This window comes from Penicillium manginii (assembly GCF_028828005.1).
Source record: "Penicillium manginii strain IBT 31320 chromosome Unknown utg000002l:1.0-5564898.0:1.0-5567710.0, whole genome shotgun sequence".
NCBI classification, from domain to species: Eukaryota; Fungi; Ascomycota; class Eurotiomycetes; order Eurotiales; family Aspergillaceae; genus Penicillium; species Penicillium manginii.
The window spans coordinates 1,525,318-2,012,904 of record NW_026643103.1 but is presented as its reverse complement, the minus strand read 5'-3'; the positions used below and the strand labels follow the sequence as shown (position 1 = coordinate 2,012,904).

Sequence of the window (487,587 nt, the reverse complement as noted above, 5' to 3'; positions counted from 1 at the left end):
AATCCGACTAGCCCCACGACTAGAGCCTCTTGAACCCTGCTCTAGGTAGCGATGACATCCATACCTCCAATTGGATAGACAGCACCGCCAAGCACCGTGGACACTACTACTTAATATCGAATTTCCTGCACCTCAGCCAAAGACATCTCATCCAAGTTCCACATATAAGCATCATGGAAATAGATCATGAACTCAACCATCAACACGTCCCCAACAGGAGCAGAGTAATTCAAATCATGCTGTCAACTCCCATCCTCGCCATGGCCAAGATCATCCTCGCCCTCTTCACCCTCATCGCCACCGCCGCCATGACCTATAACTTCCGATTAACAGGCCACTTTCTCCCCATCCATGCGGGTGATAATATCTTTTACAAACGGCCACCAGAGGTCCGGGTCTACCCCGATCCCGGGCCCAAATCAGAAACGGCTTCAAGTTCATGCTGGCGCCCAGCATCGACTGAACGCGTCACATTCAGCCGCAGAGGATGCACCGTCTACGGATACCCCTCCACAGGCGGAATCTTAATCAAAGAAGCCCCCAGCATCCTCGACATGATTTTCCTATCGCTCCCGCGAGATCGGGCGTCGGAGCGCTCGGCTGATGCAGGTGAGGAGGATTGTTTTTGCGGTCTGTTGCAGCGGGTTGGGGCGAGATTTTGGGGGAGGAGGGAGGATTGGGTTGAGGGGGTGTTTGGCTTGAGGTTTAGGGATGGTGTTCCGGTGGAGGAGGTGGGGGAGAAGGAAGAAAGGGTGCTGGTGTTTGGGTGGCCTGAGGATGGGGTTGGCGTTTGGGTGTTGAGGTTTGAGAGTGAGGAGCAATTGCCGAGGGATTTTGGGAGGGTGGACTTTGCGGTGGATATGGGGGAGAAGATTGGGATTATGAGGGAGTATGGGGCTTTGTTTTTTGAGGATGTTGGGATTGTGGAGGATCTTTATGGTGCCGGTGATCGAGTGGGAGGTTCTGAGGATTTTGGTACCGGTGGGATTGGGATGGGTACTTCTGGGCACGAATTGTAATGTGCTACATGATGTATACTTTGGGGGGGGGGTTGGAATTCTTGACGGAGGCAACGCAGGCCAAACTTGAAGCACCATGAGAGTTTTGAATGTTCAGAACTTGAACCTGAAATCAACTCCCGTCGAGCAAGTTACCTAGGTATAACCATCAAGCTCTTGTATACTCAAGCAGACATGGAACTGCGGACCCTTAGGCCCACTCATCACTGGGCGATTTGCACGAGGACGCAGAAAGACTTGCAGCATAAAGATATCGAGTTCGAATTGTAGATGGAGTCTACCATACTAGAACACATTGATTCCTAACAGACTTGCAGTTTACTCGTTCAAGTTGACTCGGACATAACTTGATGTTCTACGTTCCTATCCAACGAGCAATATCCGAAATGGTTGAAGGATCTGAATTGAGAATGAATGAATAGTCCTGATAGAACCTCAAATTTCAGGTGAGAAAGGAGTGACAGAAAACAGTAAAAACAAAGATTGCCTCTACTACTATAGGCATCTGTCCATTGGATTATGGAGGTGGATACCTTGTCCTAGTTAACTAGTTGCTGAACTTCTTCACACAGCAGCTGGACGTTCGTTCCAGTTACCACCATATCGTTGTTGAGCACCTCCCACCGGTGGACGTTCGTTCCAGTTACCACCAGGTTGTTGTTGAGCACCTCCCACCGGTGGACGTTCGTTCCAGTTGCCACCAGGTTGTTGCTGAGCACCTCCCACCGGTGGACGTTCGTTCCAGTTACCACCAGGTTGTTGTTGAGCACCTCCCACCGGTGGACGTTCGTTCCAGTTGCCACCAGGTTGTTGCTGAGCACCTCCCACCGGTGGACGTTCGTTCCAGTTGCCACCAGGTTGTTGCTGAGCACCTCCCACCGGTGGACGTTCGTTCCAGTTGCCACCAGGTTGTTGCTGAGCACCTCCTACTGGAGGGCGTTCGTTCCAGTTACCACTATAATTGGGCACAATGTTCGGCTGTGTAGCCCACTGACCCGGGTTACCATTATTGCCGATTTGGTCCTGAGGGCGCTCTTGGAACGGGCCGGTGTTGGAACCAATAATTGGCTGCTGGCTCCCTCCAGAATTGTTGCCTTGGCCTTGGAGATTACCCTGATCCGGATTTCCCTGGACAACTTGGCCCTGCTGTCTCTGAGGTGGAATTCCATCGCATACCACTCCGAGGGGAGTACGGCGGCATCCCTTCCCATGCGATTCAAAGGGGCAGTACTCGAAGTCCATACACTCACCGCTAGTTATAGCACAATGCTCACCGTTGAAGCGCTGATTTGAAGGACATATGGGCTTCTTGTTCGAGACGCAGTCCCCACTGGCCTTAACGAAAACAGCTCCAGATGGGCACTTGGGAGTTTGGAAGGCAATGCACTTTTTCCCATCGAATTTGAAGTTTTCCGGGCATTGTGGCTCGTTAAGAGAAGAGCAGCGCTCCCCATCTAGATAGGAACCCTCAGGGCAGATTGGCTTGCCATCAATACATGCCTTTCCATTGAAAATCAATCCACCACAATCGGGGGTTGCAATGGAGACACATTGCCCACCCTGCAGGGTGAATCCAGTTTCACAGTGCTCCTCGACAATACGAGTGCATTTCCCACCTTTCCAGAGAAAGTTCTGCGGGCACTGTGGAGAGTCCGCAGTCTCACAGCGTCCGTTGGCATATCTCTGGCCTGCTGGGCAGATCGGCAGACCATTAACGCAGTAGCCATTCTGGAAGTGCGTATTCACGGGGCATTGAGGAGGCGTGAGGGTAAGACATGATCCATCATCACTGAGAATAGTACCCTGACGGCATTGAGGGGTGGATTTTGAGACACATCGCGCACCATCAAAGGTCGAACCGTCCTGGCAAGTTGGAGGTGTTCCAGTAATGCAGTCATCACCCTTGTGGATGCCGTCTTCGCAGGACGCGACGCCATTGACAACACAACGCCTACCGTCCCACTTTGAAGACTTATCACAAGATGGTGCGACAATGCTGATGCATTTGTTTCCTTCGAGCTTTGTCTGCTCAGGGCAAGACGGCGGTCCTCGAACTACACAATCGGAGCCAATCAATACCAGGCTCTGAGGGCACTGGGGCTTTGCGGTAATAATGCAGTGACCACCGCCAAAGCGAGAGTTTTGAGGGCACGCGGGTGGTGCTTGCCAGACGCAACGAGAGTTGTCTAGCTTGAATCCTTCTGGGCACTGTGGGGAGAGGGTTGGAGTGCTTCTCGCAGCGACCATTGATCGCTTCACTTCCATCGGAGCATTTACCTCCGACTGGCTTGGTGAAACACACGTTCCCATCCCAGTTCATTTCAAGCGGACAGCAGCGAGCGGTACCATGAGCCTTGTCGATTGAATGAGTTGTGCCAGATGGGCAAGCGAGCGAGCCGATGTAAATGCACTGTTTGTCATCCAGCTCTGTTCCGGTAGGGCACTTTGGCGGTTCGTTGATGGTGCAGGATTGGGTCTTGGAATTGAAGAAAGCACCATCTCCACAGGCGGGCTTGGAAATTGAGACACACTGGTCTTTCTGAGAGACGGTGTTCTCAGGACAGCGTGGCAAGGACACAGATATACAGCGTAGGGAAGCGGCATCAAAAGAAGTTCCCTTTGGACAAGTCGGAGGTTGGGTGTCGATACAAACACCCCCATCAAATTTAGCTCCGTCCTGACATTTTGGGCCTTTGATAGAGGCGCAGCCATTACCGGTGAAGCGCTCGCCATTAGGGCACACAGGTGGCTTCAATGATACGCAAACGTTTCCTTGGAGCAGATATCCAGGGCCACATAATGCTTGTCCTTCGATCACACAGTGGTTGCCCTTCAGGATCGTACCGCTACTACAAGTAGGAGGCTTCACAGTAATGCAGAGCCCGTCCCTGAACTCGTATCCATCATCACAGGACGGCTTTGTCTTGAAGACGCATGTCTCACCATCGGGAGAACTGCCACTGGGGCAGATCGAGGTCCCGAGAACACAGGCCTGGCCATCAAACTCCGTTCCTTGTGGACAGCATTTGACGTGGCCAGATGCTGGGTCGGTAGCGGGGATAATATCGTCAAGGGTGTACTTTCGATGGGTGCTCTGGACCGGGCCGTTCTGGGCCGTAGCAAAAGACGTCACAAGAGAAAGCGCCAGCGCCACCTTAATTCTTCCCATGGTGGCCAGTAAATGTAGAAAGAAAGACACTGGTTGATGAAACAATGCTAGACAATGAGAGAATACTTATAGAGGTTTGCGGTACGGGACATTTGCCTTGCATCCCTGGAATGAAGAATCAGTTGGCCGCCAGCCCGTTCGCGAGTTGAGGGAGCTTCTTCTCTCATTCCGTATAACAATCGAATGATACATAAATCCCTCAATCAGTGCGATCATCACAGTAAGGATCACCTTGTATCACAATCAAATTTTTGAGTTTGCTTTCCATTTGGGGTCGTGGCAGTGGTCGATGTATGCAGACGCAACTCGTGAACAAATGTCAGTTCAGCCATCCCTTATGCAGTAGGCGCGGGCATATCCGTGCCGTAACCCAATGACCCTTGCGTAGCTGTGCAACGGTTTTGAACCCTTCTTTCGCTTAATCCCAGCGATCGTTCGGATTGGTCATTTTTTTTCGGGGGCGGATCTCAGCGGGACCGTGTAACGCTGCAGAGAACTGGGGATATTGTAATTTGCTTTTTCGAGCTACAAATGTGGAGTAGCTAGCTATTCAGAAAAACCCCTCAAACTCTTAACATTGATCGTATTGCACAGAGTATCGGCTGTAACACGACATCATTATACAGTATGATGCTCCACAATGGGCTTCTCCGCACTATGAACAAGGCCGGCTTATTTTGCACTAGTTATCAAGTTCAAAGTTGACTCAGTCGTCCGAATCAACTAAAGTACTTCAGTTGAAATGCAAGGTAGATCTGTCCCGGAGACATCAGGGCATGTGATGGTTCACGTAGGACCATCTTAGTAAAGCATTGCATGCGTAATAGCAAGTCTCCTTTTGTCATCATTGCCATGATCTGCACCTTAATATTCTTCTCTTAGAACGAGCAGCTTTATACGGAGTACGGTGACCGAAATCATACTATTCGATGCCATTCGAGCTTTCAATGTTTCTTGTTTCCCCTTTTATGGAATTCCAGCCTTTCGACTCCAAGGTTACTTCAATACGCTTGCTATAGCAGTCATACAATTTATCTCCTAAACGGGATCTAATCCACAAGTGCGTGGATAAGTCCAAGTAGATCCTCCTGTTATCATTTTGAGAGAGGATTTAAAGCAATAGAGGTGGCTGACTGAGACCTACAGGCCTCGTATCTGCAGGATGTCTTTCTCAAATTAAAATATCCTTACTGCCTGAAGGCGAACTAGGCAAACTGCAATAATATCATGATATCAAAGCAATATCCTGCTCCAAAGGTAGTTCATGCGATACAACCTTCCAAAGAAGCTATATGATCTCCAGTCACACTGCATGGAGTTTTTCAATAGCTTCCATACCTTGCGGTGATGTAGCAAGCTTAGCTACGTAGGTACATGCACCATTGCCTCATGTTGTACAATGCAAGTATGCAATGCAAGAATACTTTGACCTGGTTTGCACTACTCTCACCGAATATGATGGTAGTCGGTCGGAGACAAAATCAGAAAGTAAAATGTTATAAATATCTTGCTCGCAACCCCCCCAAAAGCACTCATCAACTCACATTTCATCCTCAATCATCACAATCATCAAACATTTCACACTCAAGCTCAAGCTTACTTCCACAACTCCACTGTAAGACACTGGCCGCAGGCTCAATCTTCTATCTTATTTCATTCATTAATTACTCGACAGCCATCACAATGAAGTTCTCTCTCGCCGCTCTTGTTACCCTGGCCGCTGCTGCTTCCGCCCAGTACCAGCAGCAACCCCAGCAGTACCAGCAGCAACCTCAGCAATACCAGCAGCAGCCCCAGCAGTACCAACAGCAGCCATGGCAATACTCTCAGCAGCAGAACAAGTACTCCCCTGCTGAAGCTGATGCATGGCACGGCTGCATTGATCGCTTGCTTGACAACTTCAACACCGGCCACACAGGCAGCGCGGTTTCCTGTTCCACTTTCAAGTGTCTCGATGAGAACGCCGCCAAATACGGCCGAGGTGGCACTCTCGCCGGTCTTGGACAAGTTGTTTCTCTGGCCTGCAACTTTGGCGGAATTATCCCTGTGAGTAATTTCTTTCCCATCGCCGCTATGCAGACGTAAAACTTTATTGAGAGGGCTTGAAATGACTAACATGTAATAGAACTGGCTCTAAGCTTTTGAGGTGAATTGGTTATCATATGGTATTGGTCAACATGGGATCTGTTGTTAAATTGACCTGTTGGCGATATCAGCAGCCTTGACCCAGGTTTTTCGCAGCTTCAATTAGGCTGTTTTTCCCTGTGTCTCTTATGTGAATGCAGAGGCTATTGCGAGAATTTGTTTATAACAGAAATGACATGAAATTTTACGACTCACTGCTGTTTTTCCGTTGACAAGGTTGCGATATTTTTCTTGAAATGAAATGTGAAGTCACTCGTAAGCTCTCGTGGCACTGACACGCTAGAATTCGTCTTATTTGTTTGCTGTAAGGATTCTCAAAGCACACGCGACCTCACCCCATTCTCACCTCGGCGACAGCCTGACTATTGACTGCCCAGGTGCATGCACTTGAGCTACATCTGCATGCTCAATGCGGTCAATAAGCAAAGAGCTCTCTGGATCGTCATTTAGCGTCGGTTTTTATGTTAGGGTGAGTGTGGGTGAGATTTCTGGAGACTGGAGTGAGAGTGTTGAATTTCCATTTACTGAGAAAACCGCTTGTACCCCGCGGAGCTTTGTTCCTTAATCTAACCCAAGCCTAACTGATGGCCAATACAACCTTTGCCCTTTGCGTATCTTGCTGTGTTGACTCATATGCCTCAGGCATCTCAAGATCGGCCTAGCTATAGCAGCCTCTTCCTAAAGGTTCCCTTCGTCTCTATAATCTCCACCTTTCATTGCCCTTCTTCCTCCATCCGCCGCATCCCTCATCAAACAAGGAGAGTCTGGAAGCAAGCTTTTATGTTCTGACTGATACACTCACATATGGTCTAGTCCAATGGCTCCAGCAGGTACTCTTGTACCAGATGAATCCAGCAAAGCCGCCCTGTGGAGGTTGATCCACCCACTCAGCCAGTATGGGAAGCAAACGAGCCCACCACTGACGAGGAACACCACACAGGGACAGAGGTACCCTTTTCAATATATACCAAATCTGAAAAGAAGTGGATCAGCTTCGTCGCTGGATTTGGCGCCATATTCTGAACGCTCAGCAGCTATATCTATTTCCCTGCCCTGGTACCCATGACTAACAATCACGGCATATCGCTTGCCCTAATTGATCTGACCGTGACATCCTACTTAGTGGTGGCCGGTATTACTCCGGCTTTTATGGGGGATATTACACCACAACGCTAAGTGACGGTAAATCGAACGCCCAAAATGGCAACACTCGACGCCAGTTTAAGCGTGCATTTTACCTAAATCTTAGTCATATTTGAATCACGTGATCTCAATCAAGCGTACTCATCGCTTGGTCTCGGATTGCTCCCAGAGCCCTCCCGGAGCCCTCATAGCTACTTAGGGATCAACTCCAGTGTATTCAAGGTGCTCTGGGTAGATAATCAGGTATATAATCAGCATATCTCTTCTCTGTCTACCAATTGTAACTGCTCTTATAAATGTTAAAGGATCTCTTTGCCTATTCTTAGTTGCTTGCTTTCTTCTTCTTCTTCTTCTTCTTCTTCTTCTTCTTCTTCTTCTTCTTCTTCTTCTTCTTCTTCTTCTTCTTCTTCTTCTTCTGTTTGATTATGCAACATTAATCTTTCTTTTCTATTCCCTCCATCTGCCTACCAATTATCTACAATGTTCAAGTTTCTGACGCCTTCATATTCTTCCTCTCTCACTAGATCTCTGGTTTAAAATTTGTGTTCGATATCCCAGAAATATCCATCCTCGAATCTGCTGCCACCAGAATGGCCAAAAAGCCCGCAGCATCCAAGCCACATATCTAAAAACCTGAAGTTCCTCAAAGCTGAGCCAGAAACTCTGTTATTGGAAATTCGGTGGAGATATAGGATTCCACCTATCATCATGCCCCCGCCAATAGATATGAGATAAAATGAAAGCAATCTCTTAAAAAATCTCGAAATCCAAACGATGTGTGTCGTTGAACCCTGGCATATCCACCATATACACAGCCTTGTCTTTGATATCTATACTGTGGAATTCAACACCCTGTGTATCTAAATCATCCACTTGTCATTAATTTAGATCATATCAGTGGGTGGTCCACTATATACTAGTACTCACAAGATGTCAAATCATGGCCAATGACAGTATCCGCCGCTGTAAGCTTGGATATAAATGTGCTTTTTCCAACCCCCCATAATTCCCATAACAAGTACTAAAACACCAGCAGGGTAAATTTAAATACGCTATGAAGTCTTAGCAAATTAGCCCAAACGAATTGGATTTATAGCCTACTCTGCCATCCCTTGAGCTGACGTAATTCTGTCTTGCAAGGCTCAAATGGAATCAAGCATCCTCGCAATAAACAAAAGTTATCCTTAAATTGAAGAACTAAAAGTAAATCTTTACTAGTACTGTAAGCCAAGCACCTCATAAATATAGTCACACATGTGACAGTGAGTTCTAATTCTACCCCTCCCTATATTGCAGCTGAAATCGGCTGCACTTTACCATGGGACTATATCAGGAACTTTTATCATATTCACTTTCTCATAAGAAGGCCCTTGAACATCGGTGTTGTACCAAGCCACTTTGTTATACTTTCGTTCAATACTATTGTATCTTTCAATTCATCCGGTTCTTACAGCCACCCTATAGCTTCAACTTGAAGTTAAGATAGAAGCTCAAACAAAATAGCAAGACAAGTTTTATTTTTTGATTCCATCTTCCACCTCTTAAATATCACTTAGAAGCAACCCTTTTACTCTTTTTTAGTTATCATAGCAATCGTCCACACTTAACCCCCAAATAGAAGCAAGAAGAATTTGCTGTTTATAGGGATCCTCCTTATGAAGCATAGTATCTACCTGATTATCGAACGAGAAATGTTCAACATGATACTCTTCCTTTTCTTCATCTAATTCAAACCCACGAGATCTCGAACAACATCCACACTTTAGAGTGCAATGTCCAACACCGAACGCCCCAGCTGACGTATTAGCGCGTTCAGGACTAAGACAGCACCCGCAATCACGACTACAGCAACCCCCCCCTAGCTTTGCAATCTTCAACAAGCACTGGATGCATATGCCATGAAGGATTAGACCTCCATAGTTGAAATCCTCGTCGCAAGGGTCCGGAATTACCAAGGATCCAACCGCGCGTGTACCACCAGCCTCGCATCTTAGCCCAATTCGATTGGCTGAGTTGGCTTAATTTCTGCTTAAGAATTGGGGCATCGGTATTCCAGTAGCCCTGGCTGTACTTGTATTTTTCCTGTGCAGTAATTTCCTCTTGACAATTCCTGCGTAAATCCTCTTCCCAACAGAGTAGTTCAACAAAGCCATCAACATGCTGGTTGACCCTTGACTCTTGTTTGTAGAGATTGCATCGGAATACTTGGAGGGTCCTGATACATCCTTTTTTTCTCGAGAAGAGCCTCTTCCGGCGACTTATCTCCTGGTAAGGATAGCATCTTGGGGTCTGATTCCTCGTCACCATTTTCAGAACTGGAAGGGGTATATCTGCAATGGATGCAACTGGCCATAGTCGGGGTTCACAAGAAAGATATTTAAAATTTCTCGAAATCTGCTTTCCAATCGACAACCTTGGAAGTGAAGATAAGTTGTAGGGTTAAAAAGTTGAAATGGCAAGGTAGGATGTTAGTTGCGGTAACCAAGAATTAGCTCAATGAAGGCCTCATGATTACGGAACTCTACAAGCGGGCCTTGTACACTACTATACCAAATTAGCCTTCCACCAGCCCACCAGCCACAGTTGAATGTGGCTTCCTCCACATCATGTGCACCCCTTATGTCATTCCGGGCCTCTAACGGGTAGTGATAATGCCACCACCATGAATTAGAAATGGCACCGCATTATGTCACATGACCTCTTTTGTAGCCTATCGTTCCTTTCTTTCACAGTCACCTGATCCAGTCAAGGATACTCTATAACCTTCACCCTATATGATCAACATCAATTGCCCCGGGCCAAGGTCATACCTCCCCCCCTTAGAAACTCTTACGGATTCTATAAGTTGCAGTTCCCCTGAATTTCGCGTGATTTCCTCTTGTAGGTGTAAGCAGATTCATAATCGTTGCCGTCCATTCTTCTTCTTCGTCCTTCTTCCAGATGTCCATACCTTTCACTGCAAGAACAAGATCTTGGAGAGAATAACCAATGTGGTGGAGAAGGGAAGATGCGACATTTAACATGCCGTGGCCTGCTGCACTACTACTACATATCAGGCGGTCTGTCTAAGAGTTCATATTCTTGCTCTTTATCACAAAATCAGTCAGAGGGTATAAATTAAAATAATCAGGTGCAGGAAAAAATTTACTCCCGCGTACTACCTCCCGAGCCTGCTACAGTGGAGGAATTTGGGATCAACTACTATTTCGGCCCAACAATTGACTGAAATTCCGAGTCCAATGCTGCTTCGATATTAAGTGCTTTGCGAGGCAAAGAAAACGTTTCTAGGATGATAAAATAATTATACCGAAATGGTTGAGTACGCAGTGGATTTCTGACTAATCGAGACGATAGGATCAGCCCTCACGACTCTTTCTGATTGAAACAACAATATTTCCTGGCTAATTTACGCCTCATTGATGTTAAATTCGATAATGAGGGATATCAATTGTGCTTTCTATGCGCACCAAGATGTCAGTCAAGGGATAAGGTCGGAAAGGGAAGTATAATGGCTTACTGTCACGGTATGCCCGAACGCTTCTCTGGTCCTTGGCTCCCACCCTTCTGGAAAGCGCTCTTCGGTAAGGAAGACACGCAGGTCATCGACATTACCTCCAAATATCGAGTAAATAAGCTCACCTCCTCCGGAACCTAGTAAAAAAAGTGAATTTGTGAGAAAAAACCTCGCAATTGAATCACCGAGGTGGCTTACCAATAAACTCGTGCAGGAAGTTCCCTGTCATAGAGTATTGGCCATTGCTGCGTTTGCATTCGGCGCGGCGCTTCCCGGAGAAGGTTGCAATGTCACCCAGGGTCAGCGATTTCCCGTTCGAGGAGTGGGCGAGGAAATTTTCAACAAGGTCAGGGTGCGGGTAGCCCTGGTCAGGACAGAAGGCGATGTCAGGACGAGTGATTGAGGCGTCGTGTTGAATAACCTGAATGACCAGAAAATAATCAGCATAGAAGGTATTGAAATAATGGCATGCATGCAGTATGTCAGTTGTTGCTCACATTCAACGCATTCAAATCATGCAGATCAATCCAGCCCCGACCTTGATCGAGCAGTTTGGCAGAAGCAGTGAGTTGGTCGGCAAGTGTTGGTGAAAAGTTAAATGCGTGCTGGATTGCAGATGTCAGTTGCTTATAGGTGATCTTTCTACCATCGCGGGGTAGAATATCTAGAATATACAGGTTAGCAAAAGGGAGCCCCTAGAGCGATTCCGCTCGACCTACTGTGGTTGGCAAGGGTGTTGAGTCTATACAGAGGGTATGCGTCAGAAATTAAAGTCTGGTATATGACAGAAAGCAGACGTACCCGGGACAAGGGGATCGGCTCTCTTTGCCCTGTGTCGGGGGGAGGTAACTCGGCCAGATACCACCATGGCCTGGATGGCCAGGAAGCACAACTCTTCCAACGGGACGACTAGGGCGGAAACGATTTGCGATCTATGCAAAATTTTGTCAGACTGACTAGGAACTTATTCGGAGTGGGGAAAAAACAAGAGTATTTGAAAAGGATAACTGACAAGGTAGAACAGATCTCGAATTTCGAGCCAGATAGCAAATGTGACCCAAGGAGTAAGGCCGATAGATGCCTTAATCAACCGTGTGAAAATACCGACCACGGTCGTAAAAAGGTTTACCATGGCGGGCGAAGAACCAGGTGGGCGTTTTTATTTGTAAAAGTCGGGGAGCAGTGAAAAGTGGCTGCAATTCTCAGCTTTATATGATAGTTGCGATCGTAACTCGCTAATCAGACACATATGAACATGTGGAAGTGGGAGTGGGGTACATGAGAGGCGATATGCATCTCAAAAAGAGAAACGCGTGATGAGGCGTAGCTCAGCTGCACCTTCGGCAGGGCCTGGAAACTTGAAGCCTAAACATCATACCCCCACATTCGGCAGGATAGTCAGAAAGTGCTTATTTTCAGCCAGCCGAATGAGACACTATCCAACTATTTGCGGCTTCATCTCAAAAGTCCGACTTAAGTGGTGCCTCTTTCGTGTCGGGGTTCGAATCCAGACTGTTATTGCAAAATGGGCTGCGAGTCCCGATCGGTTACCCTGACCAAAAGTCGGGAGAGACAGCAAAGCGGCATCCCATCGTAAAAGCGCCGCTAGGCTAAGCCTCATCTGGATCCACCAAGCTCGCGACTTACTTTCTGCCTAAGCGTATTGGCTCATCGGCGAACTCACGAACTATTTAAGTGAGCGAAGCTCCGCCATCATAGACGTGAAGATGTCATGGTAGAGGATGTTCAGGATCTAGACAACCTTTGAATCTTCGCAAAGATTTCAGGGTTCTGGCTTTGATGTAAGCTAAACACCTGAAATTTTCTTTCCAGGGTTTCAATCAAGTTCGCTTCAAGTTTTGTTGCGATATACCGGTAGAGGTAGTAGACAAAGCACTAAGACTTCGTATTAGTTGCTAACTAGTAACCACTCTCCTCCCAGTCCTATTTCAATCTAGAAGTATCACCTATCATGGCAGCATTTGACCTTAAAATTATTCATGGACTTTTTTCGTTGCAACCCCCTCTTGGCGTAGCGAACTACAATTTCAGAGGGGAAAAAACAAGTACAACTCTGACCACAAGATGAGAAGAGGTCTCCAACGCCATGGGGAAAAAACGAAAAAGACTCCACACACCTGGGCAGCCAAAAAAAATGATGCAAAAAGACAAAAAGTTATGCGACGAGCCGGGATCGAACCAGCGACCTCACGATTTGCTTGTAACAGCTGATTGAAGTTGTTCTTCAGTCGTGCGCTCTCCCAACTGAGCTATCATCGCCGCTTTGATGAAAGGGACTCACTTCTTGGATACATGAGGGTCAATTTGACTTTTCTTTGAAGCCGAACGGTTGGAGACTTGGGGTCGGGCGAGAAACCAAAGATTACATGCTGAAACACTATAATTACGAGTCGTTCAAAGTTAAACTCGCAAGTTTATTGTTTGCTAACGCTCAAATATATTCTTATTTATTTTTGGTGATTTTTCTGAATCTCTTCTACGCGAAAATGTTGAAGTTTCATGCTCCAACGGACCAGTAGTCTTTCCATGCTATACCTTGATAAGTGCAGAGTATTTTAGATTAACGACTCTAATAATATCTTTAGTCGACCTTGGTTTACACGTACCTTTTTTCGGGGATTTTTGGGATTTTCTGGTGGCTTGCAACTCAAAAGAAAATCGTCGAATTTGGCGGCGGTGGAGGGGGGAGGTCATCGGTCACGTGTTTGTTCGTTGGCCGCCCATGTCGCGATGGGCAATTTACTGCGATTCCAATGTTCGTATTCAGGTTTCCTTCTTTCAAGATTATCTAGGTCCAACAGATGCGTATGACTCGGGGTGAAACACTCTGATGCTTTACCGGATACTATCCAGGCTGCCACCGTGGAGCGCGTGCCCAGGGCTGACTCGGAAGTCCCGAGATCGGAACCTTTGAAATATATACCTACTACCTACTATTAGGTACCCACCTAGGTACCTATATAATATTACTACTAGTACTAGGTATTCACACTACTAAGCCCAGGTGCCCACTGCTGGCACATTCAAGCTCCAAGGTTCCAAGCCCTGGAGGTTCAGGTTGTTCAACTTGAACTTGACGTTGGAAGGACTACCACTTTTAGACTCTGAGTCGGCAGGCTCCAGCCTGAGGCATATACTAGTATGATGCCACTTCATTTTCAAGATATAGCTTCTTTGTCAACTTAAAAGTTCATCCTGTTCAAGTTGATATAACACATGGCACCACTATCAGAATCATAGTTCATGATGGTTACTGTGGATGGAAAACGAAGGAAGATGGAAGGTGTGTAGATTGTAGGGACAAAGGCTGGTATAGGCCGATCTGGCGATGCGAAGGCATATACCCCAACAATCATATACCATTCCATCATGATGCATCCCTTTCTCCCCTCAACAGCCCTGGAGTACCATTGGAATCACTACTAATTTCAAAAATTTCAAACACCCTTCCATTGGTAAACCTAACTATGTATATACTAGTATCACCCACTGACAGATAGAAGACGATTAACGTTAGAAACAAATTCCATCGACGAAACCAAAAGCTAGTGCCAAAAATTGAAACCACCTGGCACCTGGACAGTGATGAGAGCGACAGAACAGAAAAAAAAAGGAAAGTAAACGCTATACCACCAGACCCATGAACGAACAATTTTGCCAAAACCAAGCGATGCACGCAAACAGCAGAAAAAAAAGCAAAATGAGTCGAATCGACACAGTCAACGCCAACAATATGAAACAAGGCTAAGAAACATTAAGATTAAACGCGCTCATATGGATCAAATGCCTAGTGGCCGACTGGAGCAAACAGGAAAGAGAAAAGAAGTGGGAAAAAAACAAATTGGTGAAAGAAGTGGAGAAAGGATTGGTTGCCGGGAACCTAATCCAGACCAGGCTGGATGGGAGAAGGATAGGGGAAACTCGCAGAGTATGTAGCTGTGGTCCTGCCCGCGTATATCACTCATCTCATTATTGTTGGATGTAGCTTGAATAGTTGAAGGGTTGGTTGCTGAATTTGGCTCGGAAAGAGTCTAGATGTGGCTGGTTCTGCTGCATCTGATCTTGAGCAGCTGCCCCGGGCTCGGATGGAGCAAAGGAGGTGGGGAGGCTCAGCGTTGAGGTGTTGGATTGTGTATAAGCAATTGTGCCCATAGGTGCCGAGGGATTAGCGTAGGAATAAGGCCGGTAGTCCTGTGGTGCAGAGACAGGTAGAGATTGCAAGGAGGGCATTGGTCTGCCATGTGGGATCTGCGAAGTCATTCCAGACATCGCTAGATGAGACTGGTAACCTGGGGGGTTGGGTGCCTGGTGAATCACAAGTTAGACCTCTGGGACGCAAGCTCGCGGAGTAAAGATGAACAAACCAATGCTGCCCAATTCATAGGGCATTTGCTGGCCCTGCGAGTCGGTGGGTGAAACTGAACCTTCAAATGAGTGTGACTGGTCATAGCCTGTCATCATTGTGCCTGGGTGTCGTGGGACGCCATATTCCATTGGCTGGCGACCATAAGGCATACCGGGTTGATTCGATGTTGGGGTGAACCTATTGTGAAGCTGCATTCCCGGGTGAAACGACGGGGGCTGAGAAGACGCATCGGATACGCTGCTAGATCGGGTGATCGAGTAGTCACTTCGGATCGTTCTGTGTAGATCGGACATGGATGAAGATGCCACGGGACGTCCGTACATCATGGATGGTTGGGGCAAGCCGTCCGTACGCCCCTGTCCAGCAGAGGACATGTAAGTACCTGCAGTGGATGCCGAGCTGAGCGGCGAGACAAGATAGTCCTCCTCATTCGGGCGCTGAAAGCAGTCCGTCCGTAGAGTCCGCAGTGCTGCAAAATCCGGATTCGGGACACTGTAGTCATGGGGTGATGCCACGGGTGTTTGACCGGTCGACTTGCTCTCAAAGGGGGTGCGTAGAACCTTTGTTGTGTCGAAGTCATCTGGCAGTGCTCGCGACTTGAGCATTCTCTCACGATCATTCGTAGTGAGGCGCTTCAGCTTCGCTCGTCTAAATGATCAAATTGACAATTAGAGAAGCCCAAAATCCTGTTGAAATGTGAAACGCTACCTGTTTTGGAACCAAACTTGGACCTGACGTGGCGTCAAGCCAGGAATTTCTCTCGATAACCGATCTCGGTGGGCAGCGTCCGGGTGAGCCTGACGAGTAAACTCACTCATGAGAAAGCGAGTTTGATTGTGTGTTAATCTGTTGATGGTCAACGCTTCTGCCACTGATAACCTTAAAAACTTTAACCTGTGCTACCACCTTTGTCTTACCTAAATCTTTTCATCTTCTTTTTTTCCAGCGATGACATCTTGCTATCATCACCATCTAAAGTATCGCCCCTCTCATCAGAAGGGCTGATCGTCGACTCTCTGTCATGGTCGTGCTCATCTCTCGAATCAAGACCGAGTTGAGACGCATCCGACATTTCTCCCAAATGACTTGACCCGCCTTGAGAAGAGGACATCGAGAAGTCGGTATAACTTCTCCCAGGAATCTCCAGTTTCACTCGTGGAAGAGTGTCTTCTCTTCCTGCCCCGGCCACTGGGTTAAATGGACTGTGCGATGGGATCTCTCCCCCGTACGTGGCCGAAGAGGCTGTGGTCGAAGGTACTGGTGTGATGGGGGCATTCTCAGCCTTTGAACCAGCTCGTTGCATCTCAGCAGACCGTCGTAAGGAAGAAATGTCCAGTGCTAGTTCCCTTGGAAACGTTGACTGTGGCGAGGAAGTTCGTGGAAGCGAAGAAGCCCGCTCTCCGTGACGAGTAATGGCCGAGAAATGGGAGGAGACAGCCGACAGGGGCGAAGGAACCGGCGAGGATAAAGAAGGCACCCAAAGACAAGGGCCGCCGATTGACATATTCAAGAGATCGACCAAGCCCGTCTTTCTTGACTGGATCAACAAGACAAGAAGAAGATCAAGATCGACGTCAACTTCTTCCACCCAAGATATGGAACCGACAAGATTTCAAAACAAACCAAACCACACACCACAAACTAACAGAGAAGGAAAAAAAAAGGCAAAAAGGGACAAAAGCGAAACTAATGCGTCGTCTCCCCGAGATGAGACGAAGGTGGGTCTAATAGAAAAGCCGGGGCGCTTGCGCAACAGACTCAGGGTTCTGCAATTTAACGGAGTAAAGGGTGACGCCCGGAGCGTTTAGGCGTGACCTCGGATGTATATCAGATCTGGTCAAAAGAGGAGGGGAGGTAAGAGATGAAGTGTGGACTTCTAAGGCACCGATAGTTGTAAGGTGCAGGAATCCGTTGAGCAAACGACGTTAAGTAAAGCGGGACAACAGGCCACTTTGCGTCCCAAGTCCTTGCTGGATCTCAGATCACCAGCTTCGTCTTCCCTCAACGAAGATCTTTACGTAGATGGGTAGTAGACCAGACAACGATAATAGAGTCCACTGTTAAACTCTCCAACGACTAACAGCCAAGGAAAAACAAAAGAGCAATGGAGTCACTGGGGCCAAAGATCTAATGGCAACAAGAAACGAGAAAGAGGGCAGCGGGCCAAGCGGAAGGGAGTGGAAATAACCAGTCGGGTTGAGATATTAAACGGACACCCGCAATACCGCCAGGGTCCACTGGGCAATCAGAGTTGGATACCGAGAGAGAGAGAGGCCCAATGTGGCGGCACACCTGCAAGAAAAAAGATATATGCGTGGGTTCGTGGAATGACGATCTTTGCAACGGCCAAAAACGGTCAAAGTTTATGTATAAAAGACCGTTGGAATCAGAAAGTCAAATGTGTTGAGAAGAGATGAAGATAAAACAGTAGTGTCGAGGAGAATGAAGCTAAAAGAGAAAAGAAGCCAAGAAGATGAAAGACAAGCAAATGCTCCAAAGACACTGTTTTGAAAAAAAAAGGAAGAAGGGTGGGCCAGGGAAAGGAGTGTGCACACAAGGCCGGTCTGGTCAGCACTTGGTTGCGCGCACGTCAACTCGGGAGGGATCAGCGATCTATGGAGGCGAATGATGCTCCTTGTGGAATAGTCCCAGAGATGTAACCCCGGGTTCCAAAACGGCCAGGTTACGGGAGTATCAGACCTAAACCCGATCTTGCAAAGGATCATTCCGATACAGTTCACTAGTTAATCCCATTTTACGCGTATTACTACCTCCTTTTTGGTTTCAATTGTACCTGGCTTTAAGGCTGGAAACAGCTAATTTAGAATGAAAATATACCGGAGAGATTGCCCAAAAGTACGGGGGCACAGCCCTTGAATCACTATCTAGCAGCATCCAACGTGCACAGATCACAGGGATCCTCTCTCTCCTGCCCCTCCCTCCCAAGGTCGTGACTTATGACCACGGCCAGCACTGGGTCCTGTGGCGAATGGCGCTTCTGCCCGAGCTGAGAATTAGATACATACCCCTCTGCCCCCCAGTGGGAACGGGGATGATTCAAGGCTGAGGGCTGGACCCAGACAAGCTAGAAGGACCATATCCCGCTGACCAGATAAATGATAAATATCTGCCCGTGGGAGAGGGCCGATGGGTCCCGGGTCCCACCGAGAAGCCACGAGGCGGGCTCCTTTCGTACCGAGACACAAGCGTTCGCCCGTTTGTACATCTCAAAACAACAGCAATGGACTGCTAGCGCCGTGAGCGATAGAAAAATTTCCGTCGTGGATCTTAGTGGATATGGCGAGGAATGGTGGCCAAAGCCTGATATTGCTGCATGGGCCACTGGCCAATTGGTCTTAGTTAGCGTGGGTGGCATGCCAGACCCTGGCCACCTTTTTTTGTTTAGTTCATCTTTTTTAGGATTTGCTTTTTTCTCACCGGCCAGCCATGTGGAAGGCTGGTCCATAAGCGGCAAATCATGGATGGGCCAGTCAGAGAGCTGCCCGCCGCTGGGGCGTCGAGGACATCGGACAGAGGTGGAGGTGTTCCAGTGGGGTGGTCAAGGAGAAAGTGATCCTGGATAGAAGAAAATAAATAAATACAAATAAATGATGAAAAAAAAGGATGGCTCGAATGGGAGACCCCGCGATCACCCATGGTTGTACAGTACAGTCCAAGATAATATCAAAAAGCTCATTGGTCTTAGCGTCAAGCCCTGAAACCAAATGGGGCATCGCTAGGAAAAGAAGAGACCATATTGACGGGAGATTTATCAATGGTATTAATTCCGTAGAGCCGCAGGTTTTAATTTTTCTTTAATATTTATTATTATATTTTGTTTTTACCCCTGAACCATATCCGCTTTCAAACCATCAAATGTACATATACTCCGTAGTCCGTACGGAGTGCTCTTACATAGTAATGTGCATGGGGTGCACTAGCATCATTCGGGGCCAACCGTGGCTCGGGAAGGCCTCGACTCCACCACGCAAAGCACTCCTTGAATCTCCACATTCCAAAGCATGAAACAATCTAGGTCACAGCTGAAATGAAGGCCTCCTGGAATTTCAGATCGATCGCGATCTGAAATGAGAGAGGTGAAGAATCTGCAGTGGGCCACTTTAACTTCCAGATTATTCTATGTACACGGAGTATCTTCCGAGCGTACTTGCTAGGTTGATAGTCTCTCACCTGGCAGTTGATAGGTACGTGACCCTCCATGCCCTAACACCAAGACCCATTACCACCACCACCTCCACCACCACCACAAGAATGTTCATCACTTGTAGTCAACGCCTTGCACATCTTTCCTCTTATTGTCCAAGATGAGGTCACAACAGTGCCACTCCCGGGCCGAAAGTATGTATGGATCTCTGCATTTTCTCTTTACAATGTACAACAAAGTTTGGCCGGTTCAATAGCCGGTGGGGTCCTAGCATCCTCCCTTTACGTACAGACGCTGCTCCACACGATCACTCCGAACCCACGGTGGATATGCTAAACGACCCCCACTCACCTCGCCTCGCCTCGCACGGGTTTCGGAGGAGAAAACTCGGAACCGTTGGCCCCTATCCCGAATCACAGTGCACAGCGAGCCCCTCTACGGCCGAAACCACCGTCGATCGCAGACACAACCTTGCGAGTGCTTCTCTGTCATTTTCCACTTCAGGTGATCATGACGCGGTCCTTGCCACATCGGCAGAAGGAAAAACAAAAGAGAACACGAAAGAAGAGCACAACTCCTCACGGCATTCCATGGTCAGAGTGGCGTTGGTGGGGGGGGGGGGGGGGGTCCCTCGCTGTCAGACCAGCCACACCGTCCCCGAGCTCACCAACGGAGGGAGGGAGACTGGGTATACACGGAGGAGGTACTCCGTACTTGCACTGTTCCAGAACAACTGCGGGGAATCCGATCGCAGCATCGATCGCAGCGCAACTTTAATCTCGGGTGCTTCGCCGCCAAGATGGGACCACTCCTTCATTTCGTATCGCGTGCATGCACGTCGTCATCGCGCTGAGACGAAACCGCCGGAGGGTGACGCAAGCCGATCGCTACATGGTGCTAGGCCACTCACTACGGAATAATCCGTACGGCTTAGCTGCTGTTGGTCCTTATAGGCTTCTCTCGGCGGCAAAATTGGCCGATGAGATGTTGTGCCCTGCAGATCACAAAAACAAAAAGAGGTTCTGAGCAGACCCCGGACAAGAGTATACAATGGAATTTTCATGCTTTTGATACTACCGAGACTTCCGGTACCGCGGTACACGAGGTCGAATAAATGGATCCAACCACCTCCCATTTTTTCCAGACCGGGCCCTAGTCTCGAAATTCGGGTTGACAGGTCGGCTTCGCCGCGTTTCCATGGATTGGAGAGGGCACATTCCACTGGGACAGGCGAAAAGATAAGATGATGCGGTGCTAACGGTCAAACAAGCATTCCCTCCGAGACTATTGATTTTCGAATTTTGGCGACACACATGCAAGCTATAGTTCCCAGGGCGCCCTTGGCAAAACACAGCCTTCGGTACGGAGTACCTTTGCCATTGACTATTGAACTGTACTTTACGGAGTACATACTACTCTAGTATGCTTAAGATGGAAGTGGTCAGTGCATTAGATCAGAGGAACTTTGCACAGCACAGACAAAGTCTCTCCTGATCTCAGACGATAGCGGAAAATTGCTCCACTAGTGGAGTCTTGCGAGACTCCGACACCACCGAGTGGACCGTTGCTTGTGGATTCCCTGCGAGGCACCTCCATGCGAACAGTGCGTCGCAGTTTTTCTTTCTTTCGAGAAGAATCGTACGAACTTGGGGCTTGCTCGGAACCTCCACTCATACCGAGGGCCGATATCTAGGTAATGCAGAGTAGTGAGTCTTCCTATATCGGTACGCTGTAAATAGTTGTGGCACGAATCATCATATTTCCAACGCCCTTCGCAGACCTTCACATGCCAGTGCTCTGATTCACATTCGCAATGAACCAGAAAGGCATTGTGCAGTAGGCTCGGGGGCCAAAACAGGAGTTTGGAGTCCACTTGCTCCCCTAATCTCATTTTTGCCCTTGTGATGTGAGATCCTCAGACGCCGAACTCGTCCCATTGCCCTGTTAGTCGGGATGGGGGCGTGTGAAACTGAAACGTGGCTGTGACGCTCCGGCCTTTCCACTGGGTTTTTTAGTTTTGTTTTTCGTCCTAGTCTCAGGGGCAAAGGATTTTTCGGGCCCGAGGTTATTACTTGAATGGGATTTAGGGAGGGGCTTTAATTTTTCTTCTTACAATCCAAAAGGGTGTACGGAGTATTTTTGAGAGAATGAAGATACGGAGGATAGGGCGTGATATCCTGGTCGGGCAAAATACTAACAAAAATACGTAGATTTCATGCAGGAACCTCTTTTCACCTTCAATAGAGTTGTCGATCAGCCAGTAATAAAATCCCTAGTCCCCACGTCGGTAGCTAATTCAGCATTTCTTCTGCCCCTGGTCGCTTTTCGGTACTAGTTCTACCGGGCCCGATTTGGGTTTGAAGGTTGGGAATATTATTTTTTCTATCCGTGGCTACTAGTTTCTGTTGATCGCCGTTGAGCCCACAGACTAACTTCACTGCCTCGCTAAGCCCCAGAGATCAGAGACATCAAAATCTCGAAAATGCTACCATATTGCTAGACATGGTCCGATGTGCGCCGTTGATCGACAGAGGAAATCATTGTAGCCTGTTGGGCGGGGACTTTTGCAACTGCTATGGTTCACCTAGCGATCCACTGCATATATCCCATCCAGCAGTCGACGATTGCTGTGCAATGCGTGGCTAGCCAGCAATCAAGGAAAAGTATGAAATATCGCAAAACCTTCCTGTCAAAGCAGGTTTTCTGCACACGCAAGATGTACCGGTCATCGGTTAATTACCGCCGCTCGTGTCGCCGATATTGAAGTTGATGCATCACAGCTGCAGATCCGTGATCCTCAGTACAATAGGAAACTCTCCGCAGGGACCCGGGCCTTTGGACCTGGTGGATGCGATGAGCCCTGTCCGCTAAGCGATACCCGTTGCGGGTATTGCTCCGCACTAAGAAGAATGGGAAAGGGGCAAAGGCAATATGTATGCATCCTGCCAAAACTTTCGCATGCGCCAAAGCCGGTTTGCCGTCAGCTTGCCGGCTCCTCTTTGGGATTATCTCCGGAAGCCGCACTAGACGCGGCGGCTTCGGCTTCGATGCCCATGCTTTCATCAGGGGCAGCCATTTCCTTCTGATCTTCTTCGTGTGCCTCCTCGGTGGCGAGAACGCTGATTTCCTCATCAGGAACCTCCGATGCATCCGGGGCTGGCGTATCTTGAGCACCGTCACCACCGTGCGAGATTTCCTTGGCGAGGTCGGGGGAATCTTCGGCGGCTTCCGTGGGCTGTGGGGTTTCGGTAGGCGCTGTGGCGCTTTCAAATAGAGCTTTGAGGTTCTTGCCATCCTCAATTCGATCGAAAGCCGCCAGCTTGGTCTTTGCAGATAGACGAAGGATGCGCCAGGTCTTGCTAGATTTGGATCTCAAGGCAGCATCCTTGTCATCTTGAGATTGTGCCATATCAATATCCATGTCGTCGTCCAGCATGCTCATCATCAAAGCGTCTGCGGCGGGTACTGAGATTCGATCTGATTCTTTGAGCCGCTCAATATTAGCCAGGGCCTCGCCGTCGGAGAGAAACTTGAAGTCCAATGATCCCATTGGCGAGGGACGAATCCGCTTATCAGCATATGTTTTAGTTGCTTGATCACGGGCAGACAAATATTCCGGTATCGTCACGGCCGGCTTTTCGATTGGCGGGCAGCCTTCAGCCTTCCACCGCGCCCAATTCTTGTCACGAGATAGAACAGTGTCGACCATGCGATAGTAAAAGTTTCCTCCATTGCCTTGACGAAGATATCCTTCAATGGCCGTTCTCATGCTGGCAGCCCATTTCGTATCCTCCTCGCTCAATACAAAGCCATATAGAACGGATTTATTTGTTAGATCAGCTGATCGAGATTTGGCCTTGGGCGTGAGAGACAACATGAAGTCGAGAAGGATGAGAGCTTGAACAAGTATGTGCCGCCTGAACGCCATATCGCTGATTTCGAGGTCGAAGAGGTCACGGCTGGTGAGATATTTGGGATTAAAGCTGGTGCCGACCTCAGTATCGTCCGCAACGCGTTTGCGCTTGTTCGGATTGCGAGTTTCTTCGGAAGATCGTTGTGATTTTTGATTCTCCAGGTCGGTGTTAATATTTTTGAAGGCAGACAGCGTAGCTTCCAGCCCAGTCTTGAACTTGGCAAAGCGTTCCGAGTCAAACGTCTTGGTCGGTGAGGAGAAATAGGATTGCAGACTCCAAAAGATGGGGTACAGAGCATCGAGGTCAACAGGCTCTTTTGCCTTCTTTTCTCTCCCCCCAGAAACCACCACCTTGGGGATCTGCGATGATGACGCCCCAGGTTCGCGATTGCCAGCCGGGGAAACCCCCTCTCCCTGACCCTCCGTTGTAGAATCTTCGTTGCCTTCGGTCATTGTGGTATCATCGTCATCGTTGCCCGCCGTCGGATTCGGAATATCGTCGTATGTGGTGACATTTTCGGTGTGAAACTCGCCCCGTAGATTGACCGAACTCTTATCGCCAAGCGGAAAGCTCTGGAAGAGGAATATGAAGACTCGTCCACAGAACACGGTATCTTCTGCGCGTGACAGTCGGCGGAGCAATTCGTTGCAGGATCTGAGGATGACCAAGCTTTTCTGTTTGAAGTGTTTCTTCACGTAGGTCAGCACAGGAATAGACTGGATCAACACCAAATGTTGGATCGCCGGAGACATACCTTGATATTCCTTTCTCGGCGCGACTCGAGATAATCGAAGACTGTACGACATCCATCGATAGTTTGACTGTCCAGTAATTCCTCGATGAGCCAGAAGATCAGTCCAGGTTCGCATTGCTCTGTATACGGCGTTAGCAGTGCCGGTGAGGTACAATTGATAGATCTAGGGACTGACCATTGTCGGAAAAGATAGAGACGATATCGAGTAGATTCCAGATGTGAATGAAATCAGGGTTATCGATCGAAGTAGAAGCCTATCGTAGGAAAGCTCCGGTTAGCTGATATTCCAAGCTGCCTGTCGCGTCAAAGACCCTTTCTTACCAGAATGCGATAGAACTTCTCCCGAAAAGCAATTTCCACCGCAGCAAGTCGCGTCTGCTGATTCAATTGCTGCACAGCTTTTTGTTCCTCACCCTCTGGGGCTTCCCAGATTGCCTTGCCTAGAAGCGTTTCGGTCAACGGGGGCTCAATCTGACCGTCAGGCTTGACCTGAACTGCGCGGTCCAAGAGACGGTCGACCAGCCCCTTGTAAACACGAACCGCATCTGTTTCGAGGGGGGGCCATCTTCCCGAGAAGAAAAAGCCTGGTCCAAAGGGTGTTTTGCGAAAGAGAGGGGGGAGGGGGGTGGATTGAGAGGCACAGAAAGAGAGAAGGTAGTTCACCCCAAGGAAGAGTTGCGGTTGCGGCTCGGCGGAGAAGAACGCCAAGACTGACCGAAAAAGCTCCCCCAGCTTCGCGCCGCAACTTCAATCCCGTCGCAGATTTCCCCTCACGCCCTTGACCAGCCCTCGTTCATCAGAACAAGGGAAAATTGAGTGCGGTGATGGCGCAAAGTCTCGAAGCGCGGCCAACAGTGGTGGATTTCCGTGAGGATAGCCCGTGGCTGAAGCTAGCCAAGACACATTGGTTGGACGTCAAGGTTCGCAAGGTCAAGCCAGACGTGATCAAGAAGCAATTGTGGGATCCATTGGAGGCCGAGGGCTTCACTAATCGATCGCTGTTAATTCTGGAGAATCTGAATGTCTTAGAGAAGTATGTTGTCCGCGCTTGACAGTTGATGCTTTATCCCCGCAGGGCTAACGTGATCGCAGGTTTCTGTGGCCAACGTACACGGAGGATGCTTCTAACCACCATGTTCTCTTGATTGCGCTTATTGTGAGCGTGAAACACCGCGAGCATCTGCCGATATGGGGTAAGTGGACGCGACAGCGTGTGGGACGAAGCAAAGGCTAACGTTGAAAACAGACATTTTCTCGGACCGCGGCGACGACTTCTCGACTCTATTTCATCGAATCCTGTCAATGAGCATCGATCCTTCACTGCCGACTCAGTCACGCCTGTCAATCATCTCATTCATTATCGGCGCCTTTCAATCCCTCGAGAACGTCCTGATCCGGAAAGAATGCGCCCCGCTCGTTTCGATTTCGATTTGGCACAATCTGGCCAGCGAGGACGCCCGAGAGAATCTCGTTGCGCAATTCCCAGCGCTCAAGAAAGCGTGGAGGGCCGCTGGCAAGCGATATGATGCTGGGGATGAGCCAACTCAAGCGAAGATGCGATTCGAGCGATCTTGGCTGTATACGATGCTGCTCGATTTCCTGCGGAGGATGAATGGCTCAGAAAAGGAACAGTCTGAAAATTTGCAGTACTGTGAGCGATTCTTGGAGCTTCTGGTTGATCTCCTTAGCCAGCTTCCAACTCGACGCTATGTGAATACGCTGCTTAAGGACCTTAACATTATGCCCGCCATTCGTCTTTCACAGCAGTATCAAGGACCTGAGAACGCCCTTCTCCGTGATTTCTACAACCTCCTAGGACATTTTGTCAACTTCGCCATTGATGATTATTCCGGCGAGGCCCTTGCCCCGCAAGCAGTCTATGATCGTCATTGCCAACAGCTGGCGCGGCTCCAGAGAACCTCCATGAAGCATTTTAAGGACAAGTTGATGATCCTCGCCTTATCCAATCTTGGTTCTATCGAACAGCGGTCCGAGCTGGAGGGACAACTTTCTTCATTGAGTGAAGCGGAGCTTGAGAGTCTTTGCTCCCTTCTTGGATTCCGAACTACCTATCCCAAATCTTGCGGTATCATTCCAGACACAAGGTTCTACACGGAGGTGCTTGCTTCTTTCTACGAGCGTAAGCCTTCGTTCCAGGAGGCTACCTCTAAGCTGAGCATTGTGCCCACCGAAACCGATCTATATGACCCAGCGCTGCTGAGGAACGAGTCCTACGATGGTTCAAGGCCTCTCGCCATCCCGAAGCTGAACTTGCAATATTTGAGCATTGGTGATTTTCTTTGGCGCTCATTCCTTCTCTACCGATCGGAGGCCTTTTTCCAAATCCGCAAGGACATGGAATCGGTCGTGAAGCGTATGCAGCCCCGCGCAAACCGCGATGGAAGCTTGAAATTTGAAGGATTCTCCCGCATGGCCATCCCCGTCGAAAAGCCCGCTATTATTGAAGTTGCTCCCGCGAAGGTCGGCTCTCCCAACCCTGCCTTTATTCGTGCCGAAATTGCCATTGAGGTGGGCAGATTGGCAGATCACATCCGCAAAGAGTGGGAAGGCCTTCGCCCGGACGATGTTATCTATCTTCTGGCAGTTCAGCCATCTTCACCCTCTCGACACGCAAATGATGAGAATGCCGAGGGTCCTCACATGACATATCTTCGAACGGCAGAGATTGTGCAGGTTCTTGATGAGCAAGGCCGTCAGCTGCGTCAGCCAGTCTCTGGTCAGTCAAATGGGCACAACTCCCGTCCGCGGGTGCGTCGACTGCTAGTCAATTTAGAAGCATCCGCGTTTAAAGCGGACAAGGACCGCCAAGCGCAAGGAAAGCCCGATGTCTATCCCTTGATTAACGTGGTTGCTCGGAGAAAGGGTCGGGAAAACAACTTCAAGTCTATCCTAGACACTATGCAGAAGCTCATCGTCTCTGACGTTGCACTCCCGTCTTGGCTCCAGGACATCTTCCTCGGGTACGGCGATCCCTCTGGCGCCCAATATTCACAACTTTCCAACAAACTCCAATCCATTGACTTCCAAGATACATTCCTCGACTGGGCTCATCTTGTCGAAAGTTTCCCTGGCAGGTCTATCGAGCCTTCTGGAGCCGAGTCTTCGAGTTTTGGACCTCCTTATGTTCTTGAAACTGTTGAAAGTGAACCAGTGCCAGCTGAAGCTCCCTCAAAGAAACGCCGGAAAGAACAAGCCGAGCCGACTGGGGTTTCTAGCACCTTGCGTGTCTCATCCTACAAGCCGCCCAACCCGGGGCCTTACCCTGTTGATGCACCCAAACTCAATACTGTGCGGTTCACCCCAGCCCAGGTGGAAGCAATTGCTTCTGGTACACAACCGGGACTCACTGTCATTGTTGGCCCCCCTGGAACTGGCAAGACCGATGTCGCCACTCAAATAATCAACAACCTTTATCATAATTTCCCCAACGAGCGAACGCTTCTCATTGCACACAGTAACCAGGCCCTTAACCAGCTCTTCCAAAAGATCACCGCCCTTGACATCGACAAACGTCATCTGTTGCGATTGGGTCACGGCGAGGAAGAACTGGACACTGATTCCAATTTTAGCAAGTTTGGACGGGTCGAATCATTCCTTGATAACCGGAACCATTATCTTTCAGAAGTGATGCGACTAGCAGCATCTCTTCAGGCCGAAGGCGCACACGGAAACTCTTGCGAAACTGCAGGTTACTTCAACACAGTTTATGTCCAGCCTGCATGGGCCAAGTTCTGGGACCAAACGAAGGCAGACATCTCGAACGAGGACATGATCACCGCTTTCCCATTCCACGAATATTTCTCAAATGCCCCTCAACCTTTGTTCGATGCTGCTGCTCCCAAGGACACGCTCTTGGACATTGCCTCTGGCTGTCAACGACACATTGAAAGGATCTTCTCTGAGCTCGAAGATATCCGACCCTTTGAGATTCTGCGTCAACCCCGCGATAAGGCCAACTACCTCCTCATCAAGGAGGCCCGAGTTATCGCCATGACCTCCACCCACGCAGCTATGCGTCGCCAAGAGATCGCCGACCTGGGCTTCCATTACGATAACGTTGTCATGGAAGAAGCCGCGCAGATCACCGAGATTGAAAGCTTCATCCCATCCGCTCTGCAGAACATGAAGAACGAGCACGGCGAGCCTCCGCTCAAGCGAGTTGTCATGTGCGGAGACCACTTCCAAAATTCCCCCCGTCATTCAGAACATGGCATTCCGCCAGTACGCACACTTCGAGCAGTCTCTCTTCCTACGCCTGGCGCGCCTGGGTGTGCCCCTCATCACACTGGACAAGCAAGGCCGTGCCCGACCAAGTATCGCCGAGCTTTTCCGCTGGAGATACCCCGAGCTCGGAGACCTTCCTGCCGTCGAGGCCGAGGAGTTCAAGCTGGCTAACCCAGGATTCAAGTTCGACTACCAGTTCATCAATGTCCCCGACTATCAGGGCAATGGCGAGCGGGAGCCAACGCCTCACTTCATCCAAAACCTGGGTGAGGCCGAGTACGCCGTGGCTTTGTACCAGTACATGCGCTTGCTGGGTTACCCGGCGTCGAAGATCTCGATTCTCGCTACCTACGCTGGACAGACGGCGCTGATTAAGGATGTATTGAAACACCGCTGCGCGAAGAATTCCATGTTCGGCATGCCGAAGATCGTGACTACTGTGGACAGATACCAAGGCGAACAGAATGACTGTAAGATCGCCCCCCGTTTCCTGCTACCAATACCCCTCTTGCTAATATCTTTTGCAGACATAATTCTTTCCTTGACCCGTACACGCACCGTGGGATACCTGCGTGACGTCCGCCGCCTCACCGTCGCACTATCCCGCGCTAGACTGGGCATGTACATCCTCGGTCGCCGCGAGGTCTTCGAATCCTGCTACGAGCTCAAGCCGGCCTTCGATCGACTCCTGCAGCGCCCGGATAAGCTGATGCTTGCCCCTGGCGAGATGTTCCCCACCACGCGAGCGCTGGACGCCGAGATTGAGGGCACTCCTATGGAAAGCGTCGAACATCTGGGTCAGTACGTGTTCGAGATGACCCAAGCCAAGGTGAAGGCAATGGGTGATGGGGCGATGGTCGTCGATGATGAGACACCGGCGGATGAGGACGGGGAGCAGCTTGGAGCGGATGACGATGAAGTTATTGTATGAACAGAATATGCGTTTTCTTTGATAGATCCATGTTGGTATTGGATTCCAGATAGCGAATGAATCTCGTGGGCCAATGATATTTCATTTCATTTGATTTCAAGTATTCAAATCGAGATTTGGTAACTATATCATGGAACCATTGCACTGGATTCATCCAGAATCCTGACAATTCCCCGGGAACCAAATCGTAGCGGCAATCGACCCCGTGTTTCCCAAAAATTTTAAAGCTCTGCAACGCCTTCGCGCCGAAGCTGTCCTGCCCGCACGGGCGACAGAGCGCAAGACTGGAGGAGATAAAGGCCAGCAGAAATGCGCAATCTGCGTGCACCACCGTAGAAATGATCGAGATATGAATGAAAAGTCGAAAAAGTGCAATCCGCGTGCGCTCAAGTGCTTTTCAACGCTACGTTCGTTTCAGTTTTGTGCATTCCCGCCAGAATCTTTCCAGCGCGTCTCCACGGCCGTTGGAGGACAAGGCTGGTCTCGGTGGGCACTCGGTATGGGAGGAATCAACGGACAAGAACGGAGCAGAAATAAAAGAAGCCTGGACATCCTATCAGAATTGGAAAGTCTGCTGTTTCTGAATGCATTGGCTCACTTTCAGGACTGGACTGAGATATCAAAGGATCCGGGGAGACCGTGGCTAGTAACCTGAGGGAGGCCCTGCGGGCTTCGAGGGTGGGACACGCACGGGCGGTCCTTGGGGCTCGGTAGCCAAGGGCGAAGGGCGGTGTACCTTGACTGATATGTTTTTCTTGCTCCCCTGAGGCTTGGGTATTCTTGTTGATGTTTGTCATTGTTATCTTATTTGTTTTCTGTTGACTGATGAACAACAACAATTTATCGGCTGATCAAGTATTCCAAGGTTGACGTTGAGCATCCACCACCACAGTGTGCAATTGACCAAGTGAAACCTTCAAGACCTCCCGCCCTTAGTAAAACTATCCTATCCATACAAATTGCTTAATCGAAAAAATATCAGAGTACTGAGAATATGATTGGGTAGGTGCTAAGTAGAATAATGTTCATGTCCCCGACACTGATATACCCTGCTAGGAAGTAGTGACATGCTAACACCAGTCAAGTATCTCTTGGCCCCAAATCCCCCTTATAGCTATTTCAAAGCGACTTGCACGATGGAATAATCAGTGTCCAAATTTGCATAGGTGATTCTAGTAATTTTACGACGCTTGAACACCACCCACTCGTGAGTAACTTGATTTGCTTCAGTTCCGCAGAGTTTCAAGGTGACTGAAAAATGGTTATCGAAAATAGAATCGAATAAAATGAACTTGAATATTATCTCAGTCCTATAAAAATCAAAGATCGAACGTGATCCTGCCCGGTTGAGATCAGCGAATCGCAACTACAACCGAAGCCACCCAGAACTAACATCGAAGTCCGTGGGTTGAATAATTCAATATAAACAAACCTGGCAACATACCAGTAGTAGTATCACTTTGGAAACAAGCTCATTATTATTTTGAATCTACTATTGCAGCAAGGTATCTAATTATGGCAAGTTGAAGTCCATCATCCACGTGACTACATAATATCCCCCACAAGTCCCACCGAACCCTAATCTGACGTTGGGCACCAATCATAATTCCCCGAGGAATTGTTCCCCCACCAGGACGGCATTGGCCTGCTCGGCCCGCCAGCGCCAAATACTGCAAATGAAAGGATGAACAGAACGGTTAAACTGGCGCCATCAAACGCACCAGTAACCAGATATGAGTAATCCTTGAAGATCCTCGGCTTGTAGTTCCGCAGATAGAACTGCACGTAAAGCCCAGAAACAATCCACGTAAGTAGCACGCATGCCTGCGACTGATTATAGGGAATGTATCCTTTCGCAGAAAAATTGTTAGCTTGATATTGAGGGGAGGGTTGCGTGCGTGCGTGCGGGCCAGCCGGAAGTCAACGAGCTGCGCCTCGCAGCAACCATTTTATTATTATTTTGACTTACCTGCGTATTGGATGAATTGTGCCATGTTAATATCAGCAACGTCGAAATTGCCGATTTTCGGAACGAACTAATTTTTGTTAGTATAAGATCGCGAGGGTGGGTCGCGGAGCTCGAGTACCTGGTAGAAGAGACGATGAACGATGACGGCGGCACCTCCGATGGCCACACCAATTGGCACCATGGAGTAGGGAGCACCAGATCTATACAGATACGGAGCAAGTGCCCAAGAAGCGGCATTGGTGTTGTAAGCCTGGCTGGTTGCACCGCTCCAGGAAGAATTTCCGTTGCCATCGGCGAGGAGCTCTCGGTTGCTTCCCACGATAGAGATCATCACTGCGTAGTTGATGAACCCACCGAGAATAGTTCCATACATTTGAGTGAGGAACATTATGCGAGGGGGAATCTTGACTAAATTACCTGTCAGCATTGGGGAACATTTGGCCGCATAGTAGCATATCCACCAGTAGTAGTACTACTACTTACGGTATTCTCCCATCTTGAGGTCATTTGAAAGATTGACAGCGTTCGTGATAACGTTATGTGACCAGGCTGCAAAATACATATTGCCAATTGGACGACCGGGAAGCATCAAGCCTGCCAACATCTTTGAAATGTTGTTTGTCGCAATACCGTTGCCGTAGCGAGAGTAAAGAATGACACTCTATAAACAGTCAGTCAAAGGCCATAAATTAATTGACTAGATCACTCACGAATGGGGCAATGATGATTCCCACAACCAACGAAACAATGTAAGCCCAGACTGGCAGGGTAATGTTCTCTTTCAGAACCACAATGAGGCCCAGGATAAAGCTGCCGACAAGTACAATGATATACCACCACCATGGTGTCTCCTTGTAATGCTTTGCCATGTGGTCATGATGCCGATCGTCGAATCTTCCTTCCCTGGCGCTTTTGTATGCTCGTTTAATATCACTTCCCCAGAACAAAATACAATGAACGATCAAGGCGCCGATCTATCGTTTTTATTAGCTTCCACTGTGAACAAAGTACTTTGGCGGTTCTTACAGCAGCATTTGCCATGAACATTGCAAACGCAAATGTTCCCGTTAGCTTGGGAAGCCCTTGTTCCAACAACGCAGCCTCGTCAAGTACACCGCCTGGGAATACAGTGCTGACGGGGTATGCTGTTCCATTGGCGTTGAGAAGCCTTGTTGACATAAAAGGGAGTGATCTCGAGTTCCATCCATTGCCATAATAAATTCCAAGCATGGCGACAAAGCAAGCACCAAGTCCGACCATTTGATGAAGTTGTAGTTTCAATGGAAGGGAAGTTTGGAAGGATGTGAGCTTTGAATGTTAGCTTTCAAAAACAACTTGGCAAATCAACAGCAAGGTTTCTTACATATTGCCAGTCAAGCGAAATAGAAAAGAGACCAAGACCTTCGTTATTGGTAGCGCCGCCGAAAAGGTTAGTCAAAACTTCGGCCGTGCTACCTGTGGCTTTCTGCGCGGCCAGACACTGTAACCGACGAATTAGTGAGTGAGACCCATAAGCTCCGAAATAATCACAAGACCACGCACCGGAATAGATATGGAGTTTAACCATGGAAATATATAGGCCGGGAAGATTTCATACACAGACATCCCGGCAAAAGCATACCAGAAATATCTGAGCGGCTTTGAATTTTTCACTTGTTGCCAGTGAAGTCCCTGGAGCGTCTTGACGGTGGGCAAGGTACTCCAATATACGGCCTCGGTATGCCAGACAGCAATAGGGCGCATGATTCCACATAAGCCATAGCCGAAAAGACCAATCGAGATGGTGCTCAGAATGACGGTGGCCGCACTGATGGGAATATCGTAAAACAGGTCCTGAGCAGCCCATACCTGGGAGACAGAAGAAACATTCGAGGCCGAGGTAGCAGTGATCGCGGCAATAGAATGTTCTTTCAACGACCAAGGACCAGAATTAATGAATTTGAGAAACAAAATCCATTTTGGCAGTTTTCCTTGGCCGTTTTTAGCCCTCCATCTTGTCTCGAATTTTTCACCTCGCGGGAGTAATTTAGCCCACGCATTGCCCACAAAGTAGGAAATGAGAACAATAAAAGTCCCCTGGATGGTAATAAGAGTTGGTTTGAACTGGAAATAAGTCTCATATTAGTTGCTTTGAAAAGTCTAATAATCAATTGATCGCCTTACTTGATAAATTTGGTTCATTACTGCTTGAAAACAAGCCAAGCCCGACGCAATGATGATACTCCGAAAAGTCAAGACATTATCGAAATCATCCCGTAGTGGTATCAAGTGAGCGGAAGCGTCAGCACCGGTGATGATAACAACATTGTCGCTGTTGCGGTCACTTTCAAGGCCGGTGTCTTCCTCATCGGCCTTGACATCCTTTTTCCCAGAAAGCACATTGACAGCGGTCTTTTCGTCCAGTGTGACCGGTTCGGAGACAGAAAGGTCACTGTCCTTTTCGGACGAGACGGCTATGGTTGAGGCCATCCTGTGTCGTGCTCAATATGTAGAAAGTCTCGCCCAGCGTTTGATCGTTCATTCAAATTGCCATACTGGTCGGGGGAGAACCAGCCTTTTAAGGATTTCTGTATGTGGCAAGGGCTTCACGCCAATGCCAGACACAAGGCCCAAGTAAAGACGATAGCTTCGTGGTACAATCCAACTAACAAATTAGCCATCGCGCTCGGAAGACTTGGTAGCTCTTTGTGTTTTCCATCGCCCCGCCACAGAGACATAGATTGCGTCGGGGAGAACCTTTCCTATCCTATGGTTAATTAATTAGTGCGACACAGGGGTGGTGTAGCATTCCGGAAAACAGCTTGGTCGCATCTCAATCAAGACCGGCCTTTCCTCTCTAGCTCTAGCGCTACTACGTTAAAATCCTGGTTCCAACTTTCGTTATGTCGCATGGTGAAGGGCTCATGTTGTGCTCCTCGAGGAATAATTAGGGCAGCTTAATCCACTCACGAAGTAAGTATAAGAGTACCATGATGCTTCATCGGCACATTCACCATGAGTTTCCTGATTTTTTTTTTTACCTTTAGAGACATATCTTTTTCAATTTCTCTGTCTTTTCGCATGAACGGAGGGTGGAGATTCTTTGCCGATGATATCCCCTGGTCGCGTTGTTGCGTCAGCACCTGACAAGATAACGCGATCCAGTAGCGCCAACTTGAATGTCCGGTGTTTCCCGCAACCGCTTTGTCGCCAACACGATCCAAGTCGATACGCGCATATAGAGATGGCCAATGGAAGCTCGATTAATTCAAGGCCTAACCCCGCGCGATTTGAGGAAGCGGGGTGCCGACGGACGTCCAGGACCACGCGTACATGTACCATATGGTGGCGGAATAGATAAGATGGCGAATAGCACTGGAGCAACTGCCATGTGTCTTAGAATTGTCCAATTGGCTTTTTCATATAGTAGATGTTGGAAAATCTGTGACCCAACGTGAAGTTTTGGCTTTGGCCTTTATCGTGCTAGTAGTAGAGGATTCGGCATTAGTGGGGAGGAGCACGCAAATAGACCCGAGACCGATCTAAGCGATGTTTTACTTTAGGCATTTTAGTATCATATGAGCGGTTCGCTCATTTTCACAGCAGGGAAAAAATTGTTGCCAGTGGATATGTGATCCTACTATCCCATGGCTGATTGTACCATCTTCATGTTTTAAGCCTGGAAGTGGACGAAACTTTCTGCTGATTTATCAATCATATCACCATCATTCAGACTTGTTTTTCTCTCTTCTTTCCTCGTGATATTTAAGACCCGTGCGAAGTTCCTATTAGCGGTGTCGCGTAGTGAAAAGTATACTAGGCTGTGGCATCTGCCGTGCCCCACGAGGGGCAAGTAGCTTAGATTCCTGTACTTCTGTCGGAAAGTATAGCTGGAACCAACTTGAAGGCTCCGCATTTGAGCCCTCGGAAATAAGTTGCCTTGTAATGCGGTGCCTATAGTAGTAAAAGAAATAAAGCGATGGGTTATAAAGAACTTACCCCCCCCCTGAGTTCTTTTTTAACTAGTACCTAGTACCTGATAGACTGTCGATCCAACAGAGCCTTGACAAAGAAAACAAGTCTGCTCTAAACTACTTCGTGGATGAATTTCATGGAGCCCAATCATTCCTTGATTGAATTTGAAGCCTTTAGTGTTTTGTTAAGGTACTAGTATGAAGGTCCGTAATGCCGAAATGGTGATCACGTTCGTAGGGTGAAAGAGGAGGTGCCACTGAAAGGCAAGCCCCGAGATTATATCATCAGCATGACCGTGCAACATCATCCAGTCATGATTGATAATTTAGCAGACGAAAACAGTCAGGTTTCCAATGAGCGGACCCTAGATAAAAATTCGTCAATGACCACACCTGGGCAATCGATACCCATCATCAACGAAAGAAAACTCACCATGTAGACCAAGTTGCGATGGACAATCCGCCAAGAACCTCCAGTTTGACGCTCCCAGTTATCCTGATATTGACCATAGGCATATAAGGCCTGGTTCGCGCTGGACCCCTTACCAAAATGAGAAGCCTGGTAGTATGTGACGGACCGCGCAGTGGTGGGTGATAGTACATCGATCCATTGGGTGCCGTATAAATGCTGCGTGGTTACACATACTAGGCTTGCTTTCAGGGACGATTGAATAGTAGTCAGCGGGTGTAATACGTTGAGAGGTGCTGAATAGTTGGCTGTCGCATCGGCGGTGAACACCTTGCTGAGGGCATCAAAGTTCTTTCCGTCAATAGCGAAGGGATATATGGCCAGCGTGTTCCGGATCGCATCAATTGTGCCTGCGTCGGTATAAGCCTCCGGTTTGCAGCTATCGGCAAGAGATGAAATTGCAATGGCGGCAACGTTGGTGGTCGAGGATGCAATGGCCGAGCCAACCAAGGATAAGGAGAGTGTGTAAAGAGCAAGGAGCTTCATTTTTAGTCGCTGAATTTCCAATAGCGGCAGGCAAAAGTTTTAGACGCAATTTTTAATGTGGGTGGGCGGTCGTTTAGTATTTATTTCAGCCTGGGCCCTGCAGAACCCCCGCATCTGACAGCCCCGGATCTCACAGTTTGCCCACTGGCAGGTGCTTCCCCTGAGGCTCGGATTTAAGACGAGATTCGGAGTTATTAGTTTTGCTTCAAGACAAGCGACCGTTTAGCGCGTAGATATAGAGAGTGCGATTGGTTAACAGCACATACTATTCTGTAAATATTAGATTAAAGGAACGTGTCCCGCAATGGCCCCCAAATACTTGACGAGATCGGCCCAATTGCTAAAAGACTTAAAAAATGTGGCTAGTAGCTAAGACCAGTAGCGTAAAATACGTTTCAAAACACTGCAATGGGAGTGGGCGCATCGCCACGAACTGGTAACAAAAGGTGAATGCGATGAGCGTTGGATCAATGCACTTATATAATACGTTATATACTAATAACCTTGCAAGCCCGAAGCCGAATGGATTGATAGATTGAAGCCAGAGCCAGCATGCCTAGCGGATATCGCTGAAGACAGAAATAATGCCTCAACAAGAAACAAGAGAAAGGCTTCGTGAATAGCTTCGAAGAAATCTGATAAAATCAAAACAATACTGTCTCTATTATGCTGAAATTGCAAAGAAACGCCGATTGTAAATAAAAGTGTTCCGAACAATTAGAAATACGTTATAATAATACGGACGGTGAGGGCCGCTCTTAAGTATGGTAAAAAAACAAAAACACCAGGTATTTCGAAAAAAAGCCACGGACCTTTGGTGGCAGAACGTAAATTTTGAGAAAAGTCTGGGAAATTACAATATCATATAAGATGTTATGATACAGAACATTTGCCGACCTCACTCATCCTCCGGGGCCACCATCCCCAAGTTTATTTGCAAAGACTAATTTTTGCGTCGTATAAAAAAGGTTCAGAAAAACACAAATAATACGAAGAGAAAGTGTCAACGGTAATGAATTGATTTCTTGTGATAGGACAGTAAATGTTGGAAAAAGAAAATGGACATCTTCGCATAACCTCAAGATATCACGAAATGTTGTCAACCAGTGGTCCAGATCTAGGGCACCACACACTTTATATTTACGTAAACCTACCTTAATCAATCTCATCCATTATTGGCTGTTCCCTTTATCATTCTCAAACAGGCAAAAGGATCCCGCGTGGAGTAGTGCGGGGGAGATTGCCGCGATTGACTTGGCGGAACAACTCTAACGACTCCGCAATGTCGGTTCTTCATTCTTGACTACAACCATGCGTCGAGTCAAGAAGTCCCGTAACGGGTGTTCTCGGTGCAAAAGTAAGCGAGTGCGTATATTCTCTCCGAGGTTCTAGGTGCTTGTGAGACTCTATAGCTAATACAGATCAACAGGTCAAGTGTGGAGAGGAGAAGCCTCACTGCCATCGCTGTACGCGCCTCGGGGTCCGATGCCCCGGTTATGTACAGTCTCTGAAATGGGTCACCAACTATGACGAGCCCAGTCCTGGAGCTTCGTCTGATGTCAAAGCCCTGAGTCCTCCTGCGCCGACTCACATATCACCGAAACAGCCTTCGCACTCTACAGAACAGATCATACCAAATGATGACCCCACCGGCGACAGCGAGCCTCCGCATAGTCTGGATTCTTCGGGATTCGGTATTGGTGGTTCGGATTCTCTTTGCGATCACTTGTGGGATATGCCAGGCCATGGATCCTTGCCTGAACTGTCCGATCTATGCCCATCTCCAATCCCGACATCATCGGCATTCCAGCAGTCGCACCAGGCGGCCGATGACTTTATCTCATCTGTAGACAGTGCAGTCGACCTCTCACACTTTCTCTCCCTGATTGCACCATCAAATACAGAAGAAGAGGGAGGAGAAGGTGAAGGGGCAGGGGGAAGCAGTATATACCGTGATTTCTCCCCATCGACCATTGTACGCAGCTATCCTCCAGCACAACAGCGATCAACATCTCGCGACTTCAGGTCAATATCCCGGCCATTAAACAACCCATCATGGACACTCATCGAATACTACTTCAAAGAGGTCGCAGCCCTCTTCTCCAGCTATGACAGCCAAATGAACCCTTTCCGCACAACCGTTTCCCGACTCTGGGGCTCATCACTAGCAATGTGCCGCACAATGCAAAGCATGGCTGCAGCAACCCTAGTAAACGACTTCCCACAGTTCGGGCCCCTAGGCCGCAAAATGCGAGACGAGGCCGTGGAAATCATCACCCGCGAAGCAGTCATGGACGACAAAGCCCTCCTCGCCCTCCTCATGCTCGGCCAAACAGCCAGCTGGCACGACCCAAAGGACCTGGGCATATCATTCTTCAACCTACTCCGCAAACAACTGACTACAACCGGCTCATCCTCCACTCCAGACTTCGGTTTCGTAAAAAGCACAAGCAACAACTACCGTTTCTTCGAAGAAGCTCTCATATACTGGGAAATGCTCCTCTCCTTCGTCGCAGACACAGACATGGTCTCTTCAGACTCGCAAGCCTCGTCAACAGGCGAGACCCTTGTCTTGCAACGAGTGCCACACCCTTGGACGGGCATCGCGCGCGATACGCAATTTACAGTCCACGAAGTAGGCCGCTTAGTCCGACGTGAACGACAACGCGTCCGAGCCCACAGATTCACCAGCCAAGAAGAAATCGCCCGCGCCCAAATCGCCATCGCCAAGGCCCGAGAACTAGAAGAACGACTCTTGGCCCTGGCACACCCGGCAGAAGCGGAAATCGTCTCGCCCGGCGACGACGAAACGCCCGTCTGGCATCTCCTCACCATGGCGGAGGTTTACCGGTGTACGGGCCTGATGCAATTATATCGCGTGTTTCCCGACCTGCTTCGAAACCGTTTATCGAATCCCTCCTCGGCATCTACTTCCGCAGACCCATTCTTCCCAATCGATCTAGACAGCATGAACATGTCAGCCGGAGGGGGTTTTTGCGATACAAATACGAACGCAAGTGCCGGATCGGCTCAAGCAGGTCTATCGAATTCAAATGCAAATGCAAATGCAAATACAGCACAACATCATCCCACGCAGCCCTCACCCTCCACAACGAATACAATCACAGACAACGACCCCTCCGACTCCGACGCCCTATATAATACCTGGCTCACCGAATTCGCCATAACAACTCTCTCCCGCCTAAAGACCATCCCCCTCGAGTCCCGCACAAGATGTCTACAGCCCTTTCTCCTCGTCGCAGCGAGCAGTGAGCTCCGCCTCCCACGCTCCCACGCGCACCACACGTCCCCCAATACCCCGCAGAATACTAGTAGATACCAACCTCAACCGCACACGCCAGATGAGCTCGAAAACGACTACCACGACGACAGCGAACAGCCCAGTATCTCGATGGAAGCGATTGAAATTTCCCGCACGAGAAGATTTATTCTCGGCAGATTGACGTCGTTTCTGCACGTGTTGCCGCCGAAACCGATTAATGTGTGTTTGAGGTTAGTGAGGGAGGTGTGGAGGCGAATGGATGCGGGCGAGATGGAGGTTTATTGGATTGATGTTATGATTGAGAAGGGGTGGGAGACTACCATGGGGTAGTTGAGTTTGATTTCAGGTTGCTTCAACTGTGACGAGATGGGTTGTAAACCTGGAACTTCAAGTACATTGGAAGTACTACATTTACTAGTACTAGGCTGGAAAAAATTCAGTCCCATAACTGAATATATGATTATGATATGATATGTGCAAGGGTTTGAGAAAATAGGAGATGAAAGTGTGAATAAAGTGATATTAATGTATCTCATAGCCCAACCACAATGGACAGACACACCAGCGCCAGAAACATGCACATGCCAAACCCGAGAGGTTTTTTTTTCATCAATAAGTGAGGAGATAGTTAGAGTGAGTAAGGTGTAGCGTGATGGAGACCCCGCTTCCAGGGAGAACAAGTAAACAAAAAAGGGATAATAAAAAGATAAGAACCAAAACAAATGCAAGAATAGAAGGTAGTAGGGAGAAAAGAAGAAAGAAAGGAACTAGAAGAGCAGTAAGAGTGAGAATGAAGCAGGGCTCTGGACAATGGTTTCCAATGGGTTCATAAAGGTTGGGTGTATCATGCATAGGAGGGAAAATGTGTACAGAGAATGAGACAGAATTGGGTGAAAAGGGTTAGTGGCACCATGGAATGGATGGTCCATTAGGATGGATGGGATGATGAGGGCAGTGAGAGATACTATGCCATTATCAGGTCAGATCCAATAGGGGGTGAAGACCCAATAAATTGGCACAGTATTGAGCCATTGAGGCGGGAGTGGTCCGGTATGAAGAAGGCATCATGGCACTGCTAGGCAAGAAGTGAAGGAAGGAATTATTGCGTAGCGCGTTTCCAAAACTTCCAACCCTCCCTCCTCTCCCGGGCATTAGCGCCAACACCAACAAGCCTCTCAATACCCTCCGGCCCCTCAGCATTCTCAAACTTCTGCTGATCAATCTCCTCGCCGCCCTCCTCATCAGAGCCGTTCCGCAAAACAGCCGGGTACAGCACGCCAACACCGTCTCCGCCAAGCGTAGACTCGTACTTGGCGAATCCCTCGTCCGCAAGCTTGGCTTCCAAGTCACGCACGACCTCGGGCTTCGCGTCCGGGCGGAGCAAGGTGATCGCACAACCACCGCCGCCGGCACCGGTCAACTTGGTCCAACCAATATCGGCATAGTCGACCAGTTCGCGGATGCGCTCGAGACGCGGGTGCGAGACGCCCAGCGAGACGAGGAAGCCGTGATTAATGCGGATAAGTTCACCGAAGTGTTCGAGGGTTTCGGTTGAGGCACTGTCGCAGTCGGGGGACTCGATGAGGGAGCGCGCGGAACAGGTGACTTGGTCAATAGCGTCGAGGATGGACTCTGTGACGACCGGGTGGCGTTTCCTCAATTCGCCAACCTTGGCGACTTCGGTCAGGGTGGAGCGGGACTGGCGCGTGTCGACGAGAAGGAGGGGTAGTTCGGGGAAATCGGGCAGGGAAATGACCTCGGGTGGTTTGGTGTAATCGGAGCGTTTGAAGATCACGGCTTTGCCGCCTGCGGCTACCGTGTTATCGACTCCACTGGGGTTGCCGTGGATGCAGAGCTCGCCGACAAAGGCCCAGCGATTGATACGTTCAATTTGGGTCTCGGCTTCCTCGGGAGGTTGGTCTGGATGGGGACCGGCTAGAGTGCGGATTTGTAGGAGGAGGGCGGAACTTAGGCAGACGCAGACACTGGCCGAGCTGCCCAGGCCTGCGCCTGTGGGGATGTTGGAGCGGAGGGTGTAGATTGCACCGGGACTTTGCTTGGAACCGAGGGAGAGGAAGAGGTAGAGGAAGGCAGAAGCGGATCGGACGTGGGTCTTGCGCATTTCTTCAGGGACATCCTTAGAAACGTGCGCGAGGTGGGGTTCGATTGCGGCGACGAGCTCGGGATCGAGGGATGTGACGAGATCGTAGTAGAACTTTTTCTTGGATGGTTGGTGGAAGACATCCCAGGGGAGTTCATCAATTTGCCAAGTATGAGCGAACCCTAGGTCGCGAAAGTTCAATGTGATAGTACGCTGCGATTTGGAGAGGGTCGTGACGAGAAGATAGGAGCGGAGAGAGATGGCGGCAGCCAAGGCAGCCTTGCCATGAACAACGGCATGTTCACCAAAGACAATGACTTTCCCGGGAGCGGATACCATAAAGGCGGGGGCCATAGGTGATGAGGCCTTGCGAGACATGCCTGGACGGCGTGTTTGAGTGCCGTTGGTGGTATTGGTGGAGGTGGAGGAGGCGCTGTCGGAGTCAGGATGGTCAACTCCATGCCCATTTCCGTTGCCATTCGAGACATTCATATTGTAGGAGCGGTCAGGAAGATCGAAATGTGCAACAGGACGGCGAGTAGGATCAGAGCCTCTAACGCTGCCGTTCAATCGACCAGCGGCAGTAGACATGGTTTAGGAAAAAAGGAAAGGAACAAAATAGTTCAGGGGCGAAAGATGAGGGGGGGGCGCAGTAGATGGAAGCAGGCAGAATGAAAACGGCAAGGGGCCCCAGGCAGAGAGAACTTCAACAATTTCTCTGTGACAGGGTTCAAAGGAATATTATAAGTAGTATAAGTGTATGTAACAATTGTACACACGACGGTACAATGAAAGGTTGCTTACTCCAGAAAATCATCGGTGCTCGTAGCTACGGGGTATCCCCAGTCACGCAGACAGCCAATCAGAGTCTGCCGAATGCAGCTTGGTCATCTTTAGCAATTTTGGGTTTAGCGTGGGTATATGGCTTTTTTTCCTTTTTGTTTTTCTATTTTTCTATTTTTTATAGTATTTATTAATAATATTTCCATTCTTTGGCTCGCTTCGTGGCTCAGCACAGGGTCCAACCGCCTTTTGTTGCTCCTTTGGGACGGACAGGCCGCTATATTCAGTTCTAACCCATACATCCAGAGTACATGTACAAAGAGGATCTTGTTTGTATTTTACATTTTACATTTTGTATACATATCATCCAATAGAAAATCACTTGAACATAGAGAAATTCTTAGCCCCGCCGATCCCGGCTGACCTGCAGTAGTTTCCTGGCAGAGGGGCCGCAAACTACTAGTATACGAGCCTGCAGAAAATATATCCAGGTAGACTAATTCTAGTACTACTAGCAGTATACTATCTAGGTGGTATATAGTAATCATGATATTCCCGAGACTTGAACCTGACAGTATTTACCGAAATGGTATGTATCTGTACGCGTATGTGCATATGTGCATACTGCCGTACGTGTTCATGCACTGAGCACATTTACAAATTCATCGTCACCGTCATGCTGTTACTGTGCACCAGCAAGCAAGGCGGCAGCCCATTCCACAGCACCTCCAGATCACTCAGATACGAGGCACTATCTTCCTCTCCCAGGGATGTCCCTTCCACGGGCGATGGGAGCGTGGTGAAGATCACAGCCGTCTCACTGCTCTGCTGCACCATCAATTCATTCAGAATTAGATGCTGCGCCCGACTGGGCAGGTCATTAAAGGACAACGGGATCGAGGCAGGACCAGGGAACCCCGATGCCGTTTGACTGGAGCTTGGCGAGGGCATCGAGGGGCGACGTGCATAGATTGAGTCAAGCTTGCTATGGAAGCGTGGTGGGGAGGCGTTCGACGCAAACATGATACTGGGGCCGGCCCCTTCGTCTGCGTCCGTGTTGACCTTGGCCTCGGGGATAGGCGAGGAACTGAACCGGTTGCTAGATACGTTCCTACTGAGACCCGGACGGGGAGTCGGTTTGCTCTTGGGTGAGCCAGTGTCGCCGGTCTCGATGATTGAAGGAATTAATCGCCCAGACGAGTCCCTGCGAGGTGTTAGTTGGCCCGTAGGACTCACACCAGAGCTCCGTTCATCGCTCTGACTCCGCTCGAGGGGCCGTAAGAGGTCAACGTTCTCGCTGTCACGATTACTCGCATCATTCTCATGCGCAATGCTTTCCTCGCCCTCGTCAATCTCGGGATCGCTGATGTAAGGGTCGAAATCGCTGTCGTCGCTGCTTGCACTAGACGAATTGTCACCATCATAGTCGACAAATGCATCTAACAAGCGATGTGTCTGCATGCCAAGGCTGACGCTTCCAAGTGCGCGGAAACTGGACACGGATCGTCGGCGCTTCGATATCAATCGACGCAGCCCTGTGACGCGCTGCTGAAGAGGCCGGTTACCGCTGTCCTGACTAGTCGGGCCTTGCCATGTCGACGTGCGGTCGATATGCGGGAAATCGTCGCCTGTGGGCTGCTGCTCTTGCTCCTGCGAGTTCTGGAAACGGGTGCGTGCCTTCACGACTCCCTGCCACCAATCTTCATTCTTAAGTACAGTATTCACATTTTCTTGGGCATCCTCCATTTCCGAGGAGGTGTCGCCATTCACAATGACGCGGTAGGCCTTGAGATCGCCGCGGGCAAGCCAGAAGACGAGCACCTCGGCTTGAATTCGCAGTTTGTCGAGAAGAGCCTCCACGCGCCCTCGCTCGTCTTCGACGTCAGTTTCGTATTCGACGAACACGGCAACCCGCAATTGGTACGTTTTCTTCCATGATGGAACCGTGTTCAGAATGCAACCGAGTTGAAGGATCAAGGTATAGGTGTCAAAGTTCGTAGTAAGCACATTCTGTTTGCTCTCAGTATCTGCGCCAAGTTCCGCAGACATCTGGATCGGCCATAGATCGATGTATTTCTTTGTATGGCGGCCATGAAGATCCGGCAACTCAAGATCTTCGAATCCTTTGGCAACAGCAACATTGATCCGAAGCTTGAACAGCAGATCTTCCAGAATTGTCACGTAGCTCTTGCAGCTCATGCCTTTGGTGGGCGGCACAGGCTCGTCCTGTCCATCATATTTGGATCCAAGGATAGAAGATCGCCGTCTGGGTTTCGAAGATTCTCTGCGATTGCTGCTCAAAGAGAAAGTCTCTGCCAGGTTTTGGTCCTCTCTAAATTGGTCGATCACAACGATGTTCGGTCGCATCCCTCCTAGCCCGGAATTAAGGACGATATTTCGCATGCCCCATTCAACTGCCGGGGAAATTGCGATATTGACAAATGCTTTAATCTTGGAAAATTCGACGAGTTTCGTCCACGCTGTTTGCTGACGGCGTGCCTCTGGAACGGCCGCTGAAAAGTCATCGGTCACCAGGACGTGACCAAGAACGAACAAGGCACCTTTCTTCAGCGAGTTACAAAAGGATACCATCTTATACTGTCGATCAAGGTCGCTGACGAAAAGCAAGATCTGCGGCCGCCAGAATTTCACATGTTCCTGTCGCAAGCGGAGCAAGTATTTTCGTACTTGATGGTAAATCAGACTTTGGCTGACATCGCCCCAAGATTTTGGCGGCGAGGTATAATGAATCAGGAGGAAAAGAAACACCAGGATTCCCACGCATCCCCCTGCATATAGACCATCCACAAAGAACATGCTGACTCCGCTGACAACAGTTCCAATGGCAGCAGTCTGCCAGTTGAAATAACGGAACGACGGTCGGAAGTTCGGGGCTGATCCTATTTTCAAAAGGAAGCAAGCCAAGTTCGTCACCAGGAAGGTCATTAAGTAGGCCATGGTAACGAAAGAAGCAATGCGATTAATATCAAACAACATCGTAACCTGGGCAAAAATGAATGTCACAATGATGGCATATACAGGATCGTCGCTCTTCTTCGTGCCCTGACTAAACATGGTGAGTCCAGGAAGGAGACTGTCCCGCGCAATTGCTTGGAGAAGCTTTGCGGAACCAATCACGCCCATCAGAGCGGAGAAAAAACTAGTTGCAAATTCTCCAAGAAGAATAAGGATATCGGATGCATTTACCTTGTGGAGAGGTCAGCATTTTCCTAGTGGCAAACAAGTATAGAGCGAATACATACAACTTGAATCACATTGGCGTTATTGTAAAACGACTCTCTAGTGATGGAAGACGCCATTGCAAGAATAACCAATCCGTATGTGATGAATGTCAAAGCAAGACCAGATAGGGTGCCTTTGGGGATTGCTTTGCTCGGATGTTTCAGATCACCCGACATGCTTGCACCACTGCCAGGAAAGTCAGTAACACAGCACGACATGAGGAGATGAGCTGACTTACGCAAATATACCGCCGGTAGCAGGAAATAAAATGCCAAAGAGGTCTTGAAAATTCTCTCTTCCCTTCATCTGGCTGCCCGCAGCGCCCTTGGTGAGATGAGGCATGAGGTTCTTCGTTAGAGTCTGCAGACTGAGACCCGTGAATTCCACGCGTTCCTTAGGTGAGTAGAATGGTTTCACGAAAAGGGCAGAAAGTGGGATGCTAAATGTGGCCACGAGAAGGATAATGAGGAGGCCATTGCTAGCTCTCGCAAATATAGAGCTTCCTGCTAGACAGATTGCCGTGCAAAGAATCAAGATGACAGTTCCCCAAAGATATTGCCACCAGAAACCTTCAGCGAGAAAATTTGCCAACGAGCCCCGGCTCATCCCGAAATTCTCTGTGAAGCAGTCTATCAAACCGACGGCATTCATGCCGGTGTTGAAAACATATCCCAGGTAGAACACGATTCCAATCGACCCACCGAATTCCGGACCGAGTGACCGTGATATCAAGTAATAGGCACCTCCACCTCGGACGGTGCCATTGGATGCGATTGCAGAAAGAGACATCGTTGTTACGAGGTTGATCATATATGACACCAACAATAGCCCTACAGGGTGGTTAGTCGCAAAGCCCAGTCCACTTCATTCAACCCTCCACTCCGAGATCCTTACCCAGTATGCCCAATAATCCAGCCTGGCCAAGAATGAATCCGAATCGAAGGAACATAAGAATGCTAAGCACGTTCAACGTGGTAGGCACAAATACTCCGGAGAATGTTCCAAGCTTTTTAGACTCCTCAATTGCACGAGGTCGATGTCCACTCCTATCCTTCTTATCCACACTGGAATCTCGAAGAGGTCCAGCGGAGAAAGATAGCTGTGAGATACCACTCTCCTCATGAGTGCCATTATTCTGTTCGACACCGGTGGCGTTCAACCACCATCGAGACAGTCCCCCTAGAAAGTTTCTGGGCAAAGAATGTCGTCGAGTCTCTCCCGACTCTCCCTGATCCAACCCATTTTGTCGGGACCAGATATTCGAGGGCCAGTTCAAAATACCCGCACGACTTTCTGTATTATCTCCATGTTCATTTGGATCAAGGCGAGAGACATCTTCTTCGGGAGTGCGAGTCGAGAAGTTCGGACGTCGTCGAGACATCACGATATGACCCGTCAACAATGATCAGAACCGCTCGAGCAGGAGCATGAAGACGAATAGTCTCCAGCAGTCCCGTACCGAATGACTTCGAAAAAGAAAGAAAGAAAGAGGAAATAGCAAAAATGCAAAGCGAGCAAGGGGAGAACTACCAGCCCACCTGCGTCACAGCGCGTCTGGAGGAGATGACGATGGAGGAAGAACAAACAGTGCAAACCCCGCCGATCGGCCCTCCAAGCGGACCCAACTTTGTCAGCTGTCATTCTCCTTCTCCAGTTGCAGACGACACTGACCAGACCAGCTTTGAGCTTGAGACTCCCTCTTCTCTCCCTCGAATGTTCGCGCTTACGACTCGCACACAGTCTGGTTTCATTATATTCTAACCTGATGCAATTCAAGCAAGCGTCGACTTGACCCTCCCCCCCCTCCCCCTGACACCATGAACAACGGAGAGAGTTCCTCGTTGAACCCACCCCGGTCGCTGCCAATCTCGACCTCGTCCATTCGATCTACGTCACCAGCACCGGAGGGAAACAGACAAGCCTCTATTGCCCGCCTTGCCTCGCCGGTGCCTTCACCGGCTCTAGGTACTTCCTTGTCGTCTCGTCAAGGTATCCCGACCGGCCGCCCCGTCTCCACAACGAATACCAACATCACATACACCAACGACCAAAATTTCCGATATGTGGACGACCCATCTTCACTCCCAGGTCCGGGCCAGTCTATGATTGCTTCCCAACTGCAAGAGAGTCTCGGTCGCTCGCCCCCGAATTTCGGGACCCCTTCCCGGGTCGCTGCGTCTCCGGCGTTGCATGCGCTGCAAGATAACCGACCTGTGGGCTCCCAGTATGGTTCATTCGACACAAAGACTGGCTCCGAATTCAATGGAGGGCAGCCCTATGAGGATCCGGAGGTAGTGAGAAGACATCTGGTCATGCCACAGCACGCCTCGGAAGCCCGAGAAGCTCCGTCGGAGCTTGGCACCAGCATGGGCGATGATGAGTTCTCCAGTCTGCAGCTGCAAGGTGGAGACATTACTCGACATGTGTACAAATGGGCCGAAGATGCGGAGGCGGAGGCCGCAGGTCGGTTTGCCCGCAGTAAGAGTTTCAGCGTCAGTCGACCTACCCCTGAGCAAGAAACAGAGGATATCCACACGATACAGATTCCTGGCGGTTTCCGTCGAGATTTCTTGCGCAGAAACGCGGGAAGTCCGCACCGGGGAAGCGTTCAAAGATCTAATTCAGGAAATGGTCTCCCCGCGCACCCCCAGCTTCCCACTACGAGCTTTATCGAGTTTCTATCTCTTTATGGACATTTCGCTGGTGAGGAGTTGGAGGAGGATGACGAAGTTCTGGGTCCGGATGAGTACTTTTCCTCCGAGTCCTGGGATGAAACCGAGGGTCGAGCCTCTGGGGAAGATGCAGCCCTGCTCCAAGGAGAGGGGGCTGGCCGCCGAAAGCGCAAGCACAAGCAGCGTGCTCCCGCTGGAAACACTACAGCGACTGGTGCGGTTATGCTGCTGCTCAAGTCATTTGTGGGAACGGGAATTCTGTTCCTGCCTCGTGCATTCTTGAACGGAGGTATGCTTTTTAGTAGCATGGTGCTGCTGGGAGTTTCATGCTTGAGCTACTATGCTTTCATCCTGCTGGTAAATACTCGCATGAAGATTGAAGGCTCTTTTGGTGATATCGGTGGTATTCTGTATGGAAAGCACATGCGACGTATCATCTTGGGATCGATTGTTTTGAGCCAGTTGGGATTCGTTTCCGCATATATCGTCTTCGTATCCCAGAACCTTCAGGCATTCGTTCTTGCGGTGAGCAAGTGCGAGTCCTTCATCGATATCAAGTTCATGGTTTTGATGCAACTGGTTATCTTCTTGCCACTCTCCTTGATTCGTGATATCAGCAAACTCGGATTCACCGCACTTATCGCCGATGCCTTCATCTTGCTGGGTCTTCTGTATATCTACTACTATGATGCGAGCACTCTCATTGGCAACGGAGGTATTGCCGATATCATTGACTTCAACCCCACGACTTGGTCCATGTTCATCGGAACGGCGATTTTCACCTACGAGGGTATCGGTCTCATTATTCCTATCCAGGAATCTATGAAGGAGCCACGCCGATTCCCAGGCATTCTGGCCGGCGTCATGATCATCATTACCTTGATCTTCTTGTCCGCCGGTGCCCTGAGCTACGCTGCCTACGGATCGGCCACGAAAACGGTCATTCTTCTCAATCTGCCCCAGGACGACAAATTCGTCAATGTGGTTCAGCTCCTCTATTCGCTGGCGATTTTGTTGAGCACACCGCTGCAACTCTTCCCCGCCATCCGTATCCTGGAAAACGAACTCTTCACCCGCAGCGGCAAGTACAATCCATACATCAAGTGGAAGAAGAACGCCTTCCGTTTCTTCTTGGTGATTATCTGCTCTATCGTCGCCTGGGCTGGTGCCGATAACCTGGACAAGTTTGTTTCGCTGGTCGGAAGCTTCGCCTGTGTCCCTCTTATCTACGTCTACCCGGTAAGTCCGCGTCTCTTACCCGGTTACCTTCCTGATTTGAAATTCCACGCTAACCCACATTCTTTATTCAGCCTCTACTCCACCTCCGAGCCTGTGCCACTTCCAGACGGCAGGCAATTGCCGACGCAGGTCTCGCCGTCTTTGGCGTAATTTGCTGCATCTACACGACATTCCTGACTCTTCAAAACTGGGCCGCTGGCGCCGGTGACGTTCCCAGCCCCGGATACTGTGATCCGGTATAATCTACACACGGTGTAGTTTAATGACGTCTTATTCTTGTTTCAACACTAGAGTGTCGCATAGCATTTGATATCTTTTTGTTTCACGTAGGGGCGAAGAACAGCTATGCAGACTTGGTGTTTTTGGGTCTTCTTTTGACAAATTGCCAGTGTATTAGGCGTGATGAGGGGTTCGGTGGTTTCATTTTTGTATACATATTCGACAAGGTTGGCGCATCTGCCTACCCATCTCACGATGGTCATTTCAAATTCACGATTCGTATGCAATTATTTTTAATTATTTTTTGGATAAACAGTCAAATACGCAGCAGCTAGATTTTAATGGTTAGACTACGAGACTCGGATCCAAGTTCTCATCAAGAAAGCACTTGGGGAATAATACCTGGATGACGACTGGGACGATTTTATCAAAACAATGATTCAAGCACAATGTAGAACCTATGTACAGTGGCCGAGACAGATGGATCATACGTCTCCATGCCAAATCTCCAACCCCATCCGCTCCATCACCCACCCCCAACACGGCAGTCGCTCTATAGGAACCTCTATACCACAACTTTTTTCTTCACTGCCATAAAGGACCGGCCACAAAGCGAGTTTTGACAAACGCGTGAATAGAGAAATGCAATGCCGTGACGAACGAGGTAATAAAAAAGAACTTTCCGAAGCCTTGTTCTCTTTCTCTAAGCACCGGCCTCAGTGGCCTTGCCGCCCTCAGCGGCCTTGGCGGCGAGCGCAGCTTCCCGGCCGCCCCAGCTAAAATCAAAAGCATGTTAGCTAATTGTTGCAAAGCAAAGTTATGGGCTGTCGCGTGCGGAAAGTAACGTACTTCCAGTAGTTCAGGTAACGGTATCCCTGGACGGACTGAGCACAGAAGTTGGTCAAGTGGCAGCCGAAGAGGAGGTAGTTGGCGGGTGTGACGGCGAGAGAGTAGCGCATGAAGGTGACAGCGTAGACGACCAGGCAACCGGTCATGGGGCCGGAGATACTGCAAAGGGGTGTCAGCGGATCCGAGCAGGGACGAAATGGGGACGAGGGCGAGGAGGAAATTGTCCGCGGAGATATGGGCGGCGGCTTCTCGCATTCAGAACATACATTTCAGGGTCCTTTTGGGTGTCCATCACAGCAGCGAAAGGAATACCGAAGTTGGAGACGGGGCCCCAGAAGTCTGCGAAGGGTCGTGATTGTCAGTCATTGTTCAGCGAAAGCCAGAGCCATTGAAGATTGCTTGGGCATTGAGAATTCAAGATCTCTCCCAGAGCTCATTCTTGGATCTCCGGTGAGATCCCAAATGGCAATCTCACGACCGCTGTTGTTTCTGTCCGTCCTCTTCACGGAGGTGTCACAGCTGGCCGATCTCGGGGAAGCGCGGCGCGGCGGGAAACTTGGGAGTCGGGGTTCACGTACGAGTCGAGCAGACATAGTCGGCAACCTTGTTGGAACGGATCTTGGCGTTGATCGCCTTAATAACAGCGGCCATGACGGATGTTGCTGAGAGGGGAGATGTTCAAAAAAGTGACTCTGAGGGTTGAGGTTGGGGTCTGCGGGTTCGGAAGTACTTGACTTACCCGGCGTTGACCGTTCACCGGTGTCACGTGCCAGGTGGCTTATCTCCGTCTGGCATTGCTTCCCAGTGCAAATGAAGGGAATGTTTAATCGTTTTATTTTGGTGTTGGTTCGGTTCAGACCTGCGACAGAACGCTTTCTATACTTTGACTGCCAAGCTATGCATGCGTGGTTGCGTAATGGGCAATTTGACCAGCCAGCCGTCAAACTAGTAGTAGTAGTAGTATTACCGGGGTTTGGAAATCCACCATGTATACTAGTATACCGTTATCCTGATAATAAATTCAATGTTGATAGCAAAACAATTGAAAATAATTACTACCTAGGTAGGATCTAATTTGTTTAGAAAACAGGGATATCTACTAGTATCTTAGGGAGGTATTATCTTCCGCTGTTTTATCCGAAGTCCAGCGCATTCCAAGTAGCGTCGTTTCCTTGCCGTTGACGAATATGGTATGGGCAACTCGCAGGTCAATTTGGCGAGTTGAGAGATCCGCGGCGTCTACAGAGATCCCAAGAGCAGGCTCCTCCAATGCAGAATTTTCAGAGATTCAGCAACAAGTAGCATTCCCAAAAAATTAAACCAAGAAATTTTGAATCCCTTTTCGATGCACTGCGCATGTTCCGCAGAATCAGGTGAGTGGGACTTGAGGACAGACTGGAGAGATCAAGCTTCATTCGCTCGTCATTTCTCAGCTTGTCCCCGAAGATGATGCATGATCCCTACTCCCTCATCAGGTTCAAACTGAGCTTTTTCCTCCACTTGCAATTTTCCCAAGAGCTACCAAAATAATCAGTCGTACAGAGCCAGCATAACCGGTGGGAGTGCTCACAGATCTCATCCGGGATCGGATTGTCACAGAGGGCAATGAGGATTGCATTGATTCATTATGGAGGGCCAGGCTGCATCTAGGGAAGGTATGGTACTATGCTGCGTCGCAGGATAGCCATATGGGGTCTTTGATGCCTGCATGAGCTCTCTGTGTGCCTCTGCCAGTTCATGGGAGACTCGTTCGGTGTACGGCAGTGGCAGGACCAGTAGACCCACGGGGGAGTGTAGGGAGTGATAGACGAACATCGCTAATACTGCAAATCTCTTCCTCCCATTTGGTGTTGTATTTGGCCTCGTCCTCGGACTTCCACGTGAATGCCTTGATGCCATGAATGTAATCGCCAACTGATTCTCGAGACGGGATATCCTGCCAGCAGGCCTTGGGCCGATCAGTTTTGGGCATCCTTTTGAGCACTACTGTGCAGTTCTTCTTGTCTTCCTGCGTGAACGACACACAGCTCTGCAAAATGTCCCCATCCATCCTCCTCTCCAGGTAATCCCGGATGTTGATGCCCAGATGGCGGAATTCAGTGTGGTCCTTGTTGTGGGTGCTCTTTGCGTGGTAAGGATAAGAGATGATCAAGCGCCATGCATGATCCGGGCAGAAAAAGACATACGACATCTAGTAAGAGGGGGTCTTGCCGCATGAGCTGTAGGATGTTGAAAACCATATGCCGTGCACCCAACCTTGGACCTTGGTAGTCATACTGAGGTGGTAGTGGTACATGCGGAACAAGACGTTGGCGTTGTCAACATTGGTGTTTCAGAATATTTGATGAGATGTAGCGTCGTTGTGAGGAGCTCAGGCATGACGCTACTCGCAGGTAGCAGGTGACGAAAGTAATCTAATTGGGTAGAAGAAGAAGAAAAGACGGAAGCAACCAAGTAAACTAGTGTAGGCGTGTACCTACTAAGTGTATGCCATCTGGATCTGGTTAATGCATCAGCGCAAGAAAAGTGATAACCATCTACAATCAATCTATGACCGAACCTCATTCTTCGATCGTATTTTGATATGAAAGCGTGGCTTCCATGCCATGGAGGTATTTTAGATAGCTCAGTAGTCATCTCATATACCACACTAGTATTATGACTAAATTACTATCTCATTCTCATTATGTCGCTTTCCAAGGTTGCTCTCTTTGGTATGCTCTCTTAACCCGCATTACTTTACTAATACACAATCCTCTAATACGATTCACAGCTCCAAAGCAAGTTCAAACTGATTCCTAGAAGCCGTAGCAGCTCTATTAGGGAGCCGAGGAGTCTGCCAGAAACTACGTTTGTATTAGTGCAAACTCAACTCGCGCTGAAATCGATATGTATTGCAATTTTTTGCGACGAAGGGGCCATAGGAGCTAGGTAGCATTATTGTAGTACTGAATGCGAATCTCAAAAGGATTTCGGGGCTTTTTTCCAATCCTTGACACGACCTCCGTCCCCATGCGCCGCAACGCCTACCCGGTAATTGTGGGTTAATCGAGCATATACGAATGCTGCCTGACCGCGGGAATATTGGTTCCACGTAACACCGAACCCCATCTCATTTCCCGGGCAAAAAACAGACCGCTCATCATATGGAGCGTGAATTCCCTTCTAAAACACATTTATCCAATCATCGACCACCGAAACCGGGAGGGGGGTATCCCCGTCCTTGGCCAGGGGGCTGGAATCCTGGAGGAGGTTGGAAAGCGCCAGCTAAAGATATAACGTCAGCAAATTCATCCAAGATAAACCTTATACGGACAAGAGTGAAGCTTACGAGGAGCGCCTTGTGGAGCAAATCCAGGGGGGAGGAGCGAAGCCAGCTGCAGGGTATAAGAGTTAGCATGCGCGCATGTTTGTGGAGTATAGTGTATAGCTTACGAGGTCCACCAGGGGGTCCTCCACGACCGGCGAATCCGGGAGGGGGAGCACCAGGGAATCCACCAGGAGGGAAACCTCCGAATCCACCAGGAGGAGGGGGGCCACCCACGCCAGCAGCGGGACCACCAAGACCAACGGGCAGGCCACGACCAGCGGGCTTGCTAATACCGGGGCCTGCAGCAAGAGTAGCGGCAGCACCCGCGGCGCCGGCACCGGCGTTACCGAGACGTGCAGATGGATCGGCTGGGGGAGGACCATCGACGGAGCAAGAGACGACTTGAGCGCCGCGAATGATAGTCAGACCGAGAGTGCGCTTCTCCTCCGCCTCGACCAGCGGGGTGTTCGCGGGGCCAGCGGCCTTTCCTTTGCGCTTGATGCGGCGGAATTCTTCTGTGTCGGCGAGAACGAGGTTCATGTGCTGGAGTGTAACCACAAAATTAGCTGTGTCCGGGGCAATGGTAGATAATTGACGGACCTTATCAAAGGCCAGCATCTGACCGGTCATTTGGCGACCATCGTTGAGGGTCACTCTCATGCGGTAGTTGATCTGAGAAACTTGTTAGGCAATCAATCGGGTGATTCGGTATCGAAAAAGTAGACTCACGAGGTTTTGCTAGAACATAATATGTTAGCGACAGCCATTGACAACACGACGTTGGGTGCACGGAGGGACCAGGACTTACCATCTTGCCCTGCTTGTTGGCGGCCATGGTTGGCGAGAATAGCGCGCACGAATGCGACTTGATAGATCCAAAAAGTAAGAAGACAGCAACAAGTGCTCTCTCAACAGTGTAGGATCAAACAGGCGCGGATCCGTTGACGAGCTCTAGCTTTCGCCGGACTTCAGAGTTCTGGATATCGAATGACTAAGCCACTCTGATCATGTGACACTTACTGCCTAAGGCGGCGAGAGAATCAGAGTTTCGGTCCGTTAGTCAGCAACCCTCTCGCTTCCGACTCCCGTGACCCTTCTCCCGTGACCGCCCACACAAACGCTTTTGTGACTTTTTGCAGATTGGAATTCCATCTTGTCGATAACCCACCTCACGCCACAACATCAGTCGCCATGGTATGATACACCACCCCCTCATTGAATGTGAATTTGCAATCGCCTAACAGCAATGCAGTCGGACGGAAAGGACAAGAGCGCCAACCCCATGCGCGAGCTGCGCATCCAGAAGCTCGTGCTGAACATCTCGGTCGGTGAGTCTGGTGACAGACTTACTCGTGCCGCGAAGGTGCTTGAGCAGCTGTCTGGTCAGACCCCTGTCTACTCCAAGGCCCGCTACACCGTCCGTACCTTCGGTATCCGCCGTAACGAGAAGATCGCCGTCCACGTTACCGTCCGTGGCCCCAAGGCTGAGGAGATCCTCGAGCGTGGCCTGAAGGTCAAGGAGTACGAGCTCCGCAAGCGCAACTTCTCCGAGACCGGCAACTTCGGTTTCGGTATCTCCGAGCACATTGATCTGGGTATCAAGTACGACCCCGGTATCGGTATCTACGGCATGGACTTCTTCTGCTGCATGTGAGTACATCGAAGAGGATGGGAGGCAGTCACTCTGCAAATCCCTCCTCAAGGAAGCTATTTTCAGGGTGGATTGGGATGCTGACTATTTCTAGGACCCGCCCCGGTGAGCGTGTCGCCAAGCGTCGTCGCTGCAAGTCCAGCATTGGTGTCAACCACAAGATCAACACCAACGAGACCATCAAGTGGTTCAAGAACCGCTTCGACGGTATCGTCCGGTAAACGCTTTAACGAGTGTTGAGGAAACGGGATGGAGGCCCGGTTGAAACTGTGATTTACGATGCATCGATGGGAGCCAAAAATTCTTTCTCCGAAACAAAAAATCGGCCCAGGACGGAAGACCTCGTCGAACCCGGCCGGGCTCCCGGTCCCTGCGTCGGCAATGGTGTTCTGAAACCCTTTCTCTTATTTTTTATCTACCACGGCAACCAGGATAGGCGTGCTAGAGACATGAATCTACTACCTTGCAAAACTCACACAGTTCCACTTTTCACAATGAAGGCTACACAAAAGGTGTTGTTTCTCCGCATAACCATTGTTGAAAAGAAAGACGACACTAGCACTGTCTGTGTCTGTCACAACTCGCTTGATTGGTCTCGTACCTTCAAAGAGTCGGTCTCTCCAATTTCCTCGTACACTGTGCTTGGCTTTTGGGAGTACCACCTGGCCTATCTCTCTGTCTTTTCCTGTCTCAACCTGGAGCCGCTTTCCCTCGCGTAGCAGTAGGTCGTAGTTTGTAATTGATGTAAATCGAAGCTCCTATCCGAGTCCCTGGGGAGCATATCCGGGGTATGCTGCTCCCTCCAAGTAAAGTGCTACGCTATGACCCCTGACTGCCAGTGCTGGACCGAACTCTTTTCACGTCACTAGGTTCAAATTCCGGTGCTTTTTTTGAGCCTGTCTGGCCCCTTCGCCTTGAGTGCTGATGCGGAGAAAAGTATCGTCACCAAGATGCTAGCCTGGCCCTCTCTGGTATCGCCTTAGCTATCCCTGGGGAAGGCCATGTCAGTGGTCGCTATCGATCAACAACTCCCTCTTGCCTCATATTCTCGGAGTGAGCTGTGATACTGTTTCCTACATGTTGATGAGATCAGTATCCTTGCTTATAGGATGCACTCTGTGCACACGACTTATCGCCTCTCTTCACGCCTACTACCATCCAGCATTATTACAACACTATGCATGATACATACTTGATTCTCGATTATCTATGCGAATTTACGATGCAAGGTAAAATCTATGGCAATAAAAAAACGGATCACATAAATATTATGTATAGTACGTCCTATATTCGATCCAGTGCTCCCGTCGCCTATCTGATTCCCAATCATAACTTCTCGTTGACAGTCTCAATTCTCTCTTCTTTCGCCTGGCTTCCATTGCCAATCTTCTTCTCTGGATCGCCTGTCTCAATATCCGCAACCTTGGTAGCAGCTACCTCGTCAACTCCAGCCACCGCACTCTCAAAGCGCCGGCCACGTTTCTCGGGTCCAAAAGCGGCAGTCACCGCGATTCCTGTGGCAATTATAGCAGTTGCAACACCCATTACAGGCCCATAAGCCGATACTCTGTGACCAGATGCCGCAGTGATCCAGGTCTTTTCAGCAACAGCGTTCACAATCTGCGCAGATGGAGAACTGATCATGTTTCCGATTTGGTAGGTCAACCCAGGGAACGTGGATCGGAACTCGGGAGGCGAGAGCTCATTCAGATGGATGGGAATCACCCCCCCATGCTCCTTGGACGAAGAACTGCATGAAGAACCCGGAGGCACTTAACGATCGCTCACCCTGTGGCATGATCCATGCAGGAATGAGAATGCCCGAAATCAAAGCTGATACGATCATCGCGCGACGACGGCCGACGAATTGTGAAAGGTAGCCGATAATAGTTCCACCAACGCAGGCTCCAGTCTTCATCAGGATAGAAGCCCTGGAGGCACCCGCGTTGTCGAGCTCTTTCTCTGTGAGCATGAACGTTGTGTACGAATCTTGGGATGTATGCGAATAATAGTTGAACTGATTTGAAACCACGTTAGATTATATCCTCTTTTTCAACCGCTGTAAACTTACCCAAGTCATCAAAATGACACAGTAAATGCAAAGCTTCCACTGTTTGGCCAGCATAGTTCGAGTCTCCTTGGAGAACTCTGCCGCCGTCATCGTCCGTTTGCCTGCTTTTTTGGCCTCGAGGAATTGCTGGGATTCGGGGAACAGAATGCGAATGAGACCGACGCCGATGGAAAGCCCAGCTGCATGAATAGTATTGTTAGTTTATGCATTTATCTTTTGTTGCGGATTACTTACCCGCCGCCCAAAATACAGTCTTCCAACTATCGGTACTCCCACCTACACCGAGATTGGCACATGCTGCAAGCACATAACCGAAGGAGTACCCTTGCTGAAGAATGCCCGACATGAGACCTCTGGCGTTCACACTATTTGTAATGATTAGCTACTTATGACTGGCCGGCACTGGAAATCACTTACGGACAATGCTCCAGGGACATCGCAATAGCATTTCCATACACACCACCCATAAAAAGGCCAAATAGACTTCGGACTGCCAGGAACTGCTGGAAAGTGTGACTATAGATCGTTGCGATTTGCAATACTCCAAGAATGATCATGTTAAGAACCATCGGCCACTTGCGACCATATTTATCTCCAGCAAGTCCAAAAAATGCGGCACCCACACTCCTCAGAAGAAGGGTTAGTGTTATAGCAGTCGAGATCTCTGTCTTCGAACGGCCATAGTAGTCAGACAGTTTCTTTTGTTGGATAGACAGGGCATGGAAGTCAAAGGCATCAGCAGTCCACGCTGTGAACCCCATGAGAAAGAAAAGCCAGTCCCGGGCCGAGAGCTGCATCATCAAGCTGATTGGGTTGCGAATGGGCTCCGGTGCCTGCCATTCTGTACGAGTCTCGCCATATTCATTGGTGACTTCCACACGCTGTTTCCAGATGAACAAATCTCCAAATGCCTGCCGAGCGGTAGGAATAATCCCCTTCGCAATGGGCTCTGCCACTTCGTTGGAAGCCATAATCGGACAAACGGAAATCCACAAGGTGGGATTTTTGATACCGGTCGAAATGTCAACAAGCTCGTATCTAACTGTATGTTTCCTTCAACCTCGGAGCTTTACCGAAGCGCGGTATCGCCCTTCTTATAGCCATTGCGAGGCCCTCGGCCAAACCCTGCCATACCCCTGCCCCGCATTCAGCTCCCGCATATATTTCGTGATCAGAGTAACTGGGCTATCGGCCCCAGAATTGTCCCGTGCCTCCACGCGGGGAGATCCCACTCGGCTGACCAGCCAAGATGCTGCCAAGGGTCTCGGCCATCCGTGCCCGCGCCAGTAAGTGATACTATACGATGTTTATCCCGCAACTCAGGCTTAAAGTGTCAGCTTGGCGTGGGCAGACTTCTACCCCGAGATCCTTTCGGCCTTGGCTGACATTTTGAGCGCAAGGCCGCTGGGCGGCATCGGTATCTCGGTGCTTCTTAGCCAATTGAAGAATGGCCGTCCTGCGGAGTGAGGAGGGGGTTTGCTCGTAAGGTTTTCCCCAGAGGCTCTTTTCATGAATCAGTTATTGGGATATTTGAGCTGGGGGCGTGGGAAAGCTTTGAACAAAGCAGCCGACAAACAAGGTGGGCGCCACACTCCTTGGGTCACATCTTGTGTTTGCCACGCAGCTTACTTTTCTGTTTTTGCTTTTTTTCCCATTCTGGTGGCTGGTAGGCGAAGACTGGGCTTGGTGCTTGTGATATATAAGACTGTCCAGGTGTGTGTTGGCAATGGCTCGACCTAATTTCGATATTATTATCTCAGCCCCCTACGTCGTTTCGTGGGTTCCCCGGTAAATATTCTCAGGGCATTGATGACGGATTGAGTAGTGAGCGACGTTGCCAATGCTGAACTCGCTTCTATAAAAATATTTTATTGGCTAAGGACTCGGATACTGGTTGGTTCTTTGGTCTCGTTAATCTCATGTGGTTCAAGTTGTCTGGGTGGGCGCACGTGTGGATAAACGGTTCTTGCCCTGCCCCGCAAAGTCGGGGTGCATTTCAATTTCTAGGTGATCTACCTACTCTGCTGGTGGGCCTATATTTATGGGTAATATGTACCTAGGAAATCTGGAGTAAATGTGACTGAGGATATGATTTGTATTTGATGCCCGGGCGTCCGAGTCTTGTTAAAATTAATCTTGGAACATGAAGTTGTTGTTGTCTGAGTTATTAATACTACCCAGATACTACTTCAGATATATCTTAAGTAGTAAGAAAATCAATTTGGGCACCAAAGTGTTAGAAATATTCAAAATATATTGATTAGCTATACCCTATCATAATTTATTCCCAAAGAGATTCAATAATTACAGAGTATACCTTCAAGCAGTTACAAAACTTCCAAGGTTGAAAATACCCCAGGCAGCCAGAGCTACTGCCAGTGCGGGCCGAACTAAATAGACTGGCTACGATGCCGGGGTTCCCGAGCCGGCCGACCATGGGATCCTTCAAGCTATAAGGTTGGATATGAACAGTAGGAAAACAGAAGTTGATGAATAATGAATAGCACTAGTAAGGGATTTATCTTATCTACCCAGACGATTGAAGATACTCTTTATCCTACGCTAGCTAACATAGTCCTCACTCTATTACCTAGTATTCAGGTCAAATCCAAAAACCTGAAGGCTTCAATACAAGGATATAAGGCAGAAGTGTCTCACTTCCATCTTGAGAGCAAAATTCTGTTTGCTACCTACATATACCTACATACCTTTACACAATTGACTCTCACTCCACTCTCACTCACTGTTTGCTGGCCCACTATTATTAGGAAGGGTCTGGAATGACGCAGTGTCCACATCCGCCAAGCAGCTCTGCCCCTGGGTCACGTGCAGCCCCCATAAGCGACACCTCAGCAACGACAACAGCGGCCTCCTGAGGTCACTTCCGCCTCTTCAGATTCCCCCATTCACCACCCCTCCTTTTTCACTCTCCCATCTTACTTTCTTTTCGTCAGCTTCTTCTCCCCATTCTTCTTCCATTCCATTGATCGGTTTTCCTTGCGTGGCGTTCACTTGGGCGGATCAGGTCGTGCTGCGGCCTAAGTAAATATGGCACCGCTTCCCATCAAGTTCACAGAACTGGTCAATGTACGTCTCTTTGCCTCGCGCTTCGATTATCCCAGGAACTGTTGAACTGACACTCTTTCTCCTCTGACAGTTGACCAATGTTGGCATTGCGGTATGTCTCGGATTCTTGGGCTCTGCCCGTGTCACTTTCGCGATGAGCTCCCGTTGGGAGGCGGAATCGCCGGTCGCGCCCGGCTAGCCCTTCGGATCATACAAGCAGCCTACTAACTTCTTTTGCCATGTATAGCAACAATCCATTGGTTTCTCCTCATGTGTAAGTGCTCCTCCATGCAAAGGCAAGTGCGGTCCGGAAGTGAGGCATGCAACTAACCACACCCCACTTTACAGACTCTCGAATCGGATCACTATGTCTGTGTTCGCCAAAAGCTCGAGGAGGACGACAAGCCCCAGGTTATCATCGTCGACCTGAAGAACAACAATGAGGTGATGCGGCGGCCGATCAACGCCGACAGTGCGATCATGCACTGGAACAAGAACATTATCGCTCTTCGCGCCCAGGGTCGAACAATCCAGATCTTCGACCTTGCCGTTAAGTCGAAGCTCAAGTCCGCCGTTATGAATGAAGATATTGTCTACTGGAAGTGGCTCAGCGAAAAGTCACTGGGTTTGGTTACCGACACCGCAGTTTACCACTGGGATGTCTATGATGCCTCCCAGGAGAACCCGGTGAAGATGTTTGATCGCCTTCCCAACCTTTCCGTACGTCTACCCTGACTCCTCGACAAATTGAGCCGAAACTTGAATGACTTGCTGACTTTTGCTTGCCTCTTAGGGATGCCAAATTATCAACTACCGCGTCAACTCGCAAGAGAAATGGATGGTTGTTGTCGGTATCAGCCAACAGCAAGGCCGCGTTGTCGGATCTATGCAGCTCTACTCCAAGGAGCGCGGTATTTCACAGTTCATTGAGGGCCACGCCGCTGCCTTCGCCGATATCAACGTTGAGGGCTCTCCTTTACCCCACCACCTCTTTACATTCGCCGTCCGTACCGCGACCGGTGCCAAGCTGCAGATTGCCGAGATCGACCACCAAGAACCCAACCCACGATTCCAGAAGAAGGCCGTCGAGGTGTACTTCCCCAGCGAAGCCGTCAATGACTTCCCCGTTGCGATGCAGGTATCATCCAAATACGATGTTGTCTACCTAGTGACAAAGTATGGATTCATTCACCTTTACGACCTTGAGACCGGTACTTGTATCTTCATGAACCGGATTTCCAGCGAAACCATCTTCACCACCGCTTCTGATACCGACGGACAGGGCCTGGTTGGTGTCAACCGTAAGGGTCAAGTTTTGTCTGTCAGCGTCGACGAGAGTACTATCATCGAATACCTCATGAACAACCCCGCCATGTCTTCCCTTGCCGTGAAGCTGGCTTCTCGTGCGGGCCTTCCTGGTGCTGATCACTTGTATCAGCAACAATTCGACCAGCTCATCGGCAGTGGCCAGTTCGCCGAGGCTGCCAAGGTCGCTGCGAACTCTCCTCGTGGATTCCTTCGTACTACCGAGACCATCAACCGCTTCAAGAGCGCCCCTCAAGAGGGTAACATGTCCGTCATTCTTCAGTACTTCGGTATGCTTCTGGATAAGGGTTCTCTCAACCGCTACGAGAGTGTGGAGCTTGTTCGCCCCGTCCTGCAGCAGAACCGCAAGCACCTGCTGGAAAAGTGGATGCGCGAGAATAAGCTGGAGTCATCGGAAGAACTTGGCGACATCATTCGCCCATACGACATGGCTCTGGCCTTGAACGTCTACCTTCAGGCCAACATCCCCAACAAGGTCGTCGCCGGCCTCGCCGAGACTGGCCAATTCGACAGGATTCTTTCATACTCCAAGGAGGCCAACTACCAGCCAGACTACACCCAGCTCCTGCAACACATTGTCCGTGTCAACCCCGAGAAGGGAGCCGAGTTCGCTACCCAGCTCGCCAATGAGGAGAGCGGCGCCCTCGTCGATCTTGACCGTGTTGTGGATGTGTTCCTCTCCCAGAACATGATCCAGCAGGCCACCTCATTCCTCCTCGATGCTCTCAAGGACAACAAGCCTGAGCACGGCCACCTGCAGACCCGTCTTCTGGAGATGAACCTTGTCAATGCCCCTCAAGTTGCCGACGCTATTCTTGGCAACGAGATCTTCACTCACTATGATCACGCTCGTATCTCTCAACTTTGCGAGAATGCTGGTCTCATCCAGCGCGCCTTGGAGAACTCCGATGACCCTGCTGTGATCAAGCGCAACATTGTTCGCACTGACAAGCTGACTCCCGACTGGTTGATCAACTACTTCGGCCGTCTGTCTGTGGAGCAGACCCTCGACTGCATGGACACCATGCTCGAGAACAACATCCGCCAGAACCTGCAGGCTGTCGTTCAGATCGCTACCAAGTTCTCTGACCTCATCGGACCCAACCGTCTGATCGACCTATTCGAGAAGTATCGTACCGCCGAGGGTCTCTACTACTACCTGGGAAGTATCGTCAACCTGAGCGAGGATGGCGAGGTCCACTTCAAGTACATCGAAGCTGCCACTGCCATGAGCCAGCTCACCGAGGTCGAGCGCATTTGCCGTGAGAGCAACTACTACAACCCCGAGAAGGTCAAGAACTTCCTCAAGGAGGCCCACCTGTCCGAGCAGCTTCCTCTCATCATTGTCTGTGACCGTTTCAACTTCATCCACGATCTTGTCCTCTACCTGTACCAGAACCAGCAGTTCAAGTCCATCGAGGTCTATGTTCAGCGCGTGAACCCCTCTCGTGCTCCTGCTGTTGTTGGTGGCCTTTTGGATGTCGACTGCGAGGAGAGCATCATTAAGAATCTGCTGTCCACCGTCGACCCCTCCGTCATTCCCATTGATGAGCTTGTTACCGAAGTCGAGAGCCGCAACCGTCTCAAGTTGCTTCTCCCCTTCCTTGAGGCTACCCTTGCCACTGGTAACCAACAGCAGGCTGTCTACAACGCCCTCGCCAAGATCTACATCGATAGCAACAATGATCCCGAGAAGTTCCTGAAGGAGAACGACATGTACGACACCCTGACTGTCGGAAAGTACTGTGAAAAGCGTGACCCCAACCTGGCCTACATTGCCTACCGCAAGGGCCAGAACGACCTGGAGCTCATCGGCATTACTAACGAGAACGCCATGTACCGTGCCCAGGCCCGCTACCTCGTTGAGCGTGCAGACGCCGAGGTCTGGACCTTTGTCCTCAGCGAGAACAACGTCCACCGCCGTTCGCTTGTTGACCAGGTCGTTGCCACTGCTGTCCCTGAGTCCACTGAGCCAGACAAGGTTTCCGTGGCTGTCAAGTGCTTCCTTGATGCCGATCTCCCCGGCGAGCTTATTGAGCTTCTTGAGAAGATTATCCTGGAGCCCTCGCCATTTAGCGACAACGCCAGCTTGCAGAACCTCCTGATGCTGACTGCTGCCAAGGCTGACAAGAGTCGTCTCATGGACTACATTCACCAGCTCAATGAGTTCTCCGCTGATGAGATCGCTGAGATGTGCATTAGTGTTGGTTTGTACGAGGAGGCTTTCGAGATCTACAAGAAGGTCAACAACTTCCTGGCTGCTGCCAATGTCCTTGTTGAGAACATTGTTAGCATTGACCGTGCTCAGGAGTTCGCCGAGCGTGTTGAGCTGCCCGATGTCTGGAGCAAGGTTGCTAAGGCCCAACTGGATGGCCTGCGTGTGTCTGACTCCATTGAGTCGTACATCCGTGCTGCTGACCCCTCCAACTACAACGAGGTTATCGAAACTGCCACCCACGCCGGAAAGGATGAGGATCTCGTCAAATTCCTTCGCATGGCTCGCAAGACTCTGCGCGAGCCGGCCATCGATACCGCTCTCGCTTTCTGCTTCGCCCGTCTGGACCAGCTTCCCGAACTCGAGGACTTCCTGCGCACTACCAACGTCGCTGACATCGAAACCTCCGGTGACAAGGCCTACGAGGAGGGTTACCACCAGGCTGCCAAGATATTCTTCACCAGCATCTCCAACTGGGCTAAGCTGGCAACCACTCTGGTGCACCTCGAGGAGTACCAGGCCGCCGTTGAGTGTGCTCGCAAGGCCAACAGTGTCAAGGTCTGGAAGCAGGTCAACGAGGCCTGCGTTGACAAGAAGGAGTTCCGTCTGGCCCAGATTTGCGGTCTGAACCTGATTGTCCACGCTGAGGAGCTTCAGGCCCTTGTGCGCCAGTATGAGCGCAACGGTTACTTCGATGAGCTGATCTCTGTTTTGGAGGCAGGTCTTGGTTTGGAGCGTTCTCACATGGGCATGTTCACTGAGCTGGGCATTGCTCTGTCCAAGTACCACCCCGACCGTGTTATGGAGCACCTCAAGCTGTTCTATACTCGTCTCAACACCCCCAAGATGATCCGTGCTTGCGAGGAGGCGAACCTCTGGCCGGAGCTGGTCTTCCTGTACTGCCACTACGATGAGTTTGACAACGCCGCCCTGGCCATGATGGAGCGTGCGGCCGATGCCTGGGAGCACCACTCGTTCAAGGACATTATCGTCAAGGTTGCCAACCTGGAGATCTACTACCGTGCCTTGACCTTCTACCTGCAAGAACAACCCCTCCTCATCACCGATCTTCTGCAGGCCCTCACTGCCCGTATCGACGTCAACCGTGTCGTCCGTATCTTCAAGGCTTCCGATAACATTCCTCTGATCAAGCCCTTCCTGCTCAACGTCCAGAGCCAGAACAAGCGCGCGGTCAACGATGCCATCAACGAGATTCTGATCGAGGAGGAGGACTACAAGACTCTCCGTGATTCCGTTGACAACTACGACAACTTCGATGCTGTTGAACTGGCTGTGCGCCTGGAGAAGCACGACCTGATTTTCTTCCGCCAGATTGCAGCCAGTATCTACCGTAACAACAAGCGTTGGGAGAAGTCTATTGCCTTGTCCAAGCAAGATAGGCTATACAAGGATGCCATTGAGACCGCAGCCATCTCCGCCAAGTCAGAGATTGTGGAGGAGCTCCTTCGCTACGTATGTTCCCTTTCCAGCCTCCTACTTATCTTTCATAAAGCATAAAACTAATTGACCTTATAGTTCGTCGATATTGGCAGCCGCGAGTGCTATGTTGGCATGCTGTATGCCTGCTACGATCTCATCCGCCCTGACGTGATCATGGAGATCTCATGGCGCAAGGGCCTGCACGACTTCACAATGCCGTTTATGATCAACTTCCTCTGCGAGCAGACCCGTGCGATCGAGACACTAAAGAAGGACAACGAGGAGCGCAAGTCCCGCGAGACAACCCACACAACCGAGCAGGACAACACCCCGATCCTGGGTGGTTCTCGGCTGATGCTGACCCAGGGCCCCGGCGGTCCGGCCCCGGCCAGCCCCATGCCATACGGACAAGCCAACGGGATCACCCCGCAAGCTACGGGATATCGCGCGTTTTAGAGAAAGAGAGACCCGGTTAACCCCCCTGAGTTCTCTCTTTCCCCCCTTTTTTATTATCTTCTTTTGTTTTCTTGATCATGTGTAACATAAAGCGAAGTGATGACCTCTTTGGTGCGAGCAAAAAGACATGAAGACCGGGGAAGGGATGGATTGGCATGGATGTGCCGAGCCGAGCTAAGGCTGGATGGATGGTTGTCATGTCATATCATCGAAGGGAGATTCTATTCCCTGACGGCCTGTTAATTTTGTTGTCTTTTCTATCTTTTTGCTTCTTTCATTTCTTTTTTTTCACCCCCTCCCTTTCTCTCTTATCTTTATCCATTTTCTCTCTATTATCCTTATCCATTTTCTCTCTATTATCCAATTGTATTTTTGACGTTCTGAATCCTGTCATGCTGGGTAAAAGCCCCGATAAGACCTTCCTTCTAGGTGTAGGACTTCCATCCCATAGAATGCTCCAGGCCGGCCAACTATTCGATAGCTGCATGCATCTATCTTGATTACATCTTACTCCGTAGCATCGCCACTGACTAGGTACTCTGTACTAGTGATTAGACCACCTGTACGGAGTATAGATGGACCATCTCCAAGAACCTTGGCGGCCACACCGATGGCACATGACCAAGTAAGTCCACAGCATTCCAATTTCCAAACTAGCGACTGTACGACCCGTTTTTGCGCCCGCCAAGTGTTTATGATCGACTGCAGAGAAAACCAGAGCGCCAAGCGCGCCAAGGTCCTCCATTCGTAACTATCGTGATCTCCTCAAATAGCTCCGTGGAGCAAGGAGTCCGCTCCACTGGGCGGGTTTCAGATGCAGATGCGACGCAATTGCAGATCTGAGATTGCCTGGCCGGGCTGGGCTGGGGCTGGGCAGTGTAGAGATAGGATCGCCTAATTCCAAGAAAGCGGAGACAGGCTCGAGCTAGACGGCGCTGCAGATATCAACAAGGCGGAATCGATACAGTTAGGTGCGCATGCTCACCACACTACACCACACTACACCACACCTAGCATACGGTCGGACAAAAGGATAGATTATACATGCGTACAAGGTATTCTAGCACTACACTTGGCGGGCTTTGGCTTTGGCATACTTCCAGGGACAGGACAATGTGGACTCCGGCGGAGGAAATTGCCCGGCGGGGAGAGAAGTCGGCCGCTTTTCCGCTACCTGGGTTATCCTAGAACTTGGAGGTTGCTTGTCTGTTCGAGTAGTTCGTGCCGAGTGCAGCCGCTTGCGCTGGGCTCCGTCCGGGCCGGAGGTTAGCAGGGTAGAGCTGAGTAGAGTGAGTAGAGCAGGTCTGGTACGGAGTATGGTGTTTGAAAAGGCTTTCCGGGGAATGATTTACCCCGTGGAGAAGCATGGGTGCTTGTAAGGTCTGGTCTTACTATCGTGCCTCGCCTGAATGTGGATCTTGATCGGTCATTCTATAGAGCGAGTGCTTTTTTTTTTTTCTTTTCTAGAAAGGTACAAAAAAAATCAAAAATTTATTTTTATTTCTGGGGGCCTGGACTGGGTTGCGCCACTGGGAGATACTAGTATGGGGGGATATGTGGGTGAGAGGGGTGAGGGGAGTCTAGAGATGGGGAGGAATGAGGGGCGGGTTAAGATTGTGGCAGTGACTTTTTCCATTTTTGGAGCCTTGCGTCGTTGGGGGTGGTTGCTGTGTAGCTGTACGGAGTACAGTACATACTGAACTGTACATAGATAGGTATGTGCTGATGCAATGACAATCGGCGAGTGCACAGTGGTTGGCCTTTGACTCTGCACGTGGGATGACGTTGGGAGATAAGACGTGAAGAGATGGCGGGATCATCACCATTCAAATGGGATATCAGACCTGTCTATTGGATTGGCATTGGATTGGCAGTGGATTGATCTCGATGAAATGGCATTTCGGAATGATATTGACTATTGGGTGTGAGTCCGGAGTAGTGTGTAGTCACTCCGGACATGGTGGAATTGGAGCTTATCGGTCGACCTTCCGACACACTGTGGACTGTGGATGGTAAGGAAATGGCCTGGGCGCTTTGACTTTGCACATGATGCAGATGTGCTCGGTATACTGTAGAGCCAAGAACCCCCTTGGACCATTGCCGAGATTGAGCTATTGTTGCACAATTCTATATGGGTATCTTGGCTCTACATCGTCCTAGGGGTTTTCAACTTCAGATCGCTGGCTTGGCCTCTTGGCCGCTCTACCGCGAGCGGCGCGGTGAAATTGATGTAGTACCTGTCATACTGCGGCGGGAGATCACCACCGCGCCAAGGGGGAAAATTTAAGATAATACAATATGATAATGAACCGAAACGAGCACGACCCTAAGCAAGGCAAACTGGCCAAGACGGTCCTCATCGGAAGGATACACCGAAGGTCCCGTCCTCGGAGCGAGAAAGGAGATCCTTTCCTCTAGGGATCAGTACACATGACCAACTCGGGTTGCGGGACCGTTCGTTCTCGACGGGGCAAGAAAATCCAGAAGATCCAGGAAGGGGTAGGCGAGAATAGTCAGAGGGGGGGGAAGAAACGAAATTGAGAAAGGAGAGTGCTCCCGGAATGACTTTCCCCGAGGTGAACGCGTTTCAGGAACGACGGGGGGAGGTGGGAAGGAAATCGTGGGAATTCATGAGTCTTGATTGGTGGGGGTGGCGGTTTCTAAGAACATCTGAGAATCATCAACGAGAGTTCTCCGAGTCTGCCCCGGAATTGCGAATTGGTTTCCCGTCGCTATCCGTTCTTGACAGGATTAAGGAATGGATTGATGGGCTAGAATGTGTGGCATGGGCCCGAGGACCCGAGGTAGATTTTCCCCAGGGCTGGGAGGTGTACCTAATCCACCCGATCTGAAGGAGAGAATCGGCGATGAGATCATCGGGGGAGTTGTCGCCGACTTGAGGAGGGACCCGCTGGTAAACTGCAGAGGGGGGGGGGAGGAAGGAAGTTAATGCGTCAATGAAGGAGAAGAGATAAATAGGAGTAGCCCCGTAATTGTTCACGAGATGAAAAAGAAAAAGCCATTTGGACTAATTCTTGACCGAAGATCACCTCTTGGAAGACGTCGGTGTACCGGTGAACTGTGGAGGTAGGTGAAATCAGTAGAAGAAGAGAGTGTTAGAGTGGGGGAGGAGTGCTGAGTGTGGGACTGGAGAAAGTGACTGTACTTGTTACCTCATTTTGCCCCGGACGCAGATCTCCCTGGCCCGTGATCGCTTCCTTACCCTTTATCAGCTCCCCTCCTTCCCTGCCACCCATCTTTTTTTTTCTTTTTCATCCATCCCTCTACACCCTTTTTTTCTCCCTACTGTCCAATCCTTGAACCTTGTCTGATTGTCTGCTTCAGTGTCAGTACAGCTGCTTTGCCGAAATCGGCCTGGATTCAGATCCGGAGCTTCTTATCTAGCTTGTGAGTCACCCCACTATTTCCATTCGCATTGCAATGGCTTCATTACTAGCCATTGCAATGGAGAAATCGCATTGAGATGCATCTACGGACATGAGATGCATTGAGATCCCCCTTTTGAACTGCCCCCGGAAATGCAATAACTAACACCACCCCAGCTTGTAAATTACCCCTCCCTCTCTCCCATCATGGCCGCCAACAACGAGGATGCCATCGAGTTCGTCGATGACCACACGGAGCACCACCAGGACTCCGTCCACCGTCGTCTTCGTGCCAATTCCACCATCATGCATTTCCAGAAGATCCTGGTTGCCAACCGTGGTGAAATCCCCATCCGTATCTTCCGTACAGCCCACGAGCTGTCCCTACAGACTGTCGCCGTCTACTCCCACGAGGACCGTCTGGGTATGCACCGTCAGAAGGCTGATGAGGCTTACATGATCGGAAAGCGTGGTCAATATACCCCCGTCGGTGCCTATCTGGCTGGTGACGAGATCATTAAGATCGCCCAGGAGCACGGTGTGCACCTCATTCACCCCGGCTACGGTTTCCTATCGGAGAATGCCGGGTTCGCCCGCAATGTCGAAAAGGCCGGTATTGTTTTCGTGGGCCCGACCCCAGACACCATTGACGCTCTTGGTGACAAGGTTTCTGCTCGTCGCCTCGCTATCAAGTGCAACGTCCCGGTTGTCCCCGGTACTGAGGGCCCCGTTGAGCACTACGACGAAGTCAAGTCCTTCACTGATGAGTATGGCTTCCCCATTATCATCAAGGCTGCCTTCGGTGGTGGTGGCCGTGGTATGCGTGTAGTCCGCGACCAAGCTTCCCTGCGTGATGCCTTTGAGCGTGCCACCTCCGAGGCCAAGTCCGCCTTCGGCAACGGTACTGTCTTCGTCGAGCGCTTCCTCGACAAGCCCAAGCACATTGAGGTCCAGCTGCTCGGTGACAACCAGGGCAACGTTGTCCACCTGTTCGAGCGTGACTGCTCCGTCCAGCGTCGTCACCAGAAGGTCGTCGAGATTGCTCCCGCCAAGGACCTCCCCGTCGATGTCCGCGACAAGATCCTGGCTGATGCCGTTCGACTGGCCAAGTCCGTCAAGTACCGCAACGCCGGTACCGCCGAGTTCCTGGTCGACCAACAGAACCGCTACTACTTCATTGAGATCAACCCTCGTATCCAGGTTGAGCACACTATCACTGAGGAGATCACTGGTATCGATATCGTCGCTGCCCAGATTCAGATCGCCGCTGGTGCCACTCTTGAGCAGCTGGGTCTGACTCAGGACCGCATCTCCACTCGCGGTTTCGCCATCCAGTGTCGTATCACTACCGAGGATCCCGCCAAGGGCTTCTCCCCCGATACCGGTAAGATCGAGGTCTACCGTTCTGCTGGTGGTAACGGTGTTCGTCTGGACGGTGGTAACGGTTTTGCCGGTGCCATCATCACCCCCCACTACGACTCTATGCTGGTCAAGTGTACTTGCCGTGGATCGACCTACGAGATTGTCCGCCGCAAGATGCTGCGTGCCCTGGTTGAGTTCCGTATCCGTGGTGTCAAGACCAACATCCCCTTCCTTGCTTCTCTGCTGAGCCACAACACCTTCATCGACGGAACCTGCTGGACTACCTTCATCGATGATACCCCCGAGCTGTTCGCCCTGGTTGGCTCTCAGAACCGTGCCCAGAAGCTACTCGCTTACCTGGGTGATGTTGCTGTCAACGGTAGCAGCATCAAGGGCCAAATCGGTGAGCCCAAGTTCAAGGGTGACATCATCAAGCCCATCCTCAAGGACACCGCTGGCAACCCCATCGATGTTTCCGTCCCCTGCCAGCAGGGTTGGAAGCAGATCTTGGACGCCCAGGGCCCTGCTGCTTTTGCCAAGGCAGTGCGCGCCAACAAGGGCTGCTTGATCATGGACACCACCTGGCGTGATGCCCACCAGTCTCTGCTCGCCACTCGCGTGCGTACCATTGACATGCTCAACATTGCCCACGAGACCAGCCACGCTCTGCAAAACGCCTACTCCCTGGAGTGCTGGGGTGGTGCCACCTTCGACGTCGCCATGCGCTTCCTCTACGAGGACCCCTGGGACCGTCTCCGTAAGCTCCGCAAGGCTGTTCCCAACATCCCCTTCCAGATGCTGCTGCGCGGCGCCAACGGTGTTGCCTACTCCTCCCTTCCCGACAACGCCATCTACCACTTCTGTAAGCAGGCCAAGAAGTACGGTGTTGATATCTTCCGTGTCTTCGATGCCCTCAACGATGTTGACCAGCTCGAGGTTGGTATCAAGGCCGTCCAGGAGGCCGGCGGTGTGGTCGAGGCCACCATCTGCTACAGTGGCGACATGCTGAACCCCGCCAAGAAGTATAACTTGGAGTACTACCTCGCCCTGGCTGATCGTATTGTCAAGCTGGGCACTCATGTCCTCGGCATCAAGGATATGGCTGGTGTCCTGAAGCCCCAGGCTGCCCGTCTGCTGATCGGTGCTCTCCGCGAGCGTTACCCCGACCTCCCCATCCACGTTCACACCCACGACTCCGCCGGTACCGGTGTTGCTTCGATGATTGCTTGCGCCCAGGCTGGTGCTGATGCCGTCGATGCTGCCACCGACAGTCTGTCCGGTATGACCTCTCAGCCTAGCATCGGAGCCATTTTGGCCTCCCTTAGCGGCACTGAGCAGGACCCCAACCTGGACATTAGCCAGGTTCGCGCTCTGGACGCCTACTGGGCTCAGCTCCGTCTCCTCTACTCTCCCTTCGAGGCTGGTCTCACTGGACCCGACCCCGAGGTCTACGAGCACGAGATCCCCGGTGGCCAATTGACCAACCTGATCTTCCAGGCTAGCCAGTTGGGCCTGGGCCAGCAGTGGGCCGAGACCAAGAAGGCCTACGAGGTCGCCAACGACCTCCTTGGTGACATCGTCAAGGTCACTCCTACTTCCAAGGTCGTCGGTGACCTGGCCCAGTTCATCGTGTCCAACAAGCTGACTGCAGAGGACGTTGTTGCCCGCGCCGCCGAGCTGGACTTCCCCGGCTCCGTCCTGGAGTTCCTAGAGGGTCTGATGGGTCAGCCCTTCGGTGGCTTCCCCGAGCCCCTGCGTTCCAACGCCCTGCGCAACCGCCGCAAGCTGGACAAGCGCCCTGGTCTGTACCTGGACCCTCTGGACCTGGTCAAGATCAAGAACGATATCCGCGAGAAGTTCGGTGCCGCTACCGAGTGCGACGTTGCCAGTTACGCCATGTACCCCAAGGTCTTCGAGGACTACCGCAAGTTCGTGTCCAAGTTTGGTGATCTGTCGGTCCTGCCTACCCGCTTCTTCCTGGCCCGTCCCGAGATCGGCGAGGAGTTCCACGTCGAGCTGGAGAAGGGTAAGGTGCTGATCCTGAAGCTACTTGCCATCGGTCCTCTCTCCGAGCAGACCGGTCAGCGTGAGGTCTTCTACGAGGTCAACGGTGAAGTCCGCCAGGTCAGTGTCGACGACCAGAAGGCTTCCGTCGACAACATTGCCCGCCCTAAGGCCGACGCTGCCGACAGCAGCCAGGTTGGTGCTCCCATGAGCGGTGTTGTTGTCGAGATCCGTGTCCACGACGGCCACGAGGTGAAGAAGGGTGACCCCATTGCGGTGCTGAGCGCCATGAAGATGGTAAGTTATCAACCAGCCCTTCCATCTAATAATTTACCCGCGAATCATTTACTTACTCTTCCCCTAGGAAATGGTCATCTCTGCTCCCCACAGCGGAAAGGTCTCCAGCCTTCAAGTCAAGGAGGGCGACTCAGTCGACAGCCAAGACCTGGTCTGCAAGATCAGCAAGGCATAGGTTAATACGGACTTTTAAAAAAGGATTTGCTTTTTTTAATTACTTGTTTTTCTTTTGTGTATAAGACGTGTCTTGGTTTTTGCACGATACGAACGATAGCGTTTGCTCCCACTGGGATTTGGCTTTGGCTTTGGCTTGCTGTTGGCTTTTGCGTTTTTTTATTTTACGAATTTACCCGATCTTGAATGAAGAACTTTCAATATAGTCTGGGTGGTAGATTGGATAGATGTATCCTACTGTTTTCATTACTTCGTAGTGAATGGTGCAGTTTAATGTCGAGTATGGAGTAGGCTGGATCGATCATGTAGGACCAAAAGCTTAGCAACTTACTTCCGACCCCAGCGCGATATCAAACTCCAAAATACATGAACCTTGGAACAATCGAGTCCACTAGAATCAAATCAAATTGATAAGAGAAAAAAACCATAATCACAATACAAGAAAAGAAAGAAACCCCATCCCACCTGGGCACTACGAACCCCTCGTATAATCCTGCCAGAGTTTCGAAAACACGCCCCCCTTGGCAGACTGCTCATTCCAACTCGCCCGTCTGCCCGCCATGTCAGAACCGCCGCCCTCGCGCTTCTGGTTCTGCAGATTGGAGAATAGGCCCGGGCCGCCGGATGCGCTTGAGCGTCGGCGCTCGCTGACTGTTGGTGGGCTTTGGGCTTGGTTCTGCGTGTGGGCGGCTGTGTCGGCGGTAGCGGAGCTGTTGGATGTTGTGGAGCCGGTTGATTCCTGTTGGATTGTTAATATTATACCAAGGTATGTTCAAGTTCACGTTGGAGGTGGTTCATGCTGTCCAGTGTAGGTATAACTAGTTGGTGGGGTGTAGGGTAGGGTAGGGTGGGGTAGTTTCCCCAGGTTTGACTAGTTTAGGGCCGGGTATAGATCTTCCCGGAGACGAGGGAAGGAAACTTCAAGGAGCTTAAGCTTACACGTCTGGCATTTAGATTGCTCGTCATTTCGGGGGTTAGGGCCCAGGGAGCGCGTCCGGCGGGGCCTTTTGCTCCGCCAGCGACCCAGGCGTTGTGGTGTTCGTGGCGATTGCCGGATGTTCCGTGCCAGTGGCGGCGGGTATCGTCGGTCATGGTGTATGTATTAAAGGGTTGGATAGTTGTATATTTCTTAGATGGTGTTAGTGTAAGCTGGGATATGGGGGTGCTTTGTATTTTCAATGGAGGAAGATAGAATGGGTAGGGTAGAGTAGACGAGTCGAAGACGTCATGGGAAGGGTTTGGTATGCGGGTACATCCGTGATGACGAGGCGGATATCAAGAAAGGGTGCGGTGTGGGTAATAGGCAATGGGGACAAATCAAGATGACATCCAATTTATTGATATCAAAAAGAAAAATACATACCGGGCTTAGGTTTGTGATAAAATGAAGAGAATGTTTTCAGCAGGTTAAGGTAGGATTTGAGAGGGGGAGGGCAGGCTTATAAATGGCGTCTCATTCAAGGGTCGCGTGTTACCCGGACTTTTGTTCTTCAGTTAGCGAGCTCGATGATTGGCAGAATGCTCTCTTTCCAGTAACAGTAGTGGACTTGAACAAACGACCCCATCATTATCCGTTATGGCAGCTCTGTGATTAGTCGATCGAGCTCCTAGGCCAGGCTCCCGATACGGTCGACTCATAACTGGATCCCCTAATACGTACTCCATTATTGGCTGGATCCGTAGTCTGGAATTAATCCGAGATTCAGATCAGCAGGTTAGGTACATCGCCTCGGTGCTATTCGTTGTGCTGGATGGGCTCCCTGTAGCTTGACGTAACTCGCGGAATGCGGGGAAAGCTCGATGGCAAATTGAGTTTATGTACCGGTACTTTGTTTTACATGATGGATTATAAAGAGAGATATGTACCGATACTAAGCTGTATTTGTTCTAGCTAGGTACACTCCAGGAAGCTTGCGATCGCGTGTAGCTGCGTGTTTGACATGTGTAGGTGTTTTCTTTAGCCCATTTCCAACGCGTAAGCCTCGACAATAATGAGTCGGCCGTTTTGATTGAGTCTCCAAACATCCGCCGTGCCGGCAACATTAGTTCTGTGCATCCAAACACGCCAATTTATCACAATAACTCCCTTAATAGCACCACCACCTCCTTTCAAGAGAAGCTTCATTTTGAAGTCTGGGTGTAGTCTCTGACCAGCCATTCCGCCGTATTTGTATCCAAATTTGCCATCTTTCCCTATTTTTCTGAATTGCATACCACAGAGTTATGATAGGAAGTCTAAGAAATAATTTCGTGTCTCAGAAGTTCAACGATCGAATTTCGATTGAAACCGGCAGGGTTTGTTGAATTCCAGCACAACTTGAACTTCAGTGACGATCGATATGCCAAGAGGTACTCTGAATGAGTTGTATGATGCGGCAAGACTGACCTTCAGTTTCATATAGGATCCACCAAAGGTACCGACGCTGACTGATTTGTATGAGGCAGTCATTTACTTGGCCCCAAAGAGAAAATTGTTACCATTGCGGGAACAACATTAAAGGTGGAATATACTGTATGCATTTGTCAATTGATTACAGTCTAGAGTTACTAGTGGAGAAGTAAATTCAATAATAATGTTGAAATTTGTCTTGGTAGTGAAGATGAAAATACAAAAGAAAAATTAGAAACTACTCATGATCATCGTTACTTTGTGGGGGGGGGCACCATCTCAGCCATCCGATCCAGGGTTGCCTGTTGCATCACCATCATGTTCTGCATGAACATCTCGATGCTCCCCTGTAACGGTTCATGCATAGTTTCGAGAGAATTAATAAGCTGACGATATGTTCGATGGGTGCAGGGTTGGGGGTATCGAGGCCGGGGGGGAGGAACAATAGGGGCAGTGGGGCTATATCGGTAGTTTTGACCTAGCCAATTGTTAGTAAAGTGTATTGTGAGTCAAATTGGATTAACTGACTATTCTTTCGATTCCAACTTTTCCGTTAGTGTGATTCCCAACCCGAGTCAGGGATTTGAAGCCTGTAGCGCAGTCACGGGTCTTATGCTGAATTGAGCCACAGTAGCCACACTTTCTCCCGGGTTAAAGCCAATGACTAGGGCCAGGAGCATCATTGGGGGTAGCGGGGAAAACAACTACAGGGTTGGGGGCAGGGAGCCACGAAGAACTTCATCGCTGACGCCGAACAGGTGGGAATCTGCCTTCGATGATATAGAGTTGGGTACAAAATGGGCAGCTTTGATATTATTTTGCGACTTGTGGAGAAATATTTGTGAACTTGAGGTACCGTGTACCATGTTCCGATTCTTTGAATCTGTGCGAAATGACAGTTGGGATTGTGCACAGCGAGGAGCCATTTGCGTCAATCGAAACTTGAAGAATGAAACAGTCTTCGTCAATCTTTTACAGTTCATTGCTCTCTTGGTCAGACGAGTTACCCGGAGTCCTCTCGTAACGCCCGGAATCGCTGGCGAGACTGGGGTCGAAACTCTTAAAGTGGAAGTGAAAATGCTCATCGACAACGTAGTATAAACTTCCTTCTTAAACGCAGATTGATCAAACTCGAGACTCCGGATTTTTGTTTTCCTATTGGAGTTCTCGGCTCATCTAATTAGAAAGTGGCGGTCCAGGATCATCCAACAATACACCTTAGTCATGGAAATTTGCGTCTTGACTTGGTCTGGTTGGTGGCGACCTCCAGCAAAATATCAGAGTCCGATAGTGAGGTGCTCGATGCTGCACCGGGCAGAAGTTGCTTGTATTTATGGCCCAATTCCTCGACCAAGGCAACTTAAAGCAGTCTGGCTCGGAGCATATTGCGGAGAGCACAGTCACGACCGCAGTAACTGCCAGTGTAACAGCGGGGGCGTATGCCTTCAGGACATCGAGTCCTGGTTGTGGTGGCGGTGGTACTAGTATATATAACACCCAGTCCTTCAAGTTGTTCCTGCAAATTGAGCCCTAGCCCTCTCTCAACCTCGGAAGAGAGCAATTCGCTCAGCGTGATCTATCTGGGAACGAGAGGCAACGTCAGGGGTAATTTTCCTTGTCCTTGGGATTTCCGCGGCCTCCTCCTCCCCCTCAGCTTGGCAACGGGTTTTTCTGCGATTGATAGTGATGAGACTTGCCATCTCCTGGCATCGACGGCAGAAGACTAGGTACGAGAACGAGATGTCTGAGTCGAGGGCGTGGGTCGACACCTGGTCCAAAAGCTTCCCTGCAAGCTTGTAATTCCAAACTCTCAACTAGATGGTCTGCTAGCGTACGAGATTGGATTTGAATATTCTTGATCGAGTAATCCCCGTCGGAGCAGGGGAGGATAGATGGCGTTGCTGCAAAAGCATTTGTTGTTGTCTGCGGGCTATTTGTTCCATTTGCCGTTCGCAATTTTGACAAGAAAGCTCGACGATTCACTTTCCCCGGGGCAACCATGAGAAGTGTTTAGGCAAGGTGGCCAGGAAAAGTACGAAGAACCTCGAGGCGGACAGTGTTATGTTTCCAAGTTTTGGGCTTGCTGGGACGTAACTTCCAATGTTGAGGTAACTTGGGCTACGAGGAAGGTCCGATGGCAGATTAAGTTGATATACTGGTAGTTTATTGACCATGCTATATTGTATAGACTAGTTAGCAGGTACCGGTACTTACCCGATGCGGATACAGGCATGATGACGATGTAGATCCAAAATTTATATAAGAATATATTACCTATAGCATGATAAAATGATCGCTATGCGAAGGAGCGCGAATTTGATCTATTTACATCGCACCGCATTCATCTAAACTTACAACTTCGGCTTCGCCTGCCCCAAATCCGCCGCCCTAACAGCTTTCCAAACCCTAACACCCTCCTCCCACCGCGAATCGCGAGTGATTTCCACCCTTCCATCCGCCCTCATCGTTCGCACACCGAACCCACTAGTCCCCCATCCAAAATCAGTCTGTCTCTCATTCTGCACGAATCGCGCCAATGGCCCAATAAACGCATTGTGAGTAACTTTCTTCTCAGATTCTGTCAAAGCAGCCCCATTGCCCCAGAACCAAAGCGGGTAATCCGAAGAATGCGTCACGCCCCATTCAGCGGGCATTTTGGCCGCCATGCACGAGGCCAGGAACTCAATGCGGTATCGATAGATCAGATGACTCGCGTCAACACCGGCTTTGTTCGAGGTTAATGCGTGGATGAGTCCGCGCTGCATCTGATACACCTGCATATCGGCATAGATTTGACCCCACGCGTCCACGTCCCAATTTTTACATCCCGCGGGTAGCTGGCCGGTCGGGTAATGTAAAGGCAGGACGGTGTCGACGATGTGTTCGGGGTAATCGGCGATGAGTCGAGTCCGTAGTGCCGAAAGAGTATTTGCCTTGGGAGGAAACCAGATAGCATACAGATGGGACTCTTCGCTGCACTCGCCCAGCATCAGGCGGATATTCCGGGATGCGAGCTTTGCGGCGAAGTCGCCATTGTCAAGAGAAGTGAAGAGGGAAGGCAAGATGAAGCCTCCATCTGTTGTTGGGCGGAATTGGTGCACCTCGATGGCCTTTGTTGCGTCAAGGAGGGCCCGGGGTGGTAGGGCGCGGAGACGAGCGAGTTTCTCAGGCCCGCTGAGGGTTTGCGGGATTGATAGTGCTTCTAGGAGTTGGTTGAATTGGGTCTGAGTTTCTTCTGGCCTCTTTGGTTGCACGGCCGGTGAGTTGGAGAACATTATTGCTTGGCGGACGATGATCTGATCATCCGGCTGGCGGAGGTCGTAGGCGAGTTGGTGAAAGACCGAGTTTGCGCCTGCGGAGTAGCCCGAGATTGTGATATTTGAGGCATTACCGCCGAAGAGGTGGATATTTTCCTTCGTCCACTCGAGTGCGAGTCTTTGATCCCAGAAGCCGTGATTGCCGACTGTCTCGCCAACCGCGGCGGCGTCCTGCGCCAGTTCGGACGAGTGTAGGAAGCCGAACAGATTTACACGGTAGGCGGGTAGCACGAGCACAGCCTTGAAGTCTGTCTCACCTAGAAGAGCGGCCGCATCGAAGCCGTTCGGTGAGCCAAATTGAAGCCAGCCGCCGTCTGAACCAGGAGAGATATTAGCGATGTCCCTGCTTCAATCTTATTGCCATGAAAGGGGTTAACTTACGGATGAACACAAACACAGGCCATCCTCCTTTTGGCGGAGAACCTGTTGGTACCCAGATATTGGACTGGAAGCAATCTTCAGTCCAGGCGTCTGGATTCTCCGGCACAAGTGGCTCGAACGCAGGCTGTGGACACAAGCCAGCGCCCTTATCACACTGACCTGGCGCTTGCGGCGTTCCGTACCTAAATGTTGCAGAGAGCCGACGCGCGCGTCGCCAGCGCTGCAATGGCGGAAGAGCATAGCGGACAGCGCCAAAGTAGTGACATAGATCTTGAGAATTGGCACTGATGGTGAGACCCTGGATGGAACCAAGGGCCCCGAGGGATTTCTGGACCGGACGAGTGGTGGTCTCCATTTTCTAGTATTCTTTCCGGTCGCAGCTACCTGCAGATTGGTAGAGCAGGTCTCGCTCGAGTAAGTTGCAAGAGAGGAGGAGGTCAATTGAAAAGGACCAAGACAGCCAAGTATTGGAGAATTGGAGAGTTGGGGTCGGGTAGGTTCCGGTCCGGTTGATGTGATGGCGTTATCTCTGGAATTGATGGGATCCCATTGCGCCCATGGGGGGATACTCTCCTTATCAATACAGTGTCGGACTCGATTCCGCTGCGTCCGCTCCACGAATTAGCTCGGACAATGGAAGATAACCATAGCCGAGATAAAAGGGACCTGGGCGTAGTAGATCAAAGTGCAAGATGATCCCATTGGTGATGGAGACGAGGAGATCGGCAATTAGGGGCGAGTTGGGGGTGGCTTTGCGGGGGTTCGGAGCATCGGTTCTACTTCTGGCACCGACCGGGGTAGTCCATCAAGATAATAGCAGTCAGTTTATTGGTTTACTCTGTACATGCAGATTCGGTGTCAAGCATTTTCTATTGGCTACATTTTAGAGTAATATAGATGTTTAATTGTACATTTAAGGTACACCCGATCCACGCCGATCACCCAAAGGTTTCTCCTCCATTCTCCAGGTAGTCAATCTCTTCCTTAGTTGGCTCCCTCCCCATTGCTGAGTTTCGATGGGGATACCGCCCAAATCGCTCAATGATAACCTTATGCCTTTTCTCAAAGTCTAAGCCGTTACTGAGATATCCTGAAAGAGCATCCTTCTGACCGGAGAGAAAATTGTAGCACATTTTCTCATCTTCGTCAAGCGTTGCGATATCCCGCTGCAAGAGATCCTCCATGTCCTTCGCAGTATCCTCATGTACCTTGATAGCCTGTTCATGAATAGCAAGACTCTCTGAATGCATCAGGGGAAGATGGAACCAGAATCGATATGCGAGGCGATATCTCATATGCGAAGACAAAGTTGGCACACCCGATTCGATGCCACGCAGTGCAATCTCCTGCGCGAGTGGGTCGAATCGCTCGAAGACTAGCTTCGACTTGTCGCCGCGGTAGCAGTTTCGGGGTACTTGGTCCAGCAAGATTATCAAACTGAGCCAGGTTAATGGTGATTTTGAGTCAAAAGAATCAAGAATATCCGTTGCGGATGCACCGGAGGCGAGAATTGACTCCAGGGCTGGCTGGAATTGCGCACTGTGAGAGCATTTGTCAGCGGTGTCGAGGTTACAGGATGAGGCTTGGAGACTTACACGCAGGCATTGTCGAATTCTTCATCTTTCTTGAACCATTTCATCATTTCGTTCATACCCGGGAGAATCAATGCATCCTCGTTGGGGAAATGAGAGAACCAGAAGTCGCGGACTTCATCGAGGAGTGCAGGGGTGAGGGTCTGCTTGAGTTCCGAGACTGTGTTCGCCATGGCTGGTAAAGTGGAATGGAATTGACGTAGGGGGGTTATTTTGAGAATTATTCTGCAACTGACAGGAAATCTGTCTGGCCGCTGGGTTTCCAGAATGTATGGATATCACTCTCGTCTGCAGCACTGCGGGTCTGCGCGGGAAACTCAGTGGATAGATTTCTTTTTGCGGGAAACTTTGTGATTTTTGTTAGCATATTGGCCCATGCGAGGTTTGAATGAACCGTCTTCATACCCTGCCTGAGCGTACTAGATGGGGCCAAGCCATTGTGGTTTGTGAAGTGAATTGGCTATCGTCGCGCTTTCGCATCGCGGACTCACCACGTGACGCCAAGACTGGCGAAGGTATTGAAATAGAATTTTATACATTTTTGATATAGTTTCAGAAAATATCTACTTTAATAGCAACCTGATTGATCAATAAAGTAGCTAATAGGACTTTTACTGGCAGTCGGTAAGAGCCCATGGCCCCGATTATGAAAGGCATCTCACGAGAATTAGTCTAGAGATAGAAGGAAGACTTGACGCTCTTATGTGTTTACCAAACACGATAAAATCTACAATTATTTCCCTATCAATCGCTCAAACTCCTCGTCAACAATGCCTGGAAGTTCATCTTCGAGGGATCGTCCACAAGGCTGCCAGCCAAGAAGTGAACGAGCCCGACTCGCACGACAACGCATATTATATGCCCAACTCGTTGCCTCAAAGCCAGCTAATTCCTGGGCGGATTCCATTTCCAGCTCTATCTGCTTTGGTTGACTTTTCAGAAACCCTTTTTTGAGAGCTATGTCACCAATCGAATGAGCCAATTCGCCCCAGCAATGCTCACCCTCTTCAACAAGGTAGTAGGCCTCAGGACTCCAGATAGTACCATCGCCTTCTCCCCTCAAGGCAACCTCGAAAAAATGCATAAAAAGAGATGTCACACTGTGGACATGAATATTTGACCCAATTGCTTGGCCCTTGCCGATGATGGGGATCTGATTATGTTCAAGAATAAATTTCGACATTTCGTATACTTGTCTGCTTCGTTGGTAGCAGGGTCCTCTTCCTTTGCCTGGAATGGATGTTTAGAATGATGATCGGTTTCTTCGTCATTCAGAAATAGAAGGGAAAGGCATACCGTAGACAGTGGTTGGGGCAATTATTGCCGTTCTGAGAGTGGTTGGGGATACTGTGCCTGCCTCGAGGACTGCCTTGTCAACAACCTTGTGAAAGGCATGGTCGGGGAACGAGAGAATCTCTTGAATATCTCGCAGATCGTCATAGATTTTTTCGCTTCGCTCTCCGTATATTTTGTTCTCGGTGTCATGGAATGACAAAAGGCCGGCGCCGCTTGTGTGCAGCCAGTATACCGGTCTGTCTGGGGTATGACCCTGGATCGCACCTTTGGCGATTGCCTGGGCTGCAGGCAGGTGGTCTGCAGCATTGGCAGTATCTAAGGAGAAAAAAATCCATCTTTTTAGCCAGGGACCGGTTTATCGGGACAGACTCCGTTTGAGACACGGTGTTAAAGCTTCTAGCTTCCTTGGGCGGGGCTCTTACGGATGATGATGTCCGCTCTGGCACTTTCTCCAGTAAGGAGTTCGCTATTGTCCAGATCTCCTTGAATCACAGTGATGCCGGGATAGATTTTTTGTATTTTTTGTCCGCTTTCTTGACTGCGCACGAGTACTCGGTAGCTGTGTTCGGGGTATTTGGCGACCAGCTCGGACAAGATATCCCCGCCAATATACCCGCTGGCGCCGGTGCTGCACGCTTGATCAATACCTGTATGCTCCAAAGAAGACAGGATAGCTCACATAAATACAGTCTTCATTTTGAGATGTCCAGATACTCGATTGAAGAATAGTGAAGTTACTTAAGTGTTATTGAGAAGTGAAGCTGGTCTCAGGCTGTTTGTCGGGTTTGTCAGCACGCATATGACGTCATTTGTAGTCTCAGTGGAACAGCATTCGAATAATAAAACAGATATTCATAGGATAATGATGTTTTGAACGTTGGAATCCGATCATCTAGAAAATGAAGCGCTTTTTGGTAGCCAACTTAAAGTCTTTCAACGATTTTCCGAAGCATAACGTTATGCCGGCGCTCGGGCGGTGCCTTACATTCCAACACCGTCCAATCAAGTTTACTTCCAGATGGAATACGAGAGCAAAGCTAACAACCTGCCAGCATATTTTGTTAGCTCAATTCTCATTCATTCACGGGGGTTTGCAATCGCATAACCCGTACTACGCCGACCCGCAATCTAACGTTATGTAAAATTCGTCTATAAAGTGACCATTCTACATGGATGGAGATTTCACACCAAACAATCATACAATCAAAGCCAAGATCATCGAGACTATCAAAGTATCTTTACTAACATGTCCGGCAACAACTACTCCATCCACTCTATTGTCGCCGCATATGGCTTAGGCCTTGCCCCCCCATAACTACTATCTTATCAAGATGATGGCCAACGCAAAGGGCCAGTCAAGCAACATCTTGTGAGTCGCAAGGTCCCAGCATCTGATTAAACCTTACTGATACTTTTCCAGACCACGGGAGAACTTGACGAACCTGAAAGGCAAAATACCCACTCAAGTCTGGGATAAGCTCGCTAGAGCTCGAGGCGCACATCTCAATGCGATGGAAGGCCTCCCAATGTTTGCTGTTGCAATGGTAAGCGATTTCTATTTGATTTGCCGCGGTACAAATAATACTAGAAAGTACTAACTGATACGGTCTTAGTTGGCGGGAAATCTGGCCAAACTTCCAGCCAAAGACCTGAACTACATGGCCCTCGACTATCTTGCCGCTCGGGCACTGTACACTGCGGTCTACATGGGGGTTAAGTCTGAGCTTGGGAGCTATCTGCGTACTGGTATTTGGGCTTGGAGTATTTCCATTCCGATTTGGGTGCTGATTCGTGCCGGAAAGGCTGTCAATGCTGGTGATTCTCTTTGATCGAGCTGTTGCAAGGGTACCTACTAGTTAGTTAACTAGTAGGTCTCATGTGTAGGTAGATGGTTGTTTATTCGTGAACTTTGTTTTATGTAAAGAAGTATTTAATCAATTCGGTGAACTTAATTCATGTCTTAATCGCCAGCCTTGCCTTGCCTCTCGTTTTCCGGGAGCGGTTACTGCCCTCAATTACTCCTGTGTCAAATGCCCACCACCATCGCTCAAAAACAAGTTGGCCTATCTCCCATGTTCCGGGTTCAAGCGGGTTCTGTCCAGTAATTGTCACACCTTCGCCACTGTCATCTTCCATGTCGTAAACGAATCGTATGAGACCCATCGGGTCCTGCGCATTCCCCGGTCGCATGTGGACAGGGAGGTGAAAGACTTGTATTAATTTGTCCCGGACACTGGGCCAAGGGAGCAGGTCCAATACTGGGTGATGGGCGATCGAACGCTGGGTTCGCGTTGGCTGTAGATGCAAGGGGAGCTCGGTGAGATCGATCTGTGAGCTGAAACTTGTGGGAGATGGTCCTGAAGTTGACAAGCCAGACTCCAAGGCTGGGGGTGAGAGGGAAGTGTCCGAGCTGCTTGGGGATAATGGCTGATAAAACGGGCTTATTGATGCAATGTCCCATATAATGTCGGAAACTTTAAGCTGAACAGCAACCTTCATAGCAGCGTTTAACAGGGTGAGCGATGGTACTTCGAGGGTGTGGTCATCCGGAAAGGTGAAGAAACTGGCTTCGTAGGCTTGAAGCTCTTCGGAGATGCCGTGATTACCAACTGTAATTCCTGGAACTTCACTTGCAAGCTGCTCATCAAGTTCGCTCAAACCTCCGGGCTCTGGCCCAATTTCAAGAGCTGGTATCTCTAGGAAAGATCCGAAGGGGTCTATTTCAGAAAACGCAAAGTTTCCCCATGCCTCTGAGTCGCCGTGCTCTGCTGCGAATGATGGGAAGTTTTGGTTTGAGGGCTCGGATGGCTCTAGAACTGGCAGGGCGAATGCTGTATTTTCCTTGGCAGTTTGATAATCTTCTCGAAAATCTGCGGGTGAATACGACAAGGAAAGCTGACCTAGAGACTGGTCCTGGGATTCCAAAATCGACTCGTGTGTGGTAGAAGCATCCCTAGTGTCAGGAGAGATTGTCATCGACAGAGATAGTGTGTTTACCGAGTCATTGACCCGGGATTCAAGAGCTTGTAGACGCTCCCTCTTCTTTTTCCCTGTGCCGTCTGGTTAGCGCATATTCGACAGCATATTCGACAAGGCTGAAAAATAATGTACTGTATCTTCGCTGCGCCAGAACATTTAGCACGCGCTTGCGCTCCGCAGAATCCTCATCAAGCTTCGGAGGCACCGGAGCCTTCGTCGCGATCTTTCTGGTCATTAAATAGAGACTTTGACCAAAGCTTCGAAGGTTGATAATATAAAGTTGTCGAGTTGCTGATAATGGGATGGTGGATGAGCAGGTGCTCACCGAGGTTCGCCACGGAGTTGCTGCGTAGCTTGGCGCTCGTATTCAAATCCACGCCAGGCAATTTTGTACAATTTTCGTTTTACATTTGCAAATTTGAATATTTCCAGAGGAAACAGGTGAAACGAACAAAAGTTTTGCTTCAAGGTGTTCCAAGTTTTCTCAAGTCTGTCTTTGTGGATGCACGATGCGGATTTGGGACTCATAGACCTATGTCAGTCCTTAGTCCTCTCTCTCCTACGCATTCTGGTGAGATCTGGGAGTATACCATTACTAGTAACCTTCAAGCACCATCTAGCAAAAGGCAAACTGACGATGCTCCCGCCTGTATATGGTTCCTTCTTCTTCTTCTTCTTCTTCTTCTTCTTCTTTCGTCGTGTGCTACCACCACATGCTCACCTGCGTGTGGTGTCGTGTCTGAGCTCCTCCCATCACCAACCACTCTCAGAATACCAACCTGGGAACTACGAATAACTGTGAACTTGCCTTCGATGCTATATATCATGATAGAAAGACATTTTCCATAGTACGCCGACAATAGCATGACACCACAAACATGGCTAGGCGGGCACGTGCAGTCACATGGGGAGACCACGCTCCTGCCCTTCTTAGAAAGTCAGGTAGTTCAGACCTCATTCATGAATGGATCACCTTTCATCATCCATTCATCATCAAACGGTAACACCTATTCGTCGATAGTCCCAAAGCCAGATAACTTCCTCCCATTGGTACACCGTGGGGTGGACAGACGTCTGTCTTGCAACTATACGACGCCTACAGTCCAGAATCTGGCTTCAGTCTTCACCGTCACACGCTGCATACGACGATTCAGAAGTTGGTGCCACGAGTTACTCCAGAAGCACCAGAAAAGCCAGAACCGAAGCACATCAGAACCTTCTAGGCAAACCGTCACGTTCGACAGACACCCACCTCCGTGGGTGGTGGGCGAATCTCTATATCCGCCAAATCGACAAAACAACGGGAACATTAGTCCCGTATCACATCTACAGACACCGAGCAGAGGAGTAGCCCATCAGTATCACAGAGGACCTAAGCCTATCGGAATTCGTTGAGAAGGCGTTAGACCTAGCCGACAACAACAAATATCAAACAAACCCAAGTTCGAGAGTTCGTACCTTCCTCCAATCGTAATGCGTGCAATCGTAGCGATTGGCGGAAAAACCAGACTTTTTGAAATGCCCCTGGGCTCTACCATTGTGCAGGACTTGGAAAATGATGCAGCGGTTTAAGATATTCTTGTCTCGGGACGCGGAGGATATTACGAGAAAGCTATGGAAGATCTAGCAATTGGGATTCCTTGAAACCAAATTCTTTTAGTTGTGATCTTTTCCTTTCTACTACCAAGGTTCCATGGTTTGTAATGGTATGTAAGTATTCGGATGGACGTGATCAATAAGCCGCGGTGCGGTATCAACTAGTCGTTCAGCATTTTGGAAAATTCCTTATGAGTATCCCTATGTAGAAACTTTCCTTTTTATTGAAAGGAAGATGATGAATGGTTTCTGGTGTGATTGTAGTCTGTAGTGATTGTCTCTTTGTCTCCGCCTTGGCAACTCCAACTCCGCCCCACCTCTGCACATCCACCATCCTCCTCGTCAATCTTGTCTACGACTTGCTGCCATCAGCAAGGAAAACAGCAATTGAATACAGCCAAAACGGACAGTTCTCACTTTAGGCAACTGCCTCACAACTCACCCGCTTGCATCACGAAGCAAACTTGAACATATCCATCGTCAGGAAACGCTATCTGCCCCTCACTGGTCGACAGCCCACAGCTTCAAGCCGCATCAATGGCAGAAGGACAAGGAAAATACGCCAGCGACCCGGAGTGGAAATCCATCACACCCATCCAGCTTGACGATGGCTCCGACTCCGGCGCAATGCCCCTGGCATGCATCGCCTACCCAGCCGAGTACCTCGAGGCAACCTCGTACCTGCGCGCCGTGATGGCCGCGAATGAGATGTCGGAGCGCGCTCTGCGATTGACCGAAGATGTCATCTCTCTCAACCCCGCCCACTACACCGTGTGGTAAGTGTTTCAAGTGGAACCCGGGAATGGAATTCATACTTTTCTTCGCGATTCGCATTTCCGGAAAAGCTCTTCTCTCAGTTCCTGCTAACACGAGCAAGGATCTACCGCGCCAAGATCCTCTTCGCCTTGGAAAAGGACCTTCTGGAGGAACTAGAGTGGCTCAATGGCGTTTCTCTAAAGTATCTCAAGAACTATCAAATCTGGTACGTAAGATTGGAGTATTGGGTTTGAAAGGTGTCTTCAAGGTTTCCCAAGAAGGTCTCCGAGATCACCATTTTTTTCAACCCATCTCTATCGGAGATATGGCTGTCAAAGGCAATAGCACCAGCAAAGCTAACTAAAAATAGGCACCACCGCCAAGTCCTAATGGCATCAAGAGCGCACTTCCCAACAATTCCCACCAAAGAACTAGACTTCTTAATGGAGATGTTTGCCCAAGACTCAAAGAATTACCACGTCTGGACCTACCGCCACTGGCTAATCCGGCACTTCCAGCTCTGGGACCTACCACGCGAACTCGAGGACGTAGAGTCTCTCATAAAAGCTGATGTGCGCAACAACTCCGCCTGGAACCACCGCTACATGCTTCGATTCGGACCGCGCGAGGACGCGCCCGCTGCGGGGATGGTGAACGCAGGCTCCGCCATGAGTGCGGATGAGAAGGGCATTCTGACCGTTGTGGATGAGGACCTTGTTGATGGGGAGTTGGAATTTGCGAAGGCGCAGATCCTCCGGGCGCCGGAGAACCGGTCAGCTTGGTGGTATGCTCGGGGTGTGTTGCGGGCTGGTGGGAGGGGCGTTGGTGAGTGGGAGGGGTTTGCGGGGAAGTTTGTTGACATGGATTCGGGCGAGGTGAGGAGTAGTCATGCTGTTGAGTGGTTGGCGGATGTTTATGCCTTGGAGAAGGGGGAGAAGGCGGTTGAGATGTTTACGCTGTTGAAGGAAAAGTATGATCCCATTCGGAAGAATTATTGGGATTACCGGATTCAGCAGGTTGTTGTATGAGAATCCATGTTAACAAGGATGATGAGATAAATGTATGGGTCGAAAACGTCAAGTGAAATATGATTGCAAATAAGTTCCATTAAAGATCTTCTTTTTTCTAAACACGATATGCAGTGTGATCTTGTATGCAGCATCCCGGGAAGAGACAGTAATAAAAATGAAACATTCGAAAAGAAGAAAGAAAAATGAGAAATGAGAAGGCATAATAACAAGCCATGAGGTAAAGTAAAGTAGAACAAGAAGAAAAGTGGTGTATCTCAAAACAAAAAACAAAGATCCTTGTAAATCATCATCATAATTAAACCCATCCTTGGGCCAACATATCGCGATACTCAGTCGCCATCCCGATGGTCACATTACTTCCACCGCAGACAACAATAACAACACGGCTTTGTTCATTCAGGTCAGGGACGAGTTGCTTCAGCTTGGACTGGAGTTCGGGGGTCGACGAGGTGAGCTGGGCGACCTCCGGCTCCGCCTCAGGGTCAGTCTCATTGTCCGTCGATGAGTATCGGTCATCCCCGTAACCTTCATCACGCTGCTCACCGGCAGGACCAGGACCCCTCTTGCGCTTCTTAGAGCTTTGGCCCCCAGCCACGGGGTTCGCCGAAGCAGCGGCAGTGGTGGCGGCTTCAGCAGCAGCAGTGTAGGCATCGCCGACGGCCGCCTCGACACAGACACCGCAAGCAAGCTCGACGAGGAGACGCTCATCATCTGCGAGGCGGAGAACGCCTCGGGCAGCCTCAGCATCCGTGAGAACGGTGCTGTGAACCTTGATACCGGGAGGGGGAGCGACGGCATATTGGAAGGTGGTTTCCGACACTCGGATGGCCCCGAGAGATGTGGCTTGGGAGGTGATCTTAGGGAGAGAGACAAGGGTGTTCTTTGCGATGGCGGCGGCAAGCGAGTCGGTACCGTCCGTTTCAATGGCGAGCAGGTGAATGGGTTTTGGCTTGGAGGATGTTGGACGAGTATGGGGTTCAGTCTCTGCGTTCGAGACGTCCATGTAGCAGTGGCCGGTGCTGGATTGGCCATCTTGGGAAAATGCCTTCTGAGATCGTCGCTTTTCAAGGCCCATGACAAGTCCGTTGAGGAGACCGCCACCTCCGACACTGCAGAGAATGGCATCCAAAGGAAGTGCCCGCCCGCGGTATACTTCCTCTTCGTCGGAGTTGGCAGCGACGGGGAGTTGCTTCTCCAGCTCATCGATGATGGTGCTGTTTCCTTCCCAGATGGGCTCGTTGTCGAAGGGGTGAAGGGCGATGTTTGAAACTTCTGGGTCCTCTTCGGAGCGTTGCTTCATGATAACCTCTTTCATATAGGAGCCCGCCTCAAAGAAGTTGTCACCGTGACGAAGCACATCCGCAGCACCGGCGGAGTGCAGCTTCTCAACCATCAGGGGCTTGGTAGACAGAGGCACCACGACAGTGCAGGGGTAGCCCAGACTGCGAGCAGCACAGACAGCTGCCAGACCAGCATTTCCTCCAGAAGAAGCGTAGAAGTGGACTTGACGGTTGGCATATTCAGGTTTGCGAAGATGAGATAGAATTTGGTTGCCCATCGCACGAGACTTGAAGGAACCACTGGGTTGAACGTTCTCCAGCTTCAGGAAGATCCGACATCCAGCTGCCCGGGAAAGGCAGGCGGACTCAACGAGGGGAGTCTCAATCCATGGTGTTTTGAAAGTCGGCTTGTAGTCCTCGGCGGAAGGCATGATGCTCCCCATTTTGTTGAAGTTGGGGGAGGAACAACCAAGATGAAAAGGAACTCGAGAAATTGATCTTTAGGAGGGGCACAGATAGTGTCAAATATCCAAGACAATGATCCAAAAATAGGAGTTTGTTTGGTATGAAGTAGATGAAGGTGTTACACGGCCGATGATGCTGTGAGATAAGATGGGAGGAGTAGGGGGGAGAAGAAGGGAGCAAAAGAAGAGAGACGATGAGATGATGGATCAAAAAAAAGTCACCTTAACAATTAATAAGAAATCCAGGTAGTATACAAATAATACACTGTGTTTTGATATACAAAGACAAGCCCTAAGTTTCTCAGGGTGGTTTTCCGACGGGAAACGGGAGTAAAGTTTCCCGTCCCGACGAGGCCGGGGGAATTGATAGCAAGTCCCAGTCCACACCAACGTCCACCATGGGGCCTTCCACGGTTCTGGCCCATCTTTTCCCGCTGATAACCTTGCGGGCAGCTCCAATCACGGACCCATAGGTGATGACATTATAGGGTAATCGGTCAAACCTGGCCAAAGATGGTGGAGGAGACCCGGGAAATCTTCTCGATGGAGTTGTTGCGCCTGGGCGGAGACGTTGCAAATCTTCATTCAAACGGGTCACATTGTGGGCCATGATTGGCTCCAAGGACATTCTTCTTATCAAATCGAATGTTCCTCACGCGCAATTTTTAGTCCTCCGTGAGGAGGGGAAGGAAAAGATAGCCCTTCTGGACATCCTGACCGTAATCTTGGTCCGAGCCATAGACCGCCGCTGCAAAGGACCGCTTGGACGGATTGGATGTGTCTACGCGAAGCATCTCAAGCAGTTCCTGTGACTTTCCAGGCATGAAAGGCTGCAGGAGAATGGCGGTGATACGAAGTGATTCCGCCACGTTGAAGAGAACCCATTGATGGTCGGATGTTTTCCACGGCTCCGCCGCATGGAAGTATTTGTTAGTCTGATCGGAGGCGAAGAAAAAGGTTACTACTTGGCTCCGATAGTCTTAGGTGCGGGGTGAGGGGTAGTGATTGTCCATACCTTCTCGATTATGCTCATAATTTCATGTAGCGCGGCACGGGGGTTCAAGCCGGTCATCTGCTCGGCAACCCTCGGGGGCGCTTGCACCAACATGATCTGGTGTTCCACATCGGCTGGAGATGGGGCTGGGAGCTTATTAGACGTGGCGGCCTGAATATACGAGCCCAGCTTCCCCTTCGCAACTCCAATGGTGCGACTGGCGAGATTGCCGATACCCCCTTGCAGCAACTTCTTGTAGTCACGCGTGATGAAGGAATTGTCGTAATCAGCGTCGTTGGCGAGACCGCCCTGGTAGGCCAGGAAGAATCGCATGCCGTCCACTCCGAACCGGTCAATGGCGAAGAACGGGTTCACCACATTGCCTGTAGATTTCGACATTTTCTCGCGATTCATTGTCCAATGCCCGTGCACGAGGACGTTCCGGGGCAAGGGTAAGTCCAGGGCCATGAGGAAGGCAGGCCAATAGACGCAGTGGAACCTAAGCTGATCAGCTGCGAGTCGGGATGGGTTGGGTCATAGCGTGCGCCTACCGAACGATGTCCTTTCCGACTACGTGAACATTTGCTGGCCAGATTGATGTATTTTCCTGCCCCGGGGGAAAGGATATCCTGCTCGGGTCAGATAATTAACGAGAGCATCCAACCAGACATAGATGGTTTGAGTGTTGTCGCCGGGAACCGGGATACCCCAGGTCAGGCGCTCCGCCGGCCGAGAAATTGACAAGTCTTGCAACCCGGAAGAAACCGACTGGATCAGTTCAGTTGCATATGTCGAAGGTGTGATGAAGGAGTCGGGTCTCTGATACAACTCGAGAAGACGGTCCTTGAAGGCTGAAAGACGGAAGTGATAGTTAATTTCAGACGACCACTCGACCTCTTTTCCTGTCTCGATTGACACCATGCGTTTTCTGCCTGTTGATGGATCGAGGGAGTTTTGTACTTGTGTCTGCGGGTAAAATGTTTCATCGCTGACCGAATACCACCCTTCGTGCTTGGAGGTGTAGATATATCCCCGGTGTTTCAGCATTTCCTGTCACTCGTTAGGTTGGCCCAACTCTGCAGGATCGATCGCCCGACATACCCAGAAATATTGTACGGCCTCGCGATGTTCCGGATCTGTTGTTCGAATAAAATGGTCATGGCTAAGGTTTGCGGCATTCGCAAGAGACTTTTCATTCCCATCAGTATATGATATATGTGTTTCAGCGTCACTGGGTATGCATACCTCGAAGGTTCGGCAGTTCATGTCGCAAAATGCTTGGGTATCCATCCCAGCTTCGAGAGCGGCTCGTTGAATCTGCCAATGATGTCAATGGATGACCCAGGAGCGGATACAAATGTGCACTGCATATATCCTCCTCACCTTCATTCCATGCTCGTCTGTGCCGGTCAACAACTGCGCATCGCTATCGCCGAGGAGGACCTGCCATCGCTTCAAGATATCGGCCATGACCATGGTGTAAAGATGACCGACATGGGGTGCTAGTAGAGAAAGCAGTGTCAGGCTCGGAGTTCCTAAAGTAATTCTGGTTGCATATCTGGGGAAATATACCGGCATTGACGTAGAAAATCGGCGTGGTGACATAGTACGGTTTCTTGGGTGTGTTCGTGCTCGGAGTTGTCGCGACTCCGCGGCGCAAGGGTAGAGGTCGAGCACTGCCAACTCTGCAAGTCGAACAAGTCCATGGTCGGATATTGAAAAGCTGCGTAGCCCTTGAAAGGGAACGCAGGGGCATTCTGGAGGCCATGATGGTTGAAGAGGAAAGAAGCATGAGGCATCGGCGTCGCATGTTATTCCGCATCGCCGATGGTCCAAGCTCCACTCCGCAATCTTTTTCTCCTTCAACAGTCCCTTTCATCATCCCACCTTCAACACCTCTATCCAACTTCACCAGGCTACACCTTTGGATAAAAGCGCGCTTGTAATTGTTGTTCTGCGCACTTCTTCTACCTACATACCCCGCAAACCCCGCCTCCTACCACCCTTCGATCGTTTCTTGACTACACCAACCACCGTCGCAATGGCTACCGCTACTGACGATGTCCTGACTAAAGTGTCCACTGAAGGTGCGTTAGACTCACCCTGGGTTCAGTTTGGACTTTATAATTGATATATTTCCTAGGCGCTACCGAATTCGTCCAATCCTTCTATATTGCCCTTCAATCCAACCGCCCGTCAATCGAATTATACTATGCCGCACAGCCGACAACCATCCTCTTCAATGGCAACCAAGTGGCAGACGGAGCTGCTGTTCAAGAAATCTTCACAAATCAGATGCCCACCGCGAAATACGAGGCCCAGTCATTTGACTGCCAAATCATCAACCGCGCATACCCCTCCACCACCCCCAACGGCCCTAAGCCTCCCTCCGAGATGACTGTCAAGGACATGTCCATTCTAGTTATGGTCAGCGGTCACGTTAGATACGGCGACGGGTCTGATCTACCCCAGCGGGGCTTCAGCGAAACCTTCGTGCTGATCCCAAATCCGACCTCGGACAAGGGCAAGCGCCGCAAGGAGTGGCTCATCCAGAGCCAAAACTTCCGGCTGGTGGTATGATCCTGTTTCGCTAAACGTGCACTCGCGCGAGCAAGAATAAAGGAAATGACGAGGGATATCTTGCTACGTTGACGGTCATGGTCACGATCGCGAATTCCGACCGATACCCTCCTACTACGAAGAAAATCATACATTGGACGCGGAAGAATCGGAACTTGTTCAAACATTCAAAGGACAGTGGATATCATGCATGTGTGTACATCAGAGAAGGCAAAAAAAAACAAATAAGGACATCTTGGATCGCCATTCGCTATTGCTGCGAGGCGGTTGTCTTGGAGGTGCGCGGAATACGCAGATTCGCCTTGAGTCTCTCCAGCAACTCTTCCCGCGTTGCGTTCTCATTTGGCAAAAGTCCCCTCTGTGATGAATTGTTAGATTGCTTGTTACAATATCTTTGGATGGCACCTTGCCCTTGGGTGGGTGGGTGGGTGGGTGATGATATATAGGAACATACCGCCCGAAGCCATCTCCGCATCTCGTCCGCTGTCCAGTTCTCAGGGTCTGTGGAAGTTAGACTCATTCTCTGGCACGGGATATATTGACTTACTGCCTTGGGGATCATCTTGGGCGGGGAAGACGTCGGTGCCCCAGATCGAATATGCCGCCACTGCGGTTACCATCCCTGCGAAACCTGTCGGAATGAGTTAGATTTGGGGCCTTTTTGTTCTCGAACATATAGCTAAAAGAATGATGCATTACCAAGGAATAGATTCTGTATTCGGTATTCGAATGTTAATATTCATGAGTGGACAAGGTTCAGTAAAATTAGTTGCGTACCTTGGAGTTAAGAGCTCGATCTAGTTGAGTGGGCGCCATTTTGATGTTATTTTCAGGGGTGCTGACAATTTCAATGGGCAGGTTAAGGAGTTGAGGGAAGAGGAATGTGGTCTGCAGATATTAATATTAAGAATGGTGGAAGCCTGGTAAATAGCAAAAGGACAGGTAGTAGTTGACTGACCCGTTGACCTTTCACAGTTCACCGCCACCGCCACTGCGGATCATGCCTTCTCTTCTACATTTTAGTACCTTAGGGAGTAACCGGCCCCACATCAGCTTTTATCAATGATGAATGGTTATAAAAAGAAGCTAAATTTGGTTGGTAGTAGGGTGATTGACAAAAAGAAAAAGAAAAAAGAGCTGTCGAATACTGCTGCAGCTGCGATATTGTTAGATCTCCAGGCTGGTATTAGTACTGAAGAAAGGGTAAACTTTTGAAGACATAGGGATTCTAGGACTTGAGTAATTAACTTGTTAGCAAGGGGTGATTCCAATCTTCTACGATCTTTCCATGTTGTCGCCAGTTCATATCTTACTAGCTTAGAATTGTACCAAAATACTGACGGGTATCCTCGGGACCCTTGATGCAATAATGACCCTTAGATTGATTGTCCAAATAAGTTCCAACGTATGGTCCTACGCTTCGAAACGACTAAATTTTTAGCAATATCAGGTTTACTGCTAGAAGCTTGCATTTCGCAGCCCTGGAAGTTAGACCAAATATCATGGCTCACCACGCCCTACGGAAAATCTATTCAACAGAAATGGGGGTGCCGCGAGGTTGACGCTTACCCTGCGTATCCAGCTCCCTTTTTTCATGTGCATCATGTGTAACATTAGGGGCAAAGAATGATTACATAGGTAAATCTCTGGAAGATAGTAAGTTATGCGTGACAAGAGTTTGCTCTGGTCGAATTTATAACACTTTGAATCTAGTTGAGACTCTGTATTCCGACGAATCACTGCCAGCCAAAGCGAATTTTGGAAGAGGCACAAGGCAGGCCATTGCTCGATCTGCCAGATCAAAATCTAGAACTTCCAAAATACGAAAATTTTGTCAATTCCATGAGAGTTGCTGGGATAATTTGATGAAGCAGTTCGATAGGGAACCCTGCCTTGAGAGGCTTATTGAAGTATTAAGTGAACCACCTCTACATTTTCATCACCGCACTCGTAGGTGAGTCTCAATTACCGAACCCCTGACCGTAACTAATATTCAACAACCCGGTTTTCCAGAAAAACAAAACTCTGATTCACCTTTGGCTCCGAGCTCTCATGATCTTGAGCGAATGCTCGAGTTCAGCAAGGCTAAATCATCATTTCCGAAGACTCATTACACTGGATTGTATCTATCAACCTCAAGATCCAAGAAAGACTGCTTTTTGCTGCTTCCTCTGGAGATTCATTTTCAGATTGTCGACTTATTGTCAATTGCAGCCACACACTATTACTCACAAAGTAGAGAGAAATGAGACACCTGAGGAGTATGCTGTAACGATAGCCACCCTGTTGGGTGAAGCTGTCGAAGTTTCAGTGACTTTGGAATGTACTGGAGTTCAAAGCTCTGTCTGCAACGCCATCCAGACGGTTAAATTCGGAGTGAAGGTCTTTATTATCGGTGTTGGAAAAGACCGCATGGAAATTCCATTCATGAGATGCAGCGCAAACGAGGTTGATTTGCAGTTCCAGCAGCGTTATGTGAATATGTGGCCTCGAGCCATCAGGGTATTGCAGAGTGGGGTGATCGACTTCAATAGGCTGGTTACCCACACGTTTCCTCTTGAAAATAGCGCCGAAGCTTTGCACACAGCTTCTGAGCCTGAAAGCGAATCGATCAGGTCATTATCAGGTCGTGATGTATGACGTCGGGTCAACTGGACTTTTACGGCGCTCTACACCGACAACCAGCTCAGTAGGCCTGCCAGGTCAGCATCGTCGCAGAATTACTAGTGTCCGCTATCCAAATTTTAACGCAGACTATCGTGGATTGTATTGTGGAAGTAGCCTTAGTATAGTGGCAGTTGGTGAAGCTGGAAACCGCAGCCGCAATAGACCGCCGTTGCTGCCGCAGTCTCCAGGTTTAATGATGAGCAACGCTCAAGTTGTAAATGGGAAACAGCAGAGGGATTCAATGAGGTAACCCCAATCCACCAGATATTATCAAGTCTACGTAGAGATAACCCTTAATAGCTAGGATTCAGATACCTCACGGTAGATTTCACATCTCCTCGCCACCCTTCTTCTGTTTCTGCAGCCTCCACTCCCTATAGCACCCTATAATTATACACTACTATCATCTCATCTACCACAATGGCTGACATGATCGAGGCCATTCTTTTTCTCATCTCAATCACATTCATTATCGCCGTGGGCCATTCGGCGATCCAAGCGTGAGTTTCTATCCTGTCTGGCTTTCCCTTGCTTGTTCCACAACATGTCGACTGAAAATTCCGGAATGAGATAGGTACGCCTTCTATAGACGGTATCGCGTTCGGTTTCAAATCTCGAACAAAACACTCTCGCTTCACGCTCGAGAGATGGTCGACATGGTCCCGGATACCATCCCGGTCATCGCCAGCCCGGCACCATTGGCACATTCATGGCAAGGTACAGTGTTGGGGAGTCAACGATGGCCAGACTATGGCGACCCGCGGAGGCCATCGTATACGCGCCCGATAATCAGGACCATGAGCACCAACATGAATGCGAGTCAACACCGGAACCCGAGCCTGATCCCGAACTTGAACTCCAACCCGGGGTCATATCAAGCTGAGCAAGAGTCATCTCCGTCCGCTCAGACATTTCCCAACTTTGGGGCGAGCGTTTATCCTCATTCTCATTCTCATTCTCATTCTCATTCTCATCCTCATCCTCATCCATATCCACATCTACCTCTCAGTGTTAACGGGGCGAATCATCCGTTTGATCGACTCGCCACACCCGAAACAATCAGCCACTCCCCAGCCATACCACGTGATACAGGGCTAAGCGGGCAAACCCTAAACCCAATCTGATCCACACAATTTCCCGCTGTCGTCAGTGATTCGAGCCTCTCCATCGCATCATCACCTGCATCAAACCGCCATTATGCCTTCCGAAGTCTCCGATATCAAGCAGTTCATTGAGATCTGCCGCCGCAAGGACGCCTCCTGTACGTTTTTTCCCAATTTTACCCGCCCGAGACCCTGGAACAGCTCGGTGGATCACCCGGAGATCAACCGCTGACACTTCCTTTCACCTTAGCTGCCGCCATCAAGCGCAACCGCAAGTCCCAGCAGGTCAAGTTCAAGGTTCGCTGCCACCGCAACCTGTACACCCTTGTCCTCAAGGAGTCCGACAAGGCCGACAAGCTCAAGCAATCCCTGCCTCCTGGTACATCATCCCCACACATTCCGATCCCCGCGATTTCCCAATACACCAGAACATATCAATTACCTCATTGAAGGTGGTCATGAGAGAGTTCGATACACAAAACACCTTAACCATGCTTCTCTATCTCAATTAGAGCTTCTGCTAACCTCTCCTTCTCTCCAGCCCTCAAGGTTGAGGACGTCTCCAAGGGAAGCAAGAAGAAGTCCCTGTAAATCCATTAAACATGGAATAAACAGAGGATCGGAGTGCGATGCGATCGGTTGTTGATGCATAAGATGCCAACTGTTGGAGGATCACCCGAACTGGAAATGATCTCTCTACGAGCCGACACGGGGATGGATGGCTCGCCGCCGCCGGATGTATCTGCGCTGCGGTGGTTTCAATTCCTCGCGACTTGAACGATGGGGTGAATATCTCATCGATTGAGACGACTCGCTTTCGGATGCACTCGAGGAAATGCTTTGTCGGAGCTTTTTTGTGGTCCCTTTAAACAAAACAACAAAAAACAGTTGAAACATCCTTAGCTGGATTTTTTCCCCTGGCCTTTCGCGTATGCGCCGAGGCACTTTTTATCCATCAACCTCCTTCTCACATCCTTCTCCGGTAGTTGTAGTTTAAGAGCCTGCCATGGCTTGTACTATTGACTTTCATGAGTAGCAAAGCCATTGTCCGCCCGGGATCGTAGGTGGCGCTGGGTTGAATGCTCAAAAGGCTTTATTGGAACAAAGCTTTCTCATATCTCTTTGCTTCATTATAATACATTGTACATCTTGGCCATGATGCTCGACAAATATGTCACTCAACTGATCGCTCGACTCTTTGTCCACCATGTCTGAAGGTGAGTGCTTCATTGTGATCATTGTAGTGTTATGGAAAGTACAATAAGACAATGTCTTTCAGCTGCTTAATAGCTTAATATAAAGACTGTGTTTGCATAAAGCTGGCTTCAGTGCCCATCAAATAGATCCTCATTAGCCACACTCATTACGACGTTGCATACTCACCGTCATAGATCCCATGGATCTTGGTCAGCTCGATACCTACGCGCGGGGATACAAGCCCGCTTACTCCAATAGCTCCTCCAACTCCATGGACTGGCAGCCAACTCAAAGCAATGTTTCTCACATGAGCTCAGACGTATCCCCACGATTCTCAACCTGGCTACCAGGCACCATGGTCAAGCTGCCCCTTGAACTAGTATTAAACATCCTCGACGAAGTACTAATTGGTCAAAGCAACCGACTATCCCACGCAAGCTTACATGGCCTGCTCAGTCTCCGCGCAGCAAGCAAGCATACCAAAGCAATGGTTGACTCATATATGAAAAGAGATGTTGTATTGACTTATCTTCGACGGCAACTCTTTGATCAGAACGATCCTAGCTGTGTCAAGTGGTATCAATCTCGCGCAGATGCCTCTCGGGAACTATGGCCAAGTAGAAATTTCCTGGACAATAACCCCCCCAATGAGCTTCCAGGATGCGACGTCATCACTGATACAATTGTCGACGACTGCCCCGAATGCTTCGATACTCTTTGTACTAGTAGAAGCACTCCCGGTCTCATCTCAATACACGAAGGATACAACGAAAACGGACGGAATTTCATCGGCATCGCCCTTCAATCCGGTTCCTATAGGATGCTCCAACGGTTCTTCCTCTCAGCTTGCAGCCCATGCGCGTTAGATTCACTCTCTTCCACACTATTGTCATCAAATAACTGCCTAGAACCATCACCTTCTATCCTCGGCATGCTTGCATACCAGCAGGACCCGGTATTCACTGAGCAAGTCCTCGATTTAGTGGGCCCCGCCATTCTTCAAACTTGTAGGCCTAATGCGCTATCATACACCTTCGGAACTAGGGAAAAAAACATGCTTTGCAAGTATATCACAGCTCGCACGGGGGAGTGGCTAACACATTTGGGTGTCAAGCTCTGGGAGCGCACACTATACAGCAGTGACTCTTTCAGCCATTCAGCGAGCGCTTGGCACTCTGCTGTGCACAATGGACCTGAATTTATGGAATTCTTGGATAAATATAGCCCCACACGCCCCATGTTCACTCGTACTCTTCGAGGTTCGCTGCCGATTGATCATGCCGTTTGGGCTAACAAATTGGATTCCTTTAGGTGGCTTTTTGCTAAGATGCAATTGCTGGACATCCGATCCTACCAGACTGCGATTGATAGATTATTCCAGGTTGTTGCAAATCATACATCGCCTGAAAGTGAAGTCATGCTCGAGGAGATTTTCCTTGGGCCCGGGTCTGAGAGGGATCATTTCTACGTGGCTTCGCTGATTTTCAAGAATGTTGCTCTTGGGTTGCAAGAGGTGGTATTGAATCAGGCTGTTCGTTCGGATATGGATCAGAAAGACTTGGACCTTTTCAGAGGCGAACATGAGCAGAGAGCTATTCGGAAATGTCTCGCAGTATCTAGGGCATACTTTAAGACCGACCTTCCGATGAAGATACTTACCGCAGCACAGGCCAATGCACAACACTTTGATGCGGTTCGGATGGCGAAACAATGGGGGTTTGAGTATCTGGAGAGCACTCTTTACTCATATCATGGGTTTTGAGTTTCTCATTTATTATTAATGCCAATGAACGAGATTAATGAATTGGCAATAGACTTTGACAATGGGTCACTTTGAGATTTCCATTTTATAACACTAGTAGATGTGCCATGACTCCTAGTTATACATGATACTGTACCTAAGTCGCACCGGGCAACCTGGGCACTGTACTCATCACATCATAGCTACCTACGAGAACTCAAAATCAGTGGTATGAAGCCAGCTAGCTCTTCTTAATTCAATAGTATCCAATAGATAACATCCACGAATAAAATTAATGTCAGCCAGGGAAGGCAGATTAGGATAACGAAGATGATGGAAATGCAGTTATTGCTAGAATTGAACTAACAGTAGTAGATCATTGAGACACACGCTCAACCCTACTCACCGATGAAATGGTCAAGGGGGAGCACGGGTCAAAAAAAAAGCCAAGTGTCGTATGCTTAAAAATGCCGTCGAATCAAGGTCTGTGCAAGGAGTGAAACCTTGGGACATGTTGATCATTGCTCTTCAGGCCACGGCAATGGAGCTCTTCACCGTGCCCTCATCCCGCTTGGCACGTCGCATCCCCTTCTTGGCACCATCTCTACCATCCAACGTCTGATGCCGTCGGGCCGTTTCCCCGGATTGTCATTTCGACTGCCTTATGCCATCACATGCACCATCCACGCCTCCTCGTTATTTCGAACCTTATTCCCCGGTAATTCATTTCTGTTCATGACATGGTATACCTTGGTATTTCGCAACTCAAATTAATTAATAAGGTGATCTGCAAAGTCACCGGCTGGTGTGGACCAAGGACCCACCATTGACAGGAAGTATGAAACACTTGGCTACTTCATAGAAAGACATCAGACTGCTCCGAATAATCTCCATGAGACTATTCCAGTATCAGAACGGAGTCTCCAAGGGGTCTATAGTACACTTAGAAAAAGAAATCAGGAGTCATATGCCGTGAAGAAAATAATATTTAAAGCAGCAGAGATGTCGTCTTCAAGCAAATCAATCCGCTCATTCCCTGCATATCAAACAATGGCTCCCTCAAAGATCGCTGCTCTTACCACACTTCTGGCCTCGGCCACCATGGTCGCAGGCCATGGGTATGTCTCGAGCATCGTCGCAAATGGCAAAAAGTATGTAATCGGACTATCAAATTCCAACCGCTTCAAGAAAGAAAGGCACTGGACGGACAAAGTATTAACATAAGTTCAGCTACACGGGCTACCTCGTCAACCAATACGCCTATATGGACAGCCCACCCGACAGTGTCGGCTGGTCCACCACAGCTACAGACCTGGGCTTCGAAGACGGTACCGAGTATTCCTCCGAGAACATCATCTGCCACCGCGACGGCAAAAACGGCGCCATCTCCGCTGAAGTCAAGGCCGGTTCCGACGTCGACATCCAGTGGACTGAGTGGCCAGAGTCTCACCACGGCCCCGTCATCACATACCTCGCATCCTGCGACGGCGACTGCAGCACCGTCGACAAGACCAAGCTGGAATTCTTCAAGATCGACGCCGTCGGCTTGGTCGATGGTAGCAGTGTTCCCGGCAGCTGGGGAACTGATAAGCTGATTGATGCCGGGAACCGCTGGACGGTGACTATTCCGGACTCGATTGCTGCCGGTAACTACGTGATGCGCCATGAGATTATTGCACTCCACTCGGCTGGCACCAAGGATGGAGCGCAGAATTACCCCCCAGTGCCTGAACTTGAAGGTCACTGGCGGTGGCAGTGATGATCCTGAGGGTACCCTTGGTGAGAAGCTGTATACCGATGAAGATCCGGGTATTCTGGTCAACATCTATGCGACTATCTCAAACTATGTTATGCCTGGTCCGACTCTGTACAGTGGTTAAATACCACATTTGATTTTGGAGGGTTTCGAATATCGCTAAGCCGGGCTTCGTTTGATTATTCAAAGGCACTTTGATAGTAGTTGCAGAAAATGAAATATACAGCTTTAAATCCATTGCTTCTTGAAGCAATTCTATTCCTCCAGTATTATCCACCTCTATTCTCTCCGCGTATAAACAGCCTTTCCATACCCCTCAACACCAGCAACCCCAAGTTCCCCAACAACCCTCTGAACCCCCAACTCCGTCCTCCTCAACTCAAACTCCCCAAAGAAATTCGGCTCCGGAGAAAGCCTATCAAAACCCAGCCCATCAAACAAAGCCAGACTCCGCAAGTTATTCTGACCAATCTTCACGCTGAAACATTCAAAAGCCAATGGACCCGCCTCTCTCAGCTTCCGCACACTCTCCACATCATCAACACCCCGACTCACAAATTCCTCCAAAACCTCACTCTGGTGCTCAATAATATATCGCATAAAGACCAGCAGAGCTGCCTTGCCGAATCCACGGCGCTGGTTACTCTTTTCCGCAATCATAAGTTCGATTTCTCCGACTATTTGCGGGGGCGAGTCACCCTCGTCTCCGTCATCGACGCGGAGGAAGAGATTGATGTCTCCGACCATGTTTTGTGGAGAGTCGGACTCTGTTGTTAGGACAGGGGCAGAGGCTGGCTCTGGTGATGATATTTGTTGGCAGATGATGAATGTTAATTTGTCAGCATCCTGGCGCCAGCTTTGTTGCATGGCGTATTCTTCATCGACGCTCAGGGGTTCTGAAGCGGTTGCTTGTTGGATTTCCTTCGTGCGAGTTAATGTTTTTGACATCTAAGTTTCTTGGGTTCATCGTTGGTGGTGGTTTACCTCGTCTTGCATCCATTCATGGTAGCGGGGTACGTGCCAAGTCGAATATGGGACTAGAAGGACCTTGGAAGATAAGAGCGCTAGAACATCATTAAGCAGTCAGTTTCTTGCTCAAAAGTTTGAAGCTGGCTAACTCATATCTAATCACGAATTCGGAGCGAGAGGAGCGTATAGATGGACCACCAGAAGGCAGGGTGCTTACCTGTCTCGGCGTTGAGCAACATCGCGAAGGATATTCTGCGATGAAACCGGGTACTCTCGGCGACGAAATGGTAGGGAGATAGGACGGGTTCCAATTCACTCCTGATCGAAGTAAGTTTTGTACTTTTTGGAGGCTTGGAGAAGCTGCAGATGGGAGGTTGAGGCAAGGTTCCGCCGAATCTTCGCTGGAGTGGGGCCTTGGCAATTGTCCGTGGTTGGCCGCCATCATCAACTTGAACACATTCTGATGTTTTTATTTTGGATACTCGAGTCAATTCATGAATTGGGGATATATTTGGTGTCATTAGCTAATGGTAACATGCTAGCTCGATCATTCTATTTTTTCTCCTCTTGTCCGGCAAAAGCACCAAATCGGACAACCTCAACTTCTAGGGTTTCCGTATCGACTAGAACGAGTTCTCCGGTTTTCTGGAATCGCGGGATTGACAGCAGTCGTACTCGAGTTGGTGAATTATTCCCGTTGTCGGTCATCTCGGTATCGCCACCATTCAGACTCAGCGGGGCGATGTCTTCGATAAGCGTCGTCTTGAAGCTTGGCTGGCTGCCTGCGAAAAAGATATGCGGGCAAGCCTCAAGAACGAACGGGTCGACTTCTTGGAAAGGATAGGACCCTGGAAACGAATTAGCAAAGGGTTTTTGGAGGAGCATATCAGGGGTGAGAAACATACAAAGTGTATCCGGCGCCGTAGGGACACCACATCGCCAGCGGAGCATAGCTTGCATGATCTGCATTCGACCTTCAGAGTTATCAGTTTCAGAGTTTTCGTCGTCTCCGGCAAAATCCAAGTATCGCAATACGTCGTCGACATTCTGTCCACTGCAGCCCCATAGGCGCCATCCTTCCACATCACCCTCCCATGGGTTTGTGACGCTGTCGAACCAACCCGGCTCTTGCTTGTCACCCCCTGGGGCTGGAGGCGCGCAGTAAGCTCTGGCTCGAGGGAACATGGCCCGGTGGATTCCCTGCTGGGGAAGAGAGAAGTTCGCCGGGTCTTGGTCGCCCGGCATGAGAGTCACAGGAATACTGGGAAGGATTTCCGCCAGGAAGTTGTCGAGTTGGTTGATGGGCAGGGCATTGTAAGCAGATGCGTCGTATCCGTATTTCTTTTGTATAGGCTTAGAGCCTGGGGCAGGTTCTGTGGTCACAGGCGCACCAAGTGAGTTGCCCGCAATGACGAGTCGTGTGATTTTTGAAGCATTTGCAGAAATCTCGTCCTCTTCACTTCCCAAGCCCGTATATCCCAGAAGATAGTCCGTCAGGAGCTCCAAGGAGAGCGTGTCGCTTGATGTACCAGTGATACCCAGTCCACTGACGAAGGCAATCTTGCCGCTTCCCTCCACTGAGCCTTTGCCTTGTGTATCTGTTGGAGCACCACCATCCCTCTCCCAACGCGGAGGTTGCAAAGGCAGATCCGGAACCTTGATATCGATCACCTCGAAATCGCCGTTCGAGTTCTCCGTTCCTAGAACCGCAATAATGGCACCGGTAACCAAATGTGTAGAAGAGAGGAACGTTCCAGTAAGACGAAGGCGGCCGGACTCATCTTCCAGCATGATCTGGGTGGAGGACGGGTCTGAGGGATCGGTGTAGGTGGGACGCGGCGCGGGCGCAGACGTGAAGTTCTGAAGCACATGTTAGATAGGCCCATTTAAATTGGAAAGAGGTATACACACCTCCTTTGTCAAATCCACTAGAATATTGGGCTTCAATGGCATATCCATATACACTGTGCCGGCCATCCAGCACAGCTCTCCCTGTCGCACGTCCAGGACTCGATCCACGCGACGCGCATGCTCTCCGGCAATCTGTTCACATAATCCAGGAAATGTCAGACCAATCTAGACCTCCTAGCTATTTCAAAACACAGGTGTCCTTACGGTAAGCCCATCCCAGGCTGCTATCGCGACTTCTTCCACTGCGGGCTTCAGCCTCGCCAGGCGCAAGAAGTACATGTCGCCATATTGCTGCTTGTAGTGTCGCTCGCCGCCCAGGGGCAATTTGAAAGTTTCGAGGGGGTTGTAGTAGGAGGGGGCACGGTAGATCTGTTCACAGTCTTCGTTGTCGTTGCTGTCCAAACGGATTGCGATTAATGGTCAGCTGCAGTTCGAACGGGAAGGGAAACAACGACAATTTTTTCCCCGGCCCAAAGAGGCCAAGTGCAAAGAGCATACCTGGGAGGCCGCAAGAAGCCGAAATCTTCATTTGATGTCATTATGGGCGGACCGGGCGATCCTCGAGGCGTGGGAAAGGTTGAATGAGGCGGGACGGCTGGGAACGCGGACGCGAAGCGCGTCTAATTACATTCCCGCTTTGGGCGGGTCACCCACTTAGTGCCAATTTCCAACATCGCAGGCACAAATTGAAGGCTGGAATTTAATTATTCAACTCAATTTATAGTGCCAGCCAAGCGATTACGTATTAAAATTGATTTCTTGTCATTTAGTAAAGCTTGCCAAAGGGAAATAGTTTATTTGAACCTGGTATTTTGTCTTATGCCAAGGGAGTAGATAGCATCCGATACTACCGAAGTATAGGTATGCACCTATGTTACTAGTCCTGGAAGGTTCAAAGATCATGTCGGTAATAGATTCATATAGTTAACTAAGGGACGAATACTGTAACACATAATACGAAACAACAACTACTGGTATCGCATTCATTTCGACATCGTTTCCTAGCCAGCATGGGCGTGCCATTTATGCGACCTTGTCAAGTCGTCTTCAATCTGATCCCACGCCGTAGATACTTCTTCCCTGTCTTGGGCTGTAGACTCTTGCATTTCTTCAAGTCCCTGTGAAATCCGACCCATGACAATCATGCATTTTTGATGTCTGCCCAGTGAGTCGTTGATCTCTCTCAGTACCCCACTCAACGGATATCCCGCTAAACCCCAAAGCCCTGATAAAGTTAGCTTGAAGAAGAGGGATTTATAGAAAGGTTGGGTTTATCCTTAACATACCTGCTGTCGGCTTGAGAAATAAGCCTCCGATCGCTTTCCCAACCCCCTTGAAGATACCTTTCGCACCCTCATTCTTGAAACCATCACGCGGGTGTGTCCCTATGCCTGTGATACCGAAGTAAACCCCATCTCGGAGCTCCTATTTTATATCAATATCCATGGATGTCTAGTCCTATGATTGTGATGGCATGGCTGTTCCTACCTTTCCTGCCGCTGAGAAGCCACTTCGAAGACTGACTACTTGGGGGTTGTCGGTGACTGTTGAATCGTGATATAATTTGGGTGCGTTGTGGAAACCTCTGGTCATACCCAACGAGAAGTCAGCCGGTAGCCGTATGACTACCTTGGCAACCTTTTTGGACATCTTGCTTCCTTGTATCATGGCTTCGTGCAAAATGATGAATCGGGGGGGTTTCGAGGGAGTCATCGAGCTGCTCATTGGCTTTGCCGTTTTCAGCTGAAGATCTCTTTTGCGCTCTATGCTCTGAACGCGAGCGATTTCGTTGATATGCTCTCCACTAAAGTCCTCATCACCAGTGTCTTCCTGTGTACTTTCATCTTCTGGATTGTCTCCAGATCTTTGCTCTTCATTCTCAATCTGTGATTGCTGGATTTCATTGTCAATACTTGTTTCTTCGCTCTCAATGCTGTCTACTGGGGACATTGGATCCAGTGAAGATGTTGCTGCTGCTCGACATGCTGTTTGGCGATCATAATCTTTGCGGGGGTGACTTAGTGCGCGAGCCGCAGAAACAATATCGCTCGTTATCTCTCTTGGGACATCTACGAAACCAGTGATGAAGCTTGTCAGCGCTCCGAATAGCACTTGGGCACCCGCAGCAAGCGGGTTTGTGGGGTCCATGAATGTGTCATATTCCATAGGACGGTGACTGGAGACAATCAGCAAAAAGGGTGGCAGATTTTGGTAAATTTAATTTCAGATGACTTACAGCACCAGCATGTCTGGACTGATCTTCCCAGATTTTACCAGAACCGTTGCAGCAAAAGCACTCAATTTAATGTCCGTATGTTTGAGATGCCAAGCAGCTGGCTGATTCGGGATGACAGAGCATCTGGATAGCTGGGGATCAAAATTTCGATAAAAGCTTTTTACCCCATGGCGGACGCCAGACTCTTCTTGCATTTTCATCGCAATCGCCTGTGCTCTGTCCAATGTGCTCGTCTCCAGCGCCTTCTCGATTGCGTCTGAGAGGTTTTGAGTATTTAAACGTTTATACGTTATCGGGACAGGTCCTGCTCCAGCCCGCGCAACGATATTCCCCCAAAATTGCTGGTCTCCGAAAAATGGGACAATTATCGTCGGTCGACCTAGGGCGAGGCCTGCCGCAGTAGTGCCCGCGCCACCATGATGAATCACACATGAAACTTGCCGAAAGAGCCAATCGTGAGGGCAGTTTCCAATCATAAGAATGTTTTCCGGCACTACGTCTGCACCCAAGTTTCCCCAGCCTTTCGAGACAAGGGCCCGCTGTCCGGTTTTTTGGACTGCTTCAAAAATAATCTTCGTCAATTTGGCGGGGTTATCAACCACGATCGAGCCGAATCCGATGTATATTGGCTTTGACCCCGAGGCAAGAAATGCGGCGATTTCCGGGGGTGGCGTGTAGTTGCTTTCTGACATGAGGAAGCCAAAGCCGCAGACATCGATGTTGTCAGCCCAATCAGGAGGCTTGGGTAGTAATGAGGGAGACCTGTTTCCGATATCAGAATAATTATTTTGAGATCTAAAATAACCTCCAAACTTAGACTCGGAAGTCCCGACTCACCAGAGATAAGTATGCGGGACACGCAGCCGGTGGAGTATATTCGAGGCGGTCACTGCGTCCAGAGGCTGGAGTGATATGTTTTTGCGAAGCGTGTTTAGAATATCTCCCAGCCCTTCCCATACCATTACATCTACAATATTATACGACATGAAGTTTGCGACGTTCGGTTTGCAGTTCCGGGAAAGAACATTCGCTAATGGGTGGGGAAATGACTGGGTTGGCGACCAGGGCATACTATCATTCATTAGACACTCGGTAACTCCGCAAGATATAACTGAATCCTAGTATATAAAAAGGTCGACTCACGTAAATATGATATGCAGAGGGATGCCTAGTCGTTGCGCGCAATGAATATGGGCCAGGCTCGGAGGATTGGCTATTATAGCATCCGCCACAAAAGGCCGTTCTCGAAAATCCAAAGCTTTGCTCCAGGGATCTTCCTTGATTTGGTGAAGATGAGTCCCATCTCCCTTTTCAAAGCAGGATCTCCAACATCCATTGAAAATCTCCCTCATCTCACGTCGACGCTTTTGGATCTCTCCGCTGCGTATGGCCTTAAAGCCCGGTAAAAGGCCCGGATTTTTGACCATGAAAGCCATCAACTCTGTTGGATCTCCCCCGATATTGAAGAACTCCAGCTCACTCTCAAGAACGAATTGCCGAAACGTTAGATGTGTGGCCAATCGGACTCGGTGGCCGTGGGATTTCAGCTCTCTCCCTAGCGCAACAAACGGTTGTATGTCGCCTCGAGAACCAATTACTTGGATAACGAGGTTCAAGTGCAGTGGGAAATTCTCATCATTTGCCAAGGGTTTCTCTGCACCGGCGGTTTGTTCGGCAACTTGGTCAGAACGTATATCCGGGTGTTGAATGTGATTCAATAGCCCTGCAATGCTCGGTTTATGTTGGTCGATATGGATGTCTAACCGGCCGTCACCTAAAATAGAACATGATCAAGTTAGTGCAAGGAAATTTCAAGATAATCTGAAATATTGCCAACCTATTACTCACTTAAGACACGAGCTCCGGTATCCAGTTGATCCTGGCGGAACCGCACTTTGTCTTTGCCATCTTGTGGTCGCTTGGTATCTTTGTATGGCAAAGTATGCGAACGAGTGAGGTTTGATCTCTCGAACGTGTGTGCAGGAGCCGGCGATACAACAGCGGCCATAATTGACAGATATTTTGTGTGATGGCTAGAGAAAATGGAGAGATTGACGATATGGAAAAGTGATGGTCGAGGTAGGTAAAACTCGCGCGAAGTCCAACATGCGGAGGTATTTTCTCTCTCCTACTCTCCCACTCTCGCACTCTCGCACTCTCGTAATGCCGAAGATAATATCTCCTGCTCACGCGACCCGTGTCTCATAACTAATTCCTGACAAACCCAAGTTCAAACGGGAAATAGTGATGGATGACGTCAGTGGTCAACCGGCCCAGGGTAGATGAAGCTCGAGTTGGACGTGGAAATGATCGATGAGAGGTCTAGATCACAAATCACAAACATGCCCGCATCATCCGGTCGTAAGGCCCGGGTTAGTAAAGCATTCAAGATATTTGTGGCAATCTTAAGAAATCCGCTTTAAACTAGGGGGCCATGTTTGTTTCAATCAATTTGATTCTTAAAGACTCTAGTCCACCAGTACTCCGTAGTAGGTAGTTTGACAGGCGGAAGGTAAATTTATATGATGAATTTTACAAGTACCTACTAAGTAGCATATATTCAAGTTCCAGATAATGTCTGCCAACCTTGGAACATTGAACATCTGGCGCTCTCCTTCCGTTTTAGTGCTCACCCCCTCCGAGCCGGAGGAGTGACTTGCGTTCCAAGTTAATAATAAATAACATCTTCTTGTAAAAATATCATGCGCGTCAACGCTTCTTAGGAGCTCAATCCGTTACATGCTCTAAATAAGTGACTTGGGTCGGGTGCCGTAGCCTTTTCATAGTGGCCACTTCCACAAATGGAAAGATACATCAAACGTAACTTTTAGACAAAAGAAAGCGAGATCAAATACAACAAAGCAGCTGATGGAAGCAATTATATGAATACTGCTAATATTACGCAGCAAAATTAAAACTACTTAGCTCCTAGCCAGGTCACAGTTTTGACAACCATTGAGTGGGCACTAAGCCCTGAATCTCATTGGCCCTCGTACCTTGTTTAAGCTAAGCGAATCTCTCTTGAGCATAGATACGACCTGAACCAAGCCCATTATTAAATAACTCTTGATCCCAGATTTCAAACTTATGCTACTATTACTTCAGGAGCTACGGGATGATTTCCAGGACTGGGATAAAGATGTGTATTTACCACCTGACCTCCTCGATGCCAAAGAAACTCCAACAGATCGAGCTCAGCTTGATAGGCATGGAAATTTATTAATCCCAATAGCCTTTGCACTAGGGGAAGTCAGACAACCATTGCGGGTAGCATATTTCAAACAACGCTATGCCTTCCTCCATGACCAATTGGATAAGTATTCAGTGCTTCGCCTCAGAATGCCGGTCCACTAAAACGATGGGCCATAGCCATTAACCAAATTCAAGCCAATCAGCGGGGCCACTACGCTCTTGGGATGTTCAGATAGCCAATAATTATCCATAAAATATTGGGACCAAGGTGACGCGGTAGATAAACTTTCCTATGTATATGCACCTATATACACAGGATAACGTCCGCCAGGTGGGGCTTTCCTGTCTGGGCTGCCGCCGCTTTCATGAGGTCGATCAGGCCCAGGCTCACTGAGTAAATGTCAGCACGAGCTCATGCTCAGTGAACACTCAGGCAAATTGGTAAGGACACCGCAGCTTTTTAGTAACTATACATAATCTGTTGTGCCGCTAACGTAATTCACGGTCGGGTCGGACACACCAAAAACACCATGTTCAAGGCGATAGATTACAACTTCATATCGCAACAAGCGTATTATTTGGAATAAGGTATTGAGCTTCTGCAATCTGGAAAGTATTTCTAACTCACTGGAGGAGTATTGAAAGCTCACTTTAAGTGGCTATTGAAATTGTATTTGTGTCGTCATGGTCTCGTCCAATCAGGTGGCACGGTTACCAGCCATTACGCTGGCTCCTATATACATCCATCACCATGTCGTCCGTTTCTATTGATCACACTGATTCCGAATTTACCCTTCCACGCACAAAATGTCCCTGAGTGACAGATTATCTGCTTCCCTTATGAGCGCCCTTCCCCCGGAGCATGTTGTACGAACATTTTCCGGCCTCAAGAATCTCCAGATCGAAGCAGAGAAGCTATTGGAGTCCCTAAAAGAGAACGGAAATGGTAACCAGTGGATTGTTGTCCTCAATTTGTCTACACGAACGATCCAAAAGCTCGACGAAGAGCACGACAGCAGCATTGGGGGCATTCAATACCGCTTCCAGTGGGAAGGAACCACTGGTCTTATCAAGGTGGTCCCGTCAAAAGCCCACAATGAAACCACAGACAAGGTTACCAGGGTGATCGATAGAAAACTTGATGCAATGGGACTTGACTGGTCGGACGCAGCCTGGGTTGCAACAGCGACCTATAAGCCCACCACTGGCAAAGGCAAACAAGCAGATCAAGCATTTTTGCCACCAGCTCGCTGCCCTATCGGGCTTCCAAGTTCAGGATGGCCGACTTTTGTTATCGAGACAGGGGTTTCAGAATCCCTAAATCGACTTCGTGAAGACGCCAAGAGATGGTTCGTGGATTCGCAGGGTGAGGTACGCATTGTTATCGTCATCTCCATCAAGCCGGCCGAGGTTATATTTGAAAAGTGGCAATTAGCTCCCAACAATGCTCCACGCCCACTCACTCGTGTTTACCTCGATTCACTCCGCGCGCAATCTCCAAACACCCCTCCTCTTTTACCCCAACCAACCCCTTTCCAGCAGCCTTACTCGGCGCAGGAGGTCTACGTGGAGCCCAACAGAGTTATCGGGGCCCCTTTGAACATTCCATTTGTTGCGCTTTACGACCGGTCCCCAGGACAAGGGAGGGCGACATCCTTATTCAAATGCAAGATTTTCGAAACATCACCAAGTTACTGTTCTAATACATTCTGGTTCGCTGTCGAGCTCATATGCCCGCCTTCCCAAATGCTTACATGCAAACGACGATATTGAAAGCTTGTCACTCATATTCCCAAATCGCAGACCGTTCAATTTGTGATAGCTCGTTGTAGATTTCACGTAAGCTTTTTTGTTACAAAGCTCATAAACTATCTCAAATCAAAAACCAAGCGACTGTACTTCCAAAACGAAATCTTTTACGAAATGAACCATATAGAGTATTTCAGGGTGCAAGCAAGGAAAACGGTTTTGATGAAAAGCGAGCTAACGAAGATACATCTTCACCTAGGTAGGAGAGGGTACATATTCCTTACCAGTTGGATATATGCGCCAAGCTGGCCAACTTCTTTTCTATGGCCACGCAGCTCTACATCGAGCTAAGCGTGCGTTAGACAAGGCGAAGAACCCAACTGCCACTATATCAGCAGCAGACTTGACTACCGAGCTTATCGATATCGGACATACAACAGGAGCCCCCCTACTCCATCCTATAGACTCGGAACTACGGGGGCACGTCCAGTCAATTGGTTCAGCGCTAAATCATGTCGGTGGTAAGAACCTCATGCTTCAGGCGCACCAAGCTGTCAGCGAGAGACTTGGAGCCAGCCGTGCCCGCGAGCTGGAACTTGCTTGAGATAGGATCGGCGACTGATTTGGGTAGCTCGTGACATTCTAACAACTAGGCGAAAATCATAATGTAAACCTAGTACTATATTAAGGTTGAAGAAAGGCTAAACATTGGGGGAGGTCTGAAGCCGAGTCTATTAATTATGAGCCTTGGGAGAGGAGTTTGCTATTTAGTGTAGCGGGGGAACTGATTTGCAGGGCTGTGGATGCGGTCTGATAGGACTCAGCTCGGTCACTCTTTTTCTTTCATGTCTTTCCAATAGGTACAGGAGGTGGCATTTATGAGGTCACACCTGGGCAGATACTTCTTGTCAATGTTATCTTTGTTTTAGTATGAGATTCACGCGCATTGATTACTTAGAGTTTGGATGCCTAGATGCTCTAAGTACGGTTCTCTTTCTAGGGTAGTCAGTGCATGCATGCTTTAGTACTACTAGTAGCTGGTATTTTTAGTAATAGTAGGTAAAATCGAGATAAACTTGAACCGAGTACTAGTACTAGTAGCGTTAAAACACTAGGGAATACATTTTGAAAATGAATAGTTCTCTTCTCCCTTCATCGGAATATGATTTCGACCTACTGGTGACTACGACCGTGACGTTAATAGCTCCTCGGCGGTGTATAAAATATGCGCAGTTCATAAGCCACGGCAGCCGATGGAATGCCCATGCCTCGGTCCGTCCGAGCTGCACAACTCTTCCCCGCATTCCGCACTCCGCATATATCTGGAAGATATCAACCAACACTGCCAGGCTCTTATCCTTGCTAGCGCCGTCCATACAATTTGCTCCTGTTCCAATTCAAGTTTACGATATTCACCTCGGGCGCCCAATTGTCCAAATATACCCCTTTACCTAGCCAAACACCACCACACCTCAAAGAAAACCTTTACAAAAAACCTTCCACCTGAGAATCTGCCACCTCCACACAAGATGTCTATCCAAACGCCCCTCTGCTCCCTCCTGAAAATCCAACACCCAATCCTGCTCGCAGGAATGGCGCGCGCATCCAGTGCCCCCCTCGCCGCCGCCGTCTCGAACGCCGGTGGCCTCGGAACGGTGGGCGGACTGGGTTACACACCAGAGCAACTAGCCGAGATGCTCACGGAATTGAAATCCCTCCTGAAGGACCCCTCCCTCCCCTTCGGCGTGGATCTCGCCCTCCCGCAAGTCGGCGGCTCAGCACGCGCCACAAACCACGATTACACGCACGGACACCTGGACGAATTAATCGAGGTGACCATCTCGCACGGCGCGAAGTTGTTCGTTTCGGCCGTCGGTGTGCCTCCCGCGCACGTAATCAAGCGTCTGCACGAGGCCGGAATCCTGATTATGAATATGGTTGGCGCGCCTAAGCATGCAGAGAAGGCCTTCCGCGCTGGAGTTGATATTGTTTGTGCGCAGGGTGGTGAGGGCGGTGGTCATACGGGCGATGTTCCGTTCTCTGTGCTCGTTCCGGCTGTTGTTGATGTCGCGCGCAAGTTTAAGAGTCCGTTGACTGGTCAGCCTGCGCTGGTGGTTGCGGCGGGCGGAGTTAATGATGGGCGCAGTCTGGCTGCGTCTTTGGCTTTGGGTGCGGCTGGTGTGTGGGTGGGCACGCGGTTTGTCGCGTCTGAGGAGAGTGGTGCGAGTCGTTTGCATAAGGAGGCTGTTGTGGGCGCTCAGTATGGTGAGACTCAGCGGACGCTTGTTGTGTCTGGTCGACCGCTGCGCATGCTGCCGAATGACTACGTTAAGGAGTGGGAGAGTCGTCCGGCTGATATTGCTGCGTTGACTAAGAAGGGTGTTGTGCCCATGATGAATGATTTGGAGAATGACAAGGATATTGACATGCCTTTCTTAATGGGTGATGTGTCTGCCATTGTGAAGGAGATCAAGCCAGCTGGTGAGATCGTTAGGGAGATGATTCAGCAGGCTGTGGCGGTGGTGAAGCAGAATAATTCATACCTCGTTGGTAGTGGCCCGGGGAGCAAGCTATAAATAAATTGATAAGTACCTGGGTATATAGGAACTGGATGCGGGTCATTAACTACTACTGGTAGTACTCAGGAAGGGGTTTCTTCGTTGTTAATATGACATGTACTTATACAGAACCAGGTGAACTTCAATGAACCGATAATACCCTTCGATTGAATGCTGTAAGAAACAACCTAGTTACCGAGGAAAAGGTAGCATGAATACAGCTCATGCAGAAAATCCTAGGCTAGTAGATATGCATGCTTCTTCCAAACCATAACCAAAATAGCCTTGCGGACCACATCCAGCCCCCAGAAAAGGACTATTCCGATAAAGAAGCATCTTGCATCTCATCAGAGGATGTTCTAATCCTCACAATCAAACCAGAACCAGGAAACATCGGCAATAATTCTCAAAACTTGTAAAAAGAAGTAAACCTCTATCATGAGAGGGAGTGGAGCATTTTCAATTCTTGCTCTCTATGGGACTGGAACAAGGATTTGCAAAGCAAATCAATGACAACCATTAAGCACAGCGGCACTCTTCGATGCTCGCGCCTCTAGCAGGTTCGGTGGAGGAGGGGGTCCAAAAACCGGCCTCTGCGAAGATGTGTCGGCACGGGGAAACGTCGCGGTCAGGCTCGTCCAGATCGCCCTCTTCACTTAATTCTTCCTCGTCCTCATAATCATCGTCGTATTCACTCTCAGTCCCTTCGTCGTCATGGTCCAAATGCTCATCCCCTTCCGGCAGCCCTTCACCACGGCCTTGGGCCTGCATCCGACGGCATAGAGTCTCTAGATGTTGGCACTTTCGGCGCCATCGTTCCATTTCCTCTTGGTTTCGGGTACGTTCCTCGGCCATTTCGAGAATATTCCGGTTCGTTTGCTCGTGCTTGCGATTCAGGGTATGGTTCTCTTTTTCTAAGCGCTTGGTCTTTTTCGACATCTCTTCCATTTCCTTGCGGAAGGTTAGGAAAAGCTCGTTACTGTTGTTGAGAGTATCCTCGACCTAGAATCAAAGTTAGCTGTAGGAACTTGATCACCTCTCGTACCTGCATGGAACCAACGCACCTGCTTGAACTTCTCTACGTAGATATTGAGCTGGCTCCGCAGTTCCGCCTCGGTATGTGAGAAAGTGGAGACCTGAGCACTTAATGCTCGGCCTCGAGCGGTCTCAGTGTCGGCATTCCGGCGTTGTTCCTCATATTTGCTGGTCAAACTTTGGATCTCAGAGTCCTTGCTACGGAGGAGACACTTGTAGTGTAGTTCTCGAGTATCGAATTGTTCGTTGATCGTCTTGAGCTTCACGCGGAGACTGCTGTCATGTTAGTTGGTGTGAGACGCAAAGGGCAGCTACGGCTTTAGATGTGGTTGCATACGCTTCTTCCAGATCCACGTCCACCTTTTCGTTGCGAGGGTTCCCTTTGGCAGCCATGACATCCTGAATATCATACAGGAGAGAGTCGAGTCGTTCGTTAACGATGAGACGAGCCTTCTTTTCCGTATCTTCGAGCTTTTTGTTTTCGTCCTACCCAGGAATCCACGGTCAGCCTTGAAACGGGTCACAAATAAGGGAAGTCATGTTTGACCTACTTTGACTTTTTTATTTTCCTTTGTCAGCTCGCGACACAGCTTCTCCAGCTTGTCCTTCATAGTCACAGTCTTATTCAACTCCGATTTCCCCTTCTCTTGGTCCTTTTGCACCTGGTCCGCACGCTTTTTGCTCTTCGCGTAGTCGCGGTCCAGCTTCTTCATATCCGATAGTAGCTCGATATACTTCTTGTGCACGGTTTCCAAACGAGTCATCGGAGATTCGATATTGTTCAGTAGCTGATTGAGGTCTCGGGTAGCTTTCTTCACTTCGCGCTCTATAGATTCAGGTTTCATGTTAGTTAAATCTATCCCGATGTCCAGTATATAGACTCAGAGGAAACCCCCGCACATCTCTCGATACTGCGGTTGGCTCCTTCCCGAGAGCATCATCACGCACCGATTTCCTGCTCTTGATCCTTTTCACCGGCAGCATCTTGCTCCAACTGAGAGATCTTCGCGGCGAGTAGTTTCGAGGTCTCATTCGGATCGGTCACTTTCTTCCCCTTGTTCTTCTTGGCCATCGTAGTCGACGACATAGTGAGAAATGAGCCGGCCGCGGCTAAGGCTTCACCGATATGTCGATCAAGGTGTATGGCAGTCGTGCGGGGGAGTCAGAGGTCGAAAAACTGTGCAAAACGGGATGCACTTAGGAGGAAGGCGGGATGGTCAATCGGAGTAGCGGGTGGGGGGAAGGTCAACGGGAGAACCCAGAGGCAAGGCGGGGACGATCAAGAGATCACCTCTGGGGTCGTTTGAAGGGTGAGAGGTGGAAACTCAGCACTTTCCTGGAGAAGCGGCCTTCCTTTGGTTTCCTCGTCGGAGGCAGAATCGACGAGGGGGGGTTAGTCATCCAGCCGCACCAGCCACACTCTACAGTGTATACTATAGTGTACAGTATAGTGTACAGTGGACTTTTTGTTTTGACTGGCTGTTCACTAGGAAGGAATTAGAGAGGAGGCCTGAAAATATCCTAATATGACTATATCAGCAAGTTCCACCTGTCCGCAAGTTCCCCCGACGTGGGAATGCGCACCATCACGAGGGTTGAGCGTCTAGCGTGTATGACATAAGCTCTTCTCCGGGGGTTTCGGGCCGATCTGTTCAAGTTCCAGTTCCATCCTTCTTGTTTTGCCTTCGATCTCTGTTTCTTCTTTTGCACGACAGGGGAAACTTCACTTTCGTTCATTCGTCATTAGACCATTGACCGGACTGGTCGATTCACTTAAAACAACATGTTGCGCTCTTACATGGGCCTGAGCAGGGCCCGCGCTCCAGCTCTGCGCCAACCCATCTCTAGTCGCGTTTTGAAATCGAACTCGGCGATCCCCCAAATATACAAGGCGACTCGATCAGCATCCACTGTGACAAACATCGACAGCTTCCCAAAGATTGGCGACAAGCTCCATGGTTTCACTGTTCGAGAGAAACAACACGTTCCAGAGCTACACTTGACTGCGGTGCGGTTGACTCATGACAAGACCGAGGCGGACTACTTGCATGTCGCTAGAGATGACAAGAATAATGTTTTTGGTATTGGATTCAAGACCAATCCTCCCGATGCGACTGGTGTCCCACACATTCTGGAGCACACAACGCTATGTGGCAGCGAAAAGTAATTCCTATCATCTACCTGGATGTTGATATGCCAGATTGACTAACTTTCAACCTTCCCCTCCCAGATTCCCTATTCGCGACCCATTCTTCAAGATGCTTCCACGATCCCTGTCAAATTTCATGAATGCGTTTACAGCCTCCGATCACACCACATACCCCTTCGCCACGACAAACCAGCAAGATTTCCAGAACCTCCTGTCCGTGTATCTTGATGCGACTCTGCACCCCCTTCTCAAAGAGGAAGATTTCCGCCAGGAAGGATGGCGACTTGGTCCCGAAGACCCGCGCGCTCTTCAATCGGCCCCCGGAGAAGCCGAGAAAAAGGCGCAATTAGATGATATCGTTTTCAAGGGTGTTGTGTACAATGAGATGAAAGGTCAAATCTCGGATTCCAACTACCTTTACTATATCAAGTTCAAGGAGAACATCATCCCGGCTCTCAACAACTCTGGAGGTGACCCGGAATACATCACTGATCTCACACACAAGCAGTTGACCGACTTCTCCAAGCGCAACTACCACCCGAGCAACTCCAAAATCTTGACATACGGAGACATGCCGTTGGAGCGTCACCTGGAGCAGGTCGGTGCCGTTCTAGATGGATTTGACAAGGGTCAAATTGATACCGATATCAAGCAACCCGTGAACCTTAGCAATGGTCCCGTCAATGTCACTGTCCCTGGTCCCATCGATACCTTTTCCAGCGAGGACAAGCAGCATAAGACCTCTACTTCATGGTACATGGGCGATTCCACCGATATTGTCGAGACTTTCTCTGTCGGGATCGTTTCTTCTCTTTTCCTTGATGGATATGGTTCTCCCATGTACCGTGCGCTTATTGAGAGTGGCCTGGGATCGTCCTTTACCCCCAACACTGGTCTGGATAACTCGGGCAAGACCCCTGTATTCTCCGTTGGTGTAACCGGTGTGAGTGAGGCAGAGGCTCCTGCTGTGAAGCAAGCTGTTCAGAATGCATTCCGCGAATCCGTCTCCGCTGGTTTCAGCGAGGAGAAGGTGCGCGGCTTTCTGCACCAGATGGAGCTCTCCTTGCGCCACAAGACCGCCAACTTTGGAATTGGTGTCATGGAGAAGACTATCTCATCTTGGCTGAATGGCTCAAACCCCATGAAAGAGTTGGCCTGGAACGAGGTCATTGGAGAGTTCAAGAGGCGCTACGAGAAGCCCGGCTACCTCGAATCTCTGGTCGAGAAGTATCTCCTTAATGACCAATGCATGACTTTTACCATGGTAGGAACTCCTACCTTCAACAAGGACTTGGATGACAAGGAGGCCGTCCGCCGTCAGACTAAACTCTCGCAACTCATTGAGGAACATGGCTCGGTTGAGAATGCCGTTGCCAAGTTAAGCGAAGAGGAACTGCAACTTCTGAAGGTGCAAGAGGATGCACACAATGCCGATCTTAGCTGCCTCCCAACACTGCGTGTGAAGGATATCTCACGGGAGAAGGAGCGCAAGCCTGTGCGCGAGTCGAAGATCGACGATACTGAAGTTGTTTGGCGCGAGGCCCCCACCAACGGCCTGACATACTTCCAGGCTGTCAATGCATTTGACGACCTTCCTGATGATCTCCGCCTTTTGATGCCCCTCTTTAATGACTGCGTTATGCGCTTGGGCACAGCTAGCCGATCTATGGAGCAATGGGAGGACTTGATCAAGCTGAAGACTGGTGGAATTTCTACTTCCTCCTTCCTTGTAAACTCCCCAACTCAGTTGGATCAGTTTAAGGAGGGCCTGCAGTTCACCGGTTTCGCTCTAGACCAGAACATCCCCGAGATGCTGGAAATGCTCTCGGCTCTGGTCATGGAAACCGACTTCACCAGCCCTGCCGCCCCCGCAATGATCCAAGAGCTTTTGCGCTTGACCACCAACGGAGCGCTAGATTCCGTCGCTGGTACCGGTCACCGATTTGCAGTTAATGCCGCTGCTGCCAATTTGTCACGCAGCTTGTGGGTCCAGGAACAGCAATCTGGTCTGGAACAACTGCAAGCCACAGCCAACCTCCTCCGGGACGCTGAGTCCTCCCCAGAGCGCTTGCAGGAGCTGATTGAGAAGCTTCGCCTCATCCAGGCGTTCGCCATCTCCAAGACTTCCAACCTGCGAGTGCGTATGGTTTGTGAGCCTGAGAGCGCTACTCGGAACGAGTCCGTTCTGCAGAAGTGGTTGTCTGGGTTGCCCAAGACTTTCTCCCCAGGTGGATCTGGATCTACTTCCTCTTTCAAGTCTGTTGACAAGGCTCTATACGACTTGCCCTACAAGGTCTACTACTCTGGCCAGGCTAGCCAGACTGTGCCCTTCGTCGACTCATCTAGTGCACCTCTCACAGTGCTCTCCCAACTATTGACCCACAACTACTTGCACCCCGAGATCCGCGAGAAGGGCGGCGCATACGGTGCCGGTGCTAGCAACGGGCCCATTAAGGGTATTTTCACCTTCATGAGCTACCGGGATCCCAACCCCATGAATTCTCTCAAGGTTTTCCAGAACAGTGGAATCTTCGCCAGAGACCGCGCCTGGTCTGAGCGCGAGATTGAGGAGGCTAAGCTTGGTATCTTCCAAGGCCTCGATGCCCCCATGAGTGTCGATGACGAGGGCGCTCGCTACTTCCTGAGCGGTGTCACCCACGAAATGGACCAGAAGTGGAGAGAGCAAGTCCTGGATGTTACCGCCAAGGATGTCAATGAGGTTGCTGACCGCTTCCTTGTTAACGGATGGCGCAAGTCTACTTGTGTCCTTGGTGAGAAGAAGGACTGGGCCGACGCTAGCTGGGAGGTGCGCAAGCTGTCCATGGGCCAGCAGGAAGACGCGTCTCCCGCGGCTTAAGTCACCATCCCTTCTGTGTATTATTAAGTTTTGCATTTACGGCACGTTCCGATATCTATGCATGACCTTTGTACATATATGTATAATATCTGTCCGGTTTGTCTATGAATCTCCGGTCATCTCTTCTTCGGTTTTCCTTTCCTTCCTTCTCTTCTCTTCTCCCCTCCCACGAACCCGCGCTTCAAGATCTATACGTGTCCATGACACCAGAGCTCCTCACAACTGCAACTAGCCTCCTCCTTTGGTTGCAGAGGTGGCATCCTATTCCCTTCACGGGGGATGCAGCGCAAGAACAACAGAATGTGAGCCCTTGAGGCACACTTCCATCTCCGTTTCTCGGAACCGCCCTGGACTTTTCAGCCTACGCAGGGCGGACTAAAAATGCGAGAACATTATTATATCGAGCACCTGAGTTGTATCACGTAGAAATGAATTTTATATCCTCTCCATCCCCATAATTCATGTGGATCTCCCCGGAAAATGGGCCCGTGCTTCTCCAACCATCACGTGCCTATGTTAATCACGACCGACTCAACTTTGGGTTTCTCCTGGATCTCGTAAGATGCGACCCTTTGATCTCCAGTCGCGATGGAGAAGCAGACCAAACTGGTCCTGGGACCTAAGCCTACCAAGGCATGTGGTGAGTTCCCCCATTTTCCACTGTGCAGATCGGAAAGGTACTGATTGTGCGGGACCAGTCAATTGTAGGCGATTGAAGGTATGCGCCCGATGATGTGCATTGCATAGGGTTTCGGAGTGATCTTCGATTAACCGACCGCCCGCAGATGAAATGCGAGGTCTCAGGGGCTCCGCCATGTCGCCGATGTAGGCATACACAAGCAGCATGTGTATTTAAGCCTCGTGCCAATGTGTGTTTGTTTCCGAGGTTTTCTACTATGATTACGCCCCGCAATGCAATGCCTCGCTCGTTGTCAATTAACCAACTATCAAGGCTTCTGCCATTCATGAATTCATCGATGAGGCACAGAGTGAACTTTTGGTCACTAGAACGTCGACGGCACCTGACCAGCAAGCTATCCTCGACCGCCTGGACCGTATCGAGGCTGCGCTTGGCATCTCCCAAGACATCTCGGATATAAATTCCGTCTCTCAGGACATGAGTATCGACGAAGAAGTAGACCCTGTACCACTGCAGGGCGTTTGGAATGCTGTCGCCCATTTGAGATCCATCACGCGGCCAGTGCCGGATGAGAAGGTCTGGTCACGTCCCACTATCAAGAAGCTTTGGAGCTCGTGCGTATTCCTCCAAACAAGCATGATTACAACCTCAACGTGTTCCTAATTGATTTCACCAAGATTCCTAAACAATCTGCCCCTTCTGCATTTTCTAAGCGACCGGGACGCATTTGTATCACCAACACCATTACTGCTCGCATCTGTTCTCTACATTTCCGCTCTCCATCACCGATCATCCGAGCTGGCCTCGTTCGATGCGGGTTACTTTGCAGCTACTTGCAGCGCTATAAATGAACTACTTACACCAAGCTTTAGACCTGGCGTCTCTCTCAGACGGGAAAGCCATACGACTGATGATTCTGCCGACTCTTTACCTCCTAAGCGGCGAGCATTTAACGATATCCTCGGACTTATCATGGCGAGCTTGAGCTCCGAGGCTTATATTGATGCCACTGGCTCATGGATAGCGATGGCCTATCGCCTCTGGCTGGATCACTGCCCGGCTCAAATAGATGCTACTAGCCCAGAATGGCGAGGTCTATTCTCTGGCCTTCAGGTAAGACATCATATACCGTGATCTTTCTTTGTTAGAAGTCACTGACTTTACAGGTTATCGATATCGAACATGCCTCCATGCATATGTCATATCCTATGCTGCCCCGTCAACCTCCAACGCCGGGTATCCAGCGTGTTGACAACCATATGGGGAATGCATACCAGAGTCTCTCTGATATGATGCACTACGGTCTCAGCCACTTTGTGGGTAGGGGGCTACCGACTATCTGGTCTTCAATTAATGCCGATGTTCCTGATAGTCCTGTCATTCAGACCTCATTTACCGAACAGGACTCTGAAGTCATCCGCCTTTGGGCGCGGAAAATTGACGATTGGCTTGTTAAATATAATGGGGCATCCCGTAAGCTCCTTTATTCCATATCCGGGCGTACATAATGACTTGAACCTGGGGTCTAACTTCTCAACGCTGTTTTCTAGAGCCATCTCCGTCAGATAGACAGGGTATCGTGATACTTTTGCAATATCATTTGCATAAACTATACGTTCTGTCAATTTATCACCCTGCTCGGGGGTTTGACTTGAGTTCGGCAAATATTACTCCCGTCGAGAGACATGAGCTGCTCGTATCAGCGCGTGCGGTATTGAGGTTACGCCAGGACGATGCGAGCATCTGGTCGAATTGGGACTTGATAGTAAGACTATGCTTGTTTCTTATTTATTCATATATTACATACTGATGATCCCAGATGATCACATGGGCTGCCATTCTCTTGCTCCGCGGCGTGGAAGACGGCATGACCCATCAAGACGGTAAGAATCCTGATCTATAGTTAGAAGGAAATGAACGAGACTGACACTCCTTTAGACCTCCACCTCATCCAAGCCCATCTCCGCAGCCTAGAAAGATCCTACCAATCTTCCGAAAGCGTCCACACCGTTCTCTCCCAACGTCTCGAATCAAGCATGCAAGCCATGCACACTCCACCCGACACCACCTCAGCCCTTGCATTCCCAGTAGCCAATGCAGATGATTCCTGGGCTATCTTCGATCAAGAAATCATGTCCCTCGCAAACCCACCGTGGCTCTTCCAGGATTCCTCATTCCCCCAAGCCCAGAAATCTCCAACCCATCCAGTCCAGCAGCCCGTACAGACTGGATTGCAATCCGTACCCTACGGCTCGGGTCTTATGCCAACTTCGGCTCAGCAGTTCGCGGCTAGTGCACAGTGGGGAACACCCCCAGAGGCCATACAGGATGCTTTGCCGTCTACACTCAACCGGATATTCGGCAATGAGTCTCATCAATCACATAACAGTGGACTCATGTAGATAGTGGAGAACTTTATCTGTACATATTTTCCTCAACGAATAATTGCCATCCCATAGACATCATCTCACATACTACATCAACAGCTTTTGCTCGGGGTCCCATTGAAACAGCTCGTCTATATTCCCACCTCATCGTGCATCTTCCAACCACTCTATAGTTTTCTAACCACGAATCGTAGCTTAAAAGACTCAACATTCGCATGATACTTATCAAACCCCTTATCAACTCCCTGCCAATCCTCCCTCCAAGAATCAACCTGCCACCTCGTCCCCGTCTCCCTCTCAACCTGTTCCCACATTCTCTTCCACGTAGCAAGATCATGCCGGTAATTCCCCGGCGCATTTTCTTTATCATCGGGATCCTCGGGATCCGTCCTCCCAGCTTGCCTCCCAATTAAGAGAGACCCAGGCTCAGGCCGAAGAAGAGTAACAACCCGCTTGATAGCTTCGACCTGCTTGTCCCATGGAAAGAGGTGGAAGAAAGAAGCTGCATTGACAATACTTACCTTTCCGGTAAGCTTTTTCACCAGCTCGGAGTCCGAGTCGAAGATATCTGCCACGATGAAGTTGCAGTTCAGGGTTTCGTGATCGGCGAATAGATCATAGCCGATGTCGAAGAAGTCTCTTCGTAGGTCGGAGGCGTAGATGTTTTCCGATGGGACGCCGTCGTAAACCTATTCGATTTTATTTAGCTTCGACTTCTTCGACAACTGTAGGTGTAGTCGGTCTTACTAGTTGCCGAAGCTCTTGTCCTATCGCACAGCCTACATCCAGGAGTTTTTCGCCGGACTTGAGCCGTTGAAGGACCTCGGCATAGACGGGGGACTGAGGGATGCTCAGATCAAGAAAGCGGAATGACCCAATGCAAGGGTATGGGAACTGAATCTCGTTAGCTATAGAATTCGCATACTAGGCCGACCCATAAGAGGAATATCTTCTTGGATGAAAATTCCGGACTTACCACTGAATAAGCTCGTTCTCTCTGGATCACCCATTTTAGCACATCGATCTGCACGTTAGAGTCTTTCTTTAGCTCACCACATCCACAACATGCTGCAACACCCGGTCTGATGGTATTTTGCTATAGTTCTCCAGTATGGTCTTCGCCGGTTCTGGGATCTCGTCGATTGTCGGCTCGTACCAGGGTAGCTCCTTTGGGTCCATGCCCTTTGAGAGCATACTCTGGATTTCGTTCTCCGCCTTGGCCATGGTGCAATTGCTGGCAGGGCAGAGGCTAGCCTGGTGATGTGAGCTATAATGGTGACAGGACTTGTAAGCTCAGAAATCCCGGAGCTTGTATGATATGATTCTCGCTTCGAATTCGAAGAACCCCGGGAGTCGGCGACAGCTGACGACGAAGCCCCCGCAGCGGGGAGTGGATCCTGTTCGGAGATAACTTCAGGTTGACCTTACCTAGGTACCTATACGTAACATATTTCCCATGCAATGTGGGGCTTTCCTATTCTAGGTGCTGCCGCTTTAATGAGGGCGCTCAGAATCAGACTCACTGAGTAGATTTCAGTCCGAGCTCATACTCACTGAGCAGCTCAGAGTAGGTCACGTGGTATATTAGTAAGGCTCTGAGCCTCTCTGAGTGATCAGTGACTGCTCAATGATTGCTCAGTGATTACTCAGAGATTGATCAGAGGCCTCTATTGTGCACCTAGCCTACACCCTGCCCATGCCAAAATTGGCACACAGCCCCACAACAGTGCTGAGGAGAAATACTTTTTTGATGGCCTACTGAACCTCAGCTTCTTGAGGTGTTTTTCCCATCCCCGGCTCGGCCAACCTAGAATAGATTGGAAGGGCCATATGAAGACAAAAATGAAAATAAAAACAAAGATTTGTGTTTGTAAGGTAGCGCCACAGGACTAGTCTCCCTTTACTCGTTTCATCTACGGCTGCCTCCACATCAGACCTCAGGTATAAATTGAAGTTGTAGGACCTTCCAGTATTTGCTGCTACATTATCTTCTTCTATTTAATCTTTTTTTATTCACGTTTTATCCCTACCTTCGCACTGGCACGGCGATTTTCCCATCCTAGCTATGGGACGTAAAATATTCTTTTCCCAACAAGATGGTCCTGCCTAAGGAACGCACCATAAGCAATCGGAAAACAACGGCTACGTATTTGGTACTTACGCCTATGAGGATTCTATCCGTAATAAGGATAAGAGGATACCTAAGACCAAGAATATATATTATGGTGCTGTAAGATAGTAGATGAAGTGAGTTTTCATAGATTGTATGCTGTCCGCTGAGTTACACACTGACATATCTATAGATTTGTAGAAGAATAAAAGATTGAAGGATACAAAATGGGGCCAGGTTGTACGACTCTAGATTATATACTGATTAAAGAGTTTCTTCGTTGGTACACTTATACTGTGTGAGGCAAAAAGAGCAAAAATAGACGGTCGGTGATAACATTGTGCCTTAATATTGCAGAAAGGCTATTTAGCGGATTTAAAGAAATTATATAGCTTACAATCATAAAGGAAGATCGGATTGAGATATTCAACGTAAGCTATAGTTATTTTCACTTTTTTGTAATACGCCTTAAACTTATTATAATATAGTGGATAAGGAGAATATTATTAGAAACTGAAGGAACTGTTGAAAATATTAAAGATCCAGATCACAGTTTTACCAAGAAAGATTTTCTTTGGGTAATAGTGTCTATGTAGTAGGTAGACAACCGGCGGTTCATACCTAGATTGCTTAAGGCTACGATAATACTGGCTCTTCGACTATACCTATTTACCGGTGTAAGGATTGGGGCTTTCATTCCACCTTACGATAAAAGATATATGAAAGGGCTAAGATATGAGGTGATTATACTTCTATACAATAAGTTATGTATCACTAACTATAAATAAAGGATATCATTCTAGTACTTTTCCTATCTCCAACAGGACCTTAGAAAGTAGAATAGAAGGTTAACCAAAAATAGCTTAAAGGTAATCGAAACCCGGATTATACAGTATAAGTCGTCTGAAAGATAATATTGATCCGGTTAAATTAAATTAAAAGTCTCTCGTTAACTATAAGTCAGATTCAGAATCGGGCTTTACGATATAAAGAGACCCCAATTCGTATCTGGCTATTTCCTACTGGCTATGGCCCTCTAGTACAGTGCCCTATTTAGGATTGAAACTGTAGAGGACTTAGCTCAGTATAACTTTTCTAGTAGAAGACCTATTGAATTATATTGGAAAGATAAGTATTTGAAAAAGCCTATCCTCAGAAATATCATAGCTACTAGTCTATAAGATATCCTACTTACTAAAGAGTGATTTTGTGAGCTACTGCGCGGAATCGTTACGACTGCTGGATATAGTAAGAGTGTGACCGTTTATAGGATTCGTAAGTATCTTGGGTCCGTCATAGAGGGTAGGATAGGGAAAGATTGTAACTATTGGAAAGATATCTTAGCTGACTTCTAGTATAGGAAAGCATGGATCTGCCTTAGTATCTTAAATATATAGGTATAAAGATGCAGGAATATACCCTAAGGAGTATTTGCTTTACTGCTCTTTAATTGATACTGTATTAGCTGTCTTAGGTGAAGAAGAATAGTCAGATTATATTGACTACTTCTAGGGGTTTGAGAGATTTTACGAGTATAGGTATCCAGGGGAGTTGCCTGCTGAGATTGAAGCCGATATCTTATAGATACCAGAGCTAATTGAGATTTACTGTCGAGTTGAGCAGCTTGAAGATATGAACACTGACAAAGAATCTATAGTTACTGATAAGCTGAAGTATAGAAAGACTTTGCTACGACTCCGTATTATTGGTCTGAAAGAATATTAGAACTAGTGGGTACAAGACAGACAAGACCAAAGAATTCTTAATAGGGGTAAAGAGGAGCCAATCATCAACGATAATAATGTCTCTATACGGGCCTAATCCTTGATTATGTCCGAAATTGCTAAAATCTCAGCTCTAATATCTTCCAATAGAGAGCTTTTATTCGACAAAATACTCGCTTTTATGGATGATTTTAAGACCCTCTGTGAGTGGGACTACGATGTTGTCTATCTTCCGCAAGAAAGCCTGGTATAAGGTCAATGCCCTGTAGAAGATTGCCGTAAAGATATAAGCTAGTGAGTCGACTAAGGTAAAAAGAAAGTGATGCTCGCTAATATTTTCCAGTTTGAGTAGACCGAATAGAGGAGCTCATATCTACAGCTATATTTGACGCATGATAGCTGTACATCTTTAGGTACTAGAGTCAAATTTGAAATTTTACTATAAGTGTATAAAATAGTTTAAATCATATTAGTGGAGAGATCATTACTCTTTTCATATACAGTCATAGAAAATACAGTATTGTGAAGTCATAGTGTACCGCAACACAGTGATCCGGCCCGGCTACTGCCCTTTTTGTTTATGGAACAAGGGTCTTCATACCGAAGATCGATTACATCAATATCTTGAAAGTGCAAATTTAAAGCAACACATCGAAGATAAGTATATTAATACAGACCATCAGCACGGCGCAGGACTAGTATATAGATGTAGTCAGGTATTTTTTGATAAATATAGTCTTCGACATCATCTACATAATACTCATAAGCTGAAAAAAGCTATATAGTTAAATCCAAAGCCCTTGTAGGGGAAACGAAAACGTACCCTAAAGTCAGAAGATCGGTTGTCTCTAAACATTGAGGAGAGGAGCTCGATGAAATTTTACACCTTAACTTTAGGTGAATTTGAAAGGCAATCTTCTACCGATAGTGATTCAATAAAAGATAACACAAGCGACTCGTCTATATCTTGTTTGTCTAAAGATACTACGCCGCTTAGCTTATAGCCAACTACCCTGGGTGTAGAGGATTTCATTGATCTAAGGATCCTTGAGTCCCTTACCATTGGTAATAAAAAAACGAATATAAGTTAGAATCCTCTTTCTATGGATGATTATTCCTCTCAAGATATCTTGGATGAGTAGAAGATGGAAGAGTAGCAATGCTGCGGGTCTCTTATGATTTCTGCTACTAAGCACTAGGATTCGCCCCACTGCTCTTCAAATGAGGGTGAAGACCATAAGATCTTGATCAATAACACAAAGGAACCAACATATTTATCCCAGAGCGACGTCACTAGGGAGGCACCCGACAGCGCCGAAATTCCAGGGAAAGATTATCCTATCACCATGGCTGACCAAATCAAACCCCCAATAATACATTGTGTTAACTTTCATCAATATGAGCTTTCCCAGGAAACATTTCTCTGCGGGTTCATCTTAGTTGTTGTCAACAATAATAATTGCTAATTTTAGTGGTGAATATCTGATAACCAAGAGGCGCATGATAGTTTTACGTGAGCACAGGTACGTACTTGATGTAGTAGGCCGGTACGGCGTTAACGTGTATAAATAGTAGTGGTGTTGTCGCCGGTCTAAGATTAATTCTTGGTTGAATTAGAAAAGTTTTCGAATAGAGTTGTTTAGTCCACAGTGTGGACAAGGTAAGATATTTGAGCGGAAGTCTTCCGCGGCAGGTAATAAGCAAGGTATCTTATGCTACAGTACGTAGGTTTAAACGTTTAACATGACGACAGGTCGTTGACATAGTCAGATGAGTGTACGGGTGCGAAGCACTGGAGTATAGTACAGAGGATAACTATATTCAAAGCTTTTGTATTTATTTGGAAAGCAGCGGCGGCGTCGAGGTCTATGAATGGACGTGTTCCTGATCCGTATATTTACTAGAAGGCGATGGCAGGTGTTCGTAACTACAAGCTCAGATCCAGATAGATAACTTTGGAGGAATTACAAAGGGAATACCAACGTATATCCTCGTCTTACGCGGTGGCAATGAAGATTATTGACGAAAAGTCTGGTAAGTGCAGACAGCGCCAGTTATTACATACATCTGCAAATAAGCTAACGTATATAATTCCGCAGATTATCGATACGTACTTTAGGACTTATTGTCAGGCTTAATTCTTTGAAAAAAAAAACAATGGAAGCTTAGGTAGGGAATATTAGTCGACACATAGTGTTGAAATTCAATTTTGATAGAATGTATAGCGTGTACAGTATAGTGATGATGATGATAATGATGATGATTTCATTTACCCTGATCCCTCACCTCAAAGTTGGATCCCAGATCCTGGTATAGGAGTGGCACAGGGTAGCTGCTATGCGAGGTAGTATTAAGGCACCCGTTGGGTCTATAAGTAGTCATATCTGCCCCTGGATAGAAAAGGGGCATTACACTTGTACCTCAGTTCAGAGTTCCAACTCTCAACGGTAATATGCAGGCTACCTCAACTATATATATCCCTGTCCGTATATGTAGAATATCCTACTTCCTGACAACGAACTTAGAGCCTTGTCATGGCTTGCCGTGGCCTAATTGCCGCTCCCATTGTTAGGCTGCCCTCGAGGCGCGCGACTGCGAAACCGTTGTGCGGTATGTATATATATATGCAGTATACATCACGAGGTTCCGCTTGTGTGATTTGTTTAGATACAACAAGTTCAATTTCCGAATCTTGCTAAGCTCAATACATATACGCGTAGTCCTAACTGGATCCGCAACCGATGCTTGCACCAGTTTGGCTTTGAAAACATTTGCTTTTCTCTCTCAAAACCATGATATGGGTACATTACTCGTCTAATACAGTACGTCCCGAAACTGGTGCAACCGTTTACACTCTTTAAGTGATTATTTAGCCCCACTGGGAAGATGCACTAGACCATATTAGGAAGATAGACGGAATAACAATATTCCTGTACCAGTCTCGATACCGTGATTTACTTTCATTTAATACGATACCTCGTCTTGTGACTGTATTAGCGATCCAAGGGAACTAGCATTTCCATGGGAAAATTGCAAATAAGTCAAACACTAGAGCTTGGGAGTCCCTCGAGAATCTGGCGATTTGTCACTTCCCTTCTGCTCCTAACTATATGCAAGTCGGTCTGGGGGGGCTTACTCGGCACCGGACCTCCAAATAGTGACTTGCATTACTTGCTTACTGTCCTTACAGACTACTCATGAACCCGCTTATCATAATATTCAGCCTGTCAGCCACAGTCCTCTCTTCTTCGCGCCCCGGAACGCTCCTGATGGAAGCTGACACAATCATGTTACTAGACTCCTTCGCGGCATCTTTTGCCTTGGGGGGATGACTCACACTCCTTTCAACGACGATGATGACGATAATGCTTACCGACCTGAACTGCCCAATCTATGGGAACGGACTCCCTCGTATGCCCCCACCCCTGGCTACCCAGGCCGCGAATGGACGCCATCAGTAATCTGCCCTTCACCCGATTCTGAGGACATAGTTAGTGAATGTTTACCTTCCTTGCGTCAACATCTCTCGGACCAGCAGAGCTTTGAACCTGGGGTTGAACGTGCAGGTGGAAGTACATGGGATGAACAATCTCCGGACTGTATCCACTACCAGATCGAGTGGAGGGTTAAATTGAACAATCGAGTTGTGGTGAAGGATACAAAACAAGAGCTCATTCAACCACCTAGATCCTACTGGGAACAGATAAAAGAGGATACTTGTAATATTCTAGGGCAGAAGACAGCCCGTGGCCGACGAGTGAGACTAGATGATACTGACATGGTGTTATCGGTGAATTCCCAACGGAACATTGACAAACACTTTGAAGGTACTAGTATTGATTGGACAGCGGTAGAGAAATAGCTGCTAGCGTAGGCCTATCTGTTCCGTCGTAGCAAGAAGATCCGGCTCCAGATATCAATCAACTACATAGAAGACAGTGGACCTCTTCCTTCTAGAACTAACAAGCGAGAAAAGTCATCGGTGACTAGACAGATACTTGCTGATCGAGACGCTCAGATTGACGCCGAACAGGTATCCGGCCAATATTCCGTCTGGCGCAATGTGTATCGTGTTATACGATATCCCAGGCCTCCGTGTCGCCACGAAGGACAATACTGCTGGCAAGATCCAGAGGGAAAAAGACACCATCGGGTGAAGACACACCATTTCTAGGCCCTCGTTAAATATATAGAGCAAGGTGGGGTTCTCGAGACCCACGCTGATGTCCCTGATAGTGTTCGCGAGCAGCTCTATGCCGAGGAGAACCAGCGACTGGACAAAAAGAAGAAAGCTGCGGAGAACTCCACAACAGGTTCAGTATGTCCTCCAATCAATATCAATGTTCTCCCGGCTGGATCATCTCAACAATCGATAACGCCTCCTGCTAATGATGCCATGGCCACCGGGCCCGGCTGTACTGAATCAATCATAATCGACGGGCTGCTAGATGTCGCTGTGGACGAGTATACTGAATGGCAACAATCGCGGGTGAGCAACGAGGCTTTCAGGGAGAATATCAATAAAGCACGCGATGTGACCCTCGAAAATTGTCTCGACCTCATGCAGATTTATGAGGATCAAGACCCAGGTTACTTTGTCAAGCATGGCGTGAAAGTAGGTGTCGCACGGCGGTTCGTTCGTGACATCGGCCTTTGGGTGAAACGACGCAAAGAAGCGTCTTGCAACGAAATTATTCCTTTAGTCTAAATATTTTATGTATTGTGATTTGAGAACAGTCTACACTGGCATGGTATGTTTCATAAGACGCAACTGGAATGACTACGCAGAGGATCCCGACCGAGAGATTGGGTCATTTCTCGAATGGGGTATCGATCAAGTTGGGGCAAGAAAAGACAGCGCCCATGGTCATTTTCGACATGCAGGTCTAAGTATTGAAAAAATAGATAGTTGACAGACCCCTCGACGACACTATCAAATCAAGCAAGTTTCAATATGTACGAAGCCGAGTTAAACTCTTCCTGGAAAACACACCCAAATCCCACTTACACTCCATGAAATTCGCTCAAAGTTATCTGTTGGCCGTGTCTTTGGATTAGCTACACTAGCTTCCTGGATAATCACACTCATCCGGTCCAAATGCCCGAGTCACGGGGTTCGGATCGGTAGAATGTGTACCTGTCCGGTTTCCGCCACTTCGAGTCCCTCGTCTACAATCGCGTTGCGTATTGGACTTGGGGTCAAGATCAACAACAGTCTGACAATCTAGATGGTAAGCAGTCGATCGAACTATATCCGGTAACAAGATGCTCACATCATAAGGTATCAAAGCTTCTACCATCAACGACGTCAAAGGCAGATACTTTGACAGCTTTCGTGCCAACATCTGAAGCGGTCGCCCATCCTAACACTCCCACCCTCACCTCAAATTTCGAATTTTGCGACTGTTGCGAGGAGGAGGGTTTGCGGCAGACAGAAGAGATCCAACTTCGTGATAGAGCCATCGATGAACTGAGGGATGAAATTGCAAGGTTACAAAAAATCATTCGTGGATTCGGTCAAACTCCTACCCATGCAGTATTTCCGGAAGTCGGTGCCACCCTCTACACTCTTTCATTGTCCCTGTGGACCCTGAATTCGAGGATAAATTGAGCCCCACTCAGCAAGAAAAATAATAATAATTGAGATCGGTCTAACATTTGTGCTATACCTGGGGGTATTAATACTAGTGTTTCACGCCCACAGCAGGCACCAATAGAGTAGATTATGTCGTATTTATATCAAGATGTATGCTAAGACAGCCCCCAGGACGCTCCAGATCTGACAGGTCTTCACTTCGGCTGCGATATGCGCACCGGATTTATAATCCAAGCTCAAGGAATTATTTCCAAACCCCATGCTCGGTGTCCATGTCACTGGAGTTCCCTCGTTTAAGATATCCGAGCGCGCAGCATCAATCCTCCCTAATACTTCGATCGTCAATTTACCCGAGATTCTGGGCGTCACTTTATCCTCTTTACCCTCTTCTGACAGGGTATTCGCGACAAACCACGTCACAATACTGAAGCTCGCGGAAGAGTCATCAAATGTCAGCTGGAGAGTTGGTTTCACCTTATTTCTGACATTTTCAGTATAATAAGAATTCGGAATAGGACCGGCACCCCACCATCCTTCGGCGGTTAAACACGTCGACATATTCATCTGGAAACCACTAAGTGGGTTATCCTTTAGCTTTGAGGTCCCTGTCACTCGAAAAGGAAGCCCATCCTCTGTATCCTTGGCAACAGTCAGATTAAATTCCGGCTTCGTGTCTCTATCTGCGGGATATAAATCACGTCTGTCACAAATAAGCCAGCTGTCAGAATAGTGACTGGGTATTAGAAAAAGGTATATACTTACGACATCTCAATAGACTCAAATACATAGGGCGTATCGTGAATTTGCATGTTGCCGGAATCCATATAATCATTAAAATACCGCGTGAAGTTTGAATACGAGGTGGACAGCAAAATATCGATCGGGTTTGTGTTCTTTGGTCGCTCATCTTTCGGTTCTGTCTCTGTGACCGCTAGGATTGCTGGGTACGACCACGAGTACGTGATGTCCCGCAGCTGCCCACAGAGTTCCAATTCCCCTTCATCTTCGATCTCCCATTCTGAGCGGTCATCTTGAAGCTCAACGTCGGAGACGGTGAATACGGCGCTCCCGTTATAGTAACTATGAATAGCCTCTTAGTATGCAGTCTGTGTGGTCAGGAGATACAGAGTTGAGCGCACGATCCAATCCATGGATAATAGTAATAATCCAAACCCGTCACATTTTCCGGCCGGTAATTCTCGTTTGGGTCGTAATTAATATCCTTTTTGCCTAGAGTAAGCCCTGCGAGGAACAGCGCTAGGTGTAATAACGTTGCGGCGCGGCGCATTGCAATTGTCGCTCGGGCTGTCGTAGACTAAACAGACTGGGGGTTTCCACGTGTTGTAGGCGCGAAATAGGAAAAATGGAATCAAGAGTTGGAGTCCACATAGCGGGGGAGGGGGGGGGGGGGCGCCCTCTCCTTTTAATCCTTCGGGCTACTCTGTGGAATACGAAGAACTAGTCTATATTGAATTGCTTGGAGTGCTAGGACCCTTCGTATCTGGGAGACGGTAGCTTGGCTTTCTTGGCTGTCTCTTGCAAAGTCGGAGCCCGCCCGATGGGTAGCTTTGCACCATTATATCCGGTGTGACGGTGCGCGGTCATCGTTTTTGATTCGTGATGGTTCTTTGTACTCTAGATATTTAAATGGGATAAAGTTTGGTTGGTGGAGTCTAAAACTCTGTCTCCTGCAAGGACAGGTGCGCCACCATCTCTAAACTGCCCGTCTTTTCTACATAGGCGATTAATTAATTAACCCAGGGTTCCTGGATTTTCGGGACACTATATTCCAGTATCCTAGGGATATCGAGTACTATGCTCGTGAGAGTGGTCTTACTTGACGTCAGGGCTTTCGACTATGTCTTAAAGTTCCTGGCAACCTAGCATTAGAGCGAGGCCGTGCCAGCAAAATTATTGAGCCACCCCTTGTGATTTGGGCCATCGCTTATTACGGGCTCTGACATAGAAATATTGAGTTGAGAGAAAACGAAGGCTATATTTTATAGTAAGAGTATAAACCAGCATTCTTTAGTAGGTAGCTATACAGGGTTCTAGTACAATTGGTGTGATGCTCTCGGGCTGTCTAATTTTGGCAAAAGAAGCTTTGACACTAGTAGGTACTGATAGTAGGAAATATCAGAATCTATTTATTGCCTAGCTTCCGCTATCTGCTAGAAGGAGTATTTCAGATCGCACCGAAGTCGTGACTTAGACTCAACGATGATAACCGCCAAACAAACTCAATATAAGGAGCCGATTCATATGGCTTATATATCACGATACCATGATGACTGCAGATACCGGTGGCACCAATTATAGCGATATGTGGATGGGTTGTGAGATAAGGGGGTTACATTTGACTTTTTCGAGCAGACCCTCATGTAGCAAATGTAATTTCTACGCCTTGCTACCTAATAGCTGAATTATCGTCAGACCTCAAGTTCAAGTGCCCCTAGCAGACGAGCAGGAGATCTCGGAAGCTGGATAGGGGTGGAGGAAAGATACATTTGGCGGATGGCATGTTCAAGTCTTGATATGGCGTGCTATGTGACCATCGAACGGCTGGTTGGCGAGCACCGTGATAAATAAAACCATCCGAGCCTATATTTATATTCTCCGGAAACTCGTGAGAGCCCTGTAGTTTCTTTGCACAATTTACGACACAAGTGTAAGATGGTCGGACAAACGCTAACTTCTGTGGCAATTATTGGTGGTGGCCCTGGGGGGCTAGGAACCGCTATTGTACTTTCTGAGTTGCTATTCCTTGAAGTGACCCTTTACGAAAAGTATCCTGAGTCTCGAGAGGCTGGTGCTGGGATAAGTCTAAGTTTTAATGTTTGGAGGGTCTTGGACTTGCTTGGGGCAAGTAATGGGGTAAAAGGCGGCTCTAAATCGAATATTTACCAAAGGTTAGTAATTCAAATAGGTCTAATCTATACCGAATAGCCTAATATCTCTTACTTATCTGGAACTGCAGAAATGTATATACTGGTAAGGTTTTGAGTGTCGTCGAATATCCAGAAAATTCTGCGGTTGATTAGCGTGGAGCGATTCGTGCTCGTAGAACTCGATTATAGGAAGTGCTTTTAGCTCGGGTTTCTGAAGGTATTATTAAGTACAGCAAAAAGCTCGTCTATCTGAATGATCTGTTAGATGAAGGTGTACGGTTGACCTTTGCGGATGGGACTGAGGTTGTTGCTGATATAGTAGTGGGGGCTGATGGAATTCACTTGGTCAGTTTAAGAATATTATATTTAAGTGAGATTTTCTAGACTGAGTGTAATTTATTTTTGATTAGGTTGCTAGAAAAAGCCTATTTCCAGACCATACTTTGACGGTTAAGAACCCAATATCTAGGCTGAATGTCAAGAGTAAATGGTATATTAGAATGGGCTGAGACCCTTGCAAGTTATCAAAGATTCTAACTTTCAAATTCAAATCCAAGCAATTGATTACATATTATTAGTGTCTTATTGGTTTCTCCTGTACAGTACGGTACAGTAACTACGAAGACTAAGATTCAAAAAAACGACTCGACAGAAGGTAAAGCAGTTTAAGGAAAGCGGCAATTAGGCTCTCAAATCAAAATATTCCCAAAAAGATGCTCAGATTAACGTCCATGGGAGCTAGATTCTGCCAAATCCATAGCCGTATTAACTGCACCTGCGAATCACGACATACATGAGTGTTCCCAGAGCAGTGATTGGAGGCCACAGTGACCCCAGAAGGTCCTTCGGTCCGGAGGTCATCGGGAAGACTAAGCTCTACTTGGAAAGCGTCAATAAAGTCGCAGCAGAGTATCCCAAAGCCGAAGATATTTACTGGCGAATGCTGGAGCTATACCCGGAACGACTTAATCCTGGATCTGCCTGGGCTGGGGTACTTCTTGCAAAGAGGGACTGAAAGCGAATGAAAGTTGTTCTATTTTTACACCTTTCTGTCTGCGTGTCGAGAGTCCAATCACTCCTTCAAGTCTCAGCTGACCTTCTACTGTCTGGCACCCAGCAAGATGACGGAGACTTATGGCAACCCATACAAGGTATTCAGTCGTTCATGGTGTAAACTGTCAGTTTCACACAGTTATTCTCCAATAGAAAAGCATTTGAAAGATCCAAATAATCTTACTTCTGGATGGATGATGAGTTCTTTCATTCACCTTGACCTCTGTCAAGGCTGACTGTTGACAAGAGAGTATTGAAATTTTTGTAGCGCGCCCGAGGTAGACACCCGTGGAGTTAAAAAGCAGAGCCAAGGTTATACTCTGGGTAAGATCATCAAAATCTGACAAAACTCGTACTTCTGAGCGCGCGTTGGCGATGGAACAAAGAGACCATTCAGCATTCCGAGAAAAATGAAAGAAAACGTAGTCAACATCAGTACGTCGAACAAAACCTTGGAAAAGGTATCATAGGCTAATTAGTTATTTCTTCGTCGGATCGACGAACCTACAATATATCGCGAAATAAGCCCTAGAGGGTAGCGAGAGCCTTGTGCATCTCAATGAGAGCTAGGTACTTGCCGATACAAATTCTGCTCCTACCTCTAGATGCTAGATTTGTATTGTCTATAAGGCTGCTGAAATTCTTCTTCAGTCTCAAGCTTCATCGCTTAGGACAGAATATCTCAGTATCCTGGTTACAGTATCGCGTTTGAGAGTTCAGATTTTGGTCTTAAGTTGGGTCTCTCGCCTCCTGACTATCTGATGGCCTTTGTTGCCAAACCACCCCCGCCTCCCCCCCCAAATCTCTGCTACCCCACTACGTGCACCAACACTGCAGATGTCGCACTCCCATCAATTCTATAACCTCCCGCCGGAGCTATGGTATGCAATATCATCATACCTACCAAATCGCGATATCAAAAGTCTCCGTCTTGTCTCGAAACGATTTTGCAATTCAGTGGAGCTCAGACTGGGGAGAGTGTTTTTGTCGGCGAACCCCTTGAACATCAAAGTTTTTCGCGCGATCGCAGATCATGAGGAATTCCGACATAAGATTTCAGAAATTGTTTGGGATGATGCGCGGTTTGCTAGGGGCCCTAGTACAGAGATTATCCACCCTGAGCAGGGATTATATTTGCCAATCACAGATGCGAGTGATGAGGAGACAGAATTTGAATCAAGGCAACACCACGATGAAATTCAGGGGCCACCAAACTGGGAAGTTTACGAAAGTGACTTTGACTTTGGGGATAGAGAAGATACGGAGTTTGGAGACCCGATCTATCAGTTGAGGAATAGTGCAAATTTCAGGGGGCGAAATTGTCCACTTTGGTTCAAGGCTGCATGTGTTAACAACATTGAACATATTTTCATGCGGCGACGCAAACTCAACATGATTGAGGCTTGGCATCAGAAGTTTAAAGATGAAAGGAAATTGGGTAAGGCTGCACTCTCTATGAATGAGTCATGGAAAATTTATCAGAGTTTGCTTCGCAAACAAGCCGACGTTTTGGCTGGAAATTATGACGAAGAGGCATTCCTTTATGGACTTGAACGATTTACTGCACTGAAGAGAGTGACAATCACCCCTGCAGCTCATGGTGTACCGTTTGCTCCATTATACCAAAGTCCTATGATTCGAGCATTTCCGCCAGGATTCAACTATCCTATCCCTCGTGGATGGCCAATATCGACTACGGAGGAGCCAGAGGATGTGATAACATTTCCTTGGCAACAAGTTGATGAAAGGCACAGAGAAAAATACCATGCATTCCGTATTGTCACACGTACCCTTGCACAACAGAAACACAATGTGGTGGAATTGATTCTAGAGGCTCGACAACTCTATACTGGAATCAATTGCACAATATTTGATCAACCTTGCATGGAACATGATAATCTTCTGACAATTTTGAAGAAACCAGGCTTTCGTCGCTTAGATATTTCTTTGATTTTTGGTGGAAGAGGATCAGCCACAGAGAACTGGAAGACATTCCGCAATGGAAGGCTCCACAAGACACTAGGTACAATGACAGACCTAGAGGAATTTACCTTCTATACGGCAGGGTTGGATAATTGTTATGAGTGGAAAAATCCACCGGTTGACACTAATCCAGTGTCATTGGAGCATATATTCCCTGTCGAAAAGTGGTCTAAACTTCGTCATTTTGCACTATCACGCTTCATAGTCAGCCAGGCTGATCTTATCACACTTCTTTCAAAACTACCAGACACACTCCGATCAGTCAGATTGAGCTTTCTGGTATTTTTTGAGAATGCGACATCTTGGCATACTTTCCTTGAAGAATTGCGTACAAAGATCCAGGAAAGGAGCCTTTGGCCGGGTCATCGACCAAATGTTATCATCGGCAACGAGCGAACTTTTCTTCTCCTTGGAGGTGCTGTTTGGCTTGGGAAGGCAGTGGACGATTTCTTATACGAGGGCGGTGAAAATCCATTTTATGACCCCCCCTCGTGTTTTAGTCAAAAAGGAACTTGGAACAATCAAGGATGCATTTGACCCTTATTGCTGATGGTTGCATTGTGTGTGTATTTGAATAACGTACCGCCGAACCCACTGTATGTAGTTGGGTTGTCATTCACGGAAACTATTCTCTGGATCTTGCTGATGTGATCATACGTTGATTAGAATAAAGTCCCAAGTTCAGGTATATTGAAGCATTTTATAGATACCGTCCTCAAGATAGAAAATGTGACAATACAAATAGCCGTCAAAAAGACAAGCTTGAATAGTCAATTGTGTTGAAAGTTATTATCTTGAGTATGGAATTTGCAGAAAGCGTTTTACGCAAAGTTCTTCAGAAGACACCTAGGCTACTATCAAAGGGAATAGCCATCTCCCACCTGCGAAAATGAGTTCAGAAACTTCTTCGAACGGGGGGAAATCCATGAGTTCCAAACCACTATGAAAATGATCAGGTACAGAGATGCCGTACCACTGGGTGCGCAACTAACTAACCTTAGCCTGAAGTAGGTGTTGAGATAGCTACACAATAGGATGTGCTAGTTGACACAGTACATGGATAATTGTAAGAGGATGGCAGGGGGGCCAGACTAGCACCCGGGGTCGAACTTGAGACCTTTGTTGCACGCGCGATAAGTGGCTTGCTTGAAGAGCTGTTCTGCGTCCCATTTTTGGCCATGGATGGATTCCATAGAACAAATTCCTGGTCGAACTGTTAGCTTCAAGAAGGGGATCCTGAATTCAAAGGACATGTACTGAACTCATTAGTGATATCGTGAAACATGGCAATGTTCCAACAGTCTAACATAATTTCTTGACCAGAAAACTGCAATTTATTAAACCAAGCGTATCTATATTGCGATAAGCAAGTTGTACCAAGTTTAGGAGCTTGTGCTACCTACTCTGTGCAGTCCTTTCTCGAGTCGTTGGCGACCGGTATGACAGCGTCTGCATCTCCGCCGCTGTCGAGTAGATGTGTTGGGAAAGGGGCGTCTGTCATTGAAATAGGTGACAAGACCGGCGTACTAGTAGCAGATCCGCCATAACTAGGATATGTGGGGATATATCCTACAGGCTTAACGCAGTAGTAAACATTTTTCTGAAGGTTAGTGCAGTTGGTAAACACTTCAGGATTTAGGAACAGGCTGTCCAAGACATTCAAGTCAATAATTTCCCTTACGCGCAATGCACACCCAAAACTTACAAGTCAGACTTTGAGATTTCGAACTTCTTTTCCACCGTGGCGCAGTTCTCGTTGGCTCCAATCTTGTGGTGTCTGCCGCAGCGAGAGTTTGTGCCATGGAGTGTCGGCGAAGGGATGAGACTGATAGGAACTAGGTCAGAATCACGACCCTGACTTTGTATTCGCGGTGTGGCTATACTCACGCAGTGGTAATGACCACATTCCCAGTGCCGGTTGCGCTTGAGCTACCGATGGTGTTTGTAGGCATGATATAGTTGCCCATTGGGTTGCTAGCACATATATTTTCCCCCACGATTTTATCAAGGTTTCTAGAGATAATTTTATTAGTCTGGGATATCACTTCCAGACATAACTGAGAATGGTCACGTACGAGCATTGGTTATTGATCTCCGAGTTCCACGAAATCAACTGTGCCCATGTGGCTCCTGTTGACTTGCCAATACTCGAACAGGTATCTCCAGACCTGACCATGTATTTCTTGCAGCTTGCTGTGGCGGTCGCCTCGAGAGCATCATCACTAATAACAGAGCCAAGACTTGGCATAGGAAATTTGGTACGTGGGTAGCTTCGAGCATTTACGTCTACCGGAATACGCCGGGACGGGCTATTGGATATATTTGAAGAGACTCAAATGGAGAAATGAAGGTTTTACGAAATATATTCAAGCTAGATAGCTCGGCAAAGTGCATGGCCCATCTGATGCCATTACTAGCGTGGCGTTTTCAATTCACGCTGCAAATGCCGCGGTGTGCTCGCAATTAAGCGATCGCGGTCGATAGTCCATTAAATCGTTATCGACGGGGTATAAGGTACATGAAAAAAAGAAGTCATAATATCGTACAGCCATGGCAGTTGTCAAGGAAAAGCAGCATCAAGTAGAGCGGAGCTGAAGATCAGTTCGACGTTTCTGCGTCTGCATTGCGAGGATGCGGTCTCTTGGTCAAATCCAGAGAGACATCTGATGCGCTCACTGATCCGAGGCGAGGTGAGGTAGTTGTAGCACCCGGAGATCCTGCTGAATTTTCTGTTCCAAATGCAGGAAACGGTTCATATTGGTCGTCTGACAACTGGGGAGCGGATGAATCGCTTGACTTTCTAGTACGAGTTTTGGGGTTTTGGATTTCGTTAGTTAAATAAAAGGCCTGCCTTTCGGGGATGTTAGGTGGTTGCACTGTCGATTTGGGGTGTTGGGCAGGCTGGTGGATCACGTTAGCATTCGAGTAATTGTCATTTGGGAAACAATCCTAGTCGCTCATACCATATGAGCATCATCAAGTTCGAGACCCCGCTGCTGGGCTAGTTCTTGAGCAGCTAGACGCTTTCTTTCAATCGTAGACTCCTCTTCTAGTCTTGCGCGCTCCTCTTCCATTTTCAGATCATCCATCGACAATGCATTGACGCCGTGTATAACACCAGAGCCCGGACTCGTTGGTGACTTGGTTGAAGACCGTCTTTTCTTCTTCTTGTTCTTCTTCTTGGATTTCTTGGAAGAGGCCTCGGCAAGGCTGGACGTTCCTGATGCCGACCTTACCATCTCTGATTTTGTTCCAGACTGGTCATCTGACTCCAGGCCAGTTCCCCGACGGCCAAAGGCAAGCGCAAATTCATCATCCAGCGGAACTGCATCCTCCTCCTCGTCACTGGGGAATAAATCACCACGCGAGCTCAAAGAATTCGACGTCCCTTTCGAGGACTGCGTAGAGCTCCGGTTCCGCCCATTCCAAGCGTAGTTTATTTGATCGCCATCGTCCTCTGTAGCTTCCATCAAAGGCTCATCCTCCTGGGGATGCCGCTTCAAGCTACCGGGATGTTCCTGCAAATCCGCAGCGGATGGCCGGTACTTCACGCCCTTGGCACCGAACCTCCAGGGGAAGCGCTCAAGAAACCCAATCAGTGACGAGCTGGGAATGACGGTCGGGTCGCTGCGATTATCTGGAATGTGCACCGTGCTCCTCCGTCTTGTGTGACGTGTACCATAACTCATACGCCTCTGGCGACGCGGCTGCTCCGCACTCCCCCTGGCCAGGCCACTTCCAGCTAGAAGACGGTCCAACTCGCCAGTGCCCCATCCCAGCAGCGTCTCGTCGGTCTCTTCGTTGTCCCAATCATCATAGAAATCGAAGTTGTCTTCAGCACGCCCGCGTCGCCGCCGACGGAGGTGGTCGTCTCGACTCGGCAGACATGGATCTGTACAGGTCTGGACGCAATTGCCGACCGCTGCCAGGCAAGGGGAAATGTAGTTCTGCGAAAAGGTGTAGAGGCCTTCTTGGGCGGTTTCATTGGCGGTTTCGAGGTTGTGGGAGAGTTGGTTGATCCGCTGCCGAAAGCGCGGATCACGCGGTCGCATCATCTTGAAGCGAGGCTAGGATGACCAAGGACGGAGGGTCTGATATAGTGGAATTTACTTCATCGGCGCGTGGGATGGCTGGGTGAGCGATGGAGCAACGAGCGGCTGGCGACGATGTCATTCGGTTAGTCAGCGGGCACGTGAAGCTGGGGTAGCTTCCCAAAAGGGAAAGCCGATGTATGAAAATGCGGATTTATTGTACATATCTTAGTAGACTGGTAGCCATGGTTCTGATAAAATTTCTTTCTGTGCTTTCATTTGTTATGAGTGCTTGACAATTTATCTAAACCATTCGCCCCAGTCCCCATAAACAATGAACTCAATATTAAACTGATACTTCTTGGAATGTAAGGAGGCATTTTTGATCCTTTGGTCGAGATGCGATAATCTGGTCGTCAATGGACATATCACTAGACATCTCAGGTGCGATATTTGTCGTGAATCTGCCATAAATGTCTCGAAGAAGCGTCTTCATTTCGACAAGGGCAAGGCTGCGACAGATTAGTATGGTGCAAGGTTTTGGTCCGAGTCGAAGATGGGCACTCACTTCTTTCCAATACATCCCCGACCTCCAGCAGCAAAGGCAAAGAAAATTCTATTTCTCTCCACCTCTCCTTCCTTCGCGAGCCATCTCTCTGGAAGGAATTCCGACGCATTAGGAAATACAGATGTATCCATCAGATGCATCGAATAGGCTTGACAGCTGACAATCGAGTTCCCGGGCAGAGAGTAACCGCTGATAGTTCTTCCTTCCTTGGGGACATATCGAGGCAGACTCATTGGAATTGGCGGGAAAAGCCGAAGCCCTTCCTTGATAACAGCGTCCATATACGGTAAATCGTCGAGTTTGGCGTTGGGGTTCTCGATGATTTCCTGATGGAGGCGTTTCTGAAGTGCTAGTGATCTTGGAAGGGACAGCTCATGCATGAGAAAACAGAGCGCATCGCCTGTTGTATCAATTCCCGCGGCCAAGTGATCCATGCACTCCGCGGCCATCTGAATTTCCTCAATATTGTTGGCCTTGCTTCGTAATTTGTGGAGCAGAGCTGATTCTTCCGTCTTGGAGCTGGATACTCTGTTGAGAACAAACGTGTGGGACAGAGACATCATGGGCTTAGGAGTGAAGCAAGACCGGATAGATGCCAGGATAGGCCAGTGGTGCTGAACAAGCCTGCCTATGTGTTTTCATGTTAGATTATGTAAATTTGAATTTTTGAACAGAGAAGTTCTTACTTTGGAGTCGATCATCGTATGAAAGATCTTCCATTAAGACGTAATCTTCCTTCTCGTCAAGGGACTTTGTGCCGGACGGATTGAACAGAGCATGCGAAGCACAGTCAAGGGCATAGCAATGAAGAACCGTCTAGCTAGTAGTCAGCAACGCGGTATGGGATTTTTGGAGATGATTGAGGTTACCTACATAAGTGTCCAAATAACTACCAGCAGAAGCAACGCATTTTTGGACAACCTTGGCAGCATTTTGCTGAATGCCTTGAATAATAGTGGAATTCAAAATGTTGGTCATGGCATATCTTTCCGCGAATAGCTTTCTTCGTTGCGAATGCTGCTTCACATCAGTACTAGTACAAAATTTGTGGGCTGTTTCATGCAGTTGTTCGTACCTCGTTCTTGTTCAAGAGTGCGAACATGGGCCTATATCATATGCTGATTAGCATGGCACTGGTAGGGATATTTTTGTTGTTGGATAGGTGTCGCAAGACATACCGCCGACCGTATTGCTTGAACAAATCGTAAAATTCTGTTTTGTCATAGCCACTTCCACCACTTTGATAGATTTCCTTCATTCCTTCCAAATTGGCAAAGGCGACCTCATTGGGAGCTAGACGAACAACAGGTCCGTAGCGCTCATGTAAGCTGTGAATCCAGACTCGACGCTTGCCTTGAAACTCATAGTACTTCAACACAAAACTCGTGAGATTCGTATACCATGGCCCGGGAACCTTGGTTTTGATGGCTTGAAGTGTAGCCGAAGAAAGATAGACGATGCATGCAATTACCAAGAGGTAGAGTGTATACATGGTCGCGGGTGTTTTATTGAAAGAGGCCCTTCACAGTATTGGAGTGAGTAATGATAATTTCAAGGAAAAACATCATCTTATAGCATTGATAAGGACAGGGCAGCCTACAATATTTTGGAAGTTGGTGCGGCGGGTCAGGACCCATCCATTCACGGTTAAACCCTGTATGGCAGGTGATGGAGATGAGGGTGATGTTGCGAAAGCCGATAAATGTGTGAGGAATGAATAATGCACTTCATTACTGGTCGGAAATACATGGATCGGGGGCGATCACCCACCAATTCTTTACCCTATGATCGTTTCCTTACTCCGTACCTCGAGGCAGGTCCCCATAGCCGGGCGACTCCGCACAACGCCGATAACGCTAGACCGAATCCAGGAAGTCGAGGAGATGCAGGAACAGCCATCCATTCAAGCTGCCGACCCTCTTCATTATCGTTCTGGTCACAAAATGACCCGTGGCTAAAGTTTAGTCTGTTCTGTCTAGCCCGCTTTGGTAGGCCAGGGCGATATGATCGAGGATTCTATCGCACAATCCATCAACTCTTCCACCCCTCACTGTTTCTCCTCGGGATTCCTTGAGTGTTTATCGCAGATTTCCGCTTATCTGCCGATACTACCTAGTGCATAACGAGCTACGCGGGCACGCGGGGTATGGACCAACTTTTATCGGACTGTCCAATTCAAGTTTGATCTGAACATGACTACCCCAGTCAAGCGTTCATATCACGGATGTGTTCGATGCAAACGTCGCCGTCAAAAATGCGATGAACAAAAACCGAATTGCGGGCGGTGTTCCGATGCCAACGTCTCATGTGAATATAAAATTACCTTGAAATGGAATGGCCGCGTACCAAGGAAGGGAAAGTCCTCCTGCCAAGAAGGAAGGGACGAAATCACATTCAACTTGCAGAGCAGCATTGGAAAGTCCTCTCAGTATGAGCCCATTTTACTACCCGAACAAGATTGGGGACACGAGACCTCTGCAGCATGTTCGAGTTTCAGCCTACAACAACCTTCTCCGGCACTGACAAAAACGAGTCGACTACTCCTCCATCACTTTATCACCGAAACGTCAAAGATATCAAGCTCCGCCCATATTCGAGACCAAATATGTCAGACCATTCTCCCCATGACTCACCAATCCGACTCGTTACTATATGCTACAATGGCATTTGCGGCCCTTCATCGTTATACCCTATTGAATGAACTTCCACCTCAATTCATGCCTGAAGATCTCGTTGCCAGTTTGATTGCCTCCAGCATGCGATACCTACGTCGAGATCTTGAGAAACCTGGTTATCCAGTCCAGCCTCTTCTCCACACAATCCGCACATTATGCCATTGTGAAATATTTTCCGGTCGCGCGAATTCTTCCTGGCGCGTCCATGTCAACGGTGCAGGGGCCATGTTCAATGAAATTGCATCACGGATAAACTTCAATGAGTCGGAATACAGTTTCTGGCTCTGGTCTCGATGGTTCTGGTCAATACAGGCCTTGACCGCGACCACAGAGGTGGGGAAAGTCTCAGAGCTGGCCTCTGCGAACTCCGTCATCCAAGAGGGTGATCAAACCTATTTCTTCGACACGTATACTGGATATTCCTCAGATCTCAATATCGTCCTTATGGAAATTGGCCTTTTGATCCACCGGGAAGAGGCTGCGGTTCTCGATACTGAATCAACGGAGTCTACTAGTGCCATTGAGCAGAAGTCGGATCTTCTTGAAACCTCGATCAAGTACATGATTCGTCGGGATACCGAGTTTGGCCTCAAGTTTCCTGGCAAAGTCTTGCACGATCCGGATATGACTGTTCAATTCCAAGCTTGCAATACTGCCTATCAATACGCCAGTCTCATACATCTTTACCGAAGGGTAAACGGCCTTTCGTCATTCAGTGACGAGGTTCAGGGCTGTGTAAGAGCAATACTGGACTCTGTGTCTGCGATTACTCCAGTTACGACACTTTCACCTTGGATTCTTCTTACCACCCCTATATTTACTGCCGGGTAAGTAACGTCTCTGCAACCGCAAGCAAGACCATTTGAATATCATACATGGATACTGACCGAAACTTTGTAGTTGCGAGGCTGTCGGGCAGGACAGGAAACTCGTTAAAGAACTCCTCCAGGAGTTATATTTTACTCTACACATTCGTAATATCATTAGAGCACTGGAGATTCTGGAACGGCGGTGGGAGATCTATGACCGCTCTGGGTCTTCAATTACAAGTCATATTGACAAGTACATGGGTGAATATATAGACGAGATAGATAGTGCAGATTTGGATTTTATTCCATATTGAGATGTATAGATAAAGACAAATCAATTTTACCATAGTCTAATACCTACAATCGCACTTTCCCCTGAGTCATACCTAGGTAGTCTAACTAGAAGCTTTATTGGGGTGCACAGGCCGTTCCATAAGGCGCTGCCCGGCGGGAAATAGCCGAATGCTACACGCGCTAAAACTTCAAATGCGGAGTGCTAGTCCACAATGCGTAAGCTTTATCTTATGCGGGGTCAAGTGATTGTCTCTTCATTTCCGATATCTTGCGTAATAAAATTTCCAATCTATAAGCCCTTTGAGGGGATTGCTATCATTTGACCTTTCACTTCGCCGTCAGTGGTCCATATAATCAGCATATTTCAAGTCATATTTCCGTGTTTCAATTTATACCATTGAAATTATTCAATTTGTACCTTCAAGGCTATATAAAAGCCGACCATCATGGCGGACAAAAGTTCGAAACCGGAAATGAATCCAGGAGACGCCATTGTCGTTGCTACCGAGGGCCACTCTTCATCAATCAGACCGCAGTTCGGTCAACGTATCATTGATAGTTTCAAAAGAGATCCTCAATCATTTACAAAAGATTTGGACGAGTCCCACGAACTTGAGAATGGGCCACATAATGCACCAGAGCCGCCACTTCAGCGCCGTCTCAAAACCCGGCATGTCCAGATGATTGCAATTGGCGGTTCAATTGGTAAGAAAAGCAAACCCAATCATCCTTGCCCATCGGTCAAACCGCTAACCATTCTCAGGAACCGGTCTTTTCGTCGGTTCTGGTAGCACATTAGCAGCCGGAGGACCAGCTTCGATCCTAATCGCCTACACATTGATCGGCTGCATGTTATTCTGCATGATGAATGCCCTCGGCGAGATGGCGGTTATTTTCCCTGTCAGCGGTTCATTCGCGCAATATGCGACGCGATTTCTGGACCCGGCGTGGGGATTTGCCATGGGATGGATGTACGTTTTTTCTTGGCTGATTACGTTGCCGTTGGAAATTGTCGCTGCGTCAATCACGATTGAGTACTGGAATCCAGGTGTCTCCAGTGCCGTATGGGCCGCTATATTTTGGTTGTTGATCATTAGTATCAATCTCTTTGGTGTCAGAGGATATGCTGAGGCAGAGTTTGTGCTGTCGATTATCAAGATTATTGCGATTATTGGTTTTATGTGAGTTTTTTCCCGCAGGATTTTAAAAAATTAACCGCTTTGATCATAGGCCTGGCTGACACATTGACTATCTAGTATTCTTGGAATTATCCTAAATTGTGGCGGTGGACCACAAGGTCATTATATTGGTGGCCAATACTGGCATAATCCCGGAGCCTTTAATGATGGCTTCAAGGGTCTCTGCAATGTCTTTGTCACTGCAGCATTTGCATTCGCAGGTACCGAGCTCGTGGGCCTGACTGCTGCGGAAACAGAAAATCCTCGTAAGGCCATTCCAAAGGCTACCAAGCAGGTTTTTTGGAGAATCTTGTTATTCTTCATCGTTTCGCTCATTATAATCGGGCTTTTGGTTCCGTACACGGATTCGAGACTTGTTAGCGGATCATCTAGTGCTGATGCACATGCCTCGCCATTTGTCATTGCGATCGAGGATGCGGGTATGTATACTTTGATTCTTCCAATATTTCTCCCTGACAAAAGAAATTCTAATTCGGATCTTTAATAGGTATCTCTGGTCTCCCGTCAGTAGTAAATGTGGTAATTCTGGTAGCCGTCTTATCTGTTGGCAATTCCTCAGTCTACGGCGCATCCCGCACCTTATCCTCTCTAGCAGAGCAGGGCCAAGCACCTCGCTTTCTCGCATATATTGACCGCAAGGGCCGTCCCATCTTGGCCATAGCTTTGACATCTGTTTTCGGATTGCTTTGCTTTCTCGCCGCATCAGATAAACAGACACTTATCTTCGAGTGGTTGATGGCCATAGTGGGACTCGGTGAGATATTCGTCTGGGGCTCAATTTGCCTGTGTCATGTCCGCTTTCGCCAGGCTTGGAAATGCCAGGGTCGCAATTTGGATGAATTGCCATTCCGTTCTCAGTCTGGTGTGATTGGATCTTGGGTCGGATTTGGCTTTAATTGTCTTGTGCTGATCGCTCAATTTTGGACGGCTGCTTGGCCATCTGGATTTGGTGAAATGACGGCCAGCTCTCGGGCTAGCACATTCTTTTCATATTATCTTGCTGCGCCGGTGGTTTTGTTTCTCTATGGCTCGTACAAGTTTTGGTATGGAACTAAGATTGTTCGAGTGCATGAAGTGGACTTGATCAGTGGATGTCGCATTTTCCATATCGATGATTTACTCGAGCAGGAGGCTGCGGATCGTTGCAAACGCTCTGTTTGGTGGAGAATTTATCATATTTTCTGCTGAAGACAATATGATCATCGGCAAGGGATTATCGTGTTCGCCAAATCAGAATATCGATAAAAATCATCTCTATCATCTTATATTGAGAATTTCCAATGTCTCTTCGAAAAAAAGGCAAACGTTGATTTTTAAACATTAGTTCTTATACATGCCTAGGTAAACAACAACCTTTGAACAGCGGATCCAAAGAGGTGACAAAAATATGTAGATTGAACCCTCATACTTGCTGATCACGTGGACAGCCCGCCTTTTTGCTGGTCCGGCACGTGCCCCGAGGGACTCCAAAAGGGGAATACAGATTGGACTGATCAAAACTCCCCGAATCAAGAAATAAAGCACAACTCAATCCCGTCAAGATGGTGTATTACATCCGATTCCTCAAGCCCCCAACATGGGACAAGAAGAAGAAAGGCAGGGGGTACGAATACTATATAACATCCTTGATCACCATCACCAATGACCTGGGCAACGAGTTCCTCGCCGAGGATGTGGAACTATGCTACACATGGGTTCGCCATCCCCAGCTTCAAATCAAGGCCCAGAAGCTGGATGATTGGGAAGCTGGCTCACGCCAACTACCCGTCATTATGGGTCCATTCACGACCAACATGGTCGGTACTGGCGAGTCCTGTTTCAAGGCGCAAGTTCTCAGAATTTCGGAAGATCGACTCAAGACGAATGGGGCTCCCTTAGTAGTTGCAGCATTCAGCGCGCCGTTTTCTGTATCAAAGGGTGCGCCGGCACTGGTTGAGCGCCAGTTCTATGTTGGCGATGAGCGAAGTACTCGGTTTAAGGTCTGGGAAGAGACGGGCAATAGCATCGCGCGACACCTTTGGTAAGATATCCATCTCTTCTGTTGAGCTCTACATATTCCAAGGTTTATATCCTATGACTATGTATAAATACCCCTGCTCAAAAATTCCGGCTAAACAAATGGAATCAGGGATGCGGCCCTGGCCTCGATCATGTTCCTCAACGATGTCACCAAGGGTGCTGACGTTGGCATGCCCGCCCTCACTCAGCTTCTTACCAGCCCTCGAAGCTCGCCACTCCAGGTAATTGAACTGGGCACTGGTTGCGGAATGGTGGGTATCGGGTTGACTACGATGATCGAAAACTGCGAAGTGCTCTTGACAGATATGCCTGAAGCGGCGGAGATCGTTCAGCGCAACCTGGACCAATCCAAGCCGAAGGAGAACTCAGTCGCGAAATTCCAGACTCTTGACTGGGCTGAGCCGCCATCAGAACTGTGCGACAAGTCATTGGACCTGATCCTGGTCTCCGACTGTACTTATAATTCGGACAGCCAGCCAGCCCTGGTTTCCTGTATGGAGCGACTGGTCCGGACTTCCCCGGACGCAGTGGTTCTAGTAGCTCTGAAGCGTCGACACGAAAGTGAGGCTGTGTTTTTTGAGTTGATGACAACGGCCGGTTTTGTTCCCCAGCAGGCAAACGTGAAGCTTCCCACCCAACATGATGAGTCGGACGAGATTCAAATGTACAGCTACCAGCGCCGAGCGGAGTAGATGTGGATAATAGAAAGGGAAGGGGAGGGGGACCATAGCGGTGACCATTGGAGGACAAGCGACAGGCTCGTGTGACTGGTCCGTGCTGCTCGGGATTGTGCCCACCGTGCGTCATCGCGGGGGCCTTTTCCAGCTTTGCCGATCCTGCAGGCACAAAACCACTTCCTCGCCCATTTTGGCCGCAAAATCAGTACGGTCCGCTTTAATAGGAGGGGGGAAAGAAACCGAGAAACAGGGAGGACACTGGACAGCAAGAGGGCTTGATCCTTTCATTGAGTGGAGACTGACCTGCGCCACCGGCAGCTCTGAGGCCACCACATTGCAGTGTCGGAAATGACTACACCGCATATTTCATGGGAATCAGCTATGGAGTAGGGAGAAATGGGCTACTATGTGAGATGTATATACATATGGCTGTGATCCGCAGGGGCAATTGCTGCATCCCATGCATGTCCGGAGTAGAGACAAACATATCCAATGCAAAGGTCCAAAAATAGCCAACGAAAAAACCCTCACAAAAACGAGACTTGCTCTGTAGTATGGAACCTAGAAATCGCGCATATCAAGGTTAGGCCGCGGGATGTACATTCTTGTACTAGTACGAAGGGTAGAAAGTACTAATTAGGTTACGGAGGTGAACAGTTACTGTAGTGAATGCTGGACTCGGCCTAGGCTGGTCTGGTCTTTCCCTGGTTTTTTTTTCTGCCGTTCACCGCCCACAGCTGAAGCCCGCACCGTTTTCACCCCCGGAGAGACAACCCCCTCTACTTCTTTTTTTCTCTCTCCAAGCTTCCTTTTGGGTTTCCCCAGGTGAGTGATTTATTGTTCCCAGCTGCTTCCATCGCTTGCTGCTGTCTTCCCCTGCCTTGGAACTTGTGCCCGTGCGCCTTTTTTCCACAACCAACGATGTTGTGCCCTAATAAGCCCTCATCTCCCCCCAACTTAAAACTCTGAGCCCAATTCTTCCCCCTCAACCGTCCATTTTTTTCACTCATACTTTCCGTCTCGTTGTGACCCTCGTGCTAATCCTGACTGGTGACTACTAGACTTCATCCAATTTCCCAGCTTTGACCTTGCCTTTGGTCTTCTCAAGGGCACTCCAAGGTCATCACGGCTCCCGCAGGCTCTCTTTTACTTCTCAGCCAAATTGTCTCCACTCGACGTCAGCGCGACACTCTTAACAACATTCCACCTCCTGCTTGCCTTTCCTAAACTTCCGTCTGGTGCGCCTTTTTTCGTCGCCTTGACGCCCTCTCAGATTATTCCCTCAATTCTTGAGCTGCCGCATAGGACTTCTTCGCAGGTTCTTCCTCTTAAGGAGGAAGGGTCTAGGAGGCTTGGTCCAGTCAACTACGGTTGTGACACTTTTCGTCCTCCCTAATACACGCAGTTGCGTTAACTGTTGAAACCTACAAAACTTTATTCTTTTTTTTTTGTTTAATAAAAAAGAACTTATCGTGCTGAATCGCAGCTGCACGGTGATGGCACCAACCGCGTGTGTTTCCCCTGCTGAATTATGCACCATCAAAAACGACTTTCGTCGTGACCACTCCGCCCTCGTCAATCATGGCGGGGATGATGTGTTGCAATCTCAGTTGACTGCCAAGGATCTTGTCCTACAAATCTTGAAGAAAAGGGCTGCCGAGGTGGATGTGGACAATTGCGGCCCTGGAGAGGAGGATGCGTTTTATGTGGCGGATATGGGAGAGGTCTACCGCCAGCATATGCGCTGGAAGATGAACTTGAGCCGTGTCAAGCCTTTCTATGGTAAGACTTTTCGTTACATCTCGATGCATTTATCGTCGAACTTCTTTCGCTAACATGTTTTACCAGCTGTCAAATGTAATCCCGACCCCGAGGTGCTTCGTCTTATGGCCCAACTGGGCAATGGATTCGACTGTGCTTCCAAGGCGGAGATCGATCTTGCCCTCCAGACGGGCATCGATCCCAGCCGTATTATCTACGCCCAGCCCTGCAAGACTAAGTCTTACCTGCGCTACGCCAAGGAGGTTGGCGTGAAGCAGATGACCTTTGATAACGCCGACGAGCTGTATAAGATCAAGGCCACGTTCCCCGAGGCCGAGCTGTACCTCCGTATTCTGACCGATGACTCCACCAGCTTGTGCCGCCTGAGCATGAAGTTCGGTGCATCCATGGACATTGCCCCCCCAGCTGCTCGAGTTAGCTCACCAACTTGAGCTCAAGGTCGTCGGCGTTAGCTTCCACGTCGGATCTGGCGCCGAGGATCCTCGTGCTTTCCTCAAGGCTGTCGAGGATGCCCGCCTGGTCTTTGACCAAGCCTCCGCCATCGGCCACGAGATGCACACCTTGGACGTGGGCGGTGGCTTCAGCGGTGACACCTTCGAGAAGTTCTCCGGTATCCTGAGCGACGCTCTGGAGACCTACTTCCCGCCGAATATTCGGATCATTGCCGAGCCTGGTCGTTACTATGTCGCCAACGCCTTCACCTTGGCCGCCAATGTCATCGCCCGCCGTGATGTTCCTGACCCAGAGGACCCTTCGCGCGACGCCTACATGCTCTACCTGAACGACGGTGTATACGGCAACTTCTCGAACATCATCTTCGACCACCAGCACCCTGTTGCTCAGGTCCTCGTGTCCGCAGATAACGACTCTCCAAGTTCTGCGACTTCGGAGACCATCGCGTACTCCATCTGGGGCCCCACCTGCGACGGCATCGATGTCATCACCGAGCGCATCGATCTGCCCGGTCTGCTGAACACCGGCGATTGGCTGTACTTCGAGGAGATGGGTGCTTACACCAAGTGCAGTGCCACTCGCTTCAATGGATTCTCCGACAATCACGAGGTGATCTACATCTCGAGCGAGACTGGTGCCTCGGCGCTTCTCGACTACTAATTGAATTGAATTGGTCTTGGCCACTTCTCATTTTTCATTTCGCCTGTTTTCGTTTCTGCCTTCGCATTTACTGCGGTCCTTCATTCACTATGCATGTTTTTTGGCCTGGAAACTTTCTGGCTCTGATTAATCCACCCCACTTCGTTAATCAAGTGTTTTTCTTTTTGCTTAACGCCTTCACCGCAGCGTTGTCGTTGCTTCTCCTCCATAGACATACATTCTTGTAGATTCGATAGATTAGATTCTACACTGCGTTTAGAATTTACTCTTTCAGCGCCGGTCATTCACGCCCATAGTAGAGCTTTAGAAGCACAGCTAGACTTCTCGTTGGGAATATTTATTGCCTTTAGCCTGTATGTCTCAATAAACCCTGTAAACCTTGAAATATATGGCCGAGTTATCGACATGCCTAGTTTCTCTTGTGTTATATCTCCTCGTGTCTTTCTTTGTACATCATCATCATGTCTATCATCTAATCTAGAATTCCGATATCATCAACGTCCTGTCCAGCACATAAATGCGAAATAGGAGCCAGCTCCAGTTCATATCCATCTCAAACCAACCGGTTCACAACCAACTCAACCTCTCCATCCTCAACAGCCTTCACCAGGCCACCTGCTTCAAGCTTCTTCTTCCACTTGGCAGATTCATACCGAGCCAAGATGAGGGTCAATCTCGCAACGATCGTTTCATCAGCGGATTCCGCAACAACAGTCGACGGCGTCGCAGTCCACCTGCCAAAAGCCCAGTTAAGGATATAATACCGACTAGCATCATCTCCAGTATTCCTCGTCTGAAGATCATCCGAAGACTCAGCAGGTGGCTTTTGGCCCGAAGAGCGAATAATTCCCTTGATGCGATAGACCTCCTCCCTCGGCGCGGCGGAAAGTAGATTTTCCAACGCTTCAACATCAACCGTTTTTCCAGCAGCCGATCCCTTCAGAACAACGGACAACACCTCCACCTCGGACTGATGATCATGTTTATGCTCATGGCCATGACCATGGCCGTCGCCATTCTGAACACCAGCATCATTCCCCCCATCCTCCTTCGCAAACAACGCCCCATCAATCCCCAGCAAAACATCCTTATCCACAACACCCCTCACAGACTTAACCCACGGCGTCTCAACCCCCAAATCCCCCACCCGATCAAGACAAACATCAAACCGCTGCTCCGGTACTCCCTCCCACTTGTTAAAAACAATCAGATCCGTATATTTCGCCTGGATCTTCGCCGTATACGACGTATCCTCATACCCCTCCCAATTCTCGACGTCGATGACGCTAATCACGCCGTCGAGCGTGAACTGGCCCGCGGAGGGCCCCTCGCGCGCGAGCCGGTTCACTTCCATGGCGAGGGTGGCGGGGAATGCGCTGCCGCTCGTTTCGATGACGATTCGGTCCGGTATGACCTCTGTGCGTAGTTGTTCGAGGGCATCGCTGAGCTGGCCGACGAGATTGCAGCAGATGCAGCCATTTAGGAGTTCGCGGACTCCGGAGATTGATTGTGCGGTGGCTAGTTGGGAGTCGACGGCTACATCGCCGAATTCGTTTTTAAGTAGGGCGAGGCGGTAGGTTGGTGGGAGTTGCGGGATTAGGTTTAGGAGGAGGGTTGTTTTTCCTGAGCCTAGGAAACCGGTGACGATTGTCACTGGGATGGGCGCCATGGTTGGGGAGTATGGGTGTTGGAGGGAGTGGGAGTGAGGTTGAAAATGCGGACATGCAGGAATACACCGGGGACGGATTCGCGGCGGGGGCGGTGGGGCAGGGTAAAGTATACGAAATGGCACTGGCAGAGTTGGGAATAAAACTATAGTGTTATAATAAGTAATTATACTGATTGTAGGATTAGAATATAGAGGAGTTTTAGAGAAATACTTCAACAACCTCGGAAGGTAGGTATATCCTGCTGTTCAACTATCTGCCCCTCTTACTCTTTCTCCTGGCAAACCTTCCCTTCACATCAACCTGAACCAACAACCCAAAGTTCATGAAAACTTTTTGAATGAACTTCACTTCTCCCTCACCCTCGTCAATGGATCTTATATCACTCTATTCGGTATCGTCCAAGTGTAGATGACCTCTTGCACCAACATTGCAACCTTTTAACCGCAGATTGTGCCTGATGGGTCCAACGACGTCATCGCCAGGCACATTGGCCTTGCGAGATCCTCTCGTCTCCACGTCTTCCTAGGAAAACACGCATCATGATCTCAGCCGAGATGAGGGATTCCTTCTGCCTGATAATTGGATCAGCGGATCGTCGCACAACCCTGGCCCACGCCTTGCATCGATGTCATACCCCAGTCCTGCCTACACTATCCTACCAATGTTCCGTCAGCCCTACGTCCACTCAGCCCTATCACCCCCCCTTTGCCTTAGCATTTTCTGCATTTGCATAGCGTTTTCTTTCACTCAGACCGATATATCACCATCACCATCTGGACCACTATGAGCTCTGCGAGCGACTCATTCTCAACAAACTCTTCCGCCGAACAGAGAAATGATGACGCCTTGCCCGCTGATTCGGAGTCGAATCAATCCGAAGGTGTCCTTGCAAACGTGAAGGAACAACTCAACTCCGTTACGGGTGGCCGATCCATATCTGAAATCGGCAGTGAAGTCTCATCCATTGCTGGCGAAAAAGTTCAAGGCGCGAAGGAAACTGTTCTCCCCGTTGCGGAAGAGGCAATTCACACCGTACAAGCGCAAGTACGATATTTGGCCGGTGGTGTGGATACAAATGACGGCAATGGTACAGATACACAAGGCTTGGTTTTTGCTCTGAAGAAATTAGTCTCATATTGCTAACGACTTTTCCGTCTCTCTAGCTATCGATCCCACCGAAGACGCAGCTGAACAACAGCGAGTTGATCAGTTGGACACCGAACGCATTTGCGACTTCTTGCGAGAGAAACATATGAGTACACAACTGCCTCCGAAAACAAATTAAAGACTCAGAATAACGAAGCGGGATATTCGCGTCTGCGATAACTCGATTATGAATATATGATCACCTGGGCACCTGCATGATTGAGCTTCACTTCGCTGGGTGATATTGGGACTGGTTCCTGTAGGATAACTCTACTTCTTGAGATTGTATACAATATAGCACTTTGACACTTTTACAAACTAGCCGAAGAGACCGAGGGAAAAAGGCCACCGGGTTATGATACTAATATACAACTTGGGACACCAAAATCAGAGAAGAGCCCTGAATCCCGCCTCGCGACTGCGATCCAATCCCAAAAAGTCAGCGACGACTCCAAGATGATCAATACCCCAGAATCCCTCAGTTTTACCCTCGGAATCCGTGCACTGGAACCACGGAAGGCCAAATGCGCCCTCTTTGAACGACTTGTCCGTATTAGCAGTTAAAGCAGCCTTGACCTCTGCCTGGGTCATCTGAAAAACCGTTAGAAAAAGCAAAAGAAAAACAATGCAACCGAAACATGCAACAATCATCGCAGAACGTACCGCTGACAGCACCTCCTGTGTCCCTTTTTGGCCAAGAACCGTTTCAAACACAGGGGCAAATCCCTCAACATCTCCAATCCGGGGATTCTCATCGACCCAAAAGGACCGGTAAACCGCTTCAATAACGGCCGGCATCTTCTCAGGAAACTTCTGCGAAATGGCACACAGAGCGCGCTGAATCGCGAGGGTTTTCGGGGGGAAGTTCTCAGGGAACTTGTCTGCCATTGGGACGTTGAAATACTTCGCCCATCGCATGCGCTCTCTACCCATCCATTTATCCTTGTCTGTGTAGGTGTTGTCAGTAACCGAATAACTAATCCGGGGCGGCTTCGTGACGCACTTTTGATATTGATAGGCGGCGTATTGTTACAAGCATGCATCAACCCTCCGAGAAAAATCGGGACGTAAGTGACATTGCATTTTGCGAACGTGGGCGAGTTCTGATATTCGCGTTAGACGTCATAGTTGATCGACTCGGGGTGAAGTTGGATTGGGGAGAAGACTCACCTTTAATACGTGGAATGCGATGTACGCAAAAGGGCTGACGATGTCAACATAAAGAGTAATCTGTGGCACCGCCATTTTATCAGATTGCGCCAGAGTAGAGCTATGATTCGCAATGCAGGGTGTTTGGAAAGGAGCTCTCCCTTGGAGAAGGCCGAATCCCCGCATTCGGTGATTAGTCAGCAGATATCAAATGAAGCCGAGGTCCAATCTTAGAAGACTCACTCGGAGTAGATCTGGAAGAAGTGTAGATTTATTACATTATATAATTCAATATTGAAGGCAGCTAGTATATTAATTGTTCTTCGCTCCGCATTTCGCATTGAACCAAGGATTTGTTCTCAAAAATAGTATCCATACAACTTTTTGTACTGCCTGGTAAATTATACCAGTGCACATGCACATGAGACTCACTCGAGAACAACCGAAACTAGTAAACATATCGGAAATAGACATTCTCTTTATCCGTCAAATCCTCAAAGCCTAATCGCACACGCTCGGACTCTGTTAAAGCAAGCGACTCCCGGTGTTTATTCTCACGCGAACAAAGTACATAGAGAAGGGATGCAGACGTGATCGTGATGCAGTAGCTGTTCAGTATTAGTGTACCAATAAAAACAATTATCAAGAAACGCATTGTATAACTGACCAAATAATCAAACCAGTCCATAGCTCTGGATAGTGTTGACCCTTGGTCTGGCTGCGAATCAACTGGGGGCCAATAATATTACCCACACAATAGGCTACGAATATAGCAGATGCTGTGAAGCTGCGTTTCGTGCTACCTGCAACATTTCCAGCTCCGAGGGAGATGGTTAGAGCCACGACCGGTCCGAAGAACCCCAGCAGTGAGTATCCCGCGACTGGCACAGCCGGTTTGAAACCCCAATCTGATTTCCAGATCATGATGAATCCAGCTATTACCGGCAGGCAGCATATAACCAAGCTCATTACTCTGATGTTGCGATACTTGGAGCATAGCCAGCCAGTCCCGATGATTCCTATTCCTGCTATACCACCTAGGGGAAATTGGAAGAGAATACTCTCCAAGGTAGAATATCCGAATGTCGACACAATCAGTGGACCAAAACCGGATACTGCACCGTTCACGGTATACCTATTTCTCACATATTAGACTGGCCAAAACCCAATAGCTGTATCCTTTGACTCACGCAGAGATCATGGTTATACAGATCAACCAAAGCTTGATGTCCAACACGGCTTCCTTGATCTGTGATAGCTTGATTTTCTGGTTATTCAATCCAGTCTGACCAGTTCGGAGTCGCTCTGTAGCCACGACTCGTTCCTCTGGGTCCAAGAACCATGCATTAACAGGCGAGTTTGGGAGAAAGAAACACCAAATCCCGAAAAGGAACGTCAACGCCCCAGCAAGAATGAAGACGTATTGCCACGGCCTCAACGATCCCTCAACTTGAGCGAATCCATAACTAATGGCGCTACCTATGATAGTGAACCAGGCAGTTCCTGACCACCACCAACTTTGCCGTAGAGCCTGCTCTGACTGGGTATAGAAACCACTAACTGTTACCATGAAGCAAGTCGGGATAATCGATTCAGTAAAACCTGGTAAAAACCGATGTAAGAAGACGAGAATTCCACTGCTGATTCTTTTTTTTCCTACCTAGGAAAAATCTCTGCGCAAAGAGGCCTTGCCAAGTAGTGACGCCTGCTGTGGCGGCACATGTTATCGCCCACAGTATAACTGTTGGGCCAAGAACATATCTTGTATCGAAGTATTGCAGCATGTATGTTAGGGGATACGAGCCGACCAATTGGCCAAAATAGAAGATGGAAGTTGCCCAGCTCAGCCTAGAAGTGTCAGTTACAGGAGGGCTGACGGAGGTATCGGTGACAGAGAGTTGAAGGTCTGCGGTCATTCCAAAGAGAACAGCATTGCCAAGGAGTGCCTTTGAGAGCCAATTCAATCAGTACCTGGCCTCCAATGTATATTCATATAATATCCCTACCTTATCATAATAGACTAAGCCATAGCCTGTAAAATATAAGTTTCGGCATAAAAGGAGGACTGGGTGGGATCAAGTTTAGTCGTACCAATCACCATTGCAGGCATGAGAAACAAATCTATCTTCCTCAATACTTTTCTCTCGATTTCTGGGTTAATTGGCGTCGCTTCATATCGAAGGTTGGTAGTGTCGACGAATATGTTCTTTTCAAGGGCATTTGTGTCGATATCCGTGGAGGGATCGGCAGCCACATTATTTTCTGGCATCTCGATTCACTCTTCTGTGTTCGAAGGGACTCTTAAATGTATGAGCCAAGGCAGGCTTGGTTTCAGATCTGGCTAAGGTATGCCTGTGGTTCAAATCGTAGCATTGAAAAAAGCTCGTATCCACGGGGTTCGGATAATCGGAGACAAGGGCACAAAGACAGCGGGCAAAACCGAGATTAGCTAAAGCAAATTGTGTGAATGCAAGCTCTGAGGCTACCAGAACTAGAACATAACCAAAACGGATGATTGATTGACGTGCATCGTCTTAGGAATGACAACATGTCCTTATATTTCCGAAAAGTGGCCAAGAAAGCCAGCCCGTATTGGGCGGAGACGCGGGGCATTTTCAGGCGCTACAAATCCTTCGGTAATTATTGGCTTTCCGTGGGAAAATAATTCAGGGCAACTTCAATCCTGGCCATTGAATGGGAAAATCCGACCGATGGCCTATGAATTATCATGTCGATATACGTGGTGTCAACACAGATCTGTTCGGCATATTGAACCGTGGAAATATCGGGATTTATGCACGGAGTAATGCACAAGGATTCTATCCAAATGCCGGGACCCACTTGTTCTCCGAAACGGAATATGTACCCAGCCATAGGGATTGGCCGACTACCAGTTCTGACAGATGAGCGACCATCTTGTATCATGATACCCTCTATATCACAATCATTTTTCCAAAATAATATGATTCGAGACATGAAATTTTGGTATAGTGTGTTGTTGAGCAGCTGAACTTCCCAGAAATCAGGTACAAATACTCCGGTCGTGCCGAACGCTCGTCCCCGCTAAATGAGTAAAGCCGGAGATTAACAATGGCTACAAGCACTCACTCTACTAGTACTTCCCGTCAGCCTGTCATAGCCTTAGAATTTCTGAACAAATAGGGGATAATGGAAGTACGCCCGACCGCAGATGGATGCGTTGACAGTGAATATTGCTGATGCTCTTCATTTTATGACAAGTGAGTTTAGAACATTCCTTCAAAAAATCATATTCTAACGATTGGTATAGATGGCTATCTTAAATCAAGTAATCATAGAGTGGTTACACCTCCAAAAGATCAAGCTCATATTGATCGACTCGGAGTTTTCTATATGGTCAGAATTGAAGACAATGCAGACTTAGTACCAATTGAAGAGTCTCCTATTCTCCGCGAAAAGGCCGTTGTAGCTCGACGGATTCTAGGCAGAAGTTGAAAGCCGATCAAGGCCGGCGAACGATTTAGACAAAGAATTCAAGTCAGAAATTTCAAGTTGGGAGCGGCTACAGGAAAACAGGGTGATAATGATGTTGGTGAAGTTGAGATTGCCAAAGGGTTGTCTGTCAGATATTTTGATTAGACCTCCAATCACAAACTTGAACCTTGGAACCTCGGGAATGGATCATGATGTTGAGATAATCCAAAAACCTTGGAAGGTTGATTGATGCCTGAGGCGTATGCCAGTGGCTAGTGCCTACCTAGGGTAGTAGTACTAGTGCCAGTGGAAAAAACAGAGGTTTCAAGGTTATATATAATACTACTGGTACCACTAGTACTATCATCTTCAAAGTGGAATTGAAGTTCAACCTCACCTGAGCATGATTTGATATATTTACCAGTGACGGGCGAGTTTCCAGTACTAATAGATGACGAACACGACGATGAAAGCTGGATTCTGCAGCCAAGCCATCGTCTTTTGGCCATTGCAACAGGCTATTTAAATAAACAATTAGCTCAAGAAAACTTGAAGGGGTGGGTCCCCAAGCCTCAGGCATCTAGGCCGCTAAGGTAGGCTGTCGCCCCTCCGTATCTAGATAGCTTCGCTTTCTTCCCCGATCTCCGAGTCTCTTCACATCGCCACTTTGTTTCTCCTCATCCACTGGTAGTAATAGAGACGAGAATATGTAGTTGCCATGGAGCAGGATTGTCGTTGATATCATGTGACCAGGGTATATGCAGTCATGTGATATCAAACCTTCAACGACACAAAATTTGATCTGCGTCAAAAGCTGAACAATTCCAGCCCCCAGAAAACGTTTAAAATTCCGAAAAAAAAAGCACATGCCAAGCCTAGACATATATCAAGCAATGCCCTGTAAATCTAGATTGAAATAACCCGTAGTTGCTGAGAGAGCTGGAATACTCGTCCCGACTCCGAATCTCCACCATTCGGCTCCAAAGAACAGCCAATTTGACCATCATGTATCCAAGAATCAAGTCCCTTACATCAAAGCGGCGATGATAGCTCAGTTGGGAGAGCGCACGACTGAAGAACAACTTCAATCAGCTGTTACAAGCAAATCGTGAGGTCGCTGGTTCGATCCCGGCTCGTCGCATATTTTTGTCCTTTTCGGATCATTTTTTGACTGTGTGGTATCATCTGTTGGTGCCTTAGCCCTAGGGCATCAGACCAAGCATCCAGCTGGACCTAGATCTCCATACTCGCTCTTCGTTTTCTTTTTTCACCATGTCTAGTCGCCACTAGATTGATTTTCATCTCTGATAACCCGAGGACATCATATTGATGCACGGACTTCTTATATCCATAGTCGAGGTTTGATTCCTCATGTAGGCACAAATTGATATTGTTTTCAACACTCGTCGTTCACTTGGGTCCCAAGATAGCATTTCTCCCACTCCGAATGATCTCTTCTAACATCTCCAGACGATCTTGACCCCACAGGGCCTCGTTCTGATAGAAATAGAATGGCGCACCAAAGACCTTTCGCGTCTCTGCATCTTCGGTGAGAGCGGACTTGAATTCCGCAAGCTTAAATTCGTTCCTCGCCCTGCCCACCAAACGGATTCCTTCAAGTCCAGTCACATCGGCAAGCGGGATAACAGTTTCTGGACTCGCGATATCAAGTTCCCCTGCCCAAACAGCTTCTACTTCTGTGTGCATGTAGTTCTGCACGAATGGGTTATCGTGCCCAAGCTCTTCGGTGGCTGCAATAAGAACACGATGTGTAAGTGACGGGTCTGCGGGGTAATATTTCGGATTGAGAACGAGCTCAATGTCACGAATGCGTTTCCAGCGTTCCATCTCAATCAGACGATAGGCCTGTCTTTGCTCCGCACGCTGCTTCACAGGAAGACTTACAGAAATTGAAAAGCATGCAGCAAATCGATCGGTTGATAGATGACTTGAGATTCCGTTTGCTTGAGCAACTGGTGAAATCGGTGACTTCCGATACATGACCATAGCGAAATGAATGAGAAGTATAGTTCCACTGTTTGACTAGTCATATTGATGTAGGCCCCAAGAAAAAGATTATGTCGCGGTGATAGCGGGACTTCACGGCGACTTTATAAGCGACAGGGGCGAAGGACTATTTTACTCGACTACAACCGGTGAGGCTGTGTGAATAATCATTTTATTGGTCATATTCAAGCCTTGTTTCTCTTGGGATTGGGCTTCAAAAATTATTGCAGTTTTGTGTGCCTTTTTAGCATATTTACTTCGGTCTTGAAGTCTTGTGTCATTGTTGCTTGGAATGGCGAATATAGCGCCATCGGAAGTCTTGAATATTATCTGATAAACATTGATCAATCCAGGGATTAAGCAAAGTCGAGTTCCTAGACTTGCATTTGAAAAGCGACGTCAATCAAGAATCCAAGATTAAAACTTCCACGCAAACCCTTGGAACAAAATAGTCTTTCTTAATAAGTGAAAATGTAACATTTCGCTATGGATTATCATTTCAGTGTCATAAATCAACTATCCTCTATTTGCCGAAGACCTTGAAACGGTTCTCGAGAGGCTCAAAAACCTTCTCGCCTGGCTCAGAGGTAGGTGTACCGAAAACGAGCTGGGCATCCAATTTCCATGAAGCAGGCAGATCCCAGGTCTTAGCAACTTGTTCATCAATAAGCGGGCTGTAATGTTGAAGGTTGGCTCCGAAGCCCTCGGACTCTAGTGCAAGCCAGACTAAAAAAAGGGAAACTTGATCAGTATTGTTATAATCACTCATAATGATGTATACTCACCAAAGTATTGGGACATAGCATTGGACTCCAATGCAAAAGGGTCGAACTTGTCTGCGTAGATGGCAAACTTCTCCTTAATGGGGGCAAGTGACTCGTAGTCCACAAAGAAAAGAACCTGATTTGAGTTAATAACCCAAAAAGTCATAGCTACCGCCACGTATACATACAGTTCCATAGGCCGCACGGAAGGACTCAAGCTTGGGCTTGGTAGAGGTCTCAAAGGACTCCCTGGGAACGTGGCCAGCAGCGACCAGCCCCTCAATAGCCTTGATAGCAATGTCCCACACCTTCTTGTGTTCCTCCTTCAAGAGGAGAACAACCCGAGAGGTCTGGGTGTTAAAGGAGCTGGGAACATGGAGGACGGAATCCTGAACAATTCGTTCAATGGCATCATCAGAGATGGGGCTTTCACCCTTCAGGCCATAGTAGGTGCGGCGACTCTTGACCAACTCCAGCAGAGTAGAGGTGGCAGAGTTCTTGAATTCAACAGCAGTGGAGCCCATTTTGAAGGTAATGAAAGGGGTTGATGTATTTCAAATTGGGTTTCTTAAAAATACTACAAGAAAACTAGCTGGTAACCACAATTTATATCAATTATGGATTTAGTGCTCCTATCTTTGGACGCATCTTGCAAGTCTTGCAACAGTCCATTTCCCCCACTATACGGTTGTTCCATGGGCTTCAGGATGGGATGGTGCGATATTCCTCAGGCATAGCACCAATAAAACTTGTGGTTCCTTCGCCATAGTCCCCGCCGCATGAAAAATCCAATGGCGCTTGACCAATCATGTATTGCAATGATCGCGGATGCTCGGGCTTTGCAAGCGCCGATAATTTTGTAAGCGGTATCGGTAACCTGAGCTCCACCCTGATTATGAATCATCTAGAATAATTATGCAAGCCTGACCAAGCAAAAAGGCTTAATATGCAGAGAATAGCAAGGGGAAATGATGTCTCTGTCTAAGCATGGGACACTGGTTTTCTAGTATATCATTGTCATAGTTGTGGGTTTTATTGTTTAACAACTTTGCGCAGCTTCGATTTCAGCTAATCCGGAAGACAGGGGTGAGAGTTCCCGAACAACTGCTCATGTGGACGAATTGACACTCAAAAGAGAATGAAGTACTCATAAAAGCACCGCATGAAAACAACAACTAACAGATAATCCATGTAAATGTAATTCAGGCTCGCAAATTACGTCGCAAGATGGAATGAGATAAATGCTATTCATTCAACAACCGGAATTTATTTTTCAATTCGGAAGGAAAGAGGAGATTGAAGGCAGAATTAAATCTTGCTCTTCCATCTGTTGTTGCTGTCGTCTTTGGAGGTCCTCAAGACAGGCCTGGCCCTTTTTCGACTGTTGTTGGTGGGCTTTTAGGGTCTCTGATCGGGCAAAAGCTGTATCACATCCCCCGCAAACCCACTTCTTTTCCCCAGTGTGAGATTTCATGTGACGATTGAGATCACTCTTCCGAATGAAAGATCGTCGGCAATCTTCGCAAGGAAACCTGAGATTGGTTTGATGTATCAAGAGGTGAGACTTGAGGTTGTAAAGTCTTGTGAATTCCTTTTGGCAGTATGTGCATTTCAGGTCGTCCTTGCTGCGCTTTTTAGGGGCTGGGCGAGGTCGGATCTCGGGCTCTGATGCGGCAGTAGAGGATTCATCTCCATCAGATACAACTTCTGCAGTTCTTTGAGGTGCCGCATTATCCTTAGTGGTCGTGTCGGTGGTTTTTTTTGCGGCCTGCGCTTGCGATTCTGTATTTTTAGCGCGAATGCTCAATTGTATCTCCTTGTCCGTGGGAAACTCGTGGTCTCGCTGAGAGAGGTCCGGATGGTAGTCCTTCATGTGTTTTTTGTATTGAGCAAGAGACGCGAATCCAATATCAAAGCCGTTTTCGCATTTTTCGTCGTTGCACCTATGTGGCCTCTCATGCCTTGCGACATGATTCTCTCGCTTATCCGGCGTCAGAAACCCGAAGGTGAATGAGCGACAGCTGAAGCGAGCACATCGGTAAGGACCTTGACCATATCTCTCCACCATATCCTTGGGTGGATCAGAGCCCTGAGACATCGAGAATGAATCTTCAATTACTGCCCGGACCTGTTCAATAACATCCGTTATGTCCGTTGAAAGTTCGTCCTTTTTTAGGGGCCCAAAAGAATGCAACTGCTTCCGGGTCGATACATAGATTTGCTGTAACTCTTCGTAAAAGGACCAGGGCTCGAATACTTGGAGATTCTTTCTGTTCCGGTCGGAAACTGTGAGATAAGATTTTGGCGATGTCCAGTGATGATCAATAAAGACGCCGAGTGATTCGGCAAGTGGAGACATAATACGCGAGTATTCATCTTCCTGTAAGGTTGGATAGGCAAAAGGAGCTTCGCTGTCATCGCTGTCCTCGGGTTGCTGGGTCTCTCGTAATTTTGTCTTCGCGATTCTTCTCTTCGCTTCCGCGATTGCCCCTTCCAAATGCCGAATCCAGTACAGAGCAGCGTATTCCATGAAACCATAGTCACCGCGAAGGGCGGCATCGCCTGAAATTGAGCCCACAAATATGGGAAGATTCAGATAGTCGATACAAAGTGACGCCATTCGGATATCGCCATGCAATGGATCTACAATTCCCGCATCCACGAGAAAGCTGTTTGCTATGATTAGCGACTATTGAGTCATACTTTTATAAAACGGGATATCGTACTGTTTTGCCGTCAAATGTATCAGCTCGACAGTTCCGTCTTTCGAGACATTGACCAAAGGTCCACAGAGGTCTTTTGCATCAACGTGGAACTTTTGTCTTTCAAAGTCGATTGATTGCTCTCGCCGGTCAATTGACTTGAGTACTTGGATTTCTCGCCATTCAAGCGGTCTCCTTGCCAGCGTGAGCCACTGAAGAACCATTTTAACATCCTTAGGTATGCCTTTTTCTCTGTGACTATCGCGAACTTTCATTTGTGACAGAATACGCCGATACCTATACTTTCATTAGAAGGATTGAGACAGGAAGGTCGCGATACACTTACGCATCGTCAAGCTTTTTCGGGTATACACTTGGCTCTAGTTCTCTTTCTATGCCAGCAATTGTAGTCTGTTGAGATAAATTGTTCCACACCAATTTCGGTAACAGAAACATGCCTTTTATCCATGTCAGCGTGCTAGAATCATTTGGGGCCAAGATGTCCATAATCACTAACCTGCCGCCCTCTGAGAAACTGCTAAAGCTATATCATTTGCTCTGTCGCTTGTAAGTTGAAACTTGACTCCTAAAAGATCCGCTTGTCGCTGGCAGAATATTTCCAAGTCTTTCGCAATGTCACTGGAATCAACTATGATTGTATCAATGTCTTCAAAATCCTTTCTCCCATGACCGTCATCTCGACTGGTAAAGAGACATCTTAATTTCAAAGGTTCATTATGAGGAGCATTCTCGACTCGTTCTCGAAACCACGCCGATATCTGTTTTCGCTCTTCTCTTTCGCATTCATCGAGACCATCAAGCACAATATAAGCACTTTTACAATGCTTGAGAGCGGTATCCAGTAATTTTTGGATCTTCTCTGGGGTTTGAAGAATTGGTTCCTTGCTCGTGCAGCATTCCTGGTCGAAGTAAGGGAGTAAATGTCGCTCTTGCTCCAACAGCTGAGCCAGAAGACCTCTCGCAATTGCAGAGAAAGTGCTGAATTCAGGATTATCGTGTTTGCAGTAGAAGAAAAGAACGGTGGGGTTTCGCTTGAGTTTACGAATCTCCTCTACCACCAGAGACGCAAGCACAGTTTTGCCTATTTCATCTGGGTTGGCTTATCTTTCTGAAAATAAAAGTCTTGGGAGAGAATTCGTACCAGATCCAGGAATTCCCTTAAGCCAAAGTAGAGGCGGAATTCTCGCAAAGTCTGGATGAATCCACTCTTTGAAAGATGAGTTTTCAAGCAGCCACGCCCCAGTGTTAGGGTATTCATTCCGTACTTTGAGCAAATTTCCATGTTCGATATCAGTGTTAGGAGCTCGGAGCCACTCAAATACTCTTCGGCATTGCCTCTGCTCTTCAAGCTGGGTTTGCTTGTATTGTTCGCGCTCTGCAATCTGGCGAGCTTCATCAAATGCGTCCAACTGTGCAGCATGGTGATAATCTGCAGTCCTTTGTGCATCGTTGAAGGCCTGCAAATGCAAATTATGGTGATCGTCCTCTACCAGTCGTGAGTCTTCAAAGGCTTGCATGTGAAGAATCCTTGCCTTGCTCTCAATCAACCCTCGGTTTCTCCCAAGATTTGCGATGATATGCTTGAAACTAGCCTGATGAGCCTTCCAAGTGGATGAAAAGAATTGTTTAAACACTGGATATCGTCATGAGCCTGGCTTTTTGCTTTAAGAGAATAGGAAATTCAACTCACGCCCTTGATTGTAATATTTTATCGCCATGCGGTGGAACTTCAGGATATCCTCATATATGTCAGACAAGATTTTAACCATGAAAGGTTCGTTATTGAAGAGCTCCTGGTACTGCTGGAGAAGAGGAATATTCTCGCCAAGCTCGTGGTAGATATCTAGTATTCCATTGAACACGTTTTCAAACTTTTCAAATGACTTGGTCGCGTTAGCTTTGCGTTCAAGTCCTCTGAGTAAGCTGGAGAGTCATACCAGCAAAACAAACTTGATCGGTCCCTGAAAAAAATGAGATTTTTATTTCTTGACGATCAATTCCATGGCTACTTACCCACACAAAGGCCACAAATTCACTGCTGTTACAAAACACCTCTACAACTTGACCCCATTGCTTCATCGCTTCCAGAAATGGACCCAGTCGCTCGAGGTTTCGTGCCCGGCGTTTGCCATTTTGTGTTGCCTGTAAGTTTCCGATACTTTTTTCGAGCTCCTCAAAGCTGGTGACAGTGGTAAAAAAGTCTTTGTCCTTTTTGCTCAAGTCCCTTTTGAACCCATCAAGAACTTTCTGGAATACGGGGTCGTGAAGAGACTTTTGTGTCATTTTGTCTCTGCCCGATCGCGTCGATTGCTTTCAAGTTGGCCGATGGTTATTTCAAAACGGGTGCGAGTGATTTCGTCGACTATTAGCAATTCAAATGCGGCTGAGCCTGGGCCTGGGCATGTAATGTATTTCAATCGGTTCTCAAACTGGGCGGTCGTGGTCATAAGCAGTGAGGCTCTGCAAGGCGCACAGCCTCCTTCACCCCCTCTCGCCGGTCGCTGCCTGACCGGGGCTTCGCCTTGTCGTGGCCCAATGAACATGCAATAAACGCAATTCCGCCCACGGTAATAGCAAGGAAAGGGTCGTTGAAATATAGGAGTCACCTAGGCGAAGTTGCTTGTCTTTTGATTGGGTTGAGAGTCTTGTCAACCTCGAACGTAATCAGCTGGCTGAGTCCGTGTCAGACGTGAAGGCACCCAGTCCGCCTCGCCTTGGCTCTAGTCCTGTCTGTTTTCTCACAATACACAGGTAAAATCTGGTTCCTCACTCCTTTCGCATCATCAAATCTTGTCTTTCGCTAGCTGGGTCATTCTTCATGGAGGAAATTCGCAAGCGAAAGTTGCCCTTCATAGGGGATGATGGTCAACAGCGCCATCCGTCTTCAACCCCACTATTACTAGAGGAGGTTGACAAGGGCGATGAGATATGTTTTGGATCTGTAAGTGAGCACTGAAGTTGATTTATGTATATCTAGGTATCTAAGGCCTAGCAGTACTGAATTGTGCAGATAATCGACGTTGAAACCCAGTTGTGTGGTTCCGAGGGTTTGTCTGGTTTACCAGAAAACCCGGAATCTGAAGAGCAGTCATTTCCTCTACTTCGTGAAGGGGACTTCTTTTCGATCACAAACGGCCATACCAAGATTGCTCTCCTGAATAAGAAGAAAAGTAGTGATCTTTCTACACTTACAGAAGCCCTTCAAGTTCGGCTCCAGGCCTTCACTTCAACCAGCCATATACATGACACGATTCACTCCTCGGAGGGAGACGATACTCGAGGCAGTCGCGGAAAGTCATTATCCGTTGAGATCAATATATATGGTTTCGAGAAAGATGCGAAAGAAGTGGGAATTATTCTCGGAAAGACCCAGAACTTCTTACAGCCCCCTCGCTACGGACTCGACAAGATGACCTACAAGAACCCTCAGATTCTTTCAATAGCTGGGTTTTCCGAAGAAACCCAAATCCCACCCCTCTCTGACTACGAAAATGATGGAGATAACTCATCTCCTGATGATGAACAAACCGTTTCGCAGGATGATGACGCTGACAATGTGGATCACTTTTTGGACACGGGATTAAGGCACGAGTCAGGAGCTAACATATCAGTCGATCGTCGTATTCAAACAGAGCTTCGTGAGTGAGTTAATATTCGAATTCTACAGTACGGTCGATTTCTTCAGTGGCTAACACCAAAATAAAGGCATCAAAAAGAAGCAGTTGACTTTATTTCTCGCCGAGAACGGGGAGAAATGCCCGAAGAGCAGAGTCTATGGAGATACAATGACAAGGATGAGGATGAACCATTGTAAGCTTCCGCCCTAGAGATAACTATTCTGTATATTGATTGGATATTTCGTAGCTACCAACATGTCTTGAATGGAGAAAAGCGACTCCAACCTGACCATGCTCGAGGTGGGATCCTTGCCGACGAGATGGGTCTGGGCAAGACTTTGGTAATATTGTCAGTCATAGCCGGGACTCTCGACCGGGCAAAGGAGTTTGAAGGACCCGACATAGACGAATCTCAACTGCAGGCCCAACCGCAGACAAAATTGAACTCGCAAGCGACTCTTATTCTGGTTCCATCAACTCGTACGCTGCGCTCGCTTATTTTTACGACAGTTCATCTAACTTTGAGGTACAGTTATTATAGATAACTGGGTTAAAGAAATTAGAAAGTGAGAGTGACAATACTGGAAATTATGACTGAAGCTAACGACTGTTAGGCACGCCTTTCCGTCGAGCTTAGTCTTTCATAAACACATTGGATTGGACAGATATTTAGAGAAGGAATTTCTTCGCAAAAGAGCTATTGTATTCACAACATATGCAACTCTTGCAACCGAGGTCCGTCGCGGAGCCAGCTTTTTATCAAACATCAATTGGTTTCGAATCGTTCTTGATGAAGGTAGAGTCGTCGATGAAATTGAGACCTTTGACAATGCTAATAAGATTGGCGAAGTATAGCCCACCATATCAGAAACAGAGCAACAAAACAGTATCAAGCTGTTACAAACTTATCTGCCCAGAACCGATGGTGCCTTACAGGAACGCCTATCCAAAATGATATCGAGGATCTGGGAGCACTTATCGCCTTTCTTAAAGTTCCCGTACTAGAAAGACCGACCACCTTTCGCAAGCTGATCTCTCACCCAATCTCTTCCAATACAAGGTATGGTTTCAAAAATATGCAAACTCTACTCCATGCAGTCTGCATCAGACGAAAAAGAGATCTATTGAAGATCCCCGAGCCCATCATTCAAGAGAAAAAATTGCCCATGTCGCAGCTCGAACGATTTCAATACCGCGAACTTCTTCATGATTGCAAACTGAAAATGGACATGGCAGTCAGTGGTATCGGTCACCAACAAAAGGGGAGACCCAATTCAACTGTTCTGGAATCTCTACTTGCGCTGCGCCTTTTTTGCAATAATGGAAAAGCGGCGACTAACATGCCTGTGGATTTGGATGAAGCATTCTCTCTTCTCCAGCAAGTAGGGGACGATATTTGTGCTTACTGTGACGGAAGAGTCCATGGTTTGAGTGGCTCTCTTGAAGCAACTGGCCTTGGTGAAGCTGTCATTCTTCCAAACTGCGAGCATCTAGTTTGCGTGGCCTGCTTGCCGGTTTACCTAGAGAAGAAGGACAGTTGTCCTACTTGTGTGCTTCACTCGACTTCTTCTGGCTCTCAGAGTAAGACATTGCACCAGGCAGCGCATCAAGAGACTCCGACTCGACAAAACTCTGGTACTTTTCGTGAAAGATATCCTACAAAGCTACGCGCTCTTCTGGAAGACATTATTCAAAACCGATCTCAAAGATGGTATATACAAACTAAATTCCTGATCACGGCCTGGGCAATAATTATTCTAACACCTCGTCATTTAGTATTGTCTTTTCAAGTTGGAGAAAAACTCTTGCCATTATCTCTGAACTACTTACAAGCCACGATATAGCATTCAGCATGATAGATGGGTCTCTTCCATTAACCAAACGACAACAGGCTCTGGCAACATACGAGGGCACAAATGATACGAACGTTCTTCTAATGACTCTTGGAACCGGCGCCGTGGGACTTGATCTCGTGTCATCATCTTGCATCTACCTGCTTGAACCACAATGGAATCCTTCTATCGAAGAGCAGGCAATTGGTAGGGCGTTGCGACTTGGTCAGGTCTCGCAGGTCAGAATCGTACGGTACATCATGGAAAGCACCGTTGAAGAAGTGAGATATCCCCCCTTTTTCAGAGATGAAACACCGGCGAGTTCTAATTCCAGCAGAGCAATGTCCTATCCCGCCAGCGCAAAAAGCGCCAGCTCGCAGGTGGTGGTTTCAAAAAGCGAAACCAGGAAAATATCGAGTTGATAAAGGTAATGTCTTTTGCTGAATATACAAGTCCAGATTCTCACCTCTGCAGGAACACGTCAATCAGGAGACCGAGTTGGACTATCGTAACGCTGACTGTGACATGATCGTTGACGGGTAAAGAGAGCTCATTAGATTGTAGGTAGTAGCATGGGGTAATCAGAGAAACGGTTCATGTGATGGTCCAATCTTGCAAAATAAATTTCGAAAATATTTGAAACTAAAGCACCCCTTTTAGTTCTCCCTGGTATCTAACTCCGTTTCGTCCCAGTCTGTCCAGTAGCCTAACAAAATCAAAGTTGAGGTGCCCACCCGATGCATTTCACGCTCACAAGGGAGAGGTCTGTAGAGTATTGAAGACACCATTGAACCAGGCGTCAAAGTCGATTTCTTCTTGGTTCCACGCCAAGGCCATTTCATCCGCATCAAATCCAGCAGACCCGGAGCCCTCGGGTGTGTTTCCGAGTAACTTGGTGATAGACATATCGTCGACATCAGCGTTCGGATTCATCTTGCTAAGGGTCGAAAAATTGGCGAAAATCCGATTGAAATCGATCGGCATGCCCGGTTTCAACTCAATAGTGCCAAAACTCGACTCCGACCCTTCAGAGATGAAAATTGCATCAACGAGGGCAACGCCCCGCTGGGCAAGGACATCCGAATGCCGTTGAGCAAGACGATCACGCGCGGACAGAACGGCATCTCTATAAAGCTCTTTCTTTGCGTTATCAGCGTCTTCTGCGATGGAGTTCACCTCGAAGCATAGAATCACGGCGGCTGTAATGGCAAAAGCGCTGTGTGTCCAGATAGAAAGGTCGTCTTCTTCGACAATTGTCTCGTGCTCGCGTAATATCGTCATTGCTGCAGCGACACATGTGCGCCTCGTGTGTCTGTATCTTGAATCGTGAAATGAGTGGAACAGGAAAGGTCGATGAACCATGATGATCTTTTCGGCTGCGGTGATGGCAAGACTTCGTCGCGCAATTCTTAACCACGGAATTTGGGCCTCTTTAGGCTTGTCCGGCCGCAGTAAGAAAGATGGTATATTTTGAACGATTGTTCGCATTTGTTGATCAACTTGGAGGATCCGCTCGTATTGTTCTCGTGTGGTCTTTCTTTTATTCATTGGACCGAGTCCATCGCACAGATCGGGCATCAGTGCGGCCAGATTCACAAGGACGCGGACATATGTACTGATTGTTGGGGTAGTGGCTGGCATTTCCACTAAATTGTAGTCATCTGCATTCATGGGGCGATTCGTAGAATAATGCATGGGGGATATGCTATATGTGTCAGTGAAGGGAATGGCGAAATGATCTTGGATAATCATTTGGCACCAGACTCTCCTGCCGACTTCTCGTTCAATCCGCTCCTCCCACTGATCTCTGTGGTCTCTGTTCTGGGACCCTACAGTTGGGTGGTCTTTGATTTTGTGAAGCCCCAGGCACTCGGCGATACGCACAGCTGCATTGAATAAGGTCGCGTTGAGTTGACTCAAGCCCAGGTTATGCGCAACCTCTGTTGAGATGACCACGGCTTGAACGGAGTAGATCGAAATATTGTTCAAAAAGTGTGAGCTATACATGGTCTGCACCATGGCAGAGAACAGCTGTTGGGTGGATTGCATCGCATCTAGATTTACGTCGACCTGCGACCGTAACTTTTGGCTGTTTTGAATCGAATTGATGGTGCAGCTCAGGACTGCAAAGTAAAGGGCAACCCAGAGAGGATGATCGCATCTCCCACTCGTCCAAAAGACTTCACATTGTTGAAGAAATGTCGGGCCATGGAAACAATTGTGATGCCATGCAAGGTGATAGACATGGAACTTGATAAGCTTTTGGGCTTCGGTGGTCCTTGGAAAATCAACCATTGACTCCAACGCCGAACCGAAGATTTGAAATGACGCGCTGTTCGTTGATAGAAACTCCGGGCTATCCCTGCGATATTGACAAGCGCATCTCCGGTGGGGATAGCATCCAGCGGAGTTTCTGCCCCAGGCGAGATGCTCAATCGCTGTGACCAGCGGTGGGTCTGTATTATCTGAAGGAGCTTCTGCAAATCGATGCCGCATTTGTTTCCCATCGACGGACTCCGACAATTGCAACGATTCGGACGCCGGAGCCAGATCAACTTGATCAAATTGCTCAGTCTGATTTCTTGGTACTGCACTATCGCCTGTCTGGAGAAGCGTGACCCTGTTCTTCAATTTCTGGGCGATCTCCGGCAGTTTCTCGGTCGAAAAGGAATCCAGATCCACCAGGATCGTTTCCAGAAATTGGATCTCGGAGGCATGCTGTACAGCATCGCGTCGCAGGCGAACGGTTTCGACTGAACAGTTCAAATTCAAACGCCGACACCGCGAACAGGGGGACTGCTTATCGCATTTTCGCTTCCGTCTGGTACATTCTGCGACCCGTCAATGTCTGCCCGGTCGCACCACAGCTCAGGGCACGCGCGGGGAAAGATGAAACATACCTTGACATGCCAACGGCCTGCGCTGAGAAAGCCGCGGGGCCGATGAAGATTCGCCAGCCCTGGGCATTGTGAGAGTCGCGAGATCGCGAGGCTATGATGCGAGGGAGAGGAGGGCGGAGGAGATCGGAAGACTCGCCCGCGGAGACAAAAAAAAGGGTCGATGACCAAGTCATCCACCATGATTGGTCGCCAGTCGAGGATGAATAGTCTAGACCATCAAGGCAGGTACAATATGCATCCGGTAGGTCCTTCAAGAGGTAGAGATAAGGGTAAACCTGTGCCTCAGAGTCTGGGGTATTCAACACGTGCCAGAGGGTCAGGTGACACGCGCCATAGTAAATAATAGTAGCTACTGGTAACAGCTAATAGCTATAGAGTATATTGTAGCAATAGCTTATTCTTAACAGCTGGATTAGTTAGTAAATTAAAAATGGATAAGTGGATGACTGGGTCTATCGATTAAAGTAACGATGATTTTTCGTAGACCAAGAATCATGCCTCGTTATGTTTTAGCCACTTTATATGGCCTTCTTTGGATCTCTACTGATTCTGCTCTGTTTCTGCTCGAGGATGCTCATGTATTGCGAAGCTTAATATACATGAATATCAGCTAGCATGTAGTAGCACTTGGACGAAAGTAACAAGTTTGATGAGAGAGAAGAGATGGAAGTGATCCGTCCGAATAAGGCTTTAAGGCTCCAAGGCAACAAGGCAACAAAGATAACCGGGGTTCGTTATTCTCAGCCTTTATGGCAATTTCAAGAAATAAAAAAAACATACCCAAAAAACCCAATTAACATTTAATTTATGCCGGATATTGTACATATGATTCGTGACAGCTTAATTACTAGTCGATGTGGTCCATTCCTCAGCTTAATTAACTATCAAAAGAGACCATTTGTATCCTCCAAAGTCCGACCAGCGGTCTCCGGTAGCAGAAACCACGCCCATAATAGACCAAAAAATGTCATTATAGCAAAAAACCAAAATGTCCCTTCGGGACGGAGGGAGTTCTGCAATAGCATGGATGGAACAGCCTATCTTGGTCAGGGATTGCAAGAAACTGGTTCATAGGACCTCGGGAGTAACTTACCTTCGAGAGTCCGTAGCGGTTAACATAGTGGAAACACATTAAAAGACTCGATCCAGTCGCGCGGACTCGTAAGGGGAATATCTCGGCGTTAAGCAAATACTGAATCGAATTCCAACCCATTGCCCACCCGATACCTACAAAGTAGATGAAGATGATGGAACCGAGGGCCGCTCGTTTGGTCGAAGGCGATTCAGCGCCAGCTAGTGATGCGTTGACAGTAAGATAGATAGCGATATACCACATTGCCACTTGTTGTACCAAGATTCCCGAGATCAGAGACCGCTTCCGACCGACGTGGTCGATGAGTAAAATAGCACAAAGAAGAGATGCAACAAATTTGACGGCACCGAAGATCGCTGTTGTGAATAGCTTTTCGGATTGGCCTTTGATTCCGAACAAGGAGAATAGCTCGGGCGCATATGCTTCGATCTTATTAGCATATTTGGTTATCGGGATGGGATAAGGGTGTGAATACTTGTGAGAGAATTGGCCCCGGACCATTGACTGAGAATCTGGGAAGAAACCACGAACAGTAGTCTCCTAATATTGGAGCGAGAGAGAAACAGCTCCTTCAGTGATCCAATGCATGATCTGTATAAGGAGCACTCTTGTTCATATTCCAGTTGTCCCTTGATCCCTTCCAGTCCCGTCGAAATCTCATGGTGATCATCCGGCAGGCCCCAGATCTTCCCCAAAGCCCTGCGTGCTTCATCCCATTTACCAACTCGACAGAGATGTCGAGGACTCTCTTCGCAAAGAAAGGAGCCCATAATCAGAAGGCCCGCCACGATTATTTGTATCGACTGCGGGATAATCCACTGCCGAGAAGAAGTGCTCGGCATATGCACCGCTGCTCCCCATGCGGCAAAATACTAAAACCAGACAGGTTAGACGATTCACAACCCATCATGATGATCACTATCGCAAAATACTCACTCCAACCATGATTCCAATATATTCCGACATGCCAAATACAGACACCAGCATACCCCGTGCGCTACGCGGCGCAATCTCTGCAAGATACGTCGGTGCCACAACCCCAGCTTGTCCAATTCCAAGCCCCATTATAAAACGACCAGCGTATATTTGACCCAGTCTCCCACTAGCAGTGATGACGATGATAACACCCGTGAGCCACAGCGTACAGAGCTGACGCATCGACCAAAGCATTCCCATACGCTCGCAAAGAAGGAAAGCGATCAGCGCGCCCGGAATGCTGCCAATGTGAACCATTGAGGTGATATTCGAGAGGCGGTTCGCTCGTTGAGATGCATCGAGGGATTTGTCTTGAAGACTGAATTCATTGACAAACGATTTTTGCGCGACCGTCGTGGCAATGAGGCCTTCGTCGAGACCTGTTGCTTTTTTTTAGCTATTTGAAGACGCGTTTTCGGGCGATTAATCTACCTCTTGACATTCCCGACAATCCGAAGCAAAGAGCAGCACATGTTAATCTGAATGTAAAATGCTTGAATGTTGAATAAAATGGCGCCAGCGTCTTCATCCTGTTGGATAATGACAAGGAGAAGAGTTGCAAGCAGCTTCTCCGTCTGGTCACGGCCTAAGAGAGCCCGAGATGAGTACCCTAGGTGTCGTTGATGAGAGCATTCGTAATAATCTGCTCAGTTCTTTCTTTTGACCATTCTGGGTCTCAATAGGGGGCAGTCAAGCGTAATAAGTTAGGCCCTATTGGCACAGAAGAGAAGCCACCCCACTCAGCCCTATAGGGCTGAAGGAAACAAGCCTTCGATTGGACCAATCCAAGGCATGCGGTGGGAAATTAAAATGCTCTAAAAATGGGGATTACCATTCAATTGAACCATACAGAGTACCCCGTACACCTTTGAGAAAGGTAGAATTGTGTTGCCTGTGAGCGGGGACGATGTTGGGATCGGATCGGATCCACACTGTTGCCAAATCTCTTCATCCCGAGACTGGCTGGGATATTTTCACATTCTGCTTCTTATAAGATGCTTGGCTATCTAAGCTTTCGTAGAATTAATTTGAATGGTGCTTCAATAATACCCAGTAGTATTCAAAGTCAATATGCATCGTCCATAATTCTCTATTGTCCAATTGCTCAATGCGTCCTACTATTTAGTCTATGATGATTTCAATTCAAAAAGAAAACAGAGCACAGTGAGTATTGGACAATCCTTGTGCAATTGGAATTTCAAAGGAATGACTTTGAAATTCATATCTGTATTCATTTTGCTTTGGGTCCGAGTTCCAAGGTTGCTTCCTTGTCGAACCCCAGACGGTTGGGTCGGGACTTCATCCACCACCGGTCGATTATAGCCTTGGAAGGGCTCAGGACAACGTTATCCGTCCATCGCTGGGCACCAATATCGCTTTTCTACGGGTTAGATATGTTAGAATGAAATTCAATTTCAGAAAGCAGCCTAAAACTTATCTTGCATCATTCGCTGGGCAGCCTATGTACCTACCAATAGCAACTACTTTACATCTGGGTACGGACTACCCCCCCCAAGTGAGTTCAAGTTCTATATTCCCAGCCATTAGCAATCTCCGAGTCTTTGACCGCCATTGATAGAGTACTAGTAACCACTAGTGGCTTGGGAAAGCCTAGTAATTACTCAGTAAGGCTTACTGATTCTTCAATAATTGTGAATGTTCTTCAAATAGTGGGCTAGAATTGTGGCCAGGGTTTCTGGTCAGGGTGTGGACTTGGCCCCAGTTTAGAACTGGTTCTAGGTAAACTGGAATACATGACGACACTCCATGCCACCGACGGGTTCCAAAATTAGTACTACTCCTGGGGAAAGCTCCCACAGAGTAACGAAAGCGGGCATTCAGTGCGGGCGCCGAGTCCAATCAAGTAAGATCCAGGAGACTCGTCGGCGGTTCCTTCAGATCTTACCCCAAGATCAAGCTCGGACACAAGTCTGGATGATCTGGCGAGCCCCAACTTTGTCTCCTGTCACTGCCCAATTTTGACAACAGGGAGAGAAACCCCACTCCGTAATACCCCGTAGGCGGTAAAAACTCCGCCCAAGCCAAACCCCAAGAACCAAAGGGAGGGGAAGGATAGGGGGGGAGGTATCGGGGGAACGCGGGGCGTTCTACACCATCATTCCTCTAGGGGAAATCCCACGCGTGGTTTCAGGAGCAAGATGATTGACTTACTTACAGGAGACACACCGATCTTCTAGAAGGTCGCGTTCCTGAAAAAGGTGGGCGATCATACCGGCTCACCGAGCCAATAAAAATGCCGGCTGCATCACCGGCTGCCGGGCCGGTCGTAATTTGATTGGTTGAAAATGCCGACGAGGGGAAGTGTGCGATCTATAGAGGCCGAATGGGTTTTGTTCACCAACTCAACTACCTGAATCCATTGTTGGGCGATAAGATACATGGTGGGCATTCTTATTACCTGATTTCCCCATAATAACACACTATATCTTTCCCTCTGTCGGGCATTGTTCCTTTTTCCCCTCCTCCCACTCCTTCGTTTAACCCTACTTCAAGTTTTTTCCCTTCCTTCACCGGAAGTTGGCCTGGTCGATCCACAGTAAGTTGTCTCATGAGATAATATTATTGCACTGCCCCGCGTTACATTTGTTTTATCTAATCGTATTCGCCTCCAGGTTTCTCTCCATTAAACGCCTAGCACTGTGGACTTGAGACCATTCCAATTTCCAACCGCTCTGTCTTTCTCTACTTTGGCATATCCACCAGCAACTCACGACTTCTACACCCACATTATTGCGACAAGTTCCACATCCAGACGGCCCGTTCAATTGATGATCGTGGCTGGGCTGTTCTGAATAAATCAACACACAATAACATACCATATATAAACGCACCATGAACCAAAACCTTCAGGAGAAGCATATGCCGCTGGGTATCCATCGCAGCGGCAGCCGGCTTGCCGAGCTCATGGTGGCGGATACCCTCGTTGCTGCAGGCTCAGCAACTCTGATTACACCAGCGGTGATGATCTTTGACAGGTGAGTAAATTCATAGTCTTGCGCAAGATTTCTCTAGAGCACTCGCTGACTCTCCCTAGACTCGTCGTCGAAAAATCCTTCTACAACCAACCACTCTTTCCCGCATTCCGCAGACATCTCTGGTTCTCTATCACCCAACCAGCCACATTTCTAGTTTCGCGCCCTAGCCTGCTGGTCTGGGGCCTCTATACAGCAACCTTTGCAACCGCCAACATGTCCGAAACCCTCCTCAATAAAGTCTATCCCAAGATCGACCATGCCATTGCCGGCATGACCACATTCGCATCCACATTCGTGGTCAACTCCTCCGTTGGCATTTGGAAAGATGTCAAATTCGCCCAATTATTCGGCAGCCCAAAGCCAACAAAGACACCATCTCCAGCACCACAACCGGACGCCAAACCACCACCTCCCCCAAAGATGGTCCGCTCCATTGGCCGCACCAGAATCCCCCCTGGCCACATACTCTGCATTCCTTCTCCGAGATGGCCTCACCATCTTCGGATCCTTCAGTCTCCCCGCAATGGTCTCGGCTACTATCCCGGACTCCATTGCCTCGCAGGAATATCTCAAAATCCTGATCGCCCAACTCGCCATCCCTGCCTCCATCCAGCTTATCAGTACCCCGATCCACCTCTTCGGCCTGGACGTATACAACCGGCCACAAGTGATGCCTACAAAGGAACGTGTCGCACGGATCAGCCGCGACTGGATCGGCGCCTCCCTCCTTCGCATGTGCCGAATCATCCCCGCGTTTGGAATCGGAGGCTTCGTGAATACCGAAGGCCGACTATATCTACATGAACAGCTGGATGAGCGTCGCACCCCATCATGAATCCACGCATCATCCAACCAATACAAAAAACCCCCCCACCAAAGAAATAGAATATCATACATAGAACAATATACCCTCATTTTGCATTTCTTTTTTTTTTATCTTTCCATTTCTAACCTCATCACGTCATTGTTTCGTTCCATTCGAATTTCGCGTTGTGTGCTTATCGGCTATCAACCCCACCGACTGCCCCGACCGGCCCGGTTTTCTGCGCTTGGCCTCGGCGTGGACCCCGGCTTCACCGGGCCTGCTCTGGCCCTGTGAGGGGCTGTAGAGAATTTTGCTTTCTGATTTTTGAATGGGTTTTTGTTTGATTTCTAGGCCCGCTTCGCGGGGTTGGGCACCCTTTTTTCCACCGACTTTTACATGCCGCCCGGAAGAAGATCCCGACCACGTACCGGTGGGGAAGTCTGAAATTATATGGTCATGACTCAAAGGTTAAGCCAAATTGAAAGTAGATATGGGAGACAACTCCTTAGTTTAGGCAATTGATTCGCCTTTTTTGGCGCTCTGCACGAGAGTATCTACTAATACGGGAGAACTCAAAGATTTGTATGCTGCAGTCTACTACTTTCAATCACCCATTATGATCCGAACATGATGGAGACCTTCCAAGTTGAAGGCTTGCTACTTGACCGCCACGACCGCGTCATATTTCTTTCTTTTTTCATTCATGAAAATTCATGTCCGAGGAAGCTGTAGAGTAGACCATGCGAAGTCTCTGGGATTATAAAAATAGACTAAAACTCTTCGAGACCTGCTAGTTAGTAGGAGACGCAGGACGTTCAGATCAGGTAATATCTTCAAGTCCATCTTCCAAGGATCCTGCATCCTCAGAAGCATCGTATTGGCTCCGCTGTGGCTCACACGAGTTGGTAAAACTTGTTATATCGTTCAAAAAATCTTCTTCATGAGTATTACGCCGAATCGGTTCCTTGAGAAGGTGGGCGTAGCGACGCAAGGGTGACATCTCTAGGCTTTTGAGTACCGCCGGGACATAGTAAATGGGGAGACCCAGGAAAACACTAACGAGGCAGAACAAGAATATCACAAGCGGGGATTGACGGGGAGCTATTTCCTCATTGAAGGCCAAACATTCGAAATAAATGCCAAGACCGATCAAAAAATCGCCCAACGCTTATTTGAGTAATATGGTAGGTGCCTTCACCATCATAAAGGAATGAAATGAAGCTGCCGTCCACCGGTTGTCGCGTTTAAACTTCTTGATGAGTGAACGGATCATCTTCAACTTTTGACTTGTGCAAGTGGTTGTCTCTTTCTCCTTTTTGAGTTGATCGAATAGGTCATCAATCTCCGCCTCGAGCTTACGGAGTGGCTCAGTACTGCTTGGTTGACTAAAGAAGTCCTTCACGTCATCTACCGTAAAGAGACTGCTCATAGTTTGCTGAACCAGGTAAGCATAGAATACGGAAAGGCCACCCGTCGAGAGGCTGACTGTAAAAGTTGCCTTGGCTGTCCAGTGCATCTGATCGAGCTTTTCAAGGCCTAGTGCTGTTATAGCAACTTGGGCTACAATAGCTGCCTAGGAGACTATAACAGGTGAATTTTAGTTTCAGAAAGGTATTGATGGTCAACTTATTGCGACCACTAGCATTGTGCAAGTGCAATCTTGCGAGGCAGACTTTCGCAAGACTAAAGCTTCATCTTCCTTAGAATTTAAAAATGCTCTTCGATCCTCTGCACAATATGATTTGCGTCGGGAAATATGATAATCAGAACCAGTGCTTATAGGCAACCAAATCTGAGCTTTAAGTCAGAATAGCTCTGGCGAATAGGCTGGAATGATATCACCTCCCATACTCGAAACACGGCCGGATATCTCAAAAGAATGCTTAGAGACTCCACGAGGGTGACTACAGGTTTCATTTGGAAGCTGCCGTAGCACGTCGAATGATAATAATTTGCAGGTGATAACTGGCAGTCTTTCTTAGTGAAATGTGAAGCTCGCGAATTTAGCTGCTCCTCGTTCACATTCACCGGGGTTCTGTCTGCGGCCACCATAAGCAGCGGTAAAGGGAGACATCTCATTGGTCTCCGGGAGACCCACCCCTGCAGATAATCAATTCATGGCCCAGAATGAGCCCTGTTGACTTTGTTCAAAAGGAGATTTGCAAGGCAAGTACAACTTCAAGATTTGGTTTCTCTAGCATCCAAAAATCTAACGTTCCCCGCATTTTCGCATGTGGGTTTCCCATACAGGCAGCAGCCTGCAGAGCCTCAAATCGTCGAGATGACTCAGCCCTGCTGTCGGTGGCTGAGCCTCGTCAGACGAAAATAAAACAAGATAAATAGATTTTACCCCTGCAACCCACCTGGGCACTCTCCAGCTCAAGTCACTCAATTCAAGGAATACCTCAATATGGGGCCACTCAATATACGGGATGATTTCCTTCGGGGACCCCCAAAAGACGCGACTGTTCACAATATCGACTTCACAAAGACATCCCCGCCAATCACCGCATTCAAGGACAACTTCGCCGCCATAGTCGACAATTTCATGACCGAGGCAGAATGCAAAGAACTCCTCCAAATCGCAGAAAAATCCATCACTCCCACAACAACTAGCACAGACGCAGACGGACCCCACTCACCAACTCCAGCTTGGGAACGCGCAATGATCAACGCAGGCGGCGGCCGACAAATCATGTCAGTCGACAGCCGCAAAAGCGGACGAATCATCCTCGACTCAGTCGATATCTCGCAGCGGATGATGGACCGCCTGCTTCCATTTCTGCGCGATTTCGGCATCGCGCGAGTGCAGAATCAGCCATTGGTTACTGGACTTGGTCCCGCGCGCCGAGGCGACGTGTATCTAAAACCACGACTTAATGAACGCTTGCGCTTCCTACGCTATGAGGGGGGTGATTATTTTCGACCTCATTGGGATGGATGCTACGTGACTCCCGACGAGTCGGAGAGGTCCTTGTTTACGATCCAGCTTTATTTGAGTGGAGAAGGCGAGCAGGATATGGAAGAGTTGCGGCCGTATTTGGAGCTTGCTGAGAAGGAGAATGCTCTTATTATAGGGGTTGACCCGGACGAAGAGGAATTGAGGAAAGTAGCAGCTCAAAAGGAGGAGCTTTCTAGTGAGACAGTGGGAGGGGGATCGGAGACTCTGTTAGGTGGTGCTACTTCGTTTATGCATGGGTTTATGGTTAAGGATTCTGTCCGCGTGTTTCCTAAGACAGGCCGTATACTCATCTTCCAGCAGAGGAATCTGATGCATGGTGGGGATGATGTCTTCCGTGGGGTTAAGTACACGGTTCGGTCGGATGTGATGTATTCAATGTTAGAGAAATAGAGAGTGCCTAGGTACTTTTTGATGCAAATACTAGTAGCGCAGAATAATATTTCCCCTGCCTACTAGGTACCTGTAGCTGATCTAGTTAGTATTTAGTTGACCGCCCGGGCTGTTCTGAGGTGGACACTACTAGTAGTACTACTGGTAGTATGTAGCTATATTTTCCTTTCGGCAATTCATTCAACTTGGTTTGTAATTGACAACAGTCGAAAATAAGAATATTCACATGTGTTGTTCGATGTCAGCCCCCTCATCTCACTTGCATTTCCGAGATGTTGAAGATGTTAAACACCAAAGGTGACCCTTCGGCCCCGCAAAAAGCCCGAGCTTATCAACCGTTTCCAACCTTACGTCATGCCGCATTCAGCACGGCGCGTGAACCGAATTCAACATAAAATACACCGCGCCGCCTCGAACTGTGTTCTCCAGACTTATACTTGCTCACTGTGTCAATCAAGTGTTTGCACATCAAATAATTGCCAATCCCTCCACCAATCATGTCGTCTACCAACAACGTCGCCTTCACGGCGCCCATCAACCCACCCGGCACCACCCCACTCTCGCTCTCTCAAGTCTGGGCCGGATTACTCTTGAAAATCCGGTCCGCCGAGACCTTTGTCGCCGCAGCAATCGAGTCCACAGATGTGATCAGCGAATCAACAGATTCGCAAGGGAATTCAGTCACCACTCGTGAAGTTCTATTCCGCGAGACACAGAAAAAGGTCAAGGAGGTCGTGACCGCGTTCGAAACGTGTCGCGTCGAGTTTCAACAACCGGACGGAAGCCGGGTATCCAATGTCATCAGCGAAGGTGCTGGCGGAGAACTCTACATGACCTACGTCTTTGAGTGGAGGCATCCCGGCGTCCCGAAGGAGGAATTGGCCGCTCTGCTCGAGAAGGAGAAACGGATGAGCCGAATGGCGGTCGAAGGGACGCTCAAAGTTATGCATCAGTTAGCCGAGGAAAAAAAAGATTTAAGAAAGCCCAGCGAAAAAGAAATACAATCATCAGATCTTTTGCTATTTAACACTACCAATCATCACTGTCATAGTCCACCTCGGGATAGATATCCCCTCCGTATATTTCATGCAACTTGGTTTCCGCGTAATGGCGCTTGAGGGCCTTGGCCTTCATATTCCGAGAATTGGTCATACTTTCGATCATCAGCTCGGTTGTGGGTGTATGAACTGGCTTCCTGCCACTAATCGACAGCCATATCTTCGAGTCGGTGTTAATGCGGCTGTCCTCTATCTCATTTTCACCCGGGCGTCGCGAGAAAACCACCAATCCTTTGACGTGAATTAGCCGGATGAGCAGAGCCCAATCTAATCGTTGCAGGCAGAATACGTCAAGTTCCAGCCTCATCAAGCCTTCACATTGACGAAGTAGCTGCCAACAGCTTTTGATATCATCCCAACCCCATGGATCCACCAAGTCACCATTGGCTGGTCCTCCCCACATCACTCTCTGGGGGATAGTCGTATCATCGTGCAAGATACGATTATGCGACGGCATGAAAGATATTTGCCTCACCCATGAACGAACCTGGGGACTTATAGCGCGAATAAACCCACTAAGCAAATTAGGATATTCGAAAGCGAAACGATTCTCAGACCAAAATATCGGAGCCGCTTCATTGTAAAATCTCCTGTTGATGAGGAGAACTTCCAGATTGGTCCGTCGCGTACAGAGACAACGGAGAGATTTCATGCACGGGTCGCCGTAAACTCTGCCAACCACATCCCAGTAGCAGTTGTCGCAAAGATACCCGTTGGTATGTGGTTTTCCCCATTTGCTGCGGAAAGGCGATTTGAAAATCTGGACTTGGGGCTCTTTGTAGCCTGCTGTTCGGCAGCTCGCACAGATGCCTTCTTGGAGCAAGCTAGGACCGGGTCTAACATTGGAAATGCGGTCCTGGTATCTGCAGGAATCCTTGTGTCTCATGTCAAATTTGCATGGTTGGATAAGAAGATGGCGGTAAACTTCGTTTCTCAACTCGGATGGCAAAGCAAAGAACCTAGCAAGCGGTAATTTAGCCCGCAGTCTTGTAACGTTCTAGTCTGTAATGCCTGACCTTTTGATAAAGTTAGATTCAACTGCCGGGTTTTCTTCTGCAAGGAAAGTTTCATTTTGGGCCAATCGAGCCTTACACCTCGATTTTTGCACGCCAGGAGGACGGGCCCGTGGGAGGCGACCGGGAAATACACGATGACTTGATGAAATAGATAGATTAGACTGCGCTAATAGAGCCATAAGCAAAATCCAGAAGTAGGTGTATCGGTAGGGAAGCCTCAAGGGTATAAGTTATCTTCAAATGGTTAGGGAATCCAGTCGTTAAATGCATCATTATTTTAATTTCTGCGGGGACAGCACAGCCTTGCAAGGCACCAATGATAAAGGCAACCTGAGAGTCACAAACGAGGCCGTGGCAATGCAAAAAACGACACCCAAGTATTCAAATACAATTTTGAGTCATACATAGTTTTCATTGTTCTCAGCCCCAGGTCTCGCCTTTCCCGATTTTGACCCCGAAACATTCTACTCTGAGTCAGGCGCAATGATCCTACCCTCCGATACCTGCACCGCAGTTCCCGTCAAGATAACCTCCTCAATCACCCTGTCTTTGCTCAAAGTAGTTTTAACGCCAATATCGCTGCGACGGCCCATCTCCACTCCCTGGATAACATGGAATTTGTGCTCCTCGCCCGCTTGACCCTCTGTCAGTGTCAGGTACGCCGCCAACCCACTGGCCGAGCTACCAGTCGCCGGATCTTCGAACTGGCCTAGCATCATGCGTGTCCGGATAACCTTCTGTTGGGTGACATCGTCATATACATCGCGGACAAAGAAGTACACACAGATCAGCCCGTTCTTCCACCCTTCGTCGAGGTGGGTGCCATCCTGCACGGGGACATATTCTCCGCCAGTAGCCGTTGTCACGGCCGCCAGGGCTTCCAACGAAGGAAGCTTGATGAAGGTCTGGCTCATACCATTCACAATAGAGAAGAGAGGGAACGACGCATCTGATGCGAAGAATGGTGCCACGGTGGGGTGGTAGTGGAGTAGGTCCTTGATGCTGAACCTTGAAGCGTGGATGCGCGTATTATGCGCGATGCGCGCGGAAACAGCCTTGGTTGCAGCGTCGGTGATCGAAATGGGGATTTCGCCTGACTTTGTCACCAGAGAAGTGACATTACTGCCGGCCGCCACTTCCGGGGCGAGGCATAGGAACCACGAGGCCGCGCCGATGGTGGGGTGGCCGGCGAACGGGATCTCGCACTCGATGGTGAAGATGTCGATTGTTCGCTTGCTCGAGGCGCCGCTGACTGGGTGCACGAAGATAGTTTCGGAAAGATTGAATTCTTTCGTGATGGTGTGCTTCTGGCTCTGGGTCAATGCAGCCGATTCGTCTTCTGGTAGGAAGACGACGGCGAGCGGGTTGCCGCCGTATGCCTTGAGTGTGAAGACGTCGAGGGTAACGAAACGAAGTTGAGTCATGATGGATTGTTTGAGATTGATATTCAAGGTCTTCAGGTATGTCGGGTTTTATGAATCGAGTGTTCCCGCCCTTGAGTCATTACCGCCGGTGGGTCGTAATCTGCCGAAGCGGCCGCTTGTCATCGGTAAGGCGCACTGTATTTTCACGATCGGTGACACCCGCCAATAGTGCATGATTTATAATGATTTTGTTGATCCTTGTGGATTTGAAAACAGTGTAAGTCTAGTAAGAGTCTTGGCCATTAACTACCTAGGTAAATTAGGCTGGTTAACATTTCGTGGGCTACGAACGTTTTTATGGAGCTTTATTCTGCTCGCATGGCAGCTACCTAGGTCACTATACATATAATTTCCCCAACATCAGGTGGGGCTTTCCTATTTTAGCTGCCACCGCTTTGATAACCCTCTAAGAATACGTAAGTAGTTGTACTGCCACTATTCGTTGGAAAGAACTAGTGATTGGTATAGTGTATAGTGATAAGAATGCCAATACTAGCGGCGGGCCACACGCGACTGCGGCGGGCCACTTCGATTCTTTCCCCCACTTTTCTTTTCCCCAAGGCAGACTTCAGGGTAATCAGCCGCAAAGAAAACGGAGCGTAATTCGCTAGAGAGAAGGCTATATGAACCTTTTCAGCTGAAATGACTGCGCCACGTACTGGTTATGTGGGGTCGATATACTTCGTACAAGTACATAGCACAGGGTTAATGTCTTCATTTGCATTCATGCATTAGCGCCGTGAGATTTGACGACTGGATGACCTGGGTCAGCGTGGCGCCATAAATGTTCTTGTTTGATAAGCTTACCACCAATCCCTTAAGTACTCCAGCCTGGCCTTTCTTCCCGCCCGGAGAAGAATAAGAATTCAATCTCACTCCTGAAATATTCCAAACATATACCTAGCAGTCAGGTGTTCCCTCGCAACCTATCGCAGATACCTATTCTAAATCATCAGGATGGAGTATCCATGGCAAACAGACACCACAATCCGGAGCTACAACCCGAGGGAACTCGCGAGTCTCAGTGAATGGACACTGCAGCTACAAAATGAAAATCTAGCTCTATCAGGAAATCCTCGAACTCTCCACAGTCCACGAGGGTCTCCTTGGCGCCTTGATAAACAAGGCGAGTTTGCCAGACCCGGACCGCTTTCGGGTCCACAAGGCCAAATCACCTGGATCAATCTCCAGATACAAGAGAACAAGCCGAGATCTCGGGTAGGAAGCCAGACCAATTCAATCATTATGGCAATAGGGGCACAGTTAATTTGAACCTTTTCTACAGGGAGAAAGTACGACAGTCATGGCGATCTATGTCCATAAAAAGGGCTATGAGGAAGGGATTACCTGGCAAACTATAGCACGCCATATCAACGAATCCACTCTACCAAATACACACTTCGGGGATATTACGATTTACGCGATTGATGGAAATTTGTGGTATCATCATGGGAAATTAGAGGCGCGGGATGGAAGTCATCAGGGGACTCCTGGGGGAGTTAGAATGGTACCGCGGTCTGTCAGTGCAACAAAAATGGATGATATTTGGTATCCAGGGGTCAGTGCGACGACCCCCAGACGTACTCATCCATACCATGATAACTAGTTGAGAGCTAGTGGTATTCCCGATACGTATATGATGGAGGAGATCTCTCTTACGGTTTACGATGTCTAGCCACTCTATCATAATAGACATTGAATGTGCTATCCTCTTCTGTTGTTTCCATATGATGAATTAAAGCACTTACTAGTTATACTACATATGTAGTGTATAGATAGGGACCCAGGGGGGGGAGGTGGGTATACAAGAAAGGAGTGACCAAAGGTGAAGTTAGTCTTTGAGAAGGTACTGCATTTGTGACTGCGATTATTAGCCACAGTGGGACAACTATACATCGGACTAGTAATAGCTATCAGTACCATACCCCATTGCCATTGTATAGCCTTTTCATGGAATCTTAAACTCCTGCGGGTGCCCACGCTCAGCTCCCCATCTCTTCATTCCCTCGATCAACGCACGACTAAATCCCGCATGATATCGCATTCCATTTTCCGGCCACGCAGGGCGCCCAGCCCTCCACACGCTCCAATTCTCAGCCATGGCTCCTTCAGGTGCACGTAAGATTCCCATTGATACATCAACGATATGCGGTCTTTCATCGCAATAATAAAAGACCGTCGCACCACAATCGCCGCAGAAAACGCGATTCACACCCTCAGTTGACTGATATCCCTTCGCCGTTCCGATGCATAGATCCTTCGGTAGACGAGGTTTGATATGATCTCGTGCAACAAACATCCACGCAACGACATTCGTCCCAGTAACCAGGCGACAGTCATCGCAGATATCCATACAAGCGAGCCATTTACTCTTATCGATATCAGAAAGCCAGTCTTTACTCGTAGGACTGGCGGTGAACTCCTCGCTAGGTCGGGCGATGGTAAATGAAACGCCACCACAATGACACTCCGCGCGAAGTTCGTTCTGGTTGCTTTGTAATTCCTTGGGAAGACTGACATCTGGCAAAGCCCGACCATCCAGATCGTCGATCTCTAGTGGCTGTCCGTCAATTTCCGAGAACACCGCTGCGAGACCGCCATCTGGTGCAGAGTCAGGGAGCATATGTGCGTTATACAGCCATATTCCCTCGTCATCTCTGTTTGCGTCGAAAACCGCAGTGGATATTGTCCATGTGTCGTTGCGTCCTCCAATACAGCAACCACAGGTGCTGCAGAAGTACGTCTTTGTGTTCGACCTTGGCAGGGAATAGGCGGTCATTTTTTCCAAGCTGGAGGGCGCGGTGAATTCGAGCTCGATTCCTGAAGGTAGGTTGGCATGGAAACAGCATGGTGCACCGTAGGTGTATCGACAAACGCTACAGTGGCACATGTGTACTTTCAAGGGGAGAATCTCCATGGGAATGCTGACGGTGAACTGGACATTGCGGCAATGGCACGATGCAGTTAGGGTCTTTTTTTCTGTCATTGCCATTTCAAGTTTCAAGATTTAGATTTCTGACCGGTGCTGTGAGAAGAGAAGAGGGGTTTATGACTCTTTGTACTGCAGAAAGTGCACGGGCCAGATCGGCGCTCGTATTTGCGGTCGTCCAATCCTATGGAACAGAGTTAATCTGAGAATGCGACCATACATATGAGTATTCCGAAGGAGATCTGGGCCAAATGATGATTATTCTCAGAGCTTTGTATTGGTATTTTGGTTGGGATTAGATGTCAACCTATAAACTTGCCTATCACGCAGAATATGGCCGGTCCCACTGTACCTACGTCAACAATGTGAACAAAAAGCGAATGCCATAGAAAAGAAAAAAAGCAGAAAAAGAAAAAGAAAAAGAAAAAGAAAGGAGAGTATTTGATCGCTGACAGATATAATCAACTGTCAAACTGGAGATCATAGCCCTAACTCAGCTTCTATTATCCCACATATGGACTTTCTTAGAGGACCAATGTTTCACGACACCAAACCCGTGAAGAACCTCTCCTGTTACCGTCAACTCTGCACTATTGGCGGCCTTGGCTAAAGTCATATGCGTTCCCAAAGGCCCTATTCAGATACTGCTGAGTGACATTCCCCTCTGATTCCCAGTCGACTGGAATTTCGAGATCCGTTTGACTGTCCACAAGTGGCTTTATGTCGTCGCAGAATTGCAACTTCATTGGATTCCGATACCACGACGCGAAATGAACTGCAAATGCTCGTTAGTCAACACGAACCTAATTAAAAACGAACAGAACCGTTCTTAACATACTCATTGCTAGCATAACGCGCACATCTTCTGTCCGATTTCCAATACCCGCATGCCAAAGTCGCAAATCGCGGATAACGATTGAGCCTTTCGGAACCACAGGCTGACAGGGTGGTCGGAGAGCACGCTGTTTCTCCAAATTTTCAGCCTTGATACGTCCGCTTGCACGCTCGCCATGGAGACCCTCCTGGACATTGAGGCCGGTATCGCGGTGCGTTCCAAGCCATATTTCTGTGGAGCCGTTCTCAGGTGTCATGGTGATCAGTGGGACATTGATGACCAGAGCGAATGGGTGATCAGGGTGTTGAAAGTCCGCATCAGAGTGCACAGGCTGTGAAGCAGGTGGATATTCTGGAGTAGGAGGCATGGCCGTGTTTCCGGAACAGAATGTCCATTTTGGTCGGGGACCCAGTGCGGTTGATGTGATTTGGATTGCGATCGAATCTTTGCCGTGTCAGTATCCTTGTATCTATCTGGCGGTTGGATTGATGGGGACAAACTCATGAAAATCTGGGACTCGAAGTATTTTAACATTGGAGGGGCGTCTTGCTGGATATTGTTTGGGTTGTAGTTGAAGGGACTGTTCTCTTTGCGTGCAAAAAGGGTGTGTGCATCTTGAATCATCTTCTCGTTCAGACGATCGAGCATGTCATGGGGCACAACATCGTTGACCACAACCAAGCCATCGTGATAGAGACTTCTGATTGCTATCTCAAGATTTTTCGGGCCAAGCTGGCCATTTTGTATCTCAATTGTGGACGGTTTAATAGCATTAGGATAACTCCGGATGGTGCTAAGAGATCGCATTGCTCGAGAGAGAGAAAGAGATTGACTCCGTCGGGTCGGGATTAATACTGACCGCATCATTTGAATTGAATGGGACTTCTCATGTCGGATACAGGGATTGAGAGGCCTTATATACTTCAGCTGCACGTTACCCCAGCTGTCCCAATTAGGAAATGGCCTAGTTCTACCCCGCTTTTCGCTTTTCGCTTTTCGCCTTTCGCTTTTCGTTTTTCGCTTTTCAATTCAATCCACTTCTTCCATACTGGCCACTGGGTTGAAATGCCACGCCCCTTCAAATTAGACCGTAGGGCCTCCAAATCCCACTTATTGCCTCATCATATCCTTGTGGATGATCTAGATCCAAGCTAACTTGTTAGGAAGGCTGGTGAGGTTGAGTGATATCCCTGCAAAGGAGCAAATCTAACATGCGTGCACATTAAAGTGTCCAGTGCCGGCGACGCCGGGTGCGATGTAAGTGAAGCAAGGCATGAGGATCACACGACTCTGATATCTAATTCCCGGAAAAAGGCGATGGGGTGCGACCCAGTTGTACACCTTGCCAAGGTCGAGAGTGTCAATGGCCCTTGGGCGAGCACGAAGCTCAATGGCTTAGAGAGCCTGGCGAGTCGTGTGAGGCCGAGCGAGAGCGAGAGTCTCGCTCGCGTCCATTCGATCAAGTCACACTCTCACCCCAGTTCCATTCCCATCTTTCCAACGATGTTGAGGTAGAAAATCACCAGCGCAACCTCAATTTCGTATCTACGGATATCCCAGAGAATGCTCTCCAGGACATTCAGGTCTTCCGTCTGTTCAGACACTATAAAGACCATCTAGCCTCCTGGTATGACCTTAATGACAGCCATCGACATTTCACGGATAGGGTGCCTGTGAAAGCGCGATCTAGTCCGCTTCTCTTGAGCGCAATCCTAGCCTTTTCTGCAATCAGTCTGCATAATTCCAGCTCCGAATCTCTGGCTGATGTGGCCGAATTTTATCATCTTGAAAGTGTGCGATACTTATTGCAAATCACGCGCAATATTGAAGATGTCGTTTCGAATGGCGAGGTGCTAGCGGCAATATGCCTTTTGCGTTCCTTTGAAATCATTTCACGTAAGAAAAACTACTTCTCCATATATGGCAATGGACCGTTTGCTAATATGACATGTTGAAAAATGACCAGAAGATCTCAGCTCCCAGAGCCATCTGCAGGGATGCTATTCCATATTGGCCAGCAATTCGATCAATTTAGATTCGCTATCAAGTCTAGCCCGAGCTGCATTCTGGAACTATCTCAGAGAAGACATCACCGTCGCGCTAATCGAGCGCCGAAAGCTAATGATCGAGCTACCCGATGAGCATATTCCCAGAAATCCAGTCACTGATGACGAATACGCGAATGTTGTTACCATCATCCTTGGACAAATCATCAATCGATGCTTCGGTGATGGTACGAGTTCTCTACAGCAGCTTTTGCTTGACCAAGTTAATCTGGAAACTTGGAAACACAGCCTTCCTCATTCCTTTACGCCTATTTTGAATCACACCTTAGCCGAAAAGGGCGAGAAAGCTTTCCCGTTCATGGGTACTCTTCATGGCTGGCATGGTACGTAGTTATTATCGATGGATCTCAGGGAGTTTTGCTAATTGACTGATACTATCTACATAGCGGCGGCTATTCAATATTACCAAACCGCAATGATTATCTTGAGACTTTCGAAGCCTAATCAGCAAGCAATTTCAGTGATCGATAACTTAGAACAAATTACGGAATTGAATCGCGAGCTGGAGAGCCGCAGTACTGAGATCTGTGCCTTGGCGCTTTCAAGCGAATCGCAAGCTGTATGGATCAATTCTTTTGGTCCGATTGCATTTTGTAAGTCTCGTCGCAGGCCGCGCCTATGGTAGAGGTACTGACTTACACTTTAGGTGGATGCTGGCTTCGAGACCAGAACAAATTCCGGGATATCATCAGCGGCGTGAAAGACTGGGGTTCTCGGACGGGATGGCCAGTCTCTGATATAATCAAATCCTTGCAGGAAAGCTCTTCATAGGACCTTGAAATAGGAGTTATGGGTATCTCATGGGGTACGAACTAGTTCATAAGACATCTACGGATGAAGATAATTGCAAAAAGAATATCAATATACAAACTTCGAAACTACTTAGATAGGTATCCCCAATCTTTGTCCCAGCCGCTTTCAAATGCCAAACGCCTCATAAGGTCATCATAAAATCATCCAGGGGCTTTACTCGGAATCGCTCTCGATAACAAAGCCTCCACGCATGCGGCGGGATGACACGACAGGCGTATCCTCCTCGTCTTCATCTACGTTGGTCTCGGGAGCGTCAGCCTTTGACTTCCGGTCTCGAGCAAAAACTAAATCATCATCAAAGTCGAGCTCATCTTCATCTTCTGCAGATGTAAGAGGAGTGTCCTCATCGTCTCGGGTAGCGTTGCCAGTGTCAACTTCCCGTGAGCGAGATGACTCGCCTTCCAGATCTGCCATGAGGATATCGTCGTCATCACTGCCAGCATCACTGCCACCGGATTCAGATCCGCGACGCTGGCGTTTCGGCTCACCAGTCGCAGCCGATTTCCCAGTATCGCTCTTGCGCTTGCGTGCACTCGCTTTCTTGCCCTTTGAGCCGTCCTCTTCTAATCGTCCAGTCAACAAGGCTTTCTTGACGTTCTCGGCTTGTTTCTTCCGTCGTTCTTCCTCGAGACGGAAGAATTCCGCGTCACCGTCGGCATCGCTCTCCTCGTCACTGGCATGGATGAAAAGGTCACTCTTGATTTTGGCCTGGCGAGCCAATGCATTTGAAAGCCGGGCATCGCGACGTGCCTCAAGAACATCATCACCAAGGGGCTCCTTCTCAGAATTGTCCTTCTTCTTGCTCTTGCGTTTTTTCTTTAGTTCGTCTAGTGCATTAGACTTGGACCGTGGGTTCGGAGGGAAGAGAATTCCTTCTGGAACCACATCTTCGCCTTCAGAGTCATCTCCGAAGTTAATGTCGAGTGTTCCCTGGTCAAGGTTATCTCGTGCGGAGCCCGTGTTCTTGCGGCGAAGCTGCTCCCGGGGATCCTCAGTGCTTCCTTCGGGGATTGGGTTCAGCATGGACTTGTTGAGTGTCGATACAGCCTCCCGGAGCTCAGTTGAGCCCATTCTCGCTGGAACAACCCAAGAAGCACCAGGTACATCTTCAACTCCAAGTTTTTCAAATCCAACTTCATTCAGCAACAGACGAAGCTTTGCGTTGGCAAACATAGCGTTCGCACAAAACTCATCTTGCGGTTTGACGGCTATGGCAAGGTTAGCTTTGATAATAAATCGGTAATCGAGGCAATCATAGACATACGGATCAGTGGGTTGGGTGCATTGCCAGCTTCAGGGTCCTCTGCATGACGAGCCGCGTCCTGAGTCTCCCAGTCCTCTCTTTCAGAGGCTGCAGAATTCAAAACATCAACGACCCATTTCACGAGGTCTGTCCGCCCATCAAGAACAAGTGCACCAGTCACGATTCCCAATTTTGCTTCAGATGTTGTCGCATCCTTTGAAAAGATTTCAAGTGTTGCTGGCGGTCGCTTGACTGTAGACAATGTTTGTCTTTCGTGCCCATACTCGAGGTAGAAAACAGTTGAGTTCATTTTGCTGAAGAGCAGTTCGGTAATCAGGGCAGGGCGTTGATCAATTTTCTTGACCAGGCGGCGAAGGATTTGTCGAACCAATTCCTCCCACTCTTTGAAGACCGACCTGTTGTTGCTGTCCATCGCACCAGGTCCCTTGATCATCCGATTAAAAAGGTTGATGATGTCCAACCTGAACAACAAAACAGTCATTTCTTGCTTGAATGCAATGCGATAGAAATAGCGGTGGGCACGTTTCAATTGCTCCGAATTCAGCTCTTTGTAGAATGCGGTAAAAGCAACGAATGTGTCCACGCAATTCTGGGTGCAAAACTTGGCTGCAAACCGTTTAAAATCGAAAGCTCGTTCTTTGGTGATTTGAGCAGCGTCCTCCATTTCCTCATCCTCGGAGTTCTGCTCTTCATCTTCCGCCCCTTCCTGCCCATTTAGTTGTTCGGCCTTCTTCTTTCGTTTGGCTTTGCGCTTAGATCGAATCTGCATGTCCGCGTTGTCCTTTGAGTATCGCTCCAGCATTCGCAGGAAGACATGTGAAAGCTCAGTAGCGGCATCCAGATATCCAAACCCTTGATCTTTGAATCCGCGGACAATAGCCAGAATTCTGTCGTGGGTTGTTTCTTCATAGAAGATTCGGTTTTGTATATTTTCGGCGATTTCTTGGTCCTCTTCAATTGGTGACACAGCCATCTCTTGGACTGTGAGAAGAATTTGGGTGAAGCATCGCATTTGGGCATTCAGATCGTCCCATTCCTTGTTGTCGAAGCTACTCTGCATAGACCGGTTCAGAGTGATGAAGGTCTCCTGGTTCAATACCCCGGCCACCAAGCCATAGCTGTCTGGTTCGGTGTCTTTGGCTGACTTCCCTTGCTGGTTGCGTTTCTTGAGTTGGGACGCGCGTCGTGCACGCTCTGCCTCAAGGAACCAGGCAACGGTGTAGAAAAACTGACGAGAATTTATTTCCAGAACTCGTTCGGCTTCACGTTCAATGGCCTTCCTGACATGGGTGAAAAGAGGGTTGAAGCCAGAATCTAGGAACTCTTCCACGAACGTCCTGAGATTCTTCGAGGCCGATGCAGAGAGGTGAGCAGGCATGTTGAAGTTGTTGTTTTGGACAGCATCTTCTTTCTTCCGACGAGTTTGGGGCTTATTCCATTTCTTGCTTTGATCCATTTTGTGAAGAGTGGTTTGGTCATCCCGCAAAACATCTTGTCCAGAGACGGTGGAAACTTTGCCCGCATCGTCGCGCTTCACCCAGATCATTGTTCCGAATCGACCATGTCGGGTAGGGGCATTTTTGGCGTATTCTCTTCGGACGAGAGATTCTTTTTTGCAGTAAGTCGCCCAACTCATCGGTTCGCTTGGCCTTCCTCTGATCTTCTTCCATGAACAATTTGTCGACGTTGACACCCTTGACGAGATGGAACAGGATCTCCAGAAGGACCACATCCTGCATGTTGAAGTCTTCTCCGACATTCGAGCACATGGTCAAGATGAGGGCGAAAGCATCCTGTTCTTGAAAGGCGTCGATCGTAGCCGATCTCGAAGTCTCCTCCTCCTCGCCTTCAGCCGCGAGCCGCGCATTTGTCGAGATGATCGCAACATTTCGCATGAAGTAAAGCATCAGCTTCAGAATACCCTCCTCTCGGCTTTCGCGCTCAGATCGGGGGATCGCCATGCTAGGTAGCGCAATTCGGATGGCGGCACGGAGGAGATTCGATCCACCATGCTTGAGAATACCACGTTTGTATTGGACCTGAGTTTGTTGAATGTATGGGGTGTGGCGATGGTGGTTGACGGTCATCTGGCTGTGGAATTCAATCGGCCATGTCAAAGGCACAAGAAGTTCCACTGCGCTCATGTTAGCTCGTTCAGGATTACGATGAAACAGATAGATGTTGGGTAGGGGCGTGACATACAACACGCCAGTGCAATTCTCGTCATATGCTTGCTCTTTTGTCCAGTATTCCACCAAATCGAGAGAATTGGAAGCAGATCACCGTTCACCAGGTTCGCCTCTCCCAAGCATCTAGCCACGTCCATTCGGTTGTTCTTCTCATCGTATAATTTCAGCCATCGCTTGATATCGCGGAGACATGCCAAGGCATCATCTCCCAGTACGTATTTATCTGCGTCTTCGCCATTGAAACCTCCGAGCTAAAATGAGGGTTGTCAGCCAATCTTCAACTCTCCTACTGCGGCGATCTGGGGAAGTGGCACTCACGGCAGTGACCAGGCTGTAAACGTAGCCACGCACATCCGGGTCTACGACCTGAACATCATGACCCAGAGCAACAACCTCCTGCTCCATGGTGGGCGATGGGATAGGTGTATATCGCAATCAGCTTTCACTTCACAAATGTAACTCGAACGGGCGACGCGTTCAAGCGCGTTCCTGTTCCGCGTTTCGGCCGCTTCGTACCGCCTCGGCGATTCGGAGAAACGAACTCACCGCCGCAGCCGAGGATAGCCGATGACGTCGGGAATTACTAGGACAAACACGTGAATATCTATAGACGCTTTGCTCCTTCTCTCGTCTTTGACTCTTGATCACCTTCTACTTCACTCACAGTCATGTTCGCCTCTTCTCTTCGCTCGGTCTGTCGCAATGGCCCAACAGTGGCCCGCGGTTTCAGCTCTACAAGCGTGGCCAGCGCTGCCGAGGTTAAGTCTCTCGGTGTCATTGGTGCCGGTCAAATGGTTCGTCTCATGTCTCTGGCCCTGGACTGGAATCTAGGGGATTTTAACGAGAAATAGGGCCTCGGAATTGCTCTAGTCGCCGCGCAGAGGGCTCAAGTCCCTGTGACTCTGATTGACACTTCACAAGCATCGTTGGACAAGGGTCTCAAGTTCGCTGGTAAATTCAACCCCACCACCATAAAGACCGAATAGGTCCGCTGTTCCAATTTTTTGCACCTACAAGGATTCTAATACTTAACGTTGTTGTTTCCATGTCACAGATAAGCTTCTCGAGAAGGATGTCTCGAAGCAGCGTATCACCAGAGAAGCCGCCGATGCGGCCCGCGGCCTTCTTACGGCCAGTACCAAGATGGACGACCTTTCATCAGTCGACTTTGTGATCGAGGCCGTTCCCGAGATTGTCGACCTCAAGCAGAAAATATTCGCCAACCTTGCCCAGATTGCGCCTAAGCATGCCATTCTAGCCACCAATACGTCCTCCATCTCCATCACCAAGATTGCGGCCGCTACCACCGCAGACCCGACGGATCTGCAAGCCCCATCACGAGTGATTTCAACCCACTTCATGAATCCCGTTCCTATCCAGAAGGGTGTTGAGATCATTCGTGGTCTGCAGACTTCTCAGGAGACCATGGATACTGCAATTGCGTTTGTCCAGCGCATGGGCAAGGTGGCCTCCGTCTCTGCCGACTCGCCCGGCTTCCTCGCCAACCGTATCTTGATGCCCTACATTAACGAAGCAGTGATCTGCCTTGAGACTGGTGTCGGTGGCCGTGAGGATATCGACAACATCATGAAGACCGGTACCAATGTCCCCATGGGCCCCTTGGTCCTTGCGGATTTCATCGGTCTCGATACTTGCCTTGCCATCATGAATGTCCTGCACCAGGAAACCGGCGACAGCAAGTACAGGCCCTCTGGTCTTCTGCGCCGCATGGTCGATGCTGGCTGGCTTGGAAAGAAGTCCGGTAAGGGCTTCTACGATTACTGATATCCATGCATATTACCTGGCTGAACTGATGAGCAAAATTGGTTTCTTTTTGCACTATACCTCCTGTATCCTACCATTCTAGATGGCCACTAGCCCTTGATCTATATGAAGTTTTTCCTGGAAAACAGCCACAACTCCCTCAGTACCCGTGAGATCTCCCAGCTTGATCTTTACCAGATCCGTAGAGTTCGTGTTCACAGCAGATGTGACCCCTTTTCAACCAACCATTGCCTCCCTTGAGTCTACTCGGTCGTTTCCTGCTCATCATGATCCCTGGCGGCAGTTTACCTCGCGGCGCGATCCATACCGGCCAGAACATAAGCAAGAGCGAGATCCCGGTCCTCTCCCAAAATAGTAGCATTGCGATTATCAACCTCGGCAGCCTGATCGCAATGACACCCAGGCCACAATCGTCCACATGCATAACTAAACAGTGAGCGTGAGTAAAGTCCAGGTCCAATCCACAACGAACTTACCAAAATTCCGTATGACAAAGTAGGCATTTAACATGTTGGCATCCCTCCATTTTTTCAACCATGGCATGGCAACTAAAGCATCGCTGCCAGTGATTACGCCGCGCTACTTCCAGCACCCCTGCCAATCCAGGGTCTTCGACACACTCGCGATCCGCATGTGCTAGGTCTCGACACTCGGAGCATATCAAAGTGCGACAACGAGGACATTTCTGATACTTGGCGCCGGGCTTCTGGTATTTTCTGACAATCAATTGTCTGCAGCTGGTTTGGGGGCAATACAAGCGTTCCGCTAGTGGCACCGCCTCCTCGTCGACTCGAGAAGTATAAAGCCGCTTCGTCCGCGTGCTTAGCGCCGACGAGATACGATTCACGGGAATGATTTGTTTGCAGCACCGGATCGGAAACTGGGTTCTATTCCGCAGGAGAAAAGAGCCATTTTGCGTATACAAAGATGGCAGTATCGGTGTTCGCAGGGCGCGGTTATTAGCTTATTGGCCCGGGTGTCTTCGTAGCAACCGACGCATTTGCTGTTTGCCAGTCAATGGTGTTACCCCTTATAGTCAGCTTTGGGGGAAATTACTGACTCCTTATTGGTGAAGAATATCTTCAACATGGACTTTAGCCGCATTCCAATTCCGACCTTTTTGATGTCCGATGGGTACTTGGGGCCTTCTCGGCAGGGATTCAGAGACATTGTCGTCTGCTCGTTGATCCGGTCATTTGTGGGTCGATCATCCAGCTCGGTCTCGGTCGACGGCTCATTCAAGAACCAGAACCCTTTGGCATTGGCTTATGGTGGGATATAATTATCTTGAAGGTAAACTTTCTTTTGAAAGAGACGTGGTAAGGCCTTGATTGCTATCGAAATTCCTCTTGGAAATCGTTGGGCAGGTCGAGGGACTGTTGCTGGTGGTTCTGCCATATTTGCGTTAGATAAACAACTTTTGTCAGGGTACAGCGAGATAATGGGGGAGATCACTCGCTCAATATCAGCCAAATGGCATCTTCCGGAGGGTACATACCGGCGTCGGCTTAGCAATTGCTGTTCTGAACTCCTGTGGTGGGCAATCGATTTCGTAGGATGTGAAGGCAATACCCACAATGACAGAAATGCAACCTATTTGATAGCTTTGCCATAATTTTTCTTGGTTCAAAGGAATGTGTGACGTGGTAACTCTATCAATATTCCTATATTCGCGTTGTAATTTTACCCTATAGGGTACCAGTAAACAATAGGGTTGCCGGGTAGGGTTAGCATCTGACCATGGTTTTATATGGGGACTGCCGCGGATAGGTCAGGTCCAGATGGACTTTGATACTACGTAGGTAAGAACGACTCAACATTGCATCACTTCACTTGACCTTCTCGAATTCTCGAATTGAGTCATCTTTCCATATTCAACCTTGGACACAGTTAGCTTCTCATGATCGACAACCTTGGAACATCACCACCTTCGAAGAGCCTAAGAGCAGCAGCCTCAGGCATATACTTATCAGTCCGCATTGAGACATCTAGTTCTTTAGCTAGGCATTCATCATTATCATCTGTGTTCCATAATTGTACTATATTGAGATATAGTGCAGTAGGCATCTACCTCAGGCAACCATGTCGTGACGTGCCTTCCTCGCCTGAGTACCTTCCATTGTCACTACCCTCACCCTCGCTCCTTCCCTCTTCCAATCCCCTCTTCCCTCTTGTCTCTCTCCATCCTCACTTCTCTCTCCTCTCTTCTCTTCTCTTTCTCTCTTCTCCATTCTCACTTCTTCTTTTCAGTTCACCAACTCCTTGCACTTTCTACCTCAGTCAGTGCTACCAATTTCCAAGTTTAAACAACCAACAACAGCAGAAGCTGCGATATCACATCACTTGTAAGTCCCATCATTCTGATCTGTCCTAGACCTCTCTAACCACCCGCTCTAGCCACCGTCAACACGATGCGAGGATATTTCAACCCCGATTCTCCGGTAAGCCGGAAGAAAATGTCAACCAATACATCCAAGCATGTCGTCTCATTCCGCTCTATCATGGCTATACAGAGAACTATATCGATGAGCTCCGCGCATTGGCACTGTATCAAGGAACCTCTAAAGAAGCCAGATCGTTCCTAGACACGCTTCCTGAAGCTGTCCTGAACGACTTTGCTCAAGCCTCGACCCAACTCAAGGGAAAGTTTCCGTGGAATCCTCAGGCACAACAAGCGATTGTCCTGGAGAAAATCACCACCCTCAACAAGCGGAAATGTCACTCGGCGAATACATTCAAGAGGGCAAGAGGCTCCAGAAGCAGATTGTCCCAAGCCAGCTTATCTCGCTTTGCCAGTGGTGGCTTCTCGGATTAAACGACCAACTCTCAGGGCACATTGCAATTACCGCATGGGCGAAGTTCGCTGAGGGCGATTTGTCCTTCGACAGCATCGTCCATTATGTGAAATACCCTGGCGCGAAGTACAGTGAGAAGAATCGTTACACGTGGTCTCCAAGTGTTTCGGCCTCGACGCATGACTGGGATAAAGCTTCCGCATAGTATTTCCGAGGGTAGCCGACTATTCGAACGGGTTCATGATTCGGATTATGAAGATACTGTGCATCATCGGGTACAACACCTCGGTATTGCCTATCCAAATATTCAACATGTTTCCCAGCCAGTGAGAGATAGTAGCTAGAGCTTCAATCAATCTCGTAGTATGGTTTCAACAACCTTACTAACTTTGTGCCAAACTACATTTAGACATATACCAGTCAAGACGAGCTCATTCAACTAAACACTATAACTAAAACAAAGGGTATCTTAGATGCATTTCAACTTGTCTTTAAGTAGACAAAGTCCCCAAACTCCGGAAAACAACCAACTTTTGCAAGTTTCGCGACCAGAATTATTCAAATGTTCCCAGCGAACCTTCGGCCAGCCCATCCAGATCCATATTCCTGATACTCTTGTCTGGAAATCGCAACCCTGCTCAGCTCTTCTCGATTGGTTGCGAGGCGGGAGCCTCCCAGCCATGTAGAACAGATGGGACTGTTTGCCAGTTAGTATCAGATGCAGCTAGAAAAACATTCAAAACAAAGCAGTTGTACTTACTCTTCAGCCCGGCGCACTCTCACGACACATTCGGATGATGTAATTTGACGCAGCTCGGTTTCACTAGTAGATGAAGGAAAGTCAGTGATTTGAGCACCAATAGAGCGAGGCAAAATACAACTTACAGCCGCTCCATGAAGCCTGGGATCCCAGCATTACCACCGACGACGAAAACATTTGCCAAAAAGGCAGCATGCAGTCCAGCGGGAAGAACAGACAAACTCTGCAGGATCATCTCGGGGACTCCAGCCTGTTTCATTCCAATATCACTGGGGCGGAACAAAAGCTCCGGAACAGCAAAGCGCTCATTGCCCAAAACCAAAACATCCTCGGAAAGAATTTCAGAACTTAGCCCGGACAGCGCGCCTTTCTTCTTCTTCGCCTCCAACAGAGGGTCGTGCGGTCGCATGAAACCCTTCTTGTTCGCGTTGGGGTCCGGAAGCACAAAGTCCACCACAATACTATCGTCCGAAGCAGCCTGGCGCTTGAGGTTCGCTTTCCAAGTCTTCTCCATATCCGTCGTGAAATCATTGGTCACGAAGCACACTGACTCCTTCACCTCATTCATAATATAGCTCTCATCCACCATGTTGTACTGCCTCATAGACACGATCTCCTTCAGGTAGTTCGTCAGGTGTTTGCCGCCAATGTCAAGGCGGCGTATCGCGCGCTGGATGGGGAGTCCTCTATATACGGGCGTCACGGTCGTATGTGAATAACCGGAGTCGACAACAAAAAGGCAATCAGCAGGCAAGATACCCGTCTCGGGCTTGCGGAGCGGGTCTCCAAATAATGAATGGACCTCATTCCATGCGTTGAGCGTCGGGCCTACAAATAGCGACAGCGTCAGCGTCAGTACTGATCCTCCGCCTTCGTCTTCACCAACCGACTCCCGGGGTTTATTTCGCATAACTTACCCAAGCACCTCACATAACCGCCAAAGCCCCATTCCTCCATCACCATTTCGTCCGTATTGCGCTGCAAAACAGGCATGGTATTCGGCGCCTCGGTAAGCACGAGCGTCGTATCTTCCGGCGTCGGGATCCGAATACCCTTATTCCGCGCCGTAGCCTTCTCCTCGAAGAAAGACTGCTCCCAAATCTCCCTCTCCGCCTCCCAATTCACGAGATATCCCTTCTCCACCGGCCGGCGGAACATCGCCTCGTTCCAGTCGTTGACGGTAGAGGATATCTGCGGACCAACCACAATGCGATTATCGCGCGTCTTGACGAGGCAGTTTGGAATCGTGGTGCATGCGGATAGGGCTTCTTCGGCGGAGGTCGCATCGGAGGCATAGCCCGCTTTCATTGTATAGGCGCCATTGTCGATGATGAAGGTTTTTCGGCGGGATGCGCCGTGATGGGACTTCTGGTTCGGGCTTTTTGGCAGGTTTTGCTGCGGTGCGGGCCTTTGATGTTCCCATGATTCTGCCCGTGGGTTTGAATGGAAATTGGAATCTTTCAAGAGTAAACTCGCAGAGTCGGAGAAAGACGAGTTGGCTCCGAGGGCAGCTTGAACGCGGTCTTGAAATGTTTGTCGTGTTTGACTGCGCGTCTGTCTGCCTCAGGCTGCCAATGAAACTACTACTTACTACCTTGAAATACAGGAACTAATCTGTTATGTATGCGATTTTAAAGGAGAGAGTAATTAACATTTCATATTAACTGTAGAACTAAATCTCCTTCTTTTTACCAAATACTCAATCCACATACCCTTCCATACGATGTTGTACAAATACCAACCTTGAAATTTACACCCCCACCCCGCAGCCCTAACAGAGCCCCGCGATCAAAAAAAAAGATCCATACAATTTCCTCCCCCCAACATCCAATCCAACCCTTCACAAACCAACCTCCCAAACAGCCCACAGCCCACGAAACAACCCAACAGCATCCCGACAAAACCACCACCCGCCAAAATGGCCCAAATAACAACCCTCCTCTCCTCGACCCTCGCCCTCCTCTCCCAATTCCAAGAAACCCTCACCCCAGCCCGCGCCGCCGAGGCCCAGACACAAACCACCCCTCAATCCGCCAACGCAAAACCCCTCACTCTCCTCTCAACATCCTCCGCCGCCCTCCGCGCCCAAGTAACAAAGCTCTCCCTCCTGGCCATAACAACGCCCTTCACCCCATCAGCCCTAACAACCGTCCTCCGCGCCGTAAACGACTCCGTCCTCCCCTCCCTCGTCACAGCCGCTCTCCTCATCACACCCGCGGAATTCACCCGCGCATTCCAGGCCGAGATCCTCGTGCTTGCGCGGCGGGCGCTGGCGGAATTCGCGGCGCTGGTTACGGTTGTTAAGGGTGTTGCGGAGAAGAGTGATGCGAAGAATGATAAGGATAAGCGGGAGGAGATGGCCAAGGGCGAGAAGGATACTGTTACCGTTGCAGCGGGGCGGGTTTGGGAAGCTTGTGATTCTTTGAGCGGCGTTGCGGGGAAGGGCGTTGTTGGGTTTGTGGTTAGGCGGGTTGAGCAGTGGAGGGATCTTGTTCGGGATGCGGTATCTGAAATTGAGGAGTGGGATCCGGAGGATGAGGATGATTTCTTTGATATGATTGGTGAAGAGAAGGAGGAGAAGGATCATGATCAGGACGAGGACGAGGACGAGGACGAGGACGATGATGATTCCGACAATGATACGGCTGCGCAGCTAGAGCACAAGAAGTCTACGCTCCGACTTTTGAAGATCGTTGCGCAGTTTTACCCGGCTTTGATTAAATACCGGTTGCAGGGTGTGGAGGAATTTGCTACAGCGGCGGACGTTGGCAAGGTGGAGATTCTGATGTCTCATCTTGAGCCGGTTAGTGATCTTGTTGATGAGGCTGCTGGGGCTTTGTATGAGGATGATTGGGAGCGGGCTGTGGGGTTTTTGTCCAAGATTCGCAATCAGGCTGCTATGGCTGCGAATTTGCTTGAGAGGCCTTGGGATGCGGCGACGGGTGCTGGGGATAAATATCTTGTTTGGGAGAAGACGTGGCTTAAGGTTTTGGTGGAGATTGGCGAGTTCCTTGATGAGTGAGGTCGTCATCACCGTGACCTGGACCACTGCATGACACCACCACAGAGGAGAAGCTTGGAGTTGAGTTGAGATTGTACCTAGTTGATATACCCGATAGATGCAAAGGAGTCTCCGGAAAACAATAATGGAATTTCAAGGCATAATAAATTCGATATTTGTTTATGTACAGGCTAGAGAAGATGATAAGATAATTATTATACAAAGGGGGCCATCGACGATTGCCTTGGGCTGTGTTGAGTGTTCCCCTGTTTCCATTCGTCGGCGGCATTTGCTCTAGAATTCGTCAGCATTGACATCATCCTCTTCCCATTCAGGCATGTCTTGAGCAGGAATATGCTCCTTCAAATACTGCAGCACAGCATCTGTCCCTTTGGCAACAACCTGCCACCGAGGAACCCGGAAACGATTGCCAGCGACTTCGAACCGTCTCAACGCTGAGCCAGTGCCCCAGTTACGAGGGGAACGCTCCGCAGCCAAGAGGCCGATCTTCGGTGGCAACGATTCAATATCATTGTTACTAATGTCCAGAACTTGGAGACCTTGGGCAGCCTCAAAGTCCAGACTAACGAGCCGATTATCTGAGACCAGGAAGGACTTTAGTTCTGGGAAGATCTCGCGGATATGCGGCAAGGGTCCTGTCAGTCGATTGTTAGAGACATCAAGGACATTCAGCGCTGGAGCCTTCAGGTTGGCCAGGAGAGATTCAATGGATGTTATTCCAGCGGCGCTGAGGTTGAGTGTTTGGAGTTTTGGGAGCTCAAGGGGTGAAGACAGCAGCTCGGCGCTGTCCAGAGGATTGTGCGAAAGGTCAAGCTCGGTTAGATTCTCCGCAAGCATCTCCAGTGCTGATACCGGGAAGCGAGAGATTTCATTGTGCTGCAATTCAAGTCGGCGAATCTCTTGCAAGTCGATCATTTCCAGTTTCCAGGTCTCCAGCTCGGTCATCTCTGAATAAGATCTGTCTAGAAGACCACCGGCTCTCACCTGCCAGCCACTCTCCAGCGCCGGCGTCTCTGGGGCAAGCGTAAACTGCGTCGCGACAGACCCTTCATCGTCCGTGTCTTGGGGATCGGGCTCACAACGACTGCGCATTGCCAGAAGAATTTCATCCGAAGACATGCTCAACAATTTGCGTTCGCGAAGTGGGTTGTTTGCAATTCGGAAAGATGTCAAGCCTTCCAAAAGACCAATCTTCTCATCTAGTCGAGTGATGTTGTTTCCGGTAAGATCGACGTTCTTAAGTGACTGAAGTCCCACCAGTCCTTCTGGAAGCTCCGCAAGGCCATTATCCTCCGCCGAGAGAACGGCCAAAGACTGCCAGCCGGATATGCGGGGTAAATATTTAATGCGATTTATACCGATGAAGAGACTCTGCAGTTCTGGCAACGCCAGGTTGTCATTGGCAGCAAATACTTCGATTGAGTTGCCGGCAACGTTCAGCGTCTGCAGATTTCCAAGAACGTCGACAGATTCCGGGATGAGGGTGCCTTGCAATGCATTTTTAGGTGCATTGAGCGTTCGCAGAGGAACCTTGCTCAACGCGGCAAAAGGTAACGATGTCAACTGATTTTCGCCAACATCCAACAACTTGAGGTTTGTTAATTGAGCAAGTTCCTTTGGTAATGATGTGAGAGCGTTACCGCGGAGGTCTAACGCTTCTATTTGGTTAAGGCGGCCGATCTCTCCCGTCAAGGATCCTTCCAACTTGTTATTTGCAAGTTTCAAATCCACCAAAGTCGGGATCTCGAAAATAATTCCGATCTTCTCCATATCAAAGGAGTTGTTGGAGAGGTTGAGAGAGCGCAGTTGCCGCAACTGCCGGATACCCATTGGAAGGCTCTGCAGCACATTGCCATGGAGATCCAAACTCTCCAGCCCGCCGAATTGAGGCGCTCGTTCGTCCCGCTCTGGGTCAAGATTCTCTGAGTCCACGTCTGGGAATGTAGCATCGGAGATTTCGGCGAGTTCGTTATCTGCTGCGATGAATTTGACCAGGTCCACATTCTCGAACCAGTTTGTTGCGTCGGGGTCAAATTCGTACATATCGATCACCTCCTGGGGGATCTCTGTTAGGGAAAGGGCGGCGATATTCAATGTGCCCGAGGTACGAGCACCTTCCACGCGTTTTCGTATGACGCCGGGGTTGGAGCCCTTGGGTAACTGATTGAAAGGGTCTTCGTCAATGGTACCCCATGAATCTGCGGGCTTGACTTGTGGTGCAGGTTCCTTCTCGTCATTCGTATCACTCTTTGCGGCTGCCTTTCGAGCTGCCTTGGCCTTGGCGATGGTGTCACGTAGGGCGTTCGATGACTTTGAAGCCTTCCTGGTTTCATGCTCCGCTTGTTGCTCGGGTGTAAGTTCATCTGCGAAGTTGGATGCCGCGGAAACGTATCTGGAAGCGGTTGACGGCGATCTCATTGCTGATGGTGACTCTGTCTGGGGCTTCCTGGTCTTCCGAACATTGAGTGGACGTTCGGGGGGGACCCATATCAGTCTTGACAGGCTTCGGGGCTGGTTTTCCTGCGGAGGGTCGTGCCAAGGATGGTCTAGCAATTGATTTATGATTGAGTGTATCCTGCGATGCCTTTTTGAGGGGCGTTCTCGCCTCAGTGGTACCACCGCCAAATGCCATGCTGTGTCTCGTCGATGGAGCCTTCATTCTTGACGGACTTTCAACGGCAGCCGAGGTCTTGTTTGGTGACAGGGGTGTAGATGATGCGATCGAGAGGCGGTTCCGAGACGGCAAGCGGAGCTTGGATACAGGTTGTGATAGGAACTCGTTTCCTTCCGTCTGGCCTGAGGATGATCGCGACGGTGATCTGGAGTAATTGGAGACATTCGATGGTGTTTTGGAGGGAGAGCGCATCGGGCTGGATTCATTGAAGAAACTAGACTGTCGTCTCACTGATGCCGGAGATGGGGGAATAGCCGATATCGTCTCGACTGTTCGGTCTGATAGCGATGGGTGAATCTGTCGAACACGGCCGCGAGCTTCTTGGCCATCTTCATCCCCCACCAAGCTCGCATCTTCTAGCTTGTCGTTTCCATCTAATCGGCCGGCGGGTGAGTTTGGCGCAGGGGATACCGCGTCACGGGTTTTCGATGGGGATGAATAACGCGAAGGTGGTTTGAGGAGCGATTCGTACGAGGGTCGTCGTAGGCGGCTATGGTCAAGACCAGGATCGGCTTGTAGGCGATCTCGTGACGGTGAGGGGCGGATCGACTTCGACGCGGTGGTGGTGGGCAAGGGCAATCTCGAGACCGGTCGTGGAATTCCACTCGGTGGGCGTGTAGCTATTTTGGGCGGGCTCTCCATGTTGGCGTCTCTGTTCTCTATGCAATCAGAGAGATTGGTTCAATTAGGACGTGGGCCAGGTGAGGAACAGAGCCACACGTCAGAAAAACCGAACGATGTCCGTGCAGAATCAAGAATGTGAAAGGCGGGGGAAAAGCAAAAGGAGTTCGGATGAAAAAAGTGGCAGGCCCACCTTCATGACAATTCGGAGATTCTCTCACCCCTGGGGATTACCAGATGGGGAACTGATCGAAGCTAAATTATTGGAGATCTGATTGTTTACTTTTATTTCCGCGATAGCAGCCTCAGGCATCAACTGTTTCTATAAACAGCCATACCAGAGGGAGCTTGCAGATATCTACGACAATCATGATCCGATGGTAAGACAATATGCTCGGGTAGTTGCAGAACAAAGAGATCTATGGTTTTGGTGGACTGTTGTTCAAATGACTGGGCAATCCATGAAATGCGGATCCATGCAGCTGTGCTGTACTTGTCCAGTTGATAAATGGGCTAGCTGCAGAGGAGGCCGGAGTGGCCGGTCTGAGAAGGCTGCTCAAGTGAAAGGAACTAAAAGTATTTTGCGTGAACTTCTGAACTTGGACTACTCCATACTATCGAACGGGACGTCTACTACTATCAGGATGTAGGAATGGTGAGCCATGTCCAAGGTTGATCTTTAACTACTATGACTACCTAGGTTCTAGTAGTACTAGTACTAGGATCCTCGCTTAATGACGTATTCCATGCCCAGGTGGTTATTGCCAGAGTTATTCCTGTTCGTGGTATTATTGCAAGGCTGCTAGCTGAAGCTGAGGCCATTGACTTTCCCAAAGTGTGTATATATTATTTAATGGTATTGCTCTTGAATATATTTCCACCATCAACCCAACCACTTGCTACCACTTGCAATTACTAATCGTACTAGTAGGGTTATCTGCAGAGCCATTCCTTCCAGTGGCTGTCAGGTAGTATTCCATTCCAGGAAGCATTCCACCTGGAAGTTTTAAAGGTTCATGGGTTGAGACCGTACTAGGCCGATCAGGTACCTAGGTATCTATTCAGGTACCGGCATTCTTAGGCATGGTCGAAGAATGTTCGAAATCCCAGCCATTGCAATGGGGGTATACATAAATATATAGCGTATTCTGTATACTGGATACTGGATACTGGGTAATCAACACAGAATAATCTGTACAAAGCAAGGACAGTGATGCAATGGTATTGTTCAGCTGAGGTTATCGGTTGCCAGTCCAACCCCGTCGTTCGCAGCCTGTTTACCACCAAAATGGAAGCGTCGATCGGTACACCAAGCCGCATCGGGGAATGTGGGTCCCTTTGGCGGTTGATCCGAGTTTTTGATTGGTTAACAGTGTCACATGGTTGAGTCCCCCAGCCGCATTTCGCACTGCCGTTCCCAGCCCCCTCCTCCACGATATCATTAATCCCCTCTCATTTATGCCCTTTCTTCCCCTTCCCCCTTCCACTCCAACTCCCCTTCCAATACTCCGCACACCCTTGACTCTGACACACTTTGCGCAATCATCACACCTCCCCCTTCTCCCCTCTATCTCTTCTCCGGTATGCGCCCGACCGCCTTTCAATGGCTCCTCCACTTTCTCTATCGATAGCGATAAACTAACCCACCATTCCAGTGCGAGGATCCCCCTCCAAATCCCCACGGCTGGCCCCTTGAGTCACCTTTGACTACTTCATCTCTCTCCACGACTTACTCATCGGCCATGTCTCAAATTCCCCTCGCTGCTCCCGCCGAGATTCTTGTCCCGGCAACCCCAGCCAGACGGGCCACTCTTTCTCCATCGCCAGATCTTAGCGCCCCGATCATCAAGGCCCGATCTTCCCACTCAGACAAGAAGTTCACGTCTCCGCCACCTCTTTCATCATCCGACATGACTCCGCCACCCTCCACCCAGATCCCCGGCGCTCCGCTGCGTGGCTCTCATTCCCGCTCTCTCAGTCCATCTCTCATCACTCCAGTTGACCTGGATAAGTCCTTGTGCGACGCCTATGGCGCCTCCGAGAATCTTCCCTCCACCGAGGATATTGACAATGCCAACGAGGCTCAACTGCGCACGATCGCTAAGGAACTTCTCGCGGTAGCTCAAGAGGCCCGCATGAATGCTTTACACTTCAAGCTACAGAATAGTCTGGCCTCTTTTGCCAGCAACAAGGCTATTGAGCGTGCTGAAGTAGAACAGAAGCTTGCCAAGCGTGAAGTTGAGATTCTCCAGAGCGATGAATATCGCAACCGCTCCCGCCCTGCGGATCCCCTCACCCCCAGACCCTCCCAGTCTGTCTCCACAGATGAGTATCTTGCTGCCCTCCAGCGATCACAGGAGTTGGAAGGTGCCAATACACTTTTGGACCGCCGTCTTCGGAATGCCAAGCGGGCTATCGACGATGCCACGACGAGATCAGTGGAGTTGGGCGAGCAGAATGAGATGTTGAAACGCCGCATTGAAGACAACCGCCGACACTTCTCCCAAATTTACAACTACGGTTGTCTTTCTCCCGGTATGCAGAGCGAAATGCAGACCATCTGCCGTGGAGAAGCTCCCGATGGACTGGCAGCCCTTCTCTTTGCGGACAAATTTACGAACCGTCTGCATGAACCTCACAACTCTTATGGCGCTCCCTCGTCAGTTCCTATGACCCCACAACAAGCGCGCTCTGCTCGCCAAGGTGGTCACTACATGACCCCCGCCCAGGGATCGCAAGAACAACAGCAGTACGATAGCGACAGCACTGTTTCTCTGTCTGCCGCCGAATCTGAAGAAGAGGGCATGACTACCCGACACTCCCACATGCGCTCCACCGCCCCAAAGACCAGCACACTGCTCCAAACCAAGCTGTTTGGTCAGGTCAAGAAACCTGGCGTGGAACGCGGCCAATCCACCAAGCGCAAGGCTACTTCTAGCCAGACCGGGTCTGCGAAGAGATCCAGGACGAATGGCGGAGTGGGTCTCGGAATTGAAACCTAAGACTACCCCACTCCCTGCACGAGCCCGACGCTTGTGCCACACGACTGGATATGATTCATGACCTGGTATTGGCATCTCTCCGCCTCTGGCTGAGACTTGTTACGATTTGCTTTCCCAGATGGGAACCGATACGATTGATGAATGTTTGACGACATTGAATTTGTTTTGAAATAGCGACCGCGATGTTTTTTTTCTTCTCTTTTTCTCTTTTTTTTCTTCGCTTTGTTTGATACTGTTATCTGTACTCGCAGGGTCTTGGTAACAGTCCATGGCTACATTTCACCTGGAATCGGCGTTCAAAACTGGTTGCTTTTTTGTCTTGATTATCTATACTCACAGGATCTGGATTTGGAGGCTGTTCTGTGACCTATCAACTTGATTGATAGGCCCACCATGTACGGCCGAGGAGCCCTTTGGGGCAATGTGAGTTTTAGAATGGAGTTTATTCAGAATGCATCCTGCATGGCTGTACACTAGGATTAGAATCAATCTGATGGTTTAACAAATATTCACTTTTTTCCTCTCTAGAACACCTTTTTACATTCTGTACCTGACCCCACGGCAAAGCTTACACTTCAATCACTTTTTATCTCGTTGGAGCCGCATTTCCGCACGCTAGTCTCGAAACGGACAGGATTACTCAGCCACTGGCAGATATCCTAATTGAGTCTAGTTAGGGCTCGCTAAGCGAAGCGGTGAGTGGCTGCCGGCGGCCACACGAAAAATAGGCACTTCAGTTTCTGCCGCTTGAAGGGAGATTTGACCAGCAACCCTCCGACGACCACACCCGGCTCGATCCCCATCCGTCACCATGGTGCGTTCCCCTCGAATCCTGAACTGCGAAGATGAATTGGACGACACAATACGCTCGTTGGAGGAATTCTCGTGGATATGATATTGTCGGGGAACATTGAAGACTGATGGAAACCTTCGTGATATAGGCGATCAAGCACAACAACCAGATTCAGAAGAACCGTGAGTGATCCCTGCGGCGATACCTATTATTGCGCTCTACTTTGTGGCAGAGTAAATCGACTGGTTGCAATTTGCGACCCGATTCGAGGGAAATTCAATGTGCTAATGATTTTTCAATAGACTTCCGCAAGGATTGGCAGAAGCGTGTTCGCGTGCACTTCGACCAGGTACGACTATTGGAAACCCTTTCTTCCCTGAACGAAAAAAAAACATCCCACCCTCCCCTCAGTCTCGCCGAACGACTCGACAAAACTCGACTCGGTCCTGAAATGGGATTTTTTTTTTCGTCCGGGGAACAATCGCCATCTCGAACCCGAATTGAAAGACTAACCTTCTCGATCGTTTTAGCCCGGCCGCAAGCACCGTCGTCGTGAGAACCGTCTCGCCAAGGCTGCCCAGGTTGCTCCCCGCCCCGTCGACAAGCTGCGTCCCGTTGTGCGATGCCCCACCGTCAAGTACAACCGCCGTGTCCGTGCCGGCCGTGGTTTCACCCTCGCTGAGCTCAAGGTAAATTCGACACCATTGCAACATTCCCGATCTTGAAAAGACATAGGCTTATGGATTTTTTTTTTCTTTGTTATAGGAGGCTGGCATTCCCAAGAAGCTCGCCCCCACCGTCGGTATCTCCGTCGACCACCGCCGCACCAACTACTCGAAGGAGTCTCTGGTCGCCAACGTCGCCCGCCTTAAGGACTACAAGGCCCGTCTGATCCTCTTCCCCGCAAGAGCGGTCAGTTCAAGAAGCTCGACTCCTCCGCCGAGGACGTCAAGGCCGTCAAGGCTGCTCTTGCCGACGGCAACCGTGAGGGTCTCGCCACCCGCGTCGGTGCCACCTTCCCCATCACCAACCCCTCCCTCGCCGAGGCCGTCACCGAGATCAAGCGTGACTCCCTCCCCAAGGGTGAGGAGGCTGCTTACCGCCGTCTCCGTGACTCCCGCGCCGAGGCCCGCCACGCCGGCAAGCGTGCCTCCCGCGCCAAGGCCAAGGCTGAGGAGGAGGCCAACGCCAAGAAATAAATGTGTTAATCTCTTTTTCTGTCTCGTGCTGATGATGATGATCGGGTCGGTTTTTCGGATCAAGGACTATAAAAAGAGAGAGAGGGAGAGAATAAAGTGTTTTACTGTGGCATGGCGTGGTTTGCTCTTTTTTCCCCTCTTTTCTTTTTTTCAAAAAACTGAATTTCCAACCTCTTTCCTCCTCCCCCTACATATGAAACCCCCTCCCCTTTTTTGTCTCTAAAAAAGAAACTCGGAAGATCCTTGAAATGCAAAACCGCCCAATTTTTCTCAAAAACTTTTTCTCTCTTTTTTTCTCTGCGAAATTCTTTACCCGCGCTAGGTGTTGGTGTTTTATATTCGTTCGTTTCGGTACTCCCGGTTGCCAACATCAACCCGGTCTGCAGCAAAGAAACTAAGAAAAGTTTTGCGGTCTTTGTATGGATCTGTCCTGGTGTTGGGGGGGGATGGATTTTGGACCCGTATAAGCGGAAGGGAATGGCTTCATGTCATGGCCACTACGCTATGCGAAGTAGTAGTCTCTTCAAGTTGTGAATGAAGTTATCTCTGAGATTCAAGACGTCATACGTATATAGTAGTCTTACATACCCTATGTTTCAACATGGTTACCAGAGTACCAGTAGTGATTGAATTGAGTACAGCATCCAGCACCGAGGGATGAAAGTTCAAGTGACGTACTACTGCTAGGACTTGGAGTAAATCTAATACCTTTCACAACGTTACTTCAACTCTCGCCCCGCATAATCTACTACAACTAAACATACGTCATTTCAAGACGCCCTTACATCCACTGGCAGACTTGAGTGAATTGTATATTCCACTTCATGCATAATCTGCAACAAATGCGTGATATAGTCCTTTGAATCAATTCAGTAATTCCTATATGGTATCTGGCTACAAACCCACCCAAGTCCCAAACCCCAAACCCCGCGCCAACGCTAAAATCGAATACAAAAAAGGGCAAGAAAGACAATTCAATCAATCAATCAATCAATCAATCATGATCCCAAAAACACCCCCAGAGTACCATCAGTAGCCCGCAGAATCACATCCGCACGCATAGTCCCAACCAACCCCTGCGCAGCACCAACATCATGCTCCGACAAAAGACCGTGAAACAACCTCTTCGCCTCGGTATCAATCTTCCTCCCCGCTTCACCGTGTGAAACCGCCACGCTCAATTCAGGCCGGAGCTGTGGCTCGCCAGTCCAGTCGTCGATAGTCAATACATTCGACAGAAGGATCCGCGGCTTCATACTTCCCGAACCGGAATTAATGACCATGGTATTTCGCTCGAGGTGGGGAACTAGTCGTCGCAGTTCAGAAAGCGTGATGACTCCGTCTTGCGGGGCATGATCTTTTTCATGTCCTTTATCATTGAGTCCTGGGCGGCCGTACTTTTTCTCAATGTGCGCCCATAGCTGCGCGCGCGCGAGAGATGCTTCCCAATACCGATTTATGGCCCAGCATAACGTGGCCACGTCGAGATTTAGGAGGGGGTTGGCGAGGCGGGTGTCGATCCAGCGGCGGAGGGTCTCGGGGACTTGTCGCTTTTTGCTGTCGGCTGTGGGGACAGAGATGGAGGTTATTGTTTGGTGTTCGGGGTTTGTTTCGTAGACGACGGAGACGTTATATAGAGCGCGTGGAAATGGAGATGGGGCCGTGAATTTCAGGGTATGGGTTTCGAGGAGGGTGTTTGAGTTAAATGTGTGGCTTGTTTGGGTGGTTAGTGTCAACGGGGCGAAGACTGTGAGATAGGATTTTGACTGTGAAGACGCTTTCAAGGCGAATGGGTTTGTTGGTAGAGGCGAGGCTTGTTGATTGGGACGGGGGATGTTTGTGGAAAAGGGGAGCAGCGTTGAGAGGAGGGATGATATTGGCGTGGGAGCTTTGCGGGCCGTTGGCCGATTGATATATGAGGATTCTTCTGTGAGCATGGCGAGGAATCTGCTCAGTTCTCTTCCGTCTTGTTCCAGGTTACTGGTTCCGGACTCGATTTCGCCGGTCCACTTTGTTAAATCTGCGACGTCTTTCTTGAGCTGTTGGAGTTCCGCCGCGAGTTTGCGCCGGGTTTTTCGTTTCTCGATTGCGGCGGCAGACAGCCCGTCCTCGATGTTGATCGCGTCGTCTGGGCTTTCGCTTTCGATTTCGTCAGGGCTTGGGTCTCGGAACCTTGCTGATTTGAGAGGACTTCCGTGGATAGCGTCTGTTGCTCGTCGCTTCATTCGTTTTTCATGCCTCATGCTGGGACTACTGCTTAGTAGTCCCCTGGGTCGATCGGGGTGCCTTTTCAAGGCCTAGTTGTGTTGGTGTAGGTGGGAGTTCTGGTTCGAGAGAGTCTTCGTCAAATGCGCCGTCAAAACCCGCTTCGATAATTGGTGCGTCGTCTTCTTCCCTGGTCGCACTGCCGCCCAGTTCTTGTGCGAGCTGTCCTTCCGGTGTATCTGCATCTGCAGGCCGGGTAGGCATCGGAGATCCAAAGATGAAGTCTGACGGATTTATTCTTTTCGTGGACATTCTGCGCGGTGGTTTCGCAAAGGCTTCAATGGCACTTGCGCGTCGGCTGGGCGAGGAGAGGATTGTCGCGCCACCGATAGACATTCGCGGCGCCTTTAATGGGCTGCCGGGACCCAAAGACGGCCTCATAGCCTTGCGACGAAACCCCCTCGTATCCGACTCATTTTCCAAGCTATCGTGAGTCCCCCGACTCACCGGTCGTCGTACAGGAGATCTGCTAAGCGCGCGTTCGAGAACATCGGGATGCGATTTGGCGAGACTGGATTTGGTAGGCGATTGGAAGGAGGGCCGACTGGGCGAAGAACGCCTATCTTCAAGCGCTTCCCTAGACTGCGATGCGCTGATAGCGACACTCGACCGGTCGCCAGTCTTTCGGCGTTTTGGAGGCGACAGCATTGTTGACGAGTTGATGCATGCACGTTTCTCGGTCCCGCGCGAATGCAATCCCGCGGGAGTAAACAACGTTGTTTGCACTGTTTGCAACTATGACTTAATCGTCATTTCTCCCTCCCCTCCAAACTTGCTTTCTTTCGCACATAGCAATGGAGTGTCTTTCGGCGGGCAGGCACTCGCTCCGGAGGGCGAAAGTCGTTCCTTTTCACCTATCACATTGTCCTCGACCATCATCTCTCACAAACCGGCCCCATGTCTTCCTTTCGACCCCGCGGCGCAAGGGCGCTCATACCCAGGCCCAACCCGCCGCTCAAGAGAACCAAGACAACAAGGGTTCTGTAAACATCGCCAAATCAGACCAGGCATACCCTTTTTCGGGATACTATGCTGTAATCCTGAACACGCCATCTCCCTATCACGGTCGTGCACTCGTTGAGCGCTCAACCGAGGCCCAACCCGAAGCCCAGGCCCAGGCCCAACCCGAGGACAAACCGGCCCCGACAACGCTGGCCGAAGCAAAAACACCGCAAGAGAGGATGGCAATTGTCTTCGGTACGCCCCTTGCAGGACCGGGTCGGCAATCACGTTACAAACCCGGCGAAGCACCACCGGTAGAACAGTGGAAGAGAATCAACGGCATCCCGATCCCGCCTCGCCCCGAAGAACCCGAAAATTGCTGCATGAGCGGCTGTGTCAACTGCGTCTGGGACGGATTCCGCGACGAGATGGAAGAATGGGCTGCGACTGTCGCGAATGCCAAGGCGAAGAGTCCCAGTCCTGGACAAAGCACATCCGGATCTGCGGAACCGCCCAGTCTGAGTATGGATGATGACGGCGGGGGCAGCGAGACGAATTGGCCGGCGCCGAACCAGGGCGATGACTTGTTCTCTGATATTCCTGTCGGGATTCGCGAGTTCATGAAGACCGAGAAGAAGTTGAAGGTCAAGCATGAACAGGAGGCAGCGGCGTAACTGGCATTTTCGATTAGCACTCGGTTTGGCTTTTATACCCTACGTTGCATACTTTGAGGTGGTTAAGGGAAGCACGTGTTCAAATTATGCCATAGATGGTATATAAATAGACGACTGTACATAGTAGAAATTTTTCATGACTTGATGATTTTCTTGACTCCTTCAAGGAGGCCATTTAGGCTTTCTTCTCGGTCCTGAGTCTAGACGTGCAGGCTACTAGTATTTTCAAATTCCGAACCGAAGGGAGCTATCTACCTACCTAATAGGTTTTTACTAGTAGTACCTGAAAACCTTTGGAATAGATTTACTGGCAGGTCGTGTCAAGTTAAACCCTCCAAGGCTCGATAGAACTCTAGGGCTTGAAGTTTTTCTCTCATTGAGGTTGAATATATACTAGTACTACTTACTAGGGAGGTAGTACCTAGTTAGTCTTGGAATTACGTAGTGGGAACTAACTTGAACTTGGAGGGCGTCAGGATTCCTCTTTGGGATGCTAAGTACCTTAGAGCCTATGAATTAAATATTTTTCCCATTCATCCCACTCAAGCAATACAAATATACCTAGGTATTCGCAACACTCCAATGCGATTGGGCGGAGGTACGCCGCATGATGCCAAGACCTGCGGGCCGCCGCGCAAAAGGGCCGGGGAGTCTCGACTTTTTTTGAGCTTCCCCAGACGACCTCCCACATCTCAGCACCTCTGGGCACCTCGCACGCGACAGGGCTCGATATGACATAGGCTGTTATTCACTTCTAGCTCGCTAGGAGCTCGAATGCATTCTTAAAACCAACGATCCCGAGCCGCCTGGGCGTGTTGACTTTCAGCCCGCGCGGAGGTTCAACCATACAAAATGACCACAAGAGCAAACGCCTATGCTTACATCCGGGATATCAAGAAAATACCAAATCACCCCGGAATTCGCTCCATTTCGCGACCCCTCCCCCGCGATGTCAGTCCAATCGCCTCGCTGCTTCGTCCTCGACGAAACGTGCATACGACCCGCAGACCGTCAACGGCCGTGACGATTCGAGACAACAATGGCGGAGTTGGAAATGTTATACGGTCGACAATTGGTGTAGGGGAAATTTCGAATCCCTGTTCTGGAACTCGAGGCTTTTCTACTCCGGCCAAAGTGAAATCCATTGCAGACGCAAGTACATTCGACGAGCCCGCGCAGAAGAACGAAGCAATCAGTGCAGGTGAAAAACTGCTCGTGTCACAGGAGTATACGAACGCCCCAGGGAAGCGCAAGATAAGCAACCGCATGAAAAAAATAGAAAAAACCATGCTTTGGCTGTTGATAAACGAGATATTCTTGGACCGCCTTGAAATAGCATACAAACAGCAGGAACATACGCCTCGTTTGGAATGCTCTATTTCCTTTTCTTTCAACGAAACAAATATCTCTGTAACTGCGGACGCATATAGAAAAGTAGGTTTTCATGTATTGAATCTGATTACTTGGCCTATGATTCACTAACATTTTTTGCGGTTAAAAAGTCCAACGCAGTAAAACGAGCTACCGAGGAGTTTTATAATGTAGCTCGGTCAACCTCCATTTGGGAAGAATTGAACTCCGATCCCACGGTGAAACAAACCTTGGAAAATATGATTCCTTGTATGGAAAAGGGCGCTGCAAACCCAATCGAATTGGGCGCGGACTTGTTTGCTCGTTTCTTATTCATGCATAAAAAGGGGGTTTTACAAATTAGCGAAGGAAGACTGGAAGACGACGACTTTCTATACTTCGTCTCCCTCACCATACCAGGCCAACCGACTATGGGGGCTAAGTCTAAAGCAGGGGTATGTTATGTTCAACTTACCAAGATTTTGTCCTGACTGTTTTTTGAATAGTCCTTTTGCCAACTCATGTCGCACAGTATACAAGCCGCACGCCTTGCTTTGTTCGCGGAGATGTATCGGAAGGGCCTGTGGGAACGTATGGACAACGCACTTGAGGAGGTTCTAAATTCTGAAAAGGCTTTAGCGAACAAGTCTCTCTCGGAAAATGAAGCTCCGTTGACAGATAATGCTATCTTGCAGAAGGAGGCTATTACGGCGATTAAATTCAACACCGCAGAGGAGGTTCTAAATCCTCAAAATCTTCCAAAGGACAAGTCTCTCCCAGAAAACGAAGCTACGTCGACAAAGAATACCGTCTCACACGAAAAGGTCGTCACGGTGGACAAACCCAATACTGAGCAGGAAACCCGCGCCGAAGAAGCGTCCCCTGCCAGCAAGAGAGATCCCGCAGATCGGGCATTTATTAAGCTTACTACAGATGACGATCTGATTGATATGATGGGGCACTTCCGAAACAACTTACTTGCGGCTTTGCAAGACATGAAAAAAACGCAGGCTGCCCTTGGACCGAATTTCGGAAATTACTTGCCCAAACTCTCAAGGGATTTTCGCTCCTACCACCACAGCAAACATCATTCGGAAAGGCTCAAGGAGGCCCTGGAAAAGCTGCGCGAGTCGCAGAGTCCGGAATTGCTTAATATCCGGTCAAAAGTGGCTGATCTACCAATCACAAAATTCAGACAGAAAGTCCTAGATCTTGTCAACAATAATCCTTTCAGCATAATTGTTGCTGAGACCGGCTCTGGAAAGTCTACGCAGGTCCCTCAGATGATCTTGGATGATGCAATTGACCGGGGCGTCGGGGGCGACTGTAATATCCTCTGCACCCAACCTCGGCGCCTCGCCACTCACCGTCTGGCGGAGAGGCTTTCCCAAGAAAGAAATGAAGCCATCGGGGGAACAGTTGGTTACATTGTTCGTCACGACCGTAAGGTTTCCAAAAACACGCATATCACGTTCTGCACGACAGGGGTTCTTTTGAAAATCCTGCAATACTCAATTGACAATCTTGAATACTTCTCTCACATCATCATCGATGAAGTTCACGTGCGAGACATCGGAATTGACTTTGTCATGCTTCTGCTGAGGAAGTTGGTTCGAAATTACCAGAAGACTGGTCGAAAAGCCCCCAAGATTACTTTGATGAGCGCAACAGTGGACACCGATCTATTCTCTGATTACTTCCATTTCAAGGGGCCAGACGGGTCACGCATTTATGCACCTCATATCGCGATTCCAGGTCGCCAATATCCAGTGAAGCATCATTATCTTGACGAAATACTCGATGATGTAAATTCTTCTCCATACGCCTCTGAATTGCAGGGGCTTCTGACCGAGAAAGAGTCTAAGAAGTTCTTGGAAACACACTACGCTCAATTTGGAGAAACCGCATCGAAAGAACCGACGGAGACGACCTCTACTGGTGAACCTGTATCTTCCCGCCTCGTGTCGGCCGAAGAGGATCTTCAGATGCCCTTCGGTCTCTACACCGCGACGATTCTTAATATTCTTTCCTCAACAACATCTGGATCGATTGTCTGCTTCCTTCCAGGTCTGCGTCATATCCAGGAGGTCAAGAGTCGTCTCATGTCATATGGAATTGAAATGGACCTTGACATGTCGGATGAAAATCGTTTCAGAATCGGTATTCTGCACTCCCAACTCCCGGAGGAGCAAGAAAAACTGGACCTTGACGTACCAAGCGACTGCCGGAGGATCATCCTGTCGACGGATATTGCCGAGGCTTCTGTCACAATCCCAGATATCAAGTACGTAGTTGACTGCGGGAAAGTGAACCAACTGCTCGTCGATCAAAAAAGACACTGCAGTCGGCTGGCCAACTGCTGGGCCACGCAGTCCAATGCCAAACAGCGAGCTGGGCGAGTTGGCAGAGTCCAGGCTGGAGACTACTACTACATCGGAACCAAACGGCGATATGACACTCTTCGAATCACCCCGATACCGGAAATGCTTCGAGGTTCTTTGCTAGATACATGCTTACGTGCGAAAGGGTTTGCCGGTAACTCATCAATCTCAGAACTACTTGCCGGAACCATCGAACCGCCCAACAACGATGAGGTGCTTGCGAACGTGGAATCCTTGAAACGGCTCCAGGCACTGGACGAGAATGAAAACATCACCCCTTTAGGCAACCTGATTTCCCAGCTAGCTCTACCTCCCCACCTGGCCAAGCTGGTCATGTTGGGTATCATTTTCCGTTGTCTGGACCCACTGCTCATTCTGGCATGTACCGGAATGCAGTCCTCGATCTTCATCCGCAGTACGGATCCCGATACCAGAAAGTTGATCCAAGCCTCGTGCGTTGAATTCGCCGACGGGAGTTCCAGCGATCATATAAGTGCGCTCAATGCGTTTAGAGCTGTTCGGAAGATCCATCATGAACAAGGCCAAGCCCAAGCAAGGAAATATGCCAAGGAAAACATGATCTGGTTCAACTCTTACAAATCAACGCTTCGGACAACCAAGCATGTGTTTGACCAGTTGCACCAAGATATGATTCTCTCAAATGTGCATTCCAGATATGATAATCTAGGACAAATTGGCGGCGAGAGACTGAATACCAACTCCCACCACACCCCGCTCATCAAAGCACTCCTGCTACACTGCCTCTTCCCGCGCATCGCAGGACCGAGACCCTCAACCTTCCGGTTTGCCACGGACTACGATTCGCGCTCAATGATCCACCCACGCAGCGTGGTCATGGCAGGCCGTACATTCAAGACACCGCCGAGATCCCTGACTGTATACAGCTCCAAGGTGGAAACGACCTCGGCAGACCCATTCATGATCGAGAACACCCTCGTCTCCCCATTGATGACGAGCATGTTCGGCGGCAGACTGACTTGGAACAAGAAGGAGATGCTCATGGACTCATGGCTGGACCTCGACATCAACACGGAGAAAGCAATGGTCGACAAGCACGAAGCAGCCCGAATCCTAATCGAGCTACAAAAGGCCATCAATCTTGTAAGTGGACCGACTGCTCCAAACTTCAATCCGAGCCTTCCCAGCTTCAATCCAATGAATCCATCAGTGCTAAATTACTAACTTGGACCTCTCCAGTGCTTGAATACTGCCTACGACACCCTGGCTAGCGGAGTCGCCCTGCCACCTAATTACAACAAGAGAGTCGCCTACTGGCAAGACCGGAAAACCCTCTACATCACTCTCGCTGAATCAGTCAAGGAACTTCTCGATCGCGACCGCAATATGGCGCCCGCCGATTCTTTCTCAGATACTCTGACCTTGTGGGATGACGCTCTCTTCGAGGACGATGAAGATGTGGATGTAGATCACGCGAACTTATTCGACAGGGACTCGGGAACACTGGGATCCACCGATGTATAGTGTCCCATAATGTATTATGTACCATAGACCCCTCCTGACTGTACAAATATTCCAACAAAGTAATTTACTCTTCCAGATGTCCTCCAAATAATCCCATCATACAGCCATAAATACCATCGGCCGCCTTCCTATAGTTCGCAGATGTGATCACGTCACCGCCTTCACAATCTTATCGCCCACCGGCAGAATCGAAAAAAAAAGCCCAGAAGCCTCGCGCGCAACCTCCCAGCACGACCAAATAACCCAGAGAAGGACACGCCCCTCAGCAAAAATGTCCCTCTCAAAATCCGAATCAGACATAATCCTCAACCGCGCAAACGTCGCCCTATCCCGCAGCCAACGCCTCGTCGCCTCCTGGCTCCCCTCCCAAGACGACAACGACGAACCAACAAAAACAGACTCCGAACTCCAACAAGAAGAAGATGAGATCTTCACCGCTGTACCGGAGACGTGAGTCCCCAACCCCACGCAGATAAAGAGGGCCAGTTCTCTACTAACGTCTATAACAGCCTCGGAGTCGGCGCCCCGCTCCCCGAAAAAGCAGCAGATGGAAGCTGGAATCGCAAGGAATTGAGCTCGAATGATATTCTGCGGAAACAGTTGTTGGGCCGGAATTATGAGAAGGTTATGAAGGCCAAGGAGGCGGATGCTAAGGCGTTGAGGGAGAAGAATGCTGCTGCAAATGCGGCTGCGTCGGGCTCGGCGCCGACTGCGGCGGCGGATGTTGAGGATGAGGATGATGATGAGGAGGAAGGGAGGGCTGCTACGGTTGGTAAGAGGAGGAAGATGAATTCTTCTTCTTCTCGGGCGGTGCCTTCGACTTCGACCACGGTATCGGCTGAGAATGGTGCTGCGGGGGATGCGTTGAATGGGGAGCAGAGCTTGAAACAGACGAAGGCTGCGAGGGGGAGGAAGAAGGCGACGAGTTACTTGGATGAGATTTTGGCTCAGAGGGCTAGTAAGAAGAAGAAGAGGTGATTCTGCGGTGCCATCTCTTTCTGCTTCATGCAGTTCTTCTTGTGCATTTCCCCCAAGCGCTGTGAAATTGCTGCTGGACGGCTTATCGCAGTGCGTATGATTTATAGGTACCTTCCTATCCAGCCTCGAGGGTACTACTACTACTCTAGCCTAAGGGAGGGCTATTACTGATAGACGCAGTCACAAAAGTGTCTCATTGAAATAATTAAGTGGGCAACTTAAGCCTGAGTATGAGTATAGAATACAAAACATTGCATTCCAATCTCTTCTAGATGCCACACGATGTTTTCGATTCGATTTTGATTTCGAGTTCGATTTCGATCCGCCCGACCCCAGGGGTATATAAAATTTGGTATGTCTGAAAAAAGAAGATGGTATGAACCCAGAGCCGTTTTGTTCTCGTCGCGTCCACTTGCTCGCGTCGACTGCATCGCCTCTGTCTGGAATCTCCATGGGGAGAAAAGAAGGAAGGGGAAAAGTGGAAATAAGGGGATGTAAAAACATCTACAAACGCAAAAGAAACAGGCTCCACGGGCCACGGGCTGGGTTCCGAGGTTCCCAAGATTCTCTCCAAGAGGGTTGGAATCTAGGGGGGCTTGGCTGTTTCAAGTGTACATATTGTTGTCCAAGAATGGGCATAATGCCGGGTTCTGTCGATTTTGTTGGGCCTGACGTTGGGCCAAAGTTGAGTCCAATTGCGCGGATGGTGAGGGAATCGGGACGCCGGTAATAAGGCTGGCTGATCACCTTGATTCGATGCGCGGATGATCTCCAAGATATAGATTTTTGTGTTTTTTGAGATTTTTTGCTCAAGATGTTTCAAAGTTTTCATTCCAATCGCTTGCGCTTTCGATGATCTTCCAATTGATCTTCGTCGGGTCGCTCGGCGGTATCGGCGGGGTTAAGGAGTGAGTGGACATTGCTGGCCATGCTGGATCGGCGCGTTGCAGGTAAGGATGATTCTTGGCGAGGGAACCTCGACCCTCCCAGTGACCAGCCATTATCGGTGCTGAGCATCGATGGAGAAGGCTCGGCGTTTGCGGGGGGTGTCGCATGGCGCGACTCGGCTTGCAGACGCCGAGGGGCATTCATGTCGTATTGGGCTAGTACATCTCGGACTTGCTGATCGCTCGAGGCGGGTGGTCTGTGTGGAGAAGGAGGCCATGGCCCATTGCCCGCGTTGCCGGGAGGGAAAGGTGAGGTTCCGGTAGGAGGCCAGTCGTGCTGTCGGATGTCTGCGAACGTGTGGCGGCGGGCCATGTTCGGTCCTGGGGGAGTTGAGATTGATAAAGGGTGAGGGGTTGGTTGTTGTACAGCGACTGTTGGAGGCTGAGGGCGGTTATAATTAGGTGAAGCATTGGCACCCCCGATGGAACCGTAACGGCGGGGTGAGACGGCGAGGTGTGGAGGTACAGGGGGTCGGATCATGTTTGATCGAGAGGGGTCCATCATAGATTGACGTCGACCGTCGTCCTGAGGCATTTGGCGAGGGGATAAGGGTGGAACGGCCTCATGGGCAATATTGCTGAAAAAAGGTTGGCGGGGTGGCAGGAGAGGCTCTTGAGAGACCGCTTCAATCTGTTTCTCGACCTCTCGTTGCATGTTGGATACTATTACCTTGTTAGCGGGGTTCGCTGGGAAGTGCGACGGAACATACTATCACGATATAGAGGGCTCTCCCGGTCAGGTACAACCGCTGACAGAAAGCGTGAGATTGAATGCGTCCACTATTGAGATGGCCAATTAGCGACGCCGTGATCAAAAAAAAGTGGAAAAAAAAAAGATCATGCGCGTACCTGATAGCATTTTGAGAGACCCTCCGCCATATTTTGGCACCTGGAGGTAAGGGCCACGTTGCCCTCCTCGGCTCGGATCAGGCGATTGTGCATATCGTAAAGAGTGTGTTCGAGATTCATCAATCTCGCTTCAGCTGCATCCGGGACGGGTTCAGCTGGAGTGCCTGGTTGAGAGGTAGCGGCCTTGTGGCTGGGGAAGGAGTCGCGGTGGATCAGCGCATGTCGGGATGCGCGACGTTTGATTTCTCGCAGGCCAACCAGATCGCCTCGTTTGAAGTTGCCGTTGCCGTGTTTAAATTCCCACAGCGCAGAGTCTGGCGAACCGGTATGGAACACATCGCTCACTGTAGATCAATGTCAGCCATTGCTCCAGACTAGCCTGCTTAGAGATCGCGACAAACCTTTGTGAAACCCGTACATGTTGAGCTGCCGCACAAAGGAAGAAATGTTGGTGTGCTTGAAATATTGGCTATCGGGAGGTTAGCAACCCCGCATCTCGGTTGAAAGGATGGATGCGATTCATGGAGACTGACGCAAGAACTTTTGAAAACTCCGAGGTGGGAGACATGACGAAGCTATCATTGCTGCTTGACCAGGATATTAAGTGTTGAATACCAGAGTCCTCCAGCATACTGGGCTCAACGTTAGTAGCTATTCCTTGGCGTGTACCTTTTAGACCACAATCACATACTTGTAGAGCTTATGGATAAAGGCCGTCTGCACGACCTTGGGCTGCTGAGCTGCGGCTGCAGCTCCAACGGCCGGGTTTGGAGGATTGTTCGGTGTACCGACTTCAGAGCCATTGGTGTTGGGTGGGCCGGTTCGGTCGGCATCGGGGCTGCTATGAACAGGGCCCCCGACAGTCGCAGGCGATGAAGGAGTGATCTCCATCGCGGCGTGATGTTGAGCAGATGAGGGGAGAACCGGGAGGTTTCGAGTCTTACCGGGGGCATCTGCAGGCCCGGCGAAAGCGTTCCGAGAGGAGGGGGGATCGGCGAGGCTGCTCATGATGCGAGATCGGGGAGGAGGATCAAGGGAGGAAGGTCGAGCAGGCCGAGAAGCTTGCGATCGCCAATGCGAAGCTTGTCGTCACCTCAGAGCGATCGGGACGAGAGAAGTTCGGGACGCGCGATCGGGGGTCGACCGTTGGGGGCGCTCGTGGGCGGGAGAACGTGGGAAAAAAGGAAGATAATTATCGCGGAAGGCCAACGTGCAGATCAACACGGTAGCATCGACACCAGTCCGATCATTGCGCCAGCAAAATTGAGGGAAAGAAAGAGGGGCTGAAGGAGAGAAAAGAGAGGCGAGGTTGAAGCTGCGGGGAAGGGGCCGGAAGCACGATCGGATCTGCAGGCCTGGAGAGGAGCTCAACGAGGAGAGGTTGGGTTTGAGTGACTAGGAAAATCCTGGGAGAGATGGTTGCGCAAGGATGGCGAGGGGAATTAGAGGGAGTGATAATATACTGTAGGTATAAAGGTGTGTAGGGGAGGGAGAAAAAGAAAAGGAAGATGTTCGTGGAAGAACGATGGAAGGTGGAGAAGAAGAGAAGAGAAAAGGGGGTTGCCTCAAGGTGAGAGGAATGAGACCTGCTCCACTGGCAGCGGATGAGGAGGACTACTACAAGTTAGTTTAGCTACCACACGAGGACTACAGAGGACTTCAGCTAGAATTATTAGCTGCTAATAATGCTCACAAGGAGATTGATTCGTTTAATGCTTGATGAGGCTAGTTCCCTCCGAGCCAATAGTAATGTGGGGCAAATCTGCACTGCCATAGTACATAGTGTAGCATAGAGTTTAGTCCGTAGTAGCTGGTATCAGATGCTGCGCTAGAGATGATGCTTCTCCTTGTGACGGATTACTAGTACGAATATCTACTTGAAGATTCTATGCCCTCAGAGAAGGATTTCGGATTCAGCCACCTAGATAGATAAGAGCACATAGCTAACACTTTTTTGTAAACCCGATCAATCATACTTCGTTTCCATCACCCTGTTCCTTCAAGCCAGACATCATCTGGCTCGCCTGCGAGGTGGCCTCAGGGGAATCAGATCCGTTATCTTATCCGACCAGTTTATCTCCTGAGCATTCCAGACCTTCCGTTCATTGAAGCTCTGGACTTGCAGATTGGTATTGCTGACTGTGAGCAGAAAATCATCATCTCCAAAGATCTTGATATGTTTGCCCTTCCCCTACGGGGACCAGCAATAGTCTTCGTAATCACGAAAGTGGCCGTCGCACCGGACAGCGTGCAAAACATTGATTTCGGCCTTGGGTTTTCCTGTGCGCCACGAGATCCCCGAGGCATAAAGGACTCCCGGGCTTGGGGAAACGCAATTCAACAGATCTGACCCATATCGAGGAGCCGTATGAATGACAAGTTCCTGGCCCCTCTCAAGGGAGAAGAGCCTCGAGCCTGATCCTATCGACTCTTCATCCTCGCCAGGTTCTTCTCTGCGATGTCGCGAAGGTAGTTTTTGAATCTGGTGGGATGTAGATCGAAAGGCCCTATCTCCTTCTCCATCTCCTAGCGCCAAAGTTTCAATATGTACCTTTGAGTCTGAAGATATCGCTAAATTCGGTCCAATGTCATAACTGTTTCGCAAATCTACCAGGAGATCTATACTCGGGCGGTCTAGTCTCCCCATGTACTCCCACCCCGTACAGGGGATATCCTTAAGGTGGTCATCAAGATACACGACGGTAAACTTGTCTTCGGTTGGGTCTAGAGTCACAGACCTGATAGCTCTGGTGGACCTTGGAGCATTCCATGGTATTGTGCGTGCAATACGCGACTCGAGGCTCCAATGAATGAAGTAGCCTTCGCCATCCACATCCGAGTCTGGTTGTATGAAAAGCACCTTGGTTCCGCGAACCAAGATATTTTCCTTCGCGCAGTAGTGAGATATCTGGAATTCGGTGTGCTCATGGGTCTGGAGATTCCACACATGGCATTTTCTATTCAATCAAGTGGGATCCGTTAGCGCACATGTTGGCATACACCATATACCTAGCCAGGTATAGCTGAAACACATACTGTTGACCGATCGCCACTACGATCACTTTCGACACATATGCACTAAAAAGTACATCCGTAACTTTTGTCTTGAATAGGCTGAATGCTCCAGTCCACAAGTTCAGCACATTAACATTCCAATCCGTGTAATCAATCCATGCAAAATGGCCTTCTGAGTAACTGGCGTTCACAGCCCAATTCCCTGGGCGTAGAAATCTCCCCGTGATGATAGACCGCTCACCCTTGCAGGTCGACTTAAAAGTAATCTCTGATACAGTGTAGATATCTTCGATTCTGGCTCTTTTCTTGAGAAAAGTAGCCGTATCTGGGATGGCCTCGTTTGCAAACCACGGTCCCAGCGTCTGGATCACGGCATGTTGCACGGTGCGGGAAGACAAGAGTCTACTCCAGGTTTTTGAGACTGTCTGTAGACGTAGCACATCTGTAAAACGGATGTTTTCAAAGATCATGACGACAAGTTCTATCGGCATTTTGCCAACAAGGTCGAGCTTGGAAGATTCGATTCCGGAAGGGGGGTTATTATGGCAAGCGAGGTCATCGAAAGGCTTGTCGAGTCTGTCTCCAGTTAGTAAAGATCAAAGTAGTAAAAAGAATCGATAATGGAATATCTTTCACAATGCTGTGTGGAGGCAGCCACCAACATACATGACTTCCGAGTTTAGATTCTTCGATGGCAAGGCTTGGTCACCAGCGAGGGGAGATTGGAGATCCGAATTCGAATCCATGGTGGGTGGTAGAGGTAGAAGATAGGGTGAAGTGGATGGAGAGAGAGAGAGAGAGAGAGAGGGAGAGAGAGGGAGGAACTTAAAGATGGGAGATGAAGGAGAGGAAGGAAAGAGCGGCCTACCTCAACCTCAACCTACAAAGGCAATCGCCAAAGAAGGCAACAACATCTTTAGATTGTTTACATAACACCATCAACCTTAGCCTCACCTCACCTTTTTACCTTCTCATATCTACTATTGACCCAGAGAGCCTGGTCCAGAGTTTATGTGTTTAGGGTTTATTCGAGGTTATACTCTACACAAAATATCATGGCAGTAATTTACCTGCCACAACTCCTTATTCTCGCAATTGACGTAGTGCTTCTGCTAGGGTAGCTTAGTCGCAATTCAGGGTATTGAGTATTAGTATATCGCTCCATTCATAAATCACTGCGCAAGCACCCCTCTAGAAGAAGAAACGACCACCACCGAAACCGCCTCAGGCCCAGCCCATCCACCCGCTCTGCATGAGGTCGTTGACATCCCCGCCGCACCACTGAACCAAGTTCACTTCACCTGCTTCCAGGAATGTCGGAACATGCCCATTGCGCAGAACGTATGGTATCCCGGCATGCCATGACATGCAAGTCAATTGCTGACAGGGAGTGCCGCACACACCCAGTACCAAAATGCAAAACCATGAATGAATGGCAGTTTGTTGAATAAATTTTGAAATCAAAGAGTGTTGGAAAACACGACCTTTCGTCTCAGTGGCCAGGGAGGTGATTAGTGCTGCGCCACGGTATGGATCAAGCTTCACGTTGTTTGCAATTAACATCAGATCAGGCCCAAGGGTTTCCCATATAAAGCGATAAATCTGGGGCTTTCATTCCGGCTTCCTTCTTCAAAACACAGACCGGTCAAATGAACCTCATATACGAGGAAGACGGGTTCTGCGATCAAAAAGACATGGATTGCTTCTCTGGGAAGGTACTCCACATAACGCAGCGGTTTTGTCTCTCGGAAAGAACCATCAACTCGTCATCCATCGAGTCCACACCGATCAAAACATATTCGACTGGGCCATGAGGCTGGAATTTATCTCGCCAAGTCCTGGCGTTCTCTACTTTTGCCAATTTGGGGATCTATGGTCCTAAGCCAACAAAGTGACAACCATGCACATTCGAGCCAAATAGCATGGTCCGAACTTACTACCAAGTTCATCGCGAGATGCATTAAGGTAAAGAGGCCCAAGGTGTATGCCCAGGTGGCGGTGGAAGCTTTATTGTCTTTGTTAAGGTCTTTGGGATGCGCGTTGTGGGCTTTGATGGGCGGGATGTTTGGGATCCAACTATGATAGATTGGCCGGTGCAAATGCTGGACCCGGCTTAAAAGAGGTTTGCAATTGATCGGATCTAGAGGACTTGCTCCAGAATACGAGTGTGTTGATGGAGATGGATATTTTCTTGGATATTTACAAGTGCGACTGTTATCTTTATGAATCTGAAGGTTTCATCTGACGGTTGGAATTATTAAGTGGAAATGATGAATATCCATGGATGTACCTAGGTAGGCACTGGGAAGCTACGTATGCAAGAAACATGCTTGAACAGAGAACATCAAGAATATCCCCCCCTATATCCCGATCAAAAAGCTATAATCTACGCAAATCTTCTAAAAAAGATCACTACGCTGTAAAAGATTTCAGACAAAAAATATAGCTCGCATCCCCTTCCTATTAGGAAATGATATTCATCCATAGAAATACTCAAGAATACAGTGACAAAAGAAAATTAAATGACACAGGAACGGGCGCGACGGCATCACAGTTCTCTATAGAAGGCGTTTCTGTGAGCGTGACAGGCCGCAGGCCCTATGCATGCCCCTTCAAAAGGAATTGGAAGGAACTTAGATTCCGAGGGTGAACTCGACGCCGACGTCGATGTCACGGGCCATCTTGACGACCTTGGAGAACTGGACGGACTTCTCGGCGGCGGTCTGGAGGTCCTCGATGGAGAAGATCTTGAGGCCGGACTCGTTGATCTGTGGGTGGAAAAGAGATTAGCATGTTGTGCTGGATTTGGGGGAAATTATGTGGAAAAGATGGGGGGACGTACCAGCTTGTGAGCCTGCTCCATGTTGGTACCCTGGAGACGGGCAATGATGGGGGTGCGCAGACCCATGTCCTGGACAACGTTGATGAGACCCTGGGCGATGGCGTCGCAGCGGACGATACCGCCGAAGATGTTGACGAAGACGGCAGAGACCTTGGGGTCGCTGGTGATGAGCTCGAAAGCGGACTTGATGGCAGCGGGGGTGGCACCACCGCCGACGTCGAGGAAGTTAGCGGGGTTACCGCCGTTCAGCTTGATGATGTCCATGGTGGCCATGGCGAGACCAGCACCGTTGACCAGGCAGCCAATGTCACCGTCAAGCTTGATGAAGTTCAGGCCGTGCTCGGCGGCCTTGACCTCATCCATATCCTCCTGGGTGGTATCGCGCCACGAGAAGACCTCCTTCTGGCGGAACTCGGCGTTCTCGTCGAAGCCAAGCTTGGCGTCCATGGCCAGGACCTGGTGGTCGGAGGTCTCGGACAGGGGGTTGATCTCGATCTGGGTGGCATCACGCTCCATGAAGACCTTGTACAGGTTCTGGATGGTGGTCTTGGCATCCTCGATGCACTGCTCGGAGAAGCCGAGGTCGGTAGCGATGGTGCGGGCCATGTCGTCGGTAACGCCCTTGTGGATGTCGACGGGGGTGGTGATGATGGCATCGGGGTTCTCCTTGGCGACGGTCTCGATGTCCATACCACCCTGGGAAGAGGCAACGATGACAGGGGACTGAGTGGCACGGTCCATGAGGATGGCGAGGTAGAACTCGCGACGGGCGAACTTGCGCTCGCAGATCAGGACGGAGTTGCAAGGGCGGCCACCGGCGCCGGTCTGCTTGGTGACGAGCTTCTGGCCGATCATCTGGTCGGCGAACATCTTGGCCTCGGTAGGACTAAAAAAAAGACCGGGGGTTAATACATCTATCCGGTTTCCTCCACATAACAAGGGAGTGGAATTTCCAACTCACGAGTAGATGACGCGAACACCACCCTTCAGTCCGTTGCTGAAGGTACCCTTACCACGACCACCGGCGAGAACCTGGGCCTTGATAACCAGGTCGTCGTTACCTGATTGTACTGTTTAGTGCCGAGCGCAAAGAAGGGGGAATATAGACACGGGGAAGATATACCGATGGAACGAGCGACAGCCTCAGCCTCCTCGGCGGAGCGAGCGACCTCACCCTTGGGGACACCAATGCCATACTGTTGTTGATTATCAGCAATCCGACTCAGTGTTGATCTGCGAGAAAAAAGACTCTGCATGATGCGCGACTGCAGAGTCCATCGCGACGCAACGTACCTGCTTGAGGAGGCGCGCGGACAGGTACTCGTGAATGGAGAGGTTACGCTGTTGCTGTTGAGCCAGACGAGAGGACGACTGCTATATCCGATTGAAACCGAGTCAGTGAAAGGTGAACTTGCGGGATACGGGCCGATAGTACGGCATGGGATGATTGAAACTCACAGTGGCGGCTCTGAAGGCCGAAGCGACAGGACGACTGCGGGCAAGCTTGAACATGATGAAAGGATGTGAGGGGAGAGGGTGGGGAAGAAAGAGATCAAGAGGGCAGTGTATCCAGGAGCCCTTGAGGAGTTGAGTCGGGATCGGGAGAACAGCTTTCTTTTTCTCGGGATGACATTGAGTCGCGGTAAAACCGGGTGTTGCAGCCAACCAGCGTCCGTTCCTGGCTGACTAACCACTGCCTCGGGCGCAGACGCGAATATCACGGAACTGGCATCGGTATTCATTTATAATAGATCAATGGCACTGCATTATACTAGAGCTGTTAACAGCTGCATATGTGGAGGATATATTATATGGATTAATTTTTTTAACTTGTACACTACCTAGGTACTTATATATTGAGACCGAACATTCATTATGTTACAGATGATAGTATTCCCTACTCTGTCTCCCTATTTACCGGCCCGAGGCTTGATCTTCCACAACTTAAACATCCTCGTCATAATCCCCCCAAACAAACCACCCCATGCAAAGCCACCAGAGAGGAACCAAATCAGCCAGCTACGATGACCCTCCCAAATCCAGGTCTTGCGACCTTGCGCCCAGGGCCACAGCCAGCGCCAGGGAGCAGATCCGTACAGCACTTGCGCAACCACACTGCGCGCGTAGGTCTCATTCGGCATTGCATTGTCCTGGCTATGGGTCACGCGTCGGTTATACTCATCTTCAATGGGGGTGTACATAGATCCCGGTACAAGGGTGCGCTGAGTACGGGCGATGCGTGATTGCACTCCGCCAGTAACAATTGTAGTCACATTGACCCTATTGATGATGGTTAGTTTGGTAGCAGTATCCAAACGCGACAGGGTACAGATAATACATACCCGAATGGAGCCAGTTCGACCCGGAGAGTATCACTGAACGAGTGCAGTGCGGCCTTGGACGCGTTGTAGACGGATCCAAAGACATATGGGATGATCTAGATCAGTTAGCCGGTTGTAATCGGATACAAACATTTCTCGTCCAGGATGAGACATACCCCAGCAACCGATCCGATTTGAACAATCGTGCCCTTGGCCTTAATGAGCAGCGGCAGAAACGTCTGGCACATGGTGATAACCGCAAAGAGATTGATTTCAAATGTCTTGCGAGCCTCATGGATTTCGACCTCCATAGCTGGAACAGTGTAGTCTATATGTGTGGTGAGTAAATGCCATCTTGAAGCTGTGCTGGTATGTCATAACGTACTCCGACCACTAGCGATAGATTAGTATAATGCAACGACTCCGAGCTTTGCGCGAATCAGGAAACGTACGCGTTGTTCACCAAATAGTCCAGTCCCTTGTCTCCCAGTCTAGTCTTGACATCCGCGAAGCATGCCTTGACACTTTCCAAGTCGTCGACGACCAGACTCAAGGTCTCGATGCCGAGCTCGGCCAGGTCGGCAATGGTCGCCGCCTCTCGAGCGGTGGCCAGCACACGTAATCCATGGCGGTGGAATTCACGCGCAAGAGAGTTTCCAATGCCGCCGGGAGAGCATCTGACCGTGGAGATTATCGTTAGCCGTGCCATTGGATAGTATTCGCCAGCAGTGGTCGCGATTAACTCACCCGGTGATTAGCACAGATTTACGGGTATCCGTGACTCCTGGCATGGTAAATGTCGAGCTCAAGCAGGAATTTCCGAAACTTGGATCTTGGCCGATATATATGTTGAAGATGAACTTGCTGGAGTGATGGTGTTGAGTGTTTGTTGGTGTAGCTCTGGTGGCAACTGCTTATCGCGGAGCTCCAGATGCCTCGGCACGTCACACGAGGGAGGCTGCCATAGGAGCGCGTGTAACCCTAAGCCCTATTGCTTATTTGGGATATTCTGGTATCTTGGTATTTCTAGTTTTCATGAACTGGACGATGCGCGCGTCGTGCACCTCGGCCCTGAAACGGTATGAAACTAACAGCTCATTGCAACTAGGATTACATTGTCATGTATATTAGTCACGTGTTTCCGCTGATCAATTGTCCAATAGTTGGCAACTCTTGTCAATTGCAGACAACGGGCTGTGACGTGGTCACTTGCCTTGATTCGTTGCCCCATTTTAGTCGGCGGCTATCTAGGCATCAATATTCGTGAAAGCTCTACTAAATGTTGCGAGCTGCTTCCTTTAAATTCATAATCCGGTAGAGAACTTACTGCTTTTTCTGACCATCTGTTCATCGGCAAGCAAATCTGCAAATATCGACACGGATAATAACCTTTCATTCCTCTAGGCTTTGGCTAGGTAGGTGTCCATAGGATAGATAACAGCGGCTGGTCTAACGAGCGATACGAATGACAAATTAGGATGTCTCCAATTTGCTCTTCTCCCACAAGAAGCAAGTACCCTACATCGGAGAACCTTTGTTTGGTGAACCGCCCTACCCCAAACAACACTAAGGGGAATCTACACATGTCAGCTGGCCAAGAGCGGCAGCGTCAAGAATATCAACTTTCCTTGAATTATTGCACTTTAAGGACCCGCCTTGGACTCGGGAGTTGGAAGTGCGGGCGTTGCACAAAAACAGGGACAACTTGCCCCAATTGGATACTATTAAAACAAAGGGACCAAATTGAATCCTTGATTACGTCCATGGTTTCCCTTAGCCATGAATCCCCAGAATTGGTTCCAAAGGTGGAGAAGCTTGCTCAGCTGGCTTATTGTGGGTCCCACCGACACAAGGATCCTCGCGATATCCGAAAGACTAAATGGATGACTGCTTTTCCGTCGCGCCCAAGTGACATACATTATCTTGAAGAGCAAGTCAGGGAAGTATTCGGGCCAGCCTCGAAAAATTGCGCAGCAGCAGGAATGGAGTCAGTCCCATGTGGGAAGAAACTTGGAGGTCGAAAGGTTCAAAATTTCCAGGGAACAATTTGCGAAATCATGAAACTCAGGATATACCAAAGCGATTCGCTTCTTGGGTATTATCTCGCTATTTTGGAAAATAATATATACTGCTCAGACCATGAGGTTACAAAGCCCCTTCGAAAACAGGACGCTTGGAAATCCAGAATCCTAGAGATTCGCACACTACCCAAATCAAAGTTGGGGATGGCTGCTTATTGTGAATTGTCAAATGAATATGGATGCAACACCGGCTCTCTTGATCCGAAGGATCAACTAATGTCAAGCTTGAGAGCTTCGTCGCCACCGGATGTTGACGAGAACCAGGCTTCCTGTTGGCCAGAAGGATTTGACACTACTCCATTCCACATTATATCGAGGAGGAGTAACCGCAAAATGGCAACTCTCAATGATCATATACAAAGCAAGGTCAAAAAAAAACTGAGTCCGAGTCATCAAGTGCCTGGATATGTGTATGTTTTTGAAGCAGAAAATATCCATGGGTACTTTAAAATTGGATATACAACCTTACCGGTGAGTGAGCGCCTCCAGAATTTGAGTTTTGACTGCAACAGGCAGTTGAATGTGCTATTCCCTACATCATCTGAATCTGCACAAACCGTTCCAAATGCCTGGCGTGTTGAAGAATTGTGCCACGCGGAACTGGTTGATTGCCAAGTATACATTGATTGTACGGGGTGTTTATGTGAGCATAAAGAATGGTTTCGGATTTCTGCAGCGGAGGCAATTGCAGTAGTTCAAAAGTGGTCAAAATGGATGTATTCTACTCCATACGACCCAGCGCTTGGGAGTTTGAAAGAAAAGGAAAAGCGCAGAATTTTGGATATGGATAAGTTCAAGAATGAGCTAGCAGGCACTGCTACCGATAAGATCGTAACGATAGAAGACATTTCCTAAGACGATACAATCTAGAATTTAACTTGAATTCCAATCGAAAATCTCATTCTTATTCCTTAAACCCTTACCCTTATGGCGCTAGAGTAATCCAAAAAGTGGTACTACCACGAATTCATCTTGCTAACATAGATTCTACTCTAAGAGAGCCAGCCCCAGGGGCTTCCAATATAAATCAAATACAAAGGCCGGCACGTACGGTACCACTAATACAAGTACCATTCCTGCTGCTTTGTCGACATCCAAGATGAAGACAACAAAATCTAGATCGCCATAAGAACTAGTCATCCGTGGATATTGTCAAGTGACTGTTGCACCGGGAAGCGGCAATTGAACTCCATAGCTGCCATTCGCGGAGCGTCTTTTTTCTCTCTCAAAGAGAGCGCAGTCTACAGAACCATGAGAACAAACCTTTCTCTGAGATTGACATTGTACAGCATTGATCGAAATCAGTTTCACCAGTTACACACGGAGATTCTATCTCAAACCCTACTTTGATACAGGCGTAAATAACAGCGTAGAAATAGAGTCTGTATTAAACTTGTATGGCTTTCGTAGCTTCTCAAATGTTTGCCTAGTAGCCTCGCGAGGGCTGAATCCCAGTCTACCAACTAATCCACACTCCCCTAGAGTTGAACAACGTGGGTTGCATGGCCACAGTAACAGTGGGTTACATTTTATACCCGCAGCCTACAATACTACATGTCAAAGTTTAAGCCCTCAAGCACACCATTGTTGCCCACGTTGCAGGTGACTCGGGGTCCTGTTGTCGCAGCGACAGAATTGCATCATGAAAAGCTCGCACCACCACGTCCTTTTCCTGCATGCCTTCCGTCTGGGTGCGTTGAGCCAAAAATGCATATAAATCCTTTGTGAAAGAAGCAGATGCCATAGTTCCAGCGACGGTCAACCAGGGCAGATGTTTAAGGATAAACGCAGTTGTTGGAAAGCAAATTCATCGCAAGCTCGCCGAGCCAGCAACGCAAATTCGAAATATTAAGATCAAATAATGAAGATAGATGTAGGTACATTAAAGCCTGTGGCAATATTCAAGAGGCGATTTCCATGTTCGTTCCAGGGCATATGCAGAATAGGAAGCAATAAAAGACTCGAAAATTACGGATATCTGCAGATATAACCCTAGAACCCTAAAGCCACGGGACCCCAAGCCGAAAGGGGTAATGCAAAAGCATCACGAGGGACGAATCAGAGAAGCGCGTGGAAAGACAGTCCATATATGTTTCTGCAATCCTTTTTTGCTACTGGAAGACGCGCGCTGGGGAACGCTGTAAGCCCTGAAACGACGTGGCATTAGTGGTCTTTGCTGTGGATGAAGTGGCAGTTAAAGCTCGCAATGTCCGGTTTATAGAAGAAAGAGCCATATCTACAGATAGAGATCGCCAGCCTTAAAACCAAAACGAACAATACTTGAACAAGAATCAGAATAGCGTCGAATAAGAAAATTGCAAATTAGAGGGGTGAAGAGGGTCAGAATAGTGAGTGCATGGCTTCAATTTGGCTACTAACAGTATCAGAAGCAAGCTTTTACATAATCAAATCGTTCTTGTACAGAATATTAAAAGCACTGCATACTTATATACGGGCCCTACTTTCCTTGTGAGAGCTATTCGTCATGGAATCCGGCTTCTACAACAGAGATGATAAAATCATAATCTAGTTGCACAATGAGTGACCCGTGAGCCATGGTGAACTCCAGTATCATTAATGACAGGTTTTTGTATAAGACTTATCTTATATTGGCTTTAAATAGCACAACTTAAAAACTCAATTTCCCCATTCTCTCGCATAAGGATGCTTCTGGAAGTTGGTGATCAAAGTCGAATTGGCCTTTATGGTAAGCATTTCATTATCTGATGTTGCGAATAACTTACCAATTTCATATTTGATGCAAGCATCCCGCAATGATGCTACTGAAATATAAGATTGGATGCACTCAGCCGGAACCCACCGATAAGCAACCCAATAGTTTGGATTGGCCCAGCGAATCCCTCTTGGTTGAGAGGGTGTCCAGGTCTTCATGCCTAATCTTTCAGCCAAGGTAGTTGTGCGATTAAACAGGACTTTCATGGCCAGAAGCTTCTGGACATTAATCACAGCTATCATCTGTCCTCTTAAGTCGCTGAAATCCCAGGATTTAATTAAGCGCAATATTCTTGCCGGACTATCAGACATCGCTATTAGATCAGAAGATTGGTCGCCCTCACACTGGTTTACTAAGCTGTCTTTATCAATCAATGAGCTTTCGTATAGAGGGCCGCCATGATTGGAAGGCAATGTAAGCGGCTGCCTCGAAGAACGAAAACCAAGTTGTTTGTCGAATCGAGTATAGCTATCAGACCGAATAGCTCGATAAAAGGTGTCTGGGGTGGCCAATTCGGGCCAATTCGAAACCTTTGAGCTTTGGCTCAAAAGGATTCTACCAATAGAATTGAGTGTTGTTATATCCGTCGGTAGAGTTGAGCGAGCATCGGCAAGTCTGGCTCTGAGGTTTGCTCTTCTTTCCGGCAATGGAACATTCTCGTTCTCTTCTTCACACCCAGCGCCGCGATATGAGATATGAAAGACCTCGCCTGACAGGTGTGATATCATGAGCGCCAGGCTATCTGTAACGAAAGTCTTGTCATCAAGGGTCTGGATAAGATCCCGGCATTCGTTGTTGTAATTCTCCTGCAATTGTATATTGCGTTTTTTGATTTGATTTTTTCTGATTTGTTCCGCTGTAAGTGGCTTGTTTTTGATGCCAATATAAAGCGACCTCTGGATGTCGACTGGGTGGACCCCATATCTTTTATCAAAATGGTGATCAATCATCTCGTTAGGGAAGGAAACGAGAGTAGCGTATCTTGTACGAAATATCGTCTGGCTGCAAAAATCGACTACGAGGGGCAGAGGGACCTAAAAAGATAAACCCAGAGCTGCTCCAGAAAGTATCATTTGAATGCGTTGCGGCCTAGCCCCGCTCCTAGATATCACCTAGCCAGAAAAAGCAAACGTATAGTGGACCAATTAGAAGAATATTTTCAAGCAGTGCGTAGCAAAAGCATGCAAGCAATTATCGCGAGCGTATGACGAATAAGCAGCAGGTATGATGCACGAATACTAGGGTTGAGGAGTTGGCTGCTAGGGTTATGGGGGACTGAGCCAGTAAACCAGGCCAAAAAAAGCCAACACTAAACCAAGTTGATGAAATCTTGAACAGCAATCAGAAGAGGGCGTGGAATGAAAAGGAAACGAATCAGAGGAGAGCAGTGGATCAGAGTAGCGAATGAGAAGCCATAATTTGGCTAACACAAGCGAAAAAAGTAAAGTTTTCAGAACAGGGATATCTCTGCGGGCGGAGAATCCCTTTCTCTCACTTCGTTCGTTTCAGGGCACTTCTCGCGCACACGTACATCCACGTTTGATTAACTGGAAGACGCGCGCTGGGGCACGCTGTAAGCCCTGAAACGACGTGGAACTAGTGGAATTTTATCTATAGAGGGTGGCAATACAAACACGAGGTATGTAAGGCAAAGGGACTCTACTAGACATTTCAAGCCTAAGTCGCAAGTGTCTTGGCTCCTAAAACACGCAACCTAACTCATCTCAATCATAAGTTCGGGGTCGGGAGAAAAGCGGAGATCATCCAAACTAATCTTTTGAGTAGATGTAGGCCTTGGAAAGACCGCAGATTTGCCAAAGCTGAACGTAAAGAGAGCAGTATATCCGGTGAAAACCTTGTCCTCGTCGAGATGTGCCAGTTTTAGGTCTAGGATCGCGTGAGAGAGAGTCGAGCCTTATGTTTCGGAGTTAGTCATGTTACCAGCGAAATCTTAGGATTCGATATGCGGAAATCGGTGTAACGTAGAAATCTACCTGCATGTCCGGATAGGTGGTTTTATCGCACTCCGCTTCCCAGGCTGCTCCCAGCACCAGCACCAGCACCACTTTTAGGGACGTACATGAAAGATAGCAACCGAACAGTAACCAGCGTCTTTTGACTTCACTATCTGACAGATTCCGAATTTTAATCACAACACATGTTTCCACCAGATCTTTTCTTCTCGTTCTGCCATTGAAGGCTCGATCCCAATCCCGAGCCATCTCACTGAGCTGTCAGGACTCACCAGAAATTCGACTCGAGCGGCACTGGGAACACCCCACCGCACTGCGATTTGAAGCCAATGAGTGCCGGTTATATGGAAAAGATCAATTGCCATGTCTTTTGAATACTCATTATAATTTACAAGGGAGGCACACAGATCGGGGATTGTTCGATTTAGCCCCTTGTAGTTTCTATCGTTCCCAGTGCAGTTGCTTGTTAACACCAAGTCTGGGTAAGCTGGGTGTATGTAGGATCCTTCCAAAGTAGAGAAGTTGAGAGGGCTTGGTAAGGGAGGACAGGGGATCTTTGGGTAAAGCTTTGATAGGAAGTCGTCGGAAAGTTGTGTGTCGTTAATCAAGGCATCTCCTCTGTTTATCCTGAAGTCAGAAACAATACTACCAGTAATTCAATACCTCAAACTGATGGGAGATGATGTCGCATACCTTGCAGCCCAGTCAAATTGGCTTTCCGGAGGGACACCCAATTCCCCATCGATCAGGTGATAAGCAAGCAAATTTGCCGCAGCATTAACACCGTTCATATTGTTACCTAACAGCACAAGTCCGAAGTTCCGCTTTGGTAAAAGCATAACGCACGCTCCGTACCCGAACTGGGATCCCTCATGGTATACTATCACCTCGCCCTTATATGCTTGTGACATCCATCCTAGTCCATAAAGCGTTGGAGTTTGGAATGGCTCAATGGGATTTCGTGATACGATAGAATGGCTGCCGAGCAATGTCGCATAACCCGATGGAGAGAAGGGTGGCCCACGTTTCAGCATGGCTGAAGCCCATTTCGCATAGTCTGAAACGGACGACAATATATTACCTGCCCCGCGAATAGTTTTGATAAACACACGATCAGTAGAGGTAATCTTGCCGTCTTGGTTGAGATAAAACCCCTGTGAAATATCTCGTTGTGCACTTTGAGCTTCATTGAGGGAGAGATAAGTCTCGGTCATATTCAGTGGCGACCAGATATTATCTCGTAGAAAAGACTCCAGGGACTGGTTCGTCACTGTCTCGATAAGGTGGGAAGCTGCGCTGTACATAAGGTTGCAATACTGCCATTCTGATCGCGGAGAGGCCGTAAAGGGAAGATATCTCATTGACTGTACCGCTTCCTGGAGCGTTATATTAGCAAGCCAAACCCAGTCATGGCGTGGTATGCCAGAGCGATGCGACAAAATGTCGATAATCGTCATTTGCGACGTAGCCCACGGATCATTGAGTACAAAATCTGCTGGGAGTATATTGTGAACTGGTGTATCCCAATGAACGGCTGGAAAATTGATATTATCATCAACGAGAAGTGAGATAGCAGCAGAAACGAAGGCTTTCGTCGTACTTCCCGTGAAGAAGAGAGTGTTTTCTGTCACTGGTCGGGAAGTGAGGGTATCTGACACACCGTAGCCCTCCACGTTTCTTTTGTTAGTTTATACACCGGAAAGCAGCTCGTAAGTGACCATTAAATCGCTCGGTTACTCACTTTGGAATATGTCTCTCCGTGAGACACTGCAACAGCCAGACCTGGAATGCTGAAATGCTTGAGGGCCCACTCGACTTTCTCATCGAAAGACAAATCCAAGGGCGACGCGGAGTGGTATTCATGCCCTTGAAGAGCCTTTTGCGTCTCGGAACCAGCCAAGGAAAGGCAAAAGAAGCCAAAAAAAGATGGCAAACGCATTTCGCGCAAAAATGATCCCAAAAATGACAACACCCGAAAATCAGCTGCGTGTGATCGATGGGGTAATATGTAGAGCTCACTTAATTATCTAAACTCGGCGATAATTCCGGGATGCGGGGAAGCAAAAATTTTAGGTAATCGAAAGAGCTTACTAGTTATCTTTGTTTGGGTGCTACGATACTATTACCATAACGCTGTAATTGAAAGCAGTTATTACTTGTACAGCTCTGCCCGATCTCCAGGGTAACTTGAGAAAGCAATGTGTGCAGTATTTCCGGAAATCTTTGTCACCACCTGCTCTCTTTCCTTGTTTCTTTTCTATGGCTAGGCGTAGATTGTTTTGTGGAAGTCTACTAAAAGAAAGCAGAGCACTACTGTGAAGCCGAAAGAATCTAATAAGTAGAAGTCAGATTCGCTCCATGCTCAGACGCTAGAGGTTTGGCGCATTGCGGCTTGACCCCGCTCCCCATATATAATCGACCACAACACGACAAACAGATAGAAGACCGATGAGAGAAAGACTTCGAAAGGGTGCGTAGCAAAAGTATGCAGGCAATGACTGCGAACGTATAACAAATAAGCAGCAAGTATGTAGCAGGGGCGCTAGGGTTAGGAAGTCAGCTGTTAGGGTTATGGAGGAAAGAGCCAGTAAACCTGGTCAAAAAACGCCGACACTGACCCAAAATGATGAATTCCTGAAAAGCAATCAAAGAAAAGGGCGTGGAATAAGAAGAAATCAGAAAGTATCGAATCAGAGACTAGCAGTGAATCAGAGTAGCGAATCAGAAGCCATGATTTGGCTAACGACAGCCAAAAAAAAATAAAGTTCTAGAGAACAGGGGTATCCCCACAGGCGGAGAATCCCTTTCTCTCACTCCGTTCGGTTCAGGGCATTGGAAGACACGCGCGATATGCCATCCGTGAATCGGAAAAAAAAAACATAATGCAAAAAAGGCGAAAATAAAACGTTTAAGTATCCGGGATGAGCCTGGACTGCCCGGAGTTTTATGTCAAAGAGGGACCAATGAGAAAAGACCTCCGCCCGACTACACTACATTTTTACTATTAACTCAGCGACCCCCCTTACCTTATAGAAAATGAAGCCTAAATTGACATGGCCATAATATCTATGTGAATCCAGAGATAGCTGTCTCTACCATAAAAAACAGAACACGATTAAGAAATTTCTTGGACCTTGGATACTTATCAGGATAGAATACAACGCATGGCTGCTACATTCAGGCACTTGATCAACTTCTATTGGCCATACTATGAAGAATAGAGACCGCCTAGAAGGCGAGTATTCTAATTCAATGCTACCTTACATACTGGGAAATAATCGAAATCATCCAGCCCAGGATCCCGAGGTCTCGGTCCATTCAAGCTCAATTCTACAACCATGGGAAGCGAATTCGACTCGCCCGGCACCTAGAGCGGGTCCAGCCTTCGCGCCTCAATTCGCAAGGCCCAGCTTTCGATACCCCAAGTGCACACTTCCATCCAAAGCTCGCGATAACTTTCGGGAAATCCAGAACCGCACGGAGCGTTTGGGAGCCATTTGCCGCTCACCCAACGTCAACGACCCCGCAATGTGCCGATACCCGAGAACAAACCAGGATTGCCGAATGGAGACCGCCGAAATAAACGCAAAACGCATACTGGCCCACCGCCATCCAATCGAGGATGGAGAAGCAAAAAGCCGGGAAAGGCGTTGAAATGACGATCTTTGAAGTGGGGGGAGGTTTTGGACCTTTCGTCTTCGTTGCTCGTCCTGTCCTACCCTACACCACTTCCTTCTCCCATTGCATCTCAATTCGCATCCACGGACCCGAGACCCGCCTACGACGGCGCTGAGTCAAGTCAAGTCGAGACGAGGCCATGTCAATGTCTTCAGAGCTAGATGTGCCACGGCACATGAGAAGTCCCGGCGACGACGGCTACCGGACTCCGACAATTGAAGATGCGGAGCGGGCCCTCTCTATCCTTGGCGTGGTGGACTCCCGGCCTCCCAGCCAAGCGCATGCCGTGCACTCCACGGCCTTGGAGAGCGTTCTCCAGCGATTGCCGTCGCGGGCGACGGACAGAGCGCACAAAGAAAAAGAGAAGACGAATCCGAAATGTCTTGACCATGACTACGATCTTTACCGCACGACTACGGACGCCTCTGCCAGCACGCTCAGCTGGAAGAAACGCATTCGCCATGTGACGTGGGCGTATTTCACTAGCACGATGGCTACGGGTGGTCTGGCTAATGTGCTATACCAGGGTAAACATACGGCCCGGTGTTAACTACGCGAGAGTATTGATGCTGATGCTGATGCTAATTCTAATTCTGCTGGTATAGTACCTTACCGGTTTCGCGGCCTCGATACGATAGGCATCGTTGTCTTTCTGTTTAATATCGCTTTATACCTTTTCATTTGGGGCCTGTTGATCGCCAGATTCTATCACTACCCGTATACATTCAAAGCGTCCTTTCTGCACCCGACGGAATCATTATTCGTGCCCGCGTCCGTTGTCTCCTTCGGAACAATACTGATCAACGTCTCTCAATATGGCCCCGAAAACGCGGGGCCTTGGTTACTCGAGGCTGTCGATGTATTGTTCTGGTTTGACGCCGCTCTCGCCGTGATATTGTCCGCTGGTATCTACCTCCTTTTGTAAGACCGCAGCTGCTCTTTTCTTTTCTTCCCGCCTTCAATCGAGACGAAATACTTATCTTATCAACCGTGTTATCACAGATGGTCAACCCAAACCTTCACAATTGCCCAGATGACACCCATCTGGATCTTCCCCGCATACCCAATGCTCATAATCGGACCTCACGCCGGCTGTCTGAGCGCGAAATTGGACCCCGCGCGCTCGCTGCGCGTCATTATCGGCGGCACCACGATCCAGGGCGTTGGATTCCTGGTCTCGATGATGGTATACTCTGCCTTTATCTACAGACTCATGACGCAAAAGCTTCCGAAAGAGAATATCCGGCCAGGAATGTTCGTCTCCGTCGGACCGAGCGGGTTTACCGTTGCGGGGATCGTGAATATGGCCGCTGAAGCGAAGCGCTCGTTTCCCGCGGACTTTATGGGCAATGGGCCTCTTGCTGCGGATATTTTGCGGGTTGTGGTTGATTTTGCGGCTCTTTGGCTGTGGGGGTAAGTTGATTTATACCTTTCTTAACTATTATTCTATCCCGGGGGTTGGAAGAGGCCAGGATGCTGATTTCTTTTTTGCGCGATTAGGTTGGCTATTTTCTTCTTTATTATTGCCAGTGCGGCTCATTGGTCTGCGATTGGGCCTGGGAAGATGGTCTTCTCGATGACTTGGTTTTCGTTTATATTTCCTAATACTGCGTTGATTACAGCGACATTTGCGATTGGGAAAGCGTTTGATTCCAAGGCTATCAATATTGTTGGGTGTGCGGCGATATTCCCGCTGCTGCTTATGTACTTTTTTGTTTGTTACATGATGATTCGGGCTATTGTTTGCCACCAGATTTTGTGGCCGCAAAAGGGTGAGGATCGCGATGAGGGTGGATTTGAAATCCATGTCATTAAGCCTGGCGCTGAGACATCGGAGGATGACATGATGGTATAGCTAGCGGCGAGACTTGCTATTCTCAGAAGCCTTTACTACGAGGAGATTGTACATTGTACCCAATATACTAAAGAATATCGATGGTAAGAATATTGGAAGCAAGATCATAACTGTCGCACGTAGACATGATTAATGTCTGGCAATTCTTGGCCGTTCCTCCTCCGTTCTAGGTAGTTGCTCAATCTAAATCCGATAAAAAGGAATATTTTTATCATAGGTAGAAGTGAGCGGTTTTTTTCAAACGCTCTTCGAACAGAACTCAAGAGTCGTTCTTGTCATTTTGTCATGCGACGACGCTGAGATTCCCGATTAATGTGGCCTCGTTTTCCGGACAGGCAGGACAAAGAGATAACGAGTATTTGATGAATATCCCAGTCCGTGGATGGTAAATCATCATCCCTCAAGTTTTTAATATCATCTCGAACAGAAACCATCCAGCGTTTTATTCACGCTGAGGCGTGGCGATCCGCTTAGAAGCGGCGGCCCTGCTGGGGAGGGCGCTCGGAAGCCTTGTCGATGCGGAGGGTGCGGCCCTCGAACCTGGAGAGATGGAAGGTTAGTTGGAGTCTTTGGTGGGGAGGGGGGGGATGATTTTCCGAGTGGGGGGTGGGGGGATGCTTACTCCTGTCCGTTCATCTGCTCAAGAGCAACGGTGGCCTCCTCGTCGCTGGCGAACTTGACGAAGCCGAAGCCGCGGGAGCGCTGGGTCTCGCGGTCCTTGATGACAATCTGGAAAAAAAATGTTAGAGAGGACGAACTTCGGATGAAACGAGTCCAGGGGAAAACTCACAGCCTCAACGACCTGACCGAACTGGGAGAAACCCTCACGGAGGGAGTCATCGGTAGTGGCCCAGGCAAGACCGCTAGATGAAAAAGTCAGTATATTCACATCAAAGATTTGACAAGGTGCTATCACTCACCCAACAAAAAGCTTAGACATGATGAAGAGTGTGGGGGTGGAAGAGAGAAAATAGTAACAATGGCTAGTGCGGCGGGCGCGTTTTGGGGAAGGGAGAATATTTATACGATTTCAATGTATTCTGTGGTGGGGGGGTGTGGGGCCTGAGAATCTCGTTTAAGCGAATCGCATGGTGGCTTAGCGGTGGGTGTTATAAAGAGGGGGACCTTGCGGAGTGCTTGGGACTGGTTGATCACTGTGGATCATTGAAAAAAGTTCGAATTTTGCCCCAGCTGATAGCTGATTCAGCATCTACCCCTCTATAGTATACCGTTTTGTATGGTAAACTCGTGGGATAGGGATTTTTCTGTATACCTAGGTACTGTAGACTTTATGGGAGTTTCAATATACAAGCTAGTCCTCTTTGGGTGAGGGAGGGGCAGACCAGGGTAGGGAGGGGCAGAGCAAAGGGGGGGAGAATAGTATATTTTTAACAACAAATAGTCTAACCAAAAATCACCACTTGCATTAGGCCTGCTGATTAACCAGAGTTCCGGATTTGGCGCCAGAAATTTGAACTCTCAAAGAGTGCCCCAGGGTGATACTCACAGCCTCCAGAATATTCTGGGGTACCCACATTATATCACGCCACCCAAGGCCTATTCAACTGAGACACTATGATTTTCATTATCTAGCGAATTTTAAAATCAAGGTCTAGAACGTAGATTGGAATCTAAAAAGTTGTATGTATTGCTACAGTGAGCTGTGGGCTGAAATTCTGAAGGTGGTTTGAAGGAGTTGTACTCCCAGCGCCGCTTGCCCTCTGCATAAATCTGATCAAATAGTCGCCTTAGTTTACCACCTTTGCTAAGCTTGACAATTAGTCAAAATTAATAATAATAGTTTCAAGTAAGCACCAGACTATGAGGACCGAGTCCCACTTCTCCCCAGCTGAATTATACGACGAACGACACTCCATGAGCGTAGGCACGATGTAGTCGAGAGAGGATAGGCCCAGGACGCCGGCTGGTCTGCCTCGCTTTCGAAGCCCTCGCAGAAGATTCCGTGGATGCTGTGCATGTATGTAATTCGTCAGATAAAAGCCCAGCAGGAGGGATGAAAGAAAGAAAGAGTAAAGTGCAAAAAGACGTACATGGCATCTCCCCAAAGCTCAAGAAATCCGGGGATATACGGGGCTCTTTTAATCACACTGGAGATAAAGAGACCAAGGCAGTCCATTCCGATCTAATTCTAGCTCCAGCGATGATCTCAGTTCAGATCAGATCAAGCACATCATCCCATATTATTCTTGTGCCACAGATACTTTCCCCACTTCAAGCCGCATTCCCATGGCAAGGCTCTACCCCAAAAATTAGGTTAAATCTTGTTTGACTGAGCTTTTTCTCGCCCTAGCTCATAGGATACTTTGTCCGTGTCGATCAGACTAGATGTTCGAATTGTATAGTTACTCCGTAGATCGATCTTCGTTGCCATCTGCGTAAATAATGATGTGATATCTCTATTTAAAAATGCTACTCGTCCCCGGGGCACAAGGACATATTAAATATCTGTATCATACCCTACGTCGAAGTGCTGCGGGCAGATAGACTCCCAATCATATCCGCTACTAGCGATCTTGATCTACCGCCATGTCTACGATATCTCAAGATGTCTCGACCAGCATCGAGAAACCGCCCAACTCCGTTGATGTCGAGCGACAAAGTGATACACTTGCGTCGACAGCTCCAGCCCCAGCCCCAGCGCCAAAGTCTCTAGGTGCAGGCGTAAGTATCAAGATCATGCCTCTGCTCCTGGCGCGATGAAAACTAACGCAATGCTCTTCGCAGTCTGCCCTCGCTCTCGGCGCATTCGGCACGACGCTGACGACCCTGTCGTTGAGTTTAATGGAATGGCGGGGCGTTACTACGGATAATGTCTTCGTAGCCAATTTCTTCTTCATCTCGGCATTTGGACTGGTAATTACCGCTCAATGGGAACTTTCTATCGGGAATGGATTTGCGTATACCGTCTTCAGTGCTTTCGGTATAGTTACCCCCCCCCCAATCGATTCTTTAAGCCAAATACTTACTTTATTCCGACGCGCGCAGGTCTATTTTATGCAGGATACGGTGCCCTCCTGACACCCTCATTCGGAATCGTCCAGGCCTACGGCAGCGACACAGCACAGTATAATAACGCGGTGGGCTTCTTCATGATACTCTGGACAGTCTTTGTATTTACGTTTCTGATCGCTTCACTGCCGAGCAATGTCGCGTACATACTTGTATTTTTCTTTGTGGATCTGGGCTTTTTGACTGTTGCGGCGAGTTACTTCGCCGAGGCAGATGGTCACCATGCGTCCTCTATCGCGTTGAAGAAGTCTGGCGGTGTGTTTTGCTTCCTTGCTGGTCTTGTTGGGTGGTATTTGGTCTTTCATTTGTTGTTGAAGGATTCTCTTTTGGATTTACCGTTAGGTGATACGTCGCGACTTTTTGGGAGGAAGAAGAATAAGGTGCAGTAGATCAGTTCGGATAAGTTGGGGCGTGGCCTTTGGGGTCACGACGGTGGTAGCTGATGGGATGAGAGAGGAGAAAGGGGTAGTAATCCGACAGTTAGTAGTTTGGGGTAGGACGACGAGGAACTCCTTTGTTGCGTGATAAGTTAAAATTGAATGCAATCGATCTCCAACTATTTTTGCGTATACTTCTCTCGGGCGAGAGATGTTAGATCATACTAGTACTAGTATCGGTACGGGGTTAAGGCTCGCTCTCTACCGAGTGGGGCCGGTTGATCATCCACACATCCCATCACACATACATGCGATAACGACATCCCCAACTACATTGACGAAAAACCACCCGAACCATTCAAACAAAGTCTCCCCAATTTTGAGCGCGCAATGATGAGCGCCGCAAACAATCGCATCATCTCGCAGACACAGCATGTCATTGCGAACACAGTCCCCATCACAATGGCTACATATAGAAGCTCCGAGTCCATCCTGGTACCATGATGCCAAACACCAAGCTTGTTCCTGAGCCCGAAACTCGAACTATCCCCCCCCCAATTTATTGCGTAGGCCGACCCTGCGCGCATTCCAATATGACACAGGATATCCCTGCCACAGACCCCGCTATCTACGCCCAATACGAGTCGAAATGGTCCGCGCTCCCAGACAGCGCGGATGCCTGGCTGGCCCGGGCCCGTGAAGTCGCGGAGGTCCTGGCCCAGGATGCTGCTCAGCGGGACCAGGAGAATAAATCGCCGCGCGCGGAGATCGTACTCCTCAAGTATTCGGGTCTATTGAAGCTTCTGGGTCCTAAGAAGTATGGCGGCGGCGAACAGCCCTGGAGCGTTGGGTACAAGGCCATTCGGGAGGTTGCCAAAGCAGATGGGTACGTATCGACAAGTTGGGACATTGTCTCTGCATATCCTGTACATTGAGCAATGCGCTAACTACTACGAGATAGTTCTATCGGTATGCTGCTGGGTTACCATCTTCTATGGTCCACGACCGCAAACGTCGTCGGTAGTGAAGAGCAAATCGAACGTACGCACGAGTTGATCATCTCGAATAACTACTTTGTCGGCGGCGCGGTGAATCCCCGGGATAGTGATTTGAAGATTACCTCCGACGGCGACGATATCGTCTTCAACGGGGCCAAGTTTTTCAATACTGGCGGTGTGGTCTCGGATCTTACGGTGTTGGAGGGCGTTCTTGAAGGCACTGATGGTCATATCTTTGCCTTGGTTGAAACGAGACAGCCTGGTATCCAGTTTGCGCATAACTGGCACAATATTGGTCTGCGGTTGACCGAGTCTGGTGGCGTTAAGATTGATAATGTTCGCGTGTCGTGGAAGGATGCGCTTGGATGGGATTACGCTTCGAAGAAACCGCGCGATGATGTTCTGTTGACTCAGTTCCCGACATTGCTTCTGCCGACGTAGGCATATATCCCCATGTCCTGGCCGATATTCACCTAACTAACCCGCTTTCAATTTAGTATCCAACTAGTCTTCAGCAACTTCTACCTCGGAATCGCGCTCGGGTCTTTAGACTTCGCGTCGAAGTATACGACAGCTACGACCCGCCCCTGGCCTTTCGGAGTCGATGTCAAGGAATCCGCGACAGAGGAATTCTACATCCTCGAGCGCTACGGGAATTTCTTCGCGCATCTTCGGGCTACTGAGGCGCTGGCTGATCGGGCTGCCGAACAGCTCACGGCCGTATACACCAAGTACTCGGGTAACCGACCTGCTTTAACCGCCGAGGAGCGTGGTGAAGTGGCCGAATGGGTGGCCAGTGTCAAGGTGGTTACAACCGACGTCGGACTCCGGGTTACATCCGGAGTATTCGAGGTGACGGGGGCTCGGGCGACCTCGTTGAAGGTCGGACTGGATCGGTTCTGGAGGGATATTCGGACACATACCCTCCATGACCCGGTGGCGTATAAGAATCGTGAGTTGGGGCGGTATGTGCTTCATCGAGAGTACCCCGCGCCAACGTGGTATACTTGAGATGCCCGTAGTATGGGATAACCGGGGGTGAGGGTTAGAACAACAGCGGTATATTAAGTATGAATGAATATGAATTTTCAATGAATTTTCTTCTCTTTTCAAATACCCAAACCCCGCGAGTTCTTTCCGAGTCCGGGGAGTGTCAAAAATGCCAAAAACCCCAAATCCCCCCAAACCCTTTAAAGTGGGTTGACGATAAGCCCCGCCTGATAGCCACTTTGGAGGCCGATCCGAATTTTTTTTCTTCTTTTCTGTGGGCGCACTTCTCTCCATACTTCCCTCTCTCCCTTCATTCCATTCCATTAATTCTCCAACCGCCAAGATGGTGCAAAAGTTCTACGTTACCTATAACCAGGTATGTTATGCTATGCTATGCGCTGTCTCGCGCTGTCGCGCAACCCCTCCGCGCATAGATCTCTGCCCTGTCGAATCGGACCAGAAGCAGGCAAAGCTGTGAAGGCTTGCCCTCATTGGAAGATTTGAGCAGGGATTTGGGTTGAGCTGAATTCCTCCGCACAAATGCTAATCATCGTATGTCCCGTCAATAGGTTCACCAGCTCTGCCAAAGATCCGCAGATGCTATCCTTAAGGACTTCCACCCTCACCTCATGATCGCCATTGGCGGTGGTGGTTACGTCCCTGCTCGTATCCTCCGGTAAGTGTAAGCCAGAGCCAGAGTCAGAGCCAGAGTCCCAAATGCGATCCGATCGAATCAAACACACATACCCTAGATCGCCCAGACCAACCTCAAAGGAAGCGAAATTCTAACCCTTTCAATTCCTTTAGTTCCTTCCTCAAGCGCCCCGGTGACCCCAACATCCCCATCCAGGCCATCGGTCTGTCCCTCTACGAGGACCTCGGCCGCGGCGATGCCGAGGAGGTCCCCGGCACCAAGGTCACCCGTACTCAGTGGCTCGACTTGAGCTCCCTCGAGATGGCCAACCTGATCGGCAAGAACATCCTGATCGTCGACGAGGTCGATGACACCCGCACCACCCTGGAATATGCCGTCCGCGAACTGGAGAAGGACGTCGAGCTGGCCCAGAAGCAGCTCGGCCGCGAAGGCGAGAAGACCAACTTCTTCGTCTTTGTCCTGCACGTGCGTTCCCCCCCCACCCCCACATTTGTCGCGAGTTGTTTGTGAAGGAGCCCCGTTCATACTGACATTTTTCCCCACCCGCTAGAACAAGGATAAGCCTAAGAAGGGCGTTCTGCCCGCTGACATGATGGAGGGCGGCCGCTACCACGCTTCCGTTACGACCGAGGACGTCTGGATCTGCTATCCCTGGGAGGCCAAGGATATCGAGGAGCACGACGCTCTTGCCAAGGAGAACCCCATTATCTAAAACGTTCCGTCTTTGCCATAGTGCGAACAGCATCATTCTGCGCGGCGCCTTGATCTTGATCGAGTCGGTGGCCTTTTTGGGGCCTGGTCTTGTTTTTGGCGGACTTTCCGACCTACTTTACTTCCCTTACTACTTTGTCCTTGCCTGCCTGCCCCCCGAGTCCGAGTTGCTTATACTATAAGATGGCTACCGGGGGAAGGGGGTGTTTAAATTTACGATATCCTTTACGAATCTAGAAAAAAGTTTATATTTTCTTATTTCTTTGTTGCATTGCTGTTGCTCCTCCCGCAATAGACACACTAGGGCAGTTCCTTCGGCCGTGGGTCTACTATCTACATAATATAATTCTCGAAATCTCGCTTTTATTTCGGCCCGGGGTAGGAATTCGAGTCGTCAATGGGTATCAAGTGGATTGTATTGTATATTGATGGCAAAACAATTAGAGAATATTATCGTGTATTATATCAGAGAGGAGCCCTTGCATTGCATTGCATTGCAGGCAGCTCTGCTTCTGCTTCTGCTTCTGCTTCTGCGCGCAGGTCCTTTCTCCTTCGCTTCACGCTCTAATCGCAGATAAACAGACCCGACCGATCGACCCGAAGTCCTAGGCGGAATTCGCGCATCTAGTCGACATCGATCTTGCCCTGGCGCAGCTCAACCTTGGCTTGTTCAATCTCCTTCTGCAGCTCGGCGTGTGCCTCGGGGACGTCGTTGAAGGTGAAGATCGCGACGCCTAGACGGCCGAGGAGGTAGCAGCCGAAAACGATGAGGGCCCAGAAGGGGAGCTGTGGGGATGGCGGTGTTAGTTTAGTTTGGTGTTCGGTTTGTGTCGGCGCGCGGAGTCGCAAGGGTCACGGTAACGTACCACGGGGATGATTTCGGTCTGGACGGTCTCGTTCAAGGGGACGAGGCCGAGGTAGGCGACGAGGTAGAGCTGCGTATGTTAGAATTGGGTCTTTTGATTTTTACTCTGTTCTGCGGGGGTCGGGCGGTGCTTGACGTACGGAGGAGACGAGGAGGAGGACGGAGACGGTTTGCTGAGCGCGTGTCATTGTGGCGGAGGTTGGCGAGATAGGATGGGGAAGAATGGTAGGTGAAAGAGTGAAGAAAAGAGATCCGATCACAGATCCGGATCTGGATCCAATTGCAAAGAAAGAGAAATAAAGGAGAGACGGGGGGTGGAGGTGATGACGGGGGAGCAGAGGCCAGCTTGACTTGCGGATTGGCAAAGGCGGAACTTCAGGCGGAGTCAACAGTAAACATGGGGGGGGGATTGCATAGTTACACAATTTATTACGAGGTATGATTTTGGTGAGAGCTAAGTTGGGCATCATTTGACCATCTTTATTATTCTAGGAATTTTCTGTATTTTCTGTATTTTCTATTATTATTTTATCTATTTTACTGGGGGTAGACTTGAACTTGAACTAAGGTCGTTATGGTCCACATGGGTGCCTGAATCCCCCCTCAGGCAACACTCCCGCTCTCCTCGCCAGGCCCGCTTCCCATCATATATGCATTAGCTTCGCTTCCTTGTCGACCATTCGCGTGGACCCTCTCTAGCTGATTCCTTCCCACCTCACAGACTATCTCTAGTCGGGAAAAGAGCCTCCACCAACATCCAGGCACACGGTCGGCAGCCTGGCCCCAGAATCACAATAAAAATCATGGCTTCGATAGCTATATCTAATGCCTCCGTGGCACTGCCAGTTGGCAAAAATGATAGCCAGCAATCAGCAGCAGCAACAGCTCTAGGCTTCAAACCTTCAATCGAGCAGGTTCTCTCAGATTTACCAGAAGTAACTGGCAACTCCAGCTCGCTCCCCCTGCGAAACTCAGAGACACTCGCCAAAGACGAACAGGAGAAGATGTTCCGTGCTTTGAAAAATGTGCTCGACAATTTCGAGCCCTCTGATGATGAATCGGCCGAGAATGAAAGCTTTGATGTGAAGGAGCTTCAATCGTCACTGGAACAGGCGGATGTGGATGCTCGCCGTGGCGAGCGAAATGCCGGCCCGTTGCAGAATGTGCATACCATCCTTTGCAAGCTGTGGTCCGTCAACTCAGGTCTTCTGGGCCAAGCGGCAGAAGCTCTGGCAAATGGAAGTCGTGATCGTGAGTTTTTCTAAAAGCTGAACTAATGCATTTCCACTGACAGTATCCAGCATCATGGCGAGTCCCGATTGGACAGTCTGGGATTTTGAAGTTCTTCTTGAATGTCGTTGCCTCGAAGGAACAAGTTGAGACCGGCTTATTGCTTCATTCTTTGCGTTTGATTGGCAATTCTTGTGCCGATACAGGTATGTTTTATCGCTGGCAGGGATTTTCTGTGGTCCCCGGGCTTGATGGCAATTGACACCGTTCTAGATGAGAACAGAGAGATTGTAGTCAAGGATAATTATACACTGGCTATTATCCGACACTTCTTGAATCCGGATATTATACATGTGGCTATCCCGGTAATCTACAACATCTGTATGGACTATGGTAAGCATTTTGTCTCTGTCGAATTAATGTGCGAAGGTTACTAATAGCATGGAAATAGAGCCTGCTCACTCTCAGATGGCTGCCAATCGGGCTGCGTATATTATTTTGAGCTTGCTGAAAGATGGCAAAATCCCTGAGAACGATGCTCTGCTGGGCTTTGCATATGATTTAATCGAGCTTTCATCTGAACAAGGTATGAGACGTTGAACCTTGACATTTGTGTTCCCGAACTGACCTTCGAAACGAAACAGCTGCGGGAGTTGAAAACTCTCCCGAAGGCATCATTTGGCTCATCCTGGAACTTGCTTTGAATGAGGACATTGTCTTCGAGCAATACTCCTCGCTGGTCAATTCTCTGTCCGCATACCTGGACAAGGAACGGTTCCAGAACGCCTGCATCGTCAACAGCATGGTGGGAAAGACCCTATCTATTCTACAACGGTCTTTCACCATTGAGATCGATACTTCCTCGAAAGAGGACGTCAAAAACCTCGCCCAGCTCCGTCTGAAGATCAACACGTCTCTGGCCGAGGTCTCCGCCTCGCCATTGTTCGCAGAGCACTACCCGCTCGACTCGGAGCTCTCAAAGACTCTTAAGTCGTGGGTCGTTTCCAGCGAGGACCAGCTCCAAGTCTGCGCATGCGTCATGCTAGGAAATCTGGCCCGTTCCGATGAAGTTTGTCAGACAATGGTGAACGAACTGAAGATCCACGAGGAATTGATCGCCGTGTTAAACAGCGACCATACCCGCGGCGCAGTCCTTCATTCTGTCCTCGGCTTCTTGAAGAATCTCGCCATCGCGGGCGAAAACCGGCTTACCCTCGCGCGGGCGGGGATTATTCCTGCGGTTTCCCGCCTGTGGGCCTATGACTCTATTCCTCAGGTCCAGTTCTCGGCTTCGACTATTGCCCGCCAGGTCATTATTTCGTCCATGGAGAATATCTCCCGTTTACTGGCGCCCCTCTCTGAAGACCCTGATTCCCCGGCTCATCAGCGAACTTACCTTTCCCTGCTCCTGGCGCTTTTCGAAAAGACGGACTCGTCCCCCATTAAGACGGAGATTGGACGCACTGTTGCCTCTATCTGTCGTACTGTCAGCCCTAAGGCGCGAGACGGAGACGCGGAGGCATCCTCGCTGCTGGAGAAGCTTTTCAAATTGCACGAAGGTATTGCTAGTCCGGTTGGGTCTATGATTACGCAAACGCAGTGGCCGGTTGTTCGAAGTGAGGGATGGTTTGCGTTGGCTCTCATGGCGACTACTGACTCTGGTTGCGTGGCAGTAGTAGACTGTCTTGGTAACGAGGAAGTGATGGAGGTGTTGAAGACGACTATGGCTGGCGAGCCTCCGAGCTCAGAGGAGGGTGCCGAGACGACCCAGACTCAAGTGCAGAAGGACCACGGTAATGCACTTGTTCTGCTACAAGCGCTTTTGAAGAATGAGGTTAGTTCCCCCATCCAAACATCGGAATAATTACTTGTTGCATATACTAATTGATGGATAGTCTTGTTCATTTCCGATCGGCTACCGGGAGACCATGGAAGATCTCGTTAAGAACCACGCTGCACGGCTTTTGGAGGACGGACAGAGCCAGGACACTGCATGATGACTTCTAGGTACATAAAGATGAATATAATGAGAAAATAAACGGTTGTCACAAAAAATTTTCAATTCTTCAATTCTACTCCGTACTTGTCCTCATAGATGTCGTGCTTGGATATACTTTCCCTCTGACTGGCTGCGTCCAATCGGCGATAAGAACACGCTTATCTAATCAGCGATTATGTCATCCGTCGCGATTGTCAATTTTCTCCCCGATCTTTTATCGCGCGCCGACAAATCTACTCTTCTACTTCGACAAATACCAATTTTTCTATTCAAAATGGGTTGGTTTTGGGCAGACTCACAGCCAAAGGTGCCCGTGGCACCGCACCCAACTGCTCCTGGGGCCGCTATTCCCGTACGTCTCTTCCAGACTGACAGATATCCATTCCCTCCATACTGACCCTTATCAACAGCCCGGATGCCCGATGCACGAGTCGCAGCAGTCAAAACCCCCCGTGCCTGCGGCTGTGCCTGAGAAGACCGAAATCCCCAGCGCCTGTCCTATGAAGAAATCCGCCGATTCCCCATTTTATTCCGCGCCGAGCTCGTCCACGCCGGAAACTCCGCAACCTCCGGCCGCGCCGCAGAAATCAACATCTACTTTATCCAAACTCAACCCGCTGAACTACATGTTCGCCTCGATTTCACAGGAGCGCGCGCCTAACCAGACCGTCGACCTGGGCGTTGATCGTGAGGTCTCGTCTATCCCGCGTGGTGACTCGGAGGGAAACTGGGAGTATCCCTCTGCGCAGCAGATGTATAACGCGATGTTGCGCAAGGGCCATACCGATACGCCTCAGGATGCGGTTGAGTCTATGGTTGCGGTGCACAATTTCCTGAATGAGGGTGCTTGGGATGAAATTATTGGGTGGGAGCGTACGTTCGCTAAGGGTCTTGGGGCTGGATGGGACCGGTGCCGGCGCGGCGAGGAGAACCTTGCCTTTGAGCTTATGAAGGAGGATGCTTTGGGTCAGGTTGACGAGGCTACCGAGCCTCGTTTGATTCGATTCCAGGGTCGGCCGCAGGAATTGAGTCCTAAGGCTCAGTTTTACCAGATCCTGGGCCAGGTTTATCCGTCCAGATTTGAGTGAGTATATTCGTTTTGGTGGCTTGGGCCATGAACTGGTGCGCTAACATTGATTTCCCTTTTCCAGGACAAGCCCTCCTTTCGACCGTCATGACTGGTTCGTGCAGCGTCGTACACCTACCGGTTCGAAGGAAGTTCGTTACGTGATCGATTACTACTCCGCTCCCCCAGAGCCTAACGGTGAACCGGTCTTCTACCTCGACATCCGTCCTGCGCTGGATACCCCCACTGCTGCTGTTGAACGGCTTATGAGATGGGGCGGTGACGTTTGGTGGAAGGCTAGCGGAGGTGTTGTGCGCGAACCTGGCCATGCACACCCCCAGGCGTGAACGTGAAATTCGACCAAAGCTTTTTCTTGGGCGATTCGATGCTCCCCTCTCTCCTCCACACTGTACATTTATAGACATGGCACAGGCGTTTTTTCATGGTTTGGGCCTTTTTCTCTCTATCTTTCTTTCTGCCCCCTGTGTTATCACTCGTGTCTTAGTATTGCATTTTCAACAATTTAATGTGCAACAAATTATAATGTTACCATTTTGAAGCGATGGGATGTTTACTATCTTATTAGCTCCCCAATATACGTTCTGTAAGCTGTCCTGGCTGCTTGAACATAAAGGACCTGACGTCGCCTTTCCCACCTTTCCCTCCCTATTCTATCTTTCTATCCACCTTACACTCATCGAAGTGTCAAATACAGGCCTCTTCTTTAGCTTAGCGGGTCACCAGTAGTCGCCTCAAGGGCTGACTTTGTCTTTTAGGATAGCAGCACATGATACCACTAGTAATCTTGGAGCAATTATTCACCAGCTTGGTGCAATCGAATATTCAGTCCCGTCACCTCTATCTGCTTCTCTGAATTTATCGATTCCTCCCTCCACGCCATCTTCGCCCACTGTCCATATACCACTTTCAATCATCACCGTCCACCGGTCAAACAGACTATCAAGTCTCTGCGCTCGCCCTTCACCCCCAAATGGATGGAATGAACCATGTTGAAAGAGTTCCGTAAACGAGCGCGCCGCGACTTGTTTCCCATCACTCATTTGAGCCCCATCCAGCCAGGGTTCGGGCCGTAGTTCAAATGGAAGCACGATATGGAAACCAGCCTCCTCCACATCATAATCGCTCCGACAAGCAGGTTCACTGTAGAGTCCAGTTGGAATAGAGTTACCTTCTATATCCAAATTGTAGTCATGTGCAACAGCGAACAAGTTACGGATTTCATCGTTAATATCCACCAGCCTATCTGGAGCTGCAAATATCAAGACCCCTGGAATACTATCCTCTTCATGGGGTATATTTGTGAATCTCTGACGTCTCACAAACGATTCCTTATCATGCGGAACCTCCAGCCCAGGCGCGATAAACTTGAAACGCGGAGTCTTAACCCGTGTTAAGAGTGAGCGAATGAAGCAATTCTGCGGCACGCCTGCTGCATCTAGTTCAGCACCGGTAAAGAGAGGCGCGGAAATCGGCAGAAGTGAGCCGGCAGACATGCGAGATTCAACTGCAGCCGAGTAGCGCTCCATCGCAGCTACTGTGTTGTTAACCTGGAACTCGCAGTAAGGCAGCCATGACCATAGGCCGAATTGCGATCGATTTGTTGGGCGATCACCAGAGGGGAGATATTCCGGAAGTCCCCCGACAATTTTCCCAATTCGAATCATGTATATCCAGTTGGTTAGGATGGTCTCTAGTGGAAACCACATTTCTTCATGCTCATCTACAGGCTCCACGCTTTCCAAATTCTCTATAGTCATTGGGAACGAGGCCTGATTGCGCTGTTGGTCGTAAATAACACCCATACAATGTGATCCCATACTCATGTGGGTGCCGTAAATTATAACAAATCGTTCTTTATCATTGTCCATCTCGTTGTCGTCGTTGATATACTCGTCGCAGGGTGTCATCGCAAGACCGTCAACCCAGTAAAAGAATTCAGGTTCAGGATCGTAGATTAAATCCAGGAATGAGTTTAGAGGGGTAATGAGCTGGTTTCGAATGGCTGCTATGTCCTCTTCTGATTCCCTGAAAAACCACCTTGCACTGGCTAGCGCATCAAGGTCGGGTGTGTCTCTTTTGTTACGAGCCATCCAGCCATACGCGACTAGGTAGTTGTGTAGTCTGGCGCAGCGTTCGTAGTCGAGAGTGCCATTGTCACGGGCTGGGTTCTCGTTAGACACTAGAGCGTCCTTAATGTCGAGGATTTGTTGTGGAGTGGTATTCATGGTTGCGGTGATGTTGAAGGAGAAGTTTCCTATAGAAGAAAGCGAAATAAGTTGGCGGGAGTTAGTTATGGGAGGTGTATGCAGAAACCACCCAAACCTAATTCGGTTTAGTCTAGTAAGTGTATTACTACAATATTACCTCCCAGACGTTTGATATCGGCTTTTTTGCCATCATGTAGAGATATTGATGGTACAATTTCCTCCGGTATACCAGAAAATTTTGTATGATAAGTAGGAAAAAGAAAAACCAATAGTTTTATAAACGTTGGCGGAGCATTCTCGGTAATTTACCTTGACATCGGGCAAGCGCCGATCAGGGTCAAGTTTTCCCATCAGGTACATCAGCCTCACTTTAGCGCTTACCCCTCTTTGAGGGGCACATCTTGAAGCTCCATTTTTATCTATCATGAATTATCTGCTAGATACATATTCAGTTTTACTTTTGATATCATTCATTGAAGTTTATACCGTGGAAGCCCTGGAGGCTTCAAGTTGTTGATCATGGATCCTCTTTCGGGTGCAGCAAGTGTTATTGCAGTTGTCCAATTAGCCGGAGGTATCGTGAAAATATGTGGGAAATACCTCAGTGAGGTCAAGGACGCGACGCAGGATATCCAGCGTTTGAAAGAGAAGATCACCGCCCTTGCCCATGTTCTTCAATCTCTCAAGGAGCTGATCGGTGGATCTGATGGCAATAAACTTACTGCTACGCAAGACCTGGTCGACGACATTGACAATTGCTTCTCAGCACTCACAAATTTGAAAGAGAAAATCGATCCAGAAACGACGCAAAAACGGATGAGGAAATGGGGCCTTCGAGCCTTGAAATGGCCGATGGTACGGTCGGAGGTAGATTCTGTTATCATGGAGCTTGAGGGGTACAAAACAACATTTGCTTTGGCCTTGCAGGTTGATCAAACGTAGGCCCCCCCGGACCATAACCCGATATGATTATGCATATTAAGGGCCAACTCTGACAATAATCCAGGAAACTTGCCACTGCGATTCACAAAAAGATAGACCTTAGCAGACTACAGTCTGCAAAACAAGCAGCATTCGACTCCTACGACAATCAACATAGTGAATGTCTCCCAGGGACCCGCATTGGCCTGCTCCAAGAAATCGAGGAGTGGATAAAATCACCACATGGAAAATGTATATTTTGGTTGAACGGTATGGCAGGGACAGGGAAATCAACAGTCTCCCAAACAGTCGCACGCCGTCTTCAAGAGCAGAAGCTTCTCGGGGCCAGCTTCTTCTTCCGGAGAAATGAAGAGGATAGAGGAACAGCAAAAAAGCTTTTCCCAACGTTGACTGAGCAACTGGTCATCGGTATACCTCAAATGCTGCCTGGAGTTCAAAAGGCAATTGACGATGACCCTAATATTTCGGAAAAGGCGTTGAAAGAACAATTTGATAAGCTTCTGCTAGACCCACTGGCTGGAATCGAGCAGCGCCCGGGCAAAGAAACTATACGCAGAGTGATCGTGATTGATGCTCTAGACGAATGTGAGTCAGAAGATGATATAGGGATTATTCTCCGGATCTTACCACGGGTTCAAAAGTCAACTTCTGTACAAATACGGTTTCTATTAACAAGTCGACCTGAGTTACCAATCAGGCTGGGCTTCAAAAGAATCACTGATGCCCATCAGAATTTGGTCCTCCATGAGATCGCAGAGCCGGTGATAGAGCATGACATATCCTTATATTTTGAGGATCAGTTCCTACACCTAAGGGAGAGGCGCTCATTGTCATCAGACTGGCCCGGAGCTCCAGCTACCAAGAGATTGGTTAATAGGGCCATCCCTTTGTTCATTGCAGCTGCTACTGTATGTCGCTTTATTGGTGATCCAAAATGGAACCCCCAAAAGCGACTTGATGCGATATTGGCGGACAACTCAACCTATGTGTCAAAGATGAAAAGTACATATATTCCTGTGCTGAATCAACTTCTCACTGGTCAGAATGAAACAGAGTCACAGACATTACTCGAAGAATTCAAGGAGATAGTGGGGGTGATAATCATACTGGCCACCCCGCTCTCGATCAACTCCCTCCGCCATCTAGTGGGAAAAGAGCCAGATGATATCAAACTTCGATTGGACCAGCTCCACTCGGTGCTCAGTGTACCAACCAATTTCGATTCGCCAGTCAGGCTCCTCCATCTGTCATTCCGAGATTTCCTTTTGGATCACGACAAAGAAAGAAAATTCTGGATCGACGAAGAATGTACAAATCAGCGTCTTGCAGAACGATGTTGTCAGATCATGCAGGATACCCTGAAGGAAAACATCTGCGAACTACCAAGCAAAGCCACGAAAAGAGATGAGATTAGCAATGATTTGATTCAGCGTTATATACCTCCCGATCTGCAATACGCCTGTCGCTACTGGGTACATCATCTTGAGCGCTGTAAGGGCCGTGTATCCGAATCCGAAGTTCTTCGTTTTTTGAAAGTACATTTCCTTCACTGGTTGGAAGTGCTTGCTCTGATAGGAGATATATCGAAAGCAACCGGGATGATTGAGATAATGAAATCAAGAACTTGGGTAAGTCTCGATCTATACACTTGAAAGTTGGATATCACTAATCAAAGAATAATAAAAATCAATTAGAACTTGAAGAAGATGGATTCTGAGCTATCAGGTTTTCTTTACGAAGGATCAAGGTTTGCTCTTCAAAATACCTACATAGCAAGAGTCACCCCATTGCAGATATATTATGCTGGACTTGTCTTTGCACCGACAACGACCATTATAAAAACCACCTTTCAGAGGAAAATACCCACACAAATTAAGAAGCTCCCAATGCAGTACTTCTGGAGCCCAAACCTGCACACACTTGAAGGACATAACCATGGAGTGGACTCAGTGGCTTTCTCCCCAGACGGGAGTACACTGGCATCATCAGCTAGAAATGAAATTTTCCTTTGGGACACAACCCTAGGCCAGCCGCTGTGGGCACTAACTGGCCACTCCCGGGCGGTTAAAACTGTTGCATTTTCTCCAAATGGATCAATTTTGGCGTCAGGTTCATATGATAAAACCATAATTCTCTGGGAAGTGGCCATAGGGGAGCCGTGGAAGACGCTTACAGGCCATTCTGGCGAGGTTGCAACTGTCGCATTTTCTCCAGACGGATCAACGCTGGCGTCGGGTTCGAGAGATCATCTCATCATACTCTGGAGTATGGCCACATGCGAACAGCGAACACTGGGTCATCATGCCAGCTGGGTCTTCTCCGTGGCCTTCTCTGCGAGCGGGCAAATGCTGGCGTCAGGCTCACATGACAACACAATCATTCTGTGGAATATAGTCACAGGTCAGCAGCAGTATATATTAAGCGACCATTTGTCTACGGTTAGCTCTGTGGCCTTCTCGCTGGACGGACTCGTGGTAGCATCGGGTTCATATGACGCGACCATCATACTCTGGGAAGTAGCCACAGGAAAGCGGCAGCGGACGCTCAGAGGCAATGACGCTGTCCTCTCGTTGGCATTTGATGCAGTCTCAGGCATACTAGCGTCAGGACAGTATGACAGGACAATTAATAATTGGGATATTGCTACAGGGGAGCTGCAGAAGACGCTCATCGGTCATACACGCTCGGTTGATTCCCTGGCATTCTCCACGCATGGGCGCATGTTGGCGTCAGGCTCACAAGATAATACCATTAAGCTCTGGGATTTAGGTACGTACAATCAGCAACAGCAGCAAATTCAGAGCGGCCACTCTTCTTGGATATTTTCGATGGCTTTCTCTCGAGACGGAAGCATGCTAGCGTCAGGCTCAATTGATGGCGATATCCTAGTCTGGGATGTAGAGACAGGCAACTATCATACGATAAGCGGCCATGCCGGCCCAATGAATTCATTAGCTTTCTCTCCAGATGGATACATGCTGGCATCTTCAGGTGCCAACGCGCTTATTCTCTGGGACATAGCCACGGGCGAGCGGCGGCACACGCTAATCGGTTCTTTCCCTGGACCTTCAGAGGGTCGTTTGGTCTTCTCTCCAGACGGAAGCACACTGGCATCGTCGAGCGACGGGATTATTCTCTGGGACACCAACACAGGCAAGCACAGACGAACGCTAGATTGTGATGGTTTGGTTGAGGCCATGGTATTTTCACCAGACCGATGTACATTGGCATTAGGCCTAGATCAGAATGTTCAGCTCTGGAACATAGTCACAGGCGAGCGACAACAACAGATGAACGGCTTGCATTCAAACTGGGGGATTCAATCCATGGCTTTCTCTCCAGATGGGCATACACTGGCGTTGAATTTCTATGACAACACCCTCGAGCTCTGGGACACAGCCGCAGACAGGCGGCAGACGCTGAACGACAATTCCGGTTCTGTGCTGTCCGTGAATAGATCTTACTTCAACACAGAAGTCTGGGTATCAAAATCTTGGGTTTTCTTTCGTGGTGAACCTTTGTTGTTTCTCCCTCCTGAACATAGTTGGTTCACGTGTCAGACCTCAGTGGGATGTACGCTTGCTCTAGGATATCGGGACGGAAGAGTGATTATTTTGGTCTTTGATACATAACTCCTTTTCTACCTCTACCTGCACTGTTTTTCTGACATTCCCTTGACCGAGATGACTTTAGCGAGTGGCAACGTAAAGCTGACAAAAATGAAGAAATGGAATTTTCTGGCTTTTGGACTTTCTATTCGATCAAATAGTGATTACAAGTCGGTGGATCATCGTTATAAGTCCGAGATTGTCACTAGATTGAAGTAGGGGAAGACAATCCATTTACGAGGCTGTCTGTTGCGGAGAGTCTAAGTTGTAGTTCTAAGATGGGGGATATATGGTCGATGTTGGGACAGCTTCTGTCGGATGTAGAGGCCGGTGCCAGTGAACGGCAGAAATTGCCAGGGGTTGGAATATAAGTAGTATGAATTAATTGCTTCGTGTCATTTGATTATCGTATCTGAAGGGAGAAATGTGTATAATACAAAAGGTGGAGGGCTCTATGTCTAGATGTTTGGCGAAAGTTGATCATACTTAACACAATGTTCCACACTCTCTATGCTGGCCTGCAGCAACCCGCGAGCTTCGAGCCCGACCCAGACCCGAAGCATCGAGGTATCACCAGAGCGAACAGTCTGTATGAAGGTAGAGCCGGAACCCAGCTGTCGAAGGATGGGCAGGGCACTGTGCACTGTGATCAGCGTGTGTTTCATAATATCTATGCCATCGGATTAGGCGGAACAGAATACTAACCTCTTGAAAAGATCTAGATCGGGATTAAGGCTTCGCCCAATGCCTTCAAGGAGAAGACAAGAAATAACCACATTGACAAAGTCTCCTTCAAACCGGACGTGGTGGCCGCGAACCATGGTCAAAACCTCGCTCAGAACGTCGCCGATCCTGATATTTCCCAACGCGAAGGTTCGAGACTTGATGCTCAGGACCAGATGCTGCATTTTCAAGGCAAAGACCTCTGGATCAATGACTTGCTCTGGTCCACGGCATCTTTCCACCATTAAATGGCCTGCGCGGTAGCCATCGAATTCAGCAATCGCTCGGAAAAGATCCAGGAAATTGCGTCGATTCTTGTCATTCAGCTGAGTCACTAAACCGGTATCGATGAAGATGAGCTGTGGACGATAGCCTTCGTCGTTGAGTTGCGCTAGAGCAGATTCCCACGTCTCGCTGTTTCCGATATGCGGGCGTAACCGGGCTAGTACAGCGTCTGTTACGTCAACCTCAGCGCGTGTGGGGGCGTCCATTGCTCGGGATTGCTTGCGAAGGGACAGATCCAGTTCACTGGGTTGGTAGAAGCGGACCATGATATTTCCGGGGTGAAGATCAGCATGAACGAAGTTATCGATTAGGAGCATGTGCAAAAAGGCATCCAGGCCTTCATTTGCGATCTCATGTTGATAGACACCGCCTCCTGTTTCGAGGAAGGTTGCGAGGGGGATTCCCTGGGCAAATTCTTCGACTAGAACTTCGCGAGTCGTGTAATCCAGGTATGGATATGGGAACCAAGCTGTTGTGCGAGACTTGAATTTCTCGCGGAACAGGACCAGATTGGAAGCCTCGATTCGAAGGTCTAGTTGGAGTTTCATCATTTCGCCAAATTGCTGGACTTCGTCGGGGAAAGATAGCCAGTTCATTGTGGGGATTGCATTGATTAAGGATGCGAAGAATCCCATGATTCGAAGGTCTCGGTGGATCATCTGCTCGACTCGGGGGTGCAGGACTTTGATAGCCACGTAGGAGGAAGGGACGCGCTGGGGTGAGCTCTTGACTAGAACATTGATGTTCTTTTGAACTTTCTCCCCGAGCGTGCTTGGTCCTAGCCCAAGCTCGTGGGTGCTGGAGGCCAGGCTTGGTTTGAGCCTTGCTTTGTACACCTGTGCTATAGCTCCAACGCCAAGAGGCTCTTCTTGGAATTCTTCGAAAATGTCTTCGAATGGCAAACCATTGAAAGCTTTGCGGATCGTTTTCTTTGTCGAATGTAATGAATGGGCTGGTGCGTTTGAATGAAGTGAAGACATTATGGCGCACATTTCTGGAGGGAAGATATCGGTTCGCGACGCGGCCCATTGGCCCAACTTAAGACGAATTGTGAGTAGATGTGCCATCAATCATGCCAGGATGAGTAAATTACCTTGATAAAAGCAGGACCAGCGCGCTCCATGGCCTTCACCAGAAACCGGTACCACCACAGGGTTCCAGAACGCGTGTTGTTTGGACCCTCGACCTTCCGGCCTAGCCATATGACCGGTACAGTGACAACAACCGGCACGAATATAGCAGCAAGGTGAAGGAACCGAAATCCAGTCGCAATAGGGTCATAAATATACCGGTACCAGAAGACCCATACTGTTTGACAGACTCTTGAGAGACCCCGCGCATCTGCGGCAACTGATTTCCGGATCTCATCGCGCGATGCCTCCAGCATCTGCATCTCTCCGGTTGTATCACCTCCATCCGAGTCCTCCGCTAGTTTGAGAAAGGCACTGGGCGCGAGGGCGGCCATCACCAGCCCGCCGATAATCGGGGCCCGGCCCCGTTTCGGGATGCGTTGAACAGGGAGGCGCCATGATGTTGTGAAATGGTGTCGCGGAATACGCGGCAACGCGCGGTTGAAACAAAATCGCCGGAGGAGGACCGTCCTCATCATCTGTAGTGTATCTTCATGGAGGACGCCCTGTAAGTATGTAAAGTGGAACTGAATTGACGATGGGAAGGGAACCTTTAGGAAGGTTCGGGGAAGCGGTTGATAACCCCGATAAGCGGCACGTGTTACGACGTCATCGTCGTAAACAATCTCGGAACTTGGCAGGCCGAGGTTGTTGAACAAGTATAATCAGGTAAAATAAATTTTCAATCGATTGCTTGGGATCATAGATTGTCATAATTGAGCGCGAAATATTGTAGAAATTTGTAAAGGAAGTGGCTTCGAGACTAGAATGCGAGTGATCTAGAAGGCCCGTTTGGGACATCCCGAGGTCCTGTATCTACATAAGCTCCACTGCAATTAGATACTCTACAACAACTATGCGGAGAGTAAACTGACACTTAACTAGCAGTTTATAATGTGAATTATCATTGTAGATACAGATTCTATCAACCTCGTATGATCAGCTTTCAATTGTCCAACTCGAGTTTCCCGCCCAAATCCGAATCCAGCCTCCACATTCCAGAGCACATTCCTCAGCGCCACCCGTTATCCGTTTTCTTTCTCTCCTCGCCAATTCCGGGCTGATCGACTCCGATCGTCAAGCAAACTCACACCCCGAAAAACCGAAGTCGACAACGAAAGGTGCAATAACTCTCAAATGCACCCCGCAGCCCCGTTTTCAGGGACAAAGGCCTTGTCCAACGACGCAACAAGACAACTCTACCCTACATTAAATGAGACCATGAATCCCCCAGTCGACTACGATGGATTTTCCATCCTCAATTTCTCGGAGCCCCCTCTAGCTGCGACCCACTTGTTCTGTACACTATGGGTCGCCCATTGAACCTGGACGATGTCGAGTCCAACCAGGACCAGGATCAGAATCGATCTCACACCTGGCGCGATTGGATGATCGTGTTCACGTGGAGTGTCGTGGGCTATTTAGCTCTTATAATGACCGTCATTGGATACTTTGATCCATCGCTTTTACCAATCGATCCGGCGGCACTGCTGTTCAACAAGGATATCTCGCCGTTCTATGCCTTTTCGCGCGGGGGTCATTTCTCTAAGCCGTCAGGTTTGAAGATCGTCGCTCTGGTCCCGTTTAATAACTATGAGCACACGTCCATTCTGGAATGTTATCTGCAGGTACGTTTTAATCCCATCTACTCCTCACTTCAGGAAAGTAGTCCTAACCAATTCGCAGAAAAACTTAATTCATAACCACGGCTTCCTCGACCAAGTCATTTTCATTCCTCAAACGAACGACGCTGCCAGCTTACACTGGCTCAATTCTCTCGTCGAGGAAACTTCCGAATATGCCATTTCGCCGGCTGGCAAGGATATGGATTGGAAATTTGCCAAGGATAACGTCATGTACATCCGCATCGACGGGGATGTCGTTTATATGGAAGACCATACGATTCCAACGATAGTCAAGACCAAGCTAGACAGTCCCGATACGCTCATGGTTTCCGCGAATGTTGTCAATGAAGGCGCTCTCGCTTCACTGCACAGTCACCGCGGCGTTTCTCTCCCTTATCTGCCCGAGCTGGAGCATACCTCGCAACCATCTCGATCAAAGTCTCAATTGGAACACGACTGGCGGGCATCGAGTCTGCCTTCGTGGACAGGACCGCAAGACTTCAAGGTGCGGAAGGACTTCAAGCCGCCCTTTGAGGGCCATAGATGGCTTCTTCCGCGTGAATCGGCCACGGACCGTGATCCGATTGCTGGATCGGTGTACACGGAGACCGGGCCCAGCATGTCGGACTGGACGGTCGGTGCGCAGCAGCACTATTCTTTCCTGCACCATCTTGAACTGGATGATTTGGAGCGGTATAAGTTTCCCTTGTGGGTCGATCCTACCGAGCCTGTTACGATCAATTTTGGCTGTTTCTGGGGCAGGGATGTCCAGGGTCTTCGGGAGGTTTTTGGTCATAAGTCTAGTGAGGAACTTTATCAATCCTGGACTAAAGAGGATGGCTCGAGGCCGAATGTTACTATTGATGGGAAGGGCATTGTTTCGCATTATTCGTCACGGCAGGGTGTGCAGGGGTTGGATTCGACTGATCTTTTGGAGAGGTATCGGGCTTATGCACAAGAGAGAGTCTGTCGTCAACATACCGGGAAGACGCCTCGCATGGAGGTTGATTCAAGCTGAGAGCTGACAGTGGTTAGCTCGGTGAATCGGGAGGTTACAAAGTTGTAAATTATAGAATGGTGAGAGTCGGATAGAGAGAATGCACATAATTAGTAATTTGATATACTATTGCCATTGTTTTGATATTTTGGTCCTGGGTTTTCCAATTCCACGATAATTCAAGCTAATTTGCTTGTTGTTGAGATCTTTCTCGACGTACAACTGGTCAATCGAGTGTATTATTTTATGGCAAGTCATCGAGTATCATATCATATCATATCATCCTTCTTCCACGGGTATCACATAGCCAGACAAAGTTTCCTCCCAAACACACCGCCAATCCTCGTCCTGAGCACCCGGAACGAAGAAATAATCAGCTAGAATCCTTGATACCTGCTCCTAGCTCTTCCATTCACAAATCATAGCGATCCGGGCTAACCGCTCCACGAACCATCCCTGCTCACGCTGGCCAATGGATCCTCGAGCTCCGATGAAAATCACCCAAGCAAATAGATTGAGGTTTTCTTTCGGCAGATCGAGAAGGCGAGATATCTTGAAATTGCTAACGACCTTGACGAGGTGTTTTGTGAGAGCCCGGCCCAGGCCAGACGAAGGGGGTGAAACGATCAGGAAATTATTCAAGAAGCATATTACTGCTACGCGCGTGACGGCTTCGATCGGGTGGATGTGCTTTTCCGGGTTCTTGGGGCCCGGGCCTTTCTCGCTGTTCTCGTATATATAACTTAAGAGTTGATGTTCTGCTTCGCAGTTGAGGATGCGGAAAAAGTGGCGTTCGGAGGATTCGAGGTTGGAGGGTTGCGTGATGGCAACGCCGTAGAAAATGACATCCCGGACGACGTTCAGTATTCGGATTAGAGGGGGGCTGAGAATGGTGTTGGCGAAAAATCCCGAGCCAAGCTGGTGTAATGATGAGGAAGGGGGTGGTCGAATACGTTGTTGGATTGCTTTAGGGACGGGTTGTGTGTCCCATGTTAGTGGGAACACGGGTTTGACTAGCAGACCGGAGGCGGCTTTAACATCAGAGCTGGAGAATGAGAATGGAGAAGGATTAGCAAATTATTCCTAGTGCGTGGGAATGTTCTACATACGTGGTGATGGCGATTAAAATGGAAGCAGATTGAATGCTTTCACCTGAAATTCCGCCACGTAGCTCTACCATGCGTCTCAGGCCTGTCAAATGAATTCGAGCTTCGTCGAATAATCCAGCAATTAACTGCGACAAGACATAGATTAGAACAATGAGGCCCTAAAGTGAAGCCGAGAGAAGCTCAGAGCTACTTACAGAACCAGTCAAAAGATTCACGATCGTATCAAATGCCTCATTAGTTAATGCTTGCGCAGGATCTCGAACTTTCACATTCATTTCTCGAATGCATTTTGCCTTCATGATACAGTAATCTCGATCATTGCCGGTTTGCTTGTCATCGGATTCGATCAGCATGGAATTGAGATGGCCGGACGACAATGCCGCTCTGTGCGCCGCACACATACTCATCAGACCGAAGAAACCACCCGGGTCTGAAAAGGAGGAGCGGACCAGTAATTCGACTTCTTTGGTAAATTGGCCCTTGGCCTCGTTTGGAAAGGTCACTGGGACAAATACGGACTTCCCTAATTGATTGTTTTTCGTCAGTTTAGTTCCAATCCATGAGCAAAACGCTGTATATAAACAAAACCACCCCTTACAATAGTATAACAAATGTGCAACCATAGTAGGGAGTTCATCGGTCCCGGGCAATGTGCAAAAAGGATCGATAAACCAGGAAGTAGGCAGCAAGCCCGGTTCTGGGTTCAACTGGGGATCAAATGGATAACCCGTGGTCCACTTAGTGGGACTCCTGCGGCGATATCTGCTAACAAGTTCTCCATGGAGCTCTGGTTCGTAGAGGGGTGATTGGCCGGAGGATTCGGGTGTCCTCCTGAGGACCAATTCCCGTTCTTCTTGAGATTGATCGTACTGAGATTTCGTGTTCACTGGCAGGCCTCGACCTTGGCTTTCCCGTCGAGTGGTTCGCTTTAACCCGGCGAGTCTTTCCCGCCGGCGAACATCGCGCATCACATGGGATCGGATGGCTTTGCGAGCGTTGACATCTTTGATTCGCTTGGAGGTCAAGTCGTCATGGTGATCGATGAAGGTAAACGAGGGCCTGTCCAGCGGCGTTGCGTTTGGCTGGGATGTTGGATCTAAAGTCGAGGTTTAGTTTTGAAGCCTCAGGAATTCAGCGGGGGTGGGCGATATGCAAATCGTGCAACAAATGAGAATTGATGGGGGGAAAACGCCTCCGGGTGAGTACCACACCACGCAAGTCAGAGTGACCTGGTCTGGGCAGCAATTACAGACTTGGATGCAAGTATACTAATACATATACATTGAAGGAGGCGAACGCAAAAGCAAACAACGCCCGCATAGGCGCAATTACAAGCAACACGAACCTGAAAGGGAAGCTCGAGCATCTAAGGAAAAAGACTGCAGGTGATCCATTGTGGGCCCGAAGGCCAGAACAAGTGAAGACTCGTAAAAAGCGTTTTTGTGTGTGGGGTGGGAGGCTGATTTAGAAGAGAAAAAGGAGTAGTAACGGTTGTCAATGCGGGGATTTGAGCGGAGAAGTCGCTGATCCGGTGATGACCGCAGTGTAACGCCTCACGCGGCGCTATACATGAAAACCGGGGATCAACCAGGGAATAGCCAGGGGACTTGGCCACGAGGGTTACTATGTAAGGGCAATGGAAATGGAAATGGTAATGGTGATATATATTTAGCATAGAAAAACAATAGAAGATAGAATGTTCCCATTGGAAAAGAGGGAGTCCCTCTGTGATGCGCCCGGAGATGCCGCAAATCGCTAAACACAGAAAAAAACATAATGGCCAAAGATGGAAAAGAGAAACAGAAACAGAAACACAAGATCCAGGATCACATCATCCCTGTAGAGTCCTTATCCCTGCATGTCACTGACAAGTCGTGAAAGTAACGCATAGCCAAAAAGTACCGCCAGACCAACCCAAACGCGGTTCCGTCGCATCCAACTTTGACCGGCCTCCCGCGCCACATGGCCACCTTCCATGACTGCCCCGAATCCCGGGCCACTTCCATTTGGTCGCCGACGGAGTGCACTGGTCTCCGGGGAACACTTGATTGGGGCATTGGGATCGGGCAGAATTTGGCCAGTGGCAGCGTCGATGCGGTGCTCCTTCATCCATGTCCAATTCTCCTGGTCCAGCTCTGGCCATTCAGTTCGGAACTTTAAGCCCCCATCGCCTGCCTTGACATTGTTAATCCCCTTGGTTGTTCGGGCAACACCTGGTGTAGCGTTGGCGTGTGAGCCTCCACCGGTCGAGTTCCACCATCGCGATCGGGCGGCGAGGACTCGGCGTTCGCCTTCTGATGCGCTGACACTCCCCGTAGTCATTTCCTCACTGGTCATAAATGAGAGCAGGCCGATGAGAATTGTCGAAACTTCCCATGCGGGGTTGAAGGACTTGGGGTGGAAATCGGAGATGCTGAGACAAAGGCGAGTGGAGGGTTGGAATCGGCCGCTAGGTGTATGCATGCGAATCGCAGGAGGAGCAAAAGGGTATTCTGGGGGGGAAGATCAAAGTTCCCCAGTATTGTCCATTCTCGTAAGGAGTCCCCGGGGGACCGGTCAGGATGTAATGCCATCTGGACGATTGTCAGCGCTGACTACGAGCAAGGTGAATTCCAAGACCAGAAGAGAAAAAGGACAGGCAATAGAAAGATTTTACATACTCAAGAATGTTGCTTTCCGATGGGTGTGCCACGATAAAGGGCGGGGGGTTCTTTTGAATGCTTTGGTACTCGCGAGTGAGCTGTATACATCCAAGACTGTTAGAGAGCATGGCTTATCATCATCGATTGGGGTCTGGCCACTCACCCGTTTGAAAGCCGCTTTTGTCGCCATAATCTCGGCGATTTTGATAAAGTGCGCAAGAAGGGGATGTAGTGATATGCGTTCTAGTAGAGTAGAGCGAGGCGCGAGAGAAAGAAAAGAAACCGTGGGGTAAGAAGTGAACAAGGTGGACAAAGTGATTGATTGACTTCAATTCCGCAGGCGCAAACCGCTATCGCCCGAGGGTCACGTGCTACCTCATATGGATTCACGCGACCAAAGGATCTCCCGATGTCGCCGATAATCTTGGTCCATTGCAGTCGTCACCATGTCCTCCCTGTCTGCCGAAGATGAAGATGTATGTGGCCTTTCTATGTAGCACATGCATTAACTTCCCCCCATTTCGTGTCTGAACATTGGTGCTAATTTGTCGCAGATCTTCGAGCGCTTGCAACAGCGCAAAGACCCGCAGGTTCTCGAGGAACAGCAGCAGGCCGTGAACGAGCGGACACAGGCAATTCTGCACAAGGCCCAGGCTCGTCTGGGTGAATTGGTATGATCCATTCTATACCCTCTTTCCGTCCGAATAGCACCTCCAATGGGAATATCCCCATATCTAGAGCTTGCGGAGCTTTTCCCGAACCCCGGCTAACCGTTGAAACTACAATCTTTCTAGCTTGACCAAAACTCGACTCTACCATGCACCATCTCCTCAGTCCAGGTCCTCGGTGCTCCTAATACTCGTCGGAACTTCCTCGAAAACGTCCTAAACCCTCTTTTGAGCGAAAATAAGAATCGGCCCTATACTCTTTCCGAAGCCTTGCGGGAGGTATCAGCTACGGCAGACAAGCTTGGGCGATTTGGTTGGTGGTCCTGGAGCTAAAGCTCCTATGATTTGGATGTAGACTTTGCCTTTCTAACCTAATCTGAATCCAGACCTGTTCCACCAGCCCATCTCCGTCCACTTGGACGAGGCTAACAACAATGGCGACCTGCGCAATCTCGATGTTCTGTTGGCCGTCCGCGAGAAGTCTCGCGTGATCCTGAAGACCGGTACCGATCTTGGAAATGCCGAGGGCTCCGCTTATGGAAACCTCCTCTGGCGCAATCTGTTCGGCGGTGCTGAGACTCTCAACCTGAACGCCTCCCTCGGAACCCGCACACGATCCGCCTACCAGGCCGCATTCGAGACACCACTTTTCTGCGACCCGGACTTCCGCCTTGAGGTCGGTGGAATTGCTAGCGCTACGCAGAAGTCGTGGGCTAGCCATGAGGAAGTGCTCAAGGGAGGTTGGAGCAAGCTTCGATGGCAGTCCAAGTCTGGACATCGTCACGAGCTGGGCTATAACGGCTACTGGAGACAGGTTACCGGCCTCGGCGAGGGTGCTTCTTCCACTGTCCGCGCTGATGCGGGTGACAGCGTGAAGAGCAGCGTTTTCCACAGCTGGGTCAATGACCAGCGTGATAACGCTATGATGCCCTCCCGCGGATACTATGCCAAGATCTTCAATGAGGTCGCTGGCTGGGGCCCGCTGAAGGGTGATGTGTCTTTCTGGAAGTCGGAGATTGAGACCCAGGGTGCGATCCCCATCCCCATCCCCGGTATCGAGGGTGAGAGCGGCGTGAGCCTCACCACCGGATTCCGCGCTGGTCTTATGGTCCCGCTGGGATTGGACTCGAACTCTCGTCCCCAGCTTTCCCGCATCAATGACCGCTTCCTGCTCGGTGGACCTACCGATGTTCGCGGATTCCGTCTTTGCGGTCTGGGTCCCCGCGAGGGAGCCGATGCTCTTGGCGGCGATGCCTACGCTGCTGGTAGTGCGAACCTGCTGTTCCCGCTCCCCCGCGTTGGCGTGGATAGGCCCCTCCGTATGCAACTGTTCCTGAACGGTGGTCGCCTGCTGCCATTGCGTACGTCGCAGAAGGCTGCTCCTACCACTAGCAGTGAGGTGCAAGATGCGGTGATCTCCACTGTCACCGATTTGCAAAACGGTCTGCCCAGCATCGCTGCTGGTGTGGGTATTGTTTACGCCCACCCCGTCGCACGCTTCGAGCTCAACTTCTCTCTCCCGCTTGTCCAGCGCAAGGGCGAGGAGGGTCGCAAGGGACTCCAGTTGGGAATCGGTATCAACTTCCTGTAGAAACATGTATCTGATTAGAGCTTAGCGAGATCAATTATACCTCTCTTCTTATTTGTCCTATCCCTCTATATGTTTTATTTAGCTTCAAGATGCTCAAGATATTACCTTAAAAGACCAGTCTGTTATAGCACAACTATTTAGGCTCCTCTATTGCATAGTTCAATGCATACATCCATACAGGGTTGTTAGTTATACGGAGTTTGTATACAGAGTGGGTCGGCTGACTCATCATTCATCAATCACCAAGTGTCCACCTTGAGCTTCAGCTCTACTCCAACACCGCACTCCTATGTCCTCAACCTAATTCCTCTTTTCCTCCTACAACATACACAGACAATCACAACCTGCGCCTCAGATAATCTATTCCTCGCCGCCCACTCGGCAATGGCCCAATATTACCCCCAACAGCAGGGCTACGCACCCCAAGGCTCCGCCCAAAACCTCCAGTTCTTCCCCTCCTCCTACGGCTCTGTCTCCGGCCATACAACTCCCGCACAAGCATCCTACGGCAATAGCGCAGGATTCGGAGGCGCACCGAACCCCTCCGCCCAGGCTTATCCCGTCGGTGGTGGATATGGGGGCTTTGGATCGCCGGCTACGGGGGTCAGTGGACGGATGGGTGAGCAGGGTGGTTTAAGGACGGGGTGGTTAGCGGCATTTGGAACGGAGGGTTATGATGGGGAACCACCTTTATTGGAGGAATTAGGGGTTAACTTTGCACACATTCGGACGAAGGTGAGTTATTGCACTATTGGTGGGTTGTTTTTGTGTCCGAACTAGTCCCTGTGTATACTTCGTGATCATGGGGGTTTATTTGACACAGTTACAATACTGTCAAAATTATCTACAATCACATGGAATGGACATCATATACTAACTTATCCCGCCTCTTCTCCAGACCCTCACAGTCCTGAACCCCTTCGCCTCAATCGACAACCACCTCATGGACGACAGCGACCTCTACGGCGCCCTACTTTATATACTGCTCTACGGAACTTTCCTCCTCCTCTCCGGCAAAGTGTTTTACGGCTACATCTACGGCGTCGCCGTCTTCGGCGCTCTAGCCCTCCACCTCATCCTCAGCTTGATGTCTCCGTCCGGCGCAAGTTTGGTAGACGCCTCCGATCCCGCCAACTACAACCCCCACCACAAGCCCTCAATTTCCTCGGCCTCGGCCGGCCATTTCTCGGCTACATTAACGTTCCCCCGCTCGGCCAGCGTGCTGGGTTACTGCTTTCTCCCGCTCGTGCTGACCGCCATGGTTGGTATCATGATTCCAATGGATACGTTGTTCGGGTACCTCCTCACCACCGCGGCGGTGGGCTGGTGCACGTACAGCAGTTCCGGCATGTTCTGCTCCGTGGCGCGCATGAGTGGGATGAGGGGGTTGGTTGCTTACCCCCTTGCGCTATTTTATGTTGTCTTTGGAATTATGGGGATCTTCTCGTCTAGGGGGACGGGTTCTCTTGCTGCGAAGACGGGGGCTGCTTGATTTGATGTGTGGTTAAGCATAGCTTAGGGGAAAGAGACTCCCCTTTTTTTCTCATTGGTTTTTTCCTAAAATCCGGAATGGAATGGAATGGGTTGGCTGGGGTTGGCTGGGACCAGGCGTCTTGTCTGGAGTTATCATCTTGCTTTGCCTTGCCTTTAGGTTGAGAAGGCGAGCTGAGTCGATCTAAGCTCATATCTTATGTGCGTATGCATGAGCGTGAGGATGGGGCTACAATACAACGCTTCTGGAAAGTAAAAATGTCTGTATCTTTACCTACTTACTTTTCTCCAAGGTCCTTGCATCTAATATTATGATTTTCACGAGATTCCGTTCAGCCACTTGTGCATTATTAGATTTGTTATCACGCTCTATATAAATAGAATACTTTCTTTGCCCTGAAACAAGGAACGAGTGAAGGGGTTACTACCATGCGCGAGCGGCCCGCTTAGTTTGGCTTGCGTTCGTACTGCAAAACCCTTGCCTGTTCTCGCCGCTAACTTGTCGATTTCGCCGCCAAGACGTGTTCTGCTTCGCTCCAGTCTATCCTGGCTACGTTATCTTATTGCTCGTCGACTTCTCCGTCCATCTTAGCTCCTAGGGTTCTAGGGCTTCGTTCCGTATTTCCGTATTTCCGATGTTTACGTTTCTCTTCTATGACTGGCTCGTGCTGACTCGTCCTTGGTTGTATAAGACTCCTCTTGACTTAAATTTTTGTAAGGCATTAATATTAACTTCCACGGTTGGCGTCGCTGATACGCTGCCCTGTGTAATCCTGGGCTTTATTTTCACATACCCACAAGGCTCTATAGCTTTATTGACATATGAGAGTATACTAAGCGCTATCAGGACATCGACTACATTTTTCGGTCTATTCATGATCATATCGATCTAATCGGCTTCGGCGTCTATCTCCCGTAGTAAGCAGAAAAAGGTTTTACCCGCCTTCAATAGATTTTAATATTCGCGGCGCTGTATCCTCGTTGAGAATGTCAAGGTAATACTCTATTCACGCACAGTTAGCCAGCCCAGTCCTAGAATCTCTTGGTCAACGTACCGCAACATAACCACCTTGCGTTCACCAGCTTTAAGAATCCTCTCAGAATCCGTAACTTTCTCAATGCCTCACTTGAGTCAGCTTCCATCCACATCCTCTCTGTTACTAGGCCCGCCGCTTTGTACACAAGAAATATGTTAAATGGAGGTAGACGATCCAAATCTATGACTTGTATACCACTAACAAAGGGGTAGACCATGTTTGTTATGGTGGTGAGAATGGGGGTTAGAGATGATGTGGCAAGTGATTGGCAAGTTAAACTTTGTCCATCAGTAATCTGCACCTTGGTACCGTTCTCGTAGGCTAGGAGTAGGCCACTGTGCAGCATTAGCGTCGAAGCTAAGATTTCAAGAAGATCCGAAAAAAAAAAGAACGGGGATCAACTCACATATGACAAAGTCCTAGCCCACCGGAATATATCTGGTCCGCATCTTCAACCTCTTCGAGTAGGAGGGTGCGGAGGCTATGTGATGTCTCCACCAAAAGCCCTATTTCTTCCACGTTGAATGCTTGCTCTGGAGTGGGGTTGTGTAACACGTTGTGTATGTTATCAAGAAGTGTAGACGCTTCGAAGGCACGGGAGAGTTGCCAGAGAGAGCTCCTTGTGTCTTTCTCAAGGCCGGTGGGCCAGGGGATTTTGTTGATATCGTGAATACCCTTGGCGAGAAAACGAGTGAGAGATGGACGATGTCCAGATTGTATTGTTATGTATCTAAGAGGTGTCAATACAGAGCGGAGTTGTAGTCTTGAGGGATTAATGGTGGCCTGCACCTGTCCAGGATACGGATTGCCCACCCGATTACTATGGCCTCCTCTTTCCCTGACTCGTCAGAAGTAGACGATGAGGAAGACGGACATAAGTAACCGTGATCTTTAAGTGCGTCGGCAGCTCTGACGGTAGTCCCAATAGAGATGTAAGCTGCCGGATAGAAGCCATGTGCAACTTCAAACAGAGTGACCAAAGCCCTTGCTTGGACGATCTTGAGCGAGGTGACACCGAGTCCTTCGATCACTGCTATCCAGCTCTTGACACGTAGGTACGCGGACTGAAAATCAGATGGAGTCCCGTCTCCTGAGGAGGTAGACGGGGAGGTACAAAGCAAATTAATGCAGAAAGCGAGGAGCGTGTCATCCAGGGAAGCTTCGTTCCAAGAGCTTGGGAGCTGATCCTGTAATGTTTGTGCGATGATAGGAAACCAAGGATGGATGGATTGGATGTATGTCACAAATATATCGCCCGGAGCTGATGTGAGTTTCTTAGCGATGGCGTCTTTGATATGGCCCGGACTTAAGGTTTCAAGGGGGAGCTCTGCGTCGATAGAGGACGATGGTATCGACCTTGGAGATGATATCACCAGTCCTTCATAGTGACAGGCTTGACGAAGCCTAGAGTCTGTTAGGAATTCCACGGCTACTAAATGTCATTTCAACAAGCACTCACCTCCGGCATAGTCCGCATTCAGGAGTAGCCCTGTCGCATCGCCTCTTCTGAGATCTACATCGTGCGCAAGCCTTTTTGGCAAGGTGTACCCGAAGGCGAGCTTCCATTCTGGCAAGTTTATCCTAATTAATATCAAAGGATGGATTGCGGGATACGGGTAATGTGAATCGGCATTCCGGCGGAAAATTAAACGTTTTATACTTAGTCAGCCGGACTTGCGGCCACCACCCCGGCGGGCTTCATAGAAGGAGAGCGGGAAGAGTGCGGACTTTCGTGGATTTAGTGCGGATTCATAGAAGGCTTTTAGTAAGGTAATATGAATGCTTTGTCATAACTGTGCTTGAACATGAATATATAATAGTCTCATGTCCCGCGATAGAAGTTTCTCCATAACTCGTTCTCTATCCTCTAAAGCGCTCTCAAGATAGCAGTGGTTTTCAGCACGATGCCTACTAAGATTGAAACTGTTGCAATTGCTGGTGTAAGGACTCCGAAGAATATATGAGAGCCGGGTAGCTAATACTTTATATAGGCATCTGGCACCCTGGGACCCTACGTGTTCCAAGCACTTGTCAATGCAGGCTTTCGGGTCTCAGTTCTGACTCGTTCTCGAAAGCCTGGAGCATATGCCTCGGACATCAACGTCTTCGAAGTTGACTTCGATTCAGTGAAGTCACTAACCACTGCACTTGAAGGTGTGGACGCTGTAGTATCTACAGTGGGTGGCACAGCTGTCGACAATCAGGCTGTGCTTATCGACGCCGCCGTTGCCGCAGGGGTGAAGCGTTTCATTCCTTCTGAGTTTGGCAGCGTTACCACCAATCTGGAGCTCGAAAAATTTCCGCTCTATAGTTCCATGTTTAAGATTCGGACTTATCTCCAAGAAAAGGCAGCAGCTGGAGAGTTGTCGTGGACAGTTCTTGCATGTGGCGCCTTCTTGGACTCTGCTTTGAACACTCCAATTTTGCTGGACTTCCAGAACCACACTGTGACTATGCTCGACGAAGGCGACAATCGGATCAGTTCTACTTCCTTGCCTGTGGTGGGAAGAGCTATTGCTGCAATCTTACAAAACTTTGACGCCACTCAGAACAAAGTCATACGTGTATCAGAGGCAATTTTGACTCAAAACAAACTGATTGGGTTTGCAAAGGAGCTTCGGCCTGATATCAAATGGAGGACTAGCAAGGAGCAGACAAGCGTGCTTTTGCAGGAAAGTCTGGAACAATTTGGTGCTGGAGACTTCAGTATGCCGACTTTTATGAAACTGATGAAAGGCACCGCTCTCGCTGGTGATACTTATGGTGGCGCATTTGATGTGACGGACAATGAGCTGCTTGGGATCAAAGAATTGGCACCGGCGGACCTGAAGAAGCTTATCGCCGAGAAGCTCGCCTAGAGTAGAATGGCACTCTGGGATCTGAGAAGGAGTCTTGTAGCAAGAGCTTGGAATTTTGAACTTGTGATTATGAGCCCTATCTGATAGTGTGAATAGTCTGTCAATATCGGCTTAACACATTTCGATGACGTCTACTTAAAGTGAGCCTGATTGCAATGTGCTAGATTCGACTGGCACACCGTTACCCCTTGCTCCACTTTGGAGGGCCTTGAAGACTATTTATGTTGTTTACCTAGGTAGGATATTATCTCCACGAAAGTTTGATTAGCAGACGTTAATGCACCTTGAGTCCTTTTTCTTTCATTGAGGAATCCCCAAGAGAAGAAGAATCTGTTGTCATCATCTTATATGTGGCTTTGGTGCGTGATTACCTTTCAAGACTGGCTTGTCTTTAGTTGTATAACTCTTTCGTAGCGCAATTCTGCTTGCTCAAAGTATTGCTATTCACTTTCACGCTTAGCGTCACTGATTCGCTGTCAAATCCTCGCTGGGCTTGGCTTTCGCTGGTCTATGAGACACAATAGCTTGAGGTAATTCAAGTTTTAAGTACATCTAGTCGGCTTCGGCTGCTTTTTTTCCGTAACTTACTTACGCTATAATAGCGTAGCCATAATTATTCGTATTCCCGCTAGATCCTATATACCTAACTTAACTTATCACCAAACACGATCCTCCAAGCCGTCGACCTTAAGTAAAAGTCTAACAGCGAATATCTAGGTTAAATGAACCAAGATAAGCAAAGGTCTTAGGCCCAACTGTGAAAAGACTGAATTTTAGAGATCCCAGATGACTACCTCCAAGTTGGCTATATCACATGAAAGACAGACAAAAGGACTCAGCGCCGATCCAATGCAAATTGGCAGCGGAGGGAAATTCCATTCTCTCAAAATCCGGCTTGAAAGTTTTCCGCCGACATTTTAGTGGTCTTTCGGGGACTTTTCGGGGAACTCTTGGGGTGTTCTGGTTCCCTAGGGAGACACTTTATGATTTTATGGGTGTTGAACCTGTATTAGCCATTTTAATGAACTTGCTGACACCCAGAGTATTAGATTTGGTCTACCTGCTAAGAGATGGAATCATTTAACCACAGTGTACGTCTCCTGCATGACCAGGAGGAGGGGGGAAGGGGGGGGGCTGCTGTCTTGATTTCTTACGCTAAGAGTCTTGCTCATACCGCAGGCATCAACCATGAGAATCGCTCTATTGAGTTTATTCAGATATTATGTAATCTTCAAAAGTGTAAGGTAATAGTTTATCAGGGAAAAAACAAAGTAAAAGACGTCCTGAATCTATCGCACTGTCTCACCCCGAGAAGGCGCCCACTTAGCAAGCCATTCCCGCGTCTTCTCGAGATCACCGCCAGCCGCCTCGGCGCCGGCGACACACCATGCCAGATCATACGCCTTGTTATCCGCATCTCCACCGGCAGTTCCCTCAGCGTAAATCATATTCGCGAGATTACGGCGATGCTGACCCGTTTCATCGGTGCAGAAGTAGAATGGGGCCGTGTTGGTTACGTCCGGCTTGACGTTCAATGCATCGACGAGGGGACGGGTTACTTTCATGATCTCGGGCATGCTCATTGCGGGTGCAGGGTCTGAGTGTGCCTTCTGCTTCCCGTTCTTGCAGTACTCGTTCTGGCACCAGGGTTTTCCGCACCCGGTCATCATTTGCGAGAGATATCTGCGTTCGATGCGGCGGCGCAGGGCCTTGCCTTCTGGATCGTGCGTGTCGACGTATAGAGGTCCGAAGCAGATTTTGCAAAGACCGAGAGATTTGTTGTCTGTGTTTGATAGTGTGCGGCCGCAGTTTTGGTTGAGGCATATGCGTGGTGCGGGTCGGGAGAGTCGCTCTAGGTCGTGGTGGCGCAGGTGGGTGTTCATGTCGCGGAGTCGGATGATTTTGCCGCATAGATGGCATTCGGTGGTTCGTCCACCGTCGACTAGTTCATGAGGGGCGAGGCCGGAGACTAGAACTTCTGGGTCGAAGAAGTCTGGGTCTGAATCGCCTTTTTGCGGAACGATGAGATGGCAGAATTGGCATAGGATTAGTTTGCCGGGACACTCGTTGGTTCGGTGGAGGGCAAGGGCGGGCAGGCCTTCGAAGGTGGATGGGCAGTCTGGGCATGGGTAGGTGTTGTGGAATATGGAGTCGTGGCTGGCTTTGCTCGCGGTGTCGGTGCCGTGGGAGGAGTCGTGCGGACAGTGCCAATGGTTTTGCCATTCGGGGGATCGTTTTTGAAAAACGTTTTGGCATTGGGGACAGAAGATGTTATTGCGGAGACAGAAGTTCTCGTGGAGAACTAGGGTCCGTTGTGGAACCCACTGTCGGCAGTTCTGACACTGCACGTCGTCTGGCTCATGTTCGTCCTCCTCTGCCTCCGCCTCGACGCCATCTTCTGAATCATCGATCGATATCCGTAGGTTATATTTCACAGGAACTCGTTGTGAGGGCTCGTCATCCTCGGTATCTTGAATCTCAGCATAAGCAGAAATATACAGAGATTCCGCTCCCTCCAGCGCGACATTTGTAGGCCGAATCTTGAACTTTTTCACTCCATCTGCAGAAAAGTCTCCCCAGACATGCATATCTCTCCTCGGCCGACCTCGTTGGCGAGCACTCAGCGGAGCAGCAAATAGAGACACGGTAGGATCATCTGTCAAGAGCTCAATCCGAAGCGTTCCCTCATGCTTCTTCAGATCTCGCAGCTCATAGTCCACATACTCCCCTGGTAACACCTGGGCAGCCACATTCTCCCCAAGAGTAAGCACTCCACCAACCGAACTACCGGCCGTCGTACCAGGTGCCCGCGCAGCTCGCTCCAGTCTCTTTTGCAACGTCTCACGTGCCTGTTCTTCAGATAACGCGACGATATCAACTTCCAGATCTGTGTCAACGACGCAAATCCCATCTTCCCCTTCTGGGTAGACTTTGTCGAGGAGAAATCGAAAGGACTCGGTGCGCGAGGTCGGCACCGTGAGAAGCTCGCCAACCGTCAGCGTGGTAAAGTTATCCCGAAGATGTCTTTCCAGCAACGCTTTCCAGTCTTCGGGATCGTAGCCTGCTTCGAGTGGACGGAGACGAACGTATGTGCCTTTGGGTAATTGCTTCGCGTGCACCGTGACCCTTGGACCTTGGTCCGCGGGTGTAGATGTGGGTATCGTTGTTGGCGTTTGGTGTCCGGTTCCTTCTGATTCGTCGACATCCATCTCTATCATATTTCCATTCTCTTGGGGCTGGATTGTAGGAAATTCGTCATCGGAAATCTCGAGAGACTCGCGGAGTAGACTGCTGAGAGCGACCTCGTCCTCCGGTGCGGAGAACTCGCGGATCCCCGCATAAACGAATCGGCCATTTTGAGGATTCACGATGCGGAACGTCAGTGGGTGTGGAAGCTGCTGCTGACGCTGTTCAATCTGCTGGCGGGCGCGAGACTCGGCGGCGAAAGTGTGGGGGTTGAATGGATCGAAGGTATTTGTGTGTTGCGCGCGTGCGTTTGAGGAATTGGGAACGGCTTGGAGCGGGGCGGCGGCGAGGAGTTGTTCGAGGGCGGACTGCGGAAGGGTTATTTTATCGCCAGGGAGTCGAGGGGCTCGTTGGGGAGGTGCCACGGCCAGTTGGGCAGACCATGTTAAGGTGTTCTCGTTCTCCATGATGGAGGAAGAAGGGCGGAATGACGGGATTAAAAATGGAAAGCGGAGCGGAGCGGGGAGCTTATCAACTATCAACCACCCTTACCTTAAGGTAAGGTTAGGGTAACTTTAGGGAACTTCTAGAAGGCTCCACTATCGATTATCAATTCCACCGAGTACATTTACAGTACCCTAGGGTATTTACAGTCGGCACCGCCAATGATACTAATCAAAAGAGGCAAATTCATTTTCCACAGTAAATTTTATTGGACCAATACCTGGAGATGTGGAATCATTTCGGCCTGTCAAAGCGCTTCCATGCGGGACGTTTACCAATCAGAGTGAGCAGGAGATGTCTTCTCCCATAATCAAGTTTCAAACAAAACCCTACGATCTGACATACCATGAAAGTGGCTTGAGCTGAGCCGTAATTTTTCACTGTAGTATACTAGATGAGTGTTGCTGATTAGACCATTCTGAGTGCTAGTAGTTGGACTACCCCCAGCTGTAACCTGCTGAAATCATTTCAACCTGGGATATTGCCTTGGCTTCTAGGCAGGAATAATCAGATCCAGGTCAGACAACCATAAGATAGCTTTTTAGTGTCTTATTTCTCAAAATTATAGAAATCGGATTTTGGGTTCTAGAAGATCGCAGGTTCAAAGAAGTTGCTATAAGCAGCCCCAGGTCGGAGCGATAATATTCTGTCTTTTTGACCTAGGAGTGGTGGTAAGTTTCAAGTTTAACCCTCGAAGGCTACGAATAAGACGTTTGGGGCTCTTTGTGAAACCCACAACCACTTCGTGAGAACTTGAGACGCTATTACACATTGCGATTTCATTTTTGGCCAGGTGGCGCACTCATATGAGACCATTTGTGGTCTCGACCTCGGGACCCTGTTGGGGAGACACACGTCCACATTACCTGGCAACAATATGGAATTGATTCAAGCTACCTGGGTACCATATACTAATATAGAGTCTGTTTCTCAAAAAGAATAAATACGTTCAAATAGATCGGATGAGCTTCTGGTACAGAAACTTAAACAACGTGTATAATGATGCATAAATCCCCCACTGAACGAAAAAGCTGTCAGACTTGAAGATAAAATTTTTGATACAGAGGGTGATCGTAAAAGTTAGGCCGCTTATCACGAATACTTCGGCAGAACCTCTCCATGAAAGGCCCTGGGGCCTGGGAGTATGGGCTGAAGAGGGGAATTTGCCGTCGTCTTCGGTATTCATATTGCAAAGATGATAATTTGACCCAATCGATGCACTGAATTAAGTACCAGGGTGTTAATTAAGCTCAAGTTACTGGTCTTATTAAATGAAATCTTTATTGCTTACAGATATCCAACCGGTATTCCACTTGTCTTCTAGGCTCTGAGTGGTAGATAATGTATGGAATTTGGTTCAAAGATTATGGAATTCCATACGAGATCATATGACACTTCCAGTGCCAAAGAATATGGATGGTATGGGTTTGGATGGAACTTTGAGTCAGAACTGCCGAGTCAAAGGCTACTCTGGCGTTACTGGGGGCCGTTGCTGGGGGCCATGGCTGAGTTATATAGGCTGGGGTGGGTACCACCCGGGTCTGCCCAGGTGCAAGTTCAAGGGGCCAATTTGGTGGGTTAATGTTGCGCGACCCACCAGTGAATGTCGACCAGTGAATGTCAACCTGAGCTCTGCCCCATACATACAGAACGTTTGCCAATCAGAGTGAGCATGAGCTACCTTCTCCCATAATCAAGTTTCAAGAAAGACCTGCTCCAGACTCTCACCAGTAAGAGTGGATGAATCTTGAAAATCCCAGGACAAAAGCCGAGCCATAATTCTTAACTAATCAGTATAGATGCCCCACATAGGCAAGGCGATGACCCTCGGGGATTTTAGCTTTTCTCTCGTGTCAAGATTACTCATTAACATTTTCACGAGATGTCGCCGTTCCAAAAATCCTGGCTCGTATCAGGGAGATTGATGTCACAAAGAAGGAAATAGTGAAACACTCCTAAGGCAAACGATCCGACTGAAATGACAATATTACGAGCCAAGTGCAATGCGTTTACCACTGTGACCTCTTACATAATAATCTGGACAAATTTTTAAAATATTCAAGCATAATTATACAAACAGCGGGCTGTTAGGCATTTCATCAGGTCATCTATCCGTTTTTATGAGCGCAAATTGTCGTTGCGGAGAAAATCCCCACTCATAAGTTAATAATAGTCACTAGTTAGTAGTTAGTAGTAGATGCCAAGCATCGAAAATCCGTGCCTCTCTACCTCGATTCTATTTACTCTTCCATCCTCAACCCACCCATTGCGGAGATTACACCCGCGGGCTGCTCTCATGGACCCCTTCACACCTCTCCCCCCAGAACTCATCCAACAAATCCTCTCCCACATACCCGACTTCGTAGGCTTTGAAAGCCTCCTCTCAACTTCACCCTGGGTCCAAAATGTCTTCCGGTCGCACCCTCGTCACATAACCCTAAACCTCATACGCACCAATTCCATGACCACGCCAGAAATTCAAAACCTACTCTATAACATCGCTACGATACACACACCCTCAATCCACTGTGACGATATTGATATTTATATAAAGTTATGCCCAACCACTTCTACTTCCACTTCCACTTCCACGACCACAGAGGCCAAGGATTGGAGTCCTCTGAATCCATACCTGCCCGATAATATGAGCACCTCGCAAATCATGCGCATAATTCACATCGCGGCAAATATCCAGCGTCTGGCATGTGCATGTCTCAGCGAAATGCAGACGAATTTCATCGCGGCGGTGGAAATGTCTCGCGGGGTCGTGGCCGCTCAACGCGCCGCTGAACCAACTGTCTGGATCGAGGAGGTTTCGGTATACTGGGCTCTGTGGCATTTACAGCATTATAGTGCCATTCAGTACGCGGCTAAGTATCGCTGGAACTGGTCGGAGGAAAGACGTAGCGAGTTGCGCGATACGTATATGGAGAGGGGTGGGGATATTGGGCCTCAGATGAGGGAGTTTATATTGGCTGTTGCCGGTGTTTTGGGGGAGATGGGGTTGTTGTTGGATGGAAATGGAAAGCAGGGTCATAGGGTTGAGGAGAAGGATTTATACCCCGGTGACGACCAATTCGACCAGGTTGGATGGAATATACCAGCCGAAGAGCCCATTGCGATGCCGTTCTTTGCATCGCTGGAAGCGGAAATCCCGACACGTCTACAAGTGTTTGATTCCGAGCAGGGTGGTTATGTCTACGACTTTCCGATCTGGAGTCCCGCCGCCCTTCCAAACGACGATTGTCCGGCTGAGAGAGTTTGGAATCGAACTTCGTGTTGGAGGCTGAGGGGCCCGGTTTGCGGGACAATGATGCGCTCTTATACTTGGCAGTTCATGCGTAGGTGTCGTATAGATTGTCGGCAGGCCGGGCGGAATCTCAAATATGCGCCGCCCTGGAGGCGGGTTGGGGTCGCGGTTTGGAGTAAATGGCGCATGTACTCTGTTGGGCTGTGTGCGTCTGGGCTTCGTGGTATGGGGATGAGTATGGAGATAAGGACGCCGGATGGAGATGTTCTTGGGAAAAAGGAGCTTCAATATAATTTGGAGATGAGAGAGGTTGTTGGTAGATGGTTGGCGTTGATTGATAAGGCGCTGCCGGGTGTTTAGGAAATTTGGAGGGCAAATTTTTCTGTTCATGATATTCAAACTAGGGGGGATGGGAGAGAACTTCGAAGCACAATACATTGTTAGTGGGGGTTGGAGCGTGGGGGAGGTGGTTACAGTGGCGCCCTTTATTGCCTTCCCACATCGCGGAACAGACAGATACTCTTTCGAACCCTAATCATATGATGAGCTAGGCCTATTATGAATTTAGCATAAATTACCGGTTTTGAATATACATAGTAAAGATACCTGATTTTCTACCTATCTGTATGGATATAAGTCTCTGAAGGCCTGGACGACTAAAAGGCTTCATGCAAACCAAGCAAACTAGGCGACCATTGGCAATCCGTCAACTTCCCTCCTCCATCTTTCAGTTGCTCCACTGCAGGGTCTGGTGCTGCCCCGGTTTTTCATCTCGGGCCAAGTTGATATACAGGTATTCGCGATTATTACTAGCTCTTTTGGCCTAGAAAACAAAAAGTCTTCCAAATCTGGCGGGAATCTCTCGACGCAGTTGAAGTTAACGTATACTAAAAATGTCCTTCGGGTTTTCTGTTAGCGGCTTTTTGGCGGTCGGCTAGTTGACAGTCAACATACTTGCCAGCCTAAGTGGCGGCGTAAGGTCTGAATATCAAGACCTCATCCGGGAGCTCGAGTCACTTCACTATGCCCTCAAAGTCTTGATAAGTTATGAGCCAAGACGGGATCCTTATCCAGTCTCGATTTGATAAAGTATGTAGCTCTAAGCTGCCGCCGCCCACTGGAACAATTCCTCGGCAAAATCCTTCAAAGATATAATGTATCCCTCGATACGGGCAAAGAACGATACGTTTCCAATTAAAGGGGTAATAGATAAAGTACGACAGGCATTTGGACAGAGGGAAGAAGTATATAAACTATGGGGGTACATAAACTTTTATGTGTAGCAATTAACCTACTCCTGGCTGAGTGTAGTTTGGAGAACATAGATATCGTATCTGACAAGGTAAAGCAGGCTAGCAAGATATCTAAAGACGACTCGAAGATACTCGAGGGCTTCTACAATAAATCAGTGACAGCGGCTCTACTCAGCTTTTGATGGTACGAAAGGTGAATTCAATGACCAAAAAGGTTTTCCAGATGGTAAACGGGGAACTTAAAGCGTCTTGGAAATCTTTGAGTGATATGGTTACAAGAGTGTGGTAAGAAGCGTTTACTCCTATCATTCACTTTCGTCTGTCGCTGCGGCTAATCGGAGATATTGTGGACGGTGTTATGACCTCATGAACGTACTCTATTATGCTGGAAATAAAAGATTATTTGGCTCCGATAAACCCATGATAGACGCTCTTCCAATCACCTCTTGTGGTAGAGGACGCCCTCGGCCTTAAAATTCCCTGTCCCTTCTGAATACGATTTTGAACTTCTCAATGTTCTTATCAAACATCGCTTCCAAGAGGGCCCGGGATCTGGTAAGATTTCAGCAGATGACTACAAACTGTCCAAGACAAAAAAAATACGAAAACGGTCATTTCATCTGCTGAAAGATTGTTACCTGGGATAACTATCACCGTGGCTGTCATAGTTAAGCGCTCGAATACCACTGGTGAGGTTTACCGTACACCTTGATATAGGTCTGACTAGGTTATCCCGACGCCTGTTGATAATAAGTAATATATTAGTTCAAGAATAGTTGGTTCTTTCCAGAGGAAAGACATCGAAAGCGACAAAAGCAGAGTCAACAAAGCCTGAACTTTGATTATTTCCATAATGTGTTGCAATTTACACCACCTTTAAACCCCACCGGCAGCTACACACCCACGACGCAGAATGGCCCAAACATGGCACCTACTATTTGAGAATCTATTTACGATATGCTATTGAGCATATCACTGACCACATCCCAGATCGCCAATACCGCTGGGTACAGCCCACGTTCCGTTACTACTATCTGCAGCTAATGAGGTCATCTGATAGTGGGGCTGACGATAGCTCGTTACTCCTTTGGAGATCAGTCCCTTTCTCCGCCCAAGAACCCCAACATTGTGAATATGACATCTTGAACTATGACGTCTATATCGTTCGGCAACGCAAATTCGGGGTTACAGGTGGGGATCAATCAGGGGCCGATATATCTTTCGGGTTAGTTTCCATGGTCCTTAATTTTGATCTGGGTCAAGTTGACTAATAGCGGCTTCACCCTTTCGAAGACCGCCAGGAACTGCGCCCACAGCCTCTGTCGACCGTCCCGTTTCCTCACGACCCAGACTTTGTCAGTCGCGATGCACTCCTTGACCAAATCCACGAAAAAGCTGCGATCCTGGGATCCAGAATAGTTTTGGTTGGTCTCGGTGGCGTGGGGTGAGGCAACACCGGTTCTAGTCCAAGGGCGGTCCATTCAAGGCTTAACTATACAACAGAAAAACACGACTTGCCATCGAATACTGCCACCGAGTTCAACAGCAATCGGCCAACACCTGGGTCTTCTGGGTTCATGCGAGTAACGCGGCCCGCTGCGAGGAAAGTCTGCGCGACCTTGCCGACCGAGCCAAGATTCCTGGGCGCCAGGACCACAAGGGTAATATATTCCAACTCGTCGGGAACTGGCTGCAAGACGATAATATCGGGAAATGGATCCTCGTCCTGGATAATCTAGATAATGACGAGCTACTTCGTAATCCTCTACCGACTGGCACGGGGACTCAAGCAAACGCCCAGGGCTGTGCCTTTACACAACCGCCACTACGGTACCTTCTCAAAAGCTTGAATGGCTCCATAATCATAACAAGTCGGAACAAAAGAGTAGCGTTAGACATCGCCGGCCATGAGAAGAATCTTATCAATGTGCAACCAATGAACATGGAAGAAGCGCTAGTTCTACTTAGGAACAAACTAGGTATACATACGGAGAGTGCGGATATGATACAGCTAGTAGAGGAACTTGAGTTCATGCCACTCGCGATCGTCCAAGCTTCTAGCTACGTTATCCATCGTTCACCCCGTTTCTCAGTCTCACAATACCTAGGAAAAATTCGGAAGAGTGATCGTGAAGCGATCAAGCTTCTTAATTACGAGACAGGTCGCCTAGATCGAGACTGGGAGGCAAAGAACTCTATTATACTCACGTGGCAAATATCTTTCGACCATATCCGACAAATAAGACAGTCTGCGGCAGACTTACTCTCTCTGATGAGCTTTTTCGACCGACAGGGAATCCCCGAGACGCTTCTGCGAGCTTTCAAAATGGAAAGAATCAATAATAATTTGAGTTCTTCAGCAGGGCTTGCGAACGGCTCCAGTGAGGGGGATACGGATAGCTCGTCTGAATCCGACCTCTATTATGATTTTGAGGACGATATCGCAACTCTCAGAGACTATTCATTGATTTCTATTAACGAAGATGGCACTATATTCAATATGCATCGGCTAGTGCAACTAACTGCACGTGGATGGCTCACCACTCAAGGGCAACTGGAGCGCTGGAAGGAACATTTCATTAGCATACTATGCCAAGAGTTTCCTAGTGGTGAGTATGAAAACTGGGAAAGGTGTCTATCGCTCTTTCCACATGTTAAATCGGCTCTGTCGCAACGACCAGAATCCGAAGAGTCCCTTCGAAAATGGGCTACACTGCTTCATAACGGCGCATGGTATGCGGCCGAAAGCGGAAATATTACAGACGCAAGGGAAATGGCATTGAAATCAAGGAAACAGAGGGTGAAAATAAAGGGCGAAGAAGATGAAGAATCTCTTAGCAGCACCGCGATATTAGCGATGGCATACTTGGACGAAGGGCGGTGCGAGGAGGCCGAGAAACTCCAGGTGCGGGTGCTAGAAACTCGAAAGGTGAAGCTCGGCGAAGATCACCCTGACACGTTAGAGAGCATGAACAACCTGGCGTCAATACTTCATTACCAGAGCCGGTGGGAGGAAGCCGAGAAGCTCTTTGTACAGGTGGTAACAACTTTCAAGGCGAAACTAGGGGAGGACCATCCCTCTACGCTCACGAGCATGAGTAACCTGGCATCCACATATAGCAGCCAGGGCCGGTGGGGGGAGGCCGAGGAGCTTGGGGTACAGGTGGTGAAAGCGAGTCAGGCAAAGCTCGGGGAGGACCATCCTTCTACATTGACAAGCATGGACAACCTAGCGTCGACGTATTGCAAACAGGGCGGATTGGAGGATACGGAGAAGCTCTTTGTGCAGGTGATGGAAACTCGCAAGATAAAGCTCGGCCAGTACCATCCTGCCACACTAAACAGCATAGGCAATCTGGCGTCGACATTCTATTGCCAGAGCCGGTGGGAGGAGGCCGAGAAGCTCTTTGTACAGGTGGTAACAACTCTCAAGGCGAAACTAGGGGAGGACCATCCCTCTACACTGGCGAACTTGGATAACCTAGCGTCCACATATTGGAGCCAGGGCCGGTGGGAGGAGGCCGAGCAGCTCGAGATGCAGGTGACAGAGACTTACAAGACGAAGCTCGGTCAGGACCATCCAGACACACTGATGAGCATGGCCAATCTTGCTTTTACTTGGAAATCTTCCGGCAAAACTGCGGACGCCATAAATTTGCTAAAAGATTGCTTAGCCATACAGAAACGCACCATTGGACTGAATCATCCTCATACCGTGTCAAATTCCGAAACGCTGCTGAGATGGGAAGCTGAAGTGCTGAATATTGATGCATAACCTGTGAAATTAATTCTTCATTATCTAACAGACATCTATTTCTGAACATTTTGCTGCTGAAACTATTATCTAGATAAAATCATTTCCACTTCTGCAACAAACCGATAGCTTTCGATGGACGACTACAGAAGTACATGAAACCGAGTCGTAGCAGAATCACATCGAACCCAGTTTAGGTCGGCCCCTCTCAGGAAACTCGCTGTTAAAAGTCATTTATTTCATGATACCAGTATTTTACGTCCAATATCCTGTGGGCTTTGCAAGTACATTATTTCCCGATTTCTCGAAATCAGGGATTATTCTTGACGTAAAAGTATTAGGGCTAGGACATTTTAATAGAGGGTTCCCCCAAAAAGATTATTTGTTTTAAGCGTGGGAGCCAAACTTGAATCTGAGTACAATATCTTCGCCTGCCAGTATCCAGGGATACAGTGACTAACAAAAACAACTATCAGAACCACGACAGGAAACATGATCTTCCACCAAATACAAAGTAATACTAATTGAAAAGACACAACACGAACCAACCGAACTTTCACAATCTTTAATCGTGAAACGGGTATTTCGCAGACACGAAGCTCTTACGTACGACAGCCAATCAAATACTCCCTATTGTTATACCTAAATGCCGATTCTCTTAGTATACTGACCAAGCTTGAAAAATGTATTTTCCATAGCAAGCAAGGATTTTGACTCCGAATACCTCCCACGGTGCCGCAGAGGCCACTTAATAACCGATTCGAAGAACGTGGCATCAGTTGAACCTTTGAAAGTACGAGATAAAATGATGCCGTCTTTGGCATATACAGGCAAAATCTGGAAATGTTAGCCGCGATGAAATTCGACACTTAGCCCGGTGTCACGCCGAGTGATAACTAGCTAGTACGCATATATCCAATCCTTTTATCACATCCGAATTCGTCAACATACATAAGATAATATAACCGAAACTCAGATAGGTTGTGCAAGTAGAAATCTCGTATTTAAGGGTTCTGTTCCTTAGCTTTCTGCTCTGCTTTCCTTTTTGTCCAGTCAGCCCGTGAAAAAGCGCGTTTGATACTTTGTAACGATAGTAATATATTTAACCCACCTCATAGGAAGATAGCTATCTCTTCGACGTATAGGCCAGGCTTTCAGCGAGGTGGTCACAGAAGGAGTTAGGCATAATAGGGGGGGATACTTAGTTGTCTGCCGAGCAGGACTGTGGAAGATCTGGTACTACCGCAAGTTCTTGCGTATGTTTAGAGATAGAGCGCTCACTACAGTGCGCTACCTTCGCCATTTGTGATGTAGTGAGTCTGTCTTTGCTGCATATCATATGAATAAACATGTTACATTGCCAGGAATCGATGTTTCTTGGCGTTTTGTAAGTGGTTTGGGTGACTGCAGTTGCTAGGTTGGGAGGAGTAAGAGTAAATGACGCCAAAGTGGGTGTGGTTATTTTTAGTTATTTTTGGACATGTAACGGTACATGACTATACAGTTCTACCCGTTACTGTGCAAACCTGGAACAAAATTTCAGATACAAGATTAGCCATTTGTGGTTTATCATGTGACTAGAGTTTCAAACAGTGACTCTCTGTTTCCCGACATGGAAGGCAATAGCGGACGGCACTGTGTGAGTGCAAGATAGATGCACGGAGGGAAAAAGAAGGAAAGACAGCGCATAGGAAAGGAGGCTGGTCTTTGATTTCAAGCGATTTAGACGGTGACTACAGAATTCTATAGCATACTACTAGTACATGTACAGGGCTCGCTAACTTGAACTAAATCGGAAGTCTTTCAACTACTAGTAGCAGGTAAATGATCTATAAAAACATTTCTAAGCCCACCATTTACATTTTGAATAGATAGTATAAAAAAGTGGAGATTTTATAATAAACTCGCTTCGCTAAATCAAATCGAATCGAATCTACTTCCCAAGCATCGCACCGCACCGCACTAAAAGACCAAACCAATCAATGGAAGCTACGCATACGGTGTCGAGAACTGGTGTTACACCAGTCACACTATTCCTCGTCAGTATGAGATCATTTTCCTGCCCGGTACAGGGAAGAAACATACCATCGTGGCTGAGCAGCCCTCGTTATGCTCGATGCAGTAGTCACCCCGGCAGCTTTGGCAGGTGTGTTGGCAGTCCCGCTTGCATGATGCACACTGAGACAGGACGTCAGCCGAGTCAAATCCAAACGGCCGGGGATGATGTAGTTTAGTTTAAGAGAGTACTCACGGTAGGTCCACATTCCCAGCAATCTTTGCTAACACCCCGTTGTAATCTCTGTGAAACGAAAGGTATCAGTGCACTGCGATCTCGCTTAAACGGGAAGTAGAGTTGATACATACATGCGTCGAACTTGAACCTGGCTGCCTTACCGCCGTCTGATGCGGCGACAAATTCGCCCTAACGTGCTGCGGATTCTCAAGACAGTTCTCGCAGAACCACTTGTTGCACCGGTGACACCAGCGATCCGTAAGACAATCCGCACACCGCGCGATGAGCACAGGGTGTTTGCCCGGAATGCGTAGCTCAGGACTCTTGGCGAAGGGGATACTGGACTGGTGCATTGGGACTGGGCCCAGAAGCGGGAAGTGGGTGTCTGGACTTTGGCCCCAGATTGCTGGGCCTTCGGGGGAACTGTGGCAACCGTTGCAGCCGCGTGGGCCTAGTGCAACGGTCGCTACTGCGGGGCCGAGCATGGGTGCTTCTGGTGCGGGTGCGGGTGCGAGTGCGGGTGCGGGTGGAGTTGGGGTTGGCGGAGTGTTTTGAGCTTCGTTTTCTGTTGTGTAGTTGTTGGGGTTGTGGCGAGAGCCTCGGCAGAGGACTGCGTCGAAGGCGATTATACCTTCGCATTTCTGGATCGTTGTTGCCCAGCCTTCTTCTATGCTGTGCTTGAACAGTCGGCCGGTTGGTGCGTACCATTCGTTCTGCTGGTGTTTTAGGATTGGGGAGTCTTCTTCTTCGGCTTCGGAGGAATTGTTTGATGATGACTCGCTGGGACTTTGAGAGTTTCCCACGCGGTCACTCCACCAGTCTCTGTATCTGCGTCTGCGGACGACAGGGCGCGGGGCTGTGTGTCTGGGGGAGAAATGGTAGATTCCTTTGACTCGGGGTGTGCCCTCTGGACGGGTGGGGCGAACGGCGTATTGGATAGTTTGCATCAGCTTGCGTTCGTTGAGATTGCGGCATTCGCGGATCGATAGGATGTTGACGTTAAATCGGTCGTTCAGGATGATTTCTGCGACTAGATCGGCTGGCACGGAGAGACCGTCCAAGACGAGCGTGCGCACGTCTTGTAGTAGAGATCTTCTCTCTAGACTGGTGAAGATGCGTCGTAATGGCCTTGAGTAGAATTCATCTTCGGTCTGAGTGTCATTTTCATGTTTTGTAGCGTCTCGAAGCTGTGCGCCTTTGCAGCGGGTCAGATCGAGGTGGCGGAAGAGGTATGGTGTATGTGTGATCATATTATGGAGAAGGCGCGAGGATGAAGCCAATGCCATCATAGATGGGACGGAAAGGTATGGAGCCATGTGGTCGAGAATCAGGCTGTTGGTTAACATCTCCTCGAGTGGTGCTTGGCGCGGTGGTGCGGGTGCTGGTTGCGCAATAGGCGCTGGCGTTGGGATAATTTCCATGGGAGTCAGCTCGCGCACCATGGGCTCGAAGCCCAATTCCTTCGGGGTCAGACGTCGTGCGCCGTAGAAGTCGGGGGCTCGACCGATGAGGTTCTGGCGATAGGCCTCCATTGCGCCAACGGAGACATCATCGCCGATGCGAAAAAGTGGCGCATGGGGTTGGATCTCCTGGAGAGCGGCGCGAGCTTTGACGAGCTCAGACTCGAGGAGGTGGATGGTAGACTGGAGTACAGCAGACATGGCGTCGGGACTCGGGTCAATGGTGGAGATGAGAGAAACCCAGAGGTCGTTGGACATGGAGGACAAGTTTTATATATACTCCGTATATGGAAGTGGGTGGGGAAAAGTGATGGATCAACTTAATCAAAGAAAGGGAACCATGGGTGGGGAGTAGAACAAAAGAACAAAGCTCCGGTGGAGTATGGAGTACGGAAATTCAAAGCCGGGGTGGAGAGAGGATGGATGGAACAGATTGGATGAAAGAATTGAGTAAAAAGAGTCGGTCTGGGAGTACAGAGAAGAGGGTACTCTATCACGCAAGGAGTAGTAAGTACTTCTGGGCAGAGTACTGGTAAACTCTGGGATGTTAAACTGGGGATATAAGTATAAGTATACTATACTAGGATATGCCCATATGTCTATAGGACAAGCAGAACAGTCTTATCAACAGTACTTATACTCGTCCTTCTCTCTTCCGCAAGGGGTATCCCGTAGCCCGGACTATGCTCACAGGTACGGCACAATGGACAGGATCACTATCCCAGAGTGTCCATCAGGACTAATTTAATCGTGTAACTCCATGACAAGCCCCACTGATCCGCCGGTCACGCGGTCGAATACTCCACTTTCTTCTGGCGCCGTGGCGAGATGCACGCTATCGTGGTCCAATAGCCTGATACTGTCTATCCTACATAGGGCAGGTTGTTCTAGGGTCTTGGACGATCCGGGAAAAATCAGAATAGGCTGATCTTTGCCCCTCGAGTACAACTCCGTAAGATACTCTCTTGGCATCGAGGCTGATGAATTTCAATAGCCGCTACTGCTACCGCTACCGCTACTCACCATCCTCATGCCAATGCTGCCAAGCCAAATAGCTGACGCTGGGGAGATCCTGCCAAGAGGGCAATCATGGTATGTTGAGTAGATCAGGGGGGGGGATCCCTGCTATGCCCATTTGGAAAGGGGGGGGCAGTGCCGTTGAGAAGCACCTCATCCGTACTCCGTACTGTGTACTCCGTCCGGCTGGGGGAATTTGGCAAGTCTGACGATTGGTACTCCAGCCATGGGAGGACGTTGGGCTGGCCACTAGTCTAAGGTTGGCTCTCGGTGAGTCGCATCACCCCACGCTCCCGGGCGATTCGATGTCGGGGTAGTCTCCGATGGAACACGGAGTACAGTATACAGAACTTTTTTTGGTAGGTTTATCGGCTAGAAGGATTGATCTATTTTATCCATACCCACTTTGGCCAATCCTTAAATGCAATGCGGTCATCTCGATCCACTATGGAAGAGTCTCCATCCGTCCCGGAAGAACGAACTCCGAGGTGTGTACGGAGTAGACTACTGGTATACTGGACACTGAATACCTCGATTGGAACTAGTGATACATGGTCGTCGATCTCTCGCTCTACTCTACTTCCACAGTTTCGACACGGCCACCTCCTTGTCATCATGCTTATTGAGAATCTTGGCCGTCGCCAGGTCAAAGTCCTCCTGTGTAACGTGCACCCGGCGCTCACGCAGCGCGTACATACCGGCCTCCGTGCAGACACCCTTCAACTCGGCTCCCGAACACCCGTTCATCTTCTCCGCAATCTTGGTAAGGTTGATTCCGCGTGTCAGGTTCATCGATCGGGAGTGGATTCGTAGAATATCGGCACGAGCCTCGACCCTGCAGATCATTATTAGCATTGCTCTGGACTTCCAGTGTATAGCGTAATTATAAAGGATGGGAAGGGAAACCCACGAAGGAGGAGGAAATTCAATCTTGCGATCAATACGCCCTGGTCGCAGAAGCGCCGGGTCCAGGATATCCAGTCGGTTAGTCGCCATAATAATCTTGATGTTCTTCGTCGGCTCAAATCCATCCAGCTGGTTCAGCAACTCCAGCATCGTCCGTTGCACCTCCGAATCACCGCCACCGGCAGAATCTATCCGGCTAGACCCAATGCTATCAATCTCGTCCATGAAGATGATACTAGGCGCGTGCTCACGGGCCATGACGAACAACTCTCGCACCATGCGACTACCCTCACCAATGTATTTCTGCACCAGCTCTGAACCACTCACTCGGATGAAGCGGCAGTCGGTGTGATGGGCCACAGCTCGTGCGAGCAGTGTCTTACCCGTACCTGGGGGACCGTAAAGTAGGACACCCTTGGGCTGTGCGATTCCCAGGGACTCGAAGAGCTCTGGGTGCTTGAGACCGAGCTCGATCACCTCCTTGATTTCCTTGATCTGTTGGTCCAGACCTCCGATCATGTCGTATGTACTGTCGGGTACCTTCTCCACCATCATCAGTGAGACGAGCGGGTCGACGGAGGATGGAAGCATCTTCTCCAGTTTGTACGAGTCGGAGAGGAGGGCGACTCGCTTGCCCACGGTGAGCTTGGCGATGTCGACGCCATCGGCGATATCCACCACTGTATTCAAGCGCGTTAGAAGGTTCCGTGGTCTAGCTAGATCTCCGGAGATATCGATTGGAGTCATTTCGATTGGAGCATACCGTATTTTCCCTCTCGGGTGCACCTTGACCAGCACCTTCTTCGTGCTCATCACCTTGACGACTTCGCCGACATAAGAGCCAGGTTGCTGGAGCAGGCCGAGCTCTTCCCTCAGCAGACGGACGCGGGAGTTGTAGTCATTGCGCTGAGCCTCTAATCTTCGGAGAACGGCTTGGCCCTGGATGATCTCGAGCTTCATGCCCTCGATCTTGTTGCGGTAGTAGTTGTCCAACGCCATGGCGAATGGAGGGATGGACGGGGGACCAAAGGGAATTCAAAGGCGATCGTCTCGGTCTAAGGGTGTCTAGGTGATCCCTTTATAATGCCGGACGGGTGTATGGGAGGAGGAGGGCGGAACGATGGAAGATGGACGATGGGAGTGAGGATGGGGAGTGAGAATGGCGATGAGGATGACGATGTTGACCTACGGACAGCTCTGGTGTTCCCGCAGCTTCGAGCTGTGAGCGGAGCACATGACTTTATGGCCTTGTGAATGAGGCTGAAACAAGGCTAGTGTGAGGCCACCAATTTAGTGCAAACATGTAAACGCGGAGCTGACCCTGCCCCACCCTAAGGTGTTACATAAGTAAGCTGCTGAGTCAGTCAGGCATCCGCCAAGATGATTGGCACTGGTTCCACGGTTGCAGACGGCCGCGTGGAGAGCTTCCTGATGACCCTGCGCACTGCAGCAACTTTCCTATCTCAGATGACCAGTTGATAACTGGGTGATTTTGTTTGAAGCTGCCCCGTCATGTATTCGGCTTGATTTTGCCTTTTTTTCTTATCATTCTCGATCTTCGTAATCGTTTCGGCATTTCCTGTTTCTATTCGGCTTCGCGCTGATCACCCTTCCAAATGGCAGATAAGAGAGACAAAGACACCGACAACTCAGAGGCGTTGTCAGCGTCGGCATCATCACATCCTGCAGGAACACCAGCAAGTGACTATGTTTCCGCCTCATCGGTACCTCCAGTGAGGCCTGCGGCATCAACCCGGAGAACATACGGTGAGTTTGCTTTTTTTTACGTCCCTTGTGTAACGCGAGAAACGTCCGTCGGTGCTGATAGCTGCGGAAATAGGGACCCTGGATGCATATACGATCGAGTCAACGTCTGAAAATCGCCTCGACGAATCCCTGGATGATTTATCAAGCCGCCCATTCGTCTCCCCGTCTCCAGCCCCCGATCGGCCTAGAAAACCCTCCGTCACCAGACGAATGTCTTCCAAACGTCAAGTTCCCCATAAGGGCCAGGAGTTCTCGACCGACGACGATGTTCAGGAAGTCGAGGAAGACATCGCCTCCTACCAGGCCTCTACCACGCAGCCTTCCCCGAGACTTCGTCCCTTGCGTGCGCAGAGCTCCACTCTGAGACGACGCCCGAGTGCCCGACCCAGTCCACTGACGCGAGCCGAGTCCGATAATCTTGAAGGAAATGACGCCAGCTTGCCGGCGCCTGGTCTCGAGGCATCGATCGAAATCCCCTCGTTGCGAGAGTCGGATGGGGAGGAGGAGGAAATGAGTGCTGACGAGCCGCTTGATACGGAGGATGACGATGACGACGATGAAGATGATGTGGATGACGCGAGTGACGCTGAGAGCTTCACGCTCAAGGACCGACAACAAGCCATTAACGAAACTCACCCTTTCGGCATTAGGATATGGAAACCGGCCCTGTATAAAAAGAGCCGCTCGGTGGAGAAGACCGCCGAAGGTGATATCCACTCATCTCCAGGTGGGCGGGTCAGCCCTATGCTCTTCTTGACCAACATCCTCTGGTCCCTGGTTTTTGGTTGGTGGCTTGCGCTGGTCGCTCTATTGGCTGCAATCGCATGTTTCGTCTTCGCATATTCCTCCAGCGCTGTGGCCTATGGGAGAGTATTTTCGGGTCTCTCCCGATATCTGTTCTACCCATTCGGCTCCTTCGTTCTGCTCGAGACTGATGAGGTTTACGCGGAGGAGGATGAAGGTGAAGGACGCAGTATCAGCGAGTATGAGCAGTGGCAGAATGGTGATTTGGAACATGGTCGGCTTTTCTTTGGCCCGCACAGGGATAGGTCCCTCGTTGGTCGACGTCGAAATAGTATTGATTCTGCCAGTGAGAATGACAGTCTTCTGGGTCGAACGCAACGAGGAGGAGAACGTCAGGATTCCTCACAGTTTCCACAGTCCAAGCGCCGCCTTTTCGGTCGTGGAGAGTGGACTATTGGCCGAGTTGTCTTTTTCGTCTTCTTCTATTTCCTAGTGGGGCCATTAATGCTGATGGTTTCGCTCGTTTGCTGGCTGCTTGTCTTCCCGATTCCGATGGGTCGGGTGACAACCATCCTTGCGAGCCATCTCCGGCGACACCCTCTCGCCTTGTCATTTCACTCTGATACCTCATATGCTAGACTCAGCTCGGGGTCTTCTTCGCCTTCCATCCTCCTCTGCACATACCGAGCCGCCGGATCGAGATACTGGAAATATACGATTGATGGTACGAACATTTTTTTCATCAACTTGCTTGGCATCGTCGTCTTTGTGATTGCCGACTACTTCCTGCTCGATAAATTCCTGGGCTTGCAGTCCTGGCTGACCCACCCCGGTCTGATCTTCACTCTGGCTCTTTTCTCCGTTATTCCACTCGCATATTTCATTGGGCAAGCCGTGGCCTCGATTTCGGCCCAGTCATCAATGGGCCTGGGTGCTGCAATCAACGCATTTTTCTCGACGATTGTAGAGGTTTATCTCTATTGCGTTGCTCTGACCGAGGGCAAAGCTCAGCTGGTTGAGGGCAGCATTATCGGCAGCATCTTCGCCGGTATCTTGTTTTTGCCTGGCCTCTCAATGTGTTTCGGCGCTATCAAGCGCAAAACGCAACGATTCAATGTGAAATCCGCCGGTGTGACCTCGACAATGCTCCTATTTGCTGTTATTGCTGCCTTTGGGCCCACCCTTTTCTACCAGGTTTATGGCAGTGTAAGTATCATTTGCCTTCCTTGCTGAGCAGCTAGCTAATTTGTATAATGTCATATAGCACGAACTGAACTGCCACGCATGCGAGCAGCCCGGGGTTGATAGGGACTGTCGCCAGTGCTATTTCTCCCAAACTGCTGCGGTCCACGACTCATTTTTCGAACAGGCGGTCCAGCCTTATGCATGGTTCGCTGCCATTCTCCTCTTTTTATCATACATCATCGGCCTTTGGTTTACCCTTCGGACCCATGCCGCCTTGATCTGGGCTACAGAACTGGAGGAAAAGAAGGCTGCTCAGGCCGCTCAGGCCGCCCACGCTGCCCACGCTGCCCAATCTGCCCCAGAATCTTTCTCCTATGAGCCAAGACATCTGCTGTTCTCTAGCGGTGCTCCCGAGGCCTCTGGTGCCGCTACTGGCAACAAGGACTCTATTCGGGAGTCTCAGCTGTATAAGCGTATCGTAGGCCAATCACTCAAGCACTATGGTCTAGATGACGGCAATGCTTCCGTCAACTGGGAACAAAACGACAGTAGCTGTTCTACCTCCACCGATCCCAAGGGAAACACGCCCCATTTGGTCCCTCCTCGAACAGCCGGTGCTGATGATTGCCCTGTGCCCAAGGCCATTCGGGGTCTTACTGGTGAAGACAATGAGCGTCTTGTGCGTCAGGTCACCGATGTTGCGGCAACTGCTGCGGCAATGGCTGCTCGCGACGCGACTAAGAGTCGTAAGCCTGCAGGTCAACAAACTGCCGGACGCCAAGCTGGTCGGGCAATGGCAGATCATGTGAAGCCTCCTGGTGACGAGCCAGATGCTTCTGGTATTGTTGTCGATCCCGCCGCCCATGCCGCGACTGGGGGAGGTCATGATGCGCCGAATTGGAGCAAGTCTAAGAGTGCGATTATCCTGATGGGAGCCACGATTCTCTATGCCATTATTGCTGAGATCCTTGTCAACACGGTTGATGTGGTCCTGGAGAATGTGGATATTGATGAAAAGTTCCTCGGCATCACTCTTTTCGCTTTGGTGCCTAACACGACTGAATTCTTGGTATGTAGCATGCTTTTGACCGGCTGTGACCCTGCGAACTCTTTTGATATACTGACCTTTCCCTTCTAGAACGCTATATCCTTCGCAATGAACGGTAACATCGCCCTATCCATGGAAATCGGCTCTGCATACGCATTGCAGGTCTGCCTGCTTCAGGTTCCCGCCCTCGTCCTCTTCAGCGCCATCTATACCCAATCAATTGATCCCGCCGAACTCGCTCGACACTCATTCAAGTGCGTACCAATCAACCAACCCACATTTCGAACCCTTACTAACTTAACTATCCACAGCCTCATCTTCCCGCAATGGGACATGATAACCGTAATCCTCTGCGTCTTCCTCCTATCCTACGTCTACGGCGAAGGAAAAAGTAACTACTTCAAAGGCTCCATCCTGGTCCTCACCTATCTCGTCGTTATCAGCGGCTTCTACATGTCTGGTTACAGTAACCTGGATAACATGGGCATTGACCGATTCGATACCCTTGCTCTGGGAACAAGCCAGTCGCAAAAGTTTTATACTATTGGACGCACGCGTGCTGGGGTGGCTTATTAGGCGGCTGTGGTGGTTGAGAGAAATGTTGTTCTGTGTAATGGACTGGGGAGATTTTAATTGTGGTCTTGTTGATAGTTTGCTTGCATAGCGGATTTAAATGCATATGATATGACTTCTCCTACGATGCTTAATCTGTGGTTGTCACTGGTACTAGTAGATATAAAGAATCACCGAGACCATGACTGTATAGTATTTTATGTTGGAAGTGCAGAGATGTGGGCAGGGCGAGGCTTCGTAGATCATCTACTTAGCTACCTACGTAGCATCCACTTAGAGTCCTAGGGCGAGGATAAAGAACAGCAGAGCTCTATATATGCTACTCTTTCGATCAGTAATGTTTCCTTCCATCTCTCTTCTACACTATAGTGCCGGCCGTCATGGCCTTCCATGTCGGGAAACATCGAGACATAAGTTCATCCGCTAGTCACATGACACATAATACTGATACGACTAACTCTGTGTTAAGACTATTTCCTGGCCCGTATGGTAATAATTCAAAACGTAAGAAATGTGATAAGCTGTATAGTTACGTAGCATTACATATTCCAAATGACCAGCCATCATGCTGCCGTCGAAGGCACTCCTTAAACCTAGAGCCTGCCAACACCGAATCCCTTTCAAAACGCCAAGAAACATTCATCCCTGATAGCTTAGTAGTTAGCGTTCTCGTCCTTGAATCTAGCGCCTTATTCATCTGCAGGCAGCTACTTTTAAAGCCTCCGTTTTCCCAAAACACTGAACTCAATGACCGTTAAGCAAGAATGACGGCAGAGCTATGCTCGCGTGAGCGACTCAGTGATCTAGAATGGTCTTAAGAGACTACGAAGGTCTCAATAGGCTTAGTGGAATTGGATAAGGAAGAAGGCATTTGGTTTATTCAATAAGAAAGAAGACTGGTGTTTACAATATTTACTGGCTTTGTATTGATTGTATGAGTTATTGTTCTTGCTTGTGTGTGTTATTTAGTGTGGGGGAGAAGGTCCTATATGTATATCGAGTATTATAGCTACACCTAGCTTTCATTATTATAACCACTCTTTTTATTATAGGTAAGCTTAGGCGATATACGGGCGCCATAAGCGGGGTATCGGTGAGCGTAGGTGCTAACTTAGGTACTAGAAACCGAGTACGGGCGCCGTCTGTCGGTTGTTATAGCCGGAGTTTCGGCATGCTTTGTTATAGGTAAGCTTGGGCATCAATATAGGTGCCATGAGCCGAATACGGGTGCCACCTTAGGCGTAAGCATAGGCGCCATAAGCCGAATACGGGTGCCACCTGCTGGTTATTATAGCCGGAGTTTCGGCATGCTTGATAGGGTTTTATAGTATTATGCAATATTGATAGATCTCAAAACGCTGGCTATAATGACCATTGGAGTAACAATGCCGCCAGGTTTGCACTTATATCGCAACTTCCAAGGTTTCCAGCCAGAAGCTATATAATAAGTGTTGTGCGTCCATTCAAATTTTTTTAGAAATCAAGTCTTGCCAGTGGGAGATCTTCCAATTACCAACTTTCCCCATACATATAAGTCAACAGGCATCATGTCAGACTTGGCCAGTACTGGACAAGTATTTCAAGCATGTAAGGAGCTTGTGTTCTCAATGTCAGCGAATGATTGCTAAACAATTAGTGGCGATTGGCGTCTCAACACGGGAGAAGGATGCCGATGGAAAAATTTCGCACACTCTTGAAATAGTCACTTCAGGCATTTCTCCGTTCAAAACATACTCAAACAAAGGCGCCATCACCCTACAAAGCATAGCTTTGTATGCAGGCAGCTTGGGTCCTTTTACTGTCAGTCATCTAAGCTCGTTGTTCGATGCGCTCCAAACCTATCTAATACACTTCCAAGCTCGATATAAGCTTCGACATAGACACCTACGACGTTAACGGCAGTATCACAGTTTTCGGACATTCTATTCTTGGAGTCGCGCTCAACGCAAAGACCTTGGATGATCTCAAATACAATATCGGAATAGCCAAGGGCGATTTGTTCTTCTATATCGAGAATGACAATGAGCTGTGGGTACATCTGAAATGTGACCCAGTCGTTGGCAGAACTTACAAGAAGAATTCGAAACTCCTGCAGTTCTGAGAGCACATACTTGATTTACTTTTATTTCAAAATGATATTACGCAAGGATGGAATAGCTTGCAAAAAGCATGTTCTGAACTGTATTGAAATAAGAGTACGATTTGATCCCTGTTGGTCAAACAGATATATCAAGGTTACTAAATGTGATGATAACTTATAATGAAGCTCAGCAATGATAGTGGATGCGAATGAAATTTTCTGCCCCGAGGAAAGGGGTTTGTAGTCCGAGGCTTTGTGTTCCGAGTGGGTTGCAGTCTAGACCCATTTTGTTCGGTAAAATTTCCTCTAATGATCAACATCACATCTTGATGATAATCCGAGTGATGCCAACCATAATATGACTTTGTAAGTTACATAGAAAATTCGAGCGTTCACTTACTAACACAATGGCTGTTAACTTTCGAAGTTCACGGCTCTAGATTTAATGGGACTAGTTGTTTGGAAATGACACAATGGTGATTCACGAGTCTCAAATTAGCTACTGAAGCATACTTGGGTCAATAAGAATGGATATATAGGGGGGGGATAACACTGGCTTGTTAGTGAAACAGCTCTGGTCGTAAAAGACAACAAAACGCTTGGAACACAACAATATCTTACGAAAGAGAGCATGGAATATCCGCGATTTTACCTATCACACTCCCTAGCCTTCTCGTGACAGGCATTATTTTCTCAGGCGGCCATGTTCATGTCCTTGCAAGCAGCTGCATGGTTCCTCCATGTGGCAGTATGAAGAACAACAGTCCTTGGCCATTGTGGCTGTCGGAGGTTAAGAGCGGAAGATTAAGCCCTTGCAGCGGTAAGTCAAGTTATGGCTACAGGATTATGAAAATTTTTATTTTTTGATTCTTCTCTCTCTAGTGTGGAACAATGAGGGTGGCAATGATGCGATAGTAAATGGCATCACGCCCTGCTCTGTGGTTATGGTGGCTCCTGGCCAAACAAAGGGAGGCTGTTTCAATGACCGAACTGATGTGGACGGGTGAGTCAATTTGCGTCTAGACCAATATTGCACACATTTACTATAATATGAAGCAAAGCCACAGACGGCTAACAATCAAATTGCCTAATTAGGTTCACATTTGACAGCACCTACACTGTTAACTGGAGATGGCTGTTTTCCATTCACTGTTTCCACCCACTTAGAGAAGACTCGATTCGAACATATCCCATCAATTCACAAGAATGAAATCACCGACAAAGGGAAACAAGACTACTTTGCAAAGGGGCTCGCAATATTGCAAATATCTCAGTTGGTCTTGTCACTTATCGTGAGACGAACTCGTGACCTTCCATTCTCTCAATTAGAGACTATTACGCTTGGTCTGGCCGCCTGTGGTGTCTCAACATACATAATCTACTGGTTTAAGCCCCAGGGTGTTGGGGTACCAATAGCGATCCAAAGAGAACCATACAGAGATCCTCACCATTTCCAACGCACACAAGATAGCTTTTGGGCTTTAATCACAAACACAGAGGTATCCTTTAGTGGCAAACCTACCTCCCGTATCCAAAACGACAATATCTCATTGCAAGGAGAAAATACAGGCCGTACAGTCATTATTGCCCTGGCTGTGATGTCAGCAGCATTTGGGTGTTTTTCATTCTATTGCTTGGAACTTTGAATTCCCCGCACTAGTGGAAAGGACTCTCTGGAGAGTGGCCACCATTATGTCTATCGCAGTTCCAGTGTTTGGCTTAGTGACCATTATTCTCTCTCAACTCACTGCCCGCGATGGCGACCCCCGGGAATTTATGAGAAACTGTCTGGATGTTCTTCGGGAGTTTCATTGGCATCATTACGATTACGATTCAGTCTTGGCGGTTAGACAAGTCCTGGAGGACACCTACTACAATCCGAACCCAGAAGCTAGCAACGCACAACGCTTTTATGAGAGCATTCTCATGTCACCAGGTATAAAAATATACCCGGATATGCTCAAATTCATCGAAGAAACACCCGAGGATGAAAAAGCACCCGAGAGGAGCCGTTACCCACACGAATTATCGGATGAATTTCGGTCACAGTTTCGCGCCCTAGGGAGATTGATAGAGGGCAACGGCCCAAGGATACTGGTCAACGGTGCCAAAACTCACGTATTTCCCCGCCGAGTCTTGGTTCCAAACTGGGTGAATTTGACTATTCTCTATGCCACCAACCTATTATACACCCTTTCACGATTGATAGTCATGGCATTGGCACTCGCGAGTCTTCGTTCTATGCCTGACCAGGTGTGCATTACTACCTGGACAAAGAATATCCCCGCAATTCAATAGCCTCATTCAGTTGTTTTATTACTGCTACCCATGTGGTTACAGTTTTGTAATTAATGCATTTACGAACCATGATGAGGACCATATTGCTGAGAGCGTACTTCTACGCCTCAGGTCATCTCTTCCCGATGGCCATATCACATATCATTCATCCATCCCTCGAGTCCCTCCGGTTAGCACCTATTTTCAGTATATGCTATATTCAATTAATTCGGCAAATAAAACTTCTATCTTAGTTTTGTCCCGATGTCCTTCTCGCCCGATACGTTATCTGGAATGTATTTGAATTTTTGTGTCTGCTTTTACTCAAGCTAGAGCTTACAGCCCAGTATCTAGCATCTGCTTTCAACGTCTGCTGCCTTTAAAATGACCAAATTCAAGTTGCTTTTCTGCCTTTGTAGACTGTGGTAGCGACTGCATATATAAGGCATCCGTCAATACTATGTCGTATAAACTGTGCTCCAAATTCTTTTTTTTTTTTCGCAACATGTAGTAATTCCCCACATTCCCCATTAAACCGACCCCCATTCCCCCACAGCATCATCAACCAATTGCCGATACTTCTGCTGCTTAAAGCACTGCTCCAGAAAAACCTCATACTTCGCCCGCAAAAGCGCCAACTCCTTCCCATCCTCCGTGGGAACAACCTTCCTACCAGGCTTACTCATTCGATCCATAATATCCCACAAATCCTCCGTCTTCCCCTCTGAATCCGCACTAGCCGCCTTCGCGCCCAGCATAGCCGCCCCATGACAAACAGCAGCATGAATATACCGCGGTATAACGACCGGCATTCCACAAGCAGACGCAATCAGACCAACAAGGATATCATTCTGACACTGCGATCCAGACATGAAAATCGACGTAAGCCCGTGACCGGCGTTATTCATCGTTTCGACGATCTGCTTTGTTTGCAGCGCGATGAATTCTAGCGTTGCGTAGTAATATCGAGCCAAGCCGTCGATGGACTTGTCGCTCGTTAGCCCGACAATTGACCCCGTCATGTCTGGATCCGCGATCGGAGACCGATTGCCCCACAAATCGCCGTAGAAAAAGAAATGTCGGCCGAGGTACGCGATGCACGGCGCTTTCTGTTCGGCGGCCATCTCTTTCAGGTGTTCGTTCAGATAGTCGTATATGTTCGTGTGGTAGGACTCTGCGATTGATAGCGCCTGGTTAAAGGCTGGATGTGTCTCAATGACGTGTTTTAGTAGTTCTCCCGTGGCAGATTGGCCTCCCTCCGCCATCCAATAGTTTGGAATGATAGTGTCGCGGTACGGTCCCCAGACGCCGGGCACGAAGACCGGATCCGCTGACATCGCCAGATGGCACGTCGACGTACCCGCCACAGCTGCTAGACGGGAGAAAGCCTGCGCCTTGTCGTTCGAAGCTACTTCGTCGTTCAATTGGTTCGAGTCAAGACTTATTTTCGCGCCGACGGTGCCTATCCAGCCTGCGTATGCGTCGATGACGCCGCTGCCGATCGCGATACCGGCTGGTAGGCCTAGTTCTGCGGCGGCTTTTTCGCAAAGATGACCGACTAGTTCTCCGGCAGATAGATAGTCGCCGTTCTAGTAGGTGAATGTCAGCTAATTCAAGTCTTGTTGTAGTTTAAGGCCAAGGGCTCACCACCCCGTCAACACCGCCCATTCGCTTGAAATTGTCCTCGACTAGGTCGGCCAGGCCGATTTCGGTTAAGAAGTCCCCCTGCCATCCCTTTACGCTGCCGTCTACGCCGACGGGGACATAGCCCTGTTTGCAGACGGCGCTGCAGAAGCTGCGCTTGTTGTTTCCTGTTGCAATGTGAGTGAGTGCGTCTGCTAGGTCGTAGAAGCTGCATTTATCGAATAGGTCGGCTGGCATGTTATTCTTTAGCCAGAGGACTTTTGGGACTTCCATTTCGATGGACATTGTTCCGCCGACGTAGCGGAGTAAGTTGTGGTTTGTGGCGTTGATCTTTGCAGCCTCTGATACGGGGCGGTGGTCTAGCCATAGGATGACGTTGCGGTCTGTGTCGAAGTTGGGTCCTGTTACGGAGATTGGCTCGGAGGTTTCATGGTTGAAGACTGATAGGGAGCATGTAGCGTCGAAGCCAATTCCTCGGACTGTGGAGGGGTTGATGTTTTGCTCGTCTAGGGCGCGGCGGACGGCGGTGCAGATGCAACGCCATATGTCTGTGGTTGATTGTTCCTGGTAGATTTATGAACAGGTGCTCTTTAAGGGGTCCTTATTCTGTTATTTGTGGGAGGCAAAATGTAGTTCATACATACATAAAAGCCATGTTCGGGTTGCCAGAGACCGATGTTCTCGGAGGCTAGGCCGACAATGTCGCCTTTTGCGTCGATGATGCAAGCTCGAGCACTGCCTGTGCCTACGTCGATACCGATGAAATGGTCCAATTGGACTTGAAGCTCCTCTCTTGGGTCAGTAGAGGCTTGTCGAGAGGCCTGGCGATCGGGAAGACGGTGGGGTGGAGTCATATTGCGATCTCAGGGTTTTCTCCGGCGGTTTGAATTGAATTGAAACACTGAGAGGGGTTGTAATTGGAATTTCGAGAATATATCACTCGGTCGCTCCCAGATTCTTTTCATATATAGTGGGAGTGTAAGAATGGGGAAGAGGTGAGAGGCAAAAAACAACAATTCTCGAGTTGATGGCGGGGGATGACCTCCGGCTGTGGGGAACAAACAGGGGGGAACAGGCTTACTCCGGTTCGAATGGAGATACTCAGCTGACTGGTAAATATAGCCGAGTACTTGTTTGTTCCTTAAATACTCAAGTACCTATAATACACTCTAGAGTATACTCTACTTACAGTATAGTATAAATAGTAACTTATACAAAAAGTTGAAGTACGTCGGTGGATCCAAGCACGGACCCGCGGCCATCCTCAAGCTTCAACTTCAACTTCGACTTCACATCTCCTTCCCCCCCAAGATTCACTCCACAACCATGAACCTCCTCACCCTCCTCGGAGCGCTATCGCTCCTCTTCATCTCCGCCCTCGCCGAAACCACAACCGACATCTTCTACTGGCCCATCGGCGCCGCCTCCCCCTCCGTCCTAGCGCGCGTCACCTTCGACCCAACAACCCTGACCTCCTCCGTGACCTCCTACAACACCCCGGATTCCACCGACGACCTCGTCCGAATCGGCCTGTACACTGCATCCTCAAAGCAATGGGTTGGATCTCTTGCCTCGCTCTCCTCATTGACTGATAAATCCCAACAACCCACCTTCCGCCTCCACCTCGGCCCGACCAACGAGGTCTACCACGTTTCTCTGGCTTCCAGCACGGCAACTTCTGCCCAGGCTGAGTTGGTGCTGAGTGAGGCTGGCGCACAGCCGCATTTGAACCGTCCTGTCGTTGTTAGTCCTGATGGGACTGATGCCGAGGCTGTGGAGGAGAAGAGCATGCTTCAAAAGTTGGTTTGTTCCCCTGATTGGCATGGGCTTGGCTAATACGTTTCTTCGATAGGTACTGGTGGGTGCTTGCGATTGTCTTCTTCTTGACTATGACTAGCGGTGGGGGTGGGGAGTAGGGGTAAAAGTGTTTGAATAGAATGTTGAAGTAATGATATTTCTTTCTCTTGTTGGCTCTTGGGTGTTTTTGATGGGCTACGCTCAGTTGGATATTTTAGACTGGTACCATACCATTTGTCTATGTATTCACTGGCATGAGTAGATCCGATGCTAGGCACTTCGGTCCTCGTGATGTGCCTGTAGGTGATATCATAAAGAACCACGATCTCCTAGCATAGAGACTAATAATCAGCGGCAGCTGGTGTCTCATAATAGAAGAATCTCAGAGTAACTTGAATGATATCGGTATACTAGAATACTAGAATACTATTATACGTATATACTAATATACTACTTATACTCTCTTTTCAAAGTGCTTTATTCTAAACTCAGTTCAGAGTATCCCATTATGGAAGGCGCCCCCCCACTCCGCGGCTGCCTGTCGTGGCCCCAGGCAGCATCTCCACTCGGGGACGTGCACTTTGCACTCAATCAACTCTATAAACATCCTGCACTTTTTCTTTCTTTCTTTCTTTCTTCTTCTTCCACTCCCACAAAAACCCCACCGACTTCATCCGCAACCGGATTGATTTGAGAAAATGATTCTCTCTCTGCCAACTGAGTTGGTTGAGCTTGTCCTTAGAACCTGCGACACGACAAGCTACCTCCAGCTTGCCTTCAGCTGTCACACTCTGTTATCCATCGCAACAGACGGCCGAGAGCTCATCACCCATCATCTCAGGAATACACCTGGTCTGCCCGGCGAGATCGATAATGGGTCTCTTTCCACTAAGCAATTGTTCCGATTGCTTCTTCAACGCTCATACCGCGAACTGTACGGCGCAGAATTCTACTCCCACCGCAAGCTTTTCAAATTTGCAACCAAGGTGCTTGACCCCCGTGCTTCTGTACTTGGGTTTGGCGGTTCCGATCAACTTAGTCTGGTCTTCAAAGACGATGAAACTGCCTACGACTGCCGGACAACTACAGAAGGGTGTGTGCATACAAGACTCATTCGTCCACTGAAATCGCCCGCGAGCAAGTTTGGAAGGACAGAGATCCTTTTCACTGCCGATGGGGGCACTAACACAGCTGACGGAGAACATATCCGTGGGACTTATGTTCTGCACCGCCTCAAGCCATTTATTGATCAAAGTGACACCGACCATCCTTTCATTCAGCAAGCAATGCAGTCTAGTCCCGATGGGACCATTTTCCTTGCTCTCCACGCGGATGACCCAGCTAAAGACGTTTGCATTTACAACTTCCCCGATGAGCGGGAATATGAGCCTGTCGCTCTCGCGGCTGCCCTGCTGGAGCCCTGGAGCGACGAACGTTTTAAATTTGCTATTTCGTGGCAGCATCGCCATCATCACAATGATCATCATGTGATGCTTTACACAGCCGCGGTAGATGATGAAGAGGATGGTGATGATTCGGAGCAAGATGAAACGATCCAAATGAAAGGTTTGTTGAAACTTCTTCCCGATATCGACCAATTCACTGACTGACGCCTTATTAGGATCGAAATACGATTCTTCCGTCCTCACTGAGACCATCGAGACCGAGGCCGAGATAACCAACCAGGGGTCTAGTCATGAAGAAATGGAGAGAAGAGGCCCCGTAATGAAGTTAGCTTTCACGGATAAGTCGAACCAATTGCTCCATTATCATCGAGGGCAAACGCTCTACAGCTCGTTTCAAAGACTTCCAGGGTATGGCACAGGAGAACCCAGGTTGATCAACAATGCCTGTCGAGTCAGTTTCTCAGACTCCTTATCTCTGCAATTCGCGATCGATCTTCCATTCTTCGGCAAGCATGTGCCAGGCAGCGAACTTCCGGGCGGCCGATGTCACTGGCAATATCTCGCCGTTGGCATTGCCACTCACCGAGTAGAGCACTGGACAGTCGCATGCCTGCTCAAGTCTGAAACATTCTCTGGCCGGTGTGATCATCAGCACGATCTCGCCCGCGGGCGACGCTTCGACCAGTGGGAGATCATGGCCCGACTGGACGGATATCATGAATCGAATACCTCGCACGGATCTCTGATCACTGCTTCTCCCCGTGGTACCCGGATCGCAGCTGCTAGCTGGAAAACGATTACAGTCTGGGCATTGAACCCGGATGCGTTGGTTGGGGGCAACGAGTGCGGTTTCTATCCTCAATCGTGGAACTCGCCAACGAACGGCGTCACGGAGTTACCGCCCATCGTAATTGACCTGGGTGCAGTCTGCTCCCAAATTGCATTCACGCCCGATGAAAATGAACTGCTTGCTGTCACTGATCGGGGTCTTATGAACCTGTGTCTCAAGCCGGATGGTAGGGGGGTGGAGGTTATTGAGAAAGTAACGTGGATGGACCGTGAAGTTAGTGACGAAGAAGATTCAAAGTGATGGAGTGGCATACTTGGTGATAATTGGAGTCATTATCGTTCATTTCCCCCTTCTCTAGCGTGTTCATACTTTCAAGATCGATTTACGACCCCCGTGGGGTTCACATGGGTGGAGTTTAGCTTGCTTGATACCAATGCATGGAGTTCTTCTTCAGCATTCAGTTTTATTTCGACCCTAATATTTATCCTAATAGTTGACACTGGAACTAAACGTAAATGATACTAGTACTTTCTTACATCCAATTCCCCAATTCAACCTCAAGGTACTCAAGATATAGGGTATAGCCGCAAACCGAGCCAGAAGTTCTATTTCTAACCACGGGTACCTTCGTCCCGGAAAAACTGCCAAAACTTGGGCAAAATATTAAACACTCGATACTATAGAGTCGGTTGAACGGAAGATGGGTTAGATTCATATTCTATAAAGCCCCTGTCTCTTCCCCTGACACTAGGCGGGTACCTGGCGAACTTGAAACCTTCTCCCCACTACCCATTGTGTATCCGCAACCCGCAACCTACTAACGTGTTTCACCACCGAACCGCCACCACCACCGAGCCGCCACCCCACCTACATTACAACGATATATATTGAATATTACACAATTACCATATAATATATTGCAAAAACTAAGCACTATTCACAACCGGGCACCTATTCCGCTTGTGCCCTGGCTCTCTGCAATTAGTACAGCGCTGTACAGGCCTCCTAGTCGTCGTCTCTGTAGTTGCCGGCGCACGCCGTGGCACCAGGGGTATTACCATTTGGTGCTCATGCTCAATTTGTAGACGTAATTGTATCTCTTCGGCAGTTATTCCACCTTCGTATACCAATTGCTTATTAGGTAAGGCCTTTTTTCGCTGCTTTCATCTATTCTCTGCTATTATACGCTTATATGTAGTCGTCAGTATTATAAGCTGATTAGTAAGTAATTGTGTACCTTTGGTAGTCTGCTCTAATTGCTGATATATATCGTTATTGGGTGAAATATCTCGATACTCTAGTAATCGCTTGATTGATGCTGCCTGGTGTCGAAAATTGATAGCTTTTGATGGTGTATGAGGTATAAATTTATGACTACTAGTACTACTACGTGATGGTGGTAGTGTAGGTGATGGGGGATGAACCTTAAGTTTTGAAAGTACTATCTTAGGCGTATATGGAATGATACCCGATGCCATAAAACTGCTAGTAATTGTAGAGGTTGTGTATGTTGCTGTATGTGTTGTAGGGTACAGATGAAGGAAATCGAGCTTTTTAATATCTGTAGAGCCTATATAGGCAAGATCTTGTATAGTCTGACCATAGAAGTGCTTTAATATACTAAAATAACCTATATTAAGAGGTTGTAATAGATACAATGAATAAGATAATATATAGATTGGTATAATATTGCTTTCTATACATAGAGTATTAAATTGAGGGGTAAGATGACTCCTATGGCTATCTATGACTAGGAGAGACTAGGTACTATGTTGACGCTTTTTAACGTATAGGATGAAGGAATTTTCGAGCTATGAAATACTAATTTGATTAGTAGTCTATCTATTATTACTAACCTCGAAGCGCCAGTTGTCTGGGATAATACTATACTAAGTAGATATAAAAACTTTGGCTTTAAAAATGATTGTTGGAGGTAGAATACTATCTAAATAGATATACTCAATTGTAGTAATTTACTTACAGTTATTAGGCTATACAACTTTTCTTTTTCCCTGCTACTTCTGACTAGTGATTACTTTTGAAGTACTAGTGATCCCTATTGTGAAGCTAGTTTTATCAAAGTTATAGATGTTGTTATCAAGGATACTATATTCAGTAATAATGTTGCAATATTGATCGAACCACTTGCGGATAAGCTTCGGATCTTTACATAATGCACGCTAAGCGGTGTAACGATGTGAAAACCGGGTTTTTAGCTTCTTACGGCGTGTAATAAACTGAGATATCCAATTTTTGCTGATTGGTAAGGGAGGGGTATTGACAGAGCGTTGAGCAAGTAGAATATTGGCTATCTTTTTTGCCATAGCTAAGGTAGGGGTCTTACCACGCATATCTAGATCCAATATCCATCGCTTAAGCGAATCCTCTTCGATTTTATCCAATTTTGAGCAATTTGCGTGAGTGGTGTTGCGATAACCGATCCCCTTGACGCGGTCGCGTAATATTGTGCGAGGTACCTTATAAACACGCGCAGCTTCAGTAATAGAAGCTATTTTCTTGTTTCTTAGCGCCTGTATAGCAAGTTCGATCCTGCCTTCTTGCTCAATGAGTTTGCGCGTTCGTCCGGTACGAATTGGTGGCATAGTGGTGGTTTAAAGATGGAGGTGCTACACGCGACGCGATTTTTTTGAGGTGGTGGCGGTTCGGTGGTGAAACACGTTAGGTAGCTACTGTGTAAACTGAAATACCGACACATTTAGTGCTACTAGTAACTCCCCGGAAAAGAATCTCAAAACCTTCTATCATTAATTGAGTCATTCATTCGTGTTCGTGTTCGTGTTCGATACTCGCTTTTTTAGAAAAACTGCCGTAGAAAGAGGGATGTTCTTTGTTTTTCATGCATGCAGCCATAGCCATAGCTAGCCCATCCCGAACACCCAGAAATGCAAAACAAAACAAAAAATGTACATTGGAGAGATTCCAAAAGGAAGCCCAGAAGAATAGAAAAATAAACTTTAAAAAAAAGCAAAGGGTATCCTTTCCATTTCCCAATCCCACTCATTTCGTTAACGGGCAAGGCAAGGCTCGGCTCCGCCCAGCCAAAGCAAAGAAAAGTATTAGGTATCCTCCTGCGAAACAAGCCACTCAAGAACGCTTTCATAACAAAGAACGAATTGGCTCAGGTTTTGGACCATGCTGGGTCGCTGTGTGCGGAAATCCTCTACTGTTTTTGAAATCAGGTCCAGGTCCAGGTCGCGGATTTCTTTCGGGACTTCTTTTGAATTGGAGGGGTTGAGTGCACGCTGTCGTTTGAGGATGTCTAGCACAGTGTCGACTGTGCAAAATGTTCCAGTGCGGCCGCATCCAGCGCTGCAGTGGACTAGAATCGGTCGCTGGCCGTACGGTTCAGCCTCCTGATTCCCGAAGCCGGAATCACTGGTCGATCGGGCCACTTTATTACACTGCTCGATCAGATTGAGGAGATGTGTTGGCTGGGAAGTGGTGCCGAAGTCTGGCCAGTATGGGTATTGTATCTGCGTGATGTCTCGCAAGGGTTGGAAGGGAAAGTTTGTGTGTTGGAGACTGAAGTGGCGGACGATTATGACCGGGTTTTCGTTAGACTCGTTCGGGCTCTGGGCTGACTCTTTCACGGCCTTGGAGTTCTTCATTGAGGGGTCGATTGGACGACCCTTGGACTCGACGTCGATGTACCGCTCTGAATAGGCTTTCACCTTGAATGGACCGTAATCGGCGGTCCGCCAGTAAGGGTGACTTTTCACTTGTCCTCTCTCAAACTCGGCTGTCAGTGAAACGAGCAGCCTGACATCTTGTTCCCAGACAACGCGCCAAAAGTCCTGTTTCATCAAGGGTCAGCGACAATTGCGAATGGAAATTGGGGAACACAGATTGGGGGAATAACTCACGTTGAATGTGTCCGGAACCGGAGCCTGGGTAGCGATATAACGCCGGTTGCTTAGCTCGGCTTTAATGTGGTTTGCATTCACATAATCGCAGTCGCCTAGCGGTATTCCTTCAAGTCTAACGCGAGAGTGTTCGAATGGATAGATATCGTTATATCGATTTTTCGTTCCCTTCTCAATTCCCGCAACGCGATACTTCTTCGATGCTCCACCGGCGGAGGCGGAGGGGCCATCATAAGATAGCGCCTGTTTCATGCGCTCCAATTCTTTCTTCTCCAAGTCTAGAAATCTCTCCGACACGATTTGGCCCTGGTCCTTGGCATCAGAGGCCTTCCGAAGCCACGGGGAAGGGCTTGTTGCTGTGAATCGGACATGTGTTCTGGCAACTTCAGAGATATCTGCCCGACTCCGCCCATAAGATCCATGTTCTGACGAATATTTCCAAAGAAAGGATTTGCCGCTGAAGACGCATCTGGCATAGCACAGCCTCCTACAACAGGTGCGACAGATCCAAGATTAATGCTCATTGAGGGTCGCTTCTTGGGGGATGGCCCTGACGTCTGCAACTGCGGCCGGTGGATTAAGCGCGGAAACTGGGCCGAAAACCCCTTGAAGCCATTCTGTAAAATCAAACCTTTACCTGACCATCCTTCCGCCTCGAATTTGCCAATCACGTTCAAAAGAGGGATAGCATCCTTCACCTCAGTTGTGGAAGAATCGTAAACAATGATTATGCTACATTGTTTCCACTGAGCGAATCTTTGTTTATCACCATCGTTTGTGAATGTGCCCTCGAGTTTCTGCGTGTTGAACGAACGTCGCTTGAGAAGTGTGGTGGGAATGCAGAGGTTTAAAGAGCCTTTAATATTGGACTGGGCAAAATGCGTGTATGCGCGAACATCCAGCAAAAGAAGACTTTTCGAATCAGATTGGATTATTTCAGCACATTGCTCACTTGACACCCAGCGAGATGGGGTCATAGGTGATTGGGTATCTGCATTCACAACCAAGTCAGTTGAATAACTCCATCTTGAGATGTGGTTGGCAATTTCTTTGCTCACCTTGAGAGATAGACCCTGTCCTTTGTTGGGCTGAGATCCCATTTCCCGTGATACTACCGTGCATTCGAATGCCCGAGTCGCCGCGGACCACGGACGGAAATGACGGATTGACGTCCTTGGTGGAGGGACGCCTTTGGAGGAAAGACTCGCGACGCCCTTTATCAATCTCAGACTCTGTTCGCAACAGGTTCACCAGTCCCTCCGAGATAGGCTCTTGGGAATAGAGTTGGAGCTTGGGACTAGGCAGTGAGTTCTGCGCGCCGGGTATGGATGCCCAGTTCTTTTGTACGTGCGGGCCCGAGTTTGACGTTGACGGGTTACTAGAGCTTTCCACTGCGAGGCCGAAGTAGTTGGGACTCTGACGCTCCGACAGGGAGGCCGTCGCTGGATAATTGGGATTCGATGGAGATAAAATGGGATGAAATGCGGTCCTTCCATCGAGGGGAAATCCCTGTGCAGTCTGTGCACCCTGTGCCCATGGGGAGGAGGGTGATCGCCCAGGACCTGTCATGGTCACTGGTGCGTGCTACTCCTACCGCTTCAGATCGAAGGGAAGGTGTATCGGTATCGGCTAGGAACAGAAAGGGGTCAAGACAGCATATAGAATGCGGAGATACCAATTTTAGAATCAACGGGTAAAGTCGCAGATGTCGAGGGGTCGGGATATGCTAGGGTGGTGCTAGGGTGGTGTGGCCCGTAAAGAGAGAGAGAGAAAGAGAGGTTGTCACGATCGAATCCAGCCAAACTGACGTAAGGCGATGATGTAGCAGAGGGGCAGAGGGTTCAGAGGCGAAGAGGGCCCAAGACCAGGACCAGGACCGAAACCGAGATCAGGGCCAATGGTTGAGAGGGGTGGGGGAGGCTGATATCAAAAGGCTCGGAGTCATTCCATGATTAATAAGGGAGACTGGGGGGGGATTCGGAGATTCCAGAAAAAAAGTTATGACGTTATTGTGGGGATCACGGGTTCTCGGCTGGACTGGGCCATTCCCAAGGGTTTCCCCCCCAACCTTAGGAAATAGATCGCGATCTAGATTATCTTTACTGTCACTCAGGTATGCAATAGCCGACTACTCTGCATACCTGAATGGACTCGATCTGACTGCAGAAAACCTGAACTTGCCTGCAGAAATGGTAATCTTTAACGAGTTCACCCTCTCAGAGGCCCCACCACGGTAGCAAAATGTCGCCACCGACACTGTGGAGGTTCGATTTCGGTGTATCCATGCAGCTAGGAGTTAGCAGCTACAGTAGTTAAATTTTGTTTGTATTGTACAATTCACAGAATATTATTTACAAGGGCAGTAAGGCAGGAAGGTAGTATGCTTGGTGACCGCAGGTCGAGGCAGCCATACATACTCCGGCAAACAATACACCACTTAGCCCTCCTGTCAGCTCAGCACATAGGGGCCCGGCAAACCTACTACTCCACTCCAATGCTTGAATGCTCCATCGTGGCACGTCAAGATGACATGATGATACCCAGGAGAAGTTCACACCTGAGGAGGAGATCTGCTAGTCATGTGGATTCGGTGGATGTATGCAGTGAACACGGTGTTTGGTGATCTTTCCATCCACAACCAGCTCACTAGGTTAGGTAGTGGCCACAACACGCTAAGGCCGTCCCATGTGTTGATCTAGGCGTGGTAGCGTTGGTGTAGATGAGACCATGCCAACCGATCTCGCTATTATCTTCTCTGCCCGTCGTACCATGATAAATGATCATCGGGTCATGCAGGATTGAAGCTCATCATAACTGCGCCTTCTGCCCTTGGAAATGATTGAAGCAGAACTTGGAGTCCAAATGTCATGATACTCTCATATTCTCTCAAATTCGTCCATCCGGTTCGCCTTCGAATCGCTTCACTCGCGTTTGTTCCCAGTTATCCAGATCCTTCGCCATCAGTCTCTGTAAGGTGAATTAGAATACTGTCAAGCCAGGTCATTAGTCTCAGGGAGGGCTTTTATAAGCTGCATACGTAGTATTCTTCACGCTCATCACCAACAATTCTGCGGCGAGGGTTTCGTTTGATCCCTTCCTCCCCGCCGGGTCCCTTGAGTCCAAGTTCGAACACTTCATCTTGACTCAATTGCTGCACTTTGCGATCGTATCTCTCGTAGCGTAGAGCGGCAGCTGGTGTAAGAGCAAATGAGCCAGCAACAATCACACCCATAAATGGAAGTCCGAAGAGGAGGAAAGGGTGCCGAGAGAGGCGCGTTCGGTAGAGGGCTCCAAGCCGTTCTCCGAGACTAGAGGATGCAGTGGTCGCCCGGCGAAATGTTTTGGACTGGAATGCAGGCATGATGGGATCGCTCAAAGCGAAGGGACAGCCTTTGAGTTAGATGTCGTATCAGGGTAACGAAGTAAAAGAACGAAGTAAAGAGGCAGACATGTTCAACGGAGAAGTGTTGCGCAACTGATGGGCAGATCCGGCGAATTGATTTTCCGGGATACCGGGACATTTTGTTTTGGGGCTCCCAGCTCCAATCCACAAGTCCAATCCAGAGCTCGCCAAGTTCAAGATTTAACTGCATTTACAACTCCCCGTGGTTGATGGCATAAGGGCAAGACATTTTGCTAGCTAATATTGATCTCAATTGATTGTTGTGGCCCTTTCAACACGATTGTAATCTCTTGGGCATCCATCTACCTTCCGTCACAGGCGGTCCGGTAGATTTTCCACCCTTCACCTCGCGCAAAGCTCCGTCGCGACAATCTCCACTACAGCTCAGGCGACAAACACCCTTGGAACTATTATTTAAGTTCGCCCGGCACATTACGCATAGCCTCCATGGCATCGAATACGAGCTCTCTCTTCGGAGGGGGTGGTCTTGGAAGCGCAACCCCTCAGAAGTCAAGTCTCTTCGGTTCCAACACCGGTACAAGTGCATTTGGAACCGCTGCGCCTGCGGCTGGAGCGGCCCAGGGTACTGCCCAGACCTCCTCACTCTTTGGACAAGCCCCGAGTCAGCAGCAACAACCCGCCCAGACATCGTCACTGTTCGGCCAAACCCAGACTCAGCAACAACCCGCCCAATCCTCTATACTAGGACAGACTCAGCAACCATCCAGCACCGCCCAAGCACAAGGGGGAGCTTCCGCTCAAGCAACCCAGCCTGCTTTCTTCAACAGTCTGCTGGAGCGTGGAAAAAAGCGTCCCCTAGCTTCAACCGCGCAGAATGGCAACTTTGAAGATATCCCCAGTCTGCAACTAGGCCTGGATGATATTCGGAGAAAGGCAAGGGAGCTAGGTACATCTGGAAACAAGGACACCCAGCAAATCACCAGCAAAGCGTAAGCCGACCCGTTGCTCTCTTCCAAAAGAAACATATTTGGCTGACTACTAAATCTTACTTCCGCAATAGTCATTATTTACTTGCCTCTTCTGGGATCGCTCCTAGTCGCGCTTTGCGCGACCTTCGATCTCTCGACCCGCAGGCATCTGTCGCTGCGACCAGAGAGACGGACAGTTTCGACCCCGATAATCAACGCTTCCTACGAAATATTCAACAGCGTGGCCGACAGGCCATGATCGCGGAGAGCCTCTCTCGCGCCCAGAGAGACTTTGATTCATTCCTGGAAGAAAAGGTGGACATGGACTGGGAAGATCAACGCCGGAGGATCTTTGATCACTTTGGACTTTCTCAAAAGGATGCTGCCAATGCCGGGGGTCATATGAAATCCACCACGACAGGAGCCTTTGGCCGGTCAGGAAGACAATCCAAGCAGGCAGGTCTGAACCCTGGTGCCGCTGCATCTCGTAGAAGTGTCTTTGGACGTTCTGGTCTTGATAAATCTGTGATTGGGACCCCCGGCGCGGGTCTGGCGAGCCGCCAGCTCTTCGAAGATCCCACCGAGCGGAGCGAGGGGCTTGCTGCGCCTTCAGCAAACATGAGATTTTCGCGCGAGAAGATGAGCAACTATGCTGAGAAGGTTCAGCATCTGAACAATGTTCGACTGCAAGATCAAACTTACCCAATTCTGCATCAGTTCTCCGAGGTAGAGTTGCAATCCGGCGGCGATATCCCCCATCAAATTTTCGATGCCTATCAAGCTCTGATCAACGTTGTTGGCGAGAAGCCAAGCATTTCTGGTGCGGAGGATCCCCTGGCTGTGAAAGAACGCCATTACGCCGACTCCTATCTGGAAGAGTCAACAAAGTCCCGCACGGCAATTAAACTCAAGCAACGAATCATTGAGGGATCAAGAACCTACCTGGAAAAAATGTTTTACAGCCAGGTGGAAGCCGATATTTCCAAGAACCCTCGCGAAGCGCAGGTTGGCGGAATTCCCAGTGTGATCAATAAGGTCCGCGCGTATATTCGCCTTCGCGCGGCCAGGAAAGACTTGGCACCAGATGGAACGGAGCCGCAGATGATTGGAGCTGATTATTGCTGGATTCTCATCTTCTACCTTCTTCGATCCGGTCATGTTGACGATGCTGTCCTGTACGCGACGAGCGATGGGGGGTTCAAGTCGTTGGATCACAAGTTTGTGACTTATATTGCTACCTGGGCTAAAGAAAGGCGACTGCCTCGGGATCTGCAGCAGAAGATCAACGGCGAGTATCAACAGCGTCTGCGAAATGCCCCCGAGGGTTCTGTTGACCCGTTCCGAATGGCCTGCTACAAGATTATTGGACGATGTGATCTTAGAGAGCGACGTCTGGATGGTGTCAACCAGAGTGTCGAGGATTGGATGTGGCTGCAATTTAGCCTCGCGCGAGAGGATGACCGTGCTGAGGAGGCAGCGGGCGATATCTTTGGCCTTGAAGATATTCAGACCGATATCACAGAGATCGGTCAAAGAGTGTTCACCAAGGGCCAGGATGGGCCCGGCGGTTACGGAACATTCTTTCTTCTTCAAATCCTGGGAGGCATGTTCGAGCAGGCTGTGGCGTATCTGGGTACTTACAATTCCGTTGCGGCTGTTCACTTTGCTATCGCATTGGCATACTACGGTCTCCTGCGCGTGTCCGACTTCTACGTTTCCGGGGATGAAATTCGTAAGCACCGCTTTTTCCACCCATTATTTTACAGCATGCTAACTATGACTTTCCTTGCACAGTTTCTTTCACAGTGAAGCAGTTCCCACAAATAAACTTCGGATACCTGATCACCCAATACACCCGGGAATTCCGCACCGGAGACGTCGAGGCTGCAATTGACTACTTCACATTAATCTGTCTTAACGCAGACCTTCCGGGCGCATTGGGCAAGTCCCAGTCGTCCGTTTGCCACGAGGCACTTCGCGAGTTCATTCTCGAGACCAGAGATTTCGCCAAATTGCTTGGCGACATTCGTTCGGATGGATATAGAATCAAGGGTGTAATTGAGCAACGCCTTTCCCTGATCAACCTCACAAACCAGCAAGACTTCCTGAAGAACATCACCGTCCAGGCTGCGGCGGTTGCAGATGACAAGGGACTGGTGACCGACTCCGTCCTTCTCTACCATCTGGCCGAGAACTACGACCGAGTGATTGAAATCATTAACCGGGCCCTGTCCGATGCCATTGCTGTCGAATTAGGCGGCGCCGTCTCCAAGCTTCAACCTCTTCGGCCCAGAGCGGAACAAGGCCAGACAGAAGAGCCTGGCAGCAGTCTCAGCCTGACAACCGTCGACGACCCCATCGCCCTCGGCAAAAACATGATGACCCTATACGAGTCTCAGCCAATGTATTACGAAAATATCCGCCCGATCCACAAAGACGCTTGTATCCTCCTGATCCGAATGATGGAAGCAAAGATCGAGGTCGAGGCTGGCAGATGGCCCGAGGCCCTCGACGCCATCGACCGCCTGGGCGTCCTCCCCCTCCGCGCCAACGGCTCCATGTCCCATATCCGCAGCGCGGCCCAGGCATTCTCCTCCTTCCCGGAAATTATCTCGCGCAACATCGGCCCCGTTATCATGTGGAGTATCGCGTGCATTGGCTACGAGCGCCGTAAGCAGACTTCGGGTCCGTATGACACTGCCACTCACCAGGGCTTTGCGGAGCAATTGCTTGGTATGGCTAAGGATCTTATGGTCTTTTCGGGAATGGTCAAGTACAAGTTGCCTCCTAGAGTTTATGAGGCTTTGGCGAGGGCTGGTGCCGATATTGGTGCTTACTAGTTAGAGTTCTGTGATACTGATTGTTTAGTTAGGGGGGTAGGGTATTGCATCGGGGAGAGTTCCGTGTTTCTCTTAATACACTGGCAAATATCGACTTTTATTTTGTTTGGTTCGAATTAATTTCCCACGTCGTAGTTATGGGTAGCTGTAACATGCAAGCTACCCTACTTCTACGTATATGAATTGCTCGACCCTACTTGTTTAGGGTCCCGGGTATATTGCTCGGTAGGATACTGGGTAAGATACTGAGAAGATGGAGGTGAGAGAGGAGGTCAGAGATGGCTGCCTAGCAATTACAACTCTCTTACCTCTACATTCTTCCTTAGTCCCCTCCTCGCCTCGTCTCAGCGCTCGTCTTCAATCGAGTTACCTTTCAAAACTCACCATGCATGAACGCCAGCCGCCCAGACAGCCCACCCGCCACCAGCCCAAGCGTCAGGCTAAGTCAAGGACAAACTGCTCGGGAATCGGCCAAGTTGATGGAACAGCTCAAGGAAACCCCAAATCTCGGAATGGAAGCAGCCCCAGCAGACCCAGAACATCTTAGGGTTTACCAAATCCTCCAGAGTCTGCTCACCTGGCTTTCATCAGGTGGAAAGGATAGTGTTGTGAGGAATGTTCAGAAGATTTATGAAAATCCGCTCTGTGGGCACGATGATATCTTGCAACTCGTTCATCACTATGAAGTCTACCTCTTCCGACCCAGTATGTCTTGAGTATACTATTGTGCAGGTTTATATTAGGAGTAACTTTATCTAGCCCGGGCTCTGGGTGGGAAACTCGCTAAGTAAGCCATGATTGTATCTCCAGTTGACAGCCAACAATCCATAGCATCTATTGATTCTCTCGAAGCCGCATCACCACCTCACCCTTTCGTTTATTTCCAGAAGTCTATCAAGTTATGAAAGGCATCAACAGAATCAACAATGCAATTCTACTACATACGCTGCTCTATCTCTCATTCGGGGACTTCGCCTGTGCCTTCAAGGCGATACCGAACCGACCACATGCATATCAGTTGAGAACCTACAAACATACTACGACTGAATTGACTGAAATGATAAAAGTAAAGTTTTTTCCGCCTGAATTTACATTCAGTAATACCGACGATTTAGCCAGGACTGAATTATTACCCCATCCTGTGCTACTGGATCATCATTATCGCCTTGCAGAAATTTTCAGTGAAACGGAAATAGGTGCTCCGATTGTTGAGGGTATTGACCGATCCATTGAACGTGACGATGATTATTTGACTACTGACGGTTTGAGTTGCCTAAATGGTGTGCTCATATTCATTAACCTCTTCTTCTAGGTAGCACCGAATTTCATCTTTGAATTCGTAGACTTCTACTAGTATGCCACGGTTAACCTACTACAAGTAGATTACCATCGGGGGAATATGGGCTTCTTACTGGTTTATGTACGTGTTAAGTAAGCCCTGTCATTGATGAGGACACCTTGACCTGGTTATTACTACTGCCTACTCGGTGGGTATTACCTAGGTAGTATTAGTATTAAGTTGAAGTTGAATATAAAATTAGAACTTGAAGGTTCCTAATCTATCGGAGGTTGCTTATACATCATACAAGCCTTACTAACCACACTAAAGCGCGGTCGTCAAGGCTTATTATGCTTGCAGGACTAAAAGTAAGAAAATTGAGCATCAGGAGTAGCGTTACTTCCAACATCAATAGTTACATAGGTAGTAGACAAGCAATAAAGAAAAAAACAAAACACCTATAGTTTACCATGGATATCAAAGGCCTCGGCAGAACAAGCGCGTTCGGTGGGTTTGCCCCCACTGCGCCTGCCAAGCCTCTGGGGGACCTCTCCGCGACATTTTATCCGCTGTGCGCCCTCAAGCTTCATTCGATCTGTCCATGGAGTGCATTTTTACTATCACCTCGAGGATTTGCCGGCCTCATCGCCCGGTAATCCACTGAACTTCCCCCGTATGCACGCTGCTGGGCTTTAACACAATATGGATCACGCCGACCATGCGCCAGATCCATGGTCAACAGCACCAGAGAACGGCTCGGCAGGTCGAGCTAGTGCAGCACAGGCCAGAGATGGCGTGGATCATGTTGAAGAAGAGCTTGAGCTCGTGCCGCCCGTTCCACACGAGGCGATTCACGAGGCGATGGACGAGGATCCTCAACATTCGGGCTCGGATCACCCCGCGACCCCAATGAATCTATCCGGCGCGCTGGAGAAACAAGCCAGACAGGCCGAAGCCAACGAGTTCGCTTTGGATAGCGCAAACGCAGCCGATGAGGCCGGCATCGCGGAACTGGAGGAGAAATCCGGTCATGCTTTGTTCAATAACCCGCCCAATCTTTCGAGGATCCGTCGGGTGCTATTTGAGTGCAGTGACGCTATCGAAATCAGCCTTGAAGAATATCAAACATACTGGCCGTTTATCGACAATGTATGGGTCAAACAACGGTCTAATTCCAGCAAAGAGGGCCACTGCACAACGGACTATTATATGTGTCGGTTACGACGGCCGACGCATCGCACATCTGAGACTCGCCCTCTGCCAGAAGGGAAGCGTCCCCGAAAGAAACGCGTACGGGAGGGGGGTATGTGCAACTTTCAGATCAAGGTTGTGCGTTTTGAGGGCGCGTATTCGACTGTCACTATTGCTAGAACGCCCGGAAGCAGCGACGTTCATTCGCATGATCTCGACTTTATCGACCGGGTGAAGCGGAACTCGGGACTCATGGAGTCCGCGCGAAAGGAATCATGCAAGGGCTACCTCCCTTCATCTATATACACCAAATTCCAAGAGTATCCCGAAAAGCTTTCGGAAGCCGGGGGTCGATTTCTGACCGTCACGGATGTACGCAATGTTTCTGCGAAATGGCGCATCCAGAACCCGGAGGTCAAGCTCATTCCACATGATGGATACGAGTACCAAAAGGGTCATGGGATCGTGAGGTCTCAGGGTGCGGCGGAACGATCTAGCGAGAATCTATCTGCCCATTTACGAGTCCACCATTCCCAGGATTCGACTCCGGCTCTGCCTCCTGATATCCTTTCTTTTCCGCAATTCTCCTTGGACTTTTTACAGCCTTATTTACCGAGTCATACTGATCGGCGCGAGTTCCCTCACGTCACGTTGTCCTACGCCTCATCTATGGACTCTAAGATCTCTCTTCGGGCAGGCATGCAAACGGTGCTATCAGGACCCGAAGCGAAATTAATGACTCACTACCTTCGTTCTCGCCATGACGCTATCCTTATAGGCGTGGGAACTGTGCTTGCAGATAACCCCGGTCTAAACTGTCGTCTAGAAGGGGCTGGAGGGTTCGGAGGTCTTGGGAGGATGTGGCAACCACGTCCGGTGGTGATTGATCCTACGGGGCGTTGGCCTGTCCATCCAGATTGTCGAATGTTACGGACAGCAGTGGAGGGGAAAGGAAAAGCCCCGTGGGTGGTGGTGTCACCGGGAGCGCAAATCAACCCACAAACTCTTATGATGCTCAAGGGCTACGGGGGCGACTTCCTCCGAATTGTGGAATATAACCAGCATTGGCGATTACATTGGGAAGGCGTTCTTCGAGCTCTAGCTTCTGAAGGTATCAAGAGTGTTATGATTGAAGGTGGCGGGACGGTTCTCAGTGAGTTGCTCAACCCGGAATACACCAACTTCATCGACTCGATTATTGTGACGGTGGCCCCCACTTACCTGGGTAGCGGCGGTGTTAGCGTTAGTCCACACTCCAAACTTGATCAAGAGGGCAACCCTAATGCCGCTTTGAATCCGCGCGAAGTAAAGTGGACTCCTCTGGGCCAGAATGTCATCATGTGTGGCAAAATTCGACCACACGAGGACGAGCGACGGGGAGAGTAGAGTGTCAATGGCAATGGAAATAGCAATAGCTTTCTTTGAATATAGATTCTGAATAATTAGCAATAATGAATGACCTTGATGATAAAGAGAAAAGTAAATTAAAGCAAACAAAAGTACCGAAGTACAAAGACGTTAGATTCTTAGGTAAGGGGATTATTCACTGGGCGCGGAATGCCGCATTATTTACTTTTTGGTTCTGCCACCCTCGAGCTACGCTTTTTTTTTTCACTTCCGCTTTGTCGCGTCTTTGTTCCATTCCCAACCCCCTTTCCCCTTTTTGCTTGGTTACATTCCAAATCACACACAATGCCTCCGAAAAAGTCTACCTCTACAGCCAGCTCTTCTACGAAGGCCGCTGCGCCCACAAAGACCGCGAAGGCGAACACTTCCGCGCCCAAGTCTACTACCAAAGCTGCGCCCAAAGCTACCACCAAGGCTACCACTAAGACTACCACCAAGGAGACCACAAAAGCGACCCCCGCTCGCGGTCGCCCTAAGAAGATGGAAACTGAGACTGCGACAAAGGCAGCCCCTAAGGCTTCCGTGAAGAAGGAGACTGCAGAGAAGTCGCGTAAGCCTGCGAAGACGGCCGCCGCTGCCACTACTGCTACCAGCGCGTCTCGGAAGCGCAAGGCCGATGAAGTCGAGGAGAAGCCCCGTGAGATCAAGAGGTCTCGCGTTATTGAGCCGAAGGCCCCGAAGCCTCCGAAGGCACTGCCACCAAAGGTCATCATCAACAAGGCCCCTACAACCCGTCTGAATGTCTTCGTCTGTGGCGAGGGAAGCTCCGGTGAGCTTGGTCTGGGAACTGCCAGGAATGTCATTGATGTGAAGCGACCGCGTCTGAATCAGCTTCTGGCTGCTGACAAGGTTGGCGTTGTTCAGGTCGCGGTTGGTGGCATGCACTGTCTGGCCCTGACCCACGACAATCAGATTTATACTTGGGGTGTCAATGACCAAGGCGCTCTGGGTCGAAACACTGATTGGGATGGTGGATACAAGGATATGGATGAGGGTAGTGACTCGGACTCTGATGATGACGACAGCGGATTGAACCCCCGCGAAGCTACTCCTACCGCGATCCCCGAGAACTCCTTCCCCAAGGGTACTGTTTTTGTTCAGGTTGTTGCTGCCGATAGTGCAAGCTTTGCGCTGACTGATGATGGCCTGGTCTATGGCTGGGGAACTTTCCGAGTAAGATTGAATGATTCCTGAAAAGCTACGCTCTAATACTAACCTGGTGTTTTTTTTTCTCTCCTCAGAGCAACGACGGTATTCTCGGATTCGATGAAACCCACCGCGTTCAAATGACCCCGATCATCATTCCTGCCTTGAAGAAGATTACAACCCTGAACTGTGGTGCCAACCATGTTCTTGCGCTCAATGACAAAGGAAAGGTTTTCGCCTGGGGATCTGGTCAACAGAACCAGCTTGGCCGAAGAATCGTGGAACGCAACAAGCTGCATGGATTGCAGCCGCGCGAATTCGGCATTCGCAAGAAGATCGTATCGATTGGCTCCGGTTCTTACCACTCCTTCGCCATCGCTCAGACCGGTACCGTCTACGCGTGGGGTCTGAACAGCTTCGGCGCAACTGCTATCCGCGAGGGCGCCGGTGATGACGAAGCCGCTATTGTGCACCCCACTATTGTCGACTCGCTCTCCAACAAGGATATTGTTCAGCTATGTGGTGGTTCTCACCACTCTATGGGTAGGACTTCAGACGGCAAGTGTCTGGTTTGGGGCCGTCTGGACGGCTTCCAGAGTGGTCTGAAGGTCGATTCTCTTGCCGATGATGCTGTTATCAAGGACGAGCGTGGACGCCCCCGTATCTTGATCTCGCCAACCCAAGTGCCCGGAATCAAGGCTAAGGGCATCGCCGCTGCTTCGGATCACTCCCTCGCCGTTGATGCTGATGGACGCGCCTGGTCCTGGGGATTCTCGGCTACCTACCAGACTGGTCAAGGTACTCAAGATGATATTGAAGTTGCTACCGTGATCGATAACACTGCTACCCGCGGGAAGCAGCTTAACTGGGTTGGTGCCGGAGGCCAGTTCTCCGTCTTCACCTGCCCTGCTGCGAGCGAGTAAATCAAACCCTTCGGAACATTCTCTGAAATTTCTTGCCTCTGCGCCTCTCGGAGGCGTGGATGCTTTCTTTCCCTGCACTTTTTTCCTGTTTCCAATATTTTCCAATTTGCGGCGCACAATGTGAAATTAGCTCCTCTCCTACAATCAAGTTAGGCATGTCAATTATAATAATAACGAAGATACTGCTACCTTTTTGGGTGCGCTCCACTTTGGTCTTTGTCTGCTCTGCGACGTAAATGTAAAGGATGCAAAAGTGTTTACATTCATGCGTGTCATTATGTACAAATTAGAATCTATAGGCGGTTTCCTCGCCTCGACGGCTACATCCCAAGTTCATTCATAGCTTCGTAGTCGGCATCAAAGTCGTCCATGTTGTTTTCGTATTTCTGCGGCCCCGGCCCGGACGTTTGTATGCCCGACATTTCATCATCTTGCTCTCGGAGGAGGTCGTCGAGGTCGTCGAGTTCGTCGTCATCGGGCTCGGGATGACTGGTAGGTTGTTGCCGGGTATCTGCCTCTGGGTCTGGAATGAAGAGTTGGTCTGCATCTGCATCTTCCGAAAGACCTGCTTGTGGTTGCGCCTCGCCATTCTGATTCTGATTCGAAGAAAGTCTCGTAGGCAGTTCGAGGGTTTCTATCGTTGGTTCGGGATCGTCTCGGAAGAGCTTCGGCTTCTCTTCTTCAATCCATTCCCGTCGCATCGTCTGGATACGTTTTGTGTGGCCGAGTTTCTCGATCATGGCTAGGCCGTCTGCGAATTTCGCGCGTGGGAATAGGTCGTCTAGCCAGAGTTGGTAGAAGTTTAATAGACGGGCTGCGTCGGAGAACTATACAGGACAGGAATTTGTTAGTCTCGTCTCTGCTGGTACTGCGCTGATCTGTCGCCCACCTCATGTCCTTTGCCTTTGAAGCGGAGTTTCTTTTTCGCTGCTTGTCGTAGTTTTGGGATTCCGGATTGTGAAAGAAGGCTGGTGGTCCGCAGTCAGCTCATCATGTCCATACTCATATCCGGGAAGATAGGCGAAGTTTCTCGACCTACCGGTTCTCATCGAGCTTCGCTACCGGTTGGCGCTTCTTGGTAACTTTGACCTCTTCGTCGAGACCTAATCCGAGTGCTGATTGATCTCCGGATTTTGGTTTGGAATTGGCATTATCGGCGTTGGAGTCGTTGTTTCCTGCGAAGATCTCGTCGAGGCCAACATCGTAGTTGAATAGATCGTCCAAATTGGCCGGGGAGCTTCCTCGCTCCGGAGTAGAGGGCATGGTTGTATCGTCGGCAGACTCTTTGAGTTCAGTAGAGACAGGGTGAGGTGTGGGAGTCGTAGCTGTAGCTGTAGCTGCAACTAATTAAGTAAGTCCATCGATATCGACAATTCAATTCCCCAGAACGCGTGCCCGCGGCAGTAAACGCGTCCCAAGCAGCCAATTAGAGAGCGGGTAATCGACAGTGTGCACTAGTCCCGATATGGCTAGCGCTGCCCATGTCTGAGTGCTGTGATTACATAACATTTCAACTTCCCATGTTCCGAACTCGACTCTGCACCTAACCCGCAATCCCACCTCCGCGCAATCTTGAAGATGGCTTCCGATCCTAAGGCGGCCGCGGCCGTTGTGCCACCCAAGCTGACCACCTCCGAATTCCAAGTATGATTGACCCCATACCCATCCCAATTGGTCCGAGCTAACCCTCTCTCTCACCAGGTCATTGACACCGACCCGTATGTTTAACTGACCCCCAACCCCAACCCCTCGACCCGGGCCTTGCCCTCGACTCCAGGATCAACAACTCACCAAAATTGATAGCCATGTGCGCCGTGTGTTTGGATATGCTCGGAACTCCGACTACGCCCTGGCCGGTGGAGCGGCCGCCGCTTCCCCTCTTGCGTTTTGGGTCATGGAGAAGATGAGCCCCACGGGCGTTGGCCGCAATGGTTTCTCTCCCATCATGCGTCTCGCAAGCGCTATTGGACTGGTTGGTGGTCTTCACATCTTGTACCAGCGATCCTGCAGTACGCTTGCCCCCCCCAACTCCAGTTACAACTGAGATGAAATGCGATGCTTACGATTACTACAGACCGTTTCTACGGATTCGCCGAGAACAAGCGCGAGGTTGAGATGGATATGCGCGAGATGGTCGACAAGGTCAAGCAGGGCGAGCCCCTGTACGGCGTTTCCACAATGTCCAACTACCTCCAGGGTGTCGCTGCCCGCAACTCGCGGTACTCCCAGCTGTTCATCCACGTTGTGCCCTGGGCCAACTTTGCCAACCACAACCAGGTAAGCATTCCTCCCTCGCCGTTCTCCTAGAAACCGAAGATAAGAGTATGTCGCAGAGCTTTGACATGATACTAAACTGCGAACAGCACGGTGTCGACACTGCGAAGTACTACCAACAAGCCGAGCGAGAGCTTGAGGCCGAGCGATTGGCCAAGGCTGGCTCTGCATGATTTGAGTTTGAGTTAAGAATTACTTCAAAATTATCCTTGTTCGCGTGAAGTTGCACGATTTCTGTACACATATCCTTTTTGTGTTTTATTGAGGCGCCCTTGAAATTAAGAATACAAATTTTCCCACCATATCTTTAAGCATGTCGCAAGACGCCAAGAACGCCAGATGCTTCGCGTGTAAATGTAGAGTATTCACGTCACGTCTAGTAGACCCGGCGTGGGTAGAAAGCAGTCGTCACACAGTCGTCCCATCATGCATAATGATGTACTCAAATGATGGGCATAAAATCGTCGGCCTCGTCCTCGTTCTCGAAATCAAACGTCGTGTTCAGTGCACGATTCTTCTTTGGTCGAGGGTTTGGTGCTGGTATCAGTGTTAGCCTTGTTCCTGTACCTCGCCTTTCTCTTCTCTCGCTCCATCAAATAATCTTACCCTTTTCGTTCTCTTGGATGTAGAATTGACGGAGCAGTGTGATGGCTTCTTTTCTATACAGACCAACGTACACGGGTAAGGCGGATCAATGGATTTACTATTGATCGATTTAGAATTGAATTAGACGGTCCATTGGAGATGGATTCCAACGGAGGTGGGGTGGTGGCAAAACACTTACTCCGAATGAATCGTCAATACGCCGCCAACACCCCCGAACCTCACATTATGAGTTCCCACGAAGACACTCCGGATCCCGTACTGTCGAAGGGCCGCGGAACACATAATGCACGGCTCGACTGTGACATAGAGGTCGGTCTCCCTGATGGCAGACTTGGGATAGGTCTGGAGCATTTCTGCGATGGCGAGAAATTCGGCATGGCGTGTGCCCTTTAGTATTTTGTTAGCCCATGACCACTTTCAAGATCGAGAAGAAGACAAAGAATTTTTGGCATTTGCCGTGAGAGTGTGGACGGACGGACGTACGTTCATTGAACGGTTTGTATCATTCATGCCCGATCCCACGATCTTGTCGTTGTAGACGAGGACACAGCCGACTGGGGTCTCCCCGGTGGCGAGCGCTTTTTCACCCTGGAAGTTCTTGTCAGTTGCACGAAGTACTAGGGGATCGAAGATGTAAATTTCGAATGAATCTCACCATCGCAACTGCTTGCTTCATGAAGTAGCCATGTCGGGAGTCTTCGCGAATGGTCGAAGGCTTGGCTTCTTGCTCCATCTTTGGTGGGGTAGTCTGAGTTACCAGGCAAAAACGTCAATTTTAAACTTTGATTCGGATATGATGAAGAGGTGAGTGGGAATTGCAAGTTTGTATGGGTCGTGAAATGAGTCTTGAAAGTGAGAAGGTGAAGAAGAAATTGGCAGTTTCTCTTTTCGAAGCGGCGGGAGGTTCCCGCACTGAAAACTCCAGTCTATACTCAGTCACTCAGCTACATGTCATATAAAGTACATGCTTGAACTAAAACAAAAGGGTTAAATCTTTTGATTCTGTAGCAATTTTAGTAAATACTCCTCTTTTCCATTCCAATCTTCCCCTTTCTCATCCAATTGGTGAAATTCGAATTAAAAATCGAAAATATGGACGAGGTGGGTACAGTTGATGCCTGAGGTGTCAGTGACATATCACTCCGCGTCCGCGTCGCTGCTTCTCTTCCTTCGTAACCCGTCGTTGCTGAATACATCATTCGGTCCGTGGAAATGTTTGTTCCATATGGCAGCCGATACCAACCAAGCACATGGCATTATGCCTAATGGGCAAAGACCCGCAGAGCCAGCCTCATCCCTTCTTGCGGCGCACTTCGCCCCTCGTCTCACATCCCATGGACACGATGCGCAACGACTTTCGCGGGAGACCTTTTCCCAGCTGCGCCAGGAACTTCTCGGAGACAGGCAGAGCCAAATCCGCGCCGATGAAGGAATCACAGACATTAACAAGTTGATTTGTATCGTTCTGAAGGCGGGCCTCGAGGTTAGCCCGAACAGCAACAGCAACAGCAATAATCCAGAAGACGAAGACCTGGAGGGCCAGATTCTGGATTGTTTGGATATAATCCAAGCAAGTATTGAAAAGGCACCCCAAGTGCTGTGGGATATCTCGGATCCGCTCATTTTGGGCGAGGATGTCCACGCGCCATTGTTTGCTTGGTTGATTCTCCGTCTGATCAGACTGGCTAGTATCTGGCAATCGGAATCTGTCCAACATCGAATCCAGCAGGTCTTCATGGAAATTTCATGCCTTCAATATAAGCAAGTACGGTCATCGGCTTCGTGTTATAGCATTCTGGCTTTTCTTCGGGCTTGTATCTCAGGTTCGTATACTACCGCTATGGTTGATTCAACATGGCCCGAGCTAACTGGAGAATAGATATCATATCTACGCTCGAATCCTCTCTCAGCAAGGGCTGGCATAGGTCTTACAGCCCGAAACTGTCATTGCCTGGATCTATCGGGTCGCTTCTGATAGATTTAGACGATCTAACTCTGCCCCATGACCTGGTGAAGAAACCTACAGAGCTAGGGCCTTTTCCTCAGACCGTCGCACTGGTTTCCCATCTGCTGGACTCTTTCAGTCCAAAAGCACCCGTGCAGGAATTCGAAAAGCTTCAGAATCTTGATCTTCGTCAAAATCTCTCGGGCGTCCTGAATGGCTTCAATCGCCTGCGCAAAGTCTTAGTTAAATGGCTACACGAATCAGGTTCAAATCTGGGCCCTGGTGACGATAGAGTGCCGATCCAGTTCTTGACGCATGTTCATCGCTTCTGCGTTTCAAAATCTGCCTCGGCGGCTTTGTTGTCGGACGTGAGTTTGACTTCGGCATGGCTACAATGTCTTGGTGGACTCCTCGGACCCAGTGTTATTCATGGCCTGACGAATTTGCAAGGAACACTGGGCAAGTTCCTGGAAGAGGTGGCAGAATTGACGAACCGATCCAAATTGTTCGAACACCAAACAAGAGAATTACTTTTGCCGGTTATTGTGGATCATGGTCATCAGGAGCAGAGTAACAAGCCAATCGAGGCCTGTCTTCTGGTAAATATTGACATCGTATCTTGGCTATGGGACCTTCAGCTAAACTTATATTCTTAGAATTCAATCCAGAAACTTCACTCGGGGTTACTGGAGACTGCCGGGACTCCGGTAAATGTACATGATACCTCGGACAAGAGCCCAGATGACGTACAAATGGGAACCAGCCAACAACCCGTGATCTTAAACGAGTCTGAAGAAACCCGGGAATCAAAACGACTCTGTATCACCGCTGGATCTACTTGCAGTAATCCACTTCAATTTCTCAAGGGTAAATTGTCATCGCTCCTAGAGTCCAGTGAGATTTCCACAGTGGAAAGTCTTCGGAAAATAATTGAGTAGGTTCAAGAACCGTTTTTCCATGATTGTGATTGGAAATGTGATTGACATTTCGCCTTTTTACAGGAGTTCATACGCCCAACTCTCCGAGCCCCAAAAAAGTGAAATTCTGGAAACCGTGGGCAAGCTTTCTTGCGCTTTAACCGGAAACCTTGTCCAAAGGCATTCTGAGATTATATCGCGAGAACTGCTGTTTTGTGAAGCGTGCGATGGTGGACAACAAAAGCAGGAAGCAGAATACGGCGGGCAAAGCGAAGAAGAATTCGGTCACTTGTGGGAAATTGTCAACTTCATTCTTCCGAAACTGACTCGTACGCCGGGCCCGAGAATTGCTGCTATGATTGCTTTGAGACGGATCTTGATGCACTCGACCAACTTGAATCAGATGCAGCTTTCGACGTCAACGTCTGGGGAGTTTTGCCTCCACTCTCTTCGAAGCTCTATTCGGGAACTTCGAATTGCGACTGGGTATAGTTCATATGCCACAATATCCCCCAAACATAGCTAACGATCATATAGACACGCGGTGCCTGCCTTTGTTCGCCCAGATCTCCAACAAGATATCCGCCGGGCAAACTTTGTCGTTGTTCTAGAGTGGCTCAAGAATCTGTCGGAAAAGGATGATATGGCTTTGCAGGAGGCATGCGTTTTGACATTATGTCGACTTGCAAGGGTGTCAGATGACGAAGAGAAAAACATCATTTTGCTGCGTCTGTTGGAGTATCTTGGACATCCGAATCCGTACATATGTGCGGTCTCCTACAATGAGGTGAGTTGTTGACACTATACTTACTCGGTTTTGCTCGTCACGATATTAACATTTGATACAGCTCTCCAAGCTCGCACAGCAATTCTCGGTGACTCCCGCTGGTCTCTTCCGACCATACTGGAGAACACTCTCCGTGGTAGTCGTCAAGAACCTTCAATCTCGGCCGTACATGGCTGAGCAGCTGTGTGAGCTGCTAGGAATGAAAGTTGATAGCTTCCTACGTTTGACGGAGGTTCATATTCTGCCTTACCTGGTGCTGACAAGAAGACGGGACATAATATCCCGGATTGGAGCAAGTCGCAGTGAAGGCGAATCACCTTTCGATGTCTGTTCGGAGAAGAATAATCTCGCTGCAATTTTGGCTTTTCTTCTCGCTCAGCAGTCGAATGACCCGGAAGCTATGATCATGTCTCTTCTTGCGGAGATAGACTCTGCTTTCAAAGGTCGTACATTCGCTGAGCTTGTCCGAATCGAACCTATTTTGATTGCTTGCGATTTACTCAAGAACCTTGGGAATTCGGGAGATCAGAACAGGGAGAGATTCCAACAAGCTCTCTATCGACTTGCCTTGTTCATTCCTCGGAAATCCCCACACGGCAGCTCATCTAAAAGGTCTGATATTTTGATTCATTTCATTGAGGAGCATGTCCTCGGTATCATCACTCAATTTGCGAATGCAATCAATGATTTCGAAGTGAGACAGACATTGGCAGAGAAAAGGCGCAACCTCAAGGCGATCGAGGAGATGATTAACATCGCCCAAGGCCATGTTAGTAATGCTCTGCCTCAAGTCAGCGCCTGCCTCCGGTCAGCACTCGAGATCGAAGAACTGTGCGACCATGCCTTTTCGGCTTGGAAGACTCTTATAAGCTCCCTCAGTGATGAAGACATTGAGCCCCTCATCGACCAGACATTCGCCATTGTCATCAGATATTGGGGGATATTGACTATCGAGAGTCAGCATAGTGCCTATCGACTCATCGATCATATACTCACCAATCATCCGAATCTGGTACGGGATACCTTTAATACAATGCCTTCGCTCTCGTCTATTCCCGATCTTCAGCCATTGGAGGATAGGGTCAACGAACTCAGATCCCAGATGGATGTTCGAAGCCAATTTTTGGCGCTCGTACGTCGCTGTCAGAGTGAAAATGCCACTGTTGTCGAGCAGGCGCTGAAGGAGCTGACCCCCTTTCTCTCGGAGAATGAGGAATTCCTTCATGTTTCGGTTCTCAGTGAGCAGCCTGATCCTATCATTGCTCAATTGACGAGAGCATTGCTGAGACTGCTGCGTGAAATTCAGCAGCAGCTCAGATCCCATTACTTTGCTTTCGGCGCAGTGCTTAGGTCTTGTTGGCTGTCTCGACCCCAATCGCGTCGAAACAATCAAAGAGAAGAAAGATATTCTGGTTCTGTCAAATTTTGATCGGATAGAAGAGACGATGGAGTTTGTCCTTTTCTTCCTTCAGCATGTGCTTGTTGACGCATTCTTGTCTGCTTCTGATACAAGAGCCCAAGGATTCCTAGCATACGCCATGCAAGGTCTTCTCAAATTTTGCCAACTCAACGTGGCTGTTACACAGACCCAGCGTACCAGAGATTTGCAAGGAGATGAAAAGTATCAGCGATGGATGGAGCTGCCTGAAAGTGTGCGTAATACCCTGACGCCCTTTTTGACATCAACATACACCGTCACAGTTGTCCCGACCAAATCCAAAGTCAACTACCCCTTGTTTTCCCCCGATATGACGCACAGCGAATGGCTGCGTACGCTTGTGCAAGACCTTCTTAAAACGTCGAGAGGTGATAACGCTAGGACCGTATTCCATGTTTGTAGTCGTGTTGTCAAAGGTCAAGATATCTCAATATCTTCGTTCCTCCTTCCTTTCGCGATCTTAAATCGCGTTGTCGGGGGTACCGAACAAGAGCAGCTGGATCTTCAGCTGGAGTTAACCAAGGTGCTTTCGTACCCTCTTCCAGATACAAATAGCAATCTCCGAGAAACGATTCTCAGCTGCAGTCAGGTAAATTTTCCTTTCCTTTCTTTCTACATTCAATTTCGGCCTTCCAATATACTGACTAATACTTCGTCATTCGCAGAGCGTTTTCGAGGTTTTGGATTATCTGTCAAGGTGGCTCCAAGGCAAGAAGAAACACATGAGTGGTCTGAATCAACAGGCCCATCAATCATCAAGTCGATCGCATAGAGAGGCCGCTCGAGATCCGCTCCATGCCAAGTTCTCTTCTCAAATAAAATCAGTCGAATCATTACTGGCTTCAATACCCCCCGAAAAAATCTCCAAGCGAGCTGTTGAGTGCAAATCTTTCTCCAGAGCCTTGTTTCACTGGGAGCAGTATATTCGCAAATGCAATTCTCAGGTCGAAGTGAACGAGCAGTCTAATCCGGAGGCCTTGTACCAGCGACTTCAGAATATCTATAGCCAGATTGATGAACCGGATGGTATTGAAGGTATTTCGAGTCATCTTTCAGCACTCGATATTGATCAACAGGTTCTTGAACATCGAAAGGCTGGACGATGGGCCACTGCTCAGAGCTGGTATGAGTTGCAGCTTGAGAAAGACTCGGCAAATGTGGAAGCGCAGTGGAATCTTGTCACCTGTCTGAAGGAATCTGGACAGCAAGGTAACTATGCTCCCAGCAATCTATATTGTATCGAATCATATCAGTTAACATTATGCAGACGCGATTCTCACTCGTTTTGAGGTCCTCAAGGAAGATAAGCCTGCGGCCTCCCGCTTCCTCCCCTTCGCAGTCGAAGCCTCGTGGATCACCAGCCGGTGGGAAAAGCTCCAGGGCTATCTAGAGCTCTGCGAGGAATCCGGAACCGGAGAATTCAACGTGGGCATTGGAACTGCTTTGAACACACTGCGCCAGCCCGAACCCGGAGCTGAATCATTTACGGATATTGTAAATGGACTGAGGCTCCAGGTTGCAAAATCACTGAATGCCAATTCTGTGGCCTCGCTTCAATCTTGTCATGATGACATGCTACGATTACATGCATTGGCAGACGTGGAAGCTATAGCCAACGCAGAAGCTAAGGGTCCTGGGTCATACCAAGGGCTTCTCAAGGCCCTGGACAGACGGCTGGATGTTCTTGGTGGTTATATCGCAGATAAGCAGTATCTCCTAGGTCTCAGGCGAGCGACGATGGAACTAGCGTATGACACATATAATTATCCTTTATGACGAACAAAGACAACTGACTATCTTCACAGGGGACCTTTTCCAAGCTCGAATATTGCGGCCGCGTGGCTTACGAGCGCCCATCTCTCGCGAAAGGGCAATTTCACTAGCCAGGCATACCATTCAATGCTTCACGCGGCCAGGTTGCAGGATCGATCGGCTACCATTGAACATGCAAGGCTTCTTTGGAAAGATGGACATCATCGAAAAGCCATCCAAACGCTGGAAGGTGCCATATCCGCGAATGAAGATAATCCTCAAGAATCAATGTCGGTTGATTCTGAGTCGGCGTCATCTCTTTCTGGTGGTTCTGGAAAGCATCAAGGTGTGCTGATTACCGCTCGTGCGCACCTTTTACTTGCGAAATGGACGGATAGGGCTGGCCAGACGCATTCCCAGGCCATTGTCCAACGGTACCGTGAAGCGATCAAGCTTTATCCGCGCTGGGAGAAAGCACACTACTACCTAGGAAAGCACTACAACAAAATTCTTGATTCTGAGAAAGCAAAGCCCATGGGCAAAGAAGCTCAGATCTATCTCAGTGGAGAGGCCACCAAGCTCGTCATTGACAACTACCTTCGCTCGCTGACCTACGGGAGTAAATACGTTTTCCAGACGTTGCCGAAATTGTTGACGCTCTGGCTAGAGCATGCCTCTATCGTTGATCAACCGATTGATCCGAAGAGAGGAGATAACGAAGAGTTCCAAAGACACACCAAAGCTCAACGACAGAAAAGTCTAGACGAAATGCATGCTCAGCTGAGAAAGTATATCTCTTCTCGTTTGCAGCCTGCTTTGTTGTTCACTATCTTGCCGCAGGTTGTGGCAAGAATCTGCCATCCTAACAGCACTGTCCATGATCTGTTGACTCGCATTGTGGTCAAAGCTGTCCACTGTTTCCCCCAGCAAGGTCTTTGGACTGTCCTGGCCGTGGTCAAGTCGTCTAATAAGGACAGAGCATCAAGAGGGTATACCTGTCTTAAGAAAATCACGGTGAGTCCTAATATCAAAGCAAGACCAATACAATACAGGCAAAAAGCTAAAGCCAAATAATACAGGAATACACCAGCAAGCACAAGACAGAATCGGCTCCTGACATTCACCGCATGATAAGCCAAGGTCAAAAGTTTTCCGAAGAGTTACTCCAACTCTGCCTAGCTCATGTCGAAGAGAGGGTCTTCAAAGTCAATCTCGCGCGCAATCTGGGATTCAATCACAAAGCCGCTCCGTGCCGGCTGGTGGTGCCATTCCAGGCCATGCTAATCCCGAGTTTGCCTTCCAGCCACGATTCGGAATATTTGAAGGGGTTCCGGCCATTTCCTCGTGATCCAACCACAATCGACGGTATGTATAGGATCCGAAAGTGATGTCCATTGTGTAAGTCGTGGTGGCTCAGCTAACTGCTTGTTTTTTTCAGCCGTTCTTGATGAAGCGCAGATCTTGCACTCTGCTCAACAACCACGAAAGATTAGCATTCGGGGCTCAGACGGGAAAATCTATAATGCGCTGTGTAAACCAAAGGACGATCTGCGTAAGGATCAACGTTTGATGGAGTTCAATAACATGATCAACCGGTTCCTCAAGCGAGATGTGGAATCAAGCAAACGACGAATGTGTAAGTGAAAGTTTTCTCGGACCGGTGGTCTGCCCTATCTTATTCTTATGGCTAATCTGATCTGGATCAAGACATCAAAACCTACGCCGTTACACCCTTGAATGAAGAATGTGGGTTGATTGAGTGGGTCGATAATCTGCGTACATTGAGAGATATCATCGCCAAAGGCCTTCGTGAAAGGGGCGCTGCACCGAATGTGAGTCTCTACTGGGCTTTTTCTCTGGTCCAAGGTGTGATTGTTGCGAAGAAAATAAATTGCTAACACGTTCGGGTTAAAGTACACTGAGATCAGACACTATCTTGACGAGATATGTGCCGACCGTTCGATGTCCAAATTACCTCTGTTCACTACGAAGATTTTAGCAAAGTCAGTTGTCTTCACTTCTTTGCCCCCGCCCTAATACGCCCTATACTTGAGCAATTGCTAACAGTCCGGATCCTCTAGGTGCCCTCCCGTTCTTCACGAATGGTTCATTGAGATGTTTCCTGAGACCGAAGCTTGGTTCGCTGCAAGGTTACGATACACGCGGTCTTCTGCGGTGATGTCTATGGTTGGATACGTTCTAGGGTTCGTACCAGTCAATCAAATCATATTTGTTCTTGCCTTGACGTTAATGGATGCTAACTGTAATCTATCAGACTGGGTGATCGACACGGAGAGAACTTGTCCTTTGAAGAAGGCACTGGTGGTATTTTGCATGTTGATTTCAATTGCCTGTTCGACAAGGTACGTGTCTGATCCATTCTCTATTATAGATGTGACTCACTGAACAGAATATGCTGACCATCAATCCGCACAGGGACAAACGCTCGCAAAGCCAGAAGTGGTTCCATTCCGTCTGACGCAAAACATGGTCGATGCATTCGGCGCCTATGGTTATAACGGTGAGTATTGAGCTCGAGCTTGAGCTATCGTGATCCTGCAGGTCTTGACTACCCTATGTTACCAAGTACTAATATGTCTACTTTGCCAAAAGGACCATTCCGAAGAACATGCGAAATCACACTGCGTCTTTTGCGGCAGAACGAAGATGCTTTGATGACTATCCTTGAAACCTTTTTGCACGACCCAACTACAGACTTTATCGGGAAAAGAGTGAGTGAACCCAATTCCTAATTTGCCCCCTTCCCCTCCCATAAGGAAAGTAATTGTAACTAATCACGGCTTCCCTCCCACAGCGCCGCACCCAGGTAACCGTGCCCGACACGCCGGCCGGAGTTTTGGAGGATGTTCGCAACAAGCTTCGGGGCTTTATGTCGAAGCAACCCATTGCTCTTTCGGTCGATGGACAGGTGGACGAGCTGATCATCCAGGCGACCGATAAGGCGAATCTGGCAAAGATGTACATTGGGTGGTGTGCATTCTTCTAGCCTTAGACTTTGAGGCATTCTGCTTCTGAGAGCTTCGAGGTCCCATCCCATACAATAGTCCTACTCCTTAAATCAAATCAAGCCTGGAAGAAAAGCAATCACAGTGCCCGCCGTCCTTGGGGGAGTCGAGTCGCACAATTGCCGGTGCCTTTGTACGGAATGGTTCCTAGATTAGTTGGCGAGTAATGAATGCTAAATGGTGTATGCGGTGATAAGATTTGATATTTCTTCTCCGCCTAGGGTAGGGACCGTTGATAAACATGAACATGTCACTGGGTCTAATGCCGATTGCGACTGCGAGTTCTGTCCGGTGTCGGAGTTCTTCCACCACGGCTACTATCGTCATAGCTACTATAGCTTGGGCTTCTCCGTCGACGCTGGCCAGAACTCTTTGGCCGGGTACTGCCTCGTCTTGGCGGCGAGCGAGATCGAGATCGAGAATAGGATCGGTTGCGTACTGGAGATCGGGACCGCGAGCGCGATACAGACTTGGGCCTATACACATCGTGGCGTTCGCCAGCGCGTGCACCGCGACCCTGTCGGCGCGGAGGCGATTTGGCATAGGAGCCCCTTCTGAAGCCGGAACGGCCTCCATTTCCTCGGTCTCGGTTTGCTGGAGGTGGCGAGCGAGAGAATGTTCGGCGAGGGAGAACAATGGCGACGTTCAGGACGGCTCCGTCTCAGTTGGGCTTCGTGCATGTGTGCGATAGCTGCTTCCGCGTCGGCGGGGTCATAGTACAGGATGTACGCTGTGCCTCGATTCGTCATGACTAGGGACAGAAGCTTGATTAGTTACGCCGGTTCCAGAGTGATGTGGTATGGGCTTCGCTCTTACAGGCTCGATTAACTGGGAGATCGAGGTATTCGATATCTCCAAAGCTACCGAATATCTCGCGGAGATGAGCTTCCGTGACATTCTTTGTTAACTTCTCCACCACGATCTAATCTCCTGTGTCAGCTGCTGTTGTTGAAGGGGGAGGCGGCAATACCCTCGATGCTTCGGCTCGAATCGATGCATGACGAACTCACCTTGGCGCTTTTCACTGGACTCGAGGCTCGGCTGGGTGATCGGCTATAGCTGTGGCTTCGGCTTCGGCTTCGATAACGTCGACTGTCTCTGCTACGACTGCGCGATCGAGTTCGGCCTCGTGGAGGTGAAGGCGAGCGGGTGGCACTTCGTGGACGCGAGTCCTCACGAGGACGTGGAGATCGGGATCGAGACCGCGTATGCGCGGGGGGTGATCGGCTGGGCGAATGCCCGCGAGGGGAGCGAGGAGGCATGTAGGCGACTAGAATATCCGAGTTGCGGATACTTTGCGAGCTTGGGAACGAGGTTGATCGGGTTCGGAAGCAAGGTGTCACTGGCGCGGGATTCTATGCGACTGCGGGTTTGACTAGGATACTGATGGGCTTCGAGGCGCCAATGGCTTCGGGATCGATAGATAGAGGGTGGTGACAATTAATTTCAAGTTGCGACAAATCACGGTTACGCGAGCTGAGGGAAACGGGTGTTGTTGGGTTGAAGGTGAGGTGAAGTGAAGGTAAGGTTAAGTGACGAAGGTTGATGTTCGTCGGCAAATGGAAGAGCTCCCTTTGTGGCCTCAGGCCACAAACAGTCCCAATCCGGAATAGATAATTTACTATAAACCAGTGTTTATTTACAATTTGTGCAACGTGAACCACTCACTTGTAGCTATTATACTTAAGCCAAACTATACAAGTCATAGCAATTCACATATCTCTATTCTAATATTGAGCCTCCGCCCAAAGCTCATACTCCTGAATAACCTCATCCGTAATCTGCCGTTTGACCTGACTCAGCGCAATCTCAAAATGCTCAGCTTTAACATCCTGTTCTTGCCCAGTCCTATCCTCCTCATCAAGCGCCGCATCACCCGCAGTTTCACAGATACTAACGACCTCCGCACCGGAGTACCCCTCCATCTTCTCAGCCAATTCATCCAGGTTCACTTCCGAACTGAGTACAGATTTGGCTGCCCAGATACGCAAGATTTCCCGTCGAGCTTCAAGATCAGGCGGTCCGATGTAAACGAGTTTGTCCAGTCGACCAGGACGCATAAGCGCCGGGTCCAGGACGTCTGGCTTGTTGGTGGCTGCAACGACGAGCACGCCTCGTAATTCCTCGATACCGTCCATTTCGTTCAGCAGTGTTGTGAGAACGTTCACGCCACCTTGTGAACTGCTGCTGCGTCGGCCGGCGATGGCATCGATTTCGTCGAAGAAAATGATGCTGGGTCGGGCTGCTCGGGCTTTGCGGAAGATTTCTCGGAGGGATCGCTCGGACTCGCCGACGTACATGCTGAGGATCTCGGCGCCCTTCACGGCGAGGAAGTTCAGGCCTGCTTCTGTGGCTAGGGCTTTGACGGTGAGTGTTTTGGCACAACCGGGAGGTCCGTAGAGGAGGACGCCCTTTTTGCTTTTTACGTTGAGTCTTTGCATTCTTTGAGCGTGCTGATTGGGGTTTGTTAGATTTGTGACGATCGAGAGGGCGTTAATGGTTCACTGATTCTTACCTTGAGAGGTCGCTCGACGGCATTCTGTAGACGTTCCTTGATCTCTTTTTGTCCGCCGATATCCGACCATCGTACTTTGGGAGTCTCTAGGAACACCTCACGCATGGCGGTGGGTCGGACTTCTTGAAGCGCAGACATCATGTCTGAAATTTGGATATCCAGTTCCACGCCGGCTCCATCTTCGCCCTGGGGAGAAGGAGAGATCTCTAGGTTCTGAAGTGATAGCCCTTGCTCCAGGCTCTGTCTTTGCCGCGCTTTGCGGCAGATCATTTGTAATAAAGCGAACAAGTCCGCTCCAACATATCCATGGGTCTTCTCAGCGAGCAAATCAAGGAACGAGTCGCTCAAGCCAGCAGTCACTGGGCCCCGAAGAACACGCAGGATTTCAGCACGGTCTTGTGCCGTCGGGACTTGTAGTTCGATCTCTGTTCCGAGTCGGTGGGGTGTGCGGAGGGAATCATCGACGAGATTCGGGTGTCGTGTAGCGGCGACCACAAGCACAGACGCACTCCGAATCGCATCTAGATTTTCACAGAGGACTGCTGCCAACGAAGATGAATCGAGGGAGGTCCGTTTTGGAGCGATGAATTCTAGTTGGTCGATTATGAGGACGCTGGGTTTGGAACGCATGGCTTCTTGGAAGATATTTCGGAGTTTTGACTCGCTCTCGCTCGTACTCCTGCCGAGGGTGGATGAGCCAATTTTGAAGACCTGTCTCCAGCCTGCTTTTTCAATTTGTCCCAGAAGGGTTGTCTTGCCGGTGCCCTTGGGTCCGTAAATTAGGATTCCCCGGTTACTTTCGTAGAAGGATGGCATGACTAGTTTGCGCTGCTCGTTGAAGTCTGATAGGCTTTCGTTGATATCTTCGATTTGCTTAGAAAGACCGCCCAGACCCCCCCGGTTGGACCGTAATCTGGTGGGAGGGCTTTACTTCTTCTGCTTCACCCATGTCCGTTCCGATGGAGACCTTTGTGGCCTTTGGGATGAATCGGAATATGGTATGACTCGTGCTACCGGCATTTTGTGGCTGTGCTGCGACGACATTGAAAGAGCGACGTTGACCTTTAAGGTCCAAGTCAAAGACCAACCCGCTGGCTAGGACTTCGCAGCGTGATAGATTTGACTCCAGGGCCCATTCCCAATAATGTCTTTCATCGGCCGGGATCTCGCCATATTTTTCAATCTTCTCGGCGTCAGAGATATCGACCAGGGTAACGGAAGCAAGATTCTGCAGACAACCATCGATTCTAGTTATGGCAACTTTCTCTCCGACCTTGATATTGTACCGGTCCTGGAGAGCTCGAGAAGTTTGAACGACTGTATTTTGAATATTTTCCACGGCGGTCCAAGCAATAGCGGTCTTTGCGCTTCCTTCTGCCATCGTTAAGGAACATAGGTCACCGGCTCGAAGTCGGAAGCTAGCCATCGAAGAGGAGGAGAGGTATATCCTGAATACATCTTTGTTATCGGCCTTGGGGGTTGACTGTTTCGTTAAGGGTCGAACTGTTAAGCTGCGAACGTCGGCCATTTTGAATGAATGTGCTCGGAGAAGCTGGAAAGACTTGGCGCAGGAAAAGATGACAGCACTATCTTCAATATAGCGTAGTATATATCCGTTTTCAAGCTTTCTAGCTTGCTATGCCGGGCGTAATTCCAATTGTTTGGGCTCCTGAGGAACAATAACTTGAGCTAGTTATATTTTTCGGTGGTTGAACTGTGGCTTCGGCGCACAGGGCACGGTTCGATATGCGCTGGGGGGAGGATTGGAAGGAATGTCGATTGGGAGAAATTTTGGGGGTCGGACTGTCATGGATTGCTGAGGTATGCGCAACCCAGAACCAAGGTGAAAAGATTGCAAGTTCGAAAACTGCTCGAGGTGTGGTGGGGGGAGGGGAGAAGATCTTATCGGCGGGTTGATACTCAAGAAAAATAAAAGTGGGTCAAGGAGCTGCATCGGAGACACGAGGCGGGGCATATACCCCTATAAAATACGGAGTACATTGCTCATGAGCTGACTAGAATTTAAAGAGGAAGGGAAAAAAAAACCATATGAATATTCACTTCGACGGCGTGACACTCCAAATTATCTTCAATGGGAAGTTGAGGACGTGCCGCCCGAGGCTATGGACAGATATGTATGATACTCGAGGGTAATAGGCGCCAACTCTCCATAGAAACCGGACATTCAAATCTTAGCACATGAAATTGCAGGGAAAGGATATGTTCTGCGCAGAAAACGACCAATGGGGACGGGGACGAGACGAAGATAGGAAAGAATAAAGTCAAAGGAGACACGCGGAAAGGGAAATGGGGAAAGAAAAAGCAAGGAGATAGAGAGAGAGAATGGTGATACAGGGGGTCGTCTAACAGCACTTTCCTCCGCTGCTACCGTTCAAACCCGAGCCCTGCTGGTCTATATTGACCCCCGAAGTCCCGCTTTGTTCGGTCTTGGACGTATCCATGCCCTTCTTGATATCGGACGCCAGGCTATAAAATGCCTTTTCGATGTTGATGTTGTTCTTTGCGGAGACCTCCAGGAATGGAATGCCGAGTTCATCGGCGAGCTGTTGGCCCTGCTCGGTGGAAACGGCCCTCTTCTCCTCCCAGTCACACTTGTTTCCGATGAGAATCTTGTGCACCCCTTCGCTGGCGTGTTGTTCGACGTTGGAGAACCAGGTTCGAATGTCTGTTCGGGGAGAAATTAAATTAGAATCCTAGCATATCTTAGGGTGGAAGAGAAGGAAATGTTTCCAAAGTTGGGCGGGTCTTACTTTGGAAGGATCGCTCATCGGTCACATCGTAAACAAGGAGGATTCCCATTGCACCACGGTAGTATGCCGTTGTGATGGTGCGGAAACGTTCCTGGCCCGCTGTGTCCCAAATCTGGAGTTTCACTCTCTTGCCGTCCAACTCGATTGTGCGGATCTTAAAATCAATTCCGATGGTGGTAATGAAGGAGGGGGTGAAGGAGTCCTCGCTGAATCGCAGGAGACAGCATGACTTGCCGACGCCAGAGTCGCCGATCAACAGCAACTTGATCTGCGGAGCACATAACCCCGTTAGCAAATTTATTCAAATTGTGATATTAGCGTTCGATATCTTCTCTGCGTACCAAAAAGTCGTAATTCCTTGTACCCGCCATGATTGTCTGTTCGTGGTGTCTTTAGGGAGGTGAAAAAGGGTCGGGGAGATAGGAGACGGTCAGGATGTTGAGTAGTCCCACAAAGAGATCGGGAAAACAGAGCAATATGTGTCAAACTGTCTGGAGCTAGATTTGAAACTGAGATCTGGTCGGTTGTGGCGGGTCGTTTATCGTTGAGAGGGGTGGAAGGTGGAAGGGTTCGGTGGCTTTGGGACGGTATCAGGAGTGTCGGACCAAGAGTGCAGATCGGCCAGTTTCACACAGTCAGGTGATCAAGTGAGGTCTCTCGACTTGCAAGAGTATTAGGTCAAAAGCACGCTTACAACCGGGGCAAGCAGAAGATTCAGGGAAGAGAAGGAAGCAGAGATGAGATGGAGGTGGTCGACACAAGGTGGAGAGTGATGACGGCGCGGCCGCGGATGACCTTGTTACGTAAGCTTCCAAGGCCACCGCCGGAATGAAGGCGAAGTCGACGGCGATGGTGATGGCGATGGCGATGATGTCTACGGGATGGCAAACAAAAGAAAGAAAGGTATTTTGTGGGTCATTAGAGATAATCTATCAGATACAATATGTCCATCGCATCCTCTCCACCACTCGAAGTTGTTTTTCCACCCCACTTCGAACGTCCAATAAGTCCTGAATATCCTCTCGAAATTCACGATATTGCATAGCCCCAAGCATCGGCTTCACTTTCTGAAGTAGACTCTCGGCTTCACAGATAAGTCGTCCAGAGTCTTTGAAAGAAATCACTCCGTTTGATACCGACGCATCCAGTAGGATCCTCGTAGAATTTCTAGTTTCGTTAGCCTCTTTTTCCCTGGCTCGCCAAATAAGGAAGAGTATATAATAACAACATACCTTAGACTACGTTTGAGTTCCACCTGTCGCTTTCCTTTAGCCAGGCCTTTTCGGTTCCCGAAAACTCCAAGGAGCCAGCGTAGACTCGAATATGTGACCAAGATCCCTGGGGTAAGTCCAACAAAGCTGAAGGGGCGATAAATCAGCGGGGACATTCAATGAGATAATGATATGTATGACACTTACCCAAATACAAGCTCTTGGCTCTTCAAGAGGGCATTTATTCCACTGATAGCAACTTCGACATCGACCTTAGTCTTCTGGATCTGAATCAAAAGGGCACGGACCAAATCCCCGCGAACGGTCCCTTTGAACGGCGATCGCAAGTCTCGCTCATACGCTCTCAGCACCGGTGTCAAATCACCTTCTTTGACTGCGTTTGTAATGAGTGTGGCGTCTTCTGGAGTCATAGCCTGCGATGACTCGGGACGATCACGGACAAAGTCAAGGACCATACGTTCCAGGCTATCTCGATCGGCGACCAGACTGTTCTTGCTCATGATAGCAATCTCACTCTTTTCGTCGTGTCTGATCGTGCCAATAAGTTTATGGACCGGGGCTACGACCCAATTTTGCGCAAAGTCGATGACTGTGCTGCCGAAGTCCATGATCCATTGAAGAATGTCGTCCTTGCGGTGGAGTATGAAGTTGAGAGAAGCGCTGCCCGAGAACAGCACAATGGATAGTGGGAGCCAGTACCGGATGATTGCGCGCGGGCGTCCATTACGCTTGATTTTTGTAGAGACAGATGTCGTGTGGCTGGGAAGCTGAGTGCGGAGGACGTGAATGAGGCGCTGGATCAACTGGAGAGGATTCTCAGTTGTGGACGAATCGTGATCTTGTGCTTGTAGACGAATTGTACTGTTTTCGATGGCCGCGAAGACGTTTTGTTCAAAGTCGGGAGCTGTTGATGGGGAGACAGCATGGTGCAAAATGGCTTCTGTCAAGGCTACTGTCCGGGAGACGGAGCCCTGCCATTGACCCTTGGGCAGGTTAGATTCAGCTTCGGCTACCGTGGCCGAGTCTGTAGGGAAGGAATGCCAATCTTCCATGATAAGTCCAAGGCTGCTTGTGTGGATATCTTTGATTGCTAGCAATCTGTCTCTTTTTTGTCGAGCTTCTGCCCGGCACGATCGAATTGGGTCTGAAAAATTTGACCAGGCCGGATACGCCGACACACTCTGGCGAGCAAGCTGGTAGAAGTGAGCCCACCTGGCTGCGACCGATCGCGAAAGAGAGGAAGCCGAGAAATCCCGCATGCCTGGAGCGGTATATATATCCCTACTCCAATGCCATAGGCGAACTGGGGATGTTTGCGCGGCATAGAAACCACTCTGCCAAAGAGACCCTAGGACCTCATTCCAATAGTGGATCTCTTCATGAATCTGAATTGTTTGCTCCAATAGAGCCTGCATCACTAGTCCGGAGGTTTGCACGGCGGCTTTTCCGGCAATCAGCCAAAGGTGATCGGGCACATGCTCCTCAGTGCGGACGGCTTCCGAGGCGATGGAGAGAGTGCTCGAGAAGGCCGGGTCGGATAACAAATCCGCTAGTCGAGTCGCCGGGAGCAGAGGCTGAGTCTTCGAGGTGACTGAAATCGAAGAGATGACATTTTGGAGACGACGAAGATGGAAGCCGTGAATATCATCTGTATGCAAGAGTTTATCGGAAGGAGGAATCTGCTGTTGAAGGCGGTCGAGTTGTATGTTTACGTAGCAGGCATTTCTATGGTGTGTTAGCTGGGTCCAAATCTTCAGCAGAGGAGGAAACTGTGAGGTCGTACTCCTGTACAATCGACATGGCGCCTTCTGTCGAAGACACCTCAAGGTCAAGGTTAGGTACAAGGTAGGGGAGATGGAGCTCCGCATGTACCAATCCGACATGGCGTCATATAGAGTGTAAACAGATCAAACATGGTGAGTTGCAGGAACCGGATCGGATAGTGCAAACGGTACAAACAGTATCAACAAGATCTTCAGGGCTGTTATCGCTCACGTGAGATTACCTAAGGCTTAATTTTGGAAAATCTTGGAATTTTCCAAGGGGCCCGCAGTATGCATTACACTGTGTAGTATGTATACTAGTGATATACCACAGCACACAGCCACACAGCCACATGAGAATAAGAGAAGGAATAAGATTAAGATGAAAATAAAAGAAAATTTCCTAAACCAATAATAGTACACCTATGATAAATTATATCATACGGTGTACTGAGTACCTTTGTTCGATATGGTACTCTGTATAAGATGAACATGCCACATGCAGGCAGGAACCCTCCGCAGTGGGCTGAGGACTCATCAACCAAACAGAGGACAGGCATATACGCATTATCCGGTGAGTGGGGCTCGGATGGTGATCGGCTCGTCAGTGGCCTTACCTTAGTCCTACGCGTGAGTGGGTGGTGCGGTTTCCCAGTCCTCAGGGGCTCCCGCGGTCTCGCCACTTCGGGAATGGCTTTGCTCCTCCCTCCGGGGAAAATTAATATTTGCTGCTCCTCGCCCTTTTTCTTCCCTTTCCTCTTCAACCTCCCTCCATCATTTTCTTTCCCCAACTTCGTATTCTTCTCTTTTTCTTTGGACCTGTCGGGAAACACAATGTATGTTCTTCTCTCCATCCCTTTGTTCTCCTCCTTTCGCCGGAAGGCTTTCTCCCGAAGGATTTGCAATTAACCCTTTTTTTGTTTCCCCCTCCAGGAATTCCACCGTGTTGCCCTCGGCCACCTACTGGGGCCAGTATGAGGAAATCACCAAATTCAACACCGATTTGAACATCGCCGAGAGATTGTGGGCTGCTTGGTATGCCTGGATGCAGAACGATGTTCTCGCCACCGGTATCATGTCCTTCATGATGCACGAGCTGGTCTACTTCGGTCGATCCCTTCCCTGGATCTTCATTGATACCCTGGGTTGGTTCAAGAGCTACAAGATTCAGAATGTAAGTTGAGATTTGAATTCCACGCGTCAATGGCGCTGTGCTGACCCTGATTTCCCCCTCTTTAGAACAAGATCCCCTCATTGAAGGAACAGTGGGATTGTGCCAAGTTTGTGCTTCTTAGCCACTTTACTGTTGAGCTCCCTCAGATTTGGTATGTCTCCTCTGAACAGCATCTGATATTTATCATATCCTACATTCGTCAACAGTGCTAACAATTTTTCCAGGCTCTTCCACCCCATGGCTCAATTCTGCGGCCTGTCAACCTCTATTCCCTTCCCCTCCCTTTGGACCATGGCCTACCAGATTGCCATCTTTTTCGTGATGGAGGATACCTGGCACTACTTCTCCCACCGCGCTCTCCACTGGGGACCCCTTTACAAGGCTATCCACAAAATCCACCACCAGTACTCAGCTCCCTTTGGACTGGCTGCCGAATACGCGTCTCCGATCGAAGTCATGATTCTGGGTTTCGGCACCGTCGGCTGCCCTATCCTCTGGTGCGCTTTCACTGGTGACCTGCACATTCTCACCATGTACATCTGGATTGTGCTGCGCTTGTTCCAGGCCATCGACGCTCACTCTGGTTACGAATTCCCCTGGTCTCTCCACCATTTCCTTCCCTTCTGGGCCGGTGCCGACCACCACGATCTCCACCACGAAAAGTTCATCGGCAACTACTCCAGCAGCTTCCGCTGGTGGGACTACCTTCTTGACACTGAGTACACTCCCGATGCGCTCAAGCGTCGCAGAGAAGGCAAGGCCGGAGCGAAGAAGGCTCAATGATCTGATCTGATAATGACTCAATGGCAGCCAGTTTGCCTATTTTCATTCTCTTTGCACTCGGTCTTGACCTTATTCGAGCCGTTTTTTATCACATAATAGCCTAGCCTGCTCTTCTAATATTGTTAACGGAGATAGAAGTTTTTCTAGATTTCACGTCTTCTCAGTCCTGTCTCTTTCAAGGATCTAAATCACTTTCTTAATACATATTCAATCAAGACTCTTTTATATGACATGCAGAGTTATAGTAGAATGGTGTACTTGTAGACTAAGACTGAGAAAACTATCCTCACTGCGCCCTAATAATATGGGTGTCGCCCATAACGCTCCGCCACTCTCGGCGAATCTATTCTACTTGGACAAATTGCTTGATCCTGACAAGTCATTGTACTTTGTATGTGACTGAGCAGACTACTAAGTAGTAATTGTATTATTTATACATTGACTAATAATACTAGCCATTCACATCCAGGACATCCTAGCGCCAACTAGGTACTTCTTAGCCCTGACTATAAGTATTGTCAAGCTATTCACACGACACAATAACTCATGGCCTAATTTTTGCAAGGAACGCTAGACCGAAGCGCCCAGATACGACGAAGGTCAAAGTACGACAATTATCAGGCAACGTGTAGCAGTGGCGTTCAACAAGGTGATAAGCATGGGGTGGTCGGGTTGAAGTGGAGATGTAGGCAGCAATTGTATTACCCCGTGGACTAGAGGCAAATAGGTACCCAGAGCGGACGCTTTTAGCCTGCGCTTTAACAACTTCAAGAAAATTTAACAGCTTCATTAGATACTTGGAAGGCCTTTATAGTTCACCTTGAGAGAATCTACCCTGCGAGTAGGGAGCCAACTCTATTACTGACCTACTTGGCACACTAATTCCTAGGATCTGTAGTAAAATCCCTGTCCCCACGACCTCTAGTCGTTTTACATTGACTAGCAATGTGATCAAGGATACTAGGGAGAGACTACAAGAAAAAACTTATCAAAAACTGCTGGTTCACAAGATTGATCGTGAAAATACAGCCTCCAGAGGGCTGAAAAAAAGTGAAATGATTGAGTAGGAGTTAGGCCAGTGCCTAATATTATGATTATTATATCTAATAAGCTGTTGCTATATTTATGCTTTAATAACTAAAGTCGACAACTCGACATCAATCACGCACACTGCCAGAGCCCAATAATCTGGCTTGCCTTACAACTCTTAGAGCAACAAGCTTTATCAGATGTGCAAAGGAATCCGGGCGCTGTGCATCCGCTTTTGCTGTAATCCACCCACTGCTGACCAGCGTGGATACAGCTCTTCCCTCCCTCAACATCTGTATCGCATACCAATGGAGACGTGCAATCCGAGTTTTTCTTACACGTAGTCCCCCACGAGCCATCCGGCGCCTTGCAATTTCCATTAGAGCAGAGGCCAGAAAGGCACTGTCCACTGAGCTCACATCCCTCGCCATTTGGACGGTTGGCCCGGATGCATTTTTTGGACGGGGAGCAAAGGTATCTCTCGTTGCCTTCGCAATCGGCCGCCGTCACGCAAGACTCCCCCTCGCTGGTTTGCTTGCAAGTGCCCTGGTAGCAGTGCTTAGAACGACACATATTACTATTCGTGCATGTCTCGCCAGTCTGCACTTGGATGTTGCATGTCCATGTAGAGAGGTCGCAGTATTCATACCCTCTGCCATACTCGTTGCAGTCGTCATCCGCGGCGCATCTTTTGCAAATTCCTCCGTAGCATACGCCCTCGGCGCAATGGCAGTCTGCAATGCAAGGTGTACCTAGTTTGGCCTTGTCGGCGCAAGTAGATGTGATCATGTCGCAGTATGAGTCTCTGGAACATTCACGGCTTGAAGCGCATGTCTCATTGAGGGCGGCTGCGGTTGCCGTTGCGGCAGCTGATAGGAAGAAGAGATACTGGTATAGACGCATGTTTGGGGTGTGAGGATCCTATATATGTGAGTGGATCGTAGCGGATGAATGTTGTCAAAGGCAGGACATACCTGATGGTAAATTGAGATAATTGACACGATGCAATTCTCACCAGGAAGGGTTTTGAGTAATCCAGAGATTGTTGGAAAACAAACACAACGACAGAGAGCGAACAGTCTTTATAGCTGCTCTGGGTTCTGTTCAGCTTTACCCCCAACATAATCCACACGACTGAGAGTCCCACTCATAGTCCTCTATATCAATAATGCGTGAAGGGTATGCAGTGGTATAAGCATACTATTAGGGTGATCCCCCGCTAAGACCTCTCGTTAGCGATGGTCGTTGGGAGCTGAAATGTGCCACAGGACTCACTATTGATCTCGAGCCACAGCTATTGAACTTTAGCCCCGCTCTTGAAATCCGACCCATGTGGTGGCTGAATAGCTGTGGACCCTTTACGGATCGAGTGGAGACATGTCGATCTCTAGATAACTCAGCTGCGGATAGAGGTCTGAATTATCACCGACACCAAGTGTAACCATTTAGTAAAAAGTCTGATCTCGAAGAGTTTTTATCTCGTGATATGGGTCTTGCCGCGGCTGTTACTGTGATATAGGCCATTCATATGGTGTATCGAGCGTGTTCAAGCATAATGCTGTGGAGATATACTCCCCGTTCCACCAGTGTAAACATCTGCGCGCTCTCCTGGCGGCCGCCTCCCGAGTTCTCTGCTCGCGTCAAAGCCCTTGAAACCAAGGGGGATATAACGGAAGTTGGAGCCTGACAGCTTATCGCATCCTCAGCCTGTGCCTCTGCCTCTGCGGACGAGCTCGGATATGACAAAATGTCATATTCGACCCTTCCTGTGCGTGGAGAGTTCCTCGACGTGCTTAATCTCACAGTCAAGCCAAACAGCATAACGCTGGAATTCACCTGTCCCAGTGGATCAGATGGTCTAGTGGTGGAGGTGAGGTACCAGTATGAGGCCTGTCAAGAGGCTTTGTGCAGATTGATATAACTAGAGCCCAAGTTTCGGGTTTGGTTGGGAAGAAGGAGAAAGTGAGCGTGGTTTTTCACGTAGAAAAGATGAATATCTCGTATTCGCTTTTTAGCAAGCAAAAAGAGAGCAAAGTGAGATCCCGGATTTTTGGATGAGTTATCTAGGTCGTACAGTAAATAGTAAGGTACAATAACTAGTTTACAGGCTCGTAGTGAGTCAATAATAATTAAGTGTTGAGTTGGTTGAGTCACGATACCCCGCAGATTCAAAATGCGGCGTCCAACGTCAGCAAGCCCAATATTGATGAAATACTAAACAATAAAGAAATCGAATTTCCTAATATACCCGCAAGAGTGGAAGAAAAGGACTTTGTGTCATAATATTTACCAGTCTGACACCATAAGACCTCCCCATCCGCAATTCTCCAAATTCCTTCACTGGCCATTCAGACGTTTCATCTCCAACATGTCCTCTCAATTCGAGGCTGCCTCTATTGCCCGTGCCTCTCTATATGATCCCACCCACTTCAACATCCAGGAATCCCAAACCGCACACCGCCTGGTGCTCCTGCAGCAATGGAATATTCCCACTGACTCCAAGGTGTTAGAACTGGGATGTGGGCAAGGGGACTGCACCACTGTTCTTGCCTCTGCTGTGGGCGAGCAAGGGAGAGTAGTGGCCATCGATCCGGCTGATTTGGACTATGGTGAGTCCTCTCGCTTCTCTGATCCTACGACTGCTACCCCGTAACAATACTGACGGTTGCTACAGGCACCCCGTATACTCTCGGTGAATCTCAGAGTCGCATTTCACAAGGCTCACTGGGTGGACGGATTACTTGGGTCCAACAGTCCCCCTTGGACTATCTCTCTTCCCTCCCCTCTAGCGAAGATAAGGCCTTCGACGCAACAGTGCTCGCCCACTCCTTATGGTACTTCTCCTCTCCATCTCTTATTCTTTCCACCTTCCTAGCCCTCAAGCAGCACAGCAGGCGTCTCCTCCTTGCTGAGTGGTCGTTAGTAGCGACACACCCCTCTTCCCAGCCTCACGTATTGGCCGCGCTTACTCAGGCTTGCCTGGAGTGCCGTAAGCCTATCAGTGAGTCAAACATCCGCACAGTGTTGGGTCCAAAGCGGCTCACAGAGCTTGCCCTGGCTGCCGGGTGGCAGTTGGAGAATGAGACTCTTGTGCAATGTGAAGAGGGGCTGTGGGACGGGAAATGGGAGGTGTCTGCTTGTCTTTCTTCTTCTTTTCGAAAGTGAAGTAAAGGAGAATTTAAGTGATGAGAGGGAGCAGGCGGTGGTTTTTGCATCACGGGATGCGTGTGAGGCAAGCTTGAATCGTATAGAGGGGGGGTAGGGAAGGAGTCAGGTCCATGGATGTTTGGGTTGCTAATTTTGCCTGAGTGTACAAGCTGAGTATTTTCAAATATCGGTGGAGTTGCATGTATGAAACCAATATATTGGGTCTCACTTTAGATTCTATGGGGTATTGGGGGCAGAGTGCATCCATTTCTCAAGGCTATTCAACTCAAATGAGTAAGTTTCTAAGTTCCCAAGTGGCACCAGATCCAGTATAGAAAATCTGAATGTCAACTGGTATGATATGAGTCTTTGCACTATCAGTGACTAGCATGGGCCATCCATAGTAGGTCCTTGCTTCCCCACTCTTTTGACTCATTACGAATACCGACTTCAAATTGAAATAAAAATGTCTGCATTATTACAGACTATGACTGGACTACAGACAGCGGTTTACAGACATCAATTCCCAGTGATTCCAAAAATTATAGTACTAGCTACATGCATCATGGATAAACCAAAATTGGATCCTTCGTCGTCATGATGGTCTAAAGGACCAGCTGGAGTAGTATACAACCCGGGCTGCTTGTATAGCATCAGAATTTGGTTGGCGTCGGTCAAAACCCTCTGTCTGTGACCCTCTAGCTGGGAGCGTTGGTGGCTGTCTCTGATTCTGCGGTTGTGTAGTAGTCCGTGGCCATCGAAAGCGACTAGTAGGTGCAAGTTCTTGCCGCCGACTTGACCGCTCTGCTTCTATCTCTTCCCTCTCTTCTCTTTCCTCCTTTTCTCTCCTCTTTCTTGCCTTATGATCTCAGCCGTCATGACCTGTCCAGCCACAGTATCAGGTAGCATATACCCCTGGTCAAACTGCTTCATGATACAGGGCCTTCGGGCGTGCTCTTGTTGATAAAGCAATTTAATTATATTGAGCCCCGACGCTCTGTCACCGTGAAACTGTTTCACTTTCGCACCATGAGCAATCATATCGCCCCAGAACTCGGGCGTCGTCGCCAACTCCCTTTCTCTGGTTAGCAGTTCCTGTTGAGCTGCATTATTGTCCCAGATCTTGTTCCACATAGTAGTGACAAGCACTACCTGCGGGAAGTATTTCTCTCCACAGAAGGCTTGAAACATCTGCAAGTTCAGAAAAGAGGCACCAGTCATCCTCCTATCGGTGATGCGCTGCATATAGATGATTCCCACCAATTGGATATCTTCCTCTTGTAGGTCCTTGAGGTATGTGGTAATGCATTTCAGAATGTCGAGGTCCAAGCGGTTAGTATCGTAGAACCCGAGGGGTATCGACAAGTGTCACGGTATTCTGATCGTCGAGGCGACACTCGTAGCTTGTGCATTCTGCTGTACCTGATGGAACTTATGAAATCTAATACCCATTTTGTCGGTTTGAATAACTTACAAGAATGTAGATCGTGTCCAATTTGTACCCGTTTCCCAGTCACCTCTGCAATGAAGGAGGACTTGCCTGTTCCAGTGCCACCCATGACTAAGATCGCGACTCTTCTTCTAGGTGGGGTTCTTGAGTGTTTTGCTTGAGGCTCTGGTGTTTCTTCTGTTGGAATCGTAGACCGAGGACTTGGATCTCCACCGTCCTCGATTTCCCCGCCCACTGTTCCAACGCCCACTGTTCCAACGCCCACTGTTCCAACGCCCACTGTTCCAACGCCCACTGTTCCAACGCCCACTGTTTTCGACCGTTCACTTCTCTCTTTTCATCACCCTCTCTGTTCACCACCCTCTCTTTCATCATTCCCTTTCATCACGCTAAACCCACCTATTTCTAAAATTCCCCCTTTCGCCGTCCTAGCGGCAGTTTCGTTACAGTTCGGACAACTTTTCTGAGATTAGCGCTCCACCTTAGGCAACTACACGCTTGCTGCAGCCAGCCACTTCTGCCATCTCTGAGGTAGCCAGCGATCTGCTATCAATCATATCACGAATCATCACAAGCTGGGAGGGGGCGAGTCGAGGCGCCATGGTGGTCTTTGTCACGCTGTCAACCAAGGTTGATGAGGTGGCCAAGGACGCAAGGAAACTTATGAGTTCCTACGGCGGCAGCGGTATCCGTGTACCACTCATGAAGGCTCAGATGCCTTAAGATGCTATATCTCAGTGGCTATCGCCTTGCCTACACGACTGCACACTGCGTGTGTGGTGGTTTTGTCTCTCTGCGACCGACCCGTCTGCTTGACAGACTGCCAGCGAGCATTCCCATCTTTCACTAGGTAGTAAACCTTCCTTATCTGACAACTTCAAGTTGAGTCATTGCCCAGGTGGACCTTAGAGAGCCACAAGATGTAGAAGTACTAGTATACGGAATTTGCTAACCCCTACCCTGTTGACATGATATACCCTGTGCGATAAAACGCCTCCCACATGATCACCTTCTTATGTACTGAGCTGTTACAAAGGCTCTGTGATCTTAAATTACTAACAATAACCTAGAAAGTTGTTGCAATCTTAAACTTGCTATATTAAACTTACAGTGTGAATAGCTTATGGAAGTACTTGGCCTTATCAGATTTTTTTGGCTATTTTTGCTCGTAATTACTGTGAGAATGCTCAGATACTCACAGAGATCAGAATACGACCTAGCGTGATCTCGTAGCGGGTCGACAAAAGTAATAGCTTGAAGAAGGAAACTGTGACGAAACTGGATACTACGTCGGGCATCAACAAGGGGAACGACCTCGGTTCGTTATAATTAGTTACTAGCAATTCCTGGTAGAAAAGCTCACAGGGCCAGAAAGAAAATTAGCTTACCAAACTGTATTATCATAAAAGGTGTCTGTATTTTGGCGTATTTTTGAGCTCGTTATCACTAGTAATTACTAGTAACCAATACTAGTAATTACTAGTCCTGCAAGGTTGGCAGGTGGCTGCGACCCTGCGACCCGCGCGCCGACCCGACGAACCCGACCCTGCACACGACCTGAGGAATAGGAATTGTGATACATGATTGGCCATATCGATGATTTATCAAAGTTCGTCGATCATTACGAGTACTTGATCCGATCTCAAATCACGTGTAATGATCTCCGCTTTTGTTTATAAGATATTTCTTCCTGAAATCCTGTCTGTAACAAGCCCAGGTAACCTAATCTAAAAGATTCAATATGAAGTCAGCACAAGCACAGCCTTTTGGGCATCAATGGCGGTCATCAAAATCATTCGTCATCGTTACAGTCACTCTTGCTCTATTCGCAGAAACATTCCTCTATGGCTTTCTCGTTCCAATTCTTCCTCACATGCTTGAGGTTCGATTAGGGATCGATCCGTCAGAGACCCAGTCTTATATCACGACATTGCTTACGATTCATGGCTTTCTTTCTATTATTTCTGCGCCTATTATTGGCCATTTTGCAGATAAAACACCGCATCGGAAAATTCCCCTAATGATGGGCCTGGGCGCATGTCTAGTAGGAACGATGCTTGTTGCCCTCACCCCAAATTGTATGTACTATCTATGCACTGTTCAGCACGATATATTCTAACACCTTCCAGTATTTATGCTATTTTTGGGCCGCTATCTCCAAGCAATTGGTGGATCGGCAACATGGGTTGTTGGCTATGCCATGCTACTCGATTGCACTGATACCAAAAATATGGGCAAAAATATAGGTCTGAGCATGACCTTCATCGCGGCCGGAGTTATTAGTGGGCCTGCTGTCTCTGGCGTTCTCTTGGGACTAGTTGGTTATCGGGCGACATGGTCTGTTCCGATGATCATCTTGGCACTGGATATGCTCGCCCGGTTACTCATGATCGACTCACGAGAATTGCCATCCAAAGATCCAAACGAGACGCCATCAAATAAAACCACCGAGTCGAATGAAACTACGGCTCTTTTCCAAAACGAGAACGAAAACGAAGCCTCCAAGCAACTGGCAGATACAGAGCCATCGACACCAACTGCCTCCTCGCCATTGGCTTTCTACCGCATCATGCTCACTGATGCACGCATACTGGTCGCACTGCTTGATACTATTATGTTCTCATCCATCACAGCTGGCTTTAATAACACTCTCCCGTTGCATCTTCGAGATGTATTTGGCTGGGGAAGCATGGAGACCAGCTTGATGTTCTTCTGTTTCCAAGCGCCCTCGTTGATCTTCTCAACACTCAATGGAATGATGCGTGATCGATGTGGAGTGCGGTATCCCGCCGCCATTGGCTGGGCGTTGCTAGCTCCTTTACTATGGCTGCTCGGTGTACCAGGAGATAAAAGATTTCCATGGGCTGGTTCGGATGTTGGTGGAAAGAATATCTTTATTGGTACTATGATTGCTTTAGGGACGGTTTCCATGTTCCTTCGTGGAGGGGGCAGCTTCCAGTTTAGTAGTGAGTACTTCCTTTGAGATATCCTCGCCCCCGGGTGTTGCGCGGTTTCTAACTACATCAATAGCCGTGGTAAAGAATATGCAAGCACAAAATTCCCAGGTCTTTGGTCCCTACGGTGGCAACTCGCGAGTATTCGCTATCATCGAGATGTGCTTTAGTGCTGGAATGATGGTTGGTCCGATGTTCACCGGTCCGATGACAGAAAATGCGGGATATTATTGTATGACTTCGACATTGGGTATGTTTTATTTCCTTGGAAAGCATCCATAACTTTAACTGCTGACCCTATCTACAGCAATTCTCTGTCTGGTTCTTTCAGGACTTACCTTGAAGTACTTTGAAGACACGCAACCAAAGAAAAAATCATCTTCGTTGGTTTAGCTGAGAACCATCCTTTCACCAAGGGACTTGTTTTGGATGAGTACTAGTGACGACGGTCAACTAGATTACGAGAGAGATGGAATCGAATGGAAACGAAGGAATGAGATGATACTAGACTCGAAAGTGGGAATACCCAGGCAATATCTAGTGCCTAGGTATTCTCGCAAATGAATGACAAACGCCGTATAGCAACCGCGTGCAAATGACTAAATGTCGTGATGAGAGCAATGCAAGCAACAGAACCTTGGAAGCTAATGCAATACCGACGGGAATAGCGGGTAGCAGGACTCTAGTCCTGCATGCATGAAAGTCATCTACAAAAATAATAACACAGAAACTAGTATATCCTAAATATGTATATTGGGAAACCTTACGTACTACCTAGCAATTGTAGTAGGAACTTGAATTAAACTCAAAGTGAGTAGCTACTACTTGAACGCAGACCCAGGTACAGAATTTGCTTGGAAGAAATGGGATAGTGTACAAGAGCAAGACAAGGATGTTTAGAGCGGAAGTGTCACCCCTTATTTTGGTAGAAGTGTTAATCAGCTTTATTTTTGATTACACTATGTACATGAGATACAATACTTTTTGAGCCCTACTTGGCTACATCCCACCCCTTCGTCTCAGCAGCGACCTGAGAGATTGTAATGCTCGGGTCTGCCAGAACAAGCGACAGACAGTGCTTTACGAGATGCCCGACCCTTTCCATGCTTTCCGGAGTGATTGTCCGGTCCCAATAACTAAGGGTGCCAGTCATTGCATCGTCAAATTCATTGATGGCGAACTTGAGATCACACTGTCCACTCATGTTAGCAAATACATATTCTGACGCGAAAGAAAAATCCAGAATAGAGTGGGGTAACTTACCGGCGAGTCAGATATCACCTCATGTTGTTTCCAATGAAACGCGCTTTCATTTTCCGTCGACTGATTATTGCTGGTACAAAGGCGATAGTTGTACACAGTGTTGAAGTGGTTCCATAGGCCGAGCTCCTCGACCGTGTCGATGGATGCAAATTGGTGGGGCATGGATTGAGAGTAGTCTTCTTGGGCAATGCTAAGCATCTCTGCGAAAGACACATGTTCTGCTGCACGCAAACGGGCCATGAGCATCTCGATGTGTGATCCTATCATGTTCTTTGTCTCAATTCCGGATGAGTACCGAGCTGAGGATATGTAGTAAAAAGTCACGTCCTGGGAATTGACAAGTATCCGGAGAACAACGGCCCACAGTGCTCGGAAGAGAGTAGGTGTTGTGGATGATTGAGATCTAGCAAAGTCTTTGATAGACTCTAATGAAGCCAGTGGAATCTCAATTTCTCGAGCTTTACCAGGGTAGCCAGTCATTGAGGAATCAGGCAGATAAACAGACTTGGGAGCATCCTTCAGATACTCGGTCCAGTAACTCCTATTGACGGACTTTGAGCCCTGTAATGCTGTTGCAATGAAGTCCCGATACAGGGGGATTGCCGGTAGCTGGCTCTCGCTGTACAAGGCTCTCATGTCTGCTTCAATGATGGGCATCGTCAAACCATCGACGAAACCATGGTGCATTTCAAGCAAGGCAAAGACTTTTCCAGATTCAGTCTGAGTCAGTGTCAGACGATGCGGGAGACTTTTATCACTCGGGTAATCTTTGGCTACATGCTGTCGAAGCGTAGCAAGGACCTGAGAGTCAGACGATTGAATGATCTCGAAATTAGGCACCGCCTGCTTAAGGACCACCAGAACATAGCCCCAGAGAGAGGATAGATCCGGAACATAAACCGTTCGCATCATAGGATGGCGGGCCACCAATTGGCCCCATGCCTTTTGGACGCGAACTGGATCAATTGGCTCGGAATCATCGACTGGCTGTAATTCAAAGATCACACACACATGATTGTATCCAATCTCACGATCATATCTGGACAGGTTAAATCCTTGGAAACCACGAGAAGGGTAGATATCTTCAACATTATCAAGAGACGTAATGCCAAACTCAGACAGGGACTCTTTGATAGGTGGGGGCACTTTGTCCTGTGTGCCGGCCGCCTCAACCTGCCCATCAACTGAAACTCCCTTACCAATAAGAGAGAAAGGCTGAATTGAATCAAGTGAGGTGTTGGCCTTTTGCTTCATCACGCGCGCCATATCTTCGAGTCTAGGATTGCTAAAGATGTCAGCTACAGTAAGCTTCCATCCATGACTTCCCATAATACTGGTCAGTTTAATCGCTGTGATTGAATCTCCTCCAATTCGAAATAGAGAATCCTGCATGCCAACTGACTCTGATGAGAGTCCCAATTGCCGCGTAACTAGCATATGAACCAAGTGTTCCTGATCATTGGCCGGACGGCGTTTTTCGGTTCCTAGAGACGTATACTGCTCGAATTCAGCAGGAGAAAGATCCGATAGGCGTTCACGCAGCAACTTTCGATTTGTTTTGCCCGTGGCGGTCAGAGGTAGCTGTGACAGGCGAATGAAGACAGAGGGGATCATATAGCTGGGCAGCTGATCTCGTAGTTGCAACTCTGCCTGTGCTTGTTCGGCCTGGAACACCTCATCCGGAAGCATAAGAGGATCTTCCTGGGGGAATTGAGATGATGGCTTAAGAACAAATGCGGTCAAAATGGCGGTGTTTTGCACTCGGGGCTTCACGACCTCCGCCACAATCTCCAACGCAGATGGGAAGCACTGGCGGAGGTAATATTCAACTTCGCCCAGTTCAATTCGTTGTCCCCGCAGCTTCACCTGCATGTCTTTCCTGCCCAAGAAACGTATAGATCCGCTGGAGGTATACTGGACAAGATCGCCTGTCTTGTATACGCGACCAGAGGCCTCTCCCTCTCCCAGCCAGGCAGGTTGCGGGACAAAGGCCTGGGCTGTCTTCTCCGGATCATTCAGATACCCCCGACCAACAATTGGACCGCCAACAAGCAGCTCACCCACACCACCGATCGGCACCAATCTGGTATGATCCGATTTGTCTACAATCCAGCAGACACCACCAGTGGCAGAGCCAATATCCAAGGGATCTTGCTGGGTAGCAACGTCTGGTTGAATTGTTGACAAGACACAGCACTCTGCTGGTCCGTAGATATTGAGCAAGCGGACACGGGAACACCAAGTTTCGATATCCGTTCTCGACATTGCTTCTCCTCCAAGGATGATGGTTTTAAGAGTGGGGAAATCCTCTGGAGAAAGGGATCGAAGAAAAGAAGGCGTGAAATCTGCATAGTTGATCTGAAATTCGGACACAATGTCGGCAATTCGATTCATCCGATCCTCGGGGGATGGAATACAAATGCATCCGCCCGCGAGAAGAGTAGCCAGATGATCGGTGACACTGACGTCGAAGGCGTATGAGGCAAACTGCAATGCCCTGGTCTCCGGAGACATTTTAGCAGTGCTGGTATAGGCCAGCGCACTGGCACAGAAGGCACCATGCTCGATAACGACACCCTTTGGCTTCCCCGTGGACCCGGAAGTGAAGACAATATAAAGAATGTTGTTCGGCCGAACAGGCGAGGGGGCATAATCCGCTAAATTATAGACAATTGCCTTGTCATCCAGCATGACAACCTTTCCAATAAGCTCTTCGGCCCTGCTGGCCAGTCCTGGTGGAGCAATCACAAAGGGAGCATTGGTATCTTCGCAGATGCCTTGTAGTCGTTTGAAGGGAGTCGAGGGATCCAGCAGAACAAAAGCCCCTCCGGCTTTGATCACGGCCAGAATGGCAATGGCAGTCCACCGAGATTTTTCAAAATACAAGGGAACTATCACATCAGGCTGGATATGTCCTTTTCGTTGCAAGTGGGCCGCAAAGGTTGTCGAAATAGAATCTAGCTCCCGGTATGAGAACTCGCCATCCCAGGCACATACAGCTGGAGCTTCTGGCTGAGACGAACAGCGTTGAGAAATCAAATCGTGAATACAGAAGGTTTCTTGAGGAGCAGATTGAAGGTTCCATTGCTGGAGCTGCTTGTGATCCTCTGGGCACAGGGCCGGGATATCCCGAACAGAAAGGTCTGGATGTTGGCTGATCCATTTCATCAGATGCGCATGTTGCTGCAGGATCCGTTGCATCTGAGCCTCTGGGACGATCTTATCGTCGTACACGGCCTGAACACTAACGGAGGTCGGTCCAGGTTCAATAACCAAGGTTATCGGGTAGGTGCCGAATGTGGCGTGGTTTTCAAGCTGGAATTCACTTGTCACTTCATTGAACAGTTCATAGTCATCGCGTCGAGGTGGTTGCAAAACAAGAAGACTCTGGAATCTACAAATTGCAGCTGCATCCGCTGATAGTCGACTGATATTGTGTAGGCCTAGCTGCTCAAAGGGAACGATCTGAGTTCGTCGATTATGAAGGTTCTCTCGAGCCTCCCGGATACTCTGCCCCCACTGGACTCGTATTTGCAAGGGGAATGTCGCTATTGTTGGACCACTCATCAATGCCATATCTGGCATTTGAGCACGTTTTCCGGTGTCTGTCACACCAAACACAACCTCGTCGGAGTCAGTGTACTGAGCCATCATAACAGCCCAGGCCAATTCAATGACACTCGAGGCATGATCAAAATCAAGTTGGACCTCAAAATCAGTATTTTGGATCAAAGACTTGGTGGCAGCAGGACTATAAGTGTCCGAGGGCAGAACAGGAAAGGTTGTAGGTGCCATCTTCTTCTCAGTCAGCTCTTCTCGCCAGAACTCCTTCGCTATCTCTGAGCCTGACTCGAGACAATACTGGGTAAAGCGCGAGAAGGGCTGAGAAGGAAGGGCGATATCATGATACGCGCTCTCAATATGCTTCATGAATAACGCAAGAGCCCAGTCATCATATGTAGCATGATGTAAGGTAAAAACGAAATAGTAATCGCCATCTTCATGCTTCGCAACGCCAGCCCGCACAAGAGGCGCGCTGAGCTCAGTGGTCTTTTGGAGGTCTTGATCAAGGTAATCTCTCAGATTCTCCCAATAAGGGCAGTCGATCCCCTGTCGGATCACTACCTGCAGGGCTTCGCCAGTCTCAATCTGGATCACACGGGTGCGCAAGATGGTATGGGCCTCAATGGCCGTTTGGAAAGCAGCATAGAACCGGTCCAGGTCGATATCTTGCGGAAGCTTATAGAGATACCGGGCGACATACATATGGGGGCTCTTCACAGAGAGGGCAAAAAGACTCTCCTGCACCACTGTGCAAGGGTAAATATCTTGTACATCCTCGGGCTTGGCATGGCATACATCTGCGGCTTTTTCTCGCAATTGGCTCAACTCGATGTCATTTTTAACATTCAGAAGGGAAAATGCAGGGACTGCAGAATGCTGCGCAGCCAGCGAACCATTGTTAGTGCTTCGATTCAAGTAATCGGGTGTACTGAATTCGGTCAAGCATGGTGGAGAGATCCCATTGGCGGCCATTGCAATAGCGGTCGTATGGCAAAAAGAGATGGAATAAAGTAAAGCTTCCCAAGGGAGATTGAGACTGAGATCTTTCTTCCCTCTAAGAGCTTTAGGGGCGGAGGCTATTTTTCAGAATCAAGGACAATAAATTCACCACAAATTCAGATCTCGAAACTAGTATAATGTTCTTAGTAAGTTCTCCACCAGTGGGACCCATTTCGGCACGGCTGGGACTGATCGATCGCCATTGAAAAACCGATCTTGGTCTTTTGCTAATTCCAAGCCGTAATCACAACAGATCCACTCTGAATCTCGGAGTTCACACACCGCTAGTTTGATCAGATCCGCTCTGAATCTTGGAGTTCTCACACTGCTAGATTTCAAAGTTGATTAGGCTTCATCTTTCTTCTGGAAGGTAATGATTGGTGTTTGTATATACTACTGCCATGCCTCTATTATATAAATGTTTGAAATTGCATGAAGCACGTCTGAGCATTGAAAGTCTCGACGACTGAATTGTAAAAGATACAGTTTTCATAAATCGTGTAAGGATGTAAAGATGAATCTGGGATCCACTACAATCTCCGTATTTTATTACAGCTCCACTGCGGGTTCTTTAGCGCTCGCTGCTAGTGGTTACGTATCCTTCTCATATCCACATAGCTGAACAAAAAGTTGCGCTATTTGAAGGGAAAGAAAGAAAAAAAAATTTCAATTGATCCTGTCATGACAAGGAGACATGTTCATCGGAACTGGGTGGATTTTTCAGTGGGGTTGTCACGAGTAGTTGACCTGTGAGATTGTGAATAAATGTGAAAAAGGATCTAGCAATTCCTCTCCAACTACAGGCCGTAATATCCATATTATTTCATCTCAATCATTTCATTGTCGAAATCATGGATATGGCCCTTGACAAGCAAAAATATCAACTGTACACGGCAAAGTCCAGGCCGGAACTATGGAAACAATTTGAGGATGACCACCACCCACTCAATGCCGCATGGCCTCTCTTCCTGGATCAAGACCCCTGTTACCAGAAATACGCCAAATGGCTGGCTGAATATGAGGGCCTAGCAGAATATCAATTCGCTATAGTTGAGCGGAATCATGACGACGAAACCATCGTGGCCTGTGGCCGTTCCATTCCATTCTACTTTCCCGAGCTGGACGACAAGAAATTCACCCAAGAAGAAGCCCTGCTCCGCTTACCAGAAGGGGGATACGATGCTATCCTAACTCGCGGCATCGAGCAGTACCGAAGAAGAATGTCTCCGGACACAGCCACGGCAACGCTTTTTCATAAAAGCAATCGTGACTTTGACGCGGCCTGCTCATTTGCAAACCCACCCAATGCACTGTCCGCCATCTCCATCACCGTCCGTCCTGATCGACGCTCCCTTGGCCTAGCAGAAGCCGTGATCCAAGCCATGAAGCAAACAGCCATAAAAAAAAACCTTGATGTTCTTGTCGTACCTCTTCGTCCGACCCGAAAAAGCGAATTCCCATCTGTGGACATGGCTGATTATATCACCTGGCCGCAGCTTCCAATCATGCCGGATCTGGACCTTCCATTTGACCCTTGGCTGCGAAAACACATCCGTCTTGGGGGGGCAGATCATCAAGGTAGCTCCGACAAGCATGAGGGTAGAGGGGAGCATCGCCGATTGGCAGCATTGGACGCGCAGTGACGACTGGAGAGCACTGCCTGGAAAATGTGACTCAGATCAACTGTCCGTTGAAGTCCAGTTTCCTGGTGGGTTGGCACCTTTGCGTGTGTTTGTTGAAGAAGATCGCGCCGTTTACATTGAGCCAAATGTCTGGTTATACCATGATCTTCAGCAGACTACAGGCCAATTTGATGAGACGGTGCGGTCCCTGTATATGTTATAGAGTTGGTTGGAGTATGTAGTCATGCTATTTCTATACATACTGTTTGTATGGTTGTGAAAACATTATAGTTAGAGGGGATTGTAAACATCTAATAAAAATTGTCCGTAGCGTGATTCTCAGTTCTCCGTATCTACCACCTGGACAGGATCCCTACTAGCATTCTAATTTTTGTTTGGTTTAATTAAAGTAGAAAAGTAACTTAAAAGAGGGACAATCAAGATCGGACGTTGAATAGTAAACAACTCAAAGAAGAATATGTATACGCAGAGGTCACCATACATCTGAGAAAAAGCTCATACCTAGGTAGCTATCAACATAAGGACTACAGCGTGTGACTACAAAGCATGGTCTCTCCTTTGTTTTTGCTTTTTTGTTTTCTTTTTCTTTGACCACTGGAATTGTCAATCGCCAAGTTCTTTTCATAGAAAGGCTTCAGTTGAGTATTGACATGTTTTTTGTTACAGTATACATTATGGTACTAGTATGGCGAAATACGGATATGGTGAATACTGAATACAGTGGGTGGCCAAAATAACTCCTCCGACCCACTTGCTTATAAATTATTCTGCCACTTTTTCTACCGGCAAAAACCTCGCAAATATCATCAAATTAAAGCTCAATACTTAGTATACCATCTATCTGCCTCAATAATAGCCTTGACACGACGAGGTATTGAATCAGCAAGTCTCTCAAATAACCCCATATCTATCTATGACCATGCCTCAGCTGCAGTAGTAATTAATAGTTCCCTAGTCTCTTGATTATATAGCAGTTTACTACATAATTCAGGACAAATTTCATAGATTTTTCCCTTCAAAACCGACCAGATATTCTCAATTAGATTAAGATCTGGAGAATATAGAGGCTATTCTATCACTGTTATCTCTAAATCAGCTAATAACTTACGTACAATATATACAGTATGAGTTAAGGTATTATTATATATAAAAATAGTCTCCATAACAGAGCTATCTTCTCTTGTTACTGGCTAAATCAGAGTTAGAAGAATCTACTAATAGAGATTATGAATTATAAATAAATTTACACTATTTACTCTTCCAGAATAACGTTGATCTCTAGAGAAACAAGCCCAGAATATCTAAGATAACTGTTTTCAAGGAAGTTAAAGATTAAAATATTATTATTTTACTTATTCTGATGGTTGGAGAAAGGTAAATTCAGGTTGACTACCTTTTCTATATTTAATAGTATATTTATCAGACCAATAAACTTATCGCTAATTCTCTGAAGTAAAGTATTTGTACTTTTTAACCTATATAAGTCTTTTAATAGTATAGATCTCCTCTAATAGATTCCTTTCTAGCTTTTTCCACTTCCGAAGATTCTCCTTATTCAAAAGTCGGCAGAGAGATCTTTTTTTGATCTTATAATCAACTTCTGTAAGTAAATCTTTATATTGGATATCAGGATTCCTATAAATTACTTTAAAGATTCGTTAACGTTCTTCCTCATTTAAAATCAGTTTGCGGCCACGACCAGTACAACTCTCATTTGTATAGCCTCTTTTTTAATAAGTATATATAGTAGATTTGATTATTAAGAGTAGAATTGTTAGATATTCCTTAGTAATTTGTAGAAATAACTATTAAGTAGTCAATCGAAGTTTAACAAGCTTTGTACGTGTATATGAGTCTAAATAGTAGCGTGATTGTTGTCTAGGAGGGCATATTGGGGCCCTATTTGACTATAATGGCACTGGAGGAGGTATATGGGGGACAGGCATCATAGGAATAGCCAATATAATAGCCTATATATTGTATAATAGGGTGTGGAATAGCTTCATGGTGAGTGGGCGGTGTAGGCGGTGAAAAAAGTGGGGCGGTAAAAAAGTGGGTCGGACGAGTTCTCGGGTCTTTTATCCCTAACTTTATCTTTCCGAAACCTGCAAGTCTCCGAGTGGCCAAAGTGCCGTCCCCACTTTCCGTTCCAACATTCTCTCTCTGCTAGACCCCAGCTGAACCTCAGCTGAACAGATCGGCACGCCACGCATGTAACCATTCAATTCTGAAGAAGAGCAAGTGCGCAAATACAGTCCAATAATTGGTCGCCGACCCGCCGCAGCCTTTACCGCACAACCGCAACAAACTTTGGAGGTGGGACGCGAAAAACCCATCTGTCGGGTTTGTGTGTCTCTGTGTTTATACTGCACACTCCCCGTGTGGAGGGTCGCCAAAAGTTAGCGCTGCATTGGCACGAACCACTGTAATTTTTGTATTTTTACAGTCTTAAACAACTATGTATTAGGTATTCATACGAGCTACTAGAATGGCTGAGATATTACCAAGCAATTTACATGCATACCAGTATGCCTGGGTGTATGTGTGTCACGAAATAATGTTTTTAATGTGGCAGGAGATCCTTCATCCTGTCCAGGGAGTGTACAGCCTGACTTGGTTACAGCCTGACTTGGTTACAGCCTGACTTGGTTACAGCCTGACTTGGTTACAGCCTGACTTGGTTATAGAGGCATAGACACTGAGGTCCTAATATACATGAACATTGGTCGATTTTTAGAGATTGGTAGGGCTCTACTGCACGCTGAAGTAGAGTAATCACAATCCATAGGCTAGTATATAGTGCTACTTAGATAAGGACCTCCCTCATGTTGACAATTCTGTTGCCTTACGGCCTTGTCGCCTGAGTTCTGAGGTGTATTTGTTTCCTTTTCAGCCTCTTCTCCCTGTTTCTTGGCTTTGCAATTGGCCTTCAGATATTCCGGAGTCTGGTTTGGCTTCCTTGCTACGCTACGGTATCCAGAATGCCATCCCCAAGTGTATAGAGCTAATTGTGAAATAAACCTCGCATTTGGCTAGCTTCAACGTGATCATTATGTTGATTTGTCCGGCTTAGGTCGATCCGATGCGTGCTAATCTCCATTCTTCGCATAAACCCAAGTCTCACGTAATCACCGCAAGGTCATATGGTGGAGTGAGAAACCCCGCTCGAAAAGCTAACATGCAATGTGCCCGGTCTTCTTCAGAACTTTCGTCGAGCAGCAACTGAGGTTTCGCTCTCCTGTCATAGGACTGTGAGTTTACCCGGGTAGAAATCTGAAGTATCGGGTTACCGTAAGCTCAACAGTACATTTTCATTCAAACACCCCGAAGTCAGATACTGCCGTTAGTGTATAAAGCCCCCAGGTTGTAGCCATGCATACCACTTGGGTTTGTTGTTAAACTGTTCTATTGTGGATTTCTAGCCTTTAACCAAACTTCAAGGCACTAAACGATATCCATTTCCAAAATTGATGGTCCGATCACCTGCTGAACCTAGGGCTGGTAAATCATAACAGAAGGTACGAGGATGACCGGTGGCACCTCGCTAGACTGCCAGCCCGACCCACATTTCGGCCCACCTACAGTACTCATAGGGTACATAGGCATCTCATTCGATACCCGACGCGACTTGGATAGATCCGACCTCGGGAGGCATAGTATTGGGATCGATAGCGTCACACTCTCCTATGGAATTGATTTGCTGCGACGGCCCTGCAAATCCAGGGTCAAGGTAAATAATAGCCTACTTAAAGCAAATTAGATACCCACTCATCTCCCGCTTCGAGAGACGATAAGTAACGTACAATAGGAGATTGAGCGACTACAGCGCTGGCAAAGGCAGCGGAGAGGAGCCGAAAAAATTGCATAGTGGTAATATGTACTATTCTCTCTGCTTTGCGTGCTTGTTGGTGCTGAGGTTAGAGAAAATACGGCTCTGTGTACTGTAAGGCTCTAAAATTTTGGTGTTTAGCATCCGTTTGAACATAAGCATTATAGACTCACGTACTTTTCTGGAGCACAATAGCTGAAAGTTAGGTGTGATTTAATCAGAAACGATTCGAGTAGTTATCAATCATGACACTGATTGTGAGGTATAACATGTTAGAAGGAAGCCCACGGTCAAATTATATATCCTGTGGTCTATTTACGCCTTTACGAAGCAAGGGGGCAACTAATTAAAGCTAAAGTACCACTCATAGGCCAAGACGATTTTGTATTTCTATGACTCCTGTGATCTTTTGCGCGTCCCATTCGTTGTCGGCTCGAACCGAATCTGGCTCTCCCTGATAAGAATTCCCCCAAAATCAAGCCGCGAAGTCGCTTAAAGAACACGATTAAGAGAACATTGAGCCTCTACATCTAAGCTCACAAGGCCAGACTATCGAGGCTACTTATAAGTCGCCATGTCTATCGTTAAAGGCTAAGTAGTGACTTACCTGTTGAACGTCGTCTGAAGAGCAGCAGTAGACGTCACTAGCAGTGCAGTTTTCACCTAGTGCACCGGGCAGAACGTTGCCTAGTGCGATGAGACCACCGTTTCCTTGTGAGTAACACACCACGGTTTGTTTGCTTGCACAAACATTTCAAGTTTCATTTTGAGGCAGAGCAAGGACAGTAGCGACAAAGAAGGACGAGGCAAAGATAAATTTCATGGTGTAAATAAGTATATTGAAGAGCGAAGGCCGAAAATTGGTTGAACTGACTTTGTTGAGTGATGAGTATGCGGCTGGTTTCGAAATTAGAATAGATATCTACGAAAAAGGACCTGTGCGACTCAGTAGGGCCTAGTATTTTATAGTTGTCTTTCAAGGTGAAGAGCAAGGGTCTTAATTTATAAACAACAAAAATGTCGATCCCCCTTTAAATGAAAATCTCTGTACTTATGCTAGGACAATGTAGGAAAGGATGCATTTGATCGACTGGCTAGGGACGCCGCATGCCTAGCGTGTCACCATGCTTTCTACCTATCAAATAATCATGTTGTGTCTGCAAATTTCGTGTAAAATACACTACTCGTGGTATTGAAAACGTATTGTAAAATACAGGGATCATTGTAGAAAGCGGTCTAGATGAATGGCCTTAAAATAACATCCAATCAAAACTTGCATAATTAGGATTTAATTTCCTGGAATCAAGTGTAAAGAGTGAGGTCAAACTGAATTCGAAAACTACTGTATCCCTAAGATCAATGCAACGACTCACTGTCAGTGAAAATCAGCTTGGAGGTATCGTTTGCCACAGAAACAGTGGTCTTCTGCAAATAAGGAGGGAGAGCTGACGGCTGCTCCGCCGAATTCCACACCGATGGCGCCGGCTCCCTGCTGAAGTCGTATGGGCTGTAGTCGAGCCAGGCCAGATCGCTGACCTAGTTGATGTGGGTATCTCCCGCGATGACGGTGTTGTTGCCACTGTTGTTATCGTGGAGGGTCTCTAAGGTCCTGTTCTTACTCGCTATATAGCCATCCCAAGCATCTAGGTTCGGTGGTCATTCGGGCCCATTCTGGAGTGTCATTGTTAATTGAGAGAATACTGTAATGTCTAGAGTAAGATAACATTCCAAACTTTGAATGAAGAAAGGTAAACCGATTTGACTACCAAAGATACACTAGTGAGTACCACCGACTTAATTAGCTTACACTGCAACTAGGTTTCCTGACGGCTTCCCAAAAATGTACGACCGGCGTTATCTTTAATCTTATTAATGTATTTAGTGTTAGCGTAGATATCTTTAATAGAATGTTTGTATTGTCTGGTGTCCAATATGATTAGGTCCACCAATTTTCCAAGCTTGAAATTTCTCCAGATACGAAAATTATCATCTATCTTGAGTTAGCCTTTTCTGAGAAAAAATGTATAATTAAGGATAATTGTATGTTTATATTGAATTTTAAGGCCTATAGTGCACAAATCCTATTGTGTATATATATGATATTCGTCGAACTAAGATATTATAGTAGAAGCAAAAATACATAAAGTAGGATTAAGTATCAAAAGTATCCAGTACTATAATAGGGAGAATAGTTTTGGTCTGTTATTGTATAGAATATAGTAATTAACAACCTTTACCCTCCCTTCTCTCCCTATCTATCCTAGAAGTAATAGAGGGGACAAATTAAAATATCTAGTACTTAAGTATAGGTCCGATACGGAACTGTATATACTTAAATCAGAATTATATTTAGTTACTTAGGTCTACTGTAGAGGCTTCTGGTAGACAGTCCTCTAATTTCTTAATCCTAATCATTATCTCTAACAACTATTTCTGGAATTCCTATTGCCCAGTAATACCAGGTTTAAGCGTTCTCTTAATAGTCTTGTCACAGGATCCCGAGTATATAATACCTTAGGTACTTGACATCAATCTGAAGCCGAATCCCCTTCGAGTCACCTATATATCGAGGCCCACCCGAACCCTAATATATTTAAGATCCCGTAAGTACTCAGGATTCCTGATCTCTTCAAGAAGTAGTCTGTGTATCAATTGTCTAGTCTGATCTCTACTGTCTGGTATCCTTGCCTAGTTATAGGTCTCTAGTCTGATAACTTAGTAGCTATTATAATTCCGATTCTTCTTTATTAACTATCTAAGGATTGAAGATAGTGCTCTCTATATGTTGAAACCCTATATCCTCTTATGTTAGTACTTATTCTAAACCTACTATATCTCCTCTAGCTACTTAATAACCTGAAGTTAAATTGATCCTGGATTAACCTAGAATCTTTATTAAATCTAAACTGGACTAGATATCTATCTATAAGACTACTAAATATATTGTTAATATACTGTTATTCTCTTCCCTATATAGGATATAGATATAAGGAATTATAAGTAAACTAATAACTGGAAGTGTTATAGAACTTGATTAAAAGGGTCTTAATATTATAGGGCTTATATTCAAGAGCTTTGGTAAGAAGTAATTAACTCTCTTTATATTCTCTTTAGTAATCTAATCTTATCTTAGCTATACTAGAGGTTTATATCTGATTTATACCTAATTTATGCCTGATTTATATAATAGTTAGAATAAATAACTTAATATAGTATTTTCTTTATTCTTCAAGTTTCTTTAAGAATTAGTCTCTATTACTATTTATATATATTATTAGTTAATTCTCCTATTCTTTAATTACTATCTAAAGTCTTATCTAGTTATAGATCTATAGTCTATTCCTTAGTATTTACTATTATAATTCTAGTTTTTTTCTTTTAACTACCTAAGACTAAGAATAGTTCTTTCTATCTATTAAAACCCTACTTCTAAATCTAGTAAATCTTACTCTAAGTATATAAATCTGATTTACTCTATCTTTAATATTAATTTAGGATAGATTTAAGTTAAAGAAGTAGTTAAGAAAGAATTTAGTCTAGATTCTACTAGAATTAGTTTAAATCTAAATTAAGAAAGTTTTACTACTAAATCCTTATCTTTTAACTAGAAAAGAAATATATCTTAAAGATTTAAAAATAGTTCTATAGAGAAGTTTCTCTAGGATAAAATATATTCTTATATTTTAAATTAGCTAAAATTAAAAGAATTAAAATCTTTAATCTTACTACTAAGTTTATCTATAAGAAATAATACTTCTAAGTTAATATTCTTTTAATAGTCTTTTAGAGAGTTTTTTTATATTTATTATTCTAAGAATACTAAGATTACTAAAAGTATTTATTACTTAGAATCTTTACTCTAAAACTAATAGATTACTTTTAGTACTAAAGACTCTATAAATTCTATAATAATTACTTAAGAAGAATTTTTAATATAGACTATTAATATTATCTTTTAATTAGGTAATTTTAAAATAGATATTATTCTTAAATATAATAAACTTTAATAAGAGAATAATAAGAGTCTAACTTAAATTTATTTTTATCTCTTGGAATATAAAAGATATATAGAATAAATATCTAAGAAAAAGAAAAAAAAACTAATTTTAGTCTAAATTAGATTATTAGTAAGAAAAGTTTTATTAAATTATAGACTAAGTAAAATTTTCTTAATCTAAGAGAGCTAGATTAATAAAATATAATATTAATAGAGAATTATAAGAGAGAAAAAGATAAATTAGAACTATCTATTTAGAAGTCTTTATTTAATCTTAAATTAAAGTTAAAATAATAATTTTTCTTAAGATAACTAAAATAAAACTAAAAATAAGTATATCACAGGGCTTGTGTCAAAGAGGGTAAGCTTCAGTAAGAAGTAACTAACTCTCTTTATATTCCCTATGGCGACCTGATCTTATCTCAGCTACACTAGAGGCTTGTATCCAATTCGATATCGATTTATACCTAATTTATATAATAATTAGGTTAAATAACTTAACGTAGTGTTTCCTTTATTCTTGAAGTTTCTTTAAGAATTAGTCTCTATTACTATTTATATATATTATTGGTTAATTCTCCTATTCTTTAATTACTATCTAAAGTCTTACCTAGTTATAGATCTCTAGCCTATCCCTTAGATTACTATTATAATTCTAATTCTTCTTCTTAACTACCTAAGACTAAAGATAGCCCTCTCTACCTACCAAAATCCTATTTCTAAATCTAGTAAACCCTACTCTAAGTATACAGACCTAATTTACCCTATTTTTAATATTAATTTAGAATAGATTTAAGTTAAAAAAGTAGTTAAGGAAGAACCTAGTCTAGATCCTACTAGAACTAGTTTAAATCTAAACTAAGAAAGTTCTACTACCAAATCCTTATCTTCTAACTAGAGAGAAAATAATCTTAAATACTCTATTAAAGAGTAAATCTAAGACTAGTTTATATAGTAGTAAAAGCTAAATAAACTCCTAGAGCTTAAGAAATATATCTAAGAGCTTTAAGAATAACTCTATAGAGAAATTACTTCTAAATAAAATATATTCTTATACTCTAAACTAACTAAGATTAAGAGAATTAAAATCTCTAATTTTACTACTAAATTTACCTACTAAAAGTAATACTCTTAGATTAATATTCTTTTAGTAATCTTTTAGAGAACTTTTTATATTTATTATTCTAAGAATACTAAGATTACTAAGAATATCTATTACTTAGAATCTTTACTCTAAAATTAATAGATTACTCTTAGTACTAAAGACTCTATAAATTATATAATAACTATATAGAAAGAGTTCTTAATATAGACTATTAGTATTATCTTTTAATTAGATAATTTTAAAATAGATACTATTCTTAAATATAATAAACTTTAATAAGAGAATAATAAAAGTCTGATCTAGTTTTATTTTTATCTTTTAGAATATAAGAAATATATAGAATAAGTATCTAAAAAGAAAAAGAAAGATTAATTTTAGTCTAAATTAGATAAATTACTAGTAAAGAAAGTTCTATTAACTTATAGACTAAGTAAGACTCTCTTAACCTAAGATAGCTAGATTAATAAAGTAGAATATTAATAGAGAATTATAAAAGAGAAAAGAATAAATTAAAATTATCTACCTAGAAATAGTCTCTAGTTAACTCTAAATCAGAATTAAAATAATAACTTTTCTTAAGATAACTAAAATAAAACTAGAAATAAGTAACTAAGATAAGATAATTTAAAATTAAATTAGAAGTAAAATAAAACTAAAAGATAGTTAAAGAATACTAATAAGTCTTCTTAACTCTCTAGTACTAGTAAGAAATATCTTTTTAGGATCTACTAGGAATATAGCTCTAAAGATTATATAAAGTTAGACTATTTAAAGTTTAAAGATAATAAAGTAAGGATCTAAGAAACTAAGAAAACTAAATATAACTCCCTAAAAATAGTAGAAAAAGATAATAAATTAAACTAGATTCTATAGATTTAGACTTATAGCCTTAAGTAGGAATAGTTATATAATTATATATTCTTATTATAGTAGAGAAGAATATCTAAATATATACTAATCTAGATATATATACTAAAGTTAATTTAATTAGCTATAAATTTATTATTAAGTATAGTTTATAATATATAAAACTTAACTCTCCTATTTTAGAAGTAGTTAGAAAGAAGAGTATATATACCTATAGTATTTAGACTGTCTCTATTACTATTAGTAACTTATATAGTACTAAAAAGATACTAAATTAACCCTATATTATAGTTAATAAAGATTTAAGAACTAAAGGATCCTTAGTTCTTTTTTTAAATATAATACTAATTAATTATAAAATTATATTAATTCTATAGAAAAACTATTAGTAATTTAAGACTAAGAAATTAAAGATTAAGATATTAGCTATATTATATTTTATAAAAATATATAGAAATAAAGTTTATATTTTTATAGTACTAAAGATACTAAAAGATAATTTAGTTCTTCTAGATAAAGATAAACCTAAAAATAGCTTAAATCCTAATTAAATCTCTTCTAAACTATAGGATTATATATCTATATTTAAAGTTTAAAAATCTAAGATTATACCTCTAAGAAAGAAGACTAATTATAAGATTAATTTTAAAGAGAGTAGTATACTTTCTTTTAGGTTTATTTACTCTCTCTCTTAAGTAGAATTAAGAGTCCTCTAAGAATATCTTAATAAGAATCTAAAAAATAGAAAAATTTATCTATTAAAAAGTCCTATAGAAATATCTATTCTCTTTATACTAAAGAAGGATAGAGATCTATAGCTATATATTAATTATTAAAGATTAAATAAAGTTTTAATTAAGAATTAATATCTATTATCTTTTATTTTAGAGATCCTTAACTACCTTATAGAAACTTAGTATTTTAGTAAAGTAGATATTTAAGATACTTACTATTATATCTAAATTAAGAAAGGTAATAAATAGAAAACTATATTTTATACCTAGTATAGATATTTTAAGTATATAGTAATACCTTTTAGACTTACTAATACTCTAACTATATTTTAGAGCTATATCTATATAATACTCTATAGATTACTTAATATTATCTATATTATTTATTTAGATAATATTTTAATTTTCTCTAAGACTTATAATTAGTATATAAAATATATCTAATAAGTCCTTAAGTAACTTTAAAATACTTAGCTATTTACTAAAGTATCTAAGTATACCTTCTATTAGGAAGAGATTAAATTCCTTAGTTTTATTATTAGTTATAAAGATATTTTAATAGATAAAAAGAAAGTTATAGCTATTTAAGAATAGTAATAATCTTAGATATTTAGAGATATCTAAGTTTTTCTTAGATTTTATAATTTTTACTATTAATTTATATACTAATACTCCTTAATTATATTATCTCTTACTAAACTCTTTAAAGGAAATAAAAATAGAAGAAAGTCTAGAGTAGTAAAATTAAATAAAAGAGAATTAACTATATTTTATACTCTTCTTAATACTTTTAAGAAAGTATCTTTACTATATTTCTTTAATTTTAACTAACTTATTTATATTAAGATAGATATATCTAGATTTAGGATAGCTAGAATTTTGTTATAACTTAATAATAAAGAAGTATAATATCTAATTATATTTTAGTTAAAGAAGTTTACCCCTATAGAGTATTATTATTTAACTCCAGATTATAAACTATATATAATAGTATAGTTATTTAAATACTAGTATTAATATCTAGAGAGAAATCTATACTAAATTAAAGTTTTTTTAGATTATAATAATCTAAAATTATTTATATAGTAGTAGAAGATTAATAGAAAATAAGTCTAATAGTACTTATACTTAACTCTATTTAATTTTATTATTAAATACTAGTTAGAGAAGACTAATCTAGTAGATAGTCTTTCTTATATACTAAGTATTAAAGAACCTTCCCCTATAGTTAAGATTCTAAGTCTAATTTATATCTAATTTAAGAGTAAAGAGACTTTATTTATTTAAGAACTTATTATAATTAATAAATACTTTAAGAAAGAAAGTAGTAAAAGTAGTCTATATTTAGTATTAACTAAAATATTAGTCTATAGAAAGTTATTAGAAACTAGTATCTAATCTATTAGTAATTATATACTTAAAGACTAGAAACTAGGACTATTTATCTAAATTAGTAGTATTTTGATTATATCTTAATATAATTTTAATAGTACTAGAGAGAAGTCTATTTAGAACTTACCTACCTACTTTCTTAAACTAGATAATTTTAACTTCTATAAGGAATTAAGTTATACTTAATATATATTCTCTAGAGTTATTTATACTATAATAGTAGTAGAAGATATTTTTATAGAAAGTACTTCTAATAATCTAGAGATCTTTATAGCTTATTTATAGAATAAAGATATTATAATTTATAAGTATAAAGAAACTATTTTAATTAGTAAACTAGTTAGTAGATACTAGAAAGTAAACTTAAAAGATTTACTTTATTATAGTAACTACTTATATATCCCTATTTTAGGTAAACTATATATTAAGTTTATTAAGCTATACTATAATAATCTCTTAGTAGGTTATTTTAGTTAAAATAGGACTAAAGAGTTACTAAAAAAGAAATATTACTAAGAAAACTTTTCTAATTAGGTCTAATCCTATATAAAAATATATCTAGTTTATTAATAAGTTAAGGCTCTAAGATACTATTCTTATAGATAGTTATACTCTTTTTCTGTTCCTTCTTAATCTTTTACTAAATTAACTATAGACTTTATTATAGGACTATCTCCTATATAGATTAAAGGAAAACTTATAGATATAATTCTAGTAATTATTAATTATCTTATAAAATATAGTTGATTTTTTACTATTTCTACTATAACTACTATTAGAGAACTAACTAAGTTCTTCTATTCTAAGATAGAGCTTAAATATAGTAACTCTAAGAGTATTATCTCTAATAAAGAATTAGTATTTATTAGTAAGTTCTAGTTAAAACTTTACTATTATTCTTAGATAAAGTTTTATTTCTTAACTACTTTCTATCTCTAAATAGATAGTTAGATAGAATAGATAAATTAAGTCTTAGAAAATTATCTCTACTATTTTATTAATAAACAGAGAATAAATTAACCTTAACTACTAAAAATAGTTTAGTTTATAAATAATAATATAGTTAATTAGTCTATAAAGAAATCTCCTTTTAAACTATTACTTAGGTATTCTCTAAATTTCTAATTATATAATAATAATAAAAAGATTAAGAAAAAGGTTTCTACTACTATAGAGAAACTTAATTAACTTTAAAATATCTAGAAAAGGACTAAGAAAGTAATCTAAACTATCTAAGAATTCTATCAGAAGAACTATAATAAATAATATAAAGAAAAGATTTTTTAAAAGAGAGATTTAGTAATACTATTAACTAAGAATCTCTACCTAAAAGATTAACTAAGAAAACTATCCTCTTAATAGATTAGACTATTTTAAGTCTAAGACTATATTAGTTTATTAATATATTAACTTATTCTTCTAAATAAGTATAAATAACTATATAATATTTTCTCTATATTATTACTTAAATTATAGAACTTATATACTAGAAATAAGTCTTTAATAATACTAGATCTAGATAAAGATAAAGAATAGAAAGTTAAAGAAGTATACAATAAATATATATTTAATAGAGAGAAGTATTTCTATATAAAGTAGAAGAACTAACTTTCTAAATATAATAGCTAGAAACTATCTATATATATAGATAATACCTAAAAGGCTATTATTTTATTTTAGAAGTGAAGAGATAAGAAGATATCTCAAAAATCCTCTATATAATACTACTCTATTTTATACCTTAATAAGACCTAATATACTATATATAGACTAAGGTATATATAATCCTAAGTTACTACTAAATAATAATTACTAAGACTCTAAATACTCTATATAAACTAACTTTTAACTTCTATCTAAGTATTATATTCTTTATTACTAATATAGTAGTAAAGAAATTAATAATACTAGAAGATATAGACCTAAGACCTATAAAGATTCTCTCTAGTAGTATTATAGTAGTCTTTAGATATATCTTACTCTTACTTAGAGTAAAGATATAAAAGCTTAACTATATTTAGTATCTTACTAGTAGATTAGTAGATAAAGATTAATTACTAAAAGTACTTTAAAAGAAGGATAACTTAGTATTAAAGTAAAATTATAAAAGTATTTAGTAAAAGAGTAATATTATTCTTATTAGTAGTAAATAGAGATTTAACCTAGGTAAGAAAGAAATCTAAATTATAAAGATCTCCCTAAATAAGAGCTAGTAGCTATAAGATATTAGTAAATATAAATAATATGTTACACATAGCTAACTGGTCACGGTGAGTAGTTAGATCTAGGTAAACAACTTACTAGTTATTCTCTGTGTTATTGGTTATCTGTGATATCTATCACTTATACTTCCTTAAGTATGAACTTGTAATCGTACTGTTACTATGCTAAGCCTTATACAGACTCAGATCCTGTAGAGTAACTTCAAAGGAGGTACTAGGTAGTATATTAAGTAGATCAGTCCAAAGAGCTCCCCTACTTATAGTATATTTGTTATAAGAGGTGAAACTATATAAAGAGTAATCCAAAAGGTATACTATAGTAACTTAGATTGATTGATTGTGGAGAACTAAATATATATTATATTCGAGGTCCTTATATATCCAGTCTCCGCTTATCACTAATACGACCAGGTCTTATTACTAATATGCTCCGAACTTATCGTGGATGAGTCCTTTTATTACTAATAAGTATCTGTTTATATTATCTTGTTGATTATATAATATTGAGTTAACCTATAATCACAATATATTATCTTCCCTATTACGTAACCTGGGGTTGTTATATAATCCTGCTATAGTTTCCTCAGGCTAAGTTAGTTAGTCCTAGTTCTTCTATAATATTCACACTAATTCCTGTAATCTGTGGGGTATTTACTATATTCTATAATATTATCCCCTCCTTTTAGCCCTTTAGTCCCTAAAGGTTCTTAAATCTATAAGTGCCTCTAGTATTATTTCTGTTTTTTCTTGTTTTTCCTAAATTTTTCTAACTACTATTATTATACCTTTAGCAAAATTATCTGTTCACAAGAACTAGCTAGTTAAGTATATCTCCGAAGAGGGTTATTAGTCTGTTATCCCTTATAATCGTTATATCTATCTTAAGTAAATCTACATTTATACTAACTGCTCTAACTATTATAGTAATTGTGTAAAAGGTAGTAGTGGTGTAAAGTATAAAATATTAAATCCTACTTTTACTGATACTAAATAGTGTTGTCTGATAAAGTTACAAAATTCCTTGGAAGAGGAGGAGGAGGTAATCCTAGCTAAACTCCTTTATCTGAAGAAGTAAAAGTATTTACTGAAAAAATATGCCGGTGACTTTATTACTTGTGATTATAAAGAGATTACTAAGCTTAAGGAGCTTAAGTATTATAAAGCTAAAGAGAAAGATTGTCTTAAGAAGAAATATATCGAGACTGAACAAAAAGAGTATAAGGTCGGGCCTTCTTATACTATATCTGAGAGTAACTAGTGTACCTTTAATAAGAATTATTAAATTCTTACAGTAATGTCTGAGGATCTTACCTTAATATAGTTAATTATATTATCTAATTTATTACTAGATACTAATTTTGATACTTTCTCTACTTTCTTCCTAGTAATATCTGTTTTGTCTTCTAGTAATACTATTGAACTAGTTAGTAGTAACCCCTTAGGTTCCTAATAGATTCCTATATATTTTCTGAGGTAGGGTATCCTTTTTATTTTATAAGTAGCTATTACTAATTATTGTACTATCTATCTTATAAGATAGTTTTAACCTTATATTCCTTTTTACTAGTTTCTTTAAGCTTAATATTAGTAATATCTAGTATATTTTCTAGTATAGATTCTAGCAATAATATATAGAATATAGGGTATATTTGTTTTATACTTTTTGGGAGTCTTAAATAATAATTTATTAGTCCAATTTTTTCTTTAATTGTAAATAGTCCTAGTTTTAAGTAGTTAAGTTTTATACTTAGTTACTTGGTTTTAATATTCTGATGTAGGAGGTATACTTTTTCCCCCTTTTTTAGGTTTGGTCCCTTCTAGTGGCTTTGATTATAGTAGTATTTTATTTGTAGATTAAGAAACTTAATATCTCTTGCTAGTTGAAGGTATAGTTACTTTATTTCTAAGACTATAAACTGTGATATTTCTGTTTCTATTTTCTTTCTAATAGCTTCTCCGATTATTATAGGATTATACCTATAGTTTGTAAAAAATAGAGTTTCTTTTGTTATTATATATATTGTATTGTTATATGTAAATTATACTAGTGGTAGTAGTCCTACTTAGTTATTCTGCTAGTAGTTTATATAGTGCCTTAGGTACTGTTCTAGGGTTTGATTTATTTATTCTGTTTGGCTATTCGTTTGGGGATAGTAGGCAGTAGAGAGTCTATACTTAATGCCTACAATATCCATAAATAATTACTATATATTGTTTATAAAGAGCTTGTCTCTGTCTAATATTATTTTTTCTAGTGTTCTATAGTTTGTGAAGATATATCTGAATAATAGGTGTGCTATGGCTTTGGTGTTGATTGTCTCTATTATAGGTATTATATATAAGTACTTTGTTAGTCGATCTATAACTACTATAATTATGTTATATCCTTCTGACTTAGGTAGTTTAGTAATAAAGTTGATTGTGATCTATTCCTAAAGTTGGGTTAGTACTTCCGTATTCTGTAGTTTTCCGTATGGTGTATATCGCGATGGTTTGTCCCACTGATAAGTGTCGCATTTTTTGATATATCCCTTCCTGAGGTTCTTGTCGATGTATTCCTTTAGGGTTTTTATTTCTAGTGGTGATAACTAGTAGATTGGTTTAAAAGTTGGCTCCTTACCTTCCTTGATCCTGATCTTATAGTTAAACGGACTATGCTCTAGGAGTATACTGTCCTTTAGTGGCTTAAATATATCCTAGTACTTATAGTATTCTTTAGATATCTATATTTCTTCCTCTATTATATAGAGGGCTTATTGTGATTTGTAATATATTATAATATATTTCTTTAGTTTATTGTCTAATATATTAGGTTGTTATTCTATTGTTGCTAGAATATTAATATCTATAATTCTTTCTGATACCCTGTCTCTGGGCTGCTGGCTCTATTTAGGGTTAATTTTATATAGACTATAATAGGTATCTATTATCCTAGGACTAGGTTCTTTTATATTTAGTGGTTCTTCTCTAGTCTATCTAGTTTCTGTTTATATATATTTATAATAGTCGAAGTAGATTATATCTATTTACTAATTGATTCTTAGGCTATATTAGTATAGCTAAGGGATACTAAGTACTACTTTATATTCCCCTAGGTCTATAATATTAAAGTATATTAATTCTATATAGTTACTGATAACTATATTGATCTATTTAGTATAGTAGGTGATTCCCTTACTTAGTCTTTCTCTATTAAGTCTAATAAGAGAAGTAATTTAGTTCTTTTTAATAGTTAACACTCTTTCGGTTAAGATATATTTTAGATCTATAAAATTTCCTATAGCTCCTAAGTCAATTATAATTTATATACTGAACTTATTTCCTCTGTGGAAAGTTATTAGGACTTCTACTTTTATATATTTTCCCTATATTATTACTATGAGTTACTATCTCTACTTTAGGTATTATATTTATAGTAATGGCTTAGGTTTGATCCCTCTATAGTCTAGCTTACCTTATATATATATCTTATAATTGTAGTTATAATATCTAATTGTAGCTCTTAGGTTATAATCAGGGTATTGTATATATCTGATATAAGTATAGTCTTTTTTGTGATATAGGTATATTCCTTCTGTATTACTAATATACGGTTCTTTATTATCTGATTTATTAAAGAGGAATTTTTAAGGATCTCTAGGGGTTAGATTGTCTACTTTATAGATTTATTAAAGTTTCTATTTCTCTTAGTAACTTATCTAGTATTTCTTTAGTAGGGTTTCTAGGATTTTTTAAACTTTTTCTAGGAGTTTATTATTTCTGGGGGTCTCTTAAGGTATTTCTGGAACCTTACTAGGTATTTCTTCTAGTAGTTTCTGAGAGTTAGTAGATTTTTAGCTATACTAGGTCTATCTTTAACTCTCTACTATATTTAGGTTAATCTATAGATACTATTTCTATCTGTTGTATTCTTTGAGCTAGGAGTTGACTAAGGTTTGGGAGTTTGTGTTTTCTGGTAATATTTCTACCTTTTGTGTATATTTGTAAAATACCTAAGCTAAATTTAGTAGTCTAAGTCCTTTGTTTTTCTAGATGGTATAGAGTTACTGTATCTTAGGTTCTGTCTGAGTTATTGTATATATTTAGTTAAGGATTCCTATTGTTTTTTTAGTTTTTTCCTTAGAGCTAGTTTGTTTATTATATATTTCTGTCTTGAGTTGATTTTGTAACTTTTTAGTCTTTGTAATATTCTATTTATCTTTTAGTAGCTAATTTACTATCTATTTTGGGTTATCTTACTAGATTACTTTTCTTTTTATAGTGTTATTTTTTTGTGTCTTTTTCTGGTTTACCCCCTCTAGAGGGTTTCTTTTAGGTTGTTTATTCTTCTAGGTAGTATAGAGTTATTATACTTTCTCTATTCTAGTAGTGTTGTACACTTCTCTTTCCTGAGTTATATATAGCTGCTATAGTTTTTTGTTGTCCTTTTTACTACAACAATCTTTTGCTATATAGTCTAGTTTGCTATAGTTGAAATAGAGTTAGTTTTCCTTTCTCTACTTCTATTCTTCTAATAGTAACCTTACTATATCTAGCTCTATAGGCTAAGGTCTATAGGGATTACTATATATTTCCCTAGACTGTTGTTGGTTTCTTTATTAGCCTCTGTGGTAATAGAATCCTTAACCTTGTAGTCCTTAGCTATTTCCTTGATATACTTTATATTGTTGAAGCTTTTATTTATAAAGTCAGTTATTAAACTTAACTGTAATTTTAATTATTTAGGCTAACTTAGTAGGCCGATCAATCTATATTAGTTTGTTCTTAATATCTTCCTTAAGCCCTTATTTAAATAACTATATATAGGTATTATTATTATAGTTAAGATACAAGATAATTTACTGAAACTTAGTAGTATAAATACTGGCTAAACTAGTTTATTTGATTTGTTTAAGGTACCTTTCTGTGGTATATTATATATCTATATCCCTAAAGGTCTGCTTAAGTTTCTTTTTAAAGACTATATAAGATAAGAAGATAGTGGTTGTAGTATCTCCCTAATTATTCTAAGCCTTCTTATTAAACTCCTGGATATAGGATTCAAACTAATTGAATACTTGTCTATGTAGGTAGGTGGATATATATATAACCTTGTTAGCTTCTCTATTATAGTAGATAATGTAAAGTTGTATATCTATCTGTATAAGGAAGCTACAAAGCTTGGTCTACACTCCTTTGAAGAAGTCCGGTTTGGGGGGGTTTAACTCCCGTGTTATACCTTTCCACTACCTATAGCTATTCCTGGAGTTAACTAATTATTTCTATAAGCTGGTGATTAGTTGGTGGTATAGGGATATAGTTGTCTCCTATTTATAAAGTGCTAGGACTGTTATTCAGTACTATAACAATTAAACTTTAAGAGTTTTGGTTGATAGAGTAATCAATATATTATATATAGCTAACTAGTTACGGTGAGTGGTTAGATCTAGGTAAATAACTTACCAGTTATTCTCTGTGTTGTTGGTCGTCTATAATATCTATTACTTATACTTCCTTAAGTATAAACTTATAATCGTACTATTACTATACTAAGCCTTATATAGACTCAGATCCTATAGAGTAACTTTAAAGGAGGTACTAGGTAGTATACTAAGTAGGTTAGTCTAAAGAGCTTCCCTACTTATAGTATGTTTGTTATAAGAGGTAAAACTGTATAAAGAGTAATCTAAAAGATATACTATAGTAACTTAGATTAATTGATTGTAGAGAACTAAATATATATTATATTTGAGGTTCTTATATATCTAGTCTCTACTTATCACTAATGTAATCGGGTCTTATTACTGATGTGCTCCGAACTTATTGTAGATAAGTTCTCTTATTACTGATGAGTGTCTGTTTATGTTATCTTGTTGATTATGTAACGTTAAGTCAACCTATAATCACAATATATTGTCTTCCCTATTACATGACCTGGGGTCGTTATGTGATCCTGCTATAGTTTCCTTAGGCTAAGTTAGTTGGTCCTGGTTCTTCCGTAATATTCACACTAGTTCCCATAATCTGCGGGGTGTTTGCTGTGTTCCATAATATAATATTAGAGTAGTTTTAGGAATAAACTAAATTATATCTACTATAATTTATTTAATAAACCTTATACTTATAAAACTCTAAGTTCTAAATATATAAGATATATAGAAAAAAGTTATCTAAGTCCTTAGGATTAAGTTTCTTAATCTAAGATAGGATATACCCTTTATAAACTTTTCTAATTTCTCTTATTAACTAATTAGTATAAATATTAAGATTAATATTATTCTTAATACTTACTACTATATTAATCTTAATCTAAGACTAAACTACTTTAGAATAAAGTAAAAAGATAGATAATATAACCTAAGATTAGGAGAAAACTAGAGATATAAGAGACTAATAATTTAGAAGTATAATCAACTACTAAGATCTTAAGATTTTAGAACTAAGACTCTCTTAAATATCACTTAGACTATAGTCTAAAGAATAAAGTATATTAATAGTCCTAGAATAAAGACTTTAAGGCTAGAACTAACTAAATTAAAAGATACCAGGAGTTAGAGAGTAATTAGAATAATATTTAAGTATATTATTAAGTAATTTACTATTAGTAGTAAAAATAGATTTAGCCCTATTTAAATTATCTAGAATAGTCTTACTAGTAAAGTACTCTTAAATAGGATTAACTATAGTTATAGAAGAGTAACTTTACTTATAATAAGTATATTAAGTATAATAAGTAGAGGCTAGTATTATAAAGATTAGTAAAGATAAGAGATAGAGATAAAAAAAGGTAAAGTTAAAAAAGTAGAGAGATAAAGAAGAAAGAAGTTAATATATCAATAAAATAGTAAATAATAAATAACCTTTAAATTATATTTATAAGAGAAAGTATAACTAAGTTATTACTATTTACCCCTACCTACACTATTTATATTTAACTTAATATATATAGTTAAGTAAGATACTTAATATTAAAAGAGGAGATAATTTTAGAATAAATAAATTATACTATTAAAACCTATAGAATATAAAACAATACTAAAAATACCTTAAATCAACACTAAATCCTACTAATCCTAAGTATATATATCTATAAGATTGTAAATACTATCACTAATTGTAGTAGAGAGCCTATTACTTCCTTAGTTAATATACTAAGTTACTACTAAAGTAATATCTTTATAAAAGAATCTAATTATATCTATCTAAAGACTATGACTATTATTAACTACCTTAAGACAGCAAAGAAAATTAGTATTTTCTTATTAACTAAGAACAATATTAATCTTTTTCTATTTAAAAATCACTTCTAAATAGATAAGTTTAGTCTTAGTATTAGATCTCTTCTTATTAATAAGACTATACTAACTATTATACTAACTAAAAATATAAGAGAACAATTTTCCTAAGGAATAAAAACCTTAAATTATAGCTAATTAGGTAGTAAAACCCTAAATAATCTAAATACTATAAGTACCTTAAGAAGTATTAGTAATAGGAGAAGTAGCTATAACTACTATACTACTACTTATAACCCTAATAGGTATAGATCCCTCTATAATAGTAACTCCTTTAGCCTAATAGAGTATTTTAATAAGAATTTATATATCTCTATATATTAATCTAGGAACCTAAACTAATTAGTAGCTAAATTACTATTAAAAGGAATCACTTATAGTCTAATATATATAATTCTTCTTTAAACTATTACAATAAATATAGTACATCAAAGCCTCTTAATCAAAGATATAATCAATATTAAGTACTTTACTATTATTCTCCAGACTAATAGTATAGTTAAGGTATTTCTAATAAAAACTATATATAGACTTTTAAGAATAAGATATTATAATACTACCCTTTTAGATAAATTTCAGTTTTACTAGAGTCTTAGTCTAAGTAGTAACCTCCTTCCCTTTAGTTATAGTTTAAGTTTTTATAATCTCTTAAACTCTTTCTTTTCTCTTATTATAGTTTTAAGTAGTTTTTACTAGTATAACAGTTTTCTATACCTAAGAAATATAAATTTTAATTAAAGGAGAGTAAACTTTATTATAACCCTTATCCTTATACTAATCTTCCTCCTCTATATTATTATTACCTTCTTCTTTCTTAGTCTTCTTAGAACTATTAGTCTCTAAAACTAGCTTCTCTTTAATACTACTCCAAATCAATCTCAAATAGCTACCTCTATATTATCTAGTACAAAATACACTAGATATAAAAGAAGAAGGTATTTTATAAATAGAATAGAGATTTCTAGATCTTTTCTCTCTCTCTTAGAAGAGTTTTTAGTTAGTTTTTATCTCTACTCAGCTCAAAGAAATATCTAAGTCTAAAAAGTAAAAGTTTTCCTTAACAGTTTCCTAGGTTTTTTCTCATTTAAGTTTCAGATTTTTCTCTATCTTTAAATAGAGCTTTCTTTTAAAAAAAAAGTCTACTTTAGTCCTTTTCTCTTTAAATATCTTTAAGAGTCTCTTTTAATAGTTTCCAGGGTTTTTCTCAAAATAAGTTTTTCCAATTTTCTCCTAACTTATCTTACATCAAATTTTCTGATTAAAATCACTATTAGATAGGTTTCAATAGATACTATCTAGCTAAGCTATTACTCAAAGGATCATATCTCTTCAACTATAAGCACCTAAGATTAGGCTTTATTAGAAGGGGAAATAGTTATTACAGAGCTTATATCAAAGAGAGTAAGCTTCAGTAAGAAGTAATTAACTCTCTTTATATTCTCTATAGCAACCCAATCTTATCTTAGCTACACTAGAGGCTTATACCCGATTCAATATCGATTCGTACCTAATTCACATAATAGTTAGGTTGAATAACTTAATATAGTGTTTCCTTTATTCTTGAAGTTTCTTCAAGAATTAGTCTCTATTACTATTTATATATATTATTGGTTAATTCTCCTATTCTTCAATTACTATCTAAAGTCTTGCCTAGTCACAGGTCTCTAGCCTGTCCCTTAGATTGCCATTACAAAGTAATTAAAATAAAATAATTTAAGATTAAATTAGAAGTAAAATAAAACTAAAAAATAGTTAAAAATACTAATTATTCTTTCTAACTCTCTAGTATTAGTACCACTATCTATAGAATATATATAGTTTTTATAATTAATACTTACTAATTAGTATACTAGAGATACTATAGTACTAGAAGGTCTATTACAAATAAGATCTAGTTAACTATATAAAGTAATATCTTAGATATATCTAGGTATTAGATTTACCTAGTATTTAATACTATTAAATATATTCTTGTCTTTTATACTACAGTATATACTTGAGGGCTCTTTATTAGAAAGTAAAAAGTTAGTTTTGTCTAAACTACTACTAAAAGAAACACTATTACTATAGTAACTATCAGAATTATTATTATTACTATTATTATTCTATACTAAGGATTCTGTTCCCTATTCTATTTCTCTTTCTTTATCTTTATCTTTTTTATACTACTTATTAATATCTAAGTCCTACTTTAATAATTCTAATACTATATTATCTTATTTATTAACTATTAACTTTCTAGCTAGAAAACTATATTCTAACTATAAAGAGAGACTATATAATTTAGATAATATAACTACCTATAGTACTAATAAATATAAATTACTATTAGTATTACCTTCTTCTAAGTCTATAACTTCTAAGACTATCTCTAATACTACTGAATATAAACTATCTTAGTCTCTATCTTAGTCTATAGACTACTACTATTCTAAAATAAATATCTACTATAATTCCTATATATACTATAGTATACAATATCTTACTCTTCTCCTTCCCCTCTACTACTAATTCTAATATCTATAATAAGTTTGATACCTATTCCTAATATACTTGACGCTTCTGTATTTAATAAAATTAATATATCTGAATTTCTAAGGAAACTAGAGAATATATACTAGTAAAGTAGTATTATTTATTATATAACTATTATAGATTTATTTCTATAGTACTAATTGTAAACTATATATAGATAGGTAGAGACTTATAATATATAGAAGAATAGAGATTAGCTAATATTTTAAAAGATATTCCTAGACTATTACTATAACTAGAATAGTGAGTAATTAAGATATAATAGGAGATATTTTAATAAACTTACTAATAGTAATTAATCGATAAATAATAAAATCTGATACTATCTAAGTAAGTTTTATAAGATTTCTATAAAGGTCTTCTAACTTAGTTATCTAGGTAATAGTAAGTATATAGATCTATTAATAAAAGATCTTCTAGAGTATATACAATACAGAATTATTAAGAGTTATATCTAGAGATATTATTATTACTATAATAATATTACTTACTCTAATACCTATTAGAGTACTATTAACTATTTATAGATAGACTTAGATATTTAAAGAAAGATTATTTAGAGAATACTAATACTATAATCTCTATCTCAGTCTCACACTTAGCCTAGTATTTTATATATTATAAAGGAGGTATATTAACTACCCTAAGATATAACTATATAATAGCTGTATAGGCCTATTTTAGGTTTTATTATTTTTATTACTTTGTTTTCTATATCTATATTATATATCTCTTTTCTAAGACTTTGTGTGTCTCAATAGGCTTAGGGAAGGTTGGATAAAGAAGAAGAAGATTGGTGTTTGCAATGTTTGCTGATATTGTATTGATTGTCTTTTTTTTTGTATTATTCTATGGGCAAGAAGGTCCTATATGTATATCAAGTATTATAGCTACACCTAGTTTTTATTGTTATAACTACCCTATTCGTTATAGGTAGGTTTAGGCAATGTATGGGCGCCATAAGCGGGGTATCGGTGAGCTGAGGTGCCAATACGGGCACCATTTAGGCATCAGCATAAGTGCCACTCAGCCGTCAGCACGGGTGCCACTCAGCCGTCAGCACGGGGTGTCACTTAGGCATCAGCACGGGTGCCACTCAGCCGTCGGTATGGGTGCCGCTCGGCCGTCGGCATAGGTGCCGCTCGGTCATCGGTATAGGTGCCGCTCGGTTTATCGGCACGGGTGCCACTTAGGTATCACCTATCGGTTGTTATAGCCGGAGCTTTAGCGTATTTTGTTATAGGGTTTTATAGTATAATATTCATATATATAGATAATATTTAAAAGACTATTATTTTATTTCAAAAATAAAGATATAGAAGATATTTTAAAAATCCTTTATATAAAATTACTCTATTTTATATCTTAATAAGATCTAGTATACTAAATATAGACTAAAGTATATATAATTCTAAATTACTACTAAATAGTAATTACTAAGATTCTAAATACTCTATATAAACTAATTTTTAACTACTATCTAAATATTATATTCTTTATTACTAATATAGTAGTAAAGAAACTAGTAATACTAAAAGATATAAATCTAAGATCTATAAAGATTCTCTTAACTAGTATTATAGTAGTCTTTAAAAATATCTTACTTTTACTTAGAGTAAAGATATAAAAACTTAACTATATCTAGTATCTTTTAAGTAGATTAGTAAATAAATATTAATTACTAAAAATATTTTATAAAAAAAAAACTTAGTATTAAAGTAAAAGTATAAAAGTATTTAGTAAAAGAATAACTTTATTCTTATTAGTAGTAAATAGAGATTTAATCTAGATAAGAAAGAAATCTAAATTATAAAGATCTCTCTAAATAAGAGTTAGTAACTCTAAGACTTGGTAGGTCTTAATAGGCTTAGGGAAAGTTGGGAATAGCTTCAACTACTACTAATTAGGTAGTAGTTATGTAAGATTAGTGGTTAAGAATGATATTGAGAATGATTGAAGATGATGATTGTTCTGATTTGTGTATAGGGGGAAGAAGGTTATATATATATTAGCTGGCTTAGGTAATATTACTAAGTCTTGGTATTATTAAGTATTAGGCCTTAGTACTAGAAGCACTAGTATAGTAGCACTGGTATGGTAGCAGTAGCACCGGCATAGTTACAACCGGGGCACTGGTATAGTTATACCCGGAGCACTAGCATAGTAACCCCCGGGCACTGGTATAGTTACACCCGGAGCACTGGCACAGTAACCCCCAGGGCACTGGTATAGTTACACCTGGAGCACTGGCACAGTAACCCCCAGGGCACTGGTATAGTTACATCCGGAGCACTGGCATAGTGACCCCTGGGGCACTGGCATAACTTAGATAAGCTCCCGCACTCTAAGGCTTGTATAACCTAGGCAGCGGTAATATTTGTAATATTCATAGTAACTATAAAAGATTAATAGATAGAAATAAATTTAGAGTAATTTTATAAATAAACTAAATTATATCTACTATAATTTTTTTAATAAATCTTATACTTATAGAACTCTAAGTTCTATATATATAAAATATATAGAAAAGAGTTATTAGAGTTCTTAGAATATATTCTTTATAAACGTTTCTAATTTCTTTTAGAGACTAGTTAGTATAAATATTAAATTTAATATTATTCTTAATACTTACTATTATATTAACCTTAAGTTAAGATTAAACTACTTCTAAATAAAGTAAAAGAATAGATAATATAATCTAAGAACAGTAAAAAAACTAGAGATATAAAAGACTAATATAATCCTAGAAGTGCTATATAGGCCTACTTTAGTTACTATACTCTAGTAACCCTAATATATATAAACCTATAATCCTCTAATAGTAATATAATATACCCTTTTACTCCTCAAATCTTATATAGTAGTATATCTTAAACTAAAATAAGTTTTCTATAGCTATTCTAGGGAGAGTATTACCTATTTAATCTTAGTAAACTCTTCTCTTCTAGATCTATCTAGATAAACAAGATTTAAATAGAGCTTAATATATAAGAATAGATATAATAACCACTAATAAACTTTCCTTTATATATACCCTTGTAAGTTATTATAAGATTCTAAGAAGGTAAAGATAAAATTCTCTAAAAATATAGGTAGTCTAAAAGACCCTAAAGAAATATATAATATTCCTAACTAAGAGAATACTATATTACTATACTATATAATTAATAGTTAATAAGTAGATAAGAATCTAATACTAAGGCATAAATTACTTCAAAGAGTATTCTTCTAAAAGAAGATCCTAGTAGTATAGACTAATAAGGGTCCCTACTATAGTTAGAAGAAAAAGATAAAATAGGAATATATATAATTACTTTTACTTCTATTTTAATATATAATTACTTTTACTTCTATTTTAATATAAAAATAAACTATTTTATTATTATAAGTATACTTCTTTTAATTTTCTAAGATTACTATTATTATATTATAATCTAGTATATCTAATATTTCTTATTTTCTCTCTTCTAAGATAGAATAAGTCCTTACCTATTTCCTAATAGATATAGTAGAGAACTATTAGAATTTTCTTACTATAGCTAGAGATAAATAGTATACCTATATAATAAAATAGATAGTTACCCTACTTTACTAAGTAAATACTACTATAGCTACAGTAATAACCTTATTAGTTATTACTATAATATTTACCTTGTTAGAACCTAATAGCTTTTTCTAAGTCTATATAGAACTAAACAAGACTCTATTAAAGAAGATTAAATCTATTTAAGACTGTAATAATTATATCCTATAGGATAGTACTTAAAAGTTCCTCTATAATTATTACTAATTCTTTAATAAGATAATATATTTTACTAATATTTCTCTTAATAAATCTAATAAGATTATATATACTTATAGTATTTTAATGAAGAAAATAGATAATATATAGATTATATACTAATATTAATATAAACTAGACTTTAAGTATCTAATTAATATATAGATAATCTTTAAAAGATAGATTATATAAAATTTTAGTAAATATACTATAAATAAATATAGTACTATAGCTAATTATAAAGGTATTAGAATCTATAAAGATATTATTATCTAATGTTTTATTATAGGAATAAATATATATCTTTAGTAATACTAGGAAGAAGAGTATAATTAACTAATAATATTTTATAAAATTATTAAGTATTTTCTAGTATATAAATAAAGTTAAACCTACTTAAACTATATTAGATAATCTATACTATAAAACTAAGAAAACTCTATAAATCTAAGTACTATTATAACTATACTAAAAATTATCTAATTAGAAATCTAAAAGAATAATTACCTACTTTAGATATAGAAAGAAAGAATATATTATATATAAGTATTACTTAAAACTAAAAGATAATACTCCTAAATAGCTAGAAAACTAGAAAAGATTAATAATATTAAAGTACTGTTATGGAACACAACGACACCCCGCAGATTACGGAAGTTAGCGCGAACATTGCGGAGAGATCAGGACCAACTAACTTGGCCTGAGGAAACAATGTCAAAGATCACGTAATAGCCCCCTATCACGTAAGTGGAAGATATAAGGATTACGATTACTAAGGAACTCAACGTTATGTAATCAGAAGGATAACATAAACAGGCACTTATTAGGTAATAAAAGGAATCGTATCGGGCGATGTATTCGGCATACACTAGGTAATAAGACCTGGTCTTATTGGGTGATGTAAGGGAACTAGATATATAAGGATACTTAGTCATACTTATATATTTGGTTCTTTGCGATTAATCAATCTAAGTTACTATAGTATACCTTTAGATTACTCTTTATTTAGTTTTATCTTTTGTAATAAATATACTATAAATAGGGAAGCTCTTTAGACTAACCTACTTAGTATACTACCTAGTATCTCCTTTGAAGTTACTCTATAGGATCTGAGTCTGTATAAGGCTTAGTATAGTAATAGTACGATTGTAAGTTGATACTTAAGGAGTATAAGTAATAGATATTATAGACGAACAACAATATAGAGAATAACTAGTAAGTTATTTACCTATTATCTAACTACTTATTATAACCAGTTAGTGATATATAATATATTAATCGTCCTGTTAATACGAAACTGTAAAGTTTAATTATTATAGTACTAATAGATAGCTATAGTAAGGGTAAGGTACTAGTATCTGTGCTGTTGTAAACCTAATTCCGCTAAGAGGACCTAGACTTAGAAGAAGAGGAAAAATTGGTACGGTAGGAAGAGATTTGATAGCTTAAGATAATTATTAAAAATCTTACTAAGTAGTTTAAATATATAGGAGGAAGTTTTATAGCCTATACTAAAGGGACCGATAATTATATTAAATAGATTATAGAATAGATTAAAGCTATTCTACCTAACTTAGTGATTACCTATATACCTAAGTTACCTAAAGTAGAGAACTTTAATAGAATCTATTTTAAGCTATAAGGATTTCTTACTTAAATAAATATATACCTTAACGTAAATAAGTCTAAGTTAGTAAATAAATCTGATAAGATTATCTTTGTGTCAACTTACCTAAGGGGATAGATTTGGGACTGGCTTAAACTATATATCTGAGAGTACTATAAAAAGGATATCTTAGAATAGTTAACTACTATAGTTAATATCTTCTCTAGTTATAATAAATTTAAGAAATACCTAGAAAAGATATTTAGTGATATTGACACTAAAAAGATAGCTAAACAGAAGTTTAAACGACTCTAATAGATAGATTTAGTATTAGTATATATAGCTGAATTTATGTAATAAGTAACTATTCTTAGATAGGATAACTATATACTGATTCCTTACTATAATAAAGGACTTAAGTTATATATTAAGGATGAAATTACTAGGATTAGTGACTTTAATACTATAGATAAGCTAATTGACTTTATAGTCTAGATTAATAACTGATTCTATAACTAATAAGTATAGAAATATAAAGTTGAAGGATAGAGATAAGGCTATAGATACCTATATAACTAATAATCTTAGTCTTAACAATAATAATAGTCTAATTAGGATAATAATCTATATAGTCTATAATCTATAGAGCTTAATGTAGTAAGACTTCTAATAGAGGAATAGAAGTATTAAAAGGACTATAAACTTTACTTTAATTATAGTAAACTAGACTATATAGTAAAAGATTACTGAAGTAAATAAGATAATAAGAAGTTATAGTAGCTATATATGATCTAGGAAAGGGGAGTATATGATACCACTAGGACAGAAAAAGTATAATGACTCTGTATAACCTAGGAAGGTGAATAATCTAAAGGGGACTTCTTAGAAGAAAACTAAATAAAAGATAAGTGGGTGGTAGGATAGCTACCACTATATACTAGTAAAGAAAAACTATCTAAGTAAGATATTAATAAAATTAAATAAGTGCTTAAAGGGATTGGATAGACCTAGGAAAGTTGTGAAGAAAAGATCGATAGGATTATTAATACTTTAAGTAAACTTTGTGAAAAATACTAACAGTAAAAGGCTGAGTATAGGAAGTAGGAGCTTAGGGCTATATAGGAAGTTGATATAGCTTTAGTTGACTCTTAGCTTAAAGAGTATAATAGATAGGAATAGTATCTGTAGATTGACCTGAATATAGTAGAGAGTTAGAGATAGACCTAGTATAGTTAGAAATCTACTAACTCTTAGGAACTACTAGAAAAAATACCTAGTAAGATCCTGGAAATATCTTAAGAGTTCCTAAAATATAATAAAATTCTAGAGATCCTACTAAAAGGATACTAGATAAGTTTAGAAAAAAAATAGGAACTATAATAACTCTATAAAGTAGGTAGTATAGTCTCTAGAGACCCTTATAAGATCCTTTTTAATAATTCAGATAATAATAAAGAATTATATATTACTAATACAGAAGAAATATATCTGTATTATAGAGAAGACTATACTTATATCAGATATATATAATATCCTAATTATAACTTAAGAACTACGATCGGATATTATAACTATGATTATAAGATATATATATAAGGTAAGTTAGACTATAGAGAAATTGAATTTAAGCTATTACTACAATTGTAATATCTAAAGTAGAGATAGTAACTTACAGTGATAGTATAGAGAAAATATATAAAGGTAGAAGCTCTAATAACCTTCTATAGGGGAAATAAGTTTAGTATAAGAGTTATAATTGATTTAGGAGCTATAGGGAACTTTATAGACCTAAGATATATATTGACTGGAAAAGTACTAACTATCTAAAAGAACTGAATTACTTCTCTTATTAGGCTTAATAGAGAAAGACTAAGTAAGGGAATTACTTACTATACTGAATAGATTAATATAGTTATTAGGAACTATATAGAGTTAATATACTTTAATATTATAGATCTAGAAGAATATAAGATAATTCTTAATATTCCTTAGCTATACTAATATAGTCTAAGAATTGATTGGTGAATGGATATAATTTACTTTAACTATTGTAAATATACGTAAATAGAAACTAGATAGACTAAAGAAGAACTACTAAGTATTAAAGGATCTAGTCCTAGAATAATAGGTATCTATTGTAGCCTATATGAGGTTAACCCTAAATAGAGTTAGTAGCCTAGAGGTAGGGTATTAGGAAGAATTATAGATATTAAAGTTTTAGTGATAATAGAATAATAACCTGATATATCGGATGACGAACTTAAGGAATATATTATAATATACTATGAATTATAATAAGCTCTCTATATAATAGAGAAAGGGATATAGATACCTAAGGAATACTAGGAATACTAGGATATATTTAAGTTACTAAAGGATAGTATACTCCTAGAGTATAGTCTATTTGATTATAAGATTTGGATTAAGGAAGGTAAGGAGCTAACCTTTAAACTAATCTATTAGTTATTATTACTAGAAATAAAAATCCTAAAGGAATATATTGATGAAAACCTTAGGAAGGGATATATCCAAAAATCAATATTATTAGTAGGATATCTAATTATCTTTGTACTAAAAAAGGGAGGTAAGCTCTGACTTTATATAGACTACTGATATCTGAATAATATTACTATTAAGGATTGATACTTGCTATCTCTTATTTAAGAAATATAAGACTATATTTAAGGAAGTATTTACTTTACTAAATATAATATTACTAATATATATAACTACCTTAGGATTAAGGAAGACAATAAATAGAAAATAGTGTTTAGAATAAAATATAGGTACTTTAAGTACCTAGTTATACTATTTGGACTTATAAATATATCTACTGTATTCTAATGATTTATCTTTGATATACTGGAAGAATACCTTAATATCTTTGTGATGGTATATCTTAATAATATCTTAGTATTCTCTAAAATCTTAGAAGAATATATTTAGTATAATAAGAAGGTATTATAAAAGTTTAGAGAAGCTAAAGTTATACTTAAATTTAAAAAGTGTAAATTCTATATTAAGGAAATAGACTTCCTAGGATATATAATTAGTGAGAATAGATTTAGTATATAAGAAGATAAGGTTAGGAGTATTTTAGATTAGTTAGTATCTAAGAATATAAAGGAAGTTTAATAGTTCCTAGGGCTATATAACTACTATTGATAATTAGTTGATAGGTTTAGAAAAGTTATAGTAGGTCTTAATAAACTAATAAAGAAAGACTAGAAGTAGGTCTAGGATAACTAATTAGAAACCTTCTTTAATGACCTTAAGAAGCTGTTCGTTGAGCGAACAATATTTATACCAGTAAATCTAACCAAACTATATATAGTAGAAACTGATATATTAGATTATGTACTTAGGGTATATCTTACCTAGCTAGGGAATAATAGGAAACTAAGACTAGTTGTATTCTAGTCTAGGAAAATAATACCTATAGAAATTAACTATAATATCTATAATAAGGAATTACTAGCTATAGTATTAGTATTTAAAGTCTAGAGAGTATACTTAGAAGGAGTAAACTACCAAGTTCTTATTAAATTAGATTATAAAAACCTTATATTCTTTACTAATATAAAAGAATTAACTAGACAATAAGTAAGATAGATAGAAACCCTAGTAAGATATAATTACAGAATTAAATATTACCTAGGTATAGCTAATAGTTAAGTAGATATACTTAGTAGGAGACCTAACTATATAGTAGGGGTTAAAGAAGCTATCCTAGTTATACTTAAGATAAATAAAAATAGTTATTTTATGTATAATCACTAGATTCTGGCTGCTACTAGTAAAGTTAAGAATAATAATTAGATTAACTAGATTAAGGAAATTGTAAAAACTGATAAGGTTATATAAATCACTGAAGATTGGCTATATGAAAGTCTAGAGTATTAGAATGGACTACTCTATATTTATAGATTAATCTATATCCTATAATAGTTATAGAATAAAGTAATAAAATAACACTACAATAATCTAATATATAGATATATAGGAATAGAAAAAATAGTAGAGTATCTCTTAAGGAACTACTATATCCTAAATATATATAAGAAAGTTAGAAGATATATTAAGAAATATAATATTTATTAGTAGGATAAACTATTGTAATATGTACTATATAGAGAACTATAGAATATAGAAGTACTAATCTAACTATAGAAATAGATTATAATTAACTTTATTACTAAACTATCTAAGTTAGAGGGATATAATATAATTATAGTAGTTATGGATTGATTAATAAAGTATTTATATATAGTACTAATAACAGAAATAATTGATACTAAAGTAATAGCCTCCCTATTATTTAGATATATCTTTGTAAATTATAGAATACTGGAAAAAATAATATTAGACAGAGATAAACTCTTTATAAGTAATATATAGTAGTTATTTGTGGATATTGTAGATATTAAGTATAGACTCTTTACTATCTACTATCCCTAAATAAATAGCTAAATAGAATAAATAAACTAAATCTTAGAATAATATCTATAATACTATATAAACTACTAATAAGATAACTAGGTAGGACTATTACTATTAGTATAATTTGTATATAATAATACTATATATATAATAATGAAAGAAACTCTATTCTTTGTAAACTATGGATATAATCCTATAATAATTGGAGAAACTATTAGGAAGAAAATAGAGGTAGAAATGTTATAACTTCTGGTCTTAGAAATAAGGTAACTATATCTTTAACTAGTAAGAGATATTAAGTTTCTTAATCTATAGATAAAATGTTACTATAATTAAAGTTACTAGAAGGGACTAAACTTAAAAAAGAGGGAGAAAGTATACCTTCTATGTTGAAATATTAAAACTAAATAACTAAATATAAAACTTAACTACTTAAAACTAGGACTATTTATGATTAAAGAAAAGATTGGACTAGTAAATTATTATTTAAAACTCCTAGAAAGTATAAAAAGAATATACCCTATATTCTATATATTATTATTAGAATCTGTACTAGAAAATATACTAGATACTACTAATGTTGAGCTTAAAGAAATTAGTAAAGAAGAATATAAGGTTGAAACTATTCTATAAGATAGATAGTATAATAATCAGTAATAGCTACTTATAAAATAGAAAGGATACCCTATCTTAGAAAATATATAGGAATCTATTAGGAACCTAAGAGGTTACTACTAGTTGGTTTAATAGTATTACTAGAAGGTAAAGTAGACTCTACTAGGAAGAAAGTAGAGAAAGTATTAAAATTAATATCTAGTAATAGATCAGATAATATAATTAGCTGTATTAAGGTAAGGTCCTTAGATATTACTGTGAGAATTTGATAATTCTTATTAAAGATATAATAGTTACTCTTAGATATAGTATAAGAAGGTCTAGTCTTATATTCTTTTTGCTTACTCTTAATATATTCTTTTTTGAGATAATCTTTCTCTTTAGCTTTATAATACTTAAGTTCCTTAAGCTTAGTAATCTCTTTATAGTTATAGATAATAAAGTTACTAGTATAATTATAAAGTAGGGCTTTATAATAATCTAGATATATCAGATATACTATAGTCTCTTAACTAGCCTTAAGGGTAGTATGATATTACTTAGTAATGTTGGCCTATATTTTTACCAACTTATGCTATTTAGTATTGGAGTAAGATAGATAAGATATAATATACTTTATAGAATCACTACTGTAAATATAATAGTTGTACTTATTATCTGAACTAGATTTAATATATACTTACTTAAGTTAAATATAATATTTATAGGGGATAATTATATAAAAATCTTCCTCTTTGATATAGGTTAGTAAGTTATCTTTTTAAATAGAAGATAGTTTAGCTAAAGGTATTATAAAATAAGGGAATAGAGAGAGAAAACAGAAAATAAGAAAAACAGGAATAGCACTAGGGAGGATTTATAGGTTTAAGAATCTTTAGGGACTAAAGGGCTAAAAGGAGGGGATAATATTATGGAATATAATAATACCCTATAGATTACAGAAGTTAGTATAAATATTACAGAGAGATTAGGACTAACTAACTTAGTCTAAGAAAATAATATTAAAAATTATATAATAGCTCCCTATTACGTGAGTAGAAGATATAAGGATTATAATTACTAAGGAACTTAACGTTATATAATTAGGAGGATAATATAAATAGGTACTTATTGGGTAATAAAAGGAATTATATTGGGTGATATATTTAGTATATACTAGATAATAAGACCTGGTCTTATTAGGTAATGTGAGGGAACTAGATATATAAGAATGTTTAGTTATACTTATATATTTAGTTCTTTACAATTAATTAATCTAAGTTACTATAGTATACCTTTAGATTACTCTTTATTTAGTTTTATCTCTTATAATAAATATACTATAAGTAGGGGAGCTCTTTGGACTAATCTACTTAGTGTACTATCTAGTATCTTCTTCGAAATTACTCTATAGGATCTAAGTCTGTATAAGGCTTAGTATAGTAATAGTATGATTGTGAGTTGATACTTAAGGAGTATGAGTGATAGATATTACAGATGAACAACAATATAGAGAACAACTAGTAAGTTGTTTACCTATTATCTAACCACTCACCGTGACCAGTTAGTAACGTATAATAAGTACTTATTAATTAGATATAAAAAGTTTCTATAATCTTTTTATTTATAGATCTACTTAATCTATATTTATCTCTTTCTAAGTAAGAGAAGTTAATTATCTAATTATATCTTTTAACTATAGATAATTTACTACTATTCTATAATATAAGTCTAGGAAAATCTAAAATTTCTATCTATATAAAAATTTTACTAGATTATAGTATATTATATATCTTTATATTCTAGGAAACTCTATAAAAGTACCTAGAAATAGGGATATTATAAATATCTAGTTAAAAACTATAGGTCTAAATATCTAATAGAGATTTTATAGAAATAGATCTATTTATCTAACTTCTAATTACTATTAGATTCTAGTAAGAGTATATTATTATATAAATCCTAAACCTCTCTAACTATAACTTTATTCTTAGAAGAGATTTCTTATAGTCTAAAAACCTCTAGATTAATTAGGCTAGTTTATAGATAAAACTATATAATTACTATTATATATATATAGTTAAAGTAATTACTTTCTAAATATCTCTTAAGTATTAAAATATCTAATTTAATTTTCTTTTACTAAAATAGATCTTCTAGAAAATATAGAAGTAAGATACTAAAGTGATACTTCTTATAATATAATTATAAAAAAAGTATAACTCTACTATAAAAGAATTACTCTCTAATTATAAGAATCTAGAAATTATATAGATCTTATAGAAGTATAAAGATATATTTTAGAATAAACTCCTTAATATATTACTCCCTAAATATACTATATTATATAAGATTTATACTAGAAATACTACTCCTATAAATATTAATTATTACTTTCTCTCTAATAAAGAACTCTAAGAGTAAATATAGTAAGTTAAAGATCTTCTTAAAAAAGATTTAATTTATCTATCTTTAAGTATCTAGGATTTTCTAGTTATTTTTATATAGAAACTAAATAATATCTAGTAATTATATATTAATTATTAGGTCTTAAATAATTTTTTAGAAAAGAATAACTACCTATTATTATATCTAGGATCTTTTAGATTATATTAGTACTATAAAATATTTAATAAAAATTAACCTTATAACTAGTTATTAGTATATTTAGATAGAAAAGGATTTAATTAAGAAAATAATTTTTAATATAATATAGAGAAAGTATAAGTAGTTTGCTATACTATTTAGTCTTTATAATATTTCTATAATCTTCTAAATAATAATAAATAAGACTCTTTAGCCCTATCTTAGTTAATTTATTATTATTTATCTTAATAATATTTTAATCTACTTAAAAATAATAGAAAAGTATTATAACTATCTAGATAAGATTCTAAATACTCTTAAGATTAAGTAACTAATAATTTAACCCTATAAATATTTAATTACTATTATAGAACTAGAATTCTATAATAATATTATTAGAAATAGTCTAATTTATCTAGTATTAGTAAAGATTAATATTATCTAAATATAGCTATAACTAAAAAATATATATAAAGTTTACTAGTTTGTAGGTCTTAGTATATACTATTAATAATTTATCTATAATCTTTTCTAGATATATATATCTTTATATAAACTCTTTAAGAAAACTAATACTAATCTCTAATTATAGAAGTTTTACCTAGTTATATAAATAATTATATATAAAAGTACTTATTAAAGTTTTAGTCTTAATCTAGATAGATCCTAGTAAACAATTTATTATTAAAACTAATATCTTAGAATAGATAATTAGAATAGTCCTACTATAAACTAGGTTAGATAGGAAGTTATATTTAGTATTCTTTAATAGATAAAAATTTATGGATATAGAACTAAACTATTCTATCTATAAAAAAAATTTCTAACTATTAAAAAAGCCCTCTAAAAATAGGACTAGTTTCTAGAGAATAGAATAACTATAAAGATTATTACTAATTATAAGAATTTATAGTATCTAAATACTATAGTAAATAAGAGTAAGTAAATAACTTAGTAAATTAGTAAATTTTAAAAGTATAATCTAAAAATTAGATATTAGAAAAAAAAAATACTATAATCTCTAATATACTAAGTAAAAGACTTAATTTTATTAGAGAAAACTCTATATATATATATTAAATTCTTTAATAATCTAGGATACTACTCTTATTATAACTCTAATATATTTTAAACTCCTTTAAACTATTATAAAAATCCCTAAAAAAGAATAGTATAATATAATTATATACTTTCTAGAATTTTAAGAAGTATTAACTAATAAATTTACTATAAAAACTATATTAAAGTTTACTCTAAACTTAAACTTTTAAATACTTAATAGTACTAATATAAAAGATTATTAATTATTCTTTATCTATAATAATAGTCTCTATATTCTATTTCTAAAGTAAGTCTTCTATAGAGATCTATTATATAGACTATATAAGAAATTTAGTTATTTAGATTTTTCTAGCCTAAATAAAGTAGTTAAGTTTTATACTTAGTAGTTATAAATAAGAAATAATATTAAGTAAATAGTAAATTCTTACTCTAAATATTAGATTTTATAAGAATCTTAAGTATCTCTAGAGTATAAATCTATATAGTATATAGTTATAATAAATATTTAACTATTTTAGAGATAGGGTATTAATTTTATTAGTTAATTATCTATAATTCTAAATAGTAATAGATAGATTATTATAGTTATTAACTATATTACTAATTAGCTAGTTACTAAAGTTATTTTAAAAATAGATAAGAAAACTATAGATTATTTCTTATATAATTAGATCTTTACTAACTATAGTACTCTAATAGAGTTTATCTCTAATCTAGATATAAGTTTTATATTAGGGGTAATTAAATATTACTTAAAATTTATAAATATAAAGTATAAAATAACTATACTATATTATCTATAAATAAATAGTAAGATTAAAGACTTAAATAGATTTATTAATAAGATACATATAAAATATCTAATAAATAAGTCTATAAAAGTATAGAATTTATATTTTCTAATAACTACGATTACTATATACTATTATAAATATAGACTTTAGTTCTTATTATTTTATATATAGAATATATCTATAACTATCTAGTAATAATTTAGTATTATCTTTTTTTTTATAAACTAGATAGAGAAACTAAAGTATCTACTTAATATAAGAATAAAAGTAAATAAGTTACTTCTTATAAAGACTATCTAAATAAATTATATATATATAATAGTCTAGTTATAAAAATAAGTTTTTAGAAGAATACTTAGATATTTATTTATAATAAAAATAGGAAGAAATTTAAGATTAAATAGTTTAGACTATATTAGATCCTAGTATTCTATCTACTTAGAATATATACTCTAGTAGAGCTAAATAACTATATACTAAGAAATCTTATTGATAGATCTAGATTTTTAGAAGTAAATATTAATAATCTAACTTATTTATAGATATTACTAGTAGTATATAATATAATATAATAAATAGAAATATATCTTTACTAATCTAAAAAACTATAGAAAATCCTTAAAAGAGAAGATTTACTTTCTATATACTTAGATTTATCCTTATTTACTTAGGAAAAATAGGATAAATTTAGATATAATAGGATATATCATAAAGAGATAGAAAAAAAAAGTAATTATAAGATATATAATTGATAAGAACTAAAATTATCTATATAAAAAAAAGAATTAGAATAAATTCTAATTAGAAACTTTAGAAGATAAGTTAGAACTAAATAAACTTATAAGTAGACAAAGAGAATATTTCCTTAATACCTATAATATTAGGGATACTAATATTTTTAAATAAATATTATTTAAAGGACTACTAGTAGTTATAATAATATATAGTAAATTACTATAGATAATTAGACTAGTTAATTTAGACTTAATTCTAACTAATTTAGAAATAAAAGACTTCTTTTAGAGCTAAGGATAGCTAGAGTTAATCTAACAAAATTTATTAAGAATAAATTTAGGTAGTTAGTTAGTATAATCTATAGACTATTAGTAATAAAAATAAAGAGGATTATAGCTAAAAACTTATAGAATAAATAGTTTAAATTACTATTCTAGAATATATAGTTTATATAAGTATCTTAGAAAATAGGATTATCCTCTATACTAATTATAAAGATATAGAAGATAAAAAGACTATCATTTTTCCTATACTTTATATATTTATTTTTATTAGTAGTAATAGTTCTAACTTACTATATATATATATAGTATAGAATTAGGTATTTATATAGTAAGGTTTAAAAATACTACTATATTAATTAATATTATAAAGAGACTTACTTTTAAGTATTATAAGCTTAAGAATAGTTAAAAAATTAGTAATTAAGGGATTTCTAGATATATCTAGACTAGTAATAATTAGAAGAAAATATATTAGTTTATAAATTAAAATAAAAAAGTATAAATAAACTTATAATTATAACTATATATAGTTAGAAGATAAGATAATATTATAATAGAGTAAGAGTAAGATAAGTTTAGAACTATAGATTTTAGAAAAGACTCTTTAACTATATTACTTATAATAATATTATCTATACTTTTATTATAATTATAATCCTTGAAATGGTTTAAGATAAAAGATATTTACTTAGGAGTATAGGAAGAAAAGACTTTTAATCCTAGTTAAATATATTAGAATAATAATACAATAATAGTAAAAAAAGTATAATAAATCTTTATACTTATATTTAATCTAATATCTATAATTATATATTAATTTATATATTATCTCTAGTATAACTAGAACTTAGTTAGAGTAAAATATTAATAAATCTATAAAAATATATAATAATATATCTAGTTCTACCTAAAATAAGGTTCTTAGAGATTAATAAGACTTATCTATACTAGAAAATTTAAAAACAAAAAAGATTAAAATAGAAATAATAAAGAAAAATTAGTAATTAGGACTTAGAAGAATAGAAGAAGAAAGAAGCTTAAGAAACAGAAAACTTATCTTTAAACTAGTAATATAGTATAATTATATCTTTCTTAATAATTAATTCTAGATACTTTCCTAATTATAGATAATAATACTACTAGAATATAATAATATAATTATAAAAGTAGTAAAATTTAGACTTACTACTATATAATAGGATACTCTTATATTTTATACTAAATCTAACTCTAACTTAATATTTTTATCTACTTCTAGTTAGAGATTAGATAAAAAAAAGTATAAGAGAAGGTATATATAAAGATATAGATATTTTTGTACTTTTTTATAATAGGGAAATAGAATATAGTTAAAAGAAATTAAATATAATTATATATAAGAAAGAAAAAAAGGAAAAAAGAACTTACTTACTTAGTAAAAAGATTATTATCTATCTTAATATCTAAATTAGAATAATTAGTAAACTCCTTATTACTCTCTTATAAGAACTAATAAAGAATATACCTTTCTTAGTAAAGATATATAATTATTTCTAGGATATAGTAGAGTATTTAGTATATAAAGATCTAGTCTTATTTACTCTCTTAAAAGATACAAGGATCTTTAAAAGTTAATATGAATATTATACTATAAAACCCTATAACAAAATATGCCAAAGCTCCGGCTATAATAACCGATAGGTGACACCTAAGTGGCACCCATACCGACGGCCGAGTGGCACCCGTGCTGACGGCTAAGTGGCACCCGTGCTGACGCCTAAGTGACACCCCGTGCTGACGGCTGAGTGGCACCCGTACTAACGGCTGAGTGGCACCCGTGCTGACGCCTAAGTGACACCCATGCTGACGCCTGAGTAACACTTATACTGATGCCTAAATGGCGCCCATATTGGCACCTCAGCTCACCGATACCCCGCTTATGGCGCCCGTATTAGCACCTCAGCTCACCAAGACCCTACTTATGGCGCCCGTATTGGCACCTCAGCTCACCGATACCCCGCTTATGGCGCCCGTATTGGCACCTCAGCTCACCGATACCCCGCTTATGGCGCCCATACATCGCCTAAGCCTACCTATAATGAATAGGGTGGTTATAACAATAAAAACTAGGTGTAGCTATAATACTTGATATACATATAGGACCTTCTTGCCCATAGAATAACATACATAACAAGACAAGCAAGACAATCAATACAATATCAACAAACATTGCAAACACCAATCTTCTTCTTTATCCAACTTCCCTAAGCCTATTGAGACATACAAAGTCTTAAAGTTAACTTTAAGAAATTTTTAAGTAATAGTATTCTTAGGTTTACCTAAGTATATACTTATAGACTTATAGTTTAGAGAGCTTTCCTTAATAGAATATTATAACTTAACTTTTTTTAACTATAAGAAAGAGTTAGTAGCTATCTAAAAAATACTAAAATAAGAATATATTTACTATTTTTAGAAAAAGAATTATACTCTACTTATAAAGAAATAGATAATTAGGATTAACTATCTCTAATTTCTCTAGGAGATAAGTTAGTAGATTCTTTTAAAAAGAATACTATAAGGTAGAGTTTCTAAAAGTATAGTTTCTATATAAGTCTCTAAAAACTAGTTTAAGACTAATTATTATAGTTATATAAAAAAAAAAATTTCTAAAACTATTCTTATAGAAGTTATAAGTTTCTTCTATAGAAGTAATATTACTAATTTACTATATTTATATTATATAAAGTTATTAAGAGTCTTAGTAGTTCTTTATCTCTACCTACTAATTAGTATTCTAAAGAACTATTTAATTAAGAAACTCTTAATGAAATTTAGTTATAAAGTACTCTATTAGTAGATTTTTATTTATATCTAGATTAACTAGCTCTATTGAATTATTAATAAAAACTTAAGAAATAATAGAAATAGTAAAGAGATATATAGTAATAGTTATTTTAATATATAAGTTACTAGTAATAATACTAGTATAATAATTTAATATTTATAATTTAGAGAAGCTATACTTAAATATTGATATTATACTAAGAAGTCTATAAAAGCAACTTACCTATCTTAAAGAAAAAGATAAGTAGATATAAAAACTAAGTAAAAAAAGATCCTAAGAGTAAAAGATTAGATAGAGAAATAGTAAAGAAAGAAGAATAAAAAATAAGGGAAGTTATAAATCTACTAAATATGTACTTAAATATTTTATAGAAATTACTACTATAATAATAAATTATAAGAATAATATAATAATAATATAATATTAATTACATTTTTTTATTTATTCTTTAAATAATTAGACTAAAAATAATATATATAAACTAAACCTTAATATCTAAAAGCTTATAGTATAGGATAATTATTCTGAAATATAAGAATATAGTTTTACTTAGGTAGGGAAGAATATAATCCTAGAAGTATTATATAGGCCTATTTTAGTTACTATACTCTAGTAACCTTAGTATATATAAATCTATAACTCTCTAATAGTAATATAATATACTCTTTTACTCCTAAAATCTCACTAATGATTTAGAAGTATAACTAACTACTAAAATCTTAGAATTTTAGAACTAAGACTTTCTTAAATATTACTAAAACTATAGTCTAAAGAATAAAATATATTAATAGTTCTAGAATAAAGATCTTAAGATTAAAACTAACTAAATTAAAAAATACTAAAAGTTAGAGAGAAATTAGGATAATATTTAAGAATATTATTAAATAGTCTACTATTAATAGTAAAGATAGATTTTATTTTATTTAAACTATCTAAAATAGTCTTATTTATAAATTATTCTTAAATAAGACTAGTAACTTTATTTATAGTAAGTATATTAAATTTAATAAGTAGAGACTAGTATTATAAAAGATTAGTAAAAATAAAAAAGTAAAGTTAGAAAGTAGAGAGATAAAAAAGGAAAAAATTAATATATTAATAAAATAATAAATATTAGATAATTTTTAAGATTTAGATTCATAAGAAAAGTATAAATAAGTTATTATTATTTATTTCTATCTATACTATTTATATTTAACTTAATATATATAGTTAAGTAAGATACTTAATATCAAAAGAGAAGATAACTTTAGAAAAATAAATTATACTATTAAAACCTATAGAATATAAAATAATACTAAAAATATTCTAAATTAATACTAAATTCTACTAATTCTAAGTATATATATCTATAAGATTATAGATACTAGTACTAATTATAACTTAAAGTCTATTACTTCCTTAACTAATATACTAAATTACTACTAAAGTAATATCTTTATAGAAAGATATGAATATTATACTATAAAACCCTATAACAAAATACGCCAAAGCTCCGGCTATAACAACCGATAGATGACACCTAAGTGGCACCCGTGCCGACAGCTAAGCAGCACCCATGCCGATGGCCGAGCAGCACCTATACCGATGGCCGAGCGGCACCTATGAATATTACAAATATTACCGTTGCCTAGGCTATACAAGCCTTAGAGAGCGGATGTAACTATGCCAGTGCCCCGAGTGCAACTATGCCGGTGCCCCGGGGGTTACTGTGCCAGTGCTCCGGGGGTTACCGTGCCAGTGCCCCGGGTGTAACTATGCCAGTGCCCCGGGTGTAACTATGCCGGTGCCCCAGGGGTTACTGTGCCAGTGGCCCGGGTGTAACTATGCCGGTGCCCCGGGTGTAACTATGCCGGTGCCCCGGGGGTTACTGTGCCAGTGCTCCGGGTGTAACTATGCTAGTGCCCCGGATGTAACTATGCCGGTGCTACTGCTACCATACTTAGCAATATTGCCTAAGCCAGCTAAATATATATATAACCTTCTCCCCCCATACACAACACAGAACAAGACAATCAAGACAATCAAGACAATCAAGACAAGCAAGACAATCAATACAATATCAGCAAACATTGCAAACACCAATCTTCTTTATCAAACAAGCTAAACACCTTCTTCTTCTTCATCCAACCTTCCCTAAGCCTATTGAGACATACAAAGTCTCAGAGGTTATGAGCCCGGATTGCTTTATATCTGGCTTATACTACCACCACTTCTTTATCTTCTTTCATCTGATCTTTTAGGGTTTAGAAACCCTAAACCCTAAAACCCTAAACCCTAGGGTTATATCAAAAATATCAAAAACATCAAAAATATCGAAAATATCGAAAAATGTCAAATCTTCCAAAAATTGAGGTGCCTAAGCTCTTAGGTATTGAAAACTATACTACATGGTCAATTAGGGCTTATGCCTTATTGATTAAGGAAGATCTAGGGTTTGATACCCTAGACCCTGATGGGACAATATCAGATGAAACCAATATCACCCCTGCTAAGAACAGGAAGGCACTAGCTATTATTAAGCTACTATGTGATGATAATCCTCTATTATATATAAAGGATGAAACTAGTGCTATTCAGGCATGGAATACCCTAAAGGAGTTATTCAACCCTAAAGGTTTTACCACTGAATTCCTGGTGTTAAAAGAATTCTTTAATACCACTTTGGGTGATTTTGATACTATGGAGCAATACCTTAATAAGGTAAAATTGCTTATCAATGACCTTAAATCTAAGGATATTATACTACCTAATCAGGTAGTTATTGCCTGGATTTTAAATAGTTTGGATGAAGACTATTCAGGCTTCATACAAAATATTACACAATCTCTACGCAATGATCCTAAGGCATATACTATTGATTCATTGATTAAATCACTTATTGATGAATCACGTGGCAAAGATGATAATGCTATTTATAGTATTAATAACTCTTTCTACAAACAAAACAACAAAAACAACAAAATAAGCAAAAATAACAAACAAAACAAACAAAACAAAAAACCATGGAAGAAACAACCTTTGAGTGGAAAATTTTGCAAAAATTGTCATAAAACCAATCATAATGTCGATGATTGCTACTTCTTATATCCTAAGAAGCGTCCTGATTGGTGGAAATCAAATGATACAGACGATACAGACGATACAAACAATACAAACAATATAAATCAAACAAACAAAAAACAGCAAAAACAACAAGATATTGCTATTGTTAATGCTATTCTCTCTGATTCAGATGACCTTGACACTATACCTATTCAGGATATTGATATGGAAATCGATAATCTCCTATTGGACCTGGACAATGATGTGAGTGTCAATAATACCCCAAAAAATGATAAAAATAATAAAAAGCTTACAAATAATAAAGGTTATCTAGGCAAATTGCCCTATCAGATTGGACCTATTTGTAACTTTGTTATTGATACTGCTGCTACTATCTCAGTTATTACAAATTTAAACTATTTTTGTTATAAAAGAGAAGTAAATGAAACAGTAAACTGGGGAAAAGCACTCAAAATACCAATAAAATATAAAGGAACAGTTATAATTCAAACAAATCTGAATTATATATATATTATGCATAATGTGCTATATATGCCTGAATTAGGTATTAATATACTAAGCACTAATAGGCTAAAAGGCCTATCTATTTTCAAGGAAAATAGTGTATATATATATAATAATAAAAAACCAACAATAAAAGGTTATAAAGATATACTATATAAAACTAATACTAATATACTATATCCTAGAAAGATATCTGATAATAAATATCAAAATAAGCTTCTATATCTAGAAGATAAAGATATAGAGATAAATAATTGGCATAAAAGACTTGGTCATATTGGACCTAAGGCCCTAAATCATATATTAAAAGATATTATTAATATAAATATATCTGACAAAAACCTATATAATATAATAAAAGAATGTGAGATCTGCCTAAAGTCTAAGGCAAAAAGATATATAAATAAAAAGTCAAATAACAATATTCTCTATGAAAAAGGAGAAAGAATTCATAGTGATATAGGTGGCCCAATAACACCAAAGACATATAATAATTATATATATTATATAACCTTTTTAGATAAGCAGACACGCTATCTATTTGTTATATTATTAAAGAATAAAAGCCAAGCAATAATAGCCTTTAAAAAGGTAAAGGCTTTAATAAATAATCAAATTGGTATTAATATAAAACAATTATTCACCGATAATGGTAGAGAATATGTTAATAAACCAATGAGAAATATAACCAATAAATATGGTATTACCCATAATACTAGTCCTGCCTATACAAAAGAGCCTAATGGCTTAATAGAACGTATAAATCTTACTTTATTAAATAAAGTAAGGACAATGCTATCTAATAGTAATTGTCCTAAATACCTATGGGGTGAGGCTTTAATAGCAGCTACCTATTTATATAATAGGACACCACATAGTGCTCTAGGGTTTAAAACACCCTATGAATTATATAATAAAAGAAAACCCCCCTAATAATATCTATAACCAATTAAAGATATGGGGTTCTACTGCCTATTATACTATTAATAAGCAGATTATAAAGCTAGAACCTAGGCAAGAAAAAGCTATACTAGTAGGCTATACTGATTATGGCCACTATAAACTATATCTACCTAATAAAAGGACTACTATAATAACAAGAGATATAACAATCCTTGAAAATAAATACTATAATTTTAATAGTATCAAAGAAGATACTATAGATATATATCCTGATAATAATTCGGATGAAAGGGTTACCCAGAAAACCCTAAACCCTAAAATACATGGGATGAATACAAGAGCAAAAGAATATGCCAAAATTTCAGAAAATCCTTCTCATAAGATTGAAGTCCAAATACCAGTGAAAAATACTATATATAATAATAATAATAAAAATAATAATAATAATATACTATATACACTATCTGATACAGCAGTAGAAGCTATATATAGACCTCTATATAGTAGTGTATTAAACTTTGTTTTAACTACAACTACTACTAAGGAGCCTAATACACTAAAGCAGGCCCTAGAAGGCCCTGATAGCCTATACTGGCAAAAAGCCTGTATAGCAGAAAATAATGCATTAGTCAGCCAAAAGACATGGGATATTGTTGATATCCCTAATAATACTATACCTATTAATGGCCGGTGGATTTTCAAGATGAAACCCACTATAAACAGAACAGCCAATAATACTAGTCATATTACTAATAGTGATAATACTATTCGCTATAAGGCTAGATGGGTTATACAAGGTTTTAACCAAAAACTAGGAATAGACTTCCTAGAAACCTTTTCAACAACATGCAGAACAGAGTCATGGCATATGCTATTATTAATAGCTGTTAATAAAGGCCTATGTATATGGCAATATGATGTAAAAAATGCATTCTGTCATGCTGATATTGATGCTGAGATATATACTATATTACCAATAGGTCTATATAACCAAGATATATATCAAAATAAATGTGCAAAACTAAATAAAGCACTATATGGATTAAAACAATCTCCTAGACTATGGTATCAATACCTAAAATCAGTACTGGAAGTGCTAGATTTTGAGGTATTTCCATATGATGAAGGAATATATATAAATAAAAAAGATGGTTGCATACTAATATGTCATGTTGATGATATACTAGTATTACATAAAGACCTATCCTATATCAAAGCCCTAAAAGATAAAATAAATATATCTATTGAATTAGATGAAATAGGGCAAATTACTACCTTCCTAGGTAATGATATAACTATTGACTATAAAGCAAAAAAGCTATATATATCTCAAATAAAATATATAGATAAATTATTAACTAAATTTAATATATATAATAATAATACCTATAAAAATAAGGATATACCTGGTGAACCAGGCATAAAACTATCTAAAAATATTACTATAGCTAGTAACACAGATATAAAACAATACCAAAAGGAAATAGGCTCTTTATTATATTTAGCCTTAAAAACAAGGCCAGATATAGCCTTTTCTGTGTCAAATTGTGCTAGGTTTATGTCAAATCCTAGCCAAGAACACTTCAAAGCTATATACTATATATGGTGCTATATACTAAAATATAATAATCAAGGTCTAATATATAATTGCTCTGGTAATAACCTATATATAAAAGGTTATTGTGATAGTGATTGGGCAAATGATATTAATAATAGAAGGTCTACTACTGGCTATATATTTAGCCTAAGTAATGACCTAGGCCTGACAAATCCAATATCTTGGAATAGCCAGCTACAAAAGACAGTAGCCTTATCTAGCTGTGAAGCTGAATATATGGCACTAAAAGAAGCTACAAAAGAAGCTATATATCTAAATAATATGCTTAATTATATTAATAATCACCTAGAACTAGGTTATACTGATACAATACCTATAATATTAATAGATAATGAGGGAGCAAAAAAGCTTGCCGAAAACCCTGAATTTCATAAAAGATCAAAACATATTGATATCATATATCATTTTACTAGGAATGCTATACAAAAGAATCAAATGAAACTAGTACCAATACCATCAAAAGATAATATTGCTGATATATTCACTAAAAATGTGATAAAACCTATATTTATAAATCATATACCTAATATAATAACTAATATTCAGAGCTAATCTCTATATAAGAAGATATATATAAAGATTAAGGGGGAATATGAATATTATACTATAAAACCCTATAACAAAATACGCCAAAGCTCCGGCTATAACAACCGATAGATGACACCTAAGTGGCACCCGTGCCGACAGCTAAGCAGCACCCATGCCGATGGCCGAGCAGCACCTATACCGATGGCCGAGCGGCACCTATGAATATTACAAATATTACCGTTGCCTAGGCTATACAAGCCTTAGAGAGCGGATGTAACTATGCCAGTGCCCCGAGTGCAACTATGCCGGTGCCCCGGGGGTTACTGTGCCAGTGCTCCGGGGGTTACCGTGCCAGTGCCCCGGGTGTAACTATGCCAGTGCCCCGGGTGTAACTATGCCGGTGCCCCAGGGGTTACTGTGCCAGTGGCCCGGGTGTAACTATGCCGGTGCCCCGGGTGTAACTATGCCGGTGCCCCGGGGGTTACTGTGCCAGTGCTCCGGGTGTAACTATGCTAGTGCCCCGGATGTAACTATGCCGGTGCTACTGCTACCATACTTAGCAATATTGCCTAAGCCAGCTAAATATATATATAACCTTCTCCCCCCATACACAACACAGAACAAGACAATCAAGACAATCAAGACAATCAAGACAAGCAAGACAATCAATACAATATCAGCAAACATTGCAAACACCAATCTTCTTTATCAAACAAGCTAAACACCTTCTTCTTCTTCATCCAACCTTCCCTAAGCCTATTGAGACATACAAAGTCTCAGAAAAGATCTAATTATATCTATCTAAAGACTATAACTATTATTAATTACTTTAAGATAGTAAAGAAAATTAGTATTCCTTTCTTAGTTAAGAGTAATATTAATCCTTTTTTAGTTAAAAATTAATTTTAAATAAATAATCCTAGTTTTAGTATTAGTTACCTTCTTACTAGTAAGACTATATTAGTTTTTATACTATCTAAGAATATAAGAAAATAATTTTCTAAAGGAATAAGAATCTTAAATTATAGCTAATTAGATAGTAAAACACTAAGTAATCTAAGTATTGTAAGTACTTTAAGATTTTACTACTATATTACTATTTATACTACTAATAGATAGACTTTTTAGTTATAATAACTCTCTTAGCCTAATAGAGTATTATAATAAAAGTCTATATATCTCTATATATTAATCTAGAAACCTAAACTAATTAGTAGTTAAATGACTACTAAAGGGAATTACTTATAGTCTAATATATATAATTTCTCTTTAGATAACTATATTAAATATAGTATATTAAAGTATCTTAATTAAAGATATAATTAATATTAAATACTTTACTAATTTTTATAGACTAATAGTATAGTTAAGATATTTTTAATAAAAAATATATTAAGACTTTTAGGAATAAGATATAATAATACTACTTTTTTAGATAAGTTTTAGTTTTACTAAAGTCTTAGTCTAAGTAATAGTCTTTTTTTCTTTAGTTATAACTTAAGTTTTTATAATCTTTTTAAGTTCTTTCTTTTCTCTTATTATAATTTTAAATAGTTTTTACTACTATAATAGTTTTCTATATCTAAAAAATATAAACTTTAATAGAAGAAGAAGAAATTTTATTCTTCTTATCTACATCTTTATCTTTTTCTTTCTTTTTATCTATCTTCTTAGAACTATTAGTCTCTAGAACTAGTTTTTCTTTAATACTACTCTAAATTAATCTTAGATAACTATCTCTATATTATCTAGTATAAGATATACTAAATTTAGAGAAAGAAGATATTTTATAAAATTAAGTAATAAAAGAGATTTTAGATCTTTTATCTTTCTCTTAGAAAGATTTTTAACTAGTTTTTATCTCTAACTTAGTTTAAAGAAAATTATTTTAAATCTTAGAAGTAAAGTTTTCTTTAATAGTTTCCTAATTTTCTCTTATTTGAGTTTTTAGATTTTCTCTATCTTTAAATAGCTTTTTCTTTTAAGAAATCTATTTTTAATTTCTTTTCTCTTTAATATTTTTAAGAGTTCTTTTCTTAATAGTTTCTAGAGTTTTCTTTTATAGTAAGTCTTCTAGTTTTTTTTCTATCTTATCTTATATTAAATTCTCTAATTTAGATTACTATTATATAGATTTTAATAGGTATTATCTAGTTAAACTATTACTCTAAGAATTTTATCTCTTTAACTATAAATATCTAAGGTTAGACTTTATTAGAAGAGAAGATAATTATTATAGAATTTATATTAAAGAGAGTAAACTTTAGTAAGAAGTAATTAATTCTCTTTATATTCTCTTTAGTAATCTAATCTTATCTTAACTATACTAAGGATTTATACCTAATTTATATCTAATTGATATAATAGTTAGAATAAATGATTTAATATAGTATTTCCTTTATTCTTAAAGTTTCTTCAAGAATTAGTCTCTATTACTATTTATATATATTATTAGTTAATTCTCCTACTCTTTAATTATTATCTAAAGTCTTACCTAGTTATAGATTTCTAGTCTATCCCTTGGTATTTACTATTACACTTAAGGAAAAGAAGTATAAAATTAAGTATCTTAAGGAGTTTCTAGTAGCTTATATATATCTTAAGGAACTTACTACTTAAGTTTCTGAAATTTATATAGAAGACTTCTTAAATAGTCTACCTATAAATTATAGATAGATTAAAACTAAGAAATATAAGAAAGTAGAGAGTTTTAAGATTAATAAATTTAAGAGATTATTTAGTATTTAGAAGTAAGATAATTAATTTTCTTAATTCAGTTATATTTTTAAGGTAATTCTAGGATCTATAAAAATAAAGAGATAAAGATTTTTATAGGAGTTAAATACTTTAACTCTAATTACAAAAATAATTAGACTATAGAAGAGAGATATTTTAAAGATAATAATAATAAATATTTTAGTAGTTAGAAATATTTTAAGAAGTAGACTCTTACTCTAATATATAATAAAAATACTTTTACTAGAGAAGTTAGTAATAAGATAAAGTATTATTACTAGTAAATTAATAAGAAACTAAAGACTTTTTATTATTATCTTATAGACTTAGACTATTATCTACCCTAGGTATTCTATGATAAATAAGCTTACTATTATATATTAAAACTATAATAGTAGTTAACTCTATATATCTAATGATATATAAATAATATATCTACTATTTAAGTAGAATAGATAGATAGAAGAAATATAAAGTATATAAAAATTTGATAAAGTAAAAATATAAAAATATAATTTATTTCTAAACTAGTTTAATAATAAAGAATAATATTAAAAAAATTCTAGATATTTATATTTAAGAAACTTTTATAGTCCTAGATTAAATCTAAATCAAAATAACTTTAATTTAAACCTAAATCTTTTTTATTTCAGAAATAGACCTTATTTATTTTTTCTTAAAATAAAGGTAATCCTAATTATATTTCTATTACTAGAACTAGTCTATCTAGTTTCTTTGATAAAATACTCTCTAATCCTTATTTTAACTATAGTAAACTAGTACTACAGACCTTGCAACAAGGGACTGTAACTTACTGATAGGCCACCGAGAGCTAACCAAACTAAAGGGGCATATATTAGCTCTGAAAGTTATATATACTGAGATAGATATTTAAGGTACCCCCAGAACTATAGGTTAAGAACAATCAGACTAAGATATATAAATAGGTATTCCTTCTACTATTACCTATATTATATTAAAAGTATAAGTATATAGTAAAACAATTATATAACTATACAATAGTATCCTATCTATTTGTACAGAATAGACCTAGTCTTATAGCAGGAATAGATTCCTCTTACAAGAAAAGAAAGGACTAGATATATATAGGACACTCTTTATATATATATATATATATATTTAGTTCTTTATAATTAATTAATCTAAGTTACTACAGTATACTTTTAGATTACTCTTTACTTAGTTTTAACTCTTGTAATAAATATACTATAAGTAGAGGAGCTTTTTGGACTAACTTACTTAGTATACTATCTAGTATCTCCTTGTTACTCTATAGAATCTAAGTCTATATAAGGCTTAGTGTAGTAATAGTATAATTATAAGTTTAGACTAAAGAAGTACAAGTAATAGATAGTATAGACAACCAACAATACAGAGAATAACTAATAAGTTATTACCCAGATCTAACTACTTACTGTGACTAGTTAGCAAAGTATATAATAACTATATTACTAGATAAGTAAATGTTACTTACTACTAAAAACCCTAGAAACTAGGATCTAGAAAACCTATTTAAGACTCTAGTATTATTATAATAATACTTAATTAAAGAATTTAGGGAAAAGAATAGGAGTTAAACTAGTTCTTATAAGTTCTAACTTTTAGTCTTAAGTAGAAATAGTTACTTATTTCTATATTCTGATTTTTATTTAAAATAATATTAATATATATATATATATTAATACTTATATAGAGATAGACCTTATTAGTTATAAATTTAGTTAGAAGTATTACTTTAATTAAACTAAATATAGTACTCTCTTTCTAGAAGTAGTAAACTAATAAGATACCCCTATCTATAATATATAGACTATTCTAATTATTATATATAACTCTTAAGAAACTAAATAGGAGATTTTATATTCTTATATTATAGTTAATAAAGATCTCTATCTATCTAGATTCTTAGTATTATTATTAAATATAACTATTTAAGAAATATAAATTATATTAGTTCTATAGTAAAAATAGTAGTATTTTAAATATAAAAAAGAGATAATAAAATAGTTAGAATCTTACTAATTTATATCTTTATAGTTATTAAAATACTTAAAAAAATCTAGTTTTCTCTAGAAAAAGAAAAAAAATTAACTATAAACTAAAATTAAATTTTCTCTAAACTATTAATATTTTAGAATATATTTAAAGTATAAAATTCTAAGATAGTACTACTATAAAAAAAGACTAATTATTTAATTAATCTTAAAAAATATATTTTATTCTTATATAGTCTAATCTATTCTTTTTTCCGAGACTTTGTATGTCTCAATAGGCTTAGGGAAGTTGGATAAAGAAGAAGATTGGTATTTGCAATGTTTGCTGATATTGTATTGATTGTCTTGTCTTGTTCTCTATGGTATTCTATGGGCAAGAAGGTCCTATATGTATATCAAGTATTATAGCTACACCTAGTTTTTATTGTTATAACCACCCTATTCGTTATAGGTAGGCTTAGGCGATGTATGGGCACTATAAGCGGGGTCTCAGTGAGCTGAGGTGCCAATACGGACACCATAAGCGGGGTCTCAATGAGCTGAGGTGCCAATACGGGCGCCATAAGCGGGGTATCGGTGAGCTGAGGTGCCAATACGGGCGCCATTTAGGCATCAGTATAAGTGTTACTCAGGCGTCAGCATGGGTGTCACTTAGGCGTCAGCACGGGTGCCACTCAGCCGTTACTATAGGTGCCACTCAGCCGTTGGTATAGGTGCCACTCGGCTGTCGGTATAGGTGCCGCTCGGCCGTCGGCATGGGTGCCGCTTAGTTATCGGTACGGGTGTCACTTAGGTGTCACCTATTGGTTATTATAGCCGGAGCTTTGGCGTATTTTGTTATAGGGTTTTATAGTGTAATATTCATATTTTTTATAAGTAAAACTTATAGAGTTATAGAAGTATCTTAATAAAATCCTAGAGAATAGTTAAATCTAATCCTTTAAGAGTCTTATAGATATATTTATCCTATTTATTTCTAAGAATAGAGACTTACATCTCTATATTAATTACTAAAGATTAAATAAAATTTCTATTAAACATTAGTACTCTTTATTCCTCATCTTAGAGATTCTTAACTATTTTTCTAGGACTAGATCTCTTAGTAAAATAGATATATAGAATATATACTATTAGATCTATATTTAAGAAGAAAAAGAATAGAAGATAGTTTTTTATATAAGATATAGCTAATTTAAATATATAGTTATACTCTTTAACTTTACTAATATATTTATTTTCTTAAAGATATATAAAGAGTATACAAAATATCTAAATTTTATACTTAAGACTATAGAAGATATAACTATTTATTAAAGTATTAAAATATAGTTTCTATATATTATAAATTAGATTCCTTAGTTTTATTATTAGTTAAAATAGTATTTTAATAGACTTAGAATAAGTTTAAGTTATCTAAGAATAGAAATAGTTAATATTCTATAGAGATATTTAGATCTTAGATTCTATAATTTCTATTAAAAGTTTATTAAGAAGTACTCTTTAATTATATTATCTCTTATAGAGTTTCTTAAAGAAAGTACAGATAGAAAAAAACTAGAGAATATTAAACTAAATAATAGAGAATTAAAAGGTTTTTTAAGATTTTCTTTATATCTTCTTAATAATATCTCTTTTTTATTACTTTAATCTAGAAAGATCTATTTAACTTAAAACTAATATATTAAGTTTTAGAATAGTTAGAATTTTTTAATAACTAGATAACTAGAGAATATAGTACTCTATTATATTTTAGTCTAAGAAATTCTTATTTATAGAATAAAATTATATAATACTAGATTAAAAACTATTTATAATTATTTATTTATTTATTCAAATATTAATATTAATATCTTAAAGAAAGCTAGTACTAAGAAAAAGTTTTAACTAATTATTATAATTTAAAACTTTTTATAAACTAACTAAAGATTAATAGAAAATAGATATATTAGTATCTTTTTTTTATCTCTTTTAATTTTATAATATATTATTACTTAAGTAAGATAAATCCTATAGATAGATTATCTTATACTTTAGAAAAACAGAAAACTCTATCTATAGAAAAAATATTAAAATTAATTCATAAAAAATTATAATTAAATTATTTATCAAAGTATAATAGTTTACTATTAGTATAAAACTATCTAGAAAGAAAAGTAGAGAGAAATAAAGATTAATAAATATAACTATATTAGTCTATAAAAGTCTATTACTATTCTTTTCTCTAACTATAAGTAGTTTATCTAATAATTTAGAGTTAGAGTTAAACTAGATTTAAAATAATACTACTATCTCTAGGGATTAGAAAAATCTAGAGAAAACTATAGATAAGTCTAGTAAAACTAATTATTTAGATTTAAGGAATAATAAAGAAATTTTTCTAAATTAGAACTATAATATAATATAATATAAGATTTTAAATTACTTTTAATTTATACTTTCTTAAATAGTATTTACTATAGTTATAAATAAAGATTTATTTATAGATAAATCCCTAAAAGAACTAAAAAATTCATTAAGAAATTCTAAGAAAATAATAAAATAATTTAAGAAAGAACTAATATAATTATTATAGATAATTTAAAAGAAAAATATTAGAATATTAACTCTAAAAAACTATTATATTATAAAACTTATCTTTATACTTCTATTAAAATAAATTGAAAAGAAAACTAATTAAACTTTACTATTATAAATAGTTTATAGAATATTTTAGAAGAACTTATATAGAAGAACTACTAAAGAGAAAATTCTATTAGAAAAAACTACTAAAAAATATTTAAGAATATATTAAAATATACCTAATATACTAGAGAGTTAAAACTCTAAGATATTAATCTTATAGTAAATTTAATTTCTTCTAATTCTCTATTAACTATTTATAGAAGACTTTACTAACCTTTTCTTTAACTAAATTAAACTTAAACATAGAAATCTAGAAGGGATTATCTTAGATTAAGATCCTATTTTTATAAGTAGATTTTAGTTATAACTCTATTACTATTTAAAGATTAAACTATAATTCTCTATAATATTCTATTCTTACACTAATAGTTAGATAGAAATACTTAACTAGATTCTAGAGAATCTTTTAGGTATTTTATTAATAGAGAGTAATTAAATTAGACTTAATTTCTTAAGATAGTATAGTTTATATATAATGATACTATAAATATATTAACTAATAAAATTTCTTTCTATATACTACTAGAATATAATCCTAACTTCTAAGTCTAAGTTTCTAAGAAAATACTTAAAAAAGAAATTCTAAGTACTAAAGAATAGATAATTTACTTTTAAGATATTTATAAAAAGACTTTAAAAAATTTTAAAATTATATAATAAAAATTATAAACTAAAAGACTTCAAGGTTAGAATTTTTATATATTTTTTAATAAAGAATATCTATTTTAAAATTAAAGAAAAGAAATTTTTTTTTAATAAATTAGATTCTTCTATATTCTTATAAAGATTAGTATATAGATATGTCATATTATACTACTAGAGAAATACTTAAGATTATATAATATTTTCTCTATCTTTCTTTTTAAACTATAGAATAGCTAAAATAAAGATATCCCCTTGCTCTCCTGTTTACAGATCTTCTATCCAGTATTCTGGTATAATATATATCTGATATTTCTACTTCTAGTCTACTACTATTTAATTTTATTTTTTAATTCTATTATCTGAAAATCAATGAAGATACTATTTAAGATATATAATTTAAGATGTAATATTATACTAACTAATTAACTACCTAGGTAAGCTATTTACTTAGGGTTATCGATATAGTTTGTCGACTTTAACTTTATAAATAACTTCTCTCCTTATCCTTTTTCTGTTATCTACAATATTCTAAACGTTATTGTTTACACTTTTGTATATCCTATTCTACTGGACTATCCTCTAGTAATTTAGTATATATTTGATAGACTATCCGAAAGGTATCTCAAATATTTAAGATATTTAAGTTATTATTAGTAGTGAGTATAAGCTCTAGTTCTTATTTAGTATAGAGTAAGATTTTTATTTGACTTACTAGGATCTAAATATATGATAAATTAGTAATATTACTAGTTAATATTATCTAGACTAGATATATAGGGCTAGGTGTATATATACTTACTAGTATATACTAATTTCGTAAATTAGAATAGTAGTAATACTTTTAGTACTAACTACCCTCTAAACAAATATATTTAGGTATAGGTCTATCATCCTTAATATATATTTTCAATTAGCAAAAATATCGGATATAGAATATTCCTTAGTTTTTGGGCTTTTATTATGACCTAGATATTGTACTATAGTTTTTAGAGTCTTTAGCCAACTTCTGTTAATTAGTTCTTCTAGAGGGATAGTCTATAACTAACTTCTCTATAAGTTCTATTATAGTATCTATAAAGTCTTATATAGAATCCTAACTTATCTTCTAAAGTTGTTGTACTACTTTTTGGATCTACTAGGTTATTTTCTATAATATATCTTATATAGTATTATAGGACTTAAGAAGGAACTTCTAACTTACCTACCTACTGTCTGATTTTCTACTATATAAAATTATACTAATTATACTAATTGTACTAAGTTTATTAAAAAGTAGTCTAACTTTAGTATTATAAGTATACTATATTTAGGACTAGTAAGACTTACTAAGATATTAAGTCTACTATATAGTATATACTTTAATTTCTATCCCTATTTAAAGTATTAGTTTTTAGTTAGTTATTTTCTTTAGTTTTAATTAATTTATTTATTTCTAATTATATCCTTCTACTATTATTATTATATATAACTAGTTCTATAGATAACCTCTATACTATAATATCTATTCTGTATAACTATAGTTAGTAGAAGTATAGAGTAATGTATAAATTAAATTTATTTTTACTAGGTTTATAGTTACTAGATTCTAATAATTTAGTATATTATAAAGTATAATATTTATGGAAGATCTGATTTAATTTAATTAGAGAACTAGTTAACTAAAAATTACTTAATTATTAATCTATCTATAACTTAGGATATAACTTTAATTTCTTCCTAAGTATATTATTATTTATGTGAGACAGAAAGTCCTACAAGCATCAGGGGATGTTTGAATATCTTCACCGATTACCAAAAGAGGAAGTTATATTAGAATATTGGTCTTGAGCTTAGTAATCAGAAGATGAGATGAAAGAGATCAATAAGAATGATGATAAAGATAGGTTTGCTGGGGGGTGCAGGCCCTTTTTATGTTAAATCTCTTGGGCGGTAAGCCATAGTAGACTAGGCCTGATTAGGCCTTAGGCAGAATATTGTTCATCAGCGGTGTGACAAAATAGGCTAAGCCTATTTGGGCCTTTGGCAGAACTCCAAGCATCCGAAATATATTTTGATATTTTGGTATCAGATAGTCAGGCTTTTAGTTAAGCTTAACGATAATAGTTATACTCAATAAGCCTTCCAGTTAAGACATTTAACCGGAGAATAGTTAAGTCTTTTAACTATTCAATAGTTATAGAAGTTTCTCTTCTTTATATATTCAGAATTTATCTATTTATTTAGTTAGAATATACTTCTAATCTTTTAAGATTAATATACTATCTCTTAATCTACTACTAACTATCTTTTATACTTAATATATAACTATAACCCCTCTCCTAATATCTACCTACTAAAATACCCTAAAATATAGTATATAAATACTTACTACTAAGAATAGTAATATAATATAGCTAGGGCCTATTTAGTTCTACTAGAGATATATAAAATCTCTATCTATTACTTCGAAAGCTATGAAATATAAATCTTACCTTAGTATAAGAAATATAACTACTATCTTAATTATAGTACTAGTAATACTAGAGCTTACTTAGTAGATACCTATTACCAAGCTATATGAGTAATATCTTAGCTATTAGTAAAAATACTAGTATTCTACCCCTAATAATTATTATTATTTATATATTATAAATAGATATTATAGCTTTACCTCTATCCTCTATACCTAGTACTCTTCTTTAGTACTCTTCTTAGTATATAATCTTAGCTATATAAATACTAAAAACTTTTATTACTATACTCTTTTTTTAGTACTTAGAGGTATATTTAGTTTTGTTAAAAGAAACCCTTATAGGAGAGATACTATAAAATAGACTATATACCTAATATAGGTATTCTAGAATCTCTAATCCTCCTTAAGTATCTCTTTTATAAAAATTCTCCAAAATATAATAGTTCTGCTACTTAATTAGATTAATTAATAATAATATCTTAGCTTTTGTATCTATAGAGGGTCAACTAGATCCCTATTTATAATTCTAGGAGTACATATATATGTATATTAGATATAAGATCTAATATATTATTTAATTAGCCCTTTATAGGGTGATTTTCCTTCCTATACTTAGCTATATTATATAGATACTATAATAGTATACTAGTAATTACTATAGAATTTCTTCCTCTTAGTAATATATTCTCTACTACTCTATAAACTTAAGAATCTAATATATACTCTTAATCTATACTACTAGATTTTTTCTTATACTAAGTATATTCTTAAGGAATATTATAATACTAGTGACTATCTTTAGATTATACTATAGATATATTAATCTACTACTGATTAATATATTAAACTAGCTAACTTTAAATAATAGTTAGAGTTAGTTAAGAATTGATCTACTAGAAAACTCTTTAATCTACCTACTAAATTTAAAGTAGTAGTTTTCCTACTAAAGATTAACTATAAATATAGTAATGTTAGCTATAGAGATTTCTAGATCTATCTTAAAGATATTCCTTTCTGTTAGATTAGAACTAATTCTCTATACTATAATCCTGATTTACTATCTAGTATTAAGTAGATTCTAGAACTAGATTATAGTTAGTCTAATTAATATTAGCTATCTTTTATATATTCTAAGTAGCCTCTATACTTTCCTCTTATATATCTACTCTTTTAGATAATAGAAAGTATTAGTTATCCTTATAGTATAATACTTTCTAGTCTAACTATATCTAGAAATAAATAAACTTAGGTCAATATTACTTTTACTATAGTTTTCTACTTATAATTATATATCTATATAGAAGAGTTTAATATTCTTTATTATAGTAGTACTTTATTTTATTAATTTATTATTAATATCCTTTTTACTAATAATATAAAGAAAATAGAATTTCTTATTATAGTAAGGGTTATCTTTAAGTAAAAAAGTACTTAACTTTTTAATAGATATAGACTAAAGGTATAGTCCCTAACTAAATTAGTTAAAGGTTTATCCTTCTCTTAACTATTATAGAAAGTCTATGGTTTACATAATAATAATACTAGGATTCTATAGTAATTATATAAGAATTTAGAAAACTATATATATTTATTATAATTATAGAGAACCCTTACTAAGAAGAGATTTAGTATAAACTATTTACTAATATCTTTAGGAAATCTATATAGATATAGTAAGATTAACTAGAGTTAGTAATCTAAGTCTTCTTAGTAAATCTTTATAAATTTCTCTAGAATATTACTAGATTTAATAGTTACTTTAGACCTTACTTTATCTATTTATAGGTAATTAAGTTTTAAAAATAGAATATATCTTATATCTACTATCTACTCTAGATTTATAATTTTTTCTATAACGTACTAGCTATAGTTAATAAGGTAGTCTCTACTAAAATCCCTCTATTATTAGATAATATATTTAAGCTAGAAAAGAAGTTACTTAAGTCAGAGGAGAAATTACTATATAAAATAGTAAAAGTATTTATAATCTATTATCTATATAGAGACTATAACTTAGACTCTCCCTATATAGAGAGCTATAATTGTGTCTTATAGTATTTAAAGAATTTTCTAAAGAAACTTTATAAAGAGATAGTAATAAACTATAATAGTTATCTATTATATTACTAGTAAGTTACTACTTTAGTAGAGATTAATTATTCTAGGTAAAAGAACTAGAAGATAAATATTAGTAATAAATATGGTATAATTATAAAGAGTACTAAGATATTTACCCTAGGTTCTAACTAAGATTACTATAGTAGCTCCTATACTATTCTCTAAGCTACTTCTATTAGTATATATAATTATAGTATTTAGGCCTATCTAGCCCTAAAGGATTTAATTATATTCTTTAATGGTAGTGATTTTATTAGGGGTAACCTAGATAGTTAGTAGCTTCTACTATAGAGATATAATAAAAGAGAGGATCTACTCTAGGTAAAATACTTAAATACTGATCTTAATATAGATAGAGTATTCTAGATACTATAGGGGGGGATATGATAGGTAGTAGTAGGGGGTAGGTATATCTTAGTACTAGTAGTAGTACTAGTAATAGTGGTAGTAATAGTAGTAATAGGATAATAATCTATAGCCTAAGACTAGGAAACTAAGGATCTAGCTCTAGGTATAGTGATATTAGTACCTAAAGTAGTTGTTATAAGGATAACTATAGTAACTATAGTTATAGTAGTACTAGTAGTAGTACTAGTAAGGATAAGGATAGTAAGGGAATAGTACGATTATATATAGTAGTAATTAGTAGACCTAGAATATAGGTATAGATATAGAGATAAAAGTCTTCAGTAAGCTATTATATAGAGATCTCTATAGAAAGTATATATAACAAAATCTTAAGGGTATCTAGGGATATAGTTCTAAATATATCTACAATCTAGTATAGTATCTAATACTAAATAGAGTATAGTACCTAGTTCTAGTTTTTCTTGATAATTAGGGATTTATAGGTATTCCTAGTATACTATACTGAGTATCTAGATATAATCTTTAGTAGTAAGACTATAGTCTATATTCTATAGAGGTATAGGGTAGTAATACTCTAGGTTATACTAGTAATTAAATAGAGTATAGTAGTTGATTGAGTAGTTTTCTTATAATAGTAGATTATATAGATTTTACTAGTAAGTTACTAATTAATTAGAATACTAAGATACTTAATTAAATTAGATAGTTCTACTATATCCTTAGGATACTTATCACTACTTAGAAACTATAGTAAGTTATTTAGTCTAAAAGTGTAGTTTCTCTAGTCCTTCTAATAGATATAGAGAAGTCTATACTTACTAGAAGTAAACTAGAAGATACACTAAAGAGCCTATGAATTATAGATCTAGTATAGTTATTTAGGATAGTAGTAGTTCTCTATAGTTATTATATCCTATATTATAACAATAATAATATTATTAATATAACTAACTATTATTATAGTATAGTCTCTAGATCTAGTATTTACTAAGCTAATAACTATACTAGTTTCTATTGTACTAGTTTCTTGTTCTTAATAAAATTAGAGTTGAAGAATAGATATAAAATTAGGGAGAGAGATAAATCCTAGAGAAAACTTTTAATAACTAGCCTTATTTTATTAGGGTCCTTCTATAATATTATTACTATTTTCTATTTTATCAAGAAACTAACTATTAGTTTAACTATTACCTTAGAGATATTATACTCATATAGGTAGTATAGTAACTATAGATAAGATATATTATTAAAGACTCTAGTAGTATCTAGTACTAGTATTATAGCCACTAGGTTTCCCTTATACTATATTTTATAGACTCTTATAGATTGGGTATAGAGTATAGTTATAGAAATAGCTAATTTTATCTCTAATATATATTTGTAGTAATAAGTTATAGATTTTAACTAGATAACTTAACTATATAGTAAGTACTAATTTATAGATCTTACTAAAAGTAAAAAGTAATTAGATAGAATAATAGGTCCTAGGTACTATATAAATAGATTTTTTAGACTTTGTAATTACTACTATAGTAGATTCTTAAAAATATATTAGGAAGTAACTATACTAAAGATAGGTATTCAAAAGATCTATTATAAAGTATAGGATCTCTAGGACTTAGATAGTATATCTAAATATAGTATTTAAGATTCTACTAGGTCTAGGGACTTTATAGAGTATAATGAATTTAATAGTATATATAATTTCTTTAGTAGTAATTAGAGAGATATTCATAGGGTCTAGATAGTAATAACCTTTAGTATTAGATAAATTAGCTTTAGAGACTACAGGGAAGAGAGTATTATAAAAGAGAGTTATTTTTAAGCTATAGTAATATACTCTTAATCTAATATATCATTAAGTATTAGTATAGAGGTAGTAAATTAGTCCTGTTTTTAAGTAGTCTTAGTTAGATACTAAAAAATCATTAATATTACTAGTTACTACTTCTATATATTCCTATTAGCTCTTATGAGTAATCTTTTTACTTATATAACCTAGTTTATTCTTTAACTAAGAGTATTCTATCTTAGTCTTTATTTAGACCTTTTTTTTTTAGTTCTCTAGATTTATCTATAAACTTGTTAGATCTATTACTAGAGAGACTCTAAGAGTAGAATATAAATTAGCTAGAAGTAGGGAGTAATAGTAATCTTAAATATATAAATTTTAGTAATATTAGTTATAGATTTAATAATAGTATTACAATAGTATTAATTATAGTAAGACTAGGTCTCTATATAGTATATAAAGTATCTAGGTATATTAACTAGTTCTTATAATATATTCATATGGTCTTAATCTAGGTCTTCTAATTAGTTTTCTTCTATTTATACTTTACCTAGGGGGGGGGGGTATCTTCTTAAGGGATAGAGTAAAATTGAACTTTATTAGTACTAGTAGTACTGTAGTCCCCGGCTATAACGAATCAATTCAGACACCTATTCGATTCATTATATAATAGAATTCGCTATATAAAATAAATGCCTAAGTAGGCATAAAAAACACCTAAATATCGCTCTAGTGGCTCCCCTCTCTCGTAATACGCTATAGATTAATCTTATCTCACCGTAGCCCTTAAATATAACTAATATAAGCTAGCTCTTACTGTTTATAGAAGGATACAAGGTCTTTCACGGCCTATAAAGTCTTATATAGTATAACTAATAGTGCACTATCTACTTCTTACTCTATATCTTTATCTGTAATAACCTTAATATCTAGCTCTTAGAACTAAGGAAGTACTAGCTCTTTAATAGTATTATAGGTATCCTTAACTTTTTCTTCTTTAGAATTAAGAAATTAGTTAATATCTATTATATCCTAAATTAGAAGCTATTAAATTAACTAAGATATATTATCACGTAATAATTAAATCTTAATATTAACACTAGTAGTTATAGTTAATTCTTTACCTTTTTTACTAGTAAATAGCCCTTTTTAAAAGTATTATTTAATAGTTAAATTAGTTATATTGAAATTCTATATCTTAGAAACCTATTAGAGAGCTTTTAAAATATTAATTATTCAAACTATATCCCTTCTAGCCTTATATTCATAAAGTATATAGTAAACCTATTCTTTATACTATAGAATTTTCAAGATAACCTAATCCCTTAATCTAACAGTTGATATAATAAGGTTAAATTAGTAGGTAACTAAATAATTAAGGTATACCTTAATAAAAGACTTTTATTAAGAATTTTTACTATACTTTTATATACTAAGAAACTATCTATTAATAAAACGATTTTTTAACCTATTACTTTATTAAGTCTCTAGTTATCTATACTTTAGAGTTTAATCTCTAAATAATATTTAATAATTAAAGATTAATATAATTAAAATATCTTGGTTTTATAGTATTTCTAATTACTTAGATAGATAATTTTTTATACTATTAGAGTTTATATAAAAATATAGTATAATTTAAGTTTTTTCCTTCTTTTTACCTAGTATAAGTTATATAGAAAGCTCTTAACTTATTATATACTTCTCATAAAGTCTAGTTTTATTATAATTAAAGATATCTTAAGGCTAGTAATTTATAAGAGCTTATCGAATAGTGTATATCTTTTTATTATTATATATAGTACTCCTAATTTCTCTAAATTATCGATAATTTTATATACTATAATATTATTAAAAACTATATAACTAGCTACTACTCTATATAGGTATATCTTAATCTTTATAGATCTCTATATACTTCTAAAAAAACTCTACTTTCTCTTAGAGAACTAGATTTATAATAGTAATATACTATTCTGTACGTAATACCTAAAGGTAAAGAGTTTCTTTAAGTTTAGGCTAAGTTTTGACCTTAATTTAATAGTAAATAAGTCTTAGAATTAAGCTGTTAATACTCCTTTTTTAAGAGGATTTTGGAGACTGATAAAGGCACAATTTAGTAATTAAATTGATTAATGAACTAATTATAAATAGCTAAATTACTTAGTGTAGGATACTATTATTTATATTGATGAAAAGGCTTTTTTTGATTAAGTAATATAATATTTCGTTTAGCTAAGGCCTTGGTTATTGGTCATAATACTGCTTTAGGCCGTGGTTTAGGGGGGCTTAGTAGGCGTACTAATATGTAGTTTTCTTACTAAAAAGGGTATAGTAGCTAAGTAATTACCTTGGTAACATGAATAAATATTTTTTTTTAAACGAATTCGGAATATAGGGGTAATTCGCTATATATATAGTATTTGTAATTCAGACATATAGTCGGTTCACTATATCAGGTAAATTCGGCATATAGAGGTTTGTTATAGCTGGGGACTATAGTATATAGTTAGTAGAGAGAATATCTAGGTTAAGTCTAATATTAAATAGATAATATTATTAAAGATAGAGCCTTTAAATATGATTATATCTTTCTTTATTTAGAGATTAAGTCTATAATCCTTTAAAATTACCTATGATAATCTATTAACTAGTATTATAAAGTATATATATAGTATATATAACTAAGATCTCTTAAAGTAGTTAAATAATATTCTATATCTTAGTTTCTTTAGTAACCTACTTACTATAATTAGGGTCTATTAGTGTTATAGACTAGATATATATTATAAATATATATAATATAAAATATATCTCTAAGGATATAGAAATATACCCCTATTTCTAGCTTTATCTATACATATCCCTCTAGTTTCCATACTACTAGAATCTCTATCTCGTATACCTCTTTCTTACTAAAAAGATATATTATTACTATATCTCTTAATTTACTATAAATGACCTATAATATCTAGAGGTAATCTTATATTAGATATGATAATTTGGCTCTAAATTGATATAGTATAGATAGTAGTACTACTAGATATGGTATTACTTAGTAGTATAGTATTATATCTTCTAACTAAGGATATTATCTAATTTATTATTATTATTATTATAATTAATATTATAGTTCTAGTAGATTTCCATAATACTTTATAGACTAACTAAGATTACTAAGAAATAGAGGGAGGCTTTAAAAAGAGAAAAAGACTAGTGGTTATGATTAGAGATTAGAACTAATAACAGAGTAACTATAACTATCTTTATATTAAAGATTCTAGTCTTAGGTTTAGTTATAGAAATAGTTTTAACTTTAATTAACTTAGGTTTAGTTTTCTAAGATTTTATAATAGTAATAATAGTATTTGTGGTTTTAACTTATATAATCTATATTTACGTAATCTATTATATATGATTAATATAGATACTTCTACTAGTAGTATAAATATAGAGATTCTCTTTAATAGTATTTTTAGTATCTAATTTAATATAAACTTACTTTCTAGAGGTATAACCATTTTAATACTCTACTACTATAGTCCTAAGAAATATATAGTAAAGAGTAAGATTTTCTAGAGATATTTGTTATAGTAGTAAGATTAGGATAATCTTTAGGGATAAAGATACTAAGATCTAGACTATTAGGTACTAGAGGAGGGGGAATATTACTATTAATATAACTACTATTAGTAAGGGTATTATAAGTTTTCTATATAGGTATATAGTATTACTATAGGTCCTTAAAGTAAAGTTACTAGATATAGACTAATTAGTCTATATAGATAGGGTAAGTTTAGTAGAATATAAAATAGTAGATATTCTTCTTATTAATACTACTCTCTATATAAATAGTATATTTAGTAATCTTAGAATCATAGATATAGTAATAATTATTTAGTAGTATAGTCTTATATATAATAGGTATATACTTTAGGTCTTTTATAGGTATAGATAATATATCTATAGACTTAGTATTAGTAGTATTACTATAAGTAATAACTACTATTATAATAGAGGTACATATAACTATGTTATTGAACGTGACTACTAGATTAGTAGTCTCTAGTCTTATTTTCTCTATCTTCTAGTATACTATAAGTTATACCATATAAGTAATATAGGTTAGGTAGGGGAGATACTTTATACTTTTTATATAAAATATTTGTAGATCCTTTCTTGGAAAGAAAGTAGTATAGACCTCTATATAATAATAGTATATATAGGCTCTTAGAGCCTAGTATCCTACCTAAAGACCTAGTACTAGTTAGAGAGTTTAGTAAGATGCATAATATCTTAACTAATTAACCTATAATAAGATATTACTACTAAGTAAGATCTATTCTATAGATATATAAATAGATATATTCTAGCTAAATTTACCCTCAATCATCTATTATATATAGTAAGTACACTACCTCTTACTTACTATCTAGATAGTGTAGAAAGTCTATAATCTAATAGTCTGTCTTATAGATAAATAATTATAGGTCCTCTTAAAGAATAGGTATACTACTACTACTAGATATAAAACTATTAAATAGTAATATACTTCTATTTAACTCTATACCTTCAGAAGTATCTATACTAAGACTAGTAAGTACTTACTACTTATAAAACTAACTCTATATATAAAGATATTATAGTATAGGTATTAAGAACAAGGGGTAGTAGTGGCAGTAGAGAGAGAGAGAGAGAGAGTAGGTTACTACTCTATAGTAATCTATATCTTGTAGAGGGCTTTAGTATATTAGTTATCCTATTAAAATAATAGGGTATGGATAACCTATAGCTTAGTAAGGATATTACTATCCTTTATAGCGGCTATTAGAGTAGTAATAGTGTTAAGGTGGCCTAGGAAATAGTTAATAGAAGGGAGATTTTAGTTATTACTCATATACTACTTCTCGGTATAAATTATTCTCTGAATAGTTTTGATATTAGCCTATATTACAAGGTAGATATTGTAACTATTGCTAGATAAAATTTCTGGTATTGGCTATACCTCGGATAACGCCTTTTTACTCTTCTTTACTATAGCGATCACTGTAGTATCAAAAGATAGACAAAAGATAGATTAAATAATCGCTGTGTTGTAATGAACAAAATAAGCTACTCTACAACATGTGCAGGGCAAGATACAGTGAGATCGTGTTTTGCTGGAGAGTCACCTCTATTATCTCTTCTACTACAGCTAAGAAATAATCTATAATTACAAATACTATGAGTTAGAAACTTACTAAGATTATTAACTAAGTACTTATTAATACTACTACTATAGAACTATCTTAATATATTGATATCTAGGTTTAGGATCCATAGAAAATAATTTGTTTCTATTTTATATTATTTAGTCCTATTTATAATATTTTAGTTTCTTTAGTTAATAGTTTATTTATTAATTTCTAAGTTATATAGATTATTAAAATATTAATTAATATAAGAAAATAAAATATGTGGGAGTCTAAGACTATCTAATATAAGACTAAGATTATAGCTTTAACTTATACTAGTAAATAAAGTTTATAGAGTTAGTATTTTAGTTTATCTTAAATACTTCCTAATTAATATTAGTAGGGTTATAGTAAATTCTTATGAAATAGTAATAGATTATACTACTAATAAGTTATACCTTAGTTATCTATAGGTAAGAAATATAAGATTATAAACTAAGAAAATAGTATATACTCATGTTATATATACTATTTTTAATAAAGACTATATATATAGTAAGTTTTATTTATAATATATTATCCTAGTAGTAATAGATCTATTCTTAAAAACTAGCTATCGTCTTAGGATTTTCCCTCTTGAAATAATAAATAGGGTATATAGGTATTATATTATTTTCTATTCTAGTATTATATACCAAGGTCTTAAATCTTTACTGTAAATTACTACTTTCTAAATTCATTATAACCTATTGTTATAATTCTCTATATTCTCAGAAAAATAAGAGTTCTTAACTAAAAAGAAGAAAAATAGTAAAATCTAATAGAAATATATAGATTATAATAAATTCTATATACTATTATTCTAGGGCTTTTCTATATAAAAAATATTTTCCTATTATACTTAACTCTTATATACTATTTACAGCTAAATAGTTACCTAAGAATATAATACTAGATTCTCTCTTGAAAGTATACCAGTTACCAGAGAATAATTATTCTAAATGTTTATTTTACTATTAAGTACTAGTTAATATACTCTATAAAAGAAAGACTAACAAATTTATTTTAGTAGACTTATCTAAATCTAATAGACTAATCTTTATTAGGTACTCTGATTATTAGTATGTATATTTTTAAAATTACTATACTTTATATTTTATACCTAATATTTAAACTAAATTTAATTATTTACCTAAATCTTATGTATTAGTAATTATAAAAGAAATTTATCTAATCCTAGAATAAAAGATTACCCTACTAGTAGAAAAAGATCAACTACTATATAAGAGAGTATTTTTTTACAAGCTTTTGTTTAAAAAAGAAAAAATACTAGTCTAAGAATAGAAGTATATTTAGAGTATATCAAAACTATTTCTTATAAAATATAGTAATATCTAGGATTTAAGATTCTGAATACTTTAGTTACTGAAATATTTGTAATTAAGTACATAAAAATATACTTAAATCTTAAAATAGTCTATATCAGAATCTCTAGTTTTTTACATAGTATATCTAGACTAGTATAAAAAAGTATACTTAGAATCTTAATAAAGTACTATATTTTCTAGAATTAGTTAGAGTGGTTATCTCTTCTAAAAAATCCTAGTCTATGATAAAGGAAATTAAAATTATTAGATAGATCTATAATATTCATAGTTCAAGATCTAATAAGTTAGAAGTTATAGAAAATTATATAATAGTCTATACTATTATCTAAAGATAAACTCTAACTATTTATTAGTCTTATTATTTACTTTTATATCCTAGTTAAAAAAATTTAAATTATTATAAAGTTTCCCTATAAGATACTTTATAAAAACATTTATTTTATATAGGTTAAGATATACTAAGTAATTTTTCAAAAGATAAATTATATTTTTTAGAATTCTCTTAGTTCTATCTGTTAATGATAATTTTTATTTCTTTTTTATAATTATTACTATAGATACTTTCATAAAAGAATAAGATGGAGTATTTATATAGATTTCAAACAGTATATCTTAATAATATTTAGGAAGTTTTACTATTAGTTATATATAGTATACTTTATCTTAGAAATATTACTAACACTTTGGTTATCTAATTAAACTATACTAGATTAGATCTTCTTAGTACTCTTATTATATACTAGATTACCTAGATACTACTTTTTAACTTTAATATGAAATATATTCCTAGTATTGGTAATAGTACTATAGACACCCTATTCTACTATCTACTAACTAAGAAAGACCCATATCAGAAAGACTAAGAATAGGATATTAATAACTTTATTAATGTAGAGGTTCTTTATCTCTTAGCTAGTCATTATCCTTTCTCTGTTAGTATTAATACTCTTAGTAATCCTACTATTAATATATTACATAACGAATACTCTTCGAAATTAGAGTAAATTATAAGATACTTAATAACTCTCTGAAGACCTAACTATATAAGTATATCCAAATTCTATTTAATTAAAAGAAAAAATACAAATTTTATTATTCAGGAGTATAATACATTCTAGTTTATCAAAGACAATGCTAAATTACTCTATAAGATTCTAGATGAAGAAGTAGACTTGTAAACTATATTAAAAAGTACTTATAATAATCTTAGATATATAAAATATAAGACTATATTTACCTTGATCAAATATTACTACTCGTAGTCTTACATATATTTAGATATATCTAGATATACTCTTTATACTAGACTAGGGCTCTGAATTATTTGTATAGGCCTGCTATTATATAACTATTTTTACTTTTAATAAATAGTGTATTAAAAATTATAGGGGATTAATAGCTTTCTCAAAATATAAATAGATATCAAGAGCTAAGATCTCTGTATACTATCCTAGTAATAATGGTCATATAGAGTATATAAAATAGAAAATAAAAGATACTATCTAAAAGATAACAGAAGAGTAATCTATAAATAATATTACTTAGTAAACTAAGTCATCTTGGAGACTCTATTTCTATTCTAATAATAGATTAGTTTACTGTTAATATAACTACTAGAATAAGTCTGTTCTTCTTTCTATATAGAAAGTATTCTATTGTATTATTAAGTTATAGATACTTACCTAGAGTATATGACTATAGTATAAGATCTAAGACTAGAAGGATTTTCTAGTTATAAGGCTTAAGTAGTTTAAGAAGTAAGGCTATAATATTAAGGAGATAGTTCTCTATGTAAACTATCCAAAGAATATAAATATTTATTTATTTATTAATTATTACTTTAGAGTATTTGATTTAGAAAAGATAATCTTATTCTCCTATATAATATAATCTATAGAATAAACTATGAATTTATTAGCTAGAACTTTATTAGATTTATATTATTAAAAGTAATTTATATTTACCAAGTAAGCTTAATAGTACTATTCTATAGGACCTAACTTATTGACTAGGGTTATTTGATAGTAATTAATCAAAGAAGTTTTATCCTTTACTATAGTATAATTCTATTCGATATCTAAAAGGTTAATAAGGCTATAGTAGTTACTAAGATTAGTAGTAACCTAAAGGACAGACTAAGATACTATATAAGTAGTAATATAATAGTAGGGAAGACCTTTATTAAAAGAAATAAAGGATTATAGATTCTATTCAGAATATTATCTTCTAGTAGAAAAGTAGATATCCTAGAGTCTTACAACCTAATTTAGTTATTTATCTTAATCTAATTAGGAAACTATACTCTATATAATATAACTTTCTTTCTTCTCTCTCTATTACTTTTAGTTTCTTTGAACTCTCTTTCTCTTATAGCCCTCTTTTATCATTTCTTTATCTATTTTATTATTTTTAAATATATGTTAATACTTACCTAATACTACTCAACTATTTAGAAATAATAGAGAACTTAATATAGTACTATAACTATTTAGTACTATATAATTTAACTAGGGAATAGTTATATTAGAAAGAAAAAAGAATCTAGCTCTTTATTCTAGAAGTTCTTTAAAAACTATTATTCTTTATTTCTTTTAAATCCTATTTACTACTTTCTCTTCTAATATATCTAATACATACTTTGAAAGTATTTACTGATTATAATTCTTTTAACTAAACTAATTATTAATCCTTTCTTTTACTATTATTTCTAAAACTTATTTAAATTATTTTCTTTATTAAATAAAATATATAAAGATATAGTAAGATATCTAATACTAAGATAATAGAAGACTAGAATATACTTACCTAGAATATCTTTACCCTAATAAATAATATAGTAATATAATATATTAGGATAACTAAATTATAACTAGTATAAGTATCTAGTAAGAGAGAATCTCTGCTATTAAGTAACTACCTGATATCCTAGAAAAGAGTAATACTTCAGAAAAATATAATATAGTACTTTTTACTATAAAAACCAATTTCTATATATAACCTACTTAGTAATAGAATCTACTATCTCTTTGACTATATTAGTTTAGTAAAACTATAGAAGGGCTACTACAATATCTAAGAAGAATTCTAACTATAGTAGGAAAACGTAGTTAAGCTATAGTAATAAGAAGTAAAATATACAAAAACTACTTAGGAAATCTAACAATAAGTATTGATTGAATAGAATAACTAAGACTCTATAAATAAAAACACTATTAAATTCTTTTAATCGGTAAAGAACTAAGTATTTACTAAAAAGGTTAGAAAGCTCTTAAACACTAATATATCCTACTAGAAAGTTAAGTTATCTATTAATAGCTATATAATTAAGAGATATATTTTTAGAAAAGGAAATAATACCTAAAAGACAAAATATCTAGAGAATACTACTATACCCACTTATAAAGTAGAAGACTCTAATATAGAGAAAAAAGAGAATATAAGTAGTAGTAGAATATCCCTAATCAGATCTATCTTAATAATAATTATAATAATAGATAATACAAGTATATAATCTAAATAGAGTTTAGATATTGATAAGAAGATATAGAAGACCCCTCTTATGTTATAGGAAATTACTAGTATAATTATTTAGAAAGTAATAAAGAAATTATTATTTCTTCTAAGATATCTATAAAATATAGATACTTACTATACCCTATAACCCTAGTATATATTCTTAAAGAATAGGACTTCTTAAAGTAGAAATTTAGTCTAGTTATCTTATATAATATTGGGAGAAGTTTAATAAGTTTTAGAGATATTACTTTTAATACTCTTTATAGTAAGTATATTAAGAAATCAATAGAAGTCCTATTAATAACAAGTATATTAAAGAGTCACTAGTAAATAGTAAACTAAGTAATCCCATTATATAAAAATATTAGCAACTAGAATTGATTTATAAAGAACTATATCTATTGTTTCTTATTAGTAGGAGAATAATCTTAGTTTCTATTATTTTAAACTATAATACTGTAAAACTATTAGTCTCTAGTTTCTCTACTACTACGGAATAATCAACTACTAATACCTGAATTAACTAAATATATATAGGAGATACTCTAGATATTTACTCTTTAAAATATATATATTATAATAATACTATTACATTATCTAGTCTCTTTTTATAGTTTGAGAAAATCTTAATAAAAAATATCCTAAAGAACTGTAGTTACTAATATACTAAGAGTTCTAAATATACTACTACTACTATTTAAGTAAAGTAATAACTAAGATTAACTAAGTTTATAGTATATAGTATCTAAATATCTAGTAATTAATCTAATAGGATCTCTTCTATTATATAGCTTATATTATTTTCTAACCTAATTATATATAGTACTTGATCTTCTACCTTTATTATATTAAAAATATATAATCTAGTGAGTATACCAAATTCTAAGATCTAGATAATAATATCTAGGATTTCCTTGGTATACTACTATATAAGATAATATGAACTACTTAACTATACTAAAGCTAATATATAGGATAAAGTTTCTAAGACTTACTAAATCTAGATACCTACTACTAAAGCTATCTCTAGTTATCCATTATCTTGATATAGAACTATTATTTTTCCTTGTACTACTAGTATCTATTTCTATACTATATAATATAAAACCCTAAATTACTTAGTAGAATAGTAGAGAAACAATATATTTTTAGTCTATACAGAGTTAGATATTATCTTGAGAGAAAATAGGAAAACACTAAGATAGTAAAAAAAATAGTTAGAGATAAGTAGAAAGAAGTATAATATGAATACCTTTATTATTTTAAGGTAACTAAATAGCTAGAGAAGAGAGAGTATAGTAAGCATTTCTTCTATTATATCAAAGCTAGTATACTTATAGATAACCCTAAACTAAGACTACTACCTAAAGTAGTTATATAGATTTCTATCAATAATAATCTATTAATATATATAGGCCTATATTCCTAAAGTAAAGATATATATATATATATAAATAAAAAGGTCAAGCCTTCTATCAGTATATAGTATATATAGAACTATTAACTATTACATAATATCTTGAAGAATAGTACCCTAAACTAGAGGGTAAATCATTCCTGATCTCTATGATTACTAACCACTAAAATCCAGAGGGTTTATAACAATAAAACTACTAAAATAAAGATAAGTCTAATAGTCTAATCTGGAGATTAGAGGATCTTCCTAAAGAGAGAGATAAATAACTCTAATACCAAAGTTATACAATCCAAAAGAAAGAGAATTTAGACATCTAGATCTAAGGAACTGATGTTTTATTACTAAAGGTATATAATCTAAATAAACTTCACTAGAGTATAAGCCTAGTTCTGAACTGTTCTTACTAGAAACCTAAAAGTCCCTATAATTTATGAAAGATGTTCTGTATAAACTACCGATTACTCTAAAAACATTTAACTGAGTATATAATAGAGATAAAGATCTATAATTGATATTATAACCTCTGAACCTAATTTAACCCTAACAACAAAAGATTATACTTACAGAATATATATAAAGTAGATATTGTTTTCTGTCTTGAGGTTAATTATATATCCTTGATAATATTAACCTGAAAAATAAACTTATATAACTCTATTATAATGCTCCTACTACTAGACACCCTAGAAATTAAGAAATTTATAAACTAATCTCCTAAGAATACTACTCGTCCAGAATCTACTGATATATTATCTAAGACCTAAAACTACTATACTTACTAAAGAATCACTGTATCCTTAAAAGCCTAATAAAGAGTCCTCTACCTACTATCTATAGCTCTTATTATTAGTATATATAATTATACTATTCCTCTAACACTATTTTATTTACTACTAATACTACTATTACTATTAATATCCTATTCTTTATTATTACTGATTATATTCTCTTTATAGTATCTAGAATACTATATTTATTGAAAGATTAGTTTTTAGATTTAATGGTCACCTGAGAGGCGGCACACTGCCTAGTACTCAGGTTAACCTATTCCCCACTAGGGAATGGGTCAACCCGTGGTCAACGGAGTTTGCTTGTCAATGTAATATTTTTTTTTTTATTTTTGATATATAATAATAACAACGTAGCATAATAGTAATCAGCTATAGTCTTCTTCTAGGTCAGAATGTGACGTTTCACTATATAGTAAATAATATTTGATAGGTATAGTGCTGTTGCCTAGAATCGGCCGGTTGCGAAAAGTTTTAAGCTCCCCCTTGATAGCCTCTGTCTTCTTTTTATCCTTAATATAGTGATTAGCGTTCTTAGTAGAAAGTATACTAAATTTACTAATTTGCTTTTGACTTTTACGTGTAATTTGATATTGCTTTGGTAGTATAGTCTTAAGTGTGTTGTTTAATAGTCCGATCTCTTCAGTAAGGTGAATCTGTATCTGTGTAATATATAGTATTTATATATATATTTTAACCTTAATATTTGGTGATTGATTAAGTAAATTGACTATTTTATTGTAGGTACGTTGTACGTTATGTATAGACTTTGTAGGTATAGTAGGAATACTAGAAATCTACTCTGGTAGTAGTGTATTATTATTAAATATTTATAATTTAGGCTCTGGGGTCTATTTAGCTACTAAATAATTAATAATCAATACTAGATTATAGAGTAGAATACCCTGATTAGTAAATATTTTACGAATTGTATATGGTTTTATAGTATTTGTATAAATAGTAGTAATCTCTATAAAGAATACTACTATATAGTAAGTATTACCACCCTATTGAGTAATCTTATTATTTTTTATCTGATACACTTATTTTAGCGCTTGGAATAGACTTCTATTGAGAGACTGAATAAGATAGGTTGTATAAGGTAGACAGATATATAGAATAATGTTGTATAGAGTATAGATATCTAGAAATTTATAGGTTAGGTAACTACTATGACTATTAAAGATTAGAAGTCTAGGTTTATTCCTATCTTTTCTAAGGTAATATCTAGTATTTTCTTGGAAAAAGTATAGTTAATTAATTATAAGAAGATTATTTAAATATCTACTTTTAGAAATAGTAATTTATAAGTCTTTAGATAACTTTCCACTATTATACTACTGGACTAGATGAGTTTTACCAGGTATAATAAAATATAGCTCTATAATCTATCTATTAGCTATAATACACTTAATCCTAGTAATAAGTTGTTCTTGTTTAAATGAATGGGTTCTAGTCTAGTGTATATTATAAGAAAAGACCTTTTATAGTTTACTCTGGCCTAAAGAAAAACTAGTTTTATCAAAATTGTATATATATTTAGGCGGAATATATTTTAGTAGAGACTCTAAACACTTATACTATACAGTCAATATACTAATATCTTCAGTAGTAATATAATTTTAGTCTGTAGGTTTCTGTTATACTTAATAAAGATTAGATAGAAGGTGTTTTGTAGTAAAACTATATATCTAATCCTTATAAAGAGAACGTATATTTGTGTTTGTATTAGGATTTAATTTTTGTAATAATGTATTTGCTGTACTAGTAACTATTCTAGTAGTCGGAGGTATATATAGGTTATCTAAATGTGTGATCTAGATAACTAATAAGGTTATCTGAGTCTTATTTAGATGTGAATAGGTTATTTTGTAAGTAATTCGAGAAGGCCGACCAGCAAAATGTGTCGGTAGTCGGCCAACCGGAATATTATATTTACGTACCAATACTGCGAAATTGACCTTTTTGGAGGTTCTGGCTAATATATAAGCAGTCGAAATATGTCTTTTAATATCAGAATAGGGCTTAGATATAGTGGTGGTGGTAATAGGCAATATATTCAAAAATGTTGTGTTGACGAGCAAACTCTGTTGACCGCGGGTTGACCTATACCCAGAGGGTATGGGTTAACCTGTTAGGCGGTGTGCTGTATCTTAGGTGACTATTAGTACCTTAAGTAGGTTCTTCTCTCTATTATTCCTCTATAATAGAAGTTACTAACTATTTATATCATCTCTAATAAAACTACTATTATTAGGATGTATAGTTGAATTCTTTAAAGTTAGATAGACTCATATATTATAATTATATATACTAATGGTAATACTTTAGAGGAGAGTATAGAAATTACTATAGTAATATAAGTTGGAATTTAGAGTAAGTATTTTAATATTTTCAAATTATACTATTGACACTACTAAATTATAAAATATTTAGTTTATCTTATCGAAATGAAATACTTACACTAAATAGATACAATATTCTAGTTTAATAATAAGTTAGATAATTTTTACTAATAACTAGATAGATAGGTTACAAGGAGTAAAATTAGTAGTAATATATTAGTTCTTATAGATATTTAGTCTATATATAGGTCTTAGGCAATTTAATAGTACTATATTCATATTTCTACTAGATCGTCCTAGCAAAGAAATAATAATAGTAATATCTTTTATCAGTAATATTATTAATATAAGTGGTAAGTTCATATATATAATATACCTATAGACTTAGTACTAGTAAATTACTATAAGTAATCACTACTATTGTGATAATAGTAAGTTTGACTATAGTTATAGAAAGCTAGATTTGAGTAAATTACTTATATAGTACTTATAGTACTATTGAACTTGATAATTAGATTAGTAATCTTTAGTCTTAACTTCTCTATCTTGTAATAGATTATAAATCATGCTACTTGAGTAATATAGAATAAATAGAGACAATATTTTATGTTTTAGTAAAGAATACTTTTAGAATCTTCTCTGGGAAGAAAATAATATACATACGCTATATGATAAATATATATTGAAAGATGGGAATGCTCGCTGGCTGTCTGTCAAGCAGACAGGTCGATCGCAGAGAGACAGAACCACCATACACACAGTGTACAGGAGAGTAGGCAAGGCGATAACTACTAAGATATAACCTCCTAAGGTATCCGAGCCTTTATAAGTAGTACGCCGATACCGCTACCGCTGTAGGAACTGAAAATACTAAATTATAACACTTAATAGGTATATATATTCCTAGAATACTATCGCACAAACTAAAAATCTCCCTGTAAGCAGATATCTTATTACTAAAGCTCTAGTATATAACTCTAATACTAAAAGTAGAATCCATATTATATACTACCATCTCTAGAAGCTTAGCTATCCCTTAGCTAATACAAAGAAATAAAGCTATAAGATATTAATTTTGTACTAAAAACTAATCTCTTATTCTCCTAATAATAGATAAAGATAGCAAAGTAAGAGATATATAGTATAGATATAGAAAATAAAGTGATAAAAAATAATAAAACCTAAATTAGACCTTTGTAGCTATTATATAGTTATTAGAGTAACTAATATATCTTCTTTACGAAATATAGAATACTAAACTAAGTATAAGACTAAGACTATAGTATTAGTATCTTCTAAATAATCTTACTTTAAATATTTAAGTCTATCTATAAATATTTAATAGTACTCTAATAGATATTGGAGTAAGTAATATTATTATAGTAATAATAATATCTTTAAGTATAATTTTTGACAGTTCTATATTATATATATAATACTCTAGAAGATCATCTATTAATAGATCTATATACTTACTATTACCAAGATAATGAAGCTAGAAGATCTCTATAGAAATCTTATAAAATTTACTTAGATAGTGCCTAACTTTATTATTTATTAATTGATTACTATTAGTAAACTTATTAAAATATCTTCTATTATATCTTGATTACTTATTATTCTAGTTATAGAAATAATCTAGGAAGTTCTTATAGAATACTTACTAATCTCTTTCTTTCTAGGTCTTATAACTTTTAACCTATCTATATATAATTGATAAGTAATACTATAGAAGTAGGTCTATAATTACTATATAATAAATAATACTACTTTATTAGTATAAATTCTCTAGGTTTCTTAGAAATTTAGATCTATTAGCCTTATTAAAGATAGGGGTACCTAGTATATTAGTAATAGATATTAGACTTGTTATAGATATTATAGTAATTATCTATTTTATAGTAATAATAGTTAAGACTTAGATATAGATTCTACAGACTAAGATAGAGGCTAAGGTAGTTTATATTTAGTAGTATTAGGGACAGTCTTAAAAATAGTAGACTTAGAAGAAGAGTATGCTAATAGTAATTTATATTTATTAGTACTATAGGTAGTTATATTATCTAAATTATATAGTTTTCTAGCTAGAAAGTTAATAGTTAATCAATAAGATAATATAGTATTAGAATTATTAAAGTAGGACTTAGATATTAATAAGGAGTATAAAAAAGATAAAGATAAAGAAAGAGAAATAGAATAGGGAACAGAATCCTTAGTATAGAATAATAATAGTAATAATAATAATTCTGATAGTTACTATAGTAATAGTGTTTCGTTTAGTAGTAGTTTAGACAAAACTAACTCTTTACTTTCTAATAAAGAGCCCTAAAGTATATACTGTAATATAAAAGACAAAAATATATTTAATAGTATTAAATACTAGGTATATCTGATACCTAGATATATCTAAGATATTACTTTATATAATTAACTAGGTATTATTTGTAGTAGATTTTCTAGTACTAGAGTATCTCTAGTATACTAATTAGTAAATATTAATTATAAAAAACTATATATATTCTACAGATAGTAGTATTCTACTAAATCTTTCTACTAATATTTTAAATATCTAATAGACTAATTCTACTTAGAACTAAGTTACTCTTACCTCTTTATAATATATTTCAAATTATTGTACTCTCTCTTAGGGTTAAATTCAATATCTATTTCCTATAGTAGTATTATTCTCTATTTTTAGCTACCCTTTTATCAAATAAGTTTTCTCTGTATGACTTACTATATAAAAGATATAAATACTTACTAGCTATCTATCAAGTAGATAGGTTAATTATAGAGGGATAAAACCACTATATATATAGTATATAGAAGAGTAGGTAAGATAATAGCTACTAAGATATAATCTCCTAAGGTATCTAAGCCTTTATAAGTAATATACTAATACTACTATTACTATAGGAACTAAAAAGACTGAATTATAATACTTGATAGGTATATGTATCCCTAGAATACGATTGTGTAAACTAAATATCTCCCTATAAGTAGATACCTTATTACTAATGCTCTAGTTATATAACTCCGATATTAAAAGCAGAATCCCTATTACAATATATATATAGAATTTTTAGAACTTGGTATTCTACCTTAAGATTTAGTACTAATTTATAGTTAGATTAAGTATAGTTCTATTAAGATAGATAATATCTGAGATTCAATTAGTCTATTAGGGAGCTAGACACTTCCTTGACCCTTAGCCTTTCTATATATACCTATTAGAGTACTCTATATATAAGCTAATCCCTAGTATTTAGGTTTTAATTTATTCCAAATCCTTTTTTTTAATACCTCTTCTATCTTAATAGCTTTAGATAGTTATACTAGCTATATATCTTAAAGTTTATCAAAGAAGATACTATATTAACTTAGATAATATTAATAATACTAAGGTTAAAAGATAGGTTAGGTAAGACTATAGTCATATAGCTAACTAAATATTATTTTTAGTAGAGAGTAATTCTATAATAGTATTTATATAATTATAACTTTAGTATACTTGGCTATTCTATAATATTAATATCCTACCCTATTATTTTATTATCCTATTATATAATATTAAATTATCTAGCTCTCTCTATAAAGGGGGGAGTAGTAAATAAAAGTATGGCTTATACCTAATAGGTATATTATAAAAAAAGGATATTACTTATATCATAGCTAAACTTAGTCTTAATATCTATATTTATATAGTAAACTATATCCTACTTGTTCTTTAGATAATATAGAGAATTAAGAATTTAATAATATATCTTAGAGACTATTAATTATAGATTTTCGTAGAAAATAAGTTATATATTACTATTATTAGAACAAGTCCTATTTATTTACTAAGGAAAGAGAGATTTTATTTATTACTTATATACTACTTCTATATATAACTTATTTAGTTAATAAATTTAGTATTAGTTTATAGAAATGAATAGTTATTATAATTATAAGATTTCAAAATCTCTAGTATTAGTTATAAGATCCTAGATAATCTCTTTTACTTTTCTTGATTAAGGTAGTTACTATAATATTATAAGAGATATAAGAAGTAGATTAAAATATTTACTATAATAGAATAAATAAAATAGTATACTATATAATATATACATGGTAAGATATAGTAAAATTATATTTTAGTAAAAGTTTTATAATAATATATTATAACTTAGAAAGATAATTTTTCTTTTGTTATATGGTTTACTTATCAAAAGAGATATAATAATATCTAGACTTCTATCTGTTTTTAAAGTTATTTTTGATTGATCTGAATATATATTTATCAATATTATAAAGGCTTAGTTGAAGATATAAATAAGATATAGTTAAGAGTTTAACTAGAAAGATATTTAATATAAGGACAATTATACCTACTTTAGTTAAGATATCTAGAACCCTAAGGTAATCTAAACTTATATAAAATAGGATCTGAGGTTGTCTAAACTTATTCTCCAAATAAGAGAGGTATTAATAGCAAAAGAACTTAGTCCTATTATAAAAATATTATTAGATATATATAGGGTCTATACCCCCCCTTCCCCCCTTCCCCCCCTTGTAATCCTATCTTTATTATTATCTTTAATTATTCTAAAAACTAATAATTATTATTAATACAAAACTATTAAATATAATCAAATAAATTAAATACCTTCTTCTTTATCTAATTTCCCTAGGTCTATTAAGACCAATTTAGTCTTATGAATAAGAAGGTTATTCAAGAGAGCTAGTAAAACTAATATAAAAATAGTAACTAATAATATTTATATCTATACTTAACTATTTAGACTTGAAATATACTACTACTACTACTACTACTAAAAAGGTAAATTTCTTCTATATTTCTCTAGTTAAATTCTAATAGTTCTACTAATACTAGTTGTAGAGATTGTATAGTTATAATTATAACTATACTAACAATATTATTATTATAATTTAGAGTTAGATTATATAAAATAATTATAGATTTCTAGAATAACTATACTATCTCTATAATTACTATATCCATTGGTGTATATTCTAGTTTAATTTTAATAAGTATAGATTTCTTTTTATCTATTAGAAGAATTATAGAAATCTCTATATAATTATTGTTAAGAATTTAGTAGATATAATAGTAGAACAACCTAAATTAATTAAATACCTTAATATTTTAGTTATAAGACCTATATGATTTATTATTATAAAGAAAATATCTAATTTGCTATTATACTTTATTTGATTATTAGTATAATCTAGAGTATTTATTCTGTATTCTAAACAAAATATACATAGTAGTATTACTACTTTAAATTATATTAGAGTACTTAGTGAAAACTTTCTTAGATATATACTAATACTTAATAATTATGAATAACTAGATTAAGGTACTATATTTTATTTATCACTAGATACTATAGTAGATTGTAAGTATATTTTAGACTATATTATAAGATATTTAACTTACTCTATAAAAACTAAATTTATACTAAGTAATTCTGGTAAATAGTAAGTTTTATAATCGATTATATAATTTTTACTAATAGCTCAATAATTGTTGTGAACCCTAATCCTAAAACCTATTTTATCAAAATTATAGATAATCCTAGGTTAAATCCTATATTTTTTAATTATATATTAAAAGTTTTCAAACTATTCCTCTATAGACTTTTTAGTATATATGTAAAGCTATTTAGAATTTACACTTTTATATTTATATAAATAATACTTAGGATATTTAAGTAAGAAAGTCTTTAAGCTATTTGTTACTAAATATAGTTATATTAGGTTCTTTTTCTTGTAGAATTAATAAAGGAACTATAATAATCTAAGAATATTTACTAATAATTTAAGCTTATTATTATAATCAATCTAATAATATAAAGTTTCTTCTTATATATAATTAAGCTTGTCACTATTAGGTTCTTTTTTAATGAATAAATTAGTATTCTTTATGTAGTAAATAAGCTGTTAATATAGTATATAAAATTTACGTAAAATTTGTACGTAATTTAGCTGAGATTGTAGGAGTACTTTTTTATATACTTATTGAATACGGTGTTTTATTTACTTGTTAGTATCTACTGAATTAGTGATGTAGTGATATAATAAAGTTGAAATATATTATTTTTATGTAGAGTATAATTTGGGGTATATTATTATTTGGGTGGTAGACCCTTGTTAGCAAGGGTCTAATTAATATATAGAAATTTAATATAGGGCCGGTTACTCTTAGTTTAGTAAACTTTATGTTAAAGTTTTTAGGTATAATAAAAGCTAAAATTAGACTAACTAACTTACTAAACTAGGATTTAAACTTAAAGTAGTATAATTTATACTAAATACCTAGTTTTTAAGTTAATTTAGAATTTTACTATTAATCTATATAGTTACTTGTATACTTATTTCAGTATAATTATTCTCTTTTACTAATATAGACATTTAGTTACTATAGTAAATAGTCTCTTTATATATAAATATACTAGTATTACTAGCTAGTATAGTTTAACTATATATAGTTATCTTAATATATTATAGGCTTTAACTTACCACTTTAAGTATAGTTATACTAGTTAACTTTTATCATAGAGAACCAGAGTCTTACCTAGAGATAGAGAGTAAGAAAAAAGACTATATATCTAAATAAAAGTATTCTATTCTATTAGTATTTTCTTGCTATTATTAGTAGAATATAGTAGAAATAGGTAAGCTTTACTTATAGTATAAGTATTATCAATAAGATATAGATAGAAGAAGAAAGTACACTATATACTAGTAGAAGTAAAGTATTAGGTTATATAAAATTTCTTAGTATTATATAAGGTAGTTTCTCCCTACTATTCTTTAGATTCTACTATTAAATTAGAGATTAGTCCTAATAAATATACATATAACTATAATAATACTAATAATATAAGAGTCGAACTATCTATAATTAATATTTTACTAGTAAGATTTATTATACTTACTATTATGAAAAAACTATTTACTTAATTACTATACTTTACTTAGTCACTAATATAATTTAAGTTATAACTATTCTAGATTATATTAGAAAACTTAGTATGGTATGTCTAAAGTACATACTAGTATCAGATAATTAAAACCAACTAGATTAAAACACTATACTTTATTTAGTACTAGATACTATAGTAAATTTTAGGTATATTAAAGACTATATTCTTAGATACTTTTAATATAGTAACCTATAAAGAAGATCTAAATTTAAAATGTGAGTTTACTGATTACTACTATATATAATTATGCTATTTCTCTAATACTATTATTTCTACTATTTCTACCATAATTCCTACTCTATTTACTGATATTATCTTTTCTAGATCTAGAACTTTTGTTTTTAAGTCTTCGATTATAGATTATTATTCTATAACTATTTTAACTACTTATATTACTACTATTACTACTACTACTACTACTACTACTACTACTATCATCATACTTATTTATTCTGCTAGAATTACTAATATTATGAATAATATCTAGAAATATTTATCTCTTATTACTTCTAAATATATTTTCCTAATGGTATCTAGAATACTATATCTATTGTAAATTTAGTATTCTTATTTAGTAATTTAAGTAGAATCTTTTTTTCTTCTTGATAGTAGAAACTACTAACTATTTATAGTGTCTCTAATTAAATTACTACTATTAAGAAATATGGTTTAATTCTTTAGATTTAGATAGATCTAAGTATTATAATTATATATACTAATCAGAATAGTTTAGATAATAAATTAAAAACTACTATAGTAATATTAATTAGAACCTAGAGTAAGCATCTTAATATTTTTCTAAACTTTACTATATGTACTACTAAAATATTTATAATTTAGCTTATTTTGTAGAAATTAAATAACTATTATACTAAGTAAACTTAGTAATTTAGTATTATAATAAATTATAATAATTACCGGTTAACCTGATAACCTGACTAATCTGATAACCCTACTAGAAATTGTATATTCCTTCTTACCTACTATCTTTAACTACCTACTATGTTACTAAATTACTATGAATACTGATAAAGATTAGCTAACTAGGAGGGAAAGGTCTAATTCACTCTCTATAGTGTTTAGTAAAGTTAAATCAAATTTTTACATATATTAGTAAAGCTATATATGATACCCTATACTACTATATACCTACTTTGGGAATATTCTTAAATATTTATAAACATCTATCTAGTTCTAAACTAACCTAATAGGAAGAGGATTTACTTACTAAGTAGATTATCTCTATAGATATATATGGAGTAATACCTAGGTCCTCTACTGTGGATATTATAGTTAATATTCTACTAGCTACTATAGGTAAAGATTAGCTATTATTATTTATTAAATAATATCATAAGCTTTAAATATGATTCTCTAAATAATACAATTACTAGTGTGTAAATAAAGACTTAAAATTACTATATAAGTGGTTTAAAACTATATAATATATAATTAATAAGTATGGTATATAAGTAGAGGATATCTATAAATTTAATAAGATAGGCTTTATAATAGGTCTTATAGAAGTTAATTATATAAAAGCTAAATACTATAGTTAATATTTAATTCTATAACCTAGTAATTATAAATAGATTACTATAATTAAAATAATATATACTAATAGCTATTTACTACCACTATATATAATTTCTAAAGTAAGGTCTATATTAAGGGCTAGTTTGATAATCTCCTAGGTAATTAGTAAATTAGGGTTTTGAAGAATAGCTAGACTACTAATTAAATTGGCCTATTATAATAATAAATACTAAGGGATAGACTAGAGATTTATGACTAGGTAAGACTTTAGATAGTGTGATCCCAGAAGTGCCTTTTAGGCCTAGTTTAGGCACTGTACCCTAGTGACCTTAGTGTTTATAACCTTACAACCCTCTGATAGTAATATAATATGCCCTTTTGCTCCAAAAATCTCATATAGTAGTATATCTTGAACTAGAATAAGTCTTCTATGGCTATTCTAGGGAGACTATTACCTATTCGATCCTAGTAAACTCTCCCCTTCTAGATCCGTCCAGATAAATAAGATTCGAACAGAGCTTAATATATAAGAATAGACGTAATAACTACTAATAAACTTCCTCTCATATATACTCTTATAAGTTATTATGAAGTTCTAAGAAGGTAAAGGTAAAAATCTCTAAAAAAGTAGATAGTCTAAAAAGACCCTAAAATGAATATATAGTATTTCTAACTAAGGAGATACTATATTACTATACTATATAATTAATAGTTAATAAGTAGGTAAGAATCTAATACTAAGATCTGAATTACTCTAAAGAATATTCTAGTAGTATAGACTAATAAAAGTCTCTACTATAGTTAGAAGAGAAAGATAAAAGGGAATATATATAACTACTTTTATTCCTATTTTAATATAAAAGTAGATTATCTTATCTATTATGAGTATATTTCTCTTAATTTTCTAAAGTTATTATTATTATATTATAACTTAGTATATATAATATTTTCTATTTTCTTTTCTCTAAGATAGAGTAAGTTCTTATCTACTTTCTAATAAATTTAGTAGAAAATAATTAGAACTTTCTTACTATAACTAGAGATAAATAATACTTCTATATAATAAAATAGATAATTACTCTACTTTACGAAATAAATATTACTATAGCTATAGTAATAATTTTATTAGTTACTACTATAATATCTACTTTATTAGGATCTAATAACTCTTTTTAAGTCTATATAAAACTAAAGAAAACTCTATTAAAGAAAATTAAATCTGTTTAGGATTGTAATAGTTATATTCTATAGGATAGTACTTAAAAGTTTCTCTATAATTATTAATAATTCTTTAAAAAAATAATATATTTTATTAATACTTTCCTTAATAAATCTAATGAGAGTATATATATCTATAGTACTTTAATTAGAAAAGTAGATAATATATAGATTATGTACTAATATTAATATAAATTAGACTTTAAATATCTAATTAATATATAGGTAGTCTTTAAAAAGTAGATTCTATAAAATTTTAGTAAATAACTTAGTAAGACTAAGAAATAGGAATACTTCTCCTAAATAAAGTAAGATAATTAGTAGTATTTTAGTTAATATACTATAAATAAATATAGTACTATAACTAATTATAAAGGTATTAGAATCTATAAAAATATTCTAATCTAATATCTTATTATAGAGATAAATATATATCTCTAATAATACTAAAGAACTATAATTATTAATATACTAAGAGTTCTAAATATACTATTACTATTTAAGTAAAGTAATAACTAAAGTTAGGTAGCTTTATAGTATATAGTATTTAAATATCTAGTAACTAATCTAATAGGACCTCTTCTACTATATAGCCTATATCTTTTTCTAACCTAATTATATATAGTACTCAATCTCCTACCCCTACTATACTAAAAGTATATAATCTAGTAAGAATACCAAGTTTCAATACCTAGATATTATTATCTACGATTATCATAAGACTAGATAGGGTAGTAATATCCTATAAGAATCTATATCTTTTACTTAGAAAAATAAGAGAAATTATACTATCCTACTAAAAAGAATATATAAAACTAAATAGCTTTTAGATTAGTAAAAGAGCACTAGGATATATAGTTATATTTCTAATGGGTTTCTTACTAGTATTAAATTATATATAGATAAAGGTAGATAAAGAAAAGTATAATACTAAATAGACCTATAAGACATATAGTATTAGTAATATCTATCTTTTTATTCCTTTTCTACTATATAGATCTACCAGACCCTCTACTATTATCTAATAAATAGGACTTCTACTACTATATAAGATAACTATAAAATACTTAATTATACTAGAGCGAATATATAGAATAAACTTTCTAAGACTTACTAAACCTAGATACCTACTACTAAAATAATCTCTAATTATCCCTTATCTTGATATAGGACTATTCCTTTTTTTACTACTAGTATCTACTTCTATACTATATAATATAAAATCCTAAACTATCTAGTAGGATAATAGAGATAGAATACCCCTTTAGTCTATATAAAACTAGATAATCTCTTCAGAGAAAATACTAAAATAGTAAAGGAAATAGTTAGAGATTAGTAGAAAGAAATATAGTATAAATATCTCCGCTATTTTAAGATAACTAAGTAGCTAGAGAAGAGAGAGTATAGTAAGAACTTTTTCTTCTATTATATTAAAGTTAGTATACTTATAGATAATCCTAAACTAGGACTACTACCTAAAGTAACTATATAGATTTCTATTAATAATAATCTATTAATATATATATAGGTCCGTACCCCCAAAGTAGAGATAGATATAAATAAGGACTAGGCTCCTATTAGTATATAATGTAGTATAAACAGATATCAAAATACTCCTTTGGTTTTAGTTTTCTTTTATTACTGTCTTTCTTTCTTTTATTATTAACTAAGGGATAGTTAATTTTTAGGGAGGATAGTATATAATAGGGATTTTTGCTCTTAATACTGATATCCCGGAGTTATATAATTAAGATCTTATAACAAGGTTATTATTTTATTTCGTGGGGATGAGTAGTATTCGTTTAATAGTATTAATAATAATTAGATATATTCCCCCTTACAAAATATTCTACTAAGTCTGCTAAGGTTACTATATTGATATACTACCTATAAGAGATTCTGCTATTCATTCTATTTGTTCCTCTATAGTGTTATATTCTATCTACTACTCTTATACACCCTGTGAGTATGGTGGTTTTGTCCTCTTATAATCAATCTGTCTGCTAGACAGACAGCCAGTGAGTATTCCTATCTTTTAATATATAATATACTATAATCTAGTAAAACTTTTATATAGTGTTATAGGGCTTGTATCAAAGAGGGTAAGCTTTGATAAGAAGTAACTAACTTCTCTTTATATTCCCTTAGGCAACCTGATCTTATCTTAGCTATACTAGAGGTTTATATCTGATTTGATATTGATTTATACCTAATTTATGTAATAGTTAGGATAAATAACTTAATATAGTATTTTCTTTATTCTTAAAGTTTCTTTAAGAATTAGTCTCTATTACTACTTATATATATTATTAGTTGATTCTTCTATCTTTTAATTACTATCTAAAGTCTTATCTAGTTATAGATCTCTAGTCTATCTTTTAGTATTTACTATTATAATTCTAATTCTTCTCTCTTAACTATTTAAGACTAAAGATAGTTCTCTCTATTTACTAAAATCTTACTTCTAAATCTAGTAAATCCTACTCTAAGTATATAGATCTAATTTACTCTATATTTAATATTAATTTAGAATATATTTAATTTAAAGAAGTAGTTAAAAAAGAATTTAGTCTAGATTCTACTAGAACTAGTTTAAATTTAAACTAAGGAAGTTCTACTACTAAATTTTTATTTTCTAACTAAAAGAGAAATAATTTTAGATACTTTATTAAAGAGTAAATTTAAAATTAACTTATATAGTATTAAAAACTAAATAAGTTCCTTAAGTTTAAGAAATATATTTAAGAGTTTTAAAAATAGCTCTATAGAGAAGTTACTTCTAAGTAAAATATATTTTTATACTTTAAATTAGTTAAAATTAAGAAAATTAAAAATTTTAATCTTACTATTAAGTTTATCTACTAAAAATAATACTTTTAAATTAATATTTTTTTAGTAATTTTTTAAGAAATTTCTTATCTTTATAACTCTAAAAATACTAAGATTACTAAGAATATTTACTACTTAGAATCTTTACTCTAAAATTAATAGATTATTTTTAGTACTAAAGACTCTATAAATTCTATAATAACTATTTAGAAAGGGTTCTTAATATAGACTATTAGTATTATTTTTTAATTAAATAATTTTAAAATAGATACTATTTTTAAATATAATAAATTTTAATAAAAGAATAATAAAAGTCTAATTTAGTTTTATTCTTATCTTTTAGAATATAAAAAATATATAGAATAAGTATCTAAAAAGAAAAAAAAAATTTTTTTAGTCTAAATTAGATAAATTACTAGTAAAGAAATTTTTATTAATTTATAGACTAAATAAGACTCTCTTAATCTAAAATAGCTAAATTAATAAAGTAGAATATTAATAGAGAATTATAAAAGAGAAAAAAATAAGTAGAAACTATTTATCTAGAAATAGTTTTTAGTTAACTCTAAATTAGAGTTAAAATAATAACTTTTCTTAAAATAACTAAAATAAAACTAAAAATAAATAACTAAGATAAGATAATTTAAGATTAAATTAAAAGTAAAATAAAATTAAAAAATAGTTAAAGAATACTAATAAATTTTTTTAATTCTTTAGTATTAGTAAGAAATATCTCTATAGAATTTACTAGGAATATAGTTCTAAAAATTATATAAAACTAAACTATCTAAAGTTTAAAGATAATAAAGTAAAAATCTAAAAAGTTAAGAAAACTAAAGATAACTCTTTAAAAATAGTAGAAAAAGATAATAAATTAAATTAGATTCTATAGATTTAGATTTATAGTCTTAAGTAAAAACTATTATATAATTATATATTCCTATTATAGTAAAGAAAGATATTTAAATATATATTAATTTAGATATATATATTAAAGTTAATTTAGTTAACTATAAATTTATTATTAAGTATAGTTCATAATATACTAAGTTTAACTCTCTTATCTTAGAAATAATTAGAAAAAAAGAGTATATATATCTATAGTATTTAGACTATCTTTATTACTATAAGTAATTTATATAGTACTAAAAAGTACTTAACTCTATATTATAGTTAATAAAGATCTAAAAATTAAAGGATTTTTAGTTATTCTTTTAAATATAATACTAATTAATTATAAAATTATATTAGTTCTATAGAAGAATTACTAATAATTTAAGACTAAAAAGTTAAAGATTAAAATATTAACTATATTATATTTTATAAAAGTATATAGAAATAAAACTTATATCTTTATAGTACTAAAGATACTAAAAGATAATTTAGTTTTTCTAAATAAAGATAAATCTAAAAATAACTTAAATCTTAATTAAATCTTTTCTAAACTATAGAATTATATATCTATATTTAAAGTTTAAAAATCTAAGATTATATCTCTAAGAAAGAAAATTAATTATAAGATTAGTCTTAAAGAGAATAGTATATTTTTTTAGATCTATTTATTCTTTTTCTTAAGTAGAATTAAAAATTCTCTAAGAATATTTTAATAAGAATCTAGAAAATAGAAGAATTTATCTATTAAAAAGTCCTATAAAAATATCTATTCTCTTTATACTAAAGAAGAATAGAGGTTTATAGTTATATATTAATTATTAAAGATTAAATAAAGTTTTAATTAAGAATTAATATCTATTATCTTTTATTTTAGAGATTCTTAACTACTTTATAGGTACTTAGTATTTTAGTAAAGTAAATATTTAAAATATATACTATTATATCTAAATTAAGAAAAGTAATAAATAGAAAACTATATTTTATATCTAGTATAGATATTTTAAGTATATAGTAATATCTTTTAGACTTACTAATATTCTAACTATATTTTAAAACTATATCTATATAGTACTCTATAGACTACTTAATATTACTTATATTATCTATTAAGATAATATTTTAATTTTCTCTAAAATTTATAATTAGTATATAAAATATATCTAATAAGTCTTTAAATAGTTTTAATATACTTAGCTATTTATTAAAGTATCTAAATATACTTTCTATAAAGTAGAAGTTAATTCTTTAGTTTTATTATTAGTTATAATAGTATTTTAATAGATAAGAAAAGAATTATAGTTATTTAAGAATAGTAATAACTTTAGATATTTAGAGATATCTAAGTTTTTTTTAGATTCTATAATTTTTATTATTAATTTATATACTAATATTTTTTAATTATATTATTTTTTACTAAATTTCTTAAAGAAAGTAAAAATAAAAAAAAAGTTTAGAGTAGTAGAATTAAATAATATTAAATTAACTATATTTTATACTCTTTTTAATACTTCTAAAAAAATATTTTTACTATATTTCTTTAATTCTAACTAATTTATTTATATTAAAATAGATATATTTAGATTTAGAATAATTAGAATTTTATTATAATCTAATAATAAAGAAATATAGTATTTAGTTATATTTTAGTTAAAGAAATTTACTTCTATAGAGTATTACTATTTAATCTTAGACTATAAATTATATATAATAGTATAGTTATTTAAGTACTAGTATTAATATCTAGAGAAAAATCTATATAAAATTAAAGTTCTTTTAGATTATAATAATCTAAAATTATTTATATAGTAGTAGAAAATTAATAGAAGATAAGTTTAATAGTACTTATACTTAACTCTATTTAATTTTATTATTAAATACTAGTTAGAGAAAACTAATTTAGTAAATAGTCTTTCTTATATACTAAGTATTAAAAAATCTCTTTTTATAGTTAAGATTTTAGGTCTAATTTATACTTAATTTAAGAATAAAAATTTTTTATTTATTTAAGAGTTTATTATAATTAATAAATACTTTAAAAAAGAAAGTAGTAAAATTAGTCTATACTTAGTATTAATTAAAAAATTAGTCTATAGAAAGTTATTAGAAATTAATATCTAATCTATTAGTAATTATAATTTTAAAAACTAAAAACTAGGACTCTTTATCTAAATTAGTAGTATTTTAATTATATCTTAATATAATTCTAATAGTACTAAAAAGAAGTCTATTTAGAATTTATCTATTTACTTTCTTAAACTAGATAATTTTATTTTCTATAAGAAATTAAATTATATTTAATATATATTCTTTAGAACTATTTATACTATAATAGTAGTAGAAGATACTTTTATAGAAAATATTTCTAATAATCTAGAGAGTCTTATTACTTATTTATAGAATAAAGATATTATAATTTATAAATATAAAGAAACTATTTTAAGTAATAAATTAGTTAGTAGATATTAAAAAGTAAATTTAAAAGATTTACTTTATTATAGTAACTACTTATATATCTCTATTTTAAGTAAACTATATATTAAGTTTATTAAACTATACTATAATAATTCTTTAGTAGATTATTTTAGTTAAAATAGAACTAAAGAGTTACTAAAGAGAAAATATTACTAAAAAGATCTTTTTAATTAAATCTAATTCTATATAAAAATATATCTAATTTATTAATAAATCAAAACTCTAAAATACTATCTCTATAGATAGTTATACTTTTTCTCTATTCTTACTTAATCTTTTACTAAATTAACTATAGACTTTATTATAGATCTATTTTCTATATAGATTAAAGAAAAACTTATAAATATAATATTAGTATTTATTAGTAAGTTCTAATTAAAGTTCTATTATTATTCTTAGATAAAACTTTATTTTTAACTATTTTCTATTTTTAGATAGATAGTTAGATAGAATAAATAAATTAAGTTTTAGAAAACTACTTTTACTATTTTATTAATAAATAGAGAATAAATTAGTTTTAACTACTAAAAATAACTTATTTTATAAGTAATAATACTATTAACTAGTCTATAAAGATATCTTTTTTTAAACTATTATTTAGATATTCTCTAAATTTCTAATTATATAATAATAATAAAAAAATTAGAAAAAGAAATTCTACTACTATAGAGAAATTTAATTAACTTTAAAATATTTAGAAAAAAAAGTTAAAAAAGTTAAAAAAGTAATCTAAATTACTTAAGAATTTATTAGAAAGACTATAATAAATAATATAAAAAAAAGATTTTTTAAAAAGAAGATTTAGTAATACTATTAACTAAAAATTTCTATCTTAAAGATTAACTAAGAAAGTTATCTCTTTAATAGATTAGACTATTTTAAATCTAAAACTATATTAATTTATTAGTATATTAATTTATTCTTCTAAATAAATATAAATAATTATATAATATCTTCTCTATATTATTATTTAAATTCTAGAATTTATATACTAGAAATAAGTCTTTAATAATACTAAATTTAGATAAAGATAAGGAATAGAAAGTTAAAGAAGTATATAATAAATATATATTTAATAAAGAGAAGTATTTCTATATAAAATAAAAAAACTAGTTTTCTAAATATAATAGTTAGAAACTATCTATATATAGATAATATCTAAAAAGCTATTTTTTTAAAAAAAAATAGAGAGATAAGAAGATATCTTAAAAATCCTCTATATAGTACTACTCTATTTTATATCTTAATAAGATCTAATATACTATATATAGACTAAGATATATATAATTCTAAGTTACTACTAAATAGTAATTACTAAAGTTCTAAATACTCTATATAAACTAACTTTTAACTACTATCTAAGTATTATATTTTTTATTATTAATATAGTAGTAAAGAAATTAATAATACTAGAAAATATAGATCTAAGATCTATAGAGATTCTTTTTAGTAGTATTATAGTAGTCTTTAGATATATCTTACTTTTATTTAGAGTAAAGATATAAAAACTTAACTATACTTAGTATTTTACTAGTAAATTAGTAGATAAAGATTAATTACTAAAAGTACTTTATAAAAAAGATAATTTAGTATTAAAGTAAAACTCTAAAAGTATTTAGAAAAAGAATAATATTATTCTTATTAGTAGTAAATAAAGATTTAATCTAGGTAAGAAAAAAATCTAAATTATAAAGATCTCTCTAAATAAAAATTAGTAACTATAAAAAATTAATAAATAAAAATAGAATTAGAGTAGTTTTATAAATAAATTAAATTATATCTACTATAATTTATCTAATAAATCTTATACTTATAAGACTCTAAATCCTAAATATATAAAATATATAGAAAAAAATTATTAAAGTTTTTAGATTTAAGATTCTTAATTTAAAATAGAATATATTCTTTATAAAAATTTTTAATTCTTCTTATAGACTAATTAGTATAAATATTAAACTTAATATTATTTTTAATATTTACTACTATATTAATTTTAATCTAAAGTTAAGTTACTTCTAAATAAATTAAAAAAATAGATAATATAATCTAAGATTAGGAAAAAGTTAGAGATATAAAAGACTAATAATTTAGAAATATAACTAACTACTAAGATCTTAAAATTTTAGAATTAAGACTCTCTTAAATATTACTAGAACTATAGTCTAAAAGATAAAGTATATTAATAATTCTAGAATAAAGACTTTAAAACTAAAACTAACTAAATTAAAAGATATTTAAAGTTAGAGAGTAACTAGAATAATATTTAAGTATATTATTAAGTAGTTTACTATTAGTAGTAAAAATAGATTTAGTTCTATTTAAATTATTTAGAATAGTCTTACTTATAAATCTCTCTTAAATAGAATTAACTATAGTTATAGATAAATAACTTTACTTATAATAAGTATATTAAATTTAATAAATAGAGACTAATATTATAAAAGATTAGTAAAGATAAAAAAATAAAGTTAGAAAGATAGAGAAATAAAAAAGAAAGAAATTAATATATTAATAAAATAGTAAATAATAGATAACTTTTAAATTATATTTATAAGGAAAGTATAACTAAATTATTATTATTTACTTCTATCTATACTATTTATATTTAACTTAATATATATAGTTAAGTAAAATATTTAATATTAAAAAAGGAGATAATTTTAGAATAAATAAATTATACTATTAAAATCTATAGAATATAAAATAATACTAAAAATACTTTAAATTAATACTAAATTCTATTAATTCTAAATATATATATCTATAAGATTATAGATATTAATACTAATTATAGTAGAGAGTCTATTATTTTTTTAGCTAATATACTAAATTACTACTAAAGTAATATTATCATAAAAGAATCTAATTATACTTATTTAAAGACTATAATTATTATTAATTATCTTAAGATAGTAAAGAAAATTAGTATTCTTTTATTAACTAAAAATAATATTAATCTTTTTTTATTTAAAAATTACTTTTAAATAAGTAATCTTAATCTTAGTATTAGCTCTATTTTTATTAAGAAAACTATACTAGTTATTATATTAGTTAAGAATATAAAAGAATAATTTTCTTAAGAAATAAAAATCTTAAATTATAATTAATTAAGTAGTAAAACCTTAAGTAATCTAGATATTATAAGTATTTTAAAAGATATTAGTAATAGAAAAAATAACTATAGTTACTATACTACTATTTATAATCCTAATAGATATAAGTCTCTCTATTATAATAACTCTCTTAGTCTAATAGAGTATCTTAATAAAATTTTATATATTTCTATATATTAATCTAGAAACTTAAGTTAATTAGTAGTTAAATTACTACTAAAAAAAACTTACTTATAGTCTAATATATATAATTTTTCTTTAAATTACTATAATAAATATAGTATATTAAAATATCTTAATTAAAAATATAATTAATAGTAAGTACTTTACTAATCTCTTATAGACTAATAGTATAGTAAAGATATTTTTAATAAAAATTATATATAGACTTTTAAAGATAAAATATTATAATACTATCTTTTTAGATAAGTTTTAGTTTTACTAGAGTCTTAGTCTAAGTAGTAATTTCTTTCTTTTTAGTTATAACTTAAGTTCTTATAATCTCTTAAACTTTTTCTTTTCTTTTATTATAGTTTTAAATAGTTTTTACTAGTATAATAGTTTTCTATACCTAAGAAATCTAAATTTATATTAAGAAAGAGTAAACTTTATTATTATTCTTATTCTTATATCTATTTTCTTTATCTATATTTTTATTCTTATCTTCCTTCTCTATTCTCTTAGAACTATTAGTCTCTAAAATTAGCTTTTCTTTAATATTACTCTAAATTAATCTTAGATAGCTATCTCTATATTATCTAGTATAAAGTATACTAAATATAGAGAATAAGGGTATTTTATAATTTAAATTATAAAAGAGATTTTTAGATCTTTTCTCTCTTTTTTAGAAGGGTTTTTAACTAGTTTTTATCTCTATTTAGATTAAAGAAATATCTTAAGTCTAAGAAGTAGAAGTTTTCTTTAATAGTTTCCTAGATTTTTTTTTTATTTAAATTTTAGATTTTCTCTATCTTTAAAATAGAATTTTCTTTTAAAAAGTCTATTTTAGTTTCTTTTCTCTTTAAATATCTTTAAAAGTCTTTTTCTTAATAGTTTCTAGGGTTTTTCTTATAGTAAGTTTTTTAGTTTTCTTCTATCTTATTTTATATTAAATTCTCTAATTAGAGTTACTATTAGATAGATTTTAATAAATATTATCTAGTTAAACTATTACTTAAAGAATTATATCTCTTTAATTATAAATATCTAAGACTAGACTTTATTAGAAGGGAAAATAGTTATTATAGAACTTATATTAAAGAGAGTAAACTTTAGTAAGAAGTAACTAATTTCTCTTTATATTCCTTTAGATAACCTAATCTTATCTTAGCTATACTAGGGGTTTATATCTAATTTAATATTGATTTATATCTGATTTATATAATAGTTAGAATAAATAACTTAACGTAGTGTTTTCTTTATTCTTAAAGTTTCTTCAAGAATTAGTCTCTATTACTACTTATATATATTATTAGCTAATTCTCCTATTCTTTGATTACTACCCAAAGTCTTACCTAGTCACAGGTCTCTAGTCTGTCCCTTAGTATTTGCTATTATATATAGATAGAAATTTTAGATTTTTCTAGACTTATACTATAGAATAATAGTAAATTACCTATAGTTAGAAGATATAATTAGATGATTAGTCTCTCTTACTTAGGGAGATATAAATATAGATTAAGTAGATCTATAGGTAAGGAGATTATAGAAGTTTTTTATATCTAATTAATAAGTATTTTAATATTATTAATCTCTTCTAGTTTTCTGACTATTTAGAAGTATTACTTTTTAGTTTTAAGTAGTACTTATATCTAATATATTTTTTCTTACTATATCTAAAGTAGGTAATTATTCTCTTAGATTTCTAATTAAATAATTAGTTTAGTATAGCTATAATAGTACTTAGATCAATAGAGTTTTCTTGGCTCTATAGTATAGATTATCTAATACAGTTTAAGTAGATTTAACTATATTTATATACTAGAAAGTATTTAACAATTTTATTAAATATTATTAGTTAATTATACTTCTTTTTCTAGGATATTCTCTATTAAGACTTTCTCTAAGCTATAAAAAGAGACTAGTTAGTATAGTAGTACTATTATTATATATATCTTTCTAAGGGTAGATATCTAGAGTATCTTTTATATAGATTTAGTTAATCAAGGTATTAGTAGTTAATTATTCTATAGTAGTAGGAAAATTAGAGACTAGTAGTATATAGTATTATAGTTTAAAATAATAGAAACTAAGATTATTTTTCTATTAGAAACTAAACTATTAGGGGTAGTCTCTTATAAACTAATCCTAGTTACTAATATTTTTATATAATAGGGTAACTTAGCTTACTAACTACTAGTAATTATTTGATATATTTATTATCTATAGGGTTTTTATTAACTTTTTAGTATACTTACTATAAAGAGTATTAATAGTAATATCTCTAGAACTTATTAATCTTCTTCTAATATTATATAATATAACTAGACTATTTTTTTACTTTAAGAAGTTCTATTCTTTAAAGACCTATATTATTATAGAAAGTTATAGTAAATATTTATATTTTATATAGTTATTAGTAAGGATAATTACCTTCTTATTACTATAGTAGGGTAATATTAAGTATCTCCTTATTACTTTCTAATTTAGGTTTAATATTTATATTATTAGTTATTATAGTTATTAATAATAGAGTTTTAATTAGAGTTTTACTACTATCAATACCTTTATTTTCTCCTATATTATAGTCTTCTAGTTTATTAGTAGTAGTAATAATACTTTCTAATAGGGAAATATTCTTTTTTAGAGATAGTAATAAGATATATACTCTTACTTTAATCCTAGAAAAGTTAAAACCTTTATTCTTTAGATAGATAAATCTATTCTAGTCTATCTAATTAGTATTAGAATATAGCTTTTATAGATCTTAAGTTACTAGACTCTCTATATACTTAGTTTTTAAGATTTTACTTTCTCTTTTAAAGATATATTACTTAATAATATGGTTATTAATTAATAGTTTTATATCTTTATAAGCTAAGTCTATATTTAGGAGCTTACTAACTTTCTCTAAAAATACTTAATTTATAATCTATTAGAAAAACTTAGTAGTATTTTTACCTATAGAATCCCTATTGTTCTATTTTATAATAATTAATATTAGATCCTCTTAATAGTTTTTATATTCTTTTTCTTCTATTTCTAAAACTTAATAAGTTTCTCTTATTATTACTAGAATTTCTTATAGTTCTCATAGTAACTCTTTATTAACTTAGTAGAGCTAATATAGTTAAATAGCCTATAAATACTATTACTAAGTAAACTATAGGTATTATTTAATTTCCGATAATAGAATAGAGTAAAACTATATTTATCTAGAGATCTAGATCTTTCTAGGGTATTAAGTATTTCTCTAATTATCTAGATCCTCTTATAATTAATAATTAGTCTTATAGGAATAGATTCTTCTATCTTAGAGCTTTTAGTAACTATATAGTTTATTAGAGTAAAGATATCTTAGCTTTCTACTATCTTAGAATTAGATATCTTAGTATATCTTTTATATATTCTATATAATAAAGAAGATAATTTAAATAGTTCTTTAAGATAAGGATAAAGAAAAGATAGTACTAAAGATTATATTATAGAGATAATAGTAAGTAAGATTTTTTTTAGGAAAATAAAGGATTTATAAGATTTAAAGAGTTATAGAAATAAAAAACTAGATTCTCTTCTATCCTCCTAATTTAGCTATTTCTTAGTTAAATTACTAGATTTTAAATAGTTATAATATTATAGGTAGTTTATTATAGTTTTAGAAAGATTTAGTAGTATTAGAGATATATAAAAATATATTTTAAATTAATAAAAAAATAAGAAAGTAATAAAAGAGAACTTGATAAGAAAAGAGATATTAAAAAAGTTAAAATTAAATAAGGGAAGATAAAGTTATATATAAATATCCTAAGATACTAAAATACTAATTTCTTACTAGAAAATAATCTCCTAAATAAGGTACCCTATCTTCCTATTTTTCTTAGTAATAATTTTCCTTATTATTATAGTAATTACTTTTATAGTATTTTAACTTATACTTTATACTATTACTATCTTTAGCTACTAATATAATTTATTTAATCTCTAGGATATCTAATAAGATTATACTATAGTAATAATATAGATTTTTTATAGTTATCTAAATTATTCTAAGAATAGAAATTCTTTAGTTAATCTCTATTAAATAACTCTAGTTAATTTATTAAATTCTTTAGTACTATACTATTAAGTTTACTTAGTAAATATAAGCTACTTTTAATAGTATAAGTTTAATAAGATCCTAGCTAATAGAATTATAATTTTATCCTAGAACTATACTCTATTCTATAAATTAAGTTATATAGGAGAATAAGATTATTTTTTTTTCAAACTATTTATTCTAAAGAAGATAATACTTATTAAAGAAATATATATTAGTTTTTTTTAAATAATATTTATAGAGAATTACTTTCTTAATATTCTAGTCTTACCTTTTAAATTATTATACTCTTATTACTAATAAATCTTTCTAATCTTCTACCTTATACTATAGTAGTATACTCTAAGTAAATATTTATAATTTAATTAGTATAATTAGATTCTTTTTATAAAGAAAGGAGAATAGACTTATTCTAGTAGTTATATTAATAGTAAACTAATCTATTATTAGAATAGGATAGAAATAGGATCTTTATAGTTATTAACTCTACTAAATAGTATTATCTATAGGGTACCCTCCTATTATCTTTAAGAGTATATCTTTTATTATTTATATTATATATTCTACAGAACTATTAGAACTAGGGTAGTATATAGAGATCTTAACTCTTAATATCTACTTATATTTTAAGAAAACTATCAATTCTCTACAATTTTTAGGTTCTATATTTATCACTATTTTCTAGGAAACTCTATAATATTTAATAATCTCTTCCTTAATAAATTAGACTATATTCTCTATTTTTATAGAATATAGTACCCTTACTTCTAACTATCTATTAATAGAGTCTTATACCTAAATAATAATACTTTTACTATCTTCTAGAGGTATTTAAGTGATATTAATATACTATTTATTAAAAAATATTAGTAGACTTATATAAATAATTTAGAGCTCTAGTCTAGTATAAAGAGTATATCTTTATATATATAAGACTACCAGTAATAATATTTAATTAGAGTATATATAGTCTTATACTCTTTATATCTAAGATTATTATAGATACTTTCTAATATAATTTACTAGTCTTTTTCTTCATCTAATATTCTATAAAGTAATTTAGTATTATTCTAAGACTTTGTATGTCTCAATAGGCTTAGGGAAGTTGGATAAAGAAGAAGATTGGTGTTTGCAATGTTTGCTGATATTGTATTGATTGTCTTGCTTGTCTTGTTATGTGTTCTTCTATGGGCAAGAAGGTCCTATATGTATATCAAGTATTATAGCTACACCTAGTTTTTATTGTTATAACCACCCTATTCGTTACAGGTAGGCTTAGGCGATGTATGGGCGCTATAAGCGGGGTATCGGTGAGCTGAGGTGCCAATATGGGCGCCATTTAGGCATCAGCATAAGTGTCACTCAGGCGTCAGCACGGGTGCCACTCAGCCGTCAGCACGGGTGCCACTCAGCCGTCAGCACGGGTGCCACTCGGCCGTCGGTATGGGTGCCGCTCGGCCATCGGTATGGGTGCCGCTCGGCCGTCGGCATAGGTGCCACTTAGGTGTCACCTATCGGTTATTATAGCCGGAGCTTTGGCATATTTTGTTATAGGGTTTTATAGTATAATATTCATAATTATCTTTAATATATCAGAATAAATAATACTCTTAAATAATAAACTTTATATATATATTTTTAAAATAAATAGAATTTAGATAGACTTATATAGTTAGATCTTTAGAGAATTATTAAGTATCTTATAATTTACTCTAATTTAGAAAAATATTCTTTATATAGTATATTGATAATAGGATTACTAGGGATTTTAATATTAGTAGAGATAGAATAATAACTAGCTGAGAGATATAGAATCTCTATATTAATAAAATTATTAATATCCTATTCTTAGTTAATAGATAGTAGGATAGGGTATCTATAGTATTATTATTAGTACTAAAAATATATTTAATATTAAAATTAAAAAACTAAATCTATATAATCTAGTATATAATAAGGATACTAGGGAGATCTATTATAGTATAATTTAATTAAGTAACTAAAGTATTAGTATTAGTTTCTAAGATAAAGTATACTCTATATAACTAATAATAAAACTTCTTAAATATTATTAAAATAGTATAATACTCTAGTTTTTTAGTATTATATTTTAATTTAGTATATAACTAAATTCCTAATTTATACTAGGTAGGTTTATAGATACTATTTTAAACCTATATAAGTACTCTATTTTATCCTTTTACTAATATATCTATAGTAATAACTATAAGAAATAGATAGAAGTTATAATTAATAGGTAGGACTAAAGGAAACTCTAAAAGATATAGCTTTATTTTCTTAAAGACTACCTAGTATATCTTAGTCTATATAAAGTAGATATTTTGTATAGTATTTTATAGAGATACTTTATAATAAACTCAAATCTCTTAATTAAGATATAAAAATAGATAGTAAGACTAATAAATAATTAAAGTTTATTCTTAGATAATAGAATAGACTACTATATAACTTTTATAATCTTTACTTTATTAGATTTTCTACTATTAATATTATAAATCTAACTAATAACTTCAATTCTCTTTATTAGAAACTAGGACTTTTTAGCTAAAATAATAGTACTAGCTAGTTCTAAGAGATATAGGGTTTTATTAAGATTCTAAATATACTTAATAATATATTAATAAATACTATTTTCTATAAATTCTTTATTATATATTATTTATAGGCCTTTAACTACAATATTATTAAGAAAGGAATATACTTTAGTACTAAAGATATTATATATTAAAATTAAGTAACTAAATTTACTATTTCTTAGAGAATTATAGTTTAATAAAGTAAGTCTAGGGATATTTAGATTATAGTTAGATCTTAATTATAACTAGAGAAGAGATTAACTAAAGAGACTATTACTATTTCTGTAAATTCTTCTATAAATTTATCTACTATTAGAGATATATTAGTATCTTACTTAGTTACTTTATTAATTATTATAGTTATATTAACTATTTAATATTTACTATCTATAAGAAACTATAGATTTTAGTATAGGTTATATAGGGTTTAAGTATATATTTTTATAATCTATTATATAATATTTTAAAAACTATAGTATTTAGGGTATAGGGAATCTTAAATCCTAGATACTATTATACTTTATAAGAGATAGTTTTAATATACTATAGAGATACTACTTTATTATATATTCTTTAAATATATTTCTATTTCTAGATTGGTACTTTTTCTTTTTTAAATAGGAGTTCTTAAAAAGAAGCTCTTTTATATAGTAGTAGATTCTTACCTACTAGTAATATTATTTCTTATTCTAGGATAAGATAAGCTTTCCTTATAATTATAGAGATATAAGATTTAAGTAAATAATTAAATTTAGTTTAAATATTAGGTATATAGTACTAAGTATAATATTTTTTAAGATACTTTTACTACTAATTAGGATAACTAATAGGGATTATTCTATTAGATTTAGATAAATTTACTAGATAAACTTTATTAGTCTTTCTTTTATAAAGTATATTAACTAGTACTTAGTAGTAATATTAGTTTTTAGAATAGTCATTCTATAGTAACTAGATATTAGAGATATCTTTAAGAGAAAACCTAGTATAATATTCCTAGATAATTAATTAGCTATAGTTAATATATAACTATCAAATCTAATAGAGAGATAGTTTTTCTATAGGAAAACCCTAGACTAATATTATATAGAATATAATATAATTAATATATTTTTGTAAGATTTTATTATTTTTAATTATTTTTAGCTAGGAAATTTTTATTTTCTAAAAATACAGAGAATAATAAGAAGATAAAGAAAATATAATTAATTTAGAAAGTCGTAATTTAGAATAGAGAATTAAGGCCTCTATAAGTAGTACTAAAGTAAGAGATAATAATATACCTATATTCTCTACTTATTATTTAAAGCTAGGAAATCCTAAAGCTATAGTTAGTTTTTAAAAATAGATCTACTATTACTAGGATAATATATAATAAATAAAGTTTAATATATATAGTATTTATTAAAAATAAAAATAGTATATATAATATAGCTATCTACTATTTTCTTAGTTTATAATCCTATATTTTTTATCTATAAGTAATTAAGAAGTGATTTATTAGTAGTATAATCTATTATTATTATATAAGAATTTACTATAACTTTACTAATAGTAATTAGTAAGTACTTAAGATATACTAAAACACCAATCCTATAACCTTTATCCACTAGTATAAGCTAAAGTTATAGCTTTAGTTTTATATTAGGCAAAGCTCCTATATATCTTATTACTCTATAATAGATAATATTAACTATACTACCTATATTAATTAATATCTTAATAATCTAGTTACTAATTACTACTATTATATATATAAACCCTTATATATATTCCTAAAGAGTCCTTATTAGGATATTAGTAATCTATATAACTTAGAAGTTAATAGATAAATTAGTAATTTAAGGAATATATTTACTATAATCAGGACTAAAGAATATAAACTAAGAATAAGCTCTTTACTAGATATCCTTAACCTAGGTATTAATTAGACTTCGGCACGACCCACGGGTACCCATGGGTACCCATACCCAACCCATCGATGGGTTAGGTTTTGGGTCCAAATCTCCGACCCATGATGGGTTATGGGTCGGAGCTCAAAACCCATAACCCATCATGGGTACCCATATGGGTACCCATATTGCTGTAAACAGGGCAAACTACGAAAAATCTCGTGATTGCATAATTAATGCAAATTTAGCTGTAATTTTAGGTATTCTAGTCACATGTAAAAGAACCTACATGATGATGATAATTGATTCAAATTAATTCTATTATTCAAATTCTAGTACTGCTCAAAATTATTGTCCTCTCTGTGTTTACGCTTCCTTGTAGACATCCGTAGCTGAGTCCCATTCTCTGGTAATAGAGGCTGCTGAGGATCTTGACCCTCAACACCAAGATCTATTAATTCAGTAGTAGAAGCTACAACAATATCCTCCTCCTCCTCCTCCTCCTCCTCCTCCTCCTCCTCATTATCACTAATCGAAACTATCTCAACATCCTGGAGATTCTCATCATTCTGTTCCTTTGACATCTCAATCTCATCCAACGTAAAATACTTCTCAAGCTGCTTCATCTCTGCCTCCTGGAGATCGAATCTTGATGCACACAGGAATAGCATGATTTCTTCAATAGTCTCAGACTTTAAACGGCCGCGTCGGTAATGGCAGACATCACGCGCGGTGTTAAAAAGCCGCTCAACACCAGCACCAGTTGCAGGGATTGAAAGAAAATCTCGAGCAAGCAATGCAGTTGCGGGAAACCGAGACTGGTTCTCACGCCAAAAATGAAGTGGTTCATCTTCGACTGGGTCTAGAAATAAATTAGTATAGAATATTAAAGATAAAGACTCTTTATGAAAGAGTTAAAGAACAAGACTGACCACTATCAAGATACTGAGCAGCCTCATCTCCAACAGGTTTTGCTATAGTCTTGCTCCCACTGAGCATCTTGTTGAGTTTTGATGTAGGTCTTGATGATGCCTGGGGTGTAGGTGAGGCTTGATCTCTGGCAAGACGTTGCTGATATGGAAGCAGTGCTGACTGGAATGATTTGCGATATGCAACACGCCACTGTTGCTCCCAGTCATCAGTTTGAAAGAACTGGAATTTGCTATCTGGTGCAACCATAGTACAAATCGCAAAGATATGTCCTTTCACACCATCTGTTTGCGAATAGTAGCCACCAAGCCTCTGTCGGCCAGCTTCAAGTGATTGGAGCATCTGCTTTTTCCATGGAATCCGCTTCTTCTTTAGCTGACCTATTGACTTCTCAAGATGCTCAAAGAGTGCATTGTAGAGCTTGAAAACCAGATGTGTAGTAACCTCCTTTGTCTTTGACAGCTCAGTAGTGTAGTCAAAGAAAGGCTCTGTAATACAGAGAAGATAATCAATCTGACGCCACTCCTCATTATTAAGCAACATCTCTTTACAATCATACTGCTCACAGAATGATATAAAGTAGCTGCGTAGTCGTTTGGCACGTCGAAGCATCAAAAAGGTTGAGTTCCATCGATTTCGGACATCTTGAATAGGCACTAGCCTAGGTTCTTTAGGCTGAAGCTGGAGAAAGGTCTCTCGCCGTTGAGGACTGGCATGGATGTAAATTGCAAGATAGCGGACCTTGTTCAATGTGCCTGAAATCTCATGTTTCTGTTGTTTTGCATTTGCCTTTGCTGCAGACGATTGCCGATCGGTCCATTTTGTCTCAGCGGCATCATTTTGGGGTACAGCTTTAAGACGATCAAGAAGCTGATTCAGACAGAGCTGGATGACATGGGCAAGACAAGGGATTCGGATAACAGTGGTCTCACTAGAGAGTGCTTGCTGAATTGTATCCACCAAAGTTTTGTTGTTTGTCGCATTGTCTGTTGTAATTCCAAAGACTCGATTTTGGATGTTGTGATGGGTCAAGGTCTCAAGGAGAACTGCGCTTAGATTTGCACCAGTATGTGAGCCATATAATGGCTTAAATCCAAGAAGAACCTCTTGATATACCCAGTTGGCATTAACAAAATAACCAGTGATTGCCATAAAAGCCTGGTTATAGGGAGAAGTCCAACAATCTAGTGCAATCGATATTTTTGACTCAGGAGGAAGGGTTTTGAGAGTAGAGCGTTGTTTATCTTGGATAATATCTCGTAATCGTCGCCGAATCGTTGTTGCAGAAGGTATCATCGGAGGAGAAGGTGCTAAGCGTGCAGATCGGATAAGGGTGTGGAAGGTTGGATGTTCAATAAGATGGAATGGTAGGCGATTTAAGGTGAGAAACTGCAATAGCTGTGTCTCCCATGTAGTTTGTGAGAATGACTGAGTAGCTGTTTGGCCCTAAAATAGTTAATATAAGATAAATAATAGTAAATAGAGAACATACTTCTGATATTAGGAACTGAGAGATATCCTCTTTTCTGTTGGCCTTGACCTTTTGGCAAGCTGCTGTTTTGAGATGCTTTAACAGAGTTGATGTACCATATAGACTTCTGCCATTTGGTAAAATTGATGCAGGATGCTCTAAGATCCGGGCACAGTTTTTACACATAACCTTTGGTGCCCCATCTTTACAAGCGGCAACCTGATCAAAGTGACTCCAGATATCTGAATTGCGATTTGTATCCCATTTGAGATTGCTTTTCTGTCCAAAGTCTGTCTGGAGCCACCAATCAACCCAATCTGTGTGAGTCATGCTGTTGTAAAGTACAAATGCCTTTCTCCGATCGGGGCCAACACGAGTAAATAAGTCAGGGGGAGGAAGATTGCTCGGTCGGAGAAAATCAGGCTCACTACCTTCAATTGGACAAGAACCAAGAATACTGTTTGTCGGCGTAATAAGAGGATTTGAAGGAGTAAAATCAGTTAACTGACCTGTGTCCCCCTCATAAAGAGAGGGCAGAAAGTCAGACTCCTGGCTTTGGCCTTGGGACATATTGACACCAACTGAAAAATAGCTGTAGAGAAAGCGAGACATATTAGGAGAGAACATACCTTTAGCAAAGAGATTGACTGAACAGACAGATTCTTCTAAATCCAGCTGGAAAAGGGGATAAGTAAAAGCAATATAGGGAAATGATATTTTATTGGCTATGGGCACAGATCTGATCCACTGAAACCCATCACCAACCCATCAAGCCCATGTGATATATCGAAAGCCCATCAAAAACCCATCGGAAACCCATAATACCCATCAGAAACCCATTTAATACCCATTCCCAACCCATTTCCCACTTTTTGGGTCAAAAAAGATTTTGACCATGGGCAGTTTTTGGGCGAAAAACCATCCCACCTATAAGATAGACTCTTTGTCTCTAAAAGCTCTCTATTACCTGGGTATCTATAGTAAAAATGAATAAATAAATACTAGTAGACTTTATTCTCTATGAGTATTTATTAGTGCTCTAGATTTTGGTAGTTCTTGAAGTGAAAAGCATTTTTGATCCCTGTTATATTGGAGTATGTATTACCTTCCTAGAGATATATATCTCCATGTTCTTCCAAGGTTAAGCGTCAAAACAGCCAAAACATTACATACTACAAAAATAGAACCACTGCTACCTAAATTTAACAATTTGATCTGAAAAAAATAAATAATTTGATTCAAAGATTCTTCTGCTGATTTTAAAAAATGTATTTTGAGAAGAGACTGTAACTATACAGCCATGAAGTCATGAATATCAAAATTACAATGATCAGTCAGCTGAATTATCCATGCCAAGCCTCAAATTTATGCACAATATGGGTTTTTTGTACCCATATGGGTACCCATGAAAAACCCATGGGTACCCATCGGGATGGGTGCACCATTTTGAAAAAACCCATAACCCATCATGGGTTGGGTATGGGTCCAAAAGTTGGACCCATTTGGACCCATTGCCGAAGTCTAGTATTAATATATTAAAATAGATCTATAGTAGTAGTATTAATAGGTATTTAGTTAATAATCTTAGTAAGTCTCTAACTTATAGTATTAGTACTAATATCTTTTTTAATATCTACTTAAATATAAGGTATAGTACTAAGTAGTTTACTAATTAAAATTATAATACTAGTCTTCTAAATCTTTTATAATATTAGATTAGTAATTATAGATTACTTATTAGTAATAGTAGGATCTTATAGCCTTCTAATATAATATAGGACTATATTAGGAGATAGGTTTCTAACTAAAATATCTTATAGTATTTGTTCCTAGGATATTCTCTGTATATTATATAGTATAAGTATTAGTTTACCCTTATTAGTCTTCTCTATATATAGTTAGAAACAGTCTTATTAAGTATTCCTGATATATATATTCAGATATATACTATTTTCCTTTCCTAATATAACTATTCTAAACCTAATCTCTAATAGTATTAACTAGCCCTATCTAGTATTCCTCTACTCTTCCTTATCTTCTAATAGTTTTTCCTATATAGATTTAGACCTAAGAAAAGATATAGTAATATAATAAACTAGAGTAGTATAGTATTTATTATCTGAAATACTATTGAAAGATATATCTAAGAACTATACTAATATTAAAAGTATTAGTTAGATATAATTCCTTCTAGATTACTATATACTTTAATTTACCTATATAGTATACTATTCTAGAATTAAGTTCTTTCTTAAAATATCTATTTATAGTCTTAGTTTAGGACCTAGCTTTACCTTTATTCCTAGAGTTATTTAACTAGTGAAAGATGGGAATGCTCGCTGGCAGTCTGTCAAGCAGACGGGTCGATCACAGAGGGACAAAACCACCACACACGTAGTGTGTAGGAGAGTAGGCAAGGTGATGATCACTGAGATATAACCTTCTAAGGTATCCAAGCCTTAGAGTAGTATACCGATGCTGCTACTACTGGAGGAACTGAAAGGACAGAATAGTGACACTTCGGTGGGATGTCAAAGGTATTGACCGGTGTACTATAGCGCGCACTACATACTCTTTCACTGTATAGGTGCCTTATTACTAAGGCACCCATCACATGACCCCCCTAAGACTGAATACCCCACTACACTAGTTATTTTATTATAATAGATTATTCCCTTTACCTTAGAGTCCTAGATAGTATCATATTACTTAGGAGTACTATTATATAGACCTTTATATATCTAGTAATCACTAGAAGGATTAACCCCTATACTATTTAATAGTACTCCTTAGTTTTATTTATATAACAGGTTATTCTAATAATTAGTCTTAGTATCTAGTTTTAATATAAGTGTTTTTAGTTTCTAAGCTATATTATTTATTATTCTTAATATATAGTTGTAACGGGCCAGGTCCCGATATATGGCCCAGGCTTGGCCTATGCAATGTGATCTATCAATCCCCCCTGGATATTTACTCACTGTGAGTCGCCCCTCATTCTTATACTTCTCTAAGCTTTAGATAAATAGTATACAGGCACCACTTAATTGAATCAATTTGGCTGTAGCCCTTCACATATCTAAAGCTTCCTCTTCCCTACAGAGTATCAGCGAAATAATAACGATAGCAAGACAATATAAAACAATATCGGACAAATAAGTGAGCAGAGCCCCTATAGCTTAACACAGAAACGACCCTATAGTGAACATTGAAGTTATAATATCAGTAATGATGGCTAGTATCAACTAGTGTTTTAGCCAGATAGAAGAGATGTTATAAGTTCAAGCATATACGTCTAGTGAATCGATGTTGGAAAGTACACAAACCGAACCTAAGACAACCAACACCACCAGTCCTTATATTGAAAATAATAGAATAAGTGAAACTAGCAGAAAAAGTAAACTGGTTATAGCTAGTCAACTAAGGGTAACCTTACTAAATCCACTAATATTTAGAGGATTAACTAGTGAATAGCCTATATAGTAGATATAGATAGAAAATAAACTATAAGTAGATAGTATTTATTTTACCTCCCTATTAGATTAGTATATATATATCTATTCTTACTTAGAAAAAATAGTACTAAAGAATATAACTACTTTTATAAGAGAATAATAAACAAATAGAATCTTAGAGAATCTACTCCGATATCTTAACTAAATCTATAGTAATCTAAATATAGAAGTAAGAGTAATATAGTAATTGTATATACTAAAGTAGAAAGTAAATTAGTTATTTAAGAAATTTTTACCTAGTTTTAAGTATAAATTAGTTAATACTAGTGCTCTATAATAGTCTAATAATATAAAGAAGTATACCTTACTTATAGTATTTAATAAGAAAATATATATAGCTCTTATTAATTGTAGTATATCTACTATATTCTAAGGAATACTAGATACTCTTTATTAGATAAGTATAGATTTTATAGACTTCTACTATATATAGACCTAGAAGTATACTTATTAGTTACTAGTCACTAGGAAGATCTATAAGCTAATAGATTGGAGTTCTACTAGTATAGTAAGAGTTAACTAAACTACCTATAAATTAATCTTAAATTAGATCTAAGGCTAGTATCTTATAGATAAATATATAAAGTAGGTAGATTAAGAGATAATAAATAAGTAGAGAGAAGAAGGACTATATCTGTATTATAGTAGGTCTAGTTATCGGATTATAATATATCTACTAAAATCTATAAAGTACCTAGAGGAGTAGAAGAAGTATATAAATACTATAAAGATTAAGATAATACCCTAAACTATCCCTATCTTAGCTAAGAAGAGTAGTAAACTTTGGGAGGTTATAATTATAGAATTATCTAGTAAAGCTAAGTTTACTACTATCTCTAAGACTTTAGAATCAGAAAAAGATTAGTTCCTATTTTTAGTTATAAATAGGAGTTTAAGGGAGTTAAAAGCTTAGAGAAAAGTACTGAATCTCTATTCTATATTAATATATATCTAAATAACTAAAGATTTATTAATAGTCTTATTAATAGTGGTTATAATAGTTATATAACTATTAATAAAGAATTATCTCTGTCTCTTAATCTCCTATATATTAAACTTCTAAATAGTCTGATATTAGATAGTATACTAATAAAATAAGATTAAATTATATATATTATGTACTTCAATCTTAATATATATAGATATAAATAAGAGAGTGTATTTATATATATTATTTCTAGATAGATCGATTACCTTATCTTAGGAAAACTATAGGAAATAGATATAAAACAAAAGAGCTCAGTATATAGAGGGTATATTAATATATTCTCAAAAAATAGAGTATATATATAGTACTAGAACTATAAGAACTACTTAATTAGTCTATAGAAAACAAAGTAACTATATATAAAATAAGTAAGTGTTAAGGAAGTCTTATATATCTATAATAGTATAATAAATAATCCTTAGCTATAAATTAGTAAGATTTTAATAGCTAATATTAAAAAAGTATTATAACTAAAGGAACTAATTAACCCTAAGACTAAACTTCCTAAGTAATACTAACCTTAGTTAGATATATTTAGCCAATAATTTATAGATAAATTACCACTAAATTATCCTAGAAGTAATTACTAAATCTAGCTAAAAACTAACAGTAATAGGAATAAAGTTCCTTCTCTATATAGTCCTCTCTATAGAATAAATCAAGAAGAACTATTAATCCTATAAAAAATATTAACAGAACTACTAAATAAAAACTTTATATATATAAGTTGATTATCTACTACTTTACTAGTATTACTAATATAAAAATCTAGTAGAGATATCTAGTTCTATATTAACTACTAAGACTTAAATAAATTAACTATCAAAGATTATTACTCTTTACCCTTAATATAGGAAACTCTAAGAAATATATTAGAAATTAAGTAGTTTACAAAACTAGATATTATTACTACTTTTTATAAGATTTATATATAACTAGATAATAAGTTTAAGATAATATTTTATACTTAATATAGTCTCTATAAGTAGAATATTATACTTTTTAGTTTAATAGAAGTCTCTATATTATTCTAGTAGTATATCAATTATATACTTTATAAATTCCTAGATAACTTTATTTCTATATATATCAATAATATTATTATTTACTTTAGTAGAATAATAGAGAATTACTACCAAAAGGTAAATATAGTTCTTATAAAACTATAAGAAGTAGATCTCTAATATAATATTAAGAAGTTAGAGTTTAAATAGTAATTAGTCAAATATCTAAGATATATTATATAGGTTAATAAAGACCTCTATATTAACTCTAAGAAAATTAAAGTAATTAAGTTATAGAAGATACTAAAAATAGTAAAAGAAGTCCAAAGTTTCTTAGGATTCACTAATTTTTATAGACTATTTATACCTTAATTTACAGACTATATAATACTACTATCTAAATTAACTAAAAAAAATAAGGTATTTAAATAGGATAATAATTACTAGTAAGACTTTAAGAAATTAAAAGACCTCTTTATCTCTATACTAATTTTAGTATACTACTAAAAAAGATATAAGATACTAGTAGAAACAGATATATCTAGATAGATAACTAGTATAGTACTATCTTAAGTATAAGATAATAGAATACTAACCCTATATATATACTTATCTTAAAAAATATCACTAATAGAGGTAAATTATAAGATCTATAATAAAGAACTACTTACTATTATTTAAGTACTAAAGGAATAGAGACTAAAACTTAAGATAGTTCTTTAATTTACTATTATTATAGACTATAAGAATCTATAGTACTTTAATAGTTTAAGATAGTTATTAGAATAATAAATATAGTAAGTAGATATATTAATAGAGTTTAATTTTAAACTATAGTATTAACCTAGAAAGTAAGCTATTAGACTAGATACTTTATCTAGGAGAGAATAAGATATACCTTAAGATAATAGAGATAAGTATATCTTATACTAGTTTTATACTATATTTAGTAGTATTATAGTATATATTAGAAGAAAAACTACTAGTAAGTTAGAACTAGAGCTAGACCCTAAAAACTTAGACTTTAAGATATTAGTAAGAATATTTAAAGATTATAAGATATAATAACTCTAAGATAATATCTAAAAGTCTAATAGTATATATTAAGTTTTCTCTATAGTAATATTTAAAGAGTATTATCGATTATCTCCTAGAATAGATATAAAAGTAAGTCTAGTAGAATATAAACTAGATAAATAATAGTTACTATACTTTAGAGGCTATTTATAGGTTCTGAATATAGAATCTCTATAAACTAAGATCCTATAATAAGTATATAATTTATATATTATAGGATATCCTAGCTAAGAAGTTATCTATTTAATACTATCCTAGAGATAGTTTTAGCCTAGTATAGTAGTAAATATAAGATATTTTCTATAGAATTATAGTATTTATAGATAAAGTAATATCTAGTAAGAAATAAAGTATAGTTTATTAAAGTCTCTACTAGTTCTATAATAAATCTAGACTAAGATATTAATAGACTTTATTACTAGGTTTCTACTAGTTAATAGAATAGATATAATAAACTATCTAGTTATTACTAA

At 43.2% G+C, this 487,587-nt stretch overlaps 152 protein-coding genes across 152 annotated transcripts; 74 read left to right on the top strand and 78 right to left on the bottom strand.

Annotated features, from left to right (window-relative positions):
- Positions 1–236: 236 nt before the first annotated feature.
- On the top strand, positions 237–1,019 carry N7533_002013 (uncharacterized protein; the record flags this gene model as incomplete). The annotated part of the gene is made up of 1 exon (XM_057098663.1): positions 237–1,019. One exon carries the CDS (start codon positions 237–239, stop codon positions 1,017–1,019), a length of 783 nt encoding a protein of 260 aa, XP_056963799.1.
- Positions 1,020–1,583: 564 nt separating this feature from the next.
- N7533_002012 (cell wall cysteine-rich protein) lies at positions 1,584–4,188 on the bottom strand (the record flags this gene model as incomplete). Its single annotated transcript, XM_057098662.1, has 2 exons — positions 1,584–3,227; positions 3,304–4,188. 2 exons carry the CDS (start codon positions 4,186–4,188, stop codon positions 1,584–1,586), a joined length of 2,529 nt encoding a protein of 842 aa, XP_056963798.1.
- A 1,683-nt stretch (positions 4,189–5,871) lies between these two features.
- On the top strand, positions 5,872–6,325 carry N7533_002011 (uncharacterized protein; the record flags this gene model as incomplete). The annotated part of the gene is made up of 2 exons (XM_057098661.1): positions 5,872–6,234; positions 6,314–6,325. 2 exons carry the CDS (start codon positions 5,872–5,874, stop codon positions 6,323–6,325), a joined length of 375 nt encoding a protein of 124 aa, XP_056963797.1.
- A 4,557-nt stretch (positions 6,326–10,882) lies between these two features.
- Positions 10,883–12,122, bottom strand: N7533_002010 (uncharacterized protein; the record flags this gene model as incomplete). Its single annotated transcript, XM_057098660.1, has 7 exons — positions 10,883–10,933; positions 10,994–11,127; positions 11,189–11,411; positions 11,488–11,654; positions 11,710–11,732; positions 11,792–11,922; positions 12,003–12,122. The coding sequence occupies 7 exons, from the start codon at positions 12,120–12,122 to the stop codon at positions 10,883–10,885; spliced, it is 849 nt and encodes a 282-aa protein (XP_056963796.1).
- Positions 12,123–14,980: 2,858 nt separating this feature from the next.
- On the bottom strand, positions 14,981–16,881 carry N7533_002009 (homeobox domain-containing protein; the record flags this gene model as incomplete). The annotated part of the gene is made up of 4 exons (XM_057098659.1): positions 14,981–15,300; positions 15,376–16,025; positions 16,086–16,223; positions 16,295–16,881. 4 exons carry the CDS (start codon positions 16,879–16,881, stop codon positions 14,981–14,983), a joined length of 1,695 nt encoding a protein of 564 aa, XP_056963795.1.
- Positions 16,882–22,522: 5,641 nt separating this feature from the next.
- Positions 22,523–24,792, bottom strand: N7533_002008 (THO complex subunit THO1/HPR1; the record flags this gene model as incomplete). The annotated part of the gene is made up of 4 exons (XM_057098658.1): positions 22,523–24,130; positions 24,211–24,329; positions 24,386–24,464; positions 24,532–24,792. Coding segments are annotated over 4 exons (2,067 nt in total), but the record flags the coding sequence as incomplete, so codon positions are not given.
- Positions 24,793–25,034: 242 nt separating this feature from the next.
- On the top strand, positions 25,035–29,386 carry N7533_002007 (RNA helicase aquarius; the record flags this gene model as incomplete). Its single annotated transcript, XM_057098657.1, has 5 exons — positions 25,035–25,243; positions 25,303–25,403; positions 25,457–28,392; positions 28,436–28,925; positions 28,983–29,386. The coding sequence occupies 5 exons, from the start codon at positions 25,035–25,037 to the stop codon at positions 29,384–29,386; spliced, it is 4,140 nt and encodes a 1,379-aa protein (XP_056963793.1).
- A 1,578-nt stretch (positions 29,387–30,964) lies between these two features.
- On the bottom strand, positions 30,965–33,824 carry N7533_002006 (OPT family oligopeptide transporter; the record flags this gene model as incomplete). Its single annotated transcript, XM_057098656.1, has 9 exons — positions 30,965–31,236; positions 31,356–31,422; positions 31,474–31,763; positions 31,839–32,016; positions 32,066–32,329; positions 32,382–32,663; positions 32,719–32,835; positions 32,898–33,458; positions 33,519–33,824. 9 exons carry the CDS (start codon positions 33,822–33,824, stop codon positions 30,965–30,967), a joined length of 2,337 nt encoding a protein of 778 aa, XP_056963792.1.
- Positions 33,825–35,634: 1,810 nt separating this feature from the next.
- On the bottom strand, positions 35,635–36,263 carry N7533_002005 (nuclear transport factor 2 family protein; the record flags this gene model as incomplete). Its single annotated transcript, XM_057098655.1, has 2 exons — positions 35,635–35,673; positions 35,742–36,263. The coding sequence occupies 2 exons, from the start codon at positions 36,261–36,263 to the stop codon at positions 35,635–35,637; spliced, it is 561 nt and encodes a 186-aa protein (XP_056963791.1).
- Positions 36,264–37,574: 1,311 nt separating this feature from the next.
- Positions 37,575–39,876, top strand: N7533_002004 (Zn(II)2Cys6 transcription factor; the record flags this gene model as incomplete). The annotated part of the gene is made up of 2 exons (XM_057098654.1): positions 37,575–37,628; positions 37,693–39,876. 2 exons carry the CDS (start codon positions 37,575–37,577, stop codon positions 39,874–39,876), a joined length of 2,238 nt encoding a protein of 745 aa, XP_056963790.1.
- A 769-nt stretch (positions 39,877–40,645) lies between these two features.
- Positions 40,646–42,238, bottom strand: erg12 (mevalonate kinase; the record flags this gene model as incomplete). Its single annotated transcript, XM_057098653.1, has 1 exon — positions 40,646–42,238. One exon carries the CDS (start codon positions 42,236–42,238, stop codon positions 40,646–40,648), a length of 1,593 nt encoding a protein of 530 aa, XP_056963789.1.
- An 846-nt stretch (positions 42,239–43,084) lies between these two features.
- On the bottom strand, positions 43,085–47,054 carry N7533_002002 (putative cation chloride cotransporter; the record flags this gene model as incomplete). The annotated part of the gene is made up of 4 exons (XM_057098652.1): positions 43,085–45,637; positions 45,694–45,859; positions 45,912–46,503; positions 46,568–47,054. 4 exons carry the CDS (start codon positions 47,052–47,054, stop codon positions 43,085–43,087), a joined length of 3,798 nt encoding a protein of 1,265 aa, XP_056963788.1.
- Positions 47,055–47,176: 122 nt separating this feature from the next.
- Positions 47,177–47,434, top strand: N7533_002001 (uncharacterized protein; the record flags this gene model as incomplete). The annotated part of the gene is made up of 1 exon (XM_057098651.1): positions 47,177–47,434. The coding sequence occupies one exon, from the start codon at positions 47,177–47,179 to the stop codon at positions 47,432–47,434; it is 258 nt and encodes an 85-aa protein (XP_056963787.1).
- A 56-nt stretch (positions 47,435–47,490) lies between these two features.
- On the top strand, positions 47,491–49,826 carry N7533_002000 (putative amino acid transporter; the record flags this gene model as incomplete). Its single annotated transcript, XM_057098650.1, has 2 exons — positions 47,491–49,584; positions 49,656–49,826. 2 exons carry the CDS (start codon positions 47,491–47,493, stop codon positions 49,824–49,826), a joined length of 2,265 nt encoding a protein of 754 aa, XP_056963786.1.
- A 680-nt stretch (positions 49,827–50,506) lies between these two features.
- Positions 50,507–51,303, bottom strand: N7533_001999 (pyruvate transporter MPC1; the record flags this gene model as incomplete). Its single annotated transcript, XM_057098649.1, has 4 exons — positions 50,507–50,579; positions 50,653–50,811; positions 50,919–50,991; positions 51,231–51,303. The coding sequence occupies 4 exons, from the start codon at positions 51,301–51,303 to the stop codon at positions 50,507–50,509; spliced, it is 378 nt and encodes a 125-aa protein (XP_056963785.1).
- Positions 51,304–52,387: 1,084 nt separating this feature from the next.
- N7533_001998 (uncharacterized protein) lies at positions 52,388–52,843 on the bottom strand (the record flags this gene model as incomplete). Its single annotated transcript, XM_057098648.1, has 1 exon — positions 52,388–52,843. The coding sequence occupies one exon, from the start codon at positions 52,841–52,843 to the stop codon at positions 52,388–52,390; it is 456 nt and encodes a 151-aa protein (XP_056963784.1).
- A 974-nt stretch (positions 52,844–53,817) lies between these two features.
- Positions 53,818–54,797, bottom strand: N7533_001997 (small nuclear ribonucleoprotein-associated protein; the record flags this gene model as incomplete). The annotated part of the gene is made up of 4 exons (XM_057098647.1): positions 53,818–53,919; positions 53,984–54,634; positions 54,692–54,700; positions 54,771–54,797. The coding sequence occupies 4 exons, from the start codon at positions 54,795–54,797 to the stop codon at positions 53,818–53,820; spliced, it is 789 nt and encodes a 262-aa protein (XP_056963783.1).
- Positions 54,798–55,153: 356 nt separating this feature from the next.
- Positions 55,154–55,834, top strand: N7533_001996 (60S ribosomal protein uL5; the record flags this gene model as incomplete). Its single annotated transcript, XM_057098646.1, has 3 exons — positions 55,154–55,156; positions 55,215–55,612; positions 55,708–55,834. The coding sequence occupies 3 exons, from the start codon at positions 55,154–55,156 to the stop codon at positions 55,832–55,834; spliced, it is 528 nt and encodes a 175-aa protein (XP_056963782.1).
- A 1,105-nt stretch (positions 55,835–56,939) lies between these two features.
- Positions 56,940–58,655, bottom strand: N7533_001995 (carboxylic acid transport protein; the record flags this gene model as incomplete). The annotated part of the gene is given in 5 exon segments (XM_057098645.1): positions 56,940–57,363; positions 57,377–57,630; positions 57,685–57,863; positions 57,919–58,049; positions 58,102–58,655. The coding sequence occupies 5 exon segments, from the start codon at positions 58,653–58,655 to the stop codon at positions 56,940–56,942; spliced, it is 1,542 nt and encodes a 513-aa protein (XP_056963781.1).
- A 2,077-nt stretch (positions 58,656–60,732) lies between these two features.
- On the top strand, positions 60,733–66,187 carry N7533_001994 (uncharacterized protein; the record flags this gene model as incomplete). Its single annotated transcript, XM_057098644.1, has 6 exons — positions 60,733–60,771; positions 60,842–60,862; positions 60,998–61,024; positions 61,099–61,470; positions 61,544–65,764; positions 65,828–66,187. 6 exons carry the CDS (start codon positions 60,733–60,735, stop codon positions 66,185–66,187), a joined length of 5,040 nt encoding a protein of 1,679 aa, XP_056963780.1.
- Positions 66,188–66,797: 610 nt separating this feature from the next.
- N7533_001993 (uncharacterized protein) lies at positions 66,798–67,030 on the top strand (the record flags this gene model as incomplete). The annotated part of the gene is made up of 2 exons (XM_057098643.1): positions 66,798–66,812; positions 66,845–67,030. The coding sequence occupies 2 exons, from the start codon at positions 66,798–66,800 to the stop codon at positions 67,028–67,030; spliced, it is 201 nt and encodes a 66-aa protein (XP_056963779.1).
- A 2,750-nt stretch (positions 67,031–69,780) lies between these two features.
- N7533_001992 (pyruvate carboxylase) lies at positions 69,781–73,411 on the top strand (the record flags this gene model as incomplete). The annotated part of the gene is made up of 2 exons (XM_057098642.1): positions 69,781–73,236; positions 73,304–73,411. 2 exons carry the CDS (start codon positions 69,781–69,783, stop codon positions 73,409–73,411), a joined length of 3,564 nt encoding a protein of 1,187 aa, XP_056963778.1.
- A 471-nt stretch (positions 73,412–73,882) lies between these two features.
- On the bottom strand, positions 73,883–74,502 carry N7533_001991 (uncharacterized protein; the record flags this gene model as incomplete). The annotated part of the gene is made up of 2 exons (XM_057098641.1): positions 73,883–74,149; positions 74,350–74,502. 2 exons carry the CDS (start codon positions 74,500–74,502, stop codon positions 73,883–73,885), a joined length of 420 nt encoding a protein of 139 aa, XP_056963777.1.
- A 3,648-nt stretch (positions 74,503–78,150) lies between these two features.
- On the bottom strand, positions 78,151–79,852 carry N7533_001990 (putative carboxylesterase; the record flags this gene model as incomplete). Its single annotated transcript, XM_057098640.1, has 2 exons — positions 78,151–79,430; positions 79,498–79,852. 2 exons carry the CDS (start codon positions 79,850–79,852, stop codon positions 78,151–78,153), a joined length of 1,635 nt encoding a protein of 544 aa, XP_056963776.1.
- A 583-nt stretch (positions 79,853–80,435) lies between these two features.
- On the bottom strand, positions 80,436–81,262 carry N7533_001989 (DUF924 family protein; the record flags this gene model as incomplete). The annotated part of the gene is made up of 2 exons (XM_057098639.1): positions 80,436–81,036; positions 81,093–81,262. 2 exons carry the CDS (start codon positions 81,260–81,262, stop codon positions 80,436–80,438), a joined length of 771 nt encoding a protein of 256 aa, XP_056963775.1.
- A 560-nt stretch (positions 81,263–81,822) lies between these two features.
- On the bottom strand, positions 81,823–83,081 carry N7533_001988 (uncharacterized protein; the record flags this gene model as incomplete). Its single annotated transcript, XM_057098638.1, has 4 exons — positions 81,823–82,319; positions 82,386–82,700; positions 82,808–83,013; positions 83,065–83,081. 4 exons carry the CDS (start codon positions 83,079–83,081, stop codon positions 81,823–81,825), a joined length of 1,035 nt encoding a protein of 344 aa, XP_056963774.1.
- A 635-nt stretch (positions 83,082–83,716) lies between these two features.
- On the top strand, positions 83,717–84,214 carry N7533_001987 (MAPEG family protein; the record flags this gene model as incomplete). The annotated part of the gene is made up of 3 exons (XM_057098637.1): positions 83,717–83,754; positions 83,806–83,929; positions 83,999–84,214. The coding sequence occupies 3 exons, from the start codon at positions 83,717–83,719 to the stop codon at positions 84,212–84,214; spliced, it is 378 nt and encodes a 125-aa protein (XP_056963773.1).
- Positions 84,215–84,338: 124 nt separating this feature from the next.
- N7533_001986 (uncharacterized protein) lies at positions 84,339–85,599 on the bottom strand (the record flags this gene model as incomplete). The annotated part of the gene is made up of 2 exons (XM_057098636.1): positions 84,339–85,435; positions 85,497–85,599. 2 exons carry the CDS (start codon positions 85,597–85,599, stop codon positions 84,339–84,341), a joined length of 1,200 nt encoding a protein of 399 aa, XP_056963772.1.
- Positions 85,600–87,497: 1,898 nt separating this feature from the next.
- ramB (bifunctional protein farnesyltransferase/protein geranylgeranyltransferase) lies at positions 87,498–88,744 on the top strand (the record flags this gene model as incomplete). The annotated part of the gene is made up of 3 exons (XM_057098635.1): positions 87,498–87,736; positions 87,838–87,942; positions 88,087–88,744. 3 exons carry the CDS (start codon positions 87,498–87,500, stop codon positions 88,742–88,744), a joined length of 1,002 nt encoding a protein of 333 aa, XP_056963771.1.
- A 298-nt stretch (positions 88,745–89,042) lies between these two features.
- On the bottom strand, positions 89,043–90,470 carry N7533_001984 (putative L-serine dehydratase; the record flags this gene model as incomplete). The annotated part of the gene is made up of 1 exon (XM_057098634.1): positions 89,043–90,470. One exon carries the CDS (start codon positions 90,468–90,470, stop codon positions 89,043–89,045), a length of 1,428 nt encoding a protein of 475 aa, XP_056963770.1.
- Positions 90,471–90,792: 322 nt separating this feature from the next.
- Positions 90,793–91,101, bottom strand: N7533_001983 (uncharacterized protein; the record flags this gene model as incomplete). The annotated part of the gene is made up of 1 exon (XM_057098633.1): positions 90,793–91,101. One exon carries the CDS (start codon positions 91,099–91,101, stop codon positions 90,793–90,795), a length of 309 nt encoding a protein of 102 aa, XP_056963769.1.
- A 55-nt stretch (positions 91,102–91,156) lies between these two features.
- On the bottom strand, positions 91,157–93,253 carry N7533_001982 (methionine--tRNA ligase MSM1; the record flags this gene model as incomplete). Its single annotated transcript, XM_057098632.1, has 7 exons — positions 91,157–91,426; positions 91,507–91,984; positions 92,060–92,535; positions 92,587–92,673; positions 92,731–92,802; positions 92,869–92,987; positions 93,058–93,253. 7 exons carry the CDS (start codon positions 93,251–93,253, stop codon positions 91,157–91,159), a joined length of 1,698 nt encoding a protein of 565 aa, XP_056963768.1.
- Positions 93,254–93,526: 273 nt separating this feature from the next.
- Positions 93,527–94,065, top strand: N7533_001981 (putative nuclear transport factor 2 domain protein; the record flags this gene model as incomplete). The annotated part of the gene is made up of 2 exons (XM_057098631.1): positions 93,527–93,572; positions 93,629–94,065. 2 exons carry the CDS (start codon positions 93,527–93,529, stop codon positions 94,063–94,065), a joined length of 483 nt encoding a protein of 160 aa, XP_056963767.1.
- A 250-nt stretch (positions 94,066–94,315) lies between these two features.
- Positions 94,316–94,881, bottom strand: N7533_001980 (Ish1 domain-containing protein; the record flags this gene model as incomplete). Its single annotated transcript, XM_057098630.1, has 5 exons — positions 94,316–94,423; positions 94,520–94,566; positions 94,613–94,696; positions 94,765–94,777; positions 94,843–94,881. 5 exons carry the CDS (start codon positions 94,879–94,881, stop codon positions 94,316–94,318), a joined length of 291 nt encoding a protein of 96 aa, XP_056963766.1.
- Positions 94,882–97,152: 2,271 nt separating this feature from the next.
- N7533_001979 (uncharacterized protein) lies at positions 97,153–97,615 on the top strand (the record flags this gene model as incomplete). Its single annotated transcript, XM_057098629.1, has 2 exons — positions 97,153–97,232; positions 97,378–97,615. 2 exons carry the CDS (start codon positions 97,153–97,155, stop codon positions 97,613–97,615), a joined length of 318 nt encoding a protein of 105 aa, XP_056963765.1.
- A 314-nt stretch (positions 97,616–97,929) lies between these two features.
- Positions 97,930–98,426, top strand: N7533_001978 (60S ribosomal protein eL38; the record flags this gene model as incomplete). Its single annotated transcript, XM_057098628.1, has 3 exons — positions 97,930–97,993; positions 98,086–98,214; positions 98,377–98,426. The coding sequence occupies 3 exons, from the start codon at positions 97,930–97,932 to the stop codon at positions 98,424–98,426; spliced, it is 243 nt and encodes an 80-aa protein (XP_056963764.1).
- An 805-nt stretch (positions 98,427–99,231) lies between these two features.
- On the top strand, positions 99,232–100,794 carry N7533_001977 (uncharacterized protein; the record flags this gene model as incomplete). The annotated part of the gene is made up of 1 exon (XM_057098627.1): positions 99,232–100,794. The coding sequence occupies one exon, from the start codon at positions 99,232–99,234 to the stop codon at positions 100,792–100,794; it is 1,563 nt and encodes a 520-aa protein (XP_056963763.1).
- Positions 100,795–101,823: 1,029 nt separating this feature from the next.
- N7533_001976 (AA9 family lytic polysaccharide monooxygenase) lies at positions 101,824–102,653 on the top strand (the record flags this gene model as incomplete). The annotated part of the gene is made up of 3 exons (XM_057098626.1): positions 101,824–101,924; positions 102,004–102,427; positions 102,498–102,653. The coding sequence occupies 3 exons, from the start codon at positions 101,824–101,826 to the stop codon at positions 102,651–102,653; spliced, it is 681 nt and encodes a 226-aa protein (XP_056963762.1).
- A 155-nt stretch (positions 102,654–102,808) lies between these two features.
- N7533_001975 (uncharacterized protein) lies at positions 102,809–103,737 on the bottom strand (the record flags this gene model as incomplete). The annotated part of the gene is made up of 3 exons (XM_057098625.1): positions 102,809–103,450; positions 103,514–103,593; positions 103,662–103,737. The coding sequence occupies 3 exons, from the start codon at positions 103,735–103,737 to the stop codon at positions 102,809–102,811; spliced, it is 798 nt and encodes a 265-aa protein (XP_056963761.1).
- A 313-nt stretch (positions 103,738–104,050) lies between these two features.
- On the bottom strand, positions 104,051–105,948 carry N7533_001974 (DNA-directed DNA polymerase delta subunit POL31; the record flags this gene model as incomplete). The annotated part of the gene is made up of 5 exons (XM_057098624.1): positions 104,051–104,346; positions 104,404–105,358; positions 105,410–105,541; positions 105,614–105,803; positions 105,908–105,948. The coding sequence occupies 5 exons, from the start codon at positions 105,946–105,948 to the stop codon at positions 104,051–104,053; spliced, it is 1,614 nt and encodes a 537-aa protein (XP_056963760.1).
- A 462-nt stretch (positions 105,949–106,410) lies between these two features.
- N7533_001973 (glycosyltransferase) lies at positions 106,411–109,653 on the bottom strand (the record flags this gene model as incomplete). Its single annotated transcript, XM_057098623.1, has 7 exons — positions 106,411–106,634; positions 106,696–106,834; positions 106,898–107,585; positions 107,646–108,407; positions 108,483–108,716; positions 108,789–109,419; positions 109,494–109,653. 7 exons carry the CDS (start codon positions 109,651–109,653, stop codon positions 106,411–106,413), a joined length of 2,838 nt encoding a protein of 945 aa, XP_056963759.1.
- A 1,991-nt stretch (positions 109,654–111,644) lies between these two features.
- N7533_001972 (uncharacterized protein) lies at positions 111,645–112,610 on the top strand (the record flags this gene model as incomplete). The annotated part of the gene is made up of 1 exon (XM_057098622.1): positions 111,645–112,610. The coding sequence occupies one exon, from the start codon at positions 111,645–111,647 to the stop codon at positions 112,608–112,610; it is 966 nt and encodes a 321-aa protein (XP_056963758.1).
- A 271-nt stretch (positions 112,611–112,881) lies between these two features.
- Positions 112,882–113,190, top strand: N7533_001971 (uncharacterized protein; the record flags this gene model as incomplete). The annotated part of the gene is made up of 1 exon (XM_057098621.1): positions 112,882–113,190. The coding sequence occupies one exon, from the start codon at positions 112,882–112,884 to the stop codon at positions 113,188–113,190; it is 309 nt and encodes a 102-aa protein (XP_056963757.1).
- Positions 113,191–114,115: 925 nt separating this feature from the next.
- Positions 114,116–115,162, top strand: N7533_001970 (NAD(P)H-dependent flavin oxidoreductase; the record flags this gene model as incomplete). The annotated part of the gene is made up of 1 exon (XM_057098620.1): positions 114,116–115,162. One exon carries the CDS (start codon positions 114,116–114,118, stop codon positions 115,160–115,162), a length of 1,047 nt encoding a protein of 348 aa, XP_056963756.1.
- Positions 115,163–115,663: 501 nt separating this feature from the next.
- N7533_001969 (taxilin) lies at positions 115,664–117,266 on the bottom strand (the record flags this gene model as incomplete). The annotated part of the gene is made up of 5 exons (XM_057098619.1): positions 115,664–116,146; positions 116,209–116,452; positions 116,517–116,665; positions 116,731–117,005; positions 117,128–117,266. 5 exons carry the CDS (start codon positions 117,264–117,266, stop codon positions 115,664–115,666), a joined length of 1,290 nt encoding a protein of 429 aa, XP_056963755.1.
- A 696-nt stretch (positions 117,267–117,962) lies between these two features.
- On the top strand, positions 117,963–121,185 carry cym1 (pitrilysin family metalloprotease cym1; the record flags this gene model as incomplete). Its single annotated transcript, XM_057098618.1, has 2 exons — positions 117,963–118,342; positions 118,410–121,185. 2 exons carry the CDS (start codon positions 117,963–117,965, stop codon positions 121,183–121,185), a joined length of 3,156 nt encoding a protein of 1,051 aa, XP_056963754.1.
- A 588-nt stretch (positions 121,186–121,773) lies between these two features.
- Positions 121,774–124,227, top strand: N7533_001967 (fungal specific transcription factor domain-containing protein; the record flags this gene model as incomplete). Its single annotated transcript, XM_057098617.1, has 8 exons — positions 121,774–121,825; positions 121,933–122,054; positions 122,138–122,439; positions 122,503–122,938; positions 122,992–123,298; positions 123,376–123,590; positions 123,645–123,708; positions 123,764–124,227. The coding sequence occupies 8 exons, from the start codon at positions 121,774–121,776 to the stop codon at positions 124,225–124,227; spliced, it is 1,962 nt and encodes a 653-aa protein (XP_056963753.1).
- Positions 124,228–124,379: 152 nt separating this feature from the next.
- Positions 124,380–125,436, bottom strand: N7533_001966 (class I SAM-dependent methyltransferase; the record flags this gene model as incomplete). Its single annotated transcript, XM_057098616.1, has 4 exons — positions 124,380–124,901; positions 124,960–125,106; positions 125,189–125,209; positions 125,266–125,436. The coding sequence occupies 4 exons, from the start codon at positions 125,434–125,436 to the stop codon at positions 124,380–124,382; spliced, it is 861 nt and encodes a 286-aa protein (XP_056963752.1).
- Positions 125,437–126,534: 1,098 nt separating this feature from the next.
- Positions 126,535–128,047, top strand: N7533_001965 (uncharacterized protein; the record flags this gene model as incomplete). The annotated part of the gene is made up of 7 exons (XM_057098615.1): positions 126,535–126,618; positions 126,715–126,753; positions 126,811–126,900; positions 126,922–127,062; positions 127,363–127,420; positions 127,497–127,570; positions 127,907–128,047. Coding segments are annotated over 7 exons (627 nt in total), but the record flags the coding sequence as incomplete, so codon positions are not given.
- A 105-nt stretch (positions 128,048–128,152) lies between these two features.
- On the top strand, positions 128,153–129,050 carry N7533_001964 (uncharacterized protein; the record flags this gene model as incomplete). Its single annotated transcript, XM_057098614.1, has 3 exons — positions 128,153–128,293; positions 128,556–128,744; positions 128,853–129,050. The coding sequence occupies 3 exons, from the start codon at positions 128,153–128,155 to the stop codon at positions 129,048–129,050; spliced, it is 528 nt and encodes a 175-aa protein (XP_056963750.1).
- Positions 129,051–133,780: 4,730 nt separating this feature from the next.
- N7533_001963 (uncharacterized protein) lies at positions 133,781–134,930 on the bottom strand (the record flags this gene model as incomplete). The annotated part of the gene is made up of 3 exons (XM_057098613.1): positions 133,781–134,342; positions 134,405–134,722; positions 134,782–134,930. The coding sequence occupies 3 exons, from the start codon at positions 134,928–134,930 to the stop codon at positions 133,781–133,783; spliced, it is 1,029 nt and encodes a 342-aa protein (XP_056963749.1).
- Positions 134,931–138,420: 3,490 nt separating this feature from the next.
- Positions 138,421–140,103, top strand: N7533_001962 (F-box protein; the record flags this gene model as incomplete). The annotated part of the gene is made up of 1 exon (XM_057098612.1): positions 138,421–140,103. One exon carries the CDS (start codon positions 138,421–138,423, stop codon positions 140,101–140,103), a length of 1,683 nt encoding a protein of 560 aa, XP_056963748.1.
- Positions 140,104–140,965: 862 nt separating this feature from the next.
- Positions 140,966–141,814, bottom strand: N7533_001961 (LysM peptidoglycan-binding domain-containing protein; the record flags this gene model as incomplete). The annotated part of the gene is made up of 4 exons (XM_057098611.1): positions 140,966–141,212; positions 141,272–141,391; positions 141,454–141,579; positions 141,642–141,814. 4 exons carry the CDS (start codon positions 141,812–141,814, stop codon positions 140,966–140,968), a joined length of 666 nt encoding a protein of 221 aa, XP_056963747.1.
- A 350-nt stretch (positions 141,815–142,164) lies between these two features.
- Positions 142,165–143,621, bottom strand: N7533_001960 (uncharacterized protein; the record flags this gene model as incomplete). Its single annotated transcript, XM_057098610.1, has 2 exons — positions 142,165–142,467; positions 142,530–143,621. 2 exons carry the CDS (start codon positions 143,619–143,621, stop codon positions 142,165–142,167), a joined length of 1,395 nt encoding a protein of 464 aa, XP_056963746.1.
- Positions 143,622–143,943: 322 nt separating this feature from the next.
- On the bottom strand, positions 143,944–145,657 carry N7533_001959 (cytochrome P450; the record flags this gene model as incomplete). Its single annotated transcript, XM_057098609.1, has 6 exons — positions 143,944–144,109; positions 144,166–144,793; positions 144,852–144,981; positions 145,039–145,182; positions 145,241–145,271; positions 145,344–145,657. 6 exons carry the CDS (start codon positions 145,655–145,657, stop codon positions 143,944–143,946), a joined length of 1,413 nt encoding a protein of 470 aa, XP_056963745.1.
- A 700-nt stretch (positions 145,658–146,357) lies between these two features.
- Positions 146,358–147,671, top strand: N7533_001958 (Zn(II)2Cys6 transcription factor; the record flags this gene model as incomplete). Its single annotated transcript, XM_057098608.1, has 1 exon — positions 146,358–147,671. The coding sequence occupies one exon, from the start codon at positions 146,358–146,360 to the stop codon at positions 147,669–147,671; it is 1,314 nt and encodes a 437-aa protein (XP_056963744.1).
- Positions 147,672–148,389: 718 nt separating this feature from the next.
- N7533_001957 (amino acid permease) lies at positions 148,390–150,330 on the top strand (the record flags this gene model as incomplete). Its single annotated transcript, XM_057098607.1, has 4 exons — positions 148,390–148,648; positions 148,707–149,124; positions 149,200–149,561; positions 149,630–150,330. The coding sequence occupies 4 exons, from the start codon at positions 148,390–148,392 to the stop codon at positions 150,328–150,330; spliced, it is 1,740 nt and encodes a 579-aa protein (XP_056963743.1).
- A 353-nt stretch (positions 150,331–150,683) lies between these two features.
- N7533_001956 (uncharacterized protein) lies at positions 150,684–151,853 on the top strand (the record flags this gene model as incomplete). Its single annotated transcript, XM_057098606.1, has 2 exons — positions 150,684–151,162; positions 151,271–151,853. The coding sequence occupies 2 exons, from the start codon at positions 150,684–150,686 to the stop codon at positions 151,851–151,853; spliced, it is 1,062 nt and encodes a 353-aa protein (XP_056963742.1).
- A 1,481-nt stretch (positions 151,854–153,334) lies between these two features.
- Positions 153,335–154,733, top strand: N7533_001955 (type III PLP-dependent enzyme; the record flags this gene model as incomplete). Its single annotated transcript, XM_057098605.1, has 3 exons — positions 153,335–153,620; positions 153,687–153,998; positions 154,039–154,733. The coding sequence occupies 3 exons, from the start codon at positions 153,335–153,337 to the stop codon at positions 154,731–154,733; spliced, it is 1,293 nt and encodes a 430-aa protein (XP_056963741.1).
- A 553-nt stretch (positions 154,734–155,286) lies between these two features.
- Positions 155,287–156,402, bottom strand: N7533_001954 (CobW-like GTP-binding protein; the record flags this gene model as incomplete). The annotated part of the gene is made up of 1 exon (XM_057098604.1): positions 155,287–156,402. The coding sequence occupies one exon, from the start codon at positions 156,400–156,402 to the stop codon at positions 155,287–155,289; it is 1,116 nt and encodes a 371-aa protein (XP_056963740.1).
- A 784-nt stretch (positions 156,403–157,186) lies between these two features.
- N7533_001953 (uncharacterized protein) lies at positions 157,187–157,546 on the top strand (the record flags this gene model as incomplete). The annotated part of the gene is made up of 1 exon (XM_057098603.1): positions 157,187–157,546. One exon carries the CDS (start codon positions 157,187–157,189, stop codon positions 157,544–157,546), a length of 360 nt encoding a protein of 119 aa, XP_056963739.1.
- A 390-nt stretch (positions 157,547–157,936) lies between these two features.
- N7533_001952 (putative 2-hydroxychromene-2-carboxylate isomerase) lies at positions 157,937–158,884 on the bottom strand (the record flags this gene model as incomplete). Its single annotated transcript, XM_057098602.1, has 4 exons — positions 157,937–158,140; positions 158,213–158,496; positions 158,553–158,652; positions 158,720–158,884. The coding sequence occupies 4 exons, from the start codon at positions 158,882–158,884 to the stop codon at positions 157,937–157,939; spliced, it is 753 nt and encodes a 250-aa protein (XP_056963738.1).
- Positions 158,885–159,146: 262 nt separating this feature from the next.
- Positions 159,147–160,967, bottom strand: N7533_001951 (MFS general substrate transporter; the record flags this gene model as incomplete). The annotated part of the gene is made up of 6 exons (XM_057098601.1): positions 159,147–159,306; positions 159,366–159,833; positions 159,889–160,300; positions 160,359–160,644; positions 160,705–160,730; positions 160,790–160,967. The coding sequence occupies 6 exons, from the start codon at positions 160,965–160,967 to the stop codon at positions 159,147–159,149; spliced, it is 1,530 nt and encodes a 509-aa protein (XP_056963737.1).
- A 2,594-nt stretch (positions 160,968–163,561) lies between these two features.
- N7533_001950 (uncharacterized protein) lies at positions 163,562–164,158 on the bottom strand (the record flags this gene model as incomplete). The annotated part of the gene is made up of 1 exon (XM_057098600.1): positions 163,562–164,158. The coding sequence occupies one exon, from the start codon at positions 164,156–164,158 to the stop codon at positions 163,562–163,564; it is 597 nt and encodes a 198-aa protein (XP_056963736.1).
- Positions 164,159–164,681: 523 nt separating this feature from the next.
- On the bottom strand, positions 164,682–165,446 carry N7533_001949 (Nitroreductase family protein; the record flags this gene model as incomplete). Its single annotated transcript, XM_057098599.1, has 3 exons — positions 164,682–164,884; positions 164,944–165,058; positions 165,111–165,446. The coding sequence occupies 3 exons, from the start codon at positions 165,444–165,446 to the stop codon at positions 164,682–164,684; spliced, it is 654 nt and encodes a 217-aa protein (XP_056963735.1).
- A 749-nt stretch (positions 165,447–166,195) lies between these two features.
- On the bottom strand, positions 166,196–167,542 carry N7533_001948 (C2H2-type zinc finger protein; the record flags this gene model as incomplete). The annotated part of the gene is made up of 1 exon (XM_057098598.1): positions 166,196–167,542. One exon carries the CDS (start codon positions 167,540–167,542, stop codon positions 166,196–166,198), a length of 1,347 nt encoding a protein of 448 aa, XP_056963734.1.
- Positions 167,543–168,136: 594 nt separating this feature from the next.
- On the bottom strand, positions 168,137–169,162 carry N7533_001947 (ATP-binding protein; the record flags this gene model as incomplete). Its single annotated transcript, XM_057098597.1, has 2 exons — positions 168,137–168,726; positions 168,787–169,162. 2 exons carry the CDS (start codon positions 169,160–169,162, stop codon positions 168,137–168,139), a joined length of 966 nt encoding a protein of 321 aa, XP_056963733.1.
- A 1,301-nt stretch (positions 169,163–170,463) lies between these two features.
- On the top strand, positions 170,464–173,637 carry N7533_001946 (DEAD/DEAH box helicase; the record flags this gene model as incomplete). Its single annotated transcript, XM_057098596.1, has 10 exons — positions 170,464–170,586; positions 170,656–171,287; positions 171,351–171,455; positions 171,510–171,742; positions 171,795–171,828; positions 171,877–172,111; positions 172,180–172,973; positions 173,039–173,375; positions 173,432–173,521; positions 173,569–173,637. 10 exons carry the CDS (start codon positions 170,464–170,466, stop codon positions 173,635–173,637), a joined length of 2,652 nt encoding a protein of 883 aa, XP_056963732.1.
- Positions 173,638–173,844: 207 nt separating this feature from the next.
- Positions 173,845–176,061, bottom strand: N7533_001945 (fungal specific transcription factor domain-containing protein; the record flags this gene model as incomplete). Its single annotated transcript, XM_057098595.1, has 2 exons — positions 173,845–175,847; positions 175,995–176,061. The coding sequence occupies 2 exons, from the start codon at positions 176,059–176,061 to the stop codon at positions 173,845–173,847; spliced, it is 2,070 nt and encodes a 689-aa protein (XP_056963731.1).
- Positions 176,062–176,878: 817 nt separating this feature from the next.
- Positions 176,879–178,504, bottom strand: N7533_001944 (uncharacterized protein; the record flags this gene model as incomplete). Its single annotated transcript, XM_057098594.1, has 5 exons — positions 176,879–177,031; positions 177,088–177,509; positions 177,563–177,959; positions 178,024–178,442; positions 178,495–178,504. 5 exons carry the CDS (start codon positions 178,502–178,504, stop codon positions 176,879–176,881), a joined length of 1,401 nt encoding a protein of 466 aa, XP_056963730.1.
- Positions 178,505–180,915: 2,411 nt separating this feature from the next.
- N7533_001943 (uncharacterized protein) lies at positions 180,916–181,893 on the top strand (the record flags this gene model as incomplete). The annotated part of the gene is made up of 3 exons (XM_057098593.1): positions 180,916–181,058; positions 181,118–181,385; positions 181,441–181,893. 3 exons carry the CDS (start codon positions 180,916–180,918, stop codon positions 181,891–181,893), a joined length of 864 nt encoding a protein of 287 aa, XP_056963729.1.
- A 2,380-nt stretch (positions 181,894–184,273) lies between these two features.
- Positions 184,274–185,215, top strand: N7533_001942 (uncharacterized protein; the record flags this gene model as incomplete). The annotated part of the gene is made up of 1 exon (XM_057098592.1): positions 184,274–185,215. One exon carries the CDS (start codon positions 184,274–184,276, stop codon positions 185,213–185,215), a length of 942 nt encoding a protein of 313 aa, XP_056963728.1.
- Positions 185,216–185,712: 497 nt separating this feature from the next.
- On the top strand, positions 185,713–186,242 carry N7533_001941 (SRPBCC family protein; the record flags this gene model as incomplete). The annotated part of the gene is made up of 2 exons (XM_057098591.1): positions 185,713–186,167; positions 186,227–186,242. The coding sequence occupies 2 exons, from the start codon at positions 185,713–185,715 to the stop codon at positions 186,240–186,242; spliced, it is 471 nt and encodes a 156-aa protein (XP_056963727.1).
- A 2-nt stretch (positions 186,243–186,244) lies between these two features.
- On the bottom strand, positions 186,245–186,730 carry N7533_001940 (uncharacterized protein; the record flags this gene model as incomplete). The annotated part of the gene is made up of 1 exon (XM_057098590.1): positions 186,245–186,730. One exon carries the CDS (start codon positions 186,728–186,730, stop codon positions 186,245–186,247), a length of 486 nt encoding a protein of 161 aa, XP_056963726.1.
- A 1,023-nt stretch (positions 186,731–187,753) lies between these two features.
- On the bottom strand, positions 187,754–188,713 carry N7533_001939 (PhzF family phenazine biosynthesis protein; the record flags this gene model as incomplete). The annotated part of the gene is made up of 1 exon (XM_057098589.1): positions 187,754–188,713. The coding sequence occupies one exon, from the start codon at positions 188,711–188,713 to the stop codon at positions 187,754–187,756; it is 960 nt and encodes a 319-aa protein (XP_056963725.1).
- A 1,948-nt stretch (positions 188,714–190,661) lies between these two features.
- Positions 190,662–191,492, bottom strand: N7533_001938 (GFA family protein; the record flags this gene model as incomplete). Its single annotated transcript, XM_057098588.1, has 1 exon — positions 190,662–191,492. The coding sequence occupies one exon, from the start codon at positions 191,490–191,492 to the stop codon at positions 190,662–190,664; it is 831 nt and encodes a 276-aa protein (XP_056963724.1).
- Positions 191,493–192,232: 740 nt separating this feature from the next.
- On the bottom strand, positions 192,233–193,284 carry N7533_001937 (uncharacterized protein; the record flags this gene model as incomplete). The annotated part of the gene is made up of 3 exons (XM_057098587.1): positions 192,233–192,417; positions 192,481–192,921; positions 192,978–193,284. 3 exons carry the CDS (start codon positions 193,282–193,284, stop codon positions 192,233–192,235), a joined length of 933 nt encoding a protein of 310 aa, XP_056963723.1.
- Positions 193,285–193,794: 510 nt separating this feature from the next.
- On the top strand, positions 193,795–195,314 carry N7533_001936 (uncharacterized protein; the record flags this gene model as incomplete). Its single annotated transcript, XM_057098586.1, has 5 exons — positions 193,795–193,893; positions 193,959–194,373; positions 194,444–194,866; positions 194,930–195,136; positions 195,190–195,314. The coding sequence occupies 5 exons, from the start codon at positions 193,795–193,797 to the stop codon at positions 195,312–195,314; spliced, it is 1,269 nt and encodes a 422-aa protein (XP_056963722.1).
- Positions 195,315–195,509: 195 nt separating this feature from the next.
- tof1 (putative DNA repair protein (Tof1)) lies at positions 195,510–199,214 on the bottom strand (the record flags this gene model as incomplete). The annotated part of the gene is given in 5 exon segments (XM_057098585.1): positions 195,510–196,564; positions 196,621–198,210; positions 198,221–198,754; positions 198,823–199,060; positions 199,128–199,214. 5 exon segments carry the CDS (start codon positions 199,212–199,214, stop codon positions 195,510–195,512), a joined length of 3,504 nt encoding a protein of 1,167 aa, XP_056963721.1.
- Positions 199,215–199,477: 263 nt separating this feature from the next.
- Positions 199,478–200,594, top strand: N7533_001934 (3-hydroxyacyl-CoA dehydrogenase family protein; the record flags this gene model as incomplete). The annotated part of the gene is made up of 3 exons (XM_057098584.1): positions 199,478–199,603; positions 199,661–199,760; positions 199,864–200,594. 3 exons carry the CDS (start codon positions 199,478–199,480, stop codon positions 200,592–200,594), a joined length of 957 nt encoding a protein of 318 aa, XP_056963720.1.
- Positions 200,595–201,681: 1,087 nt separating this feature from the next.
- Positions 201,682–201,876, top strand: N7533_001933 (uncharacterized protein; the record flags this gene model as incomplete). Its single annotated transcript, XM_057098583.1, has 1 exon — positions 201,682–201,876. One exon carries the CDS (start codon positions 201,682–201,684, stop codon positions 201,874–201,876), a length of 195 nt encoding a protein of 64 aa, XP_056963719.1.
- Positions 201,877–203,309: 1,433 nt separating this feature from the next.
- Positions 203,310–203,594, top strand: N7533_001932 (uncharacterized protein; the record flags this gene model as incomplete). Its single annotated transcript, XM_057098582.1, has 1 exon — positions 203,310–203,594. The coding sequence occupies one exon, from the start codon at positions 203,310–203,312 to the stop codon at positions 203,592–203,594; it is 285 nt and encodes a 94-aa protein (XP_056963718.1).
- Positions 203,595–203,947: 353 nt separating this feature from the next.
- Positions 203,948–205,457, bottom strand: arp6 (actin family protein; the record flags this gene model as incomplete). The annotated part of the gene is made up of 4 exons (XM_057098581.1): positions 203,948–204,086; positions 204,150–204,212; positions 204,275–204,977; positions 205,067–205,457. 4 exons carry the CDS (start codon positions 205,455–205,457, stop codon positions 203,948–203,950), a joined length of 1,296 nt encoding a protein of 431 aa, XP_056963717.1.
- A 610-nt stretch (positions 205,458–206,067) lies between these two features.
- On the top strand, positions 206,068–207,171 carry N7533_001930 (uncharacterized protein; the record flags this gene model as incomplete). The annotated part of the gene is made up of 1 exon (XM_057098580.1): positions 206,068–207,171. One exon carries the CDS (start codon positions 206,068–206,070, stop codon positions 207,169–207,171), a length of 1,104 nt encoding a protein of 367 aa, XP_056963716.1.
- A 273-nt stretch (positions 207,172–207,444) lies between these two features.
- Positions 207,445–210,487, bottom strand: N7533_001929 (uncharacterized protein; the record flags this gene model as incomplete). Its single annotated transcript, XM_057098579.1, has 2 exons — positions 207,445–209,717; positions 209,788–210,487. 2 exons carry the CDS (start codon positions 210,485–210,487, stop codon positions 207,445–207,447), a joined length of 2,973 nt encoding a protein of 990 aa, XP_056963715.1.
- A 1,721-nt stretch (positions 210,488–212,208) lies between these two features.
- N7533_001928 (uncharacterized protein) lies at positions 212,209–213,468 on the top strand (the record flags this gene model as incomplete). Its single annotated transcript, XM_057098578.1, has 1 exon — positions 212,209–213,468. The coding sequence occupies one exon, from the start codon at positions 212,209–212,211 to the stop codon at positions 213,466–213,468; it is 1,260 nt and encodes a 419-aa protein (XP_056963714.1).
- An 811-nt stretch (positions 213,469–214,279) lies between these two features.
- On the top strand, positions 214,280–215,460 carry N7533_001927 (60S ribosomal protein eL13; the record flags this gene model as incomplete). The annotated part of the gene is made up of 6 exons (XM_057098577.1): positions 214,280–214,282; positions 214,410–214,443; positions 214,564–214,610; positions 214,792–214,950; positions 215,027–215,173; positions 215,215–215,460. The coding sequence occupies 6 exons, from the start codon at positions 214,280–214,282 to the stop codon at positions 215,458–215,460; spliced, it is 636 nt and encodes a 211-aa protein (XP_056963713.1).
- A 998-nt stretch (positions 215,461–216,458) lies between these two features.
- On the bottom strand, positions 216,459–218,373 carry N7533_001926 (uncharacterized protein; the record flags this gene model as incomplete). Its single annotated transcript, XM_057098576.1, has 2 exons — positions 216,459–217,650; positions 217,712–218,373. The coding sequence occupies 2 exons, from the start codon at positions 218,371–218,373 to the stop codon at positions 216,459–216,461; spliced, it is 1,854 nt and encodes a 617-aa protein (XP_056963712.1).
- Positions 218,374–218,519: 146 nt separating this feature from the next.
- On the top strand, positions 218,520–219,341 carry N7533_001925 (uncharacterized protein; the record flags this gene model as incomplete). The annotated part of the gene is made up of 1 exon (XM_057098575.1): positions 218,520–219,341. One exon carries the CDS (start codon positions 218,520–218,522, stop codon positions 219,339–219,341), a length of 822 nt encoding a protein of 273 aa, XP_056963711.1.
- An 852-nt stretch (positions 219,342–220,193) lies between these two features.
- On the top strand, positions 220,194–224,275 carry N7533_001924 (ATP-dependent RNA helicase; the record flags this gene model as incomplete). The annotated part of the gene is made up of 3 exons (XM_057098574.1): positions 220,194–220,751; positions 220,844–221,146; positions 221,198–224,275. 3 exons carry the CDS (start codon positions 220,194–220,196, stop codon positions 224,273–224,275), a joined length of 3,939 nt encoding a protein of 1,312 aa, XP_056963710.1.
- Positions 224,276–224,846: 571 nt separating this feature from the next.
- N7533_001923 (DUF3245 domain-containing protein) lies at positions 224,847–225,553 on the top strand (the record flags this gene model as incomplete). The annotated part of the gene is made up of 2 exons (XM_057098573.1): positions 224,847–225,025; positions 225,085–225,553. 2 exons carry the CDS (start codon positions 224,847–224,849, stop codon positions 225,551–225,553), a joined length of 648 nt encoding a protein of 215 aa, XP_056963709.1.
- An 828-nt stretch (positions 225,554–226,381) lies between these two features.
- Positions 226,382–228,357, bottom strand: N7533_001922 (heat shock factor family protein; the record flags this gene model as incomplete). The annotated part of the gene is made up of 6 exons (XM_057098572.1): positions 226,382–227,163; positions 227,211–227,280; positions 227,350–227,693; positions 227,751–227,818; positions 227,883–227,981; positions 228,041–228,357. The coding sequence occupies 6 exons, from the start codon at positions 228,355–228,357 to the stop codon at positions 226,382–226,384; spliced, it is 1,680 nt and encodes a 559-aa protein (XP_056963708.1).
- Positions 228,358–229,540: 1,183 nt separating this feature from the next.
- N7533_001921 (F-box domain protein) lies at positions 229,541–231,110 on the bottom strand (the record flags this gene model as incomplete). Its single annotated transcript, XM_057098571.1, has 3 exons — positions 229,541–230,306; positions 230,386–230,940; positions 231,031–231,110. 3 exons carry the CDS (start codon positions 231,108–231,110, stop codon positions 229,541–229,543), a joined length of 1,401 nt encoding a protein of 466 aa, XP_056963707.1.
- Positions 231,111–232,997: 1,887 nt separating this feature from the next.
- N7533_001920 (succinate--CoA ligase (GDP-forming) subunit beta) lies at positions 232,998–234,718 on the bottom strand (the record flags this gene model as incomplete). Its single annotated transcript, XM_057098570.1, has 6 exons — positions 232,998–233,132; positions 233,207–234,092; positions 234,168–234,267; positions 234,330–234,402; positions 234,500–234,580; positions 234,665–234,718. The coding sequence occupies 6 exons, from the start codon at positions 234,716–234,718 to the stop codon at positions 232,998–233,000; spliced, it is 1,329 nt and encodes a 442-aa protein (XP_056963706.1).
- Positions 234,719–235,116: 398 nt separating this feature from the next.
- Positions 235,117–236,318, bottom strand: N7533_001919 (SDR family oxidoreductase; the record flags this gene model as incomplete). Its single annotated transcript, XM_057098569.1, has 6 exons — positions 235,117–235,486; positions 235,549–235,643; positions 235,704–235,855; positions 235,913–235,920; positions 235,980–236,204; positions 236,275–236,318. The coding sequence occupies 6 exons, from the start codon at positions 236,316–236,318 to the stop codon at positions 235,117–235,119; spliced, it is 894 nt and encodes a 297-aa protein (XP_056963705.1).
- Positions 236,319–240,245: 3,927 nt separating this feature from the next.
- N7533_001918 (uncharacterized protein) lies at positions 240,246–241,292 on the bottom strand (the record flags this gene model as incomplete). The annotated part of the gene is made up of 1 exon (XM_057098568.1): positions 240,246–241,292. One exon carries the CDS (start codon positions 241,290–241,292, stop codon positions 240,246–240,248), a length of 1,047 nt encoding a protein of 348 aa, XP_056963704.1.
- Positions 241,293–242,491: 1,199 nt separating this feature from the next.
- Positions 242,492–243,772, bottom strand: N7533_001917 (serine hydrolase domain-containing protein; the record flags this gene model as incomplete). Its single annotated transcript, XM_057098567.1, has 2 exons — positions 242,492–242,933; positions 243,009–243,772. 2 exons carry the CDS (start codon positions 243,770–243,772, stop codon positions 242,492–242,494), a joined length of 1,206 nt encoding a protein of 401 aa, XP_056963703.1.
- A 2,360-nt stretch (positions 243,773–246,132) lies between these two features.
- On the top strand, positions 246,133–247,848 carry N7533_001916 (tellurite-resistance/dicarboxylate transporter family protein; the record flags this gene model as incomplete). Its single annotated transcript, XM_057098566.1, has 4 exons — positions 246,133–246,520; positions 246,599–246,914; positions 246,996–247,406; positions 247,494–247,848. The coding sequence occupies 4 exons, from the start codon at positions 246,133–246,135 to the stop codon at positions 247,846–247,848; spliced, it is 1,470 nt and encodes a 489-aa protein (XP_056963702.1).
- Positions 247,849–248,318: 470 nt separating this feature from the next.
- On the bottom strand, positions 248,319–248,788 carry N7533_001915 (RNA recognition motif domain-containing protein; the record flags this gene model as incomplete). Its single annotated transcript, XM_057098565.1, has 4 exons — positions 248,319–248,388; positions 248,471–248,577; positions 248,639–248,711; positions 248,769–248,788. 4 exons carry the CDS (start codon positions 248,786–248,788, stop codon positions 248,319–248,321), a joined length of 270 nt encoding a protein of 89 aa, XP_056963701.1.
- A 1,607-nt stretch (positions 248,789–250,395) lies between these two features.
- On the top strand, positions 250,396–251,267 carry N7533_001914 (uncharacterized protein; the record flags this gene model as incomplete). Its single annotated transcript, XM_057098564.1, has 3 exons — positions 250,396–250,530; positions 250,594–250,789; positions 250,855–251,267. The coding sequence occupies 3 exons, from the start codon at positions 250,396–250,398 to the stop codon at positions 251,265–251,267; spliced, it is 744 nt and encodes a 247-aa protein (XP_056963700.1).
- Positions 251,268–251,848: 581 nt separating this feature from the next.
- N7533_001913 (thermophilic desulfurizing enzyme family protein) lies at positions 251,849–253,264 on the top strand (the record flags this gene model as incomplete). The annotated part of the gene is made up of 3 exons (XM_057098563.1): positions 251,849–252,141; positions 252,217–252,690; positions 252,751–253,264. 3 exons carry the CDS (start codon positions 251,849–251,851, stop codon positions 253,262–253,264), a joined length of 1,281 nt encoding a protein of 426 aa, XP_056963699.1.
- Positions 253,265–253,586: 322 nt separating this feature from the next.
- Positions 253,587–254,610, top strand: N7533_001912 (xanthine phosphoribosyltransferase; the record flags this gene model as incomplete). The annotated part of the gene is made up of 4 exons (XM_057098562.1): positions 253,587–253,619; positions 253,813–253,919; positions 254,051–254,363; positions 254,449–254,610. The coding sequence occupies 4 exons, from the start codon at positions 253,587–253,589 to the stop codon at positions 254,608–254,610; spliced, it is 615 nt and encodes a 204-aa protein (XP_056963698.1).
- Positions 254,611–255,233: 623 nt separating this feature from the next.
- On the bottom strand, positions 255,234–255,662 carry N7533_001911 (dolichol-phosphate mannosyltransferase subunit 3; the record flags this gene model as incomplete). The annotated part of the gene is made up of 3 exons (XM_057098561.1): positions 255,234–255,395; positions 255,476–255,544; positions 255,615–255,662. 3 exons carry the CDS (start codon positions 255,660–255,662, stop codon positions 255,234–255,236), a joined length of 279 nt encoding a protein of 92 aa, XP_056963697.1.
- Positions 255,663–256,277: 615 nt separating this feature from the next.
- N7533_001910 (uncharacterized protein) lies at positions 256,278–258,701 on the top strand (the record flags this gene model as incomplete). The annotated part of the gene is made up of 6 exons (XM_057098560.1): positions 256,278–256,725; positions 256,776–256,910; positions 256,978–257,097; positions 257,156–257,290; positions 257,349–258,538; positions 258,600–258,701. The coding sequence occupies 6 exons, from the start codon at positions 256,278–256,280 to the stop codon at positions 258,699–258,701; spliced, it is 2,130 nt and encodes a 709-aa protein (XP_056963696.1).
- A 276-nt stretch (positions 258,702–258,977) lies between these two features.
- On the top strand, positions 258,978–260,116 carry N7533_001909 (holocytochrome c synthase CYC3; the record flags this gene model as incomplete). Its single annotated transcript, XM_057098559.1, has 3 exons — positions 258,978–259,055; positions 259,114–259,787; positions 259,855–260,116. The coding sequence occupies 3 exons, from the start codon at positions 258,978–258,980 to the stop codon at positions 260,114–260,116; spliced, it is 1,014 nt and encodes a 337-aa protein (XP_056963695.1).
- A 471-nt stretch (positions 260,117–260,587) lies between these two features.
- Positions 260,588–262,015, bottom strand: N7533_001908 (uncharacterized protein; the record flags this gene model as incomplete). Its single annotated transcript, XM_057098558.1, has 1 exon — positions 260,588–262,015. One exon carries the CDS (start codon positions 262,013–262,015, stop codon positions 260,588–260,590), a length of 1,428 nt encoding a protein of 475 aa, XP_056963694.1.
- A 501-nt stretch (positions 262,016–262,516) lies between these two features.
- N7533_001907 (uncharacterized protein) lies at positions 262,517–262,939 on the top strand (the record flags this gene model as incomplete). The annotated part of the gene is made up of 1 exon (XM_057098557.1): positions 262,517–262,939. The coding sequence occupies one exon, from the start codon at positions 262,517–262,519 to the stop codon at positions 262,937–262,939; it is 423 nt and encodes a 140-aa protein (XP_056963693.1).
- Positions 262,940–263,190: 251 nt separating this feature from the next.
- Positions 263,191–264,591, top strand: N7533_001906 (uncharacterized protein; the record flags this gene model as incomplete). Its single annotated transcript, XM_057098556.1, has 1 exon — positions 263,191–264,591. One exon carries the CDS (start codon positions 263,191–263,193, stop codon positions 264,589–264,591), a length of 1,401 nt encoding a protein of 466 aa, XP_056963692.1.
- Positions 264,592–264,825: 234 nt separating this feature from the next.
- Positions 264,826–266,571, top strand: N7533_001905 (WD40 repeat domain-containing protein; the record flags this gene model as incomplete). The annotated part of the gene is made up of 1 exon (XM_057098555.1): positions 264,826–266,571. One exon carries the CDS (start codon positions 264,826–264,828, stop codon positions 266,569–266,571), a length of 1,746 nt encoding a protein of 581 aa, XP_056963691.1.
- Positions 266,572–267,005: 434 nt separating this feature from the next.
- Positions 267,006–269,164, bottom strand: N7533_001904 (ABC1 kinase family protein; the record flags this gene model as incomplete). The annotated part of the gene is made up of 3 exons (XM_057098554.1): positions 267,006–267,183; positions 267,253–268,592; positions 268,649–269,164. 3 exons carry the CDS (start codon positions 269,162–269,164, stop codon positions 267,006–267,008), a joined length of 2,034 nt encoding a protein of 677 aa, XP_056963690.1.
- Positions 269,165–269,992: 828 nt separating this feature from the next.
- On the top strand, positions 269,993–271,328 carry N7533_001903 (uncharacterized protein; the record flags this gene model as incomplete). Its single annotated transcript, XM_057098553.1, has 2 exons — positions 269,993–270,313; positions 270,372–271,328. 2 exons carry the CDS (start codon positions 269,993–269,995, stop codon positions 271,326–271,328), a joined length of 1,278 nt encoding a protein of 425 aa, XP_056963689.1.
- A 258-nt stretch (positions 271,329–271,586) lies between these two features.
- Positions 271,587–273,810, bottom strand: N7533_001902 (uncharacterized protein; the record flags this gene model as incomplete). Its single annotated transcript, XM_057098552.1, has 5 exons — positions 271,587–271,684; positions 271,724–272,352; positions 272,417–272,541; positions 272,611–273,512; positions 273,762–273,810. 5 exons carry the CDS (start codon positions 273,808–273,810, stop codon positions 271,587–271,589), a joined length of 1,803 nt encoding a protein of 600 aa, XP_056963688.1.
- A 454-nt stretch (positions 273,811–274,264) lies between these two features.
- On the bottom strand, positions 274,265–275,248 carry N7533_001901 (Ubiquitin-conjugating enzyme; the record flags this gene model as incomplete). Its single annotated transcript, XM_057098551.1, has 3 exons — positions 274,265–274,829; positions 275,077–275,156; positions 275,222–275,248. The coding sequence occupies 3 exons, from the start codon at positions 275,246–275,248 to the stop codon at positions 274,265–274,267; spliced, it is 672 nt and encodes a 223-aa protein (XP_056963687.1).
- Positions 275,249–275,504: 256 nt separating this feature from the next.
- Positions 275,505–277,317, top strand: sam50 (SAM complex subunit SAM50; the record flags this gene model as incomplete). The annotated part of the gene is made up of 4 exons (XM_057098550.1): positions 275,505–275,534; positions 275,613–275,729; positions 275,853–276,039; positions 276,113–277,317. The coding sequence occupies 4 exons, from the start codon at positions 275,505–275,507 to the stop codon at positions 277,315–277,317; spliced, it is 1,539 nt and encodes a 512-aa protein (XP_056963686.1).
- A 384-nt stretch (positions 277,318–277,701) lies between these two features.
- On the top strand, positions 277,702–278,809 carry N7533_001899 (transporter YIP1; the record flags this gene model as incomplete). The annotated part of the gene is made up of 2 exons (XM_057098549.1): positions 277,702–278,052; positions 278,216–278,809. 2 exons carry the CDS (start codon positions 277,702–277,704, stop codon positions 278,807–278,809), a joined length of 945 nt encoding a protein of 314 aa, XP_056963685.1.
- Positions 278,810–279,743: 934 nt separating this feature from the next.
- Positions 279,744–281,411, bottom strand: N7533_001898 (uncharacterized protein; the record flags this gene model as incomplete). The annotated part of the gene is made up of 5 exons (XM_057098548.1): positions 279,744–279,811; positions 279,864–280,180; positions 280,252–280,575; positions 280,635–281,249; positions 281,305–281,411. The coding sequence occupies 5 exons, from the start codon at positions 281,409–281,411 to the stop codon at positions 279,744–279,746; spliced, it is 1,431 nt and encodes a 476-aa protein (XP_056963684.1).
- A 338-nt stretch (positions 281,412–281,749) lies between these two features.
- On the top strand, positions 281,750–282,703 carry N7533_001897 (aromatic alcohol reductase; the record flags this gene model as incomplete). The annotated part of the gene is made up of 2 exons (XM_057098547.1): positions 281,750–281,785; positions 281,837–282,703. The coding sequence occupies 2 exons, from the start codon at positions 281,750–281,752 to the stop codon at positions 282,701–282,703; spliced, it is 903 nt and encodes a 300-aa protein (XP_056963683.1).
- Positions 282,704–283,992: 1,289 nt separating this feature from the next.
- Positions 283,993–286,356, bottom strand: N7533_001896 (putative ubiquitin fusion degradation protein (Ufd1); the record flags this gene model as incomplete). The annotated part of the gene is made up of 1 exon (XM_057098546.1): positions 283,993–286,356. The coding sequence occupies one exon, from the start codon at positions 286,354–286,356 to the stop codon at positions 283,993–283,995; it is 2,364 nt and encodes a 787-aa protein (XP_056963682.1).
- Positions 286,357–288,689: 2,333 nt separating this feature from the next.
- Positions 288,690–290,003, top strand: N7533_001895 (uncharacterized protein; the record flags this gene model as incomplete). Its single annotated transcript, XM_057098545.1, has 1 exon — positions 288,690–290,003. One exon carries the CDS (start codon positions 288,690–288,692, stop codon positions 290,001–290,003), a length of 1,314 nt encoding a protein of 437 aa, XP_056963681.1.
- Positions 290,004–296,966: 6,963 nt separating this feature from the next.
- On the bottom strand, positions 296,967–298,601 carry N7533_001894 (uncharacterized protein; the record flags this gene model as incomplete). Its single annotated transcript, XM_057098544.1, has 1 exon — positions 296,967–298,601. One exon carries the CDS (start codon positions 298,599–298,601, stop codon positions 296,967–296,969), a length of 1,635 nt encoding a protein of 544 aa, XP_056963680.1.
- A 1,335-nt stretch (positions 298,602–299,936) lies between these two features.
- Positions 299,937–301,265, bottom strand: N7533_001893 (proteasome regulatory particle base subunit RPT6; the record flags this gene model as incomplete). Its single annotated transcript, XM_057098543.1, has 2 exons — positions 299,937–300,195; positions 300,271–301,265. The coding sequence occupies 2 exons, from the start codon at positions 301,263–301,265 to the stop codon at positions 299,937–299,939; spliced, it is 1,254 nt and encodes a 417-aa protein (XP_056963679.1).
- Positions 301,266–301,882: 617 nt separating this feature from the next.
- On the top strand, positions 301,883–305,586 carry N7533_001892 (calcium/hydrogen antiporter; the record flags this gene model as incomplete). Its single annotated transcript, XM_057098542.1, has 5 exons — positions 301,883–302,033; positions 302,107–303,983; positions 304,042–305,031; positions 305,101–305,264; positions 305,322–305,586. The coding sequence occupies 5 exons, from the start codon at positions 301,883–301,885 to the stop codon at positions 305,584–305,586; spliced, it is 3,447 nt and encodes a 1,148-aa protein (XP_056963678.1).
- A 1,544-nt stretch (positions 305,587–307,130) lies between these two features.
- On the top strand, positions 307,131–307,684 carry N7533_001891 (uncharacterized protein; the record flags this gene model as incomplete). Its single annotated transcript, XM_057098541.1, has 3 exons — positions 307,131–307,170; positions 307,220–307,383; positions 307,442–307,684. 3 exons carry the CDS (start codon positions 307,131–307,133, stop codon positions 307,682–307,684), a joined length of 447 nt encoding a protein of 148 aa, XP_056963677.1.
- Positions 307,685–308,413: 729 nt separating this feature from the next.
- N7533_001890 (uncharacterized protein) lies at positions 308,414–308,670 on the top strand (the record flags this gene model as incomplete). The annotated part of the gene is made up of 2 exons (XM_057098540.1): positions 308,414–308,483; positions 308,546–308,670. 2 exons carry the CDS (start codon positions 308,414–308,416, stop codon positions 308,668–308,670), a joined length of 195 nt encoding a protein of 64 aa, XP_056963676.1.
- Positions 308,671–309,355: 685 nt separating this feature from the next.
- Positions 309,356–309,961, top strand: N7533_001889 (uncharacterized protein; the record flags this gene model as incomplete). The annotated part of the gene is made up of 1 exon (XM_057098539.1): positions 309,356–309,961. The coding sequence occupies one exon, from the start codon at positions 309,356–309,358 to the stop codon at positions 309,959–309,961; it is 606 nt and encodes a 201-aa protein (XP_056963675.1).
- Positions 309,962–310,470: 509 nt separating this feature from the next.
- On the bottom strand, positions 310,471–312,438 carry N7533_001888 (FGGY-family carbohydrate kinase; the record flags this gene model as incomplete). The annotated part of the gene is made up of 3 exons (XM_057098538.1): positions 310,471–311,529; positions 311,588–312,148; positions 312,229–312,438. The coding sequence occupies 3 exons, from the start codon at positions 312,436–312,438 to the stop codon at positions 310,471–310,473; spliced, it is 1,830 nt and encodes a 609-aa protein (XP_056963674.1).
- A 472-nt stretch (positions 312,439–312,910) lies between these two features.
- On the top strand, positions 312,911–313,500 carry N7533_001887 (uncharacterized protein; the record flags this gene model as incomplete). The annotated part of the gene is made up of 2 exons (XM_057098537.1): positions 312,911–313,383; positions 313,437–313,500. The coding sequence occupies 2 exons, from the start codon at positions 312,911–312,913 to the stop codon at positions 313,498–313,500; spliced, it is 537 nt and encodes a 178-aa protein (XP_056963673.1).
- A 579-nt stretch (positions 313,501–314,079) lies between these two features.
- N7533_001886 (F-box domain protein) lies at positions 314,080–315,877 on the top strand (the record flags this gene model as incomplete). The annotated part of the gene is made up of 2 exons (XM_057098536.1): positions 314,080–314,947; positions 315,003–315,877. The coding sequence occupies 2 exons, from the start codon at positions 314,080–314,082 to the stop codon at positions 315,875–315,877; spliced, it is 1,743 nt and encodes a 580-aa protein (XP_056963672.1).
- Positions 315,878–318,654: 2,777 nt separating this feature from the next.
- Positions 318,655–321,030, bottom strand: ptpA (uncharacterized protein; the record flags this gene model as incomplete). Its single annotated transcript, XM_057098535.1, has 4 exons — positions 318,655–319,392; positions 319,462–319,817; positions 319,892–320,452; positions 320,520–321,030. The coding sequence occupies 4 exons, from the start codon at positions 321,028–321,030 to the stop codon at positions 318,655–318,657; spliced, it is 2,166 nt and encodes a 721-aa protein (XP_056963671.1).
- A 1,317-nt stretch (positions 321,031–322,347) lies between these two features.
- On the bottom strand, positions 322,348–322,822 carry N7533_001884 (cytochrome c oxidase assembly protein COX16; the record flags this gene model as incomplete). Its single annotated transcript, XM_057098534.1, has 2 exons — positions 322,348–322,428; positions 322,499–322,822. The coding sequence occupies 2 exons, from the start codon at positions 322,820–322,822 to the stop codon at positions 322,348–322,350; spliced, it is 405 nt and encodes a 134-aa protein (XP_056963670.1).
- Positions 322,823–323,311: 489 nt separating this feature from the next.
- Positions 323,312–326,633, top strand: nic96 (linker nucleoporin NIC96; the record flags this gene model as incomplete). Its single annotated transcript, XM_057098533.1, has 3 exons — positions 323,312–323,814; positions 323,886–325,525; positions 325,588–326,633. 3 exons carry the CDS (start codon positions 323,312–323,314, stop codon positions 326,631–326,633), a joined length of 3,189 nt encoding a protein of 1,062 aa, XP_056963669.1.
- A 389-nt stretch (positions 326,634–327,022) lies between these two features.
- Positions 327,023–327,424, top strand: N7533_001882 (uncharacterized protein; the record flags this gene model as incomplete). Its single annotated transcript, XM_057098532.1, has 2 exons — positions 327,023–327,338; positions 327,393–327,424. The coding sequence occupies 2 exons, from the start codon at positions 327,023–327,025 to the stop codon at positions 327,422–327,424; spliced, it is 348 nt and encodes a 115-aa protein (XP_056963668.1).
- Positions 327,425–328,614: 1,190 nt separating this feature from the next.
- Positions 328,615–330,489, top strand: N7533_001881 (RibD family protein; the record flags this gene model as incomplete). Its single annotated transcript, XM_057098531.1, has 1 exon — positions 328,615–330,489. One exon carries the CDS (start codon positions 328,615–328,617, stop codon positions 330,487–330,489), a length of 1,875 nt encoding a protein of 624 aa, XP_056963667.1.
- Positions 330,490–330,795: 306 nt separating this feature from the next.
- On the top strand, positions 330,796–332,579 carry N7533_001880 (RCC1 domain-containing protein; the record flags this gene model as incomplete). The annotated part of the gene is made up of 2 exons (XM_057098530.1): positions 330,796–331,683; positions 331,752–332,579. The coding sequence occupies 2 exons, from the start codon at positions 330,796–330,798 to the stop codon at positions 332,577–332,579; spliced, it is 1,716 nt and encodes a 571-aa protein (XP_056963666.1).
- A 320-nt stretch (positions 332,580–332,899) lies between these two features.
- N7533_001879 (Chromosome segregation in meiosis protein 3) lies at positions 332,900–333,842 on the bottom strand (the record flags this gene model as incomplete). The annotated part of the gene is made up of 3 exons (XM_057098529.1): positions 332,900–333,406; positions 333,469–333,547; positions 333,619–333,842. The coding sequence occupies 3 exons, from the start codon at positions 333,840–333,842 to the stop codon at positions 332,900–332,902; spliced, it is 810 nt and encodes a 269-aa protein (XP_056963665.1).
- Positions 333,843–334,157: 315 nt separating this feature from the next.
- Positions 334,158–335,026, top strand: N7533_001878 (putative NADH-ubiquinone oxidoreductase 21 kDa subunit; the record flags this gene model as incomplete). Its single annotated transcript, XM_057098528.1, has 5 exons — positions 334,158–334,223; positions 334,281–334,297; positions 334,383–334,588; positions 334,654–334,856; positions 334,943–335,026. The coding sequence occupies 5 exons, from the start codon at positions 334,158–334,160 to the stop codon at positions 335,024–335,026; spliced, it is 576 nt and encodes a 191-aa protein (XP_056963664.1).
- A 269-nt stretch (positions 335,027–335,295) lies between these two features.
- N7533_001877 (nucleoside deaminase) lies at positions 335,296–336,192 on the bottom strand (the record flags this gene model as incomplete). Its single annotated transcript, XM_057098527.1, has 5 exons — positions 335,296–335,390; positions 335,460–335,512; positions 335,638–335,846; positions 335,943–336,047; positions 336,115–336,192. 5 exons carry the CDS (start codon positions 336,190–336,192, stop codon positions 335,296–335,298), a joined length of 540 nt encoding a protein of 179 aa, XP_056963663.1.
- A 492-nt stretch (positions 336,193–336,684) lies between these two features.
- On the top strand, positions 336,685–345,305 carry atrA (protein kinase MEC1; the record flags this gene model as incomplete). The annotated part of the gene is made up of 19 exons (XM_057098526.1): positions 336,685–337,282; positions 337,339–338,003; positions 338,061–338,338; positions 338,406–338,807; positions 338,859–339,108; positions 339,170–340,403; positions 340,459–341,135; positions 341,212–341,755; positions 341,814–342,294; positions 342,352–343,312; positions 343,378–343,663; positions 343,737–343,934; positions 344,006–344,130; positions 344,213–344,301; positions 344,380–344,502; positions 344,574–344,661; positions 344,735–344,819; positions 344,912–345,030; positions 345,114–345,305. 19 exons carry the CDS (start codon positions 336,685–336,687, stop codon positions 345,303–345,305), a joined length of 7,395 nt encoding a protein of 2,464 aa, XP_056963662.1.
- A 166-nt stretch (positions 345,306–345,471) lies between these two features.
- N7533_001875 (Serine/arginine-rich splicing factor SR45) lies at positions 345,472–346,586 on the bottom strand (the record flags this gene model as incomplete). The annotated part of the gene is made up of 4 exons (XM_057098525.1): positions 345,472–345,918; positions 346,011–346,075; positions 346,141–346,246; positions 346,335–346,586. 4 exons carry the CDS (start codon positions 346,584–346,586, stop codon positions 345,472–345,474), a joined length of 870 nt encoding a protein of 289 aa, XP_056963661.1.
- Positions 346,587–347,051: 465 nt separating this feature from the next.
- Positions 347,052–349,367, bottom strand: N7533_001874 (putative AAA family ATPase; the record flags this gene model as incomplete). The annotated part of the gene is made up of 3 exons (XM_057098524.1): positions 347,052–347,777; positions 347,840–348,712; positions 348,771–349,367. 3 exons carry the CDS (start codon positions 349,365–349,367, stop codon positions 347,052–347,054), a joined length of 2,196 nt encoding a protein of 731 aa, XP_056963660.1.
- Positions 349,368–350,202: 835 nt separating this feature from the next.
- Positions 350,203–350,981, bottom strand: srgA (Rab family GTPase srgA; the record flags this gene model as incomplete). Its single annotated transcript, XM_057098523.1, has 3 exons — positions 350,203–350,525; positions 350,611–350,878; positions 350,952–350,981. The coding sequence occupies 3 exons, from the start codon at positions 350,979–350,981 to the stop codon at positions 350,203–350,205; spliced, it is 621 nt and encodes a 206-aa protein (XP_056963659.1).
- A 561-nt stretch (positions 350,982–351,542) lies between these two features.
- On the bottom strand, positions 351,543–353,642 carry N7533_001872 (NCA2 family protein; the record flags this gene model as incomplete). The annotated part of the gene is made up of 4 exons (XM_057098522.1): positions 351,543–351,777; positions 351,843–351,968; positions 352,029–353,567; positions 353,626–353,642. The coding sequence occupies 4 exons, from the start codon at positions 353,640–353,642 to the stop codon at positions 351,543–351,545; spliced, it is 1,917 nt and encodes a 638-aa protein (XP_056963658.1).
- An 801-nt stretch (positions 353,643–354,443) lies between these two features.
- N7533_001871 (sterol desaturase family protein) lies at positions 354,444–355,562 on the top strand (the record flags this gene model as incomplete). Its single annotated transcript, XM_057098521.1, has 3 exons — positions 354,444–354,779; positions 354,845–354,930; positions 355,004–355,562. The coding sequence occupies 3 exons, from the start codon at positions 354,444–354,446 to the stop codon at positions 355,560–355,562; spliced, it is 981 nt and encodes a 326-aa protein (XP_056963657.1).
- A 1,161-nt stretch (positions 355,563–356,723) lies between these two features.
- On the bottom strand, positions 356,724–357,494 carry N7533_001870 (uncharacterized protein; the record flags this gene model as incomplete). Its single annotated transcript, XM_057098520.1, has 1 exon — positions 356,724–357,494. The coding sequence occupies one exon, from the start codon at positions 357,492–357,494 to the stop codon at positions 356,724–356,726; it is 771 nt and encodes a 256-aa protein (XP_056963656.1).
- A 1,465-nt stretch (positions 357,495–358,959) lies between these two features.
- N7533_001869 (class I SAM-dependent methyltransferase) lies at positions 358,960–359,756 on the top strand (the record flags this gene model as incomplete). Its single annotated transcript, XM_057098519.1, has 2 exons — positions 358,960–359,200; positions 359,266–359,756. 2 exons carry the CDS (start codon positions 358,960–358,962, stop codon positions 359,754–359,756), a joined length of 732 nt encoding a protein of 243 aa, XP_056963655.1.
- A 792-nt stretch (positions 359,757–360,548) lies between these two features.
- On the bottom strand, positions 360,549–361,297 carry N7533_001868 (uncharacterized protein; the record flags this gene model as incomplete). The annotated part of the gene is made up of 3 exons (XM_057098518.1): positions 360,549–361,025; positions 361,087–361,160; positions 361,213–361,297. 3 exons carry the CDS (start codon positions 361,295–361,297, stop codon positions 360,549–360,551), a joined length of 636 nt encoding a protein of 211 aa, XP_056963654.1.
- A 1,632-nt stretch (positions 361,298–362,929) lies between these two features.
- N7533_001867 (uncharacterized protein) lies at positions 362,930–364,535 on the top strand (the record flags this gene model as incomplete). The annotated part of the gene is made up of 4 exons (XM_057098517.1): positions 362,930–363,266; positions 363,318–364,154; positions 364,219–364,392; positions 364,450–364,535. The coding sequence occupies 4 exons, from the start codon at positions 362,930–362,932 to the stop codon at positions 364,533–364,535; spliced, it is 1,434 nt and encodes a 477-aa protein (XP_056963653.1).
- Positions 364,536–365,133: 598 nt separating this feature from the next.
- N7533_001866 (non-ribosomal peptide synthetase) lies at positions 365,134–369,941 on the bottom strand (the record flags this gene model as incomplete). The annotated part of the gene is made up of 2 exons (XM_057098516.1): positions 365,134–365,334; positions 365,406–369,941. 2 exons carry the CDS (start codon positions 369,939–369,941, stop codon positions 365,134–365,136), a joined length of 4,737 nt encoding a protein of 1,578 aa, XP_056963652.1.
- An 878-nt stretch (positions 369,942–370,819) lies between these two features.
- On the top strand, positions 370,820–371,611 carry N7533_001865 (uncharacterized protein; the record flags this gene model as incomplete). The annotated part of the gene is made up of 1 exon (XM_057098515.1): positions 370,820–371,611. One exon carries the CDS (start codon positions 370,820–370,822, stop codon positions 371,609–371,611), a length of 792 nt encoding a protein of 263 aa, XP_056963651.1.
- A 3,607-nt stretch (positions 371,612–375,218) lies between these two features.
- On the bottom strand, positions 375,219–375,477 carry N7533_001864 (uncharacterized protein; the record flags this gene model as incomplete). The annotated part of the gene is made up of 2 exons (XM_057098514.1): positions 375,219–375,353; positions 375,415–375,477. 2 exons carry the CDS (start codon positions 375,475–375,477, stop codon positions 375,219–375,221), a joined length of 198 nt encoding a protein of 65 aa, XP_056963650.1.
- A 455-nt stretch (positions 375,478–375,932) lies between these two features.
- Positions 375,933–376,205, bottom strand: N7533_001863 (uncharacterized protein; the record flags this gene model as incomplete). The annotated part of the gene is given in 3 exon segments (XM_057098513.1): positions 375,933–375,989; positions 376,048–376,180; positions 376,192–376,205. 3 exon segments carry the CDS (start codon positions 376,203–376,205, stop codon positions 375,933–375,935), a joined length of 204 nt encoding a protein of 67 aa, XP_056963649.1.
- A 102,256-nt stretch (positions 376,206–478,461) lies between these two features.
- N7533_001862 (uncharacterized protein) lies at positions 478,462–481,100 on the bottom strand (the record flags this gene model as incomplete). Its single annotated transcript, XM_057098512.1, has 3 exons — positions 478,462–478,991; positions 479,062–480,505; positions 480,552–481,100. The coding sequence occupies 3 exons, from the start codon at positions 481,098–481,100 to the stop codon at positions 478,462–478,464; spliced, it is 2,523 nt and encodes an 840-aa protein (XP_056963648.1).
- Between the last annotated feature and the right edge of the window lie 6,487 nt (positions 481,101–487,587).